Raw genomic sequence first — 576,716 nt, forward strand, 5'->3', positions numbered from 1 at the left:
GGCTACTGGACTCCAGGAAGGAAGTCAGACTTGATAGAGGATGGACAGCAATGCCAGTGAGGTCTGTGTGACCCACCAGTACTGGGCAGAGTGGCGGGTGGAGCAAGGGATTTGCAAAGGCCCCCAGCCTTTCCTCCAGATTTTGAAATGCCTAAGGCACCACTTTAATCCCTGATAGATGCAAAGGAGTCTTGAAGAAGCAGAAACAGGAAGAGACCATAAAGGGCTTGATTGTATTCAAGAAATGGCCATTCTAATAGCTCTCTGCCTGCAGGCTCTGTCTTCCTGTCCTGGTGGGGGAGGTGGGGGGGAATGACCATTCGTCTCCAATGTGCTGAGTGAGCAGCCCACAGGCACCCACAAATCAGAACAGACTAGTCCTGGGATGCCAGCAGAGCAGAAAAAGGGTCGGCCAGCCAGAAGATGTCATGGGCAGCACCTGGCTGTGAGACTAAGCTAATTGGCATGTGGCTAACCTGCAGTATTCGTGGTAAAGCCTGGGAAGTTACCACATCCAGACAAGAGAGAGGTGGCCAGTTACTATGTCACTACATGATCAATCAGCCAGAGTGAAGGCATGCATGTGACCTGTCCTTGGATTCAGGAGGCTGAAGAAACAGCTCGGACTCATACAAGAGAAACTCTGTCCCACTCTACAACGATGTCCTATATACATCCGCATGGCTAAGAGAGGGAATGGAATAGGAGTTGCAGAAGGCATTTTTATAGCAAGGATAGCACAGCCCTTACACAAGTAATAGGACATTGGACAAATGCTGATCCCTATAGCTTTCTGTAAAATAGAAGCAGTAAATAACTCAGGCATAAACACACACACACACACACACACACACACACACACACACACACACACAGTGTAAAGACTCAGGTTACAACTAAGATTCATCTCACAGCATCCATGGCTTGAAAACTGTATTGATTCCTAAGTGGGAGTATTCTGCCCAGGACACCTATAATAATTCTACTGAAATTAATTCATAAACCAAAGAGACTTTGCTACTACTTTTTTGAGGACCTTCTTAAATAATTAGCATCACGATTTTCTTTCGTGCCCGATTATGAAATAACCCTTCACTGCCACCACCTGCACCACCGTGACCACATGCCCCAATGCATCACATTTGCCTAATCTTAACGTGTAGGTACACAGACTGGCTGAGTCCGTGGAGCTACAGTTGCACACAGGCACCCCAAAAAGGCCACTGGCTTTTTCAGTTGTCACATATCCTGGTCTTACAAAATGGATCCTAAACAGAACCGGTCTCTTTGGAGTCAGCCTGAAACAACAACAAAGAAACTGACATTGGCATTGACTTTTCACGCGGAGAATAGTTAAGAACGAGGCATGTGCTATTCCCTTCCCTACCTTTTATCCCTCCCTCCTTTGTTCCTTCTCTTTCTAGCTTGCTCCTTCTACAGCACTAGGTTAATAGATGATTATTTTCATGAAAGCAAACCTGCTCAAAGCTTCAAAAATCTTGCAAGAAACGGTTATTGTGATTCAATCTTTCAAACTTCACCGTGTTAATAATCCCTTTAGACTCATAAAGAGCTTATTGGAACCAGCATTGGAATTAATTGAATTTGTAGTCTCACCAAACAGAAACGGCAACTCTATTATTAGTATTAAGATAATTATGGTAGGTTTGGATATTTTCACATTTTTTTATGTTAAAGGGACGTTACCAAATTCAACACAAAGCAGCCTCAACCCTACCTTTACGTCCCCAAGTCATAGTTCTGTGACTCCATCAAAAGCAGGATATAAACCCTGTTTTTATTTAATATCCATAACTTTATTTAATATCCATAACTATCCATAACTTTTACTTAATATCCAGAACTTACTAATGGGTCTAAATCAGTAATAACAAAGTCTCATTCCATAGTTTATTTTTAGGCATTTTTGTTTCCTATTAGAATTATGCTCTTTAAGACTCTTAAATACTGAGAACTGAGGGTTTATTGGGGTGGGGCGGAGAGGGGAAAGTGGGTGATGGGCATCGAGGAGGGCACCTGTTGGGATGAGCACTGAGTGTTCTATGGAAACCAATTTGACAATAAATCATATTTAATATAAAAAAAAGAATTATACTCTTTATAAAAGGACTGCTTTTTGTGTCCCAGTCCATTTTTTATTTAGGAACATTTTCCAACTGAGCTTCCTTTCCAGACTCTAAGTTTTTACACAGTTTGGCTTCAGGATCAGGTAGAGATCAATTTATAAATGCTAGGGACAGCTTGCCCTGACATTTCTCCTACAAGTCATAACAGAATGGACTCCGAGCCAAGAGACCAAAGTTCTGGTCCTGGCTTACCAACCACCACCTGTGTGATTGCCTAGCATCAGTCCCCCCCCCCCCACACTCCCCACATTAGGAAAAAAAGGCTACAACAAAAAAGGATGGTTTTTAATATCACTGTCCTCTCTAAGCGTTTTCTGCTTCCACTTATGATTCTAATTATACGAGGTTATAAAAGACCTCTAACCACCTCTCACACTGGTGAATCATAAATACTTCTTTTTAATTGATTGTATTCCTTGTTATTGCTTTACAGGGATGAGAAAGTTTTTTCCACAATTGCTTGGCATATAGGGTAATGTCTTTTGGTAAAGTTTTTGCCTTAGGATGTGTGTGTGTGTGCATGTGTATGCACACCCACCTAGGATGGGTACATATTTGTATGTATGTTGGGAAAGGTGATTACAGTGAGGAGAAAATGAGTGCTATTTCAGAGCATTTTGTTTAAGCACCCCAGCCCCGAATTTCAACAGATTAAAAATATTATTGAGGAGATCCAGTTACATGCCTTGAGAATCAAAATTTAAAAAGTCATTCTCTATGGTGCTCTCTGATGGTAAATAATCATATACACAAGCCAGTCTTATCCTTCATTCCAATCAGGGACTCTTCAGAGAGCTTTTGTTAAGGGATCAGTCATAGCAGTAGGTGTTGTACCCAAGTCCTACTTCTTTACCCTTGAGACGTTAATACTCTAGCTGAGGAGCCACAGAATCATAGAATTTTAGGGTCGGGAGAGTTACCAAAGTTTTTCCAGTCCAACCTCTATCTCATGAAACTGTTGTAAAGATTTCAATTCTTTAACTCCAAAGAGATAATCTTCCAGAAGAGCCCAGCATACCGCACAAGGCGGGTAAGATTCAAAATATGCCCACATATTTCTTCATTCCATCATTCAACCGTCTCTCTGTTGTGCTTAATGAGATTTGTAAAAAACAAGAAAATAATATCCACACCACAACCCCAATGAACATAAAAGATGAAGCTGATACGCCTGATGAAACACATTCCTCTACATTTCCCCTCCCTCAAGAAGTCAAAGAAAATCAGTTTCTATGATAGATTGATTTGTGATGAAAGCCAAGGTAAGTGTGGATTGGAGAATCCAGCACCTTGGCTGAGTAATTCCACGTAGTTGCCCTCCCTCTGGTGGTCAAAGTCGAGATGGCAGCTCTCCATTTCAGTGTTAAGAGTCAGGGATGGAGGAAGGAATAGGGGTTACCCAACCCCCAAAGTTTTGACTTTTTCAGAACCTCAGTGCTAAGTTACAGAGCAAGTTGCCTTACAAAGACTTCTTAATTAGAACATCTTGCTTGTTTATAATGATCACGGCACTTACAAAAGACCATATGTCTTTGAGACGCTGCTTGGCAAGACTTTTCCAATGTTTACCAAATCTATTTTGTATCCCATGCTAATAATAGTCCAGTGGGTCTCCAGGCAGAGAGATGGAGACTGAGGACTTCTTGTTTCTCCTATTACTCAGTATTCCGCCTTCAGAATGTGAAAGACCTCTTAGTTCCTATGAAAAAGGCTAAAACAGAGCTCAAAGTTTCCCAAATGCTGTTATTTTAGGAAAGGTTTATTTCAAGGGCTAAATTGTAATCTTTTGACAAATCAACATTGAGCAATGCTCTGTGGCTTTGTTAGACACACATGTTCAACTATTCCTTTTAAAAGACACTTTCAAATGGGTGGCAAACCATTTTCCTATGCTCTCCCTAATGTAATTCTACCCCTAGAGCCCCTGCCTGTAATTCCAGAGGGTGGAACTGATGCCCAGTGTTAGTAATCACTGGTTCAAAGTCACACAGCTAGACTAGCCCTGCTGTAACACTCTGGCCACGTCATGTGATTAAAAAGGGAGAGTGGCTGCAGCTACATGATCACCCATATGACAATAGCAACAACGAACGGTTAAGCAATCAATTTGTTTTACTTTGTTGACATCGCAATAAATAACATGCTCAGTTTGTTTTTTCACTCCTTAGGGTCCGATCTTGGTCATCCAGAATACTAGGCTCCTGTTATTCAAATATTCAAAGTTATATGGCAACGTATACAGGGATCTGGGGGTCAACTGGCCTGGTTCAGCACTGTGTGGCATCCAAGAGCCGCTGAACTCACGTGTGTCCTTGAAAGCTCATCAAACATTCATAGTGTGAAGAATTCACGTGTGATACTACAGTTTTCTTCCTTTGGTTAAGCCATAGTGAACATATAATGAAGTGTTACGAATCTGTGATGACACTTTGGCTCTGGGGGCATAATTCTTCACGGTCACATATTTTATGTACTTGGAATGACTATCACCAGGGTCGTCGTCTTACTGGAGAAATGGTGGCAATGCAGCAACCATTGGTAAAGAGCTTTGCAACAGCTCCTAGAGATGAAAAGTAGTCAATGAAAATAACTGGCACGTAAGACTAGTTAACATGTGCCAGCCAGTGCTCCAAATGCCCCGTCTCCAAAAACTCCTGTATTGCACACAGCCCTATACTGTAACACCACTGATATCTCCATTCGACAGAAATCTGCACTTTTATCAGGGTATCTGTTTTTTAAGCACATTGTCTCACTAACTGTGACAATATTCTTGTGAGACTACTAAATACTTTGTTTTGTATTTTCTTTATAATACCAGCATTATATTCCTTTAAGACACGGTACAGTGTCAATTTTCTTAAATATCTCTTGATGCCTTGAGGGCAGGGTCTGTGCCTTAGGTCTCTGGATTTTCTTTTCACAAATAACTTTGTTATGTGCAGTGGGCAGCTTTTCTGAATAGAATTTCTTCACATCTAAATTTACTACTGCCACTTTAGTAATATGTTAGACGGGATTGTGACATAAAGATCCCTTCTTTCCCAAAGAGGAAAGCAGAATTTCATTGGAAATTTGTGAAACTACAATTAAATTTAACTCCAAGGCTGTAGAACTATTTCTGTCAGCTATAAAATTACTTTGGAATTAGTAAGCACTGAGGGCAAAGCAATTGGACAAAGTCCTTCTCTGATGTAAAAATGTGTTCTTCAGAGACCAAAGAGAAAGAAAGCTACAATATATATTCAGGTGCCAGAAAATTTAACATGAGTGAACAGTGGTGGTTGAGTCAGCACCTGAGGGACTGAGCTGTAACTCTAGGAAATTTGAACTGAAGCCAAACATAGAGGGGTGATCTAGGTCTCAAGTTTCAGAGAACACCAAGACAATCCTTCCAAGATACAAAATACTTTGCATAAAATAATAGGCCTCACACCCTAGGAGCTTGTTACTTTTGAACCAGTTTTACCAAAACGTCAACTCCGATTTCTCCCCAAGCACAAACATGCACCTACAAATACACCTGTGTGTCTTTCTACTTGGGATCTGGATAGTTTACAGATCCTATCTTGGGAAGACCTGGAGATTATCCTGCATTAGAAGTTGGCTGTGTCAATGTAACTTCAAGATCCAACTGAAAAATTAGAAAAAAAAATTTAGTCTACCAAAGAGATCACTTTACTCCAAGGTGTAATGATGTCTTCCTTTAGTAAACCTCTTTGAGAAACTTCTCTAAAGAGGGCTCTTGGTTGGAAACCATCAACGAAGCCAAGCACAGCCTCCAAAAAAGCTTAAAGCCCAGGAATACTGGGATCTAAATACCAAAACTCAATGAGGGTAACACACCAAAGTGCACGGTCACCACCCTGAGGTGGCATGGCGTAGATAGCCATGGGAGTTCCGAGAAGGGGTGGTGTCTCCAGCTGCGAGAATTCAGAAGGATTTCATGGAGGGTGAACTACTGAAGAATGCTTAGAAATGTAAACGGTCGGGGCTGGGAGGGCTAGGAGACCTTGGAGGTAGAGTTAGCCTCCTGAGCAAAGGCACAGAGAGGAGAAGGCTCAGGGCATAGACAGGAAAAACAGTCATGCTTGAAAGAGTGAAGTGAGATGGGTGAATGGAAAACCCATTCTAAATATTTCCATCCATTTTTTATGGTGTTCTGCAGCCAGAACTGAAAACTCCTCAGAGCCAAGTCACAGAGAAAGGCCAAGTCCAGAAAGGAGTGATGGGCAACAGAAGGTCAAATCATTTGGGGAGCCAGAGGCAGAACAAAGAAAAAGAAACCTTCCCAAACAAGTTAAATTAAAGTTCTGGGGATGTTAATACAAACAAGGCAATTAGAACAAATGCTGCTTAAGAGCTGGTCTCTGTCTCTCGAGACAGGGCAGGAAGACTCCACTAATGATACCAAGCGGAACTCTAAAGAGTTAGATGCGGGCATTTTAAATGGGGAGCCTTTGACTCCAGATCTCTAAGTGACTGCGACTTTATTGGTCCTTGGGGCACAAGGTCAAGACCCAATTTTTCTCTCTAGTCCTCTACAATTATAATGAGGATGCTTGTTATTTAGTAACGTCGCGGATTAATTCTGAATGAGCACACCCAGTGGATGGCAGGAAAGTGAGAACGTCTTCCACGAGTCAAACAAAGAAACACAACATTGGAATATGAGGGGTTCACTCCTTTCCCAGGGGAAGAAAAAAAAGTTTGTTTTTCCCTTGACTTCTAAATGACTAAACCGTGAAAAAGGTGGGGGGGGGGGGGGGTTGGAAAGCCTACGTGCAATGTGTGAGCACAAGGAAAAAATTGGAAAATTAAGAGGATCTTCGGTTAAGTTTTAGTTCCAGTGCTCTTTGTCCTGAAAAATATTACTTTCCCAAAACTCAAGAGTATAAAGCATTTAACATAAAGAAAAATAAAAGCTTGACCAAAAGACACGAATAAGATCTTGCAACCAGTGCGTCATTTGCACACGACCGCCTCTTAGACTTCATAGCGCTTCCAGTTAGCTCTGTTATGTTCTCAAAAGTTCCGGGTTCTGAGTTTCAGGAGGACAGACTGCCTCGATTTGCCAGGCCTTTCAACACGTGGCATTTTGTCACCTTTATTCCTCAGTGCCATAGGGGGACGCAAACTCCATCCACATGTACACTTCCGTATCATTGTCTTTGTTTCTGTGTGTTTGGTATCCCATTTATTAAGCTGATGGCTATTAGGCAGCTACCATGTGCCAGATACTCATTGTACTTGTTCATTCCCTGTCATTCCCAAAACCAAATTTCTGCAGATATTCCTACTGATGTAATTTGAAATTTAATTTTCAAGTGACCCAAGATGACATGTTTCACGCTTTGCTCAAAATAGTACTTAATTGGGGAAGGGTTACAGAGAAAGGAAGGAGAGGCACATATACTAAAAGATAAGAACAGGGGCACCTGGGTGGCTCAATCAGTTAAGCATCCAACTTTGGTCACGATCTCACGGTTGGCGGGTTCAAGCCCCACATCGGGGTCTGTGCTGACAGCTCAGAGCCTGGAGCCTGCTTCAGATTCTGTGTCTCCGTCTGTCTGTCTCTCTCTCAAAAATAAACATTAAAAAAATTTTTTTAAAGAATAGCTACACCAGCATTTTATATGCAGGAATATTATCTAACAGAAATGCTCAAAGCACTGAATTTTACCCCTTCTAGCTTTAAGCAAATAATTAGTTCTTGGGGGCTTCAGCTCAAGTATTCATCCTATTATGATTTTATATTCAAGTAATCATTGTATTACCAAGGGTAACACCAGGCTAGTCTGAATGATCTGCCATTGAGATGGGAAAGCAGTACCTTTCCTGCCTCTACACAGAACAAAGTAAAATAGAAATGTAGCCATGAGCCACTTTGTTTTCTGATCAATGTAAAGGACCACATAGGAGAAAATTTCAAGGGAAGCTGATTGTTTGCACAGATCAAATAAACACAGTTCCCCATCCTTCTCCTTCACCGTCTCAGAGCTAATATTCATCCCAGCCAGGTTTGTTAGTAAACACATACTCAATGCATTAACTATCCTTACCACCCAGTTCTCATAAGCTCTGTTTAAAAAACAACAAAATTAAACCTCAATGACTCCAAATTTTTTAAATATTCGCTTCCAAAAGACAAAATCGCAAATTAGATATAAGCAAGAGAGAAATGGATAGGTTTCACATGGATCAAAACAGTGTGGAGCTATTGGTGGCCAGCGATTTTTAAATATGTTATTAGTAGCTGTTAGTAAACAGGTACTGAATGCCTACCATATAGAGCACTGGGGAAAAATATGCATTTACCTATTTGGTCAGCAAAGTTACATTCCGGACTCTGTGCTGTGCTAGATGCTGGGGAGTATGGAGACCAACTTTACCTTTAAAAGGACTTTAAGCTGAGTGGAGACTCGAATACAGACCACATTGCAATTAACAGGAGAGGGACAGACAATAAATGCTTCCAGGCTTCTGAGGAAGTTCCAGGATCCACAAAGCTGAGGACAATTGTATGTAGTACAAGAGGCCAGAGCTAGTGGGTAGGCAAAAGGGACCCTTCCCTCCTTGCCTGTCTCTACCAGTCTCCGCCGCACCGCAAAATGGAGATATGTTCTTCCTGGGATTTTATTTGCACCATGTGATGGATTCTGAGGTTCTTCTCCAATTGCCCCCAAACTCTCTATCAGGGAGACCCACGCCAAAAGAAAAACAAGTGAGAAACTAACCAGAGAGTCACAAATGGATGACAAAGCCTTTTGGGGACCTCCATCTGCTTATTCATTTGAACCTGTGGGTTCTCTGATGAAAAAAAAAAAAGTAAAAGAAGAAATGAGCAAATAAGTAAATCTAAATGCTTTCTAAATGTATATCCTAAGGGTAGCAATAGGCATTTATGCAATTTGGGATTGCAACAAAGTAAAAATACAAATAGCAAAACAAAGATAAAAGTTGAAATCCCAGTGCATACTTTCCAACCATACCAAAGCAAGAATAAATACAAGAATTATGAAAGAGACCAAAAAAATAGTGGGGAAAGTAAATGTTAAATGGTAGGAGAAATCTGAAATGGAAATTTTAAGAGGAAGCACAGTGAAATGTGTGAGTAAATCTAAACACCAGCTCACATCCCTCTAAACCCCCCTGAGAAAAGCCCGAAGAAAAAGAATCCACGTTCATCACCTTAGACTCTGGGAAAACAATGCGTGGGGTCCACCAATAGGTAAAGCACCGACATTTCGTACTTACAAGGCCCAAATCCACGGCGAAGGTTTAGTATGAAGTGCAAAGTTCAAACCAAAAATAGCAAGCAGCAAAACTGAACAGTCACTGTTGACTCAACTGTATACACTTTAAAGCGTTAAAAATAGCAAAGGGAAGGATTACAGTCTCCAAAACTTTTTCAAAACATGGAAGCAAATGCCAACTGAATTCAAAAAGACAAGTTCCAACCAAAAAAGAGAGAGAGAGAGAGAAGGAAAAAATATACATCATCTGCTGATTCAAATGTAATTGATTAGGGAACATAAGGTTGAGGAGTAGAATACCCTTGGGGTACCTGGGTGGCTCAGTCAACGAAGTGTCTGATTTCAGCTCAGGTCATGATCTTGCAGTCTGTGGGTTTGAGCCCCACTTTGGGCCCTGGGCTGACAGCTCAGAGCCTAGAGTCTGCTTAGGATTCTGTGTCTCCCTGTTTCTCTGCCCCTCTCCTGCTGGAGGTCACTTTCTCCCTCCCTCCCTCCCTCTCAAAAATAAATAAACATTTAAAAAAAAATTTTTTTAAAGAATACTATTGAAAATCCTTAGCAATGGGGAAGACCATATAGACAGCAGGCCACTGGGAGGACAAGGATTTTCTGACAGTGGTGGAGAGAACGGTAGGAGCTTCAAGGGACAGACACAGAACAAAGGGTGTGTAAGAGATCCTCAACCTTAGAACTCCATTTCCTATAGGACAGTGTTTCAAGTTGGTTAATTCTCTCTCCCTTCCCTGCTCCCCACACAACACACACCTGATATTCAACTTCCCTATCCCTTTGAGTAAATTGACCTGTCTTGCCTATTCTTGCGTCCACGCCAATCCACTTTCTGATTGTGACATGGATTCGTTAGCCACATATTCCCACAAAGTTAATGGATTAGCTCCAGAACAGCCAGGTCTGGATAGTATGGTACACGGAACAGGTAAACGTGGGTAAGCTTAGAGGAGGACGACGAGGGAAATACAGCATTGCCAAGATCTGCAGTATCCGTCTCTGCTTTTCCTAGCCTTGTTCAGTTGAATTCTCAGAGGTCTGACTGCCCCAGCTTTGACCCTTTCTGAGCCCTCCTGAGCCAGTCCTCAAAGGCGAGGAAGCCTATTAGGGGCATCTCCCCACAACACGGTAACCACTAGAGTCAGTTAACCTGCTGTCCAGTATCTACCTCCAAACAAGCTTCTGATCCAAGAGTGAAAACAAGAGTTTGAAAACAGTGATGTTTGTCTCTTTGAAACATGATATTCCCACTTGGTCTGAGCCTAACCAAAAATGACTATAAAGAAAACCTTGCCAGGAACCCAGGAGCCTTGCTGGCATGGCCCAATGCCCTTCCACATTAGGCTTTGAACTCATGTCTCCTTACTGCCCCTTCATGGATTTTCCAACACCCCTTCCTACGAAGTGCTCCCACCCCTCTTCTCATGCTCCTGTCCCTTCTCTCAAATGCACATGCCCAGGTAGGTAGTCTCCTCCTGCGGCCTGATATGCAGTGAGTTCAGGGGCAGTCTCCACTCACTACCCACACTGTCCTGTTACATTAGTCTAGGGACAGTGACCATCTCATATTTTTATTGCTGTGAACCCCACCTGATTCCTGGCATATCTAAGCTTTTAAGCAATAATTTGCTTGTGCTTTTTTCTTTCTTGAAGCTTCCTCTCTCCTAACATCAGTAGTTCCACAGTGTTCACATGGAGAGAATATGCTCCTGATGCTGGCTGTACCAAACACATCCTTCCAGACTCGGAGATACCCCAGTCCTAGCCCCAGGGAGACTTCATACGAGCATTCCCTCCTTACCCGCTTCCTAACTGCCCCTCCCTCCTGTGCTTTAAGAAGCCTCCAACCTTCGCACAGCTCTCTGTACTCCCCCAGTGAAAAATGAGAAGAAAGAATGCAGACACAAGAGTGGAAATACCTTGGCTGAAACTCACAAAATTCTCCCATCAGGTCACCCTCTGAGGGCAGGCTGTGGGGAAAGGAAGGTAAGAAGGTACAAGTCCTATGGACTTACGGGGGGATGGACAGTTGACACCTCACCAAGCACAGACTCATCTCCCCCGCACGCGACCACAGACATCATCAGGCAATGTGACACAGAGGGACAAGCCCCCGACCGGCTCGGGGTGCCACATCTCAGCTCTGAACTACTGTGTGACTTTACTTCTGTCAGCCTCCATTGCCCAAGATGTGAAATGAAGGCTTAGAAAGGATGATCTCGAAGGTCTTTTGCAACATAAAACAAAAAAAAAAAACAAAAAAAACAAAAACCACACTGCAATTCTGATTTTGTAGGGGAAGAGAGATTTGCATAGAGCCTTTGAGGTCGCTGTGCAGGAGGAATGCACACGTACACGAAGATAGCCATTCATCTTATTACTTATAAATTTATTTTTAATTTATTAAAAGATGCCCTATTAACGTTTCCCGGAAGACAGGAGACTGATCTCCAAATATATGGAATATTCTCACATGGCCACCCTCCTCCTCAAGTCAAACTGTTCCGTATAAACCCATGAGGGGGAACAGAAACCCATGGGTGGAAGACAGCCTTAAGCTTAATGTAGAAGAAATGTTTTATTCATCTTGGGGATGGTCCTAATATAGAATCAACTAAAAGCCTCCACAAACTCACTGCTTTCTCCCGAAGAGGTCTCTGAGATTGGGAGTGTTTAAGTCTGCAAGCATGAGCTGATGACGGCCGCTGCAGGACTTCTTTGCATAAAGGATCCTTACCGGGGCCTCTCACGGCTTCCTGCCTAGGCCAACATCCTGTCCAACAGAAGGGCCTTTTAGCTCTCAGATCAAAGCCTCCCTGTGTGCAAAGTGCCCACTGTTCATTAGTGAGATGTGACTTGCACCTGCTCCGCTGAGGTGTACCGCTTTCACTGCGTCCCTCTCGGCTTCAGCAGGCTGTGGCGAGATCACAGGCCAGTCACTTTGGTGACGAAGGAAGCCACGCTCTGCCAGTCAAAGGCTGGACCAGCTGTGCCGGTCCTGTGCGAACCAGGTGCCTACCGCTTCCCCAGGAACCTGCTGCCAAGCCTTGGCACCAAGGAGAATCAGCAGCTGCTCCTCCAGCATCAGCCTTGTCTGTCCGTCTCCTTCTCGGTCTGAGAAGCCAAGAGCAGTCTGCTGGGAGGCTTATTACAAAGACAAGGAAAGAGAACTTTGAGAGAGATACAAAAGTAATGGCTCCAGAAGGTTGGCTGAGGGCATGAAAAGCAGAAACACAGTCAACATGAGAATGGAGACAAATTTCTAAGCCTGCCGTATTCTGAATAGCATTATCCTCAAGACAGGACAAATGCATAACAGAAGGGTACAAATCACAGTGAGCAAACCTGTTCATTGATAATATCAGTCAGAGACCCCCAGGTGGCTCAGCTGGTTAAGCCACCAACTCTTGGTTTCAGCTCAGGCCATGATCTCACGGTTTGTGGGTTCTAGCCCTGTGTCAGGCTCTACACTAACAGCACGGAGCCTGCTTGACATTCTCTCCCTCCCACTCTGCCCCTCTCCAACTCATGCTCTCTCCCTCTCTCAAAATAAATAACCGTTAAAAAAATACTATCAGTGATATCATTATTGATTGTAGATTTGAAACCCACGTAACATCGATCCAGATAAAACACTGATCATGATAAATGTTCACAGCCTGAATTTAGCTCATCAGATGGTGCCATCTGCCCTGCATTTTCATGAGGTTTCATGAACTAGGATGGACAACAGCAACAGGAAATAAGATTACCATTGGTTCCTATGAGCTTTCCTGGTTAGAAGGTTCGCTCTGTGTCAGGACTCAGGAAACCCTATTAGGCTGTAACCGAACTCTGTGCATTTGGGCCTTGAATTGTATGTTATGTGTCCTTTTTCTAGAAAATATATAAATACCACCAAGCCACTCAGCCAATGGTCTATGCCCTGTTGGATCCTGCCATTTCCTCATTAGATCCAAATGATGTTATTCAACTAGGTGGGACCAGGAGTGAACAACCAATTGGCCAAGGGAGTTACTTCCTCCTCCGAAAGGCGCTTCCTTGCACAGTGTCCTTGGAGCTGTGGCACATGGCTCCTTCCCAAGCAGTAAATCCCAGCCAGGAGGAGGCAGGGGGTGGGGAGGCAGGGGGTGTAAAGGACACTGTTGTGCTGTGACTCATCCTCTCGCTGACTTCATTCACTTCTGTGTTTGTAGCCAGTCGGACAGCTGTGTTGGCCATGTGAAGTCAGAGAATTTTTTTGTTCCAAAGACAGGAAGATGGGGTGGGGGAAACAGATAAAACAGTGGCTGCGTGTGTGTGAAGCCATAATTGCTGCATGACTTCAGTCCTCTGACCGGCTAACAGTCACTGCATTACTCACCAGTCCTCAAAGTATGAGACGGGTCCGGATGGATTCAACACGAAGGGAGACGGGCCTGGCAGCGGGGACTCAGGTCTGGGAGAGGGTGCTCACTGAGTTGCAGCAAGGTGAGGAGCAAATGCCCACGGCTAAAGAATGGGGCCCTTGGCTAGAAACTGAGGAAAATCAGGCTCTTGCAAACATAAACAAGACAAGGACCTTGCCTCCAAAATGTCCACACTCCAGGTTTAGCCAGAAATGTAAGCAATGCTTTCAGATCCCAGAGAAGGGAGAACTCAGACTCTCTGCACCTAGATATCCTGGGACAACCACAGCGTTGTGTCCAAAACTGGCAAAACAATACAAATGGGGCTACAGCCAGCATCTTTCTGGTGTCACTTACACCCTCGGATCCCCCTTTATGCTGTTGTCACCCATCAAGGCTCACCACCTCCTAGTTCCTGCAAAGAACTGCAGCAAACACCCAATATTCGCTTCAGTGTTACCCAACTGTAGCCCAGGCCTCAACTTTCGAACACAAGGAACAGCAAACTCACAGCCCCACTCCAGCCTCCCACCTCTTTTGCAAATAAAGATTCTTTTGGAACCGAGAATTTGCTTACAGTTACATGTATGATGGCTTTCCCACTAGAATGGCAGAACTGAGTAGTTGTGACAGAGGCTAACGTCTAAACTATCGGCTATCTAGCCTTGCAGATAGTTTGTGGACCCTGCTCGAATGCATAGCAGAAACCCTCTCTTACTTCACCAAGAAAACGCGCTGGTGAATTCCTTAAATCTTCTGATGCAACATCTATTAAATAGTCTACAGCTGTTTCTCTTCCATCTGGGCCTGTCCGGATTCAGTGGAGGAAGGTGCCTCCTCTCTTAATGAAGACCAATCTGTCCACTCTGGGAAGAGATGAATTAGAACCGCTTCCTTAAGTACTCCCCACTCAGAATGGGTTCAATGTCCCTTCTTTAATGCTCCAAAAAGCATCCTGTGTACTTTGCACATCTTCTTTGTAGCATCTGTCTATATACACATACCCACTTCTTCCAAGTATGTCACACTGTAGTGATTTAGGATAGGATGGGGTGTAACAACAGATTTCAGTAGCTTAATACAGGTTTTCTTTTCGATCATACAAAGTCTGAGGCACATTGGCAGGAACTCCCTCTATCTGGCAATCACAGGCCCAGGCTACCTCCACTGTGAAATACTGTCGGGTCAACACCTCATTTCCTGGGTCACAGCACCATGGGAAGAGAGAGCAAGGAAGTAGTGTACTGGCTCTTAAATGCCTCAACCCATGAATTGCATTCACATCTCATGACTAGAACTAGTTACGCAGCCCCATGTCCCACAGGGGGCTCAGCAACATAACCTGCTATGTACTCAGGAAGAAGATTTCAATATGGCGAATGCTGGGAACATCTACCACCTCCAATTTCATTTGTCCTTGTCCCCCAATACCTGGAAGAGGGACAAGTCTACACTAGGTACTGAACAAAGATCTGCTGAACTCCATCAACTCTGCCTGGTGAACTTAAGGGAAGTCTTCAAAGAGGAGATCAGTCAGTGGAGGAAAGGTCCCTACCAAGTCCTAATCCCAGGAAAGGAGTCTGAAACAAGAGAAGGATCAGCAGACAGCATTGCTAAGGAATCCAAGGGCATGAATTAAGATAAGAATAGTCAATAGCATCCCATGCCACAGAGGAAATAAATAAGAACATGACTGAAAACAGGCTACTGGATTTGACAATTAGGTCATTAATGGCTTTTCTCTGGTGCAGGCCAAATCTCATTATGGTGAGTTTTAAGAGGGAATCCAAGTCATTTCAGTGAGCTAGAGTTTCATCGTATGAATGCTGCTCAAAACAGATGGCTATGTGAGATTTGTGGATGTTTTGTTACTCTGAGATTTTTAACCCTAATAAAACTTCTTGCTATGAAATAGTAATGATAAATATAGCTACCATTCCTCACACATTTGCTATGTGCCCAGCACTCTGCTAAGTACATTGCTCACATTATTGCTAACAATCCTAGAAAGAAGGCATGGTTATATTCTGGTCCCACAGTTAGTTAATACCACAGTGAGAATTGGGGTCCAGTCTGATTGATTCCAAAGTTTCTCCTTTTTCAACTACATCACAGTCTCATTCCCCCCAAACACTCAGTGGTTAAAACCATGGCCAGTGGATCTGGGGCACTCCTAAAAGAATAAAATGTCAAGGTGGAATGGTTCTCCCATGTTGAATTAGACTACCCTTTTTATTTTTAGACTCAATCATTCCATGCCAAGGCATATTATGTTCTGAAGTTGTCTTCACCTTGAGAAAAATTATATAATGAATACAGCATCCAAAATTTTTTCAATTCTTTCCTCTTTGGCTTACTTTTCAACACCTCAGCCTTCCTTTTACTTCTACAACTAGCAATTTGGTAACCATAGTATTTTTGATGTTAATTCTCGGATGTCTTCTTTCATACAAAATGGTGAACATATTTGGATAATGACCGTAAATTAACAATAAATAAAAAGTATACTTCTCAAATCTTGTAGGGAACACAGTGTCAAGTATATGCTCGTTTAGTTTCAGGAGGACTGAGAGAGTATCTTTGAAAGCCTGTCTTTGGGTCAATAGGAAACTGGTATGGAAGACTTGGAAAGAAATGCTATACTGGCCATACCAAGAAGCAAGAAGTTCAACTATCACTCATTTAAAGTTCCCAGAGAAGAGAATGTTTATTCTCACCTTTGGTTAGTACATCCCTATAGCTCTGTGGTGCTTGATTATTTAACAATCCCAGAATAACTAGACAAGTTGACTTTTTCAATTCATATCCGCTATTGACTCCTTGTTTGTTTGGGCCATTTGCAACATGACTTACGAACACAGTGTTCGTATACTCTTCCATATATGGATTTTTATTTTATTTAAAACTTCATCAGACTTTCTGGGTGAGGGATATTGGCACCTATTACACCTTTACCTATTAAATCAGAAATGTATGCAGCTTAACATGTATAAATTTCACTGTAATTTTTATCCTAAGCTTCACCAGGAACTTCAAATTGAAGTTTTGCCTTTTTAGAATCTGAAAATTCAATGATTAAAATTAATCATTTTATGTGGATCCTTAGAAACAAGTGTTAGAAAATATTAAGCAGAGGGGGCACCTGGGTGGCTCAGTTGGATAAGGCGTCTGATTTCAGCTCAGGGCATGATCTTATGGCTGGTGAGTTTGAGCCCCATGTCGGGCTCTGTGCTGACAACTCAGAGTCTGGAGCCTGCTTCAGATTCTGTGTCTGTCTCTGCCCCTCCCCTGTTCTCGAATACAAATAAACATTTTTTAAAAAAATTTAAAGAAAATATTAAGCAGGATATTATAGGTATGTTTTATTAAAATATCAAAGCCTTAAAAAAAATCAAAGCCTTACTGAATGAATACCTGAAGTGGGCACAGTACTGGAAAGATTCTACTTACCCTCAGTGTGTCGTAATATAGAAAAAAAAAAAAGAAATTAAGTGAACGGATCTGCATAAAAAACATGCAAAGCATTATGCCCACAGGTGCAAAATAACTAACATCTGTCTTAAACTTCTGTATAGTACTCAATATCCAATTTACAGGATGAGTAATTCGAGTACCTCATGGTAAATAGTTCACTTTAACAGATTCATCAAAGGTTTTCCTTAAACAGAAACTCTTACACATATTTCTACCATGATTCTCTGGAAGCTTGATTTCCTACTCTATTCCAAACATTTTCCCCTATGCTGTAGACACCCTACTTCAGTTCTGACCCCCTAATTTCAGTGGATGGACTAGACTTGTACTTCACAGAGAAAGTAGAAACCATCCTCCTGCATCCCATTAGCTTCTTCCCATTGTCCCTTTGGTACAATGAACATAGTACCTCACCCCCATTCGAGGTTCAGCCCCTTCCAATATATTCTGGGTCCCACATCTCCCCCATTGATTTCAAACTTTACCCCTTAAGTTGTCCCCTCTCTTGCTTTGGACTTAGATCTGCAATTAAATACATTTAACATTGAAGGCCAGCCTTTCAACCAAAGTTTCCCCGGGCATTGTTTGGTTGGTGAACGTTAACCCTCTGTTTTCTCAAAATGGGTTTCTACGGATACATCTTGGCCATATGTAAAATCTCCACCTTATTCTTTCTTCCCATAAATATCTTGTAAGTATTCTCCACCATTGTCTGGGATTGTTTAGGGGAGTCTGAGGCCTACCCAGCTGCATTCCACATAAGTGACTAGAGATTTTCACCTGCTCACCCAAAATACTCTCTTTCATCACCTCAAGAATATGCCTTGATGCTGGCCTTTCTAAATAAGTTTTCCCTGGTACATGGTAAGCCCTTCAAATATGTAGATTCATGCCTTACCTTATTTTTTAGAAAAGTTCACTTGAATTTTTAAATATTTGTTCTCCTGTTTTGGTTTATTTGGTGGTAGAGGAGGACCCCATATAGTATATGTTTGCCTGTGTTTTATTTTTATAATTTTGTCTCTAATCTTTTTCCTTTTCATATGTCTTGTTCACTTCGTTTGCTTTTCTCATATCTACTTTTTTCCCTACTATGCTTTCAATGGGATCTACTCGTGTTCTAATTTAGTCGTGACTTCTAAAAAATGTTTTTTCTTTCATGATTTCTGCCAAACTCTAATTCAAATCTTCCTTCATTCAACATCTCCTGTGGTCCAGTCCTGAGTCATTGCATTTCTGCTTTGTATACCTTCATTAATAACTGTTACGTCATTCAGGTTTTTATACGTGGACTGTTATGTTAAAATTTTTATCTGTTTCTTGGCAATAGCTTTCTGGTGCATTTCATTTGTCTATAGAGAAAATTTTCTGATTCTTTTTCACAATACCATCTCTGTACAGATGCTCTTCCAACACTTTTGTTGTTACTCATATTTGAATGAGTTGAATTTTCCTGGACCAGCTCTTTACAAAGGTTATGAGGGGGTAGAGAGAAGGACTAAGGAGTTCCAGTCTGCCAAGCTTTACAACTCATAGGCTTTTTCTGTTCCAGTCTGTTGCAACAGCCTATTTCACTTAAAAAGGATGCTTCTGTCCAACCACATTCTCTTTACCCTTTAGGTTCAGAATGGATTCTACCCATGTGATCTTCTAGTGTCTTCACCAGCCACCACCACACAGGACACTTCTCTTCTTTTCCAAGGTAGCTGCCCCGCTTTTTGTTCGATCCTTTTGGCTTCTACTTCCTGGGGTCTGCCATCTGTGTGGCCCTCAGGCCCTTGCCATCATCCCACACCCTGTTCCATCTCCTCTAAGGTGAAAAACATCCCAGTTTGCCCAGGATTGAGGAGGTTCCTGAGATATGGGACTTCTAGTGCTCAAGCTAGGAAAGGTCCAGGCCAACTGGAACAAGCTGGTCATCCGGAATTCATCCTTGCTCACTGCAGTTGCCACGGAGGATGGGCTCCTCCCCTTCTGGAAGTGAACATTTAATTGGCCTTTCTAAAATTCAGCACAGCTGATGCCACCCACCCTCACCATCCTTCACCACTTACCATGTAGCTTCTTGCATGCTTCCACTGGCCTCCGCTGCTTTTGGCAGAACATGTAATTTGTAGTTTTAAGAGATATCTGGGTCTCCCAGAAGCACTGAAAATGGAATCTGGGGATTTTTTCCCTTCAACTTCTTTCTCTGTATAATTTCAAAGAGGGTAAGTGGGAAAACTCAGGTTAAGCCTCTACCATGTGTCCCTGGAGCTCAGCAGATATTTTCTACTGTCTTCACGGAATTCCAGGTAGAAGAGCCCCACTTTTGTTATAATTGAATTTCTCGACCAAGCGAACTCTGCAGTTACACTGTGATGCCCAGGGGCACCTGGGTGGCTCAGTCAGTCAGTTAAGCATCCAACTCTTGATTTCGCCTCAAGTCATGATCTCATGGTTCGTGAGTTCGAGCCCCACATCAGGCTCTATGCTGACCGTGCAGAGCCTGCTTGGGGTTCTCTCTCTCCCTCCCTCTCTGCCCCTCATCCACTCATGCACACATGCTCTCTCTCAAAATAAACTTTAAGAGGAAAAAGACTGATGCTCAGAATAAGCAGACTATGTAAGCCATACCCCATACAGAATGAGGAGCTAACAAGATGAATTTCAGGATGTGTATGCTACATGTCATGAAAGCACATTAAAGTACATAAAAGCACAAAAGCATATTATAAATATCAAGTGCTATGCAGGTAAAAGTAATAATAAAAATAGTATAGGAAATGCTGATAACTAAAAACAAATCACAACAAGAGATAAAGAACAGCCTATATAGAATGGAGACAGAACACAGAAGTAGATTTTTTTGTTTGTTTGTTTTATGAGGACTTTATTATTTTTTTACTATGAAGTTTATTGTCAAATTGGTTTCCATACAACACCCAGTGCTCATCCCAACAGGTGCCCTCCTCAATGCCCATCACCCACTTTCCCCTCCCTCCCACCCCTGTCAACCTTCAGTTTATTCTCAGTTGTTAACAGTCTCTTATGGGAGCCAAACCATAAAAGACTCACAGAAGTAGGTTTTGAATCAACCCTCTGTGAATAAGAAATTGTTGTTTCTTGAATATGGCCAGATTAATAACACAAGCATACCAAATCGGCAGACTGAGTGCTCCTATATGCAAATCATTGTGCCAAATGCTGCTTCATGGGTTATTCTATTTGATCCTGACAACTTTTCTTTTTTTTTAATTTTTTAACGTTTATTTATTATTGAGAGACAGAGAGACACAGAGCGTGAGCAGGGGAGGGGTAGGGAGAGGGGGAGACATAGAATCTGAGGTAGGCTCCAGGCTCTGAGCTGTCAACACAGAGCCTGACGCGGGGCTCGAATTCACAAACTGCGAGATCATGACATGAGCCGAAGTCGGTCACTTAACCAACTGAGCCACCCAGGCGCCCCAATCCTGACAACTTTTCAAGGTAAATGTAGTGAGACTGAATGTCAGAAAAGTTAAAATAATGAAGATCATTCAGCAAGCAAATGGAAGACCTCGGATTCAAACCTGGGCATCTCTGGGACCAGTGCCCACGTGGCTTGTTCTCCACCTTGCCCCATCAAAGAAAAGAATTAATGGAAGTTCAGTGCACGGAAAAGAGACCTTGAGGGAGACAGTAACTTAAAACAGGGGGAGTGGAGAGGGCAGTCATGGACTTCTAACCAAATGTGGCAAAAGTTCAAGTGTAAATACTATAACTGCAGGAGAAACAGAGGGAGAAAGAAAGTCAGCAACCACATTCATTAAGATTTTTAATGCAGTTGCTTCAACAAGCTGGAGAGACATTTAAAACGTGAACAACACAGTGCATCTGGTTTCATCCTCTGACAGAAGCCCATTTTGACGAAGTGGGAATTAAATTCACAAATGTAAGAAACTAGAATAGTTTACCAAATTTCTTCCTGCTGTTATGAAAAATAATATTGTGATAGGGAATGCGATTAAATCTCTCAAAAATTACATTTAGGTTAAGAAAAAAGAAAAAGAGTGGCAGGCTAACTGGTCTACCAGAGGGAATAGAATTATCAGGTCTAATTCTTAGAAAGTGGTTTGCAAAAAGTCTGATTCCTCAGAGAAGCTCCAAGCATTTCAAAGTGTTAGTTTATAACCCCTTCCTAAATTATGATCATCATGCATCCAAAGACTCGGGTAACCAGGATGACATCATTGGAATCATCTTCACCCTCAGTCAAACCTCATAGGGACCCCACTGGGAGCAAAGCCCTGTGCATGTCTGACCTTGGATTCTGCAAAGTGTCCCATGAACGGGGAAAAAAATTGGAGTTGCAAGCCTTCAGTTGATAGGAAGAAAGTGCACAGTGTAGGAAGCTGACTGATTTGAGGGCCATATGCAGCCTTGACCAGAAACCTCCCTGAGATACCATAAATCTTAATTCCATTAATTTCTAGCTATTCCAGTATTTTATTCAATAAAGAAATAAAACACTAACTCTTTATCTCCAGATACTGATGCATTTAGATTCCATTAATCTTTCTCTAGCTACTCCAACCCATACTGACCTCTTCCTTCTCCAAAAACTATTCCTACAGCTGATGCAATATAATTTGACCCTTAATGGTCTTTTTTTTTTTTTTTTGGTGGGAGTTTGTGTAGGTAAACTTTGACTCAAACCACAGGAGAAATTCCAAACATTCTTGCATTAGTTCCAAACATTGTGATCAGCCAGAGCAGATACTTAACATATATCAATTCACTGATCACAAGGGAGGGGAAATTTTAATGGAAGGATTAAAGGGAAAGGATGAAACGCAAAGCATGGGGCATGTTGGGGAACGGGAAGCCTTCATCAAGTATCACATCACTGGATTGTGGGCAGAAAGGTGTACAAGGAATACCGGACACCTGAGAGAAGGGAGGGCAGAAGTGTTACTAGAGAAAGGCAGGAGAGCGTTGGCTGGTGTGTCCAACTATTCACATACAAACTAAATGCTAAATTGAAGGTCATCTCTTCAATAACTTCCTGCATAACTTCAGAGAAAGACACACGGACACAAAAAAAGAAAAGCACGTTCTCCTCTCCAGAAAGGTCAACCACAGAGATTAATCAATGTGGTGACACTTGTCGAAGCCAACTTACTATTTTATCCCAGAAACAAGTATGAGAATATACCAAAGACAAACACCATTTGTCCGAGAAAATAGAAATCAAGTCTTTGTTAGATCTTCAGGCCACAGAATTAAATGTGTTGTCCCTTCTGCATTTCATTTACTTTCCTCATCCTGCATGGGTGTTCCTAGTTTCCAAGTTTAAGAAAATTAGTATTAAGGGGCACCTGGGGTGGCTCAGTTGGTTAAGTGTCCAACTTCAGCTCAGGTCATGATCTCATGTTTCATGGGTTTGAGCCCCGCATCAGGCTCTGTGCTGACAGCTCAGAGCCTGGAGCCTGCTTCAGATTCTGTGTCTCCCTCTCTCTCTGCCCCTCCTCTGTTCATGCTCTCTCTCTCAAAAAAAATTTTTTGATAGTATTAACAAATCATATAATGTAGGACTTCATGTTATATATATATATAATATTATATATACTAGATCATTCTTCATTTTCAGGATTTTTTTAATTACAAAGCATCAATAACACTTCTGTTAAATGAACAAAAATGTTAAGGAACAGAGAAGTCAGACCATATGGAAAACAATTTCCATTCTAAAAAAGCTTCATCATTGAGAGGACAACTTCAGAAGATGGATGCATTATAATAGATCCAAATGACTGAATCTATGATAAGGGTTTTAAAATCTTAATTGCCCTCAGTTTGGTCTGACAAAGTTATACATGACACTAAGAAATTCTGAGGTGCAGTGCTGAGAGGGGGTAGACAGACAAATAGGATGCAGATAATCAAAGGTATGTAACAGGCAAGCCTGGTTTCTTCTCAGTGTCACCAAAGTCTCTACATGTTCTAATCTTTCTTTAAAATAGGTGTCTAACTTGTTATACTAGCTGGGGAGAGGAGGAGAAACCAGTTATCTACAACTGATCTCAGGAAAAATCAAGTGCCTCTCTGCTTTCGAACACGAGGCTCATGTTTTGGTTACTTCTTCTATTCATTTATCTAACATAACACGTATTGAATCCTGGCATAACGTAATCCGAGTTACACAATGATAATTAACACACTACACTTGAACCTAAAGGAACTTTACAATCAGATAAAGAAGAGATTCTAAAAATAATTATAATTGAAGGTGGTAAACATGGGCAGATCAAGGCAAGAATAGTACTGAATATAGTTTGAGAAAGTACAACCCAGGGCCCCAGACTCAAGTTTCACTACATGAGCTGCATTTATTAATTCTTTGGCAACTGGTTTGCAGTCATTCTTTTTACCCTAAATTCTGCAATCATCCTGCGTGACTTTATCATCTTCATGGCCAGTCCAACTTTCTGACTTCAGAAACTTCCTCTCCCATGCCACTTGAGCTAACCTCTCCCACTGACATCATTCAGAACAGTCCCATCTCTGGATATAAGCCACCCTCTAACCACAGATTATGGTCATTCCAGCCTACACACTTAGTTACTTCCAACACACATATTCCTCAGTCTTGTTGAAACCTCTGGGACACTTACTATGTTTTCTTTTTCCACACCTCCCAGACTTCATTCCCTCCTTTTTCATCTAAGATTTTGTGGTTTATAATCTCAACCACTCTCTTACTATCATTCTCCCTGGCTTTATTGATATGTAATTGACATAGAACATTGTGTGAGTTTAAGGTATACAACATGACTTGATATACACATGCTGCAAAATGATTAGAATAGAATTAGTGAACACCTCCATCATTTCACATAATTACCATTTTTCTGTGTGGTGAGAACATTTAACATCTATTCTCTTAGCAACCTTCAAGTATATAATTCAATATTGTTAACTATAGTCACCTTGCTGTATATACTTACATGAGAATTCACTCATTTTATAGCTTGAAGTTTGTACTCTTTGACCAACATCTCCCCATTTCCCCCACGCCAAACCCCTGGTAACTACCACTCCACTCTCGGTGAGTTTCCATGAGTTCAGCTTCTTTAAATTCCACATATAAGTGAGATCATACAGTATTTATCTTTGTTGCTAATCTTAAAGAACTTCCTTGCCCTACTATCTTTAATTGCAACTGCTAACAAAATCCCAACCATAGATGAATTCAAGTATCCCACACTCAATGAATGCCTCACAAGTTTCTATGTAATACCAGAGGAATTCAACCAGGCTGACTGCAACCATCAAAAATTCTTATCAGTGACTTCATTTGGCCCCTAAAATCTGTCTCTCATACCAAACTCTCCCATTTTCCACTTCAACTGCAAAGTTTCTTATGTATCCCCAATATTTCCTCTATCATATAGCAGATGACCTCTTGTATAAAACAGAAATTATAAGATACGCCTTCTGCTGCCCAAAAAAGCCACACTCATACCCATCTTTCATCCCCATAAGATCAATTCTTTCATCCATATTCCAGACTCAGTCCGCTTTCTTTTGATCAAGAACGTTTTATTATTAAATGTGTCTCTCTTGTATGATTAATCTTTTTCTTAGTAGCCCCTTTCTACTAGACTCAACCAGTTCATGTGTCTCCAGATTTTCAGATTCTCCCATGTACTTCCCACCTATTCTAACACTAACACTATCACCCTCTCCTTTCATGTAAAAGTTCTCCAAGGATTGTCAAGAGCTAAAATTCCTTTATCTTCATATCCCAAAATTCTTTATGTACTCCAATCTGGCTTCTCTCACATGCACCACTCAATTCCATCAAAACAATTGTATAAGGTGTTCAATGACTTCCATGGTGTCAGTTCTAATAGACTCTTAATTTCATCTTATTGACACCTCAAAACATACAACATTGTCTAAAAGATGAAATGGAAAAAAAAAAAAAAAACATACAACATTGTTATTCACTTCCTCAAACTAAAACGTCCTCTTTGCTTCCTTGACCTAACACTCCTCTAACTTGATTTCCTGGTCAATACACTCCAGTGTCCTTTCCCAGGTACTCCTCCTCCACCCTTTGAATGGAGTTCCTTGATCAAATTTCACTGGGAATTTTCTGATTGTGTCAGACTTTACAAAAATACTTCAAAAAAAAGTTATTAACCACCACCAACAACAAAAACAAATAACAAACTCTCAGGAGAGAATCTAATTTCTAGGAATGTCACATTATATCATTTTAAATGTCAAGTTTTCAAAAAAATTATTAGATAGCCAAAGACACAAAATAATATTGTATGTATAGAGAAAAAAAAAACAATCAGTTGAAACTGTACTTGAGAAAACCCAACAGTGGACTTACTAAATAAAGATTTTAAAACTGATATTTTAAGTATGTGCAAATAACTAAGTGAAACAATGCCTAATTAGTGTAAAATAGGAGAATAGCCTATAAAATAAAGAATATCAATAAAAGGATGGAAATTCTCAAAAAGAACCAAATAGAAATTCAGGAGTTGGGAAGTACAATAATTGAAATGAAAATTTCACTAGAAGGCCCCAACAGTACATTTGAGCATGCAGAAGAAAGAACAAGCAAATGTAAAGATAGGTTGACTGTGTTCATCCAGCCTAAAGAACACAGAGGAAAAATGAAGCGAATAAACAGAGCTTCAAAGATGTGTGGGACACCAGTTAAGCATACCAGTACACATAAGGGGAGTCACAGGAGGGACAGAGGTAGAAAGAATATTTGACAAAATAATGGCAGAAAACTTCCCAAATTTAATTTTTTTTTTACATTTATTTTTGAGAGACAGAGAAAGACAGTATGAGCAGGGGAGGGGCAGAGAGGAAGGGAGACACGGAATCCAAAGCAGGTTCCAGGCTCCGAGCTGTCAGCACAGAGCCCGATGCGGGGCTCAAACCCACAACCCGTGAGATCATGACCTGAGCGGAAGTTGGATGCTTAACCGACTGAGCCACCCAGGTGCCCCCCCAATTTTTTTTAAAAGATAGCAATCTACATTTCTTATAGAGCTTTAAAAACTAACAGGGTGCCTGGGTGGCTCAGTCCGTTGAACGCCTGACTTCAGCTCAGGTCATGATCTCACAGTTCGTGAGTTTGAGTCCCACATCGGGGGCTCTTCAGATCTTCTGTCCCCCAACCCTCTCTCTCAAAAACGAACACAAAAAAATTTTTAAACTCCAAGTAGGATAAACTCAAAGATATCCACACCTAGACACATCATAATCAAACTGTCAGAGTCAGAGAGTTCTTGACAGTAGAAAGAGAGATGTAATCATATGTAAGGGGTCCTCAATAAGATTCACAGTGACTGCTCATTAGAAAACAGATATATAAGGCACTAGTATGGCTTATTCAGTGTTCAGAAAGACTACCAACCTTCCAGTGGGATACAAACCTATATCCAAACTATCATGCAAAAATAAAGGAGAAAATGGGATATTTCCAGATAAAAACTGAAAGAATTTGTCACTAGCAAACATACCATATAAGAAATACTAAAGCGAGTCCTTTCAGTTGAAATGAAAGGATACTGAATAGAAGCTCAAGTCCACATGAAGAAATGAAGATATAGAGAAATAAAGGTAACTCCATGGATAAATCTAAAAGATAGCATAAATGTGTTTTTTTGCTTGTAACATTTTCTTCTAACTTAAAAGATAACTGCACACAGCAATAATTACAAATTTATATTGATGGGTACAAGAATGTATAAAATATAATTTGTATGACAAAATTAGCACTAAAAGGAAGGAGAAAATGGAGTTAATAGAAACCAAGATTTTGTATATTCTTGTAGTTATCTCTATTAATCTAACTTAAATTTTTAGGAATTAAGATGTTAATTATAGTTTCTCTAGTATGACCATTAAAAAATAATTCAATAATATTTAATAAATCAGGGAATTACAATAGTGCACTAAACATTTTTAACTCAAAAGCAGTCAGTAATGGAGGAACAGAGGAATAAAAAAAAAGTATAAGACATAAAAATAAATAGCAACGTGGCAGAAATAAATCCTACTCTATCAGTATTACATTAAATGTAATTGTACTAAACACTATAATCAAGACAGAGATGGACAAAATGGATAAAAACAGAAAATATGAACCAACTATATTTTGTCTACAAATGATACATTTTAGATTCAAAGACACAAATAGAATGAAAGCAAAAAATGGGAAAAGATATACTGTGAAAACTGCAGCCAAAAGAGAGGTGGAGTGGCTATACTAATATCAGACAAAACAGACTTTAATACAAAAATCATTACTAAAGGAAGGACATTTTATAATGATAAAAGGATGAATCAATCAAGAAGATATAACAATTGTAACAAAATACATGAAGTAAATACTGACAGAATTAAAGGGAGAAATAGACAATTCAATAATAACAGTTGCAGACTTCAATGCTTCATTTCAATGATGGCTAAAATAACTAGACAGATGATCAATAAGTAGATATTTGGGCACCATAAAATAGATCCATAGAATATGCCACCCAACGAGAGAAGGATACAAATTCTTCTCAAATGCATGTAGAACAATCACCAGGATGGGTTTTGTGAGCCCACAAAACAAGTCTCAACAATTTAAAGGGATTGAACTCATAAGTATGTTCCCTGGCCACAGTGGAATGGAATTAGAAATCAACAATAGAAGGAAATTTTGGAAAATTCATTAATATGTATTCACCATATTAATAAAGAGTAAACAGCAACAAGATCCTTGATCTAAAGGAAAAAGTAAAATTATATCCATTTGTGGATGACATACTCTTATAGACAAAAAAATCAAAGTACCACCTATAAACACACACACACACACACACACACACACACACACACACACACAAACCTACTGGAACTAGTAAACAAGTTTAGCAAGGTTAGAGGATACAAGATCAATATACAAAATCAATTGTATAGCTATACGTTAGCCATGAAAAGTTGAAAATGAAAATAAGAAAATAAATCTATTTATAACAGCAACAAAAAGGATAAAATACTCAGGAACAGATTTAAGAAAATAAGTGCAAGACTTGTACACTGAAAACTACAAAACATTGAAAGAAAATGGTATCCTGAATGCATGAATTAAAGGACTTAATATTTTAAGATGGTAGGTAACACTCCCAACTCAATGTACAGGTTCAATCCATGTTTATCAAAGTCCCAGCTGTTTTTGTACAAGCTGACAAGCTTATTCTAAAATTCATATGGAAATGGAAGAGACCCAAAACAGTCAAACAATCTTGGAAAAAAATCACAAAGTTAGAAGACTCAAACTTACTGCTTTCAAAACATACTACAAAGCTATATTAATCAAGACTGCATGGTACTGGCATAAAGATACACAGATCAATGCAGTACAATGGAGTGTCCAGAAATAAACCCATGCACTTAGGACAGGACCAACTTATTTTTGACAAGAGTGTCAAGAGAATTCAATGGAGAAAGAACAGTCTTATCACCTAATAGTTAGAGCAGGTGAATATCACATTAAAAGAATGAAGTTAGATCCATCCTTCACACCATAGACCAAAATGAACTCAGAATGCATCAAAAACCTGACTGTAAAAGCTAACACTGTGCATTAGAAGAAAATTTAGAAGTAAATCTTCATGACCTTGGGTCAATGGTTTCTTAGATAGGACACCAAATACCCAGGCAAAAACAACAGAAATTTTAACTTAAAATTTAAAAATGTTGTGCTTCAAATGACACTATCAAGAAAGTGAATGCAACCCATTGAGTAGAAAAAAAAACTATTTGCAAATGATATATCTGATAAGAGACTAATATCCAGAATACACAAAAACTCTTACTACTCAATAAAAAGGCAACCCACTTTTATAGTGGCCAAAGGTTTGAATGGACATTTCTCAAAAAAAAAAATTTTTTTTAAAGGGCCAACAATCATATGAAAAGATGCTGAACATTATTAGTTACCAGGAAAATACAAATTAATGCCATATTGAGTTATTACTTCACACTCACTAGGATGGTTATAATTAAAAAGACAGACAATAGCAAATGTTGGCCATGATGTGAAGGAACTGAAGCCCTCATACACTGCCAGTAGGAATGTAAAAGTTGCAGCCACTTTGGAAAAGAGTTCAGCAGCATCTCAAAAATACCAACATAGATTTACTACATGACCCAGCAATTCCACTAAGTTTATACCCAACTGAAAACACACAAAAATTGGCACATGGATGTTCACAGCATTATTCATAACAGCCAAAAAGTTGGAAAAATTCTAAATGTCCATCAGCTGATGAACGGATAAACAAAATGTGGTGTATTCATACAATGGAGTATCATTCAGCCATAAAAGAAGTAAAATACTGTTATATGTTGTAACATGGATGAACCTTGAAAACATTATGCTAAATGAAAGAAGCCAGACACAAAAGGCCACATATTATATTGTTCCACTTACCTGAGGTCTCCAAATAGGTAAATCAATGGAAACGCAAAGTAGATTAATGGGTACTAAAAGTTGTAGGGATGGGAGTGTCGACAGTGAGTGCCAGTGGGTAATGGGTTTCCTTGTGGTGTGACCAAAATGGTCTAAAATTAGACTGTGGTGATGGGTGCACACTCTAAATATACAAAAACCACTTAAAGTAGACGCATCTTTTCATACGTGGAGTATAGCTCAAGCAAAAAAAAAAAAGACTTCTGCCAGTCAGTGATGTCACATCTAGGTACATACTCTATGGAGAAACTCTCACAAGACGACACATAAAAGAATGTTTATTCTTGCATTGAGAAAAAAATTAGAAACAGATTAAAGATCCACCAATAAGAGAATCAATAAATTGTGATCTTTTTATAGCAGAATACTCTATAGCAGTTTACATATACAGGAGGATGTGTCCTAATGTATATTGTATGAGAAGCTAGAAAAGCAAAGAATACATTTAAAGACATGGGATAGAAACAGCAAAATCAATAATATAAACTGTTTATAGATACACATAGAAGTATAAAATATTCACAAGAATTAAAACGCTAAACTAAGGGTACTTTGTTCCCTCTGCAGATGGCAGAAGAGGAATGAGATCAGATTAGTTATAGGACTTTAAACTATATCTGTAAGACTTAACCTTGTAACAAAGAAGGGAGGAACAGGAAGGAGAAGGAAGAAGGGAGAGATGGAGATAAATCTAAAGCATTAAGGAAAAATTTTACTATATGAAGGAGCTTAGTGGTAAATACATGATTTATTTTATTAGCGTCTATGCTTTCCTATATGTGTCAATGTTCTAGAATAAGACAAAAGACATGCTAATCTTTATCCATGTGTATGTATGTGTGTATGTATATATGTATCACAAAAATATGATTAGATTTAATTGGTCTTGAACTCATCAGCACTTCACAGTATAGAGAACAAAGAAATTAGGGCTGAAAGTGGCTTACTAGTCCACTGATGTATCTTTGCTAATTAATTTCCTATGAGATCTCTATAGAAACCTTAAGATGAATTTTTTTACTGCTTGAAAAATAAATCCATGGTTATTCCCAAATTTGGAAACTACAACACAAATAATGCAATATAAAATTATATATAATCACACTGCTGAGATAAAGCCACTATTTATAGTTGTCTTTTCTCCCCAGTCTTTTCTTCTATGGAGACATAGATCTTTTTATACAAAATTAAAGTCATGTTATTCACATGTAAATTAGATGGCCATTTATCTGCTGAAAACCTCCAACAGTTGTCTAACACCCTCCTATAAAACCTAAACTCGACCTAACCTTGGCCCCAAGACCATGTATGATGTAGGGCTGCCTGACTCCTTTCCCATTCTCCTATTCTACCTAAATGTCACTAGCCTTCTCGTGGGACTAAGCTTGCTCCCAGCACAGTACCTTTGCATGTGCTCTTGTTTCTTCCTGGGATGATCTCCTCTCATAGGATTATGTGAATTACTCTTCATCAAATATTCATTCATCTACCTCTACTACTCTATACAGAATGGGCTTCCCTTTCCCACGGAGATTAGACTTGCCGGAGTGATTTGCTTAGGAATTGCAATAGCATCTCAGCAGACATGACACAAACAATGGTTGTCAGTACGCTTGTGTGATGGGGTTTGTCCTCTTGTGCCTCTGTCATCACCATGAGGGGAACCCATCCCAGCTCACCTGCTGGTTCAAGGAGGAGGACACTCACATGACCCAGACCCATGTGTAATCTTCAACTTGGTGCCAGGGCCCAGACAAACATAGACTGAACCAGCTAAGCCCTGGCTACCAACCTCAAAGAACAAATTATGTAGAATAAATTATTTTATCTTCAACCACTGAGTTTTGCAGTAACCTGTTACTCAGTACTATGACAACTGTTCATGGATATGGTCCATATTTTTGCATACTTAATCTTGCACTTAATCCAGATTCTGATACACTTTCTATCCCTTTGATTCTATTTTATATGTATCTGTAATACTGATTATGATCATACATGAATTTGCTTGTTGTCTTCCCCACTAGAATGTAAGCTCATGAGAGTAGAGACTTTATATTGTTTGCTGCAGTCTCTCCATTGCCTAGAACAGTGCCTTAAACATTGTACATGCTCAGTAATTGTTAGGAGAATATTGGGACCTCTTGCTTCATTTTTTTTTTAATTTTTTTTGAGAGAGAGTGAGAATATACACATGCTCAAGAGTGGGAGAGAGGTAGAGAGAATCTCAAGCAGGCTCCTTAAAGTCAGCATAGAGCCCAATGAAGGCTTGAACCCACAAACTGCAAAGATCATGACCTGAACTGAAATGGAGTCCAATGCGTAACCTATGAGTCATCCTGGGGCTCCTGATTTTTTTTTTTTTAACTTTTTCCCAATTAATCCCATTTCCAGATCATGAGACATTTGGTTTGCTTCTGACATTTTCTATTATAAATATCATTATGGAAATATCCTGGTACATCAATCTTTCCATACATCCCTGATTATTTTCTTAGAATGGCTAAATCAAAGGTTTGAAGTTGAGATTCTAAGTGAAATTTGAACAAATTTCCTTCACTAAAGTTTGCACAGACCTGTAAAAAGAGAAAAGTTTTCAAACTTTTACCCAAACTTAATTTTATGTTTTTAATCAGTAAGGTAGTTGAAAATGGCACACCACTGTTTTTTCATTTTGTTGTAGGTGTTAAGCTTTTGTTTTACAAGGATGATGAGTATTCTTTTAAAAAATGATATTCATGTCCACTGCCCAGTTTTCCATTAGCATGTTACATTTTTTCTAATTTTTTTCTTTTTAATGTTTGAGAGAGAGCATATGAATGAATGAATGAATGAATGAATGAATGAATGAATGAATGAATATCCTAAGCAGGCTCTGCGCTGTCAGCATGAAGCCTGACTCAGGCAAGGCTCGATCTCATGAGCCATGAGATCATGACCTGGGCCAAAATCAAGAGTTGGATGTCTAACTGACGGAGCCACCCAGGAGCCCCAATTTTTTCCTAAGTCTTAAGAATTCTTTATAATTTAAAGGTGTTAAGAGTTGTATATCATCTCAAACATTGCAGATATTTTATTCCAGCTGTTTTTTTCCTTCACTTTTAAACCACAGTAGGTATAAAATATTAGCATTTTTGTAGCTGGGCAGAGTTGAATTTGAGCCCCAGCTCAGCCTCTTCCTAACAGTAGAATCTTGATCCAAGCTTTATCCTCACAAACCTTCAGTCTCTCATCTGTAAAATGTGAACAACACCTACGTAGATTGATGTGAAGATTAAGATAGATCATATATGTCTAGTAAGTGAAGGTTCTGGTTTTAAGCAACATTCACTGTGGGTAATTTAAGCAAAACAGTGTATTGGAAAGATACTGAGACAGCTCACCAAATTACAGAAGAGGGCGAACCACCAGACCTTCCAAAGGGCAAACACCATGGGCAACTCCAGCGGTCAGCAGCAGGAGTCCTTCCGTGGACTGCCCAGCTAAGGTGTGGCCATGACCCAGCTCCACTTGCTTTGTCCCTGGTGTCTACACTAAATATTTAAATTCCTGGCTAAGGGGCCCCTGGGTGGCTCAGTCAGTTGAGCTCCCAACTTCGACTCAGGTCATGATCTCACGTTCATGGGTTTGAGCTCTGCATCAGGCTCTGTGCTGACAGCTCGGAGCCTGGAGCCTGCTTCGGATTCTGTGTCTGCCCCTCTCTCTCTGCATCTCCCCTAGTTGTTATCTGTCTTTGACTCTCAAAAAAAATAAATAAAACATTTAAAAATATTTAATTCCTGGGTAAGAGAATTTGGCCTAATCGAGATCATATGCCCCACCGCTATAATCAGGGAGTGAGGGTTGATTACAGAAAGGCTGGAAAGTATGTGGGGCAGCCAACCTGTCCCAAATAATCAAAAAAGAGGGGAGGGTAAGGAAGGGAGAAATAGAGAGGAGAGAAGAAAAAGAAAGGAGGGAGGGAAGGAGGATGGAAGGAAAGGTAGAAAGAAGGGGTAGGGCCAGAGGGAGGCAAGTTACTCCTCTGACGTGCTAAGCTCTGTATCTGCCCCCTTAGTAAGATAGTCATGCATATAGTATGCAACATTTTTCTCTGGATTTTATAGTTGTGTAGAAAAAAAAATATTCCACTGAAGTCAGAATCTTGACTAAGTTTCTCATGGTAAATTATCTTTTGCTCTTACTGAACTCATTCCCAAGAGGGCCAGCCCTTGAATCAAGCTGAAAATCTCAGAACTCTAAGCACTTAACGCTTAGCAGTAACCTTAAAGAAACAACCCTCTTCCATAGACCCTCCTTGCCTAGGACGCACTGTGTGTGTTTAATCATATTCTTCAATAGTACAGAATCCTGAATGGAACTATTTGAAGACAACCCTTCAGAAGATCCAATATTTCAAAGCCAAAATAGAAATATGAAGCCATCAAATTTCTTGAATATAACCAAGATGGAAAATCCTCCAAATATATTACCCTTGGAAAGGACTTAACCCTTCCAAGACTTAATTCCCTTATTAGGTAGTCCTTTAATACCTTAAAATAGGTTTAATGGTATCTACCTCTCATGATTACTCTGAAGATTAAAAAAAGATGAAAATAAGATTTAAATCGCAATTTAATAGATATCTTCTTTCCCCTCTTTCCCATGTGAGCCAAATGAAAGCACTATGAAGATCTTTGCCTGATTTTATGTACATAAATATATACCATACAATGAATAGAGTATAGCAATAAAAGCCATAATTCAATTATTTAAAAGGAGGCCTACAGGGCACCTGGGTGGCTCCGTCGGTTGAGTGTCCAACTTTGGCTCAGGTCACGATCTTACAGTTGGCGAGTTCGAACCCCACGTCAGGCTCTGTGCTGACAACTCAGAGCCTGGAGCCTGCTTCAGATTCTGTGCCTCCCTCTCTCTCCCTGCCCCTCCCCCACTCACACTCTTGCACTCTCTCTCTCTCAAAAATAGACATTTAAAAAAATAATAAAAATAAATAAAAGGAGGCTTACAAACCATCCTGCCAGGATCCCATCATGAGGTTTTTCCTCACAGCAATCCTGCAAGTTTCGTTTTACAGATGAGGAGAGTAAAGCTCAGAAAGTTAAAGCAAGGGCCATGTCAAAGTTCAAACTCAAATCTGACTCCAGACCTCATGCTCTTTGCACTAAGCCACATTACCTCCTAGGAAGGGAAGATGAGCCATAAAGAGATTATTCTAGAACTAAACAACACCCTAGTCAATTGCTCAGGAATCTGGTCTTTTCAGAGTCAGTGCTCTGAAAGACCATGAAAAAAACAGCACATTGTTTATGCACCTAACCTCAGCACCTGGGTTGGTGCACAGGCCATGTTCAACATGGGTGTTTTCAATAAATCTCGTCTGCAGTTTCGCAGAGGAGGGGAGATTCCAAATACCATTAGACACTTCTAGAAAAAGGGTTTGAGGAAACTATCAAATTTTAGCTTGGTAAAATTCTTTCAACCTCCCTTCCCCATCCAAGAAGAGGAAATAAGAAAGAAGAAGAAAATGAAGGAAAGACAGCATAAGTCCGGTGACCAATAGTTTTCACGGCTGGTATCCTTTGAGCTTTGATTTCTCTCTCTCTGAAAGGTCACAGTACCTGAAGGCAACCCTTCGAAGAATCTGGTATTGCAAAGACAGACTGGAAACTTGAAGTTGCCAAGTTTTAAGACTTTTGTAGGTATCAAATTATTTGTATGATACATGTGTGTCAGAAAATCATCTGAAGAGACTGATCTTAAAGTATATATGGTTTGGATAAAGTCATAGCCCTAAAAGGCACTTCTTAAAATTCTCTAAATTGGGGCTAATGAAGCATATGGTATACATATCTACTTTATTTTAGCATTTGGAGATTAATTTATTTCGACCATGCTTACGGAATAGAGTAGATCAGACCCTTCTAGGGAACACCAAGAGGGCTTCAAAATGCACACACAGCAACTCCTCTCTTTGCAAAGCGCACCATCCAGCTAGATTCTGAATGAGAGAGTGCTCCAACAGGATTGGCAGCAACCCCACCCATCCCTGGAGGAGTCTGGTTATTAAATTATTTTTCAAAGACTCGTCTTCCCCCAGTCTTCAGAGGCAGTACAGCTGGGAGCCATTAGCTGTAATCAGTGGGCAGCCAGCAAAAAGCAGCAGCAGTGGGGGAATGCTCTGTCTTTCTGTAGCAGCCATCTGGGCAGAGGGAATTTGGTTTTAAACCCTAGGGGGTAGAGGAAGTTATTGGGATCTTGTCATATTTGGGCTTGACTTGATCCTAAACAAAAGGTCTTTTTTTCACCCGACCTTCACTTCCCGGAAACAGGAGTAAAAAGGTAGCAGTGGGAATCTAGTGGCCACCTTGCAGGACATTATGGTCAAAGCAGACAGACGGTCTGAATACAAAAGCCCAACACTAGCTGGTTGGGAGCCTATTTCTGGCTTGGAGTATTCAAAGAAAGGAGGAACACATACTACTGTGAATAATCTTTTTTTTTTCCTTCCTTCTCCATGTTCGCAAAGAAAAACATACCTCTTCCACTCAAAAAAAAAAAAAAAGAGAGAGACAGACAGACAGACAGGATTATGCTGGTCTTTTAACTTCTCCATACCTATACAGCATGATCATTTTTGACTTGTTCCTAAATACAAGTACCATATTTTTCACTTCATTCTCATTCATTCCCTCCCTCCCTCCCTCCCCCTCCCCCTCTCCCTCTCTCTCCTGGGTCAGCATTCCTGATTGGCACAAAGGGCTAGGACTGCCTAGAGACTGTCCCTCTCAGGTAGGAGATGTGCTCTTTAGTCTGCCACGGTCCCCTCCCTCCCAACTGTGGAATTCTGACCCTGCTTCCCTGGAATTGTCTTTTCAGGCATTTGAATCTGTAACACCTTCTCTAACCCTCTTCCCCTCAGTGTAGATGGTTGAGAATAAGAGAAACATGAGGGTGCTTCGTGAAGGATGCTGGGTTAGTAGTTGCAGGGCATGAAGTGCAAAGCAAAGCATCTTGAGTTAGAGGATTAGCAGGACAAGGGACACCAGACCCAGCGACTCCTCCAGGCACTTGGAAGCTTGTCATTTAATTTCAACAGGTCTCAAGCTCCTGACATGTAAAAGGCAGCTAATATTTACTCTGACATTTCACAAGGTGGACACAAGGATCAACTAATGTAACACATGTGAGCAAACTGCAAAAACAGTTCGCATAAATGAAAGGTACGTCATCAAAGAGAACGGACACAATATTCAAAGGAAGAAAATAATTTACTAGACCATTTCTAACAGATCTTTCTAGGAAATCCCACAACTAAAAGATCTTATTTTTTAATTTTTTTCATGTTTAGTTTTGAGAGAGTGAGAGAGAAAGAACAGGGGAAGAGCAGAGAGAGAGGGAGGGAGACACAGAATCAGAAGTAGGCTCTAGGCTCCCAGCTGTCAGCACAGAGCCCGGTGCAGGGCTTGAACTCACAAACCACGAGATCACGACCTAAGCTGAAGTCAGACACTTAACGGACTGAGCCACCCAGGTGCCCCAAAGATCTTTAAAATGTCATAATCTAGCCCTCAATATAACAAATAAGCAAACAGAAGCAGCTCTCAAGAAGATTACAATCAAAAAAAAAGTTGACAATATAGTGAAGTAAAAAGAAACATTTGGAAAAGACGCTCACTGAAGAGATACCTAGAACCAGGTTAGCCTCTGAATCCAGGGGTAGAAATAGTCACCGGGGGAAATTTTTCCTTTTTTTAAATAAACTGTTTCTGCTTTAGATTTCAAACTCTATAAGTAGTATTTCCTCACTCTGGAGAAAAGGATGGAACGGGACATGTGTTAAATTGACAGGCACAGAAGAGGTCTCTCCCCTTTAAGTGCTCAGTTCCATGGGTGGGAGGAGACCATTTGCAGAAACGAACTAGGAGTGTTCTAAATAGGGAAAACCCCACCCCAACTCTGAGATTCATAGTTAGGACATCTGTCAGGGAGAACCAGAATGACCTTACCCCAAGATCCACTGGCAAGAAAGGGAAGTCTCTGAAGAACTCACCAAGAAACAAGGGGTCTAGGGTCAAACCAAGGGTCTAAGAGTCTGGTAAGTACGAGGGGAGACTGGGAACCCTTTCATGTCATTTTGGATCTTCCTAAAAACAGACACCCAGACCGGATTATATATGCAAGAGATTTATTATTGGCTGAAACTGTCCTCAAGGGTAGAGGGGGAAGAACAAGAGGAAGTGAGGACAGAATCCAGACTGGGATCCAGAACTCACACTAACAAAGGGATGGAGGGAAGCAAGCAGGCATTAAGTCCTGAGGACCTGGTAGAAAAATCTGGAACCATGAGTTGGGGCCAAGTTGGGAACTTTATCCATAAGAAAGTAGGAAGCAGGGTTTTGAAGGGGGGGGGGGGGAGGGGTAATGCCATTAAAACCACTGGTACAAGCACTGTGACCAGGTTCAAAGGGGGAGGAAATAGACCGGGGGGTTATGGAACTAGTTTAGGCAAACTAACAAAAGGGCGGAAATGACTATAATACTAAATATGGAAGAGTTGAGTGTGAGGGAAGTAGAGAATGAGCAAATTCCCATCACAGAAGTCACAGAGATAGATGGTTTCCAGAAAGAGAGACTCCAGAGACAGGATCAAAATACAGATAAGAAACCAGTTTAAACAGCTTTTATCTTAAGGATTCTATATTTGGACTAATCCTGCAGCAAATGAGGTTAAGAAATGTTTATGTTAGAAGATTTGCATGTAGAGCACTGTTTTCCTTTTCTCGGTTTCAGGGCAGCCAGACAGAAGAAATTAAGTGTAATTAAATATAAAAAGTATCAATTAGCTCTGATTTGCCCATCCTCGGAGAGAAATGGCCAGTTGGGAATGAGTGCTCTAATCCTCAATCAAGCCTCAGAAGGAGTCAGAAACCAGACATCTATCTAATCCCACGGGAAAACATCACATGAAAGTCAAGGGTCCCTAAAAACCAAACAGGAATTTTCCCCCCAAGTCATTACGATCTCTAACGTGCTAACATGTGATGTCCTGTTACATTATGCTCACGAATCTGACAGCCTGGGGGTTGAAGTGGTATCTCAGTCCTGAATGATATTTCACTCCCACCTATCACTGAATATTCAAAAACCTTTTTCTATCTAAAAAGAATATGCTTGATAATCTGACAGAATGAACACATTTAGCATCAATTCCCACTTTTGTTCGTTTTTACCAAGTAGATTCAAACCAGCCACTTCACCGTTCTCAAGATGATTCCACAGATCAGCGCTAAATGGCATATTCCTAGATTCTAACTTTCTGTTCCTTCCGCAATCACCTACACTGGTGCCTTACCAACAGCTTTGTGATTCTGCTGTCCCATTTGTCCGCTCTCCTTGCTCAACGAGAATCACATTTGTGCATCGCCGGTCACTGGTTTTATGGCCTTTTCTAATGGATGTGGTTTCCCTCCACTTTCCCCTGTCCTCAGTATCCACCCCTCCTCCCAGTAAATAAACATACACTTATATATACACAGACTTTGCGGGACATTCTGAACACAGGGCAGAAGAGTTATATTGGGTTTGACAACACAGAACAATTCATTCAGCTGTTTATATGATAACGAAGCATATCCAAACCTTCCCCACCAACCCCGAACTCCTGAGAACATCTCCCTCTACTCAGGTGCCCAGATACTGCCAGTCTGAATGACCCTCATTATTCTGGGATCAGCCCACCCTTTACTAGTGAGACAAAGCTCCCAGTCCACATATACAAGGACATCTAGAGTGTTCTCTCAGGATCTGCCCCTGCCTCCCTGGAATCCATTCACCCCACAACCTGCCAACTCTGCACCTCCATTCCCAGCACCTGTGTGACAGGTAGACCCTCCCCAGCCTCCCCAGTCAACACACAATGGGCACCACGGTTTTCCCATATTTCCTGAAGCATCTCGAATACGAGATTATCGTGTATACTAGAATCTTGCTGACAGCTTAAGGGTAATGGACAACAGTACAGAGCAGGAAAGGGCTTCCTTTTCAGTATTCAGACAAAGGTAGACATTTATCGGCCATTCCTGCCTACAGTAAATTTTTCAGGAGCTATATTCCTCCACAGGCCATGTTCTTGCTCCGTCCTCCTCACTTACCCCCCTTTCCCTCCCCTTTCACAGACCCCAGCCCCCTAGGTAAAACAAGAAAGCATGGACTTTGTCTCCTCTGACTCCTCCTCAATGTGCCCAGGGAGTCTTGTTTTTCTCAAAGGGCCTAGCAGGGCTTTTTCCAAAGCAATGCAATTATTTTTTAATTTTTTTAATGTTTATTTTTGAGAGAGAAACAGAGCACGAGCAGGGGAGGGGCAGAGAGAGAGGGAGACACAGAAAGCGAAGCAGGCTCCAGGCTCTGAGCTGTCAGCACAGAACCCGACATGGGGCTCAAACTCATGGACAGCAATATCATGACCCAAGCCGAAGTTGGATGCTTAACCGACTGAGCCACCCAGATGCCTCCACAATGCAATTATTCTTATGGGAATAATACATTATGTCATCTCCCTAGAAGATAAAAAAACAACTTTTTCATTCTTAGTAATGTTTATTTGTAATGGCTAAGTATGTATAAAGTCTTCTAATTAGAGTACAGCCCCCACCCAAACTCACATGGCAGCACCCTGGAAATGCTCTCCTATACTCCTAGGAGTTGTGGGACCCAGCAGTACTCAAGGACCATGCTATCTGTGGACTGACTCCACTCTGAAATCCATTCACAGCCACCAACACTAGTGATCTCTCCAAGGCAGAGAAAATTTTAGTTCTTTGACAAGCCTTTTTTTTTCTTTTTTTGAGAAAGCAGGCATGTGTGCACAAGCAGGGGAGGGGAAAGGGGAGGGGAGAAAGAGAGGGAGGTAGGGAGGGGGAGAATCTTAAGCAGGTTCGACACTCTGCATGGAGCCCAATATGGGGCTTGATCTCACGACTCCGGGATCACGACCGGAGACAAAAACAAGAGTTGGATGCTAAGTGGACTGAGCCACCCAGGGGCCCCACCAAGCCATCTTTTATTACTCCCCAGTGATACCCTATCCTAACCCTCAGCCAGGCAGAACATCCTTCTCATCTCCTGTGGTGGCCACGCTCTCCAAGAAACCTACAAGTACTATTCCTCTGATTCTACCACAACTCCTGGCTGTGGACTTGCTATTTACACCCGTGTGAACTCCACATGTCACATGAAAGCTCGGAGAGATTTCTGTAGCTCCACTTTCCAAAGGGCCCTCCAGGATGACCTCTGCCATCTCAACTCACCAGCCCTCATCTTCTAGCTTTACCTACTTCTCCATCAGTTTCCCCCCTCTCCACACCTGCAGCCCTCCATTAGTTCCCTGGGGTTGCCATAACAGAGCTACAAACATGGTGGCTTAAAGAAACAGGAATTGATGCCCTCTCAGTTCTGGAAGCCAGAGGTATGAAAGCAAGATGTCAGCAGCATTGCACTCCCACCGAAGACTCCAAGGAAGAGTCTTTCCTTGCCTCTTCCAGCTTCTGATCCCTCCAGGAGTTCCTTGGTTTGTGGTCTTCTGCATCTCAAGTCTCCCTCTGCCTTTTCTCTTATAAGGATGCTTATCATTGGATTTAGTGCCTACCCAGCTAACCCAGGATGACTTCATTTTAGATGCTTAAACTTAATACATCTGCAAACACCTGATTTCCAAATAAGGTCCCATTCACAGGTTCCAAGCACATACACCTTTTGCAGGAGTAGAAAAGGTGCACGGGAGACCATTCATCTCAGTACAAGCCCCACACTTCTTAGAGCCCTGGACTGACCCTTGGCTGTGAAGGGCATCCTTCCCACAGCCTCCCCAAACCCCCTCAGCTCAGGAAGCAGATTCAGTGGACTGGCCCGCTGTGTACTGCATGGCCACAAGGGAACTTGGTTCCCTCCACCCTGGGGCAGTCAGATGCTCCCTCCCCACTAAGAATTGTTACTAGAGGTCTAGGTTCACAGGCTAGGAGTCCACTGCAGTGTGAGGTAGGGGATGTAGTCGGTCTCCCTGGACTTTTCCATCTCCCTCCACAAGATGGAAATTTTAACTTTCTCTTCTCTCACCTCCCCTGAAATGTGTACATTACACTGCACAACATTTTCCAAACCTTGATCTACAGAACAGGGGACATTGCTGGTTGTTCTAGAGTTAGATGCTCTGAGACCAACATCACACATTCAAGATTAGCAGCTCTGAGAAGCCTCAAGTAAATAGACTTTAACTTTTACTACTTTAGTCCAAAAAACAAAAAACCAACAATAACAACAGGCTAAACTCATTTAACCCAGAATTTCCCAAATTCTCTTGACCTTCAAGTGTTTTTTTTTTGGGGGGGGGGGGTTACTTTTCTTACACCTAATATCTTAAGATCTCATGGAATACTAGTGTCCAGAACACAACTAGGAAATGTTTTCTGAAAATATTGGAAGGGTCATAAAGTTAATAAGCAACAGTTATTTTTTTCTCATGCCCAACATTAGAATACATAGCTGTATTTTAAGTCCTGTCAGTATTACATATCTAAAATTAAAGTCTTCATCTGGCCAGTTTTGACTTTTTTCCACTGAGAGCCGAGTTCCCTGAATTAGCTGGCATCTGTAGAGGATGTAGGCACCAAGCCGACACAGAATAACCCTCAAGATATTTTTGAAGGCAATGACCCATCTTTATCTTTCCCCAGCCGCCTCCTGATACCGGAAGCTCGTTCAAAACGAGAGTTACCTCGCGGTCCTCTGAGCGAGAGCAAAGCAGTGAGCTGTGAGGCTCCCTTCTGCACGACTGTGATTTGTGCGTGAGAAGAATAAACCCGATTTTTCCTTTTACAGACACAGGACAAGATTTCAGTGATTAGTTTTCTGTAGATGAGAAACATTACGGATTACAAACTAGGTCGTTTCCAAGTTTTCAATGAGTCGTTTCAAATTATAAAGCTTGAGAACTTTGAGCACAGGCACCACGCACTGTTCAAAAACAGGTGCTTTCTGGGGGCTAAGGAGCCCCAATTCGTAGGTTTTGCTCCACTTCCTGAGAACGCAGTCCAGGGTGTTGGAATGAACACTGACCCAGGAGTCAGAAGACCCAGGTTTCAGGTCCACTCAGATGATTACAGATCAATATTTCTGAACTTGGAGTTCCTTTCTGCGGTTTCCAAATACACAGAAAGTACGCACCAATACAGTCAATCCTCGTTATTCAAGGATTCCGTATTTGTGAACTCACCTACTTGCTAGTATTGGAAACCCCCAAATCACTCTCCATAGTGCCTTTACAGTCGTTCACGCCCATGGGCAGAGTGACAAAAATTTGAGCTGCCCAACGTGCACGTCAAGGACAAATTCTGCTTCTGGTTTCAGCAGCCATATTGTGAACAAGTGTCCTTTTCGTGGTCTATTGTCACATTTCCCACACTTCTTGTACTCTTTGTTGACAATTTCATTTTTTTAAATGATTTCACTGTTTAAAATGGCCCCTCAGTGTCATACTGAACTTCTAAGTTCAGTCCTAAGTACAAGAAGACTGGGAAGGGTTTTAATGTGTGTGTTGGATAAACTTCATTCAGGCATGAGTTATAGTGCTGTTGGCCATGAGCTCCATGAGTCCACAATGTATATTAAGTAAGGTGTCTTTAAACAAACACATAAAATAAGGTTATGTATTGATCAGGTGATAGGAATTTGGTGAGCAGAGGCTCTCAGGGACCTAACTCTGTATCTGCCTTAGCAGCAATAGTTCCGAATTCATTAATTCAGTCTTCACTAGGACTTTACAGAACATAATTACCAGGCATAAGGAGAATAAACTCTATATCCCCAGCCTCATAACATAGTTATGATTTTTAAATGAGAAATTATATTTATTCAACAATATTTAACTACAATTGACCCTCAAACAAGGCAGGGGTAGGGGCACTGACCCCTGCCCACCAAAGATCCATGTATAACTTTATTAATAGCCTGCTGTTGACCAGAAGCCTTACTGATAATATAAACAGTTGATTAATACGTATTTTGTATGTCATCTATTATATACCATATTCTTACAATAAAGCTAGAGGGAAAATGTTAAGAAAATCATAAAGAAAATATATTTATAGTACTGTATATTCGTTGAAAAATATCAGCATATAAGTGAACCTTACATACCAGACATGTGTAGACACTGTGGACAGATCTGAGATGCTCCAAACATGGTCCCTGTCCCATAGGGAGCAGAGATAGGGGAGCACTCAGAAAAGGTTAAAACCTTACAAGTTATTATGTGCAGTTAACTTTAATGTTAACAAGCTTTTCTAATATCAAGGCTATTTAAAAATCCTTCGCCTTCACAATATAGGCTTTGTTCTAGTAAACAAGAAATAGAACCAGACCTAGAAATACAGAGAATAAATTGATGGTTGTGGAAAGGGAGGGTCGGGGAAGAGATGGGCAAAATGAGTGAAGGGGAGCAGGAGGTACAGGCTTCCAGTTATGGAATGAAGAAGTCACAGGGAGGAAAGGAACAGCACAAGGAATATAGTCAAGGGCACTGTGGTCACATCGTATGGGGACACTTGTGGTGAGCACAGCAGAACAGAGGAGTATCACATCACTATGTCGTACGCCTGAAACTAACATAACATTGGGTGTCAACTCTACTCAAAAGAATTGTTTTTAATGTAGGTTTTGTTCTTATAGAACCAGAAATGGATTTGGAAAATTAATGTTTTTGCAATATCCCCTAATTTAAGTGAAAAAGGTGAAGAAAGAAAACATACAAAAACACACTTCAGGGAAACTTACTAGATTTGGGCTCATCAAAAGTTCGTGTTACAATAATAATCAAGCAGAAAATCTACAGAGCATTTTATAAAGAGAAGATCAAAATTCCCAACAGGCTCTAAAAAACTGAATTTGCATCAGGGACAAAATAGGTGAACAACAAAGAAATTCTGGGTCACCAAAAGGTCACTTTGTCCTAGGTGCTCAGGGGACTGACCAAATACATAAAATAAAGACAATGCCAAACTGGGTAGAGAGTCAGAAGTAAAATCATGAAGGTATGGAAATAAAACTAATAAGTTCACCTGGAATGAATGCCCTTCTCCACACGACTCCAATTATATTCGCAGCCAAGAACCAGCAGCAGCCAAGAGAGGCCAAATGATGCAGAGCAAATACCAGTAAGAGTATGTCAACTGCTGCTCCATTGTACTGGGCCAATTTTCTCAATGAGACCATGAGTCCTATTTTGGAGAACATGCTAGAATGTTCCAGGTGTTACGGTGTCTCAATGCACGGTTATGTAGCTTCTCCATTTTCCCAACTCCACCATCAGCTGATTGAAAGGACTTAAGGTTTTGAAAATCTGCTGTGCCTCACTCCCCTGGGTGGGTATGCTGCTGTGTAACAAAGAACATGCCAGTTCATCTTCCCCTAGCACTAGGCGCAGCTGGAAGGGAAGAAAAGGAAACCCATTTTAAAACATTTTAAAGCTACTCTCTATTCCAGACTATGAGACTGCTCTGTTTAGGATCTAAAATATGCTTACTTTAACCCATCTTTGTTGACACAGCCACAAACTTCAGCAAATACTAGAACCAGACTCAACTAGATTTCTTGTAAACTTTCATATGTGAGCAAAATCCCCCTTTGATTTCGCCTAATGTTCATCTGCTATAATTTTTTTTTTTACCAAGTTCTAAAAAGGAAATCTGGCATTCTCTATTCTGTATTTTACAGTAAAAAAAAAAAAAAAGAAGAAGAAGAAGAAAAAAAAAATAAAGCCAACTGGACCACACTTATCTATTTCAAGTAAGTCCTATCTCTTCATTCTCTCCAAAGCTTTTTTCTGATAGTCATCATTTGTCTTTATTTTCTTATAAGCAGTCCTACTAATCCATGCTACTTTCTCTGACTCCCAAAATAATGAGTTTAATTGAACTTACACTTCTGTGGGGTGGGGGGACCAGAAACCAAGTTTCAGGTTAGTATGGTAGGGGCTGGGATGCAGGAAGAGGCCGCTTTTTTTTTCCCCTCAAAGAGCCCAAAATGTGTTCACAATTGGCTGAGTCTCTACTCAGAGAAATGTGCCGTCTTGTGAACAAAGCCAAGGGCTTGTATCCTCATATCTTTGTATCTGTCCTCAGTCCTCGTCTCTGACCTGGTGTCATGCAGAAATCCAGGAGCCCTGAACCTCTTCTTCCTCGTGCAAGAACTGGCTACATAACCTCGGGCTCATCTCTGGTAACTTCTCAGGGTTAAAAGCTTCAGGATCTTTGTCAGGAAAATCTGGGTAATACCTTCTCTACTTGAAAGCTTAGAAGTAGATCCTTGTCTTTTTCAGAGCTAACTAGCTGGACAGCATCTAAAGAAAAAGAAAAGCAAATGCACTATGAAATTAACGGTGTTACATGATCAAGTGGATCTTGTGGCCTCTTCCAGCCCCTTGAATCCAGTTATGAAGGGTTTGGGGAATAGCAATATGTGCTTCTCACAGTTGGCTTCCCATGCTCACCCCCTAGCGGCCCAGTTCTTTGGTGTGGCCCCCCAGGCCAAGATTAGGAACATGGCGCAAGGCACTCTCCACCTGTGACAGCTGAGACAACCTCAGCCTCTCTTGGTACCTGCAACTCCAAACTCTCTCTCATATTCAGTCACATGTATTGGTAGGAAGGGAAAGGACGAAACAACCACGAAGTCAGATGGGGGAATTCATACAATTTAATGTGCCTCTTTCAGAACAGGATACATTCCTACCCAGGAAGGAACAAGGTTGCCAAGGACATGTTTTTCTTTCTTAGAAACCAAACACCCTTCACCTTCAAAAGTTGCATATGACGTTAAGTCACACAAGTTTGTTTCCTTGCACATATGTAATGAAAACACTCAAGCGGCAAGGGCTCCAGAAGGAGTGAGGTCAGAAGACCTGTGTCTGAAGGCTTGAGTGTGCAGCTCAGTTTGCTTCCTGCCCTCTCTGCTCTGGTTCCAGTTATCCCCACATCCTTGGGCACCTGCCACCCAGAGCAGCTCACCACTGCCCAGACGTACTGAGCTTCATCTCCACTCCAGGCCTTTGCTCAACACTGATGCCCTCCTTCCTCCTCTCTGCCAGACAGAGCTCTTTGAGGCTCAGCTTTGCTGAGGCATTCGTCCCCACATCTGTGCTCACACTTTTATTTAGTACTTCGCTATCGTGCTTGATTAGCTGGGCATCTACCAACAAACAACTTGCCCATCTTTCATCTCTAGGCATTAGCAGGGTGCCTGACACACAATCATGCCTACTTATACCTGGTCCTCCAACATCCAGAGTATGGGACCATCACCTTGAATGTCTATGCAGCCCCAGACCCAGAATCTCATCTAGTGGGGCCCTGTAGGCAACTGTCCCCACAGTACATGAGCAGAAGTGATGTTTGCCTATTTCAGATGAAATTGATGAAGAAATGGCGATGCCCTTCTTCACCCACGGTTTCCTCTTCCAGCAGCTGGAAACAGAATATTCCAAGGCAGACAAGGCCACAAAGTGGAAACCCTGGAGTCACTGGATGGAGGGGACACACCCATCAACTAGGAACACCCCCGTTACGTTGTTAAGGGAGCGAGAAACAGACTTCTACGGCATTAAACCACAGAAATTTGGGGCTTTGTTACAGTAGCTTTACCTGAATATTCATTCCAAAAAAATGCATTTTATTTAATTAGAGAATTCTGTGTGACAATGCTTAGTCCTTCTAAGGCCTAAATCAAAGGAGAGGGAAGGAAAGGGGAGGCAAAGGAGGGAGAAATGGAAGGGAAGAAGGAAAGAAGGAGCAGGATGAAGGGAAAAGCAGATGTATGCTACGAAGAACCCTAGTCAAACTACCACCTCCCACATAAGCTGTCCATACCCTCATCAGTTGAGTACACTAGACCCAGGTCATTAGCTCATTTGCTGCTGGACCCGTGGTGCCTAAACATTCCCTGAGACACAGCGGATTTTCAGCAGGTGCTGAATTAACTAGGAAATACAATTATGAATTAATACCATGTCTTGGCTTCCTTTTAAAACGACCCCGAGAAATCACATCTCCCTAAGCCTACAGATTATGATACTTAATCAGGTATGAAATAATTTCTCACCTCTGAAGGTTTAAACAACAACACATAAGAATGCCTATGATGTGCTGTGTGCTCCTCAGAACTCCTGTTCCCTGGGGCCCTTCTTCTAAAACAACAGCGTATTGCTTGTTATTAAAGAGTTGATCCTTCATGGCTGGCTCTGGAGGAGATAAAAGGCAGCATTTTCCTCCCTTCCTTATCCTAATCTGCAAAACAAGTTACTTATTATAAGAAGAATTTTTAGAAAAACCTTCAGAAGATATTTTGGAGGAGGGAAATCGGGAGGAAGGAGAGATTTCGAAACAGAAAATAATCCAACCTTAATATCAAGTAGGAGAAGAGACCACATGTAGTGATGAGACCAATTTAATCTACATCCTCCGGTCCAATGGTCCAATTATTGCAGAGAGAGAGTGTGTGTGTGTGTGTGTGTGTGTGTGTGTGTATGTGTGTATGTGTGTATGTGTGTGTGTGTGTGTGTGTGTGTGTGCATATATATATATATATATATATATATATATATATATATATATAAATAATGCTAAATTTTGCCCAGTCCTGCTAATCAGACAGCAACTCACTGTGTCTGTTTATCTCTAAACCATTACCCAGTTGTACAGTAAATCTGCATTTCCAGAGATGGTCTAAAATAGAAACCCATGCTAGCTAAATTTGTTTTGGGACATATCAGGCAACAGCTAGAAATTTTTAAATGACCAACTTGTATTCCACCGAGGCACTGAATGAATTGATTAGGGAAAAGCTAAAAATTGAATAGTATTTTCTGGAGTAGGCTAAGGTTAGAGCTGCCAGCGAAAATATGTAACTACCAGGAGAGCGGCCATCCATCAGAGCTGATTTTCCAATAGAAGCGTGGGGAAAAAAAATGCAAGTCAAATGCAGAAGGGAAAGGTCTCCTTTTCCCATCGCGAGGCCCCTTTCCAACTCGGTCAATGAGATGATTAAGTCCTCAGGAATACACGCGAACTCCCGGCGCTAAAATTACGATCGGTCGGAACGACTCTTCCCACCGGCCAGAGATGATCTGTCAGTTGAGACGACCTTTGATCAGAAGACGCGCGGGGCTCCCCTGAGAAGGGAGGACACCCCGCGGACGGGTCCTGCGTGACCGATTGGTTTCTAATGCGGAGCGTGTGGTGCTGCGTGAGGAGAGGGCTCTCTTGAGAGACAAGCCCAGCTATTGTTTGGCCGCTCTCCTGTTAGCGAGTGCCCTGCGGTAACCCTCGTGCTCTGAAATACTCATATTGGTTATTTCAAAGTTGGGTGCAGAATTGTGCTTTCCCGTGTCTGTCACTAATGACTTGCAGCTGTTGCTAATCTGCGCCTCTGATTTCCTTTGATTACTATGTGTATTGATGCCTGTGGTAAATAGGCATCTGCCAGGTGCCAGCACAATCAGGGGGAAAATATAAAAAGTTCCCTGTTTCAAATTCAATGTGACATTGTGCAAGTTGAGAGGCAGCCATTTAACTATTCAGAGGAACCCGCTTCCTGGGGCACCTCCGGCCTCCTGGCCAGGGACATTCCTCCCATTCCTCCCCTCCCCCGCCATGGTGCCGACTTTCTTTAGGACTGTTTTCAGCCAGAAGAGCGAGGGTTTCCATACCACATGACAAGAGCAGAGCAAAATATCTCAGTTGGGTAGTTGTGACCCAAGTTTCCAGAGAGAGAGAGAGAGAGAGAGAGAGAGGCTAGCCCTTTGGCCAATTTCAGCTTTAAAGCACCACACCGGCCCCCCCCCCCCCCCCCCCCGCAAGTTCCCAGAAGATTCTCCCCAACAACTGTCCTGTGATTCTTCCCCCTGTGAGGACACCCCTTGCTCAGGAAGAGCAGCAGCACCAGCTCCTTCAGGAAAACCAGGTGTCAATCTTTCAGAAAGCAGAGCAACGTGGAGGCTCCCCCAGGAAAGGTGCCACAGTGCTGGCGACCAAAAGCCACCACCTGCGGGTACTGTGAGAAAAGCATGAGCTTCTCTCAAGCACTTTTTGGGGATTTTTGGTTTTGTTTTTTTTTTGGTTCTTCAGGGACCCTATAAGCAGGAAGAGGAAGTCCACTTGGTACCCTGACCCAGAGATCTTAGAGCACAGTAGGAAAGAAAGGGGTCTCCACAACCCCCCCAGGTGGGGGCGGCTTTCCTTCACGCCTTCCCCCGCCCGCCTTTACTGCAGCAGTGAGAGAGATGTCCCCCAGGACGGCAGATGCCGGCTCTTCCTGCACCCCAGTAAGACCTCCTCGGCTTTTCACGGTCATCTCACCCTTTGCCTGGGATGAAAACGTTAGCCACACCTTGACAGGTTCACTGTTGTTTCCTGTCCTAAAAAGAAATCTTCTGTTGTTGATTCCTGTCAACTTGATCATCGCCAGGAAACAAAGTGAGAGGCAGGTCCACTTTGGAGTTAGTTGTTAACCTGCAAAGTGAAGCCCCCCCGAAGAAGGGACTAAAGAATGAACGGTAGGGGAGCCTGGGTGGCTCACTCAATTAAGCATCAGACTTCGGCTCAGGTCATGGTCTCAGTTTATGAGTTCGAGCCCCGCTGACAGCTCAGAGCCTGGAGCCTGCTTCAGATTCTGCGTCTCCCTCTGTCTCTACCCCTCCCCCAGGCTCTCTCTCTCTCTCAAAAATAAACTTAAAAAAAATTTTTTTTTAAAGAATGAAGGGTAACCAATTGAATCCTAGCATATTGGGAGAAAAGCCCATGAGATCCCAAGATATGTTGACGTTCAATAGGTCATTTGAAATTTATAAAAATCTAACATGAAAATGAGCATCTGATGGATTTTTTTAATCTCTTCTTGGGCAATTTTAAAACCCAGATGGTCGCAAGGACATTGATTTAAAAGCAGACCTCAAGAATGTTTGTTCCTGTTTGACAGAGGACCAAAGTGACCACTCTCAACATCTAACCCAAAAAAAATGGCTTAAAAAAAAATCAGCAAAACAGTATGCCCCAGAAGTAGATAACAGTAGTTAGAACATAAATGAAAAAGGACCTCATATCAAGTCAAAAGAAATAAATATAAATGCTCCTTGGCCCAGTGTTTAATAATAATCTTCATCTGGACACTGTCTGTAGGATTCAGAAAGAAACCTCTGAATCAAGAAAAGTACAAGATAATAAGAGGATACAAGATAATAAATTAACAAAATTGTGGGTCAGCGTTCTTGGAAAGAGATCTCATTCTCTGGGTATCCTGACAATAAATACTTCCAAAATATTTCTCTACACTGCATTTTAAGACAATGGCTAAAAAAAATTCTCAGATCCAAACTAGGAGCCGAGTGAACACCTAAGATACAGAAAATGCTGCCAAGATGAATGGTTTGAGGGAAAGGCATCAGAGATTGGACGCTGCCACTGCCCTTTAATCCAATGCTCATGAAGAGTGCAAAAGCAGATCTCTTCTCGTGGGCAGCCAGAGAAGAGATAGAATCCGACAACGCATAGAGTTGATAATCACCCAGAAAACCAGGAAGAAAAGGCTGGCTGGAGACATGTGTAACCCTATTAATTCCAATCCACACAGCCTTCACCCCACCATCCCCATTCCCCAAAGGGGTGCAGCGGTCAGGAACAACACACTCTCAGCCTCACAGACGCTGGCTGTGAGATCTTTGGTTTCCAAGATCCTTGATGGGACCTCTTATTACCAGTATCCTCACTAATTGGCTTTAAATTGCCATCAACACATCTGAACACAGCATATTCCAGCGAGACCCGTAAAAGGAGCTCCGTCGAGGGTCTGGACCCTGCACAGGCAATGAGGTTGACCAGAACCCGTTTTGGCAGCAAGAGCCAATTGCGGCCAAATCAAGTGGATAGCTGGATCTTTTGCCCGGCAGCCTCCCTCCTCCTTCCTCAACGACACTCATGCCCCATGACTTGGAGGTATCAGGTATCACAAGAGAAATCCACTAAGTGTGAACTCCGAGTGGTCACCCTTAGTATCGCTTTCATCACTTGGAAGAGATGTATACATAGCGAATGCTTAGTGTCACCAGTTCATTTAATTTGGGTCACTGGAAAGGCAACTGCCTCTTTTCCAAACATTTACACAGGAGTTTTGTGACTGGGCTCCCAAATAGTGACGTAAGTGGACTTATCACTGGGAGCTGCTAAGGAGATTAAATTAAAACAATAAGAATTTTGTAAACAATGCTGAATGTTATAGGCTCCCTTTTTAAAGATTCCTACAACACATTAGCACGTTATCGACTTGGGAGAGTCCTGGAGTTGAATTGAAATTAATAAAATTTAATACTGTTTAATATAGAATTTTCTAAATACATTTGATGGAAAAATTCCTTATACAGGTGACACCTGTAAAAATACCATAGAAAGTATTTCATGGGCATTCTATCTTAATAGAGTCATTTGTCTATATCAAGAGAGAACATTTTCTTATTGACAAACTGGCAAATAGAAGGAGTACTCCTAGGATAGATGATCATCTATATAATTTAGTCCATAAACTGGCTATAAGATTTAATAAACAAACCCTGGCAATAATCAAGGAGACAAAAATTACTGTTCCATTAAAATTCTGTGGCATGATGAGTTAATATGGGGCCTTTATTTCTTACTTATATGCTTTGTGAAATATTTTATTTGCATCAATAACAATGGGCAATGTTATATTTGCCATAGAAGACATGTGATCTCAGGGAAATTCTGTAAGTGTTTCATAATAAACATTCAGTCTCTGTGCTCTCACCCCCCAAGAATCTCTAAATGTACCTAGTCAAGTTTCAAAGACCTTCCATGTTAAAATAAATAAATAAATAAATTTTAAAAAGCATGTAATAGACATCAAGAGCCTTTGCTCCTTGCTTCAGAGCTTATTAAATTCAGTCAATGAGATAACTCTGCTGAAAAATAAGGGCATAATACTATAAACATGGTAAGAGAATAAAAGAGGGCTAGCTCTCAAAGCTGATAATATCAGGGGGTGCCTGGGTGACTCAGTCGGTTAAGCATCTGACTCTTGGTTTCAGCTTAGATCATGATCTCTTGGTTTAGTGAGTTCGAGCCCCCATCAGGCTCTACGCTGGCAGCACAGAGCCTGCTTGGGATTCTCTCTCAAGATCTCCCTGTCTCTCTGCCCTTCCCACACTCACACTCTCTCTCAAAATTAAAAAAAAAAAATTTAACAAATTTAAAAAAATACTGGTAATATCAGGCAAAGCTTCAGGAAGTGGGTATCATTTGGGTAGAGCCCTGGAGAAGGAGTTGACCTTTAATAAGGAGAGATGAAGGCAGGAAGAGTATCACATGACTAAGGAGAAACACCAGTGAACAAAAGAGACCAGTGGCATTTAAATTATGTCTCCAAGTCATGAATATGAGGCAGGGCATTTGAAATGTGAAATTCAGTCCACAATGAAGGGCCAGTGAAGGTGTTTGAGAAGAAATCTCAAAAAGCTGTACCCTGAGAGCAGCATGAAGGGTGGATGAGGAAAGCAGTCCAGGGCAATGGTCCTCAAAGTGTGGTCCCCGGGGGCCACGGCAATTTCTGCCGTGTCAGAAATGCACATTCTCAGGCCTGCTCCTGACCTACCAATCAGCAACTCTGAAAGTGGGACCCAGGAATCTGTTTCATCAAGTCCTTCCGGGGATTCTGATGCATGCGCAAGTTCCAAAACTGCTGGTCTAAAGACAGCCATGTCATTTACAGGATAATTCTAGGAATTGTCTAGGAAACTGGTGAAGAGTTAATCCAGGTAAAATAATCTTATGAAGGTAAGAATAGATGGGGAAGGGGCACCTGGATGGCTCAGTCAGTTAAGCATCAGACTTTGGCTCAGATCATGATCTCACAGTTTGTGGGTTTGAGCCCCTTGTCAGGCTCTGTGGCAACAGCTCAGAGCCTGGAGCGTGCTTTGGATTGTGAGTCTCCCTCTCTGCCCCTCCCCCAATCTCTCTCAAAAATAAATAATTTTAAAAAGAACGGATGGGGGGAAAGCAACGGACTTCACCAAAAGGTCAGAGTTCTGGAGGATACAAGATCACCACGTCTCTTCAAACACTGTCCCACATCTCCCAGACAGACAGCCACAGCTCCTGTTTCCCCCCAGCATGTTAAGTCATACTGTAGAAACACAACTCAACAGTGTCTCAGACTGACTAGCTATAAGGAACGGGGGATAGAGAGGATTCAAAAGAATTGCAAATTCAAAGCCTCAGACATAGACGAAGAGATCAGAAAAGGAGACACAAACAGAATACGATAGATCCATGAGTTTACCTTTACTTATACCCCTACCTAGTGACAAAAGGATTTTCAGAAGCTTATAAAAATGCATACTATTCAGTAAATTTAAGATAAAAAGATGAAGCCAGATGAAAATAAGTGTAGAAAAATCAGATGAAGCCATGACTAAGCCAGAAGAGGGCCAGAAATTTGGCTTTAAACGTCTTTCTGATCATGACCCCAAAAGAGTCAGAGGAGCCATGAGACCAAAAGAGATCAGTTACTTAGCTCATTTCCTCTTACTGAAACCAGGGAGAAATTGCAACCTTAGATCATGAAAGAAGAGACTTATAACATAGCAAACAATGTTCTCAAAGAGGGTGTTGGAGGTAACTTGGTATAAAATCATCACACAGACCTGCGCATGCCCTCAGAACAATGAAGTGAACATTTTCGGCAGAAAGCAGAGAATGTGAATCTGAAGCTCAGGAAGAAAATATGAATGAACTGGGAATTTCCCCACATGAAAGCGTTGCCTGGTGGGCAGATGACAGCACCAGCTGAAATACAATTGAAAGTCCTGTTACTATTAGGATTTATGCCTACAGTATAGAAAACACTGCCTAAACTCAAAGGATATTGTCACCAAGATTATAGAACAGGTCTCAAACATGAATATTTAATTAAAAATATAAAAATGTTTCCCTTTTGGGAAAAACTAAGTCCACCAAATTTCAAATTTATACAACACTCATCTAATTACCATTCCAAAAGTTTCAATATTGAATGTCAACATTTTTATTGACTAGCAATTGCCCTTAGTGACGTCAAGCTGTAAAATTTCACTTACTGCTCATTTTTGAAGAGCATGTCTGTTGCATTAGAGGTAGCAAATAGATTTTAAAACTACAATCCAAAACACTGTGTTTGGAAATAGTTTCTACAATAAATGTGTATGCAATGGACAAACTCGATCAGTTAAATTAGCTATTCTATTATGTCATGGAACAGGACCTTCTGAAAAGGTAAATATATTCCACAGATCACTGTGTAACTGAGGATTGTTTTGGTTGCAATTAGCAGAAACTGATTCTGACTTTTATATATGCATATACATTCTTGGAAGGATATGTGAAGTGGCTCACAGATCAAAGGAGATGTTGAGTAAAGATACGAGATCTAACAGGCAGACTGCTCAGGGAACACTACGGTCATCAGGACGAATCAGCCTCCGTGTCTTCCATTCTATGCTTGAGTCAAGGCTCCCAGTCCTAGGACGGAGTATTGCTTCTCATGCCCATCTCTTGGCTAGAGAAGGCAGGGCCCCTTGATCAACAGCCCCTCTCAAGCAGCCTTCCTTACAGCCTGAGAGGTAGGGTTGTGTTATTGCAAAAGACACCAGGCAGGGGAAAAAAATGTCTACCACATGCCACAGGTGTGCATTTCTGCTGGAAAGCAAAAACCAATGTGGATATTGACATACAATGTGAATCCAATAGTCATCCAGAAACCAGAATATTTTCACATGCACATCCCTTGAGCATCGTAAGAAACCGGGAATTTGCTGCACGTTATTACCAACTCAAGAGGAATCCTCATCAGATGGGGAGGATCTTTACCTTTCAATAAGAATGTGACAGGATCATTTTGTCTTATTTCTACAGTTGATATAAAGTAAAGCTAAATTAAAAGGAACAAGGGGGATTGTTCAAATGATGCTTGAAATAGCCATCATACCAAATATTAATGCAAATTCAGACAATTAAAAGTCCAAATAACAGGAAGTCTCAATGCCTTCTATACTGTTTAAACAGAGCACTGTTGTGAATTCTGAGTTTTATAACTTAGAAAGGATGCAGCAAATTAAGACTATCCTCAAAGGACAGGACAGGAGAGCAAGGAAATGATCACAACAACAATGAAGGGAAATGGGGACATTTCATACAGAAAGAAGAGAACTCAGGGAGCAAATGACAATGGTCTTGAGTGTACGATGCTGTAGTGAAAGAAAACCTGAATGCCTCCTCCAAAGATAGAATGTAGTTCCTACTCTTCTGATTTTGCTGTGTGATCTGGAACAAGTTGCTTACTTTCCCTGGGCCTTGGTCTTCAGATCTATAAAAGGAAGTGTTGTGTTGTGGCTAAAAGCAGGGATTTTAATCAGAGAGAGCCTGACTCAGATCCCACCTTCACTGCTTAGTGGTTAAGTGATCTGGGTCTGAATCTGTAATAAAGCAAGGACAAAGATGGAATCTCCCCTAGAGTTTGTGAGAATTAAAGTAACATAAATAAGACCTCTGATACGGTGACTGATACACAGATCATAGTTATTCAATTACCAATTACCAACCAATGGTACCTCTTTGGTAATACGGTTCTATGAAATACTTGGACCGCCCTCCTGAGAAGAAAGGGACAAAGTTTTTGGTGGTGGTGTAGGGCCACTGGCTAAAATTCATAGGTAAGTAGGTTTTCCTTTAATCAAAGGAATCATTTTCTTTTAACTGCAACTAGGAAGAGAAAAAGGGGACTTGAGAGGTAGCGAGGTTCCCAGCACTGGAAACCTTCTAAAGATAAGCAATGCCACCTGGAGACAGAACATCTTCTATTTTGTGTGAGTATGTAAGTATAGAAGGTCACTTAGTAATTCAAATGTTCGTCAATTCCAGCTGAGTTCAGTACCAAGTGTATTCTTGGTTTATAATATTAATGTACCACTGCCCTCTAGTGTATAACCTAAGACAAAATCATGAATACAAAAACAAAATCTGCACAAGCACCATGCAAAATTATCCTGAAGGGGCAAAAGTGATCTTACTGATCATGGAGTAAGACCACCTCATTTCCAGATGAGGAGATAGGACTAGAAAACCACCTGATTAGCCCAAAGTCAGCTATGGAGCTGAGACTGGAAAGCTGGCCCCCCGGCTCTCAAGTGAGAGTTCTTCCTGTTCCATCACGTCCCTGGTGCCACAGCACAGAGCCAGGGCTTGCCTGGAGAGCACCCCTCATTTGAGCCAGAAGTCCTCGGTTCCAGCCACAGAACCGCACCAGGAAAGTTTCCCTTAGCACCATAAGCCTAGTGCGTCCTCAATCACAAGTTCAAACACTTACAACTGTTTTGCTGCAAAAACAATGGTTAATGAGGCCTTGTTGACAAGAGCAGTCCATTATCAGCAAGCTAATGACCACTCAGGCCGCAGCACGGATGCCAGGCTGCAATTAGGTCTGCAGTGATGCACACACAGAAAGGGACTCTAGTTACAATTAAACCTGATCCTTTAGTCCAATCGCTCATTAGGAAAGAAAATAAAACAAAACACAGTCCCCACAACAAGAAGGCCTAAAACTAGTACTTTGGTCCAGGGATGGAATTCTAGGCCATTCATCTATCCAGCCAAGTGTCTGTCTCTGAGCAAGCACTCGAGCTTATATTCACACTGAGTACTTTGAGATGAAAGGGGAGCCTTTTTTTGTCTTAGTGATTTTAAAAGCCACGACACACGGGCTGGTGAACAATCTTATTTTTCTTATGGGGGCTTCCCAACTGCTTTTCCTATGAACTTGCATAACTTGTGTAACTAAACATCAAAAACATGACTGGCAAAACCTCTTTAAGTGATGAAAAATAGGTACTTAATACGGGAATACATAAAAGCACAAATCTTTCATAATTTTGTCAGAGGAGAGAATAATCTACTGAACAAGAGGATGTTGTCAGGTGACCGCGTGGGTTCTGCAACCAACAGGCTGCAGTTTCCCTGACCGTTCTGCCCATTAATGCCTTTGAGATTTGGGCCAAGTACCAAGTCTTTAAGGAGGGTTATTTCATTTAGGGTTAAATGAAAGATCTCATGTAAAGATCTTAGCAGATGCAAAAAATAAAGTGACCTACAATTATATATAGGCTTCTTCCTCTTTCCCTTATCCCCCTGCATGACCACTTTTCTCTCCCCAGGTTCCGAAACTTTGCCTAGATCTAGAAAGAGGGCGTTGCCAGGTCAGCAACCCAATGCCTTACATAGGTAGGTCTTTCTTAGCCAGTTCCACCTGCTTCCCTGGGATTTTAACTCGGCACCATGTTGAGAAGGTGAAGAAAAAAAGCAGTGTGAAGCTACGAAGATTGCAAGAGATTTGTTTTTTCCCCATTTCTTCCCAAGTGCCCCCCCACGCACCACACACCCCCCACTTCCTTCCTATTGCCTTTTTCAGATTTTCCCCTCTTATTCTTGCCCCCTCCCTCTTCATCTCCCAACTGCTTGCTCCATACTGAACCTGACCCCTGGCTCCTGTCCTTTTGAACCCATATTACCAGCACCCTCTGGGACTGTCCTCAAACTTCCCGTTCCTTACATTATACGTTCTCACATGCTCCTTCACTCCATTCATCTTTACTGGTCTCTTATCCATCTGTCTAAAAGCCTTCTTAGGGTTTCTCTACTCTCAATATTCAATCTTACAAGCCCTGAAATTGCTATACCTCCTTTCTAGCTAACAGAAAGGGTAAGCATCATGAATATATATTTTTAAAGGGTTCCAATGCTCAAGGGGCTTGTAATCTAGCTGTGGAGGCAAGACTGCTACTTCACTAGAAACAATGGGGATCAATAAAAGCCAGTGGATAATTAAGTCCTAAATCGTGTTGCCAGACTCAGTTTCTATGGGGGGGAGGGGGGGTGCGAGAAGAGGAAATAACCCAAGGTAGGATGATCAGGGATGACTTCAAGGGAGCACCCGACCAGAATATCGCTGGTAGCAATTATTCAGTAACTGGGTTTTGATTTTTATTTGAGATGAAATGTTAGCTAAGCTTTGGAAACTGTAAGACCACCGATTCTCCCTTCCATTTGACAATTACCACGAACACGTCGATTTTAGGAGTGCACATTATTTCCCATTTTCACAACCCTGAAACAAGGATGTATCATTTCATTAATATCCCAGCGTGTATCATAAATTAATATGCAGTGCTTTTTCTTCATGGTAAAATAATCGTATAGCTTATAACTGACTGCTTCTTAGATTCCATAAGACAATATTCATTGAGCATCTAGTACGTTCTATGCTACGCCTCTGGACTGAGGGGATGGGTAAACAAAAAAATGCAAAGTTTCTCCTCTGGAGCTTGCATTGTGGCCGAGGAGATGGGCCGTAAGCAAATGAGCAAACAGGTGACACGCTAAAGCCAGGCACTGTAACAGGCAGTGCAGGAACTAGATCTAAGCCTAGATCACCATCTGCTGTGTTAGGAAAGAAAAAAATATTCAGCAGCAAATTTTTAATATTCAGATTTTGCATAGGGAGAAATTACAATCTGGGAGAAACTGAATACAATATAACATGTATTGGACCTAATAAAGTAGCTGCTTAATGGGAAAAACATCAAACTTGGCAACGGTTTTCAAAGCCATGGTACAGCCCTACACAGCTTTGTCATTTTCAGCGATTTTGTCCGTGCTTTGGACAAACAAGAAATGGCATTCATATATCATTTGCAGATGATAAATCTTGAAATAATGAGTACATTAAATGAAGTTAAGGCACAAAAAGATGTTCGAATCAGACAATGGACTATACCCAACCTAATAATAACCATGAAGTCTCGCTTTCAGATTAAAAATTTTATTTGCAAAAGGACATCTATGCTGAAACAACAGTATAGGTAAAAAGATTCAGGGATTTTCGTTGCTGACAAGATCTCCGTAAACTAAAGTTTTGAGGCTAAATTGTCTAAGTCTGTGTTGAATACATCTTGTTCTCCTTGTACTGTTATCCTTCTGGAATGAACATCATATTCCGTTTGGGCTGACATCGTTTAAACAGAGGCTCAGCAAGAATCAACTGACAGATTTGTTTCAAAAAAATCTATGAATCTTGGGGCGCCTGGGTGGCACAGTCGGTTAAGCATCCGACTTCAGCCAGGTCACGATCTCGCGGTCCGTGAGTTTGAGCCCCGCGTCGGGCTCTGGGCTGATGGCTCAGAGCCTGGAGCCTGTTTCCGATTCTGTGTCTCCCTCTCTCTCTGCCCCTCCCCCGTTCATGCTCTGTCTCTCTCTGTCCCAAAAATAAATAAACGTTGAAAAAAAAAATCAAAAAAATGTATGAATCTCAAAAGTGTATATGACATTTTGAGGAAGATTCCACAATTCCTTTCAGATTCTCAAAATATTCAGAACCACCGTTTTTAAAGGAATGCTGTCCAACTATTGTGGACTCAGAGGAGAATCTGAGCTGATAAAGGACCTGGGGAACACATCCTACCAGGAAAAGCTGAAGAAGGAACTACATAGTGGAGAAAGAGGACTGTCTTTTTAAACATTCGAAGGATCTTGTCAGAGAGAGCTTGGATCTAGTTGACTCTGGAGCATAGGACCAAAGTGAAAAGGTGAGTCACTAAGGTCATTTCCCATATCGTAGAATTATCTTAATGCCATTGGCTGCCTCTAAGGAAGTGAGTTTCCTGCTGGAGATGTTCAGAGAGATGAAACATTCTAAAACTTCTGCCCTTGATCTCAAGGGTTAGCAAATGTCTTCTATAAAGGGCCAGACAGTAATTTCAGCTTCATGCAGCATATGGTCTCTGACACAATTATCCAACTCTGCCATCGTAGCACAAAAGCAGCCTGGACAATACATAAACAAAGCGGTATGGCTGTGTTCCAATAAAACTTTATTTACAAAAATGAGGTCACAGTCTAGATTGGCCCCGTACTGCAGCTCACCAATCCCCAGACCAGATAGCTACTCCTAAAGGCTCTTAACTCTAGAATTCTTTGGCTCTGAGATGTGAACCTGGAGACCTATCTACCCACAACCATCAACCGCAGATTTTTAGCAAAGCTACGAAAGCAAAGCTATAAGAAAAAAGAGGAGCAACGCTTATGGTGTATAGTGAGCAGAAATGAACCCATTTACAAATTGTTGCTCAAAGACCTAGAATTCATACGCATCCCAACACAATAGGGACTTCCAGGTAGAATCAGAGAATCCTGCACTAAAAAGAACAGGCATTTTTGCAGCCACAGGTAAGAGGTGAGCAGGTGATTAGTGAGGTCTGTATCCTCAGCCCCAGCTTGTTACACTGCGGTCAACTACACAGCTGCTTACAAGTGTGTGTTTGCACCTGTTCAAGCCTTCAAATGTGCTGATCTCGTATTAATTAAACAACTCCTTAGAAGTAGGTTAAAAACAAATTACACCCTGCCATCCTGTGCCTGTCCCAGGCTTCCCTCAGTGACCCTTCATCTAGAAGGGATCATCTACAGAGGATAAAGAGCAGTGCTCATTTGTGATTAGGGAGGGGCTTGTTATCCCCCAATTAATGCTGCCATCACTTAGTGAAAACAGTTGTTGGTACAGAGTACAGGTTAGTGACTAAAAAGGATTACCTAAGCTCCCTCAGAAAGCGCAACAGCCACCTTCCACTTGGACCACTGATTGAGAGTTTAGAAGACAAGCACGAGGACACTCCTCTTTCTTAGCAGGTTAGGAGGCACAAGTCCACAGACAACAAGTGCACCTTTCCAATGTCACGTTTTCAAATGACTTGAGTGGTCAAGGATCGCTGGCTGAGAATCAGTGAAAAACAGAGGAGATGAGAACCATGGCAGACCAATGTGGGAGCTGGTCTTAGGAAGGCAGAAAAATTGATCCTGTACGTGTGTACGGTATGTTATAGAACATAGGACAAGAATGCTCATCTATTTCAATACTCCTGATTTTTTAAATGTTATTTTTATTAGGAGCACTGAATGGTGGGTACAAACAGGGGGCTGAGATTTGGAATTTGCTCCATTACAGACCAAGCAAATTGTTAATGTTTCTATTACAGCAGCTGTGATGGCATGTCATAATCGCCTGTTTGTATCTACATCACTTATACACACAAGCACAGCTCTGGAACAGCGTCAATAAATGAGCTTGCACATGAGGCACTTTCCTATATTAATAACTATACAAATTACCATGATTAATCTTTCATTATTAAAACTCTAGGATCCTGGAAAGCAGATGGTTTGTGGCAGGTCTGTCATCAATTCTCTCCCTTTACCAGGGGCACACCCAGAAAATAAGGAAAATATAAAGTCATCGAGAATCTACGACATGCCAGCACGGTGCTGGGCACGGCAGCTCACTTTCCCTTGCTAGAGCTCACATGACAAAATTAGTGTAAAAAAACTCCCGACTTATACAGTTGCAAAGAGCAAATGAACTTCAAGTGCCTAAATACTGGGATATAAAATTCTGTTTCTCTAAACTTCCAGTCACCCAGGGTTCCATGTGGAGTTTCTCTCTCTATTCAACGTCATTACTAATTTTCTTTCTTCATCTGGAATACCTTAGTAACAGGAATACGATATTATTCTTTATCAATTTGGTAATTTTTAACAATGTAGAACACACAGCGTTGACAAGGGTGGATGGATACAGGTCCATTTGGTAGAGATGCACACTGGAAAACCATTCGAAAACATGCCGAACCACATTTCTACTCCAAGGAATTCAGCCTTCAAAAGCACTCCCATACTATGCAAAGTGTGCATGAAAAGGTGTGCCTAGCACAAATTCCCTTCAAGACAAAGATGGTTAAATAAACCATGGTTTATTCACATAATGAACTATGAAACTCTTGAACACCATGATGCATAAATAGATGGACCCATCGAAAGATGTGCAAGACATATAGCTAAGTGAAAAGGAGTGTCCTTTCCTTCCACTGTAAGATAAACAAGGATAGTAATTATAGCAACAACAACACAAAGTATTAATGTATGTTCAAGGAAAAAAACTGTAGAAAAATCTCAAATGACTGAACATGATCATCTTTGGGAAATGGTAGTATGAAGGGGCTTCCCCGTTTTATGTTATTAAATAAGGTAATGTTTGTAAATTCTTACACAGAATACCGGTAACAGACAGTAATCTCTGCTATATAAACTTCCCTGAACAAAAAAATGAAACAATATAAAAATGTAATATTCTATTTGCTTGTACTCAAAAAAAAAAAAATGAAAGTTTTGTTAGATTTAAATGACCATTTTGGGGGGAGTCCGGGTGACTTGGTTAAGTGTCCTACTTGAGTTCAGGTTATGATCTCACGGTTCATGGGTTTGAGACCCGCCTCAGGCTCTGTGCTGACAGCTTGGAGCCTGGAGCCTGCTTCAGATTCTGTCTCTCTCTCTCTCTGCCCCTCCCCTGCTCACACTGTCTCTCTCAAAAATAAATAAAAAATTAAGTGACCATTTTGAATCTTGCTAGAAATCCCAGATTATTCTCAGATCATTCCAATAAAAACACCATCAAAGGACTAAGTTTTCACACCTACACTTTTCCTCAGAAATGGCAGAATTCCAAGGAAAGTTGTGAGTGTCAGTTAACCTACCAATCTAGGACTTTTGCCACTCTTCTGCTTAAGAGTCCTCTTGGAAACAGGGCAAACACACTCGGCTTGTTCTCACTCGAATGTTCATGAACGTCTCCGGGCCAGAGACAAGGGTGGCTCGTACCAGGTAGATGACTGTGGGCAAGAGGAAAGTGGATGGACTGCAGCAGAAGCATTTAGGGGCAGAACTAACGTAACTGAAAATAGGGCTTCGGTAACTTTGCAGTTCAGAAGTAATTCTGGAGCCCTTGGAAAGGACAGGGAACCTGCCTAAGTAACTACTGGACCCTGGCTGCAGCTCTTCAAAGAGGAGGAGGGGAAGAGGACTAGGAAGATCTAAAAGCCAGTGACATATTCAGGCAAAAAAAAATACTGCTAGACATGCTTTCCTCAGCATATAGAAACTAAACAAATGCTTCAAGATTTCAAAATATCATTTAAAAAAACAAAAATTGATAGTACCCACTAACTCAATAGATCTATTTTCCAAAGGTAGAAGATACTGATTGGAATACCAGAGTAACCCGGGAATATCACAGCAAGACTCCTTGGGTCAATTCCTAAAAGCCAAGTTTAGGATTTCCATTGGCATTCCTGAAGCCAAGAAATGTTCCCCCCACCCCCAGGGAAAGAGATAAAGAGAAGGCAGGATGTCAAGGGAAGGGAGAAAAAAGCTAGATGGCACTTTGTAGGACAAATCCCAGAAGGTTTTCCTTCCATTTTCAAATGTAAGTCATCCTTGTTAACAGTAAAAGATTAGCATGAAAGTCTCCAGAAGAAAACAATCACCAGGTCCTAGGGAAGCTGGGACAAAGATGTGGCACACATCCCTCAGTGGCCAGGTTCTGTGAAGGCCAATCACATCTGTGATTGTGATTGATAAGTTTTAATACATGTGGCATAATGGAAATGCTTGCACACTGGGAGTTTTGCTAAGATTTTTTTCTATTTTTATTTTTTGAAATTTATTGTCAAATTGGTTTCCATACAACACCCAGTGCTCCTCCCAAAAGGTGCCCTCCTCAATACCCATCACCCACCCTCCCCACCCTCCCACCCCCCATCAGCCCTCAGTTTGTTCTCAGTTTTTAAGAATCTCTTATGCGTTGGCTCTCTCCCACTCTAACCTGCTAAGTTTTTTTTAATGGTCAAACCAAATGTTTTATAACATCTGGCATTTTGAAGGCTCAAGTTATAGGAGTATGGCCTTTGGCAATGGTCTACACATTCTGAAAGTGTGAGAACCTCAATCAAAATACAGTCTTGCAGATCTCCCAGCAAGTAATAGATTTACTCTGAATGTCTATTCATTTAAGAATATTTGACACACTTTAGAGCACCTGGGTGGCTCAGTTAGTTGAGCATCTGACTTTTGACTTCAGCTCAGATCATGATCCCAGGGCCATGAGATCGAGCCCCACATCTGCCGGAGATTCTCTCCATTCACTCTCTCTCCTCAAAATAAAAATACATGTATTTGACACACTTTAAAAGAACATGTGCCAAGGTGCCCGAGTGGCTCAGTTGGTTAAGCGTCCAACTCTTGATTTTGGCTCAGGGTCATAATCTCACAGTTTGTGAACTTGAGCCCTGCATCAGGCTCTGCACTGCTAGTGCAGTCTAGCCTGCTTGGAATTCTTTCTCTCCTTCACTCTCAAAATAAACTTAAAAACACATGCCAACGCCAAACTCAAAAGATCAAGAATTTATGCTATAGTACCTGGTATCATTTTCAATAAAACATTAAAAAAAAAAAAGAATGAGTCCATATGCACAGATACTCAATAATTACTGAATGAAAAAAAAAATAGCATACATATACAATATTTAACCTAAGTTTTTGTAGGAACTGTCCGCTGACCTACAGATTGGGCCCTTCTCCTTGGAGTAGAAATTCTCCTAGAGTGGAAATTGAGGGCCTCCTACGCCCATTTGTCAATGTATTGGAGCAAATTGAAGATATTAATCAAAGAGAGTCTAAGCCTTGCCTGGACTCCACCCAATCCCAAATGGAAACTGGGGAGCTTTTCCATATGGCAAGTGTCCTGTTCAGCTTCAACTTTCACAAAATGTCAAAGCTACTCCCTGCTTAGCTGTTAAGCACGTGGGTCTGAGCTCAGCCAACAACATGGCTTACCTGTTCTTCAACTATTACTGAAAAAAATAACCTTGAAGTCACTGACGTTTAGTTGTATCGAAATCTAGCTAGGAGATTTAATATTTATGAAGGACTTTTGGGCACTCTCTTTTCCTCTAGATTTATGCTCATTGAGTTCACTTGTATGCACAATCTGAAATTATCAAACTTAGAAACAGAAACTCACAGAAGCCTGGAACAGTGGTTGACAGGTCCTGGGGAGAAGGGAGAGGTCTTGGTCAGAGAGTACAAAGTTTCCATTTTGCAAGATAAGTTCTGGAGCATGGGGATTCTAGTTAATAATACAATACTGCATACCTGAAATTTGCTAAGAAGGTAGATTTTAATTACTCTCACTGTGCGTGTATGCACGCGCACACAGATAAAAATGTTGATATGTGAGGTGATGGATATGTTAATTAGCTTGGTTGTGATAATTTCAAAATGAATATGTTTATCAAAATATCAGATTGTACACCTTCAATATATGTAATTCCTATGTGTCAATTATAGGTCAATACGTTTTCATAAAAAAAGACTTAAGCTCACATCAATCTATTTTGTCAAACTGCTGCTCACCTTGTCTGGACGCAATTGTCTGGTTCCCCCACCCCCAGAACTGCTCTTAACAAATCGCATTTCACGTTTATACCATTGGCTCACATTATGGAATGTAACAAGTGACATTGGCTTTGAGGATATTATTGAGGACATTGTTTTCTACAGTATACAGGACTCTCCGTCCAAGGGAGTTTATCTCAATTCCAGAAAAAGCTACTTCTCCTAAGCAATTGCTTTCTTCTCTCCTTTAAAGAAAGTAAGATTTCTTTGAGTGATGGTATTTTTCTCTTACGAAACTCAGAGCCGATCCTGTGAACCTGAGTTACCTCCAATAATTTCAAAGAATTCTGAAATGGATGATGACACCCATTTTGTGTAGTGACCTCTCCCTAGCGTCTACCGTATTTCTTCTCATCTTCCATTCCATTAGCTCCGATTTCCAAGGACGTTCGGTGGTGGAAGTGACAGAATGGGGACTAGAGCTGCATCTGAGAACAAGTGGAACCCGTCCTAAGCTCAGAGGCCCAGCAGGTACCGGAGCTGGCCATTTCCATCAAGAGCCTCATTCAGCTGTAGCTGCACTAAAACACCCACCTCCACTCGGTGCCCCTGGCACCCCAGAAAGACTGCAAGGAGGCTGGTGACACCTGCTGAGACGCTTCAATATTGGGGGGGTGGGGGGGGAGCTCTTCTGTCTCCATAAGCAGGAAAGGTTACCGTCACACACCCCAGAGTCAAGGGAAACACCTGTACTACCTGGAGAGGGGAGGAGGCCTTTAGCACAGAATTCACTGCAGAGCCCGAGTCTCCAGAAGGAGGAATGGAAGGTGTGTGAGAACCACACACCCCTCTCCCCCAAGAGCTCCTAAAAGACCAGGAATCTAGGCAGCTGGGCTTATGGGCTGGGCATGCCTGGTAAAGAAAGAGTGTCAAGAGAATGAAGTTTAAAACTGAACAGCAAGGGCCACCTGGGCTCAGTCAGTTAAGCATCCAATTGTTGATTTCCACTCGGGTCATGATCTCACGGTCCCGTGGGTTCAAGCCCCACATTGGTCTCTGGGCTCAAGGCACAGAGACTGCTTAGGATTGTCTCTCCCCCTCTCTCTGCTGCCCACCCCCCCCCACCACCACCACCACCAAAATAAACATTTTTTTAAATGAACAACAAGCATTGAGTCACCTAAATGTAATGGTTTTAATAACCAAATAGCAGACAAATTTATGGAACTGGCCTGAGATGCTATGGGTGGGAACAATAAAAGAAAGTTTTCTGTAGCAAGTTTAAGAGCATAAGGTCTCACGTTTAAGACCACCAAGTTGAGACATCTTTCTAACCTAGCTACACTTATCTGTTTCCTTGTATGGGATCCACTACACCTGTTAAGATTACTTTTAAAAACACGTAGTTTAATACTGTACAGCTTAAACTAATGCAACACTGTATCAAAATTAAACTTAAAATAAATACTTAAGTACAAAAAACATATGGAAATAAGGAACATAAATGGGAAGGATGCCCCTTAAACTTCTTAACCTTACCATGTACAAACCTGAGGGAGGGGGCAGGGAACTTGTGATACAGATGTGAGAACCAGGGTCTGAGAACTTCACAGCCACGCCCTGCCACCATGCCCTGCCACACTGGCCTCTTGACAGCATTTTCCATTTTTCAGCCACCAGCTCCCAACATAGCTTGAGAGTGTGGCATCCTTGAGGAGCCATGCTGTTCCCAAGTCAGATTTCAGAAAGCGTAATGCTCTGAAGTTATCGAAACCCTTTGACGCAGCATTTTTCTTTCTAGAAATTTACTGTGAATAACAATCAAATAGATGCTCGAAGATTTTCAAAATCAGGTCCCCCTCCAATGCCTTTTTGTGGATTCCCTGATTTCCTTGGTCTTCCTCCTCCTTCTCCCTCAGGACAAATCAGGTTTGCTTCTAGCTGTCTGCCCTTCACGCAGGTTTCCAGATGTCCCCGCCTCCAGCGAGGCTGGCAGAACCTCAAAGTTCTCTGGATTTTCGGACGGGACTCTCAATCCACCAGCATGTTGACAGAATACCCTCAAAAGTGCTTTTAACTTTCTCCCTCTAGTATTAATATAAACGCAAATCATTTTAAACTTTTATTTTGCAAGCACAGATCTAAGAAATTCATATTTAATCTTTGTGATCAGATAATCCACATTTTTTAAGAAGTTTTTTTAATGTTTATTTTTTTTTTGAAAGTGGGAGATAGAGCATGAGCGGGGGAGGGGCAGAGACAGAGAGACAGACAGACAGACAGACAGACAGACAGAGACAGAATCCAAAGCAGGCTCCAAGCTCTGAGCTGTCAGCACAGAGCCCAACGTAGGGCTTGAACCCATGAACCATGAGGTCATGACCTGAGCCCAAGTCAGACGCCCAACCAACTGAGCCACCCAGGCGCCCAATAATCCACACTTTAAGGTAGGACAACCCAGTTAGGAAGGCAAAACCAAGAGCCAAGATGCAGTATAAACCAAGATGCAGTATAGGATTCCATCTTTTTTTTTTTTTTTTTTTTTTTTTTAAGATTTTTCAAGAATCTCTGCACCCAACACGGGCCTCAAACTCACAACCCTGAGATCAAGAGTCACATGCACTACCCACTGAGCCAGCCAGACACTCCAAGAATTCCATCTCTAGCCCATGGCCTGTATGACAACTATGACTGTGCTATTCTTGACAAGTTTGGGAGGGATAAGTTTTATACCTTTGCGCTATCAAAAGGACCACTCTTCTCCAGTTTACCAAAAAGACAAAGGCTGGGGATAGAAGGAAAAGAGGGGTGGAAAGAAGAAAAGAAGTCCACCCACTCACCCAAGAATTAATCACCGCACCATTAAAAAAAAAGTGCAATCTTGAGGACTAATTAGTGTATGATGATACATCCAATATATCACATGAAATCATTACAATTGTTTTAGAAGACGAAGTATTCAGTGACATAGAAAATGCTCTGAGATACCTCAGAATAAAAGGCATAATGTCTGAAGGGTAACATAAAATACAGGTATCGTATACATATCTAAAAGACTGGAAACATGGGACTCAAAACATTTTAACTGGCGATCTCTGGGCGATTTTTAGTTTCTGCTTTCTGCCTCTCTGGATTGTCCAAATCTTTACAACTTGTGATACATTCTAGTCAGAAGGAAAAACAAAGCTCATTTTGAAAAAATAGTACAATACTTAACACTAATATCTTCAGTGACCTCACAAAAGCCACACCACCCCCACGGGGCAGCTGGAGATCCAGCAGCTACTAGAATAGGTTGGATGACACTAAGTGAACTTGAACTCCCCCATAATAAAACAGGATAAGATGCCACAACAATGTAGCGGACACAAAAACTGATCGTGTAACTAAGGATGCCTAGGTGGCTCAGTCAGTTGAGTGTCTGACTCTTGATTTCAGCTCAGGTAATGATCTCACAGTTTGTGAGTTCAAATCCCTGCATCAGGCTCTGTGCTGACAGCACTGAACCTGCTTTGGATTCTCTCTTTCCCTCTCCCTAAATAAACAAACTAAAAAAAAATGAAACAAAACAAAAAGAACACTGATCATATAATCAAATAACCTAAAAGTGGAATCTAATACATATCTACTCAAGAAGAACTTAGGGCAGGGCGCCTGGGTGGCGCAGTCGGTTAAGCGTCCGACTTCAGCCAGGTCACAATCTCGCGGTCCGTGAGTTTGAGCCCCGCGTCAGGCTCAGGGCTGATGGCTCAGAGCCTGGAGCCTGTTTCTGATTCTGTGTCTCCCTCTCTCTCTGCCCCTCCCCCATTCATGCTCTGTCTCTCTCTGTCCCAAAAATAAATAAACATTGAAAAAAAAAATTAAAAAAAAAAAAAAAAAGAAGAAGAACTTAGGGGGCACCTGGTTGGCTCAGTCAGTTAAGCACCCAACTCTTGCCTGGCTCAGGTCAAGATTTCACAGTTTGCAAGACTGAGCCCCACATTGGGCTCTGCACTAACAATGCAGAGTCTACTTGGGGTTCTCCTCTCTCGTTCCCCACCCCCATCCCCTCCACGCTTTCTCTCACTCTCTCTCAAAATAAACATTAAAAAAAAAACTTAGTATTTGATAAAGGTACCATTACTAATCATGCAGTAGGAAGAAGGATTTTTTAATAAATGGTGCTAAAATAGCCAGTTAACTCTTTCAGGAAGCTAGATCACTATCAGCTGTTATACGGCAATACAGTCTGGATGAACTAGAACTAGAATAGTAGATGTGAACACGATACTCAGGAGACCTTAGAAGAAATACACATGAATTTTTGATCTGAGACATAGAACATCTTTGTGAGCAAAATTTTAAAGGAAGAAAATAAGCCTGAGAAAAAGCGATTTTCCTATATTCTGCACATCGCTCCTCACATCAAAAACCATGAATGAAATTTTGAGGTAAAAGACAAGCTAAGGAAATCTGCCACCTACACAACAGAGTTAAAATTCTTAGTCTAAAGAGATCTTATATTGGGATGACTGGGTGGCTCAGTCAGTTGAGTGTCCGATTTCGGCTCAGGTCATGATCTCACAGTCCGTGAGTTCCAGCCCCACATCGGGCTCTGTGCTGACAGCTCGGAGCCTGGGGCCTGCTTCGGATTCTGTGTCTCCCTCTCTCTCTGCCCCTCCCCCTCATGCTCTGTCTCTGTCAAAAATAAACAAACATTAAAAAAATTTTTTTAATTAAAAAATAAAGAGATCTTATAGGTCAAGAAAGAAGGTCAACCATTTCCTTTTTTTTTTTTAATCAGAAAAAGGACAGGATCAAGCATTCCATTCCATTGGGGCAGGGATGGTCTCTCTTGTTCACTACTGACTGTGCAACATTCCACATGGAATGGAACCATTATGGTTCCATAATGAACCACCCACCATTAAATATTGATCCCAGAAGAGAGTGATAACTTACGAAAGAGTAAATACAAATTCCCCTAGCAAGTCCATGTTGTAGGAGTCCAAAATCACTGGTAATCGAAGAAGTGCAAGATAAAGAACATTTCATTCTATCAACTTGGCAAATATTTTTTCAAATAATGTCCACTGTTGTCAAGTATGTGATAAAATGGTAAAACTTATCTACTGTTACTAGGAGTCTAAATTACTTCAAACTTTCCAGACAGTGATTTTCCACACATACGGAAATCTTAATGTTCTTCTGACCCTTCACCAATGCTTTTATTTCTGGGTATTTATTGTAAGAAAACAACCCAAACGCACACACAAAAAAAAATATCAATCTCTCCAATCATTTTAATATTCTTAATTGGAAATAACCTAAATGTTAAACATAGGTAATTATCTAAGTATATACATGTAACAGGTTATGAAAATAATCATCTTGAATATTTAAATATATGGAAAATTGCATAATATAAAATTAGTTGGTTTTTGAGAGAGCAGGGAAGAGGAGCAGGGGGAGAGAGAGGGGGAGGGGGAAGAGGGGGACCGTGGGGGAGTGTGGGAGGGAGAAAGAAAAAGCAGCAAAATGAAAGAGAAACAAAAAGAGAAAGAGAAACAAAAAGAGAAACAGAAAGGGAAAGAAAGAAAAAGAGAAGGAAAGAATCCCAAGCAGGCTCCATGCTCAGTGTGGAGCCAAATATGGGGTTCAATCCCACAACCATGGGATCATGACATGAACCAAAATCAAGAGTCAGATGTTCAACCGACTGAGCCACCCAGGCGCCCCTAACTTTAAAAAGACAAATATACACATATGCGTTGATTTCTACTTTCTTTAAAATACGTGGATGTAGGGGCCCCTGGGTGGCGCAGTTGGTTAAGCGTCCGACTTCAGCCAGGTCACGATCTCGCGGTGCGTGAGTTCAAGCCCCGCGTCGGACTCTGGGCTGATGGCTCAGAGCCTGGAGCCTGTTTCCGATTCTGTGTCTCCCTCTCTCTCTGCCCCTCCCCCGTTCATGCTCTGTCTCTCTCTGTCCCAAAAATAAATAAACGTTGAAAAAAAATTTTTTTAAATACGTGGATGTATGTGTTTACTTGGATAGTGGGATAGGTTTTTAAATTTTTCCCCATAAGGGGCTCCTGGGTGGCTCAGTTGGCTAAGCGTCCGACTTCAGCTCAAGTCGATCTCACGGTTCATGAGTTCAAGCCCCGTGTCGGGCTCTGTGCTGACAACCCAGAGCCTGAAGCCTGCTTCAGATTCTGTGTCTCCTTGTCTCTCTGCCCCTCCCCACGCTTGTGCTCTGTCACGCTCTTAAAAACAGTATTTTTTTTTAATTTTCCCCATAAGAACTCACACTCCTTGCATAACAAGTAAAAGAAACTTTAAGTCCTCTCTTTTGAGGTTTGCAACCTCTTTTTCAGTGTACAAGCTGTTATTTGAAGACATTCTATTGCCACAAGATGGAATATGTGTTCTAAATTGCAATTTCCCCCACCTCTGCCATTAATTCCAACATATGATAGAGTCATTGGTAAGATATCTGTATGCATAAAAATGAACTTCCATTCTTCACACCATATACAAAAATTAGCTCAAAATGGACTGTAAACCCAAATATCAACTAAAACTATAAGACCTATAGAAAAAAATGAGGAAAAAGCCTCATGATCTTAGTTTGGCAGAGATTTCTTAAATAGAAAAAGAATCAGTAAATTGAAATTCATCCAAAGACCTCTATAGGGAGTCCCTGGCTTACAATATTTCATCTTACAATTGTTCAACTTCGCAATGGTGCAAAAGCCATATGCATGGGGTAGAAATCGTACCTCACATTTTGAATTTGTAGCATTTCCCCAGGCCAGCAATGTATGGCAGGATACGCTCTCACGATGCGGGGCAGTGGCCACCGCAGCTCCCAGTCAACCACGTGATCACAAGAGTGAAGAGTCAATACGCAGACCACCATTCTGCACCCACACAACCATTCTGTTTTTCACTCTTTCAGTTCAGTGTTTGATAAATTACATGACATATTCAATACTTTATTATCCAATAGGTTTTGTGTTCGTTGATTTTGCCCAGCTGTTAGCTAAGGTAAGTGCTCTGAGCACATTCAAGGTTGAGCACATTCAAGGTAGGCTAGGCTAAGCTACGATGTTTGCAAAGTTCAAGGTCTCAAATGCATTTACGACTTAACAATATTTTCAATTTATGACGGGTTTATCAGGACATAACCTCATTTTATGTCAAGGGAGATCTAGATTTTGAAAATTTAAACAACAGACTGGGGGACAAATTTTATCAAAGCATGTATCTGCTAAAGTACTGGTATCAGGAATATATAAAGAACTCTTGCAACAACATAATTGTTAGAAAAAAAAAACTAGGAGAAATATTTGAAGACTTCGCTGAAGAAGGTATGAGAGACACATGAAAAGACGTTCAACGACATTAAATCATTAACGCAATTAGTCCAAAGTAAGACTATAGGGAGAAACCACTACATACCCAGTCGAATGGCTACATTTAGAGACCAACCACGCTGTGTTTTTAAGAACGTGGAGCAACTGGGAATCTCATACACTACTGATGGAATGTAGTGGAAAAGAGTTTCTAAAGAAGTAAACCTACACCCACCATAGGACCCAGCCATTCCACTCCTCGGTATTTACCCAAGAGAAATCAAAGTGCGGGTCCAAAGACCGACATGAATGTTCACAGCAGCTTTACATGTAATAGCCAAAACACAGAAACAAGCGAAATGTCCCATGGGAAAGTTGTGGGATGTTCTTACCGTAAAATACTACTCAGCAATGAAAAGGAATGAACTATGGGTTCACCCAACAACATGGAGGAATCTGGAAATAACTATTCTGAGTGAAAGAAACCAGAATAATAAGATTGTAATTAAAAGAGAGGATTCCATACAATTCTTAAAAATGCCAACTCATCTATAGTTGACAGAAAGCAATGGTTGCCTGGGGCTAGGGGAAGGGCATGAGGTAGCTTGTGCCAGCAGTAACTACGTTCATTAACTTGACTTTGGTGATAGTTTCTCTCTCTCTCTCTCTCACACACACGTTTATATACACACAATATGTATACATATGTATACGTACATCATGTATGGTAATGGTTTCACAGATACGTATATTCACACATACATATGAACATATATGTATACATATGTATATATAGGTATCTGTGAAACCCTCAAGATCAAGTACATGTATATATGTATACATATATAACTCAAATTGTATACTTTAAATAGGTGTGGTTTATTATTTTTCCATTATTCCTCAAAGAAGCTACAAAATATCATTAAATAAAATCTATGGGAGAAAAATGTGTAAGAAAAGTATCCCTGCCCTCCAGTGAGACTCCAGGTAATGATTTTTTTGCAGTGTGGCATTCCTGAAAGTAAAATTCCTTTTGCCCAGACAGGGAGGCAACTGACTGATCAGCAGAGACCTAAACTGAGCCACAACACTTCCACATCTAGTGCCAACTTGGTGTGTTCTTAGGTCTTAATTTCCCCTCTCCCAGTTATTTAGAGATTTGGGGATTCTGGGTGCTTTTCTTTGTTAGGTTCCAAGTTTTCTTCAATGATCACATAATCCTTTCATAGTAAAAATTACTTATTTTACTTAAAAGTAAATGTTTAACGAAAAGACCAGTTTCAAACATCTTAGAATACTAGAAACACGAAGTATCAAACACTTAACAATAGTTGAATACAGAGGGGCAATCTGTGCCTGAAGATGGATGGACATGACCCTACGGAGATTTCGGAAGAAGCCACGGTAGTCTAGAGAAAAGGCAATGAAGGAGAGCTTCGGGAATAATTCAACTTTCTTTAGCAATGCTTTCAACTCCGCTTTGATATATCATCCACTGCAAATCCTGGGCTTCTAAGAAGCGAGGAACCGGAGTATCTTCTGCTGCACCGGACGAAGGCAATGCAGTTTACCCAGGCAAGCCCAGGGTGCAGTGGACAGTAGGCAGGCAGCTGCGGTCTTTGTTATTTGTGCCCTGTTTTGATGGGCACTGAGGGACGCCAAGGGCAACCTGACCTTGACAGCCACGACAGGCAGGCTCTAAAAACAAGTGGCAATGCACTACTGTTCCACAACACTGGAATGCACGAAAAATCTTCACTAACCTCTTGGAATAGTATCACCCTTCGGAGACGTTGCTTTTGATTTTTTAAATATTTGTGCTACTCATACGTTGCCTACTCATACGTTGTACTACTCATACGTTGTACTACTCATACACAGCAGACACGGCACAAACTTAATGGTTCTGCATCGGTTCACCTCCGGATAGAGTTCTGGTTCCAGGAAACGCTGCCAGACTTGTCAAGGGCGAGAGAGACACCCCCTCACAGAGGGGGAGATCTGTGCCTCCCGCTTCGGCGTGCCCCCAACACAGCACTGCAGATCCTGAACCCTGAGAGGTGGCTGGCATTCAGTCACAGCCCCTCAGAGCCAGGGACCCCTCCCACTTCTGTCTGCACATTCCTAGCCACCGTCACTATCCAGACGTGTGTGGGCAAGGTGGGAGCAATACTGCTGGCCTCGCGGCAACAAAACGGCCACTTGGAATTTTGAAGACATGAATTTTTATCTTTCCCCTGTTTCAGAGAAACACCCAACATGGGTGTTAAAAGTTAACCTCACCTCTCAACAAATCAGTTCACCAACCTGAGTCTATCTTGCCACTCCCAAGATGAAAAAATAAAAAGTACACCCCTCAAAGTGCTACAGATCAGGGAATCCACACCCCTTTCCCACCCCCATTCCTAATCCTCTCAATTCTGACCCGCCAGAACATCCACAAAGTTCCCCCAACCCAAATGGGGATCAGAAGATCAGCTCCATTAATGGCTGATACTTCATCTACTTTAAAAACTTAAAGAAAAGCAGATCTCTGGGCTTCCTTCTTGCATCTTCTTGAAATGCAGAGAGCCAGACCTGCAGTCAAGGTCACCCTGATACATCCCAACAGGCCCTGGTGAAGAATCCGGGCCCAAGGCCAAACCAGCTGAAGGGGTCCTGTTCATCTGCTTACCCCAAGGATGCAGGCAGTCCTAAGCCCCTTCACCCTTCCTACAGCTTTACAAGAGAAGCAGGAAAAGACTGGAGTCAGATCCTCGCTTTGGAGGAATAACTCCACCCACTGTGTTGTATGTGGCCCACGAGACTTACGCTCACCAATTAGCAGCTCGTCTTCCACTTGGAGGGGTTTAAAGAAAGGATGGCCAGAGAGACAAGAAATGTTGACTCCAGAACTGCTTAGAACCCAGCTGGTCCTACAAATGCTAGAGAACCGAGCATCTCAACCCACACATCCTGAAGACCTCTGTTTACTACAAGCTCCAAAATGGCAATAGAGAACATCAGCTTAGGGAGACGGTAGGGGTGGGAGGGAGAAATCGCAGATCTCCTCAGTTTCTGATAGGAGATGGGCTCAAGCTGGTAGCAAGGGTATTCTACCTGTCCAAGGACAGCCCCTTCCAAGCTGCAGGAAGGTCTGTCATGGTGGGATGCATGTATTCACTACCCCATTGGTGCCATCTTGCTTTATTGTCCAGAGACGTTATAACAGATGGGCCGTCACCTGCCAGTGGTCATATTACCAGTTCATGTACTTGTACCAAATAGGTATCGATGAGGTCTAAAAAAAACAAAGCACAGCATACTTAGTCCCCTTTAAATAATCCCCATTCTACAAAGAAATTAAGTCAGAAGGTAGTTATATAACTGCCCAGCATCACAGCTAGTGGGCTGTAGGGCCAAAAACTGAACCCAAGTGGCCGAGCTCCAGAGTTCGTACTCAAGCGCTGCACTGTGCTGTATTAAAAAATAACCTCTATAGATTTCTAAGGAAATCTCAGATCAAAACAAAGAGAGCATTGCTCTAGTTAGTAAAAGAAAATTAACCTCCACTCCACTCAGATGGTCACCCAAAGCCACAGACTTGGAATTAACAAAACACTGAGCCATCATCATGTCCAATCTCCAGTCCACAGCGCGAATCCTGTCTATAAACCCCATCCCCCACAGGTTACCCATCTCCTCCTACTGTCACAAACCCCACAACCTAAAAGAGGTAGTATTTATTGAGCATATACTCTGCCCGTGCCTCTCCCAGGACTTCATGGATAGTAGTCACATTTAGTCCCCATCAGGTAACAAAATGGGAGCACAGAACCCCCATTTTTTCAGATAAAAATATGCAAGTCTGAAAGGTAAGTGATTTATCTAGAATCACATACCTTATAATGAGCAAACTGAAAGTTGTCTACTAGAAAGGGTCTAAGGCTTGAGACTGGGTGCAAGCCCTTTCCAGCAGGCATAGCTCTCGTCTGAGCTCCACAAAGGGGCATGTGTTGAGTACCAGGATTACAACTGAGGTTCCCTGTGCCATCAGTTTATTCTTCCTGCAAGCTGCCTTTTTGCCTCTTCTATTTAATCTGCTTGTTTTATCTTTTACTCATGTCAACAGATATTTAATGAACACCCAGAGTGAGCCAGAGACCCATGTAAGCACTGAGGATTAAACCAGGAGCAAAGGAGAAACTCTCTCATGGAATTTGTATACTGTTGGGGACAGGAAAAGAAAAGCCTGTGTGCATGCGGAATATAGAAGAGATTTGTAAACATCCCTATTATCTATCATCTGTAGATCTCTTCTATAAAAGATCTGTACCTAGCCATTTATCTATCCATCGAGTAGACGAACAGACACGGAGGGAAAGCTTTAGAGTACATGTTACAAGAAACTAAGGCAAAGTAAGAAGGATAGAGTGACGGTATAGTGAGGGAGTGGAATTTTATATTAGATGGTAGGCGAAGTCTTTGCTAATGGAGTGACTTATAAGCAGAGACTAAGTAGAGATTTCACGTATCTGGGAGTTCTTCCATCAGGGAAGAGATGCAGTTAATAGGTCTCTTCTTAACAGCCCTAGAGGAATGTCTGCATATTTTCACTCATTCATCTTGGAATACCTCAGGCAGTTGGCTCCATTATGCTGTGGAAGACCCAAAGATGAAGAACAAGTAGTTGTCTTCAGTCATGTTCCCTGGGAAACAAACTCAGACTGAGATTTGTGTGCAGGGAAGAGTTTTACTTGGGAGTGCCCCGGGAAACGTTGTAAGACAGTGAAAGAAGCAGTGCTGGGCACAGGGACATGTTGACTAGTCTTACAGGGAGCTCTGGAGCTGGGATGGCCCTACGGAGGCCAGGCCTTTGGACTTCTGCATCATCTAGTCCCTGGATACAGGCTATCCCCCAAGTACAGAGTGGACCTGGCTAGGGTGCTCCCTCCTACAGAGGGCACTTAGAAGGGACTCCAAAAGCAATGAGCAACCAACACTTCCAGCAACTGCAGAAATGAGTATATGAGCGAACGACTTGCCTGGAGGGGGATTTGGGCATAAACATCACAGCACCCACTGCACTAACTGCCCAGTGCATTTTCGGTAGGCAGTATTGTAAGATGGTTAAGAACATCTTGGGTCAGAGCACCGGGGTAGATGCCCTCTCCATCGTTTATTAGTAGTAGGGCTGTGGACAAGTTCCCTCTGTGCCTGGGCTCCCTGGTCTGTAAAAATTAAGCTAACGATGGTGTCTATTTCCTTGGGTGGCTCTGAAGATTACCTGAGTTAGTACATGTAAAATGCTTAGAGAAAACACCTGGCTTACCATGGTAAACACTGGATGAAAGTTTTTTTTTTTTTGTTCTCAGAACATCCCCTGCACATATTACTACTTCTATGTTGACAAACAAGCTTGGATAATGCACGATACCTTTCTGTCCCCTCTCTGCTTTGTAGTCCATTTGGTTTGCATGGGGCTGGCTCCACCCCTCAAGCTCTGGGAATGGACATATAACTGGGTCCCGGCCATCAGGGCAGCATAGACTTTGCTGCCAATTCTGGAACAAATAGCCAACCTAAACAGACAAGGAATCCCTCCCCTGTGGCTTCCACTAGATTCTCATCAAAGCACGTTCTCTTCCCTTAAAATCCCAGCTCAAAAGATGTCAAGACTCTGAAATTTCTAGGAATTCTCTTTTCTCAATTTTGGAGGTGCCAGCCTAAAAACGGAGCCAACCCAGAAGAAACAAAGCCAAAATAGGAGAGACAGGTTCCTAATGACAGTGATGGAGTTTCTGGGTCCCGCCATGTCTGAAACTAGCCTTCTGGGTTTTTTCAGGAAAAAATAAAATAAAATTCCTTTTTTGAATTCAGTTTGAGCTGGGTTTTTCCCACTGGCCATACTCACCTAGGTAAGCCCAGCTGAGCCAGCCAGAAGCCAACACTGTGGAGGTGAGAATTAACCCCAGAGAGTTAGAGCCTGGGATCCTGCTATAAGGACAAGAAGATAACAAGCAATGGGCAACCACAGCCTAGGACAGACTTGTGAAAAGGCAGACTAACCCTTGATCTGATGGGAAGAGAATGGTGCTGCACCTCTGTGGTCTTCCTACCCAAAGCCCACCCCCTCCCCCAGGCTAGTCAGGAGAAAAACCTCAAAATCTGGAGAGGAACTCTACGAAGTACCTGACCAGTGCTCTTCAAAACTGTCATGATAACCAGAGCACCCAGCTGGCTCAGTTGGTTGAGCATCCAGCTTCAGCTCAGGTCATGATCTCACGGTTCATGGGTTCGAGCCCCGTGTCAGGCTCTGTGCTGACAGCTCAGAGCCTGGAGCCTCTTTGGATTCTGTGTCTCCTCTCTCTCTCTCTGCACCCTAACCCCCGCCCCCACAATCACTCTCTGTCTTGCTCTCAAAAATAAATAAGCATTAAAAAAATTTTTTTTAAACTGTTAAGTTCAAAAACAAGGGAAGTCTGAGAAACTGTCACAGCCAAGAGTGGCTGGATAATGACTAAACGTACTGTAGTGTCCTGGATAGATCCACAAACAGAAAAAGGATGTTATGGACAAATTAAAGAGATCTGAATAGAATATGCAGTTTAGGTAATTTTTTTAAATTTTTCTTTAACATTTATTTATTATTGAGAGACAGAAAGACACAGAGCATGAGCAGGGGAGGGGCAGGGAGACACAGAACCCAAAGCAGGCTCCAGGCTCTGAGCTGTCAGCACAGAGCCTGATGCGGGGCTTGAACTCATGAACCGTGAGACCATGACCTAAGCTGAAGTCAGAGGCTTAACCAACTGAGCAACCCAGGTGCCCCTAGGTAGTTTTTTTTTAAAGAGACAAGAAGGTAGGCCCTTTGCCCTGATGGTTGAGCAGCCCTAGTAAGATGGCAGCAAAGCAGAACCCTCAGCTCTGGCACCTGGAGCCGCTTCCATCACTCTAGTTTGCACCTCTCCATCACAAGGCCTCTTCCATTTATTTAGCATACCAGGCTACACAGTAGCTACACATAGTACACATAGTACGGGGGCTCAAAGAAGTGTAACTATGGCCTTGCACTCAAGGAATTTGCCATCTGGGGAGCACTGGACCGCAAAGGTGGATCTCTCAGCTCTAGAAGTGGCTCCCAGACCCACTGCCTCTGCTTAATTGTCCTGAGCACTCGAGTTGGAGCTATCAGACCTTGGCCTGGAGAACCCCTGTACTTCAGACAGCTGGGTCATTGCAGGAAAAAGCAAGAAGGGAGACAAAGGAGTCGGCTCCGTCAGCTGCTTCTGAGAAAGGACCACAGGCTCTTAAACCTACAGATCCACAATCCCTTAAGTTAAATCCTTGAGCCAGATAAGCTTCAGAATGGAGAATTTTTCAGAATTTTAGGGAACAGATAGGTTACATTATCAAGAGTTTAGTAGGATCTGGGACCACACCCCATCATCAAAAGTGTTATCAAGGCAAAATACAACTGTGGGCTCTAAGTGGAATAAATAAAATGATGATAATAGCCTCATGAATTCCAGGCAGGTTTTGCCATCAACAAAATGCTGGTGCCAAACTTACAGTGAAAGTCTTGATTTTCAGAGACTTCGTGATGTTAGGGTTTTTAGATAAGAGATTAGAGACCTTTATGAATGCTTTCAGCTTCAACCCCAAGAGAAAGCCAGTGGGACTCTTCCCATCTGCCTCTACTGTCCCTTGGGCTATCTCTGGTTTATCTTCTCATCAAGGAAGATCATCCTTAAAGTTCTTTTCAACCTTCTTTCAGCCATATAACAAACAATGTAGGTGTTTCAGAGGGAGTTTCCTGAACTCATTTCCCTCCCAAGCTCCCGCCTTAGTTCTCCCAGCCTCAATCACACACCAGTCGGTAGCTCCAAGCTGGAGTGTGCATCACCATCACCTGGAGGACGTTACTAAAACACATTCTGAGTTCTGCACCCAGAGTTTCTGGTGCAGTGGATCTAAAGCAGGGCCTCAGGACCACATTTTTAGTAAGTTCCCAAGTACACCACTTGAATGCTGCTGGTCCTGGACCACACTTTAAGGACCCAGTATGTTACTTGATGAAGCTTCCTCATTCCATGCTGCAGTGAAGAAATCAATAAATACTCGAGCCCATTTTTCATTCTTATAAAGATTATCTCCCAAATGACCTCCATGTGTATTTGATGACTCAGCTGCCTGCCTGTCTGATGCATCTAGAGACAGAAAGCCAGCTGGATACTTGTGAAAAGCTTTCTTTGCCACAGGATTTTAATAGGATGTCACCCTGAGAAGCCAAGCTAGGCTCTTCACTGCAGTAGGACTCTAAACAGTAAATTCTAAAACCTTGGGGGTTAGACTTTGATTTTAAAGAAAATTTATAATTGAAATTATTTTCCCAAGTCACTGTATCATGTTGCTGTGTGGAAAAAAAAATTGCAAGTGATTTTCAAAAGTTATTTTAAAAATATCATTTTCCTTTGGTCATACATAAAGGCCAGCCAAAACAGGAGCCAGTGAACAGAGATTCACTTCCTTCAGGGATCAGGGAATTTATACAAACTCCCATGAGTTGATTTTCTTAATGTCTCTACCTACCGGCCAGTGGATAATGTCAAGACATTTCTTTCACAACATACATATTGTTTTTCCAAGTCTACTCCTCCACCTCTCTTTTTTTTTTTAATATTTACTTATTTTTTGAGGAAGGGGGAGGGAGGGGGGAGGGAGACACAGAGCCCAAAGCAGGCTCCATCCAGGTTCTGAGCTGTCAGCACAGAGCCCAACGCAGGGCTTGAACCAACGAGCCAGAAGATCATGACCTGAGCTGAAACTTAACCAACTCAGCCACCCAGGTACCCCTTCCATCTTTACCTTCTAGATCTTACCTAGGAAGTCCAGAAGAAGGTCTTCTTACTCTGTTTCAATTCTCAGGGGAGAAATGGCCACATTTGATAAGTAAAAGCTAGGACAGATCTACTCAAACCCAAGAAAGTCACACATTTAGACACAAGAATCAATGCCACCAACGTCTCATATTCTTGGTGTCCTTCAAACTTTACAGAAGTCTTTCTTCATATTTCTCTAACAGTGCATTTATTCAAACATCAGTGATAACTAAAAATATATTTCTGTTGAGTTTCTATCCTTTATGATTTTGAATATTCTAGCAGTACTCGGTTTTAAGAAATAGTGCATGTGGGAGCATGCAGGGAAGGGTGGAGGGGCAGAGGGGAGAGAGAATCTTAAGTAGATTCCAGGTCCAGCATGGAGCCCAACACAGGCTCATCTCATTTCAGCTCATGACCTGAGCTGAAATCAAGAGTTGAACACTTAACCGACTGAGCCACCCAGGCACCCCCTAGCAGTACTCTTTTTACTGGTTTCATTACAAATTTTACTAACCTACATCATGGGTTTAATAGATTTTGGAGGGTTGAGCTGGAAACCTAACTCATGATTTCTAATTTCGTAAGTAAAGGGATGTGCATTTTTGCTGCAATAAAGAGCTAGAAGCCAATCCATTACTTGCTCAAGGACTAAATGAATTTCTGTAATCCCCTAAGCATGACATGTATGTAGTAACAGAGTCCCTTAATGAACACAGCTTCGCCAACTCCTAGATTATCCGGTTGAACTCTCTGGGGTTTTTTTGTTTTTTTTTTTTTTTTTTGTATTTTGCAAAAAAGATCATTGCTTTTCAAAAAAACCAACCATAGTTTCCTTTATATAGTCAGATGTAAGAGCATATTTTGACTCACAAATTTTCAGCACACAGCTGTTGCTAAAAGCAAATGAGAAAATGAAATAGAAATGAAGGGTAAGTCTCATCAGTCTTATTCTAGGCCTGTAGACTCTACCTTATTAGATTGACTCTCATTTCTTAACAAAAAGGCTCAAAGCACATGCCTTTCCATGTGGATGTTAGAGTTAACCTTGGCCAACACTGCCACATGACCCCACCACAACTCAACCATAAGTAGCCAGGTGAAATCTATGACAAGAGATGTTTGGTAATGCCCTACACATAAGACTACCAACAGCAGAAATTAATATCTAAAAAGCAAAAGATTTATTTCTAAGTATGTCTTCGGTAGCTCATCCTTAGAGGCAAGAGTTGTATCTCAGGAAGCTGTGCCCTAATGGCAATGATTCTAAAAATAGGGTTCAGACACATCCTGTCCCCCAGTTAGTGTCCTTACTCTAACCCTAACCGTGGATATTAAGGGGGGCTATAAATAAATTTTTAGCATTCTGTGTCTCATGTCTTAAATGCTCTTATCTTGCCATAGGTCCTAACTATACTTTAAAAACAAAATCCAGCCCTGTTTCTAGAGAAGGACCAAGTTGGTATTGGTCTCTTAAGGATATACATAACCCATACTCAGGCAACCTGCATCCATGGAAATAAGAACCCCATAACTCACTGTCTGAGAAGACTGTAGGATGTACATCTCCCTCCTATAGATGCTACTGTGCCTGAAATCATGCCATCAGGGATGGAATGTATGCATATTTACAAGTGCCCCCTATGTAGCAGGTGTCTCCTAGGTCAGTGGCATGAAATGGCCAACTTGGTTCCTACCCTCAAATGACTCAAGGTCATTACGGGGATCCCTTCTGGTGGGGGGTCAATTATTGTTCTGTCTCTGTACACCTGTTAATATACAACTGCTCCTGGATATAACATGGTATGCTATGGGGATTTTCTCATCAGGTCTTTCTTTCCCATCCTGAAGAATCTGAGAAAAGGTCACTTAATGAAAATAATTCTCACAAACCTCTGGAAATTAATACGGCCCACAGACCCCAGTTTGACACAAACAACTCTGTCACCTTAAGGACTCACTTCATGACAACCGTCACCTTCCTGGGACCAAAAGCCATTCGTCTGCCATGACGTCAGCAAAGCACTAGATGGCACTAGAGACCCGCCACAGAAAAGTAACCTCAGCAGCCTTGGCTGATGTCTTTCTCAAGCATTTCACACCCAGTGCTTCAAATGTGTCCTCACTGGTCACTTTCCTCAGAGAAGAGCTAAAGAAACAAAAGCGGATATTCTGACCAAAAACACCTACCATTCTCACTGCCATTGTTTGGACTTAATGCGAGGAAGCCAGCAATGGGGCTTCAAGGCGACTCGGACCTTCCAAGCAAATCTGAGTTCTCATTTCCTCAGATACTAATTACAGTTAGAATTTTATCTTCCGACAGAAACATGTGGACACCAAATACAATAGGTTTTAAAGACCTTTGTAAACAGGTAGGTCATTTATTAATTGCCATCAGCATACAAAGTGAACAGAAAAAGCAATAGGTGGCTTAACATGTCACCCTTTCCAGAAACATCTATATTTAAACGAGAATGGTAATAAAAGAACAATATTTCATCCAAAGGAACAAATCTCTAAGACCAGAAGGACACTGCCATGGACATGCCCCATACTCTCACCTCCAGGCCACAGACTTCCCATGCAGATCAAAGGCAAATCAGGTCTACTGTCAGCATTGATAAGCTCACTCTCAGGGGTGGGAGACAGAACGAAAACAGATGTATTATCTCAGCCCCTTGCCACTGTTAAATATTTAAGAAAATCAGAGAGCTCTAAGACAAACTCCAGCCTGAGCTGAACAGGTCTCAGAGGCATCTTCTTCTATCCCAGATTCAGACTTGGACCTCAGGTATCTCAAAACACCACGAGATGGGGGAGGAAAGACCTCTCAAAAGCAAAGAAATCTGGATGGTAAAACCAAGTTCTTGACTCCAGATTTCTTAATCCTCCCTGAGGACATCCCCCGTGAGAAGTGCCTTCCAGGCTGTTGTGACCGAAGGGCACCACAACCTACTTTTCGTGTTTTGACTGAAATCCCCTTCTAGGACTCGACAGCACACTCAGGGACAGCCTTTCTTCCCATTCGACCGTTCCTCCTAGAGCTTCCTCTCTGGCAGCACTGAGCTGCATGCCCCTTCTGGGCCAGCCCAGTCCTGCCGCACACACAGTCAAGCCTTTGTAAGAGTTGGCAGCCCTTCCCCACTGGGAAGAGACCCAACCCTGGAGCAGGAACGAGGCGCCCACAACACCTTTCAGTCCTGAACATTTCAACGTGGGGAAGGAGGTAAAGGAGGGTTAAGAGGAATTCAAGAGAGCCATTGAGAAGGGCCACCCACCCTCCGAGGGTGCTATATCCTGCCAATGGCTCCTCTAAAAAAAAAAAACTGACATCGGTATGAAATACTCTCACCTGAGAGCTGGGAAGTGGTCATGGCTCTCCGGGGCCACTCACTCCCCAGTGACATCCCATACCTAGAAATGACATCCACAGAAGGCGTCCAAGGGCAGAAGCAGAAACAAGACGCGAAGCTCATTCACTCCCCCTAAGAACGTGTCAGGAAGCCTTGACAGCCCAAAGAGGAGACTGAGGTGATGGCTGCCCTGGGACCTGCATGCCTATGGTGAAGCGGTTTCTCTATGGCATAGAGAATGCTGCCCTAGCGTACCCTGGCTTCTGCAGGACACGGGGATGTTGCATGGACGTGTACATACATGTGTGTATGTGTGCACATGTACACGCACACACGCAACCCTTCACGAAGGTGCTAAAGGTGGACTAAACTAAAGATGGTCCTTTCTTAAAGGATGAAACAACACCCTACACTTTGAGGAAGTTTTCTTACCTTTTATGAGAAGTTTTTGCAACTGTTACTACATTCCTTCACTCCAAAGTCACAAGGGAGACTGGGTAGATAAAATTAAAATTAGCCCCCATTGGGCAGATGACAAAATTAAGTTTCTAATACATTGTGCCAGTTTGAACCAAAACTCCTGATCTAATGACTTATTCAGGGTCATCCTGCACCTAAAAGATATTGCTTAATAATGGTACAATTATTACATATTGTAATTATTAAATTATTAAATTACTTATTGTAATTAGTAAGCTTTCAATGTTTTGTAAGTCTATCTTAAGAATTATTTTTGTGGAGGGGCGCCTGGGTGGCTCAGTTGGTTGATCATCTGACACTTGATTTCGGTTCAGATCATGATTTCACAGTTGTGGGTTTCAGCCCTGCCTCAGGCTCTGTGCTTGGCATGGAGCCTGCTTAAGATTCTCTATCCCTCTGCCCCTCTTCTATTCTCTCACAAGAAAGAAGAAGAAAGAAGGGAGGGAAGGCAAGGGAGGGAAGGCAAGGGAGGGAAGGCAAGGGAGGGAAGGCAAGGGAGGGAAGGCAAGGGAGGGAAGGCAAGGGAGGGAAGGCAAGGGAGGGAAGGCAAGGGAGGGAAGGCAAGGGAGGGAAGGCAAGGGAGGGAAGGCAAGGGAGGGAAGGCAAGGGAGGGAAGGCAAGGGAGGGAAGGCAAGGGAGGGAAGGCAAGGGAGGGAAGGCAAGGGAGGGAAGGCAAGAAAGAAAAAGGAAAGAAAGAAAGAAAAAGAAAAGAAAAAAAATATTTTTGTTGATATCCCCACAGATCACTTTTACCTCTGTAATTGAAATCAAAGTAGAAATGAGCAAAATCATTTGGATTTTTATCTTAAAATGGCTATTTGGTCTACTATTCTCAACCCGACCTGTATATTAGGAATCAACTGAGGATCTTTTTAAATACATCAATGCCTTACTGTAGAATGCTCTTCGAACCAAATGATGCCTACCCAAAATGGAGAGGCAGCATGATGTGGTGGAAAGAGGCTTTGGAATCACACAGACCAGGGATGGCATCCTCGCGTTAACTGTGGGACACGGACAAGTCACTTAATTTCTCTGCATCTCGATTTCTCCATCTATAAAATGGGGATGAGGGATTCCCACCTCATAGTTATTCTCAAAATTAAGTAAGAACATACCTGACTTCTCTGGGCCAGACAGTGCTTGGGATACATCAGTAAGACATGACCCGACCCTCAAGGAGTTCACTCTTTGAATCACCTAACACGGTACCTGGTAGAGTAGGTGCTCAATGGACTAATTTTGTTGCATAAACTAATAAGTGAATAGATTCCTCAACAAATATAAACTGTCAATGCCTGGGATTCACCCTGGCTAACTGAAGCAACTGTTTGGGGGTAGACAGGGAAGAGTAACTTTTTAAAGCTCCATGTAGGATTTTACTGTGCATCCATGGACTTGGTAGGATGGAAGTACCGTCCACCAGATACCAGATCATTTTGTACCTTTTGTGTGTGCACATGTCCATTTACAGAACCTCAAGGTCTTCAAGTTTACCAGCTACTTAAGGGCCACTCTTTTCATGAATATTCAAACAAAATAACTGGAGTTACTATCTAACATATGGTAAGCAATCCACTCCCCTTCCCAGTATTTTTGAGGCATCCCAGAAGCATGTGCTCCTGGTTCATCTCACCCCAAATCCCCAATACTGCCAGTTTCTCAGTCCCACTCGCCATCTTGCCTCCTGCAGAGGCTCCTCAGCCCATCCCCTCACCTTTGGCTACCACCTTCCCACCTCCTTCCAATACCCAATGCAATCATCAGCCTTGTTTCAGAGAACAAACCTTTACTAGAAGCTTCATAGAAGGAGACTACAGCTCCTAAAGAGAAATTTGCCGCTAAATACTAAGACATCACTGTTCTTGAAGTTTCTCAGTCCTGCCACAGGGGATTCCCACTGCCTGGTTTGTTCATTTCCCTTAAATCATCAACAGTTTCTAGCTTACTGTATCCAACTAGACATTCCTAGATTCCTTACTTCTGTCATAGGTCCAGGAATTCCTCACCACCTTCCTACCAAGCTTCCACCCAAGAAAGTTCACATTCCCTCAATTTCATTACACAAAGCAGCTGAGCACTTTGGTCTTCATCTTCTCCTGTAGATCATTCTGGGAGGTTTAACTCCTGCCCCCCCCCCCTTTTTTTAAGCCAAAATGTTCCATTCAATATTTTCCTAAACATAAGGTTCATCACCTTTAGCATCTGGTGGAAGCTTTGACGTTTCTGTTTTTCTTTGACTTGTCACAGACTGAATTTGTAGACTGTGTTCCCCTCCCTCATGACTAAGTATTTACATATGTACACACATACATGTGTACAGATACAGATGGGATTGGGGGCAGGAAATCATTGGCTGTTATGTGAAGAGTGGTTACAACCTGAGGGAACAGGGGACAGGACAGGAAAGTTTTGGGGGGTACAGAGAGAAGAAACCACTCAAAAGCATGTGGAGGCAGCTGAGGCAATCAGGCAGTTCCCAGGAGCGGCCAGAAAAGCCCGATAGATGGGCCAAAGTAAAGTGGTTGAGCGCGGAGCCATCAAAGAACATCCCAAGGTCCGTTCTACTTAAAGCAACCTGAAGTCTTGTCTCAAGCAATCAGAAATACTTACCAAGAGCCCTCCTTGACTTCCCTAAGTAGCATTCTGACAGGAATGGGATCTACACTCCCAGGAAACTATTCAGTGCCAGACACTGAGCTGGGGACTTTCAACAAGCCTCTGAGGCAAGGGATGAAAGAATTCTTTGGGCAAGATGCTTTCGGACATCCCCTCTATCCCCAGATTGCACAGTCCTGCTAATGGGTTTTTTGTGGAAGGAGGCCTCCTCCTCACGACTCTCAGGGTGTTAACTAACAGGCTTTGGACTGTATGTATGAGCAGTTGCTGCAGAGCCTGGCAGAATACACAACCCAATCAGAATGATTTCGGGAACAGGGGATCTTGCCAAGAGGAATGATCTAGCATTTGGGCGCTAAAAGAAGTCAATTCATCTAATTCACCTCTTCATGACATAAAGGAATCAGGGTCCAAGGGAGAGATCTCTCTTACTGGATGCTCTTGGCTTCTTAGTGGCATAGCCGAGGTTACTTGGTCTCTTGGCTTCCTGTTGAGGGACCTTTTGTGAACACACAACCTGTCATAAAATGTACCATTAATCTTTATTTTCTTTATTAGAACAAGCCTTAAGACATGAAACTGTCTATATTTCAATACAAAAAATGATGGAGGAGAAATACATTTCCTGACAAGTGCCATTTCCAATGCCTACACCGTTCACTTCTCTCTTTCTCCCACCACACCCATCCATCCACCCCACCCAATATACATCACAATGCCAGAAGATAGAGCATCTCTTCTACAACTGCCCATGAAAATAGCCTAGAAGGCGGCAGTGGTCCAGTCTGACACCAGAATGAATTAGTCAGAAAATTCAGAGCCCTGAACAAAACATGGACTTAGTCGTGTTGGCTTAAGACATTTTTATCCCAACATTGTCTCAACTTTATTACCTCTAGGTCTGCCACTTGCCCTCCTAAAGATGGGAAATCAATGCCAACCTTGCCTATTAAACCATGAGCTTACAAAATTCCCAGCATTTTGCTAAAACACCAATCCTCAAAGGAAGTCTATCTCAACCACACACACACACACACACACACACACACACACACACACACACAAAGCTTTCCAAGCTAGGGCATAATGAACAGTGATCTGAGTAGGAGGCAGGAGGCCTCGATATAGTTCCAGCTCTTTTTCGGACACAAAACACCATCCCTGTGGGCCTTGCTTTCTTTACTGGACATCGGGAACTTGGGACTAACAATCCCTAAAGTTCTCCCATTCACATTTCTATGGTTTCATATAATCCTAAGGACATCCCTTAATAACCTGAGTGATATACTTAGGTTGGGTCATCCAGAAGACATGCCTCCATGGGACATTGGCAAAGCACTTTAAGAAACTGAATGTTAAGAAAAAATGATATTGAAAAAATAGGGTCTCTTTGGAATTTTCCCAGGACCCTGCTTTCCTTGGAAGAAAAGCCTCAGAAGCTCAGCAGCCATGGGCCATTATTGAGGCTGGGGGACTCTCTTCTCACAGCCCAAACTTTGCCTCACCCAACACAACAGGGGCCTCTTCTGATACTGACTCAGAGGGTACTCACCCTGCCTCACCCATCCCCCCCCCCCCAAACACACAGTTTTCCTTGGAACTTTTTAAATAAACACTTAACTACAGCCCAGCCCTGCTTATCTTAAATGAAAGTACCAGGCATGTCTCCTCCTGGTCCAAAGCCAGAAAAATAAAAATACAAACAACTCCCGGCTACTTTAATGAGGTCTTTCTAAGTAATGAAGAGGCAGAGGAGAAAGGTCAAAATAGGAAATACTGAATGGAAGAACCAAAGAAGAAATAGAGCGCCAAGAAGTCAGGACAAGGCAATTATTTGGGAAGGAATGGAGCAGTGGCCTCTCTACATGTTAATTATGGAAGCTGATGGGTTAGTTGTAGGATTTGCCTAGCGGAATATACATTTCTCGAATGCACGCATTCAAGAGGCCTTCGCACTCGACACATAATTTGGTGCATGAACTATGGCAGTCCTCCAATTTAACATTCAGAGTCTCAATTTCAAATACAGCAAAAATGTTGCAGTCAGTGTGACCTCGGAAATAGGCGACACATCAAATGATAGCATTTAGGATGCATTCCATCTATTGCAAAGCTCAAAGACAGCAGAGGAGGTAGAAGCTGTTATGCTTTTCCTTTTCTTGTTTCATCACAAAATTTGAGCATGCCAAGTACTACGTACAGAATGGCTGGGTCCCCCAAAATGTGTATGTTGAAGCCCTAACCCCTAATGGGATATTAATTATTAATATCCATATTAATGGAGGGGGCCCTTAGGGGGTAAGGTTTAGATGAGAGCATGAGGGTAGGGCTCCCATGATGAACCTGATGCCCTTGTAAGAAGAGAGTTCAGAGCACTCTCCACAAAGAGGTCATAGGAGAGGACATTTGCCTACGAGCCAAGGGAAGAGACTCAGAATGAAACTTACTTTGCTAGCACCTTGATCTTGGACTTCTAGCTTCTAGAACTCCAACAAATCCATTTCTATTATTTAACCTACCCAGCCTAGAGTATGTTATGGCAGCCTGAGCTAATCCACCAAGACTCAGAAGTCAATGTCCTTCAATTAAGTGTTCTACCAAGGCGTCAGGTGCATGCTATGGTGCATGGGAGGTCTCAAAACCTGAGCTTAATCAACACCACGAAGCAGGCTAAACAAATCCCAAAGGCCACAGGTTACCAAGTAGAATTGTCCAGATAAACCGACATCTGCTGCCTCCTCATTCCTGCCTTTAATTTCTAACATGGAGGTTCTTAGATAGTCGGCGAGGCAGGTCTGAACTCCTGACTAACCTACCACTTGGCCTCCCCCCTCCACACCCCGTGATTTACAGCACACCATTTAGCACTGGGATACAGGCTATGGACTTCTCATATGTTTTGTTTTTGTAATCACTCTCCTCCCTTAAGATCAATCATAAGCACCTTAAGTGCAGAGACCACATCTCATTTATTTCCAGCCTCCACAAAGCTTGGCGTAATATTCACCATGTAACAGGGAATCGATATGCATACGATTTATTGGTCAAATAAAGAGCAACAACTTTGGTGGTCTGGTGAGCCATTTGTTGCTGGTGTCAAGAGAAGGTCTGCCTTCTTTTGCAGAAAAGGTAAAGATCTCTGCTCTTCCTCATCATTACACCTAATAGCAATAATTGCTCCTATCACAGCACGCACACTACCTTCAGACATTCCCGAAGGTTTCTTCCCACAGATCTGACAAGCACGATCCTCAGACGGGAGACTCTCGGGGTGGAGGGGATCATCGAGCCCACTTCACCAAACATCACCTGTCTTTCTCCAATCCCCTCAAACGTGACAGGTTTGAGACAACCAAAGCTAGCAAAATTTCCATGGTTGAAGTAAAAGAGTGCCATTTTAAAAGATCTACCTGCTCACGGGTAGGAGTCCTAAGGGAGAATCTCTAAGTGCCTTAACAAGAATTTTTCTTGCAGGCGCGGTCAGGTTCCTCACATTGAGAACTCCTTGGTTGAGGACGAGCTGGAGTCCTTGGTCCCCAGGAAGGTTCCAGAAACAGTCAATCCTGGGGTATAACCCTGCCTGCAGATTAGAGTGAAAATCTCCTGGAAACAGATAAATTACCTATTTCTTTTATAAATAGAACCAGACAGCTTTTATGGGAAAAGTAAGCCATGAAAGAATAACATCGTGTCCTTAGGCAAAGGGGTTGTATGCAAAAAAGGAAGGCGGTTGTCAAAATTCCTTTGTCCAAAGCTACGAACAAATCTCCAATTTGTTACACCCAGTGAGTGCTTTCACTCTGCAGGCAACCTCCAAATTAGAGGGTCAGGACCAGCATTGTTTAAAAGTTGAACAAACAGAACAGATTTACTTCAATAGGACAGAGCACTTCACACTTAGGAAGTGGAAAATGGCTTCATGAAATTTTATGTATGAAACTGTCCCAGGTCTTCCTGTCAAATCTATTTCTTGCCACAGCAGTGGGCAAAAAAGTGCGAAAGCTCTGCCCTGGCAGCAGCAAGGTTGTTGGTGGCATAGTACCGTTTGCACTTTCTCCTTTCCCGGTATCAGCACAATGAAAGAACAGCATTGTTTGTTTTCTGATAGAACAGCCCTCGACCTGCAACAGAGGAGGCCTGTGAGTCATGACTGCATCACTGCTGAGCAGAGAGGCCTGGGGCAAGTTACTTAACCTCTCCGAGTCTCCATTTCTTCATCATGCTCTGGGCATACTGCCTATTTCGTTTAGGAGTCCCGAGGACTAACTAAAATAGTGCCTGCAAAGTAGTGAACACGGTGGGTCTCAGTAGATATTCAATAGATGGGACTTCCTCCTCCGTCCACACTCCCCACCCCCAAACCAGCATTTCCGTGGGCTTGTGGGGTCACCTCTGCATTTCTCCACTTTCCTTAGCAAGAGCTCTGCGAACCCTGAGAATGCCACCCTAACAATCCGACCGAGTCATCTGAGGGGCAGTCACTGAATCAAAACAAGGCGGGCATATCATTTACTCGAGCTTCTGGAAACACATTTCTCAAAGAATATGTGACACAAGACATCGAGAACACGTATTTGTCTTGGTTGGCACAGATGAGAAGCCTAAGGGAAAGATTTTGTTTGATGGTTTTGGTGCCTTTGGGGGTCTCTAAAAAACATCAGGGTCCTATGCTAAGCACTAAAATGACTTCTGCATCACCTGCATCTGGGTCTATGCTCCCTGTGATCAGAAGGTTTCCACAGCACCCAGGAAGGACTCTCAATAAATATTAACAAATGAAAACCGGACCAGTAAAACTCTAATCTTCTTTCCTGGCTTAGCCATTAAAGCAGAGACTTTTTTATCTGTTCCTATGGAAACCACCGACTGCTACTGTGCCACGCCCCCCCCCCCCCCCCACCCCCCCACAAGCCTACCATAAGGATCAGGCACCACTTAGCTGGTTTCAAACTCTGTCAGGTGTTAAACTTCTTTAACTAGGAAAGAGCAGCTGTCCTGAATTCCAGAACCCTGAGGGAAGCAAGTTAATGCTAGGTGGTCAACCACCCTGGCTGAGTTTGCACAGAAACACCACCCTCTCCGAACCTTCTACTTCCCCGCCAGCAAGAATACTATCTGTTCTCACTGTTGCTAACTTTCTCTCACACTCTCTCTCCAGGTCCATTCTTTTCTGAAACCTTCCCCATGTCTCCTGTGCAAATACTTGTATTCATCTTTGCACTGCCCGCTATTTTGTTTATACCTTTCCCAGATCACTGTATTATTTTTTTTAATGTTTCTTTTTATTTTTGAGAAAGAGAGAGAGTGCTAGTGGGGCAGGGCAGAGAGAGAGGGAGACACTGAATCCAAAGCCGGCTCCAGGCTCTGAGCTGTCAGCACAGAGCCTGACACGGGGCTCGAACTCACGAACCACGAGTTCATGACCAGGGCTGGAGTCGGACGCTTAACCAACTGAGCCACCCAGGCACAAGTGAGCCACCCCCCCCAACCACTATGTTCTGACAGGTGAAACAATTACTTAGAAAGATGCCTTCACCCCCGCCCTAGACAGTGGGCACCCTGACAGCAGACTTGATCTCGTTTGTTATCACCCTTCCCATGACCTTCAGCTGCAACACAATGCCTGGCCCACCATGAACATCCAATATAGGCTGAATTGGCTTGATCAGAATTCTCCAGCTGTATAAGTGCATCTAAAAGCAAGTCTTGCTTCGCCCCAATCAAGAGAGCAAATAATAAACAGCCAAGAAACAGAAGGGCCGGGGAAGAAAGGAAGCCAGAGAGAAGGCTGAATAGCCTTCTTCTGCACCTTTCACAACCCTTTCTATCTCTGCCTGCTGCACCCACCCGTCTACCCATTCAGCCAGGATGGAGGGACTGGTTTTACCTGAAAAGCAGCTCACCCACACTGGAGCTTTCAAAGGCTTCCTGGATCTCTAATGAGAATGACAACTGCATTTTAATTTAGACTCCTTTTTACCACGGTCTCAAAGCATTTTCTAACTAAAGAACTAACCTTTACTAAATCATCGGTTCCGCCCCCCCTCCCCCACCCACAATTCCTAACATGCTGGTCTTTGGAGCAGAGACCCTGGAGGAGGAGAGGGTGGCCTGCAGGGTCGTGACTGCCCACACTATCTCGGTGCATCTACTGGCCCAGCAGCTGCTAGTGTCACCAGTCTAACGCAGAACGTTGTCTGGGAAGAAACGCTGGGAGCCCTTCTGCCCCAGTTGCAGCAATGTTTTTGACAGATGTTCTCACAGCCACAACAATGACAAGGCTCCTTTCAATTCCCTTTCCTCCCCCGCAGGTCTGGAGAATGCTCTTTATGAGGCTTGGCTGAGTCCCAGATGGACACAGGGCTCTGGACTGGCCCCCTCATGTCCCTCACCCATTGGATGCCTAAGGCATCTGCATACAGTGAACCTGCAGGCCAGGCTCTTTACTAAAGCACAAGAGAGCCATTTTTTCCCTCTAGGACTGATGGTGGCTCTGGCCATTAGAACATGTTCCATTAGCAAGCGCAGCCAGAGAAGATGAGAGAGAGAGCCCAATGTCCCTCCACAATGATCCCACCTAGTAGTAATCTGAAGGGGCCAGCACCCTCTGTTTCGCAGAAACAGTAGGAACCAAGACTATAACCTGGTTACAGACACTTGCAGAGAGACTCCCACTCCCCGCCCCTCCAAACCCCCGACTTGAACAAGTAGGAGACTATCTGGGAATTGTCACCTCTATTACAGTTCCTTTCATCCCATAGGAGGATACACCGTACATCCCAGGTTGAAAAACACACAGTTCCTCCGACTCCCAAAACAAAGGTGCAGGAATAGGTCTATTCACCCATCACGGTTGTTGTACCGTGCAGCCAGTTGCTAGAATAGAAGCCCACCAGTCATTCCCGTGGCTTCACTTTTCCCTGTATCCAGTGGGTTAATTCCACCTCCGTGACTCTTACTCTTCCTGCCTGCCACTGCCACATCCAGCTGACCACGTTAGGTTCACTGCTTTTCTCCCTGAACCTCCTACCACCAAGCTGTCATGGTAACTTTCCTAACATTCAAGTCGGATTTCCTCACTCCCTTGCTCAAAGGTCTTCAGCAATCCCCCATTTAACGTAAAGACTGACTTTTTCAGAGGACTTCGGGATTCAGTCCTTCCCTATCTGTCCACCCACCCTTGTATCTCCCCTTCTCCTATGACTGCAGGGACTTTAATTGGTTTTGGGCAGAGCATAGCTGCAAGACTCGTGCACACCTCCAATGGGGTTCCCTTCCCCAGAATGCATCTCCTCTCTGGTTTGTTCCCGGTTTTTAAGAGCTCCTAATACTCAACCGACTTGCCTAGTTGCATTCTTTTTCCCCACACCCAAACCAGAACACGTCAGTCCATTCTTTTGTTTCTTTAGCCAGCCAAGGTCAGCAGAAGTTTGAGGAGAAGTTCATTTTCCCCACTCCACCATTCCCAGGCAAGAAAACTTTAAGGGGTGTCCCACAGAGTGGAATCTGATAGCGAAGATTAACATGGTAGGCCGAACAAAGCAGCAAAGCAGAAGTGGGTTCTTGGTAACTTTGAGTGGCTAAGCCACGCCTGAGTGGAACATATCCTATATCTAGAAGTTTTAATGATGTCAGCCAACAAATTCCTCGTATTGTTTAATGCTGTTTGTACTGGATTTTCCATCTCTTGCCAGAGCACCTTATCTGATAAAGCAGAAATTAATAGTATTCTCTTCGAAAAAATCAGGTTTCCTTAGAATAAATGACAAAACCCAGGGGAGTTAGTGAAGGCATTAAATAGAGTCAAGAAGCTTGAATTCGGGGCACCTGGGTGGCTCAGTCGGTTGAGCGACCGACTTCAGCTCACGATCTCACAGTTTGTGGGTTCAAGCCCCGTGTCAGGCTCTGTGCTGACAGCTCGGTGCCTGGAGCCTACTTTGGATTCTGTGTCTCCCTTTCTCTCTGCCCTCCCCCACTCATGCTCTGTCTCTGTCTCAGAAATAAACATTAAAAAAAATTTTTTTAACATTTTAAAAAAGCTTGAATTCTACCATCTGATTTCATTTGTATGTGGTATCTAAAAAAAAACAAAAACAAATGAATAAACAAGAAAGGAGAATCAGACCCACAGACACAGAGGACAAATCGATGGTTGCCAGGAGGGAGGGAGGTGGGGGGGGGGGATGGGCAAAATGGGGGAAGGGGAGTGGGAGATACAGGCTCCTAGTTGTAGAAGAGTAAGTCACGGGGATAAAAGGTACAGCACAGGGAATATAGTCAATGGCACTGGAATTGTGTTGTGTGGTGACAGATGGTAGCCATACTTGTGAGCACAGCATAATGGACAGAGTTGTCAATCACTATGTCATCTCTATGTTTATTTCTCAGAACAGTGATTGGATTTCAAGAAACTATAGCCTAGGACTAGAAGGGAAAAATAAACACCAGCCCACTTCTAAGTATTAATGCAAAAGATGAAACCTAGAAATTAAGTCCCTGGTCTATGGTGGTCTATGGTGGGTTTTTTCTATGGTGGCTCAAGGTTAGCTTCCACCTGAAACTAATGTAACATTGTGTGTCAATTAAACCTCAATTTAAAAACTAAACAGTAAGGCTAAAGTGTGGGGGAAAAAAACTAAAAGCAGCTTGAATTCTAAATGAAAATTTGCCTACAACTTTTGGAGTCCTTCCTACGTTCTCGTGCTTCATTTTTTTAACTATAAATTGAGTTTCTTCCTACCAACTCCTAACTTATAACACAGGTAACAGGAATAAACTCTGGAAAGATAGCTTAGTCTGTTTGGGCTGCTATAACAAAATACCACAGACTGGGTGGCTTATAAACAACAGAAATGTATTTCTTACCGTTCTGGAGAGTGGAGGTCCAAGATCAGGGTGCTGGCATGATCTGGGGTCTGGTGAGAGCCTCTTCCAGGCAGCAGACCGCCGACTTCTTACTGGGCCCTCACGTGGTAGAAAAGGCAAGCATGCGTTCTGGGGTCCCTTTTATAAGGGCTCTAATCCCATTCGTCAGGGCTGCACCCTCATGGCCTAATCACCCCCAAAGGCCCCACCTGCAAATACCATTGCTTCAGGCATTGGGTTTCCAACACACGATTTCAGGCCATAGTCAAAGAGTTCTGCTGCTCCTTCATATATCTGCATTTGGTCCTTTAAAAACCTTATTGAGCGTTCATTATGTGCTTGGCAGTAGCTGTCACATCTAGGGACAAACCTGAGATATCCTCTAGGCTAGGGTCTGACAAACTACAGCTCATAGGCCCTCCTATTTCCGAAAGTAAGTTTAATTGGGACTCAGCTGTACCCATTTGTTTACAAATTGTCTATAGCTGTTTTTGCCCTATAACAGCTGAATTGAGTAGTTGCCATAGAAACCACGTGGCCTGCAAAGTCTGAAATATTGACGATCTGGAGCTTTGCGGAAAAAGTTTGCCAACCTCTGCTCTAGGCTATTCACCACAGCTGAAAGTTCCAGTTACCATATACCTTCCTTCCCTGTAGTGAAGTATATACCTCATCAACTTTTGTGTAACACAGTCCCAAATATCAAATTGCACACCTCAAAAATAAGCACAGGGGAGAAAAAAAGAAAGTGTTTTTAAACAAATATTCGCTCGAATGAACTTTGAGTTTCCAGAATTAACTGGTGCTGCAAATGAGATGCAGGCCCCGTGAACGATCATCAGGATCCTCCTTGAGAGACAGGCAAAACCCATCCCCACTGGTATCAACGAGAAACCAAGTGTGGACAATATGACTCATTAACAAAGAAGAGAGGTTTGGTTTTTCTCTCCTCCATCTTTTCCCCTGGTGCAGTTCATTTCTCGGAACAGTGATCTGATTTCAAGAAACTATAGCCTAGGACTGGAAGGGAAGAAGAAACACCAGCCCACTTCTCAGTATGAATGCAGAAGATGAAACCCAGAAATTAAGTCCCTGGTCTATGGTGGTCTATGGTGGGTTTTTTCCATGTTGGTCTATGGTGACTCACAGGTTAGCTTCCACCCTAAATATCCTGATTTCCATTGTGTCCTTGAGGCTTTCTCAAAGCTCATTTCAGGTTCCAAAGGGATTAACACCAAAATCACTCACATTATTGTACAGTGGGGTGGAAAGAGCACACAGTCTGTTGAATCCAACAAGACAGCTCCGTGAATTTGTTTGGCCACTTATAATGTCCACAATACAGAAGAATGTATGTTTCTTCTCTGAACCGTGGTTTCCTCAGCAGTATGCAGAATGCGAATTCCGATTTTCTCGCGTTGTTAGAGAATCAAATGAGGTCCCACCCGACAGCATCTAACACAGTTGCAGGCACAGCGCTGCATTTCAATAAATGCGGCTTTAGGGGCGCCTGGGTGGCTCAGTCGGTTGAGCGTCTGACTTCAGCTCAGGTCATGATCTCATACTCCGAGAGTTCGAGCCCCGCGTCGGGCTCTGTGCTGACAGCTCAGAGCCTGGAGCCTGTTTCAGATTCTGTGTCTCCCTCTCTCTCTGTCCCTCCCCTGCTCATGCTCTGTCTCTCTCTGTCTCAAAAATAAATAAAAACATTTTAAAAATTAAAAAATAAATAAATAAATGCGGTTTTCCTTCTCTTCCCGTCATCCTTCACCACATGAGAAAATAAAAAGCACACCCTACTCTGAACAAGAGAATCACAATCTCCTATTGTTGAGTCTTTCCTGTGTTAAGAGAAAAACAAAAGTTAAGAGTTGAGAGGTATAAAGAGATTTAACTGTGCTCTGGGACCTTCTCCTCCCCATTACTTCAACTCCCAGCCCCAACATTAAAGATGGGAATAGGTTTCTATTTGTAAACGAACAGAATGCTGCAGGCATCAATCAGTAGTAACCATTAATGGAAACTTGGCCACTAGTACCTTCTCCAAGGCCGTCTGACACATTTGGATCTAATTGGCAGTCTGCTTTAGAGCAGCCAAAAAATATAGTGTCATACACATCACAGATCAAAGCAGAGACAAACTTGCTATAGCAGGCCACAGGGCTTGGATTGCCAAAATCAGGCGAGCAGGTCTGTGGGTTTTGTTTGGGGACAGGTAAATGCTCACCAGCTTATTTCAGGAAAACCTCTAAAAGACCCTGTTTTAGCTAGCTTGGACCCAAAACATGAAGGAACAAGAAAAAGCATTCAGGGTAGCTGGCAGCTTGGGTGGCCAGAAAGAGAGACCGACTTATTTCTATCCCGCCACAAAGTACATTGGAAATTAATTAATATTCTCTTCTGGGCTTTGACATAATGAGTGACTTAGACTTTTCAATAAGAACTATGCCCCAGCCCGAAGCCCAGGAATGTCAATTATACTGAAAAGTGCTCTTGAATCCATTATTTGTAGGAGAAAACAAAATTTCTCCTTCTACTAAAACCCAACAAAAAGAATGTGTCTCTCTAATTCCAACATTACACAAAAATACCTGCCCCCAAGAACTTAAATGATAAATGTTCCCATTGAACACTGTTTATCTTTCTAGTGTCACAGCCCCATAAAAGTTACAGAACTTTATTTTCAGATAAATACATGCACAACACAATTTTGCACACAATTTTGGTATTCACAGACTTCCTGAGGACCTCCCAGGGATTCCCCAGGGCTCTATACCTCCTAGATTTTACTTCCTAAATTAAAGATTCCTGTATCAAATATATTAAACAGAAGGACAAAACTATTTGCTAAGTGATGGTTTACCTATGTAGGTCTGTCATTACTTCTAATTTATGCCAGTCATTTTCAATTGCCTGCTAGTACAAGGACCTCCAGCTCACCAGCCAGAGATTATTACCTTCTTATAGTACCTTCCCAGCCTCAGAACCCCATGGAATATCTGCTATACAGAACTAAGAGGGCTATGGCCCAAACTCCTAGATAACCTTGATACAAAACAATGAAAAGAAGATAATGGAAAGCATTCAAATATGGGAATTATTCATTCACTCAACAAATATTTGCTGTACACCCATTATGTGAAAGGCACTTTCAAGGTACTAGGGGTACCGAGTGATTTCTGCCTTTACAGAGCTTCTATACCCAGGTTCAAAGCTTGGCCCTACATTTGCCATATCAAGTTATCTGAAGATATTCTAAGACTTGGTTTTGTCATAAAAAATACACTTGGATTATAATTTCCACCTTGTTAAATGGTAGTAAATATTGTTTCAAATGGTAATGCCAATGCACCTGGAACACAGTGGACATTCAAGTATTGTCCATTACTATTATTATCACTACTGTTAATAATGGGAAACATTAATTCTTCAGAAACATTAATTAACTAATTAATTAATGTTCAGAAACATTAATTCTGTCACTGCTAAAAGAGCTTACAACATCCCTACCCTTACTAGATTCATACATATTACCAAAGTATTGCACAAGCATTGGGGAAAATGCCAAAGAGGAGGTTTGGGCTCAATTCTACAGTTCTGGACCTTCTTCTAACAGCCTCATTTGGGTTACTGTTTCCAGAATGGGCTTTGATTATTAGTCATTCATCACTATGAAATTTCTCCTTGGTTAAGAAGGTTCTTTCAGCACGAATGCCATTCTGTTTCTTTTTAAAGTCTGCCATCTTCCCTCTTCTAAGACATCAATGGCTTGGCTCCTATATTTGTTCAAGCCCTTTTGAATCAAGTTGCCATTGCATATTTTCCACTTCAATCTCTCCATCATTGAAATATTCTATGTCACAAGGTAGCTTTTAACACATAGGTGACTCCATACTAGATCGCAACACCTGCTAAACTTCCTTGAAACCAAGAAATGGCAAATTTATACAACAACAAAAAAATCCAACTGCCAGGAAGTTTACAGTATTTTGACTATAGGAAGTAAGGCTGTCTCATATCTATATTCAACACCAGACACCACACTTAGAATGTGTTCCATTCTATAAAATACTTCTAGAGAATTAAAGTCAATCCTGAGAGACTATAAACTAATTCTAACTCCTACCCATGAGAAGTCCTGGGTTTTTTGGACTGTTGAGATGACTAAGGCTACAAATATGAGAGGGGAAAGACCAAAGAAAGATAATGACAACCAGAGTTACAATGAAGTGCTCAGCGAGAAGTTGGACTAGCTAACCAAGGAACCACAACTCTAGGATTATAGAAATAGAAAACCACAAAAATCCCATCATTCTATGGGGGCAGAGGAGCAGCACCTTGAAGTCATACATGTCTCTAAATTTTACTCCTCAAGAGAAATGCCAAAATGGAATGGTTAAAATTTTTCTAAGCAAATATTGGAGGAAAGTAAAAAAGTAGACCATCTGTAGAACATAAGGGATGAACATTGAAATGTGATGTGAATTTTCAAAGAGATGATCCATGTCAGAAAGAGTCACAAAAATCTATCCTATTGTGTCAATTATCAATTTACTTGCCTCTAAGCTCCAAATTCATCCTTCATTGTCCGTTCTACAGAAATGGATATGGGCCCTTTAAATATTTCTTGTTTGCCAGTTGGCACAATATCAAGCTTTGCCAGTGGACCGAGGTGGAGGTCCAATGGAGGAAGAGAGATATTTTTCTCTTCATGGTTTGGTAAGCTCCTTTTGCCAGGCTCCTACAGCTCCTGATTTCTCCAGCATGGGCACCTGCAGTGCCTGGCTTCTGCATATCCAGCTCGTACAATGAACCGTTCCTACAACGAATGGCTTTTTCAGCACCTGGCTCCTACAGTGCACGGGGGCAGCCAGCAGCACTCAGTGGCCAGTTGCTTTCCTAGCACTCCCTCAGTTGGCCTTGCAGTGAATTGCAGGACACAGCACTCCCTTGGGGATGGCTCCCCAGTGCCTTAGAGGGCAGATCTCCTGCAAGACCCACAAGCACAGCATCTTTGTGACTCTTCCATTATCCAGGGAGCCAAAGCTGTGCCCACTCCAGAGAAGTCTGTATCTCAGCCCTGATGGAGAGGGAATGCCCCATCTCAGTCCTACATGTAATGACTGCCCCTTATAGCTGATTTCTGAGTTCTGCTGAGTTCTCTCTACTTAGGGCCAGTTCCCCATTACTCTAATCCTCTATCAAAGATTCTAAGTCTTTATGTTAAACTTCCCTTTTTCTAATTACTGTGTGGCTCTGTCTTCTGGTTGGGTCTTGACTTATCTATTTGGGTACCATCTGTGAATTCATTCAGGTGCACAAAGGCCATTGTTTTAAGGCAGTAAGGTGCTATTTCTCCCAGGTACAGTACCACAGACCTAGCATGCCAGAAAATACAAGAATCTTTGCAATCAAGATAGAAAATTAGAGGCACAATTATTTTAAGCGACTTCTGGGCCTATTCAAGGAAAATTGATGACTCCCTTATTTGTACCATCACTCCACCCAGAATACAATTATAGTTACAACACTGCACTAAATTATTTGATTATAGGTCTATCCGTTTGGAGCAGGTTCAGGGCATGACTCATATATTACTTGTTGTATCCTAGACACCCAGGAAAGTGCTTAGTACACACTAGGAGCTCCATAAGCAATTTGTCCAAGGTAAAACAACTACTTAATTTCAGAACCAATGTATCCTGTTCTTCTTTCCAAAGTCATATTAACATTTATCCTTTCAATTTTCAGGGAAATGGACACTCTATAATTAAAATTACTCTGGGATGGGTGATATATTAAGTCTTCTCTATTTTTTTCTTTTCTTTTTTTTTTAAGTAGACTCCATGCTGGGCTTGAACTCACGACCCTGAGATCAAGCCCTGAGCTGAGATCAAGGCTTAGACACTTAACTGAGCCACCCAGACACCCCCTATTAAGTCTTCTCTATCATTAAAATTGGACTCCTCTTCCAAATTGGTTTGGGTTCATTCTTTCCTGTGAATATTATTACTGAACTTTCCCTGGTTATTTGCTAGAAACCATATACCATCTTGATCAGATGTTGTATTTACCTTCATGTGAAAACTCTGAAGATTTAATAGTAGACGAAACTCTGTATGAGGGAGGAAGGGAATAGAAAAACTCTTTGTACCCTCTACTATACACATAGTAAATAAAAGAAACTCTAAAGATTTAAAAATTATAGCCCTTAACAAAAAAGAAATTGAAAACTGCAATATTAATAGCAAAGTTAAATTCAAGGCAGACAAACCTTCACGGGGACAAAAGCTATATTATTTTTGTATTAGGTAGAAGGTAAAGGTAGGTGTAACAGTCATAAATGTTTTGCAATAAACATAGTAGATGTGTGAGCTTAATTATATAAACCAGAATTTCATTTCAGAACAGGAGGCGTGCAGAAATAGAAATATCCCTTCCCTTCTTTTTTTGAGAACCCACTATAATTAAAGCAGTCATTTTTAAAAGTATAAGCCTTCCAAAATAAAGAGTGATGAGAAGAGGCCATCAGTGCAGAAGAGAGTTCAATAAATTGCTAAAGAACAGAACATCCATTGACCAATCGATGAAACAGAGCAAAAGTAGCCAATTGATATATAAATAAAGAGGGAAAGTGCTCCTGCAATGAAGGGAATTACCTTATTTGATGGAAGCCAGAGGGGATTTTGACTGAGAAGCAGCACATTCAACAGAGATGGGGTCTCAGAACTGGATCCGGATGTAGGGAAATTGGTTGCAGACCTGGGTAAGGAACAGCCAACCACAGCTCACTATCTGCCTTCCCTGCTTCTGCTAGAAGCAGCTGAAGAAGGCATTTGCCCCGAGGCCAAAACAAATAGGTTAGATAGATGATGATGATAGATAGATAGATAGATAGATAGACAGATAGACAGGCATATTCTTCTCTAGACAAAGCCAATAAAATGTCAGGGGAGAAATAGGGCAATTAGGGTGGAGGTTGGTACCTTAGAGAAATAACTCATAATTTAGCACTCAGAAAGTTACAACGTTAACGTCAACTCCCTGACCACTCAGCTCAGAGAAGCCTCTCAATCAACAGAACTCAGCCATACATACCCAGCTCCTAATCATCCAATTCACTCATCCTAAGTATGAACAGACAACCAAGAAACATCAAACATTCAAGAGAAGCCTGTGGCATTGGAGGCTCTGGCAAACTTTTTTAAAATTAAAATTCTAATTACCATCCTCAGAGAGATTAGAATAGATATAGCCTCCACAGCAGGATGCTGTGGAAAAGGAAAGTCTGTAAATAAAAAGAAGCTCTTGGAGATTAAAAACAATTGTCAAAACACCCATTAAAATGGAATGGTTGAAAGACAATGGAGAAAGTCTCCCGCGAAGGAGAATGTAGATGATATGAGGGGTAAGGAGAAGTGTGTAGGGTGAACACAGAGGACTCAGTATGTGATAGGAGTGTTGGAGAGAGAGAATGGGGGCAAAGAAGTCTCCCAGGGCTCAAGAAGAAGACTTGTCTTACCATCGAAAGACTTATGAACTAATAAGAACAAAACCAAAAGGACTCATAGCTACAAACACGACTATGAAAAAGCTAAGAACAGAAGAAAACAAATCTCCTGAAAACTAATGAGATATCGGAAGGTATGGAATTAACGTAAAATTCCGAGCAGGAAGAATTTATCATCTAAAATTCAGTACTCAGCGAAATTCTCAATTAAATGTGAGGAAAGGCTAAAATGAACAAACAAACAAAACAAATTAAGGCAAGGAAGGGCTCAGAAGGTTTGCCTTCTGCATATATTTTCGCTGAAGATGTACTCCAGCAAAACAAGGGGATCAACCAAGAAAATGAAGACCTGGGATTCAAGAAATAGCAGATCAGAACCAGGAGCGGGAAGAGATGTCTCAACATGACAGCTATGGAACTGGCCTAGAGGTACAAGTTGAGGCAGGAAGACTTGAATGTAAAACTTAAAACCATAAAACTCCAAGAAAAAAAAAACAGGTGGTAAGCTCCCACATGTCCATTCTGGCAATGATTTGGGGGTGGTATTTGACCCTAAAAGCAAAAGCAACAAAAGCAAACAAGTAAGACTACATCACACTAGAAAGCTTCCGCACAGCAAAGCGAACCATCAACAAAATGAAAAGGCAGCCTGCAGAATGGATGAAAATATTTGCAACATCTTTATTCTGATAGGAGGTTATTATCCAAATATATATATTTAAAAAAAAAAAACTCCTACATTCAATAGAACAACAAAAACAGAACATACAGTTTAAAAATGGGCAAAGGATCTGAATAGACACTTTCCCAAAGAAGAGACACAAATAATGAACAGGTACATGAAAAGGGGCTCAACATCATTAATCATCATGGAAATGTAAATTGAAACCATAATGAGCTATCACTTCACACCTGTCAGAATGGCTATCATCAAAAAGGCAAAAGATAACACATGTTGGCAAGAATGTAGAGAAAAGGGAACCCTGATGTGCTGCTGGCAGGAATGTAAATTGGTGCAGCCACTGTGGAAAACAGTATACGGGTTTTTCAAGAAACTTAAAAATAGAACTACCGTATGATTCAATGCTCCCATTTCTGGGTAGATATCCAAAGGAAAAGAGAACAGGATACTGAAGAGATATCTGCACTTCGACGTCCATTGCAGTATTATTCACGAATAGCCAAAATATGGAAACAACCTAAGTGCTCATTACCAGATGAATAAAGATGTAATACACACACACACACACACACACACACACACACACACACACTGAAAATTATTCCATCATGAGAATGAAGGAAATCCTGCCAACATGGATGGATCTTGAAAGAATTATGCTAAGTGAAATAAGTCAAACAGAGATAGACAAAAACCGCATGGTATCACATGTGGAATTTTTTTAAAAAGTCGAAGCTCATAGAAATGGTATGTAGAAAAGTAGTTGCTAGGGGTTGGGGAAGGAGGGAGTGGTTGGTAAGAGGGCATAAACTTTCAGCTATGGATGAAGAAGTTCTGAGTATCTAATGTAAATAAAGGGGACTGTCGTATAATTTAAATTTGCTAAGAGAGTGTAACTTAAATGTTCTCTCTCACACACAAAAAGATAAATATGTGAAATGATGGATGTGTTATCTGAACGGGAGGAAATCCTTTCACAATGTACACATATATCAGTATCACATATACTTTACAAATCTTGGAATTTTTTTTGTCAATTGTGCTTCAATAAAGCTGAAATTGAATAAGTAAAAAGCTTGGTATATTTCAGAGAAAACACTTGTTTATGGAATATCTTCTAATTATTTCCCACAAAGAAATTCTCGGTAAACTCCCAAAAGTGGAGGTTGTACAGGCTACATGACCCAATGCAAAGACAATCCTAGAAATTTGTCATAATTTTAAGGAAAAACAAAATACAGCTGGAAACCAAAACTACTTTACCAAACCATTATCGAGTGAAAATAGAAATCAATATGATGGGGCTCGTGGGTGGCTCAGTCAGATAAGTGTCCGACTTTGGCTCAGGTCATGATCTCATGGTCCGTGAGTTCAAACCCCACGTTGGGTTCTGTGCTGACAGCTCAGAGCTTGGATCCTGCTTCGTATTCTGTGTCTTCACCTCTTTCTGCCCCTCCCCTGCTCATGGGTCTGTCTCTCAAAAATAAATAAAAGTTAAAAAAATTTTTTTAATTCTTAAAAAAAATCAAATCAATATGGTGACTATATTGCAGAGAAAACCAACAATGACAACATTACTTATTAAAATTTGTTGGATTCTGGGGCGCCTGGGTGGCGCAGTCGGTTAAGCGTCCGACTTCAGCCAGGTCACGATCTCGCGGTCCGTGAGTTCGAGCCCCGCGTCGGGCTCTGGGCTGATGGCTCAGAGCCTGGAGCCTGTTTCCGATTCTGTGTCTCCCTCTCTCTCTGCCCCTCCCCCGTTCATGCTCTGTCTCTCTCTGTCCCAAAAATAAAAATAAAAACGTTGAAAAAAAATTAAAAAAAAAATTTGTTGGATTCTATTAAAGTTATATGGAAAGGAAAATTCCTAGTTTTAAATGCTTTTAAAACTAAACAAGAAACAATAAAAATAAGTGAAAAATTCAACCCAAGAAGTAAAAAAGAAAAAAATTAAAAGCTTAAAAAAATAATTAGAAGGAAAATTACAAAGATTTAAAAACAAATTAATGAATTAGAAAGCAAAATAATACAAGAATTCATTGTTTGAAAAAACTAAGAAAACAGACAAACGTCTGATCATTAAGCAACAACAGAGAAGAGGGGTGCCTGGGTGGCTCAGTCAGTTAACCATCTGACTTTGGCTCAGGTCATGATCTCATGGTTCATGAGTTCAAGCACTGCATTGGTCTCTGCACAAGTGCAAAGCCTACTTGGGATTCTCCCTCTCTCACTTGTGCTCTCTCTCTCTCCCTCAAAATAAATAAATGAACTCGAAAGAAAAAAGAAAAGAAAAGAAAAGAAAGAAACTACAGAGAAGAAACCAGATAAAAGCATCATTCTGAGAATCAGAGGTTTTTTTAGTTAGAAGACTTCTGTTTTTAACTTTTTGACAACCCAGCAATTACACTACTAGGTATTTACCCAAAGGATACAAAAATACAGATTCAAAGGCATACATGCACCCCAGTGTTTATAGCTGCATTATCAACAATAGCCAAATTATGGAAAGAGCCCAAATGTCCATTGACTGATGAATGGATAAAGAAGATGTAATATGTATATATTAAGAAGATGTATATATGTATGTGCATATATATATATATATATGCACATATATATATATACACACACAAACACATACACACAATGGAATATTACTCAGCCATCAAAAAGATGAAATCTTGCCATGTGCAATGACGTGTATGGAACCAGAGAGTATTATGCTAAGCAAACTAAGTTAGAGAAAGACAAATACAGGATGATTTCACTCATATGTGGAATTTAAGAAACAGAACAATGAACATAGGTGAAGGGAAGGAAAAATAAAATAAGGCAAAAGCAGAGAGGGAGGCAAACCACAAGAGACTCTTAACTACAGAGAACAAACTGAGGGCTGATGGAGGCAGGTGTGTGGGGATGGGCAGGATGGCTGATGGACATTAAGGAGGGCACCTGTGATGAGCACTGGGTGTCATATGTAAGTGGTGAATCACTAAATTCTACTCCTGAAATCAATACTATATGCTATATGTTAACTAAATTGAATTTACGTAAAATGTTGGAAGAAGAAAAAAAGTCTTCTCTGTATGACTCAATTCTTCACCCTCTCACTACAACGACAGTATTAGCAGAATTGATAGAGTAACGTTTGTGTGTGCCAATATCTACGGATGACCTTAGGATAAGAGTCCACACACTCCTCTGCATTACACCTTTCCTCCCTGCTCATCAACTGATCAGCACAGAGGTATGGGGAGCTGAGCTCTGCTATTTGTTACATGGAAGGGCATGTAGGTCTTTGATCATTTTATGCAACTATTCCCTTTTTTTTCTCCTAAAATAATGGGTATTGATTAACAGAATCCAACTTGGCCAGAATTCGTTGTTCCTCATCTCTGTTCCCTGATCTCTGTTCAGCTCTAATTAAACAGAGCTCCCACAGCTACTATGTCAGACGTACAGACAGCGAATGGTTTAAATGGGCAAAGGGCAAAAGAATACTCTAATGAGGATGGGCTCATCATCAATTATAAAATAGAATCACCGAGTTAAGAGGTTTTGCTATGGGGAGCACCTGGGTGGCTCAGTCAGTTAAGCGTCCGACTTCAGCTCAGGTCATGATCTCACGGTTCATGGGTTCGAGCCCCACGTCAGGCTCTGTGCTGACCGCTTGGAGCCTAGAGCCTGCTTCGGATTCTGCATCTCCCTCGCTCTCTGCCCCTCCCCCATTCATGCTCCTCCCTCTCTCTCAAAAATAAATAAACACTAAAAAGGTTTTTAAAAAGAGGTATTGCTATAAACTTTAGTTTTTCACGTACAAGACAGACGTATATATATAACCTAAAATTACATCCGTTCATCCTATTAGCAGACAGAACGGCAGCCATGTAAGGGGAAAGACACACTTTACTGCACTTTCAAAGGGAATTCCTTTCCAAGTAAATGAAAACAACATGGTCAACTGACTTCCTCAGAGCACTTGCAGAACTCAGCTCCATTTCCGGTCTTTGTTAGGCTGGTTATGTACTACAGTGTTCCCAGCTTTCCCCAAAAAAGGAGAAGGTAGCTGGGTTGAAAGCCATTTCTTAAACACTAGTGAATTCATTAATACAAGAACTTTTCCTGTGCCCCTTCGTAAGAATCAAGAAAAGTTATGAAACCAAGTAGAAATCCATGTCCCACCCAACTGTTCTACGTTCGATCAGGTTGCCCCGTTCTCATGCCTCATGGGTAATTTTATTTACTCTCTGCTTTGTTCCAAAACGGACGTAAGAGGTAAAACCCATGAGTGAGCGTCACAGGAACAAAACCCTTCTAAGTGGGCTCTGGGTGAAGACAGAGAGAAACTGCATGGGGACTTTCAGGTTTCATTCAGTAATATGTGCAAGCAAGAAAACAGGAATAGAACAGAAAACCCTTAAAAGGCACCTACCTGTAAATGATATGATCACCAAAATGCTATTAAATGTTATATGTATGTAACATCTTTCTCATTTGCTCCCCGCCCCCGCCCCCCCCCCCCACCTGCTGCCCCACCTTTCTCTGTGGACACTACTTTGGACCAGGCCTCAATTAAATAATACCTGCACGACTGCCATAGCCCTCCAACTGTTCCAGCTACTCCCTGAAAATTCAACCAACACGCTGCTGGCAGATTAACCAGCCAATGTGTACCTTTGCACAAATCACCCCTCAAGCTTACAGCCCTTAAATGGCTCCCACCAACTCCTGAGTCTGGGAGTCAAATCTCTTTTCTCACCTGCATCTAGCTCTCCTGGGCCCTACAAGTGCTTTGTTTCACCTTCATCAGGCTATTTATCACACCCCAAAGCACCTTGCTGTCACCATGCCCCCTCTCTGAAATGCCCTGTCCCCTTCTTTGCAATCACGATCCTAACAATCTTTCAGGGCCTTGACCAGGTATCAGCTCTGTGAACCCCTGACCAAAAAGCTTCAGCGATGTCTGTGCCCCTCCACATGCGTGCTGCACGTATCTCTGCCACTCACCTGGCATTTATCAGGCATGACCGGTGTGCTTTTTCTCCTAAACGAGTAAGCCACCTGAGGCGAGTAATGGCCACACATTGGTCTGTACAAAGAAGGCCCTGAATATGTGCTTCATAATTAGAAGGGGAGTCTGAAAGACTTGCCTTCTCCAGTGGGTTCGGTCATAGGTCCGTGCTTCTCAAACGGGCTTTGGTGCAGCCCAGGGATACATAGTGGGTACCAGAGGAAACAAGGTAAACATGAGGCATCTTCAAGAAGTTTATTTTATTTGATAATTTGCAATGTTATCTTTAAAATGAGATCAAGGGGCACCTGGGTGGCTCAGTCGGTTAAGCGTCCTATTTTGGCTCAGGTCATCATCTCGCGGTTGGTGAGTTCCAGCCCAGTGTCAGGCTCTGTGCTGACAGCTCAGAGCCTGGAGCCTGCTTCGGATTCTGTGTCTCCCTCTCTCTCTCTCTGCCCTTCCCCTGCTCACACTCTGTCTCTCTCTCAAAAATAAACATTAAAAAAAAATATTTTTTTTAAAAGACGATAAAATTAGAAAACAAAACCGGAGATGTTAAGTGAGTTTCTAGGCTTCAGTGGTTCACTTTGGACAATACTTCCGGGTCCCCTCCTCTTTCTTCCAGGGGTGAATTTGTGTTCCTACACCAGCTAAGGGTGTTTATGTGGAAACATCTGAGAAATACCCTGCAGATTATGAATGCGTAATCGGGAAAGAATACAATCGTTTCCCTTTTTTTTCTAAATTGTTTCCATTTTAGGATGCAATCAATACAGATTTTTGTTTTCATTAAAAGGGGTAGGTAATAGAGGGGTGCCTGGGTGGCTCAGTTGGCTAAGTGTCAGACTCTTGATTTCAACTCAGGCCATGGTCTCACGTTTGCATTCATGAGTTTGAGCCCCTCATTGGGCTCTGCACTGACAGCATGAAGCCTGCTTGGAATTCTCTCTCCCTCTCTCTCTCTCTGTCCCTTTCTCCTCTCTCTCTCTCTCTCTCTCTCTCTCTCTCTCTCTCTCTCTCTGTCTCAAAATAATTAAAGTTAAAAAAATTATGTATGAAATTAAATCTGAAGATTTTTTTCAAGTCTTTGTTTTACTTCCTTGGTGATGGCATCAGCTAGACCCTAAGACCCCAAGACCTGACCTTCACTGCCCAACTGCTTGCACTCGCCCACCTTTGTCCCAGACTTCCTTAAGCTCTTCTTTCCAGCTTACCTCTGAACGCAGGCAAATGCAAAGTAAAACCACCCCTCCAGCGATGCTTCTGCCCTAATGGGGCCTCCCACACCAGTTGGTGCAGAACCCCTGACTCGCACCTGTGCAGATGGACCCACCAAGGAATGACCTTTAGAAGACCAGTGACCACCTTTACCTTGTCAAAACACTAAAATCTTCACCCAAGGAGGAGCGCAAGCCTCATTCACATAACGGGCCACGTATGGGTAAGCACATTTCCTTAAGGCGCATGCGCGGCCTTCCACCTGCTTCTGCATCTGAGTACAAGGCTTCCCGTCTAAATATTCACCCTAACCCTCTACAAGAGGAACCCATACACCCTCGCTCGGGGAGTCCCATCTTTGGAAGGTGTTCCCGGTGATCCTATTTGCTGCAAATAAAGTCTCCTTTGTGGGACAACTCCACCTGCTGTGTCTGTGACTTAGCAGAGAGGGAAGTCACAGTGGTTCAGTTACAAATTGGTGACCCAGATGGGACTGTTGGTCCTTCCGAGGTTCTGACCTCCGGCTCCCTGGCTTCCAATGGAGGGAGCAATGGGCAGTGACAGCTCACGGGGCATCACCAGTTCAAGCTCCAGGGTCCAAGGGCAGCTTCCTTGGAGAGGACTCTCCATTCTCAGTGCTTGTGACCACTGGCCTGGAGTTCTGTCCTCACCTGAAATCCAGTGGCCACTCTATTGCTTTTACTCAGAAATATTTCTTTTGGGATAATTTACCCCAGATCCAGGGCAGAGCTTTTGGAGATAAAACTAGAGAAGTCTCACAAAGTCTGAGCAAGCTGGCATAACAGTCAGAATACTCCGGGTACACAGGGCCTCTCTGGCAAACACTCTGCCAGATGAACACTCAATTAGTATAGAGTCTAGACAGCCCTGGGGTGACAAAAGATCACACAAGACCCAGCCGTTCAGAAGCCTGGATGTTCCATCCTGGGGAAATGGGAATAATCTAACAGAGAATAGTCTGGGGTCTGGGAGATTGAAAGAAATCTCTGTCCCACCTAGTTGTCTGGTCTGTTTGTTGTTGTCCTGTTTGTGCTTGTCCCCTGTTGAAATGTCCACGCTGGCTGCCTGGCCTTGTGCCCTTTCTCCTTCCCTTACGACCCCAGAAGAAGGAGGCAACAGCTCTTTGGATAGCATGCGCCAGGAACAGGTAAGAGCTCTACGTCATTGGTTACAAGATAAGCCCTTGTAAAAACTGGGCATTCTAAAATTCAGAAAGGTAAAAACTAACCCATGCATTTTTCAAGTTCATCTGATCTGGGATAATCTTTGGTAAAGTAAAATAGACATGGTTTTGTGTGGTTTCGGCTTTGTGCTTGTTTGTTTTGTTTGTTGGATTTCTAGTAATCTGTACATCCAACATGGGGCTCGAATTCATGACCCCAAGATCAAAAGCTGCGTGCTCTACTAACAGAGCCAGCCAGGCACCCTCCAGCAAAGCAGATTTCGAACACTTATGTGGTCAATCACTATTCTTCCCAAGCTTATATAAATAATTAGGCTAAGTTTGCTAAAACTGGACTTGTTTTACAAACAAATTAGTCTTCATTTGGCTATCTTTGTTGGAAATGAGGGCGATTTTAGAGAATTTATGTTTCAATAACACGTCTTTTTGGACATTAGATTCTAGTTCTGATTATCTTACTATTTGTTGTTTGCCAATAAAACTGGGCTGGCTCCTGAATTCTCCTAGTTTCCTTGAATATCTGGCTCTGACTCGGCATTCTGATTCCATCTGACTTGGAATCAGTGACAACTAAAACTGCCCTTTTTCCCGAAGCCCTGCAAACCGAAGCTGGAAAACACAGAGCCCTACTTAGGAAGGCTCCAGTCTTAGCATCACCTGGTTTTCACAAGCTGTTTGATTTGTATGTGCATGAAAGACCAGACTTAGCTGTCGGAGTGTTAACCCAAAGGCCGGGGACCTGAAAAAGGATAGTAGCTTATTTTTCTAAACAACTGGACACAGTGGCCAGGGATTGGCCCCCTTGTCTAAGAGCTATAGCAGCCACATGCTTCTTGATAGAAGAAACAGAAAAACTATCAGCCAACTTATGACTATTTGGACCCCATGCCGTGTTTCAAGTTTGTTGGAATCAAAAAAGAATGTTACAACAGTAGGCCATGCTGACGGATACCCACCCAGAGAGAGCTGCCACCCTACCCCCCACTCATGAAGTACTGGATCAAATTTACTCGAGATCTCCAGAGTGAAGCTTTGTTCAAAGCAGAGGAAATCTGGTGTATAGATGGCAGCGGGTCCGTGGAAAATGGACTAAGGTCAGGATAGGATAGGAACTAATATCCCTAAATGTTCTCACTGAGACAAAAAGACAACTCCAGGCACCCGAGCCCAAAAGGCAGAAATAATTGCACTAACCAGAGCATTAGAATTGAGTAAGGACAGGGCGTTCACTGTTTAGACTGATGCTAAGTGTGCCTTCTCCGTAATTCAAGCCCATGGAGCCACATGGAGGGGAAGGGTCTGCCAGGTCTGGGGGGACTCTGCAATTGCCACTAATTCCCTCTCTCCTGCTGTGGACGTTCACTCCATCCTACTTCCAGGATGAGATTAAAAACAAAAAAGACTGTAAAATGGGGCTATTAATGGCCTCCAACAGTCAGCGGATTAATGATAAGCAACAATGGAAGAATCTGGGTACGTGAGCAGATCACTGAGATTCTTAAGAGTACACACGACTCAACCCATTAGGGTAAGGAAGTTTCATACCCACTGTCAATAAAGATTATGAGCACCCAGCAACGAAGGGAATTATTGAGAAAATAACAAACCAATCTGCCTACTGTAGACCAAAGTACAAAGCAGACTGCCAGCACCACTCGATTTAGAGCAACTCAAATCTGGGGGTCAAATGCCAGGGGAGGATTGGTGAACAGGCTGCACAGTAATGCCAAAGGCCCCTGGAGGGTTCAAATACCTTTTGGGGCTTGTAGATATATTTACGGGATGGAGAAAGGCCTTTCCCTGTAGGACAGAATAGAGCTAACAAAGTAACCAAGGCCTTAAACATCAAGTTGACATTACACTCTGCCTGGAGGCCTCAGTGTCCTGGGAAGACAGAAGGTGCTAACAGAACCCTGAAAAACACCCCTGGGAAAACTGTGCGGGGAAACACAGGAAAATTGGTTAAAGTTACTACCAATAGGTCTCACTAGAATGAGAGCTGCCCCAAAGGGCAACTAAAAGCCCAGCGCATTTGAAATGACTTATGTGAGGCCCTTTCCAAAAGGCTCTGACTCCTTCTAACCTCCAGAGATTTCTGTGGCCATTAAGCATACAATTAATCTCCAACAGCTGGTGGGGGCATTCAACAAATAAGGAATTTTTTTTTTGCCTCCCGAAATTAAGCTTCACCTGTATGGACCCGTGATATATATCAAAACGTAGATAAATGGGTCACCCCAGGATCAACTATATCCTATATGGACAGGCCCTGCCTAGTGCTATTAACCACACACTCTTCCTTAAAATGAGACAGAGCTACACCTTGGCTCCACCAGACTAGAGTAAAAAGGCATCTATCTGCACCAGAGACCGGGGAGGAAACGCCAGCACCACATGGCAGCAAATGCTCCCGTGAACCACTCCCCAGCGTGAAACTTCTATTCCGGAGCCAACTCACAAGATAAGTAAAGCCTCATTAAATAAGGATCGTCAGATTTAAACTAAGAGTCGCTACCCGCGTAATACTCGTTCTCCTGTTCTGGTTTCTTCGGCCTTATTGTTTGCTGCCAGACCCGTTAAATAGATTAAATCATTGTCTCTGTGACCCTTCGGTAATACACGCCACGGCTTACTGTCAGTACGTGGCAAAACAGACAATACTCTAGTCCCCTCTGCCTTGGTCTGATTTTCCAATGAACACCTCCTTGATGTTAGTCCTGGTCACTGTTATCCTAGAGATGCAAAAAGCTATGAACAGGCTGGAGCATCCTGGCGAACTAAATTCCCTGGTAAATCTCGGTAGGACCACAGCAAAGGGAAACAAAGTAAAGTGAAACCTGGTGACCCTGAGACGTATCTAAAACTGGCCGAGGGGCAATCCTGCTCCTTTGCCAATTCCTATGACCCTGTCCACGTCCGGCACGAAGTAGCTACAGAAAACAGACCTTCCCCTCGTGCGCCTCAAGAACGAGAAGCAGAATAACACTACAGGAGGAATTTGTCACCAGCGAGACACCAAGACCTGACTTTTAATTCCCACCCACCTCTGTGCCACTGGTTTCCTTACCCTCTTCTTTCCAGCTTACCTCTGAACGCGGGCAAACGCAAAGTAAAACCGCGCCTCCGGCGATGGCCTCCGCCCTGAGGGGACCTCCAGCTGACCCGGGCCTCCCACCCCAGTTGGCGCAGAACCCCTGGCTCGCGCCTGCGCAGATGGACCAACCAAGGAATGACCTTCAGAAGACCAGTGACCACCTCTACCTCGTCGTAATACGAAAATCTCCGCCCAAGGAGGAGCGCAAGCCTCATTCACATAACGGGCCACGTATGGGTAAGCGCATTTCCTTAAGGCGCATGCGCGGCCTTCCACCTGCTTCTGCATCTGAGTACAAGGCTTCCCGTCTAAATATTCACCCTAACCCTCTACAAGAGGAACCCATACACCCTCGCTCGGGGAGTCCCAGCTTTGGAAGGTATTCCCGGTGATCCTATTTGCCGCAAATAAAGTCTCCTTTGTGGGACAACTCCACCTGCTGTGTCTGTGACTCAGCAAAGTGGGAACTCACATTGGTTCGATTGCAGTTATGATATATTTGTGACATCGGATATAAAAGCTACAAAGAAGTTTAGTGCGACCACTCTTAACAACGTTACTATCAAATGTTAAAAGCCCTAAGTGGAAACATTTCGTCACAAAGAGAACGATCGTCTGTTAAGAACAGCTTATTGCGGGTTTCAAGCAACCCATGGAAAAATGAATACATTTTAGTTCAAAAATCAAAATGTTTTTTAAAGTGTTTAAAAGTATTTATGTAGCTTTTACTTCTTAATTTACTGTCTGAAATCTGGAAGCAGTTTTGTGTTCTACTTTTGAAAATAAAATGTATTATTTTAGCCTGAGCAAAAATGTCATTGTACCTAAGTAGATGTAGATGTGCCTATCCATCCATGTCATGTATTTACTACTCATTCACACACACACAGTATCACATACTATCCTATGCATTAACACATGTACATGTATACCTTACATTTAATTCAATTCACAGAACATACAATGTGCACCAGAAACAGAGAAAAATTAATCAACAGCAAGCAACTGGATGTTCAAAATCTCCTCAGACTGACACACTCAGTTGTGTGCTTCAAATAAGGATGAGGTTCTGATGTCTCTAATATAAATACTAGAGGAAACACGTCCCTGGAAATTCTGCCAGCAACTTTTGTTGCAAGCCTTTTCAGCCATGGAGAGCTGTAAACAAACCATGAAGTTCAACCATTGTTCTTTAAATTTGCTTATTTTAAATAAACTGGTAATATTTTTCCCATGCTTCTGGAACTATCCACCGTTTGGTGCCTGGAAGCTTCTTCTGGCAATTACCAGTCCCTTGCCTATAAGTTCCCTTGTTGGGGCGCCTGGGTGGCTCAGTCGGTGGAGCTTTTGACTTAGGTCATGATCTCACAGTTCGTGAGATCAAGCCCCAAGTCAGCTCTGTGCTGACGGCACTGAACCTGCTGGGGATTCCCTCTCTCCCTCTCTCTCTCTGCCCCTCCCATGCTCGCTTGCTCTCTCGCTCTCTCTCTCGATAAATAAACTTTAAAAAAATAAGTAAATTCCCTTGTGCTAACTACTCTCAAGCATACGAGGCTCACAGTGGGTGCAGATGATCTCCTCCACCTTACACAAAAAGTTGGATTTGAATTGGACCTAGAGAACAATCACTTCCAATTTCCTAGATGAGGAAACTGGGGCCAAGGTAACTTGTATATTGTCCAAAGCTCTCACATTTTCTACTCGTCCATCTCCACTCAGAAGAATGGCCACTCTAGCTTAAAACATCTAAAGCACTTGCTTGGGGTCTGCGTTCCTGCACGGGTCAGGAAAGGGGTGGGGTGGAGGTGATGGCCTTGACTTCTGGCACAGACCCCTCAATTACAGGCAGCAATGGATTCACTCCAATCCCTTGCTTTCATGGTCTGACTTGAGTGAAAACACCATCATGTAGTTTAAACCAGCTCTTACTAGGCATTGTCCCTTCTGAAACCAACACAAGATTCAATCCAATCCTGGATTCTGAAGCTTTTTTGTTGCAAAAGATGAGATGAGGGTTTCCTCTAAGTCTATTTGGGAAAATCTGTGTCACATAAAGGCCAAATGGCCCTCCCAGCCACAAGCTGCGATGCCGTTCACGCCTTGGCTGCATCACGTTTTCAACTGAAACTTTGGATCCACGGTCCCCTCACAGGAAGCTCCCTATTGCTCTGAACTCTTCCCTGAGTTTGTGGATTCTTCAGTGGACACCATCAGATCTGCAGACTGTGTGGCTCCACGGAGCAGGGAAACCGAACAGCAAAAGGCTAAATTTCCTACTGAGAATGACCAACATAAAAACATGTTCACCACTTTCAAATTTGAAAGGATGGAAGTCAGAGAGACGCAGCAGAAGAGAAAGCCAAAGAGATCTGGAGGATGAGAAACTGTGGGTTAAAACAAAATGCAAATGGAAACCAGTCTTGAAAACGCCCCCGAGCAGACAAAACCAGTTTAGTCATACAAACAAAGCTTAATTTAGCTTATTTTGCAAGGCTAACTTGACCTGGGTCATTTCTTGCTTATGCCTCTGAAAGTCATAAGCAAAACTTAAACCGTTTCCTGAGGTTGATATGAGGTAACCACTGACCAATTCCCTATCATTTAAGAAAATTCTAATATTATAACCAAGCACTGCTTTCTTGCGCTATAAGCTGCCTTATAACAACATACCACTTAGCCTCATTCCATGTTTTAGTCTAAGTGCTCCTGGTGTGCAAATTGTCTTTTCGGCGCGTGCATAATAAACTTTTACTCATGACTACTTTGGCAATTCACTGTTTTTACTTCTGTTATTTCTAAGCTTTTGCCACTTGGTGGCATCAGAAGTGGGATCCACAAAAGACCTCCGGCCAGTGAGCAAACAGGCGCTGGGACCCCGAGAGCCCACCATCAGCTCTCTGCTTTCTCATCAACCCTGGAATTTGAAGGTAAGTCTCTCTTGGATCTGAGCTCCACTATCTTTGCATTCTGAGGCTCTGACTTTACTGTGCATGCTTGCTTTCTGATTTCGTTTGTTGAAGTTTCTTGGGAAGTCACCCTTTTCTGTCCAGAAATGGGGGAAACACGTGATTCCCTGTGTTTTGTAATAGCTGTTGGGAAACAGGGCTCCTCGTAGTTAAAACATCGTAGGGTATCTAAAGACAGAGATGGATTCCACCTGTTGATGGACCAGGATCTTGTGCCTTTTTGGAAAAATGGGTGAACTTTTGGGTACATAGTAGCTATTCTGGGGAGTCTTTAAGTAAGTCCCCATAAAGATCATTCTTTTTTTTTTTTAAACGTTTATGCATTTTAGAGACAGACTGTGAGCAGGGGAGGGGCAGAGAGAGAGGGAGACCCAGAATCCGAAGCAGGCTCCAGGCTCTGAGCTGTCAGCACAGAGCCCAACGCGGGGCTCAAACTCACAAGCTGTGAAATCATGACCTGAGCTGAAGTCCGATGCTTAACTGGCTAAGCCACCCAGGCGCCCCTAAAGGTTATCCTTAAAAGATAGAATTCCAAACCTCTCAGAGACAATGAAATGCAGTCTTTGATTGGTATGGAGGTTTCTAAAAGACAAAATGACTCTAAAAACAGCTCTAAAACCTTACAGTGTGAAAATAAAATAAAGCCAAATAAAACCTTACAGCATACAAATAAAAGTAGTAAAAATTTTTTTTCTTTCTTTTTTTTTTTTTTTTTTTTTTTTTGACCATCTGAGCAGGTAACCATAACTTAGTCTACCTGCTGGAAAACAATTTAAATACAACTATTCTTTGGAGTTTTATACCTGGGACATGGCTAAAACTTTTAAAACAAAAGCTATAAGATCTCTGTTTGCATTTGTCTGTATGTTTAGGTATGTCTATATATGTGTGTTATAGATATGATATTTTTTTTTACCTCTAGATGACATTGCCAAAATTTATTTGTAAAGAGCTCTACCTAAGAAAATTAAGTGTTGGCTTAAAGAAAATTAAGTGTTTATATAAATCTAGTATATTCTCAGAAATACAGAAACTAGCCCAAATGTTTTTCAAGTTCATATGATCTGGAATAATCTTTGGTAAATAAAAGGTAGTTTAACTTTATTGGTTTCATAAAGCAGGCATGTCTTCAAAATTTGTCAGTAAGAAAAATATCTTAAGATAATGGTTAGCTGTTTAATGTCTAATGTAAACATAATTATTAAAAGCAAGTAATTTTAAAAATGCAAGAAGAAAAACTAAGTTGAACTAAATAATATATATCTATTGAATATCTAAGTCATTTAAAAATAAGATGAACAATGGGGAGGCTGGGTGGCTCAGTCAGTTGAGCAACTGACTCTTGTATTCAGCTCAGGTCATGATCCCAGGGTCGTGGAACCGAGCCCCACATTGGGCTCTGTGCTGAGTATGGAGCCTGCTTAAGATTCTTTCTCTCTCTCTGCCTCTTTCCCCCACTCCCATGCTCACTCTCTCTCTCAAATATAAATAATAAATAAATAAATAAATAAATAAATAAATAAATAAAAGATTAACAGTAAATGATAAACATTAGTATATTTAATTTTGGTTTAATTTTTTTTTTACAGAGAGACAAAAGACATTTGAGTTTATTAATAAACATGTTTTATGCCACACTGAAAATGTTATTATGAGAAAGAACACACTTCTAGAAATTATGAAATGTATTTATAAATTGCTAATCTACCACAGGATGCTAATATATGATAGTGCACAGTTGCTTGCTTCCAAGGTTTCTCTGGAAAGTGAACATTACTAAGAGTTAAAATTTATAATCAATATGTAAAAATAAGATCACTAGAAACAATAAAAATGAAAGAAAACAATTATGTATGAAAAGCAGGTGAGGGGGGCGCCTGGGTGGCACAGTCGGTTAAGCGTCCGACTTCAGCCAGGTCACGATCTTGCGGTCCGGGATTTCGAGCCCCGCGTCAGGCTCTGGGCTGATGGCTCGGAGCCTGGAGCCTGTTTCCGATTCTGTGTCTCCCTCTCTCTCTGCCCCTCCCCCGTTCATGCTCTGTCTCTCTCTGTCCCAAAAATAAATAAAAAACGTTGAAAAAAAAATTAAAAAAAAAACAAGCAGGTGAGGAAAGCAGACTTTTTTTTTTTTATATATAAGGATAGGTCTGAAGGGCGTGAGGTTTGTTTTTTGTTCTTGCTTTTTTTTTTGGCAAAGGAAAAAAGAAAGCAATTTTGTCCTAAAGTGAAATGCTTGTTCTACAATAAGAAAAGAAAAAGAGGACAAGAGCTTAATGGATACAAAGTTGTAGAAAGTTTGTGGAAATGGAATCTTGAGAAAGGAATTTTATGTGTGGTCAAGTCTGACTAAGACTTGAATGGCTTTATTTAAGTTAAAAAAAAAAAAAAAAAGGAGAGTTTTAATGTTGAAGGTACCCTGCTGTAAAATTAGAATTTGGTTTTCTCTCTGTTAAAAGGACAAAATTTTCTTAGATTATTGGTCTTCTCTTAATAAGAAATTATAAACAAAGTTTTTTCTTTTTTTTAATAAAATTTTTTTTAACATTTATTTATTATTGAGAGACAGAGAGAGACAGAGCATGAGCAGGGGAGGATCAGAGAGAGAGGCATACACAAAATCTGAAGCAGGATCCAGGCTCTGAGCTGTCAGCCCAGAGCCTGGTGCAAGGCTCGAACCCATGAACAGTGAGATCATGACCTGAGCCAAATCGGATGCTTAACCTTAGACTGAGCCACCCAGACGCCTCACAAAGTTTTTCTTTACCTTTAATGTCATCTGCTAGAAAGCCAAGATTCTGTGTTCTGTCTTTGTCAGGTCTTTGATTACTTAGGAAAATGGAGTCTTCTCTATTAAAAGAGCTAAAAAATTTTTATTGCAGCTATGTAATTTTTTGTACATGTTAAATTTGATAGGAAATAAATAAGAAGTGATGCTAAACTTTCTATAGGGGGTGTTTGTATGAAATTCCTAAAAATCTGATATGTCCTGGTATAATGTTATCAGTCATAATGTTAAGATGTATGTCACAGAAACAACCAAACAACTGCATTATACTGAACTCTCATCAGATCTTTAACCGTGGTCATTTTTAAGTCCTTCTGTCATTTACTTATAGTTATTGTTTTATTCTTGATTCTTCTCTGAGAGCATATACAATGAGCTAAAAACAAAAGTATGAGTCTTCAAAGAGATTCATGGAAAAGACCCTGAAAAGTACCTAAAGGGCAGGATTTTGATAACTTGAAGATCAGAATACCAAACTGGGTAAGAATTTCTAAAACTCTGATGGAAAACCGATTCATAAAGCTGCTAACCCAAAATGAAGCAACACAAGAATGATTACAGGAGACAGAATAAACTGATGAATATGGTTATAACTTTTTTAGGATTTTACTTAAAACATCGCCAGTTCTTTAATGGCTTGATTTCCAGATTTATTTTACTTTCTTATTTTATTTTATTTTTTTAACGTTTATTTATTTTTGAGACAGAGAGAGACAGAGCATGAACGGGGGAGGGTCAGAGAGAGAGGGAGACACAGAATCTGAAACAGGCTCCAGGCTCTGAGCTGTCAGCACAGAGCCCGACGCGGGGCTCGAACTCACAGACCGTGAGATCATGACCTGAGCCGAAGTCGGACGCTTAACCGACTGAGCCACCCAGGCGCCCCTTTACTTTCTTATTTTAGAGAGTGAGAACTCGTGAGTGTGCACATCAGCGGGGGAAGGGCAGAAAGAGAGAGAGAGGGAGAGAGAATCTTAAGCAGACTACGTGCTCAGCACGGTGCCTGTTACAGGACTCAATCCCACGACCCTGGGATCAAAACCTGAGCAGAAATCAGAGTCAGACACTCAACTGTCTGAGCCACCCAGGTGCCCCTGTTTTACAGATTTAAAGGACCCGTTTTTCTCCTCTCTTTTAAGCTCTCTAGAACTTACAGCAATTTGGTAAAGCGTATCTTTGCAACAAAGGTTGAAATGTTTATCTCTTTCTCCCTACTTGATCCATGAAGAATTCAGAAACTCTTATTAGATATTCTTATTTTCATGACACAATTTATTATATAAATAAAAATAAAAACAATAGGCACCTGGGTGGCTCAGTCAGTTGGGCATCCGACTTCAGCTCAGGTCATGATCTCACGATTTGTGGGTTCAAGCCCCGCATCGGGCTCTGTGCAGACAGCTCAGAGCCTGGAACCTGCTTTGGATTCTGTGTCTCCCTCTCTCTCCGCCTCTCCCCATCTCACGCTTTGTCTCTGTCTCTGAAAAATGAATAAACCTTTAAAAATATTTCAAAAAAATAATAATAACCAGGACAAGTTTACTGAAACTAGACTTAATTTGCAGACAAAGAAGACTTACTGTGGTTATCTTTGATGAAAACAAGGATGAGTACAAAGAGAAAAATTATGTTTCAGTAATACACCTTTATGGATATCAGATTCGAAGTTGCTCACTGTCTTTGAGGTTTTCTTACCTATAAACAGGGCTGAATTCTGAATTTCCCCACTCTCCCTCAACATTTAGCTAGAACTTTCCAAAAGTTAACATATCCAATTTTCTCCCACTCTTTTGACTTGGAAATACTATGGAATTAAAATTGCCCTTTCCCTGAAACCAGAGAAGCTAAAGCTGGAGTATTTGAAAGAAACTTCAGAGAAAATCACCACAAGAGCTTATGGGCAGACTTCATGCCTGTTGCAATGTGGCCACTCAGAAAAATGATCAGAAACATTCACATTGCAAACCTGAAAATCTGACAGATCACCACTGCCCACTCTCACTCCACCTGAAGATACTTAGAATCCAGTATCCAGAAATCTTCTCAATGGGTTGCTCTCCAAACTCAGAAATCAATTTTATAATTTGCTTTAACCATTAACCTTTGCTTACCTTTTATTCCCATAGAAATGTCTCTCCTTAAATTACCTGATTGCCCACATCTAGGAGCCTGGGGGGAGGGGGGCTACCAACAATACCACCTCCTGAAATAAAACATCCTCATGTTTATCCTGTCCTAAGTCATCATGAGGATATTTGATTGCTAATACATCATGTTGTGCCTATGTAAGTAAGTTGAAAAATTATAAACCATTTGAGTTATTTAATTGGCTAGATCTTGGCTCCTGGGAATCTCTGCTCTGGAGAATTTTTCAATCCTTGACTATTATTCTTTTTGTAGACATCATATCAACCTCTCCAGTGTGGTATGTATTCTCTAGAGCTTTAATTTTTTTTTAATTAATGTTTTTTATTTATTTTTGAGAGAGAGAGACAGACAGAGTGTGAGCAGGGGAAGGGCAGAGAGAGAGGGAGACACAGAATCCAAAGCAGGCTCCAGGCTCCCAGCCGACAGCACAGAGCCCGACGCGGGGCTTGAACTCACGAACCGTGAGATCATGACCTGAGCCGAAGTCGATGCTTTACCAACTGAGCCACCTAGGTGCCCCTCTAGAGCTTTTAACATCCGTCAACAGCCACTCACGTGCCAACTGGATCTGTCCGGATCAGACAACTGGATGAAATCAACAATAAGGACAATAATGATGATGTTGACTATGTGGTCCCTTGGCCTGACAACTCAACTGGGTGAAAACATCGAATGTGTGATTCTTCAGCCTGACCACATCAACAGTGCTAACAGGGACTAACACCGTGCTGAGAGAATGACCGACAGGGGGAATTGTTAAAATAAAAAAAGAGAGACCAGCCTTGAAAGTTCCCTGAATTTCAGTTTAAAACCAGTTTAGTCATTCAGACAAAGCTTAATTTAGCTTATTTTGCAAGACTAACTTGACCTGAGTCATTTCTTGCCTATACCTCTGAAAATTACATGCAAACTTGAACTACCTCCCGAGGTTGGTATGAGGCAACCACTGACCAATTCATTTCCATTTAAAGAAATTCTAAGATGAGAACCAATCTCTGTGAAGATTCGTAACTGCTCTCTCACCCAAAAGCTGCTTTACAACAGTATAACCTCATTCCGTGCTTTGGTTTCAGCGAGTGCCCCGGTTTGCAAACTTTTTGGTGTGCACTCAATAAACTTTTAGTAGTTACTATTTTGGTGACTCATTGGTTTTCTTCTGCTATTTCTGAACCTCTGATCACCCAACATGGCTTGAAGGTACACGGGACCATGAGGAAGACATGAGAAAGAACTGAGTTCTGCCAACCATCAGTGAGCTTGGAAAAGAACTCCGGGCCCCAAATGACGACATACGTGGCCAATACCTTGATCTTTAGTCCAGCCAGTTGCTGAGCAGAGAGCCCAGCCACATCATGACAAACTTCCGGTGTACAGAAGCTGAGGTTAATTATTGTGTTCTTTCAAGACGCTTAAAAAAAATTAAAATAAGGCTAAGAGGTTCTGGGCTGGCTCATGAAAGATGTTTCTAACTTTGCCACCAACCCATTGTACGTATGACCTTGTGCTATATCATCTAGCCTCTGAATCTCACCCCCAATCTGTCACCTGGGGGAGGGCCAAAGTAATATGTACTTGCCAGAGTAGTATAAAGAGGCGAAGAAAATGTGTTTGAAAGTACTTTGCAGGGGCACCTGGGGGTCAGTCGGTTAAGCGTCTGACTCTTGGTTTCAGCTCAGGTCATGATCTCCCGACTTGTGAGTTCGAGCCCCACATCAGGCTCTGTGCTGACAGTGCAGAGCCTGCTTGGGATTCTCTCTCTTCATCTCTCTCTGCCCCTCCTCTGCCCACTCTGTCTCAAAAATAAACAAACTTAAAAAAATAAATAAAGTACTTTACATACCATATGGCATTGTGTAAATGTGAGTTTTTACAGTAACCCCCCCCCCCCCCGGCCAAAAATTATTGTGTTGATATGAATTCTGCCTCTCTTCACATAGCCTCCATTTTAATTGAGCATACAAATAAATGTTTGTGAAATATTTGTGAAAAAGCAACATAAAGGAATTTTTTTAACATTTTTTGTTTATTTATTTTGAGAGAGTGCGGGGGAGGGGCAGAGAGAGAGGAGAGAGAAAATCTCAAGCAGGCTCTGTGCTGTCAGCACAGAGCCCAATGTGGGGCTCGATCTCATGAACCATGAGATCATGACCTGAGCCGAAGAGTTGGACACTCAACCGACTGAGCCACCCAGGCGCCCCAACATAAAGGAATTTTTTTAATCTAGAAAGACCATCTTTTTTCTGAGGAGGCCATTCCTCCCTCAACACGTACTCACAAGCTTGAAATGAATTAGCCCCCGTCTTCTCCTTTGGGAACAGTGTCTGGTCGCAAACTCGTCACCCACACTCACAGCCATAACACACACAGTGCAATGGCTCCCCTCCACTCACCTCCTAAAAAACAATGTCCCTCTGACATTCATGATCTCATCCGACCCTCTATGCCTGAGCCATGACATGACATGACGTTGTAGATAAATGGTTGGCCCCGGACCACACCACCGATCCAGAGCAAAGGGACGCCTAGAACTGCAGTCATCTTCTTGCAAGCTGGGTATCTGTCCCCTAAGCCCACACCGTCTGGACCGGTAGAGGGCCGGGAGAAGAGAGAACACCACCTGCTTGTTCTGTGCCCAGGGTGACATCAGATTTGCCAACCCTCTCCTAACTCTCCATTCACGTGCCCTTGTGGTACCAAAGTCCCAGGGCCAGGCTGGAATTCGGGACACACAACATGCAGGTCAGTGTGTGGATTTCTGGACTTGTTTGCTTTTAGTTAAACAAATGGGCTGGCCTCAAAAAAATAAGTCCAGACTGATCAATAATCAGTAGTCTCCAAAAAGAAAATCTGCCCCTCCAATCACACCAGATCACTAGGGAACTGCAAATGGCGAACGTTAGACTTAATTCCTTTCTCACCTAAAGCCTGAATTCTACTTCCAATATACAAAAAGAAAAAAAAAAGAAAAGAAAAAAAAAAGGAAAGCTGATAAAATTGTACTGATAAAATTCAAAAACATAAAGACAGAAAATGGAATTCAAAGCACAACTTTAGACACATCAGAAATTCAGTCAACAAGTTCATCATTTAGAGCCCCATTTCTCGTTTTTAAAACTGCCAATTGATTGATTTAATGGTAAGTCACAAATACACATTATAGCACAAGCTGCCAATGTTAAAGTTTATTTGTTTATTTTGAAAAAGAGAGAGAGAGCAGCGGAGGGGCAGAGAGAGAGAGAGGGAGAGAGAGAATCCCAAGGAGGCTCCATGCTGCCAGCAAGAGCCAGATGCAGGGCTTGATCTCAAGAACCATGAGATCATAACCTGAGTTGAAATCAAGAGTCAGATGCTTAACCAATTGAGCCACCCAGATGCCCCTAAGCTGGTAATGTTAAAAGGGAACAATTTGGATTTGAAATAACAACGATGTTGGGTGTTGATTGTAAGTATTAAAGGAAACCGTGAGACCATACTTTCTATTGTGGAGAAGAGCCAAACATTTTGGCATCTGAGGTAAGTACACAGACCCACCTGTGATTCTAGTTCCAATGTTAGCAAGATACACAAACCCCAGGGAGTGACTGGGGTTGGTCTCAGGGGTGGCCACCTGCCCCAGGCAGGCTGTCAGACACACCAAAACGCAAGCTCTAAGTGATTACTTGAACTAATAAATAATTTTCTTACATATACCTCCAGAGGCAGGTAATTGAGGGTGCAGTTCATTCTCTTGGTACTCACAGATCCAGGAGTGAAGGCAAGCTCAGAATTACCAACTAATGAAAGCACAAAAGTATCTCAAGGGAGTCTTTCGTTCATTTTCTGGCTGCCGCTCATCAGTAGTGTGGCCCTTGACCAGACATGAACATAAAACCACTGCTTCCTTGATGAAATGGATCTCATATCTACTCCATTTATCTCATAGGATTGTTTTCAAAAGTCCTTTAAGGAACATGTAAAAAATGTATCTATCTATCTATATCGTATTATAATTGCTATTGAATTATTTGAAGAAATTCATTCCTTGCTCATAATGTAGAGTTGGATACCATCTTTGGGGTCTGAAAAAATAAATTTATTATCTTACAAATGAAAATAATTGAATTACAGAAAAACCTAATTGTAATTCTCCTTCAGATTCACTAGGCTTATAATTTACATGGCAATGAGTTTGCTGGTTGGGCACTGATTAAAATCACCGCTGTATAAAGTGGTTCATTCAATAATACTTTGGGGATACAAATTCAAGTTTAGCAAACAATGACACTTTAAAAATGAAGTAATGTCGACATTTTAGGAAATGATTAAGGAAACGAAGAAACCATAACCCAAAAATCTTTTAATATGATCTTACTGATTTCCTCAAAAGTGAATGATTACAAAGTGAAATTTGAATTGTAAGTCAGTCCTAAGTCTTTATACTCAGGTATCCAATCACAACCATTGAACCAATGTTCAATAGAAAGGCATCAACCCCAGGAGACAGGAATGTGAGCTTTCGGTTTTGCATAAACACAAGTTCTAGTTGTTAACCAACTTTCAGCACTCAACCTTTGGTGAGTCCTGCCTTGCATACTAATCAAATGGAAATGACCTTACGTTAACGCTAATGTAAATCCTTTAAAATTCATAACGAGGAAATACATTCCTCCAACAGACTTGTGAAAGGTGAGAGGGACCACAGAGAGCAGGTAGTCCAACCCTCATTTTATAGAACTTTGATCCCTGGCAGCATTCATTAGAATGATCAAAGCCCTAAATTATTGGTTGTTTCTCTGGGTAATTACCAATGCCCATGCAGTGACGGTGTGGGATATCGCACATACAACAAAAATGTCTGCAACGAGTGAAGGCATTATACTTCTCATTTCTTTTAAGAAACAAGGTAGCAAGAATTGTTTCCATGAATGGTATAACAGATTTGGGTGCTTTTCGTAAATTCAGAACCTAGGATTTAATAGTGCTTGGTGGTTCCTGGAGGATAAAATCAAACGTGTCTAGAAACGTGCGGTACAACAAAGGTTAACCACTTGCTTTCTTGCTCCACGTTTATTGGGGCAACAGAGACTGAAACAGCTATTTTCCTCTCAAATAATCGGAAAAATATAATACAACAGCAATTTCTTAAATACATAACAAAACTTTCTGGATCGTGAATCAACATGAGATGTAATAGTCTATAGGTATCAACTTGACAGCTTTATAAAATGTCATTCATCTAAGGCATTATGAAATTATCTTCAGAGCTGCACATATATACATGGGTCTATATACATAAAGGCATCCATTCATGAACACAAAAGTCAAGCACTGTGTAGAGAAGGGTAAAATAAGACGCATTTAGATTTTGAATAAGTTTTAAGAGACAATTTGGGGTTTCAAGAAACAGTGATTTACATTCAAATAAACATGTACGTTTTGCAAATCTGGATAGGTAAAATTTTCATGATGCAGGCTACAAGAAAATTCACACTGTGAATTATTTGTTTTTCAAAGGCCTCTTTATCTATATAGAGATTTCAAGTCCAGAGCTAACACCCATTGTGTGAACAAACAGAATGCCTATGATTCTAAAATTTGCTTCCCTGTGGCTTTCCCCCTCACCTCCCTACCGGATAAGAAAAAACTTCCCAGAAGGGGCAACAGCTAGTTGTCGTCCCCTTACACCTGCTAGCGTTTCCGGATGGGGAGTTATTACATCCAGATTACAACTGGGTGAAGGAGTTTTGATCCTATTTCAAAAAAAACTACACTACTCCAAACACAAGAATTTTTGCCACAACATCCAAACATTGTCACGTAGACCCATATCTCTTCCTAGTCTGGAAAGAGAATCCCTGGAAGACAGAGCTGATGGACAGAGGAAGGAGACAGGTTCAACTGTCTCACTGGCCAGTTATGCCAAACAAAAACATCAGTCTCTTTATCGAAGTTGTCAGTTCCCTCCTTTGTAAACAAAGTTTCTAGACTGGCTTGCTACTCACCCTTTGAGGCACCGGCGAGGTATCTGGGTTTAACCTACCAACCTATTCCTGTTGATTCTGACAGTCTTACGCAGGCCTATTCGTGTAGCTATTTAAGGAAGAAGTCACTACTTTCCAGGCACTTTTCAACATTTAAAAACTTAAATCCAGTTGTTTGAAATCTGTTTCAAAAAAGCAACCCCCACACCCTAGCTTGTATTTAAAAAAAAAAAAAAAAAAAAAAGGAGCTGCTTCTGTTACAGTATCTCTGTGAGAAAACAAGTTCCTTCAGTTTTGCCAAGGAAACAGTATGGATGTTCTCTCCTACCTTTAACTCCAAATTCAGGAGTTCCGCCTCTGATAACACAGGATTTTAGGTTCCTTGAAATCAGCCCCTGTTTTAGAGATTCTTTGCGGAATAGAAGCTTCGAGAGTTCGCTCATGCCAGGGTAAACTGCCACTCCTGACACTCTTGATACAAAAATTCATTTTCAGCTGAGTTCCCGTGATCCCCTGAGCAGTTATAAATGCCCTGTGCTACAATGAGGCAGTGTTAAGACAAAGCAAATCACTCAAATATATGTACACTTCTATTTATACTAATAGGGAATACATTGATCGAAGAGAGGATTCTTGTTCTGCCATGTTCAGAGTTTCAAAGGAAAAGAAAGACGCTTAACATTGAGAAGTTTCCAAATAAAAATGATTAAAAATGCTTTGGGTTGGTTGCCATTCGAAAGTTTTCCGAGAGTCCACATCTATGTTCTGTACAAATGGTAAATAAAAGTGTACATGACATAGGGATGGACTGTACATATATCAGGTATCAACATGTATGTGGGAACCAAAGTTCCTTAAATATACACATCCCCACTTAGGACACATTCCATTACACAGGCAAAGCATCGTTCCTTAATAATAGGTCCAGGATAGCAGCAATTTAACAACCTAGTTACCCAGTTACCTCGGGAAAACATCATAGGTCCACACAGTCCCAACGCACTGTCCCTCGTCCCAAGGACAGCTCTCTAGGAGCACTTTACATGTTCCCATGAAGCACCAGACTACGTTGCTAATGGCAATTATGACATCCTGTCATTGGAGAAAAAGTTATTGTCTTTTCAAAACCCGTGTATTCAAAAATCTCACTAACGGATGACGGGAAAACTAAGTCGCCACGGGGCTATACCAACCTAAACTATTTATGATACGTAAAGCAGTTAGTTTCTTTCTTACATTTTTTGTTGTTTGATCAGTGCCTTGTACACACAGGAAGTATCTGGCTCGCCCTAACAGAGGCTTCCAAGAGCAATATTAAACTTTGTTGAGAGCTGCTTGCACTGCGTTTGAAAATAGGTAACTAGCTTGATTATCAATGTTTTTACACACTGACATGACAGGACACCGTGCTAGGGTTGTTTTAAAAGAGTTGGGTTTATGAGTCTATACCTTTTGTTAAGTTAGGAACTTGCAACCAAAATTTACATATGTAATATGCAAAAAAAAAAATCATTAGGTTGATTTCTAATAAAGTGTATTAGTCCCAGAAGGAAAGACAAAATGGCTTTGAGGAAACATTTGTTTTGTGTGTACCACGGGAAATACTCGCACGTGCCCAGTGGACGGAGGGTCTAGGTAGGTGGCAAATTATATGGATTTCTAGATGTACACATGGGACTTTGATAGTCACTCTTGCTATGGACTTTCAGGTCCAGTCCTAAATGTGCTGGGCGCAAGAACGCAGGGCTCAGGAAAGCTCTCTGTTATCTACGGTGAAGAATTTGAACCTCTGCCCCTTGACCCGTATTTCACATCAGACAATCCTGCAGACCACAGCTACTGGCTGGAGGAGAGTCTATCACCTTCGCCCAGCTGCACTTGCCCAGGGAGAGCCGCTCCATCAGACCACATTGTTTTACAGGCTGTAGCCCTCGCACTGGGAAAAGACACCTCCCTCTGCACAGCAGTTTTGTGCTGGAAGCTGAGATCACACAAGGAGAAACCCATTGTGTTTCTGCCAAGTCACCGTGGGAATGCCGGCAACAGCACACCCGGTGGCTGGCCGAGGCCGAAGCCAAGTACCCACTCCTGAGCTAAGCAGCCTGCTTTGCAGCTCTTACAACTCTCCTTTTAAATGGTGTTATTCTTTCCCTCCCCCAGGTGGGTCTCTCCTGCGTATCTCTTGGTGGTCAAGTTGACACAGAACGGACGCTGGTGCTCAGTTGTGATGTGTGTGGCCAACCGCGACAACACATTTATTACACTACAGGTTCACTCGGGCTCCCTGAATCTGGCCAGCAGTTGAACAGTCCGGTGGGATCCTCCAGGGGGTTAAATGATGATGGGTTAGCAACCCATTCCTTCTCAGCAACCCCAAAGCTTCCCGACGTGCTCCACAGACACAGCCTAGACCGCACAGCCCGGTTCTCTTCACACGGGAACACGTGCACCAGGGCTGGGCCTTGGTGCCAAAGGCAAGTTCAAAGTCTGGACACAGGCACTTTCAAAGGTTGGCAAGGAGGAGGCAGGTGCGCTAAGTGGGGCTTTCTCACTGTGCTTCTCGTTAGAACCCCAGACGTCTGTGGCACGTGGACGTGAGCAGAGACCTCTAGGTTGTGGATGGGCTGTGCTTTTTCTTCTTGCCCCGACAGGACTTGCAGACACAACAGATGATGCAGGGGGAGGCCAGGAGCAGCAGGGGTGAAGTCACCAAGGCGATGATGCCCAATCCCACCAGAATCCCCACCACCTGGAAATGTGGAAGAAAAGGCTACTTCAGCAGTTAAATCTTCCTGTATGTCTACTGTGCCATCTGCTAAAGACCGAATGTGTGTTTCCCCCTCAGCCCCAGAATTCATATGTTGAAACCCTAATCTCCAATACAATGGAATCCGGAAAGGAGGGTGGTTGGGAGGTAATTAGGACACGAGGGTGGAGCCCTCACGGTGAGATTAGTGCCCTAAAAAAAAGATCTAGAGAGCTTGCTTCCATTCTCGCCACTCTCTGCCATGTGAGGACACGGTGAGAGGAAGGCCATCTACAGACCAGGAAGAGAGAGGGTCTTCACCAGGACCCAACCATAAAGGCACCTCGAGTCTCCAGAACAGGGAGAAATACGTTTCTATTTTTTTTCAGCCACTCGGTTTATGATAATTTATTCTAGAGCCTGAACTAAGACACCACCTCAGGCACGCAAAACAGTTACCAATCATAGGACCTTGTAGCCCAGTGCCTGCATGATCTGAACTGTATACTAACCAGGGAGACGGCAAGGACTAGATCGGAGGGGAGGGAACAAAACAGACATTAACTCGAGCAAAAGCTCTGTGTGACCCCAAACTGTTGCTCTTGGCGCTCTGTCTCTCTCCCTGAGTTTCCTAATAGTCTCATAGGGATATTAACAATGATTGCTAGGCCATTAACACTGGCACCCTTAAAAGGAACACAGCCTTTAATGAATATGAAACGCTATTAAAAATAAACCAGGACTTCCTTTGAACCTGCCACGGAAACACAATGGCAGGTACAGAGGGATTTAAGCCCCAGCAGCGGCTCATGGGATTTTAGAGCACTGCCTTTTATAGAAAGTAGGACTTAGAGGGTTTTAGGAAAGTCGTTCTACCATTTTTTCGGGAGGAAAGAAGACCTGCCTTCGTTCTGCAGGTGGCTGTTAATTACCCACCTGCGCCGGGCCCTGCCCCTCCACTTATCCGCAAGGGGGTCATGCTCATGAACTTCAGGCACTTGCTGCATTCCCTTTCCCTGGCCCTGCTCAGGGGCCCCCCAGAACCTCCAGGGATGGATGCGTAAGCAGACAACAGGGTGGGGAGGAAGAACAGGTGGGCTTTCTAAGCCCTCCCGAGTCCAGTGTATCTCGTGCTTCCTTAAGGGTCAAGGTACCTGTGTTCGGTTCCACATCACTGAGGCTCTCGAGTGGCCAAGCTTATTCCTACATGGCCCTTTGTCATAATGCCTGAGGAAAATGTCATTCTGAAAAACAAGGAGAGAGGTCTCAACAAACACGCTGTTTTGAATTGAGAGACAAATACTAACCACACTGGATCTAACAAACGCAAACCATGTTTTGCTTGGTGGAAGCAAACGCTCTTTCGGGCGATACTGATGAACAGCCTCCCCGAATCCCGAGGCCGCGATCTTTCCAATGTATCTCGGTACTTTTACAAAGCACTGAGTGAAAAGAGATTGTAATCAACGAGACTCTTGACTGAGTCTTGAAAGGCTCCGTGTCCTGACCGATCCTCTTTGAAAGGCAGCTCTAGAGCAGGTGCGATGTGGAACGAAGGACAGTCTTCCTCGGCTGGAAGGCGGCCACAGGAGAGCAGGTGAGGAAAAATGCCAGCAGCTGAGGTGGGAAATGCAGGCATGAGAGACTGAGAAGGTAACTAACCAGGCGGGGGAAGAAGGAGAAGAAATCACAGGTGAGGGGAAAGGCCCTGGGGAGAAGCAGGAGCCTGGCCAAGAGAAATGACAACGGAGAGATGAACTTTGTTGGGACGATGACGGCTACGGTTTGGACAGGCTGGACTTGAGAGACACTTGAGCCATCCAAGTGGTACTGTCCAAAAGGCAGCTGATTCCACAGATCGGAACTTTGGGGGAGGGCCTTGGGTACTGGCAGATGTTGGGGGGAGGGGCAGGAAACACCACAGAGGTAGATGAGATCACCCGGGAGAGAGTGTAGACTGGAGAGCAAAGAGGATGTTGGTCACAAACATTTGGGTCACAAAGAATGGGTCAAGGGGAGCCTGGGAAGGAAACGGAGAAGTGGCCAGAAATGCAGAAGGGAAGCCGGAAGAGGTGTCATCACTGAAACAGACAGTTTAGGTAGGATGAGGACTGAAACATCCCTTGCATTTCACTCAAGGCCTTAGAAAAATACAGCTGGGGAGTGACAATGTGGCAAGCTGAGGGTACTTCAATGCCCGGAGGTAAGTCAGCGTCAACGACAAGAGGTGACTATGTTGTTTTGAGGCCTGGCTCAAAGAGGAGGCTGGGGGAGATGGGGGTATGGGAGACACATAGGTTTGAGAAAAGTGTGATTCGTTTTCAAATGGGACACAGCTGCATACGTGATGTTAGTGGAAGTTGAAGTCACAAGAGAGAGAAGAGAAGAGGTAACAGAAGGGGACAGGTCTCTGAGGTACCCACAGCACAAGATGAAGAACACCTCGTCCTCTGAAGACAGCAGGGATGGGGACGAAGGCAGGAGCAAACGCTACACCCCAGTAAAGCTCAAAACCACGCTGGGTGGCTGTCTGTCTCACGCTTGGCTCTCGGACAACCATCCTGCTCCCAGACCCGCTGCTCTGAAACTTTCCCACAAACAAAGATCAACACCACCATCTGACACAGAACGCTTGTCGAGGGGAAAACGTCATTACCAACAGGCCAATGCCCCTGGCTAAACCCGAGAAAATGGGATCTCAAGAAACAATGACCAGAAAAAGATGCTTCAGTATTTGAAGCCTGTGTGTCCAGCCTTTTAACATCTGTACCATTTCATCTCGAGCGTCAGAACAGTCCAAGTAACAGAACAGTGTGTTCTCTGCAACGCCATACCCCAGACATATTCCAGCCAAAGGATGGACAGATCTGACACACATATTTATTCCCTTACATTCTTGCCACTTAAAAAGAACCTCATGGGCTCAGCCTCCTTGTGGCTATGAACCCAATTAATATTCTGGTTAAACCTGAAGGAAAACAGAGAAGATTTCTTCCCTCTGTAAAACATGAGGGCTGTGCAGTCAGTGAGAACCTCACTCAGAACATCTCACGTTTGGAATCACGACAGCTCTCAAATATCACCCTTAATTGTAATTCGGGGGGTTATGACAGAATTTTTTTTTAAGTGGAAACATTTCTTTCAACCTGAGCTACTGAGCTTCTGAAGTCTAAAATGTCAACTTTCTTTTCCCCAATTTATACCTCTGCTTGAAACACTGAGATCGGGCTGATTAAAATTCTTACTCACAGATGTCGTCTGAAACAACCTATCTAGTTTTCAGTTAAAACCCAGGCATGTGGGGGGCGGAACGCATCCCGTATTCACTGCACACGGACTCACTGGGTGTGTGTGACACTAAAGCCCCACACTAACTGCTGATCGAATCGAAGCAAACCAAGCCAACGAAATGAGAAGTTGAGAAAAGAAGGTCCCTGCCCCCCACCAACATGACGGAGGCTCACACGGATATGGACGCATCTTCTTCATCTGGATTGCCAAAATAGTGAATATCTCTTCCTACCTGGGGTAGCTCACATGTGCTAGAGTAAACGCTAGAACTGAAGCAAGATCTGCTCATCCAGCCTTCACATCACCTTCTACCTCTGGGGTTACCATCAGCCTTGGCGCGGGACTGAATGAGCTGTATTCGAATTGGGCAAGACGTGCTTCACGAATGGTGAGGGAACAGAGTGAGGGGGGCAGACCCCTGTGTCTGGGAAGGCAACCCTAACAAAACAATAGCAAAACTGCTGTCATGGCAGTGAATGAAGTGGTTATTGAAGACATCTCATGGATTTGAGTGGCTTTTTTCTTTAAATTCCGAAAGAAGAAGACAACCAAAGTACAGTAGGCAGAATGGCAGCTCCCCTACAGACGCCCGTGGCCTAATCCGCAGAATTTGAGACTATGTTGCCCTTACATGGCAAAAGGGACTGTACGAATGTGATTACATTAAGGCCTTCGTGGGGGAGTGTAGTCTGCATCACCCAGATGTGGCCAACCTAATCACAGGGCCTGGAAGGGCAGAGAAGCTTCCCCAGCTGTGGTCAGAGGGAGCCGTGAATTCGAAGAAGGGTCGGACAGATGGGATGTGGCTGGCTTTGAAGACGGGGAAAGGGGCCACAGGCCAACGAATGCAGGCAGGCTCTAGACACTGGAAAAAGCAAAAAAAAAAAAAAAGATTCTTCCCTAGAATCCAGAAAGGAATGCAGCCCTAAAGACCCTGTGATTTTAATCCAGTGAGACCCATGTCAGATTTCTAGAAGTAAAGATAATAAATCTGTGTTGGTTAAGCCACTGTGTTCGTGGTGATTTGTTACAACAGCAATGTAAAATGAACACACGGATGATTCTTTATGGAACAAGAGGAGACAGTGCTCCCAAAACAGGAAATGTCCCTAAAACAAACAAACAAAAAAAGCTTGCTTGCCTTTAAGGTTGAGGTGACACAGTGAAGGTAATCAGAGATTTTATAGACATCTAAAGTGGAGAGTATCACTAAGAACAGTAAATGTCTTTTACAGGACAAACAGAGGCTCATTGTTTCAAAAGGAAAGGCCGTAGGGTCCCGGTGGTCACACCAATACAGAAAGACCACGTGAGAAGACTTCCGAGTGGAACTTACATCCAGGTTCTGGAGACAGTACCAGCAAAACGTGTGCTTGCAATTCTTGCACATCATCTGAGCACAGCCTTCGTTGCGTTCGATATAAACCCGACAAACAGGGCATTGCTTAATGGGGGCTTCTGTGTCTGTCCCAAAGAGGGCCCTAGAAACAAAACGGATGAGAAATTATAGGGTGTGGATCAAGAATGCTGCCTGAGTTTCTTAAAAGCTAGAACCACAAGGGGGTAGATGACCAGAGCCGGGGAAGAGTGAGCTGAGTGTAAAGAATTAAATAGTTAACTAACACCTTTCTAGATTCCACTTTATGGTCACCAACTGAATTCCTGGGGCTCCTGATGGGTAGGTAGGGAACCCTTCCTTATCCGTGCTGAATTCACTTCCATGGAAGAGGGTGGGGGTAAAAATTGGAGAGACACAGATTATTAGTCATTCAGATAACTCCAAACAGAAGAGAACCTTTATCTTTGGCTTGAAGTGAATTATATAATTGTATTTTCCACACCTGGCTTAACTCGTTATTTGGAGTATTTCATTCCCCGAGCACACACTGTCTAAATAAGAAATGCAAGCAGTCCGCTATACAAGAGAAACACGAGCTCAGGATCTGAGACAGCACAGATAAACCTCTTATCTAGTGATCTGTTCAGACAAACAAATGGCAGAGGTTGAGGGAGTCAGTGACCAATACTTTAAAGAAACACCTGGGGTACCTGGCTGGCTTAGTCGGTACAACACGCAACTCTTAACCTCGGGGTTGTAAGTTCGAGCCCCACACCGGGTGAAGAGATTATTTTAAAAAAATAAAATCTTTAAAAAATAATAAAATAAAATAAATGCCCAATATCATTCAAGAGACCTGCTCCAGATGGATGAACAGGTCAACACAGGCTCACAGCCTTAAGGGGCACAGAAAATAAGTGGAGCTAATTGAGGTGGGAGGGTTAGGGAAGCCAGAGCCCAGCGCTGTACTTCAGCCACTGTTCATTAAAACCAGCACCCAGCACATGGAGACATCAAGTTCACAAAGTGTTGTTAGATCCAGGATCGGAGCTGGTGCTCACCATAACCTTATAGAGCACTGGGACAGTTACTATTTTAATTCCTACCCTCCCCCTTTTTTTGCAAATAGAGAAACAGACTCATAGAGGCTGAGTGACTGACATGAGGTCACACAGGCACCAAGTGACAACGTCAGATCTCAACCCCTCTCTCCTCTGGGATCTTTGCACTGTCCTGTGACACCCACAGACCTTACTGCCATGGCAGTGAAAATGCAGAAGGTACTGGCTAGGAAGGTCCACGCCTGCCAAGTGCATGAAGATCTATTTTTCCTCTTGATTTGTTTGGTCTAAGATTCCAGCCCAGCATCATAGCCAGGTAGTGTTGCTATTCCTGAAGAATGGTTCTACACACTCGGAGGGTGCGGGGTGAGTAAGCCAACTGGACTCTTAACACTGGTATGTCTGTTCTCACTGATGCAGAACAGCCATAGCCTTGAGCAGAGCAAGGGATCAAGCACAAAGGTCTCTCACTCTGGGCCCTTCTGCTGCCGTAAAAAGTACTGAAAGGTACAGATTTAATTGCTGCTCGTTGTAACAAAATCTGAACCTTGGTGCCATCTTTTCAGAGCATAAAGTATCGAGAGATGAGTTCTCTTCCTCTTGGACCTAGGAATTGAGTATTGAACTGCCCTGCAGGGCTGTTTCTACTGCTGTGCTCTCTTTGACGTGACTGGCACACCTCACAAGCTGGCAGCATAATCAGGTAAGAAAATAATCCCAGCACCACTTTGCAAGCAAGAAGAATGAGGTCTGTCCCTAGCAGGTGGCTAGCACTCCTTGGCAAATGGCTGTGGACAAGCCGTGACTTCCTACTGAAAACCAGTGGTCCCTGTGCCTCCCTGCCTAAAGAGAAATCAAAATTTATGCAAGCTCTAATTTCAGCAGTGGCTGGAAGATCCTCCAGGGGTAAATACCTAAATTCCCTTTAGAAATTCTTCTTTCGTTATTGTTTGTTAACAACTTACCAATTCTGAGACGCTTCTCAGGGAAGCTCCACAGGGAAGTGACTGATCTCTACATTCCATCACCAGATAACTCCTTGGCCAAGAGACATATTTGGGGTTTCTGAGAAAACCAGTGAATAATCCCCAAGGCCATTTCCCTTCTTACCCGTGCTCTGTCGGCAGGACAACAGGCTGACTATCTCTACAGGAGACTTCTGCGTGCCAAGCATCCTTGCAACATGAGCAGAATTTCAGGTGACAAGAAGGACACTCCACCAGTACGGGCTGTCCCGGGTCACTTGATGCAACAGGGCACACTGTCTGACAGTCTGCGACAGGACACCATGTTCGGTGGGGGTCCAGGTGAACTTCTAGAGTGTAAAAAAAGAAAATGTGATGGTCTACCTGTCTTGCGCGCAGGCTTGCGGTTTTCCTCCCCTTCACGTTTCTCTGTTATAGGCTAACATCTGTGGAAGCTTGGTAAAATCAAGGGCAGTGATTTCTACCACTGGTCTTCAGAATGGATCCAAACGTACAAGGTCACTCGGCCCTGCCGCATTTCTCAAGGTAGGTACTAATGGAATGCCCTTCTGAATAGATAAGGAGTGTTCTCACCAACCAAAATCTGCGACTGTTTTTGGAATGCTTCTCACCGTTCGTTCAGTACTCAAAGTAAGCAAACATCTCAAGTCCCTGCTATCGTTATTTTGGGTATCATCTTAGAGGAAAATTGGACCTGAAGGGCTTACCAAGGCAAAAGGAAAAAAAAATACACAAAGGATTTTGTCCTTTCAGGCACTGAGAAATAAGTAGTTAAGTTTCTTCTGCTTCTTAGAGGGAAATGAAAGCACAAGGAAGAAATCGAATAGTTTAGGGACCAAACGGCATCTGTCTGGTGTGGCTTAGCAAAAAAGTCAGATTACCTGTCAGTCTGTATATTCCGTTGCCCTGCCATATGCTACAGACATTTGTAAAAGACTCACATGCTCCAAAAACAAAAGGTATGCACTTTCACAGACCATAAAATGATAGTCGGTTATATACTACACATGAGCTAGATCCACGTGGCATGTAGGAAAGCACATGGAGTTGGGGGTAAGGCCACTGTCGTTCTATTCAAATGTTTACAAATTTTGTTCAGTCTTCTATTTTCTATTCCCTAACAGACCCCATGTTCTTGTCACATAATGTGACCTTTAAGGGAACATATCATGCAAAAAATGATGTTGAGTAGTTGAGTGGCCCGTTTTTTTTTTTCTGTAAACCAATGTATTTTGCAAATTTTAAACCAATGAGATTCCAGTTTTAAATCTCCCAAGGCTTGTGATTCTTTGTAATTTCCACACTGGAGGCAAACAGACCCAGAGAGTGGTGCAAAAAGGAAATGAAGGCATTAAGTCTGAGCTTAGTTTTTTGTTTTTTTTTTTTTTTTCAACGTTTATTTATTTTTGGGACAGAGAGAGACAGAGCATGAACGGGGGAGGGGCAGAGAGAGAGGGAGACACAGAATCGGAAACAGACTCCAGGCTCTGAGCCATCAGCCCAGAGCCTGACGCGGGGCTCGAACCCACGGACGGCGAGATCGTGACCTGGCTGAAGTCGGACGCTTAGCCGACTGCGCCACCCAGGCGCCCCTGAGCTTAGTTTTAAAGGTGATAATTTTACAAATTCAGTATCAGGGGAAATAAGTCCAAAATGTTCAAGTAAACACCGTCTGCATTGATCTCTCATCTAGAAAATGCAATAATCAGATCTATGCTCATTATTCAAAAAGAGCATCCTTACACATAGTGTCTTATCTAAAAATTTGGGGGAGCTGGGGTTGGAGAATTACAGGCCAAATATAATCAGAAAAGGGAAGCCTATTATGAGTCACAGGTCCTCAGACCCCAAGAGAGATGGATCCTTGAGAAGTCCCTAAAACTTTGGGACAGCCTGGTGAGAAAGTCAAGGGGACAGTGACACACACATGCTCCAAGGTCTTGACCTTTTATTTCCACACCATTTATATTTTCTTTCAAACTCTTATAACTGCTTCACAAGCACTAAACACTACAACACTAAAGAAATGAAGGTTGGTATGTAAATTAGAGCTAAGGACTCCCACGTCACATACCTACTTACCACCCATTCTAAATCAGGGGTCTTTGAAAAGTCTGAAGATAAAGAAGGAAAAGGAAAGGAAAGATACATAACATAGTTAAATTTATAGCATCCCTGCAGATCAACCTAAAAAGATACAAACATACAAATTGTTCACATAACTCTAATCCAAATTATTTGGTAGACATTATGACCTGTTTGTTCCTACCAACTTATTATTTCAGGGAGCTGGGATGCCACAATAAAAGCAGGATCAATAAATATGACAGCAGTTAGATTTCGAGAGATTCCCATAAGGAAAAAAATCTGAGGAAGCAATGCGCTGGCAGAGCCCAAAGCAAAAAGGAAAGAGTCTGAGCCACAGAAAACCATGATCTCGTGTATTTTTCTCCACTTTGACAGCACAGAAATGACCAAGCGAAGGAGCATGGAGGAAGGGACCAAAGGGACACATTTCAGCTTTCTACTTATTTCGTTGTTCTTTAAGGATAGCTTATAGAACTTAACTAACACCCAAAGTAGGGTTACCAAGAATTAGATTCTTACTCTATCCAAAAGTGATATTGGCCACTCTAGCCACTTCTAGAGTCCCTCAATATCTGCCCCAACCCCTTTCAACCTGCTGAGAACACTCGTCTTATCTCTTCAGACACAGAACATGGCGGACACTCGCTTTCCCAGCCTACTGCGCAACCGTAGCTTGATCACGTGACATGGTCTAGCCAGTGGGAGGGGAGGAGAGATCCGACAAGGGGCTTCTGGGACAAGGCCTCCTTCCTGATGTGCGGGCAAGAATTGCCCTTCCGTCCAGCCACCTTTGAACACAACTGCCTGAAGTTGGATGTCCGGGAATATGATCTGGGAAAACTGTGAGGAAAAACTACATGAGGTAGAGAAACCGAGCGGCTTCATCAGCCAAACCTGCAACCATCGACCTCTGGATTCCCTGTGAGGTAATTCACTGCCCTTGCTCTTTAGGCTCCTCAAAGTCTGGCGTTCTGCTCCTTGCGAATGAAAGCATCTCAAATGGTAAGGCCACCTCTAGCAATAGTGAGCAAATGCCCACTTCCAACAAGGACCGTTCCTCCTGAGGAAGCAGGTATTGTACAAAGGGGATGAACGCGGCATGTCCGAGACGACCTTTAAAGTCCTTTCCAACCCCAGGATTTTATCATCTCTGTAGGTGAGGAACATGGAAATGCGCGTACAGAAAAAAATACACACGACACACATCATCCTGTGGAAAACGTATGTACCATAATAAAAATTTTTTGTTATTATTAAAGTTTTTTAAAAAAATGGGGTGCCTGGGTGGCTCAGTTGGTTAAGCATCTGACTTCGACTCCGGTCATGATCCTGCGGGTGTGAGTTTGAGCCCCGCATCGTCAGGCTCTGTGCTGATGGCTCAGAGCCTGGAGCCTGCTTTGTATTCTGTGTCTCCTCCTCTCTCTGCCCCTCCCATGCTCATGCTCTCTCAATAATAAATAAACGTTAAAAAAAAAATTTAAAAAAAATTAACACACTATGCCAGATCCATAAGATTTTTGTGTAGTTCAGCAGACAAGTAATGTACATCCATATAGTTGAACACTACGAACTTGAAAATAAGGTGACTCAAACGTGACAATATGGAAAGATCCCAAGGATATATTACCAATTAAAAAATGCAGATTCAGGATGAGTATAAATGAACCATGTTTATAAAAATATGTTTTAACATTTTGAGAAGAAGGTGCCTGGGTGGCTTCGTCAGGTTGAGCGTGAGACTCTTGATTTGGGCTCAGGTGATGATCTGATGGTTCGTGACTTCAAGCCTCGGATCGGGCTCTCTGCTGTCAGCTCAGAGCCTGCAGCCTGCTTCGGATTCTCTCTCCCCCTCTCTCTGCCCCTCCCCCACTCATACTTGCTCTCTGAAAAAATAAATAAACATTAAAAAACAAAACAAAACAACAGGGGCACCTGGGTGGCTCATTCAGTTAAACATCTGACTCTTGATATCAGCTCAGGTCATGATCTTGCAGTTTGTGGGATCAAGCCCAGCGTTGGGCGTTGTGCTGACAGCATGGAGTCTGCTTGGGATTCTTTCTCTCCCTCTCTCCCCTCCTCCATTTGCTGTCCCTATCTCAGTCTCTGTCTCTGTCTCTCAAAATAAATAAATAAACATTAAAAAATTAAAAAAAACATTTTCAGAAGAATATGTAAGAAACACAAAAATGGTTATCCTTGAGTAAAAGGCGAGGGGGGGGGCGGTTGGGGAAGGAAGCAAAGATTTACTTTAATACTAAACTTGAATTTAAAAAACAGGAACAAATACTACTTTCATAATTTTTAAAAGCTAGGTTTTTTTTTATTTTTTACATTCCTTTTGAGAAAGAGAGTGCGTGCACACAATGGGGGGGGGGGTGGTTGGAAGGAGGGACAGAAAGTGAGGGAGACAGAGAATCTCAACCAGGCTCTGCGTTGTCAGTGCAGAGCCTGACACAGGGCTTGAACCAAGAACCATGAGATTGTGACCTGTGCAAAAACCAAGAGTTGGAGGCTTAACCAACTGAGCTACCCAGGCGCCCCTAGAAGCTCGTTGGAAAAGGCTACTATCAATCTGGTATATGAACAACAGACTAATAAAATAATTCTGCATCTAAGCTGTCCCCTGGAAAATCATCTACTTTTTGCAACACTGAAACATATTTAGATTTCCCCTTTGTTTCACATTCTCCATATATACAATTCTCATACTATGTTTTTCCTTCCCCCTAAAAATCCTCTCTCTTTACCAAATTATAGTCTACCCCCCCTTAAAGGACCTTCATTCAAGGACCTACTGTGTACTTGTCTTAATTTTGATGTCACAGAATCAGCATCTTGTAGACCCTAGATCTCCACCCACCTGAATTATGGCTCTCTGCATTTGGAAAGACATCAACTTGGCAAAACATGGAACTTTACATACAGCACTTTCAAAATTAAACCGCCTTTATGAAATATCACTTATTAAGGGCGACAAATGAAAATTTTCTAACTTCAAAAGGAATAATAATTACCCTTACTAGGCCCCTACTTGCTGTCTCTCTGTACCTAACATCCATTTCACTTCTTCTCTCATCCCAGTCCTTGGATGAGTGATCCAGAGTCACTGATTCTCATTCCTATCCCCTCCTACCCTCCTTAAATCTCTAAAGTCAAGTTTTTATTCCCAACTCATTAATAAACTGCTCTCTGAAAGTTAAAACTGCCATGCCCCTACTCATATCCAGCAAGTATTTTTTTAGATGTTTTATTTATTTTTTTCTTCTTTTTTTTTTTTATATGAAATTTATTGACAAATTGGTTTCCATACAACACCCAGTGCTCATCCCAAAAGGTGCCCTCCTTTTAATGTTTTATTTATTTTTGAGACAGGGAGAGACAGAGCATGAACAGGGGAGGGTCAGAGAGAGAGGGAGACACAGAATCCGAAACAGGCTCCAGGATCTGAGCTGTCAGCACAGAGCCTGACGCGGGGCTCGAACTCATGGACCAAGAGATCATGACCTGAGCCAAAGTCAGCCGCTTAACCGACTGAGCCACCCAGGCACCCCCAGCAAGTGTTTCTTAATGCAACTTGTATCAGATACTCTTGTAGCTCCCTCTTCCATAAAGCACTGGCCTATTTTCTTCCCCAAACCTTCCTTCTCCTTTAGCATCAAAACTGCTTCCGTTGGTCCCATCTATGAATGGTGTCTAAGACTTGGCCCTAGATTTCTCCGTTATTTGACTTATTTACACAACCCTTGCCATGATTAAGTCTCAATCTCATTCTAATTTGTACTATTTCAAACTTCTTTTGGCCTCATGTCTTGTGATGATATGCCTGAAAACTAGGCATTGGTCATTCAACAATTGATCAATGTCAAGTACTTTTTAGAGATCATGGGCTCTAAAAGAGGTGAAAATAGAGGTTTGCAGGGTGCCTGGGTGGTTCAGTCGGTTAAGCATTCGACTCGATCTTGGCTCAGGTCATGATCTCACGGTTTGTGAGTTTGAGCCCCACATCGGGCCCTGCACTGACAGTGTGGAGCCTGCTTGGGATTCTCTCTCTCCCTCTCCCTCTGCTCCTCCCCTCCTCACTTTTTCTCTCTCTGTCAAAATAAATAAACATTAAAAAAATGAAAATAGAGGTTTACTTCTCAGAAATCTCAGCGCAAAAAGAACCAGAGATGTTCAAAATTAATAAAATGTAAAAAAAACCACAAGCAATGTAATAACTGACAGAGCACCCCACAGGATAACATAAATGAAATTATTAACAAATAAATGTGAGCAACTCTTAGGGGTGGAGGTAAGGAATGTCTGATATACAGAAACTTTTTTTTAATACAGAAATATTTTATGCTTCTCTTATCCCAAGTATCCATAGTGAAGTTTCTCCTTTTAATCAGCTCTAAAATCAGGAGGTAAAACTGGTCCCTCCTAACCACAGTACAAAGCAGATGGCACATGCTGAGATAAAACACAAAGAAATTAAGTTAGAGCTAAAGCACCACAGAAGCAAAGATGAAAAACAAAAAAAAAAAACCCAATCCCTGTAATAGCAACTCTTCAGGCAGCCAGAGTCAGGAAGGCATAAAAGGAAAAGGACAGTCTCCTTCCCGATAGTGGAATAAAGATTCTGCACTGGCAAGGACACTGGCGGTCGCCTCCTGAAGCAGGGTCCCACCAGCTCACAACCTACTCCATCTCGTCCCAACGCTGCATTCAGTGACACCACATGAATCGGCTACTTGAGAAACCAACCACAGTAAAGTATTTACACCACAGAAAGCGGCAAACACTGTAAATCAGAGCCTCCCCTGCCCCCACCAAAAAACCGTTTGCCAACACATCCCTGAACATTGTCCACCTTGAGAGTAAAAACATAGACGTAGAGACCCTACCTCAGCATAGTCAAGTGTGGGGCACACAGCGGGCAACCGAAGAACAGAACTTAGCATGAGAAGAGAAGTGAAAATGACAATAGTGACAGTTCTTGTAGCCATATATGCTGACCAGCCTTTTCTACCTCCTGAACATCTCGCATACAGACAGGTACTTACATCTGAAGTAATCCTCTCATGTCTCCCACGGGTATACATCTTCTAAAGAGTGTTTGCTATTTGATTATATATTCTAGTTTATTGTTGGTTAATTGCTTCTTGTACATATGTCGGGGATCATCAACTCCAGTGAGAGCTCTCCTAGAAGACAGGCTGTTTCTTCTGCTCAGAACCACAGCATGTGTATGTACGTTACGAGTACGTATTTTTGGATCTGCCCACCGTACTTCTAAGCACCCCTCGCTATGCCAGTCATATGGGATGCACTCAGTACCTTCCTGACCACCCAGCAGATGGAAATTTTTTCCTTTATAAATACAAAGGGTCATGGGAAAAAAAAAACAAACATAGAACAGATATCTACTAATTTAAACCAATTCCTTCTCTTGAACAGAGCCCCCCCTTCTCCCATCAGCCATTCTTTTAAAGAATCTAAATAAAATGGAAAGCGCTGCTAGGTAGAATCTGACATGATTAAAGCCTGGAGAAAAGTCCATCAATACAGGAGGTACCCACAGTAGCAATATAGTGCCATGTGTTTATGTAACGTTTGCTTTGGGGCACAGCTGTTTTTTACACAGGTACTTGAGCTTGTTCTACACCTTTTAAATATTATTCTGGTGGGGTGCCTGGGTGGCTCAGTCGGTTGAGTGTCTGACTTTTGATTTTGGCTCAGATAATGACCCCAGAGTCGTGGGATCAAGCCTTATGCCGGGCCCCATGCTGAGCGTGGAGCCTGGTTGAGATATATTCCCTCCCTCCCTCTCTCTCTCTCTGCTCCTCTCCCCACCCTCATTCTTTCTCTTTCTCTCTCTCAAATAATAATAATAATAAAAAAATACATACACTGTTCTGGTTAATTAAAGGACACTTGTCAAAGAAGTTATGCCATTGTCTTCTTGGTAAAGCATTAAGAGCAAATAACTATTCTGAGGCAAAAAGACAAATCTATCCAAATTTGGCAGTCCCCTCTGCTTTATATTTCTGTGTTAACAAAAGGATCTGAATAAGTTAACAAGGAGTTAACATTCAAAGGAGTAGTGACTCAGTTTCTCATACTGGTGACGGAGACAGGACTAAAGAGATTTATCGCTTGCAGTCAAAGTACACGCAAGCCTTCTGTAGAAATTCACGAAGGACATTTGAATGAGAAGAAAAGGTATATTCATACTTCTGGGCCTGAATATATAGAGAATACCTAAATGATTTGGTTTTTTCTCTGCCGCCTTCATTTTTGTTTTATGGCAGAGACCTCTCAGCTCAAATGCACACTTTCTGCTCTCTCAACTGGGTAACTATTAATTTGGTTAGAATTGCTAGAGATAAGCCTCTGGGATTGTTACATTTGTGTGAGAACCAGATGACTCTGAGCAAACATTACTTCTGGTTTTGAGAGTTATTTATAGCTGTATGTTTTTTAAAAACACATTGAAGTCAATAGGTTAGAACCATGAACAAGCATGGTTTTGATCTGAAAGGTTTCCAACTTATATCCAAATGATGCAGAAGAAGAGACTTACACGTGTAATAGGGCAGGGCAATTTCACAAGGAGCTAAGTGGGCAGAGGGGAGGGTCACAGGACATAATATGGGGATAGTCATCAAGGACCTGATTCTAGAGGATGACGATAAGGCCTAAGCATGCTGAGAAGCCGCTGGAGGAGCTTTTTTTTTTCGGTAGTATAACACAAATACGATGTGCACATAAGCTGTCTATTCGCGTTTGCCACTATGTGGCCTGGCATTGGGAGTGCTGAGTCTGATGGCCAGCTGGGCCATGCTTTCCACAATGGCTCTGTGGTTCTTAGAGAGACATTGTAAGCAATCTCTGCACAGTAAGATTTGTTGCACATCTGCAGCTCTTCACGCTCCTTGACGCTGTGGACGAGGAACTTCTGGAAGCCACCAGGCAGCACGTGCTTTGTTTTCTCGCTGCTCCGTAAGCAACGCCGGGCATCAAGATCCGGCCCTTGAATCTTCTGCGCGCCGTATTGTCAGTGCCTCTGGGCTTCCGCCAGTGGCGCTTAATTTTGATATATTGGTCTGACTGGTGCCTGATGAACTTCTTGGTCCTCTTTTTCGCAATCTTGGGCTTCACCAGAGGTCTGAGGGTGGCCACGATGCCGAACAGGAGATGGCCGCCACCCCCACAGGCAGTGCCGAGGAAGAGAGGGCAGTGCCACTGTGATGAGGGGAGAGCCGTGACGCGATGACCACTCTCAGAAGATTACTCTGGCTACCGTAGGGAGTAGAGCTGGTGGCGGCACAGGGTGACGACAGACAGCAGCGATCTAATCTGAGATGACGCACTGGATTCTAGGTGAGAAGTGGAAGTACTCATAATTTGGAGCATATTTTGAAGGTGAAACTGTCAAGATTTCCTAGTGAGGATGCAGCTGGATGCAGTCATCCCAAGCTGACAACCACTGATCTAGGAAGCTTTCTGAAACTTCGTATTTGTTGAATAAATGAACGAAGCAACATAACAGAAGTGTAAGAAATGCTATCTGTAGATCAATTCCCCGTGGTAATAAAGGATAATGACGGTCTACACAGCAAGGTTCTGTCTTACTCAGCCCTGCATTCAGAGATTTCCAGACAACAGGAATAACCGCTCAGAGAGACTTTTGCACAGGGTTTCTTGGACTCTCAGGGAGAAGAGCACCCCCCAGCAGAACAGGGATTCCCACCCGCAAGTCTGGCCAGATTACACTGAAAAGGTATCTGAGCACAGCACGGCATCTCCCCTAACGACTGTGCTTCCGCCCAGCTCCTAGAAGAGCAACTACAAGTAAACATCCACAGAGGCTAAGAGAGGCATTTTTATTTTTTAAGAATTAGAATTTCAGGGGCACCTGAGTGGCTCCGATGGTTAAATGTCCAACTCTTGATTTCAGCTCAGGTCATGGTCACGCAGTCCGTGGGATCGAGCCCCCCTCGGCACTGAGAGTGCAGAGCCTGCTTGGGATTCTCTTTCCCTCTTTCTCTGCACCTTCCCTGCTCACATGCGTGTGTGCACACTCTCTCTCTCTCGGAATAAATAAGCATTTTTTAAAAAGAATGATTATAATTCCAATATGCTATTAAGAGCACAATTTTGCTTCCTATCTGTCAGGTAACAGAGTGTACCACAAATGGTTTTTTTCCTAGAGGAAAAAATGCTAAAGGGGTGTCACATATTAGCAATCCTAACCCCACGCCAAAGAGGAACCGACTGATGGACACCAGTTGGAAGCCAAATCATGTCCGTGAACAAGAGCTTCTCCCCCTCACGCCTGACTCCACCCCGTTGACCTGACAGGAGCCTGAAGGGAGGGGAGCTGTACGGGGTTAATGCGAAATTTTTAAAAACACTTTTGATTACTATTAGAGTGAATTCGATTCTAACTCCTGGCTCTTGGCCTAGGAGATACAGTTATCATGGAGATAAACAAAATGCGCACATCCAAAAAAACGTAAGATTTCGTTTCTTCCCCCTTCAAACTGCCATCCCAAAGCTGGAGGAAAATGCACTAATGCGTATTCAGCTAATTTTTTCTGCATCCGCGGTGACGAAAGCTTCATGTAGCTCTGAGATGGGGGAAAAGTGCAGGAATCTAGAAAAAGAGAGCCCAGGGGCCTATACACGGGCTAGGGGTATTCCCAACACTTTACCATGAACGTGATTTAGCAGTCATTAAACGTAACATACTTACATCAGAGACAGACAAGTTCACCAACTGGAGCCAGGATTTACTTAAGAAAATTAACACTGATCACTGAAATAAAGCTGCATGACTGTTTGGTCTTAAGACTGCTTGTTCACAGAAATTAGGCAAGGCAGGAAATGCTATGTAAAGCTATCTCTACTTCTGTATTCTGACAATTCTTGAGAAATAGAAACATTTTAAGAGAATAAAACTGCCTCAAGCCCTAAGGAGCATGTCTGACCCCAGCGACTGTTTTCAGTTTTCAAACCCTGATCTCGAGATCCACTGGAAGCCATCAGTATTACATAGGCAGAGCTTGGCTTTTATTCTGTTGTAAATTCTCTTAACTAACATAAGTGGGTTTTCTGCCATCCTCTGCCAGTGTGAAGCTGTGCCAGAAAAGAGATCCCATGATTTCATATTATGGTAGGAAACATCATACATCCAAGCTAATTTATCAGCTGAAATAAATCAAACTGGTTTAACTTTCATGACCCTCTGCATTTTTAATTATGCCAAAGTTAAGTTGCTTTCTGATATCTCAAGGAACAAAGGTCTTCTGTAGATAGTTAAAATGCAATTAAACTGATCAGAATTAACATCTGCCGTAGTAAATAAAGTCAAAGAGACGTGGCCTTTAGCAGCCCTCTGTCAAGATTGCTGAGGAGAACCAACAGAATTTCAGACCTGGAAACAACTTCTGAGGTTATCCAGTCTGACGCTCTTACATTATGACCCACACAAGCTAGAAGCATGCATAACCCGCAGTTCATGAGTATATGCTGGGATCCGGCCTTTTTTCCTCCTAGAATACCATTCTCTATGTAAACGCATAACCATGTTGTTAAATAGATTTCCATTTCCACTATGAGCATGAGAACGTTTTCTCTTTAGAGCAGCCACTTTGCACGCTCTGGGTCAGCAAGTCATGATCTCCTTGGAGGTGCTGGAGAAGGTGGGTTCATGATTCAAGTAACAGCACACTGTATGATGGTGCCATACGATGCTTTAGAATCTAGGACAATGCGGATGGAAACATGCTGAAAAAGATACGGGTTAAGATGAAAAGAGGACAAAAGTCGTATTATTGTGCTATACCCTCAGTCCAAGGTATGATCTGGATTCTAGAAGATGCTCTTTTCGTTTGGTTTAGAAACCACTGGGACAAAGGTAAGATGGGGTGGCAATAGTGATGAACAACAAAAACCACAACAACGATAACGACAGCAATAATTTACTGAGCACACACAGTGACAGACACACAGCACTGACTCATTCTTCACAACACTCCAGCTGTTACAGGTGCGGGTGGAAGTGCACACAGGGAGAGGCAAGACGTCATACTGTGCCTGTCACTTGGGGCCCCTCTCAAAAAATCACCCTATCTGGTGATAAGGGTCTCTTCTTACGGACACTTTAGTTTTTCAGAGGAAAGCTGAACCACCTAGAGGGCGCTGTTTGAGATTTAGAACTGACCCGCAAGAAAGAGTTGATGGTAAAGGAGAGGAAGCAGAACGCTGGGGAGAAAATGTTACCATCTGGAGGCACAGGGTAGCTTTGTAAGGAAACCCTAGACTTAGTCATACATTTACCACAAAACACCAAAAAGCAGGCTCAAAGGGAGAACAGGTGTGCACACGCACGCACATGCATGATAAGAATGGGCTTAGGGTCAGAAACTATGAAAAGTAAGACGACTAATAAGAGACGGGAGCTGTTGAAAAATAAAACTGAATTAACAGGAAGGTCATGGAAGTATCACACAGCACTAACAAAAACAAAACAAACAAAAAACACCAGGGCGCCTGGGTGGCTCAGTCGGTTGGGCGTCTGACTTGGGCTCAGGTCACGATCTTGCGGTTTGTGGGTTCGGGCCCCACGTGGGGCTCTGCGCTGACAGCTCGGAGCCTGGAGCCTGCTTTGGATTCCGGGTCTCCCTCTCTCTCTGCCCCTCCCCCATTTGTGCTCTGTCTCTCTCTCAAAAATAAACATTAAAAAATAATTTTTAAAAAATGCCAAGAGAAACCAAATAACTACACACAGAGCCCTGGTGACATAAAACCTTAAATGATTCAACACAAAGGAGGGGCGGGGAGCATTTCACCAAAGACAAATAAAGGAGCGAGATGAAACTCAAAGAGCACCATCTTCAATGTTGAGACTTTTGTTGCAGTGTTGAAAGGAGGCTTGTGAAAAATGCTGAGAACAGATGGGCTTTGGAGAAAGACTGGGCCGCGGCTTACAGCAGCATCGGGAAGTGACCCTGGCACACAAGAGATTCTCAGTCCACAGAAACGTAGATATTAAATACGTGAGTGAAGGCAGTAGGATTAACAGATAACAGGAAAATAAATTCCTATTTTACTTTTTCCAACAGAGAACAGTGTGCCGCTGGCACCATTTCTAAGAGTTTCCAGCCACTCTGAAAATACAAATAGCCAAGAACAGACCAATCAACCACGAGGGAATTGAAGCAACGTGCAATTATAATAAGTAAAAAGGGGTCACAAAAAATAGGAAGAGTGCTTAAGGACTAGAGATGGAAAATCTTAATCCAATTTAAAAAAATATTCTGAAAACATAGACTCCAGACAAGCAGACTCGAGAGACAAAATTCTAGCATTAATCATCAGGCACGTGCTTTGAGGACCAGTAGAAAGTACAACAGTGATCACTAACACATGCCAAACTTAGTATTCTCTTTTCTTTGTTAATATTGGAAGACTGACACGGAAAGGGAAAGCCACAAACACAGTAGTAGCCAACAGAAAGTCACAGATGGAAGGAAAGTGGATTCATCGAATAACCCATCTATGCCAAATGCTGTTTCTCTGCTTTATGTAAACAGTGATGATTTAGGCTTGTTCCTATTCAAAATATTTTTCCCCCACAAAGACTCAGATGAAAACAAAGCTATAAAAGGCAAGTTAATCATATATGTAACATAAAGCAGAAGACAATTAAAACACGGATGACAGACTAAAAACCGAGAACTTGGTAGGCAATAAGCATGGGGCAAAACTAATGGAAATGTGTATAACTAAGATACAAGGCCACCACTAATCTGAGTCTTTTTCCAGAGCAATGACAGTCTCTACACCTCTGAGAGCCCAGTCGGTGAGTTTTACTTTCCACAAGTTAGCCCTTTAGATCATTCACATCAGTATTTAAAGCATCCCAAGACCCCCTTGTAAACAGTTCCACATAAAATATTTTTGTGGCATAGACCCCAAAGTGACCTAGCTGGTAAGTCTTGAGTCCGAGGTAGATATGAAGTCCATTGAGTAAAAACAAGATATACAATTTAGATAAAGATCATCCCAATCAAGTAAATTCCCTTCCATAACACTGTATTGATTTAAACTTACTCTTACTTGGAATGCCTTTCTCTAATAACTCTGTATCATGGATGGATAAAGAAAAAGTGCATGAATTGATACTAAAGAATTATAGGGGCACCTGGGTGGCTCAGTCAGTTAAGCGTCTGTCCAACTTTGGCTCAAGTCACGATCTCATGGCTCATGAGTTCGAGCTCCACGTCAGGCTCCGTGCTAACAGTGCGGAGCCTGCTTGGGATTCTCTCTCTGCGCCTCCTCCGCTCATTCTGTCTCTCAAAATAAATAAATAAACTTTAAAATAAATAAATAAATAAATAATTATAAACTGCCTTCCCAAATCACCTCAGATCAAAATGTCTCTGGACTTTGGTTTCCTTTCTTATAAAACAAGGGAGTTGAACCAAACTCCCAGATTTAACATACTTCCAAATGTAATTGTGGTTCCATACTTTATGATAGTAAAAATATACAATTAAATTTATATTTAAATGACAGAGTTTGGGCAGTTCCTCAAACACCAAATACAGAATTCAGCACATGACCAAGCAATTCCACTTCTAAGTATACACCCATAAGAACTGAAAGCTAGGACTCAAAAAGATACTTGGTCCCCAGTGTTCCCTGTAGCATTATTCACAGCAGGCAAAAGGTAAAAACGATCCAAGTGTCCTATAACAGATGAATGGATAAACAAAATGTGTGATATCCATACAGTGGCATATTATTCAGCCATAAAAAGTGCTGATACACAGCACCATGTTTTGAACCTTCAAAACATTATACTAAGGGAAGTAAGCCAGACCCAAAAGGAAAATAGTGTATGATTCCACTTAAATGAAATATCTACACTAGGCAAGTTTACAGAACAGCAAGCGGATTACAAGTTACCAAGGGCCGGGGGAAAAAAGGGAAATGCGAAGTTATTATTTAATGACTACAGTTTCTGCTTGGGGTGATAAATAGACGGTAGTGATGGTTACACAACACTGTGTGTGTTCCTAATGCCACTGAATTGTACACCTAAAATGGATGAAATGGTAAGTTTTATGTTTTGCAGGTACATATTACCCTAGTAAAAAATTATGCAATTAACACAACACACAATCTATAGATGAGGAAGCTTAGACACAGTCTATGTGATGCTGGGCAAGTCTCAACCTCTCCAGTTTTCACTCTCTTCATCTACAAAGTAGGAATAATAAAATCCATTATCAATTTGTGGGATGGGTAATGGGACATCCACCTGGAACTTGTGAGAAAAAATAAATTCCACGTATGAGTAAAACTGCTTGATCAATTTATAATGCATCAAAGCAAAGATATGCAAGGCTACCTATAAACTGGCTCTAAGGCCTCCCCAACTTGACTGTAACTGGACCGAGTATATTAACACACCTGATGAATAAATAAGCCAATCAGAAGTAGGGCTGAACACTACAAGAACATCAAAAAGTCCCAATCACAAAGTAAAGTGTGCGGACATCTATCTAAGCTTTCTGGGGGAGAATGAGAGTCCTGGCCGATGATTTTCCATGTGGACCTCTCCCGCAGCAAGTCTTTTCCTACCACAAGCATGGATGTAGCACTGAAGAGCGTATTGCTCAGTGAAAGATGCCAACCTGAGAAGGCTACATATTGCATGATTCTAACTGTAGGACATTCCAGAAAAGGCAAAACTATGGGCACATTAAAAAGATCAGTGGCAGCCAGTGGGTAGAGGGAAAAGATGAGTAAGTGGCGCCTAGAGGAATTTTAGGGCAGTGAAACGCTGTGTATGATACTGTAATGGCACATGTGTGTCATCAATTTGTCCAAACTCAAGAATGTATGTGTACACACACACACACACACACACGATGTGGCCAATTAACTTCACATGTTCTAATCCCACTAACAAGATAATCGTATTCTCTATTTCATTTTTTTTTATTTTTTTTAACGTTTATTTATTTTTGAGACAGAGAGAGACACAGCATGAACAGGGGAGGGTCAGAGAGAGAGGGAGACACAGAATCCGAAACAGGCTTCAGGCTCTGAGCTGTCAGCACAGAGCCCGACACGGGGCTCGAACTCACGGACCACGAGATCAGGACCTAAGCCCAAGTCGGACGCTTAACCGACTGAGCCACCCAGGCGCCCCTATTCTCTATTTCAATATGGGGATATTTCCTAGAGAATGTGAAGATTATCCCATTTGGGGAATAAGACAAGAACACTGCATATGCATCAATGTAAAAGGTGCCCCTCTGAAATTATTAGTATTTTTATTATCAACAGCTGTTGACATTTTGAACACGGAAACGAAGTACTCAAGGAAGTGCTTTACATGTTTTAGTTCATTTAGTCCTCATCCCAACCACATGGGAGGGGAACCAACATCATCCGCATGTTGCAGCCGAGGAAATCCAGGTACACAAATTAAGTATCTTGTCCAAGGTCATGCAGCTGGTAAGCCGTAGGGCCTGCGTTCCCAGCCGAGGCTCTTAGCCACTATGTTTTAAATACACTAAAAGCTTATATTCATCAGTGAGAACCAACTCACACAAAGTTTTAATTCCTAGTACTCTTAGAATTTGTCTCATGAATTACAAAACGACACTTCAGCTAGTAAGTAGTCTGTAAAATGTAAACAATGAAGAATGAGGCCTGCCCCTGGCAGATGGGGCCGCAGGCAGGTGAGGAGGAGGTCCAGGGCAGGAGAAAGCAGAGGTGCGTATAGGCCAAGGGCATACCAACAATGGGCAGAGCCCCGGTTACTGAGTAGGACTAGTGAGACAGACAGAGCTCACCAGTTAAGAAGACTGAAAATGCAGTCTAACTTCTTTGACTTTCTCCAGGTAAGACCCCTTAAATCACTGCACTGGCTACAGCCACATCCATGTGTGGGGTGAATAGTTGGAATGTCTGTGTTCCCACAGTAATTTATCTTTATAACAGAGGATACTGGGATAAAGTGGGAGAATGGCAGGCCAGGTGTTTGACATTATCATCTCTGGCCATCACACCCAATAAGCACCCCGGGCTGTATTAATCAGCCAGCATGGCTAGATCTGAGATGTAAAGTACCCCATCATTAACTTCTCCAGCTGGCTGAGAATCCACACAGGACTGATTCACGGGGCTGTGTCTTCATGTATCAAACCTAAAATTCACCTGACTTTGCTGGTTCAGATTCCACATTCAACAACATCCTAACTATTTCCTCACCCGTTATCTGCATCTTCCTATGAGGCAAAAATGTAATTCAAGTAATTTAGTCCAAGAATTGTTTTAGTAATTTCCATTTTAATATTTCAGCCTTAAAAATGTAGTTAAATGATCTGCCCAGGAGAGATGAATCTGCTTTTGGCTTGCTAAAAAAAAAAAAAAAAAAAAAAAAAAAAAATTAGCCTATGAAACTGGCCAAACCTTGGTCCTAGGTAGTGAGAGCCATCCCATGACTCCCCCGCTGGTCTACTCTTGTCCCCTCATATTCTGCATGGTCTTCTTTTCTCATGTAAGAATCATCTGTCAGAGTGACTGCAAAAACTAAATGAGGTAAAGGTAATTGTGTTTATCAAACTTACTGGCACCAGAGACATAAACGTACCTCTTTCCCCCTACCCTCACCTCTAGACTTTACTAACACAGATTTAAAAGTTATCAATAGAAAACTGTATGTTCATGCTGTATGAGAGTTTATTTTGGGTACTCAATGAGACCCAAAAGCAATTTTCTCCTATTTCTCAGATATGGAAAAACAGACCATTTAGTTCAAGAATGTACAGGGTGTCGGGGCACCTGGGTGGCTCAGTCAGTTGAGTGACTGACTTCGGCTCAGGTCATGATCTCGCAGTTCGTGAGCTCGAGCCCCACATAGGGCTCTGGGCTGACAGCTCAAGGTCTGAAACCTGCTTCAGATTCTGTGTCTCCCTCTCTCTCTCTGCCCCTCCCCCGCTCGTGCTCCATCTCTCAAAAATAAACGATAAAAATTTTTTTTTAAAAATGTACAGGGTGTGACAGCAGGGAAAGGGCTCCTTAAAAAAGATCTGCAAGAAGCCAAAAGAATGAATGAATGAATGAATGAATGAATGAATGAATCCTACAGGTAAAAAGACAGTACAAAGAAAAAAGCCCTATCAATTACCCCAAGGCCAAAGTGAGAAAGAAAATGAGTCTGATGCATTGTAGATCACATGGGAAGGACACACTCAGCCATCACTATGATTATTAGTATCAAAGGAATGAATGGTGAGTATCACAAGCAGCAATAAAAATGTTTGGGTTGATTCATGTTTTGAAGTGATCTTCAGGAGGGGTAAATGGGTGGTAAAACCCATTTTAAGGAACATGTTCTTTTGTGAAACTATCCCAGCTTTTGTAGAACCTCTCTTCACGTGAGCCAAATTAAAAATATAAAGCAACCAAAATAAGGAAGCTTCTAGTTCCTGCTCGTCCGCATTTTTTCTGCCTCTGGCTGAGAAAGCTGAAATTTTGTGTTGCAATTACAGTTTTTCCCCTTTTGGCGTGTCCTTGTGGCTCTGTTGACAGCCCACAGACGCCCCAACCTTACACGATGGTTTCAGGTTAGTGCGCAGATGACATATTGTAAAGCCACAACCCACCATCGGGATAGACAGGAGCATGCATACATACCTCGTTCAAATTTTAACCGTTGATAAAGCTGAAACTGGTCCACAGGTACCAAGCAGGCAATCTGAAACCAGAGATATTAAAGAGATGAGGTCTCTGTCATCAGTGGAGCCCAGAATTCCAGCCTTCTAGGACCTCTCCTTCTCATCTGGCTGACTTTATACCAGTGGATCTCCAACTGCTTTTTCTCCCCACAGTTCACATGGTAACACAAAGAGCAATTCCGACATCGGCCCCAGTCCTCTGCCATGGCTGGGAGTCACTACTCAAAGCACCCATGACCGGACCCACCAGTCAGCTTCCATTCTTCTGTCAACAGCTACTAAGACCAGACAACCAAGCTTTTGGACCACCTCAATTATTTGTGTACGTATACAAAAGATGCTCCTTTCCCCTCCACATTCATTTAAGAAATGTTTAAAAGATTACAGTCCTAGCTTTAGAACCCCTAAAAACTAGGATCAGGTAGGTAGTGCCTCAGGAATTATAAAAACCTCATTAGTTTCCTGGGGAATAGAACCTTTGAAGCAATATAAAAATCACTCCTTCAGGCAAAAATCACTTCATGGGGCCCTTGGTTTCATTGATTGCCATCTATGCCATGGCAGACAATGCTAAAGGGGAGCCTGGGTGGTTCAGTTGGTTGAGCATCCAACTTCAGCTCAGGTCGTGATCTCACAGTTCATGAGTTCAAGCCCCGCATGAAGCTTGCTGCTGTCAGCACAGAGCCTGCTTCTGATCTTCTGTCTCCCTCTTTCTGCCCCTCCCCTGCTCATGCGCGCGCGCGCGCTCTCTCTCTCTCTCTCTCTCTCTCTCAAAAATAAACACGTTTTAAAAAAGGAAAGAAAATGCTAAAGATGCTAAAATGCTACAGCTATTTCTTGTGGCTAGACTCCTCCGTTTCCATTTCAGATGGCAATATGAACTCAAAGGTTTACTGGTAAATGACAATGATTCATACCTGGCCAAAGGACATTTCAGATTAATCTTCTTAAATTGCATTTCAAAGTCAGATGCAGGAAAAGCCAAATGCTCTTAAACTGGCATTCTAAAAATAATAGTTCCATTGACGTCAACTCTATTGACGTTGCTTAAAAAGATACATAACTGAGAAAACTAAAAGATGTGATACTAGGCTTCTAAACATTTAGCAAGTTGATACAGGACACAGTCTTAGCCTTAGCAATTCTGACTCTAACACACTACATATTCTTTGGCATAAAATATATCTAGACAGAAGTTCATTAGTTCAACTAATGAAAGGAAGTCTGCGTTAAGAAAACAAGAGTGAAAAAAAAAATGAGGCAGTTTAAAATTGTACATAACAAATATTTTTGAAAAGGTATCCAGAATCTAATCCTCCTTCTCACACACAAAAAATCAATTTGTTTACTTTGCAAATGAATTAAACTAAGTTAGCTAAAACGTATGAAGGACCACGAAACAGGCAAGTTCAGTCTTCTCCATCCCAAGTATGGTAAAACATTAATTTAACTTAATTACAGAATTTTTTTCTCCAGCTAGCGGGGAAGGTTGCATTTGCATCTGCCGCCTTAAATAAAGCTCCTGAGAAATCACTGTAAAAAAAATTATGGTTAATTTTATATGATGGGTGTTAGACTTTTACTACATTGGAAGCCAGTTTTGTTTCATCTGTTAGAATACATACCACTTGGGCATCTTTCCTAAAAGACAAAGGTGTCTCAAAAACAAAAAACAAAAAAACAAAAAAACAAAAAAACCCCCTCTGAATTGGGGACAGAAGACATAAGCAGCCAAAGGCAGGAGAGGCATTCAGGAATCTGAATTTAGTTCCTTAGTTGTTGATTCATTGTAGGCAGAGGACAAATAATCTAATATTACTTCAACTTCGGGCCAAGGTGACTTGGAGATGCTGTCATCTGGACCCAACAGACCTCGGTGAGGATCTGTGTCTCTATTTTCAACCCCCACCCCCAAAAAAGATCTCATTCTATGGGACAGTCCTGTACTCAATTCGCCTCCATCTAAAACAGTTTCTGGACTGATGAAGAACTTCTTCAAACCCCTCAAAGTCAACTCTTAAAAATTGTTTGTTTGTTTGTTTGTTTGTTTGTTTTTCAATGACATGCAATTTATGTAACAGCTAAGGTCAAATACAGTTTCTGGAAGACAAAGCAAACAGGAGATGAAGTATTTTAGACACAGATGAAATGCTAATGAAAAAGTGACACAAATTAATGCAGTAAAAAGTCAACAACAGGAGAGATGGATGTTTAATTTTAAACTAGAAAAATAAATGTCATCAGGGGACACATTACTGCCAACGGGGAAGTCAGAGGTCTCTAATTTGTTTTTGGGTTTTTTTTTTGGTTACTTACTCTACTTTGAATCTATTTATCATTTTTCAGAGATCAAAGATTTTTATGGAATTAAGCCTTAGTAAGGCAAATCAAATTTTTTTCTATTGAAATTTGAGATTAAAAAAAAAAGTTAGTTCCATCACACCATTCTCTTCCCAGTCCCCCACCACTTAGATTTGCACTTTCTCCATATTCTGCTCCATGATCCAGGAAGAGTATAGCACTGGCTGGAAGCCAGGGATACAGATGAGGAAAGGAGACCCAGAAGGCCCCCTCAAGGAACTTAAATTACTCAGAAGGCAATACAGACACATAAGGTTTTCTTTTTTTAATCTGCTCCTTGGGGAACAAAAATCCACATCTTGATCTTACAATTTGTTGGATATTAAGATTAGACTAGTTTTCTGAAATGTTTCTATTATACCCATGGCTTTAGGTCAGAGAAAGCCAGACCTTGTTTAAAAAAAAAAAAAAAAAAAAAAAAGATGACCCAAAGAATTAAAATCCTGGTTCCATTGCCGTTGGGAGTAAGTCACCATTGCTCAAGGTTTTTTTACCTGGAAATAAATATGTGAGGATAATTATTAAAGGCTCTATCAGGTCACAGGTTAAAGGGCTACTGCTTTAAAAACAAAACAAAACAGGGGCGCCTGGGTGGCTCAGTCGGTTAAGCGTCCGACTTCGGCTCAGGTCATGATCTCACGGTCCGTGAGTTCGAGCCCTGCGTCGGGCTCTGGGCTGATGGCTCAGAGCCTGGAGCCTGCTTCCGATTCTGTGTCTCCCTCTCTCTCTGACCCTCCCCCGTTCATGCACTGTCTCTCTCTGTCTCAAAAATAAATAAACATTAAAAAAATTTTAAAAAAAATAAATAAAAACAAAACAAAACCCAAAACAATCACAATTACTCTAAAACTGATTGCAAAACTGAAACCCCAACAGAAGAGATTATAAAGAGGTGTCTTTTGATATATCACTCTCCTCTTCCTGCCAAAAAAGAAATTCCAAATTTTTCAAAATCATATCAGAATGTTCCTTTGTAACTTTTCTTTTTGGAAATAATTTTAGACTCACAAAGAATTGCAAAACTTAGGTAGAGTTCCTAAATCCCATCCTCCCAACTTTTCCTTCTGTTAACACCTTACATAACCATGGCATGCATGCATGCATGCATGCATTTATTTATTTATTTATTTATGGGGGGGGGGGGAGAGAGAGAGAGAGAGAGAGAGAGAGAGAGAGAGAGAGAGAGAGAGAGAGAGAGAAAGAAAGCATGCTCGAGAGGCAAGGGCACCGACAGAGGGGGAGAGAGATTCCCAAGCAGGCTCTGCACTCAGGCAGCGCAGAGCCCAACACAGGGCTCAAACTCATGAACTGTGAGATCATGACCTGAGCAGAGATCAAGAGTTGAACACTTTAACCGACTAAGCCACCCAGGCGTCCCATGGCTAATAATTAAAATAATGAAACTTACATTGACACAAAACAAACAACCTGCAAGTCTTATTCAAAGGTCAAAAACTGTCCCACTTATGTCTTTTTTTTTGTTTTTCAGTCCAAGATCCTGGATTGCATTTAATTGCTGTGCCTCTACTTAGCCTTCTCCAATCTGTGGCAAGTCCTCAGTTTGTCTTTGCCTTTCACAACCTTGACATGTTGGAAGAGTCCAGGCTAGTTATGTTGTACACTGTTCTCTGATTTGGGTTTGTCTGATGCATTCTCATGATTAGGTTGAGGCTGTGCATTTTTGGCAAGAATATCACAGAAGTGATGTTGAGCCATCAGGAGGTACACGAGGACACCCATCTCATTACTGGCGGTGTTGACTTTTTAGCTTGGTCAAGGTGGTGTCTACCAAATTTCTTCACCCTTTGTCATCAGCAAAGGTTCTCGCAGGGATACATTTTGAGATTCTGCAAATATCCTCTTTCTCATCGTACCTTTGCTCCACTATTGTTGTATCTATTGATAATTCTCGCCTACAATAGTTATTACTGTGGTAATTGCTTAATGACGATTTTCTATTTCTACCCTTCACTCTGTATTTGTTAATTAGAATTCTACTGAAAGAAATTTCAGAAATTAGAATTTCTACTGAAAGAAAGAGCTGTCCCTTACTTCCCCAAAGAAGACATCCAGATGGCCAACAGACACACGAAAAAATTCTCAACATCATGCATCATCAGGGAAATACAAATCAAAACCACAATGAGATACCACCTCACACCTGTCAGAGTGGCGAACATTAACAACTCAGGCAACAACAGATGTTGGCAAGGATGCGGAGAAAGAGGATCTCTTTTGCATTGTTGGTAGGAATGCAAGCTGGTGCAGCCACTCTGGAAAACAGTACGGAGGTTCCTCAAAAAACGACCCACTAGTAGGTATTTATCCAAGGGATATAGGTGTGCTGTTTCTGAGGGACACATGCACCCCAATGTTTACCGCAGCACTATCGACAATAGCCGAAGTATGGAAAGAGCCCAAATGTCCATCAACAGATGAATGGATAAAGAAGATGTGGTGTGTGTGTGTGTGTGTGTGTGTGTGTGTATGTACATATACACGCGTGCACACGTGGGCACACACACACACTGGAGTATTACTCAGCAATCAAAAAGAATGAAATCTTGCCATCTGCAACTACGTGGTTGGAACCGGAGGGTATTATGCTGAGCGAAATTAGAGAAAGACATATCATATGACTTCCCTCATATGAGGAATCTAATATACAAAGCAGATGAACATAAGGAAAGGGAAAGAAAAATAATGTAAAAACAGGGAGGGGGACAAAACATAAGAGACTCTTAAATATAGAGAACAGAGGGTTGCTAGAGGGTTATGGCGGGGGTGATGGGCTGAATGGGTAAGGGGCACTAGGGAATCTATTCCTGAAACCATTGTTGCACTATATGCTAACTAACTTGGATGTAAACTTAAAAATTAATTAATTAAAAAAAAAAAAGAAAGATCAGTCCCTTCTCTCCCATTTATTATTCATTTATTTATTCAGGTCAGTATGGACTACTGATATTTTTTTTATTCAGTGGGTTCTAATCCACTAATAACCAGACCCACATTCAAGCCATAGAAACAAACATTCCTAAGTATCTTCTCAACCACCAACAGGACGATTGCCTCAGATCAACTACTAAAAAATTCTTACCTTGATTTAAAGTGATTTTTTTTTACTATCTCTCCTTTGAAATTTATATTAATCTGCCTGTTCAAGAAAAAAGAAAAACTTCTCTCTCCTCCTATGAAAAACCACTTTTTCTCCTCCTCATCATTCTAGAAATTCTTTCCAAAAAGAAAGAAAATTTAATTCAAAGATAAAATAAGTTCAGTTTCATTTTAACAGAACAAAAGCAGTAACATCAGAACAAAAGCTACTAATTGCCCATAATCTCTATCTTTTTTTTCTGGTAAAAATTAACCTGAGGATTCAGGTCCTACTTTGCTGAAAGTCTTCACTTTTCCATTCCACTCCAACTGTAGCCAAGTGTAACCAGGGCTCTCAGGATATACATACACATCGGGGGGGGGGGGGGGGGGGGGGGGTGCTATAAATGTTACACATGAAGGTTAACTGGATAGACCTAACATTCGCAACTGAGAAGAAATTAAAGGTGAGGCACCCCCTCGTTTACTATATTAACTATGATTATAATATTTGAGCAGACATCACCACCTAGACCGACATTAGCCCTACAAAAACCAAAGAAGAAAAAGGGCGGCAGAGAGTGGAGCCTGTTTGCCAGAGAAACATTTATGCCGAAAGCGGTGTATTCCCATAATACTGAAAATTGTTGAATATCTTGCAAATAAAATACTATATATGATTAAAATACATATTGTCTTGGGGCGCCTGGGTGGCGCAGTCGGTTAAGCGTCCGACTTCAGCCAGGTCACGATCTCGCGGTCCAGGAGTTCGAACCCCGCGTCGGGCTCTGGGCTGATGGCTCGGAGCCTGGAGCCTGTTTCCGATTCTGTGTCTCCCTCTCTCTCTCCCCCTCCCCCATTCATGCTCTGTTTCTCTCTGTCCCAAAAATAAATAAAAAAGGTTGAAAAAAAATTAAAAAAAAAAAACATAATTGTCTTTTAGTCAGGAAAATGAAATGGTTCCAACATCGAAGCTAGGGGTGGGCTTCATGTAAGTACCTCTCATCAAGGTCTAGAAAGCCAGGTGAGAAGAGAAAAAGAAAAAAGAAAGCCTAGTCTTTACTTGGGTTTGGCCTTTCAAATCATATTTCTGCTACAGTTGCTTTAAAAAATCAAAGAGACCCAACAAAGAATACAGGGACCAGTATATTTGAAGATGGAATTGACCACGAGGAGATCATTATAGCATGTCAAGGCCTTGGCAATTTTTGAGGGGCTATGACTTGCAAAAATGCTGGCAAAAAAAACCAAAAACCAGTCCCAGTTTTATGGATAAGTGCCTTATCACACTTACACAAAAATTACCAATGTTTCTTATCTCGACCCAGAAAATAAGAACCGCACTTTCTACCCAAAAAGGAAAAATGGCACATCCATCGAGTGTACTAACCAAGCTCACATCTCCTTCCCTACATACAAGATATGGAACCTGCTGGAAAAAACAAGAGGGTATAACTGTCTGAGAAACCAGAAGGCAGGGCCCTCTGGGGACGTGGAAAACATGGCGGAAGCTAGAACTCCAGGGCCAGAATTATCCTCATAATTCCCTCAAGAGGGCTGCCTTTGCTACTCTTTATTCACCCGTCCACAGAGGCTTCCGTGCACCTCCCCACACGGTCCCCTGCCTCTCTCCCCCGCCTGCTCTGTGGGTAAAAGGGATACGCCCATGAGCACATCCACATGGCACATTCAACCCGTTGCTGCTGCTTCTTCTCATAGCCGCCTTTAAAGGAAAAGCTCAGAATCAGAAACGTTATTCTCCATTTATAATCGGTTTTTAATTTTTTTTAATGTTTATTTTTGAGAAAGAGAGAGAGCACAAGTCGGGAAGGGGCAGAGAGAGAGAGAGAGAGAGAGACAGGGAGGGAGGGAGGGAGGGAGACAGAGAATCCTAAGCAGGCTCCGCCCTGTCAGCACAGAGCCCGATGTGGGGCTCGAACCCACAAACCACGAGGATCACGACCTGCGCGGAAATCAGATGCTCAACTGACTAAGCCACCCAGGCACCCCCATTTATACGCAGTTTTAAAGCAAAGCCTTAAATACATTCCGAAATAAAATTCAACTGGGAATCTCAAGAATATCTATTAACGCCGGCATAGCAGATTTCTTTATCTGTCGCCACCCCACGTTTCGACTCTTCTCGGGCTAACATGCATCGCAGCCAAAGGTTATGACAGACACACTTTGGTCCCTTCCCGTGCAGATCTTTCAACCGCAGCATCAGGGCTCTGGCTGCCTGCCTGGGCGTCCTCCTCCTCCCTCTCTGCCCCACCTCACACTGATGATACGAAGGAAGAGTGTGAGAAGAGATGGCAAGTGGGGGCTGTGCTGACGGGGACTTTGTGGGGAACACACGGATCGCTCGAATTCCAGCAACCTTTACCGAAACCACCCCAATAAACACGCAACAGGAGTAAAAACCGTATTTATGTTGCAAACGTAGCTTCAAATTCCTTAGCACGCCACTGCCCCCCGTTCCTCTCTCCTGGTCCTCCACGGTGCCCCACCCTAAAGCCCCTCCTGTAGAAATTCTGCAGCCCCCATTCTTGGTGCATCCTTGCTCTGGTGCATGTGGGGGCTCTAGCAGCCAAATGCAGGCGGGTCATTTCAATGCCCCAGGAGCTAGGGGGAGGGCTGGTTGTTGAGAAGCTGTTCTCGGCCCTCCACTGCCAGCTGGCAGAGAGAGGAAGCTCCATCACTCAGGCCATGTAATGGTAGGTATGTGTTCACCACTCCAAGTTTACAGGCCCCAGACACACGGCTCGGGCTCCCCCAGCAAGTGGCGGGTGCTATTTCCCTTCCATTGTGAGGGAAGGGCTCCATTAGTCATCGCCGTTAGAACAGGGCTACTAACTCCCAGGGGAGGACCTGCCTGAAGTAGAGCTATGAGCAAACAATCTGCGCCCCACCTCTCGTAAGTCCATGTTGGGCACGATTCCCGGGTCAAGTACGTGAGGAGAGCCCTGCCACGGCCGGCAGTACCTGATGGTGCAAGGAAGGCCAAGTTTTACTCTTCCGGGGCCCCCAGCGGGGTGACCTGTAGCCACCGCCTCCCACCAACTCACATGACGTGCAAGAAAAGATGCCTTTTCTGTTTCCTCCATAAGCCAAGGGTACTTGGATGGGGCATTAACTGTCTTGCTAATGAAGCTACTCCTGATAAACAAAAGTGCAGGGGCAGAGCCACAGCTGAGCTCATAGGAAGTGGTAGGAAGGCAGGCAGGACCCACAGCGAACAGGAGGTGGACGCCAGGAGCACAGGCAACCATGTGAGTGAGATCTACACTGGAAAGCATTTGGAGAAAAGAGCCTAAATTGCTGGCGTCCCCTGAAGGTAAAGAAATGTTACGCTACCATGCATCTTAGAAGACAATGGATGATGAAGAACCACGCACACGGAAACATAAACAGCAGCAGCACCAAGGGAACTCGAGTCTTAACCATCATTATTTTTAACATGCAAAGTATGTCTCCGCATTACCTGTATGATTAAACATTTTTTTTAAAGGCAGAGTAAGTAGTTATAGAGACAGAATCCAGTCAAGCAATGAGTTGGGTGACGCCATTGTGATATACTTGATCATATATGGATTAAGAGCTATCTATTATAATAATAACTATGTAAGAGAAAGCTTGATGTAAATGAAGCCAGAAAGGAAGATGGTCCAGCCCAAGTTCACGTGTATGTGGTATCTGCTTTGAAAGGAGTGGTCCCAGGGATGCCTGGGTGGCTCAGTGGGTTAAACATCCAGCTCTCAATTTCGGATCAGGTCATGATCCCAGAGTTGAGATGGAGTCCCACGTTGGGCTCTGCATCGGGCATGGAGCCTGCTTAAGATTCTCTCTCTCTCTCTCTCTCTCTCTCTCTCTCTCTGTCTCTCTCCTGCTCACACTCTCCAAATTAATCAATGAATTAAAAATTAATTTTTAAAAACAAGTGGCCCCATATAAACTGATAAAGCTACCAAATATCTCTAACATAATACCCTATTCATGTCTCAATTCAAAATGAGAGACTGTCACTACTACCCTCACAATATTTTACTCTGCGGGAAAACACAAGTGGCCAGTTGGTTAGGAACTTTGATTACTACACATCCGTGCCCATCTTTAGTCAGGCTCTTCAGCAAGTGGGTACAGAAACGGTCCTTTAATGCCTTGGGTGCCTTCTTGCTCACCTAATGGGAAACAGACTTTAAGGAATTGAAGAAATAACCATAGTTTTTAGTTCGGAGGATGTTTTTGTTCTGGTTTTTGTCAAATAGCCTTTGGTAATTTCTAAGAGACACTATGGGTTTGTTTGGTTTCCGTACAGCCTAAAAGTTAAAACCATTTTGAGAGTCAAACTGGGTACACAGAGTACCAGGGAAGTGTGAATGAGGATGTACAACAGGAAAAGGGTAAGAAATAAGACAGGGGTGAGAACTGCAGGGGAGTGTGAAAAGAAAATTCTATACTAAGAAAATCAGAAAAGTCGAACTCTGTTCTAGAGAACGGCAAGACAAACCACGGACCGTCTTCACTCACTCGCCTAAACACATGGGCTCTAACATTTGATAACCCAAGTATCCGTGGCTAGTGGTTACCATCCATTTAAAAGTCTAGAACCTGCCATGCCACCGAACTTTCCACAATGGTGGAGATGCTGTATTCTGTGGTGTCTAATCGGGCCACCATGAGCCACATGTGGTTACTACTGAGCACCTGGAACATGACTAGTGCAACCAAAGGAATGAATTTTTAATTTTATTTAATTTTAATTAATTTTAATGTAAGCAGCCACATGGAGCTAGCAGCTACTGGATTGGAGAGCTCAAGGTCCAGAACACAGGAATGTGGCTCATTTCAAATGCCTTCGAAACTTCATCAAACTATTCATTTCACTTATTTTTAATAGACTTTGCATACATAAATTAACTAGGATTTCCTATGAGACACAGCTCTTGCTGCCTGCTTCATGTCAGGCATTTGACTTACTAGAACTATCTTACTTGTCACCAGGTTAATTGCCACTCTGCTAGATCAGAAGCTTCAGGAGGGCAACGCTGGGCTGGCCTTACTCGCGTCTCTATCCTGACCTGACACAGGTCACTGCATGCTTAGGAAACACTGCTCACTGACGAGAGTATCAGAGAAGCAAATCAAAGAGCAAGCATCTTTTCTAGAAGGACTGTGCATAGAACGATGCTCCTGAACCCCCAAGGCTTATTTTAAAACCCATTTCCAAGTTGTACAAATCAATAGTATCCTTGGTAGCTAACTCAATCTTTCTCCACTTTAATTTCCTTCCACCCCTTCCTCAAACAAAAGTAACCAAGATTTCTCACCTCAGGATTATGTATTCAATATTACTTTTTTATCAAAAAATTCAATTATTTTATGGTTTTCCTAAAACGAATCACTTCTAAACCATTATGTATTCTTTTCATTTGTCCCTAAAAACCATGTCAAGCTTACTTGAACCACCTCAGTGATGGTCTATAAGCCGAACATGGGAGACCCAGATGCAGAATGGTTACAAAGGGTCTATTAACATCTTTTGGACTGTTTAGCTTACAGATCAAAGGATATATATGTAAAAGAATATGTATTTGTAAACAAAGCATATCCACACACACATACATATCCACACATATATACGTATATATTTCCACATACACATATACATACCACTGAGTCTCCAAGTCCTTTATCATATCATCTACCTACCTCATTCCACTTTTTGTTTTCAACGTTTATTTTTGAGAGACAGGGAGAGACAGAGCACAAGCATGGGAGGGGCAGAGAGAGAGAGACACACACACACACAGAATCTGAAGCAGGCTCCAGGCTCTGAGCTGTCAGCACAGAGCCCAACGTGGGGCTTGAACCTATGAACCATGAGATCGTGACCTGAGCCAAAGTCGGATGCTTAACCGACTGAGCCACCCAGGCGCCCCTACCTCATTCCACTCTTAAAGCCAAATAGTTACGGTGGCCAGAAACTACTGGATTAGAATTCTAGCTCTTCTACTTTTTAGATACGCACTCTTGGGAAAATTACTTAAACCCTCTGGGCTCCCATCTCCTAAGTTTGGTGAAGGGATTGGATGGTATACCAGCTACAAATGATTCCAGAAGAGCACCTGATGCACAGCAGGCATACTGTATTTGCCGAACAAATAACTGATTTCCTCTGTTTCTTGGGCCCTCTTTCCCAGGCTTACAAACTTCCCCAAAATGGGCAAGAGCTGGTTATCCTCTGATTTAAAGTGAGCAGGACTTGAAGATTAAAAGCAGATTCAAGGGCAAGCTAATGATCAGGGATCGAAGAAACGAAGCAAAGAGATAGATCACAGTCTTGAGAAAATGGGGGAAGAACTCACTCAAAAAAGATATTTCTGATGCCTGACAAAGATCAAACGAAACTCCTGTGGAAATCGTCCGACTCAGTCTACCTTTGTAGGATGGCACTATTTCTAATGTCTATAACTGGCTGAAATCTGTCATCTGTTTATCTTTAAAGTGTTAAAGATTACAAGACTCCTCGTTACTCAGCCTCCGTACCACACATTTGGTAACTGTGGTTTCTAGCACCTTCGCCCATTCTAGAGCTTCTCCAACACTCAGATGGCATTTATAAACAGATCTGAGATACAGCTTTAACACCTTATATGAAGGATCCATAGGTATGCAGAAATCAAGTACTCCTTTAAAAAGTTAGCCTCTGTATTTTGTGTCTAGACTCCCTGGTGGGGAAGTACATCAAGAGTCAAGATCCTACGGAATAATGTCAACAGGAAAGGGGGAAGGTCACGGCACTCATCCGTACCTCCGCTTCCTGCAGGATCCCGCGGCCGAGGCACACCGTGTCAGGGCAAGAGATGGGAGACCCGCATCCCTCTCGGATTGCCAGCTGCAGGTACTGCTTCAAGCACTAGAAGTTAAGAAGAAAAAAGACAATTACCCATCACATTACAGTAGCACCAAGGTTATGTAACCGCTGCTGCCTCTTCTTCCTTCCTTGGCAGTCCTGGGGCTCTTGGACTCAGGAAACATCAGTTATCCCAAGTGTGAACAGTAAGAGCCATCACTTTGGAAAGAAGGCAAAACAGGCGATTAATTATGTATGACCTCAATATCGAGTTTATTCAAGGCCACAAGTCAAACTCCTGTACGCTCACACATTTTATCCCCCACAGGTTTGGCAAAGAAGAACCACTCTTTTGCACTAATGGCAAATGCCTTATTTTTACTTTTTCTTTTTTTTAACTTCTATGACTTCCTAATTCCGTTCTTACCTAGTAGTCCTTTGCCCCAAAGTAGAACCCTGTGACTCTCATGCAGAGAGAGCCAGACAGACTCAAAATACAGCTGATCCTTGAACAACACAGGTTTGAACTCCATGGGCCCACTGATATGTAGGTTTTTTTAAATAAATACGGTATAGTACAGCAAATGTATTTTCTCTTATGATTTTCTTAATATTTTCTGTAGCCTACTTTATTGCAAGAATACAGTATATAATACATATACAAAACGTGCTAATCAACTGTTTATCAGGAAGGCTTCTAGTCAACAGTAGGCAAGTTTTGGGGGAGTCAAAAGTTATATGCAGATCTTCAACTTCATGTGAGGGGTGTCGGGGCCCCTAACCCTTGTGTGGTTCAAGGGTCAATTGTAAGATTAAGGCACTGACTTATGTAGGAACACTCATAATAGTAAATACACCTGGGAAATATAATGTCAAAGACAATTTGGGAGAATGAGACCTTCCCAAAACTATGGGCTTTGGTGGATGCTTTGGTGAGGAGGTTTGAGTACAACCTGGGGAAAGAAGAAATTGGATTGAAAAAAGAAACCCAGAAAGAAGAGGGATAATACCAAGAACAAACTTAGTCTTCTCACTGCCTATTGTACCTGGGTCGTGGGTAGTGGATGAAGACGGGGTCAGACTAAGAAGGCAGGAGAGGGGCTGGCAGCATTAAGGGAAAACTCCAACTCCCCCCTTCTCCCTCCCAACCCAGCCCAACACACCCACAGGAGACTGAGGGCCACCGTTCCAGAGGACGGAACTCTTAGGAAATCCAGAAGTTGACTCCTCAATTTCTACTAATGTGCTCATAATTGGTGAGCTCTGTGTGCATGACAAAAGGTCAAGCACACATGCTGGAGGACAACACCGAAAAAATACATAAGCTAGTCGATGAATTAATGATTCTTATAAAGTGGTGATCATTTAAAACTGAGTTCAGATTTTTCAAATTTATACACTTATGTATCAACCTGCCTCATTACAAATATTGCTATTGTACCAACCTTTTATTAAAGCTTAACTACTAGGGCACCGGGGTGACTCAGTCTTCTAGGCATCCGACTCTTGATTTCAGCTCAGGTCATGATCTCAGGGTTCGTGAGTTCGAGCCCCATGTTGGGCTCCGTGCTGACAGTGCGAAGCCTGCTTGGGATTCTCTCTCTCCACGCACCGCCCCAGGGCCTCCGTCTTCCCTTCCCCCACTCACAGGCTCGCTCTCTCTCTCTCTCTCTCTCTCTCTCAAAATAAGTAAACATTAAAAAAAAAAAAAAGCTTAATAGGGGCACCTAGGTAGCTTAGTCAGTCAAGCGTCTGATTTTGGCTCAGGTCATGATCTCGTGGTTCATGAGTTCAAGCCCCGCGTTGGGCTCTGTGCTGACAGCTCAGAGCCTGGAGCCTGCTTCAGATTCTGTGTCTCCCTCTCTCTCTGACCCTCCCCTACTCATGCTCTCTCTCTCTCAAAAATAAACATTAAAAAAAAAAACAAAGTAAAAAAATTTTTAAAAGCTTAATATTAAATAAATTCTATGGTCAGAATACTGATGCTGTAATACTGAACCCATTCTGAACCCAATTATAAATGATCACCACTTTATAAACTATGCTAAATTCATACAATGGAATACTGAGGAATCATGAAAAATGTTTTCAAATGGTGTTTAAAGATATGGGGAGATGCTCAGTATGAATTGGAAAAGAAAAGATGATTTGGTATGAACTGGAGAATAAAGACATCTGGGAACAGGGGTCCTTCTAAGGAGTTCCTCCGGCAGTGGACTGCATATAGGTACTGTATTTTAGCTCTTACTTTCTTGTTGGAGACAACGGTGAATGATCATTTGCTCTAGGAGTTACTGTGCTAAACATGGTCTCTTGTAACAAGAAGAAGGGGAAACACAGGAGAGCCAGAGCAAGGAAATGCGGGGAAGAATTTCAGCGCACAGGCCAAACTCGAGAGGAGCAGCAAAGCTGGCTCACAGAAAGGAGGGCCACACCAAGGGACGAGTGAATCAACGACGCGAAGGCCTGTCCACCGGCTCTGCTCCTAAGGACCTGTCTGCCATCCCTGTGCCACACAGACTCCAGTGTGACCACCTTGATACCCACAGCTGCCCCTTGACATTTGAGCAGAGAGACTCTGAAAATGTACGGTCTCTAGGCTCAGGGGGGAGGTATCTGAGAAAACAGAGTGAACTGTGCCGTGAACGTCTATCAGGATATCTGGGCCCTAGCCATGGTTCCACTCCATCAGGTGACAAGAGGAAAGTTACTTAAACTGCTCCCCAGACTCGCTTCTCTTAATTGAAAAAACAAGCAACCATACCTGTTATGGTTACCTCACAGGGCCTAAAACCCTCGTACACACAAACACAAACCTGGAATACTGTATACGGGAACCCTTTGAAAATTCTTAAATTGCAGGGTATTTGGTTTTATTTCTACCTCCACATGATCTTAGACTTTCTAGCGGAAGCTTTCTGGGGAAATGTTAATCCTTTGACCTTCTGACATTACCCTTTCTCCACTCCCTTCAGAAAACCAGTTAAGTCACTGTGGTACAGAAGCTCCATAAACAGAACAGCTATTTGTAACAGAACATCATACATACCTCTATTCAAGCCTCTCCTCAGAACTATTTGCATCCAGGGGCGCCCGGGTGGCTCAGTTGGTTAAGTGTCCGACCTTAGCTCAGGTCATGATCTCCCAGTTCGTGGGTTCGAGCCCTGTTTTGGGCTCTGTGCTGACAGCTCAGAGCCTGGAGCCTGCTTCGGATTTTGTATTCCCCCTCTCTCTGCCCCTCCTCCATTCATGCTCTTTCTCAAAACTAAACATTAAAAAAAATTAAAAAAGAACTATTTGCATCTACTGAAAAAGCTTAGAGTTAAATACAAACTATAGACTATGTGAGCCTGTACAGGCAAAAAAAAAAAAAAAAAAATCATTTCAATGTATATTGCAAACTTGTAAAATTGAACTATAAGCTTTCCCAAGAGTTTACAACAGATTTTTTTTTAATTTTCTAAGTTTATTTATTTTGAGAGAGAGAGAGCAAGTGAGCAGGGGCGGGGCAGAGAGAGGGAGGGAGAGAATCCCAAGCAGGCTCCCCACTGTCAGCGCACAGTCTAATGCGGGGCTTGAACCCACGAACTGTGAGAACATGACCTGAGACAAGATCAAGAGTCAGACGCTTAACTGAGGCACCCAGGCGCCCCTGCAACAGATATTCTATTTGTTAATGTCATGTTCTTAGGTATGGCAACCACGACATGTAAACCCAGTGACTTCTCAAGCTGCCATCAAGGACTCTCGTGGCCACAACACTACGTGAACCATGATTTTAGGAGAAAAGTTACAGCTGTATACACTGACTATAGGGTATAATATATACGTATATACCCTACACGCCCTTTTTTTTAATTCTGAGAAACACTGGTCTGAGACGGAGGTAAGTACCATAAGCTGCCAAGTGTTGCGATGACAGAACCTGACTCCCCATCACTGTGAGCCTGCATTTCTAGTCAAAGGCAAAGAGGGACAAGACCCGGTGGTTGTTTCTTATTGAATTTTTAAGTGCCTTCAGTTCGTTAGATGTCTTTCGTTACCTTTCACTAAAAATTGAACCTCAAACCCTCCCTCTCTTCCTCAAGACCTCTGGCTGAAGCATCTAGACTGTAAATGAAGGCAGAAAGAAAGAGAAAAAAGAAAACTACCACCATGGAGTCACATTAAAAAACAAAAACGACATTTCTAGGCAGACAGCCCCTCCTCTGCTATCTTGCCTGCCGCTCCCTCACGGTGTATTCTACAAACTTCTATCTCCTAGTCCTGCCTCAGGTGAATTCTTTCACCACCCACGACTCGGGCCTCCATTGGATGGTCACCTCACATCTGGGGGTCCTCCCGAGGAACCTCTGCCAGGACGGGGTCAGGGCTCTCCCCCAGTTCTGGGGACTTTCTCTGGTGGCCGGACTGTAGCACTCCTTGCAGAACCGACCACCTCCCGCCAAGGTTACTCCTGGGTGAGGATCTGAAGCCCCAGGGGGAACCACCCTGATGCCCAGGCCCAAAAGGGTGAGGGTTTGGTCCTCTTGCCCTTCAGAGGGATCCTTCCCTCCCTCTCCTTTCTCTCTCTGCAGCCCTTCCTAGGCCTCCCCCTAGTCCTCCTCAGACAACTGAAGGTCTCTGGCCAGGGCAGCTCCCTGGTGTGGCCTGAAGGTCTGAGAGCAAACAGGTCAGCCTGTCCCCGCCTGTGAGGGTCAAAGACCCCTTTTCTCCCCCTACCCCCACCCACAAGGGCTCCATTCCCAGCTGGCAAGAGCAGCTCAGCCAGGGTGAATCCACACACGCTGTGGTCTCATGGCTGACTCGGGCCCCCAAGGTTCCCTTTACCCCCCATGGATCTGGCCACCATCTTGCTCTACGGGCAAGATCCATCCCTACACGTCTGAGTGAATCCCACAGTTCCACAGACAAGTGAAGATTCACCAAAGATTCCAGCCCACACCATGAGGGTCCCCTCCCGCTGTATCCCACGGACCCGGGCACCACAAAGTTTCACCTAGCTCGCCTATCAGCACATTAATCTAATACCTACCATGCTCTGGTCTCTAACTGCACAGAACCCTTGGTGGACGGACACATTTAGGGAGGGATAGTGTGTACATCCCCGCCCCCTTCCCGAATGAAGCAGCTAGTGAAGAGGAGACCTCCACCCAAATGCCAAAGATCTGTCATTGTCCATCTGTCTGGGGGGAACGCGGAGACTGCCTTAGGCAACAGGCTTGAGCAATGGAAACCTGGGTAAGAGAAAAGTGCCCACGGTGACCACTGAGCTGAACGCAAACAGGCTCCTTAAGTGACCCCCTCAAAACAGCCAGAGGCCCTAGCTGACCAATGGGCTACTTGCAACCGGGTACTGGTACCAAAAAAGGAAAATTCCAGATGTTCCTATACCCCTCACCCCTCCCCTTAAGCACAGCCCCCACCACCTCTGCCTCCTGGAAGACCATCTCTCCTTTGCTGTCCCGCCCACTGCTCCTTTGCAGTGTATGCAATCAACTCTCATTTACTTTTTTTTTAATTACATTCCATTAAGTAATAGCATGAAACAGATGCCTAAATATGCAATATTCCTAACAGCTAATAAATTCTAAGGGAAATGTTTTAAACAGTACTTTTTGAAAATACTGATGACCCAAAAGAGGAAACGGTTTTTTCTTTGAAATAGTTGACATTCCACTTAATGTGGTAGAACACAGAAACATTCTCAGGCCCTGAAGCGGATTGTTTTCTCCCCCAAATCCTGTCCTTGCCCTGCATTCTCTCGCTCTGTGAATGGCACGTGATTCCACCCAGCCGCACCCCAGCAACGTACGGATCCTCTATGGCACCTCTTTCTCTCACCCCTGCATCCGGTAAATGCCTAGGAGATGTCCTCATCAGGCTGTCTAACCACGCCCTCACAGCTACCAGAGCTTCTGAATCCCCCTTCCCCACCTGACCTGCTGCCCCACATCCCCCCGGTCTTCCCCATCTCAGTAAATGGAACCAAGTACCCAGTTACTCAGCCAGAACAAAAACGAAGACGTCCCGGATTCCTCTCTTTCTCAAATGCTACAACCAAAACGTGTCCTACATCTAAACATCTCTCACCACTCCAAGGCACAGTCACCCCTTTCCAAGACCTCTGCGATAGCTTTCCTGCTGGCCTCTGCTCCACACAGAAGCCAAGGTGCTCTTTCTATGCCTTTCTAAAATACAAATCATGTTTTCTTCTCCTGCCCCAAACCCTCCAATGAGTGTGCATCTCATGCAGACGGCCTCTCCAACTCCTTACCACGGCTCACAAGGTCCTACTGTTCTAACTCCCAGCTACTGCTCTGAGTTCATTTCTACCACATTCCTTTACTCTGGGAATAGGAATCTGCTCACTACATGTCCGACCTGCTCTTGACGTCTTCTCCCTGGGATGCCCTTCCCTCCAGATGGCTCGGTCTTACGTCCTTCAGGACTCTGCTCAGTTGTGCCTCCTTAGGCCTCACTGGCTGAAAAGGCCCACCTTTCCTTCCCATCAGGCCTTCTCACCCTGCTTGATTTTTCTTCACAGCATTTACTATGACTTGTGTGTCATCTTGTTGGCTCCCTAGAAATTTAGCTCCAAGTACAGGGACACGGTCTTATTCTCTGATGGATCCAAAAAGAAAACACACGTAGAAGGTACTTACAGAACACATGATTGCATGACTTAACACACTTCGAAGTCCTACCCATCCCTCTTCTGAAGTACTGATTAGGACTGTTTAAATCTCTCAAGCTCTTCTGCCCCGGCCCTAGGCCACTTTCCATTACCCGTTACCTGGGCTTCGGCCTTAGTTCCTCCATTAGTTTTCACGTATCTGTTTTTGCCTCTCATTAATTCTCCACACTGATGTCAAAAGGAACTTTTATAAAATCTAACTCTGAGGGGTGCTCTGGTGGCTCACTCAGTTAAGCGTCCGACTCTTGATTTCTGCTCAGGTCACAATCTCACAGTTCATGAGATCGAGTCCCAAGTCAGGGCTCCACTTGGTGTGGAGCCTGCTTCAGATTCTCTCTCTCAAAATAAACAAACTTAAGAAAATCTAAATCTGATCCATTCTGTCACCTGTTTAAAACCTTCCAAGACTGAAGACACTCTTTATGTCTCCTTTGTAGCACTCATTATGATTAGGACTTAAAAATTAGGTGTATATAATTACGTACCTACGAAAATCTCACTCTCTCCACTCAGAATTGACAGTTCACTTTGTCAACGTTACAAGAAATTTCAACCTTTGCATTTCTTTGATGAAAACCTTGTCTCTAGAATGATCCGGTCACCATTCACAAATAATTAGGGCAGGAGGATTTTAACACAGGCTAGTCAGATAAGGCAGTAGTTTCTTAGCAGAGGGCAGAGCTTTGAAAGGATAGAAGACAGGTATGTTTCAATAGATAAGAAACACTGGAAACTGGTGGACACTGATGGGAAGGGCTGCTGTGATATTGTGATTTACAATAAGAAACACAAATACATCCTTCCCATTTCCAGGACAGAGCTGCTAAAACCCTTGGAATCTCCAGAGTAGCAAGAGAGATAAAGGTGTCTTTTTGTTAATGAGGTGACACTGGGATGCCCCTGGGTCACCTGCGGGCTGGTTGCTAATGGCACCAACCCCATGAGTAGAGGGCCAGAGCTTTTAGTCCTACCCATCGAGCTCCAGGAAGGGGAGAGAGATTGGAGGTTACATCATTGGCCATTGGTGATTGATTCAATCAGTCACACCTATGTAATGAAGCCTCCATGAAAACCCAAAAGGCTGGTTTCAGAGAGCTTACTGGTTGGTGAACACACAGAGATTTGGTAAGAGTGATGCACTTCGGGGGCCATGGAAGCTTCATGCTCTTCCCCCACACCTTGCCCTGTGCGTGTCTTCCTTCTGGGTGTCCCTGAGTTCTGCCTTTTATCATAAGCCAGTAATCTAGTAAGTAAAATGCTTCTCCGAGTTCCTCTGGCAAATCCACTGAAGCCAAGGAGGTCGTCATGGGAACCTCTGATTCATGTCCAATCAAAAGTGCAGTTAACAACCAGGGCTTGTGACTGGCACCCAAAGTTGGGAGACTTCTTTGATCCAGACTTGTTTGGATAAATGTCTATTCCGATCCTTTGCCCTTTTTTAATTGGGTGATTTGAGTTTTTATTATTGAGCTATAAGAATTCTTTGTATACTCTGCAGGTGTCCCGTATCAGATATGGTTTGCAAATATTTTCTCCCAAGTTGTGGCTTATCTTTTCATGTTCTTGAGGATGTCCATCATAAAGGTTTTTAACTTTGATGAAGTCCAATTTTTTTTCTTTTGTTCATATCTATCTGAGTTAATGTTTGTCCAAGGTGTGAAGAAACAGTCCAACTTGATTCTTTCGCCAATGGACATCCAGTTATCCCAGCACCATTTATTGAAAAACTATTCTTTCCTGCTTTGAATTGCCTTGGCACCTTCGATGGAAATCAATTGACAATGAACATGAGAATTTATTTCTGGCACTGTCAATTCTATTCCATGGATCGACCTGTCTATCCTTAAGGCAGTGTTACATAGTTGTGATTATCATAGTGCTACAGTTAAGTGTGACATCTGGGAAGAGGGTTCTCCAACTTTATTCTTTTACAAGATTGTTTTGGCCATTCTAGGACTCTTAATTTCCCATGTGAAATTTAGGATAAGCTTACCAGTTTCCACAAAGATCTTTGGGATTTTGATAGGAATCCTACCTGCAGATCCATTCTGCTGCCATTTTAACAATACAGGCATACCTCGCGTATTGTGCTTCACAGATATATATATATATATATATATATATATATATATATATATATATTTTTTTTTTTTTTTTTTTTTTTTTTTTTTTTACAAACTGAAGGCTCATGGCAACCCTGTACTGAGCAAGCCAATCAGTGCCATTTTTCCAACACCATTTGCCCACCTGATGTCTCTGTGTCACATTTGGGTAATTCTTGCCCTATTTCAAACCTTGTCATTAGTATTATATTTGTTATGGGGATCTGTGATCGGTGATTATGACTTGCTGAAAGCTCAGAGGATGGTTAGCATTTATTGCCGTAAAGTATTTTTGTTGCTGTTTTGCTTGTTTTGTTATGACACAGAGAGAGTGTGTGAGTGCAAGCAGGGGAAAAGTAGAGGCAGGGAGGGAGGGGGGAGGGGTGGGGGAGAGGGAGAGGGAGGGGGGGAGAGAGAGAGAGAGAGAGAGAGAGAGAGAGAGAGAGAGAGAAGAGAAGAGAAGAGAAGAGAAGAGAAGAGAAGAGAAGAGAAGAGAAGAGAAGAGAAGAGAAGAGAAGAGAAGAGAAGAGAGAATCTTGAGCAGGTTCCACACTTTCAGGGTGGAGCCCGACTACAGGGCTCAATCCCACGACCCTGGTATCATGACCTGAGCTGAAATCCAGAATCAGATGCTCCAGCAATAAAGTATTTTTAAATTAAGCAATGTGCATAGCTTTTTTTTAGATATAATGCTACTGTTCACTTAAAAGACTACAGTATAGTGTAAACATAACTTTTATATGTTCTGGGAAATGAAAGAGTTTGTTTCACTTGCCTTGTTGCAATATTTGCTGTATTGTGGTGGTCTGGAACCAAATGTGCAATATCTCCCAAGTATGCCTGTATTAATAAGTCTCTTAATCATGAATATTGAGTGTCTGTCTGTTTAGTCTTCTTGAATTTCTTTCAGTGATGTTTTGTAGTCTTCGGAGTATGAATTCTGTACTTCTTTTGTTAAATTTATTCCTAAGTATTTTATTCCTTTTGAGCTTATTGCCAATAATTGTCTTAATGTGCCATTACATTATCCTTTGCTAGTGTACAAAAAGACAACCAATTTTTGTGTACTGATCTTGCAGTCTTGCTAAACTGGCATCAGTGTTTTCAAACTCTCAGTGATTCCAAAATGCAACCAAGTCTGAAAACCTCTAGTTCAATTCAATCCATGCTCTCAAGTCTAATCAAGGAAGATATGTCCATTATCACTGCCTTTAAGTTATTTTGTAATATTCAGAAGTATGAGCTCCACAGGAAGGAATCCTTTTTTTTTTGCTTTTTTTTTTGCTTTTTATTTTTATTTTTTAAATATGAAATTTATTGTCAAATTGGTTTCCATACAACACCCAGTGCTCATCCCAACAGGTGCCCTCCTCAATACCTATCACCCACTGAAAGAATCCTGTCTAACCAACATGTCCATAGGGAATACCTGCATTCACCTAGTTCCAGAAGAAACAAGTAAAGGAAGCCTAAGAAGGAAGTTACATGTGCAAAAGTTAAAGCTCTAATTGAGATCCTTTAAATACTAAACCCAAAATAGTGCTGTTCCTGTTTTTGGAAAAGGGTACTGAGATCCACCTTGTAAGTTTGAGAACAGTCATTCAATATGGGAGATTAAGTCTGGCCCCCAGTAAAAAGTACCTCCAGTTCCCACCAAGCAAGAGTGATCAAACACTTCTATCCTTACATCAGGTGACCATGAAACACCTAAATTAAGAAACTCAGTGATGGAAACAGCCCTGAAGAGAAATGCACTGGAAACGCTGCAGACCGATCCAGGCTGCACAATGAAGTGAATGCAATCTGCTAGACTGTAAGCACCTTTTGATCAGAGCAGGGAGCAGCCATTAGCCTCGTAAAGATCTGTTTTCAGCACAAGCAATCCAGTAACTCTCCGACTGGCCTCTCAGAGGCTTTCCCTTCTCTCCGCCCAGGGTTACCTTTCTTAACGGAGGGAGCCCCAGTTTTCACACTAGTTCCAAAGAAATCCGTCTGTGCCAGACGCTCTCACACCTTATACCCGTATACCCAGCAAAGCAACCAATGGTTCCAGGAGAAAGAAAACAAGAAGCCTGGCCAAGTTTACATCCTTCCATTTCCTCCAAAGAAACATTAGCCCTCAGAACTGCCAGCCCTCAGCTGGCCCCGAGGTCCCAGCCAACAGGCCTAAGACAGGCAGTGAGAATAAACACAGCCCGGATGAAACATCGGGAGATTCCACTGAACTCATTTATCGCCGTCTTCCTCCCCTCCTCCTGTGTACCTAAAGAGTCCCTACTTGAACTCTCAGGCAGCCTTTCTGACTCTCCCAGAACACACATAAGGCCTTTAGCAATACAGAAAGAAGCCAACACCAAATTAATAAAGGGTCAAAAAAACCTTGAGCCATGATATAGGGCTATGCAAGTTATCTGCATAAAATATTCAACCAATCCAAGTAAGCCTAGTAAAGAATGTGGTCCTCACATTTTACTAGAGAATTAACAACGAGCATCCGTATCCATTTATCCATACGATGGGTGGGTGGATAGATGAAGGATAAAGCAAGTAGAGTAAAAATTTAATGTTAGAATCTAAGATATGGTGGGAATATGGATATTTATTGTTAAAATTCTGTACACCTTTGTTGTACGTTTGAAAAGTTCCATAACAAACTGTTGTATCAATTTTTTTTAAGTTTATTTATTCTTGAGAGAGAGAAGACAAAGGAGCAGACAGAGAGGGAGACAGAGAATCCCAAGCAGGTTCCCCAATGTCAGCACAGAGTCCAACAAGGGGCTCAATCTCATGAGCTGTGAGATCGTGACCTGTGCCAAAATCAGGAGTCGGACACTTAACCAACTGGGCCACCCAGGCGCCCCTGTTGTACAAATTTTTACGTTAAAAACAAAACAAATTACACCGTTCACCAAATTTTAATTTTGGTGAACATATTTTAATGTTCCTTAGAGTTAGAATCATCTGTGTTACAGTTTATATAAAACCCCAGTATCTGTATTACTATTTAAACCAGAGTTTGAATAAATTAGAATGAAATGCAATCTTAATTAAAATCAATGGCAGAAATATTATCTAAATTTTTGAAAGTTTTCAAAAATATTTACATTTGTATAAATGAGATAAGGAAGCTAACTCATTATGAGCTACATTTTTTTTTTCTACAGGGTATAACCTACAAAGCCAGCATGCAAAAGAGTTCACATCAATGACCAGAGGTTTGATAACAGTGATGCTTAGTTTTTTTTAAGATGATATCGTTTCTCTGCGTAGAGTACTAGTGAGAAACAATGTACTATCAGTTTAGAAGAGACATAAACCTTAAGCCAACTTCCTTGGCTACATTTACAAAAGACAATTTATTAGATTTAAGAAATGTGAACTCCAGGGGTGCCTGGGTAGTTCAGTCGGTTGAATGTACGACTCTTGATTTCAGCTCAGGTCATGATCCCAAGATTGTGGGATCGAGCCCCACATCAGGCTCCGTGCTGAGCATGGATCCTGAAGATATTCATTCTCTCTCTCTCTCCCCCCTCCCCCCTGCCGCCCTTCTCTAAAATAAACACAAAAAAGGGAACTCTGAACAAGTAGAAAAGCTTGGATTAATGGTGACTAGGTTGAATATGAGCAATCTTGTAATATTCAAAATTAATTCAGATGATGTAATTCAACCACTGCATCACATAATCAGAATATCTTTCTACTTATAACTGAAGTGGTACCAGGTTGCAACCATTTCCCCATCTCATAATTTTCCCCAAGACTTTATTCTGCAAAAACATGACATTCCTGAAAAGCAAGTTTCTAGAAATCTGGGGATTTTGTACGTGGTGCTTACTTTTCTTCATATTAATTGCCGTAATTGGAACCAGTCTTCCCTTTCTTTCACTTAGTAAATCCACAGGCTTGCACAGCCAAGACTGCCCTTGACTTGTTAAAAATCTAACCCAGTTACGATCCTTCAACAGCCACTTTCCAAATATCCTGAGTTAGCACCATATTCTAGCAAATTAGAAGATTAGGAAAACATCATAAGTCAAAGCCATATGACAAGTTGTTTCAGAAATGTGTCAGTGGTCACAAATGAGACAGAGAGAGCAAATGTATTTGAAAGTACATGATGGTGAGCAATTCATTTGTGCTTCACCATAAGAGAGCTCTGCACAGACCCCCAGGCCAGGGCATCAGAACCCCTAGAGGATGGACAGAAACACAGACCACTGGGCTCCACCCCCAGAGTTTCTGTTTTAGTAGGCTGAGGATGGGGGTCAGCTACAGAGACAGACAGACAGACAGACAGACAGACAGACACAGAATCCGAAGCAGGCTCCAGGATCTGAGCTATCACCACAGAGCCTGATGCAGGACTCAAACTCAAGAACTGTGAGATCATGACCTGAGCCGAAGTCAGATGTTTAACTGACTGAGCCACCCAGGCACCCCAAGAATTTGCAATTCTAACAAGTTCACAGCTGCTGCTTTGAGGACTACCCTTTGGGAACCAATGGCCTACGACTACAGAAACGAATTTGATGGGGATGACAGTATCTGTCAAACTCCAGTGGTAGCTGTGATAGGTGTCTTAAAATTATCTCATTTACTCTTCACAGCAACTCTGGGACTAGTATTTCCCCATTCACACAAATGACTAGTAAATAGAGTTAGATTTATAGATTTTATTTTTTCTTCATTTTATTTATTTTAGAAAGAGTATGTGACAGTGAGCAGGGGAAAGGGGCAGAGAGTGAGAGAGAGGGGGAGAGAGAGAGAGAATCCCAAGCAGGCTCCACTGTCATTGAGGGGCCTGATGTAGGGCTCAATCCTGTGATGTTTAATGTGTAAATTGGAGAGTAAGAGTAAATGAGGGAAAAAAAATACTCTCACACCTATTACATGGCAGGTACTTAAATGCCTTGTCTTTCCTCGATTTTTTTAAAATTAATGTTGATTTACTATTAATCAACTATTGAGATTGAGAGCCAGAGAGAGAGCATAAGCAGGGGAGGGACAGAGGGAGAGGGAGACATGGAATTAGAAGCAGGCTCCAGGCTCTGAGCTGTCAGCACAGAGCCCGACGCGGGGCTCAACCCCACAGACGGTGAGATTGTGACCTGAGCTGAAGTCAGGTGCTTAACCGACTAACCCACCCAAGTGCCCCTCCTTGATTTTTTTTAATAGATGAATAAACTGAGGATCAAAGAGACTAAATAAAAACCCTACATTCCAGTGGCTAATAACTCACCAACACTTACCAAAAGAGTCAAACCAAAAGGATCGCCCTACTGGGGATGGGAAATGATTCAAAACCATTGAGGTTTTTGGCGAACACAGAGCCATTTATCTCCATGGAAATGAGGCACCGACTGGGCCTAGCCTGATTCCAAGAGGTGCCAGGCATATCTGAAAAACATCGCATAACCAATCCTTGTTGATACACTTAAATACCCAGAAAATGGAGGTTTAACGTTAACTAACTTTTCTAGTTAGCTTACAACCTCTTTAGGTTCAACTTGTCTAAATTTTTATAAGTTCTTTTTTCCTACATGGCAACATCTTATCAGTGCAGGTAAACGCTTCTGTGGTATAATGCATCTCCCACCAACGTGAGGACCAACATTATAAGCATAATGCTTTCTCATTCATTCATGTCTCCGACATAAAACATACTCCTCTTGATAGGACCCATTTTTCTAACAATACTGTGCGTACCATGGTTTAAAATCAGCTGAAACTGTACTGGCACTGGACATACCGTGTATTTTTTAAAGATGGATTCATGAGATAGGATTCTTTTGCCACAATTTGCTTCCTCCTTAAAAGAGGAAGCCCTGATTCAACAGTGAGATGTGTTCTTTGCACGTCTCAGATTACAGAAGGTAAAAAATTTGAAAATACCCAGAGCGTCAAAGAAGGGGGCTTTCCTACCCATCTGGTGGGGGCTGTTGACACAACAGTTTGGGAAGACAATGTGGCAATACATATTAGCTTAGAATACACATGCCTTTTTATTAGGTAATTCCACTCCTAGGAATTTTTCCTTAATAGGTACAGCTCGACATTTATACAAGTACAAACGTTTTTATTTATAACAGCAAACACTGGCCATTAGGAAGGGCCTCATTAAATAAATTTTGACACAGTCATTCCACAGGACACTATATAACACTTAAAAAAGAAGGTGGGCCTATATGTCGTTACGTAGAAGCATGTCCACAATAGGGGGCGCCTGGGTGGCTCAGTGGGTTAAGCGTCCAACTCTTTGATTTTGGATCAGGTCATGATCTCATGGACTGTGAGATCCAGCCCCGTGTGGGGCGCTGTGCTGACAGCATAGAGCCTGCTTGGGATTCTGTCCCCCTCTCTGTCCCTCCCGATTGCATGCGTGCGCTCTCTTAAAATAAACAAACTTAAAAAAAAAAAAAAGAGAGAGAGAGGGTATGGAAAAATGGGGTGAGAGGGAAGAAAAACAGAAACTGAGGTTTCACCATATTTCTATTTACATTCTCTACCCCATCAGCGTACAAGGGATTGGTCACCAAAACCTTTGCGTTTTAGTTGAAGTCAAAGTCTGGGACCAAAAGCCCTTCTGGATGGACAGAAGCGTAGTGAGAAATCAGCCATGTGCCCTCTCCTTCTGACTTGTCCCTTGGGACCTTCATTTGCCTGTTGACTTCCTATTTCTACAAAGACATAAACAGAGGAACTAAAACCCTATACATCCCACCCTGAAATTACTGCAAACTTTGCAGAAGTCGTCACATTAACCAGAGTAGCTCTGTTTCCGGCAAGGTCAATGTCCCTGCCCTGAGTACTTTAGGGACTTGGCAATCGGGTAAATGATTTGCTTGGGAGGGAGGGTTGAGTCGACTTCAAAATGTGAATGCACAAACCCCAAAATTTGTTACACTAGTAAACAAGGGATTACTGTATATCTACTTCATGATCTTTAAAGTAGGGATATTTTTTAATGACTGATTTGGGTCATCATTTTATGGATGAAATGCCTCGCACTGAATGAGGTGGGTAAGGGGAACCTGGGTGGCTCAGTCGGTTGAGTGTCTGACTTCAGCTCAGGTCATGATCTCATGGCTCATGGGTTCGAGCCCCACATTGGGCTCTGTGCTAACAGCTCGGAGCCTGGAGCCTGCTTCAGATTCTGTGTCTTCCTCTCTCTCTTCCCCTTCCCCACTCATACTCTGTCTCTCTTCTCAAAAAATGAACATGAAAAAAATTTTTCTTTGAAAAGATAAGGTGGGTGAGTGCATGCTACTTTACTATGACAACACTGATCATTGGTGATGCCTTTCTTCTTGGGCTTCTGTCCTCAGTGGACTTTGAATCTGGATGGAGGGATAAAATGGATCTCGGTCAGATGGCTGGAAAGTAAGGCAATGCGGAGATTTGTATGAAATCTATTCAATTCGATTTTAATACTGAATGCCCTCAGGAAAGAGATGCTGGTTTTACACTAGGGTAGCCAATGCCACCCGGGTAAGAACCATGTTTGAGTTTTTCACCAATAAATGCCCCCAATCTAGTATTCTCTTGTCATAATAAGTGTTTGTTGACTTGTAACTGCCCTGACCAGGCAACGAGACTGCATTAGGAATTAAAGGAAGAAGGGACGAAGATCCTGAAAACAAAAGACACGAAGGTATGCAATACCTCATGTGAGAGGCACAGCAGAAGGTGGTCTGAATGGATGTTGTGCGACAGAACTTGTGACAGCCCCAAGGAAGATGATTCAAACAGGAGCACATGAAGGAATAACAGGAGTGGCATTTTGACAGCAACATTTTAAGAAACCTGACATTAGTATCCAAATGCATAGGAAGGAGAAACTGGCACACGAAAATAACTTTCATAGTCCAGACCTCAAAACGGCAGTCTACCATAGTCAATGCAGCATGTGTGGATGAGGGGGGGTGTTCTCTGAGCTCTCACCAGCCTTTTTCCCTCACCCTACCCGTTTGCTCCCTTTCAGACCATTATCCACTCTGTTCCAGAGCCACCTTCCCTACCCCACTCCCAGACAAAGCCTTTTGTGGCTCCATAATGCTCTGTAACAAGGTATACAAGACCCTCCCCATGCAGTCGCTGCTCGCCTCTCCAACCTCATGCCCAAGCACCCCATGCCTCCCACAGTACTTTCCAGGGCTTTCTGTCAGTTCAGTGCCTCGGTATGCCCCACTTTCTTGGCTCTGTGCCTTCACACATGGCTGCGTCTCCTCCCTATGGTACTCTTCCTATCCCAGCCCCACCAATACTGCCATCAAGCAACCCCCTAGTCCTCTTTTGGTCTCAGCCATACAGGAAACCCTCCTCACCTCCCCAGGTCTAGTTTCAGTGGCTTCCCTGATGCTCCCATAGCACACCGTACTCCCCCATGCGAGCCAGACTAATCATGGGGGATGCACACGGCACCCATGTGTCTACGCCCACAGCACCGTGGCTGGTACGTGCCAGTGTCAAATGGAAGGACAGCATCAGATCAAGATGGGAACAGACTTGGGGGAAATTGGCATAAAGGTGTAACAATAAAAGAACAAACAGATAAACTTGGGTGACTCAGTGGATGCAAGGGTAACTTCTCTCATTGTGCTCCCACTTTGCCTGCTCTCTCTGGTGGTGATTTGCATGTTTGGCCAGCCTATTGCATTCCAATATGTGGTCTGAAAAATTAAACTTTGGCAAGGTATGCTTTGGGGAAAAAAAAAGAGAGAGAGAGTCTCCATAACATACCAACACAGACTGCCAACATGCCATCTTTTTATAACCTTCTTTGTGAAAAAGAAATCAAATCTTGTTCCAGATTCTAGTACCGCCCCCCTACCCTGATACCATATGCTTTCCTAAGAGAATATAGAAGAGCCTGAAGTACTTGTTCAACCTATGATCAAAGGCAAGAATGTTGTGCAAATGAATCTTGTTCCAAAGCCTGTGTCAACAAAAAGGGGTGGAGGGAGGGGAATGAAGTACTATTTATTAATATTCCCACAACGGATGGAGCACTGTGGGACTTTTTAATGAGTAATCTTATCCTAAACAGTAAGATAAGCCTCATTCGAACATTACAGAGCTGGTGAGTAGAATGCAAATTAGATTTCAACAGAACCAGCACTAATAGGTAGAATTTATATAGAAATAGGCTTTGGGGCGCCAGGGTGGCTCAGTCAGTTAAGCGTCTGACTTCAGCTCAGGCCATGATCTCACGGTTCATGGGTTCGAGCCCCATGTCAGGCTCTGTGCCGGCAGCTTGGAGCCTGGAGCCTGCGTTGGATTCTGTGTCTCCCCCTCTCTCTGTCCCACCCAGCTCACACTCTGTCTCTGTCAGGAATGAATAAACATTAAAAAAAAGAAAATTTTTTGAAAAGAAATAGGCTTCAAATGGATGTAGAAGAAAAAACAGCTTAGGGTTTAAAATTCCATAATTGAATAGTCAGTGTTATCCTGGAGGTTTTCAAGCAAAATCTTGATGATCAGACTAAAATTTTGATGATCAGACTATGTAGAGAACTACATACACACTAGCTACATTATGGGCACTGGTCTAAATGCTTTACCCAGATTATCTACTGCAATCTCCTCTATAACTTTAGGTGATTTATTTTTATCCCTATGTTATATAAAAGAAAATGGACCCAAAGACATGAGTGGCTACCACCTGCTGGTCCAAGGCCCTATTACCTCTGGTCTGGATTATTATATTTGTCTTGTAATTAGTTTCTCTGCTTTCATCCTTGCTCCTGTAGTTAATTCTCTATGCAGTAGCCAGGGTGACTGTGATGGTTAATCTTACGTGTCAACTTGACCAGGCCAAGGGGTGCCCAAATATTTGGGCAACATTACTTCTAGGTGCATCTATCAGGGTGTTTCCAGATGAGATTGGTTTTTGAATCGGTAGACTGAGGAAAGCAGACTGCCTCCTGATGTGAGTGGGTCTCGTCCAATAAGCTGAGGGCCTGAACAGAACCACAAGGCAGAGGAAGGGAGAATTCATTCTCTCTGCCTGACCACATGAACTAAGACACTGATCTTCTGCCCTCAGGAAGGAACTTACACCAGGGGTTCTCCTCATTCTCACGCCTTCAGACTCAGACTTGAACTATACCATCAGGTCTCCTGCAGCTAGTCTCCAGCTTATAAGCAGCAAATCATGAGACTTCACCTCCATAATTGCACAAGCAAATTTCTTATAATAAATCTCTCTCTATACACACACACACACACACACACTCACACACAATCTCATACTGAAGATATGTACATCTATCTCCTATTGGATTTGTTTCTCTGCATAACCCTTATTAACATAGCGATCTATTTTTTTAATTTTTTTAATATTTATTCATTAAAAAAATTTTTTTAACGTTTATTTATTATTGAGAGCCAGAGAGACACAGAGCATGAGCAGGGGAGGGGCAGAGAGAGGGGGAGACACAGAATCCGAAGCAGGCTCCAGGCTCTGAGCTGTCAGCACAAAGCCCAATGTGGGGCTCAAACTCATGAACCATGAGATTATGACCTGAGCCAAAGTCAGACACTTAACCAACTGAACCACCCAGGTGCCCCATTTAAAATCATTTAAAACATGATTAAATCACATTAACTTTGTGGGTTAAAATCCTCCGAAGGCTCCTGTTCTCACATGAGACTGAGGCCATAATTATGATAGTCTGCAGGGTCCTCCAGACAGACCCCACTGCCTCTCCGACTTCATCTCCTACAGTCCCCCCTGCTAGACAGACAGACAGACAGACAGACACACACACACACACACCTCCTTGCTGTACCTGAACACCAAACACAACCCCAGTTTCAGACTGCCACACTGCTCCCCTCTGCCCAAAACTCTCTTCTGCCTAATATGTATACAGCCGGTTCCCCAGGCCCTCCATGTCTCTGCCTAGATAATACCTTGTTGGTGAGATTTCCCCGACCATCCAATGCACAGTAGGAACCCCTCTCCTGCACCACTCGCTATCCCCTTGCCCTGCTTTAACTCAGAGCATCTATCATTGTACCAACAAGTACCTGCTTGTCAGTATCTGTGCCCCGCACTAAAATCTGAGCTATCTAAACACTAGGCCTTGATCCAATTGCTCACGACCATATCTTGACCGTCAGAACGATCCGTGGCACAGTAAATATTTTTGCGTCCGTTGAATCAATGGAGCCCAAGCAATCAGATTTGAGACCCAGTCTCAGATGTGAAACCATCCTGGCATCCAGAAAGGAGCTACGACAGAGATGCTCAGCCCAAAGAGTGTGGTTTCCTTTTGCTGCTCTTCAGTCTTGCTACACCTCACCACTTGCCTTGAGTAAGTGAGTGGTGAGCACTAGGCGTGGATGAGATCATGGGTCCAGAAAGCCAACTCCTTCTTGAGTCATCCTGACTCGGTTTCTCACGCTCTTACAATTTGCTCCTGTTTCTCCGATGCTATCTGGCCTGCCGCAGCTCCCTCCACAGTAGGAAAATAGAGTATCGAATTTGCATTTCAAATCAGTGACTTGACTAATACAAAGTCAAAGTCATTATCCTCAGAACCCTTTTAAGTTTCAGCAGTGAGAATACTGAAGTCATTTACAAATAAACGATGTCAGATGAAGTCACTGAAAACCTGGCACAGATAATTTCACTTTACCCCAAAGTAAAGTGAAGGGAAAGCCGAAGACTAACCTTGTAAACTGAAATGTTTTAGTAGCAGAAACCAACGGAATCAGAGAAGGCCTTAAATTGGCAGAATTTACTTCTGTGCATCTAATGTACTACAAGACGGGAAGGCAGAGAACTGGAGAATTTTAGTGCCTCAGGCCACGACTAGAGGAGGGGACAAAAAAATGTTTGTGACATTGCTGGCGTACGATGCCTTGTTATTTCCTGCAGCTCCAGAGAATTCTCAATAAAAAATAGTTAAAATGATACTAGTCTATACATATCAAGCCAACAAGTTATTCTATTACTATATTCCTATTGGGGGTAATCAGCTTTTAAATAAATGGTAGCCTGAGATACTGGGCCATCTGATCTCTTACATCCATCAGAAATGTGTGTATCTGTTCACTGTTACAGGGTTTTTTAAAGGTTTTATTTATTTTGACTATTTTAATTTTAATTCCAGTATCGTTAACAGACAGTACCATATTAGTTTCAGGTGTACAATACAGTGATTCAACACTTCCATACACAACTCAGGGCTCATCACGATACATGTGCTCTTAATCCCCACATCACCTATTTCACCCATCCCCCACCCACCTCCCCTCTGGTAACCACCAGTTTGTTCTCTGTAGTCAAGAGTCTGTTTTTTTGGGGTTTTATTTGGTTTGCTTTTTTTTCCGCTTGTTCATTTGTTGTTTCTTAAATTCTACATATATGTAAAATCATGTGGTATTTGTCTTTCTCTGACCAACGTATTTTGCTTATCATGATACTCTCTAGATCCATCCATGTTGTTGCAAATAGCAAGATTTCATTCTATTTTATAGCTGAATAATATTCCTCGTGTATATACACCACATCGTTTATCCATTCATCTATTGAGGGACACTTGAACTGCTTCCATAGCTTGGCTATTATACATAATGCTGCAATAAACATGGGGTGCACATATCCTTTCAAATTAGTGTTTTCATATTCTTTGGGGAGATACCCTCATCTATTCACTTTTAAAGTTGTGCTGGTTTTCCTCGAAGTCCTACTTCTCGCTCTTCAATCGAAGCCCCGAGCCATTAGCCAATCTTTGGACAAATCCCACAGAGAAATCTCTCTCTCTACCCTAATTGCCAGTCTGTGGGTGTCTCAGAATAGTAGTAAGGTTGAAATCACCTATAAAACCATCTTCTTATAAAAGGCTAAAGAGGAAGGTGGTCTAGTTTTTACAGGATTTCCTTTCTCTAAAACATTACTGAAAAACAAGACAGCTCAGCACACAGTAGAACTTATTAGGAAAGAAAGGACTAAAACAGTCCCAACTTAAAAGAGACTCAGCACTTGACTGGAGTTCTCACTCAATGCCTCCTACCACTCTCTGAGATAGGGATGATCATCCCCTACCTCCCTCCACCCCACAGGAGAGGAAAGGAAGGTTCAGAGAAGCTAAGGATCTTGCCTAAAGTCACACACGTTGATGGGAAAGCCTGAACCTGAGCCTGGTCTTCCTACCTCCAAATCTGCACTCATGTTTAAATTTTTTTTTAATTTTTAATGTTTATTTATTCTTGAAAGGGGGGGGGGGAGGGGGCAGAGAGAACTGGAGACGCTGAATCCAAAGCAGGCTCCAGGCTCTGAGCTGTCAGCACAGAGTCCAACACAGGGCTCAAACCCACAAACCATGAGATCATGACCTGAGCCGAAGTCGGACGCTCAACTGACTGAGCCACCAGACACCCCCAAATCTGCACTCTTAACCACCACGTTGCACTGGAAAGGGAAAATGGAGGTGGTAGTCGAAAAATGTCATTCCTTCTGAAATCCTAATGTAGTTATCAGTTAGAATCCAGGCACAAACACCCGCAGGTTCTCTGCTTCATTTGGAAGCTACCAACCCGTGCGGGTGCACATGTGTGCATGGGTACACGCGCGCACACACACACACACACACACACACACACGCCAGCGCACGCACGCACTGCAAATCTTTCCAAACTGTAAATGTCTCCAAGGCCATATGTGGGCTTTTCTTAAAGGTCACTCAACAGGCCCCAAGGAAAAGAAGGGCTTGGTCTAAAAAGTTTTATATTTCCTCTCACTTTTTTAAACATTGGAAAATCCATTTGGCTCAGAGAAATGAATAGTAAAAGGAGTTCTAACTACTTAGAGCCAACAAAATGTAATGGAAAAAAGTCAAGAATACGGCTGGACGTTATTTTCTTTTTGCTCAGCACATCCTGTCTTTAATCTGAAAGGTAAATAGGCCATGCCCAACATACCGACTCTTTTCAGGTGAAATTATCTAGGTTATAAAAACAAGCAACAACTATGTCTCCATTATGCTTTAATTCGTGGCTGACAGAAATAGCTTCCAGAATAAATCAGAGAGGCAAAAATTGCTCACAGGGGAGCAAACCCACAAATTTTCCCTCCTTTGATAATGGACTTTTGTGAATTTTTTTTCTTCCACTTGAATTATAACTGTGTGGTATCATTATCTGGAGGAGTATGTTGCAAATGCCAGAAAAGGAAATTTTGAATTTTCATGTTTGAGTTATTTAAATCCACAGGAGAGAGAAAGAGAGAGTTTTTGCATATCATTGGTTAGTAGACGAACATCCCTGGGATATTTAACCTTCAAGTACGAGAGCAAGTAATTTTGCAACACCTCTCTCCATAACCCCACAATATCAACTTCTTGACTCCACAATGCACGTAATGGTCTGTGAGTTCAGCCATGCTAATGAGAGCAAGGCCTATCTCTGTCCTATATATTTAGCCTTCCTTGCTCCTTGCTTTATGCCACACTTTCTTCTGTATATTACAGCTGAGCAAAGAGTCTAACAGAAACTGTCATCAGAAATAGAACACGTTAAGTTTCCTTCAACAAGAAACGAGCTATACTCATGGATTATTTGAAGCAAAGTCCATCACATTCCTTTCTCTGGATGTCATTTAAATCAAGAATTACCTACAGGGAATAATTTGAAGCAGTGTTCTCCAGAGCCGGAGTTGTGGGGAAGTTAATGGGTAGTCCCCTAAAAAGGTGGGGTGGTCAAATGGAAATGCTTCCTCAGGAGAAGTTAAACATGGTCCCCTTGCTTTTCTTTTAACAAGATTTCACAGAGCCTCTAGAATGCATTATGATCCTTCCGAGAAAGGAATGGAGAACATACCAGTTTCTGAGCTAATCGGACCATGGGACAGTTTAGTCAAGGATCACCTCTGTTTCACAGCACTAGAGGTCCACAGAATGCACGTGGGTTGGGGGTACCTATCGGAAGGCCCGATCTCCCTAAAGATAGGGAATGACCTGGCTCACATCCAATGGTCAGGTCAGACACCCCACATCTATCCACACTGCTCTCCCAGAGCACACTGATCTTGGGAACAGAGAGAATTTAAGCTCACAGCAACGTGGTCAGGGATACTTCTTAGGGAAAACAAGAATGTCCTTATACATTCTTAAGGACAGAATGTATAAAAAGCTTTATTAAATTATGAAAGTATACCAGTATAGTACCGCATCCAGCAGGGGGACCATTCCATTTGACCCCTCTCATAATGAGGAAGGGAGGGAGAAGGATCTTAGCAACACCATCTCAAAGACACGGTATGCGCGAGAAGTCTTTCCCAGCCAATACTTAGAAGATGTCATGCAATCATATTTAAAGTCAGAAATTAGTAGTATATGGCTGATTCAAATGTGTCACATATTTCTCTGCAGCCTTGAAAACGCAAAACACATCTGATACCTTTACTATTGACATTGAATATCTATACTGGAGTGCAAATTAAAATGTGTGGGATTGGACACATTTTTTAATAGTTTTTTAAAAGTTCCAGCGTCGGAGGGATATAAAAACTACCAAGCCATTTGACTTTCTGGTTTGGAGTACTCCCCAACAATGAGGAAGTCTGATCATAGATGACAGAATACTCTCATTGTCCTAACTCCTACCCTCAAATTGCCAAAGGGGAACCGAGAAGCCGTTGTGTTGTTTTTAACTGGGAACTGAGATCTCGTGCACCAATCCTTGTGACAGCGTGCACTCCTTGTCAATGTGAGGTACCACCTCTGCCTGTGGACCCTCTACCCAGCGCTGACAAGCACAAACTTGAATCCTGAACTATCAGGTCTCATGGCAAAACCTGAACTCCGTATCCTGCTTTTCAAACATCAGTAACCCCCAGACAAAAATTTCCCTCCTGCCTTTAACCAAATGCTGCTTCTGACTCCTTTGTTTCAAAGATTAGCAAGGGTCCAAAAATTATGTGAGAAGGTCAGAAAGAATCCTTTCAGAAACACAGCATTCAGCAGCAAAGCAAGACCAAAGGAAACCGAAGCCGTCCCTCAACAACAAGGTCACTTCCTTAAGCAACACACACTGATAACATGAGGAAGGACCAAGCACAGACGTCACTGAGCGAGGCGTCCTCTTCACAGCCTGCTACACCTGCAACAGCCCCCACCTGCACTCCACCCTCCTGGCCCTGCTCTGCCTTTTCTCTAAGCCCTGTTGCCCAATCCTCTGTAACTCACCCAGTTATTATGTTTATTGTTTATTATGCAACTGCCTTTGATAGAATATAAGCCCCTAAAAGCGAGGACCTCTGCTGGCTTTGTTTCTCAAACTGATAAATCCCAGTGACTGGCACAGATCCTGGGACACTTGTCATCTTTGGATCCCAGAGTTCAAAACTTAAGGAAAGGATTATAGTCACTTTCCTTTTTTATTTATTTATTTTTTTCATTTTCTATTGGGGAGAGGGGGGAGAGGGGGGAGAGGGAGAATCCTAAGCAGGTTCCAGGCTCAGCACAGAGCCTGACATGGGGCTGGATCCCACCACCCTGGGATAATGACCTGAGCCAAAATCAGGAGTCAGACATTCAACCGACTGAGCCACCTGGGCATCCCTAGTCACTTTCCTTTTTACCCAAAAATCATTCCAAGGCTTCTCCCTACCCTAATCCTCAATCAAAAAAAGTTTTTTAATCAATATAAATGGGCTTGAGAACATGACATTTTGATGAAATTAACAAGAAAGAGCAAAATTTCACCTTAAATTGTTAATCTATTTTTTAAAAAAGTATGCTTAGTAAATACACCGCTTTATAAATGACTCTACATCCTTAATGATTCCTCTGTCCTTGCTTTCCTTGATTTAAGCACTGGTCACTATACCTGAACTATTCAATTTCCTTCTCTAGTCAGGGCATGAAACCTAGATTTGTCTGGTGATTATTACACTTTTTGTCTAGTAAATAATAACAGTCTGCCCAGACGAGGCCCTACCAAAGCACAGATAAAAGGTAAATATTATAACTTGGACATCAGGCCTCTGCCATGCTGAGATGCCAGTCTGCATCCCGCATGACTCTTAATTCATCCTCGGTTTAAGAGAGTAGTTGACTCATGGGGCGCCTGGGTGGCTCAGTTGGATGAGCTTCCGACTTCGGCTCAGGTCATGATCCCATGGTCCGTGAGTTTGAGCCCCGCGTCAGGCTCTGTGCTGACAGCTCAGAGCCTGGAACCTGCTTTGGATTCTGTGTCTGCTTCTCTCTCTGCCCCTCCCCTGTTCATGCTCTGTCTCTCTCTGTCTCAAAAATAAACAAACATGAAAAAAAAAATTTTTTTAAGAGTAGTTGATTCAAATACATACAGGAGACAGGAAGGTAGTATAAACAGAGGAAAGATCGTCTCTTTGGGGCCTACAAATACAGGCCTGGATGGAGTAGCTAGATCTTACCACTTTTTAATTTTTTCATGAAATTTCCCAATTGGGGATCCAAATAAAAATGTGTTGAGCCCAGACGTGACCCATGAGCGTCAATTTGCAACTCTTGTTTAAAGCCTCAGCTCAGAGATCACTGCCACCAGGATGCCCCCTCCCATCCCCAAGCAGGTGAGACAGTCTGCTGGTATACTACATCTAGCTACCCTTGACCTTGCCAAACTTGGACAGTTCCTTCAATGAGTCCATCTTCCCTATGGGACAACATCCAGCAGAGTGCCTGGCACACAGTAGGAGCTCAAAAGATATTTGAATAAATGAAAATCTGAATAGGACCACTGGGTTCACACTTGCAGTAGCCACCTTGAATTCAACAGTCTGCTTCCTATCTTCACACCTTAATCAACCAGACTCCAGGGAAATGCGCCATCAAGGTCATGACCATTGATACCAAGTGTCACACTAAAAGAGGAAGGCCCACTCCTGGAGATCTACCTACATATTCTCTTTATTATGAGGAGTAAAGTACCATTCAGCATATTGTGAAGACAGGAAAAAAAAAGGGAGAGAAGCACGAAGTAAAAAAGTTATGTATCATGTGCTTTGTAAGAGACAAGAAAGTAGATGAAAGAAAATTCAGTTAACTGCCACCTGGTCTACCATCCAACACGGGATGAGCTCCTTACAGATGGGAGTTAACGAAGATGTGTGAAAAATATTTCTATTTTGTTTCTTACCTAGCACTTTAAGAACAGATCCTGCTTATTCAACCAGTAATTAAAGATCACATATACGTTATGCTTTGCCTAAAAAACAGTAAATACGGGATTTACCGTTCCAGACACTATTTGGAAACAGACCCAAACGTGGAATTGCTCTCCAAAACAGAAGGCTGTTGTAGCAAACCCTGGTTTCTCAGAAAGCCACTGAAATCTATCCTGTGCTTTGACAGTTCTCCCCGTTGTATTTTCTCACGCTCGTGTTGAAAGCTTCAAGGAGAACTTACATCTGTGCAGAAGAGGCACTGGCATTCCTGGAGTGTGGTCATCTTGTCCAGGGACTGTTCACACAGGCAGAGTTTGCAAGTGACGAGGGGGGACGGAGCCAGGTCTCCCGGCGTCAGATTTTCGGTGGTCATGGTGAGACAGTGGAACCTACCAGCTGAGCCCATCAGCCCATCAGCCTTCTTCAGTCTCCTCAACCCCTACAGGAAGGTCCAAAGCAGAAAATATTGCATTCATTAATACAGCTGTTGTTTAACCAAAACATTTGGGCACCAACAGAGCAAACCTTCACTTTCCGGGATATCTAGGCATACATCAAAGGCATTTCTGAGAGCCATGGCCTATAGAGCTTGCCACCTTGGCAAGGTGCTCCTGGAGAAATTGAAGGTGACCTCACCATCCTGACTCATATAATGTAAATTATGGGAACGAAAAGACCACAAGGAATAAACACGCCATTTAGGAGTTGCATACTATAATCCAACAGATTAAAAGAAACAACAACAACTTGAAAATAGGATGCCCCACTCAAAAAATTACAGAAAGAATTACCATGAGATCCAACAATTCTGCTTCTCAGCATACACCCAAAAGAATTGAAACCAGGATGGAAACTGATACTTGGCACACCAATGCTCACAGCACCATTATTCACAATTAGCCAAAAAGTGGAAACAGTCTAAATGCCCATCAAGAGATGAAGGGATAAACAAAATGTGATATGAACATTCAATGGAATATTATTCACCTTTAAAAGGGAGTAGGAGGATGAACCTTACAGTCATTATGCTCAGTGAAATAAGCCAGACACGAAAGGGCAAACATCGTATGATTCCATCAGTAGGAGGTATTTAGAGCCATCATATGCGGAGAGACAGAGAGTAGAAAGGTGGGGTTGGGAGAGGGGGAAATAGAGAGTTACCATTTAATGGGTACAAAGTTTCTGTTGGGAATGATGGCAAAGTTCTGGAAATGGAGAACGTGATAGTTACACAACACTGTGAGTGTACTTCATGCCACCGAATTACACACTTACAACAACTGAAATGGTACACTTTACGTTCTATAGGTTTCATACCAATCAACTTTCTTCAAGGGGGGACCAGTGCTGATTGTGTTCTGTCACATATGTCCTTGCATTTACTCTTTTGCAACCGTGATGATTATTTCCTTCATCTTATAGAGATGCTAAGCAATCATAACTTCTTCTGAAGAGGAGTTAAATAATCTGCCTGGGTTCTCAGAGCTTGTATAGAGCAGAGCAAAATTCGAACCTCCATCTTCTGAGACCAAGCCCAGTCCCGGCCCCTTACACCAGAGACTGGATATTATGTGGAAGGATGGAACGGGGAGAGAAAGAAGTTAGAAGGGGTAGGGAGAGAGGAAACCCGAGACAAAGAGATAAAGAGACAAACAGCCCATGACTACAACTATCGAAGGTCACCGAAACTGTGCAGAGTAAAATCTGTCTCTAAATATGGCAAGACAATAGGATTTTCCTACACTGAAAAACAAAAATTATAACTGAAACCCTTCTACTTGTTTTTATTCAGAGTACCTTTAGAAGAGGTAAAGTAATTGTGAAAGTAATCTTCTATAGTTTATAGCACATCAAGAAATTTCATGTTCTAATTAAAGAGAAGGAAAATCCTAAAGTTCTTACCATTTCAAGAGAGTATGGCCAATCCTAATAAACTCTGCCACAGAAATAAATGTAAATACGCTCTCCCCCTACAAGAACCAGACTCTTCTCGTCCCCATTTTGGAGCAAAAGAAATTACATGTTTGGCATTTGTTATGTAGCCCCACAGTGGCTTATGTCTCAACATACAGGTACAAAAGTATGACAAGGGAGAAAAAAACAAATTGTATTGGATGGAAAGAAAAAAGATCTATGAGATCTAACTGCACTAACTTTCTTAATGTCATACCAGAAAGAATCAACAGTTATTATAAACTCTAGTAACCTGAAATATTCAAGGCTTTTTACCTACTCCCTCAGTAGTAGACTTGATTAAAAATAAATTTAAATAGGAAGCTAACCAATGATTGGCTTCCATGATAGTATTTCTTGGGAAAGGCCGTATACGGCTTAAGATGTGGTGTTCTTATTTACCTATTAATGAGCGATCATCCAAGAGCAAATCAACCTATGTATAAAATTCAGGATTTTGAAGTTAAAGAAAAAAAATCTCACTTTAGGGTCAATTAGTGATCTTACCTCTCTCCTCTTTCCAGGTGATGCTTAGACAACCATCACCTGTTTGTTTCTCAAAGTAACACACACATCACCAATTTCATCCAAGTGCTGTCTTCACATTTCTATCTTCCCAACATGGTGTATACACCATATTCTGATGATTTTTGCCCACAAAAATAGAAATCCCTAGTCAAACATCAAGAAGAAATGCAGCCAGTACACTTAGCCTGATGAGCACTGAGTAACGTATAGAACTGTTGAATGACTTCAGTGTAGCTCTGAAACTAATATAACACTGTACGTTAATTACACTGGAAATAAAATGTTAAAACTTAATAAAGTTTTTTTTAAAGGAAGGAGGAGGAGGGGTGAGAGGAGGTGGAGAAGGCCACAGCAAAGAAGAAGAAATGTAGCCAGTAAATGCTTCTGGAGGGAAGAGGGGACTGACACAGACCAGAACCTCCCCATGTCACAAATGTCAATTTCGGGAAGAGCCCATTTGGAGGAAGCTGTTAGGAACAGGTAAGTCCTGCTGTTCCAACACAGCAGGAGATGTAGAAATTCTTCAGCAAAGTCAATTATTTCTTACAGTCTCAAACCACATTTTTTTTTAATTTTTAAAATTAAAAAAATTTTTTTTATCTCTACCCCCAATGTGGGCTTGAACTCACAACCCCAAGGCCAAGAGTCTCATGCTCTACTGCCTGAGCCAGCCAGGTGCCCCTATAACATTTTTTAGAAAGAGACATAGGACACTCACAAAATGAAGACATAATTGCATACTCCTTAGATTATCTCTTAGAAACGGTCTTTTGAGGGTGTCTGGGTGGCTCAGTTGGTTGAGCGTCCAAATTCGGCTCAGGTCATGATCTTGGCGCTCATGAGTTCGAGCCTTGTGTCACACTCTCTGCTGTCAGCGCAGAGCCCGCTTCAGATCCTCTGGCCCCCCTCTCTCTGCCCCTCCCCCACTTGCACTCACTCTCTCTCTCTCAAAAATAAATATTTAAAAAAAGTTAATAGTGAAACATGGTCTTACCACCTGCCATATCTGTAAGTTTGCACTCCTTACTTTGTGAGTTACAAACCAAAGTTATAAAAATATAAAAATGTCTATTACCTCCGGGGCGCCTGGGTGGCTCAGTCGGTTAAGCGTCCGACTTCGGCTCAGGTCATGATCTCACGGTCTGTGAGTTCGAGCCCCGTGTCGGGCTCTGTGCTGACAGCTCAGAGCCTGGAGCCTGTTTCAGATTCTGTGTCTCCCTCTCTCTCTGACCCTCCCCCGTTCACGCTCTGTCTCTGTCTCAAAAATAAACAAACATTAAAAAAAAAATTTTTTTTAATATCTATTACCTCCAAGTTTCTTCCTATCCACTTTATTTGTCATTATTTGTGTGTGTGTGTATGTGTGTGTGTATGTGTGTGTGTGTGTGTGTGTGTGTGTATGTGTGTGTGTATGTGTGTGTGTGTGTGTATGTGTGTGTGTATGTGTGTGTGTATGTGTGGTAAGAGCACTTAACAGAAGATCTCCCCTCTTAGTGGGGCCCCTGGGTGGCTCAATCGCTTAAGCGCCCGACTCTTGGTTTTGGCTCAGGTCTTCACCTTACAGATTGTGGGTTCAAGCCCTGCATCAGACTCAGTGCTGACAGCACAGAGCCTGCTTGGGACTCTCTTTCTCTCTCCCTCTCTCTGCCCCTCCCCTGCTGCACTGTCTCTGTCTCTCTCAAAATAAACTTAAAAAAAAAAAAAGGTCTACCCGCTTAGCAAAATTTTAAGCATACAATGTAGCATTGTTAAGTACAGGCATTATGCTGTTCCTGAGGTACATATGTATCTCCTAATTCATCAAGTTGTATACATTAAATATATACAGCTTTTGGCCATCAATCATACCTCAATTAAGCGGTTTACTATATATACATGTACACAACTTTTTAAAGTATATTTTATCTGTAAAAATATTTTGATAAAAGCCTTTTCCAAAGCAGAGACCTGTTCTGTTAAAGCAACAACAACAAAAATTCCAAGCATTCCACACAAGGCCGTACTTGTGACTGAGAAAGAGGAAGGAGGTCACATATTTCATCTCTGAGATGTGCACAATTCAAAATGCTTCTTCAAAAAGAAGTGATTTATTTTTCTGTGGGCAATAACACCGACTCCCTGAAGTGATGGCATTCAAACATGTTTAAGGCGATGGAATTTTACAAAAACAAAATCTGGAGTAAACTGCCACCGTGTAAAGGAGTTAAGGTGGGCCAGTGCTGGTGGAAGAGGACAGGGAGAGCCAGGACAGGGAGAGCCAGGCCAGGTCCCCTGGACCTGTCCCTGGGCACCTGCCAGGCACCATCACAGATGCTCAAGGCTTCACCAGGCACAGTCTGAAAACCTGCTCTTCGAGTTTTCACTCTGGGCAAAATCAATTAATAAAGGTTTTAAAAATGAATGACTCAGGGCACCTGGGTGGCTCAGTCGGTTAAGCACCCAGACTTTGGCTCAGGTCACCATCTCGTGGTTTGTGAGTTCAAGGCCTGTGTCGGGCTCTGTGTGGACAGCTCAGAACCTGGAGCCTGCTTTGGATTCTGTGTCTCCTTCTCTGTCCTCTCCCACTCGTACTCTGTCTCTCTCTCTCTCTCTCAAAAATAAATAAACATTAAAAATTTTTTTTAAAATGAATGACACATGCTGAGCGCTTCATAAAGAGAATATGAATCCAGAAAATCCTTTCACCCTTGATTCATTACATACAGAGCTCTTCAAGGAACAATCAGGACAGTCCTGAAGTTCTCTTCTTAGAGATGTCGGGAATGGCTCCCAGGTGTCCTAGTGTCCCTTCACTTACATCTTATTCGGATCCCCTGGTCTCCGCAGCATGGAACCACCAAGAGAAGAAATTCAGCTGCCCACCCAGACCATAAGCAAACAGCATGAAGTTCAGAAGGGGTGTCCAGAGGAAGCTGACTCCCCCCCACACACACACACGCACACACACACGCACACACATGCTGACAGCTCCGGACCCTTTCACAGCACCATGTCTCCGCAGGTGCACTGACGGTTCACACCCGCTCCCTTCTAGGTTTTGGGGAAAGCTATCCACCCAGAGAGCCGGTAATTCATCTCACTGCCTTGCTCAACTGGTTCTGCCTCATACCTCAAGTTTCACCTGAAAGAAGAAAGTGACCTGAATGGTCCACCCTCCTGCTTGTTTTAAAACGGTAACGAGGATCCCAGCTTCTACCATTATGGCAGATGTGACCCAGCCGAACCCAATGAGGAAAGAATTTTGGCAGAGAGGACAAGGGGCATGTTGGGGAAGAAAAAAGAAACCGGACAGCTGCTTTTAGGTTTAAACTCGCTAAAGTTAATGGCATGGGTGGGGGTGGGGCGGCGAGGACGGACTTCACCCAGATTCTACAAGTACCACTTGCTTAAATATAACTAACCACACAACGGGGCGGCATGCTAGAAGCACAGGATGTAGAAGGACTTTTCGTATTCTGCTGGCGGCCTGGAAAAGCAATCTGCTCCAAAAATGCAGAGGCTGGAAGAGCCAACATTCAAAGTATTTTTAACTAATGTCGTCTACGCCTGCCTCACTACCCAGAGTCTCGGTGATCGTTCCACAGCACTAAAGGATAATGTAGTCGGAAGGGACAGTGTTTCACCGGGATACTTACCTAGTTATTTAGGAATTTTTGCACCATTCAGCAAAAACTTTAAAATTCAGATAAATGGATGAAGCAGAATTAAAGAGACCCAGAGAAACAGAAAATAAACAGAATGAATCACCTGGGTATTACTGACAGAAGAGAATATGAATGTGTGTAGAAAGCCAGCTGATCTGTGCTGAGGTCTTAATTCCAAACCGTGCTACGGAAGTCTAAGATCTACTCAAGAACAAGGGACAAAACAGAAGAGGAGACACAGGAATACTCTCAAAATGTTTCCATGCCCATGTAAGGCACTGAGTCATTCCTGTGAGGTAGCTGGAATAAAAGATATGAAAGCATGACTCAGAGAAAGCTTACAAAGGGAAAGGTTTTCAAGAAGGGTAGGTGGTGGGGAAGGTATGTCTGAAGTGTTGCCTTCATAACGGAGAGATTTTCTCAGGAAGCCAATATTCTAACCGAGTAGAATGAAACAGCAATCCAAAGTTCCCATCTCTGCCTTGTTAGGAAGCTCTCCCAACACCAACCAAGAACGACATGTCAGACAACCAGATTCCACTCAACATAATCTGAAAATCAGTACTGTGTTGACCCTGGCACTTCTGCCCAATGCAACTATTTAGCGCCAGTTGGTGTTCTTAACAGAAGCTATTAACGACTCAAATGGTACAGACTGAGTCTAGTGAAGTGCTGACCATCATCAGTCACTAGCCATTTGCTGAAGTTCTACCCTAAGTATAGTCTGGGATGGAAGGTAGACCAGCTGGCTACCCTAAGTATAGTCTGGAATGGAAGGTAGACCAGCTGGCTGGTACAGTAGCAAGGACAATGGGTATTAGTGCTTAGTGAGGTAAGGACTTAGGGCAGACCTCCTTCGTGGCCAGGGCTGTGGTTCTACTGTTTGCATCCCTGACCCACTCTCTGGCCATTCAGGGACTAGATGGACCAGTACAAACCCAGTGATATCAGAGAAACAAATATCTTCTATCTACTTATTTTTTAATGTTTATTTGTTTTTGAGAGACAGAGTACAAGCAGGGGAGAGGCAGAAAAAGAGACACAGAATCCGAAGCAGGCTCCAGGCTCTGAGCTGTCAGCACAGAGCCCAACGTGGAGCTCAGACCCACGAACCACAAAATTGTGACCTGAGCTGAAGTCGGACACTTAACTGATTGAGTCACCCAGGCACCCCTACTTAATTATTTTCTGAAAGAGGAACACCCAAGGCCAACAACAGATACCTGGCATCACATATGGGACACTTTATCATTATATGCAAAAACAAGACAGATTAGACACTATTCTCGAGTATAAACAAATCCAAGCCATTCTTAGTTCTTAGGTGTGATGAAAGCAAATATTCACCTACTCGGGCTTTGTGAGGTAGCAGCATTGCCGTAAAAGACTGTTTACCATCGTGCCTCGTGCAATAGGAAACAGACTACATCTTCTTCCCCAGGAAATGAAAAAGTACTTCAGCCTGTAATTCCTTAGCTTTAACATATTCATCCCAACAGTTACCAAGATGTCAACAAGATTATAAATGTGTAACCCGGAGACTGTAATCTTCTAAAAATGGAACTAATGTGTAAATACATCCCTATTAACTCATATACAGGTGAAAAGGACAGACACTCCATTAGGAGGAATATCTTTTTTTTTTAATGTTTATTTATTTTGGGTAGGGGGAAGGTACAGCGAGAGAGATAGAGAGAGAGACAGACAGACAGACAGAATCCCAAGCAGGCTCCGTGCTGTCAGTACAGAGCCTAACAAAGGGCTCGAACTCATGAACCGTGAGACCATAACCTGAGCCGAAATCAGCAAATATTATTATTAGCATTGTTTTCTAAACAGTCTCTTTGCTATTTGAAATTGTTATGTATAAAGTCTGTTACAGCTCTTACTAAGATCTAATTTTCTTCCAGCTATGTTGAGATATAATCGATATGTAACATTGTATAAGTTTAAGGTATACAGTGTAATGATGAGACACAGATGTGTGTATATACACATATATGTCTACACAAGTTTCGAAATGATTACCATAGTAAGGTTAGTTAACACACCCATCACCTCACACGCTTGTAATTTTTTATGGTGAGAACAATATCTGATTTTAATGTTTTTTCCTACCAAATATTCAGGAGAAATATACGGAAAGATTTATGGGGACAACGGCTAACAAAGCAGATGACTAACTCTAAATCCTTCAGGGCACAGGCATCTGGGACAGCAAATTCTAACATCTGCACAATGCTGATCCTTTTTCTAAAAAGTACATTCCTTCTTTTCTTGCCCTGTTTCCACATTCTCATTACCGCTACAGGGAAAGGCCCAAGAGGAGAAAATCCGTGCCTGGCTTTTCTAACAATGAAAACTTATCAGAGAAGGCAGGCGTGAATAGGCGAATAACAGCTCCGTGATATTTTCGGCACTGTAATTTTACACTCTTCGTGGGAGCTCCCCACTCAACACCGCCAGAGTGCCCTGCCCACCCCGTTTTTTTAATCAGTGCTTCCCTGCCTCCCACAATTATTCATGCAGCCCTGCTGAATAATTCGTCTTCCCTCTGCCTGGCATAACAACAAAGCTCAGAAGCAGGAAGAACGCCACTTAAAGGCAAGTCAGACAATGATGTAATGAACAGATCAAGGAGACGTGTTATTTCAGAAAGCCCCATACAGAAAGAAAGAGATGGGCTGACTTCTTGGGTCGTGACATTACCAGGAAACTACAGTTGCTAAGGCACACGTAGCTAAATCAAAATGTTTGCTCCAAATGGATACAAACATGTATCTGTATTACCCTCTCTTCTGAATGTCAGAAGTTTCCTATACAAACTTTAATTAGAAACAAATTTAAAAGCAGCTTGGGAGAGGACTCCCTTCCATCCCACACTAAGCAAGGTGCAGCAGGTATGTTTTCATTCGCCTTTGCCAAATCCTTTTCTCAAAAACCCAGTAATGTAGGAAACAAAGTCAACCCCACAAAGAACTGAATTCTGAATTCCACACGTTAGGTGCTAGTGATGTAAAGGTGACCGAACCCAGTCTCCACTTACAAGGAATAAGCTTGTTGAGGAGGTTGTCAACAGATAATGTTCTATAATGATAACAGAGGACAATTTGTGGGTTTCTATGAAGCTTTGACCACAAGTCCAGCAAAGAGACAAATGAGAGATGATGTGTTCTTTCTTCCCCCAAAGACAAAGAACCAGTTGAGTAAAAGTCTGGCCCTCAAACTCATGACTGCAGAGGAGATGGGAACCAAGGAGACACGGGTTTAAGAGTATGTTCTTTAACAGATGCTACAAAAGCCATGTGATCAGCAGTCTCCCCAGCTGTGAACAAGAGAAGTATTTTGCACTCAGGTTGTTGTGATTTCAGTTCAAGGAAAGAGGTCTCCTCGTAAACGAGAAGTTTCTCATTCCGTGTTGCAAAAACGTTGGCCACTTTTACTTTCTTTAATGTATAGCCTCCCGTGTCTTAATAACCATTGAAATGCGATGTGCTGGGTTTAGACATATGCATCGACCCAGCAAAAGCAAATGCCAAAGTTAATAAAAATAGAACATTAGTACAGACCTCCTGCCTGTACCTAAAGGTGAAAAAGCAAATTAAAAATTAAATAATTAAATTAACTTTGGTGAGGTTATGCCTCTTCAGGTTACTTAACACTCAGATGACATGTGGGAAACATTACCAAAAAAAAAAAAAAAAAAAAAAAGTCAAGATGACAAACATCTAACATACTCGGGTAAAACAACGTGACTGAATAGAAGCTTCCAGAAATTAAAGCAGGCATCCCTGGAAAACAGTCCCAACACTCAGGACTAATGACTGCAGATGCCTACTCCCCAAAGCTCAAAGTGGAAAGGAGGATTTGTGTGGCATTTCGGCTCCTTTCCCATATCCAAAATAATCAGTTGCACAAAGTAGGTTTAGTCCCAAAACTGTCTGGACTTTGTTCCTTCACCAACATCTGGGTTCAGCATGATTCCTGACCTCTACCTCAAACTGGTGATTTCAAACACGAAGAACCTCACTGAACAAGAAAGTAATGTCATAAGTCAAGGCCACGGGAAATACAGAAGCCAGAATTAGCAGAAACACCACGGAGCAAGGATTCTGAGGTCCTTATAAATGCTCCTAAATACTTAACACATTAAACCTGCTTCTCAAAATCGAAAATTTAAATTTATCTTCTCAGATTAAAAGTACTCATCTTCTTGAAGAGAAAGGTAGTTTTCAGGAAGCTAAGTGGTCTTATTATATAGATAAAACAAGCTTTTTTTTCCTCTTTCTTTCTAGATAAAGGATAATTTTTCTCTCTGCTGTCAAGTTTGGCTCAGAAAACCTAGTTCACAATCTGGGAGACCCAAAAACTAATTATTAAAAAAAAAAAAAAAAAGATGTGTCTTAAACTGACCTACTTTGAAAGCCTGGATGCCTTTAAATTGCCAATGAACTAAAGCCATTCATGAGAATGGAGCTTTTGAATGCTGAGAATGTTCTGTGGGGCTCAGTGCAAAGATATTTGGCACAGACGACTATAAATATTTGTAAAACTCTGGGTAAATGGACAGTGCTTGACCACACTCACACCTCACTTCCAGCACAGTAGTGTAGGAGCAAGTTATCTAGAGTGATTGGTTTGGGGGCTTGGGGGGTTATGTTTTCTCCTGTTTGTTTTAAATAAAAAGTTCAAGAAGCCCGATTCCGCGACTTGACATCTGTTTTACACTTACATTCTCTATATACATGTGTACATTGTATTTGTTTACTCATCACGACAGTTTCAATTCATCAGAGGCTACTTTAGAAACAGAAGGGTTTTTCTCTTTCCTATTTCTCCAAGTGTGTGCCCACCACAAGGGAAAAAAAAGACCAGTCACAGGTGTGCAAGGGTAAAACAGGAGGGCTGTGAAAATGTGGCCTTGGGTTTAATACAATTATCCCAATGGGGCCCATGGTTCTGCTACATCTATCTTTCTTGCCCCCTCCCCCTCCCCAAGATCATTTCAGAAATAGTTACAGGGCTGCTACTTAGGAAAAGGACTAGGGTTGGGAAGAGGGGACAGGGTCAGCAGATGGAGAGACCAACAGAACAGTGAGATCTGAAAGGGACCAGGGACCCAGAGGCTCATCTCAGTGCACACTGCAGCAGCCAGATACTTTAATTAGCCAGCAACTCTGTGAAGGCTGGCTGGGTTCCTTTTTCCTCTTACCCACACCCTAAAAACTGAGTCATCTCAAAGTTCATTTATTTTGCTTCTGGGCCTAGACCCCCCCCCTCCCGCCCCATCTGCTGTTTCATAAATGTGAGATACATTGTTCTTTAATTCAGGCCTTGCAGACTTCAAACAAACATCCAGAAATGCCACCTTAGAACACTGATAGTCCTATGGGGACTCCCAGCTAACCTCTAATCAGATACCTGCAGCAGAAAGAAATAAGAAAGTGACCCACGGTAGTGAGAGCATGAAGACAGAGGACATTTTCCCAGACAGGGAAATGCATTTCTGAGAAATCTGAATGTAAGACGTGCATGCATCAGGAGTAGACTCGCAGCAGGATCCCCCAAAGTCACAAGGAAAGCAAAAGGTGCCCCGAGAGGAGAAAGCTCAAGATCCCTTTTCTCTGCTGAAACAGGAATGCCTTTCATTTTAACCTAACACTTGGGAACGGCAATACAGGATCCGAGTTTCACTCTGTCTTATCAGCAACTGCCTGACAAAATAATCGCTATAACGTATGGCCAAGATCCCATCTCATTCCCATCTGCGCGTGTCAACACCGTGCTGTGTGCGTTTCCAAACAACGGAAGGTCAACATCTGAGCTGATGCCAACTTCTGGTCTCCCCTTAAGAAAGACACCGGGGAGGTCTGACCTAATCTTGCGTTTGCCAAGCGGTACATTTCGCAGAGGCCGTTTTACTGGAAACGACACCGGTTTCTCTTCTCCCTTTTCCAGGGGCGTCTATTTTTCAAAGTTAACAGGTGTCTCAGGCGTTCGGAAGGAATCCCACTCTGGGCGCTGTTAAGCAGAGGAGGCAGAAAAGAAAGCTACAGACCATGGAGTCCGGGTCTCTCCGTCCCCGCCCGCCCGCGGCGGCTCAAGCGCTCGGCGACACCTACCTGGCGGGAGGGCTCGGATCCTCCGGGCGCCGCCGGGGCTTCTCAGCAGCCTGGCCCGCGCGCCCCGGGGAGGCGGAGCCGGCTCATTCCCTCCGCGGTCCTCCGGGCTCCGCGGCCCCAGCTCTGCACCCCGCGGGACGGCAGCGGGGACCGGGGCGGGGGGGGGGGGGGGGGGGGGGGGGTGCAGCCGCGGGCGGGAGGGGGGAGGCGGGGAGGAGGTCCGACAGGCGCCCGCTGCCCCCCCCGCCCCCCGGCGAGCGGCCGCGACGCCCCGGACTCGCGGAGCGTGGAGCGCAGCTCGCCAGCGGCGGCGCCGGGAGCCGCGCGTGTATTTATACAGGAAGCTCAAGCGCGGCACTTCCTACTTCCCATCTGGGTCGCCCTGGAGCTGCAGGTGATGCTCTTTTAACCCCGTGCGGGCCCGGCCCCCAGCGCGCCGCCCCCCACCCCCCACCGCCGGCCCCTCCTGCGCTCGCTCCGCCGCCCCGGGACCTCTGCCGCTCGCCCTTCTGGGGCGGCTGCCGCCGAAATCCGGGGCAGGGAGTGTGGCTGCAGCCCTCCGCGTCCTTCATCCTGCCCAGACCGGGGCATTTCCCCTCTTGGCCTCCCAAGCTTGTTGCTTCTCTGCGCCTGTCCTGCCGGGACACCTTCGCCCTCCCTCCCGATCCCGGCTCTTTAACTCGCCTTCTTCTGCTGCCGGGAACCCCCGACCTGCCTTCCCAGAAAACGGTTTTGTATAGACAGGCTTCCCCGCGCGCGTCTTCTCAAAAAACACCTTGTACCTGATTCTGGCCTTTGGGGGCTGGTGAGGCAGTCAGAACGCAGGCAAATCGAATCAGCACAGGCTTCGTTTACCTCCTAAAATTAGAGGCACGCCTTGATGACTATAATTTTGCTTGAAGTGCTTTACGGAAAAATTATGTGGGAGCCCATTGTAACCTAACAGGTTGTATGACGTTAAAGAAAAGGTGACACAAATATCCAGAAACCGTAGGGTATGCTACGGTGTGCCTTCCTCACTGCCAAACCTTGGACACTTACTGTGTGTGATGTGGAAAACATGATGATCTATCTGTTCAGTCCCTGCCAACCAGGCCGCCCCCACTCCCACCCCCAGCCCAGGTCACAATCATAGTCCCAAACCTGTCGAACGGCTGCAATTTAGAAATGTCGCTGCTCTGATTCAGGAATCTTTCTGTACTCGAGACTCAAGCTCACTGTGCTTTTACAAAGGCAGTCAGGAATGTGCTTCCTAAAAGGAAGGGACCCACACGCCCTTTGTGGAAGGGATCTGAGCGTGCCAACAAAGTAGTGGCAGTGAGCTCCGGGCCAGCCAACGCAAGTACACTGCTTCTCAGCCCTCTGTGTTCAAGAAAACCTCCAGGTCGAATCCAAGTGTTGAAGAACACAGCTATCTAGGTGCGTGATGGCAGGGCAGGCCTGGACCAGTCCCTCAGTAGGGGAAGAAGGGAAGGCAGGCAAGGGAAATAAGACAGTAAGAGAACACAAAGTGAGGAGGGACCCAGAGTAATAGAATCAGGGAACGTTTGAGATTGAAAAGTTGTTCTGGCTACTTTCATCCAAATGCCTAATTTTCAAGGCAAGGAACCCGATGTCCAGGGAGATTTTTTTTTTTTAATTTTTCAACGTTTATTTATTTTTGGAACAGAGAGAGACAGAGCATGAACGGGGGAGGGGCAGAGAGAGAGGGAGACACAGAATCAGAAGCAGGCTCCAGGCTCTGAGCCATCAGCCCAGAGCCCGACGCGGGGCTCGAACCCACGGACCGCGAGATCGTGACCTGGCTGAAGTCGGACGCTTAACCGACTGCGCCACCCAGGCGCCCCGCGTCCAGGGAGATTTAAATGGTTGGCTAGAACCGGATACGGGCAGAGCTGGAATGAGACCTGAATCCCTGTTAGGCGAAAAAGGTGCCTGTGAATAACCACCCCATGTGGTCTAACCTCAGATTTAGCAGAGTAGCTCAGGTTCTAAGATAACCAACTTCCAGCCGTTTCCTTAGAGGAGTGACCACTGCCAATGGACTGGAGTCGGGGAAGAGAAACAAACCTCCTCCTGAGAGGTTAGTTGATTCACTGGTGTCCATACAAAACTTTGACGCCTTAAACCAAAGTTCAACACAGAATCCACTTTTTAAATTATCGTGCAGTTAAGTTAGAATCTTTTGTCAACTGGATAAGGCAAGAGACTGCTGTGATGAAAGCATACGTTAAGCGATAATCATGCTGCCTGTTGTGCCGAATGGCAAGAAGAAAGGGGAAAAAATGCATAGTTAAATAACATCTGCATCGATTATTTTCACCATGCAGGTTTATAAAAATCACGTGAAAATTTTAATCCAAGTCAACATGTAGAACACTACAGTATTACGTGAACAACTTTTTCAGATCTGGAATAACATACCTAGGAATAAACGTAAGCAAGGAGGCGAAAGCCCTGTACGCGGAAACTGTGAGAGATGGACAAAAGAAACTAAAGACACAAAGACTGGAAAGATGTTCTGTGCTCACGGACTGGAAGAATAAATACTGTTAGAATGTGCATCCTATCCAAAGCAATCTACAGATTCAGTGCAATCCTATCAAAATTCTGATGGCAATTTTCATAGAAACAGAACCTACAATCCTTAAATTTGCGTGGAACCACAAAAGACCCCCAAAGCAGTCTTAAGACAGAACAAAGCTGGGGGCGCCCCAGGTGGGTCAGTTAAAGCTTCTGACTTCAGCTCAGGTCATGATCTCATGGTTTGTGAGTTTGAGCCCCGTGTTGGGCCTGCTTGGGATTCCATGTGTCCGTCTCTCTGTCTCTGTTCCTTCCCTGCTTGTGCTCTCTCTCTCTCTCTCTCTCTCTCTCTCTCTCAGAAATGAGTAAACATTAAAAAAAATTTTTTTTAAATCAGTTGAGCAAATTTGAAAAAAAAAAAAAGAACAAAGCTGGAGGCATCACGGTTCCTGATTTCAAGCAATATTACAAAGCTATACTAATCAAAACTCTTTCAGATCTGCCTAATGCGTCTATAGTGTGCATTCATTGATTCTCTGCAGCATTTCTTGATCTCCTGCCAGACAAGCTGCTAGATGCTAGAAAGACAAAGGCAAATCGGTTCCTGTCCTCAAAGAGCTCTTAGTCCAGGGGAGGAGTCAGACAAGAAAAGCAATGATCAGGGTACCATGATGAGTGAAATGATAAAATGATGCTCTATGGGAGCACAGAGAAGGGCAATTCAGCTAAAGGAAAGGGTTGGTGAAAACAATCAAGAAAGGCTTCCCTGAGAGAGGGACTCAAAGCTGTGTCTTCAAGCAGCCGAGTGGGGAAGGTGGAGAGAGAAGAATGAGCCAGAGGCAACAGATAGGGCAAGGAGCTAGGTGGTGCTTGTCATAAGTCAGAGCAGATGCAGTCAGAATGTAAGAATGATGGCCTGAACCCACATAGTAACAACTGGCACAGAAAGGAAGGGGACGAACAGAGAGAGATTTGGGAAAGAGAAGTGATGGGGCCTGATTGGATGTGGGGGGGAGGGGGGGAGAGGAGCCCAGGTTACGAGTGCCACCAACTGAGAGTAGGAATGGAGGAGAAGCAGTTATGTGGCAAATGATGATGCACTTTGAATCATTCAGAATCTGAGGGGCCTCTGGTACATGCTGGAAGACTTGTCTCATAGGCCATCAACAGAGAGATCTGGAATTATCATCATTTAGGTGGTGGTATGGATGAGCTCACCAAGAGCTGAGATCACCCACAAAAGGTAGCATGCTGTGGGGAAGCAAAGGCTTTGGACCCATCCAAACTCCACTGCCCACTCATTACTGGGTAACCTTAAACAAGTTTTAACATACCCCAAACTCAGTTTTCTCTCTCATCTATAAAAGAGGAATGATGATATTCATCTCCTAGGTTGTTATGAGGGTAAACAAGGGGTTTGTAAAGTAGCTAGCACAATGCCTGCTGACACCACCGAGTCTTGGGGGCAGTGAATGTCACCTCCTGGAATTGTGCAGTACACAACCTGTTCAGCTGTACAGCATGGCCCTGTCCTGATACATAATAAGAGCTCGGTCAATGTTATTCATCTAAGGAAGGAAAATGGGAAGCAAAAAGAAAGGGATCAGAAGAGAACCCAAAGGAACACCAGGATTTAAAGGGTAGGTAAAAAAAAAGAGCCCTCAAATAAGGGTGAGAAGGAACTACTTCTTTTAGACCACAAAAATAAATATCACATTTGAGAAGTAAAACCCAGCCACTACGATCTATAAAAATATTTTTTTTCTGATCAGTAATGACACGATATTACAACCTGTCCACATGAGACAGCAGTCCTGTTGATATTCATAATAGAGAATCATTTCCTAGTCTGAATTACATACCTCCATAAAGAAAAAGCAAACAAAATGCTCACATTAACCGTAAGTAATCCAAACTGTGACAGGAATCTATTAGCTTGTCATATACCTGAAGTCATATAAAAGCAAAACCAAAATAAATTCAAAGCATATTCTCCCTACATATGAGGCCAAAAATATATCTAGAAATAGAATGACTAGCTTTCTCAACACGTACATGTAAGATGCTACATAATAATATATACCATACTATATGTAGTATATAATATATATATATTATATATTATAAAATGCACTGAGGTCCTACATAAGAAGAGAATCAAATGGAATTTCTTTTCAAAAATTTCTTTAATTAATATAAAGAAAAATCGGGGCACCTGGGTGGCTCAGTCGGTTGAGCGTCAGACTTCGGCTCAGGTCATGATCTCTCAGTTGGTGAGTTCGAGCCCCACGTCGGGCTCTGTGCTGACAGCTCAGAGCCTAGACCCTGCTTCATATTCTGTCTCTGTCTCTCTCTCTGCCCCTCCCCTGCTCACTCTCTCTTTCTCTCTCAAATATAAATAAACATATAAATATTTTTAAAAAATCAAGATTCACTTATGCAGCTGAAATTACTCTTCTGATACACCTTAGTAGGTAAATTAGTAACACATACCTTAGATGTGACACCTTAATTACATCCTGTGTTAAAACCTAAATTAAAGGAAAAGATTTGTTCAGTTTCAAAAAGTCAGATGAAAGAACACAAGTATTGAGAAACCAGCTTCTGCAATAAAGTGCAATTCTGTCCACAGGAAAACATTTAAGGCAAAGGTCACGGTGTCCTGCTGCTGACAATTTGGCCATTTCTCCTTTCCGAACAGCTATAATTTTATTTGCATTTTTCTGGTGCATCTAATGGTGCTCATTTATACATTCAATCAACATTTACTGAAAGTATTGAGCACAGAACTAAGAGTGAGACACAATACAAAATAAGACTTAACACTGCAAAACAATACGATAGAGACTATTCCAGAGATATGCCCAGGATGATGTCCAATTGCCTCAGACTTAATAACAGAAGTTTTCAAAAAGCTAAAGACATGTCATTTGGTTCTACTTCATCCATACAAGAGCAGCTCAACATCTCACACAGCAGGTCAAAAGCAGCTGAGCCCCAACCAGAAAAATCTGACCAGAATAATCTCAATCCCATTGTCATTACGCCACGCAAGAACCCACCATGACTTGAGATGGAGAGCTCAACCAGACAGCAGGACTCCAAAGGATTCAGTCATTCAAGACTCTTAACATCCCACCTACAACAACCACTAGCAAGCTGGGGTTATGGGCCAATGAGAAAATGGAATTCAGCCCTCTTGTTCATCACCTAACTGCAGAAATAATTACTGCATTAGCCCTGACTTAAGATTCTGCACTAGACGGGCGCCTGGGTGGCTCAGTCAGTTAGGCGTCTGACTCTTGATTTCAGCTCAGGTCATATCTCACAGTTCCTGGGATCAAGCTCCACATCGGGCTCCATGCTGACAGCACAGAGCCTGTTTGGTATTCTCTCTCTCTCTTTCTCAAAATAAATAAATAAACTTAAAAAAAAAAGATTCTCCACTAGAAAGTCTGACGAAATAGCCTTGAGGATCCTCATATTTGCAAAGATTGCATTAATCCTTCTAATACTAACATCTCTTTCAAATTCCTACATATCAGTCAATGAAAAAAAAAAAATGCCAAGCAAAGTTCCCATAAGTCATCATCCCAGCCACTGTACTAGTTCATTGCCCCCTTTCCTCTTCCGACAAAATGGTGAATCATAAAGTCTCCAGTGGAACCAGAAGCCAGGTTGAACTAACACATACTATCATCTGCAATAGATCAAAGAAACCAAAATTAAGGTTGTAGAAGTCATGGCTAGATGAATGCTGGATTGGGACATGTGGGTACCTTGAGGCAGAGGGCTCCTATTCTGTATCCTGCAAGAGAAAAACATCCCCTACACTTGGGAAGCCTATTTCCTTTCCACATCTACCACCTTACACCTGAAGTTCTCCGGATCTTTCTCAGCATATCTTCAGGGGGTATAACTCCCCAGAGCCCAGGCCACAGTACCATCCTCAGGAGGAGCGGAAGGAGCGTCTCAAGGACTGTGCTAGGTACTAACAATTGTAGCAAAAACCATAGACTCTGTGCAACAATGTTTGCATGGCCAACAGAATGGAATCTGAGAGATCCTTCTTACAAACCCACGTTCCTTAAGTGGATCCTTCCCATTCCCCTCGGACTCTGCAGTGGCATCATTGATGATGAAATACACGAAGATCAGTTCAAATAAGCAATCATCACGGTCATGTAGCAGGTCTTTGCAAAATGCTTCTTACCAAGGGCCTCTCAATAATTCTTAGACGCATGTGATGCCTGACGTACGTAACTATACTGATCTCATGGAATTACTAGTTACAAGTAATTAACGATCTTGTAAGGCCAGCTGTGAAGAAAATAATTTACTGCCCCGAGTCCTCTCTGTTCAGATACGTATACATTTTCTCTTTATGTCTCTTTATTTCTCTAGGGCACCTAGGGAGCACTCGATGATTTCTTTGTCTGTCTTCCTCAGTAGTCTGTCAGAAGTGTGCCATAGCATCTTTTCTTTCACTTTCCACTCACATCAGCCCCTCACTCACCATGTACTAAAGCTAACAGACTATGGTGTCTTATAAGTATTTTTCTCGGTGCTCATTTAATCACACTGTGTATGCGCTCTCTCCCTCCCTCTCTCTCTTTCTTAAACACACACACCATTTATCTCAGTTCTGTGAAATGTCTATTCATATTCTTTGTCCATTTTCCTTTAGAATAGTTAATATTTTTCCTGTTTGTAGGAGCTCTTTGTAAATTATAGACTTTGCCTGAAATATATTTTACAAACACTTTTTCCAAAAACAAAGCTGATGTGTTGACTTATTTTATGTTGCTACTTCTGTAAAAATGCTTTTTGAAGAGAGCCAAAGCATAAGAGACTCTTAAAAACTGAGAACAAACTGAGGGTTGATGGGGGGTGGGAGGGAGGGGAGGGTGGGTGATGGGTATTGAGGAGGGCACCTTTTGGGATGAGCACTGGGTGTTGTATGGAAACCAATTTGACAATAAACTTCATATATTGAAAAAAATGCTTTTTGACTGTACATATTCGGATACGCACCTCTTTCTTCTTAAATAGCTTCTGGGGTTCTCAGGGTTTTTTTTTTTTAATTAATGGAAGTACGGTTGACACATATTAGTTTTAGGTGCACAGCACAGTGATCTGACAAGTATATGCACTACAAAACGCTCACCACAGTAAGTGCAGTTACCCTCAGTTACCATATTACAGTATAATGTTATTACAGTATAATTGACTACGTTCATCCCTGTGACTTCTTTACTTTGCAACTGGGAGTTTGTAGCTCTTAATCCCCTTCGCCTACTTTGCCCATCCTCACCTACCGCCCTCCCCTCTGGCAACCACCCAGTTGTTCTCTGTATTTAAGAGTCTGAGTTTTTCATCTGTTCATTTGTTTTGTTTTTTAGATTTCAAACCTAAGCGAAATCATATGGTATTTGTCTTTCTCTGTCTGACTCATGTTACTTAGCATTGTGCTCTCTAGATCTATCCATGTAATTGCAGATGGCAAGATTCTGTTCTTTTTTTATGGCTGAGTGATATTCCATTGTGTGTATACACCACATCTGCTGTATCCATTCATCTATCAATGGACACAGGATGCTTCTATATATTGGCTATTATAAACAATGGTGCAGTAAACATAGGGGTGCATATCTTTTCAAATTAATGTTTTTATTTTCTTCAGGTGAACATCCAGAAGTGGGATTACTGGGTTGCATGATATTTCTCTTTTTAATTTTTTGAGGAACCTCAATACTATTTTCCACAGTGGCTGCACCAATTTACATTCCCATCAACAGGGCACAAGGGTTCCCTTTTCACGACATCCTCGACAACGCTTGTTACTTCTTGTCTTTTCGATACCAGCCATTCTGACTGGTGTGATGAATCTGAGATCTCATGACCTTGTCGTGGTTTTGATTTGCATTTCCCTGATGAGTGATGTTGAGAATCTGGATGTCTTCTTTGGAAAAATGTCTGCTCAGGTCCTCTGCCTGTTTTTTTGGTGCTGAGTTGAAGAATTCTTTATATATTATACCTAATATTAGTTAATTAAATTAATGTATTAATAAATTAAACACATTAAATTAATGTATAATGTAATAAATTAAGGTTTCCCACGCTTTAGGTTATACATGTGTGCTTTCCTAGATATCCCTGTGAGATGTTTATGGATTCATTTTTTAGATCTGTCTTTAATCCATTAAGGAATTATCTTTAAATGGTATCAGTTCTGTTATACTTTAACCAGATAGAGAACTACCTATACCAGAACAACATATTAAGTAATCCAGTATTTCTCCAAGGAATTGGACTGCAACATGCATCAGATATTAAGTATAATGTTTTCTATATTTTGAATTATCTATTCTGAATGATCTATCTCTGGATCTATTCTGTCCCAGTGGTCTGTCATTTGCTAGGCCAATATTGTCTTGATTATAGTGACTTTATAATATCCTTTTTTTTAAATGTTTATTTACTTTTGAGAGAGAGAGAGAGAGAGATGGCACGAGCAGGGGAGGGGCAGAGAGAGAGGAAGACACAAATCCAAAGCAGGCTCCAGGCTCTGAGCTGTCAGCACAGAGCTCGATGTAGGGCTCGAACTCACGGATCACAAGATCATGGCCTGAGCCAAAGTCAGACGCTTAACCAACCGACTGAGCCACTCAGGCACCCCATGACTTAATAATATTCTTATATTTCATACTCTTCCTAGTTTTCAATAGGGTATAATCAATATAAAACTTTATGATCATTTTATGCAATTTTTAAAAGACCCCTGTAGCTATTCTATTTTTGAACTGTGGGAAATTTATATATTATGTATATTTTTATGTTTTTATTATTTAAGGGAATGATTTTTCCATTTCGTGTAACTCATTACTTAGAAAAAAGCTTTCAATTTCTACATTTATCTCTCATCCAGCCATCTCTCTGAGTAGCGTATTAATCCTACTAGAGTGGCTGTTCTGTTTCTGATTTGGTCTCACTTTTGGGGGTGTAGACACAGTCATCTCAGCAACAAGAATATGTGTTTTTTTTCTCTCTTCCATTCCAGTACATATGTCAGCAATATAATTTGTTGTCTTGTCGCATTTCCTACAACATTAAAGATGATGTAAATAAAAATGCTGGTCATAGGCATTCAAAACTAGATCCTTATTTAATTGGTTTTAGCATCTCACAATATAAAGTTCATTGTTGGTTTTACACAAATAATCTTTATTATGTCTAATAGTTCCTTTCTATACCTCCTTAAGAGTTACATTAGGAATATACTGGATTCTACTTAGCGGATTTCTCATCAACAGCTAATATGCTCGTATTACTTGTCTTTTCGATTTTTGATACAGTGGGTTCAGTGCTGCTGGATTTTCTTAAATAGAACCAAATTTGTAACCTGGAATAACACCTTCTTAATCACATTGTATTGTCTTATACTGATATCACAGGTATGCTGGCTTCACAAAGTGAGTTGGGGGAGATAACATCTTTTTCTATGACCTGGAAAAGTTTAAGTTAACAGTGCAATTACCTGACTCTTAAAGACAGAATTTCTCATTCAAGCCAGGACACTGTAAGAATGAAAGAAGATGCTAATAAATAGCTGACATCATATAACTTTTAAAATATATAGTGATGGACAAAACAGTTGGTTTCATTATATCGGCGGGCTGACAGAATGGTTCCATTCAAAAAACTGTTTTCAGAAATAAAACCTTAAACAAATAAAACAGTATGCTTATGAATACAAGCATTTAAAACAAGTTTTAAACTTCTTTATATTAATTTATCTTAATTTTTAAAATACGGCAAAGAAAATTAGTCTTGGTGCATATTCAAGTTCTTTAATCAGCTTGTTAGTAACACTGCATCATTGCTATTTTTATGAAAGATGTTATATTTTCATATACAATCTTTTTTTATTTTCTTAATAAAAATTCCTGCAATCTTGTAGCACCTGGGTGGCTCAGCCAGCTGAGTGACTTCAGCTCGGGTCATGACCTCACGGTTCATGAGTTCAAGCCCTGCGTCGGACTCACTCCTGTCAGTGCAAAGCCTGTTTAGGATTCTCTGTCTTCCTCTGTCTCTGCTCCTCCCCTACTCACACTCTCTCAGTAATGAATAAACATTTATTTAAAAAAAATTACTACAATCTTCTTTAAAGGTACATTTCATAGTTAATATGTTTAAAATTATTGACCCCTTCAATTGATTCCTCTCTGTAGGCCATAGTATTTTTTTTAACGTTTATTTATTTTTGGGACAGAGAGAGACAGAGCATGAACGGGGGAGGGGCAGAGAGAGAGGGAGACACAGAATCGGAAGCAGGCTCCAGGCTCTGAGCCATCAGCCCAGAGCCCGACGCAGGGCTCGAACTCACGGACCGCGAGATCGTGACCTGAGCTGAAGTCGGACGCTTAACCGACTGAGCCACCCAGGCGCCCCTGTAGGCCATAGTATTTTTAATCGAGAAGATAACTCATCTTCAGTGCTCAAATACCTGGTAAGCTCAGAGAAAACTCTACTACATGAAGTATATTCTTAATTTTTATTTTTATATTGAGACATACAAATATTTAAGCCACGGTATTTTAAAAGACACTGTATTTTTTGTCATACCTTTCTTTGAGAAATACAAAAAAAAAATTCATCAGAATGAATTGTATCTACTTACGATTCTTTTTACTGTTCCATCAAAGTTAGATACCTTGAAAACACAAACTTTCTAAAATTCAATCTGTTTTGAATTCTTGAGGACAACACAAGTGTATCCTATAAGAATAGTATTTGCATCAAAAGGATCTTTCCATCCACAATTCTAGATATCCCAAGTGCCACTACAAAATTTCAAAATTAAATCCTGCATACTGTGTTTGACTTCTTATCATTGACTTGGCTCAGTTCCTACCTTGTAAGGATAGATTCTAGTACCTTCCTGTTTGTGAACTTTTTTCCCATAATTGCAATTTGCAAAACTTCAAAACATGAATATTTATTTTGCTTGCTTCGTTAACTAGTACTTTGATTAAAAATCTCTAGGGGCACCTGAGTGGCTCAGCCAGTTAGTGTCCAGCTCTTGGTTTTGGCTCAGGTCATGATCTCACGGTCCCTGAGTTCAAGACCCACGTGGAGCTCTGAGCTAACAGCGTGGAGCCTGCTTGGAATTCTCTATGTCCCTCTTTCTCTGCCCCTCTCCTGTTCTCATTCACTCTCTCTCTCTCACAAAAATAAATGAGTAAACTTAAAAAAAAAAATTCTAACTGGTTTCAAACAAAACACAACCCAAACGATTTCAAACAAAGTACAACCCAAATTTAGAGGACTCCTCTGCAAAAAAACAAATGTCAATACAATCAATTAGGGCTGATTTACAAAGTAGTTCTGCAAACTATTTGTAAAATCTGATCGATATTGGGCTGCAAGGACAGAAAACCCATACTCGGTTTCATCACAAAAATATTCTGGTTCAACAACTTAGCGTATGAAGAAAAATATTTGTAAAACTTGGCTATTTCTTCTATTTCCCTTGCAGTTTGTTCAAAAGAGATAATGACTTCTCTGTGCAATTATATGTGCAAATGTCTGTCCCTCAGACTTCTCATTCTAGCAATTCCATTGTGTATACTCTGACATTGTGCCCCACTAACATGCTTATTTGTGTTCTCGCTGAAAAATAAATCATTATCGGCACTCCCGGGGGCTGAATGTGAGTATGGGGATTGACTCCAAAGAGGCACCAAGGAGCTTTTGCAGGGATGACAGTGACAGAAGCATTCTAAAACTGAATGGCAGGGATGGATGCACAACTGTACAAATTTACTGAAAATCTTCCAACTGTGCACTTAAAATGGGTAAAACTTCTGGGTTATAAATTTTACCTCAGTAAAGCTGTTAAAAAGATAAATTTCATTTTTTAAGGTTTATTTCTTAATTTTGAGAGAGAGAGAGTACAAGCAGGGGATGGACAGAGAGAGAGGGACAAAGAGAATCCCAAGCAGGCTCCGTTAGCAGCGTGGAGACTGATGTGGGACTTGATCCCACAAACCGCGAGATCCTGACCTGAGCCAAGATCAGGAGTCGGACGCTTAACCAACAGAGCTACCCAGGCGCCCCTAAATCTCATTTTTTTTAAAAAAAAATTTTTTTTCAACGTTTATTTTATTTTTGGGACAGAGAGAGACAAAGCATGAACGGGGGAGGGGCAGAGAGAGAGGGAGACACAGAATCGGAAACAGGCTCCAGGCTCTGAGCCATCAGCCCAGAGCCCGACGCGGGGCTCAAACTCACGGACCGCGAGATCGTGACCTGGCTGAAGTCGGACGCTTAACCGACTGCACCACCCAGGTGCCCCTAAATTTCATTTTTTGATGGTAAACTTTTTCAACAAATCTATAATAGAATTCACGGTAATATTAAACATGTAAACTTCCGTGGAATGATTTTCCTAAAAGCTTTCCTGAATTATATGAAAATAATGAAACCATTCAGGTAAAAAAATTAACTGATTTTTTTTTTTTTTTGTGAAGCATGTGGTAACATTTACATGAAACTGGCACAGTTGGTGTGTTAAATTCTCTTCTGCTGTCGGAGCCAACAGATCAACAGCAGTGACTTCACCTTTCATGTATGTGTAAGCAACCAAAGTTGAAAATGACTGGAATAGATTTAGAAGAGCCATGCTTCACGGAATAAAATTTAAGGACACGGTCTGAGGCTGCAGGTGTTAAATCTTAATCTTCGGGCAAAGTATTCTTAAAATAATTGCAAACTTGGGGCACCTGGGTGGCTCACTTGGTTGCGCGTCTGGCTCTCAGTTTCAGCTCGGGTCATGATCTCGCAGCTCGTGGGTTCGAGCCCCGAGTAGGGCTCCATGCTGATGGTGTAGGTTTCGTCTCTCTCTCTCCCTCCCTCCATCTCTCTCTGTCTCTCTCTCTGTCTCTCTCTCTCTCTCTCTCTCTCTCTCCCTCTGTCCCTCCCATGCTCATGCTCACTTGCTCACTCTCAAAATAAATAACTTAAAAAGTAATAACAACTGCAAATTTTTAAAGTAGATATGGATGTTGCTTCAGTAGGTGTGTGAATTACACATTCATCCTTACCTTTCTTAAGAAACAGAAACCCAAAACTCAACTTTTCTTTAAACTTTGCACTTCTTTAGCTCATTTTCTGCAATGGGGGATTCTTCCAAAGCAAATTTCCAAGTTAGTAAACAACAAAACAGAGAGTTTTCGAGTTACACCGCACAAAAATGATGAAATCACCACCCGGAGAACATTCAGACTTCCCACACATCACGCTGACCGCACCCAGGCCCAACCTGGCAGCTTCCTGCTCTTGTAGGCCATGGGGGGCAGAGGGGAGGGGAGGCCACGGCGCTGCCGACCGGGAGGCCACGTAGCCGGCAGGGCCAGCAGCCTGGAGGACCTTTCCCGCCAGCAGCAGGACTGGGATGAGTTAGTTGTCCTTAGCCACCAATGTAGGAGCATGTTTCATCTTGTTAGCAGGGGCTCTGCAGGCTGCTCTTTACAGAGAGATGTAAGTGAACTTGCATTTGGAGAGAACTTGGTGGGGGCGGTGGGGGCGGGGTGTACGTAAGCATGCGTTAAGGTAAAAACACTCTTCACCACACGCACTACAGAGATCATACGAAAACCCGTTCTCATGAGGTCGAGGACCACTATCCCGTCTTATTTTAGTGACTGTGAAAATAATAAAGTCCAGAACCAATGCCAGGTGGGACAGGCCGAGCAGGCACAAACTGAGACTTCTGGTGATGTGGTTGAATTTTCTACACGATCCAATTTGGGTCACTTACGTTCTACTTCCAACATTGTCCATTTCTTCTAGATTTTTTTTTTAATATTTTTTTCAACATTTATTTATTTTTGGGACAGAGAGAGACAGAGCATGAATGGGGGAGGGGCAGAGAGAGAGGGAGACACAGAATCGGAAACAGGCTCCAGGCTCTGAGCCATCAGCCCAGAGACTGACGCGGGGCTCGAACTCACGGACCGCGAGATCGTGACCTGGCTGAAGTCGGACGCTTAACCCACTGCGCCACCCAGGCGCCCCTCTTCTAGATTTTCAAATTTGTTTCTACAGAGTTCGGCACAGTTTCCACGTGTATTTCTTATAATTCTTTCCGACTCTCCTGCCACTGTGGTTGTGTCTGTTTCCTTGTTCCTAATCTTGTATATTTTTACTTTTTCCAATTTTTTGTCTTATTTAGCCTTTCTGCTTTTTTTCTATTCCATTAATGCCACTTTTAACTTTATCAGTACCTCTTTTTTTTTCTTTTTGAGGGAAGCAGGGGTTTTGTCAGGGTTTTTTTTTTTTTTAAGTTTATTTGAGAGTGAGAGAGCACATGTGAGAGCAGGGAAGGGGCGGAGAAAGAGGGAGAGAGAGAGTTTCAAGCAGGCTCAGTTCCATCAGCGCAGACCCCGACACAGGGCTTGAACTCATGAACTGTGAGATCGTGACCTGAGCTGAAAGCAAGTCGGTCACTTAACCAACCGAACCACCCAGGTGCCCTGTCAGTCTTTTCCTCATGAATAATAATATATATTTACTGTTTTACAGGTTTTCCTTTGAGTAAATTTTTGGGTAATATGCCTTAAAAATTGAGTATGCAAGTATAATTTTTATTGCTTTCTAAAGAATCACCATTTATTAGTTTTGTTTTATTTTTGAGAGACAGAGAGAAAGAGAGTGAGAATGAGCAAGGGAGGGGCAGAGGAAGAGGGAGAGAGAGAATCTTAAGCAGATTCCATACCCAGCACAGAGCCTGATGCAGGGTTCTCTCCAACAACCATGCGATCATGACCTGAGCAGAAATCAAAAGTTGGAGGCTCAACTGACTGAGCCACCAAGGCACCCCTGTACAATTTCTCTTTGATTTACTCTTTGATCAAAGGTTTATCTAGGAGAGTATTTCTTAGTTTCAAGTGGCATTTGGGGGGGGGGGGGGGACATATCTTTATTATTAATTTCCAATTTAATTTTTTTAAGGTTTATTTTTGAGAGAGACAGAGCGTGAGCGAAGGAGGGGCAGAGAGAGAGAGGGAGACACAGAATCCGAAGCAGGCCCCGGGATCCGAGCTCTCAGCACAGAGCCCAACGCGGGGCTCGAACTCATGAACCGCGAGATCATGACCTGAGCCGAAGTCGGACGCTTAACCGACTGAGTCACCCAGGTGCTCCTATTAATTTCCAATTTAATTGGATTATAATTAGGGAATGTGATCTTAAAAATCTCTACTTTTTGTATTTGGTATGCTTTTGCTTTGTTTTTATCCAAGTGGGTTAATAAGTGTACTACTTAGTACACTTAGTACTCTAGTAACTGGAGCTTGGAAAATCGCACATCTCCAAAGAAATGCCCCCTTATATGTGTCTTGGTGATGTGCTCTGGTAGCCTGCCCTGCTCACCTAAAGACTAAACCCCAGTGACAATGGTCACGTCCCAGTGTCCCACTGCAAAACCATCCTAACTTGCCAATCTGGAACCATCACACCTCTAAGTAGAAAACAAGGCAATTAGTTATCTTTAACAGCCAGACGATTGTATCACTTTGGAATTTAATCAAAACAAACCAAAGGCATGCAGTGCTCCTGGATGGTGCCCAGCAAACATCTAGTTCAAGTTTTCGTTTTCCAACCTGGGATCTCAACTCCTCCCCAGCATAAGTAGGCACTGGGAGACACCAGACAAACCCGCTGCCCGCCTACAAATCCAGGAGGAAAACACATTTGTACATGTCAAGAGTGGCTCCGCATGATTCACAGAAACCCTGAGGTGCCAAAGGGCTAGAACTATTTTTAAATGTAAGCAACTGTTAAAACAGGTAGTCCCACCAAGGCTTTGAAATGTCTGTGCTCAAATCAGATCGGCCCTGGTGATCTAAGACTCATACAATGAACACACAGAATAGAGGAAATCTTGTTTCAAATCACCAAGGAAAGTCCAAGCTCTCACCAAAGAATTAGCGGATATTTCAACAAATATACACTTGGAGACAGGGTGTTGGTTTGTTTTTTTTGTTTTTTTGTTTTGTTTTGTTTTACAGTTTCTCCCAAAAGTTTATAAAGTGGAAGCTTCCTGAGGCCTGGCACCATTGGGGGAAGAAACACATTATACTGTTGAGCGCCTACTGTGTGCCAGGCAAGCTACTTTGTACTAAGTATTTTGCGCATATTATCTTTTTAAAATTTTTTTAATGTTTACTTTTGAGAGAGACAGAGAGCGAGCATGAGTGGGGGAGGGGTAGAGAGAGAGGGAGACACAGAATTCGAAGCAGGATCCAGGCTCTGAGCTGTCAGCACAGAGCCCAATGCGGGGCTCAAACTCATGAACCACGAGATCATGACCTGAGCCGAAGTCGGACGCTTAACCGACTAAACCACCCAGGTGCCCCTATTATCTTTTGTATTTTCACAGTAGTCATTATAGAAAAATGTCTAAATTTAATCACATTTTTTTTTGGTGGTAGTATATTCTTTTTTTTTTTTTGCTTTTAATTTTATTTTTTATTTTTTTAAATTTACATCCAAATTAGTTAGCATATAGTGCAACGATGATTTCAGGAGTAGATTTCTTAGTGCCCCTTACCCATTTAGCCCATCCCCCCTCCCACAACCCCTCCTGTAACCCTCAGTTTGTTCTCCATATTTATGAGTCTCTTCTGTTTTGTCCCCCTCTCTGTTTTTATATTATTTTTGTTTCCCTTCCCTTATGTTCATCTGTTTTGTCTCTTAAAGTCCTCATATGAGTGAAGTCATATGATTTTTGTCTTTCTCTGACTAATTTCACTTAGCATAATACCCTCCAGTTCCATCCACATAGTTGCAAATGGCAATATTTCATTCTTTTTGATTGCCAAGTAATACTCCCTTGTATATATATACCACATCTTCTTTATCCATTCATCCATCAGTGGACATTTGGACTCTTTGCATACTTTGGCTATTGTTGATAATGCTGCTCTAAACATGGGGGTGCATGTGTCCCTTCGAAACAGCACACCTGTATCCCTTGGATAAATGCCTAGTAGTACAATTGCTGGGTCATAGGGTAGTTCTATTTTTAGTTTTTTGAGGAACCTCCATACTGTTTTCCAGAGTAGCTACACTAGCTTGCACTGCCATAATCACATTTTTTAAACATTTTTTCAAGTTTATTTGAGAGACAGACAGAGAGAGAGACAGAGACAGAGCACGAGCAGGGGAGTGGCAGAGAGAGACAGAGAAAGAGAGAATCCAAAGCAGGCTTCACACTGTCAGCGCAGAGCCCAACGCAGGGCTCGAACTCACCAAGTGTGAGATCGTGACCTGAGCCGAAACCAAGATTTGGATGTCTACCGACTGAGCCACCCAGGTGCCCCTACACTTTTTTAAGTTTATTATTTATTGGGGGTGGGGGGGTAGGTGTGGAGAGAGAGAATCCTAAGAAGGCTCGGCACTGGCAGCATGGAGCCCAACATGGGGCTCAAGCTCATGAACCATGAGATCATGACCTGAGCCAAAATCAAGAGTCAGATGCTTAACCGACTGAGCCACCAGGAGCCCCTGTTTAATCACATTTTTAAATGATTAGTAGCTGATGTATCAGAAAAGCCTTGTTAAAATACTGATTCAGCTACAAAGTCTTCTCGTGATATAAACTATTTAGGGTTATATTATGACTTCAATATTTTGTCAGGTAGAATCCCCTAAAACTTTTAAGATCTGTTTGTGATTTCAGCAGACTTTCATTTCGAACAGCGACCAGTATAGCCACCCAATTTACTTTGAAGTCATCGTTACAAAAATTAATTAAGTAGTAACTCATCTCATCCTTATGAGATCCAATCCCAGCTGGTATTATACCATCCATCAGTGCATCACAGAAGTAATTCTGGCCAATAACCTAAGTGATTTTTTTTTTTATTGGGCACAAAATTCAAAGGAACGTATACCCTGCCTACCTTTTTAGATTCATCTTCTGCCCCTTTCACTTTGCATCTGTGTCCCAGCCACACAAAACTATTTTCAGGTGCTCCAAATCTCACATTCACTAATTCCTCTGGCTCTCCATGTGCCCATTTTCCCCACCTCTCCCACCTGATGAACAGCTCCTCCGTCCCCAAAATGTGACTCAAGGTATAACTTTTCTGGGACACACCCTCTCCGTTCCCACTTGCCTCCTCCCCCATGAGAGCTGGCCTCCTCTGGTTTTCCGTCCTTAGTACACACAATGCTCTTACCCTGAATGAAGCAACTCATTCGGCAAACTTTTATTTAGCTCCTATTGTCTACGGAGATCTTTATTAGGTGCTGGGAACACAAAAATAAAACATGCAGTGTAGGAAAAGTCAGACACGTATACCAGGCAGGGCAGTGCCCCAGCGTTGTGCCATCCGGATCCCGGAAGGCGGCTTTGTGAACCCCGCCCTGCAGAACCCGGAGAGCCTGGGCAGAAATGTGGGGAGCCAACAGAGAGGGGGCTGGGCAAAAGGAACTGCATGAGCGAAAAGAGAGAGATGGATGGCAGATAAGCTCTACTGATGGCAGAAAGAATTTCTACAGCCAAGGCATTCCATTAAAAATTAAAAACATTAAAAAAAAAAAAACTTTAGGGGCGCCTGGGTGGCGCAGTCGGTTAAGCGTCCGACTTCAGCCAGGTCACGATCTCGCGGTCCGTGAGTTCGAGCCCCGCATCGGGCTCTGGGCTGATGGCTCGGAGCCTGGAGCCTGCTTCCGATTCTGTGTCTCCCTCTCTCTCTGCCCCTCCCCCGTTCATGCTCTGTCTCTCTCTGTCCCAAAAATAAATAAACGTTGAAAAAAAAAACTTTAAAACTACTCATTTATGAACTTTCCAAGGGATAATAAAAGCAGTTAATCATCAGAGAAAGTCACCTCTAGCTATATTCCTGATTGTTCAGACCCAGTGCTTTCTTAAACACAATGAGGCTCATTAGTAATATGTTAAAACTTTCAGATTTTCTCTAAAGACAAAAAGGTGATTTTATGACTGCCCTGAGAAGCAGGAATGAATAAAGATAAATAGTGCAGTTGTGTGAGACAGTAATGCGGCCAATCGAGGAACAGGGCGAGGAAAGAAGACTCCTTCACCTCCCCGTGTAAAGGGGAGAGAGAACAAATCAAGACAAATGATAGAAACTTTGGTGCAAGGATCCTAGATCATTCTGCTGGGATCAGGGGTCCTCCGGTCAATTTGGCTTCCTTTCCTATGACCTAATCTGCAAACATAAAGGCTGAAGTTCTCCTCCTCGGTGGTTATGTGGAAAATCACCAATCCCAAATCGTACCCTCTTTGACCCACAGAAGACAAAACTTTTCAGAGTCACCCGTATTATGTTGTTGTTACATAAATTCTGAAAAACAAAACAAACGAAACACTTCCGATCTTTCCAACCTTTAATTTTTACGCATCCTCGTACAGGATGTTGTGCTACCTACCTGTGGCTACTAAAATCGGAGATGGGGAAGCAGAAATCAGAGCTCAAAAGAACACGATAAACTCGAGTGGCCGCCTGTCCTTTCCATGCCCACTGTTTCCGTTCAACAGTTCAGACCGGTCAAGATGTTCTGTTGATATCACATCAACTTAGGGCTCTCATCCAAAAACATAATAAATGATCCAAATGAGCAGGATGCAGACGTTGTGATCTACACCATGCCTGATTTATACAGGGCCTGGTTCTATACTGCGTTCAGAAATTCAGATGAAGGCAGAAATGACAAAGGCGTGGACAACGTACACCTTTTCTGTAGGGACTGAGCGAAAGGCATGGAGTACAATGCTCCAGGTTTAGAATAAACAAGTCTTTAAGCAAATTACTGCATGCCCATTATAAACTGGGTATAGAGGAAGGATAGTTCCAACCCCTGAAAACAAATCAGAACCTGTTACTACAGCAATGTTAGCGCATCAGATGCTCTCACAAACGTCATCCCACGGAATACTCACAGTACCCTTTCAGTTGGCTTTATCATCCCCCTTTCATAGATGAGGAAATTGAGCACTGAAAATTGAACAGACTTCCCTGGGGTCAAACAGGCAGGTACCGGCCCAACATGGACGAGCGCCTAATAACCCGGTCAAGTGACTCTCTGCCAGTGCTCCTGCTTCCCCAAATAAAGTTACAGGTGAAATCAACCCCCCTTCTTTTCATACCAGGAACTTTTTTGTAAGGAAGACAAAAATAGAAGGTTGGTATAAAACATTTTAATTCTACTTCTTAAACATCTACTCAGGGCAAAAGGCCAGGTGTTTTGCCCGAGCAAACCAGACAATATTCCTATCTCAGTGGAAGCCCCATCTTAACCAAGAAGAAAGATAGCAAACATACATTGGGAAGAGAGTCCAACAACTCTGAGTACATTAATTGTCAGCATTGGCCTCCTGCAAGGAGGAGGAGGCAGGTTTCCTGGAAAAGTGAACAGTCAAAGTGTATGACTCAAAGACTATTTCAGTACAAGATCCTATTTCAACCCTGTTGTCCATCTGTTTGCTGAGAATGTAAAGTTGTCTGGGTCCAAGTCAGAGAAGGAGATGAAATCATCTACTAAAAACACTTATGCAGGATCCCCGTGAAGGCACATTGTGATTACACAACAACCAGAGGCCGGTGCCTGCCTTCCTGTTACCTGTCAGGGCTTCCGTGCAGTCACGATGCCTCACCCCAGGGAGGTTAAGTTCAGGGATTCAGCTAAACAAATGGGGAATGCTGTAGAATTCATCATGAATTTTTTGTAGGCTACTCGAGGGGGAAAAAAAAACTCAAAGAAGTACATGCAAGAAAGAAAAAGCTAATAAATATTTTACACACAGGCACTCACAACAATACCTATTTATCAAATGTGGCAGTCAGTCACTCTTCTCTCCCTGGTCCTCCTCCCCTGACTCCCTTATCCTTTTGAGAGGAGTCACTAAGGACATTAAACTCTCTGCTCTCTACTCCTATCCTTCCTTTTGTGACATCTAGTACCCCTGCATCTTTCAATACGTGGAGCCACCCTCAAGCCATCACTTGCATGTCTCCGTGTTTCTCTCTACCTCGTTTAGAGTGAGAGGAAATGAAGGTTCCAGAGAATATCGAATTTTAGAGAAGTTCAGGAGAACTAGTATTCGGGAAGCTAATGAAGTCAAGGCTTTAGACACAAAAGAGTCCAGACCCCAATTTTAAGAGCAAGTAAATTATGAGATAATAATTAGCATTTCAGCTATGTTGTAGACCAAATGATCATTTACGGTATGGCTAGAAATGTAAACTACCAAGTATAATATCGTTTCCATAGTAAAATGAGTTCTAAGTTCTAAACAACTGACCCACAAACAAACTTTTGGAACACTTAGCATTCATTAGTTTGGGTCACTTACCAGAAAATGTAACAATAAATTTTTCCCCTTGAGTTTCTCCTCACAGCTGCAGAAGAATATAGAAAGTATAGGTGTCTATAACTGGGTGATTCTATTTGACCTCCTTCCTTAGAAGCTCCTTCAGTTGAGAAACGACCTGGACCATTTGCTCCTAAGAGCCCCAGGTGAATTTCTTCCCACTGTGCCTAATGAAAGTAACTGGACCCATTTCTAGATAGGTAGCGACTATAGGGGAAAGGGCTCTCAACATTATCATAAAGAGATAATAAGGACAACAGGTTGGGAGAGGGTTTTATTCACTTTATATTGGCAAAGAAAGTCAGTAGTTTGCTGTACTGTAGCCCAGGGCAAAAGGTGAACTCCGACGGCAGATGATTTCTTCTGAGCAGATACTGCAATGGTACTCCTGTGTGAGTGAGTTGTGTGTGTGTGCGCGCGTGTATGTGTGTGTGGAAAGGCAATTAAGGTATAAGGAACAAGACTGGAGGGACAATAATGATGTGATGTACTTCAAAAGGGGGAAAAATTGACATGACAACACATCAGCCAAGTCTGTCATAGACTTCTTTTCTCTTCAAAGAGCTATAACCTTGGGTCAAACCTGGAGTAGAGGGACTCTTAGACTTCTCCATGTAATAATTAGAGTACCCAGAATGGGCTGTAGTCAAACCAGATGAGTGAGAAAAGACAAGAGTTAAACATTCCTACCAGTAAAGGATGTTGCCTTCAAATCCCATGGCAGTCATGTCTGGACGATGTAATTCTGCCTTCTGCCTCCTTGGTTAAAGCTGACTGGACCCAGAATAGATGTCTGTCTGCAGCAGAGCCAATCAGATTCTCTCTGCCAGGAATTCAGAATTCAGATTTAGGAACAGCTAATCTCTGCACTTGGTTGAAGCCGTGCCACAGCCATATTCTATCATCTATATGAGCTACAGAAAAATCCAGAGAAAGCACAATAAAGGAGATGCAATAGAGGAGGTAACGTAAGAGTCAGAGAAAGAATGATGGCTTTCCACTTCTCAGTTCCAGTTCCTTCCAGAAGCCACTTGCATTCCTATCTTTGAATTCCTCAAGACACTCCTGGTCCTTAAAGCAAATTGCCCGTTTTTGTTAAAGCCAGTTCAAATTTACTTCAGTTATTTAAAATCAGAAACACCTTGAGTAAACCACATTACCATAAAGTAAGTCAGTATCATGCTATGAAAAGAACATAGACTTTTGAATCTGCCAATGCAGTGTTCAGATCTTGGCTCTACTAAATACAAGCTGTCTCGTCGAGACTACATTTTCTAACCTCTTTGAGCCTTGATCTTCTCACCCACAAAATGCAGATAATGACTGCCATGTGTAGTTGTAAAAATCAGAAAACACATCTAGAGGGGCGCCTGGGTGGCTCAGTCGGTTAAGTGTCCAACTTCAAGCTCAGGTCATGATCTCATGGTTCGTGGATTTGAGCCCCACAACAGACTCTGTGCTGACATCTCAGAGCCTGGAGCCTGCTTCAGATTCTGTCCCCCTCTCTCTCCGCCCCTCCACTGCTTGTGTTTTCTCTCTCCTTCCCTCCCTCCCCTCCCCCTCAAAAATAAATAAATAAAACATTTTTAAAAAATATCTAGAACCTCTGGCATGTGGTAAATACAAATGAAATGATAACTCTTAGAATTCCTTGGGACAGTAGTCATGGTGGCTGTAATGGCATCACCATGGATATCTCAATAGGAAGGTTATATATAGAACTTATGAATACAGAAAAATGTTTTCCTTAAATTTTTCAGTTTACAGAATAATTCGATCCAAGGTTTTTTTTTTTTGTTTTTTGTTTTTTACTGGGATACTCCAGTATAGGCAAGTATAGCTTGATTTTAAAATACTTTTTAATGTATCATCTATTACAGATCACTTCTGTATTTATGGGGAAAGTCCTAAGGAAATCCCTCCAGGAACTCTTAACCACAGGATCACTTTTTTTTTCTTTTTAAGTAAACTCTCCACCCAACATAGTCTGGAACTCATGACCCTGAGATCAATAGTCGCATGCTCTACCCACTGAGCCAGCCAGATGCCCCCACAGGATCATTTCTTTACCAATTCATCTTCTCCATCAGCTTACACAATAGAGAAATGGTTCTAATCCCTGTGGAAATCATAGACCCTTTTGAGAAAGGAGAAAGCTATGAGTTCTCCCTTTAGAAGATTCATGTCCATATGGAAAATGCTGCACATTTCCCAGTGTGCATAGTTTTGTGAATGTCATGCATGAATCCCTAAGAACTGAACAGTCCAATAAGCCTCTTTATCCGGAATTTCTTTAAACAAGTCTGCATGTAAGGAGTCAGCATGTATCCCTAGATATACCCCCACAGACAAAAGATAACTTGTATTAAGTACCCCTTCCACAACTCCCATGCTAATACCCTTACTGAAATGCAATAGAGCAGGTCCCCACTTGTCTGGGAGGGGAGCTTGGATATTCCAAGGTCGTCTTTACATACTCTACCACAGCACTTACTCACCGTATTTTAAGCACTGATTTGCATGTCTCCCATCCTAAGCTGTGAATGAAGGCAGAAAATGTCTTTCATTTCTAGGATTATACTTCATATAGTAAGTATTCAATACATGTAAAATAAATAAGCATATGGTATCTTATAAATACAAACTATGATTTGTGCTGATCTTTGATATGACTCAAGAAATAGAAAATTCAAGATAGTGTGGGGGCGCTTTGGTGGCTCAGTCAGGTAAGCGTCCGACTTGATACTGGCTCAGGTCGTGATCTCGTGGTCGTGGGATCCAGCCTCGAGTCAAGCTCCATACTCACTGGGCATGATGCTGCTTAAGATTCTCTCTCTTCCTCTCCCTCGGATCCTCCCCTGCTCTTGTGCTCTTTCTCTCTCTCTCTCAAAATAAATCAAACTTAAAACAAAATTCGAGATAGTGTGCAAGCAGTAAAAGGACTTTAATCCAATTCAGAACATTCCCCAAAACATCACTTCTACAACCCTATTGGGGCTGAAGAAAGTTTCTGCTTGGTCGATTCTAGAGAATTAAATTTTTGGCAGTGGAGCTCTACCCAAGGCACAATTTCTGGTCTTCTTTCTCTTCTACCTAAGTCATTTGTAAGTTATATACCACCATACACACAAACATGTGAGCACACACATGTACACAGCACAATTAAGTGTCGGATCTTCATGGAATTGTCCTGCACCCCAATCAGCCAAAATATATTCACTTGTTCTTATATCTGTTAAGAGTAATGTAGTGGTAGCAATAAGAAGGAGAATTAGAATAAGGGCACCTGAGTGCCTCAGTCGATTAAGCATCTGACTCATGCTTTTGGCTCAGATCATGCTCTCACGGTTAGTGAGTTCGAGCCACACATCAGGCACTGTGCTGACAGTGTGGAGCCTGCCTGGGATTCTCATTCTCTCTCTCTCTCCCTCTCCCTCTCTCTCTCTCTCTCTCTCTCTCTCTCTCTCTCTCTCTCTCTCTCTCTCTCTCTCCCTTGTAAAATAAATGAATAAGCTTTTTAAGAAAGAAGAATTAGAATATAGACATCTCAAGGCACTGCCCTCAATAAGATTTTGGATGAAAACCAAAAATAAACTAGAAACAAATTAAAGATAGGTAATAGAAAACGTCAGCTTTATCTCTATATTATTATTGCCTTGAGTTGTAGATCATCTAGATACCACCTTCTTACTCAAACATAGCCTTTTATTCATTCATTCAACAAATACTGAGCAAATCCTTGTGTGGCAGGCACAGTGCTAGACCCTAGGGATACAAAGGTAAACAAGAAAGCCAGAGAGCTTCACTTCACAAAGAGAGAACTGTCTTTCCTTTCTAGCAGAAAAGATCATTTCTTAAAAGTGATCATAATAAAACGTTTGAGTGCCATGCTAAGAGATGCACAGATACTACAGAGGCACTTGGCTGGAGCCCAAATTTAGTCTAATTTGGAGCAATGGTTTCCAAGTGTGGTTCTCATAAAGGCAGCATTAGAGCTACCTGGTGGTTTTAACAAGACCTCTAGGTAATTCTGATTCACACCCTATCCCAGCACAGGTAAAGCGGATCATTGGTATTTTAACATGTCCCCAGGTGATTCTATTGTGGAGCCACAGTTGAGATACTGGTCCATGGGGGTGAGGAGAGACCTCCCTATGGAAATGACCTTTAAACTGGGACCTAGATATAAATAAGATCCAGGAAATACATACTAAAGTAAATAGAGTTATAAAATGAAAAAGTGTTTCAAGGCAGAGAAAACTGCATATTTAAAGGGCAGAGGGCAAAAAAAAAAAACCCTGGTGCATTTGAAGAATGTATAGAATTATTCAATGGGGCTGGATTATAGAGAAGTTAAGGAAGAGTGCTTTGAGATTAGACCAGATGATCGAGAAGGAATTTCCAGGCTTAAACGTTGAACTAAAAACCCATGGGAAGCCTTTGTAAACAGCTTCACTTCACCAGATCTTTACTTTTTAAATAGCACCCCGACTGCAGTGTAGAAATTGGTTGAACAGAAGCGAAATTTAATATAGGTGCTTCTAGGTAAGAATCTGTTTCAGTAGTCCAGGTGAGAAGTGAGACTGGTGGTAGCAATGGGGTTGGAGAAAAGTAAACAGCTTCACCATTATTAAGAAATACGATTGACTGGGGTGCCTGGGTGGCTCAGTTGGTTAAGCATCTGACTTTGGCTCAGTTCATGATCTCATGGTTCATGAGTCCGAGCCCTGCATTAGGCTTTGTGCTGACAGTTCGGAGCCTGGAGCCTACTTCAGATTCTTTGTCTCCCTCTCTCTCTGCTCCTCCCCTGCTCTCTCTCTCTCTCTCTCTCTCTCTCTCTTCCTCTCAAAAATAAACATTTAAAAAAAGTAGAATTGACAGAACTAGGGGATTAATAGAACTGAAAGTTCTGAACTCAGTACTTGAACTTGTTTCTTATATCTGTTAAGAGTAATGAAAGTTCAAGAACTCAGTGCTGACCTCCGTGTTTCTGATAAGAGCAATTGGGTGGATAAAGCCAAGTTCATATTTAAGCACAATGAATTCAAGGTAGGATATACAAGTGAAAACAACTAGTAGGCTCTTGACAAGAGGTGTATGAAAATACCAACTTAGGAGTGTCTGCTTATTTATTGAAGCCATGGATGGTAACAGTATAATCTACAGAGTAATTCAAGTCTGAGGTGAAAAGGACTTTGAACCTAACCCCTTGGGGGCACTAGTGAATAAAGGAGAAAGAGATAACAAAGAAAAAAAATAGTGAAAGATAAAAAAAGAAATAGCCAGAGAGGTAGGAGGAAACCCAAGGGACCAAGCAAATGTAGTACCTGAAAGCCACAGTAAGAGAAAGTCCTGAGAAACCAAGAGAAGACTACAGAATCAGATGCTGATAAAAGCCGAAGCAAGGAAAAGACCAGATGGTTCCACTGGATCAATAACATTAAAGTCAATATTGACTTCAATAAGACAAGTTTCAGAGAGTGGAAGGAATGAATGCTGCTTGGAATCGGCTGGAAAGCAAGCGAGAGGTTAGGAAACGGAGGTAGCAAGGAGGCAGCATGGTCAAGGTATCTGATTATAAAGATGAGATAAATTGGTACCCAGAGGCATGTGGAATTCATCGAATACTTTTTTTAATGCATGTTCAAGAGCAAATGTGAAAGAGAAGATCCTGGAGAGTGTAGGATAAATTACAGAAAAAGGCCACTGAGGAGATAGGAAGGGACTGGACACGAGTCCAAGAGTAGAACTAGACTTAGGTAAGAAGGGGCACCTGTTCCTTAAACTCTGACCACCAGGTGAGATTCTGCAGTGGGGCGTGCACATCTGTCCTCACTTTGATTCCAGGTTCTCATCAGGAAAGCAATTACAAACCCTGGGGTATTAGCAAATACTACTGGTTACAATTATGATGGGAATTGCTGAGAACAGGTCTAATTTGGAACTGAGAGAGATGTCAGAGCCGGTCCCCGGGTCAGACCAGCCAGATAGTGATCGACTTGGCCCAAGTTTGCCCAGGACTTTCCCTGTTTTAGTACCGAAATTCCTGTGTCCCGGAAAACTTCCCAGTCCCAGCAAACTGGAACAATCGATCAAACTAGACCTGTTTGAATGTTAGCAATATGTTACTTCTCCATAATAAGTCAATAAGCCTCTCAAACAATAAATTATCAAACTTACCTATTTATATTTTTAACCCAAATTACACCTGAGTTTGCTGCTTACAGGGTAAAGAATACGTACTCCTTTTTATTCCCTTCGTAGACCCTGTAAGAGGCAATGCTAAATGACATAATTCCTTTGCTCTATTTCTGATCTCGTTCTGTAAGAATGTGCAATGCCCTGGAGTACAAGTCCAGCTTATGGATCTGCTGGGATTTTTTGCCCTTTTAAGAAAACTAAGTGATGATTCAATGCAAAGTAAGAAAAAAAATTGATCCACAACAGAAAGAATTTTATTCAGCCCTTAATAATTCAAATGTTTGCTCGTTTTGCTAACTGGATAGACTCTGGAGGAATAAATTACATTAGATACATAAATACGCAAATATGAGGATGATTCAGCATTTTTATTACAGTACACAATATAATCTTGAAGGAGCCATAAAGTTAGGCTACTAATAAACCTAATGATTGCTGGGTGATGGGATAAGATACCAGAGCATTTTAAATAAGAGAGCAGAGGGGCACCTGGGTGGCTCAGTCGGTGAAGCGTCCGACTTTGGCTCAGGTCATGATCTCACGGTCCGTGAGTTCGAGCCCCGCGTCAGGCTCTGTGCTGACAGCTCAGAGCCTGGAGCCTGTTTCAGATTCTGTGTCTCCCTCTCTCTCTGACCCTCCCCTGTTCATGCTCTGTCTCTCTCTGTCTCAAAAATAAATAAACATTAAATAAATAAATAAGAGAGCAGAACTACATTAGGATAATCCAGCCTAAAAATAATTAGCTAAAATTAGGATGTTTTTACAAATATAAATTGCTAAATTCATACATTTAAGATAAACTGCTAAATGACAATTCACCACAAAATAACAGTCTGAAGAGGAGAGACTATTATGTACAAAATGTAGTGCTTTTTGGAAGTACTAATGTAGTGAGATTTCTAAAGTAATATATTTCCATTTTTCCAGCTTTATTAAGTATATGACATATAATATTGTATAAGTTTAAGGTGCATAATGTGTTGATTTGATACACTTATATATTGCTAAATGATTACCATGTAGCTTCTGCTAACATCTCCTCTAATTTACATAACCATTCCTTTTTTTATGGCAAGAGCATTAAAGATCTACTCTCTTAACAACTTTCAAGTATATAATACAATATTATTAACTATAATCACCATACTGTATATCAGATCCCCCAAACACATTCATTATGTGTGTGTGTGTGTGTGTGTGTGTGTGTGTGTGTGTGCGCGCGCGTGCGCGTGCGTGCACCTCACCTCTCTATTCATTTATCCATGAATAGGCCGTGAGGTTGTTTCCGTAGCTTGGCTATTGTCAATGATGCTACATGGCAATGCAAATATCTCTTTGATATACTGTTTTCATTCCTTTCAATAGGCACCCAAGAGTGGGATTGTGGAATTATACGGTAGTTCTATTTTTAATTTTTTGAGGAAACTCCATACTGTTTCCATAGTGCTTGCACCAATTTATATTCCCACCAACAGGGCACGAGGGTTGCCTTTTCTCCACATCCTCACCAACACTTATTAGTCTGTGTGAGGTCAGCCCTTCTAACTAGTGTGAGGTGACATTCCTTGCGGTTCTGATTTGCATTTCCCTGACAATGAGTGACGCTGAGCGCCTTTTCATGTATCTGTTGCCCATTTGTACGTCTTCTTTGGAGAAATGTGTATTCAATTCCTCTGCCCATTTTTTAATCAGACTGTTTTTAGGGGTTTTTTTTTTTTTGGTTTTTGTATGAGCTCTTATCAGATGCCTCGTTTGCAAATATTTTCTCCCATAGGTTGCCTTTTTTTTTTTTTTTTTTTTTTTTTTTGCCATGAAGAAGCTTCCCAGTTTGGTACAGCTCCACTTACTAATTTTTGTGTTTGTTGCTTGTGCTTCTGGTATCATATCCAGAAAGTCATTGCCATGACCAGTGACAAAGAACTTTTCTCCTATGTTTTCTTCTAGGACTCTGCGGGTTTTAGGTCTTGGGTTTAAATCTTTAATCTATTTCAAGCATGTAAGACAGGGGTCCAATTTCATTCTTCTGCACATGGATATCCTGTTTTCTCAAGTCCCTTATTGAAAACCCTATTATTTCCCAATTGAGTATTATTGACTCCCTTGTCAAATGTTGAGTGTACATGTGAAGGTTTATTTCTGGGCTGTTCTCTTCCACTGATCGATGTGTCTGTTTTTATAAAGCCCAGACCACATGGTTTGTAGTAAAGGTGTGAAGCAAGGGGGTGTGATGCCAGGGGTCTTGTTCCGCTTTCTCAGGACTGCTTTGGCTATTCAGGTCTTTGCAGTTTCATACAAATTTCAGGATTTTTTTTAAAATTTTTTTTTCAACTTTTTTATTTATTTTCGGGACAGAGAGAGAGAGAGAGAGCATGAACGGGGGAGGGGCAGAGAGAGAGGGAGACACAGAATCGGAAGCAGGCTCCAGGCTCTGAGCCATCAGCCCAGAGCCCGACGCGGGGCTCGAACTCATGGACCGCGAGATCGTGACCTGGCTGAAGTCGGACGCTTAACCGACTGCGCCACCCAGGCGCCCCTCAGGATTTTTTTTTTAATTTCAGTGAAAAATGTCATTGGAATTTTGATAGGGATTTGAGTTGAATCTATAGATGGCTTTGAAGAGGATGGACATTTTAACAGTATTAATTCTTCTGATCCCTGAACATAGGATATCTTTCCAGTTAGCTGTGTCTTCTTCAATTTCTTTCATCGAAGCTTAAAGTTTTCAGTGTGAAGATCTTTCACCTCTCAGTTAAATGTATTCCTAAGTATTTTATTGTTTTTGGTGCTCTTGAGAATGAGATTGTTTTATTTCTTTTCATAGTTTATGGTTAGTGTATAGAAATGCAACTGATTTCTGTATGCTGATTTTGTATCTAGCAACTTTACTGAATTTGTTGCTAGTGCTATTTTTTTGATGGACTCTTTATGATTTTCTGTATAGATAATTTTATTTCTTCCTATCCAAGAATTTTTATTGATTTATTTTTATTTTTTTTGCCTGACTGCTCTGGCTAGGACTTCCAACTATGTTAAATAGAAGTGTTAAGAATGAATGTCATTGTTACGTTACTGAGCTTAGAGGAAAAGCTATCAGCTTTTCACTATTGAGTATGATGTTACCTGTGAAGCCGTCATATATGGCCTTTATTATGTTGAAGCACATTCCTTCTATACCTAATTTGGTGAGAGTCTTTATAATGAAAGGATGTTGCATTTTGTCAATTTCTGTATATTGAGATTATAATTGATTTTTGTCTTTCATTCTATTACTGTGGTGTATCACATTGATTGATTTCTGTATGTTGAAACATCCCTGCATCCCAGGAATAAATCCCACTTGTTCATGTGGCTTTTAATGCACTGCTGAATTCAGTCTGCTCATATTTTGTTGATGATTTATGCATCTATATTCATCAAGGATTTGGGCCTGTGTTTTTTTTTTCTTGTAGTGTCCTTATCTGCCTTTGGTAGCAGGGTAATACTGGCCTCATAAAATGAGTTTGGGACGTGCCTGACTAGCTCAATCGGTAGAGCATGTGACTCTTGGTCTCAGGGTTGTGAGTTTGATCTCGACGGTGGGTGTACAAATGACTTAAAAATAAAATCTTTAAGGGGCCCCTGGGTGGCTCAGTCGGTTAAGCGTCTGACTTCAGCTCAGGTCATGATCTCATGGTCTGTGGGTTTGAGCTCCACATGGGGCTCTGTGCTGACAGCTCAGAGCCTGGAACCTGCTTCGGATTCTCTTATTGCCCTCTCTCTCTGCCCCTCCCCCGCTCACACTCTGTCTCTCTCTCTCTCTCTCTCTCTCAAAAATAAACATTAAAAAATTTCTTTAACACTTTCTCACACCATTCACAAAAATAAACTCAAAATGGATAAAGGACCTGAATGTGAGACAGGAAACCATCAAAACCCTAGAGGAGAAAGCAGGAAAAAACCTTTCTGACCTCAGTCATAGCAATTTCTTACTTGACACATCCCGAAAGGCAAGGGAATTAAAAGCAAAAATGAACTACTGGGACCTCATGAAGATAAAAAGCTTCTGCACAGCAAAGGAAACAACCAACAAAACTAAAAGGCAACCAACGGAATGGGAAAAGATATTTGCAAATGACATATCGGACAAAGGACCAGAATCCAAAATCTATAAAGAGCTCACCAAACTCCACACCCGAAAAACAAATAACCCAGTGAAGAAATGGGCAGAAAACATGAATAGACACTTCTCTAAAGAAGACATCCGGGTGGCCAACAGGCACATGAAAAGATGCTCAACGTCGCTCCTCATCAGGGAAATACAAATCAAAACCATACTCAGATATCACCTCATGCCAGTCAGAATGGCCAAAATGAACAAATCAGGAGACTATAGATGCTGGAGAGGATGTGGAGAAACGGGAACCCTCTTGCACTGTTGGTGGGAATGCAAATTGGTGCAGCCACTCTGGAAAACAGTGTGGAGGTTCCTCAAAAAATTAAAAATAGACCTACCCTATGACCCAGCAATAGCACTGCCAGGAATTTACCCAAGGGATACAGGAGTACTGATGCATAGGGCCACTTGCACCCCAATGTTTCTAGCAGCACTCTCAACAATAGCCAAATTATGGAAAGAGCCTAAATGTCCATCAACTGATGAATGGATAAAGAAATCGTGCTTTATATACACAATGGAGTACTACGTGGCAATGAGAAAGAATGAAATATGGCCCTTTGTAGCAACGTGGATGGAACTGGAGAGTGTGATGCTAAGTGAAATAAGCCATACAGAGAAGACAGATACCATACATTTTCACTCTTATGTGGATCCTAAGAAACTTAACAGAAACCCATGGGGGAGGGGAAGGAAAAAAAAAAGAGGTTAGAGTGGGAGAGAGCCAAAGCATAAGAGACTCTTAAAAACTGAGAACAAACTGAGGGTTGATGGGGGGTGGGAGGGAGGGGAGGGGAGGGTGGGTGATGGGTATTGAGGAGGGCACCTTTTGGGATGAGCACTGGGTGTTGTATGGAAACCAATTTGACCATAAATTTCATATATTGAAAAAAAAATAAAACAACTATGCAAAAAAATTTCTTTAATAAAAATAAAAAAATAAAATCTTTAAAAAATGAGTTTGGAAGTGTTCACTCCTCAATTCTTGAAAGAGTTTGAAAAGAAATGGTGTTAATTCCTCTTTAAATGTTTGGTAGAATTCTCCAGTGAAACCTTCTCATCTTGGACTTTCCTTTGCTGGGAGGTTTTTCATTACTAATTCAATGTCCTTATGGGTCTGTTCAGATTTTCTATTTCTTCATAATTTAGTTTGGCACCATGTATGTGTCTAGGAATTTATCCATTTCTTCTAGGTTTTCCAATTTGTTTGCACATAACTGTTCATAATAATCTTTTATCATCCTTTACATGTCCGTTTTATCTGTTACAATGTCTTCTCTTTCATTCCTGAGTTTATTTACATGAGTCTTCTTTTTCTTTTTTTTAAGTTTATTTATTTTGAGAGAGAGAGAGAGAGAGAGAGAGAGAGAGAGAGAGAGAGAGAAAGTGGGGAAGGGGCAGAGAGAGGGAGAGACAGAATCCCAAGCAGGCTCCACACTGTGAGTGCAGAGCCTGTTGTGGGGCTCAAACTCACAAACCGTGAGATCATGACCTGAGCCAAGGTCAAGAGTTGGACACTTAACCAAGTGAGCCACCCAGGTGCCCCGAGTCTTCTTTTTCTTTTAGTCTAGCTAAAAGTTTGTCAATTTTATTTACCCTTTCAAAAAACCAGCTCCTAATTTTATTAATGTTCTTCATGGTTTTTCTGGCCTCTATTTCATTTATTTCTGCTTTGATCTTTGTTATTTCTTCCTTTTGCTCACTTTAAGCTTAGGCTGTTCCTTTTTTCCCCCTCGTTTCTTGAGACATAAAATTATTTGTGACCTTTTTTCTTTAATTTTTTTAATGTTTATTTTTGAGAGAGAGAGAGAGAGAGACAGAGTGTGAGTGGGGGAGGAGCAGAGAGAGAGGGAGACACAGAATCTGAAGCAGACTCCAAGCTCTGAGCTGTCAGCACAGAGCCTGACGCGGGGCTCAAACTCATGAACCATGAGATCATGACGTGGGCTTAACTGAGCCACCAGGCACCCCTCTGTGATCTTTCACCCTCATGTAGGCACTGATTGCTATAAATTTGCCTTGTAGAGCTGCTTTTGCTGCATCCTATAGGTTTTGGTATGATATGTCTCCATTTTCCTACATTTTAATATTTTTATATTTTCCTTTTTTTTTTTTTTACCCATCAGTGTTCAGAAATACATTGTTTAATTTCCACATATCTGTGAACGTTCCCGCTTTCCTTCTGTTACTGATTTCTAGTTTCATACCATTGTGGTTGGAAAAGATAGTTGGTATGATTTCAATCTTCTTAAATTGGCTAAGACTTGTTGTGTGACCTATCATATGATCTATCCTGGACACTGTTCCATGTGCACTTGAGAATATGTATGCCATCTGTTGGACAGAATATCCTATTTATATGTTTGTTAGGTGCATTTGGTCTAAAGTATGGTTTAAGTCCAATGTTTCCTTGTTGATTTCTGTCTCGCTGATCTATCCATTGTAACGTGGGATATGGGAGTCCCCTACTATTATTGTACTGTTGTCTATTTTTTCCTTCAGATCTGTTAGTATTTGCTAAACGTATTTAGGTGCTCTGATGTTGGATGCATATATATTTACGACTGTTATATCTTCTTGATAAATGACCCCTTTATCATTATATAATATGTCCAAACTCCTATGTTTTTTTTTGTTTTTTTTGTTTTTTTTTTTAATTTTTTTTTCAATGTTTATTTATTTTTGGGACAGAGAGATACAGAGCATGAACGGGGGAGGGGCAGAGAGAGAGGGAGACGCAGAATCGGAAACAGGCTCCAGGCTCTGAGCCGTCAGCACAGAGCCCGACGCGGGGCTCGAACTCACGGACCGCGAGATCGTGACCTGGCTGAAGTCGGACGCTTAACCGACTGCGCCACCCAGGCGCCCCCAAACTCCTATGTTTTTGTCCCAACAATGGGCTGACATTTTTCCTCTGAACACGGAACTTTCACAAAAGCTTCCGCATCTATGGGTGATTGTCTAAGACAGTGCTTTCCAGAGAGACCATGGCTGAGAGGGGCTGGAGCTGGTTCACGGACCACTGCACCAAGGTTTATATGCCTGTAACCTGATGTGCATGGTGTCAAAATTCCTCCTGGTTCCCTTGGCCTATGATGCTGAATCCCATGGTCCCCACAAAGGCACTTTTGTTTCTCACTACATTTCTAACCTACTGGTTATTTTTAACGTAATAATACATACGCCATATAATGATCATTATTTCTAAAATACTAAGAGGCTCAGATGGAAACTGCTATCAAAAGAATAAAACACAGGGGTGCCTGGGTGGCTCAGCTGGTTAAGCATCCGACTCTTAGTTTTGGCTCAGGTCACGATCTCACAGTTCATGAGGTTAAGCCCCACATCGGGCTCCATGCTGACAGTACAGAACCTGCTTGGAATTCTCTCTCTCTCCCTCTCTCTCTCTGCCCCTCCCCCACTAGCTCTGTGTCTCTCTCTCTCACTCAAAGGAAATAAACTTAAAAAAAAAGAATAAAACACAGTATGTTAACTTTCTTCATCATTCACAGTCAAATTGATCACACACACTGTTTGGTTATTCACTTCTCACTCTTGAATTTCTTGTTGAAAATTTATAGCAAATAACTCAGAAGAAACTGGGAGGAAAGGGAGTTTTGACATCCTCTTCGCCCCTGAAACTTCTCTTACCACAAGACAAAAACTGATCTTGCTGTTGACAAACACAAAGTCAGGAATATCAGTGATCTATATAAATCACTATCTTTATGGTATGAATTGTGAAATAAAACTAGGGGTCAGCAGTCTTATGACCTTGAAAAGAGGATCGGAACTAAACACTATAACAAGGGAGAATTCATTGTCAAATAGTTGTAACTGATATTCTGAGAAATTAGGTTGGGATTTTATCCCCATTAATTCCCCTCAGAGACCTAAGCATCAATAGTATTAATGGAAAATAAAAATCGAAAGCTGCCCTTGTTCTCCCTCAATCCAGCTCAGCTTTAAAGGAATGTATTTACCTCCCTGCACTCTGTTGCTAAATTCCTCGTAATCCCCAGGGGAAGCATGGTTAGATTTGGTAAAAGGAAAGGAAGTGTGGAGGGCTAGAGTTTCACTCTTTCCTCAGAAATAAAGGCACATTGTGTAGCCATCACAGATACTGCATTGTGATGATGCTTTATGGGCTCTCGGAGTATGTCCATATCTGCATTATCATCCCAGTCCCCAAAACTGTTTCAAATTAGTTCTCTTTCAGATTATCCCTAGTATTGTTCCTTTCCCTAACAGAGCTACAGAAATAGAACAACTGCCCCAGTGATATCAGAAATCACAATTCTTGGGGCGCCTGGGTGGCTCAGTTGGTGGCATGTCCGACTTCGGCTCAGGTCAAGATCTCACGGTTTGTGAGTTCAAGCCCCACATCAGGCTTGGATCCTCTGTCCCCCTCTCTCTCTGCCCCTCCCCACCTGGTGCTCTGTCTCTCAAAAATAAATAAACATTAAAAAAAAAGAGAAAGAAATCACAATTCTTAAAACACAGTAGTTACTTAGAGAGACAGAGTGTAAGTGAAGACAGTGGTTCCCAACCCCAGGTCACACATGAGAATCACCTAAGGGCGCTTTTTAAGAACAACACTTGTCTGTCTTTTTTGCCAGACCAATAAAATCAGAATCTCAGGGGGTAGGGCCCAGGCAGTAGTATATTTAAATACATTCCCTAGACAACTTTAATGGATACCCAAGCTTCATTAAGAATCAGGTTTGGGGCACCTGGGCGGCTCAGTCGGTTGAGCATCCGACTTCAACTCAGGTCATGATCTCGTGCAGGTCGTGAGTTCAAGTCCCACATTGGGCTTGCTGCTGTCAGCCTGTCAGTGCATAGCCCCTTTCAGATCCTCTGTCCCCCTCTCTCTGCCCCTCCCCCATTTGCGCTTCACCAAAAATATTTAAAAAAAAAAAGAATTCAGTTTGACAGCATATAAAAGAAACAAATAGCAATATATTAAGACAGAAGCGCTTGTTTTCTTCTGTATTAAAAATGGGTTTTTTGAAAGTCTGCCCATACTAGTACATGTATAACAGCTCCCTGGGTTCTCCAGGTCCTGCACTCAATCTGTCTTCTTGCTCTATAATCCTAGGTTGGGCTTCTGTTTTCAAGATCACTTCCTGGTCCAAGATGGCTGCTGGCACTCCAGCCATCACATTCAAGACTAGAAGGGGGAGGGAAGGAGAAAGAGCAAAAGAATGTGTGCCCCCCTTTTTGAATGGCCTTTCTGGAATTTTCCAAACACTTACACTCTATGGGTAGATATCATCATCATGTGGCCACACGTGGCTGGAATGGAGGCAGGCAAGCATAGTTTTTTGTGGGGTTTTTTTGTTTGTTTTTTTATGTTTATTTTTGAGACAGAGAGAAACAGAATGTGAGTGGGGGAGGGGCAGAGAGAGAGAGAGACACAGAATCTGAAGCAGGCTCCAGGCTCTGAGCAGTCAGTACAGAGCCCGATGCGGGGCTTGAACTCACAACTATGAGATCATGACCTGAGCCGAAGTTGGATGCCCAACTGACTGAGCCACCCCGGTGTCCCAAGTGTAATTTTTAACAGGACTAAAGGTGTTTTTATTTTATTTTATTTTATTTTATTTTATTTTATTTTATTTTATTTTATTTTATTTTATTTTATTTAAATCCAAATTAGTTAAGGACTAAAGATTCTGTTGCTAACAAAGAAGTTGCAAATGGAATTTGGGAAGGCAACTTGTAGACTCTGGCACAGCTGAATAAATCAACAACACAGCTCAGACTCTCTACATTCCATCTTGCTCCCTTTTGCTTGAATCAACCTCACTGTTGTATGGCGCCCCAAACTGTTACCAGCCTCAGAAGATGAAAGCGACAGGAAACACGAAGCTCTAACACTCCATTATCTTCCGCCATGGTTGAATCAACTGAAGACACCAAACCACATGCACCAGCGGGGTCTGTTGTCTACGATGTCACAATGGAATCAGTTAGCTTCAGAGACTGGGTTTAAGATCAAGGGACATACATTCAGTGCACAATACCCATCCCCTTCTGGGTAAGGTACACATCAAGTCAGGTTTTTTTAACCCAAGCCTAGGCTAAAAATAGACACCGAGGTTCTTTTACATCACATTGAATAGCAGGTATACAAAGACGCAGTCACTCTTGAAATATAAATCACCCAATTTTCTTACATATATTTGACCTTGAGGCCATTCTTATAGACTTTGTGTGTGATCGAGCAGCTAAAGCAAGATGCTTTTCAATAATGGGCAGAACCATGTTGCACAGAAAGTAGGTCACCGCAAACTTCCTATTTTAGTGTCCCACTACCTACTTTATGCAGCTTGCCCTGAACTTCTCTCCTTATCCCATAACCACCTAGGCCCCCCGTGGCCTCATGCTGCCCACAGCCTAGGGTCCCAAATCATAGCATCCTCATTGCAAACTGGCTGACTCCAAATCCCCCACCCCCAACTGCCAATTTTTCAGACCATCCTAGAGGATGTACACTATTGCTTCATGGTGACAATGGCAGTGTTAGTAAGACAAACTGGAGAGCATATCCAGTGATGCCCCTTCTAGGTGATGCCTGCAGGAAATGTGTATCTATTTGAGACTCCTTTAAGGGGTATAATGAGCTGAATTGTGTCCCCCGACCCCCAACTCATATGTTGGTGTCTTAACCCCCCCAGTACCTCGAATGTGACGTTTGAAGACAGGATCTTGAAAAAGGTAATTAAGTTGAAACGAGGTCATTAGGGTGGGCCCTAATTAAATATAACTAGTGTCCTCATAAGACAAGATTAAGGCATACATAGGTACAGACAGAAGACCACGTAAAAACACAGGGAGAAGATGGCCATCCATGGACTGAGGAGAGAAGCTTCAAAAATAAATCAACCCTGCTGACACCTTAATTTCAGACTTCTAGCTTCCAGAACTGAGAAGATTAATTTCTGTTGTTTAAGCCATGAACTCTATCATGGCAGGTCTAGCAAACAAATATGAGGGTGACTAAGTTTTTCAAATGGCACCAATTTTTGGATTGGTGTTAAGCCCCACTGAGATCATACCAGTTACCAGTTATCTCCTTTGCATGCAGGCAGGCCTATACTGTCAACTACAAAGTCTTATATTTCTAATGGACCTTAAAAAAAAAAAAAAATGGAGCACCTGCCTGGCTCAGTTGGTAAAGCATGTAACTCTTGATCTCAGGGTAATGAGTTTAAGCCCCATGTTGGGCAGTAGAGTTGACTTTAATTTTTTTTTATGTTTATTCTTTTTTTAATTTTTTTTCTTAACATTTATTATTAAGAGACAGAGAGAGACTGAGCGTGAGCAGGGGAGGAGCCAAGAGAGAGGGAGACACGGAATCTGAAGCAGCTCCAGGCTCTGAGCTGTCAGCACAGAGCCCGACGCGGGGCCCGAACTCACAAACCGCGAGATCATGACCTGAGCCGAAGTCGGACGCTTCACCGAGTGAGCCACCCAGGCGACCCTATGTTTATTCATTTTTGAGAGAGAGAAAGAGACAGAGTGTGAGCGGGGGAGGGGCAGAGAGAGAGGGAGACACAGAATCCGAAGCAGGATCCAGGCTCTGGGCTGTCAGCACAGAGCCCGATGTGGAACTCAAACTTGTGAACCACAAGAACATGACCTGAGCTGAAGTCGGATGCTTAACCAACTGAGCCACCCAGGTGCCCCTAGAGTTGACTTCAAAAAAAAAATCTATAATTCGAGGGGTGCCTGGCTGGCTCAGTCAGGTAAGTATCCAACTCTTGACTTCGGTTCAGGTCATGATCTTGTGGTTTGTGGGTTTAAGCCCCACGTCGGCTCCACGCAGTGGTGCAGAGCCTGCTTGGGATTCTCTCTCTCTCCCTTTACCTCTCTGAAAAATAAATAAATAAACTTAAAAACAATCTATAATTTGAACAACAAAAGAAAGCAGTACTATGTTCTAGCACAAAGCATAAAATAGTCACTCATGAGTTCATACAGGGAGAAATAAATGGCTGAATGAATGAACGATGGAGAATAGTCCAAAATCCCATGCAGAAGAATTCTAGATGAGGTAGATACTCTGCCCTCAAGGAAATGGAGCATGACCCTGTAGTCCTTAACCGTGGATACTGCATAATAACTTCCTTCCAAGAGTACTTTAGGGAAAGGGGAAGAAGAGAATAACTTCCAAGTGGAGAAACCTCACAAACACTACCTCAGCCTGGTAATCAAGGCCCATGTCAACAGTGAAAGGCCATGTTTACCTTATGCACCACTGACAGGATATGATGAGAATGATACCTTACTTCTGTCGTCACCCGCCTAAAAACCCATAATGCCAGTTGATGTATGACTAAAATATCCAACAACCCCCAAATCCCAATTGAAGGGTGATGTAAAAATACCTGATAGACCTTGGGGCACCTGGGTAGCTCAGTAGATTAAACATCCGACTTCGGCTCAGGTCATGATCTCATGAGTTCAAGCCCCGTGTCGGGCTCTGTGCTGATAGCTCAGAGCCTGGAGCCTGCTTCAGATTCTGCGTCTCCCTCTCTCTCTGCCCCTCACCTGCTTGCACTCTGTCTCGTCTCACAAATAAACAAACATTAAAAAAAAAAAAAACCTGATAGTCTTCAAAACTGTCAAGGTCATCAAAACCAATGAAAGTCTGGGGCGCCTAGGTGGCTTAGTCAGTTGAGCATCTGACTCTTGATTTCAGCTCAGGTCATGATCTCACAATTCGTGAGTTCAAGCCCCACATCAGGCTCAGCGCTGACAGCACAAAGCCTGCTTGGGATTCTCACTCTCTGCCTCTCCCATGCTCGCTCTATCAAAAATTTAAAAATCAAAAAATTAACCTTAAAAACAAGATAAGTCTGAGAAACTGTGCCAAGAGGAGCCTATGGAGCGGTGAACACAAAATATAATGTGTATCTTGGATGAGATCCTAGAACAGAAAAGAGGACGGTAGGTAAAAGCTAAGGAAGGCTGAATAAAGTATAAAGGTCAGGTAATTAAAAAAAATAGTAATAACCTATAGACAAATGTGCCCTATAGACTCTCCACAAGTCCGATTCCTTTCTTCACCATCGTGGAGACCCTCCGGACCTGCTGGAGTCCTGGCTGACTGCAGAGCAGGTGGAGGAAGGCAGCTCAGGCAGTTATAAAGGAGGAGAGAGCACTGCAGTCTATGTGCCACAATGGAGATCAGCCCCACACGGTGATCCGAGGCAACAGCATGGTGGGCATCGGTGCTGAAATTAAACAACAGCATACAACACAAAGGCAGGTCACCCAAAGAAGGCCCACTGGCCACCCATTCAGCACCATTCCCTTGGTGAATTCTCGTCTGCCCTGGGTCAGCTCTCAGCCTTACAGGTTCAGCAACTACTCCATCAGTATCTTGAAGTCAAACTCAGGGATGCTGACTCATCCCAACTAAACATCAGTGAATATGATATAGAAAAACAAAATGCCACGTTGTCAGGCAAACCCAACACGCTGGGCTTGATGGGGTGTGGCCTGGGAGTCTGCATTTTTTTAAACTTTATTTACTTTGAGAGATAGAGTGTGAGCGGGGGATGGGCAGAAAAAGAGAGAGAGAGGGAGAGGGAGAGACAGAATCCCAAGCAGGCTCCACATGGTCAGCACAGAGCCCAACACAGGGCTTGAGATCACAAACTGTGAGATAATGACGTGAGCCAAGATTAAGAGTCAGACACTCAACCGACTGAGCCACCCGGATGCCCCAACAGTATGCGTTTCTAACAAGCTCCCAGGTATGTCAATTCTCTTGGCCCATGGACCACATTCTGAATAGCAAGGGTGTATACAAGCTACGTAGGAAACCAAAGCATCAGATTTTATTGGTGGGCTGAATGTGAATAAATCAGATCATGGGAGAAGTTGACCACCTGACTCCTTAACGCCATCAGGCTTCGGCTGCCTGATGTGTCCACGTCCATGGTAGAGAGACACCCACTGTGATGCCCAGGGGTTGTTCATTATCCTTGGCAATTTGGCCTTTCCCCTGATGGGGTCTGCATAAGTACCACCTACTTACAGCTCCAGAGACCCTTCTCATCTACATTTCCACACTTAATCCTCTCCTCCTACCTCCGGTGGGAGCAACAGATTCTTGACAGACGCAAATGACATGCCTGCCATTCATTTCTCAGCTGGTTTTGCAGACCTAGGAGCCATTGCCTCCAAAGGAACTTGATAAATCTTTGCACTGACCTCGTGTGTATCACTTTCCTAGTTCTCTCTCTAAAGAAATGTTACTTCTCTTCGTCTTAATGGAAAAGGGGAAACACCACACTTATCCTGTGGCCACGATAGAAAGGATTCTCATTCCTCAGCTATTTATGGAACCACAACTGTGTGCCAAGCACACGTTAGGCCCCAGGGACACAGTGGTGAGCAAAAGCAGACCAGATTCCAGCCCTCATGCCAGGAGGCCCTCTGAGGAAAGCAGTGGACTTTCTGTCATTAGAACAGCTACACAAAACGTTTCACCTTACAAACGTCTACTTTCCCCTTTTGGCCAGCTTCAATCTCTTCAGACCCTCGGTTTTAACAGGCACTCCATGCCATACTACAAACTGCATTCAACAGCATCTTCCCTGGTTCCATGGTCTGGACTGTTACATCCACGTGGCCATGCAAAAACCCCAAAATAACCTCCCATCAATTTCTGCCAGGTCAAATCAAAGCATATTGGAAGAGACAACCATCCAGAAACCTTATACCAGTCAAAGGAGAGCAGGCAATGAAAACTCATGTAACCACTTACAGTTTATGAATAAGCAAGTTTCTAACAGATTGCTCTAGCAAGGAAGTAATGATTCCATTTCGTTCATTCAGCCACTTCGACACATGCCTACCAAGGGAAAACCCTGCTCAGTGGGTGGTTCTCAAAGTCCAGCATGCAAAAGAATCATCTGGAAGGTCTGTTTCTAATGCAAATTCCAGGGTCTCACTCCCCCTATTCCCCTCTCACCCCACCTCCTCCTACTAGAGTCCCATGGTCGGATTCAGCAGGCTGGGCTAAGGCTTATAAATCTGCATTTTGGGAGCACCTAGGTGGCTCAGTCGGTTAACTGTGTGACTTTGGCTTAAGTCATGATCTCACTGTTCAGGAGTTTGAGCTCCGCAGCGGTCTCTGTGCTGAGAGCTTGGAGCTTGGAGCCTGCTTCGGCTTCTGTCCCCATCTCTCTGCCCCTCCTCTGCTCATGCTCTTTCTCTTTCAAATATAAAACATAAAAAAAAAATTTAATAAAAAAATAAATCCACATCTTCAACACACACCCCAAAGATTCTGAGAAATAGTGACTTAAGTTTGATTCTCGATGTTAGTGGATTTCAACCGTGGTTCACATTCGATTTCTGTGAGAGGATATAAAAAGAAAATAGAAGAGTCCTCATGCCTGTACACCAAGACCCCAAAACAATCAAATCAGAAAGTCAAGCGTATGAGACACAGCCATCAATGTTTCCTCAAATTTTGGGGTAATTATTTAGTGTTTCCAGGTGATACTGTATGTCTGGGCTGTTTGATATCAGATTCCAAGTCCCTCCCTGAAGATTCTGATTCAGCAGGTCTGTCTGAGGCAAGACCCTGAGTCTGTATGTCTAACAAGTACCCTCTGGGTGATTTTTATACTGGGGTTTGAGAAATGAATCTATCTTAGCTGAGTCAGAAACTCTCAGCCCCCGGGAAGGCTGCTCCAATGGAGCTTTTGAGTACGGTTTTGGAGCCCTCATTCCATGCATCTATTGGCCTGGGTTTTCCCAAAGGTAGAGAGAGAGGAATTCATCTTACTTGATGCTTCCTAGCAATGAAAGCCCACTGCTTTATACCACAGTGACCTCGTTAGCCTCACTTCTTACTAATATAGCAGGATGTTTCTCCCACTTACTTAGACTATGTACCAGGCACGTGGTCTTAACAGCACCTAATACAGTAACTAATTTAATGTTCATGACAACGTTACGAGAAGGAACTCTTCTTAGTGCTAATCTAAGAGTAAGGAAATTGAGGCATAGAGGTTAAGCAGATCACGTAAGCTCCCAAAGTCACCTGGAGGACGAGTTTGGACCCAAATAGCTGAGAACCAAGGTCCACTCTCCCACCCATAATGCTGTAATGGCGCTCACCAAACAAGAGTTGAAGAGCCTACTTGCACATCACTTGCTGTCAGAAAAAGGGCACAGAAAGGATCAAATCAGGGAAGCTAATGTTTATCGAATCCCCACCTGTGTTCCAAGTGCTAGGCTAAGAGCTTCATGCATATCACTGCATCTAGTCCAAGACTCAGATATCATCCCTACTGTCATGGGCACACTAGGTATACTACCTTCCTCAATAGTGGGAAGTTAACATTTGAAGAGCATTGTGCAAGGGGCGCCTAGGTGGCTCAGTCGGTTGAGCGGCTGACTTCGGCTCAGGTCACGATCTCGCGGTCCGTGAGTTCGAGCCCCGCGTCGGGCTCTGGGCTGATGGCTCAGAGCCTGGAGCCTGCTTCCGATTCTGTGTCTCCCTCTCTCTCTGCTCCTCCCCCGTTCAGGCTCTGTCTCTCTCTGTCCCAAAAATAAATAAACGTTGAAAACAAAAATTAAAAAAAAAAAAGAGCATTGTGCAAAAACAACAACAACAAAAACAAAAACAAAAACAAAAAAAACACATAAAGCAGCCAAAGAACGCTTCAAAGGGATCTGGCAGGCTGGACACGAAGAATGAGCCATGGGAGGGAGTGGGAGGTGTTGGGCTAGAGGAAGCTGAGCGCAGGGTGACCAGGACTGGCTGTGGAAGGAGGAGGCGTGGGGAGCTTTGGCTCAGAGAAAGGACGGGGCTGCCTGAGGTCCTGGGAAGGGAGAAGAGTTTCACTCAGACATTCTGCTTCTCAGGGCAGATCTTAACAAGTCAGGACAAATGGTGAGGTCCATCCACTCAGAAATAACATGACACAACACTGCCTTTAAAGAGGAGCCGATGCCTCCAACTACTGCGAGGAAACGCAGAGGCGATTTCTTCTGTCCTGCCTGAGACTTCTCCCTGCGTAGCAAGCGGTACCGGAGGGAGAAAGGGGTGCAAATCCAGCGCCTTTAACCCTGAGAACTTTAAGGATTTGGCAAGTGGCACACGTTGCGTGTTTCTTGAGGGAAAACAGTGGCAAGGGGCTGAGAAGCACCACCTTTTTCCGACCTCTGTTCGGGGATATCACGTGATGCCAGTCCCAAGCAGCACATCTAAGAAGAGCCACGAGGAAATCTGCCTGGCCTCCAGGGTTCCAGACATCCAGTGCTACCTGCCAGGTCACAGGGCACACGCTGAGTGAGGTCTTGGAACTCTGTGCTGAACAGCTAAACAGAAAGGGTCTAAAAGACACCAGGACTCAGGCACACAGACAAATTCCAATGAGAGGTCCAGGAGGTCTGGTAAAGAACGTACCCAATGGCATGAGCATTCCAGATACACAGCTCTGATTCTAGAATATGAGCTACGCAGTCTTTTTATGTGGGCTATGGACAGCCCTGAGCCCAAAGACATTAACTGGAACTGAAAAAGGCAGGCAAACTTCTGCAGGTGAATGAATCCCACCCTTAACTGCAGCAGGGATGGAAATGCTAGGGTTTCCATGAAAGATGTGTTCCCATTCAAGGCCAAGAACAAGCGAGTTAGGTACAAGAGAGTCACAGAATCCCAGGAGTGAGGAGAGTAGATAAGGAGACAAAGTGTAATAAAGTCTACAAGAAGGTCCAAAGGACAAAAAAAGCAATGCAATGATTTTCATTGAAGGCAATAAATCACACGAATAAATGAACATTTAAGCGATGCTATCCTTCATTCCTGCTTCATTGAGCTCCCACCATGATTTGTCAGCAAGTTTGCAAAACAAGCATTACCAATAGAAAAAGAAAAAAGGAAAAAAAAAGCCTGATTGACTGATTGAGGAGTTTATCATTTTTGGAAACTTCCACTATGTGTTTTATTTGCCCTGGGCATCTAAAGCTGAGCAGACCACATGTGTCACACAAACCAGAATTAATGGCTCAAGTTTTCTTGTATTTTTACTTCCCGGATCCAAGAAATAGTAGCTGAGGACATCTATAATTTAACATTGTTTCAAGGCAGACTGCACTCACATTTCCCATCTTTAATATGTTCCATTTAAAATCCATACCTACTGGGGAGCCTGGGTGGCTCAGTCGGTTGAGCGTCTGACTTTGGCTCAGGTCATGATCTCACAGTTTGTGGGTTCAAGCCCCACGTCGGGCTCTGTGCTGACGGCTCAGAGCCTGGAGCCTGCTTTGGATTCTCTGTCTCCTTCTCTCTCTGTCCCTCTCCTGCTTGCTCTCTCTCTCTCTCTCTCTCTCTCTCTCTCTCAAAAATAAATAAACATTAAAAAAATTTAAAGGGGTGCCTGGGTGGCTCAGTCAGTTAAGCATCTGACTTCAGCTCAAGTCATGATCTTGCGGTTTGCGAGTTCAAGCCCCACGTCGGGCTCCGTGCTGACAGCTCGGAGCCTGGAGCCGGCTTCGGTTTCTGGGTCTCCCTCTTTCTCTGTCCCTCCCCCGTTCATGATTTGTCTCTCTCTGTCAAAAATAAATAAAGATTAAAAAAATAGTAGTAAAATAAAATCCATACCTATTGTTTTCTCTTTGTGCATCGCAAGGTCATAATCTCCTTTATGCGCTGTCCTGAGAATGACTTCTTTATGGGCAAACCACGCACGGCCTGCTTGCACCCCACAAAGCCTTCGAAGCTGACCACACCACCAAATGTGTAGCACGTTCTCAGACACACCCAATGAAAGCCAAGCCTGTTGTTTCTAAGAATTATTTGTGCATGCCCATGAGCACAAATGAAGTGAATTCCCCCCACCCCCGCCAAAAAATGTTTCGTAAACACCTATCAGCGTAAGGAAACGGCACACTGGACAAAAACCTACGAGAGCAAACTGCACCGGCTATCATGGGGGCGGGGGGACTCTGTCTAGTGTTCTCACCCGCTATGCCTCATGTTCTGCATGGAATATCACAAAGCCTCCGTAAACGCTGGTGAGAAGAACGGAAGTCGCCTGAAGTAAAAACAGGATTTATGTGCATTTGTGAACCGTCCTTGCCTAAAACCGCAAACGAAGATTCGACTCTGATTAGGCTGTCAAGCAAACACTTACACGTCCCTCTACATTCACATTCACCTGGCACTGACCCCGTACTTGGCTGAAAGGAAGACACGTAGACAGCCACCTGACTTAACGACACTGACGCTCATCTAGGAAGCTCTGCGGCCCAGCGTGGTGTTGGAACTCCCACCCAGTATCACGGAGTCATAAGGCACAGTCTCCTAGGAAATGTCTTGGCCTTTCTAAGACTCGTTTCTCTCCTCAATGTGACAGGATTACCTTAAAAACTTCGTATGGAGGGGCGGGCTCAGTCGGTTGAGTGACTGACTTCGGCTCGGGTCATGATCTCACAGCTCGTGAGTTCGAGCCCCGAGTGGGGCTCTGTGCTGACAGCTCGGAGCCTGGAGCCTGCTTCGGATTCTGTGTCTGCCTCTCTCTCTACCCCTCCCTCACTCATGCTCTCTGTTTCTCAAAAATGAATAAATGTTAAAAAAAAATTTTTTGGGGGGGGGCGCCTGGGTGGCTCGGTCGGTTAAGCGTCCAACTTCAGCTCAGGTCATGATCTCACAGACCGTGAGTTCGAGCCCTGCATCGGGCTCTGGGCTGATGGCTCAGAGCCTGGAGCCTGCTTCCGATTCTGTGTCTCCCTCTCTCTGACCCTCCCCCGTTCATGCTCTCTGTCTCTCAAAAATGAATAAATGTTAAAAAAAATTTTTTTTAATTCCTATGGAAACTGAATATGGTTGACAGTAGCTAACGCTTATTGTTTATTATTTGCCAGAACTGCACTAAATGATATGTACATCTTTCCTATATTTATGTCATATACATATATAGTCTCATCTAATCCGCCCAACAACCCTGTGATTATTGATTCCATTCTACAGATGAAGACATCTAGACAATTAGCTAGTTGGTCCAGGTCACATGTAGCAACCAGCAAAACCAGGATGGAAATGAAATGCAGGTAGTCTGGCCCCAAAGCCAGTGCCCCTGACCACTCTGCCATACGTGCATATGGGCCTGGATGTTCTCTAGGCCCAGAAGATAAAGTGACAATATTCGTTCTTACCCCTCAGGAGATGAGCTGGGTGTCTGGAGTACTAAAGGGATAATTTTTTTTTTAATGTTTGTTTATTTTTGAAAGAGAAAGTGTGAGCAGGGGAGGGAGAGAGAGGGGGACAGAGGATCCAAAGCAGGCTCCATGCTGACAGCAGACAGCCCAACGTGGGCCTCGAACTCACAATGAGATCATGACCTGAGCCAAGGTCGGATGCTTAACTGACTGAGTCACTCAGGAGCCCCACAGATAATTTTTAAGTTATATACCCTTATGTGTTCCTTGAACTTTATGAATATATTCCCTGTTCAGAAAAATAATATACTAAAAAGAGGTTTTTTGAACACTAAAGTTGGTACAAGAGTCGACAAAAATCAGTAATAATACTATCCCTTATGTAAAGAGGGGAGTGTCCTTTCCACAATTTAAAACTTAAAGCATTATGAAGTCTTACAATCACACAAAGGCCCACCCAGGAGCCTGCTTAAAACACGCTGAAGTTTCTAAAATAATCGTTGCATTGATTCTTCAGGCCTCTTGTTTTCCACTCACAAAGGTTTCACTGACTGTGCCAGGAGGGCATCCCACGCAGGGCCTTTGCACTTGCCATTTTCCCTGCCAGGACCCTTCCTCTCCTGTTCATTCAGAGGCTCCTCCCTCACCTGCCTCCTTCAGGTCCACGCTCAAGTATCATCTCAATCACACTCTTTAAAAAACTGCAATCCCTTTATCTTGTCCCCATAGCACAGATCCCCATCTGATGACACATTCTGTGTTTACGTATTTATTCTATGGTCTGTCTCCCAACCCAGACCCTTAGAAGGTCAGCTCCCTGAGAGCCGGGATTTTTATCTCCTCAGTTCATTGCTATTTTCCCCTGCTCTGAGAAGAGTAAGATAGGTAGACCTTCATTTCATTGTTAAATGAAAAAATTGACTGCGGCCCGGGGACTCTTCCTGTGTTGAACATTTTGAAATTCTTTTTTTTTTTTTTTTAAGTTTATTTGCTTTGAGAGGGAAAGGGAATGCACAAGCAGGAGATACACAGAGAGAGAGGGAGACAGAGAGAATCCCAAGCAGGCTCCACGCTGTGAGTGCAGAGACCCATATGGGGCTCGAGCACCACAAACTGTGAGATCATGACCTGAGCCCAAATCCAAAGTCAGATGTTTAACCAACTGAGCCACCCAGGCGCCCCTAACATTTTGAAATTCTTAATTTAAGTACATATCACATTTATTTTACGGGGCTAGCTTCAACAAAGAGTGAGGACTGACCTACATAGAATTTTAAGAAAGTCCAAAGTGTCACAACGTCTACAAATTCATTCTTTGGGGTTTCTCTTCCAAAGCTCTTTTAAACTCGAAAAAGGGGTGTGTCACAGCAAGTTTGCTGATTTGAAGGGAGCTGGCAGAAGGGGAAATCCACAGAAGCTGAATTCAGACTGTGGGTCTCCGTGCCAACCTGTCCGGCAAGTTCCTTAACCATCCCACATCCAAGCTTCTTAACCAATAAAAAGTTGGTAATTGTAACAGTGCTTAACTTATAAACATGTTGTGAGGCTTACATTGGTTTCAGTGAGGGTAAGTTTAGGTATGAGCTAAGCTCTTGGTAAACTGTTAAAATGTAATATATGGGCTCAGAAAATTGGTAAACTGTTAAAATGTATTATATGTGCTAAGTAAATGTAACATAAAGAAACGTTCCTCTCCACCTTACCACCAAAACAGTAAAAATTAAGTGAAATTTAAAGAATAGAACAGAAAGTCAAATTTGATAGAAAATATAAACTTAAAATGTCACTTAAACAACTAATGTCAAGTCCCTGGGCTTTGCATTTTTAAGGATTCCAAAGCAAAGTAACAAAATCTAAAGAAAATAGTGCAGTGTGGCTGCCAAAGGGCACAAATTAAGAATTTGCAGATGAGAGAGAAGTGCCTGGGTGGCTCAGTGGGTTAAATATCTGACTCTTGATCTCAGCTCAGGTCTTGACCTCAGGGTCGTAAGTTCAAGCCCTGTGTTGGGGTCTGCACTGGGCATGAAGCCTACTTAAAAAAAACAAACAAACAAAAAAAAAAACGAGGGGCACCTGGGTAGCTCAGTCGATTAAGCGTCTGACTTCAGCTCAGATCATGATCTCGTAGTTCATGAGTTCGAGCCCAGTGCCAGGCTCTGTACTGACAACCTCAGAGCCTGGAGCCTGCTTTGGATTCTGTGTCTCCCTTTGTCTCTAATCCCTACCCACTTGTGCTCTGTCTCTCTTTGTCTCAAAAATAAACAAACATAAAATTTTTTTTTTAATTCCAGCAAGGGGAAAAAAAAGAAGCTTTTAAGACAGCACATTTTTTTTTAACAGAGCACATTCTATCAGAGGAAGTCATAACAACCTCCAGAGGCCACTCAGACAAAAACCCAGTGGAAACAAGCATTTACTGAACTTCAGTGAAGAAGCATCACTTGTTTGTTGATAAAATAAAAATGAATGAAAAATCTAAATTCTCAGGGCACCTGGGTAGGTTGAGCAATTCTCAGGGCACCTGGGTAGGTTGACATGAGATCTCATGTCGTGATCTCACTGTTCATGGGATCAAGCCCAGCATTGGGCTCTGCGCCAACAGCAAAGAGCCTGCTTGGGATTCTCTCTCTCTGCCCCTCCCCCACTAGCGCACACATGCACTCTCTCTCTCAAACAAATAAACGTTAAAAAAATTGAAGTTTTCTTGCTGCCGTTTTTACCCTTGGAATTTTAAAAGTATACAATCTTGGGGCGGGCACCTGGCTGGCTCAATTGGCGTAGTATGTGGCTTGTGATCTCAGGGTCGTGAGTTCTAGCCCCACATTGGTCTCAGAGATTATTTAAGGAAAATTTTAAAATAATAATAAGTATACAATCTTCTAGAAGCCAGTCAACCTTCCTTTAAAGGGTATGGAGGAACTGACAGATGTTCAACCATCATTAAATCCTTTATGTTTTGCCTTACAAAAGCAGGGCCTGTGAGACTGAGATCCGTGTGCCTGCACAACTCCCTCACTTTATAGAGACAGAAACTGATACAAGCAACTTAAATGGTTTTGTTGGCTCCCATGTTCATTCCTTACAAACGGACACCAGACTCTGTTTCATTTAATGTGGAAATTACGTTCTTGAGGAAAAAATCACTTTCCTCTTTAGCCCAAAGGAATTAAAACACTGGATTAAAGGGTTAAATAAATAACCTGGATTACCTTCTTAGGGTTTTTCATCAGAGGCTTCTAAAGCTCCTTACTATTTCAGTCAGGGTTTTTCATTATGAGGGGAAGGAATAGACTTTTTCTCCCTCACAAGTTGAAAATCCAGAGGCTTCTACTTTAACATATATTCAGGTTATGATTGTACATCTCCCTTGGGGTTGCCACTAGACCCTGTATATGTAAATGTAAGAGACTCATCCGAAACAATATTTTCTTACCTTTATTGTGACTGTACATAAAACCATCCCCATCTTGAAATGACAAACTTTGACCCTCTTTTGGAGAGACATTCCTGCCTCAAAACTGAATGCATTATCCCTTTAACCTTCAAATCATTCAGTGATCAGCATCACATATACTGGAAGAAATGCCAATAAATTCAAAGGAAGATGATTTAACAGTAGTAAAACAACCATGGGGCACCTGGGTGGCTCAGCTGATTGGGCATCTGACTTCAGCTCAGGTCATGATCTCACCGTCTGTGGGTTGGAGCCCTGCATTGGGCTCTGTGCTGACAGCTCAGAGCCTGGAGCCTGCTTCAGATTCTGTGCCTTCCTCTCTCTGCACCTCCTCCGTGCTCGCTCTCTCTCTCTCTCTCTCTCTCTCTCAAAAATAAACATTAAAAAAAAATTTTTTAAGGAAAATTCCAGGGACACCTGGATGGCTCAGTCAATTGAGCATCTGACTTCGGCTCAGGTCATGATCTCACAGTTCATGGGTTCAAGCCCCACATTGGGCTCTGTGCTGACAGCCTGGAGCCCGGAGCCTGGAGCCTGCTTCAGATTCTGTGTCTCCCTCTCTCTCTGCCCCTCCCTCACGCACACTCTGTCTCTCTTGCTCTATCAAAAATTAAAAAAAAATAAACATAAAAAATTAAAAAGAAAAAAAGAATAATAAAACAACCTACAGGAAGCAAATGATAAAACTAACACCCAGAGTGATAATTCCCAAGTGTTCATGTACCATTTTCAGTTAAGAGTTTTCCTACTGACTCTGAGGAAAACCAGTGCTCTGTACCAGTTCTCCGGGAAGAAACTCACCCATAGGACGAGGCTTCAGAGAAGCCTCAACTGGCCCCAACTATCACAATGACACCTGCCAATGAACAGAGCCTAGTATGTGCTAAGCATCCTACCATTTGTTATCCCACCAATCCAAATGCTAACCCTGCCAACTGCAATTATCATCCACCCCACTTTTGAGATGACAGAGTCTCGAAGAGGTCACTCATTTGCCCCAAATCACCTAGCTAATAGATTAAGGAGCCAGGATTTATATGCCCTGCTCTTTCTGATGCTGAAGCCAGAGTTCCTTCTCCTCTCCAGAAACATCATGTGACTTGTCTCCCCCACTAGCCTGAAACTTACGACTTTGTGCTCATCAAACATCTCCAGAAAATGTCGTTGTTTTTATCTGAGGCAATGATACACTCTCTGGCTAATGCATTCACTCAGGTGAGCGTATCTGACCAACAACTGCCGTCATCCAACAGAAAGAAAGTAGGCCTGTAAGAAGACGCCACAGGACAGGGAGGTTTTGCCTGTGCCGAAGAAAGCAGGGAAATTTAAAGTTTTGGGGAGCTGGCTGGCCTCCAACAGCACGACCACGGTTTCCAGATGGCAAGCCACCCCATCATAGGTGTCTTTTTCGTATTTGAATTAACAGAATGAATTACGGAGAGGTTTGGTCCAAGCCATTCTATGAAAAGAACTCTTCTGTGAATACATTTGGGGAAACTCACAAGTGAATATATCCAAGGCTATGGATGTGAAGAGACCCACAGAAGTTGCTGCTGATCCTTAAGGATTAGTTAAGGAACATTCGGAAGTTCCTGGTTGAGTTTTAACATTAAGTCTGAGGAGCTCATTCATTTCAGCAATATATTCAAGCGCATATTATGTGCCTGTGGCCAGATATGATTCCATCTACCATGTCCCTGGACTCCATCAGGGAAACCGGAAACGTCTTCCTCTTTGGCCGGAATAGTTCATGGACTGTCTTTGGGAGGGAACTTCTTGCTGTTTTGGTTCAAGCTGGGTAACATGATGGATGGCCTGTGACTTCAGGGTTAAGGGAAGCAGAGTCTTTAAGCCCAGAGAGGACCCATGAGGCTGACGCAAAGTTGTTTCAGGGCTGGGAGGAGGAGCTGTCTCTCTTAGTCTGAGCGAGAAGTAGGGTGGGTGAGAAAAGCATCTAATGTTTTTGCTCAGAACACAGAATATTCCTTCAGAGCTGCTTCCTGCTTTGTTTTTAAGAGTAAAAAAAGGGGGCGCCTGGGTGGCGCAGTCGGTTAAGCGTCCGACTTCAGCCAGGTCACGATCTCGCGGTCCGGGAGTTCGAGCCCCGCGTCAGGCTCTGGGCTGATGGCTCGGAGCCTGGAGCCTGCTTCCGATTCTGTGTCTCCCTCTCTCTCTGCCCCTCCCCCGTTCATGCTCTGTCTCTCTCTGTCCCAAAAATAAATAAACGTTGAAAAAATAAATAAATAAATAAATAAAAAGACTAAAAAAAGAAAACATGTAAATAGGGTATAGAAGCATGCTGGGAAAAAAAATGGATAGCATGTACATTTGAAAGAACAGATGTTTAATATCTCAGTTTCCCAAAGATTATGATTTCATACGGGCTCTTCAAGAAAGTATTGTTATACAGAAGCAGGACATGCTTATTTAACTAAGTACAAAGAAAATTCTTATCAGAGATGGTAAAGTTTAGGTGGAAAATTATCCCAGAAGCAATGACATACCTAGCAGATTTGACCAGGAGTAAATCACGCAACACCACCTTTCTCTATACGACAAAACTATTTTCAGTAATAATTGCGAAAGGAAGCAAATAAAAGTGATGGCCAGAAAAGAAGCATAGGCAGGAACACTCTTATTGTACTTCACTCAATGTGTGTAATCATGCCCCCCAAAAATAAAGAATAAAAAGGAAAAGAAAGATAAGGGAGAAAAGTAATGGACCAATGCCCTTTAATTATTTTAATGTAGTTTGGAATAAAAAGGGAAAAGCTTATATTTATACATACGCCTATCTTTATATATGAAAAATAATGAATATTAATTTACCTATGCATAATATTACAGCAACCAAACAAGCTAATTTCAATAAAAATGAAGTGTCCAGGGCCACCTGGGTGGCATAGTCAGTTAAGCATCCAACTGTTGATCTCAGCTCAGGTCATGATCTCATGGTTTTTGAGTTTGAGGCCCACAGGGGGCTCTGCAGTGACAGCATGGAGCCTGCTTGGGACTCTCTCTCTCCCTGTCTCTGCCCCTCCCCCACTTGTGTGCTCTTTCTCTCTCTCTCTCTCTCTCTCAAAATAAATAAACATTAAAAAAAATCTTCAAAAAAAAAAGTGATGCGGGATGCGGGTAGCTCAGTGTTTAAGTAGGAGTTCTCCAAATTAACTTCTACATAGAAACAATGTTTATTAAAAAAAATAATACAAATACACTAATTTTCAATTTACATAAATATTATTCAAATTCAATGATAACCACAGTAATTGTTTAGAACTTAGGCCCACGGGGGCGCCTGGTGGCTCAGTTGGTTGAGCATCTGACTTCAGCCCAGATCATGATCTTGTGGCTCCTGAGTTCGAGCCCCACACCCTGCTTCAAATTTGGTCTCCCTCTCTCCTGCCCCTTCCCCCTCACCCTCTGTCTTTCTTTGTCTCTCTTTCTCTCATAAATAAATTTCAAAAAATTTAAAAAGAAGAACTTAGGCTAATAAAAGAGCTTTGTCAGCAAAGTATATTTTATCACTGACATTTAGAATAGCCATTACATGTGGATATTAAAAAGCAGGCCAGGGGCGCCTGGGTGGCACAGTCGGTTAAGCATCCGACTTCAGCCAGGTCACGATCTCGCGGTCCGTGAGTTCGAGCCCCGCGTCAGGCTCTGGGCTGATGGCTCAGAGCCTGGAGCCTGTTTCCGATTCTGTGTCTCCCTCTCTCTCTGACCCTCCCCCGTTCATGCTCTGTCTCTCTCTGTCCCAAAAAAAAATAAATAAATAAACGTTGAAAAAAAAATTAAAAATAAAAAAAAAATAAAATAAAAAGCAGACCAACTTTTAGTTGGTCTTTTTATTCTTTTCTAATTATATAGACAATGCCTTCAATCCTTGCAGACAGTATCCCCAGGAACACAGTTCCTGAGCTTGTACTGGACTCTTTACTCCCTATTATCACACTGGCCATCTTTTCTTAATTCCAGTAGACTGACCTGTATGACTGCCCCTATCCTAAAGAAGACCCAATCCACTGCAAAGCTTCAAGAAACCTGACATCTGCTGGCAGCTGGATCATGCCACACTGTCTGTCTGCTCTCACACTCGTAGACCTGAGTGCCATCAAATGTGAGGTGCTAAGCTAAGACTGGGATCCTAGACTCAAAAGCAAGACTGTAAAAGAAGACACCTCACAGACTTAGGTAGTAGTCTTGTGAGCCCCAAGTATGTTTGCATGGCCCTGTTTCTGAGACAGGTATTTGATTTAATGACATTCAATCCATGTGAACCTGAGTAACAGTTACCTCTGTGCAGGTCCTGTGCTAGACAGTAGGGGGGCTGGGCTGGGGGCTAAATATGAATGAAACAATCCCTGTTTAAAATGTTCACAGCCCAAAAGGGGAAACCGTAGGAACCCTGAGATAAAGATGACAACAGACAAGTGCCTGAGTGGCTCAGTCGGTTGGGCATCCAGCTTCTGCTCAGGTCATGATCTCACAGTTTGTGAGTTCGAGCCCCGCATCGGGCTCTGTGCTGACAGCTTGGAGCCTGGAGCCTGTTTCAGATTCTGTGTCTCCCTCTCTCTCTGACCCTCCCCCACTTGCGCTCTGTCTCTATCAAAAATAAATAAGTGTAAAAAAAATTAACAACAAAAAAAGATGACAACAGAATAGTGGCTCTTGTACAATGGAAACACAAAGGAACAGGAGCTTGTCCTCTCGAGGATCAGGGAAGGTGATAAAGAGCAGGGCTTAGAGGCCCTTGCTTCTTTATCTAACAACATGACATGGTTTTGTTCTTGGTTTGCCATGCTGTGGGACTGGAGCTGATTCCTTCTCATGACTGCTTAAGCCAGAGCCCCTCCTTCGATAAGGCAAATGTTAGAATTCAACGGGGAAGTTGTCTGGTTTACAGGACTTGGAATTGCAGTAGAGATTTCGTGGCTTGGGGAGTCCCACATCGAGTCCCACCCGCAGTTCTCTAAGCAGCAAAAGGAAGAGAAACTACAGCTGAAATGACTCAAGAAGGAACCTGAGATAATTGAATCCTTTTCCGTGCTTCACTCTACTTCAGGTTTTTCTGATGAACACAGTATGAAAACAGAGAACTGAATGGGCCCAACGGACTGAACCCAAAGAAAATGTCTCTCCAAAGTTCAGAGTGCACCCAAACATTACCAAATTAAAGAAAAAAAGTTTGTATAAAGAAAAAATGGGGAGGAAATGGGGTAGGAGGAAGAGACCATATAAAAGCCAAGATCCAAGGAAATGCTCAGATCAAAGATGGCGGGTCCCGCTCTTGCCAACTCTTCCTCTACGTTGACTGAGACTCAGCCCTCAGGTCCCAGCCCTGCTTCTCTCCACCGTGGATAAAAGGAAATTGTATATGGCGGGCCACTTCATTTCTCCCACCATCAGAAATGGCCCCTAAACATCTAAGTCTGGGATCTGGGAAGGTGGCACAACTTCCTTGCTTTTTAAGTTAAGTATCTCAAATTGTGGTTGGAGAAAAAAAAATGGCTAAGCATTCTTTTTAAAGTTCAGAACAGTCGGGGCACCTGGGTGGCTCAGTCGGTTGAGCGTCTGACTTCGGCTCAGGTCATGATCTCGAGGTCCGTGAGTTCTAGCCCCACGTCAGGCTCTGTGCTGACAGCTCAGAGCCTGGAGCCTGTTTCAGATTCTGTGTCTCCCTCCCTCTGACCCTCTCCCATTCATGCTCTGTCTCTGTCTCAAAAATAAACGTTAAAAAAAATTTTTTTTAATAAAATAAAAAAAATAAATAAAGTTCAGAACAGTCTAAATTAAGGATTTGGGTGCACAAGAATTTAATCTGATTTTAAACTAAATTAGTCAAAGCTACCGCAAACCAGTTAACGGAGCTCCAGTAGAGGGAAACAGAATGAAGGACAGAGACCTGAAAGCTTTTCTCTGCTTTCTCCACTAATGTCATTTTTCTCTTTGCCAACAGGAAGAGAAAACATAAATACTATATTGCACATTTAATATGCAAACCTGTCATTAGTTTTAAAATTACATTTCTTACCAGATGTAAATGTTATCACTCATTGCAAAATAAATTTACCCTCTTTAGGGGAGAAGGAAAATTGTTCCTTAGAGCGTTACGAAATGAAGTGATTTACATTCAACAGAAGTTTCACACACATAAACCAATCACAGTCACAGGACATGTAACGAGGAGGAATTCTTAAGACTGATTTAAGAGTCATCTTTTTTAAATGTCCTGACCTTTTCAAATAATTATTAAGTAACGATGTCTTCCTTATTAAACATTTTTAAAAGCCATGCTTAATCCAATTACTATCTCCACTAAGTTTTTCGGTCTGAAAAGAATTGCAAGTTTACAAAGGAGCAAGGTGGAGGGTACAAAAATCACATACACGTAACATGAGAGTCTTTCTCGCAGGTCATACCAGCAGAAATTGGGCATACCTGAGCAAGTTTTAGAAACAAGAAAGTCCTGATGCCCGTGAGTTTGAATTCAAACTTAGAACATCTCTCCAATACTCAAACTAATGTCAAGATAACACAAGAGTCACTGTTTCAGGGGCACCTGGGTGGCCCAGCTGGTTAAGAGCCCAATTCTTGACTTCGGCTCAGGTCACGATCTCACGGTTCATGGTTTCCAGCCTGGAGTCAGACTCTGCTGTGCTGTCAGCACAGAGCCTGCTTGGGACTCTCTCTCGCCTTCTCTGCCCCTCCCCCACTCGCTCTGTCTCTCAAAATAAATAAATAAAAACACATCATTGTTTCAAAATATGAAGAGAACATATATTTTTTAAAGTGATTTGTTTTCATGTTCTCATCAAAATCAAAACACAAGGGGTGCCTGGGTGGCTCAATCTGTTGAGCGTCCGACTTCGGCTCAGGTCGTGATCTCATGTTTCAGGAGTTCAAGCCCCGCGTCGGGCTCTGTGCTGACAGCTCAGAGCCTGGAGCCTGCTTCAGATTCTGTGTCTCCCTCTCTCTCTCTCTGCCCCTCCCCTGCTCAGGCTCTGTCTCTTTCTCTCTCTCTCTCTCAAAAATAAACACTAAAAAAATTTTTTTTTAAAAAATCAAAACACAGAAAGCAATGCCAATAATTACAGTACACGGTGAATACAACTTAAGGGAACAACTAACTTGTTTAACAAGAAACCAGTGAAAGGAAGGCTCTAGTGACACATACTTAATCACTCAAGGAAGATTCCATTGGTACACTAAATACTAAAACGCTACCCCAAGAACACAGTTCTTTCAAAGCCTTGACAATAAATAGTAACTTATGCCTCATACAAATTACGGGTAAGACCAGGGTGTTTGTAATAGCAACAGCAATTCTGCTGTTCAAAAATTTACAGGGACTATTGGTCCTGCAGGGTTAAAAAGAATGAGAAAGAGCTTAAGAAGGGGATTTTCAAGTGCATATAAAATGTGGTAAGGAACTGGAAGTTGGGACATGGAAAAACTGAAAGCGGTGAAGGTAATTCACTTACCAGGAAATGATATAAAAATAATCAGCTCATTCAATGAAAACATAATGCAGAATTAGGTCAGCGACACAGACCTAGAAACCTCCTTCCTGTCTCCCCACATCCCTCAGTCAATGCTGGCTACCTTTTCACTTGCCAACCCAGTGCTAAAAAGCTAAGAAAGAACCACACCGAGGGGAGAGGAGGTCCCCCACTCCTACAAGAGTGTCCAAGTACGTAGGGGTGCCTGAGTGGCCCAGTCGGTTGAGTGTCCGACTCCGGCTCAGGTCATGATTTCATAGTTTGTGAGTTCGAGACCCGCATCGGGCTCTGTGCTGACGGCTCAGAGCCTGGAGCCTGCTTCAGATTCTGTGTCTCCTTCTCTCTCTCTGCCCCTCCCCAGCTTGCACTCTGTCTCTCAAAAATAAATAAACATTAAAAAAAAAAACTGTCCAAGTATGTAACCTCTGCAGGAGCCTTTTCAAAGTCACGGCTGTAGAAATTTCGAGCCTGCAGTGAGCATGTGAGTACAGCTGAACAGAACGTCAACGTCCCCACAAAGACCTTCTGTTCTGCATTGCCCGTGACCCAGAGCCAGCCTTGGAAATTCTTCCGTGTCTCCATCACCAGAGAGTCTGCGGAGGAGGGAGGGAGGTTGAAAACTCCAGCTCTTCCCGGGCCCTTTCAGGACTCCAGGTGGCCCAGGGACATCTGCTGCTTTGCGTGACAGCTACCGAGGGGATGGGGCCATGTCCCATCTGGTCCTGGTTAAGACTAGCAAGAGTAAGGCTTGTTCTTCCCAAGTCCAGGTTCCTCTTCTCTAGCTTCCTTCCCTCCAGGGGCCCAGGGCTTTGATGGTGCGGGAACAAAGCTGCCATCCACATGCTCCCCAACGTCGGTCTTACCCTTCTCCCCACCAACTCCCCTCTGCAGACTTCAGTGGGGGTTTTCCCCACCTTGACTGCCAGCTCTCTCTCTCTCGGTCAAATTAAGTCAATCTGCCAGACTCTGGCTTCTAGGCAGTAAAGAGAAGGATTTGGGGGACAGGTGGGGGTGCGACTTGTGTCCCTGATGCCGGATCAATCACACCACTTGCTGGCCTCAGGACATGGCGAGGAAGCACCGGACTAGGGCTTGGAACTTCATGAAGGGCAAGTGCCCCTTTGCTCTGCTGTCTCCCACGGCCACCCAGGGTGGGCAAGCTCAGACCCCCTCATGCCACCTCCTTGTCAGGCTTCTACTTGTAACAAAGAAATGCAGTTCTGACACAGCCTTCCACAAGGATGAACCTTGAGCACATGACGCTAAATGTAAGAAGCCAAGTGCAAAAGGGCAAATATGGTACGGTCCCACCTCTGCGAGGTACCCGAAACAGGCAAATCCATGAGAAAGTAGAACAGAAGTTTCTACCAGGGGCTGGGGAGAAGAGGGGACGAGGAGTTTCTATTTGGGATGATTGAAAAGTTCTGGAAATAGGGACACCTGGGTGGATCAGTCGGTTAAGCGTCCAACTCTTGGTTTGGGCTCACGGTTCATGGGATCGAGCCCCACGTTGGGCTCTGCACTGAGTATGAAGCCTGCTTAAGATTCTCTCTCTTCCCCTCCCCTGCCCCTCCACCCACTCTCTCTCTCTCTAAAATAAAAAAAAAAATTAAAATTAAATGTTTTTAAAGGTCTGGAAATGGTGAATATACCTAATGCCATCAAATTTTGCACTTAAAAATGGTCAATCTGATGTTACACATATCTAACCACACCAAAAATTTAGAACAAAAAAAGGAAAAAGATTAACAAAGGGAGACAAGACAACCTCACACATACCTCCCCCCACTGCCCACCTCACCCATCCCTCACTGAAACCAGTCTCAGTCCGTTTGTCTTCTCTGGCTCCACTAGGAGTGGTCACATTTGTCAATCCAAGGAGGTTGGGCTGCAGAACAACACGCAGAGAGACGCAGAGAGGCTCTACCGTTTCCTGACTTGGTGTCAGGGCAGAGCTGTGCCGGGAGTTCAAGCAGTGTCTCCTATGTGCAGTGCAGTGGACCCCATTCTGGTTCCCCATGCTCCTTGATCCCAACCCTGAGCCAAATTCCCGAGGACTAAGTTAGTGGGTAACCTGGAACCCACATTCACGTTTTCAGGTAAGCCTTGACGGGACCCAGGAAAACCCATCCTCAACCCTGAGTGTACTCCACTAGACTTGGGGGCCAGGGTTGGGACTCCCTTGGCTAGGGGCGCCTGGGTAACTCAGCTGATTAAGCATCCAACTCTTGGTTTTGGCTCAGGTCATGATCTCACAGTTTCGTGAGATCAAGCCCCACAACAGGCTCTGTGCTAACAGCATGGAACCTGCTTGGGATTCTCTCTCCCTCCCTCTCTGCCCCTCCCCAACTCACGTGCACACACGCTCTCTGTCTCTCTTGCTTGCTCAAAATAAACTAACTCAAAAAAAATTGGGCTAGGTGCTGAGAAAAAGTAGGAAGTGAGTTTTCCTCTTCCCTTCTTTACCATGTGCTTGTTATCTTTGTAACACAGTATTTAATCGCTTGTGAGACATTACTCACTAATTACTACGCTGTGTAGCTGTAATGGTTAAGACAACATGTCCAAAGATAAGCTCCTAGGCACTAAACGTGTGACCCTGGGCAGTCTCCTCAACTCCCGGAGCCTCAAGTTTCCCCATCCATGCAGTGGAGATGATAGTCTTGGCTATCTCACAGCACTGTGATCGTTAAATGTGCTACACATAAAAGGATGAGGAAGAATACCTAGCACACATCAACCAAAGTAAGTCACTGTTCCAGTTATCTGAATCACTTTCTCACCCTCAATTCTCATTGCTCATTGCTGACTCGTGACAAGTTTTATTCCCAACATCAAACAACTTTCTCTTCTACAAAAGTAGAGGAACAGGATGCAAGAGGATGAACTGACACTGAATCCATTTCTCTAAGCTGTTTTCATCACTGGTACTGTCGTGGCCAAAACTTCAGCCAGCCATCTGGCCCATCTTATTTAACTGAACTCGGCCACTTCTCTAAGTTCTCCAGAAAGACCCTTATTTTTAAATAAATGGGGGGGGGGGGGGAGTGGCGCCTGGGTGGCTCAGTCCCTTAAGCATCCGACTCTTGAGTTCAGCTCAGGTCGTGATCTGACGGTTCGTGGGCTTGAGCCCCACGTCGGTCTCCATGCTGGGTGTGGGGCCTGATTGAGAGTCTCTCTCTCCCCCTCTGCTCACATCCCCCAACTTGTGCTCTAAAGTCAAAATCAAAAACAAATTTTTAATTAAAAAAAAAACCCTATTGTGCTGTTTCAAAGGGACACATGCACCCACATGTTTAGAGCAGCACTATCAACAATAGCCAAAGTATGCAAAGAGCCCAAATGTCCATCAATGGATGAATGGATAAAGAAGATGTGGTGTGTGTGTATACAGACACACACACACACACACACACACACACACACACAATGGAGTATTACTGGGCAATCAAAAAGAATGAAATCTTGACATCTGCAACTAGGTGGATGGAACTGAAGGGTATTATGCTAAGTGAAATTAGTCAGAGAAGGACAAAAATCATATGACTTCACTCATATGAGGACTTTAAGAGACAAAACAGATGAACATAAGGGAAGGGAAACAAAAATAATATAAAAACAGGGAGGGGGACAAAACAGAAGAGACTCATAAATATGGAGAACAAACTGAGGGCTACCGGAGGGGTTGTGGGAGGGGGGCTGGGCTAAATGGGTAAGGGGCACTAAGGAATCTACTCCTGAAATTATTGTTGCACTCTATGCTAACAAATTTAGATGTAAATTTAAAAAAAAAATTAAAAAAAAAAAAACACATCAGAAAAGATGTACCATGCAGTAAAGCAGTATCTGCTGATCACCAATAAAAGCTTGGTCTCCACTGTTAAAACAAAAACAAAAAACAAAAAACAAAAAACAAAAAACAAAAAAAAACCCTGTAGGATCCAAAACTGTAAGCAGAGGTGAGTGGAGATGAGGGCCCCAGAGGAAGTGTTCTGTGGCAACATTTGAAACTCTGGCCCAGCTATTTGTCTCCACCCCGTTACACTTCCCAGTTCTGTGAGCTTCGAAATTCCCTTTTCTGCGTACAGTTTGGACAAAAATGATCCTATTAAACATGACAGTGGAGGGGCACCTGGGTGGCTCAGTCAGTTAAGCATCCCAATCCTGATTTCAGCTCAGGTCATGATCTCGTGGTTCATGGGTTCAAACAAGCCCCTTGTCAGAGATTCTATCTCTCTCTCTGCCCACCCCCCTTCTCACATGTGTGTTCTCTCTCTCTCAAAATAAACTTAAAAAAAAATGACAGTGGAAATACTGATATCCATTTGAATTCTCTCTTCCCCTGGTATTATTTCTGACATATTTTCCATGAAGAGCAACATGGTTAACTTGGGGATAAATGCCAAGGAAATAGTTGCACTCCTTCAAAAGCACATCTTGAGTGGCACCTGGCTGGCTCCGTCAGTAGAGCATGCGACTCTTGATGTCCGGGTTGTGAGCTCAAGCCCCACTTTGGGTATATAGAGCCTACCAAAAATTTTTAAAAATATATTTTAAAAAATGGAAAGAAGGCATAGCTTGAACTGAAGCCAGCATGTTCATCAGACTATGAAATACATAGACTATGTATCATCTATAAGAACTAAGAGCTTTGTCCCCTACAGGCACTTCAGCCATTCCTTAACGTGTACCCTTCCCTCGGCCACCCTGCACAAAGGGGCTCAGGCTGCCTCCACTCACACCTGGGAAAGACTGCTGTCCATCTGGGGTACCTGTCTTTCCTTGGAAGACATCAGGCATGACCTCTTCGGTGAGGTCTTCTCCCGCTCATAGCCCAAACTCCCGGGGTTCCCACGCCATCCTCTTAGCATTTCTGATTTTCATCGTGGTTGATTTGTATGCCTGTTCTACCCACTATTCCTTAACGCGCTTGAGGGAAGAAACTTCCCCATTCATTCCCCTGTTCGCAGCACCGGGCACAAACCAGGTGCTCCAGACAGGGCTGATGAACGGATGGGCTGAGGCTTCCTGACACTGACCTCGTCAGCTTCCCCTGGTGGCCTCCCCGAACAGTCCACCACTTATTCACCTACCTGCCCCAGGTCTGTGGAGGGACACCACCACGGCCCCGCCTCGCCCCGCTCTCTGGTTCAGCCTCTCTGTCCTTTCCTCCCCCATTCTGCTTTTCCTCCCAAGGCGTTCACACATTACGAGTCATCAGGAAATTGTCCAGCGATGCGAGTTCCCTTTGGGATCGCCTTAATTTTGCATTCACCATCCCAGAACCATGAAAGGTAGGGAAACTTTGAAGATCTAAAACGAGTCATCATCCAGGAGTTACTGATGGTAAATGACCGTACACGTGAAGCATGAGTCCACAGACACACACCAACATATGCAAAAGATTACTGACAATTGTACAAATTTAGAAACTTGCTAGGGGTCGCTTTTTTCTTTCCATATAAGACAGGAGTGGTACTACTCCACCCACCAAATTATTTTCCTGCCAACAGAGATGCACATTGCTAACATTTCATCTTTCCATGCAAAGAGGACACCATTCAACATGTTTTAACTTTCTTAAATTTTGTATTATTTATTAGAGAGAGAACAAGCTGGGAGGGGCAGAAAGATAAGGGGACAGAGGATCCGTCTGGCACCTGGTTGGCTCAGTCAGTAAAGCATCTGACTCTTGGTTTCGATTCAGGTCATGATCTTAAGGTTTAGGAGTTTGAGCCCCACATTGGGTTCTGTGCTGACAGCACAGAGCCTGCTTGGATTCTCTCTCTCTCTCTCTCTCTCTCTCTCTCTCTCTCTCTCTCTGCCCCTCTCCCACTTGTGCACCATTTCTCTCTCAAATAAAAAACATTTTTTTAATCATTAAATAAAATTTTAAAAAGAAAGAAAGAGGCTTTGGAGTTATTTAGTTCAAGCCCATCACTTTACTAAGAAACAGACCCAGAAAGATTGTAAAATTTGCCCAAAGTCACAGACATGGGGACAGACCCCCAGGCTTGAGACCAGATGTCAGGTCAAATGTTTTCTGTTTTCACTGTTTCCCTGAAGACCACAGGATTTGCCTTAATAATCCACCCTCACTTATCAACACTTATGATTAGAACAATGGGTGCCCCGTGTATCTCAGACAGTCACATTAGGTTCATCCATAAAGAAGGACAATGCTATAGCTGTTTTCAATAGCTATGTACCACTTCCTTTCCTACCCCGCCCCAAGAAAAAACTCTCAGTTTGTGAGGGCAAACTGCAACCCTATCTTTAACCTTAATTTTCTTTTAAAGAACATTCTGGAGGAAAAAAAAAAAAGAATATTCTGAAGTAAAACAAAAATCCTATGCACAACCACCAGCATCCAGGGAAGGGAGAAAACATACCATAACGTTTGTAATGAGTTTGTTTATGTTTTTGGAATATCAAAACTGCCTCATATTGATTTATCTAAGTTTTTACACATCATTCACTACTGAAATATATAACCTCATTCTGGAAGAGTGCTTCCTTGTGTAAATTAAAGCAAGATTCTTAATTAGTCTAAAGCGCCCTCTAGTGTTCCTGTGTAAAAATTTCTTTTCAGATAAGGTGCCAATCTACCTAAAAACGCCTAGGGTCCCTTTTTGGGAAGGGGTGGGAGAGGGGATCCTGGTTTAGGCCTATTTATTGTCCTGCCATCCTGTTTGGATATTTTCACTTTAATAGAGAATTACTACTAATAGCCATATTAAAAGAAGCTGAAATTGGCTGAGTAGCCCTCAACTTTGTATTTCCAAGCTTCCTCATGGTCTTGGCCAGTACTGTGTGAGGCACACGAGTATTGCTTTGACCTGAATGTTTGTGTCCTCCCAAAAGTCTTATGTTGAAGTCCTAATCCCCAGTGTGATGGTATTTGGAGGTGGACCTTCAGGGAGGGAATCAGGTTTAGATGACGTCATGAGAGTAGAGCCCTCACGATGGGATTAGCGCCCTTACAGACGGAGGTCAGAGCACGCTCCGGCTCTCCTCTCACCCCCCCTCCTTCTCCCTGCTTCCACACATCAAGGAAAGGCCATGCGAGGACATCACGAGAAGATGGCCATCTGCAAACCAGGAAATGAGCTCTCACCAGATGCGGAATCTGCTGGCACCTTGGTTTCGGACTTCCCAGTCTTTAGAACTGTGAGAAATACGTTTTTTATCGTTTAAGCCACCAGGTCTAGGGTATTGCGTTGTAGCACCCCGAGCTGCCTGAGACCAGCAGCGAACAGAGAGGTCAGTCTGACATGGGGTTAGACCAGCAATGACCCATCTCCATTTTCCCCGATCTCTCCCAAACACAGCGGAACAAACACTTCCTTTTCAGAACACGGGGCATTTGCTTACAAAAGAAAACACATTCAAAGTGGAGCGGCCGGGGACCGCTAACCCTGCTGGTCTCTGGCAGCAGCAAGAGAAGTGTGATCACTGCCTTCCCGTGCCGTTTGGGTCTGGCAGGTGGGTGTGACAAGCCCACGCTGACGTGTGCAAGACGCATGAACTGCCAGGGCACGGCTGGCGGGGCCCGCGTGAAGGCGGGAAATTACGGTTTACAGGTGTGTGAGATGCTTGCAGGGAAAAGAGGACGAGCACGCTGCCTTAGAGCACGGAGACCAATCTGGACGCTCCTGCCGTGACGATGTGGTCATTTCTTAGGTGATGCAGGTCTACAAGTAATTGTGTTCTTGTTTGGTGATGCTTTACGTTGCAACCAGCTCTTTGAGAAGCATTAAGCTCAAAAACGGAAGCTTATATTTAGTAAAATATTAAGTGTTAAGCTTCTTATTCTCAAGTAAGTTGATGATGGATGCAAAATTGCACAAAACTCAAAACAGTATGGTACCGGCACAAAAACAGACACACAGATCAATGGAACAGCATAGAGATGCCGGAAATGAACCCACAACTATATGGTCAATTCATCTTTGACAAAGCAGCAAAGTATATCCAATGGAAAAAGACAGTCTCTTCAACAAATGGTGTTAGGAAAACCGGACAGCGACATGCAGAAGCATGAAACTGGACTATTTTCTTATACCATACACAAAAATAAACTCAAAAGGGGTGAAAGACCTAAATGTGAAGAAGGAAACTATCAAAATCCTAGAAGAGAACACAGGCAGCAACCTCCGTGACCTTGGCCAGAGCAACTTCTTACTAGACACATCTCCAGAGGCAAAGGAAACACAAAAGCAAACATGAACTACTGGAACGTCATCAAGATAAAAAAGCTTCTGCACAGCAAAAGAAACAATCAACACAACTAAGAGGCAGCCTACGGAATGGGAGAAGATATTTGTAAATGACATATTGGATAAAGGGCTGGAATGCAAAATCTATGAAGACCCTATCAAACTCAACACCCCCAAATATATAATTCAGTTAAGAAACAGGTAGAAGACATGAACAGACATTTCTCCAAACACGACATACAAATGACGACATACATGAAAAAAATACTCTACATCAGTCGTCATCAGGGAAATACAAATCAAAACCACAGTGAGATACCACCTCACACCTGTCAGAATGGCTAAAATTAACAACTCAGGCAACAACAGGTGTTGCCGAGGATGCAGAGAAAGAGGATCTCTTTTGCATTGTTGGTGGGAACACAAGCTGGTGCAGCCACTCTGGAAAACAGTGTGGAGGTTCCCCCCAAAATTAAAAATAGAACTACCCCACGACCCAGCAACTGCACTACTAGGTATTTATCCAAGGGATACAGGTGTGCTGTTTCGAAGGGGCACATGCACCCAAATGTCCATCAATGGATGAATGGATAAAGAAGATGTGGGGTGTGTGTGTGTGTGTGTGTGTGTGTGTGTGTGTGTCTGTGTGTGTATACATATACATACATACAATGGAGTATTACTCAGCCATCAAAAAGAATGAAATCTTGCCATTGGCAATGATGTGGTTGGAACTAGAGAGTATTACGCTAAGCGAAATATGTCCATTAGAGAAAGACAAATACCATATGATTTCACTCATTTGTGGAGTTTAAGAAACAAAACAGATGAACATAGGGGAAGGGAAGGAAAAAATAAAATAAGATAAAGACAGAGAGGGAGGCAAACCATAAGGGACTCTTAAATACAGAGAACAAACTGAGGGTTGCTGGAGGGGTGTTGGGTGGAGGGAACGGGCTAGATGGGGGATGGGCATTAAGGGGGGCACTTGTTGGGCTGAGCACTGGGTGTTACATGTAAGTGATGAATCACTAAATTCTACTCTTGAAACCAATAGTACACTATATGTTAACTTGAATTCAAATAAAATCTTGGAAGAAAAAAAGGGATGAAGAAAAAGAAACTGAACAAAATATCATCATTGACACCCCACACAGCATGGGGACAAAGTACAATCAATAACTGGGTGAAAACCCAAAAACGTAAATCTGAAGGAGCATTATACTGGACATCAAAAGTTAGTAGCCATCTTAAGAACCTTGTTCTTGTAGTTTATGATTTATCGCATACAGCTATAAAAGGTGCCTGCATAACATACAGATCCAGGGAATGTTCTGCTAAATTGACTTTGCCAATAATTTCTTTGTGTGTTTACTTTTGAGAGAGAGAGAGAGAGAGAGAGAGGGAGAGAGAGAGAGAAAGCGTGGGAGAGGGGGCAGAGAGAGAGGACAGAGGATCTGAAGGGGGCTCTGTGCTGACAGCAGAGAGCCCAATGCAGAGTTCACACTCACAAACTGCGAGATCATGACTTGAGCCAAAGTCAGATGCTTAACCAACTGAGTAACCCAGGCGCCCCAACTACGCTAACACTTTTATTTCAAGTTTTTGTGTTCATGTACAAAAATGAAGCAAAAGCTATAATGTGTTGATAGTGAAAACAGAAGATTTTTATCAACAGTTCAATGTTGCTAACTTTATTATCAGTGTCATCAGGGTGGCTTCGCCTAGAAAGATCAATTAATTCTAACGGTTTGAATTTTTTATCATGGAATCTAAGTAAAGCTTTTGGAAATTTAGTGTGTTTAAGGTGAAACATCTGACATTGTGAATCTTCCTGTAGATTTGTTTTAAAAGTTCAACATTAAAAAATAAAAGTGTTGGGGTGCCTGGGGGGCTCAGTCAGTTAAGCGTCCGACTTCGGCTCAGGTCACGATCTCGCGGTTTGTGGGTTCGAGTCCCGCGTCGGGCTCTGTGCTGACAGCTCAGAGCTTGGAGCCTGCTTCCGATTCTGTGTCTCCCTCTCTCTCTGCTCCTCCCCTGTTCACGCTCTGTCTCTCTCTGTCAAAAATAAATAAACATTAAAAAAATATATTAAATAAATAAATAAATAAATAAATAAATAAATGTAAAAAAAATTAAAAAATAAAAGTGTTTTTTGGGGCACCTGAGTGGCTAAGTCGGTTGAGTGCCCGACTGTGGCTCAGGTCATGATCCTGCAGTTTGTTAGTTCAAGCCCCGCATCGGGCTCACTGCTGTCAGCGTGGAGTCCACTTTGGATCCTCTGTCCCCCTCTCTCTTCCTCCCCCACTCACGCTTGCTCTCTCAAAAATAAAAAAAAAATAAAAATAAAAGTGTTTCTGAAGTGACAACATAAATAATTTTAGTGGAGAATGTTGTCCATGGTAAAATCAATATTTTACTAAGTTATCTCATTTAAAAAATTAAGATATGGAGAATTATAATTGGAATTGGCTACCGTTGTAAACCTAAGTCATAATTTCACCCAAAGAAGTTGCAAATAGAAACTCTATTTGTCAAAATTTACAAGTTTTGAATATGCTGAGTAATTAAACTACGTAATTTTTGTGATGAAGTGGCTGTCAAATTAAAAAAACAAAAAACAAAAACAGTACCAGATGATCCAGCAATTCCACCTCCCAGAATATAACCAAAGAAAATGAAAATGCTAACTTGAAAAGATATCTGCACCCCTATGTTCACAGCAGCATCATTTACAAGAGCCAAGACAGGGAAACAACCTAAGTGTCCATCAGACGACGGATGAATAAAGAAGATGTGGTATACATGTGCAAGAGAATATTATTCAGCCATAAAAAGAGGAAATCCTGTCATTTGTGAAAACATGTATAGACCCTAAGAGCATTATGCTAAATGAAATAAGTCAGTCGGAGAAAGACAAATACTGTATGATATCACTTAAGTGTGGAATCTTGGAAGGAAGGAAGGAAGGAAGGAAGGAAGGAAGGAAGGAAGGAAGGAAGGAAGGAAGGAAGGAAGGATTATTTGCAGTACAATTCCATTCTTCGTGTTTATTATTTTTTATTTCTGAGAGACAGAGAGACAGACAGAGTGTGAGTGGGGGAGGGGGAGAGAGAGAGGGAGACACAGAATCCGAAGCAGGCTCCAGGCTCTGAGCTGTCAGCACAGAGCCCGACGCGGGGCTTGAACTCACAAACTGCAAGATCATGACCTGGGCCGAAGTCGGACGCTTAACCGACTGAGCCACCCAGGCGCCCCTCATGTTTATTTTTTTTAATGTTTATTTATTTATTGAGAGAGAGAAAGAGCTTGAGCACAAGCAGGGGAGGGGTGGGGAGGGGAGAGAGTCCCAAGCAGGCTTTGTGCTGTCAGTGCAGGAGGGGAAGAGAAGGGAGAGGAGAAAAGATAAGGAAGGAAGGAAGAAGGAAGGGAGGGAGGGAGAGAGGAAGGAAGAAAGGAAAGAAGGAAAGGAGGGAGGGAGGAAGGAAGAAAGAAACTCATAGAAAAAGAGATCAGACCTGTGGTTACCAGAGGCAGATGGTAGGAGGAAAACAAAACATGGAGGGAAGTGGTCAAAGATACAAACTTCCAGTTATAAGATAAAGAAGTACTAGGGATGTAACATACAACATGATGACTAACATAACGGCTGTATGGCATACGGAAGGTAAGAAAATAAATTGTGTTCTCATCAAAGGAGACATTTTTTTCCTTTTTTTTTCTTTCTTTTTATTGTACCTATATTAGAAGATGGATGTTAGCTGGAACTACTGTAATCATTTCACAGCATACGGCAAATCAAACCTCCTGCTGTACACTTCAAGTTTATACTGTGATGTACGTCGATTGTCTCTCAGTAAAAGCGGGGGAGAAACAAACACTTCACTACAGCAGTAACGAGACTTCTCTCCTTGCTGCTATCATCACGTGGAATTCGGCAGTAAATCCATCTGCAATGTCCTGATGGTACTGAATTTCTTTTGTAAATGAACCCTCTAGTTTTGGGGTGCACTTTGTTCAAGATCAGCTAGAACTTTTCATCAAAGAATTCAAGGAGTACCCAAAATCTTTGGCTTCTTAAGCTTTTGGAGAATTATAATTATTGAAGAACAAAACGGGCCAAAAACAAAAAAGACTCAAGGGGCGCCTGGGTGGCTCAGTCGGTTAAGCAGCCGACTTCGGCTCAGGTCATGATCTCGCGGTCCGTGAGCTGGAGCCCCGCGTCAGGCTCTGTGCTGACAGCTCAGAGCCTGGAGCCTGTTTCGGATTCTGTGTCTCCCTCTCTCTGACCCTCCCCTGTTCATGCTCTGTCTCTCCCTGTCTCAGAAATAAATTTAAAAAATGTTTAAAAAAAATTAAAAAAAAAAAGACTCTGAAACCTCTCAATCCCAGGAAAGAAATAAGTGAAAAGATTAAATGATGAGCATTCAAATTATGCCCAAGATGTTATGTTAAAACTCCATCATTGCTCTTTGGAATAAATCCACTTGTGGAGAGAAATTTTTATAATGTCCACTGGAATGGAACAAAACCAAGAGGGCCTATGATTTCATACGATTTTATAGCATCTCAGTTTGGGGAAACATTAAAAGAAATCATATCTGCACACAACTTACTTGATGATTTTGTCTTCTAGAAATATTTGTCAAGAAAAGGGACTCTAGAGAGGTGGATGGGGGGATGGGCGAAATAGGTGACCGGGATTAAGAGTACACTTACAACGAGCCCTGAGTTAACGTACCAAATTGTTGAATCACTGTATTGTACACGTTGAAACTAATACAACACTGTAGGTTAACTATATAAGGATTAAAATTAAAAACTTAATAAAAAACGTACTCCAAGTGGAGGCCAAAAAATCAGTATCAAAAATCACATTTCATCTGATTACTTACACATTTAATACAAAAATCTTACAAATGGGAATACTCTCCACTTAGTAGAATTCACTTAGTTTTTACCAGATAACTCAGTTCTCCTAGAGAGATTATGGGTTTTTTTAAGATTGTTTTTAAGTAATCTCTATACCCAACATGGGACTTGAACCCACAGCCCCAAGATCAAGAATCACTCACTCCTCCAACTGAGCCAGCCAGGTGCCCAAGAGATTATGTTGCTTAAATAAAAACGTTATGGTTTACAGGTAAGAGTGAAATGAAGGTGTCAACAATTTTCAACTTTATTAACAACGTACTTCAAGAAATATTGCAGGGGCGCCTGGGTGGCGCAGTCAGTTAAGCGTCCGACTTCAGCCAGGTCACGATCTTGCGGTCCGTGAGTTCGAGCCCCGCGTCAGGCTCTGGGCTGATGGCTGGGAGCCTGGAGCCTGTTTCCAATTCTGTGTCTCCCTCTCTCTCTGCCCCTCCCCCGTTCATGCTCTGTCTCTCTCTGTCCCAAAAATAAATAAAAACGTTGAAAAAAATTAAAAAAAAAAAAAAAGAAATATTGCAGACATTAGGAATAATTAAAAATAGTATGTCCGTAGTAAAAAATGATCATTCTTCACAAAAATGCCAGTGACCTGCACATTAAAGCCAGATAGGACTAAAACACTGTTTAAGTAAGTGAATACGTAACAAAAATAATCATTCCACTTACTTTTCATGTTCAAATAAGATCATATGAAGGTTTTATTTTTTTTATTTTGCTTTACTGCACCTGAATATTTATTTTTATTTTTTGGAAAGAATTGCATTTTAAAAAGTTTATAAATAGAACTACTCTAGAGGCCTATCCATATAAGACTAATTTATTGGTCAGTATATAAAAAACTTGTAAACTACATACAATATATACATCAATTATACAATATGTATCGTTTTAGCACCTCCTTTCATATTTGGAAGTGTACTGATTTGAACAATAAGCTACCCTAAACACAGCTAGCATTAACCAAGAGCTTATTATTTATCAGTCACCGTGCTTTATCAGTTTATCACTTTAATCTTTACAAACACTGAAGGAGAGGGATTACTGCATTTTACCTGCATTCTTAAGTCTCCACTATGTTTTGCCTGGACCTCCAGGTACCTCGTTCTACTGCCTGTCTCCCCACATTATGGGGCACAGTGCTGGCCCACACAGAACATGCTTCCAGCCAGTGAGTATGAACTGGGTTCCACTTTGACCTCTGAACCCATCAGCCATGTGGCCAAAGCTATGCATTTTCAGCATAGCAGCTACATTGAGGAGCCCAGACTCCAGCTGAAAACCCAAGCAATTAACTGTTCCCAAGGGACCTAGGAGAGTCACTTACCCCATGTCTTTCAAGGTGCTAGTGACTTCTGCACGTATGATCCTCAGTTCTGCCTTCAGTGATATCCTAGACACTAAAGGGGAAAACTATAATGTAAGACTCTTATATTAATGTGAATTAAATGGTATTTGTCCTCAGACTTTACGGTCACTAAAATTACAAATTCTTTTTTTTTTTTTTTAACGTTTATTTATTTCTGAGACAGGGAGAGACAGAGCATGAACAGGGGAGGGTCAGAGAGAGGGAGACACAGAATCTGAGACAGGCTCCAGGCTCTAAGCTGTCAGCACAGAGCCCGACGCGGGGCTCGAGCTCACGGACCGCAAGATCATGACCTGAGCCGAAGTCAGCCACTTAACCAACTGAGCCACCCAGGCGCCCCTCTTTTTTTTTTTTTTTAAGTTTATTTTTTTTTAATTTTTTTTCAACGTTTTTATTTATTTTGGGGACAGAGAGAGACAGCATGAATGGGGGAGGGGCAGAGAGAGAGGGAGACACAGAATCGGAAACAGGCTCCAGGCTCTGAGCCATCAGCCCAGAGCCTGACGCGGGGCTCGAACTCACGGACCGCGAGATCGTGACCTGGCTGAAGTCGGATGCTTAACCGACTGCGCCACCCAGGCGCCCCTTAAGTTTATTTTTTAAATTTATTTTGAGAGAGAGAGAGAGAGCAAGTGGGGGAGGGGCACAGAGAGAGGGGGAGAGAGAGAATCTCATGCGGGGTTCAACCCACAAACTGTGAGATCATGACCTGAGCTGAAATCAAGAGGCAGACACTTAAGGACAGAGGCTGTCAGTTCACTTCCAGATTCCAACTCCCAGGGGTATATACGGATCCTGTATGTAGAAAATTTGAACAGATATTTACTGAATGAAGCACTAATATTTTAAAATTGTAGTAAGTTAGGAGGTGAAAATGGTATCTCACTTGCTTCACTTCGCATTTATTCAATAACTAATTAAAATGAATTGTTTTCATAAAAAAAAAAAAAAAGTCAGGTATTTAACCAACTTAGCCACCCAGGTGTCCCCAAATTACAAATTCCTTATAAGACCCTAGCTATCCTATAATATAGAAGATGCTATGAAAAGCAATAAGAGTTTAATTATGAGTTTAGTCATTAAATTTATCACGTGTTACATATTCTGCTCTCTTTAAGGGTTACTATTGAGACTGGAAAACTCTTCAAACAGGATTGTGTTTAACCAAGGTACTTATTTTTCTGATGCTTTCATTGTGTTTTAATTGTCTTAATCATGTTTTAGAGGTACAAAAGCTTTCTCTTTACAAAGAAAAATAATAATAAAGACATCATTTAGCAGACAATCAACAATATGTGCTACCAGATAATGAAAATACAGAAAGTACCTATTGAGTGGATTTAGCTAAGAATTTTTTTTAACCTACCAAGGATAATGGATTAAAATGTTGCCTAAAGCAAGAGATTTGATGTAGATTAGGTATACCCCAAAGTAGGGATGTGGTCAAACCTGAGACAAAGGTTTGATTGCAAATAGTTTATTAGGGAGGTACAGAATTGTAGAGCAGCAGAAAACATAAGATGAGTAATAAAGGCAGGTTAAATCACGACTAGACGTTTACTCCACCAGGAAACTCAGAGACAAACACAGTCTCACAACTATCTCACTCAAAGGGTGAAGGAGCTGTACCCTAACTGCCATCAGCTATTGGTTCAGGGTTTCTGGGGGTTGGTATAAATTCCTCAGCATTTCCAGATACCTGCAGGTGAAAGTCTGAAGCCAGTGAAGTAAATGATAAGGTCTTAAAGGAAGTGGGCAGGGCGCTGACAATGTCTGCCATAGCCTTGCCAACATAAAATATATTCTCACATCAAGTAATTAGGCAAATACAAACACGCTAACTTCCTGCCCCCTCCCCACACCAAAACAAACATTCAAAATCTTGGGGCGCCTGGGTGGCGCAGTCGGTTAAGCGTCCAACTTCAGCCAGGTCACGATCTCGCGGTCCGTGAGTTCGAGCCCCGCGTCAGGCTCTGGGCTGATGGCTCAGAGCCTGGAGCCTGTTTCCGATTCTGTGTCTCCCTCTCTCTCTGCCCCTCCCCCGTTCATGCTCTGTCTCTCTCTGTCTCAAAAATAAATAAAACGTTGAAAAAAAATTTAAAAAAAAAACAAAATCTAACAGTGATGGGTTTCTAAGCATTTATAGCCAAGGAAAATACCATAGTTCTAATTTTAAACATCTTTTCCCAAACAAACAAAAATTATTAGATTATCAAATAATATTATTATGTGAAAGGAACAGAAATAAAGATTTAATTTAAACTTCTATTGGGCTTTGTAGTTGCAAAAGATTTTCAGAAAATCCAGCAAATTGGCCCTACCAGTATAGAACAAGGATTCCTCAGCCTAGTCAAATCCCAAAGCAGTGTCAATGAATCACTTATTGATTGAGCTGGAGGTGAGTATAAACAACTAGAAACACAATTCAGCTGTGTATTTCAATGCTGTAAAGAAGGGAAGGACTTGCCCATGTGTTTTTTTAATCTCTTTTTTAAAGAGAAAAATCAGGGTTTTTCATTTGGTTTGTTGGTTGATTGGTAATTTACAACAGTACTATACTCAAACACACACACACACACACACACACACACACACAGTAGTGAACAGAGTATGTTTCTCTGGGAAGCACACTGATATTAACAGTCTCTAAAGCATCCACATCCAGGCAGATGAACATTCTGAGTGCCACTTGAAGGAATGTACTTGTCTCTAGATACCAGATGGCAAGTCTACAATGCGTTGAAGAATTTCTCACCTAATTTTCACCGCTGCATATCACTCACCATTTTACATCCTTCCCCCCAACCCCCCTGCAAAAAAACGACAAGCATTCCCATGGTCACATCCTGGGTGGATCTCAAAGAGTATTGCAAATAGCACATGCAGCTGTTAGCTTCTCCAAATACACAGTCCAAGGCATTTAAATGCCCAGTCTGCAGTGCTGGCAGTGAAAGACAAGAATAACAGTTACTTTTTTTTTAACCAAAGATAAATGCCATATTATGCCTGAAAAAGCCAGGGTCAGCCTAACTCTTCGGCAGAGAATAGCACCAATGTCAACGGAAGGAACCGGTTTCTGGGAAGGATGCACAGATTTGACTAATTGAAGGCCTTTTAAAGGGGAAACAACGTGGTTCTGTTAACATTTTGGAAAGAAAAGTATTGATTCCAACTTCTTTTTAAAATTCAGAACTAGGGGGCGCCTGGCTGGCTCAGTCAGTTAAGTGTCTGACTCTTGATTTCGGCTCAGGTCATGATCTCACAGTTTGTGACATGGAGCCCTGAATAGGGCTCTATGCTGTGCATGGAGCCTGCTTGGGATTCTCTCTCTCCCTCTCCCTCTGCCCCTCCGCTGTTCGTTCGTTCTCTCTCTCTCTCTCTCTCTCTCTCTCAAGATAAATAAATTGAAAAAAAAATAAAATTAAGAACTAGATTTTAAGTGTACACAATAAAATGTTAGCTCTGGGTTTTCCCTGGTGATGGAATTACAGTGGTTTTCATGTTCTTCCTTGCATACTTAAGTATCACTTAGTTTTTTGACTTTTACAGTCAGGAAAAAATTATGTAAGCTATATTGACTTCGAAAAAAATGAGGAAAAGACAAAATAAGTAGAGACAAGAGGTGGGAGAAGAGAAAAGAGGAGGAGAAGGGATGTGAACTCCTCCTCCATTCACTCGACAAAGAATTCTTTAGTCAGACGCCTTGCTAGGGCACAGCAACTACAGATTGCGGTTGCGGTCGTTAGGAAACAAGTCAGGTGCTAAGACCAGGGGCAGACCGTGCTACACGTGGAACAGTGAAAGAAAGCCTGTCTGAAGGAATATAAGGGGTGTCTGGGTGGCTCAGTTGGTTGAGCATCCAGCTTTGGCTCAGGTCACCATCTCACAGTTTGTTGAGTTCAAGCCCCACATCAGGACCTCTGGGGTCCAGTGCAGAGCCTGCTTCGGATCCTCTGTCCCTCTCTCTCTGCCCCTTCCCCACTTGCACTCCCTCTCAAAAAATAAACAAACATTAAAAAAAAGAAGAAGAAAGAAAAGAAAAGAAAACGCTTAAGCTAAGCTCCCAAAGAATCAAAGCTAACCCTGTGAAAAATAGTGGGGAAATAGGTTTCTGGTGCAGGAAAACCTTGGTGACCCCTGGCTGACGGGTGGGGCTGAAATTCAGAAGAAAGAGGCACAGTGAATGGAGGGGGCAGATGAGAGAAAGAAGCAAGCACCAATCCCCTCAGGCACCTGAAAGCCCAAGATAAGGAATTTGTATTTTAATGTCAATACAGAGAAAGCCATTAAAGGATTTGAAGCAGGGGAGAGAAGGCTTCCGTCACATTTTATCTTCAGCCCACTCACAACCCTGAGATAAGACCTGAGCTGAGATCAAGAGTCAGGTGCTTAACTGACTGAGCCACCCAGGGGCCCCTGGTTCACATTTGAAATTGGCTGTTCTCACTGCCCCGTGGATTGGATGGGAGACAAGAGGCCGGTTGCTGTTGTATTGGGAGGACTAATGCCACTTTCACCCCTGCATTTGCCCCCTACCAAAATTCCCGGCAGCCTTAGACACTACCCACCAGGCAACACTGCCCCCCAAAAGTGTCATAATCCTATTGACTCAGCTCCCAGACATCCCCGCAATCGTCAGCCCAAACCCATGAACCCATCCAAATCAATGGCCCCAGTTTCTAGGGGTCCAGACACACGGGCCTCTCCTACCTCCTGCCCTGTAGCAACCATGTGCTCTCCTCCAGCAGGATGAAGCCCAACTCCCCCGTAATCACTATCCTCCTTTTCTTTTTTTTTTAATTTTATTTTGAGAGAGAGAGAGAGAAAGAGAGAGAGAGAGAGAGAGAGAGAGAGAATATCACAAGCAGGCTCTATGCTGTCAGCACAGAGCCTGATGTGGGGCTGGATCCCGCAAACTTGAGATCAGGACCTGAGCTGAAATCCGGAGTCAGACACTTAACCGATGGAGCCACCCAGGTGCCCCCATAATCACTACCTTCTTTATTCCTCTACTTACCTCCTAGTCCAAACTCGTGCCACATTCTGTATTCCCGGCACTAGGTGTGCCACAGTGTTTTCTCTGCAAATGATCTTATTTCATGGATTATAAAATACTGGGGTTGAAAAGGACTTTAGAAATACTCAATTTCAACCTGCAGGTTTTTAGGACAAGGAAACAAGCCTGCTATAATTGAAAGACTTTTCCAAGGTCTCAAAGGTTAGGATTTCTGATTTTTTTTTAATGTTTATCTATTTTTGAGACAGAATATGAGCGAGGGTGGGGGAGTGGAGGGGGAGGCAGAGAAAGAGGGGGTACAGAGGATCCCAAGCAGGCTTCCGGCTCTGCGCTGAAAGCAGCAAGCCCGATGTGGGCTTGAACTCACGAACCGTGAGATCATGACCTGAGCCAAAGTCAGACACTCAACCGACGGAGCCAGCCAGATGCCCCTAGGATTTCTGACTTCTTACTTAGAGTTCCTTACAGGATTTCAAAGCATTTTTTTACAAAAGGAACACTTGGCAAGTGCTTCATGTTTCACGGAACACTTCTGTACACCCACCTTATAGAATCATTAGTAATAGAAATAAACGGTCATCCAAGTGTGAATACTGTATCTCCAAGTAATAGATACAAATGGTAATCCAGGGGTGCCTGCCTGGCTCAGTCAGAAAAGCATGTGACCCTTGATGTCGGGGTCCTGTGTTCTAGCCCCATATTGGGCATAGAGATTACTAAAAGAAAAATAAATAAACTTTAAAACATAAAAAGAGGGGCACCTGGGTGGCTCAGTCGGTTAAGCATCCGACTTCGGTTCAGGTCATGATCTCACAGTCCGTGGGTCCGAGCCCCACATAGGGCTCTGGCTGAAAGTTTAGAGCTTGGAGCCTGCTTCATATTCTCTGTCTCCCTCTCTCTCTGCCCTCTCCCGCTCACACTCTCTCTCAAAACTAAACATTAAAAAAATTTTAAAGAAAGAGAAAATAAGTGGTAATCCAAGTTCAAGTATATATGAAAGTAATAGACACAAATTGGAGGCGGAGAAAGATGAAGGGCTGAGAGAGAAACTCAGCCAGGCTCAGACACAGGACTTCTGGCTCCAGGCACAGCAGAAGCTACAAAAAATGTCCCCATTGTTTGATACAATTAGTCCCGGGGCAAAGTTAGAGGTTTCCTATTTCTGCTCATTTTTATTGGTTCATTATACTTTTGTGTGCATTAGTTTTACAGGTCTTCTGAAGATCAGACTTGCTTACTGTTTAAGGAGGGACTTTGTCCAATATTGGGAGTTTATTTGCAATGAGGGTGAGGGCTTCCAAGAAGAGATAAGGTTTAAAGAACAAAGAAAAGGAAGAAAAGAGACGCGAACTTTGCCAACTTACGATTTAGGCTAGGGTTAGATGTGAACGCAGACCCCATGCCCTTACAGCAAATACCATCGCCAAAAGATGCTCTCTAAAATTAGCCTTATGTTAAGTGAAGCTTACCACAATTCCAACATAGTAAAAGAACGTGGATGGTTTCATAAAGTTCGTTACTAAAGGATCTGGATGATATACAAGTTGGATTATGTGTACTAGGTTTTTTCAGTATTTGAGGTTTAGAATTTCAAATCCGATGTCAAAAAAAAAAAAAAATTCTGAGTGACAAAAACAATACGTCCTTGATGGCTCTGCAGGACATGGAAGAGATCACTGGTTCAGGGTAAATGTATTTTGGAATGCCTTGCATCCTGATGCTACAATTAGTTCTATTCTTGTTCTGAAAGTGGAAAGGGGGTCAGGGGCCCCACATAACTGACACTTCGCGGCAGCAGCTGATTCGAGCTGGGCACCCGACGCTCACCCAGGAGCAACGGCTCACTCTTGACCTCAGAACTCAACAGAGACACGGTTTTTACAGATCACGCATGCAACAATTACTGCTTCCTTGCTCTTCGAATTTGCTTTCATTTTGAGGAGCCCAAACATTTTTCTCCCAAGTATCAAACCTCTTATTATCAACCTCCCCTGAGGGTACGGAGGTACAGTTACTTAAGTGCGTTGCAGAACCTCTCAGGTGTGAATGAAAAATAAATCCGCACTTACCTCAGACGCTAAATGCCGTAAGAATATAGCTCATTCCCTTGTGAAGAGTTGGTGAGCTAAGAGAAATCACAGAGGTCTATTAACTGGAAGTCCAGAGTAATGTAATTGTTAGGATTTTCCTTTTTTCCACATTTTATAGAGAAGTAGCTGACATACCTCACTGAATAAGTTGAAGGTAGACAGCATCATGGTTTGATTTACATATATTATGAAATGATTACCCCAGTAGATTCAGTTACATCCATCATCTCCTAATATTATCCATTGGACTTGGAGAACATGGCTGATCACAAGTCAAGCAAACAACAGTACTTGCTTTCAGAAGGCTAAGAAAGCACGTCTAAAACAGCAAGTGTTCCACCAAAAATAATGATGCAAAATGCACATATCTCTCATGCCATCAAATCGGAACATATTTCAGGACATCTTCTGTGTATTGCATTCCATCCAGTTTACTCTCCTCTCCAGTTAAGCCACCCAAGTTGTGACATGTGGATTCTGGCTTAGCTGAGTTGAGTGCTGTGAGCCCGGTGGCAGAGAAGAGTCAGTAAAATACCTCACCCTTGCATACTTCTCATACTTATGGAGAGACCCCAAGATTGTGGCTCATAAACATACAGAAAACTTACAGTGCATTGCCTTGGCCTTGGGGGTTGATGCATTCCTCAGAGTCCACTGAAATCTGAAGGCACTGAATCACCTTGCTGACACTGCACCTCACTGTATCTAACGGTTAAGGTCAGGTAAGAGGACTGACCAAAGATGATACCACGCTACTAAAATCGGTCTTCTCCAGCTTTTAAAAGCACTGAATGGTGCTTTTGTACATGAGACTTAAAGCTCAGTATGCGTTCTTGTGGCTGAGTAATGTTTGTATACGTGTTCTTTTTATTTCTTTGAGGAAATGCACGGAGCTAAGATATTTAATGCGCTGAGCTACATATTTAAGATTCAGATAAAAGCAAAAGATGAAAGTGGTTTAGGAATACAAAACAGGTAACACTAGTCAAAACGTCACACCTCTGCTTTCTTCAAAATTGGGTTTTGCGTAAAGAGCATTTTATTTGCCATTGAATTGAAAAAAGTGCCGGGAGCTCTGTGCGATTCCGTTGGCTTACATTTTTAGGCAATTTCTGATTCTTAGAAGTATATTTTACAACCAAAAGAATGACAGTCGTTGTGAGTAACTTTCTTCATTATTATATGTCCCTGAGATCAAAGAATATCATGTGACAATACTAAGTATACTCACTTGCAACACACACAAAAATAATAAATAAAAATGAACCAGAACGTTGCGTATATGAAAGAAAACCACAAACTGCCTTTCATAGATCCCTTCGACCCTTTTTACCAATCCAGAAGTACAGCAACGAAATCAACATATCTTGGGCACCTCCCAGAGGCTATGGCTTTATGGTTCTGTGACCCACCTACTTTTGGCTCTGGGAAAACAAAAGTCAAAAGTGAGAGCAAGAAACCAGTGACGGTTTCCATCACCAAGGAGCCTGGCAACTGATCCTGAAGGCTTTGTCATGTGAGCCTTCCATCCAAACTGACTGCAGAGCACCCTGAAGATTTGAGAGCTGAACCTTTAGATGGACCCACTGTTGCACTCCCATCAAAATCAGAGGGTAATGCTCACCTACCAATAATTTCCCAAAGTCCTAGAACTAAGGGAAAACAAGGCAAATTGGATAAAGTTGACAGATCTCATGACGTCTCTGTAAGAAATTGGAGAGACTGAGAAAACAAATCAGGCCAGATAGACATATAGTTGCATTATACCCTGGGAAACGTTTTCTTGAGTGTCAAAGAAGAAAAAAGTTCTTAAATACAAGGAAAGTAATTTAAATATCAGAAAAACCTGGAAAATGCACTTTTGAAAAAACATGGGTGGCACTTACAAAAGGAAGTAGGGCTCTGAGAACACAATATAGCATATTCCAAAATGGTTCAAGATTTGGATGATCTAAGCATCATTTACTCCTTGAATTGTTGTTATTTTGAGATATACTTAGACCTCATTCTTATGTTTTAAAATTTTCTTTAAGATTCCCAGCCCAAGGGACAGCTGGGTGGCTCAGTCGGTTTAGCATCTGACTCTTGATTTCAGCTCAGGTCATGCTCTCACGGTTTGTGAGTTCCAGTCCCGCATCAGGCTCTGTGCTGACTGTGCAGAGCCTACTTAGGATTCTCTCTCTCCCTCTCTCCGCCCCTTCCCCACGTGTGCCTTTGCTCTCTCAAAATAAACAAACTTTAAGAAAATTTTTTAAAAAATCCCTAACCCAAAATAGTTAGCCAGCATGTTACTGATTTCCTGGAATCACAGACCAACAGAGCTAGAAAGATGTTCAAGATGATATAGTTCAACATCTATTTATAGATGAGTGTCCTGAGACCCAAACAAGATAAAGGTCATGCAGTGACAATATGAAAACTAGGACCCAGATTTCCTGATTCCTGGTTTAACTTACTGAATCTTCGTTGTGATTTAAAGTGACAATTATTAAAAAAATTTTGAGATTGGTTGCAGCTGTCATTCCCTGCATAGATTGCTACCCAAGTGATTCAAAAAACCAAAGTGGTGAATCAAGATAATGCTACAGAAACAACCATCCATGAAAGAAAGAAAAGAGAGAAAGAAAGAAAGAAAGAAAGAAAGAAAGAAAGAAAGAAAGACCCTTGATAAGCAAAAAAATCATATCGCTGTTTTTGCCCTAAATTGTCAAATGTGTTGCCTAAATTCTTCATTCCCCTTTAATGCTATATCCTAAATTAGAAGCACTGTCTTCCTTAAAAGAAGACACCCCTTAGGAGGTTTGTACCCAGGGTTTCCAAATAAGCCCCCAAGCTCAGTGGCTTAAAACAAAAAGGGTTTTTACATTAGGTCACAGGAATAAAAGGTACAGCACAGAGAACACAGTCAGCAAGGGTCTTGTAATCCTGTTGTATGGTGACAGAGGGTAGCTACACCGCGGTGAGCAGCGCATAATGTGTTGACTTGCAGAATCACTATGTTGCATTCTTCAAACTAATGTAACCTTGTGTGTCAATTATACTCAGATAAAAGTAATTTTTTTAAAAGGTTTTCCCACTCATGCGAAATGACCACTCCCGTTCTGCAGTGGGGTGCTGCACATCATTATCACTCAGGGACACAGACCAATCGGACTGCTACCACAGACCCATTTCCACAGGGTTTTATACCACGGATTAAATGCTCCCTCCCAGAAGCGATATGCAATCCTGCTGGCAAATCATTGGTGACACTGGTCACATGAACGCACCCAACCACGAGGGGGGACCAGGCGAGGGCTCAGGAAATACAATATTGAAGGCAGAAAGCCAGAAATATTTGGAGAAGAGCATGACTACCACACTCCATTTTTTTTTTATGTTTGTTTATTTTTGAGAGAGAGGGAGCACCGGAGGGGAGGGGCAGAGAGACAGGGGGACAGAGGATCTGAAGCGGCCTCTGCACTGACAAGAGAGAACCTGATGCGGGGCTCAAACTCACAAACCATGAGATCATGACCTGAGCCAGAGTCGGACACTTAACCGACTGAGCCACCCGGGTGCCCCCACATTCTGTATTTCTGAAAAGTGAAAAACTGGAGACTGATCTTCTCTGAATATACGAATTTGTTAAGTACCTAAATTTTTTAATCAAAAGCAGAAAGAAGCTACAAAGAATGTCACTAAGCATCACAAACCTTCAGCAATGGCCTTTGTTCAACACCCGCCCCCCATAACCAATGACCCAGGAAAGCCACATCAGTTTGCTCACTTCTAAAATAAGCAGATGGGAAAAGGTGATTTCAGAGGTCTCATCCAGCCTTATGCAACCCACAACGCTGATTAAGTTAATGAGAATGTACAGGAAGACTGTTCACTGGTTGCATTAGCAATACTAAAATCAAGATCTATTCTCCTGAAGATCCAACATTCAAACACAGAAGGCCTGTTTCAAAAAACCATACAAAAACGGTGATCACTTGGTTGCTTTTCCTCTTTTTTTTTTTTTCTTTTTTGGCTTTGTTTTGTTGTCTTTTTCAAATGGTCACAAAAGTAGAAAATCTCACTTTGCTCAAGGAATTATGGCATGTACCTTGCGTAGCATTTGCCCCAAGGATCCTACACCAACATTTAGGAATAGTTTCAGTAACCAAAGCAAAAGTTTTCTGTTCATTCCAGAGCTGACTATACTATGCTTAAAGGCACTTTCTTCTTGTTACTTCTCCCTGCTTATATCTGTGCCTTTTCCTACAGGGTTGAGAAAATTCTAAATTCTACAAGGCAACAATGTAGCATTATACTTCAGCTGGCAACATTTTACCTGAACCAAGGTCACTCTGTTCAACGAGTTGAGGAGATAGACATTCACATTTACTCCCTGTCATTAACAATATTAACAGAAAAAAAAATTTTGTTTTACATAATACAGAAACAGGAGTATAAACTCCTCTTTGTGAAAGGAAAATGTAAAATCAGAAATAAAACTCCCTTTAGAAAGTGAATCTGTTTTAATAAAAGGCAGATTATAAAGCAAACCACTGAAACCATAATACTTCATTTGAATCCCACATTATTAAATATCTTGATCTCTGCTGTTAAGAAATCTGGGTTTGGGGGGCGCCTGGGTGACTCAGTCGGTTAAGCGTCCGACTTCGGCTCAGATCATGATCTTGGGGTTGGTGGGTTCAAGCCCTGCATCAGGCTCTGTGCTGACAGCTCAGAGCCTGGAGCTTTCTTCAGATTCTGTGTCTCCCTCCCTTTCTGTCGGTCTGTCTGTCTTTCTCTCAAAAACAAACATTAAAAAAAATTTTAAGAAAGCTGGATTTGCAGCCTAATGAATGAAAACAGAGCCCTGGTAAGCTACTGATCAACTAAGGAGGATGGTCTCAACGAACATTATAATCAGCTATGCTCTTTTCTCTTCCACAAATGATAGATTCTTCCATGTGCTTTTTTCCAACTATCCCATGTAAGCAAAAGATATCTTTGCTTTCCCTTTGTCTCCAGGAGCCTGCTTTATCTACCAGCAAAAATAAACTTGTATATTCCCATAAACCTCAAGATTTGTGAAATCATGTTTCACAGCCACTAAAGGTGACCACAGGGGGACATGATGGCAAGTCATAAATCGTACATGCTGGTAATCACTTGGGACATACATGAATGTAAGATAAACATAGAGGGTCTAAGGAAATTCTCTTCCTGCTGGAGCAAAGTCTTGGTCCCACAGACACCACACAGACTTCAGTGTGCCTCCCGGCAGCTCGCTCTGTCTCCCCCTCCTGCAGCTGTTTGCAACCAACTTGAATTATTGTCATTAAAGCGCTTCTCACGATTTCTGAACCCAAAGCACAGTGCGCAGCATTGTTCATTCATCTACGTTAAGGAAAAACAGAGATTTGTTTTGAAAATAAAAGTCTACCTAAAGCCCCAGGTCATTAAATCAGAATTGCAAGTTGTTAGTGGTGAAATAGGAACTCAGAAAGAACTGGAGATATCAGTGAGGCTCACATTTTCTAACTACCTACATTAACCGAGACAATCTTAAATTAGAAGCATTTGTCTCCCTTCCAAGAAAACTCTCTCATCGCCACAATTAAGGGGTTAGACCAGAAAAAGGATTTCTTAACCAGAAAAGTACATCAGATTACCCCAGGAAACGCTCCACACACACAAATCCATCCACAACTCAGACCTACGAAATCAGAAGGCAGCACGTAGGTTTTGAAAATGTTCCACAAAAGGATTCAGTTATACGCCTTTGGTCTGTAAATTCTAACCTCCACAGTCCCTTGCAGCTAGCTCTAAACTCTATGTGAATAAGTGCAGCCAATGAGGAGAGAGCTCCACAGAGTTGAATCAATAAGGCTCTGCAAGCAATCATGATTCATTGATTGTCTGGTGGCATCGCTGGGAAAGAGAAACTCCACCCGGTCTCCATGTTGAGCTGCCCTTACAGCAAAGGTTCTGATGCTAGATTTGCATTTCACTGATAGTCTGAGGAGACAAGGGGAATACACTCTGGCCCAAGTGCAAATTCTTGCTTCTTCATTAGCAGCTGGGCAACTACCCCTGCACTGGTTAGTAAACTCAAACCTCAGGGCACCTGGTCAGCTGAGCTGGAGGGGAGTGTGACTCTTGCTCTGGGGTTGTGAGTTCGAGCTCCCTGTCGGGTGTGGGGATTACTTTAATAAATAAAACTTTAGAAAAATAATAAAAATTTATGGGGCACCTCAGTTGGTTAAGCGTCCGACTTCGGCTCAGGTCATGATCTCACAGCTCGTGAGTTTGAGCCCTGTGTCGGGCTCTGTGCTGACAGTTGGGCGCCTGGAGCCTGCTTCGGATGCTGTCTGTCTCTGTCTCTCTCTCAAAAATATAAAAGCATTAAAAAATTGTTTTAAAAAGAAAAATAATAAAAATTTAAAAATAAACTTAAACCTTTTTGAGCCTCAGTTTTGTGGTATATAAAATAGGAACAAGAATATCTCTCACTTGCTCGAGCTCTGCATCGGGCTCTGTGCTGATGGCTCGGAGCCTGGAGCCTGCTTCGGATTCTGTGTCTCCTCCTCTCTCTGCCCCTCCCCTGCTCATATTCTGTCTCTCTTGAAAAATAAACATTTAAAAAAAATTTTTAAGAATATCTCTCACTTGTGCACAGGGCCTCACACACAGCTTGACATGGAACAGGTTCTGGCTGAATGTAATTTTTTTTAAGTATTTTTAATGTTTATTTTTGAGAGACACACACACACAGAGTGTGAACAGGGGAGGGGCAGAGAGAGGGGGAGACATAGAATCCGAAGGAGGATCCAGGCTCTGAGCTGTCAGCACAGAGCCCGACACGGGGCTCGAACTCACGGACCGTGAGATCATGACCTGAGCCGAAATCGGACGCTTAACCGACTGAGCCACCCAGGCACCCTGATTTTTTTTTAAATAAGTGAGTTTTAAAAATTTTGTTTTAATGTTTATTTTTGAGAGAGTCAGAGACAGAATGTGATGCGAGTGGGTTAGGGGCAGAGAGAGAGGAAGACACAGAATCCGAAGCAGGTTCCAGGCTCCGAACTGTCAGCACAAAGCCCGACGCGGGCCTCCATCTCAAGAACCACAAGATTGTGACCTGAGCCGAAGACGGATGCTTAACCGACTGAGCCACATTCAGCGTGGCTGAATGTAATTTCTAAAGGTAACACACCTCCAACTTGTGGCTCATTTTGCTAAAACTAAGCCTTTTCTCCATTGTAAAGCCAACGGAAACATTCTGACTTGAAGAGAAAAAACTGTAAAGTCTTAATTATTACCAAGGACAGAAAGGTGTATTACAGGGAGATGAAATACTACACTCAATAATCCACAAGCCTCAGTTTACTGATTACTATTTCCCAACCCCCACACCTCACTTCAGTCACTTCTCTTTTGGGTCAAACCCTCCAGTTTTCTAAATAGAAGGCCTCGGGCAAGACACTTTTCTCAGGGGCTTTCATTGCGCCAAGTAGGAGGGCTAATATTGTCCACATCTGCCTCAGAGCATCTGCGGGAGCCCAGTGAGATACTGTGTATCAAAGTGATTTAAGGCACATTTAACATTACGCAAATATAAACGGGGGCTATTACATAGCAGGTCTTACCAGCTTTCGGCCAGGCTTTTCAGATATGACAGAGGCAACTTGTTTGACTTGTTTTCTCTCTTCTTCCATCCCCGTATTACAAGGGAATCAGTAAAAAACCAGACCAACCAACGTAATGTGAAGAAAGTATATTTATCCAAGGAATCGTTGATTTGTGACCATAATGCCGTATACAAGTTCCAGCCTCAATAATGCATATCCGATATGCTTTTCATGTACATATATTTTGCTTTAGTGTATCAGGTACTGAGGCTTTTTTATTTCCCACTACACCCTAATGCTGCTCTCAGAATAGTTTTGTAGAATCACAATTAAATATGCCTATTTAAGATTCTATATTTTAAATGTTTTCCAGTAACTTGAAAACAATAATAAAAATAAATAGCAAAGGTACAATTTTCTAAAATGAGCAAATTTTAATATAGGGTGCTATCTCGGCATGCCAGAATATCTAAAGATAACAGAGAATATTGCAGCACAGAAATCCCTACTGTATTTTATGATTTGCCCATTTAGTCCCGGTTGATTTGGGGGTGCCTCCTTAGGATCTTAGATCCCCTGACCTGTAGTGCCCTACATCTGTTCTTTAATTAAAAGAAATGATAAATTTTCACAACAATTTTGCAGAAGGCTTTATTTTATTTTATTTGAGAGAGTGAGAGAGAGAGCAGTAGCGGGGGGGGGGGCAGGGCGGGGGGAGAGAGAGAGAGAGAGAGAGAGAGAGAGAATGAATCTTAAGCAGACTCCACGCTCAGCACAGAGCCTGACACGGAGCTCGATCCCACAACCCTGATATCATGACCTGAGCTGAAATCAAGAGTTGGATGCTCAACTGACTGAGCCACCCAGGCAGGTGCCCCACAAAATCCTTTAAAACTGAAGGTCACTGAAACCACAGCAGACAGTTATAAACCTGCCAACAGAGAGGGCTGTCCCAGAGTTAGCACTGATGACTGTAAGAGGCGTCTCTAGGACCGTAACATTCCTCGTGTCTGAGCTGCCTTTTACCACATCCTAGCAACAAAGACCACACCACTCACTTACTGTCTGATGCCGAGAGCCGAAAGCCGAGCTCCCCAGTCTAGCAACAGAGCCGGCCTCCACAATTTCCATCTTTCAGCCAATGGTTTTACAAATCCTGACTCTGGCATGCATTAAGTAACAAAACCATACATATTCATTTAGTTGACTGACTGCTGGTAGTTTCTAGCTTTACTTACACGTCAAAAAGTTTTACTTACAGATATTCTGAGTGATTTTGATAAATACATATTTACAGTCTCTGAACTACAACATAGTAAGACTAAACTCATGAATGAAAATGTTAAACTGAATTATCCCGTAGGTTTGTCACTTTAGATTCACTAAGGGTCTGAGTTAAATAAGAGCAACCAAACCGTTCAAACCAAATTAAAACTATAACGATTAGATAATTTGCTTGTGGTTATTCAACAAGCCAGGAATAATACCTAGGAACAAAGCATAAAATCTAGAATTAAATTTAACAATATGTATATAATACTCATTTTTTTAATTGCATAATTTCAGCAGGACATTAAAGAGAAGTCTCAAATGAATGATGAGGTATAAACCAGATTCATAGGCGGAAGGACTCAATATTGTAAATACATAAATTCTCTCCAAATTAATCTATAGATTCAGTGTAATTCCAGTAAAAAGTAGAATGGAATTTGGGGGAGGCAGGTCACAAGATGCATGTCAGGACCAGTCTCTAGGGCATGCCAAGGTGACTTGAGAAGCCCACTCCACCCCCCAACTCTTTCCGTCTCCCATCCCAATTCCTTCTCCGCTAACACTTCTATGTTCTGGATAAAGTATAACAAATTTTTTTTTAATTTTTTTTAACATTTTTATTTATTTTTGAGACAGAGAGCGACAGAGCATGAACAGGGGAGGGGCAGAGAGAGATGGAGACACAGAATCGGAAGCAGGCTCCAGGCTCTGAGCCATCAGCCCAGAGCCCGACGCAGGGCTCGAACTCACGGACCGCAAGATCGTGACCTGAGCCGAAGTCGGACGCTCAACCGACTGAGCCACCCAGGCGCCCCTAACAAATTATTTTTAAGTGAGCAGCTGGGTAGAAAGCAAGAAAGGGAAATCTTCCAGAAATGGAAGAGAAATTCAACCCCGCAAACGTGATTGAGAAATGAAGACCCAGGAGGAGAGCGAGAACAGACATTCACCTTGGAGTATGGGGCCTCCCTACCCTGCGGAGCTGGAGGTGAGCCCCTCCCATCGAGTCAGGAGGGTGGAGGACTACAAAACTCCATCCTCCCTGTGGGGAGGCAGTACAAAAGCAGGGCACTGGCCCCGGGCTACACATAGGAGAAGGGTCGGCAGTGAGAAATCAGAGATGTTAGCCTGCTCAAGGCACAAGGAAGGAGTTCAAGTGCCCTGTCAAGACACAGGCCTGGAAACCAGATCCCAGACTGAGGAAGCATGCAGACCTCAACAGAAGAAATGGAAAGCTGGCTCAGAGGAACACCTCCATCACCCAGGGCACGTGGAACTCATGTGACGCACTCACCGTCAAAGCTGAGAAGGCACACAGCGAGCACGCCACCGCGAGACAGGGAAGTGACGGAGGAATCAGGACAATTTACTCCACCAAAGGTACAGGCAGGAGGGCACCCTAGGAATGTGAAAGTTTTTAAAAGGTTTGACCAGATCAAGGCTGGCATAGCCAGCACGTGTAAGTCAAGACCAAGATATCATGAAGTAAAGGAATGAGACTTAAAAAAGAACCACGTAGAGATCTAGAATTTAAAATACGGTGAAGGGAAAGATCAAAGTACACCATTTTCAGATGTGGTAGTGTTTACAGTTTTTCTTTTCATCTTCCCCTGGGGAAGGGTCTAGTTCTCGATGTCAGTCATGGGCTTGGCCACTGACTTGTTTCGGTCGACGGGCTAAGTGACGCTGCAAGTTGTGGGCAGAGGCTTTCGGGGACGCTGCAAGCCCACCAGTCCTCATGCCCAGCACGAGAAACTCACACTGCGTGGTCTCACAATGGGGTGGGCTGAACCTGCCCCTCTGTCTGGAGCAAAGATGGTGCCCCCGACTTGACACCACATGCCATGCGGTTTGAAGGTTGTCTGTTCTACTGTGTTATTAAAGCAAAGCCAATCAATACGGCCAGCTGAAGAGAGAATCGGTGAAATTCAAGACAAATCCGAAGAAAGCCCAGGACACAATACAGAGAAATTTAATGGAAAATACAGGAAGTTGAGAGACACGAGAATAGATGAAGAATTTCCAGCCTGTGCTCGTATTAACTCCCAGAGGACAGACTAGAAAAAATTGGGAGGGGGGGGGGAGTGTTAGTTTTCTGTAGCCATGAAACAACTCACCACAAACTTAGCAGCTGTTCGAGAGTCCTAGTCATATGGCCCTTTCACAACATGGCAGCTTGCTTCCTCAAAGCCAGCAGGTGAACCTGTCTCCAGTCTTTTTTTTCTTTTAATTCCATAGTTAACATACAGTGTTATATTAGTTTCAGGTATACAATACCTATAGTTCTCTCCAGTCTTGATAATGTGGATAATGGAACATAATCATGGAAGCAACTAGATCATCCTCATGGGCTCCAACCACACTCGAGGGGAAGGGATTTACAGGGGTGTACAAAGATCTTGGGAGACAGCTTAAAATTGTGCCTATCGCAGCAAAATAGCAATACTAGGACATGTAATATGCCCAAGTCATGCTACCACTAGTCCTTTTGCCCTTACCACTGAGCTAAAAGAGCTGCACATAGCATTTAGCAGAGCACTAGAACAATGTGGCATTGCCCTCAGAACCCTAAGGGCACAGCACGGTTTCCTCCAGACCCACAGGACACAGACTCACATCGCTGTGCTAAGTCAGGTCAATCCACTATCCAACTTCTGGATCCAAAATTCCACTTCTATGGAATAAACTGCACTCATTCTCGGTCAGTGTAAGTACTTTACGAGGGACTCCTATGCATTTTTCAAGTTGTCTTTTCCACTTTTAGGAACACATTAATAGAAACGTTATTTAGATTGTTCCCTTGGCACTCCTTTACAATTAAAGACTTCGACTGAGGGGCACCTGGGTGGCTCAATCAGTGAAGCGTCTGACTTCGGCTCAGGTCATGATCCCGGGGTTCATGAGTTCGAGCCCTGCATTGGGCTCTGTGATGACAGCTTAACAGCCTGGAGCCTGCTTTGGATTCTGTGTCTCATGCGCGCGCTCGCTCTCTCTCTCTCTCTCTCTCTCAAAAATAAACATAAAAAAAATGTAAAGATTTCGATTGAATAACTTTGCAAATTCAGGGAAGATAATATGGAGGCTAATAGTTTAAAGCCCTTTTAAAATTCCCAAAAGCTGAAAAGAGACATCCATTAGCATTTTTGTTTATTCTGGAGTTTATTGGTTTATGGGCATCATATTTATTGTTTTACAGGAAAACACGCTTTTTTTTTAATTGATCAATGGCAGAATGCAAATAGTGAACAATTAATCTTAGCCATTTATGGCTTCTGTGATTCTTTGGAAACAGAAAGGAGCAAATGTCTTATGGGCCTGTTTCACAAAGGCAATAACTCAGATCACTTCCCCAGCTGTGGAACAGATTGCAAACCTTATTCTTAAATTACCTGATATATATTTTTACCAACTAATTAAAATTCTCCTAGCATCCTTTTAAGAAATGAAAATAGTTCTCATGACATTTCTGTTTAATCCCTGTAATAACCTGCATTTCCTTTCCATCCTCTTGTCAATTACGTATCCTTTAAAAACTGTAGACGGTTTTGTCTGTATGACCCTTACAGTGAATAAGCAGGACTCATGGGATATAATCAGAAGATGACTTTATCTGTTTTCTCCATTGCCTCTTTTAGTATGTGAGGCTTGTTCTTCCCTTGTCCTTGGGTGAAATTCAGGACAGTTGTCATGACTTTTCCAGGTCCTCATAAATAATGAAGACACTTCAAGTCACTCTAAATCCAAAAAAAAAAAAAATCGATCACCATTCTGTAATTAATACACCCAATCATATGCAGCATGCCAAGTCTTCCAACTTCATGCAAAGTTAAACTTCTTCCTTCGGCTCTGGCCCCACTGAACACCTTCAATGAACATTTTCCCCTCGTACCAGAGAAGGTGGACAGGGAAAGATTCTTCTCTCTTGAGCCAGATCACTAATATATATATAGGTTATGCCACTTTCTGATACCAAAGTAGGGGTGGGATGGGCGGGGGAGGGGGGAAGAGAGGCAGAAGGAAAGGTCTCCCTTGAATAATAATCTAATGCTGGTGATGTGTGAGCTTAGTGGGTATTTAAAGCTTACTTTTTCCTCTTGAGCCAGCGTTGGGATGATGGTGAGAGGAACAAGGGGCTGTGAGGCAGAGAACCCCAACTCTACCTTCATCACTGGGTGGGGGGGGGGGGGAGGGTGGTTCTTTCACCTACAACCTACAGATCCCCTGGTGAAAATGGTTACTGAGGGCCATTTCCTCAGTTTACCTTGCTAGGGTCCAGGTGGCCCTCTTGCACATGACCTGAGATGACTCCAGGCTAGGCTAGCTAACTCTCCAGAATAGTCTACCCTAGGTCCTTGGGGAACAACCCGACTGCTAGTGCTCTATCAAATTATAGCACAATGCAGCTACATCTCTTTCATCTACCAATAGTGGAACTAGCCAGTCTCTTGCCTTTTAGATCTCTCATCTACTATGCTTCCCAATCATTAAACACTCCACATGGGGGCACCTGGGTGGCTCAGCTGGTTAAGTGTCTCTTGATTTCAGCTCAGGTCATGTTCCCAGGGTTGTGGGTTCGAGGCCTAAAAGAGATTCTCAGGGCGCCTGGGTGGCTCAGTCGGTTGAGCTTCTGGCTTCGGCTCAGGTCGTGATCTCGCGGTCTGTGAGTTCGAGCCCCGCGTCGGGCTCTGTGCTGACAGCTCGGGGCCTGGAGCCTGCTTCAGATTCTGTGTCTCCCTCTCTCTCTGGCCCTTCCCCTCTCAAGCTCTGTCTCTCTCTGTCTCTCAAAAATAAATAAACATTAAAAAAAAAAAAGAGATTCTCTCTCAAAATACATAAACAAACATTAAAAAAAATAACAACCCTTTCTCTAGGCTTGAGTTGCAGAGGCATTACCTCACACTCCTCTCTCAGGAGCGGGGACTCAAACTCACTACAAACTCTCTAAAAACTATCTTCTGATCATAATTTCCATAGCCTCTCCGGCCTGTTTTATCAGCTGCAAGTGGCCAGTGAGCTAACCACAAAGTCTGCCCTGTAGTCTTAGACCTGACTTTGGAATACGGCCTTAACGGTCTGGAGTCACAGCTTAAAACTGAAAACTCAAAAGGTTCCATCTTGGCATCCTGTTACGGGGGACTTCTATTTCTATCGTCTGGTTCACTTTTACTTTTTTCTGCAGAAAATACACGTAGTCTGTTAGCTTGCAAACTCCTGCATGCAGGGTTTGAACTCCCAAGAGTTAAATAATTGTAGACGCCAAGGTTTAGGCACCAACCGATGAAGGATGAAAAGACAATGGCAGAGGTGGGGTGGCTGGGTGAGGTGGGGCCTAGTTGGAGGATGCAGGGGAAGAGTCAAAGATACAGAGTTCCCAACTTGTACAGCCTACTGTATACTGCACTGAGCCCATGAGTTTTTGTCGTCCCAGCCCTCTTCCTCCTTTATGACAGCACCATGTAACACAGCCATTCTGCAAGCTGGACGTCATGTTAGGTTCCTCTCACTCTCCCACCTGCCGCCTCCAATCAGTCACCAAGTCCTACTAATGCTATTTATAAGAACTCCCTCCTGTCTGGCCTCTCAGCCCATCCTCTCTGCCACTGTTTCCGTGTAGGTCCTCCCATGTTTTCATGTAGGTCATGTTTGTTTTAAGATGGAATGGAATGCACTCATATGATCATGGAAAAGAGTCAACAGAGAAGAGACTGAAAATATTTGAGAGAGAAGACCACTGGTGAAGTCAGATCTCTAAAGAAGAGATAGAACCTCGAACCCAGGGAGAAAAGCCTAAGTTGGACAGGAAAAGAAAAACTTTACCAATGGAGATACTTTCTCACAAAGCTAAATTTATTCCATGTTTTCACATTAGTATTTTCTCTTTTCGGAAATAAGTTAATAGTAGATGGTACCATATTTAATGTCCTTGCTTGAAAAAAATTTTTTTTTACTTGGCAAACGTTCAGTTCCTAAGTTTTTCTTCACCTCTGAAATTGTGATATTCCTTCAAATCCAAATCTGCAGTCTTGAGTATCTGTCTAGCTGCTGACTTCTCTCTCTTCTTTCCTAGCTTATCCCTTTCTTCTAAGGGAGAAACATCTTCTCACTGGCTGCTTCCACTTCCTATCTTCTTTTCTACACGTGTTAACTGTCTCCCTGCATCTCTACTCACAGGGTCTGTGGCTGAGGTCATGCTAGCCAACCGCCAAACCCAATGTTCAGGATGCTGATGAGAGTTCTTTTCATCTGGAATTTCTAAATTCCCTTTGATTCCCGGATTCCACTCTCTTCTGATCTTTGTTCTTGGCTCTGGCCACTCCTGCTTGGTCTCCTTTGTTGGCTTTTTCCTCTGTGCCCTCAGGGGCCTCTTCTTGTTCTGTGCCCTCCGGGGGCCATCCCATTCATGCCTTCTACCACAAGCTATATTCTGGCAATTCCTATATAATTATTCCCTGTACCCTGTGCCACTCTCTGAGGTAAACATTACTTCTTCTAGGTGAAGAAATGAGGCTAAGAAAACTAATATGCAAAGCTTCCATTACTAATGTTAAGGAATGTATTCAACCCACAATCTCCAAAGGCCATGGCGCTGGGACTCTGTAACAACTGTTTTAAGGATAAAATAAGATAATGTCGAAAAGGGTTTGAAAACTGAGACAAACGTTTCCATCTTATTTTTCTTTAAGTAATCTCTACATCCAATACTGGACTCAAACTCATGACCCCGAGCTCAAGAATCCCATGCTCCACTGACTAAGCCAGCCAGGCATCCCCAAAGGGTTCCATTTTAATCAAGTTCAGGCACTGTAAAATAAAAAACATTTAGTGAAGAGCTAAATTTCTTTTCTTTAATACCATCTGTCTCTTGCTCTCTCCCATCTCTCTGAGGAGCTAAAGTAAATCACAGTACATTTCAACTTCTTCTCCTTTTGCTGTCCATGCAGTCAGCCAGGGCTCTACTCTGGATGTACAGGACCCATCTTAACTCCTGATTCTCAACCAAGAGAGAATACTTCTCCAAGGCAGAGCAAACAGAAAATACTAGATGTCTGGAAAGACTGAATTTCTTATTTTTAATGTTTTATTTATTTTTGAGAGAGAGTGAGCAGAGGAGGGGCAGAGAGAGGGGGAGAGGATCCTAAGTGGACTGGGCTGACAGCAGCGAGCCCAATGTGGGGAGTCAAACTCACAAACCGTGAGATCATGACCTAAGGCGAAGTCAGATAACCAACTGAGCCACCCAGGCATCTGTGAAAAGACTATTTCAAAAGAAGACTCTTCTAAAAAATCACCATAAATGGTATGAACTGGAATAAAGTTGCTGTACGGTAGAAATTTGGATAGGTCTTCTGTGTAATGGACCCAGTAAGAAGCAAAGGGCATCTCAGCTATGAAGCCAAGGTAAAAAACCACAAAGCAGGAAGGATCAGAGATTAGAAAAGACAACCAAAAATACTACGGCCAAATCAAAAGTTGCAACGGACACAGTAACATACTGGAAATAACCGATAATCTCAACAGAGTAGATGATAGGCTTGAGAAATTCTGCCAGTATTCAGAGAAAAAAACAAAAAGATCACATTTATTAAATAAACAATGATATGAGAGATGAATACATAAATGTATGCATAACTCCAAAAAGAAAAAGATCAATAAAGAAATCAGAAGAAAATAATTGAATATCGAGACGAAAAACAGATTTTAAGTCTTCAAATCAATACTAGCCAAAGAGTACCAGGAAAAAATAAAACAGACTATCATTATGATATAGTCTGGTAAAAAAAAAAAAAATCTTTTTTAGTATTAGAGAAATGAAAACAATGCTTTAAGCATCCAGACAGAAAAACAGACTACCTATAAGAGAACAGCAATCAGACAGACCTCAGACTTCCACAACCCTCATTGCTAGAATTCAATCTAGAGAGCCTTGAGATAAAGACTATGATCCAAGTATTTTTTTTTTAACATTTATTTATTTTTGAGACAGAGAGAGAGAGAGAGCATGAACGGGGGAGGGGCAGAGAGAGAGGGAGACACAGAACTGGAAGCAGGCTCCAGGCTCTGAGCCATCAGCCCAGAGCCCGACGCGGGGCTCGAACTCACAGACTGTGAGATCGTGACCTGAGCTGAAGTTGGACGCTTAACCGACTGAGCCACCCAGGCACCCCAACCCAAGTATTTTTTTAAGAAAATTTTTATGTTTATTTACTTTTGAGAGAGAGAGAGAGACAGACAGACAGACAGACAGAACACGAATGGGGGAGGGGCAGAGAGAGACAGAGACACAGAATCCAAAGCAGGCTCCAGGCTCTGAGCTGTCAGCACAGAGCCCAACATGGGGCTTGAACTCGCGAGCCATGAGATCATGACCTGAGCCAAAGTCAGACACTTAACCAACTGAGTCACCGATGTGCCGCCCTCCCTCCCCCACCAAGCGTTTTCTATGAAGAAAAACTGAAAGTAGTCTCATCTGTACCAGGCTTTCTGAAAGCAATTTCTTAAAAACATCCTCAGCTACACACAGCCTCCTAAAAAATTTACTGGGTCTATACTTAAATTTGTCATGATATGAATTTAAGAGTGGAGGAACAGTAATAATTTTAAGTGGGTATAAGCATTAATTAAACAGAATAAAGTCTAAATAAACTTGGTCAATGTGGGCATAAACCTTAAATAAAATGTTAAAAACAATTCTTCAAATAAAAAAATAATTTTAGCATTTATGAATAATTTGATTTTAATAACCCTAAATTATGTCAACAAAAAACTAGAACATAGAGGAGTTGGAGAAAGAGAAATAGTATATGTGTCCTATTTCTCACCTTACAGAAAGAAAACTGTCAAATATCATTTCTTCCTGGCATTAAGAAAAATGAGATCATGCCTATATTAAAAAACAAGCAAAAGCCTTAAAGGCATCAATAGTTGGGTTTTTTTAAAGAGATAATCTATACCTTTTAAGTTACCAAAGAAAAATGAGCAAATAAAATATAGTCCAGACAGCCAAAGGAAAAAATGTTAAATAGCTCAGGCAATTCTTATATTGTTAATTAAAAAAAAAGTAAACAGTGCATAGAAAAAAATCTTAATTAGGGGCCCCTGGGTGGCTCAGTCAGTTAAGCATCTGACTTCGGCTCAGGTCATGATCTCACAGCTCATGGGTTTGAGCCCCACGTCTGGCTCTGTGCTGACAGCTCAGAGCCTAGAACCTGCTTCGGATTCTCTGTCTCCCTCCCTCTCTCTCTGCCCCTCCCCTGCTCACACTCTCTCCTTCAAAAATAAATGAAACATTAAAAAAAAATTTTTTAAAGGAACAAATCTTAATTCTATAACAACATTCATACACACACACACTCACACGCATAGTTAAAAAACTGGGAAGTTACGCCAAAATGTTAGATGTGGTTGTCTCTGGGTAGTGGGATTACACGTGGTTCTGATAGTCGTCTCTATACTCCTCTTGGTTTTCCGAAACCAAAATGTAAAATTAGTCAATTGTCTGACACGCTCCTTAGCCTTTTTCACAAGCCTACTTGTAAACTTACATACATTTACACACAAATTTATACACAATCTTCTAAATACTCTTACCTCTTTCTGCTCACATGCTTTCCCAGAAAACAGTGATAAAGTACCAAGAATGCTAATACAGAATTTGAAAAAGAAAAAGAGTCTGCACTAATCAAGTATTATGGGAAAGAGCTATTAAGTTACAAGAACTTACTTGAAAACTTAAAGCAAAACTTGAGAAGGCCCTTCTACACTCTGGAAGAGCAGGCAGGGTGAGGAGGGGGTAAACACTCCCCCTGACCTGCACATGGCAACCCTCCCCCATGCAGACCCGGAAGCTGGGCTGTGCCAAGAGTAAGGCCAAGGTGTAAGGACTGGGCCTTGCAGTAGAGCTTTCAAAGTGTTTACAGAGGTTTTCTATGAGCCTCTACTTTGGAGGATATGGAAGAAACTACAAAAGAAAAATGGTGGCAAAAGAGGAAGAAACATTCTACAGGTGCAAAGACTCTCCTGGGATAGAAGCTTCGAGATTGAACTATAAGGGGGTGCCTGCCTGGCTCAGTCAATAGAGCATGAGACTCTTAATCTCAGGGTCCTCAGTTCAAGCCCCACATTGGGCATGGAGCCTACTGTTAAAAAAAAAAAAATTAAACTTCAAGGAGGCAACTCTTCTTCTTTGGAAAGCTAAATGTTAATCAAGTAGAATAAGTAATAAAAGCCAAAAGAAGCCAGTTGAAATATATAGACTCATGAAACTAATGGTAAAACTTTTCTGGCTAAGTAGCTGTATTTGTGTCAGATTCAGTAAGAAATATTCTTTATAGGGCAATGACTCAACCCTACCCAACCAATGCTCATTTTTATAATGTTTTGTAAGTCTCCCCTTTACTGGGGCCCCCGGGTGGCTCAGTCAGTTGAGCATCCGATCTTGATTTCACTCAGGTCATGATGTCTCAGTTTGTGAGTCTGAGCCCCGCCTCAGGCTCCACATTGACAGAGAGGAAACTGCTTAGGATTCTCTCTCTCTCTCTCTCTCTCTCTCTCTCTCTCTCTCTCCACCTTTCCCCCACTCACGTGCTCGTTCTCTCCCCCCCATCAAAACAAATAAATAAACCTTTAAAAATAAATATAACAAAAAGTTTCCCCTTTACTGTCTTGACATGAAATTCATAGAAATGTAGCCAAATTACATATCAAAGTCAAACAAATGTACTGCCCTAATGAGAATATAAAGGAGGGAGAAAAAAAATTAATAAATAACTGCTCCATCAGAATGACACAAGACAAAATTTCTAAAACACCTCGAAAGAAACAATGTCATATGATAGTGAATCACTTGCAGAGAGCAATGGAGATGTGATACAGTGGTCATATCATAGGTATCTTGTAAATCCCCAAAATTTCATGAAATTATAAAGAAAACATATCTTTAAAGACATTTTTTTAAGTAGGCTTCACACCCAGTGCAGAGCCCAAAATGGGGCTTGAACTCAGGACCCCAAGATCGAGACCTGAGCTGAGATAAAGAGTTGGATGCTTAACTGAGTGAGCCACACAGGCATCCCTATTTTTTTTTTAATGTTTATTTTGAAAGAGAGAAAGAGAGGCAGAAGAGTGAGAGAAAGAAGACAGAATACCAAGCATACTCCACACCATCAGCGCAGAGCCCAAGTCTCACAGGACAAACCGTGAGATCATGACCTGAGTCGAAATCAAGAGCTGGACACTTAACTGACTGAGCCACCCAGGCACCCTCGCACCCTTATTTTTAAAGACATCTTGATTGTTGATTGTTGATTAATTCCACTTTGGAACACATAAGTTGTCTTTAATCATTAAATCAATGTAAGAATGTCGAGCTCCCCACACCGAAACATTAAACACATATGAAGACTTTATAAAATCTTTTCAGGATTAGGAAATTTGGTGGTGCCTGCATCGCTCAGTCAGTCGAACGTCCGACTTCGGCTCAGGTCATGATCTCTCATCCCGCGGTTCAAGCCCTGCACTGGGTTCGGTGCTGACAGCTCAGAGCCTGGAGCCTGCTTTGGATTCTGTTTGTGTATCTTTGTCCCTCCCCTGCTCACACACTGTCTCTCTCTGTCTCTCAAAAAATGAAAAATTAAAAAAAAAAAAAGAATTAGGAAATTCCAAATGAAATGCCAAAATGAGCATACTACCATCTATAGATTCAATCAACAGCTTGGACTCATTAGGGGAAGCAGTGTGGGTGTTGATAGTGATAGGTGTCCTGGATCAAGATACTTAACTTCTCTGAATCACAGATCTATATAAAGGGGATAAAAACAACTACCTCTGAAGGCTGTGGAATTTTTTTAATGTGGGCAAAGCAACTCAATAAATAATTGGCAGTGAGATACAGCCCTTGTAAGAATGCTTCCCCAGATTCCATAGGATTTCTTAAGATTGGTGCCTACGTATCAGGACAAATTCTTTTACAAGTCACAAAAGAAAAATGTCTCAACACTAGGAGCGTGGGAAGATAGATTTTTAAGACAGATGATCTTGAAAGACACAGACATCAAGAAGTGGGAACTCTGAAAACCAAGCCTTAATTAAGTAGGGTTTGGAAGTCTAGAAACTCCAGTGGTTGATTCCATTATTTCAGACTGCAATCTCTGGGGAGAGGTCTGAAGGCTAACCATTCCTGAATGATACACTGACTCAGTAAGCCCCCACCACGTGCACCACCACCGTACTCTTCTATCTATACACTCATCCTTTTTCGGATTCTCCTTTCCTTTCCATCTGCCAGTGGAAGCAGTCCCCACCCAGCACAATGAAAAACCTAGGATGCTACTTTAAAGTACTTCACCGCCTTTGTAAATGACCGACAATTGCCTTTAAGGTCACACTTTAAGGGGCACCTCAGTGGCTCAGTCGGTTAAGCGTCCCACTTCGGCTCAGGTCATGATCTCGCATTTCATGAGTTCGAGCCCTGCATTGGGCTCTGTGCTGACAGCTCAGAGCCTGGAGCCTGCTTCGGATTCTGTGTCTCCCTGTTTCTGCCCCCTCCCCACTCATGCTCTGTCTCTCTCAAAAATAAATAAACATTTTTTTAAATGCCGTTTAAGGTCACACTTTGAGATTCATTGGAAATCTAGCTGAGGTTTGCAACTTACTTTGCTGCCATTCCTACTTTAGTGAACTCATGTATAAATTCATTTCAAATGAGCAAATTCCTCATTACTAGAAGAACTGGAAAGAATATAAAATTTAATGTCTTCTTTCAAAGTCTGGATTATGGCTAGGAGTGCTTTATATTCATCTGTAGAAAGAAATTATTAGAAACTAGATGATTTCTAAAATGCCTTCCAATTTTAATACTCCAGGACTCTATTATTTCTACATCGTTGAATCAAGGGAAATTAATATAGCATGACTAAATAAGGCAATTTGTGATCTAGGCTACACGGAGGTTACTCTCTTTGTGGCTAAAGGTATTTCTTAGAATACAGTGCTAAACATGTAACTGCATTCTGCAACCGATGCAAACATGTTCTAATTGATCGGAGGGAGAAGAAAAAAAAAATTCAACCCGGGGTATCTGTGTGGCTGAGTTGGTTAAGCTTCCACTTCAGCTCAGGTCATGATCTCACACTTTATGGGTCAAGCTCTGCATCATGCTCTGTGCTGACAGCTCAGAGCCTGGAGCCTGCTTGGGATTCTGTGTCTCGCTCTCTCTCTGCCCCTCCCCCGTGCGCGTGCTCTCTCTCTCAAAAATAAATACTTAGGAAAAAAAAATTTTTTTTAATTCAGTCCAGAGCGCCAGCAATTCCTCTGTGAGCTAGCGTGGCAGGGAGTGTGTGGGGTCAGTGAAGCATCAAGTTACAGAGCAAATTAAAGGTCTGAAAGAGAGTGGCAGGGTCTAATCATCTACTGTCTGAGGCTGCCAGAATGGGACCCATCACCCTTCCTCACTCACAAAGGACTGTTCCACGTATGCTAAGCATACAGCTAAGGGCTCCAACCATCTTTTATTAAAAAGGCCTTCAGTTCCAAACAGATCTTTATGGAATTATTTCCTTCAAGTTTTTAGTTCTGTCATATTAAAAATTTCCATGAAAAAGTAATCAAAACCTAATGCTTACAGTGTTCTGCCACAAAGAAAAATATTGTGGGTTTTTGTCCCTATTAAAAACATGTGTTACATATATATACATAATTATGTAAGTCCCAGACCCATTGTACACATATCTATACAAAAAACCTTAGGAAAATAATGATAGTAGTTTTGCCTAAGCCAACACAAGTCATAACATCATATTGTACTCTGTCCATAACACCCCTCATTAAGCCAATGCTTTGAAAAGGTCAGCAAGCGATGACTATTTCTGCATATTTTGTGGCATAGGTTGCAAACACGAGATCCATAGGGATGAATTAAGGTCACTTTTAAAATTCAAATAGTACTTTCTCGGCTTGGTTGGCTGAATCGTGTGAATCTGCACCATTTTTCCTAGGGGAAAGTTAATTTTAGAAAGGAGAAAAACTTTGCCAGGAAAACAATCACATTGGCTCAATACCTAGACAGTGACTCTTTTCTTAAAAGTTCAAAACGCTTCAAGTCTCCTACTTGTCCTTAATATCCTTGAAAGCAGGTACCCAATTCCAGCCCCATTTCATAATGAGCATCTCATTCCATAAAAAGTTGGAGGATTTCATAGGATACCTACTGAATGGTATTTTTAAAAAATTAGCCCTTTACCTCAATTTTCCAAAGACAGACAAAATAAAAATATTTTCCCTGGGAGGTAACTCTGAGTGTTTGGTTAGTACTTAGAATGGCTCAGATGCAGATATATATGAAAAGCAATAGAGGTACACCTATGACAAAGTGCAAGGCAGAGAAACATTTAGTATTTTGTGCAAGTTCAAATACAATATAACTTACAGAAACTCAACCAATTCAGGGTAGAAGAGCTTGGTTCAAATAATTAGGAATGTAAACAGAATCTGAATTAACATACATGATAATTCTTCCTTCCGGTTCCTAGAGATAGAGTGCACTTGGATGTTCAGCTTTAAAGGAACCAACATGTAAAAATTCCAGGGGTCACTGGCAGAAAGTCAGGCAATGTAAGCACAGTAGGGGAAGATTTTCTGATTTCCACGGAATAGGCCTCAGTCTTTTCTAATCGCCAGAGTACTTTTGAAGGAATTCTTACATTTAAAAATGTGAGGTTTCAAAGCTAACTCTTTAACAAGGGCCCTCAGAAGTATGGTATTTCTCTCCACCCTCTATTTGAATTTCAAATGCACGTTAACCCTCCCTTCCCAAAATTGCCAACTCAAAACCCACCACCCCACCAAATTCATCAACTTGAAGGAAACCAGCCTTCACGGTTTTTATTCTCCGGGCACGCTACCATTTCCAGGTGATGCTTATCATCAATTGGGTGCCCCCTGTCCCTCGTGTGCCGACCTTTCCGACACTTTGAAGTGATTACGGGGGGGGGGGGGGGGGGGAAGAGCACGTCTCCATCACCTGGATTGATTTTTCAAGACACAGAAGCTCGCGGGCGCGCGCGCACACCGCCTTCCTCCCATTTCGGAATCAGGATCTCCGCGCTCCAGCGGGACCTACTGCTTTAGGCTGCGATCAAGTTCTAGGGGGCACCGCAGTCACCCAGAAAACCTTGTAAACTCATCACAGTATTTAATTTTCGGGGAAAATAACCCCCAAAGCGCCTCCACCTATTGTTTAGTGCAGACAGGGACGATAAGACGGTTCACCTACCTCGACCGAGGGTTATTACCACCCCCACCCCCACCTCAAAGTTAGGAATAGAAACAGAAGGTGGGGGCGGGGGGGGGGGTTATGTTTTGGAAGGACAGCAGCTGCGATATTTCAACCTGGAAATTACTGCGGAGTCCAGGGGAGAACGGCGCGCCGGAGCTTGCGCCATACACCTGGAGAGGGTGGACGACCTCCCGCCTGCGAGCCCACCCGGTCCCCCACCCCACCCCCCGCCGCCGAGCCCGGGTGCGGGGTTTCGGGGGCTGCCCCGGGGAAGGCGGACGAGGGTCCCGCGGGCCGCGGGGTAGCAGCGCAGCAGGCGGAGGATTCCGTATCTCTCCCCCCGCCCCCCCCCACCCCCCAGCCCGGGGCTGGCGCGGTGCGAAAGAGACCGCGGAGGGCGCAACGAGGGGGTCCGACCGGCACCTGGTGCGGCCGGCCCGGCTGGGCTCCGGGGAGGGTGCACCCCGCGCCCCTGCTTACCTTGCGCGCGAGGTCCGAGTCCAGAGCAGGGACACGGGGGAGGGTCCGCTGTCAGCTCCTGCGGGCGACGCTTCGGGTATCAGAGGCGCGCGGGTCTGCCGGCTCCCAGCCGCCCCGCGCGCCCCGGGGCCCCCTCCTCCGGCCCGCGCCCCCGGCGCCCGCCCGCACGTCGCCCTCCGCCGCGCTCCCCTTCTCCCCCTGCTGTTTATTCCGGAGAGCGGTGGCCCCTCTCCCGAGCCCTCCCTCCCCCCGGCGCGTGCACGCACACACCTCCCCCAGAAATGCGCTCTCTTTCGGAAGGGGCAGCGACTGTGGTCCTTGAAATTCTGGGGCTGGGCGACTTCGGAAAACCCCTTTTAAAATCTTCCATCTACCCAGCGAGGTTCAGGGCAGGCACCGCTTCCATTCGTCCCTGCCTCCTCCGTCCTCCCTAGCCTTAACCACATCACTTAACGCTTGATTGTGCTCTGAGAATCGCCTGCCAGTCATTTCAATTTTTCCAAAATAACTCCTTCCATCTTACTGTTTTAAAAATGTATCGCTTCCCGGCCTTTTGGCTAAGATCAAGTGTAGTATCTGTTCTTATCAGTTTAAAAATGTAGACGTCCCCACTACTTAAACTTGGGTTGCCAGGACTTTAGATTGGCCTCGAGAAGGGTACGTTCAGCTGTGCAAGACAAGACAGGTCAGGTCTCTTTTGCCAGCACTGTCCACACCTGCCACCTGTCAGGGCCCCAAGTCGAGGCGAAAGCATTTAATTATACCTGGCTTTGCTGACTGAGCATGTCTGGAGCCTCCGTTTCTCAGGAGAGAGGCACTTCTGAAGCCAAAGTTCTGGGAGGGAGCAGGTGGATGTATTGAAGGAGAGTTCTAAGGCCAACGAAGCAGCAATGGGCAGAGCATACTGAATAATATAAAAGGTAAGAGCGACGGGAAGGGATCTGTGGAAACATCACTGTATCATTAACATGCAGGAGCTGGGAGTGGTGACATAATCCCTACTGGGAATGTGGAAGGTGATTTGTTAACTGGCACTCCACTTATTCATTCATTCATTTACCTGTCAATGTGATGTATACTTATGGAATAGGTTAGAGGCATCACAACATTATTCATTCATAGCCAGTCATGTCACTCATAACTTTAAGGATGCCAGGAATCAACTGAAGAAACAACAAGTTTGTAACAGAGCCCTGGACAATGCAAATGGCTATTAAAGAGACTCCAGCTTTTTTTTTTTTTTAATTCTGCCAGTATTTATTGAAAGCTTGCTAGTTCAAGACACTGCTGGGTGCTAGGGGTAGAAGAATTAATAAGAACAGCAACATGGTGTGCCTGAGTGGCTCAGTCAGTTGAGTCACCAACTTCAGCTCAGGTCATGATCTCACAGTCCGTGACTTCGAGCCCTGTGTGGGGCTCTGTGCTGACAGCTTGGAGCCTGGAGCCAGCTTTGGATTCTGTGTCTCCTTCTATCTCTGCCCCTCCTCTGCCTGCACTCTGTCTCTCAAAAATGAATAACCATTAAAAAATAAAAAAATAAAAGAACAGCAACATCCCAAACATCACAGAGCTGAATAGAGGGATACACAGTGAACAGCTGTTCAAATTAGATGCTCAGGGTGCCTGGGTGGCTCAGTTAAGCATCCGACTTCAGCTCAGGTCATGATCTCATGGTTCCTGCATTCAAGCCCTGCATCGGGCTCTATGCTTGAAGGTGCAGAGCCTGCCTGGGATTCTCTCTCTTCCTGCACCTCCCCCGCATTCTCTCTCTCTCTCTCTCTCAAAATAAATAAGTACACAAAACAAAACAAAAAACTAAGTAGATGCTCCGATGCTGATGCATGATGCTGGTGCACCTGGAGGGTAGTCTACAACAAGCCCAGAGGCAGTGGCTTTTAAGCTGAGACCTGAAGAATGAATGTAACTTGGCCAGGGACAGGAGAGTAGCAGGAGAAAGAGATTTCCAGTAGTGAAAAAGCGTGGAGAGAAAGCCAAAGGTATGAAAGAACAGGGCAATTCAATGAATTTCAAGAAGCTCATGATGGCTGTTGGATTCTTTCTTGGGTGAGGGAGTGCCAGTGGTTCGGAGGAAGGATGGAGAGACATGACTGGAGAGGTAAGCAGAGGCCAGATTATGTAGAGTCTGCTAGGCCATGTTTTAAAAAACAAATTTTTTTTTAGCTTTATTTTTTGAGAGAGAGGGAGGGAGGGAGGGAGAGAGAGGGAGAATCCCAAGCAGGCTCCACACTGTCAGGACAGAACCTGACGCAAGGTTCAAACTCACAAACTGTGAGATCATGACCTGAGCCGAAACAGCCTGGCTGCTTAACCAACTGAGCTACCCAGGTGCCCCTGCTGGCTGTGCTTTAAAATTGCACTTGATTCCACAGATAATGGGGAGGCATTGAAATGTCACAGGCAAGGTAACAAGATCAGATTTTTGCTTGAGAAAGACTGCTGGCTGCAAGCAGAAAACAAATGAGGAGGGGAGGTAGGGATGAGAAGGACGCGGAGAACTCTAGAACGGGCACTACTCGGTGCACACCAGCGTGCAGATCCTCCTGCCTTTGTGGCATCTAAGTCCAGTCCTATGACAAGTCCCTAGAGAGACAAACTTTTCCTGAAGGGACGCGTGGAGGCAGAGGAGGGTCAGTGGTGGTAAACACTGAGAAACAATGGAAGTAAATAGAAATTAGAGAGAAAGTGTTGTTTACCAACAGTCATTGACGTTCTTCAATCTGAACCCATCTGTCTGAAATCCAAGTTCACTGTACTTCTATGATGCCATGCTTGCAGACATGTATGGCTGGGAGCTCAGCTACCTTGCTGCAACCACTGTGGGCTGTAATCAGATCTAAAGGAAAGCATGAGTGCCAGGGCTGGGGTGCTGGGAGGCACCGGGGCTCTTGCTGGGTCCTCTCACCAGACTCTGAGAGCAAATGGGCACAGGTGAAAGCAGTGCGGGTAGGGGGAAGCAGGCTGACCTTAGGACGGGAGCGCAGAGCACAGCCAAACAGTTTTATTGTAAGTAATCTCTGCCCCCGAACATGGGGCCAGAACTCACAACCCTGAGATCAAGAGTTGCATGCTCTTGCAACTGAGCCAGCCAGGTGCCCCAAGACAGCTAAATATTTTACCCCTAGAGCACTCTCTTCATTTTTATTGTTGTTGTTGTTTCAAGGTGATTTACTGCCTTCTCTCTCTCTCATTAGAATTGTATTCTCCTCAATTTTCCGTCATATTTTTTCATTTGTTTCTCCTTTTACTTTCTCTTCATTTCTTTCTGCTTTCTTCCTTTCCTCCTTGCTTCCTTCCTTGATTCATTCCACAGATATTTTTGTAGCTACTGTGTTTTGTATCTTGATAGTAAACACTGGATATACAAAGATAACCAAGGGTGAGTCCTTGTCCTTGAATTTCACAGTAGGTACATATATGAATTAGGATACTATGGTTGCCAGTGACAGAAATGCAGTGGAGACAACAAAGGGGGAAAAGGGAATTGCTTGAAAGGAGCAGGGCTCTCACCTGGAAACTGCATGCGTGGATACAGATGGGCTTTCTCGGCAATCTGGAACTGCAAATTGAATATAGTCATGATTCTTTGTTCCTCCTTTATCCTAATTCACTTTCATCTTCATATTCTCTCTCTCTCTCTCTCTCTCTCTCTCTCTCTCTCTCTCTCTCTCTCTCTCTCTCTTTCTCTCTCAATTCCAAATTTCCAGGGAGGGGATTAACCAGCCTTATCTGGGTCAGATGCCCAGGTCAAGGAAGAGAAGGTGTCAGGGTCATGATGTAAACACATGCCCACAAGAGTTCTTTGTGTAACTATGGAGATGGTGGCCAACACAGAACTGGGGATGAAGAGGGAAGGGTATTTGTGGAGTTGGGGCTAAGGCAGCTCTTCAGAAAAAGCTCTAGGCAGACAACTTAATAAAAGTTTATTATAAAGGTAGGCACATAAGTAATTACAATGTAATTTCATAAGTACTGTAATAATGATAGGAAGGAAGCAGTAGAGGAACATACAGCAGGGGGAGGAGGAATCTCAACTTCACAGAGACACAAGGAATGTTTCACGGAGAAGGCAATGTTTTGAGTTTTGAAAGCTTAACCTCTGTTTGCTAAACAAACACAATAGTCTGTAGAACTTGCAAGATTACTCCTTGTTTGGTTTTCAGTAAGGATGAGGCTTCAGGCAGAGATCAGGAAGGATTCTGTTACAGCATTTAGGGAGAAAGCTAATATGGCCTGAAAGATAAGGTGTGTTAGATCTAGAGATTTAGAATCCAGAAGACTTGATGTGGGGAGTTGGGGAAAAGGGAAAGCCAAAGATAACTTCAAATATTCAAGTCTGAGCAACAAGGTGGACAACAAAGAGATGAGATGAATCAGTAGAAAGGGGAGAGATTTGCTGGAGAAGAGAATGGGTTTCGTTTTTGATTTATTGAGTTTCAGATATCGACAGGATACTGAGTGAAGAAATCTAATAGTGGATAAGAGTAGGATACTCAAAGAGAAAGTTGCTAAATGCATTGATTTGGACTTTATCAACCTAGAGATCATTCATACTATGGATGTGGAAGAGAGCACCCAGAAAAGTCACGTGTAAAATAAGAACCAAGAGCCTATGGGGATCCCTGAAGGACATCAACATCAACAGATGCAGGATAGCTAACAGAGGAGGAGAACCAAGAGAAAGCAATGCCATGTGAGACACTGTCATGCAAGAGAAAGGGGTTTTGAAAGAAGGGGATGATGGGGTGCCTGCCCAGCTCAGTCAGTAAAGCATGAGACTCTGGATCTCTGGGTCATGAGTGCAAGCCCCATACTGGGTGTAGAGATTATTAACATAAATGAAATAAACTTTAAAAGACAGAAGAGGATGGTAAAGAGTGTCAAATGCTGTAGAGAAGCTAAATACTATTATAGAAGAAGCCTTTCAATTGCCTATTTGGGGATGATTGTTGGGTCTTTATGAGAGCAGTTTTGGGGAGCACAAGTTAAAGAAAGTACATTGCATTTTATCAGGGTTTCTCAGTCTCAGCAATACTGCTGTTTTGAACCAGATAATTCTTGTTGAGAGGGCTGTCTTGTGTATTGGAGGACATTTAGCAGCATCCTGGGCCTCCACCCACTAGATGCCAGTAGCACCTCCCCAAGTTGTGACAACCGGAAATGTCTCCAGACAATGTGAAATCCCTTGGGGGCAAAATTCCCACACCCATCCCACTTGAGAACAACTGCATTAACTTGAGATGTGGATGGGACAATTTTCTTTTCCAAATTTGCAAATATGTGTTTATTCTAAATTTAATTTTATAAACCCAAAATGCCTACGGGATAAATACTCACCCAAGCCTTCTCTAGTTCACTTAGAGAATAAGTTCATAAAACGCTATACTCAAAACAAAATTTATAGGACTATTTTAGAGTTAGGTGTATTTAGAGTTAGGTGTAGAAAAACTATAGTGGCAGAAAGAAGATCAATCATTATCCAGGGGTAGGGATTGGACAGGTGACAGGAAGGATAACAAAGGAGCACAAAAAAACTTGGAGGTGGTGGATATGTTCCCAGTCTTGACTGTGGTCATGGTTCTGTGCTGTAAACATATGTCAAAACTCATCTGATAGGATACCTTCTTTTTATTATTATTTTTTTAAGTAAACCCTGCCCCTTGATCTCACAACCCTGAGATCAAGAGACTCAGGTTGTACCAACTAAGCCAGCCAGGTTCCCCTAGGATATTTTATGTAATTTTATTTCATGCCAATTATATCTCATATAAAATGTAAGGAGAGAGACAGAGAGAGAGAGGAAAGAAGGAAGGAAGGAATGAGGGAGGAAAGACGGAGAAAAAAAGATAGGTTGCCTGTATGAATGGCAAGGAAGAGTAGGTGATAAAGCTGGACAAGTAAAGGCTCAGAGTGTCATACATTTTGTTGCAGGTTTGAATTCTGTCCTGTGTGTAATATGGGAAGCCAACTGAGAATGGTAAACATGGGTGTGATCTAGATATATCTATTGCCTAAGACAACACCCCATTTGGATACTCTTGTGACAATGTTGATGATTTCTAGCCAACTTGTAGTAGAAAACACTTCACTGCCTCTGATGTTATGACCTGGCCAACAGAGATGGCACTAAATATAATCTAAGCACTGAATATTAGTCCATAGGTACAAAAGCCCCCTTCGCCACAGATGATCTTAGTTGACAGTCAACAAGGGAAATAATACCAAAGCTCCATGCTTCTCTATTTCTTTGGTCTCATTCAATGGAACAGCTGATAAGGATATACTCATGAACTATGTTACAAACAATACTTGCTAAATATAGAGCAAAATTACATACCAGGGCCAAAATCTGGTAACCACTTATCCTTGGTCCTCCAGCTTTTATAATCACACCACCATTTCCCTCGACTTCTCCTACTGCTTACCTTGAACAGCCTTCCCTGGCCATTGTCACAGCAAGAATATCCAGTTTATCAACCAACTGGATATTGTTGCAGTCACATATTTTCAAACCTAATCTCAAATTACTAAACTGTGTACTTTGGCCAGCTTCTTTCTACCAAAATAGAGTATGATATCTTGTTTTTAGAAGGACCAAATGGGTCACTATATTTATATTTATGACGAGGTTTAAATAAGAATCTGGTCATCAGTTTATTCAAGCCATGTTAATTTACTGAGTTGATATATTGCTGGAAGGTCTTTAGCATCCAAACAATAGACTCATGCCACTAAGAACCAAGAGGGTTCATTTCAATTAAACAAATATTTTTAAAGTATCTACTATGAGTCAGGCACTGATCCAGGAACTGGGAGAGAATAATAAATAGCATGGACATGTCTCTGCCCGTGAAGCTTATGGTCTGGGAAAGATAGATATGTGCATGTAAGAGTTAGATATGTGTATGAGAAAGATAGATATATGTGTACAGTGTATGTAAAAACTTTCTCAAGCCAAAATGAGAAAAAAAAGTTTTAAGAATCAGCGTTGTTAGTATTTCCAAAATAAAACCCAACACACAAGCACTGTTCATCTCAACTGTGCCTTATCTGGTTGCAATTATCAGACCCTTATGTGCAGAGACAGCAACGCTCACCAATTATTCCACATGTGCCCCCATGTTGCCTGGATTCCTTGCAGTTCAGTGGGGTCTTATGACTAATCTGGCCACTGGCCAGTGAGCAGAACCCTAGAAGAGCAGGAATGAGTCCTCCTCCTGTCCTATTCCCCTAGCACCGTGAACTCCAAGCACTTGTGCAGAGATGGCGGCTGTACAAGATCAAAGTAGCCTAGAGCAATGAGTAAACCACTTGAATAGAAGCCCTGGGAGTTGCCTCAACTGACGGAAAGCTTTATAGAACAAGAAATAAACTTTTGAGGTTAAACAAAGCTGCTAAACTGCTGTAAAGTGAACTTTTGCCGAATTAAACTGCCCAGTCCTAACACATCATCTCGTCACGTTAAACAAAAAGCGTTCTGAATCTTCGTGATGAGCGAGTAATAAGAATTAGGTGTGCATTCCTTTGGCAAATATTCATTAACCGCTAACTATGCGCCGGGGGGTGAGGGGGGGTGCTGCTTCAGAGGGTGAGAATACTGCGATGAATAACCCAAAGTGCCTGCAGCTACAAGGAGCTTACGTTTTAGTGGGGAAGACAGACAGTAAAACTTTTGGGTAGTGAAATTCTGGATCTTGACCCATTTTCACTAAGTCTCACCCCTTTCGTTGCCTGACCTTCTTCCCTGCTCGGCTCAGATTCTGTGCTCCATCATTATATCCAGTGTCCTGTCCATACCCTCAACTCGCTCCTCCCTCTCTCCTTTCTTTGTACTTGCCTGGCAAAATCCCAACCTGGTTGTACCCAAACCTTTGCCATATTCCCAGCTACTCCCGAGTAGATGAATATAGCTGGAGGAAAACCATAAGCCTAACTGGTGCTTTGACCTCATGAACACCAATGTCACTGAGTCCTTCTTGAAGCATCCTGGCAACCACACTACCTTCCCTAATCCACTCATCCCCATTCTCCAGGACTAGCTCGCATTTCCTCTCTCCTGAAACCTCCCACGATCTCCTCCCACGCTCGCTGTCAGTGATTCTGCTCCTGCTTTCACTGAGAAACGTAAAGGAATAACTTCTAAAACTCCCACTTCGTGTGCCAAACCCCACCCAGCGCCTGGACCCATAGGCTCTACTTTCTCTTGTTACTGTGTAGAAAATGTCCACTGTCCCATCCAAGGACAACCTCTCATTTGTGGTCTACATGGAGATGTGCCACCCAGATCCCCCGTCAAGGCAGGACCTGCTGCGCAGCCGCAGAGAGCCCATCTATCAGCTCCCTCCGGGTCTGCTGCAGCCATGGAGTCACTTGGCCTGAAGTCATGCCCTTTCTGGGGTGGCGTGCACGCAGTGGCTAAGCAAGACGGGGTTCTGAAAGTCCGACCAGGAAGGACACTCTGAAGAGCACTCCTCGAGAGCTCCCCACGGGATTGGCAGAGGCTTCATCAGTTCTGCCTAGGTTTGACCTCTTCTTCTGCCCAGTCTTGCATCCGTCCCTTCCTTTCACAGGTATTGATCTCCCATAACTATCTGGCACCCCAACTTCTGCTTCAGTATCCACCTACAGAGAAGCCAACCTGATATCCCTACCGTACCTACCTTAGATCAGCTCCAGCTCCTGTCCCCTCCCTCTCTTTCACCATGAACTCTCCCCCTCTTTACTGATTCATTCCTATCATCATATGAACATTCAGTAATCTCCTCCTCCTCCTCCTCTTCCTCCTCCTCTTCCTCCTCCTTCTTCTTCTCCTTCTTCGAGAAAGAGAGCACACATGAGCAGGGGAGAGGGGCAGAGGGAGAGGGAAGAAGAGAATTCCAAGCAGTCTCCGCGCCCAGTGCAGAGCCCAACGCAGGGCTCAATCTCACCACCATGACATCATGACCTGAGCTGAAATCAAGAGTGGGATGCTCAATGGACTGAGCCACCCAGGCACCCCTCTCCCTTCTTAAAAACCAAACTCCTTTTGAGCTCCTGCTCCATTGAACAGGAAAATTCCTAGAAAGTGTCTAAATCCATTTCTTGCCTACCTGTCTCACTATAGCCTCACTCCTGGCACCTTCACGAATATCAGCCCTACAGAAACAGCTGTTGTCACTGATAACGCATCATCGTGATAGCCAATGGACAATGCTCAGTTCTCTTGTCACCTGATCGTTTAGCAGCTTCTGACCCAAGTGATCACGTTCTCCCTCTTAGACAATCATCTGGCTTCGTTCTGAGACACAGCTTTCCATGATTTTCCTCCTCCTTTCCTGGCTGCAGTAGCTCCCTCTCCTTTGCTGGTTCTTCTTTCTCTCCTGAATTTCTAAACACTGGAGAGCTCCAGGGTACAATCCTGACCCTCTCCTCATCTTTAGCGTATTCACTCTGTTAATAATATCAGCCAGTCCCAGGGCTTTGAATACCATCTACATGTTGACAAGTGCTAAATTTATATCTTGACTAGAGCTTCTTCCCCTGAATGCCAGACTCTCACATCCAACTGCCTATTCTGAATCTCCATTTAGATTAATAAGAATCTCAAACCTCGTAGGTCCAAAACAAAACAACTGATTCCCTTCCCCACCTCCCCCATCAAAGAAAAAGGAAGCCCTGTCCCCCACCCCTCAACCAGAGGTCTTCCTCATCTAGGTAACTAGCTACTCCATTCTTCTAGTTATTGAACCAGAAAACAAAAGTCATCATCGACTCCTCTCTGCTTCTTATACCCTACATTCACTACGTGAGAGGATTCTTTAGAATCTCCAGTCTTTCTCCAGCACTCTCATTTATTTAAGGTCTCTTTTCAAATGTCATCTTATTAACAGTTATCAAATATGCAAAATAAAGTCCCGTCCACCTTACTGGTACTTCCTATCTTCTTTAGCCTGCTTTACCTTTAACAAAATTAGTCACTCAATACAGTCACTTATTTGTTCATTGTCTCAACCAGAATGCAAGCTTGAAGACTGCAGGGGCTTAGTCCTGATCCCTAGCTCCCAGTGATGGGCAGGAGGCAGGTGCTCAGCAAATACTTCTGAATGATACATGAATGAATGGAAAAGGATGGAAAGGGAACAGTGATGGTGTAGGGGTAGCAGAAGCACATGGGCATAAAGCTAAATGATGTGAAGGTGCAAACCATTTGAAGATGGAGGGAGAAACGATCCTGGCAGGAAAAAAAGTAGAAAGCTCAAAGGTAGGAATGAGCCAGGCTTTCTGGGGGAACTTCAAAGAAGGCTTGTGTGGTTGCAACAGCCAAAGGTCTCAGAGAGGTGAAATGTCAACAACTAGATTACATAGGACTTTGTGAACCGTAAGTATATTTTTAAGTTTATTTATTTTGAGAGAGACAGAGCAAGCAGGGGAGGGACAGAGAGAGAGAGAGAGAGGGAGGGAGAGAGAGATCCCAAGCAGGATCTGCATTGTCAGCACACAGCCCCATGTGGGGCTTGAACTCACGAACCATGAGATCATGACCTGAGCTGAAACCAGGAGTTGGTCGCTTAACCGGCTGAGCCACCCAGGCGCCCCCCCACCCCCCCACCCCCGTCCCGAACCATAAGTATTTTGAATTTTCTTCCAAGTATGGTAAGAAACCACTGAAGAGTTTTAAGCAAGGGAGTACCCAACCTGAGATTTAAAAAAAAAAAAAAGTCACCTTGGCTGCTATGTGACTAGCGGGGGGTAGGGGTGGTAATGTGGAAGCCACCTGAACAGTGAGGCTGTGTGGAACTCCAAGCGAAAGAGTGAACAGAATTTGAGTGGCATCAGTAAAGTGGGGAAAATAGTATAAGATTTGAGGGTAGAAACGACTGAATTGGTTTGTTCTCGTTAGGGGCACAAAAGGAAAAGAGAGGATTCCAAGAAAATGTCTCATTTATGCCCTGCAATCTGGAGTCCATTCAGGCAAATTTAACTCATCCTATTTCCATGAAGTCCATTGAGTAATAGGATCCTTTGGACAGCTGTGGTTGAGTAGGGGGAAGAAACGAAGGGCATCACATACAGAAAGGGGCAGAAATATTACATTCGGTTTTGGTAACGATGAGTTTTCAAAGGTGTCTGCCGAGCTGGCCTAGAACTCTGGGAGGAGGGTCTGGAGTGGCCGATACCGTATTTCCTGTTATCTCCCTCTCTGTCTCTGTCTCTCTCTGTCTCTCTGTCTCTCTCTCTCTCTCTCACACACACACACACACACACACACACACACACACACACACACACTACTTTTAGGGGCCTAGAATGGGCAATACCGTACTTCCTGTATTATCTCACACACAATACCCCTACATTTACGAGCGTGGATTGGGCAATACCGTATGTCCTCTATTATGTCCCCCATATTTATGGGTCTGAACTGGGCAATCCTGGACATCCTCTATTATCTCTCTCACACACACCCCCTACATTCACGGGTATTACTGGGCAATACCGTATTTCCTCTAGTATCTCTCTCTCTCTCTCTCTCTCTCTCTCTCTCTCACACACACACACACACACACACACACACGCACACCTACATTTACAGGTCTGGAAATCGCGCGCACAAACACACTCGCTACATTTACAGATCTGGAAATCGACTTGTCTCTGGTGACGTGAACTTCGAACGTGGCTGGGTCTTTTTCCCTAGGGCGCAACTTAAACAAGGCATGGGGTCCTCCGAAATACAGCGGTTTCAGGGCTCACCCCCAGCACGATCTCTGGACCCTAATGGAGATCACTCATTTAATACTCCCTTCAACCTCTGTGAAATACTGCAGGTGGCGACTTCCTGAGATGGCAACTTCTCTACCACCAGCCGCCCGCCCCTCCCGGGCGCAGGCTGCCCCCCTTTTCCGGGCAGGAACCGAGGAGACAATGCCCTGGCAGGCCCCCTAGCGTTCTCGCGGCCAGCCCCGCCAGGTCGGCCGGCCGGCCGGCCGGGACGCGGCCCGCACGCCTCCCCAGCGGAGAGCCCAAGCGCCGGCCCGCGCGGCCCGGGAGCGCGCCGTCCCTCCGCCCGCCACCGGGGCGACCCCTCGCGGCCCCGCCCCACCCCGGCCCGGGCTCCCCGCGGAGGCGCCCGGCTGCCCCGCCTCCCCCACCCGCGCGCGCCAACTCCCAGCTCGCGGCCCTGATTGGCCGCCGCATTCCCGCTTTCCTTCCCGAACCGCCATTTTGAAAATCTTGTTGATTCGGGGGAGCCGAGAGCGCGGCGCGAGCGTCACGCCAGAGAGCGGCCCGCGCGCCTCCTCCTCGGCGCTCGCCGCCGCCTCCCGGAGCCTCTTCGTGCCTTCGCGCGCCAGGCCCGCGGCGGCCGGCACCGGCGGTGAGGGCTGCGTCGGGGCAGAGGAGGCCGAGAGGGCGCCGCGGGCCCGCCCGCACCGCCGCGGCCATTTGGACGGCGGCCTGGGGCGGGGGGAGGGGACGCGGGCCGGCCGGCGGCGGCGGCGGCGGCGGCGGCGGCGCGGGCCGGCGCGAGCGGGCGGGGGGCGGCGCGGGCCCGGCGGAGGGAGGGGCGGCTCGGCGCCCGCGCTTTCCCGCCTCGGGAATGCCCGCAGCCGGAGGGAAGCCGTCCCCGGGGAGTAAGCGCTGCTGTCCCGGCCGCGGGAGGAGGCAACTTTGAGGTCGGGTTTCCCGCGGCCCCCGGCGTTCTGGGGCCGTGAAGGGTCGGGCAGGTCTCGGTGGCCGCCCCGTCCCTGCCGCCGGGGCCGAGGGGACCGAGACGTGTGGCTTTCTGCCCGCCCGCAGGTCGACAGCATGTCCTCCTCGGGCCCAGCTGCAGAGGGAGAGGGAACCCCCGCCCAGCCCGCGTCCGAGAAAGAGCCCGAAATGCCCGGCCCGAGAGAGGAAAGTGAAGAGGAGGACGAGGACGACGAGGAGGAGGAAGAGGAGGAGGAGGAAGAAAAAGGTGGGAGAAAGTCGCGTCTCTGGTGATGGATTTCTCAGAAAACCGTTTCCTTGCCTCCTTTTTTGCGCCTGGAGACGCTGAATCGGAGGGATCTCTGGCGAGAATGTTGGCGAGATTTATCCCTTTTTGGTGTTGAGCAGTGGCAGAGAATTGGTGAATTCCGGTTGGTAGAAAATAGCTGTTAGCGTTGTTATTTACGCATTTGGGAGTTGCGGTTGACTTGTGGCCAGCAATCTGCGTTCGTAACGTTTTCGTCATTTGACAGGACGTTTCTAAGTTTCAGATCTGTTTTTAAGACTTGTTTGTTGGCTTTTGAAGTCGCCAGGGTTGCTGTTTTTAATTTCATCTTCTGCTAATTTAAGTACAGGTGTTTTGCCTTTTGAAGTTCTTGCGAGGTCTTTCCTGAAACCACACATGGCAGACGTGAAGACGTTATTCACGCTAGTCCTGGAGATATTTTGACAACTTTCCATGCATCTGCTGAACTTCAGCAGAGGCCCTTTGCAGAGGCTTGGGGGAGTTCACTCTCACGGGGAAACACCAGTGAAAGCTGTTGCTCGAGAAAGTAGTTAAACACGAAAGCGGTGAACTGTGAAAGAGCTCCGAAACTGGTCTCAGTTTTGGAGTTGCAGGAGTGCACTATTTTAACCATTATTTGCCTGGAGGCCTGAAGCAGGAGGACCTTACCGGATGCGGGACTGATAGAGCATCACTTTCTCCAACATGCACGGGGCACTACCACTTCCGGGTATGCCAGGTTCCTAAAATGTTTTCCAGTCACTTAAAAAAGTCTGTATCGCCGTTCTCTTAAAGTCCTCTGATGATATTAGATCAATCCAGGTTTGTTTAATATGTGGCTCCAGCCAAACTTGGGAAGAAGTTTGAAGTGTTCTTTCCAAACCCGGGTTTAAGTGTCCCATTTCTTTTAAGCCTCAACCAGCCCCAGGTCAGCATTTTATACCTACGATCTGGGTTGAGATTACACGGCATGCCTTTTTGTTTGTTAGAAGTGGTAGGTGCTCTGAGATCGGAGCATTTCCACATTTAAGTACTGAGGCGGTTGGAGAAAATTATAAATTATTTTTAAGTTATTCACAATACAATAACTAAAAATTGGCTGCAGTATCTCAACTATTAGTCCAAAATTTTCTGAGTGTTTTTACCTCCGATTTTTTGTTTGTTGTTTAGTCTCTTTTTAAAGACCAAGTTTTGGGGCGCCTGGGTGGCGCAGTCGGTTAAGCGGCCGACTTCAGCCAGGTCACGATCTCGCAGTCTGTGAGTTCGAGCCCCGCGTCAGGCTCTGGGCTGATGGCTCAGAGCCTGGAGCCTGTTTCCAATTCTGTGTCTCCCTCTCTCTCTGCCCCTCCCCCGTTCATGCTCTGTCTCTCTCTGTCCCAAAAATAAATAAACGTTGAAAAAAAAAAAATTTAAAGACCAAGTTTCTATACCACAGGGATGATGGATTCCTCTGTCAGGAAAAAAATTATAGAAATAGTGTAAAAATACTACCTGTGGCTGATACAGTAATGCTTAGGGGCCAGATGATCGTTCAGAATGCGATTTTTTTTTTTTTCTCCATAATTACCCCCAAGGAATTCTGTAGTTGTTCTAATTGATTATTCTGTTTCCTTCCTTTGACGTGTTTGTGGAGCAACTAAAATTGTGAAGGTTTTTATCCCAGCTAGCCCTGAAAATTTGATTGTACTCCTGGGGCATCTCAGAAACAGGACAGTGCAGTCTGCCAAAGAAGGGTGGACTTGACTTGGGTGGGGAGGGGCTAGTATAAAAGATGACTTAGGTTTGTGTCTTTGGCAGCTGAGCTGACACTATTACCATTTTCTGGAAAACAGAATTCACAAAGGTGAGCAAGTGTGGAGAGGATTCGGAGTTCTGTTTGAGCGCACTGAGTTAGGTGCCTGGAGGACACGAAGTGGAGCTGTCCACTGGCGGCTCTGACAGTTGATGTGAAGCTTAGAAAGCTCTTGACTGGATGCAGATCGGGAGAGCCATTAGCTCATAGATGGTAATCAGAGGCAAGCAAAATGGTTTAAGTCAGTCAGGGTTTCAGCAGCAGGATAACAGGGATTGCTTTAGAGTGTGTTTTCTTCCCTCTGCACACCATTGCCAGAATATACCTGCCGGAATCCCTTTATCCTTACTCATTTTTTCTGCGCAAATCCTTATGTCTCCAAATCTTTCAAAGCCACCTCCAAATGTTTTGATCGTTTTTCCTTAATCCAAAAATAATTACTGTCTTCAACTCGGAGAACTTTTATTTGTATCTTTCCTAAGGTGTGTATCACCTTCTCCTTGGAGTATATTTGTGACTAAACACCACCAGTAGACGTGATGTCTTTCAGGATATTCAGTGTCTTCATCATCTGTTCATCCCCCTCCCCCCCCCCTTAGTATCTAGTGAGGCTTTGCACAAAACAAGCATTCAGCTGAATGAATGAAAGGACGTTCAGTGATAATGTTCTCTTTTTTATCTGAATTTGTGTCAGTGGGTGTAAATCATTTTAGAAATTTAAGTTTAAAGGTTTAAGTTTTTAAGTATATGTTATATGTCTTTTTTAATGTTTTTAAATGTTTATGCATTTTTTTAATGTTTATTTTGAGAGAGAGAATGCATGCACAAAGAGAAAGGGTGAGAGAGAATCGCAAGCAGACCCTCTGCTGATGAGCCCTACTTGGGGTTCGATCCCAGGAACCATGAGATTATGACCTGAGCCAAAATCAAGAGTCAGACGCGTAACCAACTGAGCCACCCAAGTGCCTCTCTAGCCTTTTTTTTTTTTTAAAGCAGTCCACACCATAAACAGTTTAACTTTTTTTAGAATGATTTATGACCACTGTTATAAACATTTACTGAACTACAAAATAATGTCCTCCCAGTCAGTTGCAGTAAATGTGAACTTGTAGAATTTTGCCCTATTTATAGCAACATTAGGCTGCTCTGCCTTAGCTTAAGGTCCTTGTTTTTCTTTCGTCAGCTTGCTGAATTATTGCTTTCTTTGTATGTTTTTTGAAGTTCTTATAATCTCAGCCCAAGCTAGCTATTTGATGATGTACCATAAACTAAATTGCAATCAACAGAATTAGGTCTAATTAAAGAGTCGGCCTTGGTGATAGTTCACAAAGTGACTGGACTTTCATTAGCAATAATTGTAGTTGAATAAAAGTTTTTTGCTTTCTGATTTTTTTTTTTTTAAACTGGATCCCTTTGTGACTTGCCAGGCAAATAAATGTTACTCTAAAAAAAAGATTTCAGTGATGTTGTTAACTTACTATTTTTCATCTCTCATTTGCTTCTCAAAACCATGCTCAGGAGAAAAGTATTAGAGATTTCTGCAGTTTTTCCTTATATGTTTATCCAATAAAATTAATATGTTCTTTAAGCTTCTGGTTATTTAAGAAGTATTAAATTAATTTCTAGAAAAGAGTCTGATCGTGGAAGGCAAGAGGGAAAAGAAAAAAGTGGAGAGATTGACCATGCAAGTCTCTTCCTTACAGAGAGAGCCATTTACAATTGCGCAAGGTAAGTTTATTCTGTTCTTTTCACTTGACACTAAAAATGTTTAAATATCAAACTTATGGTCAGTAGTGCTCAGTTTTTAGTGTTTACTAAGTAGTTATATATTAATGGTATAATTTCATTTAGTTTGCCCTATTGAGCAAAAGCTATAAATAAATTATGCTGTAAAAATAACCATCATTAAAATAACTGTAAATCTATTAACACATAATAGTGCTTAACTTTAATTATTACGGTGTGTTTTTTCCTAGGAAAAGGACAGAAACTTTGTGAAATTGAAAGGATACATTTCTTCCTGAGTAAAAAGAAAACGGATGAACTTAGAAATCTACATAAACTACTTTACAACAGACCTGGCACAGTTAAGACCTTTTTTATGTCTTTAGTAACATATTTATGTATTTGTGCAATAGAAGCATATAATTTTAGTTCTGGAAAGGACTTCAGCAATCAACTAGTTCAGTTTCTGTACCATACAAATGAACAAACTGAAACACACATTTATTAAATGATTTATCACAGAATACATAGTTGGATATTAGCAGTTAGGATTGTAATATCCAGGCTTTGTAGTATAGTTTTTATGCCAAACTGAATTTTTTTACTTGTGATTTTAGTGATCTTTAAATGTATTAGAAGAAATTTATTTTGGGAAGGTTTCCAGCTATTCAGAAAAAATGATAAAGTATAATTGTATCTCATTTTGAGCAAATATCTAATAAATTAGGTGGTAATTCTTTGGGGATTTGTTAAAACAAATCTATTTCATATAATTGAGGAAACTTTGGGTTTTGCAAGGACAAAGTGAAGTTTGATGTTAGAATCTTGTGTGTTATCTCATTTGATCTCACTATGATCTAATTTACACAAGTCTCATTACTGTTAAATCGTATAACTTTTGGATATTGGAGGTCTTCTGTTCTTTTCAAAAAATAAAATCCATGACTCTCTCATATAAGAAATAAATATTACTAGTAATGTGTATTACTTGGGGAAAGGATCTTTTTTTAAGAAATGACTTTCCACATCCCCTAATACTGTCAGATAACATTTAGTTGTAGTTCTCTAATTGTCAATAAAAATTCCCAGATGGAAATTTGTTCAATTCAAATTGTTATTTTTAAAGAATTAAATTTTTAAGCCTTTTATAACGTTAATATTTGAGTGACAAATACTATTTTCCGTTGTGAGTTAAGAAATGTTTAACAAACCAATACTATAACTGGGAAACAGATTTGAAAATACAAATGTTGGCTTTGAATTTTTCTTATGTACATTACTGGGTAATAAATAGCATTAATAATAAAGGAAACATTTTCAGGTGTCCTCATTAAAGAAGAATGTGGGTCAGTTCAGTGGCTTTCCATTTGAAAAAGGAAGTGTCCAATATAAAAAGAAGGAAGAAATGTTGAAAAAGTAAGTTATTTTTACATGTATTGTGTTTTGATCAATGTATTTTGAGTTAATTTTTAAACATTTAAATAAGACCATCCAAACATTTTTAGTGGACTGCTAATTTTTTGCTTTTAATGCCAAGATCTTAACATTCTTTGTTAAGATCTTGGGATCTTTGTTAACTTGGGATATTCATTAGTTTCCCATAAGTAGTTGCTGTTAAGATTATTGAAAACTCACATTAAAAAATGCTTCTATTTCTTAGAAGCATACTCAAATAAGTCATTCAGACAGTTCAAAATTCAAGCCTTGGGAATAGAGTGAAAAATCCACCACCCTCCTTTATCTCCTGCCAGCCTTTCTGTTCCCCCAACTTGTAGGTACCATTTAAACTATTTTGAAAATAATCAATTTGATGAAAACGTGTTCTTTACCACAGTGCAAGCAAGATGATATATTCTTAAGAGCTTTTGTTTATTAAATCCTTTATAGTTTAAAAATAGTAAATAATAAAGATGATTGTTCCTTCATCACAGTAGGAGTGCTGAGGGGAAAATCTAGTATTTAATCACTAACTATGTTTGGCTCCATAGCTCAGGGGTTAGAGCACTGGTCTTATAATCACCAACCAGAAAAATTAAGTCCATGAATTTTATAGTATTGAAAACTTCTTACGTTATTTTCTAGTGAATTGACTTAGTTTATTCCTTTACTACCTTTAAAACTTAATTAGTAGGGGCACCTGGGTGGCTCATTCGGTTAAGTGTCCCAACTCTTGATTTCATCTCAGGTCATGAACTCCTGGTTCATGGGTTTGAGCCCTGAGTTGGGCTCTGCACTGGTATCTTGGAGCCTACTTGAGGCTCTCTCCTCTCCCTCTCTCTGTCTCTGCCCCTCCCCTGCTTGCAAGCACATGCTCATTCTCTCTGTCTCTTAATAAATAAACTTTAAAGGGGTGCCTGGGTGGCTTAGCCAGTTAAGCATCTGACTTCAGCTCAGGTCATGATCTCACAGTTTGTCGTTCAAGCCCCATGTCAGGCTCTGTGCTGACAGCTCGGAGCCTGGAACCTGCTTCAGATTCTGTGTCTCCTCTCTCTGCCCCTCCCCCCGCTCATGCCCTGTCTCTCTCTGTCTCTCAAAAATAAATAGAAATGTTAAAAAAAAATTTTTTTTTTTAATTTAAAAAGCTTAACTGGTAAATAGTATTTTCAATTTATTAATAATCTTATCTGGTTGTATTTTATACATTAATCAAGATTATTAGGAAAGTGCTTTTTATTTTCTGGAAAGTACTTCCCATATTCAGAGAAACATTAGATGCTTTTTTTTTTTTTAAAGGAAGGACTTATTTTTAACTTATTTATTTTGATAGAGAGCACAGGAGGGGCAGACAGAATGAGAGAGAATCCCAAGCAGTCTCCGTACTGTCAGTACAGATATCAGGACCGTGAGATCATGACCTGAGCTGAAGTTAAGAGTCAGATGCTTAACCAGCTGAGCCACCCAGGTGCCCCTGGGTTGGATGCCCTTTTGTTGTTTTTTTTTCTTGGTGTTTTTTTTTTTTAGTGTTTGAGAGAGAGCATAAGTGGGTGAGAGACAGAGAGAGAGGGAGACAGAATCTGAAGCAGGCTCCACGCTCTGAGCTGTCAGCACAGGGCCCGATGGTGGGTCTTGAACCCACAACCGTAAGATCATGACGGGAGCTGAAGTCCGACTTGACTGACTGAGCCACCCAGGCGCCTACCCCCTGCCCCCATGCTTTTTTTAATGTTTGTACCTGAGCGACTGTGGTTAGCTATTACCTTTATGTTGTGGAGAATGTTTATAAACTTTGCTACATAACAAACTTGGTTTCTTTCATTTTCTGTTTTAGGTTTAGAAATGCCATGTTAAAGAGCATCTGCGAGGTTCTTGATTTGGAGAGATCAGGTGTAAATAGCGAACTGGTGAAGAGGATCTTGAATTTCTTAATGCATCCAAAGCCTTCTGGCAAAGTGAGGACCAATTTTTACTATTTCAGTAATGAATCAGTTATAGTCTGTCCTTCCTTTCTCTTTTTATGGAACAGTTTAGTTTGTTAGCAGCATTGCTTCTCAACATTCAGTAGTATCTTCTGCTTTCAAAGAACATGCACCAGTTTCATGATAGAAATAGCATAGGAGGCATATAGATTTGTCTTCTTATCAGATACAGAAGATAGAAGATTAAGAAAAATAATTATTAACTAAGTTAATGTCAAATGGACAGAAATACAAACTAAGTATTCAGGGTTTTATATCTAGAAGGAACTGGAAGAACAGAAACAGGTTGAATTGAGGGTGAGGTGTTAGGCTGGATGGGGAACGTATGCAACCTTCAACCAAGTGAGGAAAGATAAGATGGGCATATAGAACTGGGTATTTTCTAGACACTGGAATAATGGTTGGAAGTAAAATGGCCTTATACTTTCCCCCACTCTTCCTAAAATTCAGATTAGGTTTGCCTTAATTGTTTAACATAGGACTCGTTACTGACTTCAAATGTCTATTAAAGTATTACTTACCTGACTTTGTACTTTCAGTTTAAGTCTGTCAGTAAATATTTTCATAATCTTCCTCATTTTGTTAGCAAAGAAATTGCGGAAAATTCTAGAGGACCTAGGAGTTCAGGGGAAAACCATCAGTGAGGGAGGGGAGAGGGCATAAGGATTAGGAACCAGAAAATAGCTCTGGAACTTTGGTTTTATTTGCTCTTGGTATGATTTACCATTAGCTGGAGAAAGACAGATAAAGAATATTTTTGTCATATAGCTATAAATCCAAGGGCTATGGTGGGGGTTTTTTTGATTTGGTTTTGGGGTTTTTTTATGTGTTTTGAGTTTGCTTAAAAATGAGAGATTCCCTATTTTTTAAACTTTTACTATGGACAGACCTGTACTTTTTAAGAATTTCATGTGACAAATTGAATACCATTTTCCCAGAAGCCATTCAGAAGTTGTTTAGGTTTTGAGGGATATGTTTACATTCTTTTAATCAGTGATTTTGAATGTGTTGGTTTTAAGACCCAATTACCCTCTTAAAAATTAATGAGGACTCCAGAAGCTTTTGCTTATGTGGGTTATTTTGATATTTACTATGTTATAAAGTAAAACTGAAAAAAATTTATTTATTTTTTTGAAAAAATTTTAAATACCAGTAAGCCCACTACATGTTAACAAAAGTAATGTATTATATGAAAAATATACTTTCAACAAAACTAGAAGAATGGCATTGTTTTATATTTTTCCAAGTCTCTTCATGTCTGTCTTAAAAGACCGCTATATTGTTATTTGCTCTGGATTTCAATCTGTCGCACATTGTTTTGCTTGAAGTATGTAAAGAAAATCCAGCCTTACCCAGTATGTAGTTAGAAAAAAAGAGTGTCTTTAAAAACTTTTACATAATTATGGATATTATCTGATAGACCACCAGAACTCCACAGTGGTTGGTAGTTTATTAAAGGTTAGCTGTAATGTGGTCTCTGAAACCTACATTCACCAGGTGGAAATTATTGGTTTTTTCAATTGTGCAGATCTTCCAAATGTTGGCACGTTTCCATTAAACACTGTCAAAAAGTCATTAATTAATAAAATCACTGTCTCATCAGAAAAACTTTTAGGTATTAGGAGGCTGTTAAGTTCATGGTTATGGACGTGAATTTTCCATATGAAGTTTTGAAATTTATTATTGGCAGTAAATACCATCAGTTATTTTCTTTAAAGTGACAGGCTCACGTTCATTTTGAGAACATGTCTTTTAAATACCTAAGTCTGAAAAGGCATACTTTGACGGTTCTTTTACAAATGGTGTTTCATGAAAAAGGTGGCTGGCTGAACTCCCAGCTCAATTGTGCAAGTGCTTTTTCTTGAGAAAACCAGTGAAGTTCAGTATGTGGCAAACGTGTTTGAGGTGTACCTCCCATTTTGTTACCCAGATGTCATAAAGTCACGTACTTAGAGGTTGAGAGTTAACATCACTAGTATTTATTGATTCATCAAGGACATTCTAAAACACCTTTTTCTTTTCACTTCTAGTGTGTGGTTATGAGGAATATGACTCCTAGCAGTTTGCTGCCTCTGCCTTGATTAGTACTAAAGTGCCAGCAATTTTACAACCATCTTTGCTTTTGCAGTCAGTACAAATATCAGTCAGTACAAAACACAGTGAAGAGAGAAAATAATGTCTTGATGTTATCATGAAAATAATTTTGATACTGTGGGCTTCTAAAAGGGTCTCAGGAAACCCTACGATCCATGAACCGTATTTTGAGAACCACTCTTTCAGTCTTTCTTATGGAATCTAACTCTTGTATCCACTTTTCATATCTGCTTCTGTGATGATTACTTCTTAATCTATTGATATCAATCTCAAATTATTTTCTGTACTACCTACATTTTTGTCATTTAAGAAAAACACTACAAACTCATTAGTAACTAATTTTTGTCCCCATAGTAATAAAATTATTGAATTAACATTGTTTTACTATCTTTTTTTTGTTATACTTCTAGTTTGATTATTTTTCAGATTTTGTTTCCAACAAGTGATGATGCTGTTGACACTGGGTTCTGGTTAAGGTTTAACTGTTTTTAGGACCAGTACAGGAAGGCTCTAAAATATTTATATATTGCTACTTCTTTATTTATCTTTGGAAGTTGCATTTTCTTGATTGGTTACTTGAACGGTTTAACATTCTTTCACTTTCCTGTGTAGATTATCCTGCACCCATCCAGTCTTCTCCTTTACTAATTCCTTATATAGATTATATTCTTACTGCCTGTATCTGGTTCCTGAACTGAGATAGTAAGGGATACCACACTTTTCTAATATATTTGAGTCCTGGATTTCATATATTGATTGAATAGGGAGTTTGGACAATCAGAGTCACCTTTTCTCCAGAATTTATCCAAATGGATTTGGTTCCTGGTACTAGCTGGTAATTGTAACAGGTTGCATAACAAGGATATCCATATATGTTCAAGGAAGTTTTTTTATAGAAACTTACAGAGAACCCCTCTGAGAAATATCAGTGGTCTACTAACTTAATTTTTTTTAAAATTTTTTTTAATGTGTATTTATTTTTGAGAGAGAGTGTGTGATTTAGGGGAGAGGCAGAGAGAGAGCGAGACACAGAATCTGAAGCAGGCTCTAGGCTCTGAGCTGTCAGCACCTGAGCCGAAGTCAGATGCTTAACCAACTGAGACACATAATCACCCCATACTAACTTAAAATTTCTGAACTGACGTAGATTGGCTGTAGGCCAGTCAGCCTTTAGGAAGAATAGGTTGTTTGGGCAGCTAGAGGCTATCTTATGGATTGTACATAACCTGAGAACAGAACATACGCAAAACAGCCACCTTATTCTTAATTTTTGTGTAGGTGACAGTGACCCCTAGACTGGAAGTTTCTAGGAGAGAAAGAACCTGCGGTTCTGCCAACTTCATGAAAGATAGTGCCTACAGTTACCACTAACATTTATATAACTGTATATCATAAGGTTATGTTCTGGGATTTTCCTTACAATTTTTGCTTATCGCAGAAAATAACAGGAAAAAATAAAAATAGTAGATACCTATAATTTCGGAAATAATTTTAATTCCTCAGTGTATATATTTTCAGATCTTTTATGCAAGATTTTATGGTTTTCAATTTCAGAAGTTAGCAAATACTCCCCTAAGAAAGCATTTAAGAATTAAATTTGCTGGTTAATATGATCAAATTGTTTCTTCACATGGTCTCTGCTTTTTAAATATGCATGCTTTAATTGAATATCAAAGTAATAGCAGTACATGTATTTTGTGTTTCTTAATTAGTTTCATAATTAACATACCCAACACTAATTGCATATTTAGAGTCAATGAGAATATAAACCTGACATTAGCAAAAGTAGAGCCCAGAGGTAATATGAATACAAACTATATAGTTCATAAATTCGGGATGTGTAAAGTGAGGTTTTATTTCCTTTATGGATGGTTCTAGTCTTTGATTAGACCATCCCCTAAAGCAAGAAGCTCCTCTGGCATGGCCATTAATGCTTACAAGGAATGAAATGAATTGTAAGTCTAACTCAAGATATTGCCCTTGACCACATGTAAGTAACTCTCTGAGCTTAATCTAGTGTGTACTTGGGCATCTAATCCTAGTCAGAACACAGAGTATGTATTTCAGCATTTGGAAAGAGTCTTGCCTAGGTGTGAGAACACAAATGAAGGGGTATTGGTAGTTCAGACAGAAAGATTTACTTGATACATTAAAGATGAATTGTTGTCTGTAAAGCTGCTAAGTTTGGCAATATCCCCTGAGATGGAACAAGAAGAAGAATTGAGTTGAGAAGTAGTTACCAAAAATGATTCACTTGGAAATATAATAGCCCATTGTTGTTATCTTTATTGTACACAGCCATTGCCAAAATCTAAGAAAACTTCTAGCAAAGGCAACAAAAAGGAACGGAACAGTTCTGGAATGGCAAGGAAAGCTAAGCGAACCAAATGTCCTGAAATTCTGTCAGATGAATCCAGCAGCGATGAAGATGAAAAGAAAAACAAGGAAGAGTCTTCAGATGAAGAAGATAAAGAAAGCGAAGAAGAGGTAAAATGTTGGGTGTTTGTGGGTTTTCTCATTTCTTTCCATGGGAGAGTTAAATATTCCTGTCTTATGATAGGTATAGCCAGAAAAGAGATTCTAGAAACTATCTACCGTATTGGTTGTTTTTAGTTACAAAGACAGAGAAATAGTTAAGTATAAATTCTTTCCCTTATGGAGCTTTTGGTTTTATGGCCATGTGAGAGCTTGGGAGTTGGAAGAGTGAGGTTGGTGTGGGCTGGACTTGAACTGGACCTTGAAGATTAGAGTAGATCAGTGGGAAGTGGAATAGTGTGTGCATGGAGCCATTTTATTCTGTTTTATGTAGAAAGCAAGGGGTTTAAGAACCACCAGTTTTTCTCAACTCATTGGGGATGATTTCATGATCATAATAGCATTTGAGTTTTATTTGGTGGGTGGGCAAGTTTTGTACCACTTAGGAATCCCTGCCATTTTCTTTTACTTGGGAATATCAGTAAAATTTTGAGAGCATTAAGTTTCCCAAGTGAAACTTTAGGAAAAGGAGAGCTCTGAACCATTTAAAGAGTTAGCTTATACCCTTTCCTTGATATGTAGCTTCAGTCAAGGAAGTGACTTCTTATTATTGCTAATAATGTTTTGATAGAGACTCTTTTTTACTTTGTTTTGGTGTCCCCTTCAGTGGTCAGAATTTGCTCTGTAAGTTGGGTCATCTCCTTTGTCTTATTTAGGGACTTGATTAATTGGCTTGACTTTTTGGACCAAGATGATTCTTTTTTGTGGAGGGCTATCTGGTGCATTATAGTATGTTTGCCCACTAGAGGACAGTAGCACCCCCCCCCCCCCACCAACTTCTAGTTATGAAAATCAGAAATATCTGTAGACATTGCCAAATGTCCCAGTGGGGCGGGACAACCTCCAGTTGATAACTACTGGATTAGAAGGAATAAAGATGTGATGAACTGAGTGTGTATTTGTTTTTAGGTACTTAAATCCATGATTGTTTTAATGTCCAATTTTTAAAGATTTCTATAAAGCTAAGTATAAAGTGCTTCATAACTTAAAAAAGAATATTACAAATCTAGCAGGTGTTTCATAATACATTTTTGGTGTGAAGGAAGATGAATAATCTTAGCCCTAAGGTTTTTATGGAATAGATTTTAAGGACATTAGGAGGGAAGCATGTTTGTTTATATGTGGATGTATAATAATAGCAATTTTGCAGTAATATTCTTCAACAAATTTTGGGTTACGACTACATGTATTCACTATGCTTCCTAAAACCTTTAAAAAAAATTTTTTTTAGTTTTTTTTATGTTTATTTAGTTTTTGAGAGAGACAGAGCACAAGTGGCAGAGGGGCAGAGAGAGAGGGAGACACAGACTCCAAAGCAGGCTCCAGGCTCTAGGCTCTGAGCGGTCAGCATGAGCATGAGCTTTGGAAACAATCTAGGTACAAATTCCAGCTCTACCTTCAAGAATGATTTTGGGCAGATTACTTATAAAGTCTATACCTCAGCTTCTCATTTATAATATGGGGTTTATGGAAGTACCAGTCTTAAAGGGCTGTATTAAATGACTTTATTTAAAGCACTTAAGAGCAGTGCTTGGCAAAGGTACTGTATGTAATAAGTATTAGCTGCTACTATTACTTTTGTCATATGTAATATTCCTAAATTTAATTTTCCTGCCATTTAATGACTAAGGTGTAGGTTAAAAAGTGAGGGTATTTTATACTCATTTTCACTTGTTTTCCAGATTACTGTCCCATTGTTCCAAATAGAATTCTTTGAATCTTGTGAATATAAATGACCCCTGATTGATTTGTAATCATATTGGTTCCTGGATAATGATCACAAGTGGAAATTGTCCTAATTTTAAATCAAAGCCTTTCTACAGTGTCATTAAAAAAGGATTTTGTGGGGGCGCCTGGGTGGCGCAGTCGGTTAAGCGTCCGACTTCAGCCAGGTCACGATCTCGCGGTCCGTGAGTTCGAGCCCCGCGTCGGGCTCTGGGCTGATGGCTCAGAGCCTGGAGCCTGTTTCCGACTCTGTGTCTCCCTCTCTCTCTGCCCCTCGCCCGTTCATGCTCTGTCTCTCTCTGTCCCAAAAATAAATAAACATTGAAAAAAAAAATTTAAAAAAAAGGATTTTGTGCTAGAAACCCAGGTTAAATGGTGAAAAGCCATGTAGGAGAAAAAGAAAACTAACAAACTTCATAAAATACAATCCAATAGAATCTGGACTGAGAATTGCTTTTTTTTTAATTTTTTTCCTTTTCTGATAAGTCTCCCTGCAACAACCATACAATTATTCATTGCTCTAAAGGATATTTCAAATTTAGGACTATACTCCTCAAAAACTTTATTACTGATTCTGTTCCTGCGAAAGGCTCTGATTGCCTTTGAAAGGTAAGTAGTAGCAACAGGAGCAGTATTTCTCTGGTAACTGTGTTTTCCCTTACTCTTTCATTTTTTCGAGGACTGAGATAAGTGGCAACCTTGTTAGGGACTTCATAAGTGGCAGTATTTTTGATTATTATGATGAAAGGACCTCTTTTTTTAAGAGGTCATAAAGAAGATTGATAGGTTGATTGGAAAAGTTGTGGACTACCTGTAGATAGAATTATTTTGCAGATTCTTTTCATAGAAGATTACTAAATTAATATTACTTATTCTGCTTATTTTTTGAGACAGATTTTCTTTTATAAATAAAAGATTTCTCCCCCATTAACATTAGATTCTTGGAATAAGTAACTATGAATGTGGGTAGATTAATCTTTTGTTTCCTCTGTAAATTGAGGGCTTTGGACTATTTATAATCTAGATCATATTGCTAAAGTCAGAACTCTTACTCAAGCAGAAATCCAGTTCAAGTTACAGTTGTCTATTGACCAGTTATGTGAGGTTGAGTGTTAGTCACCTGCTCGTGACTCATAGTTAGCTGTGTGGAAGACTAGGATATTTAAAAGTAAATTTATTATTTCTTCACTGTAGGATTGAAGTCACTGAAAACCACATGGTTGAAACAGAATTGGCAGGTTTTTTAAAAAGCCTTCTATAGGAAAACGTGTCACACTTAATCATGTTAGCCAATAATTGCTAAAAAATTTTGTTGGAAGTTCTCTGTACCTACCTGTGGCTCTATTTTTGTGATAGGTAGTTCATGGTTCACAGCGGTTTTTAATCCTCCTTTTCTTGAGAAGTAATTCAAATAAGTTGCTCTTTTTTTCCAAGAGTGACTTGGGTAGTAATTCGTTTATAAAAGGGCCACTTTAAACTTCTTTATCATTTTGGTTCTTGGAAATTTGCTTAATTAGGTCAGTAGAAGGAGAGTTGCTTAATTCTAGAATTAGGAAATTTGTAGATGAAGTTTCTTAAAAATGAGGGAATAAGAAAAATGACAGGTTTAGTTATTTTCTATAAACTTACTCTGAAAATCATGTGGCTCCCATACTGGATTAGCTACTTTCAGGGAAGATTGCTAAAATGAGCCAGTGAGCTTAAACCATGCTTAGGTATGCCATTTACCATAAGCGTTAGACCTTAGGCACAGAGAAGTTATTGGAGAGTACAGAAAAAGAAGCAATGCTTCCCATTGGAGAAAACAGTTCTCATGATCTCTTAGACCCTTAAAAGCATACTTGATTTTTTAAAGTTTTATTGTAATACATCTTCAGTTTTGGCTTATTAGTGTTTTTATAACACCTTCTTATCACTAGAAATGTATACAACAAACTGAATTATTACTTAGTATTTAGAATTTATCTGAACCTTCCCATACCTATCAGGCATGTCTCCAGTTGCGAACACTTAAAAACCTTACTAGTAATGTCCAAAACAGGAATTCCTTTTTCTTCCATGACAAGAAATCCACAGACGGGCAATTTGGGGCCAGTACAACAGCTCAAGAAAGGTTGTCAAGAATTTGAGTATCCTCTTTATTCCTGAGCCACCATCTTCATAAGGGGCACTTAACCTCATGATCACAAGATGGTGCTTTTACCTTAAGGCACTGAATCCCTGTGGCAGAGAGAAGAGCAAAGAGTTTTCTTCCAGTAATGTTTCACTTTGTTGTTTTTTGCCCCAGAAGGGATTCCTTTTATCAGACATCTCCCTGTACATTGCCTTGGCCAGAACTTTGTTACTTCTCTACCTCTAACTGCAGGGGAAGCTGTGAGATCCATGTGTTAGCTTTCCTGAGTCTGTGGGGGAAGGAGGCATCCTGCAGTGTCAGCCAGATCAGAGACACTTTGAATTCTAGCGTTTGGTAAACTTCTATATTTGTACCATTCAGGGAATTAATTATTTGGTGGTAGTGGGAGGGTGAATGCAAAAGTTTTGTTAGTCCTTAATTATGTTCTAAAATATAAGAACCCCCTCCCCATAATAATTTGATCAGAGGAATTACAAAACCATATCAACTATTGAAATCTTTCATTGGAAGGCAAAGTTAATAATCATCATAATAAAATCTTGAACTTGCTTTCATAATCTTTTGTGAACTATATTAAGGCTTGCACATTCTTTACTCTTGGCACTCTTGAGTTTTCTCAGCCAAGTTGTTAAAAGAATAGTGTATTTTAAGCTAATTTTTATTTTGTTCATCTGTTCACCCAGTACAACCTTTCTGCTGTGAGGACAGGATTCTGGCTCTGTGACAGGCGTCTTTTTTGGAGACCCTCCTTCAAGAGCCCTGCTGCCTATAAAAGATAGGTAAGCCTTTTCTCCCAAGATTTTTTTTTTTTTTTGCCTTCCTTCAAAAAGTGCTTGTGTCATTCCTCTGATTCTATACCTTCATGGTTACCAGAGATCATGGAAAATCCTCTTCAGATTTTTAAAAATTTATATTATTAATCTTTTACAAATTTAGATTATAGTAAATGGTACTATCTGAAATTAATGGCAGCTGTCAATTTTTATGTTTCCCATTAGCACATCGAAACTTCCTACAATGCTAGATGGCTCTGATTGAACTACTCACAGCAGATTCAAAATAGCAAGCCAGAATCTTAATAAATCCCGTGACAACTTGGACACTAGCCTTCATTTTTTAAAAAATTTAACCACCTAATTTTTTTCCCATATATTTTGAATAAAAAATTCAAGTTTTGGCTCCTATTTGATTAAATAACTAAATGTTAACTCTGAGAACCTCCAACATTTTTCCTTTGTAATGACATATAATGTGTTTTGTTATAATTACTAAAATTTTCAAAAAAACTTTGTTTATTCATTTTTGGAAGACAGAGACAGAGCCCAAGCAGGGGTGGGGTGGAGAGAGAGGGGGACATAGAATCTGAAGCAGGCTCCAGGCTCTGAGCTGTCAGCACAGAGCCCTATGCGGGACTCGAACTCATAAACTGTGAGATGGTGACCTGAGCCAAAGTCGGACACTCAACCGACTGAGCCACCCAGGTGCCCCTTATTTTCAAAATATTTTAAGAGAGATTTCAAAGTAAGGGTTTCTCATGTTATCACTTATATTATTCAATTTAATAAATTGGGAGTGCACTAAGTGCTGTTGAGGTTCCAGAAAATATTTTCTACCCAAATGCCATTTGAATGGTACATGATACAGGATTCCAAAAGAAAGGGTCCCTGTCTATTGCCGAGGGAAAGCTTTGGAGAGAAATGGCAGAAATACCTGTTGAAATTGACCTTTGGGAATAGAAAGGAAAGTTGTGAACAAAGATGGGGAGCAAGAAAGTCCAGGGTACCTGTGACATACACACTTGTTTGTGGTTGGGTGGTGTGTCCAGAAGTAGAGCAATGAGAGCAGAAGCCAGAGCAGGGCACACAGAAGCCAGACTGTGGAGAGCCTGTGAGCTTGGGCGTTTTCGTATGAGTAACTGATGAATCATTCTCGCTCATTCAAAATGATTGCCTTATTCTACCTGAATTTTGCCAAGTGTTTGGCTGAGTAGGGGGGGAGAAAGAGACCTGGCCTCTGTCTTCCAGAACAGTCTGCCTGAGGAGAGGTACCCCTTGTTCAATAAATGTTTATTGGCAAATATAAGGAAACTTACTGAGAGTCAGCTGTGTGCCGTGTACTTCACGTCGTGCATCTACGTGAGTCTTGACTCCAAGAGAGAGGATGATATATCCTCATTTTTGTATACCTCAGGGTTAGAATAAACATGTCCATATGTATTTATGTTAGTATTCAGGTACTCCTGACACACAGTATTACATTCGTTTCAGGTGTACTCTTAAGGTTTTTTAATGTATTGTCCATATTACTCTTTCCAGGGCTGCTAGTTTATATGTGTCTGTCTTCAGAGTTGTCTGTAAAGAACTACTGATTTAGATTCAAATTTGAATTTAAGCAATAGCTTTAGATAAGTATATATCCACTTCTGCTTATAAAAACTGAACTAAAAACTATTGACATAAATATAGAACTTGAGAAATTATCCTCTTAATTTATGTAGTTCCTGCCTTTTCCCTACATATCTCCAGTTGTATATAATCTAGACTAGGAATGGCAAACTATGTATGGCCTATACACCAGATCCAGCCTGTGGCCTGGTTTTGTACAGCCTAGAAACTGAGGATGGTTTTTTCCATTTTTGAAATTTGTTAAAACAAAAAATGAAAGTTGGAACAGTAAGCACATTTAGCCAGCAAAGCCTAAATTACTTATTCTCTGGCACTTTATAGAGAAAGCTTGGTGGATTCAGACTATAAATGTATCTTTTATCGTAGAAATTTATAACTAGGGGCGCCTGGGTGGCTCAGTTGGTCAAGTACCCGACTTTGGCTCAAGTCAGATCTTGCAGTTTGTGAGTTCGAGTCCCACACCAGGCTCTGTGCAGACGGCCTGGATCCTGCTGCAGATTTTGTGTCCCTCCCTTTCTCTCTGCCCCTCCTCTACTCATGTTCTAGCTCTCTCTTTTTCTCTCAAAAATAAACATTTAAAAAAAAAACTAAAAAAATAAACATCACTAGGTGAGTCTGCTGAGAGGCTTTCAGAAAACATAGGTGCATAGGCCTCACCCTTGATGAGTTTATCAATTGGTCTCTTTTCCTCTCTTTCATATACAACCTGTATACGTAAATAGTGCCAGAAGACCGTTATATTAAAAAAATCAAGAAGTTTGGCTAACTGCTATTAGTAGCAGCGTGTGGCAGGCATAGCAATGCTAGTGAAACAGTCTCAGGGCTGGAATAGATCTTTAACAGTTACCTAATTTCCAGAGACCTTTTCCCATCTTAATCTTCCAAGTAAATTGTGTAGTACCTACTAAGTGCCAGTCCTAAGCCCCGCGCTGGAGATCAAGAAACAAATAAGACAGGGTCTCTGTTCATCAGCTGGTAGAAAGGGAGAGGTCAAAGATGAGGAGGAAAGAAGTCCATAGAGTATAACTTAAGAGCCAGGAAAGAGAGATGGACAAGATCATGTGGAAGCTCAGAAGATTTTAAAAGAGTATTTACCTCTTTGTAGGGACATGTGGGGAGCAAAGATCCAGACAGGAAAGCTTCACAGGAGGTAACAATTTGATCTGACCCTTTAAAGGATGAACAAGAGAGGTTGGCAGAGTTAAAGAAAGATTTGGTAGAAACTATTTACACAACATCGGATTATACCAAGACCCATCTTAGCTTTGAAACAATCTAAAGAAATGATCCTGGAGCCCCCACTAAGTTTGGAGGGTAAAGGCCAGACAGAGAAAGCCCTAGTACAGATTCGGTGAGCCTTTGTTGTCATTTTGCATTTTCTGCCAACATTTCTTACTCTTTGTTCTCATTGGTAACATTTGTATGTAATGGAAAAAGTTAAATTTAACAGTATAAATAGGTTATGATCTCGCCGGCTTATTTTTGTCATATCAACTCTGGCTTAGATGCATAGGTACATTACCCGTTTCTGTAAGCGAGTAATCTAGTAGGAGGCACACTGGGCTTAATGTGCCTCTTGCTCCTTAACTAGTTATAAGGCACTGGCTCTCTTAATTGCTCAGATACATTTTCCTCATTTGTAATAAAATAAACTGTTTTGTATTTGAATTTTTTTTTGCTTTTTTTTTTTAAGCTCATATAAGACCGTGTATGTGGAGCAATACTATACAAATTTTTCTTTTTCTTTTTCCTTTTAATTATGTTTCAACCACATCCTGGGTTCAGAGTAGAAGTAGTAAACTAGATCCTGTAAACAATACAGAGATGAATGTGACAAATACTTAAATGGCTGCTTTATGTCAAACTTTTTTTTAAGTTTATTTATTTATTTTGAGAGAGGGAGAAAAAAATCCCAAACAGGCTCTGTGCTATCAGCACAGAGCTCCATGTGGGGCTTGATCCCGTGAACCATGAGATAGTGACCTGAGCCAAAATTAAGAGTCGGATGCTTAAATGACTGAGCGCCCCTGCACCAAACATTTTTAAGGTAGCCAGGTGTCTTTTCTCATGGAAATTGTCAAATACAACTTTAAGAAACTTGTGATGTGGTGGGAAAAGACTGTAAGTAACTAGGTTAATAAATCTGTATATTAAATGTTTTCTCTGCTACCTTGTATTTGTTTACTTACTTGATCTTTAGAACAATTCTACAGATATAGCCACAGTTCATCAAATCCCTGATGCCTATAAGGCATCATTTTAATGTAAATTACAAAATGCACCCCAATATCTGAGATGAGAAAACGTGAAAAAAAAAAAGTGGTAAATTCAGCAAAGTCTGGTATTATTACCTCCATTTTACAGATGAGGAAACAGGCACAGGGAAGGAAGGTAAGTGATTTGTTTGAGAATACAAAATTGGTCAGTAGTGGAGTCCGGATTTGAACCAGGAAGTTTGGCTCTGAAACCTGTGTACTGCTTCACATGAAGTAGGGATACATGAACTATAGGCCAAGTAGTGTGGGACCACAGATGAATCAATTGGTGGTGGTGCAGTGAGAGATTCAGAGGGGACTGTTAAGCTGGATTTAGACTCATAGGTAAGAGTTTCCTATGGAGAGGAGGGGGTGAAAGTAATGAGGACTTGAAGCTTCCTGTAAGGTGTAAATGGGCACGCTCTCACTCTCCTTTCCTCTCAGCTCACCCAGGGCCTCTTTCCTTTACCTCCAAAATACCAGGTTATCCACAGTTAACCTTACCTGCCAAAAATCGCCCATTGTGTCCCCGTACCCAGGTCCTCCTGAGATACCCCATTTAAAAAAAAAAATTTTTTTTTTTAAATTTTATTTGTGAGAGAGAGAGAGAGAGAGAGAGAGAGCGAGCAAGTGGGGGAGGGGCAGAGAGAGAGGGAGGCACAGAATCCGAAACAGGCTCCAGGCTCCGAGCTGTCAGCACAGAGCCCGACACAGGGCTCGAACCCACGGACCGTGAAATCATGACCTGAGCCGAAGTCGGATGCTTAACCGACTGAGCCACCCAGGCGCCCCTAAGATGCCCCATTTTTTAAAAGTTAACTTCCTCCTATTCATACCTAAAACTTACCAGAGCAGCTGAGGTGAATGATTGTTAACATCTGCAAGGCTAACATACACATGTGAGTTTCTCTGCCTCCGCTGTTTCCCCATGTCAACATTTACTGGTCTAAGGAAGATGTTTTACTGAATTCCTACCTTCAGTTCGCCACAGAAAAACTTGTAACTGGTTACTAAAGATAAGTGAAATCCATTGTAAATAACATAGTTTGTTATTACAGGGATGGGTGTTTGTGGGGTCCAGTCATGTCTACCAGAATGCAATGAAATAAGCATGATGCATCATGGTTAGTTAACATGGGTGTCATTGAGACTGTCTTACTGCTTTTGTTCTATTTATCTATTCTTTGTATTGGCCTTTTAAAGAAAACTTTAAAACTTCCAAGTTACTGCATTTACTTAATGAAAGAATTTCCTTACAAAAGGAAGCTCTCATAATAGCAATAATAGCTAATATTTATTATCCATTTCCTGTGAGCCTGGTACATTAAAAGTGTTCTACATGTATTAATACATTTACTCCCCCAAAGACATGAAGTAATGATATTTCCCTTATTTTGTAAATGAGGAAACTAGGGCCCAAAGATACATTGGGGCCAGAATTTGAAATCAGGATGCTCGCCCTCAGAGCCCACACTCTCCTCTGTTAGGTTTCTGTAGTGCTTGTGACAGTATGTTTGCAGTTTTTCTCTTAATAGGCTAGTTGTCCACTTAAAAAACTGTGGACACCATCCCTGCTAGATGATGATGTTAAATATAGAAAGAAGCATTGTTTTAATCATGTTTGTCCAGTGGTAACATCTTGTGGAGATGGCTTGATTACCCTTTATCACTCTAAATTCTCATGCTTTTCAAACTGTCACTACTCCAAGGTTGCAGGTTTTAAAATGGTGCCATATTATCTAAAAGTATTTGAAGTTGTAATGATAGCTGTAAATCCTGGCCTGAAAAGGCTCTGGAAGTTTTTTTTTTTTTTTTTTTTTAACGTTTATTTACTTTTGAGACAGAGACAGAGCATGAACGGGGGAGGGGCAGAGAGAGAGGGAGACACAGAATCGGAAACAGGCTCCAGGGGCTCCGAGCCATCAGCCCAGAGCCCGACGCGGGGCTCGAACTCACGGACCGCGAGATAGTGACCTGAGCTGAAGTCGGACACTTAACCGACTGAGCTACCCAGGCGCCCTGCTCTGGAAGTATTTTAAGTACCTGCTTCTAATTATCTGATTTGGATGAGGATGAAGTAATAATGCTTCTAACGTGGTTATCCCTTGCTCGTTGTCCTCAACCCTTTCTGTAATAACTTTCTTATAAAATCTTTTAATCACCTACAGATCCAGATTTTATTAAATTTTGACTAAAGAGTGATACATCACAGTGATGATTCTTTTATTCTGTGTATTAAGTGTATCACCAGATCTTACAAAGTTTTAGTATTCCCTTTCAGAGCCTAGTGTGGTTCTTATGAATTGGGTAGACGCTGAATAAAACTTAGTTTAAGTTATTGAATTGATGACCTAGTGATACCTTTCCAGCAACCTCCACTAATTCTTAATTCCTCGAAGAATTAGGAAGTAAGCAAAAATGGCCTTAAGTAGCAAACATCCATAGGTAGAACTTATATACTTTACTTACATAAAGCATTTCAGGGGCGCCTAGGTGATTCAGTCAGTTAAGCATCAGACTCTTGATTTTGGCTCCGGTCATGATCTCCCAGCTCATGAGATTGAACCCCGTGTCAAGCTCTGTGCTGACCGCACAGAGCTGCCTTGGAGTTCTTTCTCCCTCTCTCTGTCCCTCCCCTACTTGTTCTCTCTCAAAATAATGAGCTTTAAAAAAGAAAAAAAAAAAGGCATTTTAGCCCCTTGTCACCTCTCAGATGCATTTTTTAAGTGGTACTTAAACCAGACAGATTGGCAAGGTCCCAGCCCCAGCCAACAGTATGTTATTGAGGTGGGACAGGGCGATAATGATGGTGGGCCGATACGAATATGTAGTAATGGCAGTGTGGCAAGAGGAAAGACAAATACTCAAATCCAAACTGCACTTAGAAATAGCTTGAGCCCACTTTAATCTTAGATTGGTCTATACACTTTATCGTTTTTTTAAAAAGGAATTATGATAAATTGTAAAACATTTGGAGAGACATTCTGTCAAAAGTGATTTGCGGTATTTTGGGTATGTAAAGATGAGATTTTAGGTTATCTTGAGGCATTTGCTTTATATAAGTTGCTTTTACTTTGGGAAAGTTAATTAAATGACTTAATGTTCCCTAATTTCAAAGACCCTGTTTGAGACAAAGTATAAATTATAATTGTGTCATTTTAATCTATCCATGTGTATATACTTTGCTTTTGTTTTATCAGCTGTGAGTTAGTGTATAAGAAAACAGGTTCTGGAGTTAGATCTATTTGAATCTCACTATTTTGTTATGTGGCTGTGAACAGAATACCTCTTGAGCCTTAGTTTCCTCATATATTCATGAAATAGTTAACTGAGCAACAGCTGTGCACAGTGATATTTAGGGGTTAGGGATATTAACAGTACACTTAAGAGTATCAAAAAAAAAGTTCTGTCCTCATGGAACTTCCATTCTAGCTGGGAGAGACAATAAAATAATAACATTTATATTCTAAAGGTTTTTTGTTTTGTTTTGTTTTTTAAGATGAAGGCAATGCATATAAAGTTTCCTATCTATACCGTGTGATAAATCAGGGCATCTTATATTTGGTGTTTGATTCTTCTCGTGACTGGTTTCATGTTGGGATACAGTTAAGTTTGTTGAGTGTATTGGTTATCTAAAAAATTGATAATTAGTAATTTTTCATTGGAGATGTTGAGTACATTAATTTTCTCTAATTTTGCTGCGTACAGAGGATTTAGAGAGATGGCATCAATATATGTTCTTTGCTTTCCTTTCCAACAGCCACCAAAAAAGACCTCTAAAAGAGAAAAACCTAAACAGAAAGCCACTTCCAAAAGTAAGAAAACTGTAAAAAGCGCTAATGTTAAGAAGGCAGATAGCAGCACCACCAAGAAGAATCAAAACAGTTCCAAAAAAGGTAGGTTAGAAATGACACCTTTTCAACAGCTCTGAAGATCTAATTCATATGATATAAGCGTTTTGAAGTGTGTTTGGAAATTAGATAAACTGCAAAGAAAATTTGGAGAAAGTGGTATACCAGTTTTTTATGGTTACAGTTTTTCAGAATTGACAGAAATTTCAATGCATGTTTTATAAGTAATTTATTGAGTAGTGATTTATAATTTTATGTAGTACTCCTTTGAAAATCTAATGAATGCTTGTCTTACTTTCAGAAAGTGAATCTGAGGACAGTTCAGATGATGAACCTTTAATTAAAAAATTGAAGAAACCTCCTACAGATGAAGAGTTAAAGGAAACAGTGAAGAAATTACTGGCCAGTGCCAACTTGGAGGAAGTCACAATGAAGCAGATTTGCAAGGAGGTAATTGGACAAATACTTGGATCATTTTGCTTTTATTTGAAAAATTCTTTCACTCTTCCCTCAGTTCAGTGCGAGATTTGTATGTGCATTCATTAGTGAACAAATGTCTGTGGAACTGTTCTGTGCCCGGCATTCCTGCGGGTGCTGGGATACTGCTTTAAATGAGTCAGTCTCTGCCCTGTTGGACCTGCTTCGTAAACAACAGTGGGATGTATCCAGTGAATACAGTGAAGGTGATAGATTCCAGACTTGAGGGAGAACACTCTCTTCCTGATCGGGACACTTTTTATTGATGGATCCTTAGATTGCGTTAGTTGTAAAAAGCAGAATCTCGTGGACCACCGTATTTTCAGCATTACTGTTGTACTAAGATGCTGTTATCAGGTACTTAGTTCAGACTTCTGTGAAGTTTTCCTGATACTCAGAAAATAAAAATGACCTAGTCTTGAAGAGGATTCCTTAGAGATTCTATACCCGAAATCAAAATTGGGAGATTTTACAATCTGGTTTCTGATGGTAAAACCAAATTAAAATTTCAAATGTACCTAAGGTGACATAGTCTGTACTTTTGTTAAGACCTTGATTATTGTTTTGTTTATTCATTCAGCATTCACTGAGCCTCTCCTGTGTACCAGACACCGGGATAGATTTGGGGGTAGAGCTGGGGATCTGTTAACTTGGCTGTTGGGGGCTTACTGATCAGTGAAATGGGAGGAGATGGCTATTGTAGTGAGTTGGGGACAGTCGGTGGGGGTTGGGCTGGAAGTGCGGAGGGTGCCGCACCACCAGGGAAGGAGCCTGGGAGGAGGGAAGACGTCCTGGAGCCTCAGCTGCTCCATACAGGGGAGCGGTACTGACACATGCCTGTCAGATGGGACAGTGACTGCGAGGAATAGTAATTTCATTTGGGTGAAGACTAGAGTTGGAAGGAAGTCTTCATAGATGTTAGGTAAGAAAAGGAGAACTTTTGCAGATCTTGTATATGCCTTGTTGCAGAGTTCAGTTTTTTCCCTGAAACTGATGGGAGAATTGGGAAGCTGGGTAGGATATTGGGAGCTGATTGATAGGGGCATACGCAGTCCAATTTTCAAGAGCCCTCATGGGCACACTGAGAAGACGGGATGAAGAATGGGATGCGAGGCAAGAAAGCCAAGTTTGTCATAATCTAAGTTACAGGGTGGCCGTAATCCAAGGCGAGCCGGGAGAGCTTGGTCAGAGGTTGCTCAGTGTGGGTGTTCGGGCACGGCAGCATTAACCTTCCGATGGAAAACAACAGAGGGTACCCTCTGAGGAAAAGAGGAGTTTCATTCTAGACATCGTGAGATGAGATGCTTAGAACATCCCAGTGGGAGAAACTGTGATCATTGTAATTCTCCCAAGTTTGGAGAGAGAGCCAAACTGGGCTACTGCTGGGAGTTAAAACCAAAAGTCTAGATAAGGTGGCCCAGGAAGAAGAAAAAGGGTGAGAAAAGCCAAGGACAGAGAGTCCTGGAGACTGAGTTGAGAAGTAATTCCTACAAAATATAAAAAATCGTAGAGAGAAAGGTGCTGTCAAAGCCAGGAGACGAGACAGTTTCCAGAATGGTCGGGAGGGGGTAGTGCCAGTTAAGAAAAGGTCATGACCTTACCTGAGACAATGGGCAATGGTTATGGAAAGCAGCTCACAGGGGGAATAACATAAAATGCCCTGTAAACATGAAGACACGCTTTCCCTACTAATGAGGAAGATAGAAATTGAAAGGAAATATTTGTGCTTCTTAGCTTGACAGAATCTTTATAAAGATTAAGCGAGTCTTCATGCTTGGCAAAGGTATAGGGAGACATACTCATGCATGAAGTTGTAACAGCTTTGGAGAACAATTAAGTAGTAGCTTAAAATTTAAATTGCAAATGCCCTTTAACCTAGCAAATTCCATTTCTAGGTCTCTATGCTAAAGACATAGTCACATCTGCACAAAATGATTACAATAATGTTCAGCATGTCTGTAATATTGAAAAATCAGAAACAACCTAAATGGCCATCGATAGGGAAATGTTTAACATGGTACGTCTGTATTTTTGGAATGCTATGTAGCAGTTCAAAAGAACACGGAAAAACGTTCCAGGTATTGTCAACTTTTTGAAAAATCTAGAATATTATCCTATCTAAGTAAATACGGGAAAACCATATTGCCATTGATGTATCTATGAGTTTGTGTAGAAACTCATTTTTAAAGGTCTGGAAGAATGCACAGCAAACTGATAACTGGTTTCCTCTGAGGGGAGGGACGAGGGAAGAGTAAAGGGAGATGAGTCCTATGCGTTTGATTTTTGTGAATACCCTTACATAATTTTTTAAGGAGATTATTTAACAGGGAGAGGTCCAGTGAGAAAGACTTGTGTGGTTTTTTGGACTCCGCAATTAGAAGATGATTGTTCACGTAATAAGAACAGTTCCACGGATGATAAATGCAGGGATTAATTACCCTTGGATCAAGAATTAATAGTGAGGAAAGTGAATAAAGCTGTTTTAAACATCTTGCTGTAGAAGGGAAATCGCAGTTAAATGGGGGGTGAGGATACAAGTTGATAAAATACTTAAGGTCAGGGAGAGAAAGCACATGCTTATGTTAGGCTGAGGGACTAGTGCTGGGGAAGGAGGAGAAGCTGATGTACAGGAGAGTTCCAGAAAGGGTCCCTGCAGAGGTAACGGAAATGGGAATATTGATGGATCCACATTCAGTAAACTGGAGGGGAAGATAGGTCAACATTGAAGGAATTCTTGGCCAAGAGCAAGAGGGAGGAAGGGATGAAAAGGACCTGCTGAGAGAGAGTCGGGTTAACCCCGGGAAGGCTCGGACATCGGATACCATGAACTTGGCATGGGACCGGTCTTTTACAAGTTCTGTGTTCCCACAGCAGTCTTTCCTCTGGATCAATCATAGAAAAAGTGGTGTTAGACCAGTTGAGGGACAGAGTTTTGCAGGGAAGTAACAAGGGGTGAATGACAGGAGTGATGTAAATGATCGACTCTGTTTGCAGGACTTGGCAGACCGCAGCCTGTGGGCCAAATCCCTCTTACCATCTGGTTTTGTAAATAGTTTAATGTGACAACAGCCACATGCATTCATTCAAGTGTTGTCTGTGGCAGCTTTCATGCTACAGTGGCACAGTTGAGTAGTTGTGACAAACTGTGTTCCTGGAAAAGCTGAAACCACTTACTGTCTGGCCCTTAACTGAAAAAGTTTGCTTACCTTAACTAGTCCTTAGGAGCGAAGCAGGCAGGCTTGTGTGGAGTCAGGCCGGGGAGTGATTGTAAAGTCAAGCAGGTGGCAAGTTGACCAAAGAGAGGGGCCGTTTAGAGAGTAAAGCTGTAGGGGTAGAGGACCCCTGAGACCACCTGGATCTCGGTGATTTAACTTAGGGGACGGGGTGGAGCAGTGCAGCGGAGGCTGAAGTTCATTCGAGTTCAGGTCGAGGAACGGTCAGTGTTGGATGACGGAAGGAAGAACGTAAGGATACCTCCACGGAACATCTGGCCGACAGCCTGCCGGTATAATGAGTTCAGTCCACTTACCTACCATCTCTGTGTAGGTGTTTTCCTCGCCTGTGTGTGATACTCCCAGTAGTAGAGATGACACTGAGAATGGCTGTGTCCTAGTTTAGTTTCTGCTCGTTTGCAGTAGTTGTATATGGTGAACCAGAATTCTTAGAACAGACGTGCCGCTATTTGTACACGGCCTACATTTCTTCTGTATCCAAAGGTAAACTGTGTTACTACTGTATTTTTAAATCTACTTTTAATTTTCACTATAGGTATATGAAAATTATCCTGCTTATGATTTAACTGAAAGAAAAGATTTCATAAAAACAACTGTTAAAGAGGTAAATACATCCACCTTTTCTGATTTTGGTCATTTTGAATGTATAAGACAAATTATATATCAAATACTGTATGTTTTTCAAAATGTTCATGTCACTATATCACATTTGACCCTCAGATTTTCTCAAAATAGATGAGCAAAATATTTTTCATTCTCATTATAGAGTTTAAAAAAATAAAGTCTGAATATTAGTGACAAAACTTGACCTCCAGCTCACAACATACATGGGCAGCCAGGCTCAACACAGGTGCTCACACAACTACTGGAGCGTAATTCCTTTCCACCGAAGTCAGAAGATCAGCAGTAGCTATATTTTTGTCTCGGTCCCAACAGATTTCCCAGGGTCACAGTAGTAAAACAGAAGTTTTAAAGGGAAGGTGGGGTATGATTTTTGTGTTCTTAATACTGTATTTTGGGTAGAGGAAAATGACGTTTCTCTCTCGTTGCAGCTGATTTCTTGAGGCAGAGGAGATAACTTGTCCCGTGGACGTCAGGATCTGATTTATACCGTTATACCAGCAAAGAGAATGTATTTCCTTTTCTACCCCTTGCAAGCGTTGTGTTAGTAGAACCTGTCGCTGATCTTTTTAAGTAAATTTGAGTTTGTTGTTTTAAATTGCATTTCTATGCAGTTTTTAGTTTAAAATTTTGCATGGCAGTAATTGTTCCTTGCTTTTATAGCTGTATTTTGTACATTTTGGATTTCTTTATATGAGATCGTAGTTTTAGCGTGCTTAGTATTCGCTTGTTTCAGACATACTTTTAACGAAGTAGAAGAAACTATTATTGACATTTATACATGCAGAGACTATGGCAGTATTTAGTAGATGAAATATTTTGAATACACATCTGACAGTGGCAGTGTGTTCATCATATTAAAAATATACAGGCTTCAGCTATCCAGATGATTAAATTGGAAAATTTCTGCTGCATGTGTATATATGTCAAATCGTCAGCATGACAAAAGTGACAGATGTTATTTTTGTATTTTTAAAAACAACTTTGTTGTATATAAAGTTTTTTTATTTCTTTTGTGCAGATCAATTTTTAAACTCCTATAGGTAGGTATCTTTACAGTTATAAACTATGAAATGTCAGTGTTCGGCCAGATGGTATGTGACGGAGCAGCGAAATCAGAATTCAGTGGAGAAAACACTGAAGGAACAGGTCGTTCTCTGCTTTGCCTCAGAAGTGTCAATTTGTAGTTTTAGTGTTAACTCTGCAAGTGTCTGTAGATAACATTTTATGTTAAGGGTAGACCAAATCAACACATCAGAACTTCAAAATTGGGGGAAGGGGATTAAGTACAAGCACATTTGGCTTCTAATGAACTGATTTTTATTAACTGCTTTTGCCCATGTAAAATGCGGATATTTACAGGAAACCTGGCCACCTTTATAATTATGGTAGATGTACCAAGTATAATGCTAGAAGATAACGTGTAGGCAATAGTGGGTATCTCTGACAAAGTATTTCTCAAAAGTGATAAAAAGACTTATTTTTAACATTAAAGAAGTTTAATGTATTCGTGGAATCAGGACTTTTAGGATTTTAAATTTTGGCCAATCAGGATTCTGGGTGATCAACACACAGACCACTCCTGAATTAGATTGTTTCATCTTTTACATTGTCGTAATCAGTTTATTAAATAATTTCTGAATTTTAAAAACATAACTGCTTATGAGAGAATTAGGCCTTTGATAAACCAGTTGAGTGTTTAAACGGAGAACATGAAATACATAAAAATGATAAATGTTGGCCGTTAGCAGGTACTTTCACAGGTCTGACGTGTTTCTTGATAAATACAAATGAATAAACAACTAAATGAGACCTAAAAATTGGCCGTTGATTTTAAATATTTAATTTGTTCCTATAAACCTTGTCAATAAAACTAATAAATCCATGCTCTTGTCTCTTGTATTAATGTCTTCCTTTTCTGTAGCATTTCCCCCCTAGCTGAGGATTTCAGAACAGGGATTTTTGTTGTTGATTTTGAGAGAGAAAAAGCACACAGTGGCGGGGCAGGAAGAGAGAGAATCCCAGGCAGGTTCTGCACTGTCAGCGCAGAGCCTGACGCGGGGCTCAAACTCACGAACCCATGAGATAGATCATGACCTGAGCCGAAACCAAGAGTCAGACTCTTAAGCGACTGAGCCACCCAGGCGCCCCTGGATGGGGATTTTAATGGATTTAGCCCCATGACCCATTTAATTTGGAGTCGTTCAGTGATTGCTGAACACAAACTCTGAAGAAATCCTGAAGGAAAACTTGAAAGTGACCTCACAAAACTAAGTGATTACGGTTCACAACTATTTATTTTATGACCATTTACTTGAAAGGGTGTAAGACCCAGGAGCTAAACAAGTCTGAATGCGGCTTGCAGGAGAGGAGAGGAGACGGGTGGTGTGCGTGAAAGGTCGTGGGGAAGGTGTACCCAGTGCTCACCACTACAGTGCACGGTATTTGAAAAACAAGTCTAGTTTTTATTAAGCAGTTTTACACAACCAGCTGTTCACAATCTGCAGTTAAAACATTGTGTAGTCACTGCTCTTCAGTTACAAAATCTTCAAACTGTGAAAAACAGTCAAAAACTCAAAAGTACCGTGGTTCCTTAACAAAATGTCAAATGATGTCACTTGGGACAGGAAACTTTTTAAATACACATGTACTGCGCTTGAGCTAACTAGGGTTTTCCTTAGTTTGCTTGTGGCACAGGACAAGTTTAAGAGCCCAGAGACTAACCGTGAACCATTTCAAACTTAAAATATTTTGCATTTATCACTAAATACATGCTATTCTTTAAACAGTTTAACACATAACATTTTTAAAGCAGAATACTTCCCAGTCAGTACCAATGAATCTCATCAGATAGTCTATCAACATTTTCCTATGTTAACCCAACTTTGAAACCAATTTACTGCTGTTTGCCTTCTTGTGTTTGTATCATACTTTGCTGAGGAGGGAGGTGTCTAAACCGTCTAACGTTTCCATAAAATTCTATTTCTACTTACAAGCTGACTTTAAATTTTAAAAATCCCTAATATTCTGAAAAATGTCCTTTTGAGTCCTTTTTTCAGTGCAGACTAACATAATTGAAAGAACTGTTGAGACTTTTTAAAACAAAAGCATTTAAGTTACCATCCGCTTTTCTAACTTCTTGGCAAGATAAGCATCCTGAAGTCCCTGAAACCAGAGTTTAATTGAATTCTTTTGTCAGGAGGAGAAAAAAGGAAAAAGTGAGTATGTGCCATGTTCTCCAGCTTTTAAGATATGGCTTTAAATGTGAAATATTTACCAGGAAATCTCACATTTTCTGCAGTTTTCCGGTGGACCTGCCTATGGAATACTGAAAACATCATGCTGCAAAAAACAGACTGGATCAGTTATTTTAAAAAGAGGCAGTAGAGGGAGTTTTATTAAAGTATTCTGACAAGATCTTTTTGCCAGCGGTTGCCAAAATTAAGGCTAAAGTGTGCCATCGGACCAAACTTGGCTCTAAGAAAAATAGCCCTATTCTAAATGGTCTCAAGTATGAAGACTACTATCTCTGCCCCATCGAAAACCACAGAATGCCTATACTGTTTGAGGAACTGAAAATTTTGCTGTTTGCCAATGAGTGCACAAATCTGAAATGTTTTATCACAAAAGAGACCCAAATTTAAATTTCTTTTGAATACCCAATGGAAAGAAATATGTACAATATAAAATAGTCTAGAAGCTTCATTTACTTTTAACTGAAGAGTTTGTGCTGTATCTGAAAGGGAAAGATTTGTATCTAAATTTTAAGTAAAAGCTCAATTTTGGAGCTATATAAAAATCTTAAGGCTCATTGGCAAAGATACTGATGAACTGTGACAGAAGAAAAACACATGGCTTTATCTGCCTTTTTAATGATTGCTGCTTGGTTTCTTGATGTTTGAAAACAATGGTTTCTCAATGCTTGAAAACTGATGAGCCAAACAAGATGTCAAAATTCAAAGGGAATCTCCAACCGTGGAAGAAATCCTGTCTTAATGTAAGGTTATATTCTGCTTTGTTCTGAAATACAGAAGACAGCCCTAGTCACACCTGTGGAAAATGCAATTAAATATAAGTGCTTACAAAAGGATTCTTGGGGCTAATGCTCTCAGGAGGAGGTTTTTTTTGTCTTGATTTTATGAAAGTGAGGTTTAACATGTGTTTCAAACTTTACCATTTGGAGCACAGAAGAAAGCTGGGTCCAGACAAATTCTATTCAGAATGCTGCAATCTTACTTGCTTCTCGAACACCACTCAAATATGCCCCTGTAACAGTTTGTGGGAAATGCCTGTTTGTTGCCTGTAAGAAAAAAATTGCATAATTTGAAATCACATAGAAGGAACTCAGGCGATCACCGAAACATAATACAAGCATACGCTCTCTGATCTTCGAATCAAGACTGCCGGCAGGCGCTCCTCTGTGCTCATGTTAACACTCTACCTCCCCCCACCCCCACCCTGCACCTGCTGTTCTCTGGCTGTGCCACCCTGCTTCACCACTCCCGTGAAGGACTGAGTGGCACTCCTTAGGATATTACTCACATACACACCGTGTCCCGGAATTAAGAATAACGAAGATGATACAATCCCTGCCCGCCCCCGCCGCTGCCCCCCAGACAAGTAGTCTCGCTGTCGGAATCAGTGACGAGCACAGAAAGCGAACCAATTCACCCATGGCTGGAGTTTTGCTAGAGGACTGCCACAGGACAGAGAGGAGTCCGTCAACGGGGAGGGGACAGAAAGGTGAGGACTGTCTGTGGGAGAAGACCGCTCTCCAGGAGGTTGGAGTGGGAACAGAATCCGCAAACCAGGGCAAGCAGCAGATTGATCTGTGGCTTGGGGGTTGGTGGGGATGGCGACAAGGTCTGGGATGTAGCTATGGGAAAGAGTCATTGAAGCGGGGGTGAGTCGATCTCAGAAGATGGAGGAGGATAGGAAACGCAGGAAGTTCCACGTGAACTGAAGTATGTTCCATGTCACCTAGATTTACAGCTGGATGCAAGGGACAACAGCCAGTGCCAAACACTTCAGTAAATGGAGAGGAATGGTCAGGAGGTAAGAATACAATTACTGGGGTGCCGGAGTGGTTCCAGTCGGTTAAGCGTCTGACTCTTGGTCTTGGCTCAGGTTACAATCTCATGGTTCGTGGGTTCAAGCCCCGTGCTGGGCTCTGTGCTGATGGCACAGAGCCTGCTTGGGATTCTGTCTCCCTCTTTCTGTCCCTCCCCGTGGCTCTCTCTCAAAATAAACTTAAAAAATAAATACATAACATTAGAAAAAATACAATTACTAGTAGGGGGTAAAAAATGGCAGAAACCTCAGAGAAACGGCTTTAAAAATTTTTTAGGGGCGCCTGGGTGGCTCAGTCAGTTAAGCGTCCGACTTCGACTCACACTTCATGGGTTTGAGTCCCATGTCGGGCTCTGGGCTGACAGCTCAGGGCCTAGAGCCAGCTTCAGATTCTGTGTCTCCCTCTCTCTCTGCCCCTCCCCCACTCATGTGGTCTCAGTCTCAAAAATAAACATTAAAAAAAATTTTTTTTAATAAAAAATGTTTTCTTTAATGTTTTCAGTGTGAAGTAACAACTGTATCACATGAGCCTAATGCAGCTTCTCTTGGAAGCAGCGGACAGTTGCTGCCTGGCGTGCAGTCACGCTCTGTTCCCACAAAGCTTTGCAGGCCAAGGACAAACCACACAGCCGGTTTTTAAATGACGTTCTTTTGTAATCATCCAAAAATCAGAGAGAGAAAAGATAACTCTATTTTAGATGGCACTAGAAGACCTGGGCGGTCCCAAACTATAATCCACAAAGGATGAAAGCAGATGAAAGAGCTCTGAGGATTCTCTTCACTGGGTGAAGTTTGGGGAGGGTGGCGGGGAGGTGATCCAAAGCCAGCCGATTCACCCCAAAGAACCTTTTGACCATCTCGGCCACTGGCCACTGGAGGCATCGGGAAGGACGGAGGCGGAGGCGGGGCACCGGTGAAAACAGGCCTGGAAGAGCAAGCAATCTGGTTCCTCACCAGCTTCCCCACCCCCATGGCCACAACCCCCTGGAGACCAGAGGCAGAGGTGGGGGTGAGGCACCAAAGAACATGGGGATTAAGTCAGGTCTTCATAACTAAGAGCAAGGCTGCCGGCACCCAGAATGTTCCCAAAGAGCTGTAGATAGACTGTTTGGGGATCCAACCACCCCTTGGCAAGCTCGTGGGCGTTCTCAACAGGCTTTTGTAAAAATGCCTCCCTCCAGTCTGAGCAGTCAACGATGGGATATCTGGATGTGTGGGAAGCGGAGGCTGACGGAAACAAACTAGACCTCTGAGGAGTCACTAAGCAAGAAGAGGATGCTACCAAAAGAAGAAACCGAGGGCAAGAAAGTGCTCATAAAAGAGCCAAAATTCCCAAAGTCAATTCGAGGAGAGAAACAGAAACAGGATAAGACACACGAGTAACAGCAAAGAAAAGAAAATCGGTTTAGAAGTCCCAATTTATATAATGGAAGATGTAGAAACAAGAGAAATAAAAAACGTGAGAAGAAAATGGTCAGAAGTAAGAAATCAAGGACGGAAGGATATGAGCTTCCAGATTACAAGCCAGCGAAAAACAGGCACCGAAAAAAATCAGTAATCAAAACAGCAAAACATTTCTCAACAGAAGTAAACCAAGAAAGGAGCCAGGCTACTTCCTACCCATTAGGATAACTATTACCAAAAGCCAGAAAACAGCAACTGCTGGTGAGGATGTGCAGAAACTGGAACCTTTGTGGGGCGCCTGGGTGGCTCAGTCAGTTGAACATCTGACTCTTGCTTTCGGCTCAGGTCATGATCTCACAGGTTCACGAGTTCAAGCCCCAGGTCAGGCTCTTTGTTGAGCATGCAGAGCCTGCTTGGGATTTTCTCTCCCCCATTCTCTCTCTGTCCCTCCCCCCACCCGTACACACTCTCTCTCTCAAAACAAACATTTTAAAAATAATTTTTAAAATTAAAAAAATAAAAGCTATTTTGAAGATTATGATTCTGACTTTGGAGGAACTCCGGTGATCGATTGGCAGTGGAAGGAATCACGTGTGAAATTCCTTAAATATTTAAAAACTTAAAAAAATAGTTAAGGTGGTAAATGATATATATAGTTTACCACAATTTAAAAAAATACACATTAAAAAAAAAAGGAGAAAGGTATCTAGAAAACAAAAACCTGGAAAATGGTGAGGAGGAGTCCCAGAGATCAGCCAGTATAGACCAGAACATAGGCAAGAGGACCCCAGGAAGGGGGTTTCAAAAATGGAGCTAACACACCAGCTCACAGGGATTCAGCTGTGACTGAGGGAAGCCTGAAGGGCGGAGGGGCCCGAGGAGAAGCACAGAAAGAATCAAGCTAATGAAAAAAGGGGCCAGTGAGACTGTCAAGAAAACAGGAAGCTGTGTAAAAACGAAGTCAATGAAGAGTTTCGTGGCTCAGCAGGAAGCCACATCACAGGAGCACCATTTCAAGTGTGAGATAACCACACTAAATAGGCTAAATGTTTCACCTGATAAGTCAGCAATGTCTACTTTTTTTTTAATTGCTTTATTTTGAGAAAGAGAGAGAGAGAGGAAGAGGCAGAGAGAGGTAGTGAGAGAATCCCAGGCAGTCTCCTCGCCCACAGCACAGAACCCGACGTGGGGCTCGAACCCACAAACCGTGAGATCGTGACCTGAGCTAAAACCAAGAGACGCTTAACCGACTGAGCGACCCAGGTGCTCCAATGTCTACTTTGTTGAACCAGAAGTCAACAATACAAATATTTGAAAACATGAAGTAAATTCCTGAAGAAACAACAGAAAGCATTAAAAATGGCCGCCCTGGGGGTGGGAGGAGGATGCTGAGGGGGCATCTGTCTGCTGTCTTGGGGTCCTAATACTTTTGACCGTATCTGACTCTGCTTTTATTTTTTTTTTTTTTAATTTTTTTTTCAACGTTTATTTATTTTTTTGGGGGACAGAGAGAGACAGAGCATGAACGGGGGAGGGGCAGAGAGAGAGGGAGACACAGAATCGGAAACAGGCTCCAGGCTCTGAGCCATCAGCCCAGAGCCCGACGCGGGGCTCGAACTCACGGACCGCGAGATCGTGACCTGGCTGAAGTCGGAGGCTTAACCGAATGCGCCACCCAGGCGCCCCTGACTCTGCTTTTAAACACCGGACGTACATCACTTTCATTAAAAGTCACGAAAACAACAGTGAGCGGGTTCAGGATGGCCACACGCACCTCGCCAGCAAAGAAGACCATTCCCTGTATCTCCTCAGCGAGGATATCGTAGGCTTCTCCGCTCCCTCCCGTCTTCACGAAGCTGTACGCCATCTGGATCCAGGGGTCCGTGCTCCACCGAGTGACAAAATACTTCGTGGGGTCGGGGACCTCCTGTGTGGGGCGGAGGGAACCAGGAGCCGGGATCAAAGAGGGGCCTAGACGTGCGCAGCCAGAGCACAAATCTACACTCCCGCCTCCTCTGGAGACGGAGTTAATCCTCTTAGACTCTGCTGTGGCCCCTCTGCCCCCTGCAGCTCCCCCCGGGGCCCCCCCCACCCCCATTTGTGCAGCTTCCTCCATCTCCCGCCCCAACCCTGCAGCCTCCCCCACGGCTCACTTCCACCCTTCATCCTGCCGGAGACTTTATCGTCGCCAGAGACTGGCGTGTGCCCGGGGGACGGTGGCGGAGGGGTGTCTGGGCCAGAGTGGAAGGGGCGGTGCTGGGACCTCAACTTGCGATTCTCAGCAGGCTGCTCCAAAGGAACGGCCAGACGAGGCCATGTTTCACGTTCACTAAGTTTTGAGTCAGGTGAGCCCTGACGAGCACCGCCATGAAAAACAGTTCCACGGAAGGCGCCTGGGTGGCTCAGTTGGTTCAGTGTCTGACTTGGGCTCAGGTCACGATCTCACGGTTTGTGAGTTCGAGCCCCGAGACAGGTTCTCTGCTGTCAGTGCAGAGCCCGCTTCGGATCCTCTATCCCCCTCTCTGCCCCTTCCTGCTCGTGTGCTCTCCTCTCTCAAAAAGAAACAAAAATAGTTCTATGGAAACTACCCACTAAATTCCAAACAACGAATGTGAAAATGAGTTTTTGGACAAAACCCCACAAACTAGGGACTACTGTGAGATGTAATCACATCACGTAAAATAACACCCCCGGGTGTCTCTTTCTCTACTTTATGTAACTTTTCTCTCATTTCATTTCTTTCTATTTCCATTCCTTTATTTGAAAAAGATGACAGCTACGCCATTTCCCAATCTGCAGAGACTGTGAGACGTACTCAACTGGCAAATATGAAGTACCCTGAGCCCCTCTGGAAAAAGACAGGAATGAGACTAGCTGCATCTGTAGGGTACGAGAATATTCTGGACAACGTCCCTTTGAAAGGAAGGTTGCTCTCAAAGCTCGCTAGGGTTTGGGTTAATACAGGATGTAGGGAAAATGCTGAGCCTGTTACATCCTTAGGAAAGGAAGGGGATGTGGTGCTCGCTTCAGCAGCACGTGTACTAAAATAGGAACGGTACACGGAAGCTCCACGTCGCCCCTGAGCAAATGTGACATGCAGATTCTTGAAGCCTGTCTGTGCCCCAGCACACTGCCACCCTTTGCAGATTAGCACAAAAGGAAGGGGGTGGAGGGAGGAAAAGAAGGAAGAAGGGAAGGGAAGGGGAATGGGAAAGGAAAAGGAAAAGAAAGAGGTGTGCGGATGATGTGAGCAAAAGGAAGACAATGGCGTGAAAGGCGGTATAGAATATTGCTATAGACTCAATTGCGGCCCCCTCAAATTCGTGTGTCAGAACCCTAAACCCCCCGAACCTCATAATGTCACCATATCTGAGAAAGGGCCTCTCACAAGGTAATTCAGTTCCCATGAGGTCCCGAAGGTGGGCTTTAATCCAGTCTGACTGGTGTCCTTCTAAGAAGAGGCAATTAGGACACAGCCAAGCACAACGGGAAGACCACGTGAGGTCGCGGGGGAAGGCGGTCATCTGCAGACCAAAGAGAGAGGCCTGGGAAGAAGCCAAACCTGCCTGCACCTTGATCTCGGACCTTCCAGCCTCAGAACTGCGAGAACAGAAATGTCCATCGTTGAAACCACCCAGATTGGGGTATTTTGTTACGGGAGCCCTGGCAGGCCAGCCCGGGGACTTAGCGGGCAGCCGGACAACGGGAGAGGGACCGACGCGGCCGTCCGCCTTCTCCCCCGTCCCGGAGGCGGCTCTGACCTGCTCCTTGAACAGCTCCCGGAGGGCAGCCATGCACTGCTGGAGCACCTGCTTGTCATCCAGGGTCCTGACGGACGCCACGGCCTCCCCGGCGACCACCGACATCAGCACGCTCTGCTTCTTCTGCAGACGCGGAAGGGACAGTTCACACTTCCTGCTTCCAGTACAGAGGTCCCTGAATGCACGGCTCTGACTGGGGAAGGCCCTCGTCCTACACATCTCAGGATTTCCCCCTGCCCCTCAGCCCCATTTCAACCACCAGTCTGTTTCCCTCACAAAACTCCATATTCATCTCTACATTTTGTTGTTCGTGGCTGAACAACTCAGGAAGAAGTGTAAATATCAAATTCAGGGTTCTCTTGGCTTTTTCCCTTACTTGTTCTAGAAGAAACAGAAGAAGGTGGAGAAGGGAGATCAGCAGATAAAATAAGGGGAAAAAAATCTTTCTCAAACAGTAAAGAAATTTTGCCCAAGTGCAACCTTTTAACAAAGTTTCTTGGGATGGGGTGCCAGGGTGGCTCAGTCAGTTAAGCCTCTGACTTTGGCTCAGGTCATGATCTCAGTTCGTGAGTTCAAGGCCCACATTGGGCTCTGTGCTGACAGCATGGAGCTTCAGATCCTCTGTCTGACCCTTCTTTCTCTGCCCCTCCCCTACTTGTTCTCTCTCTCTCTCAAAAATAAACATTAAAAAAAAAATTAAGGGGCCTGGATGGCTCAGTCAGTTAAGTATCTGACGCTTGATTTCAGCTCAGGTCACGATCTCATGGTTCGTGAGATCAAGCCTCACATCGGGCTCTGCGCTGACAGCGCGGAGCCTGCTTGGGATTCTTCCTCTGTCTCTCTCTGCCCCTGTGCTGCTCACTCTCTCTCAAAATAAACAAACATACATTACAAAAAAATTAAGAAAGTTTCTTGGAAGGGAGAAGAAGGGGGAACAAAACACCAAAGGTGATTCTTTTGCGTGACATTAGTATTACCAAGTCCCAGGGACGCCCCTCCCTCCCTCTGCTCCCCGACCAGTCACATCTGCCAACACGGAGCCTGCCCTCGTCCTCCTCAGGGCCAACCATACCCTGCCCTTCGTCCGTGCTCACAGGACCCGGGAGAGCAGTGTTCAGGCACCAGTCGTTACTGTGCTGTGCTGAGCTGACTCTCCCTAAGAGGACTCCCCATCAGCCCGAAATATCTGTTTCCACAAAGAACGAATCCCCTTCCCAGGGAGCAACATTAGTACCTGAAGAGAACATGGCAGATGTCGGGCTTTTCCGGTAGGAAAATATCCCAGTCCAAGTACCCTGCCAGCATACAAGTACGTATCTACAGCATCCGCCACGTCCATTAGCTCCTGAGCTTGACGCAGGAGTCATTACCAATCCAAATTCTAAACTGCAGTAAGGGAGTTCAAACCGCATGTCACCACCGATTTTACCTGGGGATCCATGTCATAGAACACAGCAAAAAGCCCCCGCTTGCCGGCACTAGGCGGAACGTGACCGAAAAAGTCAGCCCCTTGAACTTTACTGTCCCAAAATCTGTATGGAAACTGCAAGGCAATCTGGAAAACGAGCAAGAGAAAGATGGTTAAGAGTTTCTAGAATCAGAAGTAATCTCTAAGACGCAACCTATGGTTCTTAACTAAAGCGATACACAAAAAAATCCTAAAATGCTCCACTTCCGTACTCCTGTCTCGTTTGTTCTCTCATGAGCATCTGGCTTTGGGGGCCATTCAGTCCCATCCCCCCACCGATAGCGTGGGTGGGGTGGGCGGGACCCACTGACAAACCCTGGGCTAATCCGAAGATGCCAAGCAGTCCCGACACCTGGTCTTGAAGCAGATGTTCTGAAGATAAAGTCTCACCCACCCCTAGGGCCACCAGCACTGGCACGTTCTGCTTAGAGAAGATTTTATTTGAAGGCAGAGGAAGTGAAACATTCTCCTCACTGGGACCAATTAATTAATGGAGGGTAGGCTTGGAAGGCAGCCAAAAAAAAAAAAAAACCCACTTTATTTATATATTTATATGCCAAGTTCAAATCTTGAATAACAACACTCATTTTCCAAACGTCAAGCAAAACTGAGATCTCAGCCAGCTCTCCTCCTTCTGTTCCGATAATAGCCTTTTGTATTCTTCATCAACAATTACTCAAACGAAAAGAAAATCTTTGAATTTTATTTGGATGAAAAAATGATCCGCTACTCAGCCAGTACCAGAAGGTAAGGAACCCTTGGCACCCAACATTCATCTCTTTGGTTTTGAGGCTACAGTAACTTGGTCACCTTTTCAATGATGCCCGCGCCTAAGCTGTTGATAGCCTTCATCTTCTTGTCCGACAGCGGTGGGCTGAAGTGAATGGCACCTTTCTGCAGTAAGGCCAGAGGTACAGTGACCAGCACCTGGGGGGAAAACGAACAGTTCACACACAAAAGCAAAACTACCCAGTGGGTTCATGACCAGGAAAATCTCAGCGCCCAAAGGACGTTCCTCTCTATCGCCAATCACGAGACTGTCAATGTCCCATGTTCTACTGCGAAGAGCCAGAGCCGCCATGGCGGTTCGGTGCACAAGGGCGCCTGGCTGAGCAGAAGCGGCATCCACGTGGAAGAACTCGCAGAAAAGTCTAGATGGTTTACAATAACCCTGGGTGAGAAGAGTCAGTAGATGCCAATTATGAAAAGCAGTACTGTAAGAGGAAATGGCCCTAAATATGGAATCAGAAGAACTACATTTGTGTATTGTTACTAACACTTTCTAATACGTGGCCAAGGTAAAACCTGCCCTACAAACCCCAAAGAATCGGGATAATGCTTAAAAGTCATACAATACACATCAATACGCTTCATAAATGGTAAAGTCCATCAAAAATATCATGGATTACTGGAGTGCCCGGGTGGCTCAGTTGGTTGAGTGTCCGACTCTTGATTTTGGCTCAGGTCATGATCTCACAGACCGTGAGACAGCATGGGGCCTGCTTCTGATTCTCTCTCTCCCTCTCTCTCTGATCCTCCCCTGCTCATGCTCTCTTTCAAAATAAATAAACTTAAAAACATTTTCTTCAAAACATTATGGGCTATTAAGAAGGAAGCAACTTTTTTTTAATTAGTTTATTATTTTTATTTTTTTAATGTTTTATTTATTTTTGAGTGAGCGAGAGGGAGGGAGAGAGACAGCACTAGCAGGGGAAGGGCAGAGAGAGAGGGAGACACAGAATCTGAAGCAGGCTCCAAGCTCTGAGCTGTCAGCACAGAGCCCAACGTGGGGCTCAAACTCATGGACTGTGAGATCATGACCTGAGCCGAAGTCAGGCACTTAACCGACTGAGCCACCCAGGAGCCCCAAGAAGGAAGCAACTTATTGCAGGGTCTCCCAACGGCTTACCCAATCCTTTAGAGAGTTGAAGGTGCCAATGGTAAGAGCCTTCAAGAACAACTCTCAAGGTCCCATCACAAAACCCTGCCATCAAAGACAGCTGCTGTCTCTCCACACAATCAGAAAACTTCTGGCTCCAGAACCCTGTTACCACAGTCACAATGAGGAGCCACTACCACTGCTACCAGCTCCAGAAGCACACCACTTCTAGAACAAACTGTGAAATGGGTTCCTCATGCTTGCCTCACGACTCCCTTGTAGTTAATGAGCGGACCCTGGACCCTCTACTGGCCCCTCTGCGGAAAAACCTAACACCTTGACCACGATGCTGGTCAGAAGTGAAGGAAAAGCCATGCCATACCTTCCAAATCTCACGCCAGTGCATCTGAGTGGCTGCAACATTTCCTATTTAGAACCTCAGCTTCAAGGGAGTCTAGGAAGCATGTGTGTGTGTGTGTGTGTGTGTGTGTGTGTGTGTGTGTGTCCATTTCCGTCCACACTGCAGGCAGCGTGGACGGAGGAGCGTCCCATGGAACTGGATGCCGAGCACCACATCCACCACAGCCCTCAGCAAAGATGTAGCGTATGTGGCTTGAACCCCAACTCCAGGAGCACAGAAAGGCCAGAGTTGTTCTTGTGATTTTGTCGCTATTTTCCGCCACATGGAACTTTTTATAAAATATAAAACATTTTCTCGGTCATCATCAAGCAAGCCAAAAAAAAAAAAAAAAAAAGAGAACAATTATTCTCTTGGATGCAGAAGAACTTCAAGGAAATAAGATCTAGATATCTTCTTAACAACAAAAACGCTCTCAAAAGCCCATGAAGCTGGGCGCCTGGGTGATTCAGTCGGTTAAGGGTCTGACTTCGGCTCAGATCATGATCTTGAGGCTCGTGGGTTCGAGCCCTGCATCAGGCTCTCTGTTATCAGCATGGAGCCTGCCTCGGATCCTCGGATCCTCTGATCCTCTCTCTCTCTCTCGCTCTCTCTCTCTCTCTCTCTGTGCCCCTCTCCGGCTCACTCTCCTCTCTCCCTCAAAAATAAACATTAAAAAAAAAAAAAAAAGCAAAAAGGAAAAAAAAAAGCACACGAACTTAGGTAAACAAACAGGCCAAAGGGACGAACCCGCTCTGGTCAGGGACTGAGGCCAGACCTGGGTGGAACCAGCCTAAACTGCATTACAGTGTGTCAGATGTTTACTGGTGGATCACGCTGGGGTGCAAATCTTTCACTTCTAAGTCCGGGAAACTTCCAACTCAAACCATGCCATCTTTGCAGACTACTATAAAAATACTTCCTGTAAACATTCCAGAAGAGACTTGAGAACACAGCCTGCAGCTATGCCCTAATAACCCCGGAGAGCTGGACATAAAGAGAGAAGAGCAAAGGTGCTTGGTTAGGGTCAGGCAGAGGGGGACCCAGCGAGAGCTGTCGACAGGCAGAGTCACAAAATACCAGAGCTTGAGCCATCAGCTGACTGGCAATTTAAAAATTTTTTTAAATGTTTATGTGTATTACAGAGGGAGAGGGAGAGAGAGAGAGACAATGTGGGAGCGAGGGAGGGGCAGAGAAAGAGGATCCGAAGCAGGCTCCAGGCTCCAAGCTGTCAGTGCAGAACCTGACGCGGGGCTTGAACTCACGCACCGCGAGATCATGACCTGAGCCCAAGTTGGCCACCCAACCAACCGAGCCACCCAGGCGTTCCGGCTGACTTATAGTTTTAAAGAGAGGTATTTAAAAACAATTTTTACCACCACAAGGAGCTTTAAATTTAAATTCTCAGCTTGGAGCTCCCACATAAGGGCAGGGCTGCTCAGTGGTCTGACACTGGCCACACATCGGACTCACCTGAGCAGTTTCACAAACATGACCAGACTGAATCCCAGAGAATCTCGGGGTGGGGGTGCTGCAGCCTTTCTTTTTAGGCCCCTCCCAGGTGATTCTAACATGAGCCAGGATTGAGAACCACTACCAGTCCATGGGGTCCCTGGGTGGCTCAGTCCGTTAAGTGTCTGACTTCGGCTCAGGTCATGATCTCACGGTCTGTGAGTTCGAGCCCTGCATCGGGCTCTGTGCTGACAGCTCAGAGCCTGGGGACTGTTTTGGATTCTGTGTTTCCCTCTCTCTCTGCCCATCCCCCACTCATGCTCTCTCTTGCTCTCAAAAATAAATAAAACCTAAAAAAGAAATTTTTAAAGACCCACTCTGAGTCCAAAGGCTACACTACCATTCCTAACTACCCCGCTAGCCAATGGCAGGAATAATATGAGGACCCACCCCCTGGGCTCATACACCAGACCCTGTCTCTTCATTTGACATGAGATCCTTTAGTTCAGTAGGAGTATCATGCACTCTGAAATACTTCTAGGTAACTGAAACGGGCAGAGCACAGCTAATCTAGGAATCCAGTGATGGTCTGTCATTTATACATTCTGGTCATGTCAGAAATAACTAAACTGAAATAAACTTACAGGATTTATTACTTCCCCTCCACCCCAAGTAAGCATCTTTGCTCTCCAACACCTCAGAAATCTCTGTGTGACTTTGCATATTACAGCACTCTTCCAGTGGCCACCTACTAACGTGGTTTACAAACACTTCCAGTAACATAAAAGTACTTCTGCCAGTTTCAAAATGAAAACATGGAGCTGTCTTGGATTGAAAAATGATTCCATGGCAAAAGAAACCTACTAAACAAACAAACCAACCCACCACCTTTGTATGTACTGAATTAAGCAAACTAAGTTTTCTGGAATGCGTGACTTCTCAGAGCCTTTAATACACTCATATTTAACTCAAAAAGTAGACTGCAATATACAACACTTTCAAACTTATTTGCCCAAAGGATTTCTCTTCTTGTTCAACTCTCAGGACTGATGTACCACAGAACCTACTTTAAGAAACACTACTCGGGGCACCTGGGTGGCCCAGTTGGTTAAGGATCTGACTTCGGCTCAGATCATGATCTCATGATTCGTGGGTTCGAGCCCTGCATTGGGCTCTGTGCTCATAGCTCAGAGCCTGGAGCCTGCTTCGGATTCTGTGTCTCCCCCTCCCTCTGCCCCTCCCTCACCCCGGCTCTGTCTCTGTAAAAAATAACCATTAAAAGTAAATAAGCACTATTCAGAATTCTGTCTTCCATGAATGCATACAGCGTTAGATCAGGTCAATCAGACTTGCGCATCCACACAGAACTGAGTGGAGACAGGGAACTCTTCAGGAATCAAACAAGGCTCCGGGCAGACTGCCAAAGGCCAACTTCCAGGTGGAAAACAGTGTTTTCCCACACCCCCAGGCCCCTGGCTGCACCTCGTGAAATGCTAACACCTACCTTCTGTGCCGTACATCCTGTCCCATCCGTCATGGTAACCTGCACCTCATCTCCAGAATAATCAATGCTCTGCACCTGCGCAAGAAAAACAACCATGAAAACCACGAGGGACGGACCCATACGATCCAGGATCCTCCCCAATTCTATCACTTGAGTTTAGACCTCCAAGACTCCAGAGAATCACTTCCCGGCATTCAGAGATCTAAGTGACATTTACAGCTGACTTCAGGGAACTATCGCTCAGTCATTACAACTTATAAACACTTTGTCAGAAAGTGGAAAATCTTTACAACACAGTCTAGAGTGAAGTATACAGGTAAACGGGGGCCTCTATGATTAGAGCAATGCACAATACAAATGCAGCAGTACAAAGACTCGAAGGGAACACTCGAGAGTGAAAATGGCTGCATTGTGTCAGGGAGGTCATGAGACACTTGAACACTTCATTAGCAATGAAAATGCATCCGAGCCACTGTTGCTTCCAGACAGTGGAGCTGCCTGACGAACAGGCTCACAGCAAGCACCTGTCTCCTGTGTAATCCACGTGTCCCGCACTTGACATCCTCCAAACCCAAGGCCAAACCAGAGCCGCCCCTCCCGGACGCTGTGGAGACTCACTGGAGACTCCAGCCGAATGTCTAGTCCTTCTGCCAGTTTTTCAATGATTACAGAGTAGCCAGGCGTTAGCAGAGTGTGGTCACCAGCAAACTGAGCAAAGAATTCGTTGTGGTCCCAGGAGCGAGCAGACACCTGGAAAACGATAATGTGCAGGAAAGGTTATGTTATTCTTTTTTTTTTTTTTTAAAGTCAACTCTACTCCCAACATAGGGCTTGAACTCATGACCCCAAGATCAAGAGTGGCACACTCCACCGACTGAGCCGGCCATGTGCCCCAGGAAAGCGGATCTTAGAACAAAAGGTAGACATGACTTGGGCACGGGCACCACTCCTTGATAAACACACTCGGTGTATTACATATCAGTAATTCTGGAAAAGGAGAACTCTATGAGTAAAACTGCGTTTGAGCAACTCCAGCTATAAATATGCCATCCACGTGTCTTCAACGTGGCATCTGTGCAGAGGCTGAAACCCGGCACAGTTTTGGAAAACAGGGTTACTCCAACCACAATGGAGTCGAATGCAGGGAGGTGCGGAGTTGGACAAAAGGTCAGGGTCAGCTGTGGAGCCTCTGTTCAAAATACAGAGGGTCTGAGTATCAAGACCACAGTGGTCAAGTGACTGACGGAGGCAAGTTTAAATTTATTCCAGCGAGACAGGCAGACCGTAACTGCAAGGCTACTCTATTTTGGTCTCCCAAGAGCAGTGTTCTCAGACCACGACGGTTCCACAGAAACGCCTTCAGGGACTCCGTGGAGCACAAGGGAAGACCGGCAGTGAACAGACAAGGCTCTGGGCCCCTCCCGGGTCCAGCCCCGTGGCCGTCCTGCACTTGGTTCACATACTGAGTCTTCGTACCCATTATCGGAAGGAAGGTTTCTCTCACTTAAAAAAAAAAAAAAAAAAAAAAAAAAGTCTAAACCACTGTGGGGTTAATATGCTCTGAAGTCATGGTTTTTGACCTTTTCAACAGCAGAACCATTGTTTCCTGTTTACCCAAACCGGTCGGGAGTTCAGTGCTTAGATGCGAGGTGCGGGTGAGCACACACGCACACACACGCACGCACACACACGCACGCACGCGCTTCACAGAAGCCAGCCACACCTGATGGAGGCTGCTCCCGCAGGCGTACTCCAGGTTACTCAGGTGGAAGTGAAGCACCTGTTGTTCAAGTTCACTGAACTGGATCCCCGACTCCTGAATAAAGGCTTTGTAGATCTCCTCGATCTTTTCTGTAAGGGGAAGGGGGCAAAGCAGAAAAAGAATGGCTGTCACACTATTGTCTAATTCCTTATCCTATGCTCCCAAACCCCTGCTACCTGCAAAATCTGCTAAACTCAGGTCCCTTCCCAAGCCAACTCAGGGCATGAGGGAGGACATGTTGAGAACGTTGGTTTTGCTCACAAAGGAAAAGCTTATCTCAACTGGAAACAAGGTCAGGAGGCTACCTTCAACCAGGTTTCATTTCTGCCCAGTTGAAAAAACTTTCCTTTTTGGCTCAAGATGGAGAAAAAAGTACCCCCGCACCCCCCCCCCCCACCGTCCACCCCCCGCATATATAAAGACACACACCCAGAGAAAAATCCTCTTCCCTTTCTGGTCCTAGTGCAAATCACCTTAAGCCACGTTCTGAGGACCTCCCACCTTAACTAAGAGACCTACAACAGACTATCGGCTGTATTCTCTCCGAAACAAGAATACTCCGTTATGGCCTTTCATCACCTCAGTCTGCTGCCTTGATACCTTCCAATTACCGGTGTTTCACCGCCTACGTAATAAATTCCAAAACCCACAGCCAGACGCTTGCTAGCACCTTTCCAGCCTTTCCAAAGACAGCAACTACTACCCGCCCGCTCTTACGCTCTGCTAAGTTGCAGCCTGGTCTCTTCCCGGTAAATTCCAACCCCGGGAGGCAGCTGCCCCCACTGGCCTCCCTGCCAGCAGCCCCCAGCCCGGCCCATCGCCCCTGCGGGCCAGCATCACCCGGCCGCCACGCACCTCGGGAATCCTGCTTGCTAGCAACCCCAGCATTCAGCCACGTCACACAACCGGAACTTTAACTACACATACACAGCCCTGTGGAATCGTTCCAATTCTGCTCTTCGACTCCCTTTATTGTGGGGATGTGGGGGCGAGGGAGGCTCACGCCCGACACATGGTTAAGAACCTTAGCACGGGCCCTTTTTCGTCACCTTTCCAGTGAGGACCACCACCCTACATGTACAGCACAGACTCCAGGCTTCTATCAAGTCCTGTGCACTGGCTTAGCTAGACACGAACTGAGAGGGAATTAAAAAAAAATTTGTTTTGGCAACTCCGGGTTCTCATCAAAATTTTCCACCCTCGTGCTGGATGGTTAATCCGGGGATGCCCGCAGCTCCTCTGGATCTGTGCCGGCCTTTCCCCCCCCACCAGACCACCGGGCTTTCCTGCCACTTTCCCTACCATCCTGCACTCCCATTCCTGCATCCTGCCGTGTACTTTCTATTTTCCTTTAGGTTTTGTAGAGGTTCGGGGAGAACCGAGACTGCTGGAACAGTATGTGAAATTAAGTATGAACAGATTGGGAGAAGGCTTAATGTGATTTTTATGTAAATTACATTTAAAAGCTTTAGTGCATATGCTTTGTGAAATTAACTCTAGCTTCTCACTATTTATATTTGGGTGTTTTGGGCTAAGTGCTAATTAGGTGAAATCTCAGCTCAGATACTACCAGGCAGGATGTAACCGCAACCTTCCCCAAGTGGAGACGTGTGCACCATTATCCAAGCTTTTCAAAAAAATATTTATAAGACAAAACACCAACTCACACAGCGTTGCTGATCCTGCCCTGATAACTTTTCTTAAGTAAGGCCAAGACAAAGCAGCACTATTAATGTTTTTATGTGGTAGTCCTGAAAGGAGGGTGAAGAAAACCCCGTCCAGTGACTACCACACACGTGCAGAATGCTAACCAAACTCTGAGAACATTCCGCACAATGTCAGCTTAGTAACTGTCCCCAGTTTCAGAAAATTCAACGACCCACTACTGGGTCTGGACACTACCTACATTTGATTAAATGATCCCCATGCATCCCAGGAAATTTCTGAAAATGTTCTGCTGGACTCTGCCAGTGAACACTTAACTAGTTAGGGCGGCTCAACATGGTGGGTCTCAGGGCAGGAGAGGAAAAGGGGAGTAAAGAGAAGGGACGGTCCCTGTCACGGAGACGTTTACTCCAAACAGTGATGCAGCATCTATCAAGATGAAGAAGTAAAAACCCTTATAAGGGAACATACAGTTGAAACAAATTAACATCTTGCGAACGGAATCATACTTTAAGAAACCCAGACATTCGCCGAGAACTACAAGTCAATACGTTCAGGGCATAAAAATTGTAGGTCAAATAAATATCAATTTAAGAAGCAGTATGGTAAAATCTCCGCTGGCACCCTCACGGAAATGAGTTCTTACAGACAGTCAAGTTTTCGAAAAGAGTACATTTAGTACGTTTTGGTCCATTTAGTACCAAAGCCTAACGATTCTGAATTTAACATTTTAAACTATAATACACATTCTTGAATTCTTAAAACGTACTGAAAAAAAAAATCTCAACCTACTGCCCAAAACAGGGAAAGGAAATCCTGGCATACAGAAACTCTCTTATCTAGAAAGGGCGTTATGGCATTGACCATTCACAAGGGGCTTACCACAGTTTCCTTAAAAGTAAGCTCCTAGGGGCAACTGCAGATTAAACATTTAAATGATCATTTTAAACACCAGCTATTTTATGCAACATAAGATCCATGAGTGCTCATGGACACGGGCATCTAAAGGTCCCTGAGGAAGATCTGCTTTCCAGAGTGGGACAGTCTGGAGAATTCACCACTCCAAAACGAAGGTTCAAAGGACTCCACTTTTTTTTTTTTTTTTTTTTTTTTTAAGTAGACTCTATGCCCAATGTGGGGGCCTGAACTCACGACTCTGAGATCAAGAGTCACATGTTTCACTGACCGAGGTAGCCAGGCACCCCTTCAGAGGACTCCTCTGCTCCTGCTAATCCAGCTTTGGGTTACAGAGAGACTCCCAAGGAACAGTCAGAACCCCATTCTCCCATACCTCCTAAGGGAACATCTTGGAGCTGAGTCTTATCCTTTCTCCACTCAGAGACAACATCCAAGAGAGCATTAAAATGAAAATCCATGCGCTTGTCAATAGTGGGGTCAGTTATTCTTCCACCTTCCTGAATTAAGTCACATCTCTCTCCAAATTTATGCATGCTGATGCCAAGCTTCAAAATAATAAGAATAAGAAGGTGAAAATTTTCCCTGGAAAAAACACTTACAGGTTCTAAGCTGAAATCAGACAGAGCTCTCTCATGGAGAAAATGGTCTAACAGATCCCGAAAGTAAAGCTACACATGCCTCCTGGGGAGTGGCAGCCAAGTCAGGCAGTGAGGAAAAAGCAGGAAATCGAGCGCTTCTCTCAGGAAAACGTGCAGGCAGCTTCTATGCCACGCACCCTACAGCTCTGTGGCCAGGGTCTGTTAATGCTTCAGGTGCTACAGCTGCACATGGCCTCCCCTCGCTCTGACGTCCTGTCCCCTGCGTGGACCCTCACAGGAATGAGCACGCAACCACACCAACACTCACAGAAGCTGATGCCGAATTTACGGCAAATAAGTAGTTCAGAGAAAAACCTTGGGCCTACCAGGTCTTCAAAGAAACTATGTAGGGTTGCCCGATAAAAGACAGCATGCCCTCTTAAAACTGGACTCTCAGATAAATAACGAGTGGCTTGGGTTTTGGGGGGGTGGGGGGTTGTTTTTTGTTATTGTTTTTTAGTATAAGTATATCCCAAACATCACATGCAAAATAGCCCACGTGGTACTTGGGATATACTTATCCAAAAAAAATTTACTTATTTATCCAAAAGGTCAAATTTAGCTGGGCATGCTGTATTTTTATTTGCTTCACCCAGCAAACCTTAAAATGACAAGCTTATCAAGTGGCCTGCAAAAAACACACAAATAGAATTATAGATCTCAGGAAAAAAATCTTCTCTGTGCTCTCGCTCCCTTTCTCAGAAAGGAAGAATTGTAACTGTTTTATCGGGGATGAGGGGCAAGAAACCATTTGGGGGTTGTTATTTATCATCCAGAAGCATATTAATACTATACGAAAACAAAATGAGACAGTTTTTTCTTCTGCTTATCTACGAGACGAATCATCAAGAAACCCACTTGTTCACACATGAGTGCTACCGGGTTGTTGATACAGCCATTGACAATCTGCGCCCCTCTTCCCACTGTGACGCCTTTGAAAGATTTATCATCCCATACTCGGCCTCCGATTCTGTCTTTGGCTTCCAGGACAGTCACCTAAAAAGATAGGCAATCAGGGAAGCTACACAGGAATAGAGTAACCATTTAAATACAGTACTACAAGCGCAAAATGACACAGGTAAGTTCCATACGTAGTTAATTATTAGCTCGCTTGCAAACAAAAGTTTAAAAAGAGGGTGGTGTGAACAGAAGCCAAAGTAGATGTTAAAACACACAATTCCGCTTTTAGCAAGGAGTGAGTAGCCTGCTGGAGGAATGCCTTAAACTGTCCCTCCTCCAACCCCACAATGAGAAGATTTGATGAGCCAGTACGTGAGATGCACTAAGAGCTTTTATGAAATACTAACCACAAATTAAAAAGCACTAAAAGAAACTAGGTTAATGCAGTGATTTTGTCCTATGAAACATCTATGTATGTAGCAAAATTCCTTTAGCATTGCAAATGGGCTTTAATGTCCCTAAGATGTGACTATTTAAAAAAAAAAAAAAAAAAAAAAAAAACAAGGGCACCAGGGTGGCTCAGTAGGTTAAGCGTCTGACTTCAGCTCAGGCCACGATCTCATGGTTCGTGAGTGGAAGCCCCGCATCGGGATCGGAGCCTGAAGCCTGCCTGCTTCAGATTCTGTGTCTCCCTCTCTCTCTCTCTCTCTGCCCTTCCCTCCTTGTATTCTCTCTCAAAATATAAACATTATTATTTTTTTTTTATCATATGTCATTCTACCCAACGGTGACCTCGTGGGATTGATCTAAGCAGGCTGGCCCCATACCCAGACGATTTTACCTCCCCCCAGATTTCTTTCTTTTTTTCTTCTTTTTAAGGGCTTAGATGAATCTGCGTTTTTTAACATTTTTTTAAAAATTATTTTTAAGTAATCTTTAGACCCAATGTGGGGCTTAAACTTACAACTCTGAGATTAAGAGTCGTGTGCTCTACTGACTGAGCCAGCCAGGTGCCTCTACTTCCCCCAAATTTCTGAGGGCAGGAGGGGCTGTGGGTGACAGACAGCCCTGTGGCTATAAGTGCTACACTTCTCTGGGCTGCAGTGACTCAGGGCAAATGGGAATCCTATGCAGTTCAAGGCCACCCATTCCACTTCTGGATCCCGGAAAGCACTCTTTCAAATTGCTCAAGGAGGTTCCCCAAGTTAGCCATCTCCTAGGTTACTCAGGAGACTCTCTTTCCTGACCATGAGAAGGATGGGTGGTCTCTGTAGAGTCTGTCTTATCACCCGGCAAAAGAAAGGAGAGAACAGGTGGAGTCCTCTGAATATTTTATTCCTCATTTTCTTCAACAAGCAAGACTATAGCCAAATTTCTACTCTCCCCACCCTCTTTCTTGGATTTTATTCAGATTAACACAGACCCACCCATTTCTAGATTCTTTTTCAGTATAAGAGGAAGGCAGGACATTAAAGATGGCACCCTAGACTTTCGATGTTAATAATCTCCCCTGTAACATGATCTGTAAGTTTTCTAAGTAAAAACAAGAAATCTTGGCCCTAATATCTGATGCTGGAATAAATGATCAATTAAAACACTTCCTAGCTTAACGCCATTAAGAAAATATTTTGAGGGGCGCCTGGGTGGCTCAGTCTGTTGACCGTCCAACTTCGGCTCAGGTAATGATCTCACAGTTTGTGAGTTCAAGCCCTGCATCCGGCTGTCTGCTCTCAGCTCAGAGCTTGCTTTGGATCCTCTGTCGCCCCTACTCTCTGCACCTCCCCAGTTCATGTTCCGTCTCTCTCAAAACGGAAACATTTAAATAAATGTTAAATAAAACATTTAAAAAAAAAAAAGATTTTGAAATGCAAACACACTTCCTGTAAATCCAACTCAGGTTCTTCTGTTTCGTTAGCAACATAATGTAATCCAAGACTTAACATCTTCCATTCAACTGAGGGAAACGGCTCTTAGACATGGCTACTGAAACCTTTTCTCATCTCAGAAACTCTTCCAGCAGAAGACACACCATGGAAAAGAAGCTGTCATTTCTTGGGGCGCCTGGGTAGCTCAGTTGGTTGAGCATCTGACTTCAGCTCAGGTTATGACCTCACGGTTCGTGAGTTTGAGCCCCGTGTCGGGCTCTGTGCTGACGGCTCGGAGCCTGGAGCTTGCTTTGGATTCTGTGTCTCCCTCTCTCTCTGCTCCTCGCCCTCTGACACTCTCTGTCTCTCAAAAATAAATAAACATTAAAAAAAAATTAAAAAAAAAAAAAGCTGTCATTTCTTTCAGCCAGAGAAAAGTGAAGATTAATTCAATTCTACCAAGATGATTTTCACATCTGGTTTACTGAAAACCAAAGTCCTTGAAAAATAAGTGTTTAAAAAGGGGAAATGTGTCAGATCTAAAAAGTCACAGAAATCAAGGGGATGGCTAATTTGAATGAACCTAATAGAAATTAGATTCTAAATTGCACATTTTTTTTTCTAATAGTCTCTATTTTGGCTAATTTTGAACTGGAATATGGCCACATACTAGGTAAAAACTACCCTACCTTAGAGAAGCAAGCTGCCTCAAACAGGTAGAGCACACTTTAAAGTCATGCAATTCTGTCTCAACAACAGATTAATTCAATCTTGCTTCCAAAAGCAGAGACTTTTGTTTCTCAGAGTGAGAGTCAAAGTGTGCCTTTGAGGGGCACCTGGCTGGCTGTTGGTAGAGCATGCAACTCTCCATTCTCAGGGTTGTGGGTTCAAGCCCCATGTTGGGCACAGAGGACAGAGGTCACTCGAAAAAAAAAAAAAAATATATATATATATATATGCAAATTTCACTGTGTGTTTCAGAAACTTTTATACAAGAAATGGTGAACTTCTAAGCTGCTATTAGCTGTCTCAAGCTATTGCAAAAACAAAAGACTTTTTCCCAATGTCCCCTCTATAGTGTCAATAACACCTAGGAAAAATTTATGCTTTCATACCTGCACAGAATCTCTTCTGACTTGCTCATTAGGAGTCTAAAACCCTGTGTAAACCTGTCTAAACTCTTTCTTTTATTAAACCAATTCTAAAAAAAGTTTTTTTTATCTTTTCTAGAACCAACTGCAAAGATTTTAAAGATACAAAGATACAGTGCCTTTAGAACTGCCCACTAAAATCAGAAACTGGCTTCTAAATCTTAGAAAATTTGGACAAAAGGAATGGTTAACCATCTGTTATCAACTTCATGTCCCAAAATCTTACCTTAATTCCAAAGTTATGCAGTTGCCTAGCAGCTGCTAATCCTGCTGGACCAGCCCCGATAATGATGACTGATTTCTTTAAAAACAAAAAAAATTTAAAAAATTTTAAAAATGGAGGGAGGGGGAAGGATCCAATTAGAGAAATGAGAACAATAAAACAATATACCGTGTTAGTTGTTCTAGAAGGTACTAACCACCAAGCCATGTTAGCTCATCTACATTTCTTTGATGTTCCCAGAAAGCTATTTTCCTAAAGAACACGGAAGTACTGGTCTTAAGGAGTCCCCTCCTCCTTACAGTTCCTGACACTCTTCCCCAGAGCAACACACGTTCTACAAACGTCTTGTTTTATAATTTCTGAGGTGATAATGTGGCTGTTACTAGTATTATTAACTAGTATTCACTAGTATCTGCATGCTAGCACTGATCATGGTGGTGATGGTGTTCCCGTTAAAGCAACAGTCACCTACGTTGTGGTAATCTTTAGGAAGAAGATGCTGGTCGGTGCCGACGTTAAGAACCCCTGTGTTGATGAGACCTTTTCTCGTCATAAAATAAAGTATCCTCTCCACTTCCTGAACGCATCGGATGCGCACGAGACCCCGAACGATGATGTGAGGAATACATTTCTGAGGTGTAAGAGCTTCCTGTGTTTGAAAACAAAACCAAACTGTTAAATACAACACGTAACTCTTGGTTCCTCCAAAAGTTAAACAGAATGACTATATGACCCAGCAATTCCACTCATATACACTGAAAAGAACTGACAACGTAGGTTCCAGCAAAACTCACAGCAGCACTATTCAAACTGCCAAAACGGTGCAAACCATCCAAGTGTCCATCAACGGATGAATGGATAAGCCAAAGGGGTACACCCACACATGGAATATTATCTGGCCATAAAAAGAAATGAAAGTTCTGGGGTGCCTGAGTGGCTCAGTCGGTTAAACCTCTGATCTCGGCTCAGGTCATAATCTTACAGTTTGTGAGTTCAAGTCTCATGTTGGGCTCACCGCTGTCAGCAACGAGCCTGATTCGGATCCTCTGTCTTCCTCGCTTTCTGCCCCTCCCCCTCTCATGCACCCTCTCTCAAAAATAAATAAAACATTAAAAAAAATGATATGAAGTTCTGATGACTGCTACCACATGGATGAACCCTGAAAACGTGATGTTAAATGAAGAAGCAACTGACAGAAGGCCACATGTTGCATGATTCCATTTATATAAACTACCGCACTGGGCAAGTCTACAGAGACAGGAAGTAGACTAGTGGTTGCCAGACTAGTACTGGGGGAAGGGAGGAATGGAGAGTCACTGCTTAATGGGTGTGGGGTTTCCTCTTGGGGTAACAAAAAAGTTCTAGAACTAGATATGGAGACAATCATATAACACTATTTACTTAATGCCACTGAACTGTACATTTTACAAAGGTAAAAATGGTAAATTTTACATTGCATTTTACAATTAAAAAAAAAAAAACCACCTTTCAGGGTATATGAGTCCATCAGGTATCACTAAGATATAGTAAGATCAGAGGGAGGTTTGCCTTGTGAAGGACAAAAAGAAGAAAGGGACAAAAGGAAGATACAGCAATTTGCATTTTCTCTCCTAATCCTCTCCCGTCCCAGAGAAGGACAGCTAGAGGGAGCGTGGGCTGGCCACATCGTAAATACATTCTTGACTCAATAAACCACACAGCAAGGGCCACTGCTGAAGCCCACACTGCCACTGGTACTGGCAGAAAAGCTGGATTCTCATCACTGATATGAGGAGACAGATTTAGGAACTTGTTTAAAAAGGGGAGAGTGGCGCCTGGATGACTCAGTAGGTTGAGCGTCTGACTCATGATCTTGGCTCAGATCATGATCTCAAGGTTCGTAAGATCGAGCCTTATGTCAGGCTCTGTGCTGACAGCCTGGAGCCTGCTTGGGATTCTTTCTCCCCCTCTGCCCCTCCCCCGCACATGCCCCCTTTCTCTCCCTCAAAATAAATAAACAAGAACAAAAGACACTGCCTTTCCCTACTCATCCCAACTTTGGCAAGGTCTCGGAACATTTCAAAGATTCAAGATTAACGTAGCCTTGACCCAGTGTCATGACACACAGAGAGAGCGAGTGGGGGAAGGGGCGGAGACAACGAGAATCCCGAGCAGGCGCCACACTGTCAGCACAGAGCCAGATTCGGGGCTCAACCTCACAAACCACGAGATCGTGACTTGAGCTGAAATCAAGAGTCAGACACTTAATGGACTGAGCCACCCAGGCGTCCCCTTACGATTTTCTTAATAATATTTTCTATACCTGACTTTAAGAATATACTATGCAATACACACAACATACAAAACGTGTGTGAATCAACTGCTTACGTTACTGGTAAGGCTTCCAGTCAACAGTAGGCTATTAGAAGTTTTAGGGGACCCAAAAGTTGTATGTGGATTTTTGACTGGGTAGGGGATGGAGTCAATGCCTCTAACCCTCAGATTGTTCAAGGGTCAAGTACATGCCCAAAGTATTCAAGAAATAACATTGGCTTGCAATGCTGCAGAAGGTAAAGAAATTTGTTTTCATGAAAATAAAAATAATTTCAAAATCTTTGACTCATAGCCTCTATATATGTGTTTTCCCACTAAAATATTAAACATAGGTAATACATACTATTTTAAATATTAAAATAGATCCAGGCTGATAAGTTCAGGATTTTTTTCTGTAAGCTTCTTCACCTGTATCAATCGATTTTCAAAGTCAAATGAAAAGAAACGTGAAGAAAAATGAATCCAAGACTGTTTTTCTGAAAAGTGTATCTTTGTAACTTATTTACAGGAAGTTCTGACCACAATTTTGTTCAGTTCAGCAAATGTTTATTGAGCATCTACCTCAGGCCTGCTGGGGAGGAAATGAACAAGTCTGCCTTGTCTAACCCACTTACATAATTCATATAAGTTGTAGTAACAGCCATAACCTAATCAGGCCACCTCATACTGGATTCTAACCCAGTGAGATACCAGGGTGGAATTGGAGTATCTATTCTTTTAAATATTTATTTGCGAGAGAGAGAGAGAGAGAGAGAGAGACAAACAGACAGGGAGGGAGGGTGAATGAGAGGGGGAGGGGCAGAGAGAGAGGGAGACAGAGGATCCAAAGCAAGCTCTGAGCTGTCAGCACAGAGCTGGACGTAGGACTCGAATTCACCAACAGTGAGATCATGACCTGAGCCGAAGTCGGACACTTAACCGACTGAGCCACCCAGGCGCCCCTGGAATATCTTTCTTTAATCAAGATTAATTTGGCAGTCTTGCCAAAGGTTCTGGATTCAGCAGTTCCTCAAACAATTGAAGAAATTAATCAGAAAAATATTAGGGTTAGGAAATCCTTTGTTGTTGTTGTTGTTGCTGTTTTGAAGCTCATATTCCCTTCTCATTTAGCCTCGCCCCTTTCCAGGTAGGTGCTGCGTGAGGCCCCTGACATCTCTTCAGTCCCAGCAAACAGCAAAGAACTCACTAGTCTCCACGTTGGAGGATAATACGATGTTAAGACTCTCTGCCTCCGGGGGGTTTAGAATACAATCTTTAATGTTTTACTTCTCTTCCTCTTGGCATTCACAGCAGAACGCGCTCGGAACCAACTCTGCGCCATACATGCACTCACTAGAGTCAAGAATTCTGATATGATCTGAAGTGGTGGTTCTCAGGATACAGAGACTTCGCACCCCTTGGGTAACACTTGGAGACACCTCTGATGGTCACGACCAGGGCTGAGCTAGTGGCATCTAGAAGGCAGAGGCCAGGGATGCCGCGCAACATCCTACGGTGCCCGGGACAGCCCCCCACACAAAGACTATCCACCCAAATGTCCGCAGTGTGCAGGTGAGAATCCCCGATCTAGAGGGCCCCCCCCCGCCCCACCCCATGGCTATCGCAGCCCCTCTCTTCCAAGGGCGGCCTCCGCCCGCACGCGTCAGCTCACATCCCTTCACTTACTTTGCAGTTAGTGAACCACAGCGCGAGGATGAGGTTCCTCAGAGCCAGGTACATGGTGGGGTCTCGGGAATACTCCGGGAACTCATAGAGCTCGTCCAGCTCCATCACGTCTGGCCTCACGCACAGGGCTTTACCGCACTCGTTGGGCTGATAGAAAGGCTGGAAGTACCGGTTCATGCCTGGAGCTGACAGAAGACACAGACGGGCAAATCCCACGGCCGTAACTTCCAAACCCAAACCAGGGAAACGCCAGGGCAAGACCAAACCGCAAGCGCCATGGTCTGTCCTACAATAAATTTCCTGCTTCCTCTGTCCAGCCGATGAAATACACACGAACTACCTATTTTCCCCATTCTTTCCTCACAAATTTCCATGGCATGGAAAATTTTTTTTAAGTTTTAACTGGGGTAACGACACCTGCCATAAAATCGACCACCTCCACCGAGTTCAGGTGTTGCGTGCAGCCAGGTTGAGCACGTCCACATTGCTGTGCAACAAATCCCCCGAAATTCTGTATCTTGTAAGACTGAAACTCTGTGAACGTGAACTCCCCATGGAAATAGATGTTAACTCATAGGAATTTTTCTGATTAAAAAATGGGGCGCCTGGGTGCCTCAGGCGGTTGAACGGCTCAGGTCATGATCTCACAGCTTGTAAGTTCAAGCCCCACGTCAGGTATTGTGCTGATGGCTCAGAGCCTGAAACTGCTTTGGCTTCTGTCTCCCCTTCTCTCTCTCTGCCCCTCCCTCTCTCTGTCTCTCTCTCTCTCTCTCTCTCTCTGAAAAATAAATAAAACATTAAAAAATTTTAAAACGATGTATAGGTTCATAGAGGTACATATCAATCCCTGACTCCTCTGAGAATCCTTGAACAGTGGGGTAACGTTTAAGGGGATAATCTATCCTCAGTGCTGTTTCTACGAACAGAGACTATTAATATAACAGGTACTTAGTTTTTTCTAAAGCCAGAAAAAAATGCTTTTTCCTAACCTGCCTTTCAAGAACATTGTCCCTATGTCATTAAACATGACTTCAATGGACAGAGAGTATTTTCCCATGATTTAACCACTCCCCCATGGCTGCACATTGAATTTTCATCTAATTACTTCACTATTATCAACAATGCAATATAAATCTTTGGACTCACATTTGATAATTCACTTCGATAATTAATTTAGGATAAATTCCTAGAATAAAGGGTGTCTATCTACTTTAAGGTTTTCAATTCACAAACTGTCCCTCACAAATGCCCATACCCACATATAGCATTTGCAAGCCTGTTTCATTGTACCTTCATTAACCCTGGGATTTATCACTTCAGCTTTGATTCTGACCACCTCCACATTTTTAGAGGGCCCAGTGTTATTTGGTTAAAAACCTTTAAAAAATGCTTCCAGGTCAAAATCTATTTGCACCACCAAACATGAAGTTTGTTAGTGTCCAGACAGAGGAAGGTCTAAAATTGTTCCTTGTACACTAAGAATTCCAGTAGAGAATTTTAAAGATCCATTTAAAGTAAACGGTCAACAGCAGGTCTGGCCTGACCTGATGTTTTGGATTATTTTCAAGAGTGGATCACTTAGCTGAGATTTTCAATGGCTTCATTAGAAGCAGAGAGACTGGGGAGAGAGAGAAAAAAAAAAAGAAGGGCGACTCATACAGTCAAAACTATCTTCCAGTATGTCCGAGTTTACATTATCTTCACATTATGTAGCCACCTAAATTTCAAATAAAAAACTCCTTGGAGTGACTGGGTGGCTCAGTCAGTTAAGCAGCTGACTTAGGCACAGGTCACGATCTCACAGTTCATGAGGTTGGGCCCCACATTGGGCTCTGTGCTGACAGCACAGAGACTGCTTGGGATTCTCTGTCTCTCCCCCACTCGTTCTCTCTGTCAAAAATAAATAAACGTTAAAAAAAAAAAAAAAGATGGGGCGCCTGGGTGGCTCAGTCGGTTAAGTGTCCGACTAAGGCTCAGGTCATGATCTCACAGTTTGTGGGTTCGAGCCCCTCATCAGACTCTGTGCTGACAGCTCAGAGCCTGGAGCCTGCTTCAGATTCTGTGTCTCCTTCTGTCTCTGCCCCTCCCCTGCTCACACTTTGTCTCACTGTTTCTCAAAAACAAATAAATGTAAAAAAGGAAAAAAAAAAAAGAAATAAAAAGAAAATGTTGTTAAAAAAAATAAATAAAAATTACTCCTTCAACTCCGTAGACACAATTCCTGGACAGGTGTTACGGACTTCACACTATGGAGGGGAAGTTAACTGCACAATCTACACAAATGATACAACTGAGCCACGGCATAACTAAATGCATGAAATAATGAGGGGCCTTCTATCAGGCCACACACATTAAGAAAATGTCTTTTGCGTTCTGCTCGCCCCCACGTGCCCGGGGAAAGAGGGGGAGGGGAAGCAGGGAGGGCCACGACCGGCTCTCACCAGGCGCAGAGGGGGCCGCCTTGGAGGGCTCCAGCTTCCCGGGGCTGGTGCTGCCGGCCGCGCGGTGCGTGCTGGCGCAGGAGGGGCTCATGCCCACGCAGTCAGGGTAGTAGGCAGAGAGCAGGGGTGCCGCCACGCTGTCTTTCAGCAGAGGAGGGAGGATGAGCATGGAGTACCACCAGTGGTTGGAAACTTCCGACACCCTCTGAAACGGGGCAGACAAGACAGAGAGGCGCAATGGCAGACAAGAACCGTAGGTGCAGACCCAGCCAAGGACACAGGACGCTGTGCGTCATTCACCCACGGCCCTCTCACACTCAACCACCCTACACCAGAGTTCTGCACACTCTGATTTAGAAACAAAAAGAGAGGGGCGCCTGGGTGGCTCAGTCGGTTAAGCGGCCGACTTCAGCTCAGGTCGTGATCTCGCGGTCCGTGAGGGCTGTGAGTTCGAGCCCCGTGTCGGGCTCTGTGCTGATAGCTCAGAGCCTGGAGCCTGTTTCAGATTCTGTGTCTCCCTCTCTCTGACCCTCCCCTGTTCATGCTCTGTCTCTGTCTCAAAAATAAATAAATGTTAAAAAAAAAAAAAAATTTAGAAACAAAAAGAGCCGAGGGTCGGGGCGCCTGGGTGGCTTAGTCACTTGGGCATCCGACTTCGGCTCAGGTCATGACCTCACAGCTTGGGAGTTCGAGCCCCACATCAGCTCGCTGCTGTCGGCACAGAGCCTGCTTTGGATCCTCAGTCCCCTCTCTCTCTCTGCCCCTCCCCGGCTCACACTCTCTCTCAAAAACAAACATTAAAAAAAAAAAAAAAAAATAGCCAAGGGTCCGCGGAGAGAGCATTTCCTAACAGAATTCTTTCAGAAGCACAGCAACAGCCTCCTCCTGCGCCCCTCAAACACCAACACCCCCAACCACCAACACCAAATAAAGCTGTGTCCAGTACGTTATTATCTGTGCAGCATAATTACACGTAACGTAAGAGTCAGTACAATCCACTACGCTGCAAGCTCAGGTTTCAGTCTGACACAAGAAACTTCTCTCTGGTCAGTAATCATTCATGATCTATCCCCCCTCCCCCTTTTACTTAGGATCGAAAGATAATGGAAATTACGAAACTAGGCAGAAAAAAACAGCTCTCCTGAGAAGCAGCCAAGCATTACTCCTTTTTGCTAGAAGGTACTAAAAACTTTCAGAGGGAGGAGTACACTACAACTATCAAAATAAGATGCTAAATGTAGAAATGAAAAAAGCAGCTATTTTTGGCCTTAAAATATGTGATCGCATTCCAGAGCTGATTTAACATATGGAGTCATCGGATCGAAGCATCTGCAGGATGACTATTGCACTAAAAATCACATTTACTTGGCTTCTAAAGCGACACTGCCTCCAATCCTGTGTCAGACGGCCTTTTCTAAACATGATCTTGAATGTATGTTCCAAGAATTCTAAGAATCTGACACAGGAGAACCTTGAGCTCAGGGACCCTCTGCTGTCAGCTCTCCAGGCTCTGAGCAGATGCAACCTGCCATCAAGTGGGGGTTTGTGAACTCGAGGTCCAGAGGGAGAACGCGGTCCGCGGATGCCTTTTGCTTGCCCCTCACCTTTCACAGGGTCCAAGCGTGGGACAAGCATTTTTCAGTTTACTAAGGGCCCCAACACCCCCTATAAATTATTCCCAGCTGCTTCACACATTCGCTGTACCAGCTCAGCCCCTGCAGGCATTTCAATTTGCAATCTGTTCTCAAGGCTACCCTTGCGGCCTGCCTGTGCTGCACTGAAAAAGCACAGAAACTTCAGTTCCCTCCCCGACACACCAGGGCTGCCTCTGGGGACTCCTTCCCAGCGTAACCCCAAGGAGAAAGGACACGGAGCGTTCAGACCCTGACAGTCCATCCACATGGACCGCACAGAGGTCAGAATGGAAGTGCCCCAGCAAACATGAACCCAAGCTCTTCCCAATCTCTTCTGCTTCCTGGGTCTTGCAGCTGTTGGTGAACTGAGGACCCAAGAGAGGCCCTGCCACCCTGATACCTGCTCCCAATCCTTCTTCCCCCTGAAGCTGACATGAAGGTGCTCCAACCAGCCTCTGCCCTAGGGTGTGAGCAGCTCCAACAGCAACTGATGCACCAGCACTCCATCCTGCCGTTCTGAGAGCATCCACTTGGCACAGTGGCCACTCCCGGACATGCGGCAAGAATTCGGCTGATGCACCATCAAGTACCCAGCTCTCACCTTCACTACACATGCCATAGAAGAAATCATACTTGATATAGTCAATCGATTAGCACAGTTAATGAAGTAGCCACTACACTGGGTTAAATGGTGCTCCCCCAAAGTCTGTGTCCACCCAGAACCTCAGGATGTGACCTTATTTGGAAACAGGGTCTTGACAAGCGTCATCAGTCACACTAGAGGAGAGTGAGCCCTAAACTCACTGCAACTAACGGCCACATAAGAGGAGGAGAAGAGGGGCGCCTGGGTTGCTCAGTTAAGCTTCCGACTCTTAATTTTGCCTCAGGTCTTGATCTCACTGTTCGTGAGTTAGAGCCCCGCACTGGACTCTGTGCTGATGGTGCAGAGCCTGCTTGGGATTCTCTCTCTCACCTCCTCTCTCTGCCTGTCCTGTTCTCTCTCTCAAAATAAACAAATAAACTTAAAAAAAAAGTTTAAAAATAAAAGGGGGAGGAAAAGAGACACAGGGATGGGGAGACACACAGGAAGAGGGTCACAAGGCAGAGACTGCAGTGATACTTGGACAAGCCAAGGAACGCCCAGGGTGGCTCATAACATTGGAAGCTGGAAGACGCAGGATGAACGCTCCCCTGGAACCTTCAGGGGGACAGTGGCCTTCATCTCAGACTCATAGCCTCTGAAACTAGGAGACAAGAGGCTTCTGTGGCCATCAGCCACTCAGGTTATGATCATTTGTTACAGCAGCTCTCAGAAGCTTATACAGCACTCAAAGTTCACAGCCTGCTTTCAAAGTGACCCTAAAAGCCACAGGAATAGAACCGGGGTCAAGCAGCTGCTCCTGACTCTCTCTTAGCCAAACACAAGTAACTGGCAGGTCAAATCTGGGAACTCTTCCCAACTTTTATTTTTATTTATTTATTTATTTATTTTTTTTTTTTTTAACATTTATTTATTTTTGAGACAGAGAGAGACAGAGCATGAATGGGGGAGGGGCAGAGAGAGAAGGAGACACAGAATCCGAAGCAGGCTCCAGGCTCTGAGCCATCAGCCCAGAGCCTGACGCGGGGCTCGAACTCATAGACCGCGAGATCGTGACCTGGCTGAAGTCGGACGCTTAACCGACTGCGCCACCCAGGCGCCCCACCAACTTTTATTTTTAAATTTATTTTTATTTATTTTGAGAAAGAGACAGAGAGCAAGCAGGGGAGGGGGAGGGAGAGAGGGGAGGAAGAGACAGGGAGAGGGAAAGGGGGAGGGGGAGAGGGAGAGAGGCAGGGAGGGAGAATCCCAAGCAGGCTCCACACTCAGCACAGAGCCTAAGGTGGGGCTCAAACTCACAAACCCTGAGATCATGACCTGAGCTGAAGAGGCAGATGTTTAACTGAGCCACCCAGGTGGCCCAATCTCTTCCAAACTTTTTAAAGTTCTTACATCCCAAGAATATGGCCTCTGTCCTAAAGTTTCAGATTGTTCTGCATGCAAAAGGGTCTGATGTCAGGAGACAGATCCATAAGGTACTGCAACTATATTTATAGTCATTTTTTCCTTTCTATCTATAATCTCATCCTGTCTACCTTGAATCCAGAAAATATTTGGGCCACTGCTTTCCTATGGAAATGCTTGAGGGTAAAATTAATTATTAAAAATAGGCGTGTGTTTCACACACCCCTTTATATAACAGAATGGATTTCAAGTAGATTTAACAGCTGTCAATCCTCCCTTGGTGTAAAAATCAGTCACAGTTCCTGAGTTTCAGACATGTAGAAAAACTGCAAAGTAACACCCCTGTATTACTGAAATGCGGAATAACTCAGAATCTCAGAATGTTAGGAACTCAGAAATGTAAAAAGTCATTTTCTGAAACAGCCATAGGACCGGGCTGGATGGGCCACGGAGACTGCCAGCTCGGGTAGCAAGGATCCATAATTGAAACATGAGGAGGCTTCGCCTGCAGGAAATGCTGCTTCCCTCCCCTGTGTGGGCAGGGACAGGACAGAGCAGTTACACAGAGGTCAGAACACACAAGAATACTCTCATGGCTGAATGTGGGCCAAGACCATCAAATTACGGGCCTCTTGTTCTTTCCCCGGAAGGATTCACATGGAGATAAGGTCACAAAGTCACCCACAAGAAACCAGTATAACAAGGCTGATGCTTGTATTAAGGCAAGCCATCAGCTCCTTCCCTTTTAACTCTGAGCAAGAGAATTACTTCTCTTTAAGGTGGTGGGGGGGGGGGGGGTCACCCATGATACCACTACTGCTGACATGTCCATCACACAGGTGTCATGTCAGATCAAAAGCCTTTGATCGGCACCCAAAGAGAAACTCATAAAACCGTTATTGTCACTGACTTATTCAGTACTTATCATCGAAGGCACACTGAACTGTAGTCTAGGACGTGCACAGATACTCACTAGATCCTCTGGAAGGCAACAATGATCTGAGGTCTCAGGCTGCAAAAGAGAAAACCAAGCGTTAACTAGATTTGCTTACAAAATACAGGTATGTCAATGTGCCCTCCGTAAGACACCCCTTTTCACCTACTCCATTAGCAAAAGCAAAAAGTGTGATAAAACACCGCAGGAGTAAGGGTGCGGGAGACCCAGCCACTCCCGTAAAGATGCCCCAGGTGGAAAGGTAAAGGAAGAGAATGATCTAGAGAGCGATTTGACAAAATAGGCAACACTTAAATGCGTGATAATTGGGCACCCTCTCTCACAGCTTAAGACATACAAGCTGTATGCCCAGCGATTCAAACTCCGCCAGATTTTCAAGAGGCACCTTCACACATGTGCACCAACAGACGTAGCAGAAATGTTCAAAGGAGCACTGTCCGTAATAGAAAAAAGCTAAACACAACGCAGAAGTCCATCAAGAGTAGAATAAATAAAGTGTGTTACGTTCAAAGAGCAGACCACTACAAGGCGATCAGAAGGAACGAGCCACAAAGCACACGTTACAACATGGACGCGCTCCCACACATAACAGGGACCAAGAAGCCAGGCCAGAAGAGCACATACCGTAGGAGTCCATCTACATAAGGTTCAGAAGCCAGCAAAACAGGTCCAGTGTTGTAAGCCAGGACTGTGAGTTGGGATGGAGGGTATAAGCGAAAGGGGGTGCGGGGGGGGGCTTCTGAGGGGTTGAGAAGTGTTGAATTTCTTCACTGGGAGCTGGCTAAAGGGGGACTCTGAGAAAGTTCAGTGAGCTATGCATTTGGATTTGGGCATTGCCTGTTTGCATGGTATACTTCAATAAGAAAGTTACCCAAATAAACTGAAGACTGGCATCCCACATGGCCCGGCAAATCTGGCCCCTGGAATATAGTCCAGAGAAACTCTTGCACATGTGCAAGAATGTTCACTGTACCTAACAGACCCAAAACGAGAAACAATCCTCACATCCACAAACAGGAGAACAGATCCACTGTGGTAGGTAGATTTATGCAAGGCAAGACCGCACAGCAGGGAAAATTAATGAACCAGAGCTTAAGCATCAACATGGATGCATGTGAAAAAGCAAGTTGCTGAGGAATACAAACCATACGACATAATTTATAACCAGTACAGAAACACAGAACACTTTACATGTTGTTTTAGTTTCATAAATACGAATTAACTCTGCAACAAAAAGCAGAGGAATAATAAATGCAGAATTCAGAATACTGCAGGATACTTGCAGGGGAAGAAGAGAAAGGTAACTACCGAGGGGCACCCAGGGAGTTACAGAGGCCTTGGTAGGGCTCTGTTTCTAAAACTGGATGCTGGGTACCTGAGTGCTTGCTTTGCTTCTTTGTTCCTTACATAACATTATAAATCCTCTTTCATATCTATGCATTAGCTCACAATGAAATGACCGTATATACTTTGACACAGAAATTTCACTTCTAGAGACACTTGGCTCAGTCGGTTAAGCTTCCGACTTCGGCTCAGGTCATGATCTCACAGTTCTCGAGTTCAAGCCCCAAGTTGGGCTCTGTGCTGACAGCTCAGAGTCTGGAACCTGCTTCAGATTCTGTGTCTCTCTCTCTCTCTGGCCGCCCCGCCCCAGACCCTCATGCTCTGTCTCTTTCAAAAATAAACATTAAAACACACACACACACACACACACACACACACACACACAAAACTTGGGACGCTTGGGTGGCTCAGTCAGCTGAGCGTCCAGCTTCAGCTCCAGTCATGATCTCGCAGTTTGTGGGTTCCAGCCCCGTGTCGGACTCTGGGCTGCTGACAGCTCGGAGCCTGGAGCCTGCTGAGGATTCTGTGTCTCCCTCTCTCTCTCTGACCCTTCCTCACACACTCTCTCGCTCTCTCAAATAAACAAACATTAAAAAAAGAAAAAAAAAACTTCATTTCTGGGAAATGATTCTACAAATATACTGAAAACAGCATAGATACAAAGCTATTCACTGTAGCATGTCAGTAACAGTAAACATTTAAAAGTCACCCACATACCCTTTAATCAGACTAAATTCATCAGGATCCATCCATTCAGTGGACTGTATTATGCCGTCTTTAAGAAAAAAGAGATCTTTCTCCACTGATACAGAAGCATCTTTAAGAGATATAAACCAACAAAAGCAAGCTCCAAAACAGCATGTGGCGCTCGCTACCATTCTGTTTAATGTTGTTTTACAAATAAACCCTTCCAGACTTTGTCCTTGACAGAATACTGAGCTGAAGACCAAAGTGACTCTGGGTCAATAAACACAATTTAAATAAATATTTCAAAAGATCAGGCTATGGATGGCAATCAATTGAGACTACAACAATGGGTCTCAAAGGAAGATCTCTGGAGAGAAAAAGGAGATTGGGAAAATGTGATACCATAGTTAGAAGCTGGAATTTAAGAAGACCATAAAACCTTGAACTTTAAGACGGTGGGAAGGAGGAGAGAAAGACAATTACATTTTCAAAAACGTAAGGAATCTGACACCTCTGAGCTCCACTGAGAAAAAGGACTTGGTGTTAAAATATTTCCAACCATGTGATGAATCAAAATAAAGATGTGGGGAGAGAAGGAACCATGCTAAAAGAAATCATGGAGAGCAGTAAAGCCACAGAAACACAGGACCAAGAGTAAACAGCAAAGGAATCACGGTTACAGAAAATAAATAACACAACAGCTACTCCAGCAAGGCAAAATAGAAAATAAAACCAAACAAGAAAACACTAACAAGAATTAGGAGCAAGGAAAAGGTGAGGTGGACTGAAGTGTGATGTAACTTGCTTTTCTCCCCTTTCATGGCCAGGTGTCAACTTGTAACATCTAAGATTAAAATATGCCATTTTATGACATTTATGATTAAAATGGCGAGCCTGGGTGGCTCAGTTGGTTAAGAAGAGGGGTGCCTGGGTGGCTCAGTTGGTTAAGTGTCTGACTTTGGCTCAGGCCATGAGCTCACAGTTTGTGAGTTCAAGCCCCACACTGGGTTATGTGCTGACAGCTCAGAGCCTGGAGCCTGCTTGGGATTCTGTCTCTCTCTCTCTCTCTCTCTCTCTCTCTGTCCCTCCCCCACTCATGCTCATGGGTGCTCTCTCTTTCTCAAAAATAAACAAACAGCGATTCCAACCTCCTAACATTCTCATTGTATGTTATCTCAACCTTTTAGGGGTTTCTAGAAACTACTATCCCTTGTGATGAAGAAATAATCATCCCATGTTCAGCCATTTCCTTCACTTTGGCTTGTTCTTTTTTTAAGTTTTGTTGTATTAAACGCAATCACTTAGGGGTGTCTGGCTGGCTCAGTCAGTGAAACGTCTAACTCTTGATCTTGGGGTGTTGAGTCTGAGCCCCACACTGGGTGTAGAGATTATCTAAAAATAAAATTTTTTTCAAAAGCTAAAAAAATAAAGACTAAAGAATAAATAAATGCAATCATTTAACATAAAACCAGCAAGAGTACTCTTCCTCAGTATGAAGGTATCTGTCAACCAGGCCTTCTCCTCGCACAGATGTGGGAACACTCTTGAATAAACCTCATCTAACAATGGTTATTTCATGATGGTGACTCAATGAATTTGTTTTTTGCTATCATCTTTGTTCTCTTCTATACTGCTTCAATTTTTCAATGACGAATATACTATTTTTCTAAAAACAAGCTCATTCTAAAGAAAACCTTAGACTTTTCAAAGTGGCTTAAATTTAAGAAAGTGAAAATGACATGGACCACCCGAAGAAAAATCAAGTTCAATGAGAAAAGGGACACAAATGACCTGAACCATCAATAGAAATGAAGTCAAAATTGTATTTTCCATCGTCACGTGTAAAAGATAAGAGGGGTCATGGGTAACTCCAAACCACAGTTAAACCACAGCCAAACAACAGCCAGTTGAAGGACAGGACGAAGTGATTTTCACATAAATTTTGCGTGTAAAACACACCTAGCATTTAGTAAGTAACATTATTATGCAAGTTATCCAAAATATATATTTTTTTAAGATTTTTATTTATTTAAATACGAAATTTATTGTCAAATTGGTTTCCATACAACAAAATATTTTTTTTAATCGTTTAGAACAACTGTTTAGAAACTTCACAAAAATAGGCTGGGTGAAAATGGTCCAAAGGCTAGCGTCTATTAAAATAGCTGGGGCGTGCCTGGGTGGCTCAATCAGTTAAGTATCTGACTCTGATCTCAGCTCAGGTCTTGTTCTCAGGGTTGAGAGTTCGAGCCCCACATTAGGCTCTGCACTGGGCACAAAGCCTAAAAAAAATAGTCTATTTTTGACTGATCTCTGGCTTGAGCTCTACTTTAAATATTATAATGAAACGTGACTGAGGCGACTTTTCACTTGAGAAGTCATCTGGGGCACAGGTGCTACTTAAGTTCAGTGCAGCCATGTTACTGTTTTGCTGGCTGGACAGGCTCCCCTTTGCCATACAAGCTCCTCATGCCTTCACTACTCAAACCCCAATTCCTGTCCGTGTCCCCACTCAGCCTAAAAAATGAACATCAGCCCCCTCCCATATTTTTCTCTCCTATCCCACCAAGAGACTTTCTAGTCTGAAGGTTCAGCTTGTGCACCAATTTAGGGCTAAATCGAAAGGTTTCAGAACAAGACTGGCTACTTCCAGGACCCTGATCCCAGGCTTACAGGTGTACTTTCCACCCTTCACTCCCACATACCAACATCAATAAAACAGGGATACCACCACAGATCCCACTGACATTAAAAGGGGAACGAGGGAACAGCACAAACAACTCTAACAAATTTGACAATGTAGATGAAATAAACAAATTTCTTCAAAACCACAACCACCTAGGGGCATCTGGCAAGCTCAGGCAGTGGAGCGTGCGACTCTTGATCTCAGGGTTGTGAGACTGAGCCCTACATTGGGTGTAGAGATTACTTAAAAATAAAAATAAATAAATACAACTGTGTAAAACATGTAGAATAAACCATGCATCTGTTAAAAACATTGAATTTGTAATTTCAAAACTTCTCACAAAGAAAACTGGCCTAATGTCCTCACAACCGATCACACCAAACAGTAAGAAAGAAATCATATCAATCTTACACAAACTCTTTAGAGGAGGAGGATATACTTCTCAATTGTCTTATGGAGCCAGCATAACTTGGATACCAGAACTAACTTGACAAGGATATTATAAGAAAATGACAGATAGTATTCATCATGAACACAGGTGCAGAATTCCAAAACAAGGCATCAGCAAACCGAATCCAACAATACATTAAAAGGATAACATATTAAGCACAAGCGGGATTTTTTTCCCCCAGGAACGCAAGGCTGTTTCAACATGCCAGTATCTGTGTGATTCACTACATTAACAGATTAAAGGTGAAAAACCAATATGATCATCATAAAAAATGCAGAGAAAGTTTTTCACAAAATCCAACATCTGTGGGGCTCCTGGGTGGCTCAGTCGGCTAAGTGTCTGACTTTAGCTCCGGTCATCATCTCCCAGTTCTTGGGTTCAAGCCCCACATCAGGCTCCGTGCTGACAGCTCAGAGTCTGGAGCCCGTTTTGGATTCTGTGTCTCTCTCTCTCTGCCCCTCCCCCGTTCATGCTCTGTCTCTCTCTGTCCCAAAAATAAATAAACGTTGAAAAAAAAAAAAAAAAAAAAAAAAAACAGCCAAGAAACACACAAAAGGATATAAAATATAACACACTATACCTAAAACATGGGGAAGATAGGAAAAAAGAATGGTTCAAACCTAAATGACCATCAGCTTAATACAGACTGCTATATGCAGAAGAGGTTATACACAAACCTGATAGTAACCACAATTCAAAAATCACTAACAAATACGCAAAGGATAAAAAGAAATCCAAATAGAGAGCTAAAGAAAACCAGAAAACCATGAAAGACAGAAAGACAAGAAAGGATCAGAGAAAATCTTCATCAACAGTCACAAAACAAGTAATAAAATGACAATAAATATATGGCCATCAATAACAACATTGAATGTAAATGAATTAAACGCTCTAAGCAAAAGACATAGGTTGGGGCACCTGGGTGGCTACGTCAGCCAAGCAGTTGACTGGGGCTCAGATCATGATCTCCTAGTTCGAGAGATCAAGCCCCGCATCCGGCTCTATGCTGAAAGCATGGAGCCTGCTTGGGATTCTCTCTCCCTCTCTCTCTCTGTCCCTCTCACACACGCATGCACGCTCTCTCAAAATAAATTAAAAAAAAAAAAAAAAGACACGAGTTTAAAAATGGATTAAAAAACGAGACCCATGTATATCCTGCCCACAAGATACTCATTTTAGACCTAAAAACACCTGCAGATTTAAAGTGAGGGGATGAAGAAACATCACGCAAATGGATGTCAAAAGAAAGCCAGAGTAGCAATACTTAGACGAAATAGACTTTAACAGAAAAGAGACAAAGAAGGACACTATAGCAAAGCAAATAATCCAACAAGAAAATCTAACAATTATAAATATTTATGCACTCAACATAGAAGCACCCAAATACATAAAATACTTAACAAATAGAAAGGAACTGATCGATAATACAAAAATAATAGGGGACTTTAACACCTGACTTACACCAAAGGACAGATTACCTAAACAGAAAATCAACAAGGAAACAATGGCTTTGAATGACACACTGAACAGATGGGTTTGAGAGATATATTCAGAACATTCCATCCTAAAACAGAATACACATTCAGGGTGCTGGGGTGGCTCAGTTAAGTGTCTGACTTTGGCTCAGGTCATGATCTAATCATTGGTGGGGAGAAGCCCCACGTTGGGCTCTGTGCTGACAGCTTCAGATTCTCTGTCTTCCTTTCTCTGCCCCTCTCCCACTCACGCACACACTTGCGCGCTTTCTCTCTCTAAAAGAAATAAACATTAAAAAAAAAAAAAAAACTTTTTAAACAAAAGCCGAATACATGTTCAAGTACACATTGAGCTCTCCCCAGAAGAGATCACATATTGGGCCACAAAACAAGCCTCAACAAATTTAAAATGATCAAAGTCCTATACCATGCATCTTTTCGGACCAGAACACTATGAACCTTGAAGTCAACCACAAGAAAAAATCTGGGAAGAGCACAAATACATGAAGGTTAAATAACATGCTATTACACAATGAAAAAGTACATGGAAACAAATGAAAATGAACATACAATGGTTCAAAACCTTTGGGACACAACAAAAGCAGTTCTAAAAGGGAAGTTTATAGCAATGCAGACTTACTTCAAAAAGCAAGAAAAATCCCAACTAAACAACCTAACCTTGCACCTAAGAGAGCTAGAAAAGGAACAACAAATGAAGCCCAAAGACAGCAAAAGGAAGGGGAAAAAAAAAAAAAATCAGAGCAGAAATAAATGCTACAGAAACTAAAAACACTATAACAGATCAACGAAACCAGGAGCTGGTTCTTTGAAAAAAACAAAAAACAATACAATTGATAAACCTCCAGCCAAACTCATCAAGAAAAAAAGAGAAAGGACTCGAAGAAATAAATCATAAATGAGAGAGGGGAAACAACCAACATCTTAGAAATATAAACAATTGCAAAATATATTATGGAAACTACATGCCAACAAATTGGACAACCTCAAAGAAATGGATAAATTCCTAGAAACATATAACCTACCAAAACAGAAACCAGGAAGAAATACAAAATTTGAACAGACTGGTTGAATCAGTAATCAAGCAAAGAAATTTAATCAGTAATCAAAAAACTCCCAATAAATAAAAGTCTAGGACTAGATGGCTTCACAGAAGAATTCTACCAACATTTAAAGAAAAGTTAACACCTATTCTTCTCAAATTATTCCAAAAAATAGAAGAGGAAGGAAAGCTTCCAAATTCATTCTATGAGGCCAGCTTTACCCGGATTCCAAAACCAGATAAAGACACTACAAAAAAAGACAACTACAGACCAGTACCTGTGATGAACAAAGATGCAAAAATCCTCAACAAAATGCTAGCAAACCAAATACAACAATACATTTAAAAAATCATTCAGTGCACCTGGGTGGCTCAGTCAGTTAAGCATCCAAATTTGGCTCAGGTCATGATCTCACAGCTTGTGGGTTCAAGCCCTGCATCGGGCTCTGTGCTGACAGCTCAGAGCCTGGAGCCTACTTCAGATTCTGTGTCTCCCTCTCTCTCTGCCCCTCCCCCGCTCATGCTCGGTCTTTCTCTCTCTCAAAAATAAAACATTAAAAAAAACCCAAACCATTCACCATGATTAAGTGGGATCTATTCCTGAGTTGCAAGGGTGGTTCAGTATGTGTAAACTAATCAACACAATAAATCACACCAGTAAGAAAAAGGGTAAGAACTATATTATCATTTCAACAGATGCAGAAAAATCATTTGACAAAGTACAACATCAACTCATGATAAAAACCCATAACAAAGCTGGTTTAGAGGGAACACATCACAACATAACAAAGGCCATGTATGAAAAACCCACAGCTAACATCATCCTCAATGGGAAAAAACAGAGCTTTTCCCCTAACGTCAGAAACAAGACAAGGATGTCCACTCTCACCACTTTTGTTCAACATAGTACTCAAAGTCCTAACCTCAGCAATCAGACAACAAAAAGAAATGGCATCCACATCAGTAAGGAAGAAGTAAAACTTGCACTACTGGCAGACGACATGATACCATACACAGGAAACTCAAAATGCCAAAAAACTGCTATAACTGATAAATTCATTAGAATCATAGAATACAAAATCAATCTACAGAAACCTGTTACATTTCTATGTATCAACAATGAAGCAGCAGAAAGAAAAATTAAGAAAACAATCCCATTTACAACTGCACCAAAAAACAATAAGATGCCTAGGAATAAACCTAAGAAGAAAAAGACCTGTACTCTGAAAATATAAACTACTGATGAAAGAAATTGAAGATGACATAAAGAAATGGAAAGACATCCCATGCCCATGGATTAGAAAACCAAATATTGGGGGCACCCTGGGAGGCTCAGTTGGTTGAATGTCCGACTTCAGCTCAGGTCATGATCTCATGGCTCAGGAGTTCCAGCCCTGCGTCAGGCTCTGTGCTGACAGCTCAAAGCCTGGAACCTGCTTCGGATTCTGTGACTCCCTTTCTCCCTGCCCCTCCCCCACTCACATTCTGTCTCTCAAAAATAAAAAAAAATATTAAAAAGAAAAACAAAATTGTTAAAATGTCCATACCACCAAAAGCAATCTACAGATTTAATGCAATCTCTACCAAAATACCACCAGCATTTTTTACAGAGCTAGAACAAACAACCCTAAATTTGCATGGAACCACAAAAGACCCCAAACAGCCAAAGCGATCTTGAAAAAGTAAAGCAGAGCTGGAGGCATCATAATTCCAGACTTCAAATTACACTACAAAGCTGTAGTGATCCAGGCAGTACGGTACTGGCACAAAAACAGACACATGGATCAACAGAACAGAATATAAAAGCCAGAAATGAACCCACAATTATATGGTCAATTAATCTTTGACAAAGCAGTTAAGAATATCCAATGGGAAAAAGACAATCTCTTCAACAAATGGTGCTTAAAAAAAAAGTGGACAGCTACATGCAAAAGAAAGAAACTAGACCACTTTCTTACATCATACACACACACACACACACACACACACACACACACACACACACACACACTTCAAAGTGCATTAAAAACCTAAATGTAACACCACAAGCCATAAAAATCCTTGAAGAGAACACAGGCAGTAACTTCTTTGACACTGGCAAAAGCAACATTTTTCTAGATAGGTCTCCAGAGGCAAGAGAAACAAAAGCAAAAATAAACTATTGGGACTATATCAAAATAAAAAGCTTCTGCACGATGAAGGAAACAATCAACAAAACTACAAAGCCACCTAATGAATGGGAGATCATATCTGCAAATGGCATATCTGATAAACAGCTAGATCCCAAAATATATAAATAACTGATACAACTCAACACCCAAAAAATGAATAATCCAATCAAAAATGGGGAAGACGCGAATAGACGTTTTTCTAAAGACGACATACACATGGCCAACAGGCACATGACAAGATGCCCAACATCACTCATCCTCAGGGAAATGCAATTCAAAACTACAATGAGGTACTCCTGCCAGAATGGCTAAAATCAACAACAAGTGTTGGCAATGATGTGGAGAAAAAGGACCCTCTTGTACTGTTGGTGGGAATGCAAACTGGTGCAACCACTGTGGAAAACAGTATGGAGGTTCCTCAAAAAGTTAAAAATAGAAGTGCCCTATCATCCAGTAATTGCACTACTGGGTATTCACCCAAAAAATACCATAACACTAATGCAGAGGGATACATGCACCCATATGTTTATTGCAGTATTATTTACAACAGCCAAAGAATGGAAGTAGCCCAGTGTCCATCAACAGATGAATGGATAAAGAAGCAGTGGTATGTATATGTATACACACACACACACACACACACAATGGATTAGTACTCAGCCATTAAAAAATGAACTCTTGCCATGTGCACAACACAGATGGAGCCTTAGCATATAACGCTAAGCAAAATAAGTCAGAGAAAGACAGATACCATATGATGCCACACATATGTGAAATTTAAGAAACAATCAAGGAAAGGAAAAAAAGACACAAACCAAGAAACAGACTCTTAAATGTAAAGAATAGATGATCACCAAAGGGGAGGTAAGTGGGGGGATGGGGATTAAGAGTACATTTATCATGATGAACACTGAGTACTATATAGAATTACTGAATCACTATATTATATACCTGAAACTAACATAGAAAATAAATAAAACACTAACAAAAATAACACTTTTAAACACTAATTGCCACTTGTCAAAAAACAAAAACAAACAAAAAGACCCTGTACCAACTATATCAGATTCCTAATTGCCCAAACCTATCCATCCATCCCTTCTACCTTGCTAAAAGGATCCTGCTTTTGTTTGCTATTTCAACATGCTCAGTTTTTTTTTTTTTAATTTTTTTTTTTTCAACGTTTATTTATTTTTGGGACAGAGAGAGACAGAGCATGAACGGGGGAGGGGCAGAGAGAGAGGGAGACACAGAATCGGAAACAGGCTCCAGGCTCTGAGCCATCAGCCCAGAGCCCGACGCGGGGCTCGAACTCACGGACCGCGAGATCGTGACCTGGCTGAAGTCGGACGCTTAACCGACTGCACCACCCAGGCGCCCCAACATGCTCAGTTTTAAAATACTTTCTTCTTTTATCTCTACTGTTGTTCAGAGTAGCTGCATGATCCAGTTCCAGCCAATGAAATGTAAAGAGAAATCTACTGTTGGAACTTTCTGGAAAGCCACTATTACACCAGTAAAAAAGGGTGAAGCTCAGCTGGCACACCCCTCTTGCTCTTTGCCTTCCTCATCTTCTCTGCTTAGAATTTGAATACAATGGCTGATGGTACCACAACCATCTCCTGATGGAACTAGAAACTAGAAGGGAGACCGAACCCGGACAGCCACACCAAGCCTGGGCACACTGTTTCCGAACTGATTATAATGAGAAAAAAATAAAGTCCTCAGTTAAGCCATTGTAGCTAGGGTTCTGTTGTTCATGGACCAATACGATCATCAATACAATAAATGAAAAACTGGGGCGCCGGGGTGGCTCGCTCAGTTAAGCGTCTGACTTTGGCTCAGGTCATGATCAGGTCATGGGATCGAGCCCTGTTTGGGATTCTCTCTCTCTGCCCCGCCCCCACTCACTCTTTCTCTCTCAAAATAAACTTTCAAAAAAGATGAAGAAAAAAATACAGTAAATGAAAAATACACACCATCACTACTTACAACTAAATTAACCCATCCATTAATTCAAAAGGAAAACCAACAGAGATCATACCTTAACAGTAGTAGAATTCAATTTCATACCACATCGGTAGGTCCTTGCTATCTGTGGAGTAAGATGGATTTCCTTGGTAAGTTGTCTCCATTTTCTACACTCAGGTTTTGTACATTGAACCTACATGGAAAGTAACGTGTCAAGGTCAATGAGTTGGCTAATCTTATGCTAGCATTTCCATCCTCTACCACTCAGTCTGCCATCTTTTCCACCCGATCTGACCAACCTTTTTGCACTAAGTACTTTTTCTCCTCCTCGCATGACCAGCACCCATATAATCTGCTTTTACCGCATAAAGTAAATACTGATTCAAAACCAGCTCAGGCACGAAGAAAGCACAAAGGAGATCTAAGTACTGTTGTAATAAAGGCTTTACAGCTTTAACCCAAAGAAATAATCAGAGCTAAATTTAGTCAAAAAGTATGGACATTAAACAGAACTGGATCCTGGAACAGCTTTAAAGAAAAAAAAAAAAAGACACTAGTGAAAAAAAAAAAAAACAATGAAATCCAAATAAATTCTGTAATATAGTTATTAGTACTATACCAATGTTATTTTCTGAGCTCAATATCATGGCTGTTGGGAGATAACATCAGGAGAAACTGGATAAAGGACACATTGGAATTCTGTTACTATCCTTGCAACTTTTCCATAAATTTAAAATTATTCCAAAGTAAAAGGTTTATTTTTTGAGTGTGCAGCTATCCATAAAGTCGAACACCTCCTTCACATACATACAAAAATTAATTCAAAATGGATCAAATACCTAAATGAAGAGCTAAAGTGATAAAACTTTTAGAAGAAAACACAGAAGTTAATCTTAATGACCTCAGATTTGGCAATGGATTCTTGGATATGACACCAGAAACACAAGCAACAAAAGAAAAAATGGATAAACTGAACTTCAAAATTAAAAATCTTTATGCATCAAAAGACACTATCAAGAAGTGAAAAGGCAACCTATAGGAGAAAATATTTGCAAGTCGTATATCATGAGGGCTTAGGATCCAAAATATATAAAGAACTCTTACAATTCAACAACAAAAGATAAACAAACCAATTAAAAATGGGAAAAAGATGCCTTTCATTTTTTTTTTTTTTGTCTGATTGCTGCATAAAGAAATAAAAAGCATGGGGGAGACTTAAGTGGCTCAGTCAGTTAAGCATCTGCCTTCAGCTCAGGTCATGATCTTGCAATTTGAGAGGTCAAGTCCCGTGTTAGGTTCTGTGCTGGCAGCACAGAGCCTGGAGCCTGCTTTGGATCCTATGTCTCCATCTCTCTCTGCCCCTCCCCCGCTTGTGCTCGCTCTCGCTCTCTCTCACTCTTGCTCTCTCTCTCAAAAAAGTAAATAAGCATTTAAAAGAAGAAATAAAAGGCATCCAAATTGGTAAGGGAGAAGTAAAACTGTTACTACTGGCAGATGACATGATACCATATATAGAAAACTCTAAAGACTCCACCAAAAAACTATTAGAATAAATTCAGTAAAGTTGCAAAATATAAGATTAACATACAGAAATCTGTTGCCTTTCTATATGCTAATTAACGAAGTAGCAGAAAGAGAAATTAAAAAAAAAAAAAAATCCCAATTTACAATTACACCAAAAATAAAAATACCTAGGAATAAAGTTAACCAAGGAAGTGAAAGATCTGTACTCTGAAAACTAAGATATTAATGGAAAAAACTGAAGATGACACAAATGGAAATATATATCATGCTCACGGATTGAAAGAATATTGTCAAAATGTCCATACTACCCAAAGCAATCTACAGATTTAGTGGAATCTCTACCAAAATACCAACAGCATTTTTCACAGAACTAGAATAATCCTAAAATTTGTATGAAGCCACAAAAGACCTTGAATCCAAAGCAATCTTAAGAAAAGAACTGGAGGTATCACAATCCCAGATTTCAAGATATATCACAAAGCTGTAGTAATCAAAACACTACGGTACTGGCACAAAAACAGACACACAGGTCAATGGAACAAGATAGAGAGCCCAGAAATAAACCCATGTTTATATGATCAATTAATCTACAATAGAGAAGAATATACAATGGGGGAAACACAGTCTCTTCAATAAATGTGCTGAGAAAACTGGACAGCTACCTACAAAAAAATGAAACCAGACCACTTTCTCTCACCATACACAAAAATAAACTCAAAATGGGTTAGAGATCTAAATGTGAGACCTGAAACCATAAAACTACTAAAAGAAAACATAGGCAGTAATTTCATGGACATTGGCCTTAGTAACATTATTTATGGATAGGTCTCCTAAGGCAAGGGAAACAAAAGCAAAAATAAACTACTGGGAACACATCAAAATAAAAAGTTTGCACAGTGAAGAAACCATCAACAAAACCCAAAGGCAATCCAGTGAATAGGAGAAGACATGTGCAAGTGATACGCCAATAAAGAGTTAATATCCAAACTATATATAAAGAACTTTTACGACTCAACACCAAGAAAACAAATAACCTGATTAAAAATGGGCAGAGATAGGGGCACCTGGGTGGCTCGGTCGGTTAAGCGTCCAACTTCGGCTCAGGTCATGATCTCACAGTCTGTGAGTTCGAGCCCTGCGTCGGGCTCTGTGCTGACAGCTCAGAGCCTGGAGCCTGTTTCAGATTCTGTGTCTCCCTCTCTCTCTGCCCCTCCCCTGTTCATGCTCTGTCTCTGTCTCAAAAATAAATAAACGTTAAAAACAAAAAATTTAAAAAAAAAATGGGCAGAGAACCTGAACATTTTTCCACAGATGACATACAGATGACCAACAGACCCATGAAATGATGCTCAACATCACTCATCATCAGGGAAATACAAATCTAAACCACAATGATACCACCTTAAGCCTATAAGGAGGACTTGTATTAAAGTCAAGAAATAGGGGCACCTGGGTGGCTCAGTCAATTAAGCATCCGGCTCTTGATCTGGGCTCAGGTCATGATCTCGTGGTTTGTGAGTTCGAGCCCCACATCAGGCTCTATGCTGACAGTGTGGAGCCTGCCTGGGATTCTCTCTCTGCCCCTTCCACTCCCACTCCCTCAAAAGAAATTAAAAAAAAAAAAAATCAAAAATAATGTAAATAGTAAGTGTTAGGATGTGGAGAAAAGGGAACACTCATGCACTGTTGGTAGGAATGTAAATTGGGGCAACCACTGTGGAAAATATATGAAGTTTCCTCAAAAAATAAAAAATCAAAATACCATATGATCCAATAATTCCACTACTAGGTATTTACCCAAAGAAAATGAAAACATTAATTTGAAAAGATACATGCACCCCTATGTTTACTGCAGCCTTGTTTACAATAACCAAATTATGACAGCAACCCAAGCGTCAATCAATAGATGAATGGAGAAAGAAGATGTGGTGTAGGGGGTGCTTGGGTGGCTCAGTTGGTTAAGCGTCTGACTCTTGATTTCAGCTTAGGTCAGGATCTCACGGTTTGTGAGATCAAGCCCCACATCAGGCTTTGCAGTGGCAGCATGGAGCCTGCTTGGGATTCTCATTCTCTCTCTCTCTCTCTCTCTCTCTCTCTCTCTCTCTCTCTCTGCCCCTCCCCCACTCTCACATGCTTGCACACTCTCAAAATAAAAAAGATGATGACGTGGGATATATATATACAATAGAACACAGCCATAGAAAACAATGAGTCTCTGCTATTTGTAACAACATGGATGAACTCAGTGTTGTGCTAAGTGAAATAAGTCAGAGAAAGACAAATACCGTATGATCTTGCTTATATGTGGAACCTAAAAAATAAATGAATCACAACAACAAAAAGAGATTCAAATACAGAGAACTGCTGGTCGCCAGAGGGAGGTGGATAGAGGGATGGGCGAAATAGGTGAAGGCAACTAAGACCTACAAACTTCCAATTATTAGTTAAGTCACAGAAACGAAATGTACAGCATAGGGAATATTTCAAAATGGACAGAAGACTTACAGTTATTTCTCCAAAGATGATAAACAAATGACCAACAAGCACACACACAAAAAAACGCATTAGTTGTTACAGAAATCAAAACCACAGCAAGACATCCCGCGAGTGGTATCTGTCACTCACACCCACTACGATACGTAGAATCAAATTAATGGAAAAAGAGAGTTAGCGAGGATATGGTGAAATCTGAAGCCTCATGCACTACCGCTGGGAATGAAGACAGTACAGCAATCTGCTACGGAGAACAGTCTACAAGTCCCTCTAAGAGTAAAACATAGAATTACCATATGACCCAGCAATTTTATTCCAAGGTATATATGTACCAAACAGAACTGAAAGCAGATAATTCAAATATTCACACACAAATGTCCACAGCAGCAGCTACTTGCAATAACAAAAAGGTGACAACAACCCAAATGTCATCAGATAAACGGATAAATAGAATCTGACCACCCCACACTATGGAACATTACCCATTGAAAGGAATGAAGTACAACAGAGATAAACCTCAAAAACGTTATGCTCTGAGAAAGAAGCCAGTCACGAAAGGTCACATGCTGCATGATTCCTTTACGTAAAACATCCTAAAGAGGTAATCCATAAAGATCAGGGGCTGTCAGGAGCTGGGGGAGCGGAAATAGAAGGGGACTGCTTGATGGGCACAGGTTTCTTCTGTGAACGATGAAGAGGCTTTGCAATTAGTATCTGGTTGCACAGCACTGTCAGTGTAATAGATGCCTCTACACTGTGCACTTCAAAATAGTTTTGGGACGCCTGCTTGGCTCAGTGGAACAGCATGCGACTCCCGGTTCCAGGGTTGTGAGTTCGAGCCGCATGTTGGGTATAGAGATTACTTAAATAAAACTTAATGAAAGAATAGTTAAGTTTGTTATGTGAGCTTTGCATCAATAAAAAGCTTTTAGGGGTGGCTGAGTCAGTTGAGCGTCCAGCTCTTGATCTTGGTTCAGGTCATCATCTCGTGGCTCGTGGGTTGGAGCCCCACATCAGGCTCTGTGCTGACAGAGCCTGCTTGGGATTCTCTCTTTCTCCCTCTCTCTCAAAGAAATAAACGTTAAAAAGTAATAAATTTTAAGTGTACAAGAGAAACTCAGAATTACCTATGTTTTAAAAATTAGCCATTTATTAAATGATGGTGTATTTACCTAATAATATACACAATCCTTAAAATATATCTTCAAGCATGGCTACAGGAAAAAGTAATATAAAGTTAATAAACTAAATACTACAAAAAATTATACACAAAGTATGATTTTCAACCTAATTAGGATTTGTGTATAAAAGCATGCAACTGTGCTTCAACATACACATAAAAATATGAACAGAAAAAAAGATTTGAGAGACGTGTATCAACTGGTGGCAGTTTTAGTTTCTTCTTTACAGTAAGTGAATTATCTACGTTTTCTACAAAAACAAAAAATGTGATATGCTTTAAGACACAGAAAGAAGAGTAAGTGTAATAATAGAAAGATTTCCTAAAAAATCAGTATTTTCATCCATTCTTGCCTTTGGCTCCACAAACGTTTTCCAGCACAATAAAGCATTATATTTTTTTTACCCAGTACGGGAGCTGCTGGTCTGCCATGAAAGCTTTGGGGCTAGGTTCGGTTTTCCCATTGCTAGTCCATATTTTTTTCCAGGTAGTATATTTGTCATATCCATCCTTATGGCTGAAAAAATAAATAAAAATAAATATATCAAGCTAGAAGTTCACCAGGTTTTCAAAAACAGGAAGCAGGTTAGGAAGTCTTACGTAAAGGATTTAACTAGCCCTGTCATTAAGAAGGGGGAAAGTTACCTCGGTGCCCTTCAAACAGGCTGTCGGGAAGGGTGAGGTCCTTCCAGTTTAGTATCGAAAACTATTAAGAAGGGATGACTGTCCAGCACCCTGTAGTCATCTGCATCCTCCCCAAAATCTCTGCACCCATGCCTGGTCACAGAATAGCAAAGCAGTGCCCACATTTTTCACAACTTGCAGAGTAAAAACAATGACTATCTCACAGCAGATACTTTCTGAGCCCTGAGTGTGCACGCACATAAGCACGCACACAGCAAACTACTGCATCGAAATTCTGGCACGGCTTTAGTTGGCATGGTTGGAACGGGGGAGTAACTCAGTAAGCCTGTGGGCTCCGTCTTAACTGCCTGACCCCTTCCGCCTCCCCCACCACTCCCACCACCGTGCCCTCCACCATGGAAACCTCCAACAATTAGTGAACAAACCTTCTGTAGTAATGGTCAAAGCATTCATTACAGAAATGCTCCCCACAGGAGAGGTGATACCATCGGGACGTGTAGCCATTTTTGGCACATCTGAAAATAGCAAAGACGCGCAGCTTTGGTGATGAGTAAGCATTTCTTCTCCCTTTTTAAACACATGTATTAAGCACATTCTACAAGCCCATTTTGTGCGATCTCCACTTAGAATCCTAACAACCAAGAGTTGATGACAGGGGAAACTGAAAGGATGTTTGATCCATAATGATACACGGTGGGGGCATAGGGGCTCAGATTCACAGTACCTAACCCAGACCCCAGAAGGACCCGGGGCTTCGAAGTTTTACCAAGACTCCCCGGAGCAATGATAGAGTTTTATGACATGATACAAGGGGTGTCACTGTGCTTCCTGCAAGCTTCACGTGTATGAAGGAGACAAGTGCAGTCTCTGGCAATAACATACGGCCCCAATACTGAGTAGTGAACAAATCCGGCCAGCTGGAATCTGACCATCAAGCAAACGTATCTGGCAAACGTAACCTGTCAAACAGCCAATAATGTCGCCAAAGAATGAAATACAATGCTGCAGTGAACGCTAACACCAGCACCTCTGTGTGACTAGAAAATAAAAACGGGGATTTGTTTGCCAGGTTTTATGGAATCTGAAGCCTTATCTGAAGACTCTTCTCTGGAAGTAAAAGGTCATGCTTGGGTCATCCCAATAAAAATGGCAAGAGTGCTGGTGGCTTCATGGTTTCAGTGAGACCCGTATATGTCCGCTGGAAGAGGAGACAGGTTATCTGAGGAGGAGAGGAAGCACAGGGAAAGTAACCATGTGCTGGGCTCCCAGGGGAGCCCATGGTCTGCCCTCCAGTGTCCCCACCCCACCCTCAACCCCCAGGAGCAATATGGCCATGGTGCATGGGACCTGAGGACACTGGCCACTGCGTAGAGCTTCTACATCTAGGTCGAGCAGAGGAAGCGTACAGGGGGACTGTCTCTATTCTTAAAGGACTTATGCTACCTATCTCTATCTTTAGGAAAACAATCTTGGAAGATGATGCTCCCAAGAAGGCCCTCCTGAGCAGGAATGGGAGGCTGACACACCCCATCCACACCGACCTTTCAGAAGCACTTGCAAAGCACACGGGACATGCTACTGTGCAGCCTGACTTTTCACATCTCCTGTATTTCTTCTCTGAACTGCCGTCTTCATCCTCGTCTGTTGTCTCTGTTGCTTTCTTCTTGGCCTGAAGAAGAACCAGCTGTGAGGTTACAATTTCCCCAGAAGGGCGAGGAGTGAAGGAGGTAGAAGGTTTTTATTACTGAAATAACTTCCACCTTATGAAAATCAACAACGTCCTGGCAGCAGGGGAAGGGCTGATAAGACAACAACTTCCCTGAGACAGCAGAGTGCAAGTAATTCACGGACAGGCTAGAAATACACAAGGAGCACTTGAACGACAGGTCTCTGAGGAGAAAACTAAAACACACGCGAGCCGGAGCACCTGGGTGGCTCAGTGGGTTAAGCGGCCGACTCTTGATTTGGGCTCAGGTCGTGATCTTGAGGTTCACGAGATCGAGCCCCGTGTTGGGCAGAGCCTGCTTGGGATTCTCACTCTCCCTCTATCTGCCCCTCCCCTGCTCTTTTTCTTTCTCAAAATAAATAAATATTTTAAGAAAATAAGACAATAAATAAAACACATGAGCCTTTCTCAGGAAAAGCTGTACTGGTCAAAATAAAAGTCACTCTCAGGCTTTCTTTAATTAGAGCAGTTATATACTCTCAGCACTGCCAATAAAAAAAAATTGAATAACTGTATTATCTTTTTTAAGTTTTTGTATTTAAGTAATCTCTACACCTAACATAGGGCTCGAACTCACAACCCCCGAGATCAAGAGTCACATGCTCTTCCAACTGAGCCAGCCCCCCAAAATTGAGTAATTTTAGAAAAAGAATCGCATCATTCAATATTTTCCTTTAAAAACAAAACAAAACTGTAGAAAAGAGATGGCTGCAAGGAACCGCCAACGGCACCCAACCAGCTCCAAGCTGAAGTCCAAGTTCCTGTGAACGACACCACGCCAAGCATGATCTGGCCGCAGCTCATATCCTGGGAGCAACCACACAGCTGTGATTCTCTGAACAGCCCATGCTGATTCACACTCTACCCCTTTGTCTTTGCAGTTCCTCCGCCAGATGTACCGTTTTTCTACACGCTAGCCCTTTATCACACTGTGCTGTGATCGTTCCGAGGGGAATTTCTCCACTAGGCTTCAAGTTCCTTGAGGACTGAAAAGATATCTTTTCATCTCTAATACTTCAGCCCAAATCGTCACAATCTCGTGTGCTCAAAACAGGTGCATCATGGGGTGCCAGGATGGCTCAGTTGGCGGAGCGTGCAGCTGTGACTTTAAGCCTCACGCCGGGTGTGGAGAGTACTTACAACAAAACAGGTGCACTGAGTGAACAAATGAGCGGTACCTGCCTACCGGAGCTCCTCAAAGGCAGGCTATCTGGAGAATGATCAAAAGATGCCTTTTTCTTTGTCCTCCTCCGAGGGGTCGCCATTGTTCCAGAAAATCTTCAAAAAAAAAAAAAAAATTAAATGAGTAAATAGTAACGCTTTTGACCCTCCGGAGCAAATTTATTATCCAGTTTACTAGGTAAGAGCATACGCTCCGCAGTTAGGCTGCCCTGGTGTGAAGCCACGGCTTTCAAATTACTTAATCTAAGACCTAGCTTCGGTGTTCCCGTATATAAAATGGGCACAGCAAGAGTGTACCCCACAGAAGTGGTGCAAGCAGTTAAGATAATCTATTAAAGCACCTGACCTGGCATATTGTAAGTACTGTACTCAATAAATGTTGTCCGTTACTAACATATACATTTCAAAGTATAAAAATAAGAAAACACACCAATGACCAATAAACCAATTACACTACTGTTTGTAAAATTCAGTGAGTAAAACCACCTGCATTTTGTCTGTTCCATTCCTCTCTCCCTTACTATATCTTCTTAGTAGTTCCTGAATTTTGATCTTATACTTCACAAAGAAAACTCATTGGTTCCCTCTCAGTAAAATCTCAGGCACGCTGTCCAGTCATTACTGCATTTAGGAATCTGGGTTAGACAGTCACTGGTATCTTCTACCAGAAAAATTTATGAGCTCTCAAACTAGTCTAATAACTGCATGGTTAAACAAGCACTAAGAACAAAAGTCTCTAAGAAAAACAATGCATAGTCATCATGAAAGATTAAGAATTATCAAATTAGTATTTTTTAATTAAATTAAATAATGAAAAATGCTTAAAGTACTCAATAACATATTCACAATTAACACACAATTCCTTCCCTGATCCATATTACTACACACACACACACACACAAACACACACACACACACACACAATAATAGTATGAAAAATAGGACATATCTATGGGTAGGAAATTTGAAAGTGGAAAAGTGTTATCATAAGATACAAATTCCTCAAACATAATCTTCATCTTGGATAAAAGCTTTGAGGGCCTTGTAATCCTACTGTTTTGTATCTGTGAATTATACTAACATTCATAAGAGCATTTTTCACAGATTACTAACATCATGTGTGACAACTTCATCTGCGATCTACACCAACTCTCAGGAATCTTGACATCAGTGTTACAGATGACTTTCCTCTGACTCAGTCTTCACTTTCTCAAAACCATTATGTTAGTTATGAACACATAATCTCTATACATATTCTGAAATGTATTACAGCTAAGCATCAAATAAGTTGCCTTTTGGTTCTACACCACTCGTTATACCACTGGATGATGCCCTAATAATGTTAGAACTACTGTCTACCTGTAATTCTTATACCCAAAAGCTTTCTGGATCACGTTTATATTTTCAAAAGGCTGTCCACTCTAATAAATCTCCTTATGTAATACGTACATCCTATGTTATTCATAAAAAAAGACACAGATAAAGCACTTGTAAATATGTATATAGAATATATAAATGTATGGTACATGTAAGGATTACAGCAAAAATATTGGGAGTCTAATGTCGGGTTTAGGAACATCAGTATCATCAGCCTAGTTCCATGCAACATTTGGCTCTATCACCTAGAAATACCAGCATTCTCCAAAGTAAGTATAGTTTCTGGAAACTTCAACAAACATTTTAATCCAACTGTGTACTGGAAAATATGTATTTAGTTGCAATGAAAAATTATACAATTCAAGAAATGGTTAAGAGGAAATGAAAACACTGGCTATAAAAGCCATTGTTAAGTCTGTTGTCAAGAAAAAAACATAAGTGATGATTTTTTAGTGTTACTACATTTTCAACTTTAATTACAGAATTAACAGTGATACACCCTCGTCCTTTTCTGACATTGTCAGCTCTGTGTCTTCACTGTTACTGGATTCTTGAGGCTTAAGATGAAGGGAAATTTTTTTAAGTTGGAAAGGCTACAGCTTTTGTGCTTTAAATATAATGTTAGAAATACTGATCGCAAGTGCTAACAAATTAGTATGCTGAAAGTGCTCTCACCTGGTTTTTCAAACTGATAAACACATCTAACTTTATCAATTCGTTTCATGTTCAATATAATTACATAAGCATATATTTCTAAATTTAAATTTATTGCTTTGGTTTTCTTTTAACATGACAAAAGGATGAAAAAAGTGAGGGGCTTTTGCAGGGATAAATAAATGGATATATCTATCAGTGTCTAGATTTCTATTTTAATAATTCCCAAGGTTTTTTTCTGAAGTAGTCTATTGAATATTTAAAAAAAAAAAACCACAGAATTCACAAAAATCTGAATCCAAAAGACTTCTGATTGAAATAAAAATTTACAGCGGCATCAGCACAATTTCTAAAAATAAGATAAACTACCAGAAACTTCTTCAGAGGCAACAGAAACAAGAACTCCCCTCAGGGTCATTTAAAACAAGGTAGGCCTAGCACCTTACTGCACCCACGCCAATCAAATTTTCCGAAATATGGATCCAGTCCAGTTCCCTGAATGCTTTAGGGACTACTTTCACCGCCTGAAAGACCATTTAATTACTGGTAGTCATTTTCTCCTGTACCTCCAGAAGATACCTTCTTCCCGCCCCCTTTCTTCCACTACAATAGAGTTTTGGTTTTTGTTTTTTTTTTTAAAGCAACCAAACAAAACGCAGAAGCCCTGGGTCGTGTGCATACCTGTGGAGTGACGGAGCTCCCCAAATGGAGTGGTCTGGGGACTCCCGCACCCCACCCCGGGGAGGGCTGGGCCTCCAGCTGGCTAGATTCCATAGTACGGAACCCTAATTTTCTACAGCTGGGCCTGCCTCTCTTCCTTCCTCTTTCACCTGCCAGCTGCCAGGCTGTTGACTAACAGCTACCCCAACCCCGGCCGCCCCCACCGGGTCCCCGGGCCCGGAGCAGTTACCCCAGCAACCTGGCAATGCCGCTCGTGTCTGAACGCGTGGTGGCTGCGCCGGGAAGATTCCTACAACACCTGCAGGGCTGTGAGGGCGCCCCGCCGCCACACCTCGGCTGGGAAGGACGAGCCAGGGAGTTCCTACCCCCGGAGTGTGGGCTCGCCGCCGGCGGCAGACGCTCCCCAGGTGACAGGGCTCTGACAATCCCCAGGAGAGACCCCCAACGTTCCCGGCGCCAGCTGCAGCCGCCTCGCTTTCCGAAAAGCTTTCTCGTCTCTTCTCCAAAGTCGGAGAAGCAACAGCCTCCGGGGCTCACCTTTGCGCCGGAAAGGTGCAAGGAGTCGGGGGGGAGAAGGCACCGCTGCACAGAAAGGAAGCGTTGTAGGGGGGGATTAGGTGAGACCCTCAACCCCGCGACGGATCCGGGAACCCGGTAGCTGCAACACTCCAGCCCGGGAATCCCTCCCCCCCCCACCCCGTCCTCGGACCCCGCACGCCCTTTCCAATCCGGGGAGGGCGCGGGCAGCCCCCGGCGCACCCGTCCACCTCCCACCGGGGCGAGGGGCGCTGCACGAGGGGAGAAAGGCAGCTTGCACCCCAGCCAAAACGCTTTGTGCGGAGCTGTCACCCGAAATCCGCCGCCGCCCCCGCGCCCGCCCCCGGAGCCGCGTGCCCCACACCTGGGAGCGCAGGCGAGACGCCGCACGCCGGCCCGGGCTGCCGGCGCCTCTCCGGAGCCGCGCGCTGCGCGCACAGGACAGCACGATCCGCGCCGCGAGCCGCAGCCCCCGCTCGGCCGCCGCCGCCGCCGCCGCCGCTTCCGCCCCTGTCACGGCGTGACCCGGAGTGGGAGGAGCCGGCGGGACCAGGGAGGAGTAGGGTCCCCGCCTTCGCCTTTGCCGCGGCGCTGGCCCCGCCCTGGCCATTTCCGCCGCTGCGCAAGCCGGGGCGCCTGGGGCGGGGGGCGGGGTCTGGACTCCGGGGAGGGGGCGGGCCCGGGGGCGGGGCGCGGAGTCCCGGCCCTTCGGGCGCGAGGCGGCGCGGGAGCCAGCCGCGGGGTCCCTGTTGCGAGCTGCGCGCGAGGTAGGCTCTGTTGCGCGCGGAGAGGGTGCGGGAGAAATGGCTAGCCTTGCTGGGTGCGAGCCTGTGGTCGGATTCCGGAATGGGGCATCCTGACGACCGTGGGCAGCCCAGCAATGTACGCCCTGAAACGGGATCAGGAAGCAGAGTGGGATCTGGGAATAACGAGGTCGCGCCGTGAATGACCTTTCTGAGTCCAGGATTTAAAGTGCCCCTAAAGCATCGTCCTCTATTAGTAGTTTTTAAGAAAAGAGAAATCCTCGTTTAATGGTCAGTGATGCTCTGGGGGCGAGGGCAGGGGTAGGGGGGTGGGAACTGGGGTGCCGTAAAGATTTTGTCTTGCTCCAAGGCTGTTATACAGTTGTATGCATGTTTTAAGAGCCATACTCTTCAAATTTTGCACCTTAGAGAAGTTATTCTTCAACTTAGCAACATTTAAAAATAAATCTAGGGGGCGCCCGTGTGGTTCAGTGGGTTGAGTGGCCCACTTTTGATTAGCGCTCAAGTCATGATCCCAGGGTTGTGAGATGAAACCTGGCATCCGGCTCAGGAGCCTGGAGCCTGCTTAAGATTCTCTCCGCCTCTGCCCCCTCTCCCCTGCTCATATGCGAGCTCTCTCTGTAAAAATAATAAATAAAAATAAATCGAAAGTAGAAACATTTTTTTTTGAAGAGGTTAGAGAGGAAACCAGACTTGAGAGTCCACCCACAGAGGACTTGGGGGCCAAACTAGCACATCTGTTTCTGTGTATGGGTAGGAGTAATTGTGAATTTTGCCTTTCCTGACTGTTTTAATTTGCACTTTTCTTAAAAAAATTTTTTTGAGGGGCGCCTGGGTGGCTCAGTTGGTTGAGCAGCCGACTTCGGCTCAGGTCATGATCTTGCGGTCCATGAGTTCGAGCCCCGCGTCGGGCTCTGTGCTGACTACTCGGAGCCTGGAGCCTGTTTCAGATTCTGGGTCTCCCTCTCTCTCTGACCCTCCCCCGTTCATGCTCTGTCTCTGTCTCAAAAATAAATAAACGTTAAAAAAAAATTTTTTTTTTTAATTTTTTGAGAGAGCTACCTGGGCACGTGGGGGAGGGGTAGAGGGAGAGAATCTTAAGCAGGCTCCACACCCAGCACACAGACCGCCCCCCCCCCCCCCCAGGGGCTCTCACGACAGAGAGATCAAGACCTGACCCAAAATCAAGACTCTGGATGCTTAACTGACTGAGTCACCCAGGCAACCCTATAATTCACACTTTTATCTTGTTATAAAAAGAAACGTTTTATTTCTCTAAAAAAGCACGTGGGCAAGTATCCACTGAGATGCTCTTAGAACAGCTAAGACGTGGTTAAGTTATATACATGATGTTAACTTTTGTTTCAAGTTTGTGTGAAAGGAATAGAAGTATACAATTCCAGATTGCCCTGGTTTTATGATAAAATTCTGTTTCCTTTTTGTTTTAAATAGAGAACTGCTTTATGAGAGCTCAAGCTGAGGTTCCAGAGTTTCTTGCTGAAAATGTAGATGGCAACACTGCTCCTCTTTTTTGCTTTTCTGTACCCAATGTAATCAGATACTTCCCCCGACCTCTCAGAAAACTGAAAGTCACCTCCTGACATCAGCAGGACCTTGCAAAAGCATTTGTTAACGAATGTTGGCTGAGAAGTGAATTTATGTTCCCAGTTGCAAGGGAGGTGCCTTCTCCTTAAATCCTAAGCACACTAGAACCAAACTTTGCAGTAAAGGGAACTTTTCCAGAAACACCTGCTCTTATGTGATGTTTACTATTCTCATTGATAAATCATTAACTTAAACCCGCCAATAGTAGCATGTGAGTATACTCCAAACTAAAATAGTTTCACTAATGATTCAAATAATTATGTTAGAATGTTAGAATTATTGGTGTTACATTGTCCTTAGTATAACAACGTTCACATTGAAAGGACAGGCATTTTCCTCATATGTTCAGAGGGACTTGCAGTTATATTTAAGTGTCTTTTTTCCCCCCAGTTCCATTGCGTGCCTTTTCCCATGCAAAAAAGTAACTGCAAGAAAAATTATTTGAAAACACCAACTTATGGAATAGAGATGGGATATCAAACCCACATATCTAATTTTGCGCCTTCCTAAAACCCCACCAAAACAGCAATAGGGTAGGGAGAACAGGTGAAACAAAAACCATAAAACTGCAGATGGACAAGTGGTAAAGGATTTTGCAGACTGAGGAAAGCTAAATTCTTTTTTTTTTTTTTTTTAAAGTAAGCTCCATGCCCAACATGGGGCTTGAACTCATGACCCTTGATCTCATGACCCTAAGATCAAGAATCACATGTTCTACCAGCTGAGCCAGCCACGCACCCCTCAAGAAAGCTAAGCTATAAACCAGTGTTGGGGAAAGCCAATAAGCAACCCCATTCGCATTATAGAATCCCCCAAATGCTCAGGAATTAGCAGCACCAGGTTCCTCTGGGACGTGGAAGGGTGTGGTTGAAACTAGGAGCATTACTTGAAATTCTGGTTCAGAAAAGGCTAAATCCCCAGATCCCTTTACCAACTCCCTGCAACAAGGTGTCTGTCTCTTGCCACACCAGCAGACTTGGGGAGTTTATTCCCTGCAGAAGGTAAGGAGTCTCTGGACTAGGGAGATACAAATACACAGTTGGAGATTTGAGTGCCATATTGAGAATGGAGATTAATTGAACACGAGCAAACTGAATGCTGGGGCCCTCTCACTTCTGTCCTTTTCTTATGTGAGTATAGAACCATGGCTTCCAAGAACTTGATCCTTATCACAGGGACTGAGAGATCCATCTATGGAAAGTCTGCCCAGTCAAAGAAGACAAAGATAGTAACATCTAGGTTTCCAAATGAAATCCACTCATATCATCCTTAAGGTGCAGCTTACAGTCAGTGAACCCACCCACATACTTAAACATCTAATCAGCTTTTTGGTACTGCTCTTAAATATGAGCAGATAAAAAGAATTGCTAGGCATTTAAGGAAGGTCACTAGTTGGAAAGACAGAAGACAAAAAAACAGAAAAAGTGACTCATAAGCATCAGACTATGCAGATAAATAAGAGAAAATATTACATCTATTCTATATATGAAATAACAAAGTAATATAAAAAGAACATCAGAAACAAAAAATGAGCTCTTGAAAATTAAAGACTTGATAGGAAAGAAAAACCAAATAAAAAATTTTGTTTAAAAACTAAATAGAAAGGTAGAAGGATAAAAATTAAGGCAGTCTCTCAGAAAATAGAGCAAAAAGATGAACAGCTGGAAAATGGGAACAAAAATACTAGAAATTTACAATACTAGGTCAGGAGGCTCTACAGCCAAATAAAAGAGGTCTGAGAAAGAGAAACAAAAGAGGGACATAAATTATTATCTGAGTAATTCAAGAATGTTTCCAGCATTGAGGGATATGACATTTCCAGATTAAAAAACTCAGCCAAATTGTTGAAAGCAGATTCAAAAGAAGGCACAGAATTATTAAATCGGAAAAACTAGGGTCAAAGAAGAGCCTTGAGAGAGAGCAAAACATTGACCTTCTGAAAAATATCAGGATCAGAATGTCTTTGAATTTAAGCAATACCCCTGGAAGCTAGAAGACAATGGAACTACTTTTTTCAAAATTGTGAGAGGAAAAGATTTCTAACCAAGAATTCTATACCCAGCAAAACTATACATCAAGGATCTGGAATAGTATGAAGACATGTCGTACATGCAGAATCACAAAAACCTTTTCTCCTGTGCACCCTTTCTCAGAAAGCTGTTGAAAGTTGTGCTTCGCCCTTTTGGGTGAATAACCAAAAAAAGAGGAAAAGAAAGGACAAAAGAAAGGGAATCATTAAAAGAGAAGGAGATCTTCAGGGTGATGATCAAGAGTGATCCCAGAATGCTAGCTGTGCAGTGGGAACAAGGAACATCCAGGCCAGAAGGCTCCCAGAGAGTCCCCTCCAAGATGATGCTATTGGTAGAATATCTGATAAGAGATTGAGAGTGTACTGATAGGAGATTGGGACAATTGGTAGATCTTAGAGTTGAACTAGTAACAGGTACATAGGGATTTTATATAAATGAAAAAGTAAGACAGCTATTAACTAGAAAATAAAAAGTACAGAAAAGTAATCATAGAATACTATGTGGTTCAGCTGTGAATAGTATTTAACTGGTCATAATAATGTGTACTCCAAATGTTTGATCAAAAATAGGCCATGTCTATTGGGGCATCTAGGTAGCTTAGTCAATTAAGCATTCAGCTCCCAGTTTGGGCTTAGGTCATGATCTCATGTTTCATGGGTTTGAGCCCTGCATCTGGCTCTGTGCTGACAGCGCAGAGCCTACTTGGGATTCTCTCTCTCTCTACCTCTGTCCCTCCCCTGCATGCGTGTGGTTGCATGCATGCTGTCTCTCTCTCTCAAAAATAAATAAGCATTTTTTTAAAGATGTAACTCAGTTTATTTAAAGATCCTTCCTAATAAGCAATATGAGGTATGCTTCTACAGTTAGGCTCACTGAGAAGTAATCTTTTGGATGGCTTTTCCTTGGATGTTGAAATATTTTTAAAAGCCATATTGCTAACGATAATAGGTTTTCTTTTTTTAAGTTTATTTTGAGAGAGAGAACACTGCCATGTGCTTGTGAGTAGGGGAGGGGCAGAGGGAGAGAGACAGAGAATAAGGATAATGGGTTTTTATTTCATTTATTGATAGAATTGCGATGCCCTTAAATGACAACATTGTGAATATCTTCCTTGCAGGCATTTAAGGCATCTGTTTGTAGGCAAAGGTGTGCATGAAACTATGGATGATACAAGCACTTTAATTGATGTTAAAGAGTACCCCGATACCGAGGTACAGAAAAACCGAGTACTAACTCTGGAAGAATGGCGAGAAAAGTGGGTGGACGGCAAAATTGGATTTCATCAAGAACAAGGACATCAGTAAGAAATGTTTGGTATATATAACAGAGAAATGCTCCATCAGAAACTGACTTTAGAAATAGAAATAATAATATAGGTACACAATATATGACTGATTATAAAGTGTACGTTTTTAGTTTTTCACCTTTTATCATCTCTGAAATACAGCGCATCTCTGGCGTGTCTTAGGTTTATCAGCAATGTTAGCTCTTCCCAGGGGGTATAGATAATGATGTCCTACAATTGAAGGCATCTGAGATTTATGAAATATGTCTTTTTTTAAGTCCCTGTAGCATCTGCATGTTGGTCATACATATTTATATATATGGCAGATGCCCACATTAACGCATGTATCTCTTTATACTGAAAGGTGGTGATGTTCTGACTTTGCTTTCCAATAGCGTGTGTTCAAATGTAAAGTGTTATCTATATAATACTTTTTCTTCCTGTATATAGGAAAAGAAGCTGAGAAAAGTTAATACATGAAATAGGATGCTGAGCAATGTGTTAGTAGTGGTAAGCTTTGAAGCAGTAGCAATGTATCATGGGCCAGTGCTAAGTAAAGTGGTCAGACTTGTTCTAGGCAGCTACTCTGACTTCCCAGGGGATGACAACATCATCATCATCATCATCACTATCACTGTATTTTCACACTGAGTGGTAGTTGGGGCATCTTCCCAGAGCCATTATATGGGTTATCTTTGTCATGTGGGTGGCCTTAGAAGAGCCACATCTCTACAGAGGGAATTAACTACAGAATTAAAATTTCCAGAGTCTAAGACGTGAGTACACATTTAGATAGCTTCTCATAAAATGAATGTTGAAAAATTCAGTGGGTCCAGCGGCTCCCCATCTCTCTCTCTCTCTCTCTCTCTCTCTCTCTCACTCACACACACACACACACACACACACACACACACACACACACACACGCATACATTGGGGAATTAATAAAGAATTTTTAAAACCTATCAACCAAGAAAAATAACTTTTAATTACAAATGAGGAAAGTTCCAGGGTTAAGTCAGATGTCAGACGACTTACTAGCTGTTGACTAAGCAAGTTATTTAACCTTCTTTTTCTTCTTATGTAAACTGGAGAGTGTAATAATGAATGTTACCTATTTTGTAAAGTTGTAGGGGATATTAAGTGAGATAGTGCATGAAAAGTACTTAGCATCATGTGATTGTAATCCTTTCCTCTGTGCATTAGGCTAAAGAAAACAAATCTTTTTTTTTCTCCCCAGATTATTAAAGAAGCATTTGGATACTTTCCTTAAAGGCGAGAATGTTCTGAGAGTATTTTTTCCTCTTTGTGGAAAAGCAGTTGAGATGAAATGGTAAGAGCAGATGAGCATTAACACACTTTCTTGACTTGATGACAAATACTTTAGGTGAATATTTTAAAAGATACAGGTTTAAAAGCTCCACTCTCAGGAAATATACAGGGATCCTTTATTTTTGGTAGATTATTACTGCTGGGTTCGTAGAGATAATATTCTCAGTAAGACACAGCACAAACAGAGGTGTGGCCTTTCTTTACTGGGTTTCTAAGAAAAATTATCATTTATTTATAATCCTATAAATATAATTATAATTTGGAACCAGTGGTGGGGTCTCAAGGCGTGCAGGCGGCTAGCCTTTTCTCTTAGGTCTGTGACATCTTTGTGCAGTTTCATTTTTGTAGGTGGTTTAGGAATTTGGCTGAGTTAATTTTAGGTAGTTTGATTGGAGGTGGTCAGAAAAATTCAAAACAAATTACAACTCTTGGGCAATACAACATGTAGCCCATGGTTCAACTCAGTTCTCCCCTCCCACTACAAGCACATAGGCAATTGTTTTCAAGAATCATTGTTACAAAACTGTTGATGAGGAAAGTATTTCTTGTAAGTAATTCTCTGTGGAGAGAACTCACTTTAATTAGCAAGCCACTATTACTGTAGATTATCCTAAAATCACAAACCTGGCAATCGTCTTCTATATATGACTCAGTTAGGGTAATCATGCACAGACCTGCTAAGAAGTACCATTAATTTATTACCTTGAGGGGTGCCTGGGTGGCTCAGTCGGTTGAGTGTCTGACTTCAGCTCAGGTCACGGTCTCACGGTTTGTGGGTTCGAGCCCCAGGTCGGGTTCTGCGCTGACAGCTCAGAGCCTGGAGCCTACTTCGGATTCTATGTCTCCCTCTCTCTCTGCCCCTCCCCTGCTTACACTCTGCTCTCTCTCTCTCAAAAATAAATAAACATTAAAAAAAATCTTTTTTTAATTTATAACCTTGAATGTTGAGAATTTTGATCATTAGGCAGGAAAGAAAATTTTAAAGTATTAAAAAGATTAGTAAATGAAAAATTTAGCGGCTTGAAGACGCTCCATTTCCTATAAAAATGTAGGTGGCTGACCCACAAAACATGAATGCGTTTGGAGCTGATTTTCAAGTACAGATGTGGCGTTCTTGCAGCCAGCACACCCACAGGCTCAACTTGTAGTAGCTGAGCACCTGTGACATGGCTGACATGGCTTAAGATTCTAGTGTGGCCATGACATTGAGAATATTTAAACTGTATTACTAGACATATCCCCAACCAACTCACTAAACCAGAAGAGTTGCTTTGGAAACTCCTTACAAGAAAAGCATTAACTCTAGAAACAGACGGTCTTATTGCCCTGTGGTTAAGTACTAACCATCTAGCACTAGCAGAGGTTTTGAGACAAGATTAGGAAATGGAATGAGTAAATAGACAATTAAATGTGATTGTCAGATATTTGGATCCAAAGTCATGTGTAACAAAAATACCAGAACTGGGGCGCCTGGGTGGCTCAGTCGGTTAAGCATCTGACTCTTGATCTTGGCTCAGGTCATGATCTCACGGTCCGTGAGTTCAAGCCCCATGTGGGGTTCTGCACTGACCGCGCGGAGCCTGCTTGGGATTCCGTCCTCTTCTCTCTCTGCCCCTCCCCCCACTCATGTTAGCACACCCCCCAAAAAATAAATAAATAAATAAACATTAAAAAAAATACCACAACTAAGCTGTTAGAATTGCGAGTGATTATATTAGAAGATTTTTCATTTATGTATCTAATTTGTGTATTAGGGTCTGTACAGATACCAGATGTGAATAGGTAACTATGAGGCGAGGCCCAAAAGTGTTAAAATAAAATGTTTAAGACATTTTCTTAGGTTTTTTTAAGGATGGTATATTCCAATATAATCCAGCCTATTCCAGTCTATAATAGGCTATATTTTGTTTTCCATATGTCAAATATAAATAAAAATCTTCACAGCCAGTTTGGATAACTTTGTAGGAAGAATTAAAAAAAAAAAAAAATTCCCTGGAGACACCTGGGAATTCTCTGGCTCAGTTAGTAGAGCATGCACCTCTTGATCTCAGGGTGGTGAGTCCAAGCCCCACATTGGTCATGGAACCTACTTAATAAAAGTAAAAAAACTTTTTTTTTTCAATTGTTTAATATATAAATAAATAATAAAATAAAATATTCCCTGTATGTTAACTTATGAATTTAGGAGGAAATAAAAAACTTTTTTTTTCAATTGTTTAATATATAAATAAATAATAAAATAAAATATTCCCTGTATATTAACTTATGAATTTAGGAGGAAATATGAAAGACCAGTTATTCATATGTTTATTTTAGGGCTGTAAAACAGTTCGCGCTCTGACCTCATTGAAAGTGGTAGTCTTGTGTGGACGATAGGTACAATCCGTTCTGCTATACCTCGTTTCAAAAATGCTGTTTTCACTCTAACTCCACTGATAAATCAGGGGACGATTTGAGCGTGACGTGAATTTCACCTTCACTTACGTGCAATTTCATCTACAAGAAACATGAAGGAAGAGCAGAAAACTACAGGCAGCTGTGTGTGAAGGGACCAAACACACCCATGCACACACCCCACACAGTTCCCGGACACCTCAGTTCACCTGTGTGCTGTGAGCCACTCCTATCCACAGCTGTTGTTAGAACTTTCCAGTCACCCCCATTCTATCAGTGCACAATAACTTACAAGTTGCCTCCCTTCCAACATTCACTTCTATGAGTAAGCTTCAGGTCTTTCTCAATGTCACCTTGCCACACGCTAGTATTTATATATTTTGTAACCATATAACAGGCGTAAAACTGTGCCACTGTTTCTATCAGGTTCCCGTCTTTCTTCTTTTTTTCTCTTTTTTGGTAAGGTGTTATTTATTTTTTAGGAAATCTCTACACCCAACGTGGGGCTCAAACTCACAACCCCACGGTCAAGAGTCACATGCTCTACTGACTGAGACGGCCAGGCACCCTCTGTTTGTCTTCTTTTTAATAATGTGGCACCGACGAGAATTGTTGTTTTTTTTCTTATGTATTATTTATGCAGTTTGTTTCTAAATTTTCACTGTATATTTTTGAGAAAACCCGGAGTCACAGAGTTAAGTTATGGCAAATGTGTAACAGCTTTTAAAAAAAAAAAAAAAAATTAAGGTCTGATTGACATATAACATGGCATTAGTTTTAGGTGTATAATGATTTGATATTCATATATATTGCAAAATGATCTCCACAATAAGTGTAGTTAACATCCCTCACCATACATAGTGGGAGAATTTTTTTTTCTTGTGATGAGGACTTTTAAGATCCACTCTTTCAGCAACTTTCAAATATTCAGTATGGCATTAACTATAATACTGTATAACATGCTGTGCATTACATCCCCATGGCTTACTTATTTTCTAACTGGGAATTTTGACCCTTTCACTCATTTCGACTACACTCTGCCCCTGCCTCTGGCAACCACCTGTCTGTTCCCTGAATCTATGAGCCTTTTTTTCTTTCTTTTTTTTTAGATTCTACATAGAAGTGAGGCCATACTGTATTTGTTTTTCTCTGTTAAACTTAATTCATTTAACACAATGCCCTTAAGGTCCATTCATGTAGTCACAAATGGCAAGATTTCATTTTTTTTTAAGTTTATTTATTTATTTTTAAGAGAGGCAGAGACAGCATGAGCAGGGGAAGGGCAGAGAGAGAATCCCAAGCAGGCTCTGTGCCAAATGGCTGAATAATGTTCCACTGTGACAAAGTTTTTTTATTTGTGCCCCAACCCCCACTTTCCCCATAAGCCTTTCGATTTTTATTGCATAATTTTGCATTGCACAGTGATTTTTAGGGATGCCTATGTTGCATTATAGCAGAACTGACTGTATGTGTTTGTTTAATTTGACATGAATCAGTACTGTGCCTAGATATTTGTGCTACTGGGGCTGTTTCCCCCGGAGTCAAGATCCCACAGCTGTGAATTCTGTAATTACACAACTTAGAAGGAAAACACTAGTTATTTGTATATGGCAGTTCGATACGTTTCTGGATAGTGTTGATGGTAAGTAAATGGAAGTTGTAAGATTATAGAAATGGACGTTAACGTCATAGAGCCCTGTGCCCAGTACCGTGGCTCCTAGCCACGTGTGACGATTTGAATTTAAATCACACTAGCCACATCTCCAATGCCCAGTAGCCAATGTGCTTAGTGGCCAGTGGATTGGACAATACAGGTACAGACCCCTCTGTCATCACAGAAAGTTTTAATGGACAGGGCTAATTTAGAGAAATTAAAAAGCATTTCTAATCCACAGAATGCTTTTAAATAAGAAACTCTTCTAATCAGATCCATTTGTAACAGACGAATGTTTTAAGGTATAGGTTTTCAAATTTTTAATTTTTTCCTAAGGTCATGTAAATCAATTTTTCAGAATTCCAGGTACCACTAAGCTTGAGAATACATAGATGCACTTCCCTACAAGTTCTGTGAAACCCTGTGAACCTGAGTTTATGCTAATCCCTTAAAATTAAGGGAACTGAATGTTTATTGGGGTATGCTCTTTTATTTAGTAATGTATCCGAAATAAAAATGTTAAGTGTGAATAACATGATTTCGTGCAGGTTTGCGGACCGAGGACACTGTGTAGTGGGTGTGGAAATCAGTGAGCTTGGGATTCGGGAATTTTTTACAGAGCAGAATCTTTCTTACTCGGAAGAGCCCATCATGGAAATTCCTGGAGCCAAAGTATTCAAGGTATATTTTGTTTTTGGTAAATAAGTATTTCCGTACCGCCCCACCCCCAGGAAAAGGTTTCTCTTAGAGAAAGTTAAGTTACTGTACAGATGTCACGTGACCCCACTTTATCAGATTCACCAGAGCACTATAGCGTTTAAAGAACTAGGGCTTGAAAGGTGATAGCTAGATGTGCACAAATGTATTAAAGAGCTGATGTTGGGGTGCCTGGGTGGCTCAGTTGGTTAAGTGACCAACTTTGGCTCAGGTCGTGACCTCACAGTTTGTGAGTTCAAGCCCCACATCAGGCTCTGTGCTGACAGCTAGAGCCTGGAGCCTGCTTCGCATTCTGTCTCCCTCTCTCTCTGCCCCTCCCCGCTTGTGCTCTGTTTCTCTCTTTCAAGAAAACAAACACACACAAAAAAAATTTTTTTTTAATAGCTGATGTCAAAGCCTATCTATGATCATGATCTTGATTTGGGTTTGTTAGTTTTATTTATAAACAGGCATTCCTGAGAATTTCTTGTGCCACTCCCTGCAAAGGACATTGAAGAGATCAAAACATAGTGTCTGCCCTAAAGAATCTGTTAGCTGAGAAGAGAAACACAGAGGAAGCTGTTTGTCACACACAGCGCTAAGTGAACGACAGAGGGTATAAAGGGAATAGACAGGAGAGTCCCCTAACCCAGCCTCGCAGGGCTCGCTGAAGCGTGGTGACGGTCAGGCAGTCTAGTACACATTCTCAGATGCCCCGTGACGCTGGTCCTTCATCCTGCGCAGGAAGGGTTTTAAGTTGGAGCCTGACGCGGCCAGATGTTCTTTTGAGACGAACCACCCTTGTGGCGTCAGGGAAGCGGCCTCCCGGCAGAGAGACCAGCTGGGAGGCCGCGTGCGGAGGGCCGGGGAAGAGCTCCTGAAGGCTGGCGCCGGGAAAGCCACAGGGCGTATAGAGGAACAGGCGGCTCAAAGCGGTGTTTAGGATGTTACACTGGCAGGATTTAAGGTTAACTGAGTGGGAATCAGGGGGGAGCTGAGTTTGCCCTTTCAGCCCAGATGACTCGAATGGATGGCAGAGAATAAACGAGAAACAAGCTCGAAGGGCAGAGCAAATGAGTTTTCCTCTCGGGATGATGAGTTTGGGGCCCCTGCCTGGCTCAGTTGGTAGAACGTTCGACTCTTAATCTCCGGGTTGTTAGAGATTACTTTTTTTTAAAAAGTGAGTTTAAGAGGCCTGTGTGATGGTGAAGGTGTAGCTGGCAAATGGCTCTATGTCTCCGGGAGACGTTTGGGCTGGAAATGACGGATTTGGGAGTGGTCTTCATCCTCTGACCACAGTGAGTCAGGTAGAAAGCTTCGTCTGCTTGGGATAATAATGTGGGAATAAAAGACCACCCAAATGGGAATGAGTGAGGCTGTTTTTTTGTTTTTTGTTTTAATTTTTTAATGTTTATTCTTGAGAGAGAGAGAGACAGAGTGCAAGTGGGAGGGGCAGGGAGAGAGGAAGACACAGAATCTGAAGCAGGCTCCAGGCTCTGAGTTGTCAGTACAGAGCCCGATGCGGGGCTTGAACCTATGGACCATAAGATCATGACCTGAGCTGAAGTCGGACGCTTAAGCAACTGAGGCACCCAGGCACCCCTGTTTTACTTTTTTAGAGAGAGAGAGAAAGCATGTAAGCAAGGAAGGGCTGAGGGAGAAAAAGAGACACACAGAATCCCGAGCAGGCTCCATGCTTTCAGCACAGAGCCTGACACAGGGCTCCATCCCACGACCCTGAGATCATGACCCGAGCCAAAATCAAGAGTCAGACACTTAACTGACTGAGCCACCCAGGCACCCCTAGAACCCAATGACACATCGTCGCAGCAAAGGCTGTGCTTTGGTTTCCCAGGCCAGCGGCCACAGAAGTCACGTCCACTGTCACAGGTCCAAGTTCTCTAGTCCTACATGGTCTGGCCATTGTCCACTGGTACATTCAGTCTCTCACAAAGTACTCTCTTTTCTAAATATCTGAAACTAATTGTGGGTTAGTAGGAGGCTTGATAGTACTTCATTTTACAGCTTCCTCCCCACTCCCTGCCCCCCACCCCCATTCTCAAATCATCTAAGAATCCCAGGGTTTACTCAGTTCAGAGACTAGTCTTGGAGCAAGCAATGGTTCTCAGCCCCGGGGGCACATTTGCAAAGGTCTGTGGATCTTTCAAAATTCCCCATCTGAGGGTTCAGCCCAGCTCAGTTAAATCCGAAACTCTAAGGGTGGGGCTGGGGATCAGTACTCTTCAAAGCTTCCCAAAGTTGAGACTCACTGGCTGTCCTCCCTGCTGACACGCCCACCCCTCTGGGTTGCCCCCCCCCCACGGTGCTTCCAGACTGGTCTTTAGAGACCCTTGTCTATTTGTAAGCCTCCGTTGGTGCGTCATTTCAGAATAAAATCCGACAGTTGCCTGTGGACTCCTGGTTTTGCTCTCTTTCATTCATCAGCTCATTGCCTGAGCACCTTGTGGACAGAACTATCCCGGGTTCTAGAGAGCGGGTGTGGATTTGGCACAGCCACTGACCGCAGTGAGGACAGGCTGGTGGAGCAGAGCCGCGCGGGTATAAACACTGAATACAGGATGGCCTGTTCTGTTCTGGTTGTGTGCCTGAGAACGTGAGAACCCAGAAGACACAGCAGGGAGCTGCCTGACAGCCCCGGGGAAAGGCCAACGAGAGGCAGCCTCTGAAACGGTGTCTGGATGTCTCTGCTAACATTACAGGGGAGCGGGCTGGGGGCGTGGCCCGGGGGGAGTAACGTGACATGGACTCCGCTGTCCAGGGATGTGAGAAGCCTGGGGGGTGGGGGTGAGGGTGAAAGGCGAGGAAGGAGAGGTCAGTCCACGCAACTGCACTTTGCATGAAATGATGTTAAAAATACCTGACCTGGGCACCTGGGTGGCTCAGTCGGTGAAGCGTCCAACTTCGGCTCAGGTCGTGATCTCAAAGGCCGCCAAGTTCGAGCCCCGCGTTGGGCTCTGTGCTGGCAGCTCAGAGCCCGGAGCCTGCTTTGGATTCTGTGTCTCTCTCTCTCTCTCTCTCTCTCTCTCTCTCTCTCTCTCTGCCCCTCCCCTGCTCATACTCTGTCTCTCCCTCTCTCTCCCTCAAAAATAAATAAACATTAAAAAAAATTTTTTTAAATCTGGCCTTTCTCTATCTGCCTGCCTGGTAGTTGGTTGGCCTGTTTACTTATCTTTAACAGTGTCAAAATATCAGGGGTCTGCTAAAGTAAATACTGTTTAGATTGAACAAGCTCTGAAAAGTATAATAGCTAACTAATTCTTCAGGGTTAACTTCTCTCTGATTTTTCTCTTAGAGTTGATCCAAAAGAACCCATATAGGTCTTTAAAAAAAAAACAAAAGCACCATTAAAAAAATTATTTGCAGTACAATTCCATTCTTCATGTTTATTATTTTTTAATGTTTACTTCTGAGAGAGAGAGAGATAGAGAGAGACACAGAGTGTGAGTGGGGGAGGGGCAGAGAGAGAGGGAGACACAGAATCCAAAGCAGGTTCCAGGCTCTGAGCTGTTGGCACAGAGCCCAACACAGGGCTCGAACTTACGAGCTATGAGATCATGACCTGAGCTGAAGTCAGTCACTTAACCAACTGAGCCACCCAGGCGCCCCTCATGTTTATTTTTTTAATGTTTATTTATTTATTGAGAGAGAGAGAGAGCTTGAGCACAAGCCGGGGAAGGGTGGGGGGGAGAGAGTCCCAAGCAGGCTTTGCGCTATAAGTGCAGAGCCCAATGAGGGGTTCAATCCCACAAACCCTGAGATCATGACCTGAGCCGAAATCAAGAGTTGGATGCTTAACTCACAGAGCCACCCAGGAGCCCCACATTCTTCGTGGGTTTTTTTTAATGTTTATTTACTTTTGGGGGAGGGGACAGAGGGAAAGGGGGAGAGGGAGAGTGGGGGAGGGGCAGAGAGAGAGAAGGGGACAGCGGATCTGAAGCAGGCTCTATACTGACAGCAGTGAGCCTGATATAGGGCTTATACTCAGGAACCGTGAGATCATGACCCAAGCCAAAGGCAGACAGACATCCAACTGACTGAGCCACCCAGGCTCCCCACATTCTTGTTTAACTACATATTCTCTCCCTACCACTTTTACTTTGCCCCTCTTGTCTTCCTTCACCATTCAGTTATCTCCTAACTAAACCGATTTTTTTTTTCCTTGACTTTCATTACAGAGTTCTTCAGGGAACATTTCACTGTACTGTTGCAACCTTTTTGATCTTCCCAGGTAGGACCGAATGCCACCTCTGCACTTTTTTTTCTAAATTTCTTTTTTAACGTTTATTTACTTTTGGGAGAGCATGAACAGGGGAGGGTCAGAGAGAGAGGGAGACACAGAATCTGAAGCACACACTCCAGGCTCCGAGCTGTCAGCACAGAGCCTGATGCGGGGCTTGAACTCGTGAACGGTGAGATCATGACCTGAGCCGAAGTCAGACGCTCAACCCACTGAGCCACCCAGGCGCCCCAGCACCTCTGCACCTTTAGTAACTTGAGTGCTTGCCAGGCAGCACTGGGTGGGGGAAGGTCTTTGTATTCCTCCCGTTTACTTGCAGTAGCATTGATTTGAATCTGTGCTCTGCTGTTCTTTTTGCTACAGCCTACGTGTCTGCACACTTGATCATCTTTGTCCCTGGATAGCTTCCAGAACATGGAAAACAGTCTTACAACTCTAGGCAGGTAGGGGAAAAGGAAGGGAGAGCAAGACAATGTCTCCGCTTCACACCTGGTCTGTAACAGAAAGGAATTTCGAAGTGCAGAAGGTGGTGACATCCCATCTCCGGAAAGTCCCGGATATTTGTTGTCACACATAGTTCTCGGGGCCTCCTTCGTGCTCCCAGGTCAGAGTGGAAGGGGGAGGCTCCTGCCACCGGCCCCTATGACTGGAAGGAGCTCCCCATACCCGCATCAACACGTCCCTGGAGGCTCTGAAAAAGCAGACAGGAGATCCTTAACAGCCGGCGAAATACCAGCATACACCACGGGAGGCGCTGTTCATCTTGTTCAAGATTTGATTTTTCTTATTTAAGCTGTTATATTCTTTCTTTTTCTTCCTGACAGAGTGAACATTGGCAAATTTGACAGGATCTGGGATAGAGGAGCATTAGTTGCCGTTAACCCAGGCGATCGTAAATGGTTAGTAATTTGGTTTCTTTAATTATGTTGGCGTTTCCTTTTTGGCCTTCTTAATTTAATACGCTGTACTTTTTCTGAGCTCCAGAAAATTAGACTTTTACTATTTTGAAATAGCTTACTGTGTCCGGCATCAGAAGACCTATGTCCAAAACCCCCTTTGGGTGAAAGGGTAGGATTTGGCCATGCAGACCCGGGACAAGGCTTGTGGCACCGTCCCTTCTGAGCTGTGTTGCCTTGATCAAAGGATTCACCTTCACCAGGTTTCAGTTTACTCTGCACAACAGCAGCTCACCTGCTGACACCACCCCGTCCGCCTCCACTGACATCACCAGGTGGCCGCTGTCTGGCACTTGCTGCGCCAGCCATTGCTGGAAACGTTCTATCAACACTTGGAATCTACCAAACAACCCTGTGGGGTATATGCTACCATTATTCCCATTTTACAGATGAGATTATGGTCAAAGAGATTAACTTGCTTGGGGCGCCTGGGTGGCTCCGTCGGTTAAGCAACCGACTTCAGCTCAGGTCATGATCTCACAGTTTGTGGGTTCAAACCCCGCATCAGGCTCTGTGCTGACAGCTCGGAGCCCGGAGCCTGCTTTGGATTCTGTGTCTCCCTCTCTCTGCCCCTCCCCCACTCATGCTCGCTTGCTTGCTCTCGCTCTCTCTCTCTCTCTCTCTCAAAAATGGAAAAAAATAAACATTACAAAAAATTAAAAAAACAAAGAGATTAAGTTGCTTGGGCAAAGTTAGGCAGCTAAAACACAACAGAATTGAAATTCTGACCAAGGGAGTTTGGTCAAAGCCCACGCTTGTGATCCCTACGTTATTCATCTGCAAGGGTGCTTGTGGGATTAAAAGGAAAGACATATGTGGGAAGTGCCTGTCTGCTCTCCATAACTGCTAAATATTAGCTGCTATTATGTCAGAGATTTTGTTATTGACCATTCTTATCGCACCTCGTCTTATTAGAAAATAAAATATGAGAAAGCACACTATGTAATGGCCTCTCCTATGTACTTTCCAATTCAAATATCATTCACATGCTTACTTGGAGATAGCATATAAATGTTGAATTATTTAGTCCTATAAAGGCAGACTCTTTTTTTTTTTAAGTTTATTTATTTTGAGAGAGACAGAGCGTAAAGAGAGGAGGGGCAGAGAGAGAAGGAGAGAGAGAATCCCAAGCAGGCTCTGTCAACAGGAAGCCCCATGCCAGAGCTGGGTTCCAGAAGCCCATGAGATCACAACCCTAGCTGAAATCAAGAGTCGAACACCCAACCGACTGAGCCCCCCCCAGGTGCCCCTAGAGGCAGACTAGGATTGCATGCACATCAGTGAAATAAAATAATTTATTTAAAAAAACTTTTTTTAACGTTTATTTAGTTTTGAGACAGAGAGAGACAGAGCATGAACGGGGGAGGGTCAGAGAGAGGGAGACACAGAATCTGAAACAGGCTCCAGGCTCTGAGCGGTCAGCACAGAGCCTGACGCGGGGCTCGAACTCACAGACCGCAAGATCATGACCTGAGCTGAAGTCGGCTGCTTAACCGACTGAGCCACCCAGGCACCCCAAAATAATTTATTTTAAAGAAATTGTTTCAGGAGTAAGGCTTATCGCCAAACCTAATCTTCTTCTTTTTTTTTTTAAAAAATTTTTTTTAACGTTTATTTATTTTTGAGACAGAGAGAGACAGAGCATGAACAGCGGAGTCAGAGAGAGAGGGAGACACAGAATCCGAAACAGGCTCCAGGCTCTGAGTGGTCAGCACAGAGCCCGACGCGGGGCTCGAACTCACGGACCGTGAGATCATGACCTGAGCCGAAGTCGGACGTTTAACCGACTGAGCCACCCAGGCGCCCCAAACCTAATCTTCTTTAAGTAGACCATGCCACATTTTCTTTTTTTTTTTAATTATTTATTTTTTTATTAATTTTTTTTTTAATTTACATCCAAATTAGCATATTGTGCAACAATGATTTCAGGAGTAGATTCCTTAGTGCCCCTTCCCCATTTAGCCCACCCCCCCTCCCACACCTCCTCCAGTAGTCCTCTGTTTGTTCTCCATAGTTAAGAGCCTGTGAGGTTTTGTCCCCCTCCCTGTTTTTATATTATTTTTGCTTCCCTTCCCTTATGTGCCTCTGTTTTGTCTCTTAAAGTCCTCATATGAGTGAGGTCATATGATATTTGTCTTTCTCTGACTAATTTCACTTAGCATAATACCCTCCAGTTCCATCCACGTAACTGCAAAGATTTTATTTTCAAGTAATCTCTACACCCATCATGGGGTTCAGACTCACAATCTCAAGATCAAGAGTCACATGCTCTACTGACTGAGCCAGCCAGCCCCCCACCATGCCACATTTTCTTAATATATATTTTCCTTCAGTGATAATGTTTATTTACAGAGACAGAGCATGACTGAGGGAGGGGCAGAGAGAGAGGGAAACACAGAATCTGAAGCAGACTTGAGGCTCTGAGCTGTCAGCACAGAGCCTGATGCAGGACTTGAACTCACGCACTGCGAAATCATGGCCTGAGCCAAAGTCAGCCGCTTAACCAATTGAGCCACCCACGCGCCCCATTAGGCGATAATTCTCGCTTCTGTTCCCCTCTCTCTTTCTTTGCCACTCCTTCTTCACCTCTTTTCTGGAACCTTCCCCTTCCTCATGTACCTAAAAGTTGTCATTCCCTAAGGGACCATCGTTAGCATTTGCTTGTGGCTGCCTATCTCTTACCCTTGGTCTTTACTAAGCACATCAGTTCTTTTACTGTCATTCAGTTATTCAACAAATGCGCAGAGTTCCTACTGTGTTCTAAATATATATGGGGAAATCACGGAAAAAATCATACATGGTATTTGCCCTCACCGTTTTTATATTCCTAGCTCTGTTCTTTCTCTCAAACATCTGCATCTCATTCCAGTGTTTGCATTGCATTTCTTGTGGGACATCAGTGTGCTTTATCAACTTAAAGTACCACATGAAGCCTCTTGGTTTATAATACACCACATATGTATACTGACCCCGATTTTGCTGAGCATCTGCCTTTGTAGGTGTTTCCTATGCCCTGAGGATGTTCATCCTCTCTGAGGTTAGTCCTTCTCGGGGCTTTGGTTTGTGTGGTTAAAATCCATAAGGCAGTGGGGAGCGAACTGGGAGTCACAGAGCTCACTATGAGGGCACAGATGATGCACATTGTGTTATTTTCCCGCTGGCTGGCAGAGTATATATTTAGCACATAGTCAGAGCTTAATAAATACTTGTAAAATAAACAAATGAAAGCAAACTAGATGCAGAGCAAAGAAAATACACTGTTTCCTACCAGCCACTATCACCTCCTCTGTGCTAGATATAAAGACCATCTAAGTGGCCTCTGGACTGTTATTTCATGGTTAATAAAGAGTAGTGAGATCCCCATCTAGAAGTCTTGAGTAGGGAATCCAGTCCTAGCTTGGGTTCCCTGATTCCCCTGCTGTCTTTCCTCAAGCCCAGCCGTGTGTGTGTGTGTGTGTGTGTGTGTGTGTGTGTGTGTGTGAGAGAGAGAGAGAGAGAGAGAGAGAGATCACAGCTCCAAGTACACCTGAGAACATGTTGGCCTCTCTTACCAGAATAACAACTTACTTTAAGCCAATAGAAAGATCTTTTTCTTTATCTTGGTCCTGGTACTTAATATGTTAATACCTTATCTCATTCTTGTCATTAACACTGGGCATCTTTCTGCTTTGACCGCATACAGGCAAGTCCTGAGATGTTGGCTGCTCCCAGGTCTCCTGCCTAACATGAATCAGCGGGGTGTACCTCTCTCTCACTTTTCTGAATTTCTTGAAAGTGGCTGAGAAAGTCCACATTCCAAAAGGAATGAAGTATGTCAGTCCTAAGAAACCCTGCCAAACCAGTCTGACTGATCCCCTTCTTGGGGATGACAAGTTAATTCTTCCTTCTTAAGACCAAGAATCAGAAAGTTAAGTAAAGATCTGTTAGTGGGGCCCATGGGTGGCTCAGTTAAGTGTCCGACTTGGGCTCAGGTCATGATCTCAGTTTGTGAGTTTGAGCCCCATGTCAGGCTCTGTGCTGACAGCTAGGAGCCCGGAGCCTGCTTTGGATTCTGTGTCTCCCTCTCTCTGCCCTGCTCGCTTTCTCTCTCTTTCTCTCTTTCTCTCTCTCTCTCTCTCTCTCTCTCTCTCTCTCTCTCTCTCTGTCTCAAAAATAAATAAAAACCTTAAAAATTTTTTAAAGAAAAAGTTTGCTTTGGTCCCATGCTTTCTCTTACAAGGACATACAACCCACTCAAGCCAGCCCTAACTGGGGGAGTCTACTAAAGAGAATAACGGAAGCTAACCTGGGTGCTTACCACACCCCAGGCAATGTTCCAAGCATTTCATGTGTATAAACTCACTGACTACTCGGAAAACCCTGAGTCAGTTACTAGTCTTATCCCCATTTTACTGAGGACAAAACTGAGGCATAGGGAGATTGAGAGCTTGTCAAGCTTTCCTAGCCACTAAGTGCAGGAACTGGGCTTCATGCTCACACACCTGGCAAAGTGCATGCTCCTAATCCTCATGCTGATCCCCTCCCCAGATACTCCCAGAACTGTGCACAGGGATTACAGTATATCCAAGCCCAGTAGAAACCGCTGTACCAAGAGTCAGGGGGCCTCTCTCAGAGCTGCACAGTCTGTCTCTGTCTGCCTGTCCCTCACAGTGTCTCTACCTCCCTGTGCCCGTCTCCTCTGTGCTCCTAACCTGACCTCAGCTTCCTCTGCTTCCTCCATTTCTGCTCCCACATGTCTGACTTCCCACAACCACCAGCACCCCAGCACAGCCCCCCAAAGCTCCAGCTTTCCGTACAATGACGACAGCTAACCAGCACCTCCTTTTTGGGTGTCTCGATTCCGGTCCCCAGTGCAGTCACGTGATGGCCCAACTCAGCATGCTGTACTGGGGTCACTCTGCCGATGGGGCCCCCTTTCTGAACCGACCAGATGCGGCTGGGTAGTGGCATCCCCTGCTCCCCGGACGGGACACGTATGGCAAGGACTGTGCCCATAGCATCCATCATTCATGCTGTACCTGCAGGGCTCTGATTTCACTCTCCCTTGAATTTTTGCCTCTTTGTGAGTCTTGTCCCTCTCCAACTCAGTAGAGGAAAGGGATTGTCTTGTCTTGTACACAGTCTTACATATATGCCCCTGGAGAGGACCCAGTCACCTGGAATATTGTTAAACTACAGCCTTCCCGGCCCCCACTAGCCCCACCCCTACCAGATCAGGCTCCAAGGATGGAGTGCAAGCATCCTTTTTATCAGCAAGTGCTCAGGTGACTGACACCCAGCTGGTCTGGGAGGCCCTGCCCCAGAGCTGACAGTGCTTCCGTAGTATGTGTTCCAAGTCGACAGGCCTCCGAGTACCCCATCAGGCCAGAAAGAGCCTCTGCTCACTTCTATGTGACATCTTCTGATCGGGTGAGCCCTGGAAGCCGGCCTCCTTTTGATTCCTAGCTTCACTGTTTCCCAGCTTAGGTGGGTGACGTAATTTGCAGACCCGGTTTCTGACATTTAGAATGCGAATCGACTGCAGATAGTCCTTACAAGAATTTAACTCAGTAATGTAGGTGAAAGTGAACCTGATTTCCCTCCCTGCCTCTCACCCGCCTGCAGGCTTTGCCTTTGTAGAGAAATGTGGCTCAGTCAGTTGAGTGTCTGACTCTGGATTTTGGCTCAGGTCATGATCTCGTAGTTCATGGGATCGAGCCCCGCACTGGGCTCTGTGCTGACAGTTCAGAGCCTGCTTGGGATTCTCTCTCCCTCTCTCTCTCTGCCTCTCGCCTGCTGATTCATATTCTCTCTCTCTCTCTCTCTCTCTCTCTCTCTCTCAAAATAAATAAATAAACTTGAAAAAAAAACAAGAGAAATGTAACACCTTACTTTGCTGTGTTCTTTTTAGCTATACAGATATAATGCTGTCCCTAACGAGGAAAGGGTTTCGCTACCTCTTGGCTGTTCTTTCTTATGATCCCACTAAACATCCAGGTAAAGTTTTTTGTTGTTTTTCTTTTTTTCAAAGATGTTGCCTCTTTTCCTGATTTAATTCTATGACATGGATAGCATTATATGCTCCTGATTTAGATCACAGGAAGAATACTGTCTTTTATACATGAAGAAAAGTCTGCTTTGGGCTAATGGAAACAGTAAATGTTTTTTTCCACTTCCCACAAGTTTTCTCGCTCATATTCCATTTTGTTTGCCATTCACAGCTCAGACTGTAGAGGAGAGGAGGAACGGATGGCCCTAATGTAAAAGAAATCTCATGAGCTCTGGAGTAGAAGGAAGAGAGATTGGTTGCCCTGCTTTGGGTAGAGCATATGTGGGTCATCCCTGGTGGTAGGGGTGGGTTAGGGGCCCAGACACATCCTCACAGGAAGATGGGCAGGATGAGGATACTGGGGAGGGGGGGGGGGGTCAGAGGTTTGCAGAAAAATCTCTAAACTATATTTTTTAATTTCTAAAATTTTATAATTTATTGCACTCTTGAATAATCTTTATTTTAAACTTAGAAAAGTGATGTTTTAAGTGTGACGTTTTATAAATATTTACATATGCTAGTATTTTTTTCTATTTGAGTAAATCAGATCTTAAAACCTCATTTAAAAAATGAGACCTGGGGGGCACCTGGGTGGCTCAGTCAGTTAAGCATCGGACTTTGGCTCAGGTCATGATCTCATGATTTGTGAGCTCGAGCCCCGCATCGGCCTCTGTGCTGACAGATCAGAGCCTGGAACCTGCTTCAGATTCTGTGTCTCATTCTCTCTCTCTGCCCCTCCCCCACTTGTGCTCTGTCTCTTAAAAATAAATAAATGTAAAAAAATAATAATATAAAAAATGAGACCTAGGGTCCATAATTAAGTCTGGAACAATCAGATAGAAATAGAAATTATTGGAGACAGACCTCATTGCTACTAATCTGATTTAAATTCCATTCCTGAATAGGAGACTTAAGGCCAGGCCTCTGGGCACAGAACAACACAGGCTCTATCTGAGGGTGGGACTCACAACACCTCAGAAAGGGGCAGCAGCTCAATTTCCTTAAAAGTAAATGGCCTGCAGCAAAGTGGAAGGGATGTGTACAGTGTGAGTGAGTGTTGGAGTCAAGGAAAATCAATACTCAGAAGATGAAGGAAACACTAAGGAATTTGTTCCTCAGCTTCATTCTGATTTAAAAGTTCCCAATTCCTGAAAACTGGACGACAGGATGCAAAAGAATGAAACTGGACCACAGAGAAGGAAACAATCAACAAAACCAAAAGGCGGCTTATGGAATGGGAGAAAATATTTGCAAATGACCTACTGGATAAAACGTTAGTATACAAAATATATAAAGAACTGATACAACTTAACACCCAAAATACGTATAATCCAATAAAGAAATGGGCAGAAGACATGAATAGACACTTTGCCAAAGACATCCAGATGGCCAACAGACACATGAAAAGGTGCTCAACATCACTCTTCATCAGAGAAATACAAGTCAAAACCACGATGCGATACCACCTCACACCTGTCAGAAATGGCTAAAATTAATAAAAAGAAACAACTGGTGTCAGCGAGGATGCAGAGGAAGGGGAACCCTCTTGCACTGTTGTTGAGAGTGGTGCAGCCACTCTGGAAAAGAGTATGGAGGTTCCTTAAAAAACTAAAAATAGCCCTGTCATCCAGCAATTGCACAACTAGGTATTTACCCAAAGGATACAAAAATACAGATTCGAAGGGATACGTGCACGGTGTTGTTTATAGCAGCATTATCAACAACAGCCAAATTACAGAAATAGCCCAAATGTTCATTGACTAATGAATGGATAAAGAAGATGTGGCATATGCACACACACATGGAATATTAATCAGCCGTAAAAAAGAATGAAATCTTGCCATTTGCATCAACATGGATGGAGCCAGAGAGTATTATGCTAAGTGAAATAAGTCAGTAAGAGAAAGATAAATACCATATGATTTCACTTATATATGAATTTAAGAAACAAAACAGATGAACATATGGGGCAAAAAAAAGAGAGAGGCAAGCCAGGAAACAGACTCTTAACTATAGAGAACAAACTGAGGGTTGTTGGATGGGGGGTGGGTGGGGGAATGGGTTTAATTGGTGGTAGGGAGTAAGGAGTACACTCGTAGTGATGAGCACTGGGTGTTAATATGTAAGGGAAATTATGTTGTGTATAGAATGAGTGTACCTAGGTCACTGGAAGCAGACTGAGAAGCGGGCCCTGAGAATTTCTCTTTAGAATTAGATCTATGGAAATTATTCTTCACCATGTTTCTCTTTCACCTAGGCCCACCGTTTTATGTTCCAGATGCTGAAATTAAAAACTTGTTTGGTAAGTTACTTATATTTTGAATAAAATCAATTCTCTGTTTTGACCTGGTAACTATTAGTGTCTAGCAATTTTTTAAATATTTATTTATTTATTTATTTTGTGAGAGCATGTGAGCAGAGGGAGGGGCAGAGAGCCACAGGCAAAGAGAGAATCCCAAGCAGGCTCTGGGTCGTCAGCACAGAGCCCGATGTGGGGCTCCATCTCACAACTGTGTGATCATGACCTGAGCCAAAATTAAGAGTCAGACGCTTCACCCACTGAGCCACCCAGGCGCCCCAAATTAGTGTCTAGAAGTGTATAAAATCAAAGTCAAACCATTTTATTGAACACTATTTTATCCTAGAAAAGGGACAGATCTCTGTGATATGCCTTTTTAGCTAAGCGGTGTGTTATGTGAAAGGCATTGAATTCTTTCAGAGAGATAGTATGTTTAATTTAGGTCTTAGGAGTTGTAAGTAGTGATGGTGATTCAGAGTCCAGAGTTTGCTCTTAGCATTTCCCCATTGTCATTCAAAGGCAAAGAAACATCTTCAGTACTTCTTTTAAATCATTTGATGTGTTTTTAGAGATTCCCTATCGCATTCTTCATCAACTTAGAAACTCATTCCCCTTTCTTATTTCAGGTTCAACATGCAACATTCACTGCCTTGAGAAGGTTGATGTTTTTGAAGAACGACATAAAAGTTGGGGAATTGACTACATTGTTGAAAAGTTGTATCTACTTACAGAAAAGTAAATGAGACCAGTAAAAACAAGTAATATCAACATGTTTTTGGGCAATTGATAGTCATGCTAAGGCACGAAAATATACTGGATGACTCTTGAGAAAAAGTTGTTCACAAATCACATAACAGAGCTTTGCTCAGAAATATGTATAACTTTATAGAAAAAAGTCATATAAATAAGCTGGTAAAGTAGCTATACAGGAGAGTGTGATGGGATGGTGAAAGAATATACCTGTTTTGCTTAGAAATTACAAGAACTTTTTACAATCGGCATGTCTTATATAATTTTAAAAATTAAAAGTTTTAAAGGGGTACCTGCTGCTCAGTCAGTGGAGCACACGACTCTTGATCTTGGGGTTGTAAATTTGAGCCCCACGTTGGGCATGGAGATTACTTAAAAATAAAATCTTTAAAAAAATAAATTAATTAGGGCGCCTGGGTGGCACAGTCGGTTAAGCGTCCGACTTCAGCCAGGTCACGATCTTGCGGTCCGTGAGTTCGAGCCCCGCGTCAGGCTCTGGGCTGATGGCTCAGAGCCTGGAGCCTGTTTCCGATTCTGTGTCTCCCTCTCTCTCTGCCCCTCCCCCGTTCATGCTCTGTCTCTCTCTGTCCCAAAAATAAATAAACGTTCAAAAAAAAAATTTAAAAAAAAATAAATTAATTAAAATTAAAAAATAATTCTATAAACGTAAAATTAAAAATAACAAGTAATTTTTAAATAAAATAAATGCAATGCATGTTAGCTTAAATAGAATAAGGATATATAGATTATTTTAGAGCAATTGAATTGTTTCCAGAGTTTTCTAAAAATTGACCCTCTTTATGAAAATTTAGAACCATTGAGGCCATGTAACACTTTAATAGGGTTCAAGGTAAAAAATAGTGGCCCAAGAAATTCTATGAAATGTAGCTTTACTGGAAGCCCTCATATTATCCTCAATCCTAGCAGCCCTTTTCACATTTTTTTTCTCCTTCTACAATTTTATATATATAACAGAATCAAGAAGCATAGTTTATGGGGCGCCTGGGTGGCTGTCGGTTGAATGTCCGACTTGACTCAGGTCATGATCTTGTAGTCTGTGGGTTCGAGCCCCGCGTCGGGCTCTGTGTTGCCAGCTAGGAGCCTGGAGCCTCCTTCAGATTCTGTGTCTCGCTCTCTCTCTGCCCCTCCCCAACTCGTGCTCTCTCTCTCTGTCAAAAATAAATAAACATTAAAAAAAAATTAAGCCTATTTTGGGGCGTCTGGGTGGCTCAGTCGGTTAAGCATCTGACTTCGGCTCAGGTCATGATCTCACGGTCCGTGGGTTCGAGCCCCGCGTCGGGCTCTGTGCTGACCACTCAGAGCCTGGAGCCTGTTTCAGATTCTGTGTCTCCCTCTCTCTGACCCTCCCCCGTTCATGCTCTGTCTCTCTCTGTCTCAAAAATAAATAAACGTTAAAAAAAATTTTTTTAATAAAAAAATTAAGCATATTTTAAAATTTATTAAATAAGCCAACTTACATGGAAAAGGACATTTTTCCCAAACTGAAAATAAAAGAAGATTTTTCTCTGAGTTTGGCAGTTTTTTGTTTCTTTTAATTTAATCTTATTTAAATGATAACTCTTATGAACACAGTGTATTTTAGGGCTGGATTCCTGGCTGTTCATTATGATTCAAAGCCTCTCAGTTTTTCATATGCAACCGCACTTTGTTAAGTCAGACTTTCCTCCCTGACCATACAACCTAATACCTAAATGATTTGGAGTGGTCAGCTCATGCTAATAGGATAGTGTATATTATAAAAAGTAAATTGTGTGATTCCGTGTGTGACAGTACGTGTGTATATGCAGGATTAAAGGGTGTTAATGCAGAAGTTTATAAACCCCTTCAGTATTGATGAAATCTATAGATACTCTCCCCTGAAATATGTCATAGGCAGAACACTGAAAACTTACTTGGACTTCAGAATTGACTTCCCCACATGTTTTGCTCCATGTAGCAACTGCTACCCTAGATGCTCTCGGGCACTGGTCTTATTCTAGTACTTATCAGGCTATTGATTTGGAGTCTGCTGGCTCACAGTGGTCCTTGCTTCTCTGAGACCTGCCCCAGTCCCGAGTGTGGGCTTCCAGAGGCCATGCCTACCTGACTCCACTCCTGTAGCTGGTGGAATGAACCAAGGATGGACAACTGACCTGAATGGGGCCAATCCAGTTCTCTTCAGGGATTTTTAGGACTGTGGCAAGAAAAGCAAGTTAGATACTTAGAGTATCTAAGTGAACTGTGACCCCAAGAACTGTGGAGCGGCCACATTCCATCATGCAGGTATGAGAACCAGAGATTGCTGATCTGCAAAAGCGAAGCAGAGATGGGAGCTGGAGAGAGGCCCCAGGTGTTCTGGGTGTCCTGAAACCCAGCTGCACGCGGGCGGAGAACGCCTGTGTCCCTGTGATACCTCTTTTCTCTGGCTAAGGTTGATTTCTATAACTCGCACACAAAGAATCTAAACAGTAAAATTGAGATATCCTCAGGTAGTTGATTTTCTTACATATTCTGTACTGACTTTTTAAAAAGTCTCAAGGGACACCTGGGTGGCTCAGTCGGTTAAGTGTCTGACTTTGGCTCAGATCGTGATCTCATGGTTCGTGGGTTCAAGCCCTGAGTGGGGCTCTGACCTGACAGCTCAAAGCCTGGAGCCTGCTTCGGATTCTGTGTCTCTCCTCTCTCTGCCCCTCCCCTACTCACGCTCTCTCTTTCTCTTTCAAAAATAAAATATTTTTTTAAATAAAAAGTCTCAAGATGGGAGATAAATTACATATAGATTATTTTAGAGCTATTGAATTGTTCTCAGAGTTTTCTAAAAATGCCTTTAATTTTGTATTTAAAAAAAATTTTTTTATGAGAGAAAGATTGCGAGTGGGGGAAGGGCAGAGAGAGAGGGGGACACAGAATCGGAAGCAGGCTCCTGGCTCCGAGCTGTCAGCACAGAGCCGGATGCAGGGCTCAAACTCACCAACCGCAAGATCATGACCTGAGCCAAAGTCAGACGCTTAACTGACTGAGCCACCCAGGTGCCCCATAATTTTGTGTTTTAAATAATAGATTTCCTGAACCTCTATAAAACAGTGATTTATGAAACGCCCTGCCCTGCCTAAGTAGCAGGCGTGAATGCAGGAGTATACATGCTCCGTGTTCTCAGTAGCAGGCAGGCCGAAACAAGAAAAGTGTGTAATAGTCCATTTGGGTGGATGTGGAAAAAAAAACCACAAAGGGATATAACCAAAGCTTTTACACTCCTGTGGCCAGCTGGAGATCCGGTTCTCTAAAGGGTTAATGGTACAGGGACCACAGAAGGTTGCCTGAAAGATGTATGTTGTGAGAGATACTATCACATAAGGGGGATTTCTGGACAGAAGAATGAAGGGACAAATAAAAAAAAAATGACCCATAGAAAAAGTAATCCAAGTAATTTTCCTCCTACTCCATTGTAGTGTATACCTGTCACTTATTTTAATGAGAAGGAGAATTCAAAAGTATGTTTATGCAAACATGTATTATGTATATGGCACACACCTTTTAAAGGTCTTTTTTAAAAAACAACCGCTTAAAAAAATTTTTTTAATTGTCTTTCATCCTTACACCTCTGGACTTTCCCTCACTTCTTAGCCAATGTGATTTATTTCTTATCAAACATTACATTACAAATTCACCAGAGTGGCTAAGTTGATGGGGACAGGATAGAATGCCACATGTGCCTTAAGGCAGTTATCCTGCTGGTTTGCAGCAAATAATCACATCCCAGATTTGTTTATTGGGTGTAGCTTTAATGCGTGAATTGAAAATACGTATCTTAAAACCCATGATCCTTAACCACTGAATATTAACAGAAACATGTTTCAATACTGGTGTTAACTCTAGGAGATAGGAGATAGAAGAAAAATAGTCAAGGGAAGTATTTAGAAATAAAATACACCATAAAATATTAACACTTATTTATATTGAAATAATAATAAAATAATACTTCCACACTGCAAACTCAGAAAGCATAAGAGAGTCTAAAGAGAAAAACCAGAACAACCAAATCCTCTCTCTAGAGAGAGTGCTACAACGGTAATGTGTTTTCTCTGTCTACTATTCACATACGAAACATTTATGTGTATGCTTCTGCAAATTGAGATCGATTAACGAGACATTCTTGTATCTTTACTATCTTCTCTGGTATTTCATCAGCCGTTTCTCATGTCACTAAGTATTCTTTAAAAACGAGATGCTTTCATAGCTACATAAATGTTCTCCCATATGGTGGTACCACGGTTATGTAATCTTTTCCATTATTAGATTTAGTCAGCAAATGTAAGTACCCTTGAAAACTCTTGAAAGTGCTAGGAGATGAAATCCACTGATGATTGAAGGCAGTCCTGTTCTGAGGAATCATAGACTCCAGGTGAAGAGACAGCACCTTGAATGTTACTACAGAGTGTGGTAAGGCTGCATCAGGGCTGTGAAATGGCCACTCACACCAAGAGCAAGGATGACACTGCTCAGGGAAAGCAGGTGGGAGGAGAAGAGAAACACATTTTCACCCTGAGAAACACATTTTCAAATTGAGAATTAAAATTTCCAGATTTTCATTTCCAAGCATACATTCCCCAGCTCATTTCTCTGCAGCCGCTCAAGATACCCAACCCTTTCCCCTCTTCGCCAAATCCCTCACCCCTGGGAAGCCACGCACATGGGACATGAGTTGCAAAATTAGGTGCTCAGAGTGGGTGCTCGAAGACAAGATGCCCTGGGGAAGGGCAAAGCCAGAGCCCTTCACCACAACCCAGGATAGAGTCCAAGGAATCACAGGCTGGCCTGAAACTCAAACCTGACCAGCGCAGAAGAGATTCAGGTTGGCAAAGGGAGCATGTTTTCACTCTTGTGGGCTCACGAGCCCTTGCTAAAAGGTCCCACTGTCTTTGCTCCTCTTTTATTTTTTAATTTTTTTAAATATATTTTATTTATTTTTGAGAGAGAGAGAGAGAGACAGAGCATGAAGAGGGGAGAGGCAGAGAGAGACGGAGACACGGAATCTGAAGGAGGCTCCAGGCTCCAAGCTGTCAGCACAGAGCCCGATGTGGGGCTTGAACCCACGAACCGCGAGATCATGACCTGAGCTGAAGTCAGACACTCAACGGACTGAGCCATTCAGGTGCCCAGAGATGCTTCTTTTCAATGGGCTTTCCTCTCTTCCTGTCTCTCGAATCACTGTCAGTACATTCTGGGATGTAGCAGTGTCATTGGAATCATTCTAGGATTCCTTCAAAATCATGTGGGGGGTGCCTGGGTGGCTCGGTCGGTTAAGCATCCGACTTCGGCTCAGGTCATGATCTCGCGGTCTGTGGGTTCGAGCCCCGCATCGGGCTCTGTGCTGACAGCTCAGAGCCTGGAGCCTGTTTCAGATTCTGCGTCTCCCTCTCTCTCTGCCCCTCCCCTGTTCATGCTCTGTCTCTCTCTGTCTCAAAAATAAACGTTAAAATTAAAACAAAAAACAAAAAACAAAAACGCGTGGAAGTGTCCAGGAGTCCACATGCCTGGGCACTAACTCCCCCTCCTCAGGTTCCTCAGCCCCGCCTCTGTGGTAACCACCCGGACGGAGCTGGGTCTCTGTTTCCCCTCCTCTGCCATGTGGTACTTTGCAAGTAGGTCACCTACTGACCACAAGTTCTTCTCTTCAAATCGTTTGCCCCCATGACCCTCAAGGCTTGTTCTAGGTGGAAGCAGGAAGGTGCCGGCAGGCTATTCCAGGACCTTGTAAGTGAGGAGTGTCAGAGAGAAGCACAGAGGAAATCCACAGAGACTCAGCCACAGGGAGGCCACATCCATCAGAGCAAGCTCAAAATGTCAGAGCCGGACTCAGGGCATTTCTTTTATTAATCAACCTGTGTATGTATGTACGACGATTATACCCGAATAAGGTATTTGAGAAACCTATCAGCATTGCCTCTAGAGATAAGCAAAATGCTCAGCCTGGGTCCTGGATAAATGCTACCTTTTAAACAATGCTTCCTGTAATACTAGAGAATTATGAACGAATAGAACATCTGGGTTGAATCCCTGTAAGTTGTATCCTTTTAAGTATTCATCCAATCATCCATCCGAAAAAAACATTTGTTGGGCTCCTCCTGTGTGTGTCAGGTGTATGCTGCACATGGGGGGATAATAGTGTCTAGCCAAAAAAAAAAAAAAAAAAAAAAAAAAAATGTGCTTCCTGCCCTCCTGGAGCTTATAGTTTTTCTTTTCCAGAGATAAGAGCAGAAGAAAGAGGGGATGAAGATAAAGAGTAACTCTGAGACCGTACAAAAAGCAAAATTGGACTCCATGTACTTGGTGAAGCAGAAAAGGGACAGGTGGGGAGGGAGGGATGCCTGGGTTAGGTCGGTAGGGATGCTGGAATAGTCTGTGATTCTTTCCATGGAGAGCCAGAGAACAATGAAGAAAACGATGTCTAGGGACGCCCAGCTAGAATGGGGAGAGCCTCAATTCTTAGTTCAGAAGCCTTGTATCATTGAGAAAACCCTCTCGATCAAACGCCACAAACTTAGGTTTCCATACTTTAAATTTACCATTAAAGACTTGACGGTATGAGTCGCTGGGATGGATGTTCTGTGTGTGCGCCCCGGTGTTTTCCAGAACCGCCACGCTGCCTAACCACCAAGTGAAGAGCGACTACTGTTCACATTCTTAAATATGTCACATGGTGTTGAAGCTTTCTCTGGTTTACCTCACCGAACACCTCGGCCTCTTGGTGCAGTTTGACTGGTTGCCCCGCAGGGGCAGCAAAGGATAAAAAGATAAGAAAGTAGGATTATAAGGCAGCCTGAGAGTCCCACACAGTCTGGCAGAATATCACGGAAGGGTCCGTCGAAGCTTTGAAATGAGTTGGGGTCTTTGGGTCCATCTTAAAACAACGTTGGAGTAGAGACAAGTTAGAAGAAAGTCACAGATCAATGAAATCAGTCCGGAAAGCATCTTGGGAAGGCAATCTATTGCAGCATAGACTTCATCTACATCTGTACTGTTCCATGAAGTAGCCACCAGTCACATGTGGATCCCGAGCATTTGACATTGTCTGTTTTTGTCTTTGTTTTTTGTTTTGTTCTGTTTTGTAAGAGAGAGGGAGACAGAGGATCCGAAGCGGGCTCTGTGCTGACAACAGAGAGCCCGATGTAGGGCTCAAATTCACAAATGTATGAGTCAAAGTCAGAGGCTTAACTGACTGAGCCACCCAGGTGCCCCCCATCTTGGGGTTAGTCTGAATTAGGATGTGCTGTGAGTGTAAAATATACACTAGATTTTATGTAGTACTGAAGATAATGGCTGTAAAATATTTCAGTAATTTTTATAGTGATTTCATGTCAAAATGGTATTTGGTGTTAAACAAAATATGTATTAAATGATTTTCAGTCATTTCTTTTTACTTTTTAAAAATGTGGTTCCTAGAAATTTTAATTAATAATTAATAATTCTATTATATATGTGGCTCTTGTATTTCTATTAGACAATATTAGTTCTAAAAATATTCCATTTTTGGTGTCCAGAGTGTATTTCTTCCTTTTTTGTTTCTTTTTCCCTTTTTTAGTGGGCTCCATGCCCAACATGGGGCTACAACTCACCACCCTGAAATGTAGAGTCACATGCTCTACGGAGTGAGCCAGCCAGGAACCCCCTGAATGTATTTCTTAACTCAAAGATTACTTCAGGAAATAATTTCTATTTGATATGACTTCAGTTACATTAAAGCTCCCTTCAGGGGTTTTAACAGGGGATAAAAATCCCATTTTTGCAAAAGTCTAGCAAATAAGAGGATGAATGACCATAATAATGATCTAAATGGCAAAAAAAAAAAAAAAAAATGATGATTTAAGTGAAGGGAAGTGATCTGATATATGGTCTTACAAAGACAATGTCCATGTAAGACATTGGGGGGGGGGGGGAGGAGGGGAGGAGGACTCCTAAAAATGAGAAATTGTAGTAGCACAATGGATTCCTGAGAGAGGTGGTGTTATCTCCTGTTTGAAAAATTTCAAACATATGGTACATGGTCTTTGTTTTCAGTTTTGACTGAAGTTGGAAGAATTGAACCTGGTGATGATGTGAAGGGATTGTAATGCAGTGGTTTCAAACTTGACTGTACATTATAATCACCTGGAGCATTAAAAAAAAAAAAAAAATCCAGCTGCCCAGACCACACTCTGAATGAAAGAAACCTCCAGATGAGACTCAGGTGTTTACCATGTGCCAAATTTATCAAGTTTGAGAATTTCTGGGATAGTTAAGAGCGTGGGCTGTGCAAACTGGTTTCAAATCCCAGCCCAGACATTAGCTAGCCATGTGTCCCTGGGCAAGATACTTAGCCTTTATGAACTCTATTGCAGAAAAGGGGGGGGGGGGGGGCTGGAAAACATGCCCTTATGGGATTGTCATGTGGTTTAAATAAGGTAATCTATGTAAACCACTTAAAAGAAGGTAGGCGTTGATCAGGTTCTCTAGTGATTATGACTAACAGCTATTTCCTTTTTCTTTCTTTTTTTTTAGTTTGCCTACTTATTAAAAAAAATTTTTTTTAATGTTTATTTATTCTTGAGACAGAGACAGAGCATGAACAGGGGAGGGACAGAGAGAGAGGGAGACACAGAATCTGAAACAGGCTCCAGGCTCTGAGCTGTCAGCACAGAGCCCGACGCGGGGCTCAAACTCACGGCGTGTGAGATCATGACTTGCATCTCAGTCCGACGCTTAACCCACTGAGCCACCCAGGCGCCCTGACTTATTTTTAAAGCGAGAGCGCACGCGCACAGGCAAGCAAAGGTGGGGGCAGAGAGTGAATCCCAAGCAGGCTGCGCTGTCAGTGCAGACCCTACCCAGGGCTCGAACTCACCCACCCGGCAGATCACCACCTGAACCAAAATCAAAGTCCCTTGCTTACCAACTGAACCACCCAGGCGCCCCTCATTAGCAGCTTTCTTATTTCGTATTCCTCTGGAAGACATTCCCAGCCATCGTTCCCTGATCTGAAACTCGCCGATCGGGTTTCTTGTATTTTCCTATAACATTCCTTTGTTCATACAGGAATTTACTTTTACAAGTATTCACTAAGCTTCTACTTCACTACAGGTGTGATGGAAGAAACAGGCACACCGGCCTCACCCCCTTGAAGTTTAAATGCCCTCATGCGTGTTTCCCAGTCAGATCTCAAGCGCCCGGAACTGTGGGACCACGCGTCATGCCTGGCCAGCCCCGGTATCCAGCGCCCCGCGCTGCGGATTGGAAAGTGCAGGGTGCCAGGGATGGAAGGCTGTGTTCCACTTGCTCTGCCACCTACAGCCTGGGTGATCGGGAGCAACCCGCTCGTGCCTCTTCAATAGGTGTGCTTCCTCGTGCGTAAAGTGGGGATGACACACCCACGACTGTCGTGAAGGCGACAGGTCGGCCCACGAGCGGTGGTTACAGCTAAATAGTTAAGCGTCCACGATAGGGCCCTCCCGAGTCAGTGCCGCGCGCGCCCACCAGGGGGAACAGCAGGCGGCGGCCCAGCGGCTGCGCGCTGGACCGGCGACGTCAGGACCAGCGCCCCGCCCCGTGACCGTGACCGAGCGCGGCGCCGCGGCAGCGTCGGTCCCCGCCGGCTGGCCGCGCAGCCGGAACGCGATGGGGACCGAGGCGTCGGGGAGCGGGCCGGCGCTGCAGGAGCTCGTGCGCGAGGCCGAGATCAGCCTGCTCGAGTGCAAGGTGTGCTTTGAGAGGTTCGGCCACCGCCAGCAGCGGCGCCCGCGCAACCTGCCCTGCGGCCACGTGGTGTGCCTGGCCTGCGTGGCTGCGCTGGCGCACCCGCGGACGCTGGCCCTCGAGTGCCCCTTCTGCCGCCGAGCCTGCCGGGGCTGCGACACCAGCGACTGCCTGCCAGTGCTTCACCTCCTGGAGCTCCTGGGCTCGGCGCTCCGCCCAGCCCCCGCCGCCCACCGCGCCGCCCCCAGCGCCCCCGGGGCCTTCACCTGCCACCACGTTTTCGGAGGTTGGGGGACCCTGGTGAACCCCACGGGACTGGCGCTGTGTCCCAAGACCGGGCGGGTCGTGGTGGCGCACGACGGCAGGAGGCGGGTCAAGATCTTTGATTCCGGGGGAGGATGTGCTCATCAGTTTGGAGAGAAGGGGGAGGGCGCTCAGGACATTAGGTACCCACTTGATGTCACCGTCACCAACGACTGTCATGTGGTTGTCACCGACGCCGGCGACCGCTCCATCAAAGTGTTTGATTTTTTTGGCCAGGTCAAGCTTGTCATTGGAGGCCAGTTCTCCTTACCTTGGGGTGTGGAGACCACCCCTCAGAATGGGGTCGTGGTAACTGATGCGGAGGCAGGGTCCCTGCACCTGCTGGAAGTCGACTTTCCAGAAGGGGTCCTCAGGAGGACCGAGAAGTTGCAAGTTCATCTGAGCAATCCCAGAGGGGTGGCCGTGTCGTGGCTCACCGGGGCCATTGCAGTCCTAGAGCACCCTCCGGGCCTGGGGACCGGAGCCTGCGGCACCACGGTGAAGGTGTTCAGCCCAAGCATGCAGCTCGTGGGCCAGGTGGATACCTTTGGGCTGAGCCTCTTTTTCCCCTCGAGAATAACTGCCTCCGCGGTGACCTTTGATCACCAGGGGAATGTGATTGTTGCAGATACTTCTAGCCAGGCTGTCCTATGCTTAGGAAAACCTGAGGAGTTTCCAGTCCTGAAGCCCATGATCACCCATGGTCTTTCCCATCCTGTGGCACTGACCTTCACCAAGGAGAACTCTCTTCTTGTGCTGGACAGTGCAGCCCATTCTATAAAAGTCTACAAGGCTGACTGGGGGTAATAGGGTATGGGGGGGAGGGGGGGCGCTCTGGGACCTGGAATCTGAAGGCCTGGAACTTCCGCTAATGAATTGCTGAACCCTGGATAAGTTAATCTCATCTATCCAGCAGGGATAATTATAACTGCCTGGCAAACTTATAAAGGTTGAGGTAATTATTAAAGAATAAAAGTTAAATCTACCATTTATCGAGTTTGTACTCCCTGTGCTAAGAAATTTGCAAATATTAGCTCATTTTATCCTCACAGCTCTACCCGGGGAGGTAATGTCTACTATTAATCCCATTTTAGAGATGAGAAAACTGAGACCCAGAGAGTTTAAAGACTTTCCCAAGGTCACATTTACTTACTGTGATAGTCACAATGGGAACAGAGTTCTGACTCCCAAATCCCTTGCTCCTAAATAAGATAACAGATGGGGGGGGGGGGGAAATATGTGAATGCATACTGTCACTATGTGTACTCTATTTACAGGTAGCTATTTCTTTTGGTTGGATGTGCAGAGAAAGGAGACTTTTTTTAGAGAGTTCAAGAGAAAAAGGACTGTGTGATGTGCATCGGTGTCATTCAACATGCAGCTTCTTTGATGGCACGTTAGATGGGGTAACTATAGATCCTGAGTTACTTGAGCAAGAAGAACAGTTGAACTGCCCGTTTAAAAGGCAAGCGTGTCTGTTAATATCTGTGTCTCCCCCACCACAGGCACTCAGGAAATACCAGTTGGCTGGTGGAGAAAAGCCTGTGTGGGCCTAAGTTTTGTGGGGGTTTTTTTTGTTTTTGTTTTTTGTTTTTTTGAAAGAGAGAGTGTAAGTGGGGGAAGAGCAGAGAGAGAGGGAGACAGAGGGATCTGAAGCAGGCTCTGTGCTGACAGCAGAGAACCCGATGCAGGGCTCAAACTCTTAAATCCATGACCTGAGTTGAAGTCAGATGCTTAACCGATAGCCACGCAGGCACCCCTGGGCATAAGTTCTAAAGGACCACAGAACACTCTACATTCATACCAGCGGTTGGAAGGCTAAAGGGCAGTCTTGCTACCTGTTTGTGTTAATGAAGAGATAAGTCACCACAGCCGGTTGGTGGCAGAAATGAATTTGCCTTCCTTTTCCTAATCAGTGGTAACCTGGTCACTGTTACCTACTGGTAACAGTAGGTTTCTATTATACAAACAGTGTTGGCTTTGTTTTGTTTTTGAGAGAGAGAGTAGGGGAGCAACAGAGGGGAAGAGAGAGAGAAAAAGAGAGAGAATCCTAAGCAGGCTCCACATTCAGCACGGAGCCCAGTGCAGGGCTGGATCTCAGGACTCTGAGGTCATGACCTGACCCCAAATCAAGAGTCGGACGCTTAAACGACTGATCCATCCAGGTGCCCTTATTATAGTTTTAATAGATACAATGTAGATACCGGAGATAGCTCCTAAATTGTTCCAGGAGGTTCAATTTGTCCATTGGAGCTAAAAGAGAGAGCCTGGTCCGTGCCAGTCCACAAAAGCCCATTGTGTTTTCACTGCTTCCGATGCACCACACTAAGATTTCAGGCACACTAGACCACCGTTCGGAAGTGCATTCCAAGCAGGGATTCTCATAACAACCCCTTCCCCCCACATTTGGAAGTCATCTTTAGGTCAGTGACCTCACTGATACCCTCAGTTGTGTCGCAGAAAAAGCTGTCTCAGGCAGAGATAAATGTTCGGTCTTGATCATTTGCAAGTGGGACAACTGTGGATTGACCTTTAAAAAGTTTTCCTCAGGAACGATGATTTTTGTTAAGGTGTAGTTATCCATTTTTGAAAGAGAAAGAGAGAGGAAGAAGGAGAGGGGCAGAGAGTGAGGGAGACCGAGAATTCCAAGCAAGCTCTGCCCTGTTAGCACAGAGTCCAATGTGAGGCTCGAACCCACAAACTGTGAGATCACGCCCTGAGCTGAAATCAAGAGTTAGACCCTCAACCGACTGAGCCATCCAGGCACCCCAGGAACGATGACATTTTAATGACCTCAGGGTCAGTGGAGACAATTCAAGGGATTTTCTCCTATTTGGAATTATTGGTGGCATCATCTTTGACTAGAGAGCTGTGCTTATGTCTGGTTTAGACAGCACTGGTAGGACAGGTGTAGGATGTGCAGCAGGTGTGGAGGCATGTGGTCAAGGTATTGTTACCTTGTCATTACGCTACCGCAAGTATGGGGTGTGAGTGCTTGAGATGGTGTGGGAGCGAATCACACCACAAGGTGATAGTGAATGACCTTGGTAATACCTCTACTTGGTAGATTACCAAGTAATCTTAAAGACAAAGGCGCTCTTCCCAAGAGTGGCATCATGGGGGAGCAGAGTTTCCCTGGGGAAGACACAAAGCTTGCTGTTCTTGGGTCTCCAGGCTGCACCTGCTAAGGGAACAGCCTCAGTGACCTGCAACGCAGCAGCTGTATTCATCTTCAGGACTGCATTCCTTAAAGCAAGCTGGTTAAAAGGCTTGCCATATTGCCCCACCCAACTCCAGGCTATTAAAGAGATTGGAGCCTCTGAGACCGGCAGGAAGAAATGATTGCAGCAAGAAGTAAAAGGTTCAGAGGTGATGGAGGAGAACTGGAATGACCCTCCGGAGACCGGAGACAAAAGAATGTGACCAGGAGTAAATGTAGGAGCTAACAGTCTCTTCCTGAATGTCCCCCTCCGCCGTGTGCCTTTAGGCCAGCCCCACGCCCTCTGTGCCACCTGGTGAGTCCCTAAAAGCAAGCACAGACACTTTGGCTCTGGTCTCAGCGGTTGTGACATCATTTTCCATCTGTTCTAGTTTTGCCCAGTTCCTGATCCTTGAATTGTCTCCTGTTTTTGACCTTGCTCTGACTTACCGCCTGGACTTGTTTTCTCAGTCTTTTTCCTTGGCATTTTCTAAGAACTTGAGTTCAGATGTATAAACCTCCTCCCTAGCGGGTCTCACTCTGGACCCCAGAACCCAAGCCATCACCCATTTGCTAGTGCCTTACATAGCCCTTTCCCAGCTCTTCACTGGGGTCTGCACCCCACTTAGTGAATGATGCCTCTTTTGTGGAAGAAGCAGTACTCCGTATATCTCAGAAAAGCGAGGAAAACCCCTGGTGAATGAAGATTTAATCATCCTTACACCACCAGCCACAGGGAGAAGAAGAAATGCATACTGGTGGTCAGTGCTCCACTAATACTGAACCACTATGGTGGTGAACCATGGTTACAAGGGACATGAACTCTTTTCTCGAAGAATATGTAGGGGAAAAAAGGGGGGGGGGCATCTGGGCTCAGTCAGTTAAGCATCTGACTCTTGGTTTCGGCTCAGGTCATGATCTCATGGTTCATGGGTTCTAGCCCCACGTCGGGCTCTGTACTGACCGTGCAAAACCTGCTTGGGATTCTCTTTCTCCCTCTCTCTCTGCCCCTCCCCATCTTGTGCTGTGTCTGTCTCTCTCAAAATAAAGAAACTTAAAAAAAAAAAAAAAAGAATATGTAGAAAATATGATAGGCAGGGGGCACCTGGGTGGCTCAGTTGGTTAAGAGTCTAACTTCGGCTCAGGTCCTGATCTCGCGATCCGTGAGTTCGAGCCCCGCGTCGGGCTCTGTGCTGACAGCTCAGAGCCTAGAGCCTGCTTTGGATTCTGTGTCTCCCTCTCTCTCTGCCCCTCCCCCACTCATGCTCTGTCCCTCTCTCTCTCAAAAATAACATTTTAAAAAATGTTTACTAATGAAAAAAAAGAAAATATGATACGGAGGCTGCCGAGACTCACCACAACTACCACACTGAACTGTCCTGGCGTCTGCTGTGCCCCCTCCCACTGCCCTGCTGATGAGCCAGCCCTTGGCCACTGTGCATTCACTGCATGACCCTCTCCCACAATAGCTGGTTGGATAGGCTGCACATCTCAACAAAGCACAGCCTATCTATCAATGTCCCACCAAATGTATTGACTGGACCAGGAAAGTGGCCTGTGAACTGGCCTGGGATGAACAAGTTTTCCCAAAATGGGGCAAGAAGATCTGATTAGAAGTTTGTCCTTGAAGTTGTAAATTGAGAAGTATGGACCAAATCAGGCAGGTAGAAGCCTTGGGGGATACTAAGCACATACTCCTTGGGAGACAAACACAGAGCAGCATTGAGCAAGCCGCAATCCCAAGTGAGAAGCAGCTGGGGGCGGGGGAGGGGGGGTAGAGAAAAGACACAAGGGTGAGGAATCCAGGTAGCAGTTGAGGGGGAAAAGGCACCCAGAGAAGCTAACGTGTGCAGGTTCGTTTTCTGCAACAGAAAACACCTAACAAAAATTATACCGTGTGGTTGATTTGTTTGGAAAAAACAACTTGAACCTACTAATATTGATGCCAAGAGTAGGGAATGATTTGTGAGGAGGCCACACTCTCATCAGCACCCCCACCTCTGACACTGGTGGGTCCTGAGACCATAGTTCAAGTGGAGCCCCATGGGCCACAGACCTAAATATTTGAGTTACAAATCGAGCCAAAAACTGTTAAATAAAATAGATCCAATCCTCCTCCTTTGACAAAGGTAAATATAAATGTTTAAAATAAACTTTCAGGGGCACCTGGGTGGCTCAGTCAGTTAAGCATCCAACTTTGGCTCAGATGATCTCGTGGTTCGTGGGTTTGAGCCCCGCGTCGGGCTCTGTGCTGACAGCTCAGAGCCTGGAGCCTGCTTCGGATGCTGTGTTTCCCTCTCTCTCTGCCCCTTCTCCGCTCATGTTCTAACTCTTTCTCTCTCTCTCTTAAAAATGAATAAACATTAAGAAAAACATTTTTAAATGCACTTTCATTACACTCTGGAAAGCCAGCTTCCATTTTAGAATACTTGAAGTTTATGCTCAATTTTGGGGTGCCACATTTTAAAGAAAGATCATGATAAGAGTATATTTAAAAGATCTGAAGGGGCGCCTGGGTAGCTCCATTGGAAGAACATGTGACTCTCTCTTTTTTTTAATGTTTCTTTAAAAAAATTTTTTTAACACTTACTCATTTTTGAGAGATAGACTGTGAGTGGAGGAGGAGCTGAGAGCGAGGGAGACCCAAATCGGAAGCAGGCTCCAGGTTCTGAGCTGTCAGCACAGAGCCTGGTGCAGGGCTCGGACTCACGGATGTCACATCATGACCTGAGTTGAAGTTGGACGCTTAATCGACTGAGCCACCTAGGTGCCTCTTTTCATGCTTATTTTTGAGAGAAAGAGAGATAACACAAGAGGCAAGGGGCAGAGAGAGAGGGGGGGAAAGATGATCTGAAGTGGGCTCTGTGCTGACAGCTCGGAGCCAGATACGGGGCTTTAACGCGCAAATCTCGATATCATGACCTGAGCCAAAGTCGGACACAACCGACTGAGCCACCCAGGTACCCTGAGCGTGTGATTCTTGATCTCGGGGTCATGAGTTCAAGCCTCATATTGGGTGTAGCGATTACAAAAGATAAATAAACTTAAAACAAAAATTAAAGTTCTGAAGAAGAATCTAAACAGCATGTTTTTTTGTTATCCTCTTAACAGCTAGAATATAAAATCCAGGAAGAAAAGTTGTTTGTGTCATAGCTGTATCCCTCGTGCCCAGAACACTGCCTGACACATTGTAAACACTCAAAAATATTTGTCAAATTAATATATGTTTTTCCAAAGGGATTTTTCTAGACCCTGTATTCCTTTCACCATAAAAGGGAAGTGCTGTTAGTAGCTGGGTAGTTTGGGGAAGTTGGTCTAGAATTACAACAACTTGGGGTGAGTTTGCCGAGTAACTTGTAGAGAGTCACAAAGCCTTATGGTGCCATTGCGGTAGCCTTGGTTACGATTGGGTGAAGAACTTGGTGTTCTCAGTCACCACATTTCCAATTTCATCAAGCACACGGGACCTTGAGGTATGGAGTAGCCTGATTCACATCTCTTGTCAGAGCATGAAGAGCAGAGACAACCCCAGTGTGCTGGTTCTCCGATATCCAACAATGCTATCAACTCCCAGAGTGAAGGAACTAAAAGCGCCCCTCTTCGCCTCACCTGGTGGTGGGCTTGAGACACTGTTGAAGTCATCTCGGGGTTAATGCAGCTCATAATGAATCTAACTTCCAAGAACCACTCACACAGCACGGGCGGCCCAACCACTGACTTTTGTTGACTGACTGGCTGAAGATTGTAACATAGGGTATATCCATTACATAGCTGGAGAACAGCTGGTATTTTCCCGCAGAAATAATGATACGAGAGGGGGCTGATTTCCTAAGAAAGGACTCTGGTCAAATCGGTCAATGGTTTGCCTACCCATGTCTTAAAGGTAGCCACAACAAAAATCTAAAATCACTTACAGGATGACTGTAGGAAATCTGCTTCGAGCCATAGAGTTTTAGGACTGGGAAAAAAGTTCAAAGTGACTCAAATAACACCAGAGGCCTACGGAGTTGAAAAGGGGCTGCTTTAGGTCACACGGGTGATTAACGATAGATCTGGGACAGAAACGGGACCTTCCATATTCCATCTCCACCCTTCTTGTAGGAAAAGACGGGAAGGTCAAGGGTTGGGGCTACACACACATGCATACACACATGCATCTATGTGCCGTGCTACGTCTTTTCCTGGCAGAGTTCTTATGTTCTTTACAAATAGGCCTTTTTACCCCAACTTTCTTTTAGTCAGATTGCATTTTTTAAACTCAGCTTGTATCTTATTGTTTCACCGTATCTACTGGGATTTCGAACTGTTTCTTTCTCAAATAGCATCCAGGTTTGTGTGCGTGCTGGCCCAAGAAAACAGCACGGTAATTCCAAATTACCTATGAGACCATAACTATGAGGCCAGTCTCTTTATCATTGCCTAAGTAGGCCCTAATAAGTCCACAGTCATGAGACTCTGCCCCAAAGGGGCCAAATAGCTTCACTGTATTTCATGGTCACCAAATATTTCATGGTCTTTGTTATAAAAAGGAGTCTTTGGTTGCAAGGGAGCATGATTAAAAAACTGAAACATAGGGGCGCCTGGGTGGCGCAGTCGGTTAAGCGTCCGACTTCAGCCAGGTCACGATCTCGCGGTCCGTGAGTTCGAGCCCCGCGTCGGGCTCTGGGCTGATGGCTCAGAGCCTGGAGCCTGTTTCCGATTCTGTGTCTCCCTCTCTCTCTGCCCCTCCCCCGTTCATGCTCTGTCTCTCTCTGTCCCAAAAATAAATAAACGAAAAAAAAAAATTAAAAAAAAAAAAAAACTGAAACATAACTAACATTTTCATAATACTTGAAAATTGCTTCACAAAGCTGTTCATTTACATGACCCGCCCCGTGTCTCTGAGTTAGACAGGGCAGGTATTGTTAGGGAGACTTTACTAGTAAAGAAGCAGAGACTAACAGAGATGAAGTCACACCATGATTCCATCACCAAAGCCTGTTGTGTTTGGGGTTGGGCAAGAACAAGTGTTTCCTCTAAATCTCCCTCAGGTGACTCTCTGTGCAGCCAGGGTTGGGTCCCACTGCTCTAGAGAACTAACAAAGCCCAGCCGTCCCTTGGTGGGCTCACATCTACCGTTCACATCAACTTGTATCAGCACTAGGTCATGTTCTTTGGGGGGAAACATTGCCACCCTCCTGAGTTTCAGACCTCCAGCCTCTAATGCGAATGGGTCCTGTCGATTCCCGAGGGCCCCACGATCCACATGGTGGTGACTTCTTTGAAGTGCTGTGGAGAGAGGCCTGTTTACACAACAAGAGCAAGAGTTCTGACTGGGTCCTAGGAGGACTCCTGAGTGAAGGAAGTCAAGTTCAGTGTTTCCCTTAGACTTATTTGTTAGAGAAAAATGAATGTGCTCATTAGTTTTAGAAGTTAGAGGATATAATTCTTCAGCCGCCTGCCCACCGTGCCAGGAGCTCTCTGCTCTGACGTGGAGTGCCATGTAGACCTTCACTGTTAAGTGGGGGAGGAACTTCCAAAGCCAAGTGTGGGTGGCAGAGGCGTGGCCTATCAAAGACCACACCTTCCAAACACTGAGGCCCAATGTTCTCTTTCATTTCTCCCTCCTGCCATGTGCCTCTTTCGTAGCTGTTGTCACTCCCCACTAGGCCCACCAATTGTACAAGTAACATGACATTCATAGTAGAATTCAAAAATACAAACAAGCATGCAGATATTTCATCACTTTTGGGACACCTGGGTGGCTCAGTCGGTTAAGCGTCCGACTTCAGCTCAGGTCATGAGCTCGTGGTTCATGAGTTTGAGCCCTGCATCGGGTTCTGTGCTATTAGCACAGAGCCGGCTTGGGATCCTCTGTCTCCCTCTCTCTGCCCCTCCCCTGCTTGTGCCGTCTTTTTCAAAAATGATAGAAAACATTTTTTAAAAAGATATTTAATCACTTTTAATTAGAGAAAACTACTATTAGCATGTTTGAATTGAGCTGACTCATCACTATGGAATCAGTATTCCCGGAAATCACTTCAGAGACCCTGATTTTGCAAAACAGGGAATGTATCACGTAAATTGCAAGCCCTTCTGCAAAGTAAATTGTAGTGGCATTCAACTGAAGTTCCATTTTGGAGATCCCAAAACATGAGAAGCAAAACTACATGGTAGAGGGAGAAAGAAGGGTACTCACCAAATATTCCATGGACCCTCCATGTTTCCCAGCCTGTGCGGTTCAGTATGACCACGTGACTGACTGGCTCTAGCTGTGAGCAGAACCCAGGAGCAAGCAGTTCCCTCTCTGTGAGCTGAGAACAAAGGAAAAACAAGGATACAGGTACATTGAGGTGCAGCAGAGGTCTCAGGTTTCATAACGGAAGTATTGTCATTTACAGAGTTAAAAGACTGCACTTAGATTTGATAGAGTAAAATTTAGGTGGGTTCTGATTCAGCACCTAGTGTTTTCAGTCATATCAAAGTTTGCATTAGCACCAGGAAAGTTCAGGTTAGCATACGTTTTCGGGGTACATTTTTCTGCCAATCATGAGGGCAGTTTGGCCCCACTGCTTAACAGGCGAGAAGAGCTGCTATTAATATGTGAAATCAACATTAGCAGGGCTGTGAGCTGTGTGGTGACACATGGTAGAATCAGAGGGACTTCTGGCTCCAATTTCTTTAGCCGTTTTTGCACTCTGATGAGCAAAGTGTTCCAAAATAGGCTTCAGCCAAATGACCTTTCTCCCCAGATGTACGACTCCCTGCAATTCATTTCCATTTTCAAACCACTGATGGATGTATCTGGACTAACCGTGAAACTGATGATACAAGGGGCCAACTCCATTACATTTTGGAGTTAATTTCCACAAGGTTCTATCACCCCTGGAGGACACTAAAGTATAAATCTTAAAGTCGGCGCCTTTTATTTTCTGGTACATCAGTAAGAAATATTTTATATGGGGGCACCTAGGTGGCTCGGTCAGTTAAGCCTCTGACTCTTGAGTTCGGCTCAGGTCATGGTTTTACTGCTCATGAGTTGGAGCCTTGAGTCGGGCTCTGTGCTGACAGTGCAGAGCCTGTTTGGGATTCTCTCTCGCCCTCTCTCTCTCTGCCCCTCCCCTGCTCTCTCTCTCAAAATAAATAAATAAACATTCAAGAAATACTTTCTATGAATTTACTAAATTTGCTAAAGCACTGTCTATACAAGTACACATGAGGCTATCTAAATGCATTTTGGGTGCACCTGGGTGGCTCAGTCAGTTGAGGGTCCAACATCAGCTCAGGGCACGATGTCACAGCTCGTGAGTTCGAGTCCCACATCGGGCTCCCTGCTGTCAATCCTGTCAGTGCAGAGCCTGCTTCAGACCCTCTGTTCCCCACCCACCCCCACTGTCTCCCCTTCCCCACTCGCGCTCTCATTCTCAAAAATAAATAAATCTTTAAATGCATTTTGATTAGGTACGAAGTTTATGAGTTTATCTTTTTTTTTTTTTTTTGTCATGTCTTTGGCAGTTTCTGGCCCCAGGGTTGGGCTAGCCTCATAAAACAAGTCGGGAAGTGTTCCTTCTGCTTTTATTTTCTGAAAGACTTGATATAATATTGATGTTATTTCTTCTTAAACGTTTGGTAGAATTTACCAATGAAATCTTGTGGCCAGCAAGGTTTCTTGGTGTTGGTGTATATGTGTCCAGATTAGAGTTGTTTTCTCTAGAAAGATTGGCCGGTTGGAGCTTAGTCAACCATACTGGAAAAGGAAGTCTATCAATTAGAGGGAAAAAAACAAAAAAACAAACAAAAAAACCTTTTAAATTTCTTTGATTTTTCTTTTTTGGCAAGAATTTACTCAATAAATATTTCCTATGTGCTCACTCTCTGTTAAGCAATGTACTAAGCAGTGGGGATATAAAGATTATGCCTTCAGGCACTAATCATCTGGTGCAGAGATGGGCAAGATAATCAGCATTCTGGACAGAATGGTTAGTGCGATGTGAGGATATGCTCGGGCACTATGAAGAAGGAGAAATAACGCCAAATGGTTACCACAGATAAAGCGTGTTGGAAGTCATGATGTCACCCTAGAATTCCAGATTGATCGGGGCACCTGGGTGGCTCAGTCGAGTGAGCATCTAACTTCAGTTCAAGCCGTGATCTCACGGTTTGTCAGTTTGAGCCCCACGTTGGACTCCGTGTTGACAGCTCAGAGCCTGGTGCCTGCTTCAGATTCTGTCTCCCTCTCTCTGCCCCTCCCCCCAACTCATGCTCTGTCTCTCGCGCTCTCTCTCAAAAATAGATTTAAAAAAAAGCTGTTAAAAAAAAAAAAAGAATTCCAGACTGACCAATGTCCTAAATACTGGTTGCTTTATCCCAAACAAATTAAAAGTAGGGGCCTCTGGGTGGCTCACGTGGTTAAGCCTCCAAATTCAGTTCAGGTCATGATCTCACGGTTAGTGAGTTCAAGCCCCACATGGGGCTCTGCACTGATAGTGGGGAACCTGCCTGGAATTCTCTCTCTCCCTCTCTCTGTCTGCCCCTTCTCCCCACCAAAATAAATAAGCTGTAAAAAATATAAAAGTGAACAGTGGTGTTTAAGCCTGCACTGATTCTCTGTGTTACCAACATTGGAATCTACGATCTGTAGCCAGTCTGGTCTCTGGGACTACATAAAAAAAGACAAGATGATAGGTGTGTCAGAGCCTCTGAAGGTATTTACTGATATTTTCCCATTTAGCTAAACATCATACTAGCTAATTTATTAATATCCACCTAGGTCAAAAGTTCCCTTAACTCTTAACTATATAACAAACAGATGGTTACCACAGGGTGGGGGAAGGGGTAAAAAAAGAAAAAGTGCCCTTTTGAACAAAGCTGATTTACATTCCTATAAAGTACTTCCCACAGTGAAATATTTTATAACCCTCTCCCACGGTTAGTCCTTTCCCATCACCATGGCAACCACAGATTTTGTGGGAGGAGGAGTCAAAATGACATACATATTTCCCCAATTCAGAGATGTGTGTTGGAGGTGTCCTCCTATCCCCTCCTGTGCTCTGTACATCTCTTGATGCCTGGCATCTGCCAATGGGCACCGAGGAACCGGGACTTTGCTAGACAGCTCGGCACCAAGGGTATCACTTGAGTCCTCTCCTAACCGAGCTTCAGCAACTCAGATGACATATCTCCCGCACACTGACCGAGGGACCAAGTAGAGGCAAAATATTCACGACAAAGAGATGTCAAGGTTTCACCTGGTGGCTCTGCTTAACAGATTGCAAACTGTAGGTTGGAAGAGGTCAGGGGGCACCTGGGTGGCTCAGGTGGTTGAGCGTCTGACTCTTGACCTTGGCTCAGGTCATGATCTCACAGTTCCTGAGATTGAGCCCCACATTGAGCTCTGCACTGATAGCACAGAGGCTGTTTGGAATTCTCTCTCTCTCTCTCTCTCTCTCTCTCTGTCTGCCCCTCCCCCCCTCAAAAATAAATAAATAAACTTAAGGAAAAAAAACAAGGTCAGAAACATTCGTTTTGAAAAACAACATCAGAGAAATATGGAGCCTTCCAATAGTTTTGACTCCAGGCACCCATCACATGGCGAGGAAATCCAGACTAGCTTCTTCCGCTCCAATGGAAACCACCTTCACTAATGTGTTGAGGGGCTATTTCACAACTGAGCTAAGAAGTATCCTTTGCCAGGATGTATGTGAAAGTGTCTATAAGATCCTATCTTCTTTGTGAAACTTGCCAAATAATTTATGAATAATATTTAGCCCCATCTCTTCATGTAATCACCATCAATGAAAGGCTTCCTGTCAGGATATGACCTTCCCTTGGGTTCCATAGTCTCTCTTCGAGCCAAGCTAACTCATTACCATCTCACACGTAGGGAGAAGGGGCTCCCACCTGCAGCTCTCCCACTGGCACACTCTGAAGCTGGCTTCTGCCCCAGCAGGGGCGGTATAAGAAGCTTCCAGTTAAAGGTTTTTCTGTCTGGTGCCCTGGGGTCCGGTGTCCAGGGCATAGGCCTTGTTAATGGCTCCCTCCTAGGCTAGATTGGCAGCCTTGACTTTGTTCTTTCCCCCAGCTCCATCACCCCAACATGGATACTACATCCTGGTGTTCAGCTTTGTCTAGCTCTGTGGCTTTGGGTGTCCTTCCTTATATCCATGGGTGTGATCCATCACGACACTTTCTACCTTATCTAATGCTGTTAGTGATCTTGGAATGCATGAAGTTGAATTTTTTTGGACATTACAGGGAAACAGTCATGGAGTAAGAGAAGGGCAAGTGGAAATGATGCCAAGAGTGATTGGCTTCTTGTTGACTGTAGTGACTCCATGTTGGGTACTATCCTTCAGTTCTAGTGTGTACCCTTATCTCACCCTCACTATAGCCTAGGAAATAGTTGCTGTTGACATTTTTACAGATGAGGAAACTGAGGCACAGAGAGGTCAAATAATTTGCCCAAGACCACACATACCGAAAGTAGGCAAACTAATCTCTCTGAGCCTTGAGCCTTAGTGTCCTTGTCTGTGGAATGGAGATTTCATAGTAGCCACTTTCTAGAGTTGTTGTGAGGCCTAAATAAGTTTATACATGTGCATTAGAATAGTACCTGACACAGGGTAAGTGCTCAATAATTCTTAGCAATCGTTATTATTTGTTAAAATATTCTGAAAGTTTAAGTTTTAATATGTTTCCTCTTAAATGGTTTTAAGCAACATGCAGTGGTGGTATTTTAAAAATCACCATTATAGATTATGTTCTTTTTCTTTTAAGATTTTATTTCGAAGTAATCTCTGTGGCCAATCTGGGGCTCGAATGTACAACCCCAAAATCAAGAGTTGCATGCTGTACAGACAGAGCCAGCCAGGCTCCCCTTTTTTCTTCTTTTCTTTTGAGAGAGAGGGAGAAAGCACACACTCTTAAGTGAGGGAGGGAGGGGGAGGGAGGGAGAGGGAGGGAGAGGAGGGAGAGAGAGATTGAGAATCCCAAGCAGGCTGTACGCTGACAGTGCAGAGCTCGAATTGGGGTTTGAACTCATGAACGGTGAGATCGTGACCTCAGCCAAAGTCAGATGCTTAACCGACTGAGCCACCCAGGTGCCCCCTTTTGTTGAGATAGTCCTATTTTTAAATTTGAGCATAGTTGACACACAATGTAACATTAGTTTCAGGTGTACAGCATAGTGATTGGACTTCTCTATACATTATGTTATGCTTACAGCAAGTGCGGCTACCATCTGTCACCATACAAAGCTAGTACAGTGTCATTGACTATATTCTCTGTGCTGTGACTGTTATTCCTGTGACTTATTCACTTCATAACTGGAAGCCTGTATCTCTCACCCTCCTTCACCCATTTTGCCCATCCCCCCCAACCCCCTTTCTTCTGGCAACCGTCAGTTTTGTTCTCTGTATTTATAGGTCTGATTCTGCTTTTTGTTTATACATTTTTTTTTGTTTTCTAGATCCCATGTATGAGTGAAATCATACGGTATTTGTCTTTCTCTGACTTATTTCACTTAGCACAATACCCTCTAGGTCCATCCACGTTGTTGCAAACGGCAAGATCCGAAATCCCTTTCTATGGCCACATACTGTTCATACACATACCTGCGCGCGCGCACACACACACACACACACACACACAATCTTCCTTATCCATTAGTCCACTGATGAACACTTAGATTGCTTTCATATCTTGGCTATTGTAAATAATGCTGCAATAAATATAGGTGTGCATACATCTTTTCAAATTAGTGTTTCCATGTTCTTGGGTAAATACCCAGTAGTGAAATTACTGGATCACATGGCATTTCTATTTCTAATTTTTTGAGGACCATCCATACTGTTTTCCACAGCAGTTATTGTTTTGTTTGAACTATTTGTGGTAAGGCAATACTTCTTTTTTTTTTTTTAAGCAAAGAAGTTAATGATCAGGAAGCTTAGACCTGCAGGAAGCCATCTTTGTTCCCAGGGGGAGAGAGACTGCCTGACAACAAAACCCACAGAAAAGAAAGCAGAGTTGAGGGATGGAAGAATACGGCATCTGTGTAACATTGACGGGTCCCACAATTTTTCGTCCCCACCACTAGATGTGACCCTGGATGTCCTAGCTATCTAAGCTGATAAATTCCTCTTCCTCTTTAAATAAGTTTGAGCTAGGTGTCTGTGACTTTCACCTAAAGGAGCCTTAAGAGAATCTAAGGCAGATGTATCTAGAAAACCTCACACTTCTGTCAAGGCAGCATGAAGCTGGTTTTCAGTCTGTACTCAGTTCCATAACAGAAGAAAATAATTTGTTCCCCTTGAGTTTTGAATGGGACACCCAACTACTAATAAGTCATTTGACTTTTTTGACAACTGGGAGGAGAGTCATCTGGTACCAGTTGAAAGGGTTTTTTGGATTATCAGAGCTCCTTTGATGCATAAGGTTCTAAAGTCTGGTGACATCACAGAGACCTTGATGTCCAGCTGTTTCACTTTCTTTTTAAAAAAATTTTTTAAAAATATTTATTCATTTTAGAGAGAGAGAGAGAGAGAGAGAGAGAGAGAGAGAGCAGGGGAGGAGCAGAGAGGGAGGGAGACACAGAATGCGAAGCAGGCTCCAGGCTCTGAGTTGTCAGCACAGAGCCCAATGCGGGGCTCGAACCCATGAACCGTGAGATCATGACCTGAGCTGAAACTGGATGCTTAACCGACTGAGCCACCCAGGTGCCCCTCAGCTCTTCTACTTTCTAAATGAGTAAATGGACACCTGAAGATGTCAAGTAATGTGGACAAGTGATTGATCTTCTTAGGAGAAAAGCCAGAATTCTGAATTTTGCTGCCATTTCAATTCTCCCTGAGTCTGGATTTTCAGCAATATAAGCTGCACAAGGCACATTTTTTTCCTCCATAGATATGCAGAAACTGGAGACAGCCATCAGCTGATGTCAGCTCTCCTGACTCCTAACCTAGTTTGGTTTTCCCAACATAGCACGCTCCTTCCTTCTGGAAAGTAAATGCTTTACGTGCGGCTGCTACATTTACTGAAGCTACCGTAGCAGCATATGACAAAGGCGTAATAGGATTCTAGCGCTAGAGGATGTTACCAGCGTGGGGTGTATGGAAAAAGAGGATCTGTGTTTAAAGAAAAATGTATAAGTTAAATGGGTGTCTTCATTGGAGCCCTTCTCAGAACCATTAATAAGCTATTTTGCATTATAAATTGCAAAATCCGGGGAGGGGGGGTGGTTAGATAGGATACAGTTAGATAGGATGAATTTTCCAAACTCATCTGCTCACAGGTCTAAGTATTTTGGGAAATGCTGTATTAGAGACATGAATTTTCACATTGCTCCCCCTGAGGCTGAATAGCCGCCCTTCTGCGTGGTTCAGTTCTGCCCTTTTCTTTGGTGTTCTTCTTTCTAGTGTCCAGTTTTTAATTCTTTCTTTCAATTCTCATCCTTTCTCCCATCCTTCCATTTCTGCAAATTTTTATTAAAAAAAAAAAAAATTAAGTAACCTCTACCACTCAACATGGAGCTCGAACTCATGACCCTGAGATCAAGAGTCACACGCTCCCCCCACTGAGCCAGCTAGACGCACCCCCCCCCCACCCTTGCCTTTCGTGCAAATTTCTATGTTTGGTTGCTTCTCTGTGGCTAGTTCTCTTTCTCAGTCTCTTTGTGTGTGGCTTTATTTGGGGGATAAAGAGGTATATCATGGGGCCATGTCTCTGGTGGATTTAAGGAAGACTGACCAGCGTGGACTCACTCCCCTGACTTAGTTTTAGCTCAGTATTCCTGCACTCCAAGGTGGGCTTGTGGGAAAGAGTCGCCCACACAGATGCCTTCAAAGGCTTGCCCAGAAGTGCCACAAAACCTTCTGCCCCCTTGTTGAGCCCACTCTTCTTCCCAGGCACAAGGATGGCAGTGAAACATCTCTGCACGCTCCCCAGTCATCAGAAGCTTCTCTCCTGACTTCTAGAATCTCACAGTCAAGTCCTTTCCAGCTCAGTGTTTAGCCTTTTCTCTCCTGACAGCTGACATTCTGTCCAAGATGGCATTTATATTTGGACTGAAAAGAATCCACCTTCCTTATTAAGATGTGTAGCTACGGTCACGGAGTAGGATTCTTTCATCTTTCCAGAGTGTTCCGTGTTTTCTATATTTACCCCTTTGTGTCCTCAAGATTGTATCAATAATTCAGAATACATTTGGCAAATGAGTAGGATTTATCGTCGTTTATAGTTTTCACATTCAAAACTCCCTTATTTTTAAGATTCTTCACGGCCCTAAAAAGAGTCGGGAGCATCTAGGCAAAGCGGTGGTTGAACCAACATTAATGCTGATCCAATTAAATGAACTCCCCATGACTTTTCTCCTCACATTTTCCCCCAACATTTTTCACATTCTTTCTGAAACTGAGATGCATTTTATGCAAATCTCTCTTTTGAGGAGTTTTCAGGAATACTAATGCAGTATTCACTGGAAAGCCCAGTGAAGACAAAGAAGCAATTTCAAAGGCCAGGTGTGAATTATTGACTGCTGGCAAGCTGGACACACTTTAGACTCACCAGTGTTCGTTTCAAATTTCGATGCTATCTACAAGAATAAAGCAGAAAGTGGATTCTACAAAGTTGAGGATAAGTACGCTTTTAGCATTTCTCCCTTCGATGACTTTCCTAGAGACGTGCCTACCCTTTTCCCTACTTTATACTGAACCAGACCTTCCTGTGACTGGCTCTTGTCACACAGTGCTGTCAGGTAGCAGCTGACCATTTGTCATTTTCAAACATTTTAATGTGTCTTGGGGTTTGTCAGCCATGAATAAGCTCCAGTTGGCACATAGGCAGAGAACAGTGGCCAGCCAACACAACTCCCAGTGGACCCCCTTACTCAGCCTGGCCTCTTGGACTCACTGAATGGTGACATCCATTGCATACTCATCAGCCACTTCCACAGACATAATTGCTGGAAAGTGCAGTGGAAATGATGCCTGACCTGATAACACCTAGATCCAGGAAAGAAGAGTCTAAAAAAGGTTACTCCTGTTCTGAACCTGAGAACCTTGTAACCTGATAAGTACTACCTGGCTGGCCATTAATTTAAGTAAGTGACTTGTTTGGACTCAGGTATCACACCAAGGTGTTAAATTTAATCTCTAAAGACGTATGTGGTTTGGACTCAGAATGTTCTCATAAATACAACTTCTTTCCTTTCTCATGTTAACTGACCCAGATATAAGGACTTAGCCTGGACCACAAGGCAAGCTGAGGCAGAGACAGGATTTAAGCTGAGTGCCTCCAGTTCCGGTCTGGGTATTGATTATACAGCTTGCCCAACTCACCGGGGATCTGAATGAAACCCAAAGCTTTGGGCAGTAGAGCTTCAGACTTTCAGCATGAGAGTCCAGGGTTGAAGTCTATTCAAGACAACGTCTCTGTTCCCTTTTTCTATGATAAGGGCTACTGCCCTCTGTCAGGGGCGCCTGGGTGGCGCAGTCGGTTAAGTGTCCTACTTCAGCCAGGTCACGATCTCGCGGTCCAGGTCACGATCTCGCGGTCCGTGAGTTCGAGCCCCGCGTCGGGCTCTGGGCTGATGGCTCGGAGCCTGGAGCCTGTTTCCGATTCTGTCTCCCTCTCTCTCTGCCCCTCCCCCGTTCATGCTCTGTCTCTCTCTGTCCCAAAAATAAATAAACATTGAAAAAAAAATTAAAAAAAAAAAAAAAGATAGCCCTCTGTCTTCTGGAAATTCCCAGCCCACAGTAAGTTTACCGTTGGGATACTTTCTACTGCAAGCAATAGAAAACCCTACTCAATACAGCTTAAGTAAGAAGGACATTGTCTTACATCAGAATTCCAGAAGTAGGCTGGCTCCAAGTTGAGTCAAGTCAGCACCTCAACATCATCAGCTACCTATGTGTTGTTCTACCTACCTGCTCATCCACCCTCAGGCCAGTGTCTGTCACAATTGTGGGCGGACCACCCTAATTCTAACAGGGAGGAACAGAAACCATTCCATCCCACCTCCCACTATGTCTCGTGTCTCATTTCAGGAAAAGTTAACTCTTTCCTAGAAGCCATCATACCACATTGACTATAACCAAGACATATGACCCATACTAACCCAATCACCAACAAGAGGAATGGGAACACCATGGCTGGTTTAGAACTGCGCACCATACTCCTGGCAGCATATTTTAATATCTGGGGCTGAACAGGCAACTTCTAAAAATAACAATATCCAGGGCCACCTCCAGATATTCTGATTTAATTTCTCTGGGGAGGGGGTCCAGGCATGGGTGTTTTAATTTTTTTTTTAATGTTTTATTTATTTCTGAGAGAGGAGAGACAGAGCATAAGCAGGGGAGAGGCAGAGAGAGAGGGAGACACAGAATTTGAAGCAGGCTCCAGACTCTGAGCTGTCAACACAGAGCCTGACACGGGGCTCGAACTCATGAACCGCGAGATCATGACCTGAGCCGAAGCTGAACGCTTAATGGACTGAGCCACCCAAGGCACCCCTAGGCATGGGTATTTTTTTTTAATTTGTTGTCAAATTGGTTTCCATACAACACCCAGAGCTCATTCCCAACAGATGCCCTCCTCAATGCCCATCACCCACCCTCCCCTCCCTCCCACCCCCCATCAACCCTCAGTTTATTCTCAGTTTTTAAGAGTCTCTTATGGTTTGGTTCTCTCCCTCTCTAACGTTTTTTTTTTTCCTTCCCCTCCCCCATGGTCTTCTGTTAAGTTTCTCAGGGTCCACATAAGAGTGAAAACCTATGATATCTGTCTTTCTCTGTGTGACTTATTTCACTTAGCGTAACACTCTCCAGTTCCATCCACGTTGCTACAAAAGCCATATTTCATTCTTTCTCATTGCCAAGTAGTATTGCATTGTGTATATAAACCACAATTTCTTTATCCATTCATTAGTTGACAGACATTCAGGCTCTTTCCATAATTTGGCTATTGTTGAAAGCGCTGCTATAAACATTGGGGTACAAGTGCCAGCATGGGTATTTTTTAAAGCTACCCCCACTAACTCTAATGTGCAGCCAGGATTGAGAACCACTAGCTTAGTTTAATTAGGACTTATCCCTGAACCACATCGGGGGAAATGAAATCAAAGGTCAACTAGGAGGATGAGAGGAAATGGCTATTGGATAGGCCAACTTACAGAGGACCAAAAATGTTCATTGAATTTCTCCAAAAAAGATATACAAATAGCCAAAAAACACATGAAAAGACATTGAACATCACTGATCTTTAGGAAAATGCAGATGAAAACCACAATGGGATACCACCTCACACCCATTAGGACGGCTACTATCAAAAAATCAGAAAACCCCAACTGTCATTGGAGTAGGGAGAAATTGGAACCCATGTGTCCTGCTGGTGGGAATGCAAAATGGTGCAGCTGCTATGGAAAACACACAGTAGGGTAGTTCCTCAAAGCATTTAAAATAGAATTACCATATGACCCAGCAGTGCCACTCCTGGGTAGATACCCTAAAGAATTGAAAACAAGGTCTTGAAGAGGTATTTGTCCACCATTATTATTCACAATAGCCAAAAGGTGGAAGCAACTCAAAGGTCCGCTGACAGATAAGTGGCTAAACCAAATGTGGCTACACAGACCATGACATAGGACTCGGCATTAACATGGAAGGAAATTCTGACACCTGCTACAATGTGGGGGAAACTTGAGGACATCATGCCAGGGAAACAGGCCAGTCACAAAAAGCAAATATTGTTATGATGCCACTTGAACATCAAGTACCTGCAGCAGTCAAATCCACAGACGCAGAAAGCAGAGTGGGGGGTGCCAGGGGCTGGGGGAAGGGGGATTAGAGAGTTTTCTAATGAGCGCAGTTTTAGCTTTCCAGGATAAAAAGTTTGGGCACACTTGACACTCCCAAACTGGACACTTAAAAATGGTTGAGATGGTAAATTTAATATTATGTATATTTTACTAGTTTAAAAAAAAATGTTTGTTGAATGGATGCAGACCTGAGAAAGCCACTTGCTTTCTAGACCAGTGACTCAGGGGAACAGTGGCAGGACAGAGGCAGGGAAGCTACATGGGGTGGGGGAACCTGAAGGTAACAGATTGCATTTCTTTCAAGGGTAGAGAATTCCAAATTCCAATGGTGTTCAAGAAGAGGGGGAAGGGCTGAAAATAAGAACTGGGAGAGAAATTCCAGGAACAGCCCACACCCGGTGAGGATCAGCCTTTTGGGGAGCCCCCTGCAGGTGTTTTTTGGCAAAATTCCCTGCTGAGCACCTGGGAAGCAGAGGCAGCCCTTAATCCGCTACTGGAGGCCTCAGGGGGGATTTTGCAAGAGGCAGGCTGAGCAGAGGTGTACTCTCCGATTTCCATTTTATTGAAGCCGCAGGGACGGGGCAACCCCAAGCCACCGGTGATAGCAAAGTCTCTATTTGGTTTAGGAATATGCATGAATACTGATGCTTACAGGTGAATGGGTCTGATGCAGAGGGAATTTATAGCCCTTAACAGAAGATAACACTGCTCCAAGCGCTGACGTGGTATAAGCTCCAAGTCGCCAACCCCGTGGGTTCCCCTCTCTGCATCCCCACTTCCAGTATAGGCCACCTTCTCTGGTTCTCTCCTCCCCCAGAGACTGGACTGCATGCTCTGTAGGCTGATGCAACTTTCCCCATCGTTCACCCTCACCTCCACCGCCTCCCCAGCTTACTGTCTTTCTCACAACTTCTGAGGACAGAGTGTATAGTTAAATATTTGGCTCGGGGCACCTGGATGGCTCAGGTCATGATCTTGCGGTTCAGGAGTTCGAGCCCTGCCTGAGGTTCTCTGTCAGTGAGCCTGCTTCACATCCTCTGTACCCCGCCCCCCCCTCCCCCGCCTCTCCCCTGCTGGTTCTCTCTCTCTCAAAAAAAAAAAATAAACTTAAAAAATTAAATAAGTACTTAAAGAAATATTTGGCTTAAAGGGGCTTTTCTTCAGACTGTTACTGATGGAAGGAAAGTAGTAATAGTCTTAGTGCTAAGATTAAAAAAAAAAAAAGACTGCCATTTTCAATCATGTTTCTAGAGGTATGGACAGCCGTCCAGTTGACTCAAAATTACCTGGAGAGTAATGAAACTTCTTGGAACCCAGACGCACTGCACCAGAATCTCTGGGGATGGGCTGGGACGTTGCCTTTGAACAAGGGTCTTGCGCGATTCTTCAACCATCGAGGACTGAAAAATAATCTTCAGAGGAAGGTTGCCAGAGAGAAGCTTCAGAGTGAATGGTCTTAAGCTAACCAAGATCCTTCGGACTCAAAGGAGGAAACATATTCATTAATGATCTCCTTTTCAGTAACTTGTATGTCATTTCGACTTCACAACATAATTATAAAGTAAGTATATTATAATCTCGACTTTGAAGTTGATCAGTGGGAGACTGAGGGAGGCTAAGACTTGTCCAGGAACTCCAAGAAACTAAACTTGAATCCAGTTCTGAACAAACCCATCGATGTGTCCAGTCCCAGAATCTGTCCACTTTTTCGTATCTGTGGAGCCTAGCGGATGATAAAATGATGGAAGTCAGGTGGCTGTCTCATATTTACCTCTAGGCCTTGTATTCATTTGAGCCCATTATACCAAGATACCAGTATATCTGTTTTCAAAGTCCTTCAGTCAATATGAGGCTCAAAGACCCTCAGGGACACCTGTAGCTTCCCACGCATAAAATAGAAGCAAATTGAGGTGCCTGGATGGCTCAGTCAGTTAAACATCCAACCCTTAATCTCAGCTCAGGTCTTGATCTCAGGGTTGTGAGTTCAAGCCCCATTTTGGGCTCTGTGTTGGACATGAAGCCTTCTTAAAAAATAAAAAAATAAAAAAAAAAAAAGCAAATGACTCCTTCTTATGAGGTGTGACGTGACAAAAGGGAGCGACACACCCTCAAATAAGAAAGAATGGAGCCAAGTCCAAGGGTGTGGTCTGATAGCAAATGTTCTCTTTCAGATCACACTTGGGCTTTGACCAGCTGTTGTTTTCATTCACCAGGAAGAGTTCTACTTTCTGAGCTCGATGCAGCCCACGCCTCCTCCCTCACATCCTCCACCTCGGACAGGCTCAGGTGGTCATGGTTCCTGGGAAGGAGATCCTGTGTTCCATCAGGCAGTGAGCCAGTCAGATAGTCATTCCACAAGGGTTTAGAAAGCAGCCGCAACTATGTGCAGAAGTTAAAGACGCAGAAGGCATCACACACATGCCTGCAGAGAGTTTACAGTCCAGTGGGGGAAGCAGATCACTAGCCAGTAGACGGTCCGTTTTAGTTGTCATAGATACACGGACAGGGAGTTTGGGGAACACTGTGGAGCGATGATGAATCAGAGCGGCGGGGGGTGGGGAAGGCTTTCCCGGAGGAAGCCACAGAGACTTAGAAGGGACTGAATAGGAGTGACCAGATGCAGGAGGCTGGTGGAGCAGACAGCATGAGCAGAAACAAAATGCACTCAGACCAACGGAAAAAAGCTGCACCTACCACCAAGACTCCACCAAGCACTTCCGTATGGCTGTATCAGCACGCCATTTTGCAGCGGATATTTCCAAAGACATTACTTCCCCAAAGGTCTTTTGGCTACTGCTCTCGGTGCTTTTCCTGTCCCTGGTATTAACTCTCAATTTAGCTGAAAAGTCCACCTTTCCCTCTCACGCAGAAATTGCCTTTTTTTTTTTTCCATTTCAAGTTTAAAAAATTCAAAGTCCACTTTCCCTCTGCATTTGATAATGTCCTAATATTCAGACATTCTGGGGCGCCTGGGTGGCTCAGTGGGTTAAGCAGCCGGCTTCGACTCAGATCACGATCTCACAGTTCGTGGGTTCAAGCCCTGCTGCGGGCTCTGTGCTGACCGCTCAGAGCCTGGAGCCTGCTTCCGATTCTGTGTCTCCCTCTCTCTCTGCCCCTCCCCTGCTCGTGCTCTGTCTCTCAAAAATAAATAAAAGTTAAAAAAATCTTTAGACATACTGCTGGGGGGAGATTTTCCGTTGAAATGGCTGAAACGATCTTATTTGATTGATTAATGCAGGGTGAGAGGAAAGGAGTAAATCTATACATTGATGTTCTACCTGGAGACTGGAAAGGTTTCTTGAATAGGTGTTTTGACTCTGAGGGCAGGGATTCCCTGTCAGTTCAAAACACAGCCGGTACTTTCTCATCCATTAAGTTCTTTCCAGCTTATCCCTTGACTCCGGCAAAGGACCCTGCAGCAAAGCATCCCGAGATGGGAACTGATACCACCCCCTCAGGCAATAAGGACTGCCCTGAGGTCAGCAAGACCTTGCCCATGACAATGACTGACCTGACCTTTCCTGCCCAGCTGCAGGTACCCACCTACCTTTGCCCCATTTAAACCCAGAGTATTTTCAGCACTTTAGAGACAGTCTTTGAGATGTAAATTCTTTTTTTGTTCCACCACCACTCCTCTCTCTGCTCTTGGGTTTTGTCAGTGGTGAGTGGCTGAACGCAGTCTGTTTGGGACCCCAGGAGCCAAGTGCTCTCAACCCTGCACACCGCCCCCCAACACCCCTGCAGGGGTGAAATTGTCTTTGGCTTGGACAACCACCAACAAATGAGAAGGATTCTTTTTGCTTAAGTCTGAATTTTCAGCTACACCTTTTGTCTTTCTGAGCGGGCCCAGCTCCACAGACACGCTGTCCCACATTTCTTTTGATCACTTCCTCATGAGAACAGATTTTTATGGATCGAGAGTCTATATTAATACAAATATGATGGGAAACAGAAGAATCTGAGCCAACTGACGATTCCCTCATGAAAGGCCTCCAACACGTTTAGGAATTGATTAAAAAGCTGAGAAAAGGGAGAAGAAGCCATGGAAAATTTTCTGCAGGGAAATAAAAGTGTGAAGTTACAATAATGAACACAGACCTAGTGAAACACTAATGATAACACATTAGGATATTATAAGCTTTCTTTTGAACTTTAAGGAATAATCACAATCCAAGCTATGTGATAAGAAATGGAAATCACCTAACACAAAATCAAGTGTAACATTTTGCCAAACAGAAAAACTCAGTTGCTCTCCGAATTCTCAGCTGTGCATTTGTAAGAGAATGATGAACTATAATCCCAAAGACTCTCCATAATACAGAAAGTGTTACATACTCCAATCCTAAGTGGAAGCACTGGACCACTGTCTTAGGCTGGGTTCAGGAATGACTACAAAATTTGTGGGACCCAGTCAAAAATGAAAACGGGAGCCATTTGTTAATTTATTAATAATTTCAAGATGGCAACAACATATACAAAGTCCTTCACAGCTGGCCCTAGGTGGTTCTTCCCGTTGTAGATCTGTGGCTATCGTTTATTTGGGAATTGATTCCAGGAAGTGTCAACAGGACTGAGGAAGTGACACAGAGAAAGATGGGAAGTCACTTTAGGGTATATTAATAAGCAGGTTACCACTGTGCTCGGCTACTGGAGACCTCTGAGAGGCGGTATAGACTATGACTCAGTGATGCCCTATGCAAGGAAGGGATAATATAATCACCAACTCGTATTTGTCATGAGCTGAGGGCTGCTCTAGAGGGTACGAACTTCCAGGCATGCTGGCTTTGTCCATTCCCAGGTCGATCATGTTCCCTAGGCAGAGTCGCAGGCACTGATAGTAGGACCATGGGTAGGCAACCATGAGGGCCAAGGGCAGGGCACCAAAAGCGTCTGCTACAACCACGTCTAAGGGTTGGGCGGAGTGATTCAGAATCTGGAATTAGTTCACTCCAGCTTATAAGAGAGTCACGGTAGAAGACAGTGGAAGAAAGTGGGATATTTGGGAGAAATTTTCAGTGTACAATAAATGCCCGGTACCCCCTCCAAAGGAGATCAATCGGTTCTCTTCTTTCCCTTAAGCTGAGTGAGAATAGGAGTTCAAGAAGAGCACTCAAAGAACTTGATATCTTTACCTGAAGCTGGAGATTCAGGACCTGGTGTCTAAAACACACCTGAAAAGACTAAAGGCAAGAGTGTGGCTGATGCGGACAGAACCTGGAGCAGGTACGCTGGGAGTGAGTTGTGCTTCCAGGCAGCACACCGTAGACATGCCTATTTCCCAGGGACGACATGGGGACCTATAGAAGGGAGCCAGCCTGAGCTTGCAGTGATGAATCTCACCAAGCGGTCACTCGGAAGGGCAGAGAGCCTCCAACAGAGGGTTGGTGAGGGGTCTTTCAGAAGCCCAGGGGCTGAGCCAGGAGACAGAGGGGGCCATTTAGAGGACGGGGTTTGCCTGTGTACAGGAGCCAGCCTGCAAGACAGCTCCAATGACTCCTGCCTCCTGGTATTCACACTCTCGTGCAGTCCCCTCCCATATCATATTGGGGTTGGTCTGTGCAATTGCTATGGACTGAACAGTGTCTTCCCAAAATTCATATTTTGAAGCCTTAACCCTAATGTGATAGTATTTGAAGATGGGGTCTATGAGACGTAATTAGGTTTAAAGATTTTTTTTTGTTAGTATTTTTTGTTTATTTTGAGAGAAAGGAGGGGTGGGGGGCAAGAGAGAGGAAGAGAGAGAATCCCAGGCAGGCTCCCGTTGAGCTCATGATCTGAGCTGAAATCAAGAGTCTGAGCCACCCAGGTGCCCCGAGAAGTAATCAGGATTAGACAAGGACTTGAGGATGGGGTCCTCATGATGGGATTAGAGCCCTTTGTAAGAAGAGATACAAGACAGCTTGCCATCTCTCTCTGTCCACCATGTGAGGACACAGGGAGAAGGCAGCCATCTGTGAGCCAGAAAGAGGGCTCTCACCAGAAACTGGCCATGTTGTCACTCTGCTCTTGGCCTTCCCAGCCTTCAGACAGTGAGAAATAAATTTGTCATTCTAACCATCCATTCTAGGGATTTTGTTATAGCAGCCCAAGCTGACAAAGACGGGGACCACCAGAAGTGACAGTGTGACTTCAGATACCAGGGCTGTGTGGCTTCCTCCTTGCTCGCTCTCTTGAATCGCGCACTCTGGGGTAAGTAACTGCGCAGAGAGGTCCATGTGTTGAAGAACCACCGGAGAAGTGGGTCTTCCAGCCCCAACATAGCCCTGAGATAACGGCGGCCCCGACCAACATTTGACAGTAGCTTCGTAAGAGACTCTGAGTCAGAACCACCCTGTTAGGCAGCAACTGAATTCCTGACCCGCAGAGACTGTGAGATAGTAAACATTTATGGTTTATCTCTTTTATTTTTATTTTTTGAGAGAGAAAGAGCAAGCGAGAGCAGGGGAGAAGAGCAGAGGGAAAGAGACAGAGAGGAAGAGAGAGAGAATCTCAAGCAGGCTCCCCGTTCAGTGCAGAGCCCAACGCGGGGCTCGATCCCATGACCCTGGGATCATGACCTGAGCCAAAATCAAGAGTCTGAGACGCTTGGGACGCCTGGGTGGCTAAGTCGGTTAAGCATCCGACTCTTGATTTTGGCTCAGGTCATGCTCTCACAGCTTGTGAATTCAAGCCCTGCATCAGGCTCTGCGTTGACAGTGTGGAGTCTGCTTCAGAACTCTCTATCTCTCTCTCTGCTCCTTCCCCGCTCACACTGTCTCTGTTTCTCTCAACATAAAAAAATAAACTTAAAAAAAAAAAAAAGAGTCAGACACTCAAATGACCGAGCCACGCAGGCACCCCTATACATTTGTGATATTAAGCCACTAAGGTTTGGAGCAATTTGTTATGTAGCAACGGATCGCTAATACACAACAGTAGAGGCCACCAGTGGGGAAATCTCAAAAAAGCCTGGGGAAGTGCAGCCACAACTGCAGCCATCGGCATGTACGTGTCCGGAAGGGCACCAACGCCAGGCACAACTGACCCAGCCACTGAGGACCAGGACCTTTTCCATTAATCTCCCCTCTCCTGGCTCTGGGTCTGCTCTTGGGGGGCAGGAGAAAGGCAGAGACAAAGATGAAAGCTGGTGTAGAAGCATTGTCTCTTCATTAAGGGAGAAAGTACATAAGGAGGACCTACATTTCCCACTCTGCACTGCCAAGGTTAAGGAAGCTCAGTGGGGGACAGGAGAAGTTTAAACAGGAGATAATTTAATTTTGATATGATACTACACCAGACTTGTGTGATCAGACTGTGTTGAATTAGCCCTGTGACCTGAGGACTTTTTTTTTTTTTAATTCTAACAAGCGAAAAAGTTCCAACGTTTGCTAAATATTTCATTTAGGGATGGGGAAGGATGGTTCTTCAGGCAACTTTTAACGGAGTGGAATTTAAAAACAACAGTAAAGGGGGAGCCTGGGTGACTCAGTCGGTTGAGCATCTGACTCTTGATTTCAGCTCAGGTCATGATCCCAGGGTCGTGGCATCGAGGGCCACATGGGGCTCTGTACTAAGCATGGGGCTGGCTTGAGATTCTCTCTCTCCCTCTGCCCCTCTCCCCCACTCACACTCTCTCGCTCTTAAAATTTTCGATGTTTATTCATTTTTGAGAGACAGAGGAACAGAGCATGAGTGTGGGAGGGGCAGAGAGAGAGGGAGACACAGAATCTGAAGCAGGCTCCAGGCTCTGAGCTGTCAGCACAGAGCCCAACACGGGGCTCGAACTCACGGATTGTGAGATCATGACCTGAGCCAAAGTTGGATGCTCAACCGACTGAGCTACCCAGGTGCCCCAATGCTCTCTCTCTCTCTTAAAAAAAATAAGTGAAATAAAAATAAAGAATAAAGTTGCTTTCTGCTTACGTCCATCCATTAAAGTGACTACCCATTTACTCATTTACTATACACCTACGATGTACCAGACCCAGTGCGGCAGTGATTAAGGCACACTTCCTACCTTCAAGCAGTTTATAGTCTAGAGAAAAATAGAGACCAGGAAGCAGGTGATCTTGGTTCACAGGGATAAGAGTTCCTGGAGCAACCACAGAGTGGGTGTAACACAGAGGAGAGGTCTCTAATTTGGTTAGGGTGGGACAGGCGAGCCAGGAGAATGGGTAGGAGGTCTCCAAATAAAGAGGAGGAGGGAGGAGCCTGTTCCTAAACCGGGAGGTGCACCAGTGCCCCCGGGTCTGTGAGTGACACAGAGAGGGAGAAACAGGACGGAAAGAAAGAGGATGACCAAGTACTTGCAAAGGGCTGGAATAGAGAAATGTGGCGAGAGCTCAGGGAACAGTGTCGGAGGGGACAAAAAATGAGGCTAACGAGGCCATCAGGGCCAGACATGTGGTAGGGTATGAGGGGGAAGAACGGGGGGGGGGCGTGGAAATGTTCAAGCAGGGATTTAACATAAAATCTTAGATTATCCCCTAGAGCTTGAATTTCCAGCAATAGATCTTGTGTAAACATACGATGTTTGGGGAGATGAAATTTCTCTTTAATTCAAAGCTTTGCAAGCCCCAGCAAGCTGGAGTAGGCATCCAGGACACAAGGATACAGGGCTTTCTTTTATCAGAGAACAATCCATCAGGCTTGGGTAGGTATGAGCATAGGGGACAGAAGAAGAGGTGATTCATGGAGCCAGAGGGACGTTGGCAGGACAGCGTCAGAGGCCGGGTCAGAAAAGCAGATACCTCAAGGGGGCCAGGACAAGAACCAAGGAAGGTGCCAGGTTCCCCAGGACTGTAATCTGCACGGCCCAGCAGCTGTGGGTGCGTTTTCTCGTTACTGCCGTTCCTGGGTACAACTCTCTAGATCAGTGTTTCCTATGGTGTAGTCCTTGGAATGAAGAAAAGTGTTCTGCAGTACAAGAAGCTGCAGGCAACGTTGCACAATGGGGTCTCTTTTTAGAGAAACATGACCAGCATACGTTAGCATGCTAAAGGCTCTGAGAAGTCCTGTTTAGCGTTAACTTAGCATTTTTCAAGCTTTTGGACCCTGGCACCCTCTTTTCCTTCAGAATGCCTTTTCATATCCTGTGGATATCATGCTTTGTGAAAAAACACAGATGTAGGCTTTGTACTAGAGGAAGAGAGGCCTAGCCCTCCTGGAGATCGGGATTCTTCTCATTGCACGATGAGATAAATTCCCCGAGCAGCTGTTGGCAGTGGTGTTCCGTGCATCCTCTGCAGGACCTGAACGGTACGGGTAGGAGTCATTTCTCCTCAAGAGGAAGGTACTTAGGACCTTCACTGGGAAACTCTTATCTCTGGTGATCGGTATATCCTCTGCGGCCAGAGGCAGGTTCCTGACAGCAGGACCTCCCTTCCTTCTTTCCATAAACACTTGTGATCATTTCGTTGAAAGAGCTGGACTTGGCAGAGGAAAAGCATAACATAACTTTATTCTTTCTTCCACCGTCCTTTCAAACCACTCCATGGTCTAATTCTTCCTTGCCGGAGGACGGAATCATGAGCATCCCCCATGGCTTTCCCAGTCAGATCAATGAAAAGCCCCTTGTTTTTGGCATAAAAAGCAAATCTGTTTCATAAGCACAGAATTCTCATCGAGTCCAGGAACTCCGTATCTTACCCAATTAAGACTTTTCTTTCTCTAGTCTGGGCCCAGCCCAAGCCAGGAGGCAGGAGAGAGGGTAGAATCAAATCTTCACTCTCTTTCCCCGTCTCCTGCTTCCCCGCTTACGAGCTGCCTTCTGTAACCCCGCCCGGCTGCAGCCTGGGGAGAGGGTTTCGGGGTAAGGACACAGCAGTGCTTGGTTGGCCTGCGGTGACCCCGCGGCTGGTCCCTCTGGAAGGCAGATGCTTTCTCTCACAGTGAGCTTGTGCAGACTAGAGATCAGCCTAACGACTCCTTGATGGAGACAATGTGACTTCCCCTGGTTGCTCACGTCCTCTGGGCCCCCAGCGTTCACTCCCTCTGCCTGGGTCACGTTGCCCTTCTAGGCAGGCCTCTTGGGAAGAATGGTGTTTAAGCAAACCCCCGGCCAGCCTCCTTCAAATCCAGTTTCTGCAAGAAGGCAGTGGGAATACAGCTGACCCACCAGGCACCCTGCCTTCACTCCACTGCAAGGCGGGAGCCATTGCAGCCGAGTTCTCTCACCTCTAGGTGTCCCTTGGCAAGAGTCAGACACTAGACAAACCCCAAGCCTTGCATGTGGATCTCTTCAAACTCTCCTTCTTTGACTCAAAGCCCTTCTTTCCCCCCCCTGTCTGTGGGATTAGGATGCCCAGCATACTGAAAATTCTCACAGCAAAACTTCTCCTTCTAGCATAGATCATTCAAATTCAGTCTTGGAAAAGTGCATGCAGGTAATTGGCTAATGCTGGCAAAACTGGTTTCTGATTCTCTTCACAGGCCACGCGTGAGAGGGTCATGCTCTGCAAGGGAAGACCCCCCCCCCCCACTTTGTCATCTGGGGAACACTTGGTACTTGTTGGGGCTTGATTGTATGGCCCTCTGCTTTGGGGAGCTCAGCTGAAATCAAGCCAGTGGGGGTCTCAGTTTAACATCCTGTTGTTTACAATTTTCTTCCTCTGGAGGTTTTAGTCTAAAGTTTGAAAGTTTGCAGTAACATGAGGCATTGGCAATATGCAGGATGCTATACATATAACAGCACCCCTAGCTTTAATGGAAACTCCTAAGGTTTGACCTTTAGAGAACTTCTATTTCCTAATTTAAAATATTAATTTCTCCCTATTCCTTATTAATGATGATATGATTTGGGGTTTTTTTTAAAGATTTTATTTTTTTTTAATTTTTTTAAGTAAAGTTTTTTTTTTCAAAGTCTCATTTTATTATTTTTGAGAGAGAGACAGAGCATGAGTGGGGAGGGGCAGACAGGGAGGGAGACACAGAATCTGAAGCAGGCTCCAGGCTCTGAGCTGTCAGCACAGAGCCTGACGCGGGGCTCGAACTCACGAGCTGTGAGATCATGACCAGAGCTGAAGTCGGATGCTTAACTGACTGAGCTGCCCAAGTGCCCCTAAAATTTTTTTTATGTAATCTCTATACCCAACACGGGGCTGGAACTTACAATCCTGAGATCAAGAGTTGCATGTTCCACTGACTAAGCCATCCAGACACCCCATATTACTTATTTTTAAACATATTTTTTTATTTTGATGGGTGGAACATAAGAAGGCTGTGTAAGTCTGAAGCCATTTGCTTACCCACACATCTCTTCTTATGTATGTAAATAACTAAAAGACAAGGTAGGTTTCGATAAGTACCAGGGTCATAGTATTGCAAAAGTATTGGGAGGAGAGTGCCTGGGTGGCTCAGTTGGTTGAGCGTCTGATTCTTGATTTTGGCTCAGGTTATCATCTCATGGTTCGTGGGATTGAGTCCCACATTAGGCTCTGTGCTGGCATCTCAGAGCCTGCTTGGGATTCTCTCTCTCCCTTTCTCTGCCCCTCCCCGGCTCGCTCACACTCTCTCTCTCAAAATTAATAAATATTAAAAAAAAAAAAAGTATTGGGAAAAAAGATTGAACTTGACCTAAGAAGTTTTTCTGGAAAAAGTAAGACTGACCCAAACTCTGTGACTTTGAGCAATCTGCCGAACCTCTTTAAACTCGGGCATTTGATAAATGGCTAAAGAGGACAAGGACATTCCAGAAAAAGAACCAGCTTGAGCAAAGAATGTAGATGGTAATGCCAAGTGCCAGGACGATGTACATAAAAATATATGGGCTAGAGGGCAATGTAAAGGAGATGGTTTTGCAAAGGTATTTTGGGGTTGTGTCTCGGAAAATTGTAATTACCAGTCGAACAATCTGATATCGGATTCCAGAGGAAGTAGGAAGCCACTGAATACTTTCGGCAAGGAGGCGATATGCTAGGATTGTGGTCCTCTGAAACGTGTGAAATTTTCATCGTCTCTGGGTTCTGTGGGTACATGCCAGAGTTGGAATGTTCACGTGTTCTCTTGCCTGTAATGATTTTGCTCTCTGCTGGGCTGAAAGAGTGGTGTCAAACGATGGAGGGGAAGGCATCCGGGACCGTCCAAAGGACAGTGGATAGCTAAGTGCAACATCCAATGAGAGTTGAGAGTATGGAAGACAAGAAGAAAAGCGCTGGAGGGGCATCTGGGTGGCTTGGTCAGTTAAGCGTTCGACTTCAGCTCAGGTCATGATCTCACAGTTCGTGGGTTCAAGCCCCGTGTCGGGTTCTGCACTAACAGCTCGGAGCCTGGAGACTACTTCAGATTCTGTGTCTGTGTCTCTCTCTGCTCCTCCCCTGCTCATGCTCTCTCAAAAATAAATATTTTAAAATATTTTTTAAAAAGAAAGAGCTGGAATGGTAGGTTATAGAGATGACAGCAGGGCTGGAGTGAATGTCCAGCTCGGAGTGTAGACCCTCCCATAGTCCATGGGCACTCCTGCAGAGTGCCAAGTGAGGCAATGACAACTAACGTGAAGTTGTAAGTAGACAGATCAGATGCAGTCATCTTAAATTAGTTTCTGTTTGTGTCTGCCCACAGCCACTTCATCACTTACAGAGTTGGCGTTTTTTGTTTTTGTTTTCAAATTTCTGGAGAGCTGACAAGGATACAACAATAACTCAAATGAATTCTGGCTCCATAGTTCCCCAATTAATTTCATACCAATCAAACTTCTAGGCACTCTGCCCCTCATCCCAACCAAAAATACTACCCCATCTTCTACCCTTTGAACAATTTCTAAATCTTGGGATAAGAGGTTTTGGTGTATTTTAAGAAGCCCGGTCTTATTATTCTTTTGAAGAGTAAAGTATTCAGGGACTCCTAGTAACATCTGAGCCTTGGGTTGCCTCTGTGGTTGACAGGGAGAAGTAAGTTAAAGTGACTGAGCTTTTTATCTGAGCTAATGCAAGCACTTTGAGTCAATGTTAGCCAGGGATTGGCCCTCCTTAGAAGAATTATTAAGCAAAAACACAAATAAGGCATCTTGGACACTCGAAGGGGAGGTCAACCCAGGTTACCGGTGGAAAGTGCAGCGTGGGAAGCTGTGTGGCTATTCTGGTATCTGGGCCATCATCCAGAAAGTTTAGGTTTACACTGTGGAGATGTATTCGAATTCGATATTGACAACTGGTGATTGGTTCCCATCATCCACCCCGCCCCTATTTTCATTTCATCCACCTTTCCATAGTGCAACCTCACATTTCACACAGTCTGAGTTTTTGAACCTCAGTCACGGCATGACTAATGAACTAACCACATATGCCAGTTTAAATGGATTCTAAACAAAGGCTGAACAATGCCTCTGATTTTGGATTTTCAACAATGTAAAAAGAGCCCATAACAGCCCTCAGTCCTACTGAGTCTCTCTCTGCACTGGATCTGTCCAAAGACTCAGTACACACTCAGAAGCCTCAAACATCTGGAGGACTAGACAGAGATGTTGGTGTTTTCTCAAGAACTAGCTCACTCAGAGCCTCCTCTGGTTAGCCCGGCTCTCGATATCTTCTTCTGACATAAGGACGAGCCAAAATTTTCTCACTTGGTAACTACTTGATGCTATATGAGGTGAGGTCATTTGGGCAGGCCAGGATTTAGACAAACTGAGATGTTTATTTTTGTGTCCTAAGTGAAAGGGCAGGGGGAGGAAAAACAGAAGGGAGTGTTTTGTTTATAAATTCATTTTATATACATGTAAGCACCCACTTATATGATAATTCTAGAACAGGAAAAACTACAGAGAGAGAGAACAGATCAAAGGCTGCCTGGGATTGGGAGGTATGGGCAGGGATTGACTGCAAATAGACACAGGGGAATTTTGGGGGTGATGCAAGAATTCTAAGACTGGATTGTGGTGAGGGTTGCACAACAGTATGAATTTACTATAACACATCACAGTATACACGCAAAGAGGTGAATTTTTTAAAATTCCATTTATGATAGCATCACAAAGGATGAAATGCTTGGGAATAAATGTAACCAGGTAGGTATATAAGACTTGTACCCTGAACACTGGAAAAAATTGCTCAAAGAAATGGAAGAATGCATTTAAAAAATGGAAGACATCCTATGTTCATGGATCAGAGGACTTAATATTGTTAAGAGGTCAATTTACAGAAATTAAAAGGCTAATCCTTACATTCATACAGAAGTGCAGGGGGTCTCAACCAAAACATTGCCAAAGAACAAACTTAGAGGACTCACACTTCTTGATTTCAAAACTCACTACAAAGCTATAGTAGTCAGAGCAGTGTGGCAGTAGCATAGGGATAGGCACATAGACCACTGGAATAAAACAGAGTCTAGAAATAAATCCGTACACCTATGGCCAATTGATTTTTGACAAGGATGCCAAGACCATTCGCTGGGGAAAGAATGGTCTCTTTAACAAATGGTACTGAAACAACTAGATAGCCATGTACAAAAAATAGAGCTGGATTCCTCCTGCTTGCTACCATCTACAAAACATTAATTCAAAATGGATGAATGACCTGAATACATAAGAGCTAAATGTAGAAAACTCTTCAAGTAAAATATAGGCATAAATCTCCTTGACCTCAGATTTGGCAGTAGATTCTTAGATAAGACACAAAAACTTAAGCAACAAAAGAAAAAGTAGATAAATTGGACTTCACTAAATTAAAAACTTAAAAAAAATTAAAAAAAAATTTTTTTTTCAATGTTTTTTATTTATTTTTGGGACAGAGAGAGACAGAGCATGAACGGGGGAGGGACAGAGAGAGAGGGAGACACAGAATCAGAAACAGGCTCCAGGCTCCGAGCCATCAGCCCAGAGCCTGATGCGGGGCTCGAACTCACGGACTGGGAGATCGTGACCTGGCTGAAGTCGGGCGCTTAACCGACTGCGCCACCCAGGCGCCCCCAAAAAAATTTTTTTAATATTTATTTATTTTTGAGAGACAGAGACAGAGCATGAGTAGGGGAGGAGCAGAGAGAGAAGGAGACACAGAATCCGAGGCAGTCTCCAGGCTCCAAGCTGTCGGCACAGAGCCTGACTCAGGGCTTGAACCCACGAGCCATGAGATCATGACCTGAGCCGAAGTCGGACACTTAACCGACTGAGCCACCCAGGTGCCCCTAAAAACCTTTTTGTTTTTGCATGAAAGGACATGGGCAACAAAACACTCCATTAAAAAACGGGCAAAGGACTTGGATAGGCATTTCTCCAAAGAAGATATGTAAAGTGGCTAATAAGGACATGAAAATATAAATTCAACATTACTAGTCATTAAGAAAATGCAAATCAAAGTTACAATGAGATACTACTACATACCCACTAGGATGCTGGCATTGGGGAGGATGAGGATGATGATGTTGGGAAAATAACAAGCACTGGTAAGGAAGAAGAGAAATTCGGTCTCACATACGTTGCTGGTGAGAATAAAATGGGGCAGCTGCTATGGAAGACAGTTTGGTAGTTCTTCAAAAAGCGAAACCCAAAATTGCTATAAGACCCAGCAATTTCACTCCTAGGTATATACCCCAAAGAATTGAAAGCAGGGACTCAAACATACTTCTGTGCCGATGTTTGTTGCAGCATTATTCACAATAGCCAAAAGATGTAACCAACCCAATGTCCAACAGATGAATGGATAAACAAAATGTGGTAAATACTTACAATGAAATATTATTTTAGCCGTAAAAGAAATGAATTTCTGCTATAGGATATAACATGGATGAACCTTGAAAACACTATGCTAAGTGAAATAAGGCGGACACAAACAGATAAACATTGTAAGATTCTATTTACATGAAAGATTTAGGTTAGGCAAATTCATGGAGGCCGAAAGTAAAATGGTAGTTGTCAGAAACTAGGGGGAGGGGGAAAGGGAAGTCATTGTTTAATGGGTGCAGAGTTTCTATAATGAAAGAGTTTTGGAATAGATGGTGGTGATGGTTGTACAACGTTATGAATGTAATTAATGCTACAGAATTGTACACTTAATGGTTAAAATGGTAAATTTTGGGTTATATATATTTTACCCCAGTAAAATAAGTAAAAATAACCAAGTCACCCTGGTATAGTTAAGAAATTCTGATTTCAAGGAGCGCCTGGTGGCTCAGTCAGTTAAATAACCGACTTCAGCTCAGGTCATGATCTCATGGTTTGTGAGTTCAAGCCCTGCGTCGGGCTCTGTGCTGACGGCTCAGAGCCTGGAGCCTGCTTCTGATTCTGTGTCTCTCTCTCTCTCTCCGCCCCACCTCTGCTCGTGCTCTGTCTCTGTCTCTCAGAAATAAATAAATGTTAAAAAAAATTGTTTTAAATAAAGAAATAAACTGATTTCAAGAAAAAGAACTAACACCTGCTGGTTACAAAGACTGTTACCCTTGAGCAACTCCAGTCCTGTTTCATATAAAATTTGCCATACATGAGCATTTATTAAATGTTAACTAAGCGTTAAAAAATAAGGTGATAGAAAAAAAATTATGAGGGAGGACAGCCCTGAACTGTAAGAATCACATTAAGATTTACCAGGTAGTATTGGGGTGCCTGGGTGGCTCAGTCAGTTAGGCATCCACCTCTTGATTTTGGGTCAGGTCAGGATGTCACAGTTTGGGAGTTCAAGCCCTGCATTAGACTCTGCACTATAAAGATTAGGCTCTGTGCTTGGGATTCTCTCTCCCTCTCTCTCTGCCCCTCCCCACTTGCTCTCTCTGTCTCCCTCTCTTTGAAAATAAACATTTTTTTAAAGTTAAAAAAAAATGATTTACCAGGTAGTATTAATGGAGAACAATCCTCTAAGCAATAAAATATGTTTGTTGAGTGAGAGGAGAGATTTCTCTCTCAAACCGAAACAGTTGCCAGTCTGGTACACTGCCAAACCCCCAGAAGTTATGAGCATGGAAGATGGAATTTTCCACAGGCATGAATGATGAAAATTGTAAATAAAGGGCACCAATTAAAGCATTGTCTCTACTTGCTGCAGCAAAATATGCCCTAAAACACAGCCAATAATTTTCAGATGCCAGCCAACAAATGACACAGTCCCCAAATTTCTGCTAGAGTTTATTTTTCACTCACATTCTTGCCAACCCAAGCTTTTTAGACTTTGCGTCTGCCATGTTGGCTGGGGCAGACTCTTCCCCTGCTGGTGATGGAATTCAGGGCAAGACTTAGAAGCACAAGCCTGTGGCTTTCTTCTTGTCAACCACACTTGATGTCCTACTGACCTGAGGGTCATCTGCTCTTAGCTGGGCCACTGACAAGAAGAATCGGACTTCTCTCTTGGTGTTTACTTCTTTCTATGTTATAATATCCCTTTGTAGATTTCTAAAGGATTGGGGATGTCCCAAGAAACTGGAGATTTATTTCATGATTAAAACCTATGTTTTTTCATGTTTTTATACATTAATTATTCTTTGGTAATTGGATTTACAGGGTCAGACTGGAGGAGAATCACTGGTCATTTTGAGCACCTCACCTGGTTGTATCTCTTGTTAGAGTGACCTGGCCTCTGAGAAGCCAATGAGAAGACAGAATTGAATGCCCATTATGGGCTGAATTATGCCCTCCCATTCACATATTAAAGTCCTAATTGCCAGGACTTGTTTGATAAATATGTCAAAACTTCTGATGTACAGCTAAGACCATGATTAGAGGGAAGTTTACAGGCTTAAATATATGTGTTAGAAAAAGATGAAAACCTAAAGGCAAATAAACAAATGAAAAAACTAGAGAAAAGGAGAGCAAATTAAATCCAAAGAGAGTAGAAGGAAAGAAGTAATATGGATGAGAGCAGAAGTTAAGGAAATACAAAACAAACAAACTGGCAGATGAGGGTGGGGGGGAGGGGAGTCAAAACATGGTCCTTTGAAAAACTGGTAACTCCTAGCAGAACTGATCAAGCAAAAAGAACACAAATTTACCAACACCAGGAATAAAAAGTGTCGCTGCAGATTCTAAGCATATTAAGATAATGAGGAGATATTATGAACGAGTTCATGGTAATGAATGGAACATCTTGATAAAATAGTCACTTTTCTTGAATACCATAACTTACCAAAAGGGAAATAAGAAATCAAAAGCCTTTTCTTTTTTTTAACTTTATTTATTTATTCTGAGAGAGAGAGAGAGAGAGAGAGAGAGAGAGAGAGAGAGAGAGATAGTGGGGAGGGACAGAGAGAGAGAGGGAGAGAAAGAGAATCTTAAGCAAGCTCCACACTGTCAGCAGAGAGCCTGATGCAGGGCTTGAACTCACAAACCCATGAGATCATGACATGAGTCAAAATCAAGGGTTAGATGCTTAACCAACTGAGCCACCCAGGTGCCCCTTGAAAGCCTTAATAAAAACTTCCCTATAAAGTAAACTCTAGCACCAGAGGGCTTCACGAGGAATTTTTTCAAATATCTAATAAAGAAATAATACTAACCTACCATCGATTTACCCAAGTAGCATGACCTTACAACTTATTTTTTGCAGCCAGAGTAACTTTTTATAACAATATTTGACAAGGACATTACAAGAAAATTACAGGTCAATCCCTTTCATGAGCATAGATGCAAAAAAAAAAAAATGTAAACACACACACATAGGAAAATCATGACCAAGTTACATTATTTTGAGAATATAAGGTTGGTATAGCAATTAAAACTTAATCATTGCAATTCACTGCAACAACAGAACAAAGGAGAAAACGTGTTTGATGATCCCAAAGACCTTTTGATGGAATTCACTCATCTGTGATAAAAACTTCTCCCCACATAGAAATAAAAGAGAGTTCCTTCATCTTACAGTGTCTGTAAAAGGGCTGCAAGCAAGTATCATATTTGATGTCAAATATTGAAAGCTTCCCAGATAAGGTTGAGAAAAGGACAGGGATAGCCCCGATCACCACTCCTACTCAACAGTTTAGTGGAGGGCCTAGTCAGTGCAAAAAGGCGAGACAAAACCTAATCGGCATAAAAATCGGAAGGGAAGAAGTAAAACCGTCATAATCACAGATGACATAACTGTATACATAAAATTTCAAAAGAATCTTCAGATAATCCATTAGAATTAATTAGTGAACTTAGCAGCATTGCTTGATACAGAACTTACATACAAAAAAAAAAAAAAAAATTAGTGGGGCACCTGGGTGGCTCAGTTGGTTAGGCATCTGACTCTTGATTTCGGCTCAGGCCATGACCTCACATTTCATGGTATCGGCCCATGTCAGGGTCTGTGCTGACAGTGTGGAGCCTGTCTCTCTCTCTCTCTGCCTCCCTCTTTCTGCCCCTCTCCTGCTCATGTTCTCTCTCTCTCAAAAATAAACAAACCGGGGTGCCTGGGTGGCTCAGTCGGTTATGTGTCTGACTTCGACTCATGTCAGGATCTCACGGTTCGTGAGTTCGTGACTAGAAAGCGTACCTCAGCCCAGCGTGGTGATGTCATTACAGACTCACAGACCCATGAACACAACAGAATGATCTAAACTACAAACATTTTCATGCCCACCGTGCTACTTGAAAGCCACTCGATCCTCTATACATACTATTATTGCAAAGGAAAAAAAAATAAATACATAAAAAATTCAGAAACAGGTAAAATGGCATACAAATCAGTGTAGCCCTTAGGTTTGCAGGGAGTGATTATTTCTGGGAAGTGGTACAAGGGAAGCTTTGGGATGCTGAAATTTCACCAAGATGTACACCTATAATTTATGTACAGTTATAATTATGTACTTTTCTATATGTAAATTCTACTTCAATTAAAACGTTTACCAAAAACAGCTAGCACCGGTGGTTTAAAATCAAGCAAATACAACATCTCGTCTTACCTGTACTTGCTCACCTACTATACTTCTTTATTTTTAATTTTTTAAAATGTTTTTATCTTATTTTTGAGAGAGAAAGACAGAGCCGGAGCAGGGGAGGGGCAGAGAGAGGGAGACACAGAATCCGAAACAGGCTCCAGGCTCTGAGTTGTCAGGACAGAGCTGGATGCAGGGCTCGAGCCCACGAACTGTGAGATCATGACCTGAGCCGAAGTCAGATGCTTAACCAACTGAGGCACCCAGATGCCCCTCATTTACTGTACTTCACCCATTAATGTTCTCATTTTCAGCAGTTCTGGGTCCTGGCTCTGCAAATTCTTAGGCAATTCAAGATTGGTAAAGGGGCACCTGGGTGGCTCAGTTAGTTAAGTGTCCAACTTCAGCTCAGGTCATGATCTCGCAGTTTGTGGGTTCAAGCCCTGCGTCGGGCTCTGTGCTGACAGCTCAGAGCCTGGAGCCTGCTTCGGATTCTGTGCCTCCCTCTCTCTATGCCTCTCTCTGTGCCCCTCCCCCGCTTGCGCTCTCTGTCTCTCAAAAATAAATAAAAACTTCAGAAAAAAAAAAAAAGATTGGTAAAGTAGGGCTTAGGTGTTCATTTAAAACTGGAAAAAATTCTTTGTGGGCACCTGACCATTTATGGACTTCCACTATTCCCCAGTTCGCAGAATGCAATATCTGTTCCAGAATCATTGCCTGGAGCTAAGATGCTAACAAAGTCAGCTGGAATTGAATTGTATGCAAGTTTAATTTCACTTTAGTTCTCTCTGGCACAATAATTTAAAAACCCATTTACCTAGACAAAGGCTCACTCAACACCATTGTAACTACAAAGACACATGGGCCCCTTGTAGCCCAAGAGCCCAGATGCCTGAGCTCTCTTACTGACAGGGTACCATCCATTTGCCAAAGAGAGCTTGCAATATTCTCTTTTTTACTTATTTATTTTTAATTTAATTTAATTTAATTAATTTATTTTGGGGGTGGGGTAGGGAGGGCAGAGACAGAGGGATAGAGAGAGAATTCCCAAGCAGGCTCCACACTGTCCGTGCAGAGTCCCGTGTGAGGCTAAAATTCAGGAAACGTGAGATTATGACCTGAGCCGAAATCAAGAACCAGACGCTCAACTGACTGAACCACCCAGTGGCCCCTCTTTTTTTTTTTTAAGTGTAATGTCTACACTCAACGTGGGGCTCAAACTCACAACCCTGAGATCAAGAGTCACATGCTCCTCTGACTGAGCCAGCCAGGCCCCCCAGCAATATTATCTTTATGTGCTACGAGTCCAAACAGATTTTAGCCCTTAAAACATCCCCTTTGTATTCCTACAACCTAGCAAAGACATTTCAGTTACTTGATGTTGATAGTGAGAAAGGTGGGGAGCAATGGAGGAAGAGAGAAAGAAGAGAAGGGGAGGAGGAAAGAGGCATGCATAACTTGACTGCAACCACATCAAGGAGTATGCACCTGAAATAGTTCTTTCAGGGGGTGGCGCAGGGATGGACAGGAAGCAGGAATGGCCCCCACTGCACTGAGAATTAAATCCACACTCCCCACGATGCAAGCTGGTTCTGCATTGGCCCCTGCCCACTGTGGGACCCAAGGAATTTAACAAAAATGCCCTACCCCTGGACAAGCAGAGCAAGACTAACTCCATTTTGTGCTACACCCACCATCTCCTGTAGAACTCCCACATGACCTACTTATTGCCTAAGACACTCCCCCCACCCTGGTCAAGCCGCTGAGCACACCCTTACTGGAAACTGGCTCAAATAGGAACGCGGAACCCCTAACCGCCAAAGAATGTAAACCCCGCCTTTTGCCCGCCAAACTTGCACACCAATACTGACCAGAGTGATAGGCTAGTTCAAACAGTTACTATAGGGTAAATTGTAATTCAATTGGGCACCTGCGTGTGGACTGACATGACTATGCAACTTTCTGTGTGTGTTACAATCTCATTGGCCACTGGCCCCTATAAAACTGCTACGCCTCTTAACCTAGGGGTCCAAGTCCCTGCTCCGCTGTGTCGAGTATACTTGGGCCCAAACTAGAGCTTGCAAATAAACCCTCATGCGTTTGCATCGGTATCGGCTCCTTGGTGGTCTCTCGGATTCGAAATGGGGACATTACACCCACTTCCTCCCACTGTCCTGCACCCACACTTCTGGTCCTCCGTTTTTCCTTACCTTCTCAGAGAGATCTTTCCTGATGGTGCTTTTTGAAGTAAGCCTCCTTCCAATCCAAGAAGTGGACTCTTAAGTATAGAGAACAAACACACTGATGGTTGCCTGAGGGGGTGGGGTGGGGGGCGTGCACTTGTGATGAGCACCAGGTGTATGGAGGGTTGAATCACTATATGGTACGCCTGAAACTAATATTACACCGTATGTTAACACACTTACATTTATACAAAAACTTAAAAAAAAAGTAGGCCCCCTCCATCCCAGTCACACTGTCTCAATACTCTATTGTATATTGTCCTTAGTGTATATCACTCCCTGAAATTCTGTTTTGTGTGTGTGTGCGTGTGGTCAGTCTCTCCCACTGGAATGGAGGCTGCAGGAGAGCTGGGGCTGTGTCTTGCCTCTCCACCGTGACCCCAGCACCTGGAACAGGTTCTACAGTGCCTGGTGACACAGCAGAGGCTCAATGACGATTTGGTGTGAGATGTGTATTCTGATCTATCCATTTTATAGATCAGAAAACAAGGCTAACGGAGGAAAAGTAACTTGGCTGAGGTCATATAATTTGCATCTGGTGGAACTGGAGTTCTCCCTGATCTGTGTGAGGTTCCCAAGCCTGAACTTCTTTTTTTTTTTTTAATTTTTTAATGTTTATTTTTTTGAGAGAGAGAGACAGAGACAGAGTGCAAGCAGGGGAGGGGCAGAGAGAGAGGGAAACGCAGAATCCGAAGCAGGCTCTGTGCTCTGAGCTGTCAGCACAGAGCCGGACGTGGGGCTCAAACTCATGAACCGTGAGATCGTGACCTGAAGTGAAGTGAGAGTGAGACACCTAACCAACTGAGCCACCCAGGCGCCCCGCCAAGGCTGAACTTCTTAACCACTCCCCTAAAACTCCGTGGCACCGGTTTATGCTGACATAAATTGGAGTGCGTGTGGTAGGGGAAGGCTCCTGCATGCAGCTGTATTGTTACGTCTCTTTCTTTGGTAAAGCACCTGAGGAGACTTCCTATTTCAACAACACGAGTAGATATCTATGGAAATAGTTAGATTAAATCATATTGGTTTATATAAAATAGTGCTCCTCAAATTTGGGTGAGGCTGAATCATCCGGAAGGTTTGTTGAAAAACCAGGTTATGATCCCTCCCCCATCTTCCAGGCCCCTTCCCCAGTTTGGATTTGTTAAGTCTAGGGCATTCAATAATTTGTGTTTCCAACTCAGAACCAGGCTTTGAGGGAAAAAAAGGACTTAATTAGGAAATAGATAGTTGAAAAGAAGACTGGCCAAGGTCATCCACTACTGTGGGGAATAAGCTTAGAAATTCCCTGGGCTTACACCAATGGGTTAACAAGGCAAAAGAAATACAAAGCCATAGAATGCTCATACCCAAGTTTGGGTAAACCAGATTGGCACCCCAAGAATACGGAGGTGTGAGTGCACCCCAAAATGGAAAGGGGGCTGTAGAGCCCCCAGAATAGAGAGGGAGGGGCAGAGGCCCGAAATAGGAACTGGCGCAAAGGTGCCCAATACATAGATATATGAAATAACCAAGATTAGGTATTCAGGGCGGAAGTGCCTCCCAATTTAGTTAGTACTATAGCAGAAAGCTTCTTTCACAGGAGGATAGGGCCAAGTTAGGTAAACAGGTAAATTGGCTATAGATCACTGCCTGCTGGTGAAGCAGCCCAAGGGGAGATGATGAACAAAAGAAACGTGTCTTGTTAACTCTGAGGTTATTTCCCCTACCTGTCTCATCCCCCAGGCTAGTTAAGATAGAGGAGATGCCTCTTGTCAGCTGTAAACAACCTTCCTCCCGACTGCCTGGTGCCCAGATTTTGTTTTGTATTAACCCAAACCTTTAACCCCAAACACCTTCAAGACCCCCTTTCCCTCACGTCCACGAGGTAATGTTCACAGATTCATTGTCTCTTTGTGCACGTCCATCGCCATGTTTGTAAGCCTTCTGATCCTAATAAAAATGGGGCAAGGACCCTTATTCGGGGCTCCTGTCTTTTCCCGGACATAAGCCATCTCTCGCTTTAATCCAGCACCTGCTCTTTTGCTAGACAAGAGAGAACTTTAGACCCAGAGTCTACGACACACTACAACTTGGGCATCATGGAGAGACTCATGACCACAGTCCATGTCATCACTGGCACCCGGAATCCTGAGGACGGTCCCTCTGGGAAGCTGAGGGGTGATGGCTGAGAGGCTGCCTAGAACATGATCCCTGCTTCTATTGGTGCTGCCAAGGCTGTGGGCAAGGTCATCCCTGAGCTAAACGGGAAGCTCATTGCTATGGCTTTCCATGATGATAGATGATATCAAGAAGATGACAGAGCGCCCCCTAAAGGGCATCTGCTTTTCCACCTGCAAAGCTGGGGTTGGCATTGCTCTCAACCACAACTTTGTCAAGCTCATTTCCTGGCATGCCAATGAATTGTCTACAGCAACAGAGTAGTAAACCTTTTGGTCCACATGGCTTCCCAGAAGTCAGAGCCCCTTGGACCACCAGCCCCAGCAAGAGAGGAAGAGAGAGGCCCTCAGCTGCTGGGGAGTCCTTGCCCCAACTCAATCCCGCGACACAGAGAATCTCCTGTCCTCAACACAGTTCTCATCCCAGACCCCACAAAGAAGGAGAAGGGCTTAGGGAGCCCTGCCTTGTCATGTACCACCAATACAGTATGCTGTACCCAGCACCGCCCCATCCAGAAAAAAAAAGATGTAATTAGGGATAAATGGATAGTTAAATGTTGAAGCAAGTATGCTAAGATGTTAATCGTAGAATCTAGGGGACAGGTTATAGAGATTCACTGTAAAATCTTTAAGTTTGCCTATACTTTTGAAATTTTTCACAACAAAATACTGGGAGGGAAGGCTTACCAAAAGGTTGGGACTCATAATGGAATACAGATAGCGAGTTATCAAGAATCCTGTGACCACGGTGTTAAAGCAACCCATGTGGTAATGTGAGAATTAATCACATGTATGAACTAACAGGTCTGTTTACTTATCCCCATCACCTAAAGACTTAATTGAGTGCTTTTCCAACACGACCTTTGCTTTAATTCTTGACAGGAAATGATTAAAGAGTCTGCCAACAGAAAAACATCAATCAATTGCTACTTAGCACAGGTTAAATCCCATGCAGTAAAGACAAAGAAGGAATAGTATTGCAAATTCTGCCCCCTTCCCCACACGGAGGATGAGTACTTAGGGACAAAAAGATCCAGATTGCAAACAATTAGAAAGTATTCAATAAGTTTCAGTGGTCATTCAATCATTTTTTGTAATTTTTAAAAATATTTATTTATTTTTGAGAGAGAGAGAGAGAGACTGAGAGCGAGCAGGGGAAGGGCAGAGAGAGAGGGAGACACAGAACCCTAGCGGGGCTCGAATTAACTGACCTGGATGTCATGACCTGAGCTGAAGTCCAAGGCCTAACAGACTGAGCCACCCAGGCGCCCAGGTCATTCAATCATTTAATGAATTGGACAACTATTTATTGGAAATCCACTGTAGGCTGGCACCGTAGGAGGAGCTGAGGACTTAAAAAAAAAAAAAAAAAAAAGGCAGTGGAAAAAAATAAAAAGTAAAATAATACCAGCCCTCCTGGAGCTTCCCTTCCAGATAAGAAGCAACGCCCCAAACCACGCGAGATCTAGGTCACCTGCTGGGGAGTGTGGTGGGGGAAAACAGAGACTGGAAGGTGGTCCGCGAGTTAGGAATGGGTGCTTCCGGAAGGTAACGCCTCAGCAAAGACCTGAAGGAGGGACCAGGGAGAAACATCTCAGGCAGAGCAATGGGCGCATTTGGAGGCCTAGAGCGAGAACAAACCCAGAGGGTCCCAGGAGCAGCAAGCAGGACGGAGCCGGAGACAGGGACCAAAGCGGGGGGGGGGGGGGGGGGGGGGGGGGGGGGGGGGGTGTTCAGGACAAGGAGCTGGAGTGCAGGCCTGGAGAAGTCGCCCGGCCACCAGGGGACTCTCCAGCAGAGGGACGCAATCTGCAGTTGTTGGTTGCCCCGTGCCGTGAAGATGCCGCATGACCAGGGCGCAGACCCATCTCGGGGAGAGCTGATCGCCGCTGGGGTTTCACCGAGTCCCGGAACGCAGGGCAGGACGTGGTGAGTTACTAACCGCAGACCCAGCCACTGGGAGCTCATGGTCCCAGAGGGGATGTGCCAGGGCTCCGCAGGACACTTAAGTGGACCTAGGGTGTGGTCGGGACTTTGGAAAGATGAAGGGAGGGACGACGGAGAAGGGACGACGTGCCAGGAGGTGCGTGTGCGGGGAGGGTAGCGCGGAACCCCGGAGATGGGTGGAAGGTGGCTGGAGGGTAGACCCCTGGGATGGGTCACTTACTGGGGCCGCCTCCAGGGTGCCCTTGAAGGCTGTTCTAAAGAGCTTGGACCTGGGGCGCCTGGGTGGCGCAGTCGGTTAGGCGTCCGACTTCAGCCAGGTCACGAACTCGCGGTCCGTGAGTTCGAGCCCCGCGTCAGGCTCTGGGCTGATGGCTCAGAGCCTGGAGCCTGTTTCCGATTCTGTGTCTCCCTCTCTCTCTGCCCCTCCCCCGTTCATGCTCTGTCTCTCTCTGTCCCAAAAATAAATAAACGTTGAAAAAAAAAAAAAAAATTAAAGAGCTTGGACCTGAAAGGCATGGGAAACTAGCAGAACCTACAAGCATAGAACTTGGGCAATAGCTATAATCTGAGCAGTAAGATTTCATTCATTTCTTCTTCTTTTTTTAATTTTTAAAATAGTGTCTTAAAAAACACATAAAACTTACCTTCTACACCATTTTTTTTTAAATGTTTATTTATTTGTGAGAGAGACACAGAGCCCAGAGCCCAGAGCTGGGGAGGGGCAGAGAAAGAAGGAGACAGAATCCGAAGCAGGCTCCAGGCTCTGAGCTGTCAGCACCCTAAACCATTTTTTTAAATGGTCAGTTTATTAGTGTTAAGTGTGCTCACACCATTATACAACCAATTTCTACACGCTTTTTTTCCTCTTGCAAAATCAGAACTTGGTCCCCTCTATGCAACAACTCCCCATTGACAACTACCTTTCTATTTTCAGACTCTATGAATTTGAATACTGTAGGTATTTCTTACAAAAAGGAATCATACAGTATTTCTTTTCCGTGACTTAGTTCACTTAGCATGCCATCAAGGTTCACCCATGAGGTTGCACGTGTCAGAATTCCCCTCCTTTTTTAAGGCTGAATACTCTTCCAGTGCATGCATATATCATATATTTTGTTTATATCCATTCACCCACGGGTGGACACTTGTGTTGCTTCTGTCTCTTGGCTATTGTGAATCATGCTGTTATGAACATGGCTGTGCAAATATCTTTTTGAGATCCTGTTTTCAGTTCTTTTGGGTCTATGCCCAGAAGCGACAGTGCTGGATCCTATGGAAATTCTGTGTTTTAGGAACCACTGCACTGTTCTCCCAACAGCAGCACCATTATACATTCTCACCAAAAATGCACAAAGTTTTCAGTTTGGAATTTCCACTTTCTGGCTTTTTTTTTTTTAATTTTTTTTTTCAACGTTTATTTATTTTTGGGACAGAGAGAGACAGAGCATGAACGGGGGAGGGGCAGAGAGAGAGGGAGACACAGAACCGGAAACAGGCTCCAGGCTCCGAGCCATCAGCCCAGAGCCTGACGCGGGGCTCGAACTCACGGACCACGAGATCGTGACCTGGCTGAAGTCGGACGCTTAACCGACTGCGCCACCCAGGCGCCCCTCTGGCTTTTTGATAGTAGCCATTCTAACCAGTGGGAGATTTTCTTTTTCTTTTTAAATATTTATTTTTGAGAGAGAGAGAGAGAGACACAGAACATGAGCATAGAGAGGGGCAGAGAAAGAGGGAGACACAGAATCTGAAGCCAGCTCCAGGCTCTGAGCTGTTAGCACAGAGCCCAACATGGGGCTCGAACCCAGGAACCTTGAGATCATGACCTGAGCCAAAGTCTTGACGCCTGACCGATTGAGCCACCCATGTGCCCCGTCTTCATCGTGTCTAATTGAAGTAGTGATTAGTCTCCAATTCTTTTCACTCCTTCTCATATCAGACGTCCCAATCTCCCACACCAGCTGACTTCCGCTAACCCCTCCTGTTTCCACTTTTCTAGAGCACACAGGAGTCCAAACTGGAAAAGTTAGGAGTGGCAGAGGTCCTTTCCTCCCCACCTACCCCCTGCGCATCCCCCCCCCTCCACCCCCACTTCACTAAGTCCCTTTTACTTGCCAATTCATATCAGGGGAACAGAGCATAAACTTCGCCTCTTTGCTAGTTCTGTGAATGCTAACAAAATTTTCAGCACTGTATTTTTTACCAGGTTTAACCACAAAATACTTCAGAAATTCAGGAGAAAAAGGCATTTTATTTGTAGCACTTAAACGTGAAAACAGAGCCTAGTGCCCTCTGGGCATGCTGTCAGCAACAGCCTGGTCAGGATGTTTTTTTTGGGCCTCTGTAATGATCCACACTTAAACTGCATCCCATTTTTATTGTTTGACTGTTAAGATGTGCGGCTCCAGTTGATTAGATAAGGAATTCTAAGCCAGGGTGGAGGAGGAAGATGACAGTAGTAAAGATTTTTCTCTTTCAGTTCCTGCTTCTGAAGCTCCTGCCTTCATCCTCAGAACTTCCCTCAAGGAGATCCACTTAGTAACCTAGTCCATGGCAAGTATTGACTCTTGTTTTGGAAGTTCTCTGCTCTGAATAAAAAGTCTTTGATTTTTTTTCCTTCTGTCCTTTAAAAAAAAAAATTGCTGTGCTTAAGTGCCCTGGGCCAAATTCTGCCCTTAGTTACTATTTCTATGGCATTTGTATTGTACACATAAGCAAACCCAGGGGTTGATTCCATTACAAACTTCTAATAACAATTTACATCTGTATATCATTTTATATTGTAAAAAATTATTGCGCATTCATTTGCTTATTTGATACACAAACACACACAAACTGTGCAATAGATAAGGCAGAAATATTTAGTCCTATTTTTACAAGCAAAATAACTGAGACTCAGAGAGGTTGGATGGCTGGTCCAAAGCCATACAGGCATGGATGGGACTCAAATTCAGAGTTTCTCATTCTTTTTTTTTTTTTTTTAAGTTTATTTATTCAATTTTGAGAGCGAGAGAGAGAGCATGAGCAGAGGGGGGAGAGAGAGAGAGCACAAGCAGGGAAGGGGTGGAGAGAGAGGAAGAAAGGGAATCCTAAGCAGGCCCCCTGCTAATAGATCCTGACTCAGAACTCTGGATCCCATGAACTGGGAGATCATGACCTGAGCCAAAATCAAGAGTCAGAAGCTTACCCAACTGAGCCACCCAGGTACCCCCCAGATTTTCCTGTTCTCAAATCTGTGTAAAGGAGGGTTTTATTTTGCTTTGTTGATGATTATAGAATTATACATGCAAAGATAGATTATTATGTTATTACATACCATGTGTGGTGTTTCCAAAAGATGTGAAAGGTGAGACCGTAATTAAGTGAAAGTAACCAAATTTGGGAAGTGCAGGACAGAGGTAAGAACCTTGCAGGAACTATTTGAGGGAAGATGATAGATTGTTAAAGTACTAGAGGGTACTGTCTCAGGTTTATTTGTTTTCGCCTTTTGGATAATCCTCAACACAGCCTCTCTCACACAGCAAACACGAAACGGATGAAGGAATGAGTGAATACAATTTCCCAAAGTCGTAGAGGAAGCTCGCCAGGGGTTTGATGTGGCTGGGAGAACTTAGTGAACATTAAATGAAAAAGAAAGAGTTTAATTCAAAATTTAATGAAACTTTCATGAAGTTCTCCCAGGAAAAAAGTCTCAACTGGCTAACCAGGGCCTCTGTTGCTGTGCAGCCAGAGAACAGGAAGGGAGGAAGAAGGAAAGACCTACCTAGCCTTGACTTGCTATGACTCTCATTCCATCCGCCTGAGAATCATATATGGTTGATAATAGGTATAAATTTGGGCAGAAAGCTTGTGCTAAGGATGTTCATTTTTTCCTCTATTTTTAAAAAAAGTTTATTTATTTTGAGAGAAAAAGAGGCAAGATCAGGGGAGGGACAGAGAGAAAAGGAGAGAATCCCAAGAAGCCTCCACACTGTCAACGTGGAGCCTGATGCAGGGCTCGAATTCACGAACCATGACATCATTGCCTGAGCCAAAATCAAGAGTTGACTGATTAACCTATTAACCAACTAAGCCACCCAGGCACCCCATGAATTTTCTTTTTTTTTTTTTTCCTAATCTGTCATCATTATTTTGATGTATATAGTGGTGTTAATGACCCACCAATTGATCTGAATTATCTGTCAATAGTTATTGGGGGCAGTGCCTGGCCCACAGCAGGTGTTCAGTAAATGCTAGGGAAAGAATGGATGAATGTCTGCAGCCAACGGGGAGCAGACAAAAGCAGTCTGGCAAACAGGGAAGGCCTGGAGAAGGGGCCAGCCTGCCTCCTACATGCTCTCTCCCCTAAGTGCCACTAAAAAGTGGGACCTTTGGCTTGAAGAAGCAGTACTTCTCGGTCACTCTCTTTTTCAGACTTAGGAAGGAAAAACCCCACAAATTACAAGATAAGCCTTTTGGCGAGAGCTTCTTATATATGAGCGTTGTATGCTTGTCACATCCCTGGTGACACCCACTGGTGCTTCTAGAGTTCACTTTTCCAAATATGTATAGGGGTTTATGATGATATAGTTCACAATTCGGTTTCTGATGAGGTAAACTGGAAACTTCCAAGTGAATTCATAATTTAAATGCTTAAAGGAAATCTGTAAAAATTACTGGGTAGAATAAAGAATAGATATATTTTAGTAACTTAAAGAATTCTTTTGTATATTGAATAATCACACCCAAGCTTGTTGGTTTCCCAAGTATGTGTTTTTCAAATTTCCAGTGTTATTAGTAGCCGTCGGTTCAACTGTGTCGTTTCTGATTTTCTGCCTACTGGGTCTGTTTGCTACTGATAGAGGGCTGTTGAAGTCTCCAACTATAATAATGGGTTCATCTATTTCTCATGCAGTTCTCTGGTTTTGCCTTATGAATTTTGACTCTCTGTTGTTGAGCACACACACATTAAGGATTCTTATGCCTTCATTAAAAAGTGACCCCTTGGGGTGCCTGAGTGGTTTAGTCGGTGGAGCATCTGACTTCGGCTCAGGTCATGATCTCGCGGTTGGTGGGTTTGAGCTCCGTGTTGGGCTCTGTGCTGACAGGTCAGAGCCTGGAGCGTGCTTCAGATTCTGTGTCTCCCTCTCTCTGCCCCTCCCCCTTCACACTCTATCTCTCAAAAATGAATAAATGTTAAAAAAAATTTTTTTAAGTGACCCCTTTATCATTATGTAATGCTTTTATTTTTACTTCTTACCAAAAAACATTCTTTAGTGGATACCCTAGTATTTTCAATACATATTTGCACCTAACTCAATCCACTTTCAAATAATACTATACAGCTTTTCACAGAATATTCCTGATTCCTTCCTCCCATCCTTTATAACAGTGCTGTCATTGATTTCACTCATCTATATGCTATATTCATCCAGTACATTAGTACTATTTGAACAAACAGTTATCTGTTGGATAAATTAAGAATCAGAAAAATAAAAGATTTTATTTTAACTTCATTTATTCCTCTTCAACATTCTTTTTTCTGATCTATATCATCTTCCTTCTCTCTGAAGAACTACCTTTCACATCTCTGGCAGGCAGGTCTCCTAGTGAGGAATTCCTTCATTTTTTGTTTGTCTGTGTAAGTCTCCTTCACTTTCGAAGGATAATTTCACCAGATATGGAATTATAGGCTGGTGGGGGTTTTCTTTCAACCTTTTGTTTATATCACTCCGCTCTCTTCTTGCTTGCATGGTTTCTGAGGAAAAGTTAGACATGATTCCTATTTTTTCTCTGCTATAGGTAAGGTGTTTTCCCTTCTCTGGATTTTTCTCAAGATTTTGTCTTTGGTTTCCCACAGTCTGAATATCAAATATGTAGGTATAGATTTTTTGCTCTTCAACCTAAGCTTCCTGAGTCTGTGGTTTCATGTCTGTTATTAATTTGGGAAAATTCTCGGCCACCGTTTCTTCAAATACTTCTGCCCCTTCCTCTCCCTCTTCTCCTTCTGGTATTCCAATTACACCCATGTTTTACCTTTTTTGCAATTTTCCCGCAATTCTTGCATACTCTGTTCTGTTGTTGTTGTTGTTCTTTTTTTCTTTACATTTCAGTTTGGGAAGTTTTTATTGACATATTTTCAAGTCCACTGATTCTATCCTTGTCTGGCCATGTCCAGTTTTCTGAGGAGCCCATCAAAGACTTTATTTCATTAGTGCTTTTGATTTCTAGCATTTCCTTCCTATTCTTTCTAGAGGTTTCCATCTCTGTGCCTCCATTACCCATCTATTCTTGCATGCTGTCTGATCTTTTCATTAAAGCCATTAAGACATTAATCAGAGTTGTTTCCTCTATGAGAATTCCAACATCTGCGTCACATCTGAGTCTGATTCTGATGCGTAGTTTGTTTCCTCAGACTGTGTTTTTCTTTGCCTTTTTGCATAGCTTCTCCTTCTCTTCTCTTCTCTTCTCTTCTCTTCTCTTCTCTTCTCTTCTCTTCTCTTTTCTTTTTGTTTTCTTTTTCTTTTTGACTGAAAGTGGGACATGATGTTTTGGACAATAGGAACTGCAGTAAACAAGCCTTGTGATGAGGTTTTATGTTAATCTGGCTAGGAACTAGACTATTTTCTGTAGGTGCCAAAGGTTTCTGTTTCCTCCGGTGTTCTTGTGGTTTCTTTCTTTCTATATTCTTTGGGCTTCCCTAAGAACCTAAACAGAGTCTGTCTTGCCTTTCCTTTAGTTCTAACCTATTGGCATTTTGCTGGAGCCCTGCTGGCTTGATGGTAAGCGGTGGGAGAGGGGAAGTGCTCTATAATCTTATAATTAAATCTCAGTCTTTTACTAGACTTGGGTCCCTGAGCTGTGACCTTCAGAAGTGTTTCTTATCCTTTTTTCCTTCCCCTTAGGGAAAACAGAGGGCCACAGGGGCTGAAGTTGGCTAATTGCCCTTCCCTCAGGTAGATAAGCTTCTAATAAAGTTGATAAAGTTGTTGCCCATAGCACTTTAGGTGAATTTCAAAATGTCTACTTTTCCTTCCCCTGCCAGAAAGATGAGGGCATTTTTCTCCTATCTTCATCTTGAGAACTTGTTAGGGTTCCTGGAGGAAAAACCCATGAAAGAGTGAGGGGTCCCCCTAGACAGGGTCCCCTTGAGTTTCTTACTCTTAAATGAATCCACACGCAGCATTAGCAACTCATTGCAACTACCATTTAAATATTCCTGCCAGTTTAAGGGCACCTGGGTGGCTCGATCAGTTAAGCATCCAACTCTAGATTTTGGCTCAGGTCATGATCTCATGGTTTGTGGGTTCAAGCCCCACATCAGGCTCCACACTAACAGTATGGAGCCTGCTTGGAATTCTTTCTCTCTCCCGCTCTCTGCCTCACTACCCCCCCCCCCAAGTAAATAATCTATAAAAAAAAATGTCTAAATATTCCTGCCAGTTTATGTTTCTAAAAATTGCTGCACCAGGTGAGCTGATCCGTAATTCTCTGTATGCACCTGCTTCTCTCAGTTTCAGGATGTGGTTTGCTCTGTGACCTTGTTTCTCTGATAGAGTCATTGATTTTCAATATATTCAGCTTTTTTTGTAAGGACAGGAGTGATGACTTCCAGACATTTTACATGTCAGAGCTAAAACCAAACTCTCTATATTTTGAAAGACCTCAACTGAGCCGTTCTCCCTTCCTCCTGGTACATTGCTGAGAACACCAAGAAAGAAAGCTACTGAGGAGAGGGTAGGCAAGGGAAGGAATCCAAGCTGCATTGTTCTTAGTTCCTAAGTCTTTATGCTGTAAACTGTGTGCATGTCAGAAACATTCCTCCCTCCCCATGCTTGGGTTAAGATAGAAGAAAATATTACCAGGAAAAGAGATTTGAGCGAGCTTTTCTGCTCTGCCAAAGGTTTCGTTTAAGCATGAACAAACATGTCGCATAAATCAAGGGCTTCAGAGTCTATGGGAGGGAGGTGTAGTTACCTTGTTGAAAGAGAGCCATTCATGGAGTATACATGAGTGAAGACAAGGAAGGAGCGGTCACTTGGCTAGATCTCAAGATCTGACTAAGCGCACTTCAGATGACGGGGTTCCTGTGTTTTCAGACAGAAAAGGTTGCACTTGACTCTATTGTCCCTGTGGCCAAGTCAGCCCAGAGCCCTGGGGCACAGGGTTTGAAGGAGGCAAAATGGGAGAAGAAGCTGGAGGGGTTTATCTGTGGCACCTCACACTCTTCTGTTGTTCAGGCTGCCTTCCTGGACTCCTTATGGCATGATCCTGTCTTCTGTCCCTCCAAAATATTCAGTACCCAATTTCAGCAAGTCTGGCTCTCAGCTGGCGATCAGCCACAACAATCTTGACTTTCCTGATTTCCATTCCCAAGAAGTCTCAAAACATGAAACTATGACCTTTTCGAGGAGTATTTAACTTTTGACAAGGGGTGTTTACTTTAGAATGGAGACACTTTCGGGGCGCCTGGGTGGCGCAGTCGGTTAAGCGTCCGACTTCAGCCAGGTCACCATCTCGCGGTCCGTGAGTTCGAGCCCCGCGTCAGGCTCTGGGCTGATGGCTCGGAGCCTGGAGCCTGTTTCTGATTCTGTGTCTCCCTCTCTCTCTGCCCCTCCCCTGCTCATGCTCTGTCTCTCTCTGTCCCAAAAATAAATAAACTTTGAAAAAAAAAATTTTTTAGAATGGAGACACTTTCTAGAGACTAACCTAGTATACTAGAGAGTGTATTTTTTCAGGTGAATCATCCTACCTTAGGGGTACCTATTTCCCTAAATGGTTGCCCATTCTCTTTTTCACAAGAATGATTTACCTTTAACCCCTTTTCTTAGAGGGCAGGGAGAATGATCAATATTAATCTCCTTAGAAGAGAAAAGTAATTTTGGGAACACAGGTAAAGTGCCACTCATGGAATACAGCCCATGGCTACCATGCTTCTCCTTGAAAAGACTGCCAGATATAATCATGCAGAACATAACATTTTTCATTTTTAGCCTGGTAGGGAAATTTCTCAGAGAAAAGGGAAACTTGTAAGAGAACTATTTAAAAGCTAACGCAGACTAACTTTGTGGTTTTCACCTTTTTTTTTTCCTTCCTATTTCATTTTTCAAAGCAATGCTCTTCTACATTTGGGGGAAAAATTAGAATCCGGCTTACTTTTGTCTATCATGACTTTATTCTTATTCACTTCCAACATGACTTTGAAGTGGAACTTCTGAATGTCAATCCTAGACAAAAGCTCATATTGTAAAGGAGAAAAAGAAATCTTTATTTTTCACTAGAGAACAAATTCCAAGAATTCTTCATTGTTGAGTGGGGAAGACATTGAGATGCCTGTCACCCTTACACCTAGGAGCCAAAACCTATAATGCTGTATTTAATCCCCAGCATTTTTTTTTTTCTAGAAAGATAGCTAGAAAACAAAGGGTAATTCAAAGAGGAATGATCAACCTAATAAGGTTTTAGAGATAGAGCTAAAGGTAAATATTAAAAGACATTTTGGATATCAAGGACTTATTTTTATTTGTTTAGTTGCGTTGTTCAGATGTATTTAGTTACAATGGTATTGTGGTTAAATTTTTAAAAGTCCACAAATTCTGAGATGGATACTGAAGTATAAAGGGGTTGAAATGATAGGATATTTGGAATTTGCTTTATAAGACTTTGGAAGAGAGAGAGAAACAGATGGAGTGAATAAGACAAAATTGTGATTTTGAAAATGTGAGATGGGTATTATGGGGAATATTCAATTCCTGGAGCTATCATAATAAAATACAGTGAAACCTTGGATCGTGAGTAATTTGTTCTGTAAGTGTTCCGCAAGACGAGCAAACATGTCTAATAAATTTTAACTTGATAAATGAGCGACGTCTTGTAATATGAGTAGTATGTGATGCCGAGTGTCACATGATCACAACTGAGCCAATGGTTCTTGGAAGTTCGCTTTGATATACGAATGCTTTGGATTACAGGCATGTTTCCGGAACGAATTATGCTCGCAAACCAAGGTTTTACTGTACTCCAAGTTTAGAGGTTTAACCCGAAAGAAAGTTACTCTCTCACAGTTCTGGAGAGCAGAAGTCTGAAATCAAGGTATCAGCAGGACCATGCTCCCTCTGGAGGCTCTAGGGGGTCATCCTTCCTTACCTCTTTCAACTTCTGATGACTTCAGTCTTTGGCCTGTGGCTGCCCCATTCCAGTCTCTGCCTCCATGGTCACCTGGCCTTCTTCTCTGTGTGTGTGTCTTCTCTTCTGTCTCTTACAAGAACACTTGTCATTTGATTTAGGGCCCACTAGATAACCCAGGATGATCTTATCTCAAGATCCTTAACTTAATTACATCTACAACTCTGTATTATGTTACATAAAGCTGGTGGCTTGAAATCAGCCTTGGTGGTGGGCGTATTTACACCACAGAAATTGGCAAACACTACAGATCGGGGCTTTCTCCCAACCCACTTTGGAACAAGTGAGAGATGTGTCAAGGCTCACTCTCGGGAGTCTGTGTAATTTTGATGTATCACAGTTACTCTTACTCCTGGTAGCATCCCTAAGGCCTAGATACATATAAGAATGGATTGACTGCCATTCCTTTTCTTTTATTAGGCTATTAGTAGCCAACACTGAAAACAATCACTTAAATGTTAAAAACAAAAAAGAAAAAGCCTAAAGATGTACTTCTATTTGAAGAAAAATATTTTCGTGTTAGTTTCAGAAATTTCTCACTTTCTCCTTTAAAAATATTAAATTATGGGGTGCCTGGGTGGCTCAGACAGTTGAGCATCCAACTTTGGCTCAGCTCATGATCTCACAGTTCATGAGCTTGAGCCCCACATTGGGCTTGCTGCCATCAGTGTGAAGGTCTCTTCAGATCCTCTGTCCCTGTCTCTCTGTCCCTCCCCCACTCATTCTCTCCCTCTTAAAAATAAACATTTAAAAATAAAAATAAAAGTATTAAATTGTAAGTACGGTGTTACTTACTTGGTTTTACTTGTATTCAGGATTAAAGATAGCAAAATGCACCTGATTTTCAAAAAATCAGTTTAAGAGAAAGGTTGTAAGTTGTTTTTTTTTTTTTACATATATTTTTAGATAATAAAGTCATCTGATAACATAGTGGTAAAAATGATAGGAACTGAGAAACTAAGTATCTTCTATGATAGGAAGTCAAGTGTCATTTTCATGGTTCGGTGTTGATTGTTATTGGCAGTCTGACTGTGAGAAATTTCTCTTCTTAAAATCAAATCCCCCAAATGTGGGAACAAGCTCACATTATTTCAATTGGGGTACTATTTAGAAGTACTTATTTAATAGTTGTTTTTCAAATTCCACTTTGCATTTCATGGAAATTTATAATCATACTTTAGAGCCAGGGATAATTGTGGAGATTATTGTGTCCAGGGAAACCATGCAGATTTCAATTCTTCAGAATCCTCTTGTTTGTGGTGACTACTTGGAGTTCTGCCCTGTTCAACAGGGAAAAGGACTCTGTCCAGTCCCTTTGTATACAGGAGGGAAAAGGCATGTTGTGAGTTGAGTCAGGTCCTGATCTGGTCCAACCTCTTCATTTTACAGGTTAGAAATGGCAGCCCTGAGAGATTAAGAGACTTGCTGTAAGTCTACACCATGAGTCAGTGGCATAGGTGGGGTTACTAGGAGCATAGTAAATCCAGTAGGAAGCTGTTCTTAAATAAAGTTCTCCCCTTCATCCCCAACACCCAGTTGTGCTAGAGCTTTGTCCTCAGATACCTCCCCAAAACATTTCTTCCACCCCAACTCTACTAATCCTGCCTATTTGTCAAGAGTCCCCTAATTTGTCTCTGTTTCCATGTCAAATCCAGCCTCCTAGCCCTAGAACATTGCCAGAGAAGAATTCTAAAACACAAATATGATGGCTTCACTTGGATGCTTAAACACCTCCATGATCCCAGCACCTAAGGAAGGATATTGTACCTTTATGTCTTTGCTCGTTCACTGTAGCTCACTTCTTGTCCAGCAAAGTTCTACTTATTCTGCTGGCCAGTTAAAATGTGACTTCTTCTGGGAAGCTTTCCTGAAGTCTTCCCTATTCCCTGAACCATCAGTTTGTAAGAGCAGAGACCATGCCATCTTCTTCCAGTCTGTCTTCCATGTTCCCCAATGTTTGGCACAGAGAAGAATCTCCTGTGAATATCAATAACATTTAGTGATGCACTAATTACTCTGAGTCAGCCTGGAGCTACATTCAACTCTGCGGCAGGACACCAGGGTACTACACTGCTGGGTAGATGTTCAAGACGGGCTTTTGCTATTTCCTCTTCTCTTTATTTTATTTTATTTTATTATTATTTTTTTTAAAGTTTATTTATTTTGAGAGAAAGAACACATGAGCAGGGGAGGGGCAGAAATAGAATCCTGTGCAGAGCCTGATATGTGGCTTGGAGTCACAAACTGTGAGGTCATGACCTGAGCCAAAATCAAGAATTGGACGCTTAACTGACTGAACCACCCAGGCGCCCCACCCCTTCTACTCTTTTATAAAATTACAGCTGAGGGGCGCCTGGGTGGCTCAGTCGGTTGAGCGTCCAACCTCGGCTCAGGTCATAATCTCGCGGTTCTTGAGTTCAAGCCCCGCGTCAGGCTCTGTGCTGATGGCTCAGAGCCTGGAGGCTGCTTCAGATTCTGTGTCCCCCTCTCTCTCTGCCCCACCCCTACTTGTGCTCTCTCTTTGTCTTTCAAAAATGAATAAACATTAAAAAAAAAATTTTTAATAGAATTACAGCTGATACATGTCTGGGAATGTTACCTAAGAAAATAACGTGAAATTCAGGAAATAAAACTTGAGGTACACAGTTTTTAAAAATCTAAGCATTATTTATAGCAGTGAAAAGCAAAACCAGAAAATCCAACCAATTAAGGGATGGTGGAGAAATTCACTGTCTATGCTGGAGTACGATACAGCCATTTAAAATCACATTCACAAGAAGTTTTTAATATCATAAGGAAACACTTAAAATGTGATGATAAGGAGACAAAGCAAAATAAAAAATGTACATGCCATAATATTTCTAGGTGTGCAGGATGGTTTAGTGTTGGTCTGGCTGTGTTTCATGGACGGAGACACACAAAAAATGTCCATGCTGTTCCGCCATCTTGGATCCTCCTACATGCCATAATATTTCATCCACAGAAAACACACATTGAAGCAATATTGGGGGAAAGTGTTAGCAGTGATTGCCTTTGAGTGATTGGATTGTGGGCAATTGTTTTCTGCTTTTTTTATACTTTCAGTTTTTATGTTAAGATCATGGGTTCTTTTACTAGGACTTTACTGAGAGGGAACTTACATACAGTAAAATGTTTAAGTTTTAAGATGAATTTTTCTTGTCTTTTTTTTTTAATATTTTATTTTTAAGTAATCTCTACATCCAATATAGGGCTCAAACTCACAACCCTGAGATCAAGAGTCTTATGCTCTACTAACCAAGCCAGCCAGGTGCCCCCAAGATGTATTTTTCAAAAAAATATATAAATATTTATATATCTGTGCTCCTGTGTGAATACCTTCAATCAAGATCTAGCATACTTCCATCACCCCAGAAAGTTCCCTCCTGTCTCCAGTTAACATTCACCTATCTACCTTCTGACTTTTATCACCATAGGTTAGTTCTTGAAAGTCATTCATTTTGTTGCCTAAATCAGTGGCTTGTAATTTTTCATTGCTGAGTAGTATTCCATTGTATTCTTTATTTTTTTATTAATTTATTTATTTTGAGGGAGAGAGACAGAGCACGAGTGGGAGAGGGGCAGAGAGAAAGGGAGAGAGAAGTCTAACGTGGGGCTTGAACCCACGAACCACAAGATCATGACCTGAGCTGAAATCAAGATTTGGATGCTCAACTGACTGAGTCACTTGGGCACCCCTCCACTGTATTCTTATACCACGATTTGTTTATCCATTCTCCTACCAATGGACATTTTCATTATTTCCAGTTTGGGGCTATCACAAATAAGACTGCTATGAACATTCACATGCAAATCTTTTTACACCCATTTACGGGTATGTATCTAGGAGTGGAATTGTGGAGTTGTAAGGTAGATATATGTGGAATGTCATTGGAAACTGAGCAACAGCTTTCCATGGTGGCTGCACCATTTTCTATTCACCCCAGTAATGTATGACAGTACATTCTTGCCATCCATATTATTGTCAGACTTTCTACTTTTATTCATTCGCTCAGGTCTGTCGTGGTATGTCATTGTGGCTTCAAAGTCTTTTGGTTATTTTCTTTTGTGAAGAACCAGTTCAAGTGTACTGCCTATTTTGTAATGGAATTGCCCTTTTATTAATGGCGTATAGGAAGTTTTTAAAAAATTATTATAATAATATGAAATATTTATATTAATATAAAATATTCTCTTGGGTGGCTCAGTCGGTTGAGCATCTGACTCTTGATTTTGGCTCAGGTAATGGTCTCAAGGTTCATGAGATCGAACCCTACATTGGGCTCTGCGCTAACAGTGTGGAGCCTGCTTGGGGTTCTCTCCTTCTCCCCCTCTCTCTGCCCCTTCCCTGCTCGCTCTTTCTCTCTCTCAAAACAAATAAACATTTAAAAAATTATTATATTCTGAATGCAATTCCTCTGTTAGATACATACACTACAGATCTTTTCTCCAAACCTACATCTTTTCCCTTTCTTCATTTCCTCTGATAGAGGTGTTTAACATTGATAAAGTCTACTTATCAGTTTTGTGTTCTCTGCTGTTTGTGCCTTGTCTAAGAAATCTTTTCCCACCCAAAAGTATGAAGACATTTCTTGATGGTTTCTCCCGGAAGCTTTAGAGTTTTAGCTTTCATGTTTAAGTCTCTGGTTATTTGTTTACTTTTTTTTAACATAAGGGAGAAAAGAACTTAAGCTTTATCAAAGAAGTATAAATGGTGGGCTATTAGTGAGTTTGTCTATTATTTACATTGGGGAATGTTGAGATTCTGGCAGTAACACAGTCTGACTCTACCTGAGTGGAAGAAAAAGCACCATGAGTTTATAGAACATTCTCATTCTAACTTTGGCCCCATAAACAAGCTGTACCTGGAGTTTCTTATACTTAAGGTTTGGGAGATTTATGGAATTTAGGGGGGAGATTTGGAATAAATAGAATTTTAAGTAAATGGGCTTGAAATGACTCCCACTCCAAGGCTCAGACCCATCTCATCTCGGGGCTTCTTCTGAAGTCAGTGTAGGTTCTGGGGAAAGCCCAGCTGGGTCCCTGGCATCCTCTGACCTGGACACCTCCAGAGCCGGGAGGCACGGAGGAGAGTCAGGGTGGGGTAAGCAAAAGAGAATCATATCATTAGTTATGATGAGCTGGCATGAAATAGACGTGAGTCATGCTCCAATGTGGAAAGATATTGAGAAAGACAACCAGAATTCAGGGCCTCAAATTCCTAAATCCTCTCCTGTTGCTAATAAAACAGCTGCCACCCCATGTGAGTTTCCCAAGGGAAGTATAGGCACAGCAGACAAGAGCAGGTGCAGGAGCACTTTATGACTGATGACTCTGGGTCCCAAACCTCAAAGACTGGACCTTATATGTTTCGTGATCTTATCTTGCTTCCCTGGTCTGGAACATACACTTTGAGCACCAGAGTAACTTCTTTGGCCTTCTTCCCTAGGCCGGAAAGACAAATCTCTCGCATATGCACTGCCACTCCCATTCTGTGGCTGTAGTGGATGTCTTGGTATGCCACTGAAATCCCCCCCTTTCTGGACCCATGTATGCATCCCCTCAGCTGCCTTGAGTGTTGGCCACTGGTGGCTCATAATTGCATCTTCTCTGAGAACAGCTTTGGTCAAAGGGAGCTGCCTTCCCCAAGGTCACAGGCCTCTGGGGTCAATGTTGGGGAGACTGGGGAAGAGGATTAATGCTAAGGTCTCGCACTTTGTCTTATTTGGGACACCCTGGCTCCAGAGGTGGCCCATGAGATTGGCTAAGGCCGTCACTGCAACGGCAATGTCTCATATTGCTTCCCTCTTTTCCTTACAAGTGTGGTTCTTGAGTATACTCCCTAATAAACCCCCTGCAAGCCATTCTCTGAGTCTCAGAGTCTGTTTCTGTGGAATCGAAAACAGTGGCAATATCAGAATACATGACTAATTAATTGTATCACTTGCTTTTTCTTGCTGAGCCTGGGTAAATCTTAAGGTCCTTCTCAAAACAGCCCTCTAAGTATCTGCAAGAAATCAACTGGAATGACGAACAAGCTGAAATCCATTTATCATCCCTGCTTCAAGCCCTCATTTTGTTATCAGTCCCCTAGATCACAGTGTTCTGGTATAAAGAAGAGACAAGAAGAGACATGCCTGAGGGTTGTGCACCAAGGAAAGAAGAGAGCTTCCAGAATCTAAAGCTTTGAGCAAAACCAATCTAAAATGTTTCCCCAGCTCTCCCAGGGGTCTCTTGGGTAGGAGACAGCCCTGGCATGGTCAGCTATGTAGGGGAAACCAATCCAAAGGGGTCAGTCCAAGAAGAAGACCACCACTTATTCTCAACAGCTGTACTATCTGATCATCACACCAAACTTCCACTCCCTCACACCAAAGTCACAAACTATCCTTGGACGTAACCATTCATATAAGGATCCTCCAACTTTCCCTTGAGGTCAACGTGGACAGAAAAATCTGGCGATCTGTAGTCTATTCACACTTCCATGAAAAGCTGCCTATCTTTTGGATAAGCCACCAGGCACTAGCTTGCTCATTTCTAAAATGAAGGAAATGTACTCATAAGATTTCTAAGACTCAGGGGCGCTTGGGTGGCTCAGTGGGTTAAGCATCCGACTTCGGCTCAGGTCATGATCTCACAGTGTGTGAGAGCCCCGCATTGGGCTCTCTGCTGTCAGCATGGAATCTGCTTGGGATTCTCTGTCCCCGACTCTCTCTGCACCTCCCTTGCTCTCTCTCTCTCTCTCTCTCATAAACATTTAAAATAAAGGGCAAATTAAAAAAAATATATATTTTTAAGACTCACTCTTGCACCAGTATGTGGATTCTGTGCACAGGAATCATTCTGAGTACAGACAGATTTGCTATTGATGGCACTGACATTGTTATAGTATAGCACAGTTGGCCTTGTCTCTGTGACCTAATCAGATGCAGAACAACAACAACAAAAAACCCATAACAGAGCAGAAGATGAGAAGGGAAAATGGGATGGGAGATGGTGCCACAATTATGGCCAAGTGACAGATGCAAAGATCGTGGGCAGGATAGGCAAGCTGTCTCATGGTTTTCATGTGCCAAACATTTCTGGCTCTTGGTTAGACAGTAGGAACCTATCTACTCATCTCATGATAGAATTTTGGTCAAATCCTTCAGTATCCCTGAATATTGTTTCTGAATCTATCACATGGAATGTATTTGTCAGATTTTTTGGTTGTGATGTCAGAAACACAACCGAAAATAACTTACGCAGCCACCCTAGGCTCATGATTTTCTAGTCTAACAACCCCAGAGGGAAACAAGCTTCAGTCTCTGGGAGAGTCTCTGAGTAATGAAGCCGGGATCACCTACCCATCCCTAAGATGATCACTGTGGCTGGTTGGAGTCCATATACCCTGATAGGGATGGGGGGGACACCCCATTGGCACTGCTGACATCCCCCTTGGCACTACATAGAATAGAAGGGTGCTTTTCTTCAAGGAGAGATAATGGTAAATAAAAACATGTTTACTGTGTAAGTATAAACTATTTCCTGTATCTCTGAAACCCCACTGTATTAATTGTCTACTTCTAAATAACATATTGTCTACTCCTACTTGTACTTCAACATAACAAATTGCCACAAACTTCACGGGCTAAACAAAGACAAATTTATTACTTCACAATTTCTGTGTGTCTGGGCACAGGCCACATTCTCTGCCCAGAGTGTCATCAGGCTAAAATCCAGGTGTTACTGGGGACTGTGATATTACCTGAGGCTTAGTGTTCCCTTCTAAACTCACGCGAGTTGTTGGCAGAATTCAGTTCCTTGCAGTTGTAGGGTTGAGGTCCCTGCTTTCTTATTGGTCACTGGCTGGGAACCACTCTCAGCATTAGAGTCCCTACAGACCCTAACTGTGTGGACCTTTCCATACGCAGTTCACAACATGCCAGTTTGCTTTTTGTTCCAGACCAACAGGAGTGTCTCTCTGATGATTTACCTTTTGTTACAAGGCTTGCCTGATTAGGTCAGGCACACCCAGGATACTCTCCCTTTTGTTTAACTAAAAGTCAACTAATTAGTAGCCTAATCATGGCCGTGATATCCCAGCATTTTCACTGACCCCACCCACACTCAGGGGAAGGAAATTATACAAAGTGTGTACATAAGAGGGTGGGAATCTTGAGTGTCATCTTAGAATGCTGTTATCTACAACCACTCACTGAAAACTACAAAAATAAATAAATAAATAAATAAGACAAATCTTCAAACAGAAAGGCAATAGAGACAACTGTGGGTGAGTTATTCCAGCAAATGTGCCTGCCTGCAAAGGGTGAGCGTTCAGGTCACATGCTCTATAGAGCCCAGAAAATCTCAGGGTTTGGATGTGACATCAGCAAGATGGCCAAATAAAATATTCCTCACTAGTTTTCCTCCCTCAACAACAATAACCTGGCATCCCTCCATGGACAAAAGTGTTTTTCTGGGAGCTTTGGGGTCCAGGTGGAAGACTCTGAAACTCCAGTGCAGTCCAAGAGCAGGGACAGCTATTTCGAGAGAGCGGGCTCACAGCAAGTGACTGACTCACCAGCTGCAGTCCTGGCTACAGACCCTGAGGAACCCAGCAACAGCTCCATTTGACTCTGGTTCTGTCAGACAAAGAAGGACAAATATTATATCACCTCACTTACATATGGAATCTAAAAAAAGCCAAAGTCATAGAAACAAGTCCAGAACCATAGCTGCCAGGGACTGGGATGTTGGGGTCATGGGAAGATGGTCAAAGGGTACAAAGTTCCAGTTAAAGATAAATTCTGGAGATCTAATATTCAGCATGATGGCTCTAACAGTACTGTGTCATACACCTGAAAGTTGCTAAAAGAGTGGATTTTAAATGTTCTCATGACACACAAAAGGTAATTATGTGAGCTGATGGATATGTTAATGACCTTTACTGGGGTCATCATTCTGCAATATATATGTGTATCAAATCATCACATTGTACACCTTAAACTTGCACAATGTTGTATATCACTTATATCTCAGTAAACTTGGGAGGAAATTACAAAAGAAAACATCAGGTTTTAGAAGTGCAAGGTATTGTAGAAAGCAAGATTGATACATGGGCTAAGAATCTGTGTACTTGTTGAAAGTCTATATAAGAAGCAGTGAGGACCCCCCTGCCTCCCAACTCGTGGCAGATGGGCAAGTTATACTTTCTCCACTGACCTTAGAAACTTATTCTCTGGACAAATTGAACCAGAATGTCTCTAGACAAGACTATCAGGCACAAGGGAGGGGTCAGAGGAACAGTAAGTGAATATCTTACTGTTGCATAGTGGGGCTCTGTTGTTTCTAGAAAGCTTGCACTCAGGCTCATACTCCTTAGGAAGAAGAGAGGAAGAGGAATCTTCTCTATAAAAAACAGTCCTGGGGCGCCTGGGTGGCTCGGTCGGTTAAGCGTCCGACTTCAGCCAGGTCACGATCTCGCGGTCCGTGAGTTCGAGCCCCGCGTCGGGCTCTGGGCTGATGGCTCAGAGCCTAGAGCCTGTTTCCGATTCTGTGTCTCCCTCTCTCTCTGCCCCTCCCCCGTTCATGCTCTGTCTCTCTCTGTCCCAAAAATAAATAAACGTTGAAAAAAAAATTAAAAAAAAATAAAATAAATAAAAAACAGTCCTATGGGTGCCTGACTGGCTCAGTCGGTAGAACATGCAACTGACTATTTACCTTGGCGTTGTGAAGAGAAGAGAAGAGAAGAGAAGAGAAGAGAAGAGAAGAGAAGAGAAGAGAAGGAAAAAAAACAATCCCAGAAAAAGACTTCCAGAAACTGGCAGTCCCAGTGCTCAATGTTCCAATAGTTCAATGTCCCAGTGAAAAAGCTAGCCTAGCACATGACCACTCTGTTCTGAGACCCACTAGTTGACAATCATCTCATACACACACACTCACACCACTTCCAACCAGCCTTTTACTGCTTCGTCTACTATCAAATGGGAATGGGATACACAAGACTGGCCTTGAGCAGCTCATAAAGCATGACGCGCGTCCATCGCGCCTACTCCTGCTGTGTTGCTCCCTTTCCTTCTTCCATACCTATGGCCTCACCAGAGTTCCCATTAAAATTCAAGAACGGTGTATAGATGGTTTCACGCTGCATGCTGACACCAGCTGAACAGGAGCGACTGTGGAGGAGAGTGGGGGGAAGGGAAAGGGCATTTCAGGATCTCCAGTCATTCTTTTTGTCTGAAAGAGAAATTTCCAGAGGGAGAATTCTGTATCTTGCCATGGGTAATAGCTAATGGCATGACTGTGAGGAAGTCCAAAACAAACACACCAGCAAAATAATCCAAAAGAAACAAACACAATGCAAAGGACAGAAGAAAAATTTTATTTGTGTATGTATTTATGTATTTAGAAAGCACGAGCAGGGGAGAGGGGGGGAGAGAGAGAATCTCAGCCAGGCTCCACCCTCAGCACAGAGCCCAACTCAGGGGCCTGATCCCATGACCCTGGGATCATGACCTGAGCCGATATCAAGAGTGGCACGCTCAACTGACTGAGCAACCAGGCGCCCCAGAAGAAAACCTTCAAAAACAACGCTAGAATTAATATCTTTGAGAACAATAAAGAAAAAAAAAACCAGAATGCTAAAACATTAGAGAATAATAACAGCAACAATAATGAGATTCTAAGAAAAAAAATTCAAGAAAGAGCTCTTGTAAATAAAAAAATAAATAGGTTAACAAAGGGAAAAAATCTATAGAAATGTTGGATAGTGATGTTGACAGCAATCTCTCAGGACATAGAACAAGGTGGAAAATAGAATGAAGAAAAAAAAAAAAAAGAAGAATATTTGGAAATCATTCCAAGAGACCCAAAACCTGGCTAAACTCAGAAAGAGAGAATGGAGAAAATTATCAATGAAATAATACAGAAATGTTTCTGAACTGCAAGATAGAGATTTCCAGACTTAAAGGCACTGCAAAATCCCAACAGAATAATGAAGATGATTAAGATGTGATGGTAATGATGAAGGACTAAGGCACATCATCATAAATATTCCGAAAACTGTCAGTTAAGGGAGGGTTGAGTTAATTTTAGACAATCATCTTCAAAGACGGTCCTTCTTAAGGATTGAGATGTCAGTGTGCATGTTTTATGCAAATGTTCCCTTCTCTTATCTAAAACTGTTATTTTCTTTCCTTTTGACCTTTGAATTCTCCTCCCCATAAAATAGTAAGCCAATTTTTTTTTTTTTTTTTTTTTTTGGTGGCAAGAAATTGCCAAAGATTCAGAGGATTCATTCACAGAGCAGAGTTCTCAAAGCAAAGCTTTGGAGCCCTGCTGTATTTTAGGGTCGACTAAGGCAGAAATGAACCTCAGCCTAGTGATGCTTTTAAACACAGAACTCACTTAGAATATGAAGGTGTCTTTCTTTTGAAAGGCTATTTTTTCAAACCCTCTAATGAAAAAGCGAGGGAATATTGCTATCAATTCTTCCTTTCCTCCCCAAGCAAAGAGCATGCCTCTCTGCCTTGAACAGATGGGGCTGTGTGTGATAAATAGCCCAGTGTTTCAGTCCAGCAGAGAACGGCGCTGACATCTTGTCCCCAGCGTTTATAAGCTGGGCTGTCCCTCGGCTTTCATCTCCTTTGACTAGACTGTAGCAGTGTTTAAGACTCGGGCAACGAAACGCTGGGGGTTCGTTCCAGCCACCCTCACGTTCCAGCCATTCTTCATGATAAGGATGAGAAGGGTGAACACCTTCTAGGAAAGATTCTGGAGAAGGTGGGAGGGCTGGAGGAGAAAGGGAGAGCAAAGCCCCGACCTGCCTAGTGCTCTCAATATTAATAGCTCAGGCACTGACTGCTCTGGTTAATTACTATTCCCAGAGCATTCAGCTGGGTTTCCATTTACAGAGGCAGCTATAACAGAAGTGCATGCACACACACACACACACACACACACACACACACACACACCACTAGTCCTACTCCTCCAGCTGCCTTGTGATTGGCTTTCTGGGAAGCCCTCTCCCTCCCCATCATTACTATAAAGATTGTCAATCATCACTGAATGAGAAAATCACCCGTCTCTTAAGGAACATCAGACACAGTGTTTGCTGTTCTAATGACTTCATCTGCACTGTATGGAGCTTAGAATATGATTAACTTTGTATCAAAGTCCCCTTTGTTTTGTCATGCTTCTGCAGATAAGGGCGGACTGCCCCAGCTGCCTTCCAAAGGAGGAGGGGTAGATTATACGACAGCAAATGTTTGGAAAGAGCACATTCATTTTGGAGCAAAGGGACAAGTTTACATTCCTAAATCTGCAATTTGTTCCTGTGACATTGAATATTCTTCAAGGGCATTATGGGTTGGTGCAAAAATGAATGACATTTGCATATTCTGCATTGAAACACCTTTGGGTGCATTTTCCCTTTCCGTTTCTGACGACTCATTCATTAAAAACTCCATGTAATGAGAACTAGTTGCCAAGAGCTTAATATACATGATCTGAGGCTCCTGGGGTGGCTCAGTCGGTTAAGCATCTAACGTCGGGTCAGGTCATGGTCCCACGGCTTGTGGTCCCACATCGGTCTCAGCTGACAGTGTGGAGCCTGGAGCCGGCTTCAGATTCTGTGTCTCCCTCCCTCTCTCTGTCCCTCTGTACTTGAGCTCTCTCGCTCTCTCTCTCTCTCAAAAATAAATAAGCATTGAAAATTTAAAAAATATATATATACATGATCTCTACACAGTCAATCCTTAACAAATCTTTGAGCCCTACTAACCATCAAATAGACTCTGAGTGCCGGGTAAAAGAGATCCTTGCCTTCAAGGAGCTTTCCATCTGGTCACATAATGGGCTTCATGAGTGTGGGATCTGAGTTGCATGGGGTGTGAAGGCATACGATTAGTGGGGTAGGGCTGTTTAAGAAAAATAATATGTATTTACTATGCCAAATTTTAATTTTATTTTTTTTAAGTTTATTTATTTTGAGAGAGAGAGAGAGAGAGCAAGAAGGGCAGAGAGAGAGAATCCCAAGCAGGCTCTGTACTGACAGTGCAGATACAGGGCTGGAACTCCCAAGCCATGAGATCAGGACCTGAGCTGAAACCAACTGGGCCACCCAGGGGCTTCCAAATATTTATTTTAAACGAATATAGACACTGCAAAAAATTGCATAATTGTCCTCCAAGAAGGAAATATATGATGCAGCTTTCCCCAAGCTTAGTTCATGTATTTAACAATTATTCCTTGAATGTCTACTCTGTACCAGGCACTGTTCTAGATGCTTGGGAACACAGCCGTGAGCGAACAACTTGCCCACAGAGGCTTCTTCCCCCAGAATACCATCCCAGCCCAGTGTTTCATGACTCTGCCATGGGAAAGACCCTGCTGAATATTTTCAAGTTCCTTCCATTTCTGACATTCTGTGAACAACAAGCAGCCATTTTAGCCATCCTAACCTTGGACAGTGTCTTCACCTACAGCCTCAGCCCTGCCCAGTTCTTGAGCCTTCATGGTACAAGGCGCCTATTTTTACAAAATAAAGTCCCCATATCCCATTGGATTTTGACCTCCACCCACATTCCCAGTCTCATCTCGTGCTGCTCCCTGTGTGTTCCAGCCACACTAAAGTACCACGTTTCCAAATGACCCATGCTTGTGCCCCTGGGCCTTGGCATATGATGCGAACTCTGTAGAACGTCCTCCTTCACCTTGTGCACTGCGACTCTCTGTTCATTTTCTTTGGAAGTAAAATTCACATAATATAAGGGGCGCCTGGGTGGCTCAGTCGGTTGGGTGCCCAACTCTTCATTTCGGCTCAGGTCATGATCTCATGGTTCGTGGGATTGAGCCCTGCATTGAGCTCTGTGCTGACAGTGTGGAGCCTGCTTAGGATTCTCTCCTTCTCTCTGCCTCTCCCCTGCTTGCCCACACTCACTCTCTCTCCCTCTCTCTCTCTCTCTCTCTCTCTTTCTCACTCTCAAATAGATAAACATTTAAAACTTCACATAACATAGGATTAACTTTAAAATTATACAATTCCGTGGCATTTAATACATTCACAATGTTGTGCAAACATTACCAGTCACTCTCCTTTTCCCTCTCCCTCCATCCCTGTAACCACCTGTTTTCTGTCTCTATGCTGGATATTTCATATAAATGGAATCATATAACATGTGGCCTTTGTGACTGGCTCCTATCACTTAGCACATCCACTCTGTAGCATGTGTTAGTAGTTTATTCCTTTTTGTGGTTGAATACCATTCATTGTAATGATGGGCCACATTTTGTTTAACCATTTGTTAGTTTATAGACATTTGGGTTGTTTACACCTTTTGACTGTTACGAATAATGCTGCTGTGTGCATTCACATACAGGTATTTTTGTAATGTTTATTTATTTTTGAGAGAGAGGGAGAGACAGAGGGTGAGCGGGAGAGGGGCAGAGAGAGAGGGAGACACAGAATCCGAAGCAGGCTCCAGGCTCTGAGCTGTCGGCGTAGAGCCCGATGTGGTTCGTGGTTCGAACTCATGAACCACGAGATCATGACCTGAGCTGAAGTTGGACGCTTAACTGACTGAGCCACCCAGGTGCCCCGCATTCACGTATAGGTTTTTGTGTCGATACACATTTTTAATTCTGTTGGGTGTATACCTAGTGGTAGAACTGATGGAACTATGGTGATTCTGTTTAACTTTTTGAGGACTTGCCAAACTCTTTTCCACGGTGGCTACACCATTTTGCATTTCCACCAGCAGCATATGAGGGCTCCAATTTCTCTGTATTCATTTTTTAACATTTAGCTGCAACTTCATCTTCATTGTAAAGTTTCTGATTCCTTGAGCACTCTGTATTTACATTTCTATCTCCCACAACAGAGATCTCCTTAAGTTAAGACAATGGCTTCCTCACCTTTATGTTCCCGGGACTGAGCCTGGAGTCTGACCCTCAGTCAAAAGATATATAAGGAATAAACGAATGGGCTGCCCGGCTGACTCAATTGGTAGAGCATGCGACTCTTGATCGTAGGGTGAGTTCGAGCCTCACGTTGGGGGTTGAGTATACTTAAAAAAATAAATTAAAATCTTCTCCTTTATGGTATTACCTTAAAAAACAAAAGAAAGAAATGCATGAACTGGCAGATCACGATGCCTGAAATTAGTTTTCCAACGTTTGACCATTGTCTTGTATGGGGCGATGCCTGGGTACCCTCTTCCTTGGGACCTGATACCTCTCCCTGATCCCTGCCTTTGTTATCCAGTCTGAAAACCCAAGGTTTTGTTTGTTTGTTTGTTTGGTTGGTTGGTTGGTTGGTTGGCCATAGCCTCCTAATTAATTCTTCAGTTTCCTTTTGAGACTGAAGCCTGCCTGAATTCCAGTCCCCTCTTCTGATTCCTGAAACCTTCACAAATTTATCCAGCCACCACCATCCACTCTGGAGAGGTGCCCAACTTGAAACCTTTCAGTCACTGTCTGGGATCCCCCACCAAAGCACCTGGGCCACCAGGCAAGCAGACCTGTCCCTTATCAAAACCCCCGTCACAGTGGTCACACTGGCTCAAACGTATTCTCCCATCACCAGATTTAGACATCCCACTGCACTGCACTGAAACACCCAGACCTTTGAGAATACCCCCTGCAGGGCCACTAGGTACGCTTCCTTTTCCCAAGGAGCAAACCTTAGAAACTACTTGGCTGCCTTGTCTTCCCTCCATCCCCTATGGCCACCCTTCCTTCTTCCTTCTCCCGTGCCTCCTATTCTACCTGTGCTTCCTCTACTCCTTCTGTCTCCCTCTTTCCCTCCCTTCTCCCTCTTCGCCTCCTCACCCTGCACGGCCCTTTGTATACTTTATGCTCTTGTTGCCAAAGTTGTAACACCCCCTAGATTGTGTCATCCTCTGCCACTAATAAGGTCAAGTCTTGATGATGATGAGAGGCATCACCCATTTCCTCCTTGCATGTACCATCTCTAATCCCTCCCTGAGGCTGAGAAAGCACGTGTAACTTGCCAAAGGCCATGTGGTTAAGACAGTGGATCTGGGATTTCAACCCAAGTCTGTCTGTATCCAAAATCCATCCTTGTTATACTCAACTGTCCTGATTCTCCTGTAAGGGTTCTTTTGCTATTAAAACCATAGCTTTCTCCCAGGCCCAACGTGAAGCCAGTCTTTCTCAAAGAGCATCTGCCAACAAGACTAATGCCTCCCATGTGACATTCTTACCCTCAGAGCCTCCTGAGTTAAGACAGAACAGCCCTCTTTAAGCTCTTCGCCGGTCCTGTGTGCTGTTCCTTCTTCAGTCTTGCTAGCATGAGCTGAAGTCTTGCTCATTTGCTCATCAGCACTTTATTATAATCTTCTCTATAAGTGATAGCAGCACATAAGGAATTACTTTCTAAATGTATGTCTTCTATGCTGTTTACACTAGTACTTTTGCAAACCTGTATTGTGTCTTGGGGGTGGATTATTTGGCTACCCTAGCAGAAGTCATGAAAGTATTTATATTTCTTTCTTTACTTGTACCATTCCTGGGAATTGATCACAAGGGGAAAAGCCACATGTCGTGACATTTATATTGGCATTAACAGCACATTTAAAAGTCAAAGACCCAAAGAAACCTAGGTGTTTAGCAGTTGGGGATGGTCATGTAAATGATATCTGAGTGATGGGATATTAGGTAGCTATTAAAAATAATAAATATGAGGGGTGCCTGGGTGACTCAGTCAGTTAAGTGTTTGACTCTTGATTTTGGCTCAGGTCATGATCTTATGGTTTGTGAGATTGGACCCCACATCTCTCTCAAAATAAATAAATAAACATTTTAAAAAGTAATAAATATGAATAAACATGTCATAACACTGAAACACGTGAAAAAAGTAGAACCCAATTCTATATCCAACTATGTGAAAGCTACATTCACATATCAATACAGATTGGAATGGATTTTGCGATGTGAGGATGGGTGGAGATTTCCTATTTTTTTAATTACAATTTCTTTGCAACATTTAAACAATGATGAACTGGTAAATTGCTGAAGTTCTGGGGCAGTTCTAAGGGTACTGGTCTTTTCATTAATACCTGAGTTCATCTATACGTGGCAATGACTCTTCACCATCCACTCCAGTGAGGAGTGCCAGCCTTGGGCATCAAGCCCTGAGTGCTGGCTTGCTCAACAAACCTTGTATCGAGAGTAACCTACTAGACAACTTAGTTTGGGATAAGTACATCCCATTGATGAGGAGCATGAAGGGCCAAGGGAAAAAGGAAATGGGGTTGAGTCGCATGTCATTTCAGCTGGAGTACCAAGCTGGGATGGTCTCTTGAAATGGACAGGAACCTTTGAGGCAAGCCTGGTAAAAATAAGTGAGGCAGCCTGGTAAAAATTCAGTCTCTCCCTAAACAAATTGGCGATTGTATCATTTTCTCCTGCCTACATTCTTTCTAAGACCAACTCCACCCATGTGTTGCTCATATGCAGCCTCCTCTGCACAGTGAACGAGGTAAGAACTTTTAATGATGAGAGATTTAATGTCTATAACTGACACATTGGGATCCAGATAATAAATGTTAATCAGAGCTGTTAAGTAGACTGTTTGAAAATTCTTTTTCACACAAACACCTCGTCAGCAAGGAAGTGGACATGACCGATCTAGCCCCAAGGACACTGAAAGGGAGGACTCACCTGCAGAAGTCATCTCAGAGACATTCCACAAGGATTATGCATCCTGCACGCCACGACGTGAAAAGAGTTGGTCAGGCTGCAAGTCCACAGCTCTTTTGCGAAGCATTTCACGCTTGGAAATGAATAACGTTACCCTGGAACTCTGGAAAGGATTGACTGTTGAGCTTTAACCTTCAGATCACACTTGGTTTCTCCAGAATATCAGAATCTCTAAAGATGGAAAGAGGAAGAAGGTTTGCAGTTACAGCGTAGCATTAGGAATCCTGGATTTTAGAAAAGGCAGGAGGGATGGATATTTGACTAACTTGAAGGGTGTGTCTATTGGTCATTGGGAGGATCAAGATGATGCATTACTACTACTTTCCCTATGAGCAAAAGGGTGATCTCAGCCCCCAGGAGCCCCTCTGTACCTCGTGTACACCCCTCATGAAGCTCAGGTGGAAAATGTGTCTTTGTTATATTAGGCACGAATTATTCTTAAGATGAATATTCCACTCATCTTTGCCATGTGAGCTCTAAAGGCTGAAAGTCCCAATGTACTGTTGTATGGATTAATGATCTTGAATTGCATCTCTGTGGTTAAGAGGCAGGATGCTGTGCTCAACTGAGAGAAAGGGCTGTTCCTAATGCATGGAGAATGAAGCAGGTGGCCAAGAGCCAAAGGCCCAACATCCAAGTGCAGTTACATTGTGTATGTAGGGAAAGCACCAATAAATACATTTCATGGATATGTGAGAATAAGAAGCTTATATCCATGCAGCTTCTTCCAACAATACGATGTCAAATTTGGATTCAACGTGCAAGGGTTTTAGTAGGGACAATGCCTGTGTGAGAGGAAATCAGGAGAAGTCCGGGTAAGGCTGAGAGAACCGTCACACCACCAAGCACGTGGAAGGTGAGTAGACGTGTCCTTCACTGCCGTGCAAAGGAAGACTCAACAAGGCCACTGGATAGTCTGGAAGCTGAAGTCCAGCTCTAGAGTCTTCCCTAGGTGCCAGAACAGCCCGCCTTCCCTCAGGCACCAGCTGGGAGCAGTCCTTGGGGGGCATCATCTCAGCATACATGCTTCAATAGAGTTCAGAGCACTGTAGTAGGGGTCCTTGGTCAGTGACACTCCCCAAAGCTGGAGGTCTATAACGCACAGAATCAGGGCTGTCTCAAAGCTGCCTACAAACCAAAACTCCACTAGCACTGAGAAAAAAAGCATGATTTGTGGTAGGGATATAGATTAAGTGTATATAGGCCACTGAGGAAACAAAACAGAATAAAACCAGACCCATGCTTTGGGAGAAAGATGATGATCAGAGAAATGGTAGGACCAATTTCTTCCCTAACTATGAGCAGAGTCCACTAACATGCTAACTGGACCCACAAAAACAAACAAAACTGACACTCTTTTGCTACAGAAAAGTCAAGATTCATTAACTAATACTGACAATAGTTATGGTTTGGACTTTAGCCAATGTAGTGTTAGAATATATTCCCCAAAGAACAATTCATCTGTTGAATATATTGCTCTGGATGCAGTTTGAATAAATTTATGTTAGTATCTTGGATATCTGCCTATTTATTTTTTATAATACCAGACTAATATAATATGGGCCAAAGCTTCTCTCTAAGACAGATTAGTAGAATCAAATGAAACACAGCAAAGAGCCAAGTGCAAATAGAGGCTTACTATTTGATAAAGGTGGCATTTCTAATTAGCAGAAAAAGATTGTTTGATAAACTGAGTTGGAACGACTGGAAGCCATCTGGAAAAAAATAAATTCGAATTCTTACTTCATATGTTATCCAACAAATTCAGGAAGGATTTTTTTTTTAAGGAAGGATTAATGTTTTAAATGTTAAAAATAAAATAAATGTAGGTGCTCCTGCTTGGCTCAGTGATGGAGCATGCAACTCTTGGGTTGTGAGTTCGAGCCCCACACTGGGCATAGAGATTACTTAAAAATGACATCTTAATAAAATAAAAGTCCTGGTAAGAGAATTTTTAAATCCTCTCTCAATGACAAAGAACTGTCAAAATGTGAAAGAAAAAAACAAAACAAAACACTCAGATTTCATGAGTGAAAACTATGAATGAGACGAGTGAGTAGATAAGATACTATCATGGTTTCAAAAAACTTTACCTTCCAGGGGCGCCAGGGGCTCAGTTGGTTAAGCATCCGACTTCGGCTCAGGTCATGATCTCACGGTGTGTGGTTTGAGCCCCGCATCGGGTTCTGTGCTGACAGCTTGGAGCCTGGAGCCTGCTTCGGATTCTGTGTCTCCCTCTCTCTCTGACCCTCCCCCGTTCATGCTCTGTCTCTCTGTCTCAAGAATAAATAAACATTAAAAAAAAATTAAAACAAAAAAAACAAAACTTTACCTTCCAAACACCCTTTCTAAGGAAGCTACTAAAGAATATGTTGGGGCACCTGGGTGGCTCAGTTGGTTGAGCGCTGACTTCGGCTCAGGTCACGATCTCCCAGTTCTTGAGTTCAAGCCCCACCTCGGGCTCTATGCTGACAGCTCAGAGCCTGGAGCCTTTGTCTCCCTGTCTCTCTGCCCCTCCCCCACTCATGGTTTGTGTCTCCTCTCTCAAAAAATAAATTAAAAAATTAAAAAAGGGGCACCTGGGTGGCTCAGTCAGTTAAGTGCCCGACATCAGCTCAGGTCATGAGTTTCAGCCCCATGTCAGGCTCTGTGCTGACAGCTCACAGCTCGGAGACTGGATCCTGCTTCAGATTCTGTCTGTGTCTCTGTGCCTCTCCCCTGCTCTGGTTCTGTCTCTCTCTCTCTCAAATATAAATGAACATTAAAAAAAATTTTTTTAATTAAAAAAAAGAAAAATGGGCAAAGGAGATGAAGGGATATCTCATGAAAAAGTGTATAAATGGTTCTTAAATATATAAACATGACCACCTTCACACATAATCAGAAAAATTTAAGTCAAAATGATACTAAAAAGTGAAAAAATGGAGTCTTCTGAGTTGCTGGTTTGTTTGGGTTTATTTCACCTATTGTACTATTAAAGATAGAACCACATGCTATGTTATCTCGGGGTCTCTGAGAAGCAGGCACCAAGAGGGGATTAAACATGCAACAGATGAATTGGGGGACAGTCCTGGGAAGAAAAAAAGGGGAAGGAAGCCGGAGGAGATAGAGAGAATCTTAGTACCAGGCTGGGACCAGGCTGCTGACCTGACCCCCACGAAGGGGAGAGGGAAGGAAGGAGGGAGGGCTGGAGAGGGTGAGTCTCAGGCTGCAGCACGGTTGTAAGGGGGGTTGGCCGAGCGAGGGAGAGCCTCTGAGCTGAGGAATCCCACATCCTGCAGGAATGGGTCTTCCTTTGCACTCAGCCCCTGGCTGGGAGCAGCCTGCCAGAAGTCTGGCCCCAGTGCTTTCGCAGTGGTGGATGCTGAGCACAGCACTAATGACAGTTTCTGCAGCAAGAAGTCTGAGTGGTGCATTTTCCAGGCCACCGTGCATGCTCTGTTAGCAAAGGTAGAGGGAAACAGGCATCCTCCTACACTGCGGATGGCAGTGAACTTAGAATAACCTCCATGGAAGGTAGCACCTCTCAAAATGTTAAATGTACAAGCCATTTGAGCCAGCAGCCCCACTCCTACAAAATTTTTCCTAGAGACGTATGTCTATTCAAGGGCAGTCACTGCGGCATTATTTGTCATAGCAAACGATTGGTGACAACCTAAGGCACTAGTTAAATAAATTCTAAGATATTGTACAGCGGTAAACAAAGAAGGAAGGTCTTTGTGCGCTGACATAGAGTGATGTTTAAGATGCCTTATGAAGTGACAAAGGCAAAGTGAAGAGTAGAGCAAGCAATGCACTACAATTGAGGTCAACATTTTTATTCTAGTAGGCTCCATCCACGCCCCGCCCAACGTTGGGCTTGAACTCAGGACCCTGAGATTAAGGCCTGAGCCGAAATCAAGAGTCAGACGCTTAACCAACTGAGCCACCCAGGCTCCCCGAGGTTAAAACTTTTAAAGGGGGGATTACACATGTACAAATTTATTTGTATATGCAGAGCGTGTCTCTGGAAGAGAGCATAAGAAACAGGCAACATTTCTTGTCCTGAAGACAGGAACTTGGATCTCAGGAGACAGAAATTTTGAGTCATGTGAATTCAAAAAATAAATGCAAATTTCAATTAAAATTTTGTTAATGTTTTATTTTTTTTTTTACTTTTGAGAGAGAGAGAGAGAGAGAGCAGGGGAAGGGCAGAGAGATGGGGGAAAGGATCTGAAGCAGGCTCTGTGCTGACAGCAGCAAGCCTGATGAGGGGCTCGAACTCATGAACCTTGAGATCATGACCTGAGCAGAAGTTGGACACTCAACTGACTGAGCCACCCAGGCACCCCTCAAAAACGAAATAAAATTTCAAAAGAATTCGCGTCTTTCTGACTTGATATGTGCTATCGCTCTCCTAAATAAGTGAAAAGTGGATAGATACTGTGCTTGTAAGGGATATTTACTCAATGTTAATTACCTTGGGTTAAGCCTCCCAGCTACTGACACGAATATGCTCCCCTCACAAAAAGTTTAAATATTTAAAATGTATAAATCAATATAAAAAAACTAACAAAAGCATGTTTGATCCATCAACCTTGACAAACACGCCTTCACAAAGGTCTGCCATGTTCAGAATTGGGATTCTTGGTTTCTTTAGGATTTCAGTCAGGAATGTAATAATGGGGGAAGGTTGGCCTGTGGCCTTCCCTTTTCTCTTGCCACCTCCCACCCTGTCCTGAATCCTGAGTGGCCTCCACACACATGTGTGGACCAGCCTGCCTGTTCAAACTCAATTCACACCTCCAGGAATGCTCTTGGTCATGTCTCAGGGCAGCACGAGTGGCCCAAAGAAAGATGGAACTAGGAAAGGCGTCCCTGTAGATCATGATGTAGCACTGAGGCCATTTGGGAATTTCGGGGTGTAAGATGCCCTAGAGTAGTCAAAAACAGGGATGATGGATTTTTTTTTAATGCTTATTTATTTTTGAGACAGAGAGAAAAAAAGAAGAGAGAGCAGGGGAGAGGCAAAAGGAGAGGGAGACAGAGAATCCCAAGCTGTCAGCTCAGAGCCTGCTGCGGGGCTAGAACTCACAAGTCGTGAGATCATGACCTGAGCCGAAACCAAGAGTCCAACACCAGCCAAGCACCCCAAGGGATGAAAAGTTTTTTAATGTATCAAGGTGACCAGGCTGAATTCAATTTCCCAGAATCCCTTTCCTGTGGTTTTTGAGGGAGATTTAGTGCAGGGAAGGAAACAGCAGCCGCGTTGTTAAGTACCCCCCACGGTTGCTAATCTTCTAGTTCACCTCACACCCATGAGGCAGCATCCTGAGAGCTCCCCCGACCCCTGCCCCCACTGCTCCTCCTTCAGACTCTCTGAACTTTAGTTCAGGTGAGTGTGTTTTAGCTCTGTGACAAGGGACCCTGGCTCCTGCAGGACACCCGTACCCATAGGTCAGAGCCAACACAGGTTTCCGTGTGTCCTCACGGGTTCCAACTCATGCTGTGGATTCTGGCTGCCTCTTGATCGTCCCCCTTTACATCCATCCTCCCTTATTGACTGAGTGTCCTGTGGACTCCAAGCTGTGACACCAGACAGAGGTGCTTAGTCACTCCCACAACTGTGCAGAGGCAAATCCCCATGAAGAATCTCCCTCCTTCCACTGCTCCCCGCCTCTATATATGTACGTGTGTGTGCATGTGTGTGTGTGTGCATGTGTGTGCGTGTGCGTGTGTGTAGGCATGTACGTCCCCTAGTGATTCTGCTTCCCAGATTGAAACCTAATTCAAAGGTGTGGGCTCTTGGTAAGTACATCGCCTTGGCCTTGTGGACCCCTTGCCCTATGGGACGGGCATGGCTGAAGCAGGGCAATCCTTTAACATCTGGCACTCAGGTTGGGGTCTCAGGTGCCCAGGAGTAAGGGGACTGCTGAACCCAGGGCAAGAGGAGAGAAGGTACCTGGAAGAAGGTAGGGTGGTCAGGGGAGGCCTTTGAGCTGTCACATGACGATTCAAAGAATCTTCCAGAAGGAGGCTAGGGTAAAACTCTGCATCCAGAAAGCCTGGTGTGTCCTGGGACAGCTGGAAGGCCAGTGTGGCTGAGCTGAGGGTTCGGAGGTAAGGCTGGAGGCAGGCAGCATCCAGACATGATGGTGCCATGGGCTCCGCCAAGGAGGTTAGGCTAATTCCAGGTGTGAGCGGAAGCTACTGGGAGGGTTGTTTTTTTTAATTAAAAAAAAAATTTTTTTTTAACGTTTATTGATTTTTGAGACAGAGACAGAGCATGAACGGGGGAGGGTCAGAGAGAGGGAGACACAGAATCTGAAACCGGCTCCAGGCTCTGAGCTGTCAGCACGAAACCTGATGCGGGGCTCAAACTCACGGACCGTGAGATCGTGACCTGAGCCGAAGTCAGCCGCTTAACCGACTGAGCCACCCAGGTGCCCCCGCTACTGGGAGGTTTTGAATATAGGAATGACACAGTCGAAGAAAGGTTTTAGAAACACTGCTCTAACTGCTCTGCGGATATTGGACAGAAAAGTAAAGCGTATGCCAGGCCTCTTGTATGTGCACCCCACACCCGCCCTCCAGGAGCCCCCCTCCTGCTCTGCCTCAGCTGGGCTCTCTTCCCTTCTCATTCCAGCTGGGTCAACCCGTGGGAGGTGTATGTCCCTCAGGGAGGCAGTATTTCTCCTGTCACTTTCCCTGGGGGAAGGGGAGTCGCCGTTGGCTGCATGCTTCTGTGTAGCGAGATCTCCACTGGTTCTGGGTTTTTTTAATTTACTCCCAAGTTAGTTAGCGTATAGTGCGACAATGATTTCAGGGGTAGAGTCCAGTCATTCACCCCCCACAAATAACACCCAGCGCTCATCCCAACAAGTGTCCTCCTTACTGCCCCTTGTCCATCCAGCCCATCCCCCACCCACAGCCTCTCCAGCAACCCTCTGTTTGTTCTCTATATTTAAGAGTCTCTTCAGTTTTGTCCCCCTCCCTGTTTTTATATTATTTTTGCTTCTCTTCCCTTATGTTCATCTGTTTTGTATCCTAAATTCCACATATGCGTGAAGTCATACATTTGTCTTTCTCTGAAAGACATAATACGCTCTAGTTCCATCCACGTTGTTGCAAATGGCAAGATTTCATTCTTGATTGCCGAGTAATACTCCATTGCAGATATATACCACGTCTTCTTTATCCATTCACCTGTTGATGGACATTTGGGCTCTTTCCATACTTTGGCTATTGTCTATAGGGCTGCTATAAACATTGGGGTGCATCTGCCCCTTTAAGCAGCTCACCTGTATCCCTTGGGTAAATGCCTAGTAGTGCAATTGCTGGGTCGTAGGGTAGTTCTATTTTTAATTTTCTGAGGAACCTCCATACTGTTTTCCAGAGTGGCTGCACCAGCTTGCATTCCCACCAGGAGTACAAAAGAGTTCCTATTTCTCCGCATCCTCGCCAACATCTGTTGTTGTCTGAGTTGTTCATTTTAGCCATTCTGATTGGTTCCACTCGTTCTAACCCAGGTTACTATACTGTCCCTAGGTCCCCCTCACCCTGTTCAAGGTCCCCAAACTCTCCTCAACTTATCCTAATTTAAGGGGGCCCTCTGTTTTATCTTTGTATTCTGACTGATACAGAATTACAGCACAGTCCCCTCTATTTTATTCAGAACGCTCCCCATCATTCAATGACTAAGGCTCTATGCCTCATTTCTTCTCTCCTTAGAGTGAGCTCTGTCCTAGGATGCTCTTCAAATCCACGGCCTCCAGGTTGGTCCCCATAGGCTTCAGAAAACAGTCTAGATGTGCCTGCACCCCAGCAGTGGGCAGAATAAGGCTGTGATGTAAGCTGAAATCCCACTACTGGTAAGTATGTGAAGTCCTGCTGAGGTAAGTCTGGTCATGGGGAAGCATTCTCCACCAGAATACACAGTGCTGTATGAGATCCTAGTGTTACCATGTCAGATGCGAACGAATCAATGTGGTCCACGCGGTAATACACAGTGCTGTATGAGATCCTAGTGTTACCATGTCAGACACAAATGGCATAACCTTGTTTCTCATTGGTGGGGCTCGGGAAATTTGGTTTTACTTTTCCCCTAATGTAAACAAACCTGTAAATTTAACTCACATGTTTTTAAAAAAAAATCAATCAACACTAAAAATATTAACACTATAGTTAATTTACATGGACAAGAACAATTTTTGTTAGAAATTATCAAAGCTGTACTAAAGAAAACCCCTCTGACTTTTCTTTTTTTCAATCTAAAAGTGCATTTTGGGATTAACGTAAATAAAGCATATTTTATATTATTTTAACCTTCTGATCTCTTTATTCTGGTCAGGCTCCTGTGTTCAATACCATCATTGTGTCTGATCATGAATTATTGACAAAGTTCATTAAAAAACTAAATTTGCTTTGCACGATGACAAATGACCTATTTCAGGTTCATTATCACTTCCATTTACAAAACGCTTCCCTCCACTTCTTTTGTGAGAAATCAACTATTTATAGTATTAGAGCCTCTCTTTAAAGTTTTTATTTGTATCCATTTTATTTTCAAACATTCCAAATCAAGAGAATATTATAATAACCCCCAACGTAATGTCACCTGTTTAATAATTGACATTTAGCCACATTTGTACCATCTGTTATACATATTTGATAAATATTTAAAACAAGTCCCAGACATCATGATACTTCTACTTTTTTTAAAAAATTTTTTAATGTTTTATTTATTTTTGAGACAGAGAGAGACAGAGCGTGAGCAGGGGAGGGGCAGAGAGAGAGGGAGACACAGAATCTGAAGCAGGCTCCAGGCTCTGAGCTGTCAGCACAGAACCGCGAGAGGCTGACGCAGGGCTCAAACTCACGAACCGCACGATCATGACCTGAGCCGAAGTCGGATGCTTAACCGGCTGAGCCACCCAGGCGCCCCTACATCTACTTTTTTTGATGTTTATTTATTTTATTTGAGACAGAAAGAGAGAGAGAGAGAGAGGGAGGGAGAATGTGAGTGGGGGAGGGGCAGAGAGAGAGGAAGACAGAGGATCTGAAGTCGGCTCAGTGCTGACAGTAGTGAGCCTGATGTGGGGCTCTAACCCACCAACTGTGAGATTATGACCTGAGCTGAAGTTGGACACAACCAACTGAGCCACCCAGGCGCCCCTTCAGTGTACATCGTCTCAAAAGTGACATTTCAGGGTGCCTGGGCGGCTCAGTTGGTTAAGCCTCTGACTCTTAACTTCAGCTCAGATCGTGATCCCAGGGTCATGAGATCGAGCCCTGCACTGTCAGCACAGAGCCAGTTTGGGATTCTCTCTCTTCCTCTGCCCTTCCTTTCTCTCTTCCTCTCAAAATAAATAAATAAACATTTTTTTAAAATGACATTTAAGGGGCACCTGGGTGGCTCAGTTGGTTGAGCGTCTGACTTTGGTTCAGGTCATGATATCATGGTTTATGAGTTCAAGCCCCGTGTCGGGCTCTGTACTGACAGCTCAGAGCCTGGAGCCTGCTTCGGATTCTGTGTGTGTCTCTCTCTCTCTCTGCCCCTACCCCGCTTGCACTCTCTCAAAAATAAATAAAACATTAAAAGAAAAAATTACATTTAATTACATAACCAGAATCCTATTATTGCTTCACAAAAGTAATAATAATTCTGTAATTATCATCAAATACCCAATCCATATTGAAATTTTTCTGATGCGCCCCCAAATACCTGTCTCCGGTCAGTTTGTGTGAATGGGGATCTGGCACTCCACATGCTGCGTTTGGTTAAGTTTTGAACTGAAAGCTCTTACAGGAAAATGTATTGTTCCTCCTGGCAAGTATGCGAGGATATTTGACCTTTTATAATAATGATTTCATAGGCTGTGGAGGCAGTTCATACAGATGCAGCTAAAGCCTTTTTAAGGCCAATGGATGCTTGAACTTGGTTTATCTTGTTTGGGGAAAGCATTCACAGGCCCAGAGGGGTTCTCGATGGTCTTACAAATGCTGCCTTACAATCCTATTTTTGGAAACACATTTGTCCGCTGACACTGTGGACAGGATTTCCTCCACAAAAGCATGGGATTTTCTTGTTTAAAAAGGGACACGCATTTTCAGAGCTGTATTTCTTCCATTTGTCCCAGGATTTTGACGAAATCTTCAGGACATAGTTTCTAAAGTTACCAAGCCGTGCCTACAGTGATACCTAGAAAGCAAGCCAGCAAGCAGGCTTCATCTGGAACCCGAACTCCCCGTAGCTCCCACCAATGCACTTTTTCCCGGAGAAAGACTTTGCACAGTATTGTTTCCTTCCATCTTACACACTTTCCAGGAGTGTGCGACCCAGGCAAGGATCTACGTTAAGTGTTTAACAAGGCCCCCAGGAGGTTAGGAGTCATAGTTCAAGGGAGTGGATAGGTATCCCGAATCTTCTAGTGAAGCAAAAAAAGGTCTTTTCACTTCCACGAAGAGGGAAATATTCTTTAAGTTACAGCTGCCTCTAACGGACTCCAAACAAAGTTAATTTGCGCTTTCCCAATGGAATTTTCACTAGTTGTCAGTCTTGGTGTTAACCTGACTGAAAGAAAACTTAAAATATACATCACTACGTGTTTGTTGACCAGAGCACTGTTCCGACTGAACATCCCAATAAGGCCGGGGGATAAGGTAGGAGGGAGAAAAAGTTGGACAAGGGCTGATGACTTTATAAATCCTCCACACTATCTAATATTTGAACAGTGTGAGAGTGTCGTAGCATATGCAGGTCACAAGCCAAGAAACAGACAAATGTCCCTGCAGAAGGAAGCAGGCTAGGGCAATGGGGTAACCCAAGTGGCCTGGGGAAAGTAGTAATGAGCAGACCACCAAAGACCAGCATTCCAGCCCCAAACTTCTTTCTCCTTGAGATACTCATCCTCTCCTTCTGTGTCACTGAGTGAATGTTCTGGGACCTTCTGCTTCTGGGACAGGACACTTTGTATATGACCCATAGGTAACAAGATGGTTCAAAAGGATCTCCACTCATCACTCCATGTTTTCCAGACTATTTCTTTATGTTTCATAGACTGTGCTTCCTTCACACACCCCCTCCCCGGCACGCCCCCTCCCCTGAAAACCAACACTTGCACAATGTGCAGAAGATATGGAACAGCCCCGACTTGGTCCCCTCCATGCTTGGTCTGGGAGCTCCTCGTTCCTACTTAGGCTGCTTCCTGTGGTTGCTTAGACGTGGGTCACATCTAGAAGAGAAATGGCAGGCAGGATCATAGGGACAGGAATCTGACTGAATGATCTCACACTTAAAAGTGATACAGAGGGGGCACCTGGCTGGCTCACTCGGAAGAGCGTGTGGCTCTTGATCTCAGGGTCGTGAGTTCGAGCCCCACATTGGGCGTGGCGATTACTTAAATACCTAAACTTTAGAAAAGTGACATAGGGGAAAAAATCAGCAAATATTTTTCTGCCAAATGAAAAAAAAAAAACCCTCTTCTGGGGGAAATTGCAACAGCAGAATAAGCATGAAGAGATGGGGAAGTTCACTACCAATCCCACCACACCCAAGACCAGAAAATTTTAGGTTCCATCCACAGCCTCCCTCCCTCCTCAGTGCCATTGACTCCCTGACCCCCTACTTCATGATCCCAGTCTTCCTCTCCCTCCTCCACTCTGCTGGTCACCCATTCCCCCCTGCATACCCATGTCTTCTGCCCAGTTGACTCAGCCATTTCTTTAGTCTGTGAACACTTGTGGTTCCTTGTCTCTATCAGTGGTCCCTCCCCTCCAACACACACACACACACACACACACTCCGACTTTAACTGGACCCGAGTTTGCTTCCAAGACAAGCGATTGCTTGCTGCTCTGTGTGCTTAGCCAGTCCTGGGAGGCAGAACAAGAGGGCCATGCACAAAGGTGTCAAGGTGGCCATTTTTCATGACGCATACAAAGCTCATCTAGAGAGAGAGAAGACTAAATTAAGCACACAGAGACAGATGAAAGTACACAGGGCTGAAAGGAAACAAGGCAGTAATTTGAATTCTTGATTTTCCAGACTCTGGCCACAGCCCTTCATGAGGCCTGTGGTATTTATCTCCCCAAGGAGATGTGTTCTTCTAACACACTCCTCTTTTTGCTTCAGCCAGTTTGAGTTTCTTGCAGCCCAGTGACTCCTGATTAAGATATTCTCTTTCCTTGCTTGGCAAACTACCCCTGAGCCATTAGGCTCCAGCTCAAATGTCTTTTCTAGTGTGAGGCCTCCCTCAGGATGGAAATTACTGTTTCCCCACCAAACTGGTTCACACAACCAGGAAAGCGTGGCCCACCTTGGATGGCGTCTGGCTATTCCTCCCTTACCCTGGAACCCCTTGTTTCTGAGTCCTTATCAGCGATGATGTCGGTTTCTGAGTCCCCAGCAGAGACAATGTTTGTTTCTTTTTTTTTAATTAAATTTTTATTATTATTTATTTATTTAGAGAGAGCACAAGCAGAGGAGGGGAAGAGGGAGAGGGAAGGAGAGAATCTCAAGCAAGCTCCATACTCAGCACATTGCCTAATGCGGGGCTTGATCTCGCAACCCTGGGATCATGACCTGAGCTGAAATCAAGAATTGGACACTTAACCAACTGAGCCACCCAGATGCTCTAACAATGTCCGTTTCTGAGTCCCCAGTGAAGTCAGTGCTTGTTTCTGAGTCCCTAGCAGAGACAATGTCTGTTTCTGAATCTCCAGCAATTCCCACAAATACTTCATGTGCCAGCTGCTCAGATAAATGAGTGGCTTCATTAATAAATGGGTGGGTGGGGGAGGGGCTTTCCATTTTCTATCAATGATCTCTCTAGAATCAAAACCAAAGTGCTCTGATTCCCCTATACTTACCCACACAACTTCCAACTTGAAGTCTTTGCAGAGGGTTACATTCCTTGGGAAAGGCCTATGTTTTGTTTTGGGCTTCTCCTCACCTTGTTTTGTTTTGGTTTTGTCTAGTTCCAAACCATTCCTGAGCTCATGTTCGGGAACGAAGGCTATACAGCAGCCAGGAATGATCCCTTTGCCCTCACATTGCGGGCTGTGGCCAGTGTGACTTACCAAGCTACTGTCAACCCATTCCCGGATGCCAGTCTGGGCACGTGCCGTTCCAGAATCAGCCCAGCTCTGACCTCCTGAATCTCTGTGTGAGAGAAGACTAGGAATCGCTGTTTCAACAGGCTCCAAAGAACAGCCAGCCATTGGGGCGCCTGGGTGGCTCAGTCGGTTGAGCGTCCGACTTCAGCCCAGGTCATGATCTCGCGGTCCGTGGGTTCGAGCCCCGCGTCGGGCTCTGTGCTGACAACTCAGTGCCCGGAGCCTGTTTCAGATTCTGTGTCTCCCTCTCTCTCTGACCCTCCCCTGTTCATGTTCTGTCTCTCTCTGTCTCAAAAATAAATAAACATTAAAAAAAATTAAAAAAAAAAAAAGAACAGTCAGTGAGGTCTGGGACCCTTGGCTAGGTCACTGTGCTTATGAAGGTGAGTTATGGGTCTGTGCATCGAGAGAGATCTCAGATTGTGTTCCGCTCAGCCACTGGCCCTGCTCAGAAGAGGGCAGGGCAAGAGGACGCCCTGATCCAACCTGAAGTAGAGATGAAGGCTTCCATCCAGTATTGTCTTCTACTTCAGGTTCTCCTCAGCAGCTGCCACAGTCCACTCCCAGATCATTTTCACCGTCTGATTTCTCTCCGGACCGGACCGACCCTCCAGCATTGCCCCAGGAGCTTCCACCGTTCTCCCGCCTCCGTGTTCCTGCAGTCCCGGAGCTCCACATAGATTGCACTTCCACAGAGATGCGTATCAAACCTCTGTCCTTCCCTCCATAACAGCAGCAGCAGTAGTAACAACAACAGTTACCATTGGCTGAGTATTTCTTGTGTATGTGCCAATCACCAAGCCAGGCATCCTGCACACATTATCTCACTTCCTCCTCACAACAGCTCTGTGAAACAGATAGTATCGTAGCCACTTTACATGCAAGGGCTCCTGGCTTGAATATCCACAGGAAATACTGCAAGAAAGTTACAGAAGTGGAAAACAGACCGCACTCAGTCGGACACCAAAGCCTACTTTTCCTACGATGCCACAGTGAGCCCAATGTCCTCTGCAAATTCTACCCCCTACATCCTAGGTCACTGCCATGAAGAAAACTTTTTCTCTGTTATCTCCTACAGTATTCTGAGACTCTTGTGGAAGATACCTTATGCATTAAACTGTAAAACATAATCCTAACAGACTCATTTATAATGCTTATCTTTTGTGCCAGAAAAATACAGATGAGTCAGGACAAATCTTAGGAAAGTCATTCACATACATGTTTCAGTGGGTATGTGCATTCAGATCCCAGGGCCACCACACGCCAGACATGTGACCTTGAACAAGGTACCTGAATTTTCTCCTTAGTTTTTACTGATCAGTATAATGACAACTAATGGTAATAATGTAAAAATTATTATTTTTAACAATATAATAGGGTTATTGTGAGCATTAAATAATAGAACTGTGCTTGGGAAGTAGTCAATGTTTAATAGATGTTTGCTACTGTTAACTATTGCAAAATATAAATGTTATTGTAGCAGATGGCTTGGAGCCCTTCTGCTGAGGAAACAACTCACTGTGTTTTCTGTCTACTAACTACCCACTGAATACTTTTGTGCCACAAATGTAGGGAAGGTTTTCCCCTCCCCAAGCAATTCTTTAATTTTCAAGGGATACAGATTGGATGTCTTACAATTGAACTCAATATTGACACTATCCGTCTGGATTTAGTGTCAGATCCCGCAGGTGAAGGACTGAATCCTACAAGACTGCCTTCTACCACCTCAGACAGCAATTACAACCATTGTTCTCATGACCCCCTCCTCCATTTGATAATTTGCTCGAGCAGCTCACAGAACTCAGGAAAACAGTTTACAGTTGACCCTTGGACAACACAGGTTTGAAATGCAAGGATCCACTTGTATGTGGATTTTTTTCAATACATACAATACAGTACTATAAATGTATTTTCTCTTCCTTATGATTTTAATAACATTTTCTTTTCTCTAGCTGACTTTATTAGAAGAATACAGTATATAATACATATAATGTACAAAATATGTGTTAGTCAATTATATGTGTTATCAGTAAGGCTTCTGATCAGTTCCTGGCTATTAGTAGTTCTGTTTTTTTGGGGAGTCAAAAGTTATATGTGAATTTTCGGCCGTGCAGGGGTTCAGCACCCCCAACACCCACCTTGTTCAAGGATCAACCATACTTATTAGATTACTGATTGATTTTAAAAGGATACAACTCAGGAACAGGCAGATGGAGGAGATGCATGGGGCAAGGTGTGTGGGCAGCGTTGTGGATCTCCCATGCTGTCTCAGGGGACACCACCCTCCTAGCACCTCTGTGAGTTCACCAGTGTGGGAAGCTTCCCAAACTTCATCTTTTTTTTTATGTTTATTAATTTGAGAGAAAGAGAAAGCATGTGCTTACAAGTGAGAGAGGAGCAGAGAGAGAGAGAGAGAGAGAATTTCAAGCAGGCTCCGCACTGTCAGCACAGAGCCTGACACGGGGCTCAATCCCACAAACTGTGAGATCATGACCTGAGCCAAAATCAAGAGTCAGACACTTAACCAACTGAGCTACCCAGGCACCCGCCCCCCCCCCCCCTTTTTTAACGGAGGCTTCATTGTGTAGGCGCGATTGATTAAATCATTGACCATTGGTGATTGATTCAACCCTCCGGCCCCTCTCCCCTCCCCTGAGTTAGGGGTGATGGGAAATAGAGCTGAAAGTTCCAATCCAGTCACATGGTTGGCTCCCTTGGTAACCTTGGTAACCAGTCCCATCCTGTGGCTGTCCAAATATCACCTCAACTCACTGGAGTTGATGTTAATGCTCTGGAGCTACTTCAGGAATGAATGACAAAACCTCCAACATTGTAAGGAAAGATGCTCCTAGGTTCTGATCACTTAGGTAATTACAACTTTTAGGAGCTGTGAGTCAGGAACAATGGATGGATACCAAAATATATCTTTATTATATGACAATGCAACACCCTTTCTAGGGGAGCCTTATTCTTTCCTGCTGCACTGGTGTGAGGCTTCCTTTGTCCAGTGAAAACTGAGAAGTGATATGTGCCATTTCTGAGCCAAAGCTTGAAGAGCCATTGTGTGGTCTGACACTTTTTCCTTTCCTTCTGCCACAAATTTAGCATTGTCCTGGCGAGGGGCTGTTTCATCAGCATAGGAGGCTGAATGCAAATGATGGCCCCAGAGTCACCACCAGGCTGTGATGGATATCACGTGAGTGAGACATAAAGCCCTGTCTTTATAAACCACTAAGATTGCTGGTCACCATGATGTCACTTAGCCTAGGCTGACAAATACAGTTGTTAAACAAGATTTATAGAAAGCCTCTTACTTAAGTATTTGTCTGCTCCATCATTCCTCTTTGGCTCTTTGTAGACCAAAGGCATTAGCAGTTTTTGCATCAAGTGGTAGCCCACTTCCAACTGGGCTAGCTTTGGAACCACGACAGATGTTTCCAGAATCCCTGGGATATTTGCTATCAGGTATCTGCCAGTTCTTCAGAACCCATGGCATTTCCAGTTTCTAAGGTAAAGAAAGCCCTATTAATGAGCTCCTCCTAACAGAGCATGTGCATAAAGTGCATATACGGGGCAGACAGCAGCTGTATTAGTTAATGAAGCCAGTCTTTGGGGGTTGTAGAGACGGTTGAAAGGAACATCTGGACCAGGCTGTGCTGTCAGGGAAGTTCCACCAGCCTTTCCATAGCTCAGCTCCAGTCAGGGTTCTTCTCAGGCTAAGCCAGCTCTCACATGAGCCTTTACTTCTATGCAGCAGGCTCATGTCTCCATGAGCTACCTTCCAAGCCCTAAGCTTCTTTTTCTGACTTCCACATGGGACATTGTCTGTCTGGCTCTCAGAACTTTCCCTGATGTTGCCGGAGAAGAGCATGTGCATACTTTTGTTATTTATTTTTTATTTTATTCTTTTTTTTTCTTTTTCTTTTTCTTTTTTTTTTTTTTGCTGCTTTCTTCACTTAAATAGGCAGGAATAAGAAAAACCAAGCAGAGATGCGTTAGAAAGTTCCAGATTCTCCTTAAGAAGTCCTGGGGCGCCTGGGTGGTGCAGTCGGTTAAGCGTCCGACTTCAGCCAGGTCACGATCTCGCGGTCCGTGAGTTCGAGCCCCGCGTCAGGCTCTGGGCTGATGGCTCGGAGCCTGGAGCCTGTTTCCGATTCTGTGTCTCCCTCTCTCTCTGCCCCTCCCCCGTTCATGCTCTGTCTCTCTCTGTCCCAAAAATAAATAAACGTTGAAAAAAAAATTAAAAAAAAAAAAGAAGTCCATCCAGTTAAAAATCTTAAGCTCACGGAAGGGAGTCCTGATCAATTAATCATAGTGATAGTGATGATAATGGTAACAACACCTGATGTTTGTTTCACCCTTACCCTGGTCAGATCCTGGCCCAGCAAGGTAAGCACCATCATCATCACCATTTACAGATCAGGAAATGGAAGCAGGGAGAGGATACATGACTGGAACAAGGTCACACAGCCTGCAAGCAGCAGAGATGGAACTTGAACCTGGGCTGCACGACCCCAGAGTGCAAGCTTTCCCTTTCTTTCTTCCTCATGTTTATCATCTGTGGATCCAGCTGTGAATGTTCCCCCCCTTCTGAAGGGGCTTAATGGATGGAGCTCAATGTCAGCAACATTTCGTGTAAGTTATTGACATTCTCCATGCTGACAGAGTATATTAGCTGCTGTTCACTGAGGATCTTTTTGTCTTCTCACTCACATTGGCACTTTTCCCAGGTCAATTCTATCCTTGCTGTAAGAATCTAGGAGCAGGAAAGTGGCTCAGCCTTGACACAGCCTAGAAGTGGAACCTGGAAGGTTTCAGAAACCCTGACAGTCCTCTGTTCTCTCAATGTCCTGCTCAACAGCCTCATGGCTATCCTTCAGAGCAGCGTTCTGGGCCTCCTGTAACCATGAAAAATACAGCCATTCCATAGCCCTCAGGTTGATTACAGAGAGTGCCAGCCCCCATTCACAATGCTGTGATGACAACTTCACAGTTATTTTTAAATACTTTTTTTAAAGTTTATTTATTTTCGAGAGAGAGAGAGCAGGGGGAGGGGCAGAGAGAGAAGATCCCAGGCAGGCTCCATACCATCGGTCTGGAGCCTAACTGGGGGCTCGAACCCACAAACTGTGAGATCATGACCTGAGCCAAAACCAAGAGTCGGACCCTTAACCTGCTGAGCCCCCAGGCGCCCCAAGAACGTCACAGGTATTAACTCATTTTATCCTAATAACAACCCTATGGAGTAGGTACTTTTCCTCACCTATCACCATAATCCTTTTTTACAAACAAGGAAACCGAGGCCCCAAAGAGTTAGTACAGATTTTCTTGCTCAGAAAGGGAAGGTTCAGAATTCAAACCAGAGAGCCTGATTCCAAGGGTCACATCTGCAGTCACAACCCTTGGAATTCAAGGGGAGAGGAACCTGATGGACTCAGCTTGTGGCAGAATAGCCCAGAATATTCAGGCTCCGATGAGCTGTTCCAGGCAGGTGTGGTTCTATAGTACAATCGTGGCAGCTGAAGCCTGGGAGCCAAGGAGTGAGGAGTAGGGGGAGAGGGAAGGAGAAACGGGGAACATTGCATGTCAAGCACTTACTCAAAAGGCGTCTACTACGTCCTGTGTGGTAGGAGCTCAGATTCCCCATTTCCGCATGAACCTATTGAAGATTGATGGGGGTTAAACAGCGTGTTCCAGGCTGCATGTGAGACGAGATTTGAACACAGCCCATCTTATTCCTCAGCCTGACTTTATTACGACACACTTTCGGAAGAGGATGGCCAGGGGAGTTGAGAGAGAAGGGGTTATATGGCAGACTGTATTTTCCAAAAAGGGCTGCAAATATCACCCACCTTGCATGATCTTCTGAAAATACCAACTTTGCTATTTCCCCCATTGCAATCAGGGAACGATAGTCCTCACGTTGGGTTTGGGAGGGCTGTGTGGCTGCGGCAGAAGTGATGCCACAGGACTTGTAAAGTAAGGTCATAAAGGCCGATACAACATGTGCTCTTGAAATGCTCGCTCCTGCAGCCTAATCACCATGCTGGAAGCAAGCTCAAGGGCTACCCATGCAGAAAGACCACATGGAGGCAGAACCTTGAGACCACTTAGACACAGAGAAAAACCCGGCCTGCTCCAGCTGTTCTGACCCCCCTCACGGTTCCAGCTCCAGATACCATCTGACTGCAACCTTGTGATAAAACCAGAGCCCCAACCGCCCAGGTGAGCTCTTCTCAGATTGTTTTAAGCTGCTGGGTTTGGGGGAGGATGTGAGGTACAACAGCAGTAACCAGAACAGCATATTCTGAGGAACAGAAGTCTTCACAGGGAGTGAGAGCCCCTTGGAGGTGGCTCTCACAGTGAAGGGTTGTCACGTGTACGAGGAGTCCCACTCGGAGTGTCAACGGTCGGGATTTACAGGGAGGCAGATTGGATTCTTCCGAGATCTCCTTCAACTATTCAACATTAGAACCGAGTCACCCAGCAGTGAGCATGCTGCCACCACACATACTCAAGCAGAGGGGTGACCACTTTGGGGGATGTTGTAGAAGGGTCTAGAAGACCCCAAAAAGGCACTTTCTCACTCTGAGTAGATATGATTCCGAGTGAGTTCAGGCTAGACTGTTTTGAAGAACAAATGTTTAGTAAGCCCTCTTAGAAGAGGTGAGGACTAATCTGGACCTTTCAAGTTGGAGAGCAGTGGGAAAGGAAATGGAAGGAAAGACGACTCAGCAAAGAGCCCCTGGGGGCTATTTAACTAGCAGCACCCTGTTAATCATTCCCCTCACGTCTTAAGACTTCTCATCCATTTGTGGTGGGTTATGGGCATCATTTTTCTAGACCTTTCCCCAGTCACCAGCAACCCTTTTGCCTCTCCCAGTCCTCATATCCCGTTGGATGCTAAGTCATTCATTCCACTCTCTACAATACACCCTGCACCTGTTCCCCCTGCATTGTCATTGGCTTTGTTCTAGCCGTCACCACCTGTCATCAAGAGGACTACAACAGTGCTCTGAATCGTTCCTCAGGATGCTCTGAACGTGTCAGTCCCTGGCTTCCAAGCCAAAATCTTGGTTCAGTTCCCATTGCCTTTAGAATAGAGCTGAAATTTATCTTTTAATTTTTTTAATTAAAATTTATTATTTTTATTACTAAAATTTTTGTAATGTTTATTCATTTTTGAGAGAGAGAGACAGAGACAGAGTGTGAGTGGGGCAGGAGCAGTGAGAGGGAGACACAGAATCCGAAGTAGGCTCGAGGCTCCGAGCTGTCAGCACAGAGCCTGATGTGGGACTTGAACTCACAAACTTTAAGATCCAAAACCGAGAAATCAGAATCTTAACCAGCTGAGCCACCCAAGGACCTCTGGAGCTGAAACTTCTTAGTCAGGCATTCAAGACTTTCATGACATGACAATGAATTAAAATGAAGGGTGGAGGGACATGAAACAAGAAGGGTTTGGGGAAGAGGGAAAGAGACGCTAATCCCTGTATTACTTTCCTACAGCTGCTGTTACAAATTACCACCAACTGTGTGGCTTAACCCAACAGAAATTTATTCTCTCACAGTTTTGGAGGCTACAAGTCCAAAATCAAGGTGTTGAAAAAGCTATGCTCCCTGTGAAGGTTCTAGGAAAGAATCTTTCCTTGCCTCTTTCTAGCTTCTCAGAGCTTCTGGAAATTCTTGGCATTCCTTGGCTTGGGGCTTCCGTCCCTCCTATCTCTGCCCTCGTTTTCACATGGGTATCTTCTCCATGTGTGGAGGCCCAAACCTCCCGGTTCTTTCTAAAGATGCCAGCCATTAGATTTAAGGTTTATCCCTGGATGACCTCATTTTAATTTGATTAATGCCTACAAAGACCCTGTTTTTCCAAATAAGGTCACATTTGCAGGTACTAGGGGATTAGAACTTGAACATATCATTGGGAGGCACTATTCAACCCTCTCTAATTCACTCTGATGGACACTAGAGAACATTGGCGTAGCATGGGGATGGAATCTTACTTGTGAAAAGGTTCTGGGTGAAGTGAAGGATTTCAGGAACAGGGGAGGTAATATTAAATAGGGTACTAGATTACCAGGAGGCAGTTTTTTTTGAGCGATAGAATAGCATGCATGATCAAAGGATAAAATTTTAATCAGGAAAAAAAAATCAGCTTGGAAGCTGGGTATAGGAGAGATTGTAGAAGGTAAAACTAGGAAGTTCAGTTTTTTTTTTTTAAATATTTATTTATTTTTGAGAGAGAACACAAACAGGGGAGGGGCAGAGAAAGAGGGAGACAGAGAAGAAGAAGCAGGTTCCAGGCTCTGAGCTGTCAGCACAGAGCCTGATGCGGGGCTTGAACCGACAAACTGGGAGATCATGACCTGAGCTGAAGTCAGAGGCTTAATCGACAACTATCCAGGTGCCCCTAGGAAGCTCAGTCTAAGAGGATGTCTGAGTAGCCAGAAAGTGAGGAGAAAGGCATAGAACTAGATGGTTGGCCCCAGGAAGTTGTTAATCTTGCCTCTTTTCTTTTTTTAAGTTTTATTATGTATTTTGGAGAGATTGAGAGAGAGAGGAAGAATTCGTGGGAGAGGGGCAGAGAAAGAGGTAGAGAGAACCCCAAGCAGGCTCCACCCTCAGTGCCCTTGAACTCATGAAATATGAGATCATGACCTGAGCCGAAAATCAAGAGTTGGATGCTTAACCAATTGGGCTACCTGGGCATCCATCCCTAGCTTGCCTCTTTTGCTCAGCATTATATTCCAAGAGCCTAGAACAGTGTCTGTCATATAGTAGGTCCTCAGTACTCATTTGTTGGGTAGATGAATGGGTGGACTGAATTAGCAGCCCTGGGAACATTCAGAGGTGGACTGAGTTAGTGGACCCTGCAACAGGACAGAAATAGGGAGGGGAGCACCTGGGTGGCTCAGTCCGTTGAACATCAGACTTTGGCTCAGGTCATGATCTCACAGTTCATGAGTTCAAGCCCTGCGCGGGCTCAGTGCTGATAGCTCAGAGCCTGGAGCCTGCTTCGGATTCTGTGTCTCCCTCTCTTTTTGCTCCTCCCCGACTCACACTCTCTCAAAAATAAATAAACAAAAGAATTAAAAAAAAAAGATAGAAATGAGCATTACTTAGAGTCAAGCCCACAACGTGGCACCTGTTGGGAGACAGTGCAGAACCTCTCTCCACCGCTTGTTCACACGGTCTGGCATTATACCTGAATCCAGTGCTGTTTTCCCATCAGAGTGTCTGTCTACAGAACAGGACACATACATTGTTTTATTCATGCTGTGTGCATGCTCTATGGCACCGTGCGCACAGTAGGTCCCCAAGTCCCACAAATTTCAATGAACTTGTGAATGACTGAATTTCTACATTTAAGCAAAATCGAAATATTTCTCCCAGATTTAAAGTCTGAATTAAAAAAATTTTTTTTGACGTTTATTTATTTTTGAGACAGGGAGAGACAGAGCACGAACGGGGGAGGGTCAGAGAGAGAGGGAGACACATGAATCTGAAACAGGCTCCAGGCTCTGAGCTGTCAGCACAGAGCCCGACGCGGGGCTCGAACTCACGGACCGTGAGATCATGACCTGAGCCGAAGTCGGACGCTTAACCGACCAAGCCACCCAGGCGCCCCTAAAGTCTGAATTTTAAACTTCGGTGCGCTTCAGAATTGCCTGGCACACAGTAAGCTCCCGATAAGCACTTGTTGAACCAAACAGAATCAATCAGATTCACCCAGTTCCGCCCTGGCAGCGAGGTCTGCATTTGGCAGGACGACAGAACCCATTGCTATTAAATTCTTATGTAAGAGCGAATGACCCTCCCAGCCTACTTGACGTCTCTCGCCCAGGAGAAGTGGAGGGGAAGGGAAGGGAAGGGAAGGGAAGGGAAGGGAAGCGAGAGCGCTGTTGAGAAGCACACACTCTGTCGGCGACAGATGCACAGATTCATTTCTAGCCTCGGGCCCCCACTTGGACCCGAAAAGACCGCTGCACGGGGTGTGGGGCGGGCGGAGGGGGCGGTGTGCTGGCAGTGCGGTCGCAGCGTATTTCATTCCGTGGGTAAGGCCTGGGGCTCCCGGTCTGCGGGTGACAGCGGCCCCCCTGGGGGACTCAAGTTCCAGGCGGTGCTCCTGGGGGTCCCCGCGGCCGCGGGTGCCGGCACAGGCTTGGCCCGGGGCTCCCCAGGCCCCCGGCCCCCCCCACCCCGGTCCGGCCTCCCCAGCGCCCCGGCCTCCCCAGCGCCCCAGGCCCCGCCGCGCGCCCCCTCCCCCGGCCCAGCCTCCCCAGCGCCCCAGTCTCCCCAGCGCCCCGGCCTCCCCAGCGCCGCAGGCCCCGCCGCCCGCCCCACCCCCGGCCAGGCCTCCCCAGCGCTCCGGACCCCGCCGAGCGCCCCCAACCCCCCCGCCCCAGGCCTGGCCTCCCCAGCGCCCCCGGCCCCGGTGGGGCGGGGCGGGGCGCGGAAGATGGCGGCGCGGCCGGGCCCGGGGCGGGCGCGAGGGGCGGCGGCGCGGCGCGCTCGGCTGGGCCGGCGCGGCTAGAGCGGCGCCTGGGCCCGGCCGCGCGGCCTCCTCCCGCCCGCGCCGCCGCCGCGCGCCCCGCCCCGCGCTCCCGCCCGCCCGCCCGCCCGCCCCTCCCCGGGCCCGGCCGTGCCCCGCGTCGCGCTCCCCCGGGATGGCCCGCGCGCCTCGGCGCTGCCTCGCGGAGCACACGGCGGAGCGGCGGCGGCCGCGCTCGGGGGGCGCGCGGCTGCGGCGGCGGCGGCGCGGCGCGTGAGGGGCCGCCTGGGGCCGAGCGGGCGCCGCCAACATGTCGGATACGAAGGTAAAAGTTGCCGTCCGGGTCCGGCCCATGAACCGGCGAGGTGAGCAGCTTTCCGCTCGTTTTTCTCTGTGGTCGGGCCGAGGGCGGGGGCAACTTTGGAAAGTGCGGGCCGCGGGGCCGGTGGGGGGGGGGGGCGCGGCGAGAGCGCGGCGGGGCCGGGGCGGAGGCGGCGCCGCACTGGCCGCGGAGCCCCCCCCTCCCCTCCCGGACGCGCGGCTCCCGGCTCCGGGCTCCCGGCTCGGCCGCCCCCCGGGAGAGCCCCGCGCCCTGGGGGCTGCAGGCGCGGATGCTCGGCTTGCGGCAGCGGCCCCCTTCCCCTCTTGCTTTCAGAACTGGAACTGAACACCAAGTGCGTGGTGGAGATGGAAGGGAATCAAACGGTCCTGCACCCTCCTCCTTCTAACACCAAACAGGGAGAAAGGTAAAGGGGAGCCGAGAGGGCGGGCAGGGGGGTCCCACCCGCAGTCTCCTACAAGTGGGAGCCCGGAAAATGGGATGGCTCTTCCGTATGGTTACGGGGACGGCTTCAAGTTTGTCGCACGCTCCCGTCTGAAGCTGTTACAAGTCCAAGTTCCTCTCCTCCCGCGGCACCCCCCCCCCCTTGTCCCCTCCCGTCTAGAGTGGCTTCAGGCAGGGCCACCGCCGTCACCAGTCCGCTGCGTCCCCGGCCGTCTTCACGGCACCCGGACAGAGGGGGCCGGAGGGAACCCTACAGACGACCAGCCCCACATTTTACAGATAAGAAGACTGAGGCCTGAGGGGGCAAGCGACCATCCCAAGGCCTTGTTTTCGTGAAACCCAGTGCCCCTCGTTTTTCCCCTACCACTTCACAGTGTGCTTTATTTGGCAGAATTGCTTAGGGACTTTGTATATAAAATGAAGGGGGGGGGGCGTAATAAAGCCGAACAGTATTGTATGATGCAGGCTGAGGCGTGGACCATTTAAAGTCTATTATTTTGTTGGTGCTGGGTCTAGATAATGCCTGAATGTAATGCGCGAATTTTGATTTTCAAGGAAACAAAAGTAGTGCCCTGAGCTGCGTAGACACTGGGGGGATGTTTAAAAAGGGGCTGCATTTACTAGATGGCAACATATTTGCATTTGAAAAGTGGTAACTCTTGGATCCTTATTAATTCTGCTCTATTCCACGCAGCAGTATGGGAAAATGCCTTAAAATAATTTGAATATTTGGCATTTTTCTGGTAAGCCCCTGAGAAGAAAACGGTTGGAATTCATTCAGCATCGCAGTGCAGTAGCTTGTAAAAATAGGAAAGATGAAAACTGTAAGTTTGACAGAATTAATTCCTCTGGGACATGAGTATAAGTGTGTTTCTAAAAGTCACCTGTTGATCGACGCGCTACAATTTAGTCATTTGTGCTCTTGGGAGGTTTGGCACTGAATAGAGACTGAAGTAGGATTTGTTATTTTATTGCTAAAGGAAGCAACTCTTAACCATAAGGAGTGCTCTACTGTTAGCTACTGTTTAATGAAATATATAATCATGTGGTGTTCAGGCACAGTTTTGCTAAATTTGGGGGAAGAAGGTGTCAGGAGGTGAGATTGGGAGTTCTTTGCATTTTGTGCTGAGGCTAGAAATTTTTATTCAGTTTTCAGACTACCTATAGCAGATTGTTATAGTGATAGTAAATTGCTAAGTTATACTTCAAATGTTTGTTAAATGCTTTCAGTAATGGATCTATCCTTGGATAATATTTTTGGATACATTGTAAATATTTATATTATTTTAGATACATTCGTAGTACTATAGTTGTATATTTCATGGTGCTAATGAGCCAACTGAGTAAATTTAAATATTTACAGATTAAATTAGGTGCACACAGCATCAACATTTTTTCTAAAACTGGGTATTTTTATGTTGTCTCCGCTCTCCCCCCCAAATTCTGCCGGGTCAGATTCTTCAAAGCAGCCGGGGAAACAGGTAGAACATTAATATTAGCTTCTATTATGTAGTTGTAGCTTCTGTTTCCTTTGCTGGTTTGGCACCTGCTCCTTGTCACTCTTAACCGTAGGGAGTGCTACTGTTAGCTACTGTTTAATGAAATGAGCTTTGTGATTCGTGGAGAGAAACATTTAATTCTGTGGAACTTGGATAAAAGTGATAACTGTAGACCGTTGTTTAGAAATGCTCAATAACTAGTTGATCATTTTTAGGGCCACCACTGCAGTTACTAATCAGGGTCTTTTAAGTAAAGGTTTGTAGGATGATTTGGGAATTTATCTATCTGCTTGCTTATTGGAATAGCCCCTTCTCTGAAGCTGTAAGAATAGCATTAAAACATGGGAGTTCTCTTGTTTTGTCCTCCTGACAGATAGGATTCTTTGGTAGATGGACCCTTCTGTGGAATTCTGCCTGGGTACCGGTCATGCAGTTTGCAGAATACTTGAGTGGAGTCAACTCCACAGAGCCGCTTGTAGGTTAGGACTATTGTCTTTGCAAGGATGGAGACATCAAATGCATTTTGATTTTCATTATGCAGCTTGGTGTCATATTTCTCCACCAGGTTTTCACTTAAAGCAACAGTGCATTTAAAAATAGAAATGATTCCTCCCTTGGGCTCTGGGTTGATTAATTACAACCATGCTTCATATTATGTTTGCAGTTCATTTCTATCATCTGTTTTGGGACAGAGCTCAGGGCAAGGTGGGAATATTATTTTTCTTACCTAGAAGTTCAAGTGTTTAAATAATATTGGCAGACCTATGTCAAAGTGAGAATTATTATTTTCCTGAAAATTGCAAGAAGTTGCAATGTATTAACCATGAGTAGAAAATTTAAATTAGTGGGTGAAAGTTTTCAGTCTTAACAAGTAAAACCAAGCAAGGGTGCTTTGATTTCCAGGGAAAGAAACAGGCTTAGCTTTCACAACTTTCCTCCTTTATGGAATCAAAGCCAAGACTACATGTTAAGGACCAAAAGATCATGGGGCTTCTGAGGTTAAAGATATTTGTGTTGAAATTGTAAGAAAATACACTACAGAGTTAATAGTTGACATATATATAATATATAATACAATATCAGGTTAATAGTTGACACATATACTCATTACCTTTTTGAAATATTAAGACATATATGAACATGTTTCTTAAAATTCTATTGCATTTACCATTCAGGAGATACTTACGATGTTCAGATCATTTAGGTACCTTTCTCGGCACAGGGGATCCAAAGATCACTATGGGCCCACAATATTTTTGATATGTACCATATCATTTGGAAATTACCAGTTTCCTCTTCTGTCTCCTTTTGAGTTTGCAGGCTCCCTGAAGGCAGGTACCTTATCTTCCCTTTGTGTCCCATGCCTCCAAATAGTACCTGGCACATAGCAGGCACTCAGCAAATGTCTGCACTGAGTTAGGTCCCCCAGTGTGATGGGGGTACTGAGGAAGGGCTGAGGAAATGACCAAGGGTCCTGGCATCCTGCAGGGACAGATGATAGCATTTGTGTTGGCCTTGTGGTTGCTAAGAGTGTAGGTTCACATCTTCAAGATCAGGAGAAAGTCCTTTGTCAAAGAAAGCTTGAAAACACACCTGCCACAGATTATTTCTGGCTGATTGTGTGTCTGTGCACGCAGCACATGGACTAGGATGCAGAAGGAAGGCAGTTCAGGAAGAGGAAGAGAATAAGAAGCCCTAATTGCCAAAACAGGTAATAGTTTAAAAATCAAAGTATCAAGAGACACATCGTGCAAACTCTTTCACCCTGCTGTCTCCCGGGTTCTCACATCCCCTCGTCTCTCCGAAACAATGTATATTTTTAGATACACATACACACACACATGAATCTATTGTTTATGTATATTTCAACAAATATCTTTAAATACCCATATGTTAATACTCATTCTTTTTTTATGTCCAGTTTGGATGGGAGTGGTGGTTTTAAAAATACAGATGGGTAGCTTATGAACCTGATTTTATAACTTTTAGGAAGTGAAGCTTTATTATGAAGAGTATAATGGAACTTGTTTCTGTAGATGTTTTGATCTTATTTTATGTAAGTGAATTGTTGGGTAAGCATTCACAGCAATGTGCATGTATAACCCAGCTAGGTGGAAAGAAAAATGGGCTAAATTTAGGCTCTTAGTAAAAGAGCATCAAAGTTTTAGCTTCTTGACCGATTTTTCCATACTGCGGGATGTGTGGTGTAGCTTGTAAAGGGTATGCTTGGTCCGTGGGAGAAAGCTATGTCTTGGTCAACTGTGTATATAGTTTCTAGTTTATGTATTGTATGTTGTAGTTTTTTTTGTTTGTTTGTTTTTTTGTTTTTCCTCCAAGCTGGCTTTCCCTGCTATTCCAAAGGCTTCTAGGATGGCACCTTCTGCTCAAGTATCTTTGTAGATCAGAAATTTAGAAATTAGTGAAAGTCATATGAAATTTTTAAAAATAGATCACCTAAGGATCAGTAAAATTCCACATTATAAAATTATTTGGGTGACTTTGAATTCTCTTCTGCTTTCTGTGTTGTTATATTTCTCTCTAGCTCAGATATTATAGTCGATTGTAAGAAAGCAGAGCATTTAGATTTCATTAACTTAAGAGTGATCATTCTTCATGCATGACATTCGTGGTATTTTAAAGAGCATTATTATGGAATGTTTTCATTATCTGTCAGTGCTTTCCGTGTCTTTGTTTTAAAATAAAGGTAGATTGGAATTTCTTACTTCTAAGAAATAAGACTAAATGTAATTATAATGCACTGTAGATTAATGTTTTTAAAATTATTTTATTCATAGTCCACAGTGAAAACTACATTTAACATCATGGACTGTGTTTGTGTGTATGCACGTGTCTGAAGGTTCACAAAAATTTTACTATATGCAGTGTATCTGTTATTTTCTATTCCTCTCTGTTCTAATTCATTTTAGAAATGATGGTTGACTTGCTTAATAGATTTCATAATCCACTAATGGGTTACAAATTTATAATTTGAAAAACAGGTTTAGTGGGTAAGAGGCTGGGTTCTGAATACATATATGTATATATGTAATATGTGTATAAAATCTGTGCACTTTATGTATTTATTTAATCTCCACACGCAACATGGGGCTCAAACTCAACCCTGAGATCAAAATTTACATGCTTTTCTGACTGAGCCAGCTAGGTGCCCCTAGTGTACATAATTTATAGTGTAAAGTAGTTCTATAATTTATAAGGGCTGTGGTAAAAAAAAAAGAAGGAATCCTCTTCTTCATTTCTTTCCCCAGAGGCAACTACATAATAGCAATTTTAGCTTATTCTTTAGGAATTTCCCTCTATATTTCTGAATAACATACTGGTAGTGCTAGTTTCTTATGTGTGTTGTGTTCTCTTTCAATGCTCTATCCCCACCTCACCCCCAAATTCTTCCCATCCTCCATTTCCCCAGTATAATTATATGGTAATTTTGATAATATGAATATTTAGTATTTACATTATTTATATGACTATATAATATAATTAGCTGTTTATAATTGAGCCATGTGCTCTTCTGTGGTTTCTTTTTCTGTCATACAAATTTTTTTTCCCCTGGAGTTAACAGTTGCTTTTCTTTTTTCTTTAATTTGCTTCTTTTTCTATGTACTTATCCTTAATTCAACATTTAAATCATTAAATTTTATCTGCTCCTTACCTAAATCTCCTTTCAGGAAATTCAAGGACATTCAAATACATTAAGTTCTCTCTTGATCTCATCTTTTTAGAGACATTTATCTCAAGCCTTCCAATATGCTCCTTTATGAATGGGTAGTCTTCTCTGCCTGACTTAGCTATCACCTGGGGTTGCCTGTCACATTATTCTGAGGATTCCTTTTATCTCTTTTCTGTGTGGAATCTCTTGCTTTTCTGTTTCCTTTTCCTTTCTTGGTTTACTGCCTTAATTTTGTAGCACATATTCTTTTTTGTTTTTAATGTTTATTTTTGAGAGAGAGAGTCAGAGCAGGAACAGGGGAGGGACAGTGAAAGAGGGAGACACAGAATTCAAAGCAGGCTCCAGGCTCTGAGCTGTCAGCACAGAGCCTGATGTGGGGCTCGAATTCAAGAACCAGGAGATCATGACCTGAGCCAAAGTCAGCGCTTAAGTGACTGAGCCATTCAGGAGCCCTGGCATGTTCTTTAGTGGCTTCCATAGAAAGGGCAAAGTTTTTTGAAACCATGAAAATGTCTAATCTACCCACTCATCTCATTGATAGTTTACGTGGGTATCAAATTCATTTTAGGGGCATCTGGAGCCTGCTTCAGATTCAATGTCTCCCTCTCTTTCTGTCCCTCCACTGCTCCCATTCTGTCTCTCTCTCAAAAATAAACATTACATTTTTTTTTTAAATATTCCATTTTAAAGGCATTGGTTGCTCTGTTGTCTTTTATCTTCCCATGTTTCTGTTGAAAAGTCCAAAGTTAGGTTTCTAATCCTTTAGATGTTACATAGATTTTCACTTTCTAGAATCTTGTAGAATATTCTTCTCTGTTTTTGAGAAATCACAATAGACCTTTTTGACCTGAGAACTTGTGTCCTTGTTCTACCTTCTAAGAGATTTCTCCACTTTATCTTTCAACCCTTATGTTTAATTTTTCTTTTATGCTATCATACTTTTAATTTCCAAGAACTCATTATTTGGCCTCTGCCTTTTTTTTTTTTTTTTTTAGTAGTAGCCTATTTTTGTTTCTTGGTATTTTCACTCCCTTTCTGAGGACATTAATGATAGTTTTCTGTATATAGTCTACTTTTTTCTTTTAAGTGTGTTGTTTTGTTTGTGTTGATCTCCGTCTTCTGTGTGAAGGACCTTTGCTCAGTTGGAGCTGAATGCAGCTAGACTCTGGTTTCTCTGGGGCAAGGACTATATATGATTCATCTTTGTATTCTCAGTGCCTAGATTCAAGAATGCCCAACACACCAACACGAAGGATTTTGTAAGTTCTCTTCACTGCTTAAAAAAAAAAAAAAATTATTAAAACCTTCTATCCAACCCTTTTTCTGTTTAACTTCCAATAATGGAAATAAAAATAATGATTTCCTTTTTCCTAAGAGCATACGCAAACCCTGTAATTGAAGGTAGTAGTTGCCTTAGACGATGCTTAATTACCAGCATTCATGAGGATAATTAATTGTAGCCAGTACAAAAAGCTGTAAAAAGTAGAAAAATCTTATTTTTGCATCACTACTGCAAAAATTTTAGTTGAGAGATTTTTTTTTGGAGTCAGTTTTCATTTAAAAATATGTATGCTTATGGGGCTGGGAAAATTTTTCTAAATGGTACCAAACTGGCCAGTTTATCAGCCCAGTTAACTTGGCTTCTTCTGGTAAAATCTAGTTGGACATAAGTGGATAACTTGGATTGTTTCCAATTTTTAACAAAATTAAATATGCTTCTCACTCATATTTTTAAGAAATTTACAGGAACAGGTTTCCTGAAGACATCAAGGTTTCTCAGAGTTATTCAACTACAGTTACCTTTTCTCAAATTTTCCCTGGAGCTAGAGTAGAGAACGTGTTTATGCATTTAGAATTTAAAGGAGTTTGGAGAATACTACCAGCATAGGAAACAAAATAGCAGAGAAACCAACACAGAAACACTCAGAAAGATTACACCGTACCTTGACAACATAAGAAATTCAGTTTAATAACAACGGAGCTGTCAATAAAGGAAGTAATGCTAAAATTTGTATGAAAACATGTATTAAAACAATCAAGAGTTGATTTATGTGGGATTCAGGAGCTCTGCTTTCAAAGAAGGCCACTCTACAAAACATTTCTGGAACTTTATGTTTGCAAATGTAAGAAGAAAATGTGAGAAATTCCTCCTGGGTAATTAGTTTATTTGGCATTTTATCACCCAACAAATATGTGGAAACTAAAAGAAAAAATGTCAGGCTTTCACATCTTTCTAAAGTTTTATTTGTAAAAATACACAATCCTTCTATTTGAATGTAGAATGTAAGGTTAAAAGGAAGAGTAGAAAGAAGAAATCCTTGTGACTCTCAGGAAAGGACAACTTGTCTAAGCCTAATCATTTGCTTCAGTCCTGTCTTGATTGCGTGTTTCTATGAGATGAACAATTCAGTGAGTCACTGATAAAGTAGTAGAACTATTTTACAAAATTGTTCTTGCAATGGACTTTTCACATCAAAGCACAATTACATCTTTTTAGAAAGTTGCTTCCTTAGATACTCTAAAATGTTTTTCCATAGTTAACTTTATAAGAGGTATGGCAGAAAGAAAAGGGGATGGGAGTCATTGGCCAAGACTAACCAGTTATTCTTATTTTTCCTCTACCTTCATTTTGTCCTTGTCCATGTAATACACAGATTTGCAATTTCAGTTTTCTGTTTTGCTTTTCTCTCATTTATATTTTTGTCACGCATGCAACGTAAGTTTCACAATTATAATTTTAATAATTGAATGGTTTGTTGAGTTTCATGTAATTTTTAACCATTTAAATGTTTTTGGGCCTAAAGATTGTTTCTCTTATGATTATAAATAACCGAGAGCATCTTTATGAGACTTTTTAGAATTTTTGCTAACTGAAAGGCATTTCTTCTCATGCAAATTTGCTAACTTAAAAATACACCTTTAGAATTATATGACTACATGAACTATTCTCTTACGTTATAATGGAATTAAAAACTGATGATTTATAGATTTAAATATGAGATAGGTCATGGGAAAATGATTTTGTAGGGTCAGTAACAAGACCAGTCATTCTTGCTCTTGAGTGTGTGTGAGAGTCATTTGGAGAGCCCCCACCCCAAAAAAGTTCTGATTGAGTCAGTCTGGGATGTGGCTTAAGAATTTGCATTTCTAACAAATTTCTAGGTGATGTTGATCTGTTAGCTCAGGACCGAGCTTTGAGAACTGGTCTAGATTAGCACTGTTCAATAAAATTTTCTGTGATGATGGAAATGTTCTATATATCTGCATCCAATATGGTAACCATTAGCCATATATGGTTACTGAGCTCTTGACATGTGTCTAGTGCAACCAAAGAACTGTATTTTACATTTTACTTAATTTAATTTTAATTTAAATTTAAACAGCTACATGTGGTTGATGGCTACTGTATTGGACAGCCCAGGTCTAGACATGATTGCATGTTAGAATCACCTGAGGTGCTTTATTTAAAAAAAATTAAAACAAATTTTTTTACATTTATTTATTTTTGACAGAGAGAGAGAGAGAGAGAGACTGAGTATAAGTGGGGGAGGGGCAGAGAGAGAAGGAGACACAGAATCGGAAGCAGGCTCCAGGCTCTGAGCTGTCAGCACAGAGCCCGACGTGGGGCTTGAACCCACAAACCGTGAGATCACGACCTGATCTGAAGTCGGATGCTCAACCAACTGAGCCACCCAGGCGTCCCCCCCCCCACCAATTTTTTTAATGTTTATTTACTTTTGAGAGACACAGAGACACAGAGAATGAGTGGGGGAGGGGCAGAGAGACAGGGAGACACAGAATCTAAAGCAGGCTCCAGGCTCTGAGCTGTCAGCAGAGAGCCTAATGCAGGGCTTGAACTCAAGAACTGAGAGATCATGACCTGAGTTGAAACCAAGAGTCGGACACTTAATCAACTGAGCCACCCAGGTGTCCCCGAGGTGATTTAAAAATAGATGTCTGGGGGTCCCACAATGACTTGCATCCCTTTCTTTCTGGCTAAGCCAGGGTGCACCTTAGGCATTGGGATTTTTAAATGCTTTTCACATGTCCCAGTTCCGATTGTTGTTTAACAAGTTGCCCCAAAAGTTAGTGGTCTGAAACAACCATTTTCTTATGCCCATGGATTCTGTGGGTCAGGAATTCAGATAGAGCAAAGTAGGTATGACTTGTCTGTTCCACAAAGTCTGTGGCGTCATCCTTGAAAACTAGAAGTCTGAGGTGTAGACATTAGAAGGCTTGACCAGCTTGAATGTCCGAGGCGGTTAACTCACATGGTCGTCAGTTGGTTCTCATGTGTGGCCAAGGTTGAAAATCACTGGTCCAGCTTCATAAACCAGGTTTTAAAGGCCAGTGTCACACCTTGTCCTTGGGTTTATTTTACCATTTTGATTGTGATCATGTACTCATAACCATTAACTTTCTGAAAATTAATGTAGGAAAGCCTCATAACTCAGGCTAACTATTTACCTTATTCCCATAATTTATGGAACTTTCATAGGGTTGTGGAAGTAAAGCCCCACAAAGCTAAATAAATTCTCTACCACTAAGAAAAAAAGTCTCCTACTCTCTAGCCAGGTGTGTGTCATAAAAATTTCTCCGCTTATTTGTTTTTACTTGAATTGCAGCAGTAGGAAAGGAAGTACCTCAATTATCTAGATGTAGAGAGAGCCCTTGCCTCTTGCCTGGCCCATCCCTGGATACTGACTTACTGGGAAGCATTGGTTCTTCAGCTTTGCCAGTGGCCTGTGGGCCACAGTTCCCTGCCGTGGACCCCTGTGACGATGGGGGCATCCCAGCCTCTGCTCCTGTTCTGTACCAGAGCCTGGGGACCCCTTGTATGTGGAGGGGTCTGCACAGCGGGACAAGCTAGAAGCTGGGGTGCCGCTTGGTTCTGCCACTGACGTGATACGGATCCTTGAGCTGGCCATCGATCCTTTTCCGTATGACCTTCTGCATCTGTAAAGTTGAGGGCTAGACCAGATACGCTGTAAAGTGTTTTCAGCCCTGAAATTCAGATTGCTCCGACCTGTGCTTACATGTACAGTTGCATCCAACAGTGTCAGTAGGTAACGCTTATAGGAACTGAAGTGGGTTGTGTTGTAACTTGCTTCTCAGAGTGTCAGGAAAACTAGGGAGGACAGGGTCACTGTTCTCAACAGGCTGTTTGCCTGCAGTTAGCTGATGCAAGAAGGGAAGGCGTCAAGTGAAACGAGACAGCCACTAGCTCTCGTTCTCCGAAGTCGTTATCAGCCAGCCGAGGAGCCTGGGTCCCTCACAGACATTCTGCGTGCCTCCTACCTCGGCTAGGGCACCAGCTCCTGGATGCACCCACAGGGGGTTGTAAGTCATCCGATTTGGACCTTTGGATTCGTTTCCATCTAGTACAGTTGTGCTTTTTTGGGAACCAGTGATTTTTAAGCTGTTCTCCCAGGCATGCAGCTGTTTTATGTAATAAGCATGTATGCATGGGGGTGGAGAGATGACATTTCCAGAGCTATTTGCCTAAAGTGTCCTTGGGTAGTTTTATTTGAGGGTTCTGTTACAACCCTTCCAAACGTTGGTTGATGCTCTGTATTTCCTATCCTCCATTGTGGGACCAGCTCTGGTTGGGGAGAGAGAGAGTGAGAGAGAGAGAGAGAGAACACATATGTCCTTTCTGGTTTGTGCTCTCTTACTCTTTCTTTTGAACGCAGAATGGAGTTACTGATTCCGGACGGCTCTTCGGTGTCTGCTCTGTAGGTGTGATGAGCTTTGCTGCTGTTAGGAGCAATGTGCGGAAAGCATCTGCCATTCCCTTGGGGGAAGAAGTTTGGAGTCTTGGAACAGGAAGGAAGCCTTGGAGGAAAGGGAAGCTTTAGTCTCTGCTGTCAGCTCTTTGTGTCGTCTTGAGGAGACACTCCCTGGATTGTACATCCACCACCTAGGACCACAAATATTCCTTTGTCTCAAGCTGGGGGCCTCAGAGGAAAACCAGAAGGAGCAAACGGTGGGGAAATGTACAGACATTGTATTACGAATACCAAGTAGATTTATCCCACATTTTGGAAGGCCACAAACAGTAAACCCACATGTAGTTTGTTGAACAGATTAACAGCTATTTATTTATTTAAGTTTATTCATTTTGAGAGAGAGAGAGAGGGAGAATCCCAAGCAGGCTCCGTGCTGTCAGCACAGAGCCCGATGCGGGGCTCAAACTCATGAACTGTGAGATCAAGAGTTAGATGTTTAACTGACTGAGCCACCCAGGCACCCCTAACAAACCTTTTGATAGACTTGCCTTCAATGGATTAATAATCAAGTCTTCAGAATTGATGCTTTATATGCCCACTTATCTATTATTTCAGCTAGACAGAGAATGTTTAAAGATTTATGGCTGAACCTACAGTTCTAATTGCCCTTTTCAAAAATGGGTAACAAACTGTTAGGGGTTTTTGTTTTGTTTTGTCATTTTGTTCTCTATCTTTACTTCTATTTATATACTTAATTAAAGTTTAGACTTCTCTATACAAATTGTAACGGTTACATTATTACATTGAGAAAGATCCTTAAAATTACTTGTTTCAAGGGTAATGTTTTGAGTAAGTAGGGAGGAGTGTGTTTGCGAAGCTTATCAAGATAATGGTGTTAAATCTGAGCAACTGTATCCAGTTTTAAACATCTGCCTTTTTGACCTGGAGTTACAGAACAAATAGGTAACATTAGCATGGCAACATAACTAAGTGTTTTTGAAGCCTTGAACTATTGCTGGGTTTGATAGAATAATATTCATCTCTTGAGGATGACAGCTTAGTCTGAGCTTTTATGGTGAATTATGCAGTGGAAATAATTTTCCAAAATTGCTGGCCTACTGTACTCCTAAGGGACTTTTTTCTTTTTTTCTTTTTAAGTTCTCTAGCCAGGTTATTATTTAACTAGTTTTTTCCAAGAGTTAAAACTCTTTCCTTGCTCATTGGTTCCCAGACTTGAGAAGCAATTAAAAAAAGAAACAAAAACAATAGAAATAGGGGCGCCTGGTTGGCTCAGTCAGTAAAGCATGGGACTCTTGATCTCAGAGTCATGAGTTCAAGCCCCATGTTGGGCATAGAGCTTACTTAAACAAAATAAAAATAAAAAAAAAAAAAACCAATAGAAATAAAACTTTGGATAAACAGTTTCCAACTTCTTTTAAATGTGCCAGGCGAGCACACAAAAACAAAAACACCAACTGCATCTTGATACTTCATTTAATAAAATAAACTGCTTAACAACAGAAGGAAGGATATAATGAGAATTTAAACATTGGATAAGTTTAGCTTTGTAAAATACAGTTTAGCTTTGTAAAGCTAAGTTTAGCTTTGTAAAATAACCACATGGTTAATTCTCTCCTTTCCTGGGAATTGATGGGAGCATCACCACAGGTCACCCATAGACTGTGACATGCAGTTGGATGTCCCTGGTGTCTGTGATATTTGGTAGTACATCAGTCATTACAGTTGTCAGCATCTTGACTCCTTTGATCCTTCAGGCTAAAGCACATTCTATTATGGGGTGCCTGGGTGGCTCAGTCAGTTAAGCATCCAGCTTCAGCTCAGGTCATGATCTCTTGCTTCACCAGTTTGAGCCCTGCATCGGGCTCTGTGCTGATGGCTCAGAGCCTGGAACCTGCTTCAGATTCTGTGTCTCCCTGTCTCTCTGCCCCTCCCTCCCACTCCCCCCCCTCTCAAAAATAAATAAAACCATATAAAAAAGTAAAGCACATACTATCAATGTTAAAAGTTTTTTTTTTCTTTTAAAAACTGAACAAAGCATCCTCTTATGTATATAATTGAATATTTCTAATGGTACAGGGTTCATCTTTGCTTTTGTAGTTTGATATATTGAAATCAGTCGACCTGTCTACAAAAAAGTTAACCTAAACGGAGTTTAAAATTTCTTAAGTATGGTAAGTTACCTTGTATCCAACCTGGAGCTTTTACTCTCCATGAAGGGAAATCTTTTATTTGCCTTCTGCAGTGTTTCTGTGGCCGTTAGTTGGGTATGAAGAACAAAGCATTGTGACAGAATGGTGTAGTGGTGTGAACTTTGGGGGCCACCTGCTTATGTTTGAGTCACTTATTGGCTGTGAAATGTTGGGCAAGTCCCTCAAACCTCAGTGCCTTGGTTTCCTCGTTTATAAAATGGAAATAATAAAAGTGCCAGACATGGTGGTGATTGTGGGGATTGGCATGGTACCTGCCACATAGCACCTACTAAGTGCTGATAATTTATTATTTTTATTACTGTGGAACACCTAAAGCTCATTGACCCGGGTTTTCTTCCTAATACCATTTCTTAGTCATTCCGAGTTTAATATACGAAGTTTTGTTTTTTTTTTTTTTACATCTAAAAAGAGCAATTAAAGTAGGACACCTCACAATTCTTTTGAAGTATTATGAAATTTCTGATTACTTTTGATTGAAGTGTATACATCAGAAAGACTCTTTTGTCTTTGCAATGACCGTGGACCTTCAGCCCTGAGTTCTAGTTACTGGGTGCTGGTCTTTGTTACCTTAGACATAGTACGTTCTCAGAAAGTGTGGGTTAGTATTTGATTGTATTTCTATTAATAGGATATAATTAGTGGTTAGCAGGCTTTATTTAGTGTAGGGGATTCTTGGATGGTTACTTCTACCTAGACAGAAATTGACTTCAGAGGCAATGGCTGTCTGAAGGTACTGATACATTGTGTTCAGTAATATTGGGTTTCTGTGCCTCTCTTTTTCTTCCTGAAGCGACTGATTTTATTATCCCAGTGCTCAGCCTGGTGACTCTTGTTCCAATGGTTTATACAGGAGACGTAGACTCAAAGCGTCTCTATTAAACATTCAAAATAGGGGCGCCTGGGTGGCTCAGTCAGTTGGGCGACCGACTTCGGCTCAGGTCATGATCTCACGGTCCATGAGTTCGAGCCCCACATCGGGCTCTGTGCTGACAGCTCAGAGCCTGGAGCCTGCTTCCGATTCTGTGTCTCCCTCCCTCTCTGACCCTCCCCTGTTCATGCTCTGTCTCTCTCTGTCTCAAAAATAAATAAACGTAAAAAAAAAAAATTCAAAATAAGCTATTTTACTTACCTGGTTCTCTGGCACCCATTAAGTGAATGTATTTTATCCTTGGACCTATTCACTTATTTATTTATTTATTTATCATAATCATTTTGGAAAATATCTCTTGACTGTTTCCTAGAAACACACTACAGTAATTTTCCTTTGAATTTCCTGGTCGTTTTCTTAAAATACTTTTTCAAAAAAAATATGTATCCTGCAAACATATATGCACATGCATTTGTGGTCAGTTTCTTTTAATAAGGGAACGATGCATGCCATCAGACATCTCGATCAGGGTATCCAGTTGTGTGCAGAAATACAGAAGAACTAAAGAGGCACGTAACAGAAAAGTTTTGATGTGCTAAATACTTTGTACATTTACATGAACGAACACGAAGCGTGTGCTGGTTTTTTCTTTGTTCCTTGTGCACGTAAAACATCTGAGCCATCATTCATGGCTTCAGAAGTGGGGAGGAGTGCAGGGGAGTGTTTCTGCCCTCAGCCTCTCCTTGCCCTCATGGTGCCCTCAGAGTTCACCCCTGCCACCCCTTTGTTCCACCCCTGGAAGCAAAGAATAGGATGGGGCAGGGGAAGCTGGAGGAACAAGGAAGGGGCCAGGTATGGGCCTTGGGTGCCAGTTTATTGATGGCCTTGACTTTTCAGCCTTTCCCAAGGCCATCTCTGTGATCTAGAGACAACGGGCTGATTTGGGGAGTGCAAGGCCAGGCTACGTGTGTTTCATTCTGTAGCTGGAGTGTTTTATTTTTATTTTATTTATTTATTTTCTATTTTATTTTACTTTTTAAATTTTTATTTATTTTTTTAATTTTTTAATGTTTTTTATGTATTTATTTATTTTTGAGACAGAGAGAGACAGAGCATGAGTGGGGGAGGGGCAGAGAGAGAGGGAGACACAGAATCCGAAGCAGGCTCCAGGCTCTGAGCTGTCAGCACAGAGCCCGATGCAGGGCTCGAACTCACAGATTGTGAGATCATGACCTGTGCCGAAGTCGGACGCTTAACCGACTGAGCTACCCCAGGTGCCCCTATTTATTTATTTTTTTATGTTAATTTATTTTTGAGAGAGAGAGAGACAGAGCATGAGCGGGGGAGGGGCAGAGAGAGAGACACACACAGAATCAGAAGCAGGTTCCAAGCGCTGAGCTGTCAGCACCGAGCCCGATGCAGGGCTCAAACCCACGAACTGTGAGATCATTACCTGTGTCGAAGTCAGATGCTCAACTGACAGAGCCACCCAGGTGCCCCGCAGTTGGAATGTTTTAAAATATCTGAAGTATGTATGAGCTAAGCTTCAATTTTCAATTGAAAAGACAAAGCCTTTTACTTGATTAGTCAGCCTTGGTGATTAAACAGCCATTAAGCGCGTGTATCAGATCCTGTTAGGAAGTATCATTCTTGGCGTGACACTAAGTGCAGAGGAATGTTTTTATATGGGGATTCTGACAGAGGAGAGCTTATGCCCAAGTGGGAGTAAATAGATTTCAGATCAGTTACATGCTTGCAGACCTTTGCCTGCTTCTGTTGCCACGTGTGTTTGTTTGTTTGTTTGAATTAACTTGAATGCAGTGTTTGGCTTAAATGTCTGCATCCTGGATAGCCCTGGCTGTGAGGGTTAGTGACAGGGATCTCCTCCCTAAGCCTCCCATGTGGTGAATTCTTTCTGGGCATGTTGGTGACCCTGGTGGGATTGCTGAGCAGAGATGAGTTACACTCATTTAAAAGCAGTGAATCCATTGTCCTGATCATTCTCAGGCTCCTCCATTCACGTGGCCCAAACCTGTTGCCCTGAATAAAGGGAACGATAAATGTTGCAGAGGCCAGCTTGTTCACCTGTGTCTGCTGAAGACGCGCTGCTGTGGACAAGCAAGCCAACTGGTTCTTGATCTGCTTGAGAGCTGGAGGGGGAGGAGCAGTGTGGTGTTGGGTGGGGAGGGGCAGCGGGTACTGAAAACTCTCCTTAGAGTCTGAACACATGGGAACTTTACAAAGCTGCCTCCTCCTGGCATCTCCTTATGACACCAAGGCCCCCAGGTGGAGTGAGCCTGTTTGAGAATACTTTCGTTTCGCACAGTGTGTGTAGTGCAAGGTGCCTGCTGGCTGGAGCCTTCACTCGTCCTACCGGTGCTCTTGTGTCATTAGGATGGCTCAGGCAGCCCTTGTGAGAGGGAAGTGTAGTTGAGAGAGGCTGCCGTTTTAGGAACGGATGTGCATTTCAGGGCCTGTAAATTGGGGGAAATAATAATACATTTCTAGTTTTCTGAAAAGCAGTTTTTCACGAAAGCTCTTCAGGTGCTGTGGCTTCTTGCCTGTGGAACGTGGCCCTTAATACAGACTTCTGACTTTGCAGCAGGGTAATTACATCCGTGCACACAGACACACGGACTAGAGTCCATCACATGGACTCATGAGTGTCCCTGTGTGAGCGTCGCTGGCAGGGGCAGGAGCCCTGGGTGCTGTTCTGGGTGCTGTTGTGTGGAGGCCAGTCCTCACGGGCCTAGCATCTCATACGTTCTGGCTGGGTTCGCAGACAGATGCAAACAGGGCTCCATGCTGCTTTGCACTGTCTCAGCAGATGATCACTGGGGTGTGTCATCTTCAGAACTTAGAGGACTTGTTTTTCATTTTGGCCGGGCTTTAGCCGTAGCACTGGTCTGGAGTTTGGGGAGGGAGCTTGGCATTTTATTTTTTAATGGACTATCCAGTCTTTTTCTCCATTGGCCATAGAGGAGCTCTGTGGATGGTGGAGAGGAGACAGGGCTCATATAGGAACCAAATGGGGACCTCGGTCCAAGGACACCTCCCACTAGTCACCTCCACCCCAGAGGTCAACCGGTCTTCTCAGGAGGGTGGGCACAGCTGGACAGGCATGAGGGGGCGGAGGGAATTCTGGTCACACAGCTCGGAAACCATGGGTCTGTGAAGAGCTGTTCCAAGGCTTCCGGTCCTTCCTTCTCCGCTTGTTTCTAGAGCGTTTTACAGGTTGAAGTCACAGCTTACGGTGAACGTTCTGTTAGCGTGTTACACACGTCCTTGCTTGTTTGTTTACTTCCGTAAAGCAGAATGATAGTCGTGAAGTGCCCTGTGTTCATTTACCGGAAGTTCATGATAGCTCTGTGAGTTCATCCGTGGAGTGCTGAGTAAATGTTCCCCACACGCTCGAGTTGGAGATAGTCACCAGCTCCATGTTCCTGAAGAATTGGTGCAAATAGCTTATTGCCTCCTCTAGACGGCGAACTCGAGGGCAGAGCCCCTCGTCATGTCTCTTGTGTGTTCCTTCCCTGTTCCTTCCCCCCCAGCGGCGAGCACGTGCCTTGTACAGACGAGGTGTCCTCGGGATGTTTAAAGACTGGATACCGTGAGAGATGTGGGGATATGCATTTTACAGGAAGAGCTGTGCCTTCGTACATGAATCTGTGGGCGGAATGTTTTTATTTCCTCCTCAGGCTGTGTCTGTCCCATCACTTGTGGTTCTCCTGCTTCTCGTCTGGGCCCCATGAGACCTTTAATTTCCGCGTTAGGTTATTACATAATGATAGGGTCTGCACTGTTGTGTGGCTTTTTTGGAGAATGGCGGTACACATGTGGTTCCAGACCCATACAGCTCTGGCTGCCACTGCCTTGGGCTGACAAGCACAGGCCCTGGCTGCTAGCACGGCTCACAGGGAGATTGATCCAGCCAAGAAGCCACGCAGACTTTGACAGAGTTCACATTGTTGCTGTTTTCTGCACACCACCTGCGTGGCAGCCGCAGCAGCGAGTTCTCTGAGGGTAACTAGTGGGAGGGGATCCTGTCCGAGTCGAAGTGATTTCTGTTTCATCTCGTGTAGCGCCCGAGCTGTTGTGTGCCGTGTGGTCCCAGACTCGGGGAGACACCCACAGCAGCCTGACTCAGTTGGTATGGGGGTGAGTCAGATGATGAGACGTTTTTCCTGCGGTTGTCATGGACACAGAAGGGGCCGGTACCGGAAGGTTGCCCGTGCACCTTCCTCCAGCCTCCCCTGGAGTCTGGAGCCAGTTAACTGGGGACAGGTCTGTGAGGGTCAGGGCTGCCGACTCGATTGCTTTTCTCCTCCTGGTGGGCAAGGGCGCCTCTCATTCTCCGGTTTTGAGGGGCACGTAGGTTGATGCTGCGTCTTCTGCTTGTGCTTATAGCGGTTGTCTTTTTTGTTTTTTTTTTTTCAATTTTGAAGCGCTCATGTTAAACGGATGCTCCTAGGTAAGTCAGAAGCCCCTGGGTTCCGAGGGTTGTGGGCACTCTGTGGCACACACACGGTGTCCCAAAATGCACATTGGAATGGAAGTCACATGAGAACGGCATTTTGCAGGGATAGCGTTGAATCTGTTTTTATTTATATGTTGAAGTAAGCCATTGCAGACTTTATTAACTCTTTATTAAGAGTATGCAGACTTTGTTAAATAAGCACCTCATTAGCAAGTTCTTTTCCATCCATCTCCCAACAATTATGAAACACTGAGTCATAGTCCCATGGCTGGGCCTTGTTGCTTCAGAAATCAGTTCAGGAAGGCAGAGCAGCTGTCTCCAGCCGGATGAGAGCAGGAGAAAATGCACTGGGGGGGGTCTTACCTGCAGGGAGTGATGGAGAAGGGGCTCTTGGAAGTTGTTACCAATAGCAACAGCGGTCTGGTGGGGTCGTTCCTGACCGGAGATCGCCAGGCGTCTCAGCTCCTGCAACGTGCAGTCCTCCAGAAAGGCCTTCGATAGTTTTCTCGGCCTTAGACAAGTTTGGTTTTCCAGTCTTTGAGTGTGAGATGGGCTCCTGCTAGCTTTCTTTCTTCATAGCACTTGTGAAGTAACAAAGTAACCAACAAAACAGTCCTACTTCTATATTTATAATCCAAGAGTCTGTGTGGCTATTTAGGAACCCACAGCGGACTTTTGCGTGGCTTAGGGTTTCTTCCTGCAGGGCCAATTAGAGGCATATATCCTTCTTTTTCTTTGGAAGTCTCAGGTGACCTTTTAATATGGATTTTTTTCCTAACGGGAAAAGTGGTGCTCATTCACTGTTAAACAATGTAGAAAATACAGGATATTAGAGATCAAGTAACAATTGTGCTCATCACTCTATGAACATCATGATGCATTTCCCTCCTTTTTTAAAATTTACTTTTATCTTTTGGAGAAAGAGCAAGAGTGTGTGAGTGTGCACAAGTGAGGGAGGGGCAGAGAGAGAGAGGGAGGGAGAGAAAGAACCTCAAGCAGGCGCCACTCTCTGACGTGGGGCTTGATCCCACGAACTCTGAGATCAGGACCTGAGCCGAAATCAAGTCAGACTCTCAACCGACTGAACCACGCAGGCGCCCCGCATTTCTGACTTTTTCTGTGCATGGTATTTCATACCACGGAGATGAAGAACTTGTTTCTTAAGGTTATGAAAACACAGCAATCGCACGCTGTGCCACCATCTAAAAATTGCATCCACGCCTGATCTGTGTTGAAACAATCAAGCATTGTGTCTTGTTTGGATTAGCTCTGGTAGACACTTTTTATTCACACTCTTTTTTTTTTTGTAAATGCTCAAATTGTTGCCTCTTGATCAGTGGGCATCCTAATTGTGGTTTTTCCGCTACTCTTCAGAACTTTCCAAGTGTACTTGCTCCTTGGCAAAATTATGTTCCAGAATAATGAATACTTACTGTTTCAGGCTATAACTTCGTTTAGTGGAAAAGAGCTTTAGAAACAAATTGAATGCTAATGGGTGCACTTAGGGCATTTCTGATGAGTACTCACGTTACTATGTTGTCACTTTGGAGATAGAATTAAAGATACACGATTCTTATGAGTTGACATTGTTTTCTTTTTTCTTTCTTTATGTATATATTTTAGAGGGAGAGAGAGAATCTTACACAGGCACCATGCTCAGCATGGAGCCCGACATGGGGCTCAGTCCCACGACCCTGGAGTCATGAGCTGAGCCTCAACCAAGAGTCAGACTCTCAACCTGAGCCACCCAGGCGCCCCGTTTTTAAATCTTGCCTTTATCCTACTACCTACTGATTTGAAAATATTTAGCCCCCATATTGTACTTTTTAAAAATTTTGTGAGCATGTGGTTATTCCTTAATCTTAAATTATGACTAAAGCTAATGTGTTATCTGTTCCCGCAAGGATAAATCTAAAGTAAAACAGTAAGGTCGAGATCAACCCGGGGACTAACCGCACTAGGTAAGTCACACTATTTCACATCACAGATGTCTTCAGTTGCAGTGCTCTGAAAATATCTCACTAATGAAGCACAGATAAATTACTTTGTTTTGAGTCACTTGTAATCATTTTTCCCCCTTCCTGCTTCTAAAAAGAGAATGGAACTTTTGACTCAGTAAAAGCAATTTGGAATTTTGTTAAGGACCAGAGAACCAGTTTCTATGTTTGAACTCCAAGTGTCTCTCAGTGGTTGAAATAGGGTCTTAAGGAGATTTGCATCAAATACAGCAAAAGTCTTATTCTTCCCCATCTAGGATTTTAGATATTTGAATACTCAGAGAGTCAAGGTTTGGATGGTTTGGATGGCTAGCCTTCATGGAAACATTTCTGCATCACCTAATTAAATTAGCAAACACACCATATCTAGAGGTTAAACATGATTGAAGCTAAGAACTATTCGAGAGAATTAATCATTTGAGACATGTGAGTTACCTTTGATTTTTTTCATACCTGACAGAATTCTAAAAACATTTATCTGGAATAAAATCAAGCCAACTTTGAAGCCTCACAGATAGCAATAACCTAAGCCCATGGAAAATTTGCCAGACTCGTATCATTTTTGTCCACTTTTACATGTTATTACCAACCCCTTTCCCCACCCCCACCCCCAAACTTCGAGGTTTCTTTTCAAGAAAGCAGCATTGGCATGTAATTGGACAGCATTCTGCTTATAGTTTTATTCCTTGGTAGAACTCTGAAAGTTTCCACTGTTGTTATGAATTTGATTTGCTTGTCTTTTATCTAAGGATTGCATTCAGTATGTTTTGTTTTCTTTGCTTTTTCTACATTTGAAGTAATAGGAAATAAGGTGAGATTTCCTGGTGTCAACTTTTAAGAACTAAAGACAGGTGGGGCTCCTGGGTGGCTCAGTCGGTTAAATGTCCAGCTTTGGCTCAGGTCATGTTCTCATGGTCCATGAGTTCAAGCCCCGTGTCATAACAGCATAGAGCCTGGAGCCTGCTTCAAATTCTGTGTCTCCCTCCCTCTCTGCCCCTCCCCTGCTCACGCTCTGTCTCTCTCTAAAAAAAAAAAGAAAAAAAAATATATATAAAACCAAAGACAAGATTTATTAAAACATCTTTTTAGGAGTACCTGGGTGGCTCAGTCAGTTAAGGTTAAATGTCTGACTGTTGGTTTTGGCTTGGGTCATGATCTCAAGGTTTGAGAGTTTGAGCCCTACATCAGGCTCTGTGCTGACAGCATGGAGCCTGCTTGGGATTCATTCTCTCTCTCTCTCTCTCCCTCCCTCCCTCTCTCTCCTGCTCATGTTCTCGCTCCCTCTCTCTCAAAACAAATGAATAAGCTTTAAATAAATGAATAAATAATAAAGTGCTTTAACAAAACCACCTTTTTAGGCCAATGAATGATCATAGCTTCTAAAAGGTAGACAAGTTGACCTATGTGAATATTGTTTGCATTTTTGTCTACCATTCTTCAAGCATGGTTTTTGAGAGTGAGTTCAGTGGCTATACTATGAATAACTGAAGAGCAGGAAGAGTTGATGCAGCCGATTTTAGTCTGAACTGAGTAATTGCTTCTAGTTGCTGTTCTTTGAAATCAGCTTTATTGAGGTATGATTTGCCTACAGCAAAATGCACCCAGGGCAGTGGTAGTCAGGGTTGTTCATTTTCGAGTTCATGTGGAGGTTTAATAAATGTCATTGAAAATTACATTTAGCCTGAAGTTGCTATGTTATGTTCTGTTTCAGGCAGGATAGAGCTCTACTTGCTGGGGAGAATGCTCTAGATACAGAACATGTTGAGGCCCATCTTATTTTAGAGTTCTCTGCAGTGTCTGCCTGTTTCTAGCCAGTTCATTTCTCTTAAGAATTTCTTTCTCTGCTTTCCAACTTTCAGCTCATATGTGTTCATTCAGAGAAACATCTGGTATCCCAAGGCTTTTATTTTTGGTGGCAACTGAATATTTTAGAAACTCTTTTTGCATCGCGGCCCCAGACATAATGTAGCTCAATTAATAAAGTACCATTTGCAAATGTGTGTAAAATACTTGGGTTTTGTTTGGGTATGGCTGAGTTCTCTGCGCAGGCTCTGTAAACACAAATTAGAATGTCTCTGGAAGCCATAGAAGTTCTCACGAAACTTCAGGAACGATGTCAGTTTTGCTGGTTATTGTATACCTAGCATGAAGCCTTACTGTAAACGCTGAAAAAAATGATCAGATGTATTTGCTTCTTAAACTGTCACTTGTATCTGGTTTACCAGCATAGTAATTTTTTATTTAGAAATAAGCGACACAAAAATGTGAGCATTGCCCAAGTGATTTTATAATTTGTTTTTTATACATTCATGAAAATAGTGGATGAAAATCAATTTAGAGTTTGGATGAATAAAAACAGAGGATTAGATACAGTAAATGACATTAAAGTACAAGAATAAATTATATGTCAGGACCTAATTGAGACTATCACATTATACATTTAAGTGAAGAATGAGAAATTGAACACATTTTCCAATTTGAAATATAAGGAGAGTTGGTGGGAAAAAGTAAATTGCTGTTAGAATTACCCAGTTGCAGTCTTTGCCTCTTAAAATTCAAATAACAGCTGTACTACATTTATAGAGAATAGTCTACTATTTATAGCTTGAGAACCGGTGTTATAAGTAACAAACTATGTATTTGGATATTTATAGACATTTTACTTCACTATTGCAGATACTCAGAAGTCTGATGTATCTAGTTTTTTTTTTTTTTTAAGTATTTTTATTTATTTTGAGACGGAGAGAGGGCACAAGCGGGGGAAGGTCAGAGAGAATCCCAAGCAGGCTCTGCACCATCAGCACAGAGCCCAGTGCAGGGCTCGAACCCATGAACTGTGAGATTGTGAGCTGAGCTGAAATCAAGCGTCGGGCACTTAACTGACTGAGC

The 576,716-nt window shown here is 43.0% G+C and overlaps 6 protein-coding genes, 1 long non-coding RNA gene, 1 other non-coding gene and 2 pseudogenes across 31 annotated transcripts in view; 7 read left to right on the forward strand and 3 right to left on the reverse strand.

Annotated features, from left to right (window-relative positions):
• Positions 1–129,359: 129,359 nt before the first annotated feature.
• On the reverse strand, positions 129,360–315,880 carry RNF144B (ring finger protein 144B). 4 transcript variants are annotated; one of them, XM_023253628.2, is made up of 9 exons: positions 210,070–210,226; positions 209,823–209,968; positions 198,064–198,261; positions 170,831–170,935; positions 158,519–158,579; positions 139,848–140,052; positions 137,674–137,818; positions 134,201–134,290; positions 129,360–133,049 (listed from the first exon to the last, which is right to left on the reverse strand). In XM_023253628.2, exons 3-9 carry the CDS (start codon positions 198,226–198,228, stop codon positions 132,909–132,911), a joined length of 912 nt encoding a protein of 303 aa, XP_023109396.2. In that variant the 5' UTR covers positions 198,229–198,261; positions 209,823–209,968; positions 210,070–210,226; the 3' UTR covers positions 129,360–132,908. The 4 variants fall into 4 exon arrangements, with proteins under 4 accessions (XP_023109396.2, XP_023109395.2, XP_006931473.2 ...); XM_023253627.2 differs by lacking the exons at positions 209,823–209,968; positions 210,070–210,226 and adding an exon at positions 315,759–315,880; XM_006931411.5 differs by lacking the exons at positions 209,823–209,968; positions 210,070–210,226 and adding an exon at positions 232,688–232,820.
• Positions 147,639–149,083, reverse strand: LOC109500069 (annotated as a pseudogene).
• Positions 256,539–256,623, forward strand: TRNAQ-UUG. Its single transcript has one exon. It is a non-coding gene; the product is annotated as a tRNA-Gln (tRNA).
• A 415-nt stretch (positions 315,881–316,295) lies between the features above and the next one.
• LOC111560723 lies at positions 316,296–316,399 on the forward strand (annotated as a pseudogene).
• Positions 316,400–327,972: 11,573 nt separating this feature from the next.
• Positions 327,973–358,879, forward strand: DEK (DEK proto-oncogene). Of its 3 annotated transcripts, XR_006597518.1 has the most exons (12): positions 327,973–328,131; positions 328,554–328,713; positions 332,150–332,251; positions 332,500–332,609; positions 333,570–333,664; positions 335,517–335,637; positions 340,057–340,245; positions 352,573–352,708; positions 352,965–353,113; positions 355,036–355,218; positions 356,909–356,977; positions 357,426–358,879. XR_006597518.1 is itself a non-coding variant. In XM_023253632.2 (11 exons), the coding sequence occupies exons 2-11, from the start codon at positions 328,563–328,565 to the stop codon at positions 357,435–357,437; spliced, it is 1,134 nt and encodes a 377-aa protein (XP_023109400.1). In that variant the 5' UTR covers positions 327,973–328,131; positions 328,554–328,562; the 3' UTR covers positions 357,438–358,879. The 3 variants fall into 3 exon arrangements, 2 of the variants coding, with proteins under 2 accessions (XP_023109400.1, XP_023109401.1); XM_023253632.2 differs by lacking the exon at positions 355,036–355,218; XM_023253633.2 differs by lacking the exons at positions 327,973–328,131; positions 355,036–355,218 and adding an exon at positions 328,297–328,429.
• LOC123385285 lies at positions 340,252–345,336 on the forward strand. The gene is made up of 2 exons (XR_006597519.1): positions 340,252–344,485; positions 345,151–345,336. It is a non-coding gene; the product is annotated as an uncharacterized LOC123385285 (long non-coding RNA).
• A 559-nt stretch (positions 358,880–359,438) lies between the features above and the next one.
• On the reverse strand, positions 359,439–418,428 carry KDM1B (lysine demethylase 1B). 8 transcript variants are annotated; one of them, XM_023253631.2, is made up of 22 exons: positions 418,273–418,428; positions 414,656–414,755; positions 413,293–413,420; positions 412,177–412,266; positions 411,512–411,623; positions 405,983–406,102; positions 394,083–394,121; positions 389,471–389,675; positions 387,030–387,214; positions 383,524–383,700; positions 383,055–383,129; positions 379,771–379,908; positions 378,648–378,819; positions 375,653–375,780; positions 374,548–374,679; positions 373,930–374,004; positions 369,508–369,624; positions 368,659–368,784; positions 367,230–367,352; positions 365,243–365,395; positions 361,169–361,294; positions 359,439–361,014 (listed from the first exon to the last, which is right to left on the reverse strand). In XM_023253631.2, exons 2-21 carry the CDS (start codon positions 414,740–414,742, stop codon positions 361,211–361,213), a joined length of 2,466 nt encoding a protein of 821 aa, XP_023109399.2. In that variant the 5' UTR covers positions 414,743–414,755; positions 418,273–418,428; the 3' UTR covers positions 359,439–361,014; positions 361,169–361,210. The 8 variants fall into 8 exon arrangements, with proteins under 8 accessions (XP_023109399.2, XP_044913002.1, XP_023109398.2 ...); XM_045057067.1 differs by having other exon boundaries at positions 359,439–361,044; XM_023253630.2 differs by adding an exon at positions 417,909–417,953 and having other exon boundaries at positions 359,439–361,294; positions 418,273–418,407.
• A 166-nt stretch (positions 418,429–418,594) lies between these two features.
• TPMT (thiopurine S-methyltransferase) lies at positions 418,595–444,251 on the forward strand. 4 transcript variants are annotated; one of them, XR_006597457.1, is made up of 11 exons: positions 418,595–418,675; positions 420,125–420,488; positions 423,425–423,607; positions 424,833–424,925; positions 429,521–429,653; positions 433,865–433,917; positions 434,751–434,825; positions 440,773–440,858; positions 441,083–441,181; positions 443,168–443,212; positions 443,836–443,977. XR_006597457.1 is itself a non-coding variant. In XM_011282109.4 (10 exons), coding segments are annotated over exons 2-10 (783 nt in total). In that variant the 5' UTR covers positions 418,597–418,675; positions 420,125–420,486; the 3' UTR covers positions 443,949–444,251. The 4 variants fall into 4 exon arrangements, 3 of the variants coding, with proteins under 3 accessions (XP_011280411.2, NP_001009836.1, XP_044912936.1); XM_011282109.4 differs by lacking the exon at positions 441,083–441,181 and having other exon boundaries at positions 418,597–418,675; positions 443,836–444,251; NM_001009836.1 differs by lacking the exons at positions 420,125–420,488; positions 441,083–441,181 and having other exon boundaries at positions 418,660–418,675; positions 443,836–443,975.
• A 9,291-nt stretch (positions 444,252–453,542) lies between these two features.
• Positions 453,543–454,983, forward strand: NHLRC1 (NHL repeat containing E3 ubiquitin protein ligase 1). The gene has a single exon (XM_003985749.5). It carries the CDS (start codon positions 453,611–453,613, stop codon positions 454,796–454,798), a length of 1,188 nt encoding a protein of 395 aa, XP_003985798.1. The 5' UTR covers positions 453,543–453,610; the 3' UTR covers positions 454,799–454,983.
• Positions 454,984–552,692: 97,709 nt separating this feature from the next.
• Positions 552,693–576,716, forward strand: part of KIF13A (kinesin family member 13A) — a 214,283-nt gene continuing 190,259 nt past the window's right edge. For 8 of the 9 annotated variants that reach the window (XM_023253636.2, XM_023253638.2, XM_023253639.2 and 5 more), the window contains exons 1-2: positions 552,693–552,919; positions 553,210–553,300. In XM_023253636.2, coding sequence (XP_023109404.2) covers positions 552,865–552,919; positions 553,210–553,300 — 146 coding nt within the window. In that variant the 5' untranslated portion in view covers positions 552,693–552,864. Of the gene's footprint in view, positions 552,920–553,209; positions 553,301–576,716 lie in introns of those variants that run through there. The other variant, XM_045057071.1, reaches the window with a different exon arrangement.

Source organism: Felis catus, chromosome B2 (assembly GCF_018350175.1).
Source record: "Felis catus isolate Fca126 chromosome B2, F.catus_Fca126_mat1.0, whole genome shotgun sequence".
Taxonomy (NCBI): Eukaryota; Metazoa; Chordata; class Mammalia; order Carnivora; family Felidae; genus Felis; species Felis catus.

Excerpts from the sequence above, each read along its gene's own strand:
- RNF144B (XM_023253627.2), bottom strand. The coding sequence starts at position 198,228 with ATGGGCTCAGCTGGTAGGTTCCACTGTCTCACCATGACCACCGAAAAT. Across the intron at positions 137,819-139,847 it reads GTCCTGCCGACAGAGCACGG|GGCCCTCTTTGGGACAGACA; the intron begins GTAAGAAGGGAA and ends TTTTGTTTCTAG. Across the intron at positions 133,050-134,200 it reads TGATGTGGAACCGAACACAG|GTGGTGGGGATTCTGGTGGG; the intron begins GTACCTTGACCC and ends CCACATTTCCAG.
- DEK (XM_023253632.2), top strand. The coding sequence starts at position 328,563 with ATGTCCTCCTCGGGCCCAGCTGCAGAGGGAGAGGGAACCCCCGCCCAG. Across the intron at positions 328,714-332,149 it reads GGAGGAGGAGGAAGAAAAAG|AAAAGAGTCTGATCGTGGAA; the intron begins GTGGGAGAAAGT and ends ATTAATTTCTAG. Across the intron at positions 332,252-332,499 it reads GCCATTTACAATTGCGCAAG|GAAAAGGACAGAAACTTTGT; the intron begins GTAAGTTTATTC and ends GTTTTTTCCTAG.
- KDM1B (XM_023253631.2), bottom strand. The coding sequence starts at position 414,742 with ATGGCGACCCCTCGGAGGAGGACAAAGAAAAAGGCATCTTTTGATCAT. Across the intron at positions 412,267-413,292 it reads TTTGCAAGTGCTTCTGAAAG|ATGTGCCAAAAATGGCTACA; the intron begins GTCGGTGTGGAT and ends TGCTATTTTCAG. Across the intron at positions 389,676-394,082 it reads GTTGCCTTCCAGAGGATCTA|AGGGTGTCGGAAGTTTCCAA; the intron begins GTGAGTATCTGT and ends GCCCCGTTTCAG.
- TPMT (XM_011282109.4), top strand. Across the intron at positions 424,926-429,520 it reads AAAGCAGTTGAGATGAAATG|GTTTGCGGACCGAGGACACT; the intron begins GTAAGAGCAGAT and ends GATTTCGTGCAG. Across the intron at positions 434,826-440,772 it reads AACCCAGGCGATCGTAAATG|CTATACAGATATAATGCTGT; the intron begins GTTAGTAATTTG and ends TGTTCTTTTTAG.
- NHLRC1 (XM_003985749.5), top strand. The coding sequence starts at position 453,611 with ATGGGGACCGAGGCGTCGGGGAGCGGGCCGGCGCTGCAGGAGCTCGTG.